This window comes from Capra hircus, chromosome 3, assembly GCF_001704415.2.
Source record: "Capra hircus breed San Clemente chromosome 3, ASM170441v1, whole genome shotgun sequence".
Taxonomy (NCBI): Eukaryota; Metazoa; Chordata; class Mammalia; order Artiodactyla; family Bovidae; genus Capra; species Capra hircus.
Window position 1 is genome coordinate 95,108,342 of NC_030810.1, and position 576,716 is coordinate 95,685,057.

Genomic DNA, 576,716 nt, shown 5'->3' on the forward strand with positions numbered 1-576,716 from the left:
GAATCACATCTACTTTTATACAGGTGGTTCTTTGTTCCTGTAACAGCATAGCTGATTGGTTAAACCGTACACGCGCACGGGACTTTTGACCTCGCATCCCTATCCGGATTGGCTCAGGTCTGGCGCGGGGGGCGGGGAGGGGGGGCCGAGGGGATTTTTTCTGATTGGTTTAGCTACCCTGCCTGCGGGATTTCTCAGTGCCTCAGCTTTTCTAGAGATTAAACCTCAGGCCTAGCCTGCCCCTTAGAGCCTGTCCTGGCTTCAGTTTGGTCCTAACAGTTAGAAGGAACATTCCAATTAGGTAAGATCACCTAAGAAGTGCATTTAAAAGTAAGAATTTCCAAATTAAATAAACAGAATGGGATAGATATTCTATTGGTATACATAAACTTCTAGAAGGCTTCAAAATTCCAAAATAGTGTCATTAAAAATTCATTGCAAAAGGATAATGAAAATTTTGACTCAGATTATAAACAAGAGCCCACCAAGTTAATGGCCTTACAGACACTCCCGTGTCTACTCCCATGCCCGGATGACACCAAGCAAGAGCCTGTGGTTGTCATGGGCACAAAGACTTTTTGTGTCTCCCTTTTCTTTGAGTATAAGAAATAGCTTTCATTCAGCCTCCGTGACCTTCCCTGAGTTCCAACAGGCAGATTCCAACAGTTGCTAATTAGGGAAGTGAGGGGATGTGAGACCAGCAAGAAATAACCAGTCAAGAGAAACAATAGTGCAGCCTTGGGGCGAAGTTCTGGTTCCCCATCAATGGACACACAACAATAACTTTGAGCTATTTTGCAGTTCTTGAAATCCCCTCCTGGTGGGAGAAGTTAATGATTAATGTTGGTACGCTGCCCACAAGCATGTGGATTCCAGAACAACTGGAAGTCTGAAGGTTGATGATGCTGACTCCTACTTACCTCACCACCAACCCATCGAAGAATGTCTTTGAGCTGATCATGCCCTCTTTGAACCATCACTGTAAAACTTCTCACCATCCTCTCCAAGTGAGGGCACACAGTTTCTGAGGCAGGAGCCCACTGTGTCCCCCTTTGCCTGGCAAAGTAATAAAGCTATCCTTTTCTACTTCTCCCGAGACACTGTCTCCAAGATTCACTTCAGCACCAGTATACAGAGAAGCTGCGCTTTCAGCATCACAGAGTTGGCGGGACTCTTGAGGAATTTTCTGGTAAGCTAATGACTATGTCATTCCTTTGCATAACAAAGAGGAAATTAAAATTAATTAAAAGAAAAAAACTCTTGCCAAATTCTGCAAATATCAGAGTTGTGCTCTCCACTTTACCTCAGAGCCTGCAGATGGGATCCTGAGAGAGTATGCAGAAGTCAGTGAAGTGTGAGAATTCTTACCAGAGTTGACTCTCCTAAATCTTCATCTCAAATATGTAGAGAGGAAAATTAAATTTCACATTGTCCCTTTCTTTCCAAATCCAGGCCCATTGGTTATTGACCCTTTTTCTTCTAGGGATAGCTATTGCCTTCGTTCTTGTATCATTTTGTATCCTAAGAGATTGGCTTGGCTTTCTGCCTGCCCGGGACATGTAGGCTGTCAGTTCTTTTTGGCTTTTCTTTAGGAGTGACTCTGGATATTGAGAAGGTAGTACAATCTGCACCTTCCCTGGGGACACCTCTTGAATCCAAGAGGTTGTTCAACATTGCCAGAAATATTTGCTATTTGTCCCAGATGAAACCTGATAAGATATTTTAAAAGATTTAATAATTCTGAGATTAGAATTATTATGAAATGTTGCCATTTTGGAAGCTGATATTGATAGTGTGATAGAAAAAAATCAGGCTACCTATCCTAAACTAAATATACTCAGAGGGAAAGAAAAACTTTCTAAAGCTCTTACAAAAGGATTTATGGTAGATCAACATATGATGTCATTTAAGTTGCATCCCAGGTCTTTGAGCCATTAAAGGCAACTGTCTTTATCATATAAATCTTTGCAAAGCCAGAAATGCAGCCCTACAGTTCGAAATTTACCTATTCCTTCTACCAACCCCCCAAACCTCTCTTTTTTATTTTAAAAGGCTTGCAAATGTTGGTCTTGGGAAACCAAAGTCCTTCTTTTGGGAACTTGTATTCCTTCCCTTGTACCTTTGAGGTATAAATATTCAAGAGCACTAGTAAATTGGATTAAAATTGAATAAGTGAAGAAGATATAACAATTATAAATATATATGCACCCAATATAGGAGCACCGCAATATGTAAGACAAATGCTAACAAGTATGAAAGGGGAAATCAACAATAACACAATAATAGTGGGAGACTTTAATACCCCACTCACACCTATGGACAGATCAACTAAACAGAAAATTAACAAAGAAACGCAAACTTTAAATGATACATTAGACCAGTTAGACCTAATTGATATCTATAGGACATTTCACCCCAAAACAATGAATTTCACCTTTTTTTCAAGTGCTTATGGAACCTTCTCCAGGATAGATCACATCCTGGGCCATAAATCTAAACTTGATAAATTCAAAAAATCGAAATAATTCCAAGCATCTTTTCTGACCATAATGCATTAAGATTAGATCTCAATTACAGGAGAAAAACTATTAAAAATTCCAACATATGGAGGTTGAACAACACACTTCTGAATAACCAACAAATCACAGAAGAAATCAAAAAAGAAATCAAAATATGCATAGAAACTAATGAAAATGAAAACACAACAACCCAAAACGTGTGGGACACTATAAAAGCAGTGCTAAGAGGAAAATTCATAGCAATACAGGCATACCTCAAGAAACAAGAAAAAAGTCAAATAAATAACCTAACTCTACACCTAAAGCAACTAGAAAAGGAAGAAATGGAGAACCCCAGAGTTAGTAGAAGTAAAGAAATCTTAAAAATTAGGGCAAAAATAAATGCAAAAGAAACAAAAGAGACCATAGCAAAAATCAACAAAGCTAAAAGCTGGTTCTTTGAAAGGATAAATAAAATCGACAAACCATCAGCCAGACTCATCAAGAAGCAAAGAGAGAAAAATCAAATCAATAAAATTAGAAATGAAAATGGAGAGATCACAACAGACAACACAGAAATACAAAGGATCATAAGAGACTACATTCAGCAGTTATATGCCAATAAAATGGACAACGTGGAAGAAATGGACAAATTCTTAGAAAAGTACAATTTTCCAAAACTGAACCAGGAAGAAATAGAAAATCTTAACAGACCCATCACAAGCACAGAAATTGAAACTGTAATCAGAAATCTTCCAGCAAACAAAAGCCCAGGTCCAGACGGCTTCACAGCTGAATTCTACCAAAAATTTAGAGAAGAGCTAACACCTATCCTATTCAAACTCTTCCAGAAAATTGCAGAGGAAGGTAAACTTCCAAACTCATTCTATGAGGCCACCATCACCCTAATACCAAAACCTGACAATGATGTCACAAAAAAAGAAAACTACAGGCCAATATCACTGATGAACATAGATGCAAAAATCCTCAACAAAATTCTAGCAATCAGAATCCAACAACACATTAAAAAGATCATACACCATGACCAAGTGGGCTTTATCCCAGGGATGGAAGGATTCTTCAATATCTGCAAATTAATCAATGTAATTCACCACATTAACAAATTGAAAAATAAAAGCCATATGATTATCTCAATAGATGCAGAGAAGGCCTTTGACAAAATTCAACATCCATTTATGATAAAAACTCTCCAGAAAGCAGGAATAGAAGGAACATACCTCAACATAATAAAAGCTATATATGACAAACCCACAGCAAACATTATCCTCAATGGTGAAAAATTGAAAGCATTTCCCCTAAAGTCAGGAACAAGACAAGGGTGCCCACTTTCACCGCTACTATTCAACATAGTTCTGGAAGTTTTGGCCACAGCAATCAGAGCAGAAAAAGAAATAAAAGGAATACAAATTGGAAAAGAAGGAGTAAAACTTTCACTGTTTGCAGATGACATGATCCTCTACATAGAAAACCCTAAAGACTCCACCAGAAAATTACTAGAGCTAATCAATGAATAGAGTAAAGTTGCAGGATATAAAATCAACACACAGAAATCCCTTGCATTCCTATACACTAATAATGAGAAAGTAGAAAAAGAAATTAAGGAAACAATTCCATTCACCATTGCAACGAAAAGAATAAAAAACTTAGGAATATATCTACCTAAAGAAACTAAAGACCTATATATAGAAAACTATAAAACACTGATGAAAGAAATCAAAGAGGACACTAATAGATGGAGAAATATACCATGTTCATGGATAGGAAGAATCAATATAGTGAAAATGAGTATACTACCCAAAGCAATTTACAAATTCAATGCAATCCCTATCAAGCTACCAGCCATATTTTTCACAGAGCTAGAACAAATAATTTCAAGATTTGTATGGAAATACAAAAAACCTCGAATAGCCAAAGCAATCTTGAGAAAGAAGAATGGAACTGGAGGAATCAACCTGCCTGACTTCAGGCTCTACTACAAAGCCACAGTCATTAAGACAGTATGGTACTGGCACAAAGACAGAAATATAGATCAATGGAGCAAAATAGAAAGCCCAGAGATAAATCCACACACATATGGACACCTTATCTTTGACAAAGGAGGCAAGAATATACAATGGAGTAAAGACAATCTCTTTAACAAGTGGTGCTGGGAAAACTGGTCAACCACTTGTAAAAGAATGAAACTAGATCACTTTCTAACACCCCACACAAAAATAAACTCAAAATGGATTAAAGATCTAAATGTAAGACCAGAAACTATAAAACTCCTAGAGGAGAACATAGGCAAAACACTCTCCGACATAAATCACAGCAGAATCCTCTATGATCCACCTCCCAGAATTCTGGAAATAAAACCAAAAATAACAAATAGGATCTAATTAAAATTAAAAGCTTCTGCAGAACAAAGGAAAATATAAGCAAGGTGAAAAGACAGCCTTCTGAATGGGAGAAAATAATAGCAAATGAAGCAACTGACAAACAACTAATCTCAAAATATACAAGCAACTTATGCAGCTCAATTCCAGAAAAATAAACGACCCAATCAAAAAATGGGCCAAAGAACTAAATAGACATTTCTCCAAAGAAGACATACGGATGGCTAACAAACACATGAAAATATGCTCAACATCACTCATTATTAGAGAAATGCAAATCAAAACCACAATGAGGTACCACTTCACACCAGTCAGAATGGCTGCGATCCAAAAATCTGCAAGCAATAAATGCTGGAGAGGGTGTGGAGAAAAGGGAACCCTCCTACACTGTTGCAAACTAGTACAGCCACTATGGAGAACAGTGTGGAGATTCCTTAAAAAATTGCAAATAGAACTGCCTTATGACCCAGCAATCCCACTTCTGGGCATACACACCGAGGAAACCAGAATTGAAAGAGACACACGTACCCCAATGTTCATCGCAGCACTGTTTATAATAGCCAGGACATGGAAACAACCTAGATGTCCATCAGCAGATGAATGGATAAGAAAGCTGTGGTACATATACACAATGGAGTATTACTCAGCCATTAAAAAGAATTCATTTGAATCAGTTCTGATGAGATAGATGAAACTGGAGCCGATTATACAGAGTGAAGTAAGCCAGAAAGAAAAACACCAATACAGTATACTAACACATATATACGGAATTTAGAAAGATGGCAATGACGACCCTGTATGCAAGACAGCAAAAAAGACACAGATGTGTATAATGGACTTTTGGACTCAGAGGGAGAGGGAGAGGGTGGGATGATTTGGGAGAATGGCATTGTAACATATATACTATCATGTAAGAATCGAATCACCAGTCTATGTCCGACGCAGGATACACCTTCTTGGGGCTGGTGCACGGTGATGACCCAGAGAGATGTTATGGGGAGGGAGGTGGGAGGGGGGGGTTCATGCTTGGGAACGCATGTACACCCGTGGTGGATTCATGTCAATGTATGGCAAAACCAATACAGTATTGTAAAGTAAAATAAAGTAAAAATAAAAATTGAAAAAAAGAAACATGTATAATACCAAATTTCTTGAATTTAAACTCTAAAAAAAAAATTGAATAAGTGCAGATATGAGTTAAAATATAATAGAAATTGGCATCTTCCCTGGTGGCTCAACCTGTAAAGAAACCGCCTGCAATGCAGGAGACCCAGGTTCAACCTCTGGGTGGGAAAGATCCCCTGGATGAGGGAATGGCAACCCACTCCAATATTTTTGCCTGGATAATTCCATAGACAGAGGAGCCTGGTGTACAGTCCATGGGGTTGCAAAGAGTCAGACACGACTGGGTTGCTAACACTTTCACTTTCATAATATAAACTAACCTAAATGCTTTCCAAGTTTATGTTATCTAGGGTTAATCTTCAGTACATTAAAGTTAGTTTAATGTTGTTGGCTTAATTAAAACAGGCATTTGTTTTTAGAGTTATCAACATTGAATATAAGGCAAGTATACAACTTTTATACTACTTGGATTTACTAATCAAATAAAATACAAAATCTGTCAACAAAAAAAGTACCTTGGTATGAAAACATTTTCGTAAGTCATCTAAATCTAATTATTGAAAATGAGCAGATGTAAGTGGGATAAACGTTTTTAAGTGATTTTTTTAAAAAACAATTATTGTTTTATGATGTGTATACTTAAAAATACTCACTGAAATCTCTTTGGTGACTTCCACTGTTAAGAGTTTTGCTAAGCTAAATTAAATGATAGAAATTCATTGAATATGTAGATGATCTCTAAACAAGAAAAAATGCTGAAATGCTAATTTTTGAACATAGGTTAATCTAGCTTTGGCTTCCTTTTGCAGAGGAATTAAAGATATTTGGGTATATCAACAAGCATGTATTCTGTAATTTTCTATAAAAGGGCATATGTTTCTAAAAATTATAAAGAAAATATTTATAAATTTGCAAGCAACAGAATGCTATTACAGGACAGTTCACAAATGCTTACTTAACTTTCACTAGAAATTAAGGCCTTCTAAGGCCTTTCATTAAAAAACAAAACTAATACTTGTGATTAAAGCTACAAGTAATAATAAGGAAACTATCTCTTTATACAGGAACATAGGATGTATGTCTTCAGTAAAAGAAGGTGTAAGAAAGGAATTCCCTGGCAGACCAGTGGCTAAGACTCTTAGCTTCCACTGCAGGGGGTACAGGTTTGATCCCTGTCAGGGAATTAGGATCCTGCATGTGGTGTGGTGTGGTGTGTTGTGGCCAAAAAAGCAAACAAGCAAAAACAGAAAAGAAGGTATGAGGAAGAAAGATGCATTCTCTGTTGAAGGAAAAGAAAGTAACTTTGTTCTAAAGAACAACTGAGAAAGAGAACAAAACATAGGACAAAACCTGAATGTAAAATAAAAAGGGAAAAATATTTAAGGTTTATAAAAAAAAGGAATCTTGGAAAGGAATTTTGTGCATTGTCAGGACTTGATAAAATCAGAATACATTTAATTGAATCCGTGAGTTCTAATCTAATATCAATAGCAATCTGGTACAAAATTAAAATTTGGTTTTTCTCTCTGTTAAAGGAATAAAGTATTATTGGACTATGGGTCTTCTCTTGAGAAGAGACTGTAAAAGTTGGGTTTTCTTTTTCTTTTTCTTAACCTTTTAAAATAATCTGCTTGAAAGCAAGGGTTCTGTGTTTTGTCAATAATTTTCTGTATTCAGAAAGCTAAATCTTCTGTACTAACGAGAAAAAGCAAACCAAAAAAAGCTAAGGTTTTTTTTTTTTTTACAACTATTTACCTTTCTGTATTTGCCTTTAACATCTTCTAGTGTCACTCTGATTAAACAGTTAACAAAGTATAATTTCACAGTTGCCTATGAGCCTACTTGACCAAGTGGTTAAAAACACCAATACAGTATATTAATGCATATACATGGATTTTAGAAAGACGGTAACGATGATCCTATATGCAAGGCAGCAAAAGAGACAGATGTAAAGAACAGACTTTTGGCCTCTGTGGGAGAAGGTGAGAGTGGGATGATTTGAGAGAATAGCATTGAAACATGTATATTACCATATGTAAAACAGATGACCAGTGCAAGTTCAATGCATGAAGCAGGGCACTCAAAGCCAGTGCTCTGGGACAACCCAGAGGGATGGGGTAGAGAGGGAGGTAGGAGTGGGGTTCAGGATGCAGGGACACATGTGCACCAGTGGCTGATTCATGTCAATATTTGGCAAAAACCACCAAAGTGTTGTAATTATTCTCCAATTAAAATTAATTAATTAAAAAAACCTTCTGATATTTTTAAAACAAACCCCTCTTCCTAAAAATCAAATTTTAAATGAAGTCTTTTTCACCTCAAACTAAATTTGAAGTATTCCAGGGGAGCCCTGGAATATTTCAAAAGACTTGTTCTTTCTCCTTACAAAAGGGAGACATTGAACTAATTAGGCTAATTTGATAGGTTAAGTTACATGTAAAGTAAGAACGAATACAAAGCCTTCTTTATGTTATGATAGTATAGGTATATGTTATGTGTTTCAGAAATTATGTAATTCCTGGAAATCTGATATGTCCTGGTATAATATTTGCAGTCATAATACCACTTATCTTAAAATACGATGTACCACAGAAATGATCACATTTCGACTTCCCTGGTGATCCAGTGGTTGAGAGTCTGCCTGCATATTCAGGGAACATGGGTTCAATCCCTGGTCCAGAAAGATTCCACATGCTGCGGGACAACTAAGCCTGTGTACCACGACTGCTGAGCCTGTGCTCCACGGCTAGAGAAGCCACCACAATGAGAAGCCTGTGCGCTGCAGTTAGAGTAGCCTCCACTTGTTAGAGAAAGACTGTGTGCAGCAACATGACCCAACACAGCCCAAAATAATAAAACAAGAATAAATAAAGCCAACCTTATTTTTTAAAAAAGAAATAAACACAAATTTCCTTGTCAATTTCATTATAATAAAATCTCAGCAGATCTTTAATAATGGGCATTTTTAAGTCTTTTGCCATCTATAGACAGTTATTGTTTTATTCAGATGCTTTTACAAAAATGTTCCTGCAAAAGTACTTTATTCTCAAGGAGATTCATGGAAAGGACTTTGGACAAATGCAGGTTTCTGATTAGATCATAAAACTGAACTAGGTAACAAATCATAGAGCTCTAAAGGAAAAGCTGATGGCTTCATAAAATTGCTGACAAAAGATCAAGGTCAACAAAAATTAATAACATGGGACTAAAAAAATTGAGGAGGATGATTATTTCTGTTTGAAACATTATTTTAAGGAAACCTTTTCTCTCAAGCTATTTATGACACAATTTTCATTAAAATATATTTTTGCAAACAAGGATGAAATATTTAAATTTTCTCCCTACCTGATCCCTCCAGAATTTGGAGATTTAACTATTCTTTTTATGGCAATATAATTAGTTATTTGCATAAGTTCCATGAGAATCTGTTCTTATAAAATGACACAATTGGAAACTTTTGGCTATATTACTAATGCTTTGACTGGAATGTCATATTTGTAAGAGATAGTCATAGACTCAGATACAATCAGACAATTTTAAGGAAATGCTTGAACTTTGATTTGGCTTCCTAGCCTTGAGAATTTCTTAAGAAGTTCAATCAGAGGTTCCACATAAAAAGTATCAGCAAAGTAGTCTTAAAGGTAATTTATGTATTCAATCACTATTCTTGCTACATTTGTGTAAATAATTAGGCCAAGCTTAATGCAAACAAATTAGTTGTATTGTGATTATCCTTAGAAAACTATTTGGGATAATTAGGGAGAAAAAGTATGTTTGCACTTCTGTAGATGTTATTTTCTAGTCCTATTAATTGTCTTTGAGGCTTTGTTGTATGCATTTAAAGTAGATTGGATCCCGAATTCTTCTAAGTTTTTGCAAATATCTGGCTATTATTCTCAAAACTAATGCTTCTAGTTTTCCCCCACTCTTCTAATTTGGAATCAGCAAGAACAATGATTGCCCTTAAATCTCCTTGTAAGGGACCATACCAGGTCTTCTTCAGTACCCAGTAGCAGCAAAACTTCAGGGATTTAAGCCTTGGGAATACATTCACAGCTTAAGAAGACTCCTCTTGACTTGTGGTCCTGTACAGATGCTGGAGACCTCCAAATCAAATTGACTGGGAAGAACAGTAGCTCACATCAACATAAACTGCTTTCTCCCAAGAAGCCAGATCAAGACTTCATACTTTAATTAAACATGAACCCCTGTCTTTTCTTTTAGTCTGGCATTGGCCTGCAATGATAATTCTATCACCCATATCTCCCAGCCCATTGCCAAGACAGCCAGATTTGTCATCTCTGATTTTTCCACTAACAGCGCCACTCTAATGCCAATGGCTTGTGCCCTGACAAGGTTTGCTTTTGGCTGTGGTGGTTATCACTCTTCTTGGGCCAATCAATATCTAGGAAGCTGGCACAGAGTTGGGCAATACTTCTTAGGTTATCTAACTATACTACTGCTGACAAACAGACTGAGATACCTCACTTGTTGACTTCCCTGAATTTACAGTGTCAAGTTAAAAAGAAATTACCAGGAGGCACTCATGATTTAGGATCACTTCCTTTGGCAGGACCCTACTTCCCTGATTAGGAGTAAATGTGAGGCTATGATCAGAAACCTCTCCTTAGCTCTTGAAAATATTGCAGAATCTGCTGCAAAAGCAATAGGGGTCCAACAAAATTCCTTAGACTCTCTGGCCAAAGTTTAAGCTGCACAAGAAGGTGTTTGTGCTATAACCATCAGTACTTGCTGCACCTGGATTAACACCTCTGGAGAAGTTAAAACTCATGCATATAAGATCACCAAGCAAGCCACTTGGCTTTTAAAGGTGACTCCTTCAGTAGAGTCTTTCTTCGACTTATTTGATTTTGATTGGTTTAGGTCTTAGTGTTGTAGCCACGCATTCCGGGAAACAAACTCACTCAGAAGGACAATGCAGATAGTGGCGTGCAGTTTATTACACTGGCGGGCCCAAGGCAGAGTCTCCTCTTAGCCAAGGACCCTGACCAGTTTTTGTGAAAACCTTATATACCCTAAGTGTACATGCTCAAACCCACCTCCCCAAATTCCGTGAAACTAGTCTGAACAAAGGAAAAGAAAGATACAATCAAAGTTAACCCGTGATTCATATGCCTTAAGCCTAGGTAGTTAACAGTGGACAATTATCAATAGGCCTGTGGCCATACCCCAATAAGCATAATAGAATGTATGATTCTATTCAGTTACACAGATAATTAGGGCATTCTTTTAGACTACTGAGAGTCTAGGTACGAGCCCTGGAGCTCTTCCTTTCAGGGACCTGGTTTTCCAGTTGGTATGTGGTTTCCATAGATACTGGGCATATAGCTCAAAGTCCACAGTCCGGCCCAAGATGGAGTCCTGCTTTCAAGATGGAGCCTGTTCTATTTCCTCCTTCATTAGTAAGCATGGATCCAAAGTACACTCTAAACGTTGGGAATTATCCTGTTTATTACAATCATAATTTCCTTCATGCATCATATTCCTCAAAAGCTTTAAATGCATGTTCATAGCCACCAACTGCCAAGCAAATGATCTCCTGAAGACTGGAATATGAGAAAAGGAACAAAGTGAATAACTGACTTAAAAATTATGAACCCAAAGACGTGACCTGTGAATACATTAGCGATTAAGCAAAAAAAAAAGCCCTTAACTGTGAATAACACACAAATGATGAACAAAAGCTGTAAGAATTATAGAGAAGTAGGTGAAAGTGGTACTAATGCCTTAAATTTTGATCATATCTTTAAGTTAAGCTGAGACCCTGATCAAAAGAGGGAAATTATTGAAAAAAGATACAACAGGTCCAATATAGAGCCATTCTTGGTAGGTCCAATGCCAGCAAACCAAGACTTAATACCTAATCTAATAATTTCAACTAGGAAGTTTCAACTTCCCTAGGAATGTGACCTTCAATCAGTCACTCTGGAATATCCTAGTTAGCACCAGGGAATCTGCTGATAGACTGATGGCACCCCACTCCAGTACTCTTGCCTGGAAAATCCCATGGATGGAGGAGCCTGGAAGGCTGCAGTCCATGGGGTCACTGAGGGTTGGACACAACTGAGCGACTTCACTTTCACTTTTCACTTTCATGCATTGGAGAAGGAAATGGCAACCCACTCCAGTGTTCTTGCCTGGAGAATCCCAGGGATGGGGGAGCATGGTGGGCTGCCATCTATGGGGTCGCACAGAGTCGGACATGACTGAAGTGACTTAGTAGTAGTAGTAGTAGCAGGAGGGCAGCCTTGCCTAAAACAATGAATTCTTTGCTAATAACTTTCTTTTGTAAGCTCCTTCTTTGCCTTTAGAAACTTATTTCCTGCACCTTGACAGAACTTCTCTCTACTTAGTAGGTGGGATACTGCCTGGTTCATGAATTGCTCAGTAAAGCTAATCAGCTCTGTTAAACTCACTCATTTGAATTTTTTTTTAACGGAGTCTGAAGAAAGCACAAAGTCTAGAGAAAGAAAGGACAAAAGCCACCTCTACCTCTGCATTCGCAGCACTCAGCCTCCTGGGGAGATGGATGCAATAGGCATTAGGATTCTCAGGCTCACTCCCTGGTTTGGATTCCATGCTCATCAAATCACTTTCTGATAATAATCTGGCTTTCCATGTAGACTTTCCAACAGAGGAGAGATTCTGCTAAGATGATATTTGATTTTTATTCTTAACTGAGAATGAGGCAGGAGATAGTTGGGCCCCTGGTACAAACAGTTGGAGTTTGTTCTCTGTGGACAGATACTCCAACACGGATAGCAGGACAACTGAGGGAGGAGGCTGGGCCCTGCCCAGATAGAAGTTAAGAGACCATATATTTCTCAGTCTCGAAGTCAGGAGACCTCTTCAACTATACCTGTGCAGAAAGGCTCCTTGGAAGTCAAAAGGGGAATGATGCTAAGAGATGCTAACTACCCATAGGCTTTGTCGGTGCAATCCATCTTGGCTAAAAGATGAGTGCTCTCACAGGGGAGGATCCTGAGCTATATCAAATATGGACTCTGAACCAGGCCAACCAAAATGATTGGCTAAAGAGAACTTGGAAGAAATGCCCCATAAAAGAGATGCCACAGGGGTGCAGCTCTCTCTCTCTGAGTCTGTCCATGTGCTATGTCCACATGTACTGTACTCTTTTTCCCTCCTAAAAATACTTTCACTACTCTCACTATACTTTGTGGGGATTCTTCTGCAAAGCCAAAGAGCCAGGGCTCTGTCACTGCCCACTGGTCTAGTGGCTAGGGTTTGGTGTGCTCACCATGGTGACCCAACCTCAATCTCTGGCTGTGAACTGAAGCCCCACTTCAAGCTGCAGGCTGAAACCACTTGAGATCAGGAATATATACATAGGCATCTGCTTTTATGTGGGTTGTTTGCTATCAGTCTCCCTAAGTCAAATCACCTTTGTGTGAACCAAAAAGCTTCAGTTTTGAACCTTGCAAAGCTGAGAAACAGACCTAGATTCTGGTTATCACAGCAAGACATAGCAAGTCTCCTCAGCTACATTTTGGATCGTCACTCTAACTTGAACACCCGTGAGTACTTTAACCCAGGAAGAGATTAAATAATTTATACAGCTGTGTCTGTGCCTCTGTGTTAAATTTCACTGCGTGATGGTAACTTGTGAAAATTAATAACTCTTAATTATATTTTCTATGGTAGGGTACTTAGAATTAAGTAATTATTCCACCTACAAATGAAATAAATGCCAGCAACAGCTGGGATCTTCAAAGCTATTACTTCTATATTTCTAGACTTTTTTAAAAAGCAGCTTTCCTCTCTCTTTCCTTAGTTTCCTTACTTCCCTTTTGGTCTTTCTCTCTCAATTATAGTGAACACTTCCACAACAATAAATGCCTTTAAACTCTGATGCAAATGATTAGAGTTGGCTCTGAAGGGTTAAACGGAAGTGAAAGTCACAGATTTCCTGTTATGAACACATGGAAGTTTTCCTCCACAAGGTCTTTAGCTGGTGTCCTTAAACACTTAGGAAGGCAATGCAGATATTGTGTAAACTGAAATGCAACTCTCGAATGGGTCAATTAGCCTGCACAGAAGAGTAACTCTGAAATTTAGAAACAAAACTGCACATGTCCAACTATAGAAACTTTTTTGAAAAAAAGAGTTGTTTGATTCAACATATGCTGAGAACTTTGCTTCTGGGTCAGATGGCGGGTCAGCTCTGCTTGTTCACACCTTGTCTGTGAAAGGACCCCTTCACCCTCCACCATGCGGCTGACTGGTGCTCCGTGGTCATGACCCACTGGACCAGCAGACTCAGTGCATGGAAAAGCCTTCTTGGCCTGACAAGAAGCTCAGCCTGGGAGGCTAACCTGGGGCTGACCAAGAGCAAAATAGAAAAACCATAATCAGATCCAGCTGGAACAAATAACCTCTATTTTGGGAAAATAATGTTATGTCATCATGACACATATCTAACTCTTGTGTTTCCAACGGAACAGGCCAGATATGTGAGCAGTAACTCTAGCCAGACTCAACTTTTCTGCTGAAAGACAGATTTATTTGTGCTCATGGTCTTGCTCTTCAGGTGTGCCTTGCATTAAGCAACTGCATTATCAAGAATTTCAAGCACTAGAAATTTAGGGAGGCTGCTTCTCTGACATAAAAAGAGATCAGAATCAAAAGTGATTTTCAAGTGATAAATGCTGGGTTTAATGGCAGTAGTCTCTCTTGTACCTTTAGAAACAATGCTTCATCCTAAGGAGGGAGGGACCAGCCTTTCAGTAGGCAGCCACTTGGTACTCTAAGCAAGTGAGGCATCTCTATGGTCTTGGTCTGAGAAAACATGAGAGGAAAGAAAGGGAAGACCTGGGAGGCTACCAGAGCAAAGAGAAGGGCAGTGAGCTATAAAGTGTCATGAAGTAAGTCACCCTGCCAGGAGCCAGGCACAACACCCAGCTTACAGTAGTGATGCTGAAAGCTCAAATTCTCTGTATGCTGGTGTTCAATCAACTCTTAGAGACAGAGTTTTGGGTGAAGTAGAAAAGAATATCTTTATTACTTTGCAAGCAAAGCAGGCCACAGAGAATCAATGACCTCAAAACCATGTGTTCCCATGGGGAAAATGGTAAGAAGTTTTATAGCAATTGTTCAAAGAGGGCCTGGTCAGCTCGTGGACATTCGTCTGATGAGTTGATGGAGAGCTAAGTAGAAGTCAGCATCATCAACCTTCATGTCCAGCTGGTCTTTGTTCTATATGCCAGTGGGAAGCATACAATTCAGTTCAGTTCAGTTCAGTTGCTCAATCATGTCTGACTCTTTGTGACCTCGTGGACTACAGCATGCCAGGCTTCCTTTTCCATCATCAACTCCCGGAGCTTGCTCAAACTCATTGAGTTTGAGCCATTGAGTCAGTGATGCCATCCAACCATCTCATCTCATCTTCTGTCGTCCCCTTCTCTTCCTATCTTCAATCTTTCCCTGCATGAGGGTCTTTCCAATGAGTCAGTTTTTTGCATCAGGTGGCCAAAGTATTGGAGTTTCAGCTTCAGCATCAGTCCTTCCAATGAATATTCAGGGTTGATTTCCTTTAGGATGGACTGGTTTGATCTCCTTGCAGTCCAAGGGACTCTCAAGTGTCTTCTCTAACACCATAGTTCAAAAGCATCAATTCTTCAGTGCTCAGCTTTCTTTATAGTCCTACTCTCACATCCATACATGACTGCTGGAAAAACCATAGCTTTGACTAGATGGACCTTTGCTGGCAAAGTAATGTCTCTGCTTTTTGATATGCTGTCTCCGTCTAGGTTTTAGTCATAGCTTTTGTTCCAGGGAGCAAGCGTCTTTCAATTTCATAGCTGCAGTCATCATCTGCAGTGATTTTGGAGCCCCCCAAAAATAATGTCTGTCACTGTTTCCATTGTTTCCCCATCTATTTGCCATGAAGTGATGGGACCAGATGCCATGATGTTAGTTTTCTGAATGTTGAGTTTTAAGCTAGCTTTTTCACTTTCATCAAGAGTCTCTTTAGTTCTTCTCCACTTTCTGCCATAAGGGTGGTATCATCGGTGTATCTGAGGTTATTGATATTTCTTGCGACAATCTTGATTCCAGCTTGTGCTTCACCCAACCCAGCATTTCGCATGATGTACTCTGCATATGACCTCTCTGGTGGCTCAGATGGTAAAGCGTCTGCCAACCATGTGGGAGACCCAGGTTCAATGTGTTGGGAAGATCCTCTGGGGAAGGAAATGGCAACCCACTTTAGTACTCTTGCCTGGAAAATCCCATGGAAAGAGGAGCGTGGTAGGCTACAATCCATGGCGTCACAAAGAGTCAGACATGACTGAGTGACTTCACTTTCACTCTGCATAAAAGTTAAATAATCAGGGTGACAATATACAGCCTTGATGGACTCCTTCTGTGTCCAGTCTAGCTGTTGCTTTTTGACCTACATACAGATTTCTCAGGAGGCAGGTCAGGTGGTCTGGTATTCCCATGTAAGAATTTCCCACAGTTTGTTGTGATCCACACAGTCAAAAACTTTGACATAGTCAATAAAGCAGAAGTAGATGTTTTTCTGGAACTCTCTCGCTTTTTCGATGATCCAGCGGATGTTGGCAATTAACATACCATTGTTAATTGTCAACTTCTCCCACCTGGAAGGGGTTTCAGTATGTCCAAACTATGTCAGAAATACTATGTGTATCCTTGATGGGGGAAACAGGACTTTGCCCCAAGGCTGTTCTTGACTGTTTGTTTCTCCCTGATCTCATATCCCCTTCTTTTCCTAATTAACAACTGCTTGAATCTGCCCAGGGATTCTCAGTATCAGGTACACAAATCTGAGTATCAGTACCAGGGATACTCAGGGATGTCAACAACCTCAGATATGCAGATGATATCACTCTAATGGTAGAAAGGAAGAGGAACTAAAGAGCTTCTTAGTATGGATGAAAGAAGAGAGTGAAAAAGCTGGCTTAAAATTCAACATTCCAAACACTAAGATCATGGCATCTAGTCTCATCACTGGGGAAAAAGTGGAAGCAGTGACAGATCTTATTTTCTAGGGCTCCAAAATCACTGGATGATGAGTGCAGCCATGAAATTAAAAGAGGCTTGCCCCCTGGAAGGAAAGCTATGATAAAACTGAAAGTGAAAGGCTTAGTCACTCAGTCGTGTCCAACTCTTTGCGACCCATGGACTATGCCCACCAGGTTCCTCTGTCCATGAACTTCTCCAGGCAAGAATACTGGAGTGGGTTGCCATTTCCTTCTCCAAGGACGCTTCCTGACCCAGGGACTGAATGCATGGCAAGCAGATTCCTTACCATCTGAGCTGCCAGGGAAGCTATGATAAACATAGACGGCATATTAAATAGCAGAGACATCACTTTGACGACAAATGTCCATATAGTCAAAGCTATGATTTTTCCAGTAGTCATGTACGGATGTGAGAATTGGACCACAAGAAGTCTGAGCGCCGAAGAACTGATGCTTTCGAATACTGCTGGAGAAGACTTGCGAGTCTCTTGAACTGCAAGAAGATCAAACTAGTCAATCCTAAAGGAAATCAATCTTGAATATTCATTGGAAGGACTGTTGCTGAAGCTGAAGTTCCAATACTTTGGCTACCTGATGTGAAGGGCTGACTCCTTGGAAAAGATTCTGATGCTGGGAAAGACTGAAGGCAAAAGGAGAATGGAGTGGCAGAGATGGTTAGATAACATCACCAACTCAATGGACATGAATTTGAGCAAACTCCGGGAGACAGTGAAGGACAGAGGAGCCTGGCATGCTGCAGTCCACAGGGCTGCAGGGAGTCAGACACAACTTAGTGACTGAACAGCAACAACAAATCGTGCTTATCTCATAGGTTGTTGTAAAGATCAAGCCAATTAATAAGTGTACTACACTTAAAGTAGTGCCAGATAAATAGTATTATATAAGCATTTGCTGTTATTGGAATACTTACGTTGTTGTTGTTGCTGTTGTTGCTGTTTAGTTGCGTAGTCATGTCAGACTCTTTGCAAATACATGGACTGTATCCCACCAGTCTCCTCTATCCATGGGATTTCCTAGGCAAAAGTACTGGGGTGGGGATATCCTCTTCCGAGAATACATGTAAGTACTTGCTACTTTCGCTTTCCTGACAGCTCACTTGGTAAAGAATCTGGGTTGGGAAGATCCACTGCAGAAGGGATAGGCTAACTGTTCCTGTATTCTTGGGCTTCCCTCATGGCTCAGCTGGTGAAGAATCTGCCTGCAACGTAGGAGACCTGGGTTTGATCCCTGGGTTGGGAAGATCCCTTGGAGAAGGGAATGGCTACCCACTTCAGTATTCTGGCTTGGAGAATTCCATGGACTGTATAGCCCATGGGATGGGAAAGCATCAGACACGACTGAGTGAATTTCACTTTCACTTCTAAATGATTTACATATGTTGACTTACCTAATCCTCATAAAAACCCTATGAGATAGGTTCTGTTATGATCCAGGTTTTATGGATGAGGAAACCAGGCACAGAGAGCTTAGGCAACCTGTCTAACCTTGTCCTATAACTAGTAAGTGGTGGAGCCTCTTCTGGAGTCTGTGACCTCAACTGTCATGCTATAGAGCAATGTTCTTTTAAAGAGGGCAGACACTTTTGTTCACCACAGTGCTCAGCACTTAGCACTGTATACATATTCCTCTTCTATCTCCCCATACTTCACCCTTCAGCTTATTTTCCTGCCAGTTGGCATTTGAATTTTAGACCCTAATCTAGCAAAATGGATATGCTGCATTGCTGATGGACAGTCCTCCATGTGGAGCACCTTTCCTAACAATAGCCAAGCAGAAGACAAATTGTGTCTATCAAGGGCCTACTCTAGTGTGGGTAGTCTGTGCTAGTGAAGTGTGGCCCCCAGAGAAGCAGTATCAGATCACCTGAAACTTATTAGAAATGCAAATTTGGGGGCCCCATGCCATGTCTACTGAGTCAGAAACTCAGGTGTAGAAATCCCAGCAATCAATGATTCACTAAGTCCCTCTAGTGATTTTGATGCAAGCTAAAATTTGAGAATCAAAGCCTTAGAAGGTCATAGTCTTTTATGCAAAATACAGAAGCTAAGACTTCAATGGTGTAGGATAACCATGTCAGCTCCTACAGAGTTGGCCAAGAGTAAGATGTAGAAAAATCACAGAAATAAAGCAGTGGAAGCTGGGGACAACATAGCTTTCCAGTGAAGCCATCAGGAAGAAATAGTAGCATACTGTGTGCTTAGGCAATTAATTAATGACACTTTTTGTTTATTGTCCTATAAATTACATGCTTCCTACAGGATGAACCAATTAACATTTGGAGACCCACTGTTCAAAATTATGATTGTAATTTTATGGGAGCATTTTTTTCCTGGCAATAAATGGACAAAATGTCCAGTTGTGTGCAGAGGCCAGTATGAAGGAGAACACATATCCACATAACTTCCTGTGGTGGTGTGCCTGCATCAAGTCCTGCAAAAGTTGTTGCAGAAAATTACAATCTGTCAGGACTCTGGTTATAACCGACAGAAACCCAACTCAAACTAGCTTAAGCAAAACAGGAAAAGCATTTTAAAAATAATACTGACCACACTGAGGTTCAGAAGATGAATGTTTTGGTATAAAATATAAACCAGAGGTAATTTTATGTGGGTCAATAACACCTAGTCAGAAGAATCTAATTACTGATTCCAACTTCCTAATAATTGAGTCAACCCTAATTAAACCCCGATTGACCCTTGACTGGGTCATCGGAGGAAATAATTCAGTGAGCAATAAAGCCAGTTTGTGAGAGTATAGCCTCATAGGAGAATGTCCAGAAAGACCAAGCCCTGCTGGCAGGCAGTAGAAATAGAGGAAACTTAATACAAATCTGAGTCCTGAACACAGACCAGGCTCTTGCTCTTTGGTGCAACACATAGTCTATTTGGATTGCACCATGCCTCTACCCTACTTCCCTAATTATCCTGGGAAGGACACTGGGGGAATCTTGCAGCTGATCTATTGTCTGGGAAAAGCCATTAGCATGGCACCTGCAGTCAGCAAATTCATATGCAGGAAAAGAATGCCCAAACCTTGAAAGCATCTTGCCCTGGAATTATGGCAAAGGGAATGTGGGTGGGTGTGCCACTTCCTTCTCTTGGATGAGTACCACCCAATAAATAAGTGAATCTCCTCTTTTTTTAGTTTGCGGCTTAAAGAATGTTTATTTGAAACTCATGAGTAGGCCACAGGGCATTGGCTAAGATGGTCCAATTGCTCTTCAGTAATTCCATGTTGAGTTTTTACTTTATCCTGAGGGCAGTGGGAAATACTGAATGATTTTAAGAAGAATGACATAATTAGATGTGAGTTTTAGAAAAATCGACCATGGTTGCTATACGGAGACAAGAAGGATTATAGTGTTCAAGGCAATAGTTGATACTGGCCCGAAAACAGTTTTACACTATCTTTAACAGATCTGCTCCTCTTGTAAAATATCAAGTTGATAAATCAACACCTACAACTTGTTAAAGAGTAAACTTGCATGAAACTTCTTTGAAATGTCAGACAAGCTAGTAATCTAAAATTATAATAGAGGATACTTTTGTTTCAGAGAGTTAGATTCAAACCTGTGGAGTTAAGCCTATTGGAAAGAATCAGAACCAAGTTAATACAAACTTTGACTAGTTTTAGAGGAAAAATTTGTTCTGATCATTTAATATTTTAAGCAAGTAACCTATATAAAGAAATGTCCATGAGTCAAGGCAACAACCCTAGAACTTTAGAGCTGAGAGAAACAGGCCTTTTGGGCATAGACTTGTATCTGTATTTTCAGGGCCTCTTTCCAACAAAATTGTGTTGTGGACCATGACTCTAAAAGTTTCTCATTTATGGTTACAAAGCCAGACGTCTGGCTTCTTAGAAGTATTTATTGCATGTATGTTAAGTCACTTCATTCATGTCTGACTCTGTGTGACCCTATGGACTACAGCCTTCCAGGTTCCTCTGTCTATGGGATTCTCCAAGCAAGAATACTGGAGTAGGTTGCTATGTTCACCTCTGGGGCATCTTCCCGACCCAGAGATCGAACCCATATCTCTTAGATCTCCTGCATTGGCAGGCAGGTTCATTACCACTAGTGCCCCCTGGGAAGCCCATTTATCACACCCAGATTTTCTGGAGGCAATAAGTTTAAAATGAGATTTAAATTTGATCAAGTCATGGGCCATAGAAGGTAAGCAATGTAACTTGTTTTCCTTTGAGTCAGCATGTCCAGGTAGAGCTTACAGTTCATTTTCCTTTGGCTTTTTAACATGCTTGTCAAATCAGGAACTTGCTCAAAAAGGAAGAAAACAATGCTGGACCCAGTTTATCAACAGATCCCCTGTAATAGGAAAAAGGGGATGAGTCTCATCTAAGCAGAGGGTGGAAATCAAATAATTAAGCAATGAGAAGATGATGGTATATTCTGCAAGTAGTAGACATTTTTATAAAGAAGGTAAGTGTCAGTCAATTCAGCTGCCCAGTCATATTTGACTCATTTCGACCCATAGACTCCAGCATGTCAGGCTTCCCTGTCCTTCACTATCTCCCAGAGTTTGCTCAAACTCATGTCCATTGAGTCAGTGATGCCATCCAGCCATCTCATCCTGTGTTGTCCCCTTCTCCTCCTGCCTTCAATTTTCCCCAGCATCAGGGTCTTTTCCTATGAGTCAGCTCTTTGCATCAGGTGGCCAAAGTATTGGAGTTTCAGCTTCAGCATCAGTCCTTCCAAGGAATATTCAGGGTTGATTTCCTTTAGGATTGACTGATTTGATCTCCTTGCTGTCCAAGGGACTCTCAAGAGTCTTCTCAGCACCACAGATGGCATGTGTAGGAACGTCTAAGTCTTTAGGAAGGGAACTGTTCTAGCAATACCAACACCAGCTGCCATGATGGGTAAAGCAGCCCACTACATTCTTTGTACGTCAGAACCTTCTTGGGTTGAGGTCTTGGCCCCAATTAAGCCAGTTCTGAGCTTTTCACATATTTCAAAATCAAGTCCTTCAGAAATTTGCAGTAAAATTTTGTTCTTGCTGTTATCTCTCAGTGATGTTAGCTTTAGGCATTTCCAGACCTTTCTGTCCAGCTGAGTCCTCTAGAGGAGACTTGTACAATTCTGCCTTTTGTTTCTATTTGTAAAAAGTCCTTGCTTCTTCTAGGACATCTGTGTCTCCTCCCTACTGGAGGAGGAAACTCTTGCCCTCCACCCACACTCAGGGATATAAGGGATAGGTTCACAGCAGGACAACTGGTTTAGTCATGCAACTCAAAATTGCTAGGTACACAAACTAAACTTAGACCAGGAAAATACAAAATGTGCTCTCATGTTTGGCATTGTATAAGCTTCTATTATCACAGAATTTAGAATTTAGATTCTTGTGGTATGGCATAAGCCACAAAGAAGTGGAGAACTAAAAATCAAAACCAACTTGGCCTGTTTGAGGTGACCACATGACACTCTATCAGCCCAGTGAGGAGTGGCCAGGAGGGTTCTGCAGAGATGAGCTCACACATGGTCTCACCTAGTGGCGTGCATGCAAATGCTGCTCACACTGATGTTAAACTGGATATATATTTATACCAAAACCAAGAACCTTCAAATAGATCATCCACATGGCATGCCTGTGACTTCCTATCCTGGAGTATGAGATGGCTTCTTTTCAACCATTTATGAGGAACACAAATTTTTAGTTTGCTTTCCCAAGTGAATTGCAACAACTCATGATGGGAAAGATTCCACCAAAAAGAGGAAAACATCCCCAGTCACAATGAAAAGAGATGTATGTTGTTTTGGCTAGAGAGAAACAGCATTTCAAGTCTGAAATACAAGAGCCTGCCAACTCTCAATGGGAAGGGGGATTAATGTGACCCAGGAAGGCCTAAGCAGAGAAGAATCTACTAATTCTGAGCTGTTGTCAGGCTTATAAAGAAATTGGTGTGGAAGAGTAAGAGCTAAATTGGGAATGCTCTTAGAGATGTTTCCTGAGGTCAGCACTATCATGCTGAAGATGGTGAGACTCATCCTGACATAAGAATTCAAGATTACTGAGGATTGACATAACCAGTCCCCATTTGGCTTGGCAAATGGGCAAAGTGAGTAGACAGTAGGAAGTGCACACAATATTTTGGTCTAATCTTATCAAAGTTCAGTTGGATGATATATGCCATATTTTGTTGACAAGACAGTCTAGATTAAGGACCACGGCAAATATGTGCTAACCTAGACCCTTTCGCTCAGAAGGGGAAGGCAAGTTGATTATTCACTGATGGATGAATGGACACACAAAATGTGGTATATGTGTGCCATGGAATATTATTCAGCTTTAAAAAGGAAAGAAATTCAGATAAACACAACACATGCTTTCCCCTTCCACCAGGTGAGGACACAGTGAAAAGACCACTATCTATAAACCAGGAAAGGGGCTCTCACCAGACATGGAATCTGCTGGCACCTTGACCTTGGACTTCCCAGCCTCCAGAACTGTGAGAAATAAATGCTTTTTATTTAATTCAGCCCACCCAATCTATGGTATTTTTATTATAAGCAGCCTGAATGGACTAAGACATAGGAGTTGTTTGATGGGTAAAAAGTGTCAATTTTGTAAGATGAAAAGCGTCCTGGAGCAATGTAAATATACATAACACTATCTAATTCTATACTTGGGATAAAATGGTAAATTTTATGTTATGTGTATTTTATCTCAATTAAAAATTTTTTTAAACATATGAAACTGCATATTTTATATTGGTGCAGTTTATTGTATACCAGTCATACCTCAGTGAAACTGTCTTAAGGAAAAAGAAAAAGAAAAGCAACTACTCCAGTACAGTTCAGTCGCTCAGTCGTGTCCAACTCTTTGTGACTCCATGGACTGCAGCATACCAGGCTTCCCTATCCATCACCAACTCCCAGAGCTTGCTCAAACTCATGTCCATTGAGTCAGTGATGCCATCCAACCATCCTATCCTCTGTTGTCCCCTTCTCCTCATGCCTTCAACCTTTCCCAGCATGAGGATCTCTTGCAATGTTGCTAAAGAAGGTGGTCAAAGTATTGGAGCTTCAGCTTCAGCATCAGTCCTTCCAATGAATATTCAGGGTTGATTTCCTTTAGGATTGACTGGTTTGATCTCCTTGCAGTCCAAGGGACTCTCAAGAGTCTTCTCCAGCACCACAGTGCAAAAGCAGGTGGGGTCAACAGGGATGAGGTCATTGTCCTCATGGTTAGAGGAGGCTACAGTGCAGGTCTATGTGGGATAACTGTACTAAATGGATGTGAGTGGATTCACGCAGTATACTTTGTGAAGTAGTCAACACTAGCATTCTGTTGTCTGAATCATCTTTCTGTTCGTGAATCCATGTCTAGTGATTCCATGATTCAAGTCCGTACTTTCTCTTATTTATATTTTTGGAGTAACTCCCTAAATTGCTTTCCCACCTAAAAAGTCATGTCAGTGGGTTTGGTGAACTGTGACCTTTGAAAGCGCAATTTCAGTAGAAAAGTAGGATATAAATTATGTCATAACAATCATCTCTAACACTAACTGGGCTATATTCTTAGTTGTCTCTTCACTTAACCCTAATAAGAATCCTTTAAAATTACATACATTTTAGAGATTAAATCTGGGGTTCTGAGTGGTTGAGCAATTCATCCAAAATCCCCAGCTATATTGCCGAACAGGATCTTGGCAAAGGGAGAATTTCATTCAGATATTCAAATGAAAGATACTGTAATGAGTGGACCACTTCCAGGGGTATGTGGGCCAGGTTAAGGAAACCAAGAAGAAGTGTCATGTCACACAAGTCTAATAAAAATGAAAAGCCATTTCTATATGAGAAGAGGCCAAAGAGGAAACAAATGGGTGAAAAATCAGATGGTTATAGGACTGAGATCACATGACAATGTGAGCTAAGGGGAAGAAAGTACGAGAGAGGTTGAAAAGGGAAAACTAGGAAAGCAGGAGGAGACAAGAATGGGTGTGATCAAGAGCACAGGGGAGTTCGTGCTGGGGACAAGACAGAACTCATCTTCCTAGCAGATGGGAGAGCAGATTGGGAGGGCAATGAAGGTGACATCGTCCTCTGAATGTTGAGTAGATGGTGAGGATATCAGCTAGGAGGAAGGAGCCTGGGTGCCTCAGGATTGGAGAAGAGCTGACACAACAGCTGTTGGGGTGATCTGAAGGAACCTCAACTGGAGATGGAAAAATAATTAGGACATGGTTCTGTGGGACATACAAATGCCCGTGGAACCCAAAATCTGCCACATATTCAGTCAGCATTGTCACAGAGCAAACATCACATCAATTCTTTTATTGATTTCATCTTTAAGAAAATGCTCTAGGGACATCCCTGGTGGTCCAGTGGCTAAGACTCCATCCTCCCAATGCCAGGGGCCCAGGTTCGATCCCTGATCTGTGAACTAGATTCCACATCCACAGCTAAGAGTTTGCATGCCTCAGCTAAGACCTGGCATAGCAAAATAAAGAAGTGATTTTTTGTTTTAAAGAAAATGCTCTAAATAATAAAATTGAAATGGTAAAAAGGGAATCTAAGAGATACTTACTTCTAGAATTACAGCTACTAGTAATCTGTATTAGTCATATATTCAGTTCAGTTCAGTTTAGTTCAGTTCATTTCAGTCGCTCAGTCGTGTCCAACTCTTTGCGACCCCATGAATCACAGCACACCAGGCCTCCCTGTCCATCACCAACTCCCAGAGTTCACTCAGACTCGCGTCCATCGAGTCAGTGATGCCATCCAGCCATCTCATCCTCTGTCATCCCCTTCTTCTCCTGCCCCCAATCTTTCCCAGCATCAAAGTCTTTTCCAATGAGTCAACTCTTCGCATGAGGTGGCCAAAGTACTGGAGTTTCAGCTTTAGCATCTACCTATAGAGAGAAGTTATATATATATATATATATATATATATATATATATATATATATATATATATATATATAATTGTATATGACAAGTAGATTTGTTATGAGGAATTGGAGGCTGAGAAGTCCCAGGATCTACCATCTGCACTCTGGAGGACCAGGAAAGTCAATGGTGTAATTCAGCCTGAGTCTGAGGATCTGAGAACCAGGGGAGCTGATTGTGTAAATTCCAGTCTGAGGGCAGAAGATGAAATAAGTTGTACCAGCTTAGCAGTTAGGCTGGAAAAGGGGGGCGAATTCTTCCTTCTCCCTTTGTTCTATTCAGGCTCTGAGTGGATGGGACATATCCATGGAGTCAAATGCTAATCAGTCTCATCCAGAAACTCCATCATGGATACTAACAGAAACAATGTTTAATATGGTACTCCATAGCCCTCTCTAATTGACACAAAAAATTAACCATCACAAGTCCACCCCTGGTCAACTTGACACACCATATATCTCCTTAAATAAAACCACAAATCTGCAAATTGAGACAATAATAGGTCATAATTTCACCCAACACGATACAACTAACCTGCATACAACTGAAAACACACTAACTCCTCTCCAAAAAAGGAGGTAAGGTCCTTGAGTGATATTTACTCTTCTCAATATGCTATAAACACAATGATGTAAAATTAACAATAGTTAAATGCAATGATATAAAGTCAATACATCTTATGTTATATGATATAGGAATAAGAGAGGAAAGAAAACAAAGACTATCTATCTACCTATCTATCAATCTATCTATCTAATGGTTTTTGGTTCCAGCCTATTAATAGTGATGTTCTTGGCTAGAACCTGAGGCACTCACCCCAGGCAGCATTTACTCATAGACAGCCCCAAATTCACTCCACCCCTCACAAAGGCTGATGCTGTGGCTGGGCCAGCCCTTGTGGTTCTTATAATCACTGGATATGTTTCAACAAGAATCTATCAGGGAACTTTGAAGAACAAAATTTATTATTCACAGGCCCTAAAGGACAGATGGCATGCCTGATGGCCACACAGAGTTCAAGGGGAGAGAGAGAAAGAAGCACAGATTTTGAGCTCTGCCTTTTATTAGAATCTGAGGGTGGAGTGCCTAAGGTTTTGCAAGTTCACTCTGCATTAGTGAATTAGTGTATTAATGAATTTAAAGCAAAAGAGTGGGAATCGGGGCACAAGAAGAGAGAAGCAGGGTCACTCAAGCAGTCAGGTTACTCAGGGCTTTCTAGAAGGGGACCTTCATGGGCAGAGGCAGCCTGGTTCCTTAACTGCTTCGCTAGTAGCTGTGTCACACAGCTGGTAACAGGTTTATTCAAGATGAATGTCTTCAAAAAGAATACTTTGGCATTTGAAAGCTTAATGTCAGGTACTACTATACATTTCTGTATCTATCTATCTATCTATGTCAGTAACATAGACTTCCACTCCCCTAGGCCAATCTCACATACCCTGAGGAGCACAGTACAGATATATTGTTGGCCTTGCCAGCTGAAAGTAAACTGCTTCTGGTGGGCTTTATGTACAGGTATGGAGAAAGAGGTGTTTGCTAGCTCTATAGCTACATGTCAGGTAAAAGGGGATCTGTAATTTGCTCAAGCAATAAAACAATTTCTTGCTATAAATAGACATGCCTCCTAGAACTGCTTTTGCTGTGTCCCACAAGTTTTGGTATATTGTATTTCCATTTAAATTTTTCTCGTGATACCTTTGATTTCCCTTTTGACTTCTTTAACTCATTGGTTGTGCTGGAGCATATTGTCTAATTCCATATATTTGTGGATATTCCAGTTTCCCCTTTGTTATTGATATCACTAGTTTCATATCACTGTGGTCAGAAAAGATGCTTCATATGATTTCAATCTTCTAAAATTTGTTGACTTGCATTGTGGCCCAACATATGATCTATCCTGAAGAATATTCTATGTGAAGTGGAGAATATGTATTCAAGTGCTGTTGGATGGGATGTTCCAGATATGTCTGTTAGGTGCCTTTGATTTCAAGTGTAGTGTAAGTCCAATGCTTCCTAATTGACTCTGTCTGGATGATTTATTCATTGTTGAAAGTGGGGTGTTGGTTGCCTACTATTATTGTATTGTTATCTATTTTCCCTCCCACACCTGCTAAATATATTTAGATATACACCAATATTGGGTGTATATATATTTATAATTGTTATGTTCTCTTGATATTAATCCCTTTATCATCATATTAAGACTTTGTCCCTTGTTATAGCTTTTGAGTTAAAGTCTATTTTGTCCATGTACAGCAATGCTTGCTCAACTTTAGTTTCATTTGGCATGATATATTTTTTCTATTCCTTCACATTCAGTATATGTATTCTTGAAGGTGAAATAAATCTCTAGTAGGTAACATACAGTTGGATTTTTTTTTAATTTTTATTTTTACTTTATTTTACTTTACAATACTGTATTGGTTTTGCCATAACAGTTGGATCTTATTTTAATCTATTCAGCAACTCTAAGTCTTTTGATTGGAGAATTTAATCCATTTATATTTGAAGTTCTAAATGATGCATTAGCACTTACTATTGCCTTGTAATTATTTTCTGAGTATTTTGTAGATCATATATTCCTCTTTTCCTCTCTTGATGTTTTTCTTTATAAATTGGTGATATTCTATAGTGATATGTTGCGACTCCTTATTAGCTGTTTTTAGTGTATCTACTATAGGTTTTTGCTTTGTAGTTACCATGCATAAAACGTCTTATAGTATACAAGCAGTCTATCATGAGCTAATAACAGCTTATCTTTGATCACATACAAAAGCTCAAGATTTTTACTCTTCTCCACATATTTTAGTTTTTAATGTTGCAATTTACATTTTTTAAAGTGTATATTTGCTTACAAGTTATTGCATCCATAGTCATTTTTCATAGTTACAGTCTTTTATTTTTATACTAGAGTTATAAGCAATTTACACAGTACCATTATAATATAGTATTTTTTTTTTTTTACTTTATTTTACTTTACAATACTGTATTGGTTTTGCCATACATTGACATGAATCCGCCACGGGTGTAAATGTGACTCTGTATTTACCTTTATCGGTAAGCTTTATACTTTCATATGTTTTCATGTTACTAATTAGCGTCCTTTTATTTCAACTTGAAGAACTCCCTTTATTATTTCCTGTAAGTCAGGTCTACTGGTGATGATTTCTTTAGCTTTTATTTGCCTAAGAATATCTTTCTCTCTCCTTCAGTTCTAAAGAACAACTTTGCCAGGTAACATTCATACTCTTAGTTGACAGGTTTTCTCCCCAACCCAGCACTTTGCATTTTGTTTCATTCCCTAACCCCACAGGCTTGGGAAGTTTTCAGCCATTATTTCTTTGAATCAGTGTTCTGCCCTCCTCCTTTTTTCTTCTGTGCTCTTATAAAGCATATATTTGTCCACGTGATAGTGCTTCATAAGTCCCTTAAGTTAAAGTCACTGTTTTTCATTCTTTCTCTTTTTGCTTCTCTTGTTTTGGGTGATATCCCAAAATTTTGTTGACCTTTTGCTGCGTTCATCAATCCTTTCTTCTGCTTGAACTAGTTTGATATTGAACCTATCTATTGAATTTTTATGTTCAGTTATGGTATTTTATGGCAAAGTATCTGCCCGCAATGTGGGAAACCTGGGTTTGATCCCTGGGTTGGGGAGATCCCCTGGAGAAGGAAATGGTAACCCACTCCAGTACTCTTGCCTAAAATATTCCATGGATGGAGGAGCCTGGTGTGCTATAGTCCATGGGATCGCAGAGTCGGACACGACTAAGCAACTTCACTTCACTTTCATGGTATTTTTCAGTTCTATGATTTCTGTTTGGTACTTTTAAAGTATTTTCTATCCCTTTGTTGAAATTTTCACTTTGTTTATACATTGTTCTCCTGACTTTGGTGAGTATTTTATGATCGTTATTTAAAATCCTATAATGAACAAATTAACAAATTAACTATTTAAAAGTGAAATTGATAAACCTGTCATTAAACTAGATTTTAACACACCCCTCTCAAATATTATAGAACATATATGCTAAAAGAATATAGCACTGTAGGTGATTTGAACACAATTCATGAACTTGATCTAATATATAGATGATATATAAACTCTGCTTTTCAAGACTAGAGAATCATCTTTTTCCTCAACATTCACAAACACTGATTATAAACATGTAAAGCAAACTACAATACATTTTTAAATGGGTACATAGAAAATAAAACTGACAAGAGTATAATTTGCTAAGAGTCAGTACAAAAAGTTTTAAAATCTTCATATCTGAAAATTTAAAAACACTCTTCTAAGTAAATCATGGGTCAAAGAACAAGTTGTATTGGATATTAAATTAATTAAATCTAAATAATATTAAAAATGATGTATGTCAAAACTTACAGCATGCAATTAACAGAACTTTGAGGATAATTTACAGCCTTAAATATTTATCTTGGAAAAGAAGAAACCTGAAATAAAATGAGATTAAGAAAATAGAAAAGAACAAGGGAATAAACACAAAGGGAAAAAAGATAATGATGAGTATAAATCAATGAAATAGGAAACAAAGATATAAGAGAGAGCATCACAAAAGCAAAAAGTTAAGTCTTTGAAAAGGCTAATAAAATTGCTAAACCTCTGTTAATATTGATAAGGAAGAAAAATGAAATGTACAATTAAACAATATTATATATGGTAGTGATTAAAAGGAAAAGATACTACAGACTTCATACCAATAAACTTAAAAATGCAGATAAAATGGACATACTTCTAGAACTTAAAACTTACCCTGGAAGACATAGAAAACCTTAATGGCCCTACCCATATAAAATAAATTGAAGAAATACTGAAAACTCTTTCAGTACTAAAAATTAGCTGTACAAGTGAATTCTACCGAATTTTCAAGGGACATATTCCAGTCTTACAGAGTTTCTTACAAGGCAGAAGAAACATTCCCCCAGTGAATTCTACAAGGCAAGAATAATCTTAATGCCAAAACCAGACAAGGATGGTAAAAGAAGTCAAATAATAGGAGAAAAAAACCACTCATGAATTTACACACAAGTATATTGAATAAAGTTAAATCCATCTGCTTTCTAAAAAGAGAATATAGGGGACTGACTGCAGAGGACATGACAGAATGTTATGATGACAGAAAAATCTACATGTTGATGGAGTAATGGCTAACAACTACATATGTTTGTTCAAGTTCATTGACTATACACCTTAATAGGTGGATTTGGTTTTATGTAAATTATGCCTCAGTAGCCTTTTTAAAAGGGAGATTTTATGGAATTTCACACTCTTTCATGATAATTTTTTTGTAAATTATATGAATAAAAGAAAACATTCTTCCTCTGATAAAGACTATCTACCAAAAGTATACATCAAACATCATTCTTAATAAAAAAGATTAAAAGTGTTATCTTTAAAATTCAAAAGAAGACAAAGGTAGCCACTATTAAGACTTCTATTCAACATCATACTGGAAATTCTAGGCAAATGGTAAGACAAAAAAAGCCACTAGAGGCATAAGAATAGGAAGAAGGAAGAAACAAAACTAATATTTTCAGATATATGTTTGTCTATGCTGAAACTCTCAAACAATGGAGTTAGAAATAATAATAGAATTTAGAATAATAGAATAATAGAATTTGGCAAGGTGACTGACTAAATAAGCAAGAAAAAAGATAAACTTGTATTTTATGCCAGCAAGAATCAAAACCATTTTAAAAAGGAAATCACTTGGAATAGCAATAAAAGATGAAGTATTTAAGAATAAATTTAACAAAAAATGTGCAAGACACTTGTAGAAATTTAAAAGTTTTCATTAGAAGGAAGGAGATGAATGGAGAAATTTTCTTTGCCTATGAATAGAAGGATTCAATATCATAAATATGTCAAGTATCTCCAAGTTAATTGAATGCTTCTATGCAGTTTCAATCACAGTTCCAAGTGGTTTCAGTTCAGTTCAGTTCAGTCGCTCAGTCGTGTCTGACTCTTTGCGACCCCATGAACCACAGAATGCCAGGCCTCCCTGTCCATCACCATCTCCTGGAGTTCACTCAGACTCAGGTCCATCGAGTCAGTGATGCCATCCAGCCATCTCATCCTCTGCCATCCCCTTCTCCTCCTGTCCCCAATCCCTCCCAGCATCAGAGTCTTTTCCAATGGGTCAACTCTTCACATGAGGTGGCCAAAGTACTGGAGCTTCAGCTTTAGCATCATTCCTTCCAAAGATATCCCAGGGCTGATCTCCTTCAGAATGGACTGGGTGGATCTCCTTGCAGTCCAAGGGACTCTCAAGAGTCTTCTCCAACACCACACTTCAAAAGCATCAATTCTTCAGCGCTCAGCCTTCTTCACAGTCCAACTCTCACATCCATACATGACCACAGGGAAAACCATAGCCTTGACTAGACGGACCTTAGTCGGCAAAGTAATGTCTCTGCTTTTGAATATACTATCTAGGTTGGTCATAACTTTTCTTCCAAGGACTAAGCGTCTTTTAATTTCATGGCTGCAGTCACCATCTGCAGCGATTTTGGAGCCCCAAAAATAAAGTCTGACACTGTTTCTACTGTTTCCCCATATATTTCCCATGAAGTGATGGGACTGGATGCCATGATCTTCGTTTTCTGAATGTTGAGCTTTAAGCCAACTTTTTCGCTCTCCTCTTTCACTTTCATCAAGAGGCTTTTTAGCTCCTCTTCACTTCCTACCATAAGGGTGGTGTCATCTGCATATCTGAGGTTATTGATATTTCTCCCAGCAATCTTGATTCCAGCTTGTGTTTCTTCCAGTCCAGCATTTCTCATGATGTACTCTGCATATAAGTTAAATAAGCAGGGTGACAATATACAGCCTTGATATACTTTTTTTCCTATTTGGAACCAGTCTGTTGTTCCATGTCCAGTTCTAACTGTTGTAAGCAGGGTGACAATATACAGCCTTGATATACTTTTTTTCCTATTTGGAACCAGTCTGTTGTTCCATGTCCAGTTCTAACTGTTGCTTCCTGATCTGCATACAGGTTTCTCAAGAGGCAGGTCAGGTGCTCTGGTATTCCCATCTCTTTCAGAATTTTCCACAGTTTATTGTGATCCACACAGTCAAAGGCTTTGGCATAGTCAATAAAGCAGAAATAGATGTTTTTCTAGAACTCTCTTGCTTTTTCCATGATCCAGCAGATGTTGGCAATTTGATCTCTGGTTCCTCTGCCTTTTCTAAAACCTGCTTGAACATCAGAGAGTTCACGGTTCACGTATTGCTGAAGCCTGGCTTGGAGAATTTTGAGCATTACTTTACTAGCATGTGAGATGAGTGCAATTGTGCGGTAGTTTGAGCATTCTTTGGCATTGCCTTACTTTGGAATTGGAATGAAAACTGACCTTTTCCAGTCCTGTGGCCACTGCTGAGTTTTCCAAATTTGCTGGCATATTGAGTGCACCACTTTCACAGCATCATCTTTCAGGATTTGAAATAGCTCTACTGGAACTCCCATCACCTCCACTTGCTTTGTTCGTAGGGATGCTTTCTAAGGCCCACTTGACTTCACATTCCAAGATGTCTGGCTCTATATTAGTGATCACATCATCATGATTATCTGGGTCGTGAAGATCTTTTTTGTACAGTTCTTCCGTGTATTCTTGCCACCTCTTCTTAATATCTTCTGCTTCTGTTAGGTCCATGCCATTTCTGTCCTTTATCGAGCACATCTTTGCATGAAAAGTTCCCTTGGTATCTCTAATTTTCTTAAAGAGATCTCTAGTCTTTCCCATTCTGTTGTTTTCCTCTATTTCTTTGCATTAGCATATGCATATATATCTGTTTATAGCCTGCACATTTTTGATAAATACTTTTTTGAATGTACCAAGTATTCTATTAAACACAATAGAGGGGATGCTTCAAAAATGAATGAAGAAATGAAAGGCTGAGGTGGGATAGGTATCTACTCAACTTAAATTTTTGTCTTGAATGTTAAAAGAATTTTGCAGATGTGGCTGCTAAAATCTTGAGGAAAATCATGTGTAGGAGACATGACAGTAAGTTATTTATTTATAGCTAAACAAATATCCTGAGTTTTTAGAAGCTAAGAAAACTAGACTTTAAGAAAGAATTGAAATGAACTTATTACTGATTTCTGTCACAAATTTCTAACAGATGATATGTTGGCATTTAGGAAAGAGTCATGTGCTCACCGGGAGCTTCATGGGTTACTGACAAATGTAATTTCCTGTTGTTATTGGGCAACTGAACTTGGAGCATGACTAGGGTAGGCATGAATATAGTGTAACGTGATTTTAGCAAGGCTTTTGAGTCTTGTCTGTTCAGAGAGCTACAGGTTCAAAGCAGTAGTGTTGGGGGTATGTGACTGATTAAACAATCCAAAGGATTGGTCATTATCAGCCCAAGTTGAGGTACAGTGAGCTCTGTGTTTGGCCCACTTGTCTTTTTACGCATATGTAAAACGTGGAAGGAGAGCTGATGCATTGAGTGCCGGAAGTAAGACTGAGGAAGACCTGGAGAAGATGGAAGAGACACACATTCAAAACAAAGCCCTCAATTTAGGTTGAAAACATGCTTGGAAAAACAGTTTTGAGGAACAGCTGAATTAGCAGCCAATGTCTGAAAAAGGGATGGGAAGCGGCAGAGACAAGAGGTATTTACTCCAAGTTCAACATGAGGAAATGGTCTGCTAGGGCTGCCAAAAGAGCTGTTAAGACTCCCACTCTATTTTGCCGATGGTTAGAATGAAGGGCATGGCAACCCACTCTAGTGATCTTGCTTGGAGTGTTCCATGGACAGAGGAGCCTGGCGGGCTACTCTCCATGGGATAGCAAAGAATCGGACATGACTGAGCAACTAACACACACACACAGAATGCATCAGGAGTTTGGGCCCAATTTTGGGCAACATATTTTAAAATAGAGGGACACCGACCAGCTAGAAAGAATCCCGTAGAGGACAGGCTGACTGAGTGTGAGTCACACCAGAGAGAGTCAAAGAGATTTTAGAATTTCTTTGATTAAAAACAAATCACACACCTTGGGGTGTGATGCTTACTTTTAAATATTTAACCTACTATCATGCTAAGGAAAAGGATTAGGGATTAGATTTAGGCTCTAAAAAGTCTAACTTGGTTTGGTAAAAGGAATCTTCAGGAAGACAGATTTTCTTTTGGGAGAGGGTGTGGAGAGAGAGAAAGAGAGAGAACTTTCTAACAAAACCATCCAAAGACTGAATAGCTGCTTCTCGTAGAAGGAGTTCCCATAACTGGAAGTGATCAAGCAGTTCTGGGTGTTTTACAAGAACTCCACCACTGGATGAAAGGTTTTACTACATGACCATCAAGAACTTTACCAGCTGTTGAGGTTCAGGGATTCTATACATAGCCCTCACCAAAACCCCTTCAACCATGCTACTGAGGTGATATTAGAAAAATGCTATTTGACTATCAGTTGACTAAAAGTACAGTTGCTTCTGGAAGTAGCAAGCTTTAAGCAATTAGCACATAACCCTAACCTAATTTGTCAAAGACTGGCAATACAGCCCGCCTTAAAACTCTGGAGGGAAAGAGAAAGAAATTAAAAAAACATTACTTTCATTAAGAAAATATGATCACAATAACTGTAAAGGAATTTTTATGGCAGGAGAAGAAGTCACCCTTGCCCTATTGTCTTAAAACTGATTTCACTTTGACATTTCCTGCTTTTGTCACTTCCCACACTTAGGTCTTTTCTTTCTCTTTTCTTTCCTTTCTTTCTCTCCTTCCTTTTTTTTATTTTCCTTTTTTGGGGAGAACATAGTAGTAAACATATTTTGATGGGATAGATCAAAATATGTTGGGGGGATAGATTTAGACTTAAAAGTTAGAAGCTTGGCTCAGAGCAGAAGAGTCCCAAGAGCCTAAAAGTAAAGGGCTGGGAAGGCTGAAGGAGATAAGGAACTGATTTGGTTAAGGCCCAGAACAGTGCAAAGAACGAGCTTTTGGGTGGTGCTTTTCTACTTGCCGGGTCCTGCTTCACTCAGGAGGAATGGCCATTCCCTCCTCCGGCGAAGCCCACATGCCCTGCCCGCTTCCACTGCTGATAATTCTCCTGTGTCCTTTCCTGCTCTGCCTCCTGGGCCTCTTCCTGCAGGAAAGCCCAGCCAACTGAGCCTCCTTTTATTGCAATGTGACCAGATACACTCCCAGTTCCAGATGTTGCTGGCATCAGTTGAACAAACCTCATTAAAACCATAAAGCCATGCACAAGCCCTAGATTAGCTGTTTTTGATGTTTGTGTTTTTTTTTTTTTTCTTTCTGGGTCAGGAGTCTCAATCTTTTTCATGCCTCTCTCAAGTGAAAGCTATGTGGGGACAAGCAAAAGTCAGTTTTCATCATTAATCATGATTGTGTAAGAAGAGCATAGGGTCCAGGAGAGACTACTGAATGTTACCAAGGGTTCCAGATATGATGCTGAGGAATCTGGCTCATTCTTGTTCAGCACAGTGGGGTTGTGGTCCAGTTGGCCTAGAAACTTCTAGAAAAGCAACAAAAGGGGGTATTTCCTGGCTGTCCGGTGATTAGGACTCTGAGCTTTCACTGCTGAGGGCCCAGGTTCGATCCCGGATTGGAGAAATAAGATCCCACAAGCCATGCAGTGCAGTCAAAAAGGAAAAAAGTGACAACAAGATATTTTAAGGCTTGTTTCCTTACTTGAAGATAATGAAACACATCAGGATGGCACAGAAAAATATCCTGCAGTTAATGCAAGTGCCAATCCATGCCAGAGTTGGGTGAACCCGTGACCCAGGTGTACTCAGTCCCTCAGTAGTGTCTGACTCTTGGCAACCCTTTGGACTGTGGCCCACCAGGCTCCTCTGTCTGTGGGATTATCCAGGCAAGAATACTGAAGTGGGTTGCCATTTCCAGGGGATCTTCCCGACCCAGGGATTGAATCCACATCTTCTGCGTCTCCTGCATTGGCAAGCAGATTCTTTACCAATGAGCCATCTGGGAAGCCTACAGCCCATGTGAGAGGCATTAGAAGAGGAAAGGATAGTGCTGTGATGGGGCAACACCAGGAATCTGTTCTCCCAGGTAGAGTCCAGTCTGAGTTCCATGGGGGAAGCTGTTACCTATAATGCTAGAATCCTGGTAGGGCCTGGAGCCCTGAGTATTACAGGCACATCAGGCCCCAAAAGTTAAGACAAATGTTTACTTTTTAAAAATCTCTAACTTGCTCCTATGCCTCTGGGTCAATGTGTATGTTATCCCCCCTGCCTAGGACTCCAACCCTATCCTAGATCCCTTCGTCTGGTTTCGGCTCATCCTTTAAAGTGCTTCTCTGTGTAACACCTCTGGACATCTTGCTGAACCATCACTTCCAAGTCCAAGTTCCCGTGGCTCTGTGGTTGTGTTATGTGTTTTTGTCTCTAGTCTGCAGGCTCCTCTGAAGTTAGGGCTGTGTTTTGTCCACTTTGCCACACAGGAGACACTCAGCATTGTTATTTCAATAAACAAATACAGGAATGGCATCCTGGGATTCTGAGGAGCTGCAGCAATAGCAGCAGAGATATCCTAAAGAGACAACATCATCAGATGGGAGTAGAGAGACTTCTCTCCGGGACCTCAAGACCAACAGTTCCCATCAGGGTCAAGGATGGGAAAGAGAGTGGAGGTCCAGGGATGGCTTGATGGCCATGACATTATTAGAATTGGATAGGCAGAATGGTGTGGCAGTTTAGAGGCAACTTCCAGAGCAATGAGGCCTGTTTTAACTTACGAAGTGCCTCAAAACAGCATTGGGAGGGGCCCCCTGAGACATCTGAATATGGCATTGCCTCAGAGAGGCTTCCAGGGCTGGACAGATAGGAGCCCCAGTTAATCTGTGTTCTTTTACCAGATACAGGGCAGCGTCCAGACAACCAAGGGGATGTTCACTATGGTGTGGGGCCTTGACATGATAAAGCAACGCATGAGATCTGGCACTAGTTTGAGTCAGTCGAGTTGCCACACATGACATAAAGCTCATAATTCTTGGCAGAGTTAGCTCTGTGTATGGGAGAATCATAATGGCAATTATGTCATCATTATTATCAAGCCAAAAATTAATATGACTAACATTAAATGGCCAATTATCTGTGGGTGGAGGGGTTGACTATCTATGGCTCAGATGGTTTCACCACAAGATGAAAGGAATAGGGATTAAGTGGAAGCCAGGAACCCAACTAGGTCTGGGCATCTAAAGCCGTGGGAGTATTGCATTTTACCGGTTAATAAGTCACATTAGACAAACATCGCATAGATTGATGCTAATGGGCAACTGTTTAGCTTCCATGAAAACGTCTTTTGTTTCTGTCCCTGTGGCATCAAGAAGCTCTCACTGAGAGGAGTGGTAAGAAAATTGAGGGAATTTGCCCTGGGGAATTGCTGCCCTGCTTCAACCAGCAGGCAAGGGCTCCTCATGCTCTCTTTCCTGGAGCAGGAATATCCTCATCTCTACAGGGTGCTGTGCTACTTTGTGGGAACAAGGCAGCTGTATCTCCTCTTGTCACTGACATTTTGTTGTATGGCATTCACTAATATCTTTCAAAGCCTCAAGCACTTTTTTCTTTAATATTTCTGTTTGTTTATTTATTTGGCTGCACTGGGTAATAGTTGTAGCACGTGGGATCCAGTTCCCCAAGCAGGGATAGAACCTGGGCCCCCAGCACTGGTAGCATAGAATCCTAACCATTGGACCACCAGGGAAGTCCTATAAGCAACTTCTGAATAAAACACCCACACTCCACTTCAACACAGCAGAAACAATCTGGGGACCTTATTCGAACAAACCTCAGACTAGTCAAGGTATATTCTAGGTCAGAGGCTGATTTTTTTTTTTTTTTGTAACGAGCCAGAAAGTAAATATTTTAGGCTTTCTGCAGACCGTGTGATCTCTGTCACAATTACTCTGTCCTTGAAACAAGAAAATAGCCATAGACAGTATGTAAATGAATGGTGTGGCTATGTTTCAATACAGTCTTACAAAATGGTAGGCCATATTTGACCATGGGCCATCGTTTGCTGACCACTAAGTTAGATCAACTGAAGGCTGTGATTACTGAAATGGTCCTTCCACATTACAGCAGGTTACTGGAGTGTTCCAGTTTCCTCTGGGGAACAAGACTGAGGATGGTTGCCCTTGAGGGCAGGTGGTCATCAGTGGCTTAACAGCCCTGTACTATTGTTCTCAAGGCCAACCTGAGAAGGGAGCAAGAGGAGGAGGGACTTTTTAGGAAGAGAGGGGAGGAAGAAGAGGGAAAATTAGAATGCATGGTGAAAAAGAGAATTCTGTCCTCTGGATCTGAAAGAGTAGGGCAGAGAAGGGATTGGGGAGAGGTTGGTGGAGAGTAAGACAAGTGGATGAGGGTAGGTAAGGACCTTTGCTTTAGGCAATCTCCTTTCTCTGGGGCTGGGACCAGAAAATACCATTGGTCTTTGCCATAGCTGACTTCTCCCAGAAGCTGCTGGACAAAAACTCCAACAGCTTGAGCTGGGTCAATCCTGACTTGGTCCATGGTGTAAAGACCTGGTCCATTCTTTTTGCTATCTCAGTTGTTGCATCCCTCTCCCCAAAACTCACTAACACATATTTACTTTCAACTGAATGCAATGAAATAGATGGTGTCCTTAGAGGTGTCCCAGGGCAAATCCTCACTTCCCAGGCCTGCTTCTGCTCTCCACCACTGCAGAGCTAATCTTTCAAAACATTGAGTGCCCAGGATAGTCATGGACTCCCTACTGGATGAGAGGAAATACTCAGTGACTGTTTTCTTTCTTGGGCTTCTTGTAATACTTCTTGTGTTGGGAATTCTGCTCTGCTTGCTGTTGATAGCTCCCAAATAATGGATGGTAAAGTCATGGAATGACTTCAGAAATGGCAGTCAGCTCAATGACAAAGTACAGTCCTTCCAAGGATGCTTGGGTCATGTGGAGTTCTACATTATGCCTGCATGAAGGCTTGGTAAAGGGATGCATGGGGTGTGTGGCTCCATGGTAAGAAATTTTGAACAAATATTTCATTGGAAGGAAGCATACAGGAGACTGAGTGGCCTTTGGGGAGCCTTTTCTTCCCTCTCCTGGCCAAGATTGTTTTTCACATTGACTGACATAGGGGAGAATAGCAGAGTGCTTAAGAAGGGGGGCTCTAGAGTGTGACCCTAAATCCCTACCTTGATTCTTTACCATTGAGCCACCAGGGAAGATGAATTAGTCTGCTAGAGTTTCCGTAACAGGGTACCTTAAAGTAAGTGGCTTGAACAACAGAAAAGATGTAAAGATATTCCCATAAAACCCCCAGACCTCCTGTTCTGAGCCTTTTCTAGCTACATGAATTCTCCAATGGAGATAGCTTTGAAATAAAAGTAAATCTCTCTAGAGATAGAACAACGTACATCATTATCAGCTATTTATATCTCAGGAAGAGTTGATACGTTCCTCTATGCATTTTTTCTTCATTTCAATGAAACATTTTCAAATACATTACCATGTTCAGTGCTCATATAATTTTGGAAAAGTAAGGTCAGGGAGGGATCATTCTCATTTTACTAAGGGAAAAATGAGTCACAGAATCTAAGTCATTCTGCGAGAGTCTGGACAGAAACCAAGTGCTTATTGCACTAGGAGAGTTTCTTGGCGAATTGTCCAAGGATGCTCCCTGGTCCAGAATTATTTTGGAGCCTTAGCTAAAAATGCGCATTCCTGGCTCACATCCATGTGAGACCTATTTAATTAGGCTCACAAGAGGTGGAGTCTGGGAATCTGTATTCCTAACACATTCCTTATGTAATTCTGATACATATTACAGCTGTGAAGATCGTCCCTCCAGAGTCTGCACCAGTGGTTCTCAACCCCAGGGGAGACATCTAGATTATCTGTGGGGTTTACTTAAAATATACTCAAGCATGCCTCATCCCCACATTCCAGAATTCTGATTTAGTAGGTTCAGGGTGGATCTCTGGCACCCACAGTGATTCTGATCCTCAAATTAGAGTTGAAAGTTTCTGATCTAAAACAGCAGTTCTAAAACTTGGCTGCACATTAAAATGACCTGCACAGGTTGCACTCCAGATCCATGATGCCAGGATCTCTGGGGCTAGAACCTGACCATGGCTACTTAAACATCTCTCCCAGTGTTCCCGATGTGCAGTCATGGCTGAGAACCAGTGGTCTAGATCAGGGGTCAGTAAGCTTTTTCTATATGGTCCATGTAGTAAGTATTTTTTGCTTTGTGAGCCAGGTGGTCTCTGTCACAATCAGTGTTGCCATGATAGTGTGAAAGCAGCCACAGACAGTGTGCAAATGAAAGGGTGTGCATGTGTTTCAAGAAAACTCTCTTTACAAAATTAGATGACAGGTTGGGCCTGGCTCATGGGCCAGAGTATGCTAACCTCTGGTCTGGATCAATGCTTCTTAAACTATCTATGGTATAGGGTCATTATATTATAAAAATTTCCAGCCTGTGGTAGACCAATTCTTTTGTAAAATACAATGAAGGTGAATTATAACAAAAATGAAATAAAAAAGACAAAATGTAAGCCCACTGATTAGGAAACTGGTTGTCATAGCAATGTCAAATCGCTGTCAGTTTCTGAATACTTTCTTTACTTATCTTGCACAAACTGGCAACAAATATTTCAAGACTAGACCCATCCAGGCTATATTGAGCTGTACTGGTCAAATCAAAGTAATTTTTCTATTTAAAGGATAAAAGAACAGAATCAGACAAATTAGTTGGTATAAACTTTGTAGAGAAAGAGCCTTTGAGTCCAACTTTGAAAAAGGTGATGGGCCTTGATAGAAGGAAAGACAAGGCATCTTAACATAATACTTGCCACTTAAAAATCTTTTAGTAAAGTGAGCTGGATTTGAATCAGGCAGTGGAAAGCAAGATTTATTTATTAAACAGATAGAGAGAAGTGCTTTTGCCACTGTGTACATTGTAGTGTCGAAGGACCCCTAAGTGAAAGAACACTGAGGGGCTTTGAAGTCAGGCAGGGCTTGAAACCTGGTGTTGTCACTTGTTAGCTGAATTGGGGGCTATCAGTGACTTCCTCTATGAAAGCAAGGCTACCACTAACTCCCCTAGACTGCTGAGGGAATCTGAATCACACACACAAAGTCCCTACCTCAGTATTCATGCAGCCGTGGAGGACAGTGATTGTTGCTGAGAGCACCAAGCCCCAGAAGAAGACACCACTGCTGCAGTCAGGCAGACTGAGTTCAGATTCTGACTCTGCCCCATGTGTGACACTGGGCCATGTAAATCTCTGAGAACATACATTTCTTTATCTGTAAAACAGAGACATTAATACCCACCTTTCAGGTTACACAAGGATTTGGGGGTTATAAAAAATATGTCAAGTGCTAGCACACACACACACAAAGGAAAAAGTGCTTAAAAGGTGGGACTTATCATTCTAATTTTGTATTGAGTGATATCCATATATCATAAAACTCACCCTTTCAAAGTGTACAATTCAGTGATTTTTTTAGTACATTCACAAGGTTGTGTGAGCATAATCACATCTAATTTCAGAATAGCTATGATTCTTTAGTTCATTTGACTCAATAACCCTGAGGTCTGCCTCTGCTCTTACACTCTCCTGAAAGCTTTAGTGTTAATAAATAAAGCTTGTTGATTTGCTCAGTTGTGGCCGACTCTATGTGACCCCATGGACTGTAGCCCGCTAGGTTCCTCTGTCCATGGAATTTTCCAGGCAAGAATAATGGAGCGGACTGTCATTTCCTTCCCCAAAATGAAGCTTGAAAAGGGACAAATCAGACCACAAACACTCAGTACCAGCACTCAGTACACTGTCTTAATCGGTTCTTCCCGAAGTTTCACCTGGACGGCAGCTGCTCCAGTCTAGTTTCCAGAACTCCGTTTTGACCGGCTCTCCTCCTCACTCCTCTCCCTTCTCTCAGCTCTTCTGTAATCCTTGCCCCATAACTTCCACGTGCTCTTCCCCTGTGGAGTGATGTATCCCATTCCTTTAGCTTCCTCCTTTTGCACTTCGGATCATGACTTCTCTGTGTCAGGGACAGCTCGCTGTGTTTCTGAGATCTGGGCTCCCCTCTCATAATGAGGCAGTCTCGCGGAGGTTCTTAGGGTGGAGCTACATTTCTCAGCCCTGCCTGCCCTCCACGCCCCTGACCCCATCGCTACGCCACTACCCCAGCACATCCGGGTGGAGCCCTGTGGACTTAGGTAGACTAGACCTCATCACTAGGAGGTGAGCAGAAGTCATGCATGTCACTTCCAGGCCAGAGTGACTGACAACTAGGTATTGCTCTTCTGCCTTCCCTTTCTTTGTCTGCCAGATAAAGGCAAAGGACCCCAAGGCCCCAGGGGATAGCTCAGCCTCAAGCAAGGAACCTGCAGGTCCATGAATCACAGCGTGAGACTGTCTGCCAGGTACTTGATGTGGACTGATGGGAGCAACGCATAAAAACATTCTGGTTATGCTACTCACAGTTGGAGGACTTGCTTATTACAGAGGCTGCTGCTGCTGCTGCTAAGTCGCCTCAGTCGTGTCCGACTCTGTGTGACCCCATATACGGCAGCCCACCAGGCTCCCCTGTCCCTGGGATTCTCCAGGCAAGAACACTGGAGTGGGTTGCCATTTCCTTCTCTAATGCATGAAAGTGAAAAGTGAAAGTGAAGTCGCTCAGTCATGTCCGACTCCTAGCGACCCCATGGACTGCAGCCCACCAGGCTCTGTCTGTCCATGGGATTTTCCAGGCAAGAGTACTGGAGTGGAGTGCCATTGCCTTCTCCGATTACAGAGGCTAGTTTTGCCTTAATTAGTATACCTGGTCAGCCCAAAGGAAACAGAAGCTCTTTAACTCTCAGAAGTCCCCAGAGGGAGAATGGTTATAAATATTTTGCTTTATATAGATTTTTCTGTTATGCTTCTCTTACTCTTATTACATACCCCATTCCATTTAAGCCTGGTACTTAAGCCTGAGAATAATATTAACATGTCCCTGGTGGCTCAGATGGTAAAGAATCTGCCTGCAATTCAGGAGACTCAAGTTTGATCCCTGAGTCAGGAAGATCCTCTGAAGAAGGAAATGGCAACCCACCCCAGTATTCTTGCCTGGGAAACCCCATGGACAGAGGAACCTAATGGGGTATAGTTCATAGGATCGCAGAGTCAGAAATGATTGAGTGACTAACACTTTCACTCCCCCCCCCCACCACTTTGTTGACAAAGAGAGATATTGAGTTGTTCCCCCAGGGTGAGTGCTCCTAGGGTGGTTGGTGAGAGCCCGCCACCAGCTGGGCCCATGAATCTGAAGCCAGAAGCAATTGGCAAGCAAGTACTTTCCAAGGAGACACAAGATCTCACACAGAGAAGAGAACAGGAGACAGGCAGAGAAGCCTTCACACTGACTAAGGAGTAGCCATAGCTGTTGAATACCGGGAGGGTAGCCTGCAAATCAGTACTGTTGTCTCAAGCTTGGACAAGGCAATGGCACCCCACTCCAGTACTCTTGCCTGGCAAATCCCATGGATGGAGGAGCCTGGTGGGCTGCAGTCCATGGGGTTGCTAAGAGTCGGACACGACTGAGCGACTTCACTTTCACTTTTCACTTTCATGCATGGGACAAAGGAAATGGCAACCAACTCCAGTATTCTTGCCTGGAGAATCCTAGGGACAGGGGAGCCTGGTGGGCTGCCGTCTATGAGGTAGCACAGAGTTGGACATGACTGAAGTGCCTTAGCAGCAGCAGCAGTCTCAAGCTTGGGAAGACAGTGGATTGGATGGTGATTCAGGCTTTGGCTCAGGGAGACAGTGGGATGGACATGGGGCCCTGTAGGTGAAGCTCTGAAAGCCCAGAGCCTTCAAGGTCATCCGTGAATATCTTGCCCAAGTCCATATTCCTGTGGCCAGGGAGCAGGGTGGGCATGGGGCACAACCTCTTTTTCTTATATACCCCCACCTCCTATATGATCCCTTTTACAATGTCTTTTTTTTTAATCTCCCAAGGCTGCCTTTCATCCACCTGTGTCCTTATCTCACCTTACTGTTAGTGGAAGAAAACACAGTGTGTGAGTGGGCAGAGGATTGGCCAAGAGTTGAGGATGCCAATAGCCCACCTCCCTCCCATCTCTACTCTAGACTGAGATGCTCTAACTCAGCTCCCAACTCAGTTGGTCAGTGGTTTCCGATGTTTATTCATTTGTGCATTTACCTGTTTGTCTACCAGACATTTCTTGAGAGTTTACTCTGCAAACAGTACTATGTCAGCTGCTACTATGTCGGGGCATGGAGAACTGAAGAGGTCATCATCCCCGTCCTTAAAAAGGAGAACAGAGTAGTGAGAGCAAAAACTTGTAATTCTGTCTCTGTCAGCAGCAGCAATCCTCTGGCAGTGTATCAGGAAGGTCTGGGGATTTGGTGGGACTGAGAAAGTTGGAGGCCCACAATGTTCTAGGGCCTGTGGTCAAGAAAGATGAAGCCTTTGGCAGTGGCTGCTCCATCTTGCAGCAGGCCTAGGGTGGAGTCCGTTGGCATGGTGCTAAAGCACAATAATAAGAAGGCAATGGCTGCTTGGAAGTACTTGGGAGTAGGCTCTAACTGACTCCAAACAGAGATGACACCTGGATCCCTGAAGTTGGCTGGAATAGTTCCAGAGAAGAGAAGAAAATCTTCCTTGGAGACTGGCACTTGGGCTGAATTCAGTGGCTAGGCCTGGCACTCTCCTCTTTCTGCATCTTCAGCCTTCAAGTTCACCAGCCCTTAAACCAACAGTGCAGGTGAAACATTGGCCAGAAGCGTCCTGTCCAAGAAACCTCCATGGTGTGTCACATGAAGGTGTCCAGCACACCTTTCTTTAGTGTTAGATTAGAGGATGGACCTGCTGTGTGTTGGGGGGCAGTGGGAGTCCCCTGCTGATGAGCAGGACTCCTCGGGGCAGGTGCAAGGTTTTCAGGCCACTGCTACCTCTTCCCTCTCTCCCCTAGAAGGAAGTAAAGAGGGTCATATTTCCTAAGGCTGAGTGGGTAGGCAAAACAAGTTTGAAATCCACCTGCAATTTGATCTGGGGGCAGCTCTGGGGTCAGGTCACCCAATGGTTTGACCTCTTTGGTGTTGTCAAAGTTCACAACCACACAGAGAAAACACCCAGTGTTTCCTCTTTACAACAAGGTGAGAGAGAGAATGGGAAGATGATCATGGTTCCAGTGTCTCTCCATCTGCCCCAGTGACCAGATGTTAGAGAGTATGTCACAAATATTTCTGCTACAGGACTCATGTATCCCCACAGGGAACCAGCCCCAAGCTCACAGATCAGATGTCAGCCATCAAGGCGTCCCAAACTCCTTCCCACCTGCCCAGTTCTAGACAGAGAATGTAGCTCCAGAATTCTCATGTGTCCATGGCAAAATATCGCTTCTCCAGTGATCAACTCCCTCTGTGTGAGATGTTTCCTTACTGTACTAAATGATGCCCCTGGGAGAGAGACTTGCCAGAGGTTTCCATACCTGGTCACCAACATCCAGAAGTTAGCTCTCAGCTTTGCTGGTCTGGGAACTTAATTCCATCAGTTTCTCAAAGACAAGCAGGCTAGAGAGAACTGGTTCTCTAAATAAGAGCATTAATGACAACTGAGATATGGACTTGTCAGTGAGGGATATCAGGTAACATCACTGGGACCCAACCTTTCTTCAGATCACCCCTGAATATAATCCCACTGTGGATGCTGAAACACAAAGCAGATATTTTTCCAAGAAGAAAAAAGTAGAGCAAAGCCTCAAGAGTGAACCTGTTTTTAAGGAATATGTCATCATTCGAGGGTATATGGATAAACTGCCCTTCTGCATCCTGGAGGTGTTTCTGGATAAACAGTGCTGGTTCTCAGAATTAGAGGGCTCCCACTCTGGCACACAGAGCCATCTCCCCCTGTGATGCCAGCTCTGCCTCCACATAATATGACACAACTGAGTACATAACAACTTTCTTTATAAGTTAGCACTTTCCAGCTTTCTGAGCATCGCTGCACCTCACTGCACCCATGCTGCTGCTGCTGCTGCTAAGTCACTTCAGTCGTGTCTGACTCTGTGCAACCCCAGAGACGGCAGCCCATCAGGCTCCCCCGTCCCTGGGGTTCTCCAGGCAAGAACACTGGAGTGGGTTGCCATTTCCTTCTCCACCCATACACATGTCTATATGGCATACTGGGCTGAACTGATAAAGGGACTCCAGTCACCCCTAAGTCCTGTCCTGCCACCTTACGGTTTAAAGGAAGTAAAAGCCCCCACACGTCTTTGACTCATCGTTGCCCATCAGTGGGCCTTGGCACATGGGCAGGAAAGCTCTGGTGCATGCCATACTCTTCTCCACTAGATCTGGGAGTATTTAGTAGTGACAGTAAGTACTTCAGTCTCTAATGAGCAACACACCTGTTTTTAGGATCTGATTCTCTTCATGCTGTGTCTTGAGGTGTTTTGATATTACTTTCAGCTGGCGAATTCTTCTGACTCTGCCACCCCCGAATCTGGAATGCCTTTAGTAGAGAACATTTTATATTCTCTCCAGATCCCTTCTTCAGGGTTGATCTACCCAGCTCCCAGCTGCTGATGCCTCCCAGCTATGTCCCTTACTAGGCAAAGCCCTTGGCAGATAATCTGCCTGGCATGAAATGAAGCCCCTCCCAGTGTCAGCTCCAAGCCAATGACTGGCTAATGCAGCAACATAAAGGTTGGGCCTCCTTCCTTCAGTTGGAGAGAATTCTGAAAGCTTGTCCCAGCTCTAGAGCTCCCTGGAGGATTGCCTAAGGCCTCAGTTACCATCATGCTAAGGGTCAGTTTCTCCTTTTGACCAATCTTTATATGGAAACACACCCAGTAAAACTTTTGCATACGATTTTCTGTCATCAAAGCTGCTCCCAGTAAACCACACTCTCTTGGAGGTCTCTTTAGCATTTTAAGCACATAGTGTCATCTACCTTTTACTATAGAAAATGATCAAATTTATATCAGCACAGATTAAATTGTTAAGTTACTTGATAATGTGAGGATTGGTGAGCTGTTGGAATGTCCGAGAAAGGACAGTAATTCAAAAGAAAAAATTGAGTTTCCTTGTGGGAAAGAAGAAGAACCCAGAGGGACTAAAGGGTCATTTGTCTTCTACACCTTCTAGGACAAGGCACCTTTCTTCTCTGGGCCTCACTTCCTTCATCCGTCCTATGGTCAGGTGGCCACCTGATTGCTCTGTTTTTTTTTTTTTTTTTGCACCACACAGCATGTGGGATCCTACTTCCCCGACCAGTGATTGAACCTGTGCCCCCTGCACTGGAAGTGTGGAGTCTTAACCACTGGGCCACCAGGGAAGTCCGTCACATGATTGCTCTGCTCACACTTCCTATGGATCTACATTTCTGTTTTTCTAAAGCAGCAGTTCTCATGCTTGAGCATGCATCAAAACCTCTTGAAAGACCCATTAAAACACAGATTGCTGGGTTCCACCTCCAGAGTTTCTCACTCAGTAGGTCAGAGCGAGACCTGAGAATCTGCATTTCTCATGAGTACCTGGTAACACTGAGGCCAATACTGTTGGTCTGGGGTCCACACTCTGAGAACTACAGCTCTAATGTCATGGGAAGGGCTGTCTGTTCGCTCAGCTAGAAGAAGGACCATTTCACAAATCGTAATGTAGTGGCATTATTACTCAAGTGACTTTAAAAGAGTTAATGCAACTTCTTGATTTGCTTGGTGAGAAATTCTCTGTCAAAGAAAAAAACGTTCCCAGCCCAAGAGGCCTAACTATCTAAAGCTAAATCTTGTGTGAAAAAAGAGATCACTTTTTCCAGAGGAGACTATGAAGATCATAAACCAAACAGATTTGGATTTAGGAGAAGTTCGTCTAAGCAAGAGGAAGGAGGGAGGGAAGGAACTGCCTTTTAGAGAGGGTCTTCCTGGACCCTCCACACCCTTCGTGTGCAGAGGACCCTTGCCACCTGCATGATTCCGGGATGCTAAGAGCCGCAGATGCTGAAGCTCTCGCTTGTGAACGAGATCTCAGACTTCAGCCCCCTGGGACTCTGGGGTGTGCCCAGTGCCAGCAACAGTCGTCTGCACAGTGCTGCACTGCTGGAAGCACTTTCCCTTCTCTGGCCTGGGGCCTTGCCACCCAGTCTGTTTTTACTGGACATCTTGGAGGTCTGAGAGCCCAGGCGTCAGGGCACTTCCTTCTTAAGAGTGTAGTGTCTGGGATGCTGAACCTAAGCCTGCCAGTTCCCATGCACGCCTCCAGGCCATGATGTAGCCCTGCTGGCTGGAGGAATATAGGCTTTGCCTGTTCTCACAGAGTATTTGGTTGGACAAAGCCCTGGAACTGTGCTCTGGAAGTACTTGGGTACTGCATGGGATAAGGAAAATCTTCAACTAAATCTTTCCTTTCTCCTCAAAGACAAGTTACCCATCTTGAAGGCATCAGAGAATCTCAGGACTCTGAGGACCCTCCAGAGACCATCTGGTCAAGCTCTCTTTAATAACCATAAAATCCTATTCATAAAGAAGGCTGAGCACTGAAGAACTGACTTTTTCAAACTGTGGTGCTGGAGAAGACTCTTGGGAGTCTCTTGGATACCAAGGAGACCAACCAGTTAGTCTGAAGGGAAATCAACCTTGAATATTCATTGGAAGGACTAATGCTGAAGCTCCAATACTGTGGCCAACTGATGCAAAGAGCTGACTAGTTGGAAAAGACTCTGATGCTGGGAAGGATTGAAGGCAGGTGGAGAAGGGGGTGGCAGAGTATGAGATGATTGTATAGCATCACTGACTCAATGGATATGAATCTGAGCAAACTCCAGGAGATAGTGAAGGACAGGGCAGCCTGGTGTGCAGCACTCCATGGGGTTGCAAAGAGCTGGATATGACTTAGTAACTGAACAACAACAACAGCAATTCATAATAATGATGATAACATTTTACAGTTGGAAAATTTTACAAAGTGCTTCCATGTACATTATGTATATCTTCACAGGCTACATTGAGTCTGTGAGAAAGTCCTGTTGGCTCTTCCCCAAAATTATGTCCCATTGCTCTGTCCATTCTTTCCATCTTTTCTGCTACTGGTCTAGCCACCAGTACCTCTTCAGCACCAGCCTCCAAATATATTTCTCCTTTGGACTCTAGCTTCTTGAACACCATCCATTTCCTACACAGCAACCAGAATGATCTTTTAAAATATAAATTGGTGGTGATTGTACAACATTGTGAATGTCACTGAAATGTTCACTTTAGAATGGTTCATTTTATATTATATGACTTTCACCTCAACTAAAAAAAATGTGTGCATATAAATCAGAACATGTTACATGCTGGCAGAAAAACCCTTCAGTGATTTCCCACTGCACTTAGAATAAAATTCAAATTCTTTACCATGAGAATAGCAGTCTCCCTGATGGATCTTGTAACCTTACCTACATCGTCTCCTGCCATCTTTTTTTTCCAATATTTATTTTTTTGACTGTCCTGGGTCTCAGTTGTGGCATGCTGGATCTAGTTCCTTGACCAGGGATTGGACACAAGTCCCCTGCATTGGGAGCACAGAGTCTTAGCCACTGGACCACCAGGGAAATCCCTCCTGCCACTCTTTATCACACCCACTTGTTCCCAGGCACACCATCTTCCCCTCTGCCCAAGCACATTGAGGTCATTCCTAAGAAACTTTGTGTTCCCCTGTCTGTATCAATGCTTCACCCAGATTCACTCAATCCAAAGGAGCTTCACCCTTCACTATCAGCTCCCTGTTTTGTATTTATTCACATCACTCCCAGGTATTATAAGGGATTGGCTCACATGATTATGGAGGCTGGTCAGTCCAAAATCTACAGTGTGGGCCAGCAGACTGGAGACCCAGAAGAGTTGCTGGTGTGGATGAAGTCTTAAGGCAATCTGCTGGAGGATTCCCTCTTGATGGGGGAGGCTGATCTCCTTGTTCTAGTCTGGCCTTCAACTGATTGGATGAGACCCACCCAGATTATGGTGGGCAATCTGCTTCCTCAAAGTTCACCATTTTAAAAGATAATTCCATCCCCAAAGATTCTCCAAGGTCACACAGTAAATTAAGCATCACAGTGAGTATTTTATAGGTGTTTGTTAATTGAATGATTTAATCTGGCACTTGGAAATTCTGTGGTGTAGGGATTACTAGCCCCACTTCATAGGTGTCCCTGGAGCAAGGAGGTTAAATGATTCATTGAAGAACATAGAGTTGGAAAGTGGCAAAGGCAAGTCAAGTCCCCTCTTCCACCAATAAATCTAGAGCTTGAACAATTTAACAATGTTCAGTGCACTCTCTATGCATACTGTCTCATGTGTATTCTTGTTAGCACTGCATCCAAAGAGGTAAGAATCCTCTCAACTCTTCTCTCTGGAAGTTGCTCTGTAAACAGTTACAAAAATCATCCTGCTAGGAAAGCAGGCAAGAAGAGAAGAATCTGAAGAACAAGTGTGGTGCTTTTCCCTACGATTCAACACACTTTGGTTTCTTGGGCCCTTTGCCCTTCAGTCATTCTGCTTTAAGTCAATCACCAATGCTTCCAAGGGAAAAACTGATCCACATTTCTACTCTAGCCCAGTACTAGCTAAAGTAGCTACCATTTATCAGATGCTTACTATATGACAGGAAACCAAAGAGTAGATATTATTAACTTCCATTTTTCAGTTGAGAACATGAAGGTTTGGAGGATAAGTAACTTGCCAAGGTCACAGCTTGTAAATAGCAAGACAGATTCAAATCTTGTCTTATTCCAAAATTAGTCTTCTCACTATACCATGGGACCTCTTAAAAGTATTCAGATCTGTGACTCATTCCCCCTGAATCCCCTCTTCACTCCCTTCTCTTCCTCTGCCAAACTGAAGTGGTCTGGTGTAGTGGACAGTTCATAGGTCCTGGAGAGAGAAGCACTGGGCCCTTTCAAGCTGTCTGAACAAGTCATTTGGTCTCTCAATCATTCTATATTTTCAGTTCAGTTCAGTCGCTCAGCATGTCCGATTCTTTGCGACCTCATGAATCACAGCACGCCAGGCCTCCCTGTCCATCACCAACTCCTGGAGTTCACCTAAACTCATGTCCATCGAGTCAGTGATGCCATCCAGCCATCTCATCCTCTGTTGTCCCCTTCTCCTCCTGCCCCCAATCCCACCCAGCATCAGAGTCTTTTCCAATGAGTCAACTCTTCGCATGAGGTGGACAAAATATTAGAGTTCCAGCTTTAGCATCAGTCCTTCCAAAGAACACCCAGGACTGATCTCCTTTAGAATGGACTGGTTGGATCTATCTCCTTGAAGTCCAAGGGACTCTCAAGAGTCTTCTCCAACACCACAGTTCAAAAGCATCAATTCTTCGGCACTCAGCTTTCTTCACAGTCCAACTCTCATATCCATACATGACCACTGGAAAAACCATAGCCTTGGCCAGATGGACCTTTGTTGGCAAAGTAATGTCTCTGCTTTTGAATATGCTATCTAGGTTGTTCATAACTTTCCTTCCAAGGAGTAAGCGTCTTTTAATTTCATGGCTGCAATCATGATTTGCTTATGTATAAAATGAAAGAAAAAAGTCCCACTGTTCAGTTGAAAAGAGATGCTGTCTGTGATGCTGAATATTAGAAAGTAAGTATATTAATTAGGATTGTTATCATCTAAATATGTCACTTTCTTTCTAGATCTGAAGGAAAAACTTAACTCGCAGGAGTCTTTTCCACTTGACACAAACCCATTTAATCATTTGCTTGATTTATATACCCTGAGCATTAACAAGTAATTATGAGCTCATTTTCAAATAAATTGGGTGTTTGCTTTGTCTCTTCAAAGGGATTATTAACCAAGGCAGGGGTTGAATTTTCTATTTCTGTTTTATCTTCTTATCTTGCCCAATGCAGGGATCTTCATTTACCAGGAGCTCAATAAGTTCAGGATGAAGAACTGACTCAAGAATGAGAGTCTGTGGGAAAAGTCAAGATGTCATTATGCTTATGGAGAGTAACACATCTGATGAAGACAAGTCTGGGGAATCCAGAAAGTGCAAGTTAAGTTGGGGAGATATGTCCCTAAATGGATTAGTAAGAAATAATGGGGTCATAGAGAAGGGCAAAGTCCCTAAATCCCAATCTCACATTCTGTGAGGATGGATATTGGCTCTTTCTGGTTTAGGGATGGTATGGTGAAGTGTAAAAATGACTAAACTAGGACTCAGCATCCCCGGCTGGGGATTTGATTTAACATCTTTAAATCAGTTAAAAAATCCGTAGCATGATGAAAGTGGAAGTGGAAGTTGCTTAGTCATGTTCAAATCTTTGTGACCCATGGACTGCAGCCCACCAGCGTCCTCTGTCCATTGGATTCTCCAGTCAAGAATACTGGAGGGGGGTAGCCATTCACTTCTCCAGGGGATCTTCCCAGCCCTGGGATTGAACTCGGGTCTCCTGCATTGCAAGCAGATTCTTTACCCACTGAGCCATCATGGAAGCCCTTGTAATACAATAGGCTGAACTAGATTACTGTCAGGTTATTACCTCCGCTTCAAAAATGTTACAGAATCACAAACAAGAGACTGACTTCTAAGTCTTAACATATAAAAACCTTCTACAAATCAAATTTAAAAAGCCAGTAACCCAACAGAGAAGGTGAAGGATGTAAGTAGAGAGTTCACAGAAAAGAAATCACAGCAACTTTTAAACCAAAAGAGCAATGCAAGTCAAAACTACAAAGAAATTCAATGTTTTCAACTATCAGGAAATAATGAGTTCCACAACACACTGTGTTCACTGTGTTGCTGCGCATGAGGAAGCCAGCACTCTCAAAAAGTAGTGGAAGTGAATATTGGAATATCCTCTAGGGAGGACAGTTTTGTCATCACCAAATTACTTATTAAAATTAAGGGCTTCCCAGGTGGCACAGTGGTAAAGAATCTGCCTGCAATTCAGGAGACGCAAGAGACACAGATTTGATCCCTGGGTTGGGAAGATCCCTTGGAGTAGGAAATGGAAACCAGCTCCAGTTTTCTTGCCTAGAAAATTCCATGGACAAAGAAGCCTGGCAGGCTACAATCCACGGGGTTGCAAAGAGTCAGATGCGACTGAGCACACACACACACACACACACACGCACACACACACTAAAAGTAAAAGTTCACATACCCTTCGATGTGGCTATTTTACTCCTACATGTTTATCCTTACAGATATACTCACACGTTCGAGAAACTATGCATGTAAAAGGACATTCACTGCAGCGTTTTTGTACTATCAGTGGATTTAAAACAAACTAAATGTCCACCTATGGATTGCTATTTAAATAAACTATGGTATACTGTGTTTCCATACAATGAAATCATGACAACCTTTAAAAAGAATGAGTCATCTCTAAATGTACTAGCATGAAAAAATCTTCAAGATATATGTTTAATAAAAAAGATAGGAGCAAGATAGTGTGTATAGTATAGTACCATTTGAGTTATTAAACAGAAAACATATTTATTATATAATATGCATATTCCTTTTTACTTAGAAATACTTTAAAACTTACAAAGTTGTAAAAATAAAGATATAATCTTTATTTTTTATCTTTATGGAAAAATAAAGATAAATGATATTCACATACCCTTTACCCATTCACTTACTGTCAACATTTTATCTCATTTGCTTTAACATATGAATATATATAGTTTTAATGTCTCTGGAAGCTGTCATAAGAAAGTTGTAACAATGGCTGCTTTGAAGGAGGGAACTGAATGACTAGAAGACTTACTTTTTACTCTATGCTCTCTGGGACCTTTTGAATTTTGTATGACATTTTAAAAATTAAATTTAAATTTATATGAGTATCTCTGCAAAAATTCTGAGGTCTGTAACTTCAGAGTAAAGATCACTATTCCACTGAAGGAAGACAGATATCTGGAAATGAAAGTCAAAAGGTAGCCAAGAGTGACTACACAGTGATGGGAGATAGTTTCTCTTTATAGAAGTCTTCCAGCTGATAAAGAAAGACGTTTATTTTATCAGCATTTGTAACCCCTGTTGTGGCAGTGGGTCAATAGCTGTTAATATCAAAAGGACATTTATTAATACATTTGGATGTCCCCTGATGGAAGTACACATCACTGCCTGTGAAGGATTCCTACCCAAACACTTGATCTTGAATTAGATCAGCTTCTACTGCATGCGCTCAGTCGCATCTGACTCTTTGTGGTCCCACGCACTGTAGCTCATCAGTCTCCTCTGTCCATGGCATTTTCCAGACAAGAACACTGGAGTGGGTTACCATTTCCTTCTCCAGGGGATTTTCCCAACCCAGGGATCAAAACTGAGTCTCCTGTTTTCCTGCATCGGCAGGTGTGTTTTTTTTTTGTTGTTGTTGTTTGTTTGTTTTGTTTTTTTAACTACTGTTACCACCTGGGACTATAAAGAAAGCTGAGTGCTGAAGAATTGATATTTTTGAACTGTGGTGTTGGAGAGACTCTTGAGAGTCCTTTGGACTGCAAGGAGATCCAACCAGTCCATCCTAAAGGAGATCAGTCCTGGATGTTCATTGAAGGACTGATGTTGAAGCTGAAATTCCAATACTTTGGCCACCTGATGTGAAGAGCTGACTCATTAGAAAAGACCCTGATGCTAGGAAAGATTGAGGGCAGGAGAAGGGGATGACAGAGGATGAGATGGCTGGATGGCATCACTGACTTGATGGACATGTATTTGGGTGGACTCCAGGAGTTGGTGATAGACAGGGAGGCCTGGCGTGCTGCGATTCATGGCGTCGCAAAGAGTCGGACATGACTGAGCGACTGAACTGAACTGAACCACCTGGGAAGCCCTCAACTTCTGGACTTGATGTATCAGCTATAGGATACACAGGGATCAGAAGAATGCATCATTCTTGGTGGGAGCATTCCTGTGGGCTGTGCTCCCAGCTCTCGTGTCGGCAGGCTTCTGGTCCGTTCAGGCCACGGGAGGTCCTGGGAGGTACGTAGGAGGCTCAAGTTGGAGAGAAGCCAGGGTCTTGTCTATTCTGTTGAGCCCTTCATGGAGGCCCCCCACACTGGATACTTCTTTTCTGCAGCTCAAGCTCCTGTTAGTTACACCATCATGATTCCTGTCTCCACCTCCTGACTTTATCCCTGAGACTCCAGTAAAACCTTCTCTTCCTTTTGTTCCTTCTGGGTTAGGGGTAACAGTTGTTTCCTCCTATTGTAACTTCACTTGTTTGGCTTTTTGGCTCCTCCCATCACCTGTGTAATTAATTCCTCTCTTTTTAAATACTCTGAGTGGTTTCTGTTTTCCTGATCGGACACTAACTGATATACATGGCTTTAATGATTATTTCAAACATATGTGCCTTGGAACAAATAATTTCTAAAGTAAGTATTTTTCACTATTTCTCATAGAGAAGAGATCCTCTGGTCTCTAATTTATGAGATTAGCACAATCTTGATACAAAACCTGTAAAGATGACAAAATAAAACTATAAGCAAGTCATAAGAACTGTTTTTCATATGGCTACCTGATTTGTGACAAAGATGCCATTACACTGCAGTGCAGGAAAGTCTTTTCAAAAATGATGTTGGGTCAGTTAGAACTCATTAAAATAAAAGAGAAGCATCGATCCTCTAGCTCACACCATACTGGAAAAAAAAAAAAAAAAGTTTGTGATGACCTATAGACCTATACAGGCTTCCCTGGTGGTGCAGTGGTAAAGAATTTGCCTGCAATGTAGGAGACGTGGGTTCGATCCCTGGGTCCAAAAGATCCTCTGGAGTAGAAAATGACAACCTGTTCTAATATTTTTGCTTGGGAAACCCAATGGACAGAGGGGCCTTCTGGGCTACAGTCCATGGGGTGGCAAAGATTCAGACACAACTGAACATGTACACGTAGACCTATACATAAACCCTAAGGCTATAAGTTCCTAAAAAAAGCCATGGGGGAATATCTATGATTTAAGGTAGACAAAAAATTTTAAAATAGTACTTAAAAATCACTAAACAAGAGAAAAGCTTAATATGTTGGTTCATTAAAATGAAGAACTGTTCATCAAAAGACATTAAGAGACTGAAAAGGCAAGTGATATACTGGGAAAAGAAAACCTCTCTCTGTGTGTCTCTTTCTCTGTGCCTCGCTACCCAGGCCCACCCTGCTCCCCTCCATGATAAGGGACTTCTCCAGAACATGTAAAGAAGCACAAGTCAAAGGAAAAAGACTTCCAATCCAATGGAAAAATGGGAAAACCTGAAATAGGCACTTAACAAAAAAAACACATTCAAATGACCAATAAGTATATGAAAAAGTGCTCAAAGTCATCTGATCAGAAAAACATAAGTTAAAACCATAATGTGATATCACCAGAGTACGGCTAAAATTAAAAGGACTGGATAAAACCAAATGTTGGCAAAGGTGTGTAGACAACTAGAATTCTTATACATTGCTGATGGAATATAAGTTAGTTTAACCACACTGGAAAATTATTCAGTAGGCTTTTTAGTTTTTAATAGCTCTGAGGTATAATTCATGTATAATAAATTATACATTTTTAATGCATATAATTTGATGGCTGAGTTTTGACCTATGTGTGCAATCATGAAATGACTACCACAGTCAAGAAAATGAACATGTTCATCATCCCCAGAAGTTTCCTCATGCCTTGTGGAATCCATCCCTTCCTCTCTACTCCCCCCAAGCCCATCCTTAGGCATTACTGATCTATTTTCTATCACTATGAATTAGTTTGCCTTTTCTAGAATTTTATACATATGGAATCATATAGTATTTTGTATCTAGCTTCTTTTACTCAGTTATTTTGAGATTTATCTATGTTGCTGTGTCTGTCAATAGTACATTTTTTATTGCTGAGTAAGCAATGGCACCCCACTCCAGTACTCTTGCCTGGAGAATCCCATGGACAGAGGAGACTGGTAGGCTGCAGTCCATGGGATTGCTAAGAGTTGGACACGATTGAGCGACTTCACTTTCACTTTTCACTTTCATGCATTGGAGAAGGAAATGGCAACCCACTCCAGTGTTCTTGCCTGGAGAATCCCAGGGACGGGGGAACCTGGTGGGCTGCTGTCTATGGGGTCGCACAGAGTCAGACACGACTGAAACAACTTAGCAGCAGCAGCAGCAGCAGCAGCAGCAGCAGCATTCCATTATATGGCTATACCTCAATTTGTTAATGTAGTCATCTGTTGGTGAATATTTGGGTTGTTTCTGGTGTTTTGCTATTACAAATAAAGCTATGAACATTAGTGTACAAGTCTTTGTGTGGATAGATGCCTATTTCTCTTGGGTAAATACTTGGAACAGAATGGCTGAGTCATAGGTCAATGTATGTGCAACTTTTAAAGAAATGAGCAGAAGTTTTTAATTGAACTAAATATTCAATGGATATTGAATGGATAACATATTCAATGATAACATATTCTCTGTGATCCATCAAATCCACCTCGGATATATTTCTAAAAGAAATGAATGCGTATGTCTGCACCAAAATACGTACTTTATTCACAATGGGCAGAAGTCAATCAGATGTCCAAATGTGTACAAACAGTGGCCAAGGATCCTCCACCACTGTGGTGTTATAGAATTTCCCTGGGCCAACAAGGGTACTTTGCTGTTCAGTAAATCTAACTGTCACGACCAGTCCATGACATACACCCTCAGTTCCCCTGTCTCTTTCTTCCATCAATGTTGTTGTCTGTCAAACCCAACACTTATCAACCCAGATTTCTGCCTGTTTCCTGCCAGTACCCGAGTTGCTGAAGAAAAGCATACCATAATCTTGTGACTGGTTCCCAGTGGTTCTCAATTGAGAATGGCTTGGCTCCCTAGAGGGTACTCGGAAATTTTGTGGGGAACATTTTTGATCATCATAATCAATGATATAGGTATTACTTAGGGCCAGGGATGCCAGATGCTGAAAAACATGCATTCCCAAAAGGCTAATTGCATCTCCATTGAAAAACACTGCTTGATCACAGATCTCAAGTGTTCAGTTCAGTTCAGTCACTCAGTCTTGTCTGACTTTTTGGGATCCCATGGACTGCAGCATGCAAGGCCTTCCTGTCCATCACCAACTCTTTCCATACATCTCACCCTCTCCTCCCTTCTCCCCATGTCTGTAAGTCTATTCTTTATGTCTGTTTCTCCATTGCTGCCCTGTAAATAAATTCTTCTGTACCATTTTTCTAGATTCCTTATATGTTCATTAGAATAGGATATTTATCTTTCTCTTACGACTCACTTAACTCTGTATAGTAGGTTCTAAGTTCATCCACCTCATCAGAACTGACTCAAATGTTTTCCTTTTTATGGCTGAGTAATATGCCATTGTGAATATGTACCACAACTTCTTTACCCATTCATCTGTCGATGGACATCTAGGTTACTTCTATGTTCTAGCTATTGTAAATAGCGCTGCAATGAACAATGGGATGCATGTATCTTTTTCAATTTTGGTTTCCTCAGAGTATATGCCTAGAAATGGGATTGCTGGGTCATATGGTGGTTTTATTGCTAGTTTTTTAAGGAATCCCCATACTGTCTTCCACGGTGGCTGTATTAATTTACATTCCCACCAACAGTGCTAGAGTGTTCCCTTTTCTTCACACCCTGTCGGGAGCCACCACGGGAGATCCCACCCATGACAAAGGTCATGCGGAGAAGACCTGACAGGCAAAGGCGGATCAGGATTTGAGGGACTCCCTGGACCTGCTCAAGCATCTACCCCAAACCAGAATCTGTCTGTCTTACTATTTTATGTCTTTCACCAACTCTTCCGACATTAACAGGGGGCTATCCCTGACCACCTTTCTCTGGAGAAAATCAACTTAGGGCTCTAGCTAATAAGCCTTTTGGGCATGAAAGGAGTATTTCAATTCAAACCCCCCTGTTAGCATTCTAGCTTGCCTGACAGGTTTATCCAGACTCTTGCAGCTATGCATGTGATGATTCACAGCCTCCCAACTGTGAGAGGCATGGGAAGCCTAAAACGTTCTAAAAATATAGAGTCTTTTAAAGAGTTAAAAGCTATTAGAGTAGTGCTGGTGTAGGATTTCATTGTTGAGCCAAGGCTTGCTGCTAAGTTCCCATATCTCTTATCCACTGTGCACCTGGGAGTGCAATAGTTAATGTAGTTGGAATTTAAGAACAACAAGCAATAGCCTTGAAATTAACCATATCAGACCTTTGAGCTAATTGGTTCTTTCTTTGTTGTAACTCACTGTACCTTTGCTCCATGAGAAATGTAACTCTGTGTAATACTTTCTGAGGCTGACATAGATTAAAAATATAAAGAAAAAAACATTTCAAGGGAAAATAAGGTTGAGCGGCCTTTATCAAAAGAGGGTCATAAAATGTCCACAGGCCTCCAAGGCCAGAAGATAATGTACACAACATTGTTTATGGGAAAGGTATGGAGAAAAAAATCCTGGTTTCAATAAAGACAAAACAGATGTAATGTTTGGGCTGACTCTGTATGACTTTGCATCTTTCATTTACCTCTATGTACAAGTCATGGTATAAAAGCTTCCCTGAAAAATAAAGTGATGGACCAGGACCAGTGCCACGAAAGCCTGGTTCCCCCATGTCTTTCTTTCTTTCTCTCTCTTACTCTCTTTTTCAGGCTGATCCCTTGGAGCATAGAGGCTCTCTGAGTTCACTTTCGTGCCTGAGCTTCTAAGACCTGAACCGGAAAGTGCTCTGCATCTTCACTTCCTCGGGAGACCAGGATGGTGCCTGCGGCCTATGTGAACAGAGCAAGTCCCTTGTCTTGGGACTTTATTGGCTTTCTGTGTAAACCAAGGAATATCAGCTTCTATTCTTTCCTCTCTCATTCATTCATTCATTCATTCACTGACACCGTCACACTTCGGATACCCTGGATCCAACCGGGGCAGGACCCTGGCAACACCCTCTCCAGCATTTATTGTTTGTAGACTTTTTAATGATGGCTATTCTGACTGGTGTGAGGTGATATTTCATTGTGGGTTTGATTTGCATTTCTCTAATAATGAGCGATGTTGAGCATCTTTTCATGTGTTTGTTAGCCATCTGTATGTCTTCTTTGGAGAAATGTCTGTTTAAGTCTTTTTCCCACTTTTTGATTGAGTTGTTTGTTTTTCTGGCATAGAGTTGTATGAGCTGCTTGTATATTTTGGAAATTCATCCTTTGTCAGTTGCTTCATTTGCTATTATTTTTCTCCCATTCTGAGGGTTGTCTTTTCACCTTGCTTATAGTTTCCTTTGCTGTGCAAAAGCTTTTAAGTTTAATCAGGTTCCAGTTGTTTATTTTTGTTTTTATTTCTGTTACTCTAAAAGGTGGGTGATAGAAGATCTTGCTTTGATTTATGTCATCGAGTGTTCTGCCTATGTTTTCCTCTAAGAGTTTTATATTTTCTGGTCTTACATTTAGGTCTTGAATCCATTTTGAGTTTATCTTTGTGTATGGTGTTAGGAAGTGTTCTAATGTCATTCTTTACCATGTAGCTGTCTAGTTTTCCCAACACCATTTATTGAAGAGGCTGTCTTTGCCCCATTGTATATTCTTGCCTACTTTGTCAAAAATAGCATACCCATAGGTGCATGGGTTTATTTCTGGGTTTCCTATCTTGTTCCATTGGTCTATATTTCTGTGTTTGTGCCAGTACCATCATGTCTTGATGACTGTAGCTTTGTAGTACAATCTGAAGTCAGGAAGGTTGACTCCTCCAGCTCCATTCTTTCTCAAGACTGCTTTGGCTATTAGGGGTCTTTTTTTTTCCCATATGAATTGTGAAATTTTTTGTTCTAGTTCTGTGAAAAATGCTAGTTAATTTGATAAGGAGCACATTGAGTCCATTGCATTTGGTCATATAGACATTTTCACAATATTGATTCTTCCTATCCATAAACATCTGTTTATGTCATCTTTGATTTCTTTCATTAGTGTCTTATAATTTTCTGTGTACAGTTTGTCTCCTTAGGTAAGTTTATTCTTAGATATTTAATTCCTTTTTGTTGCAATAGTGAATGGGATTGATTCCTTAATTTCTCTGATTTTTCATTGTTAGTATATAGAAATGCAAGTGATTTCTGTGTATTGATTTTGTATCCTGCAACTTTGCTAAATTCACTGATTAGCTGTAGTAATTTTCTGATACTATCTTTAGCGTTTTCTATGTACAGTATCATATCATCTGCAAACAGTGAGAGCTTTACTTCTTTTCTGATCTGGATTCCTTTTATTTCTTTTTCTTCTCTGATTGCTGTAGCTAGAACTTCCAGAACTATGTTGAATAATAGTGGTGAAAGTGGACACACTTGTCTTGCTCCTGATCTTAGAGGGAATGCTTTCAGTTTTTCACCATTGAGAATAATGTTTGCTGTAGGCTTATCATATATAGGCTTTACTACGTTGAGGTAGGTTCCGTCTATGCCCATTTTTTGAAGAGTTTTAATCATAAATGGGTGCTGAATTTTGTCAAAGGCTTTTTCTGCATCTATTGAGATCATCATATGTTTTTAATCTTTCAACTTGTTAATATGGTGTATCACATTGATTTGCATATATTGAAGAATCCTTGCATTCCTGGAATAAACCCAACTTGATCATGGTGTATGAGCTTTTTGATGTGTTGCTGAATTCTGTTTGCTAAAATTTTGTTGAGGATTTTTGCATATATGTTTATCAGTGATATCGGCCTGTAGTTTTCTTTTTCTGTGTTGTCTTTGTCTGGTTTTGGTGTCAGGGTGATGGCGGCCTCATAGAATGAGTTTTGAAGTATTCCTTCCTCTGCAATTTTTTGAAACAGTTTTAGAAGGATAGGCATTAGCTCTTCTCTAAATGTTTGATAGAATTCTCCCATGAAGCCATCTGGTTCTGGACTTTTGTTTTTTGGGAGATTTTTGATCACAGCTTCAATTTCAGTGCTTATAACTGGGTTGTTCATAATTTCTATTTCTTCCTGGTTCAGTCTTGGAACATTGAACTTTTCTAAAGATCTGTCCATTTCTTCCAGGTTATCCATTTTATTGCCATATAGTTGTTCATAATAGTCTCTTCTAATCCTTTGTATTTCTGCATTGTCTGATATAACTGCTCCTTTTTCATTTCTAATTTTGTTTCTCCCTTGCTGCTTTTAATATACTTTCTTTGTGTTAGTTTGATTAATATGTGTCTTGGTGTGTTTCTCCTTGGGCTTATCCTGTATGGGGCTCTTTTTGACTCTTGAACTTGATTGACTATTTCCCTTTCCATGTTGGGGAAATTTTCAACAGCAATCTCTTCAAAAATTTTCTCATACCCTTTCTTTTTCTCTTCTGGGACCCCTATAATTCAAATGTTGGTGCATTTGATATTGTCCCAGAGGTTTCTGAGACTACCCTTAGTTCTTTTCATTCTTTTTACTTTATTCTGCTCTTCAGAAGTTATTCCCACCATTTTATCTTCCAGCTCACTGATTCATTCTTCTGCTTCAGATATTCTGCTATTGATTCCTTCTAGAGTATTTTTGATTTCAGTAATTGTGTTGTCTCTGGATATTTATTCCTTAATTCTTCTAGGTCTTTGTTAATTGATTCCTACATTTTCTCTGTTTTCAAGGTTTTTGATCATCTTTACTATCATTATTCCGAATTCTTTTTCAGGTAGTTTGCCTATTTCCTCTTCATTTATTTAGACTTCTGCGTTTCTAGTTTGTTCCTTCATTTGTGTAGTATTTCTCTGCCTTTTCATTATTATTTTTTAACTTATTGTGCTTGAGGTCTCCTTTTCCCAGGCTTCAAGGTTGAATTCTTTCTTCCTTTTGGTTTCTGCTCTCCTAAGGTTGGTCCAGTGGTTTGTGTAAGCTTGTTATAGGGTGAGAGTTGTGCTGAGTTTTTTGTTTGCTTGTTTGTTTTTCCTCTTATGGGCAAGGCTGAGTGAGGTGGTAATCCTGTCTGCTGATGACTGGGTTGTATTTTTGTTTTGTTTGTTGTTTAGATGAGGTATCCTGCACAGGGTACTACTGGTGGTTGGGTGATGCTGGGTCTTATATTCAAGTGGTTTCCTTTGTGTGAGTCCTCACTATCTGATACCCCCTAGGGTTAGTTCTCTGGTAGTCTAGGGTCTTGGAGTCAGTGCTCCTACTCCAAAGGCTCAGGGCTCGATCTCTGGTCAGGAACGAAGATTCCATAACGGGTTTGTTATGGCATTAAGTGAGATTAAAACAAATATCCAAAAATGAAAAACCAAAGATGAACCCCAGACAAATGGCAGTTACAAAATCAGGCAAATAACAATTAAAATAATGGAATATACACATACACATAAAAACCCATGAGCAAAGTCAAAACAGTCCAACAAAAATAAAGTACAATAGGTTGACCTGGTGAACAAAGGAAATAAAAATTATATTTACCAGTTAAGAACAAAACTAACTAAAGCACCAACTGGAAAACAAAACTAAAGCAAGGTGTCAAGTGGGAAATAAATCAATGAAAACAAAACTAACAAATATGTTGAGAGGAAAGGAAAGAAAGCAAAGAAAGAAAGGATAGATATACAAAGTTAAATAGAGGTAGATGAAGAAGATTTATATACATGGCATCACTGATTTGATGGATGTGAGTCTGAGTGAACTCCAGGAGTTGGTGATGGACAGGGAGGCCTGGCGTGCTGCAGTCCATGGGGTCACAAAGCGTCGGACATGACTGAACAACTGAACTGAACTGAAGATTAACTGCAAGGTAAGCAAAGGAATAAATACAGAAAAAATATAACAGGTTTAAAAAATTAAAAATTAAAATTATAAAAAAGAGAAAAGAAAAAAAAAACAGAAGAAATAAAAAAGAAAAACTCCATGGAACTGCAAAAGCCCAACCTAGATGCAGAAGTTTATAACATCAATAAAAAGTGTGACTGAATATACACATATACATATATACCCACAAGCAAAATCATAACAGTTCAACAAAAATAAAGTACAATAGATTGACCCAGCGAACAAAGGAAACCAAAAACTATATCAGAACAAAACTAACTAAAGCACAAACTGGAAAACAGAACTAAAGTAAGGGGTCAATTGGAGAATAAAGCAATGAAAATAAAACTAACAAATATATTAAGAGGGGAAAAAAAAAGAAAGAATAGACATACAAAGTTAAACAGAGGTAGATGAAGAAGGTTTATAGACATTACAGATTAACTGCAAGGGGAAAAGAACAGGTGGAAAGGCAAAAATGGAATAAATGTAGAAAAAATATAATAGGTTAAAAAAATTTAAAAATTAAAATTATAAAAAAAGAGAAAAGAAAAAAATGGAAAAAGAAAAAAGGAAAACTCCACAGAATTGCAAAGGCCCAATGTAGAGGCAGAGGTTTGACTGAATATACACATATACATATACACACATAAGCAAAATCAAAACATTCCACAAAAATAAAGTACACTAGATCGACCCAGCAAACAAAGGGAACCAAAAATCATGTCTACCAGAACAAAACTCACTAAAGCACAAACTGGAAAACAAACTAAAGCAAGGTCCCAACTGGGGAGTAAAGCAATGAAAATAAAACTAACAAATATGTTGAGAGGAAAGGAAAGAAAGAAAAGAAAGAAAGAATAGATACACAAAGTTAAACAGAGGTAGATGAAGATTTATACATATTAAAGATTGACTGCAAGGGGAAAAGAAAGTAGAAAAAGCAAACAAAGGAATAAATGTAGAAAAAATAATAGGTTTAAAAAATTTAAAATTAAAAAAAAGAAAGAGAGAGAGAAAAAAAAAGGAAAATCCCCAGACCTGCAAAAGGCCAATGTAGAGGCAGAGGTTTATAACAATAGAAAGTGTGACTGAGGAGGGGAAAAAAAAAAAAAGCTCAAAAGCTTAATTAGATTTCATAGTGCCAATAAAATCAACAACTACAACAGAGGGGGGATAAAAAGGAAAAAAAAAAGGGGGGGGGGGGAATCCAAAAGAATCTACAGAACAAGTCAAAACATAAGAATGATAAATGTTGTTCTTGAGTCACTGCTGTCAGAGTTCTTTCCCTCGCTGGGAATCACAGTCCACCTTACCTCCCTAGGATTCACTCTGACACTGTGTTATCACTGGACCTGCTGTGGGGGCAGCTCAGATTCTAATCTGGTTCTACTCCTCTGTGTTCTTGCCTCCAATGTCCACAGCTATCAGAACTAGTGCGTTTTCTTTTGTGGGAGCTCTCAGTGACCTTTCATATATTCCATAAACACAGAGTCTGCCTAGATGATCACGTGGATTTAATATGCAGCTTGTACAGCTGGTGGGAGGGTTTTGGGTCTTCTTCCTTAGCCACACTGCCCCTGGGTTTCAATTGTGGTTTTATTTCCACCTCTACATGTGGGTCGTCCACTGGGGTTTGCTCCTGAGGCTGCCCTGGAGGACTTGGGTTTGCCTCTGTGAGGGCCAGGTGTGGAGGTGGTGCAGCTGCTTGGGTCGCAGGGGTTCTGGCAGCACCAGGTACACAGGGGAGTTGGCAGCTAGGGCAGCAGGAAATATAGTGCTCTAGAAGGGTATGGCGACCAGTATTGGCCAATACGCTCCAGTACTCTTGCCTGGAGAAGCCCCCTCCCTGACAAGAGAAGCGTGGCAGGCCACAGTCTGCAGAGTCGGACACTGCTGAAGCGACCCGGCCACAGAGGCACAAGACATTTTTTTGCCTGTGGCAGCTCTGCCCCAGTGAGAGTTGAGCATGAAGGTGGCACAGCTGCTTGGCTTGTGGGGACCCTGGCCGTGCCAAGTGTGCAGGGACATGGACTGCCTCCGCAGCAGGAGCTATGGCCCTATCAGAGTCTTTTTTCCAGCCTCTTGTACCTGGCGATCAGAAGGCCTCTTTGGCCAGTCTTTCTCCGCAGCTCCACCTGTTCAGGCACTTAGAGGGCTTCCTTGCCTGGAGTCCTTCTCTGTGGTTCAGCGCATCAGGTACATAGAGGGGGCCCCTCGACTGGGGTCTTACTCTGTAGATAGGCGTGTCAGGCACTTAAAGAAGCACCATGGGGTGCATCAGGCATTTGATGGGCCAGCCTCTGTTGTTCCGCTGCCAATGCTGGCGTCTTGTGGGAGGGAGGCTGTGGTGATGGCTCCACCCACTACGTGTGACAGCAGTATCTCCTTGTTTCCATGGCTGCCCAGCTTTCCTCCACAGTCATTTCCCGCCACAATCTCCTCCCTCACAGCCCCTTGATCCGTCTTTCCACAGTCAACAGCAGCCCTCACCCAGGGAGTGCTCCACAATCCCTAAACTCCAGCTCCCAGCCGCTGCATGGTCTGGGGTGTGTATGGCTGCGGGGAAGGACTGTCCAATTCTAATTCTATTTAGGCTGCCACGGATCAGCTTCACTCTCAGCCTTAAATGTTTCTTCTCTGACTCAAACAATTGCCTTGATGTGGGGATTGGACCCCTGCTTCAGTTCCCCCACCCACCAAGGGCAGGTCCACTAAACTAACACTTCTGTTTTTCTCCTTAGTTCCTTTGCCCTACTGAGTTTTGTGTGGGTCTATATATTCTTTTCCGCTTCTCAGGTACTCCTGTCCTCTCTCAGCTGGTGTTCTGCATGTACTTCTGTGTCTGAAGGTGTATTCCTGTTGTATCCGTGGAGAGAGATGCACCCCACGTCCACCTACTCCTCCTCCATCTTGTCCTAAACCTCCCATATTTCTTATTCAATAGAAAAAAAGAATTCAGGAAAAAACTTCCACATGCTCTTGATATCTGCCAATATATCTACATATACACCCACACACTCAATGTCCCCATTATCACTATGGGTAAACTGTTCAGGCCATTTTCTAAGTCCTTTATTCAAATACTGGATTCCATCCCCCCTCACTCAACAACTTCCCTCCTGCAATCATTATATCATCGATTTTCCTTTCTCTGCTCTACTTAGTCCCATCAGGACACAAATAATCCATACAATTCATGACCATCAAATATTTTCCCGACACCACGTTCCCCTCTACATTTTCAGTTCAGTTCAGTTCACTCAGTCGTGTCCGACTCTTTGCGACCCCATGGACTGCAGCACGCCAGGCCTCCCTGTCCATCACCAACTCCTGGAGTTCACTCAGATTCACATCCATCAAGTCAGTGATGCCATCCAGCCATCTCATCCTCTGTCGTCCCCTTCTCCTCCTGCCCCCTATCCCTCCCAGCATCAGAGTCTTTTCCAATGAGTCAACTCTTCGCATGAGGTGGCCAAAGTATTGGAGTTTCAGCTTTAGCATCATTCCTTCCAAAGATATCCCAGGGCTGATCTCCTTCAGAATGGACTGGTTGGATCTCCTTGCAGTCCAAGGGACTCTCAAGAGTCTTCTCCAACACCACAGTTCAAAAGCATCAATTTTTCAGTGCTCAGCTTTCTTCACAGTCCAACTCTCACATCCATACATGACCACTGGGAAAACCATAGCCTTGAGAAGGTAATAAATTGCAGGGAGTCAGAGGCCCTGGCTCTGTCACCATCTCACCTTGGGTGGTTGAACTCTGGCACACCTCCGTTTTCCCATCTATACAACGAAAGGGTGATACTAGTTCATCTCTAAGGTCTCTTCCCTGGTTAACATTTGACATCTATGACATGTCACCTTACAATGTGTATATGCGGCAAGGCACCAAGGAAAGCCAAGTTAAGAAAGCTGTCAGGTTCAAGAAGCACCACAAGAAGGGCAGGGGTGGGTAAGAAACACACTTTTCCACCTGAGAAAATGTGAGATAAGAACACAATGATCCTGATTCCATCACACAACAGATGGAGAAGGTCCGGGTGAGATTCAGCTCAAACGTTTGAAGATAAAGGAAATACTGGTAAGAAGATGAGGCTGCAAAAATAGGCTGGAGTCACATTGTTGGGATCTTGAAGTTTTGATGAAAAGCTTGTATCCTTTTGGAGAAGGCAATGGCACCCCACTCTGGTACTTTTGCCTGGAAAATCCCATGGATGGAGGAGCCTGGTGGGCTGCAGTCCACAGGGTCGCTAAGTCGGACACGACTGAGCGACTTCACTTTCACTTTTCCCTTTCATGCATTGGAGAAGGAAATGGCAACCCACTCTAGTGTTCTTGCCTGGAGGACCCCAGGGACAGGGGAGCCTGGTAGGCTGCCATCTATGGGGTCACGCAGAGTCAGACACGACTGGAGTGACTTAGCAATTTGGTCAAAAGACATTTGGAAATTATACACAGAGAATAAATAAGTAGCCCCCAAATATTAAAGAATTTTTCTTTCTGATTATTACTATACATTGAAGTCTGGCATCCAGTTTCTCCAAATGAAAAACATTCAAGTCACCATAGGAGAATGCCCATTTCTTGTTTCATACTGGGATGTGCTGTTATTTGCGGGGTGGCTAAGACAAGTCTTGTTATAGGAAGGGAAGTTGTTTAATGATATGACATACTCAGTTCTAAGGTCAAATATACATTCCCATTCGATTGCTAACATATTCTTTGTTTTGTATAAAGCTCAACATTAAACACTTCAGTGCCTAAGAACCTTTAACATTGATGCCAGTTGCAAGGTTTGTAAAGCTGCCTGAGGAGCCCGAGAGCCTGAATTCCCATCGACCCCACCATCATTCACAGGGTGTCCTTAGGGAAGGACCTGACTCTATTAGTTGGAAAATTGGAAACCTGGGGACTTCAGTACTAGGTTCAAATCCTGGCCCTCCTACTGATGTGACTTAGAGCCCTAACTCTCATTGTGCCTCAATTTCCTCATCTGTAGCATGGGGATAATAATAGCTTCATAGGATTCTTGGGAGAATTAAATGTGTTCATAGATAGAATAACCCCTGGCACATAAGGGATTATATATACTGACTGCTACATTACTCACTTCACCATGATATCTCAGCCTCTTTGAGGACATCACTGCTTACTGAAGATTTTAAATACAAAAGGCAAGAACATAGTTTCAGTAAACTCAAATGACTGAGAAACAGAACTCAGGATGCTCAGAAATGTGACTTTATACTTTCACTTCTTCTATATTCACTGGTGTGTATCCTATGATCAGAGAACTCTGGGAAGAAAGAAAGAAGTTCTGTGAGAATTTTCCCTTTGAGCTGGTCACAGTCATCCTCCAAAACAGCATGTTGTTCAGGAAAACTCTTCTGCTCACCCATCATGTAACCCATTTCCATCTGCCTTTTTCAATGTTACTTCCTTTCCCTTTTTTCCCTTTGATTGGTTCGCTGATGCCAGTTTCTCTTTCCTTCCTTTCACAGGCCATTTTTTATGCGTGTTTATGCACATATGGCGGGGAGGTGGTGGTGGGGTGCTTTCCCAATGGCTCAGTGGTAAAGAATCTGCCTGGAATTGCAGGTGACACAGGAGATGTGGGTTCGATCCCTGGGAACCTGGAAATGGCAACCCACTCCAATATACTTGCCTGAAAAATCCCATGGACAAAGGAGCCTGACAGGCTACAGTCCAAAGTGTTGCAAAGAATAAGAACAGAGCAAATGTGCCAGAGGTCAAAGCCTGATAACTTGGGTCAGAATATCTCTGTCTCTCATTAGAGGTTGATAAGAGAGTGTAGAGCTTCTTGGTTGACACAATGAAAGAAAGTGTTTTGGGAACCATGTAGGAGACTTTCAACAGCAAAATTTCCTCTGGAAAATATAGAGAGCATGCATTTTCTATTCCTGTGTGCTTTCCTCACACTTGGAGGAAAGAGAGTTAAAATTTCAACTCATGAGTGCCCGTGTGGATGCTCTTAAGACACGGTAAAAATGCAGTGGAATTCAACATACTCTCAGATCTGACCCTCTGGAAAATCTCTGCAAGGTCACAGCTCACTAGTACCGTGACAAAACAGGACATCCTATATAGTGTGATTACTATGGAGTATTTCCAGAACAGCCTTGAATGCAAATAAAGTTCTAGTCTCCAAAAATGCTCACTTGCAACTGTCATATCCAAGAGTCCCAAATGTTTATAAGAAAGAAAGTACTAAAACTTTAAGACATGAAAGTACAATATACTATTCTTGTCCATAGGTCACCCAGAACAAAGGTCAGGACTGACAGTTCTCTGCTGGAATGTGTTTATTTTCAGGTCTTCACAGCAAAGTGGGATTCTTTGAATAAGACAGCAATAATTTGGTGAGGAGATGGGCAGTTCTCTTGGCCTTTATCACTGAATGCAACATCCTTGTCTGCCCCCACTCATTCCATGACATATCTGCTTGAGGAATCTTGACATTTTCATCACTTCTTTTCTCTGTCTTCAGGTTGGTTGCCAGCCCTTGCTAACACAGCAGCAGGATGTAATCATCAATCAAAACTTACAGAACTTTGTGAACTGCTTCTGTTGCACTGTGTTCTTTTCAGCAATTTGCTTTGGCAAAGTCCTTGCATTTATTATGTTAAACTTAAGTGACCAGAGGTCATTGCTGAAAAATATAATTCTAGTAGATCCTTACAGTATCCAGAGTCAAAGGGTTGGTACTGAATTTATAAAGGATGTGATGATGGTTCTTTACTAGTTGGATATTGTGCTTTCCAGTTCATGGTTTATCTTCAGCTACATTTTGAGGTGATGAAGTATAAGAAGACAATAAGCTTAGAGACAAAGGCCAGATTTAAAAAAAAAACAAAGCTGAGAGGTTGGGGTTCAAACCCAGGTCTTCTAATTTCAGAGCCCATGTTCTTTCTGCAACATTCCACCAAGTTAAGTGCTATAAACAAGACAAGAAGAAAAGGAATCTTCAGCTCTTAAAACATAGGATACTATTAAGCCTTTACAAATAGGGGCAGGATCTCTTTCACCAAAGAATGTACTGTTGGTGAAAACATATCCATCCTTTATGTCTTTACAAATAACTCATGCAAGACCAAAAGTTATTTAGATATTTAAGCAGAGCAAGACACTGATTTTCCTGCCTCTTCTTCTTCCTACCTTCTCTACCCCCCAGTTAAAATGCATAGCTTTGTAGATACATGTCTAATTATTTTTCACAATAATATTATAGTATAAAGCAAAAAAAAGAAAACCACACATAAAAATGGGTGTGAAACTGTTAAATACTGCCCATATCCCTGGCAAGAAGTAGGATATTTTTTAAATGTGTTGTATGGGGCTTCCTGGGAAATTCCGCGGTTAAGACTCTATGTTTCCACTTAAGGGGGAATGGCTTCAATCCCTGGTTGAGGAACTAAGATCTCATATACAAGGCAGCCAAATAAATAAATAGGACATGAGCTTGAGCAAACTCTGGGAGATGGTGAAGGACAGGGAAGCCTGGTATGCTACAGTTCATGGGGTCGCAAAGAGTTGGACATGACTTAGTGACTGAACAAAACAAAAGAAACTCTCTGTATTAAAAAAAAATAAAATGTGGTGTAGTCAAGGAGTGTATATTTATATTGTCATAGCCAGAAGTAACTATAAAGGGCAGGGCTTCTGATTAATGTGAGAATCCAAAGTGGCACTTAGCTCAGTGTCAGTGAAAAAAAATACTTAGTGCAGGTGTTGTGCTCAGCGCTATAGATACTGGGGTTTTAAAAACAGGTCCAGCATGGTTTTCCCTGCTGGAGGGTATAGTCTAGGTTGTCTTTTGCCAAAACCTACATGGAAGGCTAACACAATTCCTTTCATTACTGCAGCAATATGAAGAAAATATTTTGTGGCAGGCAGCATCCAGAGGTCTATTTGCAGAATTGATGAAGCTTGGCAAATCTGAATACCACAAAGGTTTCCAATAGGTAGAGAGACGACTGCAGTGACAGAAATACAGCTGGTAAAGATCTTACATGTACAAGCTTGAACCTAGAGAAACCGCTCATAGTGACAAGTAACTCTCTGAAATTTGTTGCTATGTGAAAGGAACGTCACCAGTCTCTAACAGACCCCCCTGGATACCACAAGCACATGCATGACGCAGAGCAGCAGAATTCAAATAAAAACAGGACTCTCATGAATCAGGTACTGGCCTCCTGATGGTGACATTCTGCCAGAAGAAGAAAGCGCTATCAGGGACTGAATCATCATAAATGGGAGTTGGTGGTTCCCCTTCTGAGGATGGGCACGTGGTCCCCAAACACATTCAAAGGATAGATGCTAGTGTTTACAGAAAGATGGGTGGGGGGCATCCCTTGTGGTCCAGTGGTTGAGAATCCACCCTGTGGTACAGGAGATACCAGTTCATGGAGCAACTAAGCCTGTGTGCCACAAGTACTGAGCCCTCGCTCTAGAGCCTGTAAACTGCAACTACTGAGCCCACGAGCCACAACTACTGAAGCCTGCACAGCCTGCAACTACTGAAGCCTGTGCTGCGCAACAGGAGAAGCCATTGCAATAAGTCAGTGCGCCGCAACTAGAGAAAACCCACGAGCAGCAACAAAGACACAGTGCAGCCAAATATAAAGAAAGATAGATCTCAGAGTGTGACACGGGAAGTTCTAGACAGGGACAATCCTCAGAATAATGTGGACGCAGTGAAATGCACAGCAAGAAAGGCTAGAATTATAGTCTGGCCCTGATTAACTGCTGCTGCTGCTGCTAAGTGGCTTCAGTCGTGTCCGACTCTGTGTGACCCCATAGACGGCAGCCCACCAGGCTCCCCCGTCCCTGGGATTCCCCAGGCAAGAACACTGGAGTGGGTTGCCATTTCCTTCTCCAATGCATGAAAATGAAAAGTGAAAGTGATGTCGCTCAGTCCTGTCCGACTCTTAGCGACCCCATGGACTGCAGCCCACCGGGCTCCTCCATTCATGGGATTTTCCAGGCAAGAGTACTGGAGTGGGGTGCCATTGCCTTCTCCCCTGATTAACTAGAAAGCCTATATATCACCTTGCAGTAAGTGGGTCAATGAGTCTATGTGCTTCCAGACATTCAAATACCAGATATATGGCAGTCATGGAAAACTGAGCAAATACATGGTACACCAACTGTTACTACTAGATTTCAGCATCTTCTCCTGCTCAGCCCAGGAGGACAGCATGATCATTCTTACCACAGTGATGCAAGTAACTGTAAGTTAGTATCCAAGACATAAGCTTTTTGCAACACTTGGACTAAGGTTTTTCCAGACCTATCTTCTAACTTGTTGCGTATCAAGATTCTCATTGGATGCAGGACTGTGAAGGGGAGATTTCAGGTAGCTGATCACATTTTAATGCAGAAAGGAGAAGGACTCAGAATATACACTTCTTTAGTCCCTTTGGCTAAGGATTTTGTCCATCCCCTGTTGTAAGAGAACTGGTCATTAATACCAGATTCGCATTTGTCCGGCATGTTTACAAGAAAATTTTAAAATTTAACATCCCTACCAGGCTATGAGATGCATGAAGTTTAGAACTATGACCCTCTTGTACAAGCTTATATTCCAGGAGCTCAGGGCATAGTTGCTGCTTGACCATTATTTTTTTGAGTACGTAGTAAACTTGTAACTCCAGTAGGACACAGGAGCGTGGGTTCAGTTGCTCACAACTACAGCTGATTCTATTATTTGTGATCCTTATGTTCTATAAGGTTGCTGCAACCACTAAACACTGCTTCTAAGAGAAATACAAAGATGAAGTTCCCTTGGGCCTCCGGTCATATTTTCATCAACCAATCAATCCATCACTTTGTTTTATGTGTGTTTCTGTTTAAAGATTCTTTGTATGATACGGACTGTTGATTCATTAACACTGAATTCATGGCCAACAGTACCATAACTGATGCCTGAATGAAGCTTATTCAACACTTTATGGAGTTATTTTTTCCATAAGGAACACCATAGCCTTGTTGCATTTAGCAATATGAGACAGCACTTCAGCACTCTTCTGGGAGCCACTTTAAACAGAGAAATCAATAAGGAGCAAAACTGCCAAATAGACGGCACCAAATAAACATAGAAAGGAAACGTGCTTATAGTAGGAGACCTGAACTGTGCAGGCAGAAGCAGCACTTTGTTCCGCATAATTATTTTGCTGTCCTGAGGGCGAAAACACAGAACCTCTTTGGTATGATTAAGAGGAGTCATGGACCCAGACGGCAGTCTGTGGTTACCACTGGGTGCCCTGCAGTTCCCCAAGAACATGGGGCCTGATCAAGAGCTATTTCCATCTGGGGATGGTGTCACAAGACAAGAGACATTAGGAAGATGAGTGCGGCACAATTTGATTTACAGTTTAAACCAAACTGTAAAAAGCTTTGTTTAGCTGGTATTTCTCAAACCTTAAAAAAGGCTTTTTTAGAAAATAAAATAGAAGATTCTATATCACAGACTAAAAAAAAAAAATCACAATTTGGAAACAGCTTCAGAAGTTCAGGGACATTCAGAAGGGGCTTTTGAGGAAGACAGGAAGTGTTAGAGGACTCTTAACCATGTACCACACTAAATTTTGGATTCTGCTAAAATGATGTGAAATGCACATATCTTCTCTAATCCCTAGCTTGACAAGATACACACACTGATGTGGTACCCAGGTATGTGCAGGTAAGCTTTGAGAGTAAGAAGAGAGGGGAGACAGTGAGCATCCACTCTTTCTCTCTGTGTGTAGATGCCCAGCTGCCAGGAAGGGCAGGAACAGCTCTGACCACATAGGCTTTACAGCTCAATTAAGTTATTCTGGGTAACTCCGTCTCCACCATTACAGAAGACTGCACAAAACTTGGCAAACCTACCTCATCATCTCAGAGCCTTGCCTCAGGCTTCCATACCTTGCTGGCTTAGTGTAAGACGAGAGGCTGCTGCTACCTTCAGGTCTAGTATTTTATCATGAATGAGGCAAATTTGGACCTGAAACCCAATCCTCACTTACATTCACCTTTCCTGAAAAAAAGAGAATTATTAAGAGCTAATGTGGTGAAGCAAGGCTGCTCACCGAAGGAAAGGCCATTTGGCTGAGACCTGATTTGCACTTGACTCATGTCTTTTCTGCTCCCATGCCTTATTAAATCATTCCCAAATCCTGATTGATCAAGTGGTTCTCCTGCTTTAGATCGACCTTCTTTGATAACATAAGCACAAAACACAATCTTTTCTTTTAACAATTATTTAAAAGCCTACTACCCATTGGGGACTGTTCAAGGAGACACTGGGAATATGGCAATGCATAAAAAGGAAATGTTTATACCCCTAGTCATTCATATGTATTCATGTATCTATTCATATACACTATATAGAATATATGAATGTGTGAACTCATACACATTATATATATATACACATACACACAATACATATATACATATATATATATATTTATATATATAGTAATATAGCCCACCTAGTGGCTCAGGTGGCAAAGAATCTGCTTGCAATGTGAGAGACCCATGTTTAATCTCTGGCTCCAGAAGATCCCCTGGAGAAGGAAATGGCAACCCACTCCAGTATTCTTGCCTGGGAAATCCCATGGACAGAGGAGCCTGGAGGGCTACAGTCCATGGGGTCACAGAGTGGGAAATGACTGAGCAACTAACACGTATGGTAATATACCAGTGTGATGTTTAAACGGGTGTGGCATTGGAACTGACCAGTCAGAAGAGACACTAGTCATCGTCTTGGAGTCGGGTTCTAGAAAGAGCAAGTGGCACTAACTCTTTAGTTGCTAGATTATAAAGGTCCTGATGTAAATGATAAGAGTATATAAAGAATAGCTGTCTTATAGAAGAAAACAAAATTCAGTTAGCATCTGAATTTAATAATGTTGCAGTATCAATAACCCCTTCTCTTTGACTTCACAGAAGGCCGTGGGGTAAAGAGTAAAGCTGTAACTGATAAGAAGCAACTGTAGAAGGCCTCTTGAGTGACTTCCTGGATTCAGATCCAGCTGGCCTTGGGCAGTGAGAAACAGACACTGCTCTCACGGCTGTATTCCTGAGGGCAAAAAATTTCATGTTCATCTTAATAGGGTGTGGTTTCTCCCTTTTCATGTTGAAGCAACTTGGACCCAATAAAAGTCACTTTTAAGTAACATTTTGAAAATGTGCTTTTTAAGAGAATCCAGAGTTTTAAAAAGTATGCCTGGGAGCTATGAGCAACTGTAGAGAATAAAATGTTTTAGGCCTTGTTTAACACTTTTAATATCATGATTTGAAGTTATCTTGACAAGAAGAAACAAGACACCTCCAAATCCTGTTTCCATACTTAGGGTAAGAATTGTAATTAGTATTATTCAGAGTATGTGAACAGCATCTTCTTTCAGCAGCTAGCCAAATACTTAAGGCAAGGTTTCTCAGTCTGAAATTTATATGAAGAGATGGTTCAGAAGGTTAAATTATTTTCCAAATGTATCCCTGATCTTAAGAAAGATTAAGGGCCACTGGCATAATGGATGGGTTCATTCATTCATGAATTCAGTTCAGCATTTGTGCAATGTTGATTATTTGCCAGGTGCTAGCCTAGGCACTGGGGGATTTAGCGCAGAGTTACGCCCAATGAGGTGCCCATTGTCATAGAGTGTTTTCTATAGAGAAGCTTACAGGGTTGATAGGAGTCAAACACCTGGGTTTAGACACTGGTACTGTAATCTGGAGCAGATTATTTGCCTCCGAGTCTCCATTTCTTCATCTGTAAATGAAGATAAGATTCATCCATCTGTAAATGTGGACAATAAGATTGGAACTAAAATGATTCAAGTATCAGCACAAAAGCATAAATTCAGTAAATGAATGAATGATAAATATTATGAAACTCCCTTCCCCAGGAAGAAGTAGGTGTGGGTCAGAGAGTTATTACTTCATTTTTACAGATAAAAAGGTTAAGCTCAAAGTGGTTGCATGACTGTGTTAGAGCAGGGAGTGATTAATATAGTTATGTCCTGGGCTAGCTAGTTGATAGATCCATTAGCTCTTAATTTTCTTCCTTTGCATTGCTTTTCCCTAGTGAGAACTTTGCTGGATTCATTAACTTTAAAGAATTATTGAATTATTTAAAAAGAGGTTGGCAAAACTAAGGCCCACTGCCTGTATTTGGCCTTCAAGCTAAGTGTGACTTTGGCATTTTTAAACTGCTGAAAATAAAGAGAATTTTAATAGACTTGAACATTATTTGAATTCCAGCCTCTGTAAATAAAGCCTTACTGGAACACGGGCACACTCATTTGCTCGAGCACTGTCCACGGCTGCTCTCACATTACAGCAGCACAGATGAATAGTTGTGACAAGACACCATATGGCCCGAAAAGCCTAAACTAGTTACTATCCAGCCCTTTCCCCCAAATGTTCACCAACCCCTGATTTAAAATGCCATTTCCTCTGGAAGGAGATACATACCAAATATAGCATACATCTTCTGAACTGGTAATATGACACAACTTAAAATTAGGGGGTCAAATGCCTCAGTCTGCGAAGGTGAGACATTTTGATCATAGCACTTAGAATATTTAAATGAGACAACAGCTATTATATTTGAGAATTTTAGAACTATTAAATCATTGGATACTCACAACTCTAAGAGGTAAGTACTTTTTACATATGAAAGAACTGGAATTCAAAGTGATAGGGGAATGAGTCCAAGGTCATAGAGCTAGTGAATGGTTGAGATACAGATTTGAATAGAAGCCTCTGAAGAGTGGGACTGACCACACCTGTACACACACACTGTGCTTCTGTATACCAGACCGATGGCACTAATGGAAGGCCCAAGATTTAAGAACGATGCTTTGTATTGGTAGTTACCCAATCTTCTCTGCCCTTCCAAAACCTATTCCCTAAGGCCAGTTTCTTCACTTTAAGAATCCCACTCCCCGCCCTCCCCTCAGAAAATGGGGGAAATACCTGCTTACAAGCTTTATCCTAAGGATGAGAGAGAATATATTTACAATGCCTGGCATCCTGTAGTCGACAGAGGCTAGTATTTTATTACTGTTGTGTAGAAAAGGCTTTTGCAACACGCATGCACAGCGAATCTGTTGAGGTAACTCCGGGGGCAGAGGGGAGGTGGCTGCTTTAAGATAGAAAAAGTTAAATATGGGCCACAGTCCCTGAAAAGCCTATCAATCAGCCTGAGGTTGCCAATTGCTCAAATTAGGCAGCTTATCCTCCTAGAGAGGATTTCTGCACCCCTGGTGATGGAAAGAAAGTGAAAGTGAAAGTGAAGTCGCTCAGTCGTGCCCGACTCTTTGCGACCCCATGGACAGTGGCCTGCACCAGGCTCCGCCATCCATGGGATTTTCCAGGCAAGAGTACTGGAGTGGGTTGCTATTTCCTTCTCCAGTGAATCTTCCCGACCCAGGGATCGAACCCAGGTCTCCCTCATTGTAGACAGACGCTTTACCGTCTGAGCCACCAGAGAAGTGGAAAGGAGCAATAAATACTGCTGAAGTAGGGGTGAGGGGGTGGTAACCCACCTTGGAAGGTCAGTCTTTACAGCTGATGGACAGTGCTTGATTCTGTGCTCAGTATGGGCCCTCCGTGAGACTCAGCATCAGCAGCAGTGGAGAGGAAACAGCCGGCAATGCAGAAACGGGAGAGGCCGCAGTTGTGAGGTAAGGAAGGTAGTCTTAAGTTGCACTCTAGAATTCCCTCTTCTTTGAGGAAAGAAACTGGGGGGACTGAGGTCAGGAAAGTGCACTGCCACTACTCTGAAGCCCTCGGGTTTGACTTTCATTAGGCTTCAGAGCAATCTGGTGGCGGGGATTTCCCCTGGTCATTACCCTGGGGGTTTCTCTTTCCTTGATGGACAAATTCATAATTGCCTTCATGGTGTGGTTCGGGCACTATGTCCAGCGCTGCAACTGTATTTTCTCCAGTGATTCTCACAACCATCCTGTGAAGCAGATCTTGCCATCTACATGTCATGGATGTTAAAACTGAGGGTGAGAAGGGCTTGTTGCTCACTCACTCAGTCGTGTCTGCCTCTTTGTGACCCCGTGGACTGCAGCATGCCAGGCTTCCCTGTCCTTTACTGTCTATCTCCCAGAGTTTGCTCAAATTCAAGCCCATTGAGTTGATGATGCCATCCAACCATCTCATTCAGTCGTCCCTTCCTCCTCCTGCCCTCAATCTTTCTCAGGTTCACGGTCTTTACCAATGAGTTGGTTCTTCACATCAGGTGGCCAAAGTATTGGAGCTTCAACTTCAGCATCGGTCCTTCCAATGAATAATCACATTTAACTTTCTTTAGGATTGACTGGTTTGATCTTCTTGTTGTCCAAGGGACTCTCAAGAGTCTTCACCACAGAGAGAAGCGTGAAGTGGCTCTAAACCCAGAACAGCACTGCCGGTGAGTATCAGTCAGATTTTAAACCCAATCTTTTGACACGGATTCCACTGCCCTTTCAATTACTCCTAAGTTGCCACCCCCTAGCTGGCGGCTTTGTGGGTCTTAAGTTATTCAACGAATATTTATTGAGACTTTCTACCAATGAGCACAACACAAAGTATCTTAGAGGCAGGACGCATGGCAGTAAGATCCAGATGGAGGAGGGAGGTTGAAGAAGAGTGGGAATGGGAAATGACAGTTAACAGGTATGGGGATTCCTTTCAGGATGCTGATGACACTCTGTGTGTGTGCACTAAGTTGCTTCAGTCGTGACTGACTCTTTACGACCTTATGACTATAGCTCACCAGGCTCAACGTAGACAATGGTGATGGCTGTGCAACTTTGAATGTCCTAAAAGCCACTGAACTGTACACTTTAAATGACTGAATTATATGATACATGAACTATATCTTGTTAGTGGCTCAGACAGTAAAGAATCTGCCTGCAGTGCAGGAGACCCAGGTTTGATCCCTAGATCTGGAAGACCCCCTGAAAAGGGAATGGCTACCCACTGCAGTATTCTTGCCTGGGAAATCCCTGGAGGGCTACACTACAGCCCATGGGGTCACAGTCAGTCATGATTGAGCATCTAACACTTTCACTTTTAAAGTTGCTTAAAAAACGAAAGAGAAAATAAACATACCAAAAAAGGATATACTCCATAAGATTAGAATAGAAATTAAAGACTTTATATTCAAAAAGAATATAACAACGAATTATATTATAATTTGATTTTGGTACATGTAACAATAAATTATAAACACAAAGATAAAACAAACAAACACACACTAGATGCAGAGTGGCTTTGCACTGTGCCTTTTCACTATTGTGACTAAAACATGGGATTTTTGCCTTTTTTCCACTTCTTGTGTAAGTCCCATGGGGGTTAGATGAGGTTCAAAACTGAATTGGTTTGTACAACATACCCACAAGATGGATTCAACAGGAAAGTGTTAGTGCCTCTTAGTTCTGGTCTTGCATTAAGTGTTGTACAAAGGAAACAACTTGCAACATTTTGGACCTCACTTGTCAGATGGAAAGGATGATTCCTCTATGACTTGGGAGGCCAGGTCTAAATGTATACAGGCATATACAAATCTAGACTGAGGTGCTCCTATCTGAACTAAAATGCAAGTGGTTCTTGTCTTGTTCCTTTCCTTGAGTGAAAGCCATAATAGTTAGTCTTTCAATTTAGTTCCTAATTTTAAATAATCTGATGAACTACAGTAAGCCACCCATAACATCAGTAAACATAATTTAATTAAACTGAAATTTTAAAATTGTAACTTAGGAGCAAGAGGAAAAAAATCAAATAAGCTGATATTAGGATCTGACTTTAAAGATGCTTTTAAGTCTCAGATTGTATTCTTAGAGCAGTACCTATTCAGCCTTAACTCTGATAAATTTCTAACCACATAACCACTAACCACATGGGATTAAGAGAAACAGTATTAAAAAGATAAACCCAAGGTGCTGAAAGATCTAGATATGCTTTCTAAATCATTACATAAAGCAAAAATTAACTTTAATATGCATATATATTACACTTACTGAGGCACAAAGATTATACAAAAAAAATTTCTAAAAGGCTGAAAACCAAGTTATTTTCTAGTTGAAGTAAATTATTTAATTTATAAATAAATGGTTTTTCCTGTTTCAATTAATCTAAGGTTACTAAATATAACTAAAGTTCCTTAAGAATTTACCGTCTTTCAAGGTTTGGCAAGTACGTAGACCATGTCCATGTATACTTTAAAGTTTACAAAATTCATTGATTGAGATCATGGCTGCTGTCTATATTAGGGCTTACTAGGACAAACACCATTCGCTGACTTTGGAAATGTTTATTTTTTCTGAGCTGACACATTTCTAAGGGACACTAAACCGTATGAATATAAGACCTCTCACCATTTCAAAGGGCTGAAGTTCTAAGGGTTGAAAGAGGATGCGTTCAGAGAGTTAACAGTTGAAAGAGCTGTGTCTCTTTACAGTTGTTTTTTGAAGTTAATACTTAGAGTAAGAAAATATCCAATGCTTGCTGACAGTCAGGTATTATTTTACATTTGCGTACATTATCTCTAGAGAGATACCCCGATATCCAATTACCCCCCACTCTACAGATGAAGGGAAGGGACAGAGTTGGGACAGTATGGCAAAAGTCACACTAATAAGTGTCAGAGCCAGGATCACAATATGACTCTCAAAATTAATGTGGATGCCAATCACTGGGGGAACCTTGATAAGATGCACATTTTGATTCTATAGTTCTGGGGTAAGGCCTGAAGAGTATGCATTTCTAAGAAGTCAATACTCTTGATCCACAGAATTGAAGTAGTAAGATATTATAAGATGCAGTAAGAGGCATCTGGATGCCTCCGTATTCTTTCTGCTCTAGAGTACAAGCACATTTGGTGTAGAGGGTCTGAACCAGGAGCTTCAGTTTACAGATATGTCCTAAGCTATGCCATGGGATTTTGTTTCAGGCAAATTTGTGATCATTTGCCAACACCCTTCTCTGACGTTTGACATCTCTCTAGTGGAGCATTTCTTTCATTGCAGGGTGATTTATTCCTTTGTGGTTGGAACATATTTTTTATATTTTTTCTAGCATGTAGTAGACTGCTTGGATTATTGCCAAAAGCTGGGCACCAAGTTCCTATGCCTCTCTGCGTGGGCCCAGTTAGTCTATATTCCCCACCTCCTGACCTTGCTGTTAGGTATGCTGCTGCTGCTGCTGCTAAGTCGCTTCAGTCGTGTCTGACTCTGTGCGACCCCATAGACGGCAGTCCACCAGGCTCCCCCGTATAGCCAATGATTAAGTTCTAAATAGAGGACTATGAATGGAAGTGCTATGTGTCACCTCCAGGTCCAGCAAGTCCTCCGTGTTCTTCCCCTTCCGCCAGCTTGAAATGGAAAAGTGTGTATCCTTTGAAAGCCATGGGGCTTCCCTGATGGCTCAGAGGGTAAAGAGTCTGGCTGCAATGCAGGAGACAGGGGTTCGATCCCTGAGTCAAGAAGATCTCCTGGAGAAGGGAATGGCTACCCACTCCCTATTCTTGCCTGGAAAACTCCATGGATGGAGGAGCCTGGCTGGATGTATAGGCCATGGAGTCACAAAGAGTCAGACATGACTGAGCAACTAACAATTTGAAAGCCACATATTGAAGATGATGGAGCCACAAAATTGAAGGAGTTCAGGTCTCTGAATCAGGACTAGGAGTGCTTGCTCACCAGTAATATCTATTCAAGCTTTCTGTGCGAAATACATTTTCTAATGTGTTTAAGCCGTTAAGCACGTCCATTGTTATTTGTTACAGCAGCCAGCATTATTTTAATGTATGGGTCCTTAGGAACCATTTACTGAATGAGTGGAAGAAGTATAGCATTCCTCTGTACTGTGACCTTGCTCACTGACTCAGGAAGAAGCAGAGAATTTCTATGCTATAAAACCACATGACATCATGTTGATGTATGGCAAAACCAATACAATATTGTAAAGTAATTAGCCTCCAATTAAAATAAATAAATTTACATTAAAAAAAACCTACATGACAGAAAAATGGGCCCGTAGATAAGAATTTAGTTTCTCCTGCAAGAGCCTCCACAATGTTAATACAGAGCCTATTTTGGTGCGCTCTGGTACTTGATAGGGTACCACTGCCAAAGTCTGTGCAGTTCTCTAGGTGGTATAAGTTTATCATATTCAGATTGGCATTTTCTCAGCGTTTCCAAAATCAAACGCTTTAAAAGCTGCTTTCTTGTTCAATTTTGTTGGAAGAAGGAATTTTTACTTAAGAGGTAGACAGTGAATGGGAGTGAATGGATAGCTGGGTAAAAAACTAAAATCTCACACCTATAACTTCAAATGAACAATTATCTCCCATCCCCAAATATTTTCACAGTCCCTGAATGACTGATAACCTCTGCTGTTAATTCCCGAACTTGGTCCTTCCCTGGAACTTGGCTAAGTCAAGTGCAACATAAATAAAAAATGATAAAAATAAAATCTGCTTTGGAGGACATAAGAAGGAATGTGAAAATCAAGCAGCTGGGCAAACACAGTTAAACCAAAGAGCTCCAGCTATAGATGTCAAGGTCACCTTCAAACAATCTGAAATCCACAGGATCTGGTGAGGAGTCCAGGCTGCCTTAACCTGCCTGGGCCTCTACTTCTTCATCAGTAAGATGAGAGTTCAGTGGTTCTCTATTCTTTGAGAACCAATATCCCCTTTCACATAAAATTTAAAAAACCTACTTTTACTACAAGAAATAAAAGTCATAGAAAACATAACCCATCTATGTTTAAAAAGTCAATGATGTTATAATTCATAACCAGTATTTCAGAGTGAAAATGTCAGATACATCTGAACTAGGAGACATAATGAAATAGTCAAATGCTTTATATACCTACTTACAGAGAACAAATCTGGATTTTAAAGAGGCAAAAAACCAGAAGGCACTATATCCAAATAATCAGAGAAAAGGTAGAATGAACCAGTCTTAAAACTAATAAAAGAAAGAGAAGAATAACATAAACTAAGGAAGGATTCATACCCCAAGTCAATTAACAGACTGCTAAAATAGAGAAAATCGTGTAGAGCTCGGCCGTATCTGTAATATGAAGCCACAGAAAGATTTTTATGCTGTGATATGGGGTGAGGCAGTGAAGCAACACAGAGAATACATCTTTTACCTCGGTAACTCACATGGACAGAGAGGCACACATTCGCTGAGCTTAAAGATCTTGCCGATGGGGTGGGGGAAAGAGGCTGGATTGGAAAAAGAATCAATAATTTCCACAACAGAGATTATCCTGCTTCTGTGTAAGATGGCATAAAGGGAAGTATTTTTACGGTAGATTTTGATAAAATTCAACGACAGCCTCACATTTCATGTGTCTCCAACTAATTCTAATCGTTTATGCAGATGCTTACTATCTTTGTTAATAAATGAGTTCCTCTTACAACTCCCTCCTAGTATATTCTCCCAATACTTGACTAGAGAAAAAAAGCAAAACAAAACAAAGCAAGGAATAAACATCTGGCCAACAGATATGTTTGTTTGTTTTTTAAAATTCTAGTTTTTTTTTTTTTTTTTTAACAGAAAACTAGGAAATGACAGATGTACTAGTAGTAACTATTTTAAAGAATGGTTAGGACAATTTTTAAAAATGTGTCTCACAGGTAAAAATTAAGATGTTCGTGTATTATTTCTCAGACTATCAAGGAATACCAGGATAGTACCATGGGAAGGGGGAATTATTTTCTGCAAAATAGCGATGTTGAGAGAGATTCAATAAGAATCTCATGTTATATAATACCATGAGTTACAGGTCTTAAATATACAAGAGAACAATAATGCACAAGTAAAGCCTAATGGACCTAGTATCTTCACTGGACCACAACCTAGCAAGAGAGCCTTTAAAAGAAACTTAAATTTATTACATGGCAATTTGATTAGCACATCATACAATCATTAAAAGGAGCCTTAGCCATTCCCCCTTCAGGGAAATATCATTAATTTTATAACAAAAATTTTGAGAAAATACAATTTAACATTAAATAACTTTTAAAATAAGCAACTTAGTGTTGATGTTCTATATTAATTATTTTTTGTAAGAGCATGAACTTTGCAGTCAGACTTGGATTTGAAGCCCAATCCTACAATTGAAGCTCCAATACTTTGGCCACCTGATGCAAAGAGCCGATTCATTTGGAAAAGACTCTGATGCCAAGAAAGATTGAAGGCAAAAGGAGAAGGCAGCAGAGGATGAGACAGTCAGACAGCATCAGTGACTCAATGGACATGAATTTGAGCAAACTCTGGGAGATAGTGAAGGACAGGGGAGCCTGGCAATCTATGTGGACACAAAGAGTCGAACGCAACTTAGTGACAGAATAACAACAATCTACAACTCAGTATGTAAGATAACATATGCCAAGAGTTTAGCAACATTAGAGGCACAAAGTAAATCGCCAAATGTTACTTATTATTACTTCTAATCAAAGCTATGGTAGCTACCACTTATAAACACTTACTATGCATGTTTTATGAATATGATTACATAGATTTCTCTTAGTTATTGAATCAGTATTATTATCCCTGTTTAATACATGAAAACAGTGAAATTCAGAAAATGCTGAGAAACATGCCCAGTTCTGAATCCAGGTATGTCAGAAGCCAAAGGACCAGTGCTGTTAACCACCATGAAAAATTCTTGTTGGGAGAGAGAGAGGAGGGGAAAGGGGAGTTAAGAGTCTGTGTGTATGTTTGCAGGATGAGAGACTCAGGAGTTTACTATGAGCATTAGACAGTTTTCATGTTGATGGAACTTCTAAAAAATAATCAATATTCATGTTCTGAATTATCTGGATAACTGCCTTACAGCCAAATATGTTTCACAGCCCTGGTTTGCATCATTTAACTTGCGTGTTAAAGCCAGGCTCTGCTTTAGTTGTGGAAGCTTATGGAGAACAGAGACTAACTTAATAGGGGAATGATGTACTGAAGCTACATGGAGACCAACCACCACCACTATGTGCTACACAAAGAAGTGTTACAGTTTGAACAAAGAGCGGGAGAGCTGAGTCACCACACATGTGGTAGTTAGTAGGGGCATGCTGAACACATAACCTGTGGCACAGTACTCAGTACCGTAATCATTTCACAGCTTCACCTTGGCAAAATACCGGCATCCACCACACTTAATCAATGCTATTTTAAATTGCATTAGTTTTATTGTTTGTGTCTGATCTGTGAACTTTTGATTTTATATTTGTGCAAGAGCTATAAGCATAAGGCATATATTATATGTAACTTTATATATACATAGATAACACTATAATAAATAAAGTAAAAAAATGAGGAGCTAAGAGAATTTTTCTGTATTAAGAGGGGATGTGTGTTATTCAAGTTTGAGAAACACCGCTCTATACTGCATTGCTTGTGTGTTTGGGCTTTAGCAGCACTTAACCGCTATCACCACATACTTCAGAGGATGTGTTAAGAGGATTAAATGAGATAAGGAATGTGGGAATGCCTGGCCTGCAGAAGGTATTATTACAAGGATAAGTTCTGTCCCTTTTACCAGAAACAGGGACAATATGGAAGCTAAATATAGTCTAGGCTCTTGAAGTGTGGTCTTTCAACCAGGAGCACTGATATCACCTAAGAGCTTGTTAGAAATTGAGCATTAAGAACTTCCTCAGTGGTCCAGTGGTTAAGATTCTGGGCTTCCAAGGCAGGAGGCATATGTTCAATCCCTGGTCAGGGAACTAAGATCCCACATGCCGTGTGGCATGGCCAAAAAAAAAAAAAGAAACTGAAAATCCCAGGCTCCACCCTGACCTACTATATCAGAATCTGCATTTTAATGTATTCCTGGCTGATTTAATACATGCACATTAAAATTTGGGAAGCACCAGCCTAGCTCTCCATAGAAACGGCTGACAATAAAATTTACTGCATTTTATACTGCTCTGTAGGTGAATTTAAGTGATTAGAAAAATGCCAGGTATAGTGGCCATAAAAGACTGTCCTAACCCTGGGGTTCAATATAAACATTATCATTTTACTAACCAGCTCTTAATGGCTGTATTTGTATAGAGGGGGACTCTCTTTATAAGGGATCTAACTTCTAATTCAAAAAGAACAAAATATATTTTTAAATGAAAAATATTCAAAACTTTTGAATTTTGAATAAACAAATCTCAAGATCACACCGATCAAAATTTTGTTAGGTCTCCTTTGCCCAAAAGCAATTAAAATCATTTACATATGTTCGGCTCGTGTTTAGATGTTTTGGTCTACAACATCTGGTTTGACAAAGTCTTGGCTCAGTTTATGATGACTGTGTGATTACACTAACAAAACTTACCACCAGGAAAAAAAAAAAAAAGATACAATTGTATATACAAAATGTGTTGGTTTCAACTGTTCAACAAAAATGTTAGCTCACATTCAGCAGTTATGATTTTGTCAGTATAATTTACTTAGAGAATATTTATACTTTTAATCTTAAACTCAGACTTTGTTCATGTTAGTTGCTCAGACATGTCCGACTCTTGACATCCCATGGACTGTAGCCTGCTAGGCTCCTTTGCCATGGAATTCTCAAGAATACTGCAGTGGGTAGCCATTCCTTTTTCCAGGGGATCTTCTCAACCCAGGGACTGAACCTGGGTTTCCTGCACTGCAGGTAGCTTCTCTATCATCTGAGCCACGAGGGAAGACCTGAACTCAGAGGCCCTATAAACTTAAATCACGTTGTACTTAAGATTCAGAGATAGTGTTCTTAGAAACACAGAAAACCAAGTTAGTAACTAATATCCAAGGGAGTCACTTATATCTAAAAATACCTTGATACCATCTTTTCAAGGGCTATTTTGGTAAAATCAAAGCTTAAACTAGGCTATTTATTGCTTTATGTTCTCTACATATGGGCCATTTAAACCATATTCAAAGAATGTAAAACAAACCAGATTACTGTGTGTAAATATAAATATGTATGTAGATATAGATATACATGTATAAATGGTTAGACCTTCTAGGCAATCCTTATAATCTGTGTTTATGACGTGACCTAGATCACAGGTCAAAACCCTCCTTTATCCTTCACGTTCTTTGGCATTGCCAACCAAGAGCCATCCCATACTATGAGGTATACTAGCACCTGCCTAGGTGAAACACTCTAGCGCTTGTTGATTATGATGACGATAGCCTAAGAGAACCACAATCTGAAAGTCACTGGCTAACTCTAATCCTAAGAGGTTTACATGCTATCTTGTAGTACTTTTGGTCCTTAATACAATCAACCCGTTACTAGAACCATAAAACTTTTCTCTTTCCAGGGCAAATTCCAATAATTTCTGTTCATATATTAAGCAATTTAAACTATATACATACATACACAGACAATGTACCAGGGGAAACACCAGGAGTGATTTTTTAGCTCATACTGAACCTATATTTTCTGGCTTTCCTATTAACTGCTGCAAAGGAAAGATTAAACCATTATCTATAGTTTGAATTCATTAAATAATATCTGAGCAAAGACAGGTAGAAACAGGCAGACCATGCTTTGCTACTACAGTGATTATACCCATCTCTCTCTAGAAATGAGATTAAATCATTTTGAATTTCAGATATTTGATAAAAAAAAATCTATATCCATTTACCCTAAAAAGTAATCTAAAAATCCTCTCTTAGTCTTAACTATTATAGAGGGTTTACTTTAGAAAAAATAAATATAATGGAGCATCAGCCAATGAAATAAGATATATTATTAAATAAAGAAAAAAAATCTTTAAGATACGAACCACCTGGTCTCTAAACCTTGAGTCTAATAAATACTGAGCTTTTCTCAGGTCTTTTTGCCATCAAGAAATAGCAAAACAGAAGAGTTAAGAATGAATACAGATGAGTTAGGAACCCAAATATATACTGAAGCAAGAAACATACTTATTTTAAAAATCATATTATGTCTTCCATGAACTAATTTAAATTAACTTAACAGTCTATAAGTAGTTTCTACCTCAATTCAACTAGCATTTGGCATGACAGAAATCTAATTAAATTAAGGACTTGAGGATGCTTTGAATTAATATCAGACGCTAGGGGTCATCTCCACCCATTTATTCTCTAATGTGTGTATCCTTGAAAGGGGTATGTGTCACCTAGGCAGGTACCCTGAAAGTTACTTCATCATTTCAACATCAAGGTCACTATGCTCCCCTCTTAGGATTGAGTACACTGAAAGAACTTCACTACACAACATTTCAGACAGCTATATAAAAGCATGAACTTGGTCCAATACCAGATTCAGTTTCACTGAGAAGAGCAATCTTATCTTTAGTCATTATTAAATTATTAGATGCAGTTGACATGTATATAGCCCCATACCATCTTTAATTCTAGGACATCATTTGAACATTCTTGCTTGCTATTAATCATTAATATATTGCTGTGAATATTGCAAAGGGACATCTTTTATAAATTACTGCCTATAAGAAATTGTAAAATTTGGTTCTTTCCAAACAGCAAAGTAGCTTGAACCCTCTAAGGAAATGATTCAGGCCAGATGCCAACGTGAGGTAGCCAAGTCCAGCTATAACAGAGAAAAGCTGGTGTATTTTTACAACTGGTCCTAGTGAAATGCCACCTCAAATATGATCTAAGAATTGACTGGAGAAGATTAAGCTAATTTTTCAGATTTTTAAAAGTCAAGGCTCTAAGGATTGAAGTAGTACTGTTTGAGATGAAGGTTAATACCAGACATCTGACTGGCTGTCTAGACCTGATGACCTAGGGAACATAACAGGAAGTCCTTAACAAACAAGCATATGCGAGAAACAAGTGGTTTTGATTACTGGCAGAAAGCAGATGTGTCCATTACATGCAAAAGATAAGACTGGTTTTCTGAGAAATGTAAAGGCCCTTCTTGTTTATGCAGGAAAACAGAGGATGGGGTTAACACAACTACAGGGGCATTTCTCTATCATAAATGAAAAACGATGTTTCTTTTATCTCCACTGAAGAACTAATTTGGACCTAAGGGAGTGGGACCCTTGGAAGCATCAATCCTGAGCACATTAGAAGAATTCTAATTTTTCTTCTCCGAACCGCCAGTGTACATGATGGGGTGGGGGATGGGGAATGCAGGAATTAAAAGGAGTATGAAGAAACCCAGATGGAAATGATGTCGGTGTGACCTTCATTCAAGAAGTAACATTTAAAATGGCTAACACATGCCTCTCGCTAAAGTGTAGCACTGGAGAAGGAGTAGGCCAGAAGACACCTGGACAAAATAGGAGGGGATTCTAAGGGTTGGGATTCTGCACTAACTCTTGTTCCAAGGAAAGGGAAGTCACTCAAAATGTGCCAAGGACAAGCAGAGTGTCCTGTAGCACTCCCTCGAGGATATTTATTTATTATTGAAAAACTAACTGAAGACACCCCACCGCACAGCATTTTTCATCCAAAGATATCAAAAGCCCTTCTGAATGCTATCCTCATGATACCTCTGTGAGGTAGCTAGCATTATTCTAATTTTTAGTCAAGCTAAGGCACAAATAGAGCCTGAGTTGCAAAAGTGGTCTGGCGTTTTGTTCATGTCAACACACTTCCTTCATATTGACGTAGGCAACTCAAGACACACGGCTAGGAAATGTCCGCAGAGGAAGTAGGCCTGAGAGCCAAATAGAATCATTCACAACTCTGGGAAAGCAGCACTCTCTCTAAAGTTCCCTGACGGTGTCTCAAGAGATACCCTCTACTAAGATTACTAATATGTGCTGTCCTGTTGAATATGGAGCCCAAACCACCTCTGGTGGTAGGAAAAGGCTGAAGGAACAGTCTTCTTGTTTTTCCTCCACTGTTGAGACCGTAACAGGGACAATCTTAAATCATACAAGCTCAGGAACTTTAGTCCTTAAGTCTTCGTCTTAACTGGTACAGTAAAATTCTAATACCTGTATCTTGCTAACGATTTCTGACATTTTGATCAGACACTTTTTTTCTACATCTCTGATCCCAGATGATTCTCTTTTATCCTCAGCAAATTATCTTTAATAAAACGTAATGCCAGGATCTGAAGCAAACAATGCATCCAGTCAGCATTCATTGGTTCTATATATTTTGAGAAACACTTGCATACACACAGAAGGCGTGCAACGTGAGAGGGATGATGTGAATGATATTGCAGCTTGTCTAATGGAGAATCCAGTGCCCTTCCAGGAAACTAAAGATACTCAGAAGTTGCTCCCCAATTGCTATCAACAATCCTCTAAAAGTGAACATTTTCATTTGATACAAATATACAAATTTAAAATAAGTATACAGTTCAGAATGGCCTACCATTTTCAGATTGCCTATGTGCCAGAAAATATACAGTCAATAAAAAAATACCAGAGAGGTGGGGGACAAAAGGCTCTCTGGAGCTGTACAGCAAAAATGAGGATCGCTTCAACAGGTAGTGGATCTGCAGAGAAAAGTGGAGTCTTTAGAAACCAGGAGCACGGAATGACAGCAGGTCACAAATCTGGTGATGGAAGATAAGACGTATAGTAAGGTCCATTTTCCTGCAGAAAGGAAAAATGACAAGAACATTAAACACTAGGACCAATGTAACTGGGAATATAAAAGAGGATTTAGAGTCAATGATATAATGTATGTGAAATGTCCAGCACATGCCTGGCCCTGAGCAGGCTTCAGCCAACACAGCAATTTCACTGGGGTCAGTCAGAAGTGCTATAATGTAGGCAGAAGTAATCAGGATAATGATACTTAAAAATATTACCATTTATTAACATTCAATATGCCAGACACTTAATCAGCACTTTTCTTTCATTACCCTTTTATATCCTCACGTAATGCCATGAAGTAGGTAACATCCTCATTTTACAGAACAGAAAACTGAGGGTCACAAAGATTAAGTCACCGAGATGGCAACCAAAACAGCCTGAATTTGAATACATGTCTGTTCAAATCTAAAGCCCAGATTCTTTCGTATTAGACTGTGTTGTTCTGTGTGCTGAATCTTTGAGATAAGAAACAAAAATTCTCCTTGAGGAATTTAATAACCATATTGGCGGAAATGAGCTTCTCCATGACATGCCTGAGTGGCAAGGCTTTTAACAAGGAAAGTTTTTAGGGCATCCAAGATCAAGATGGAGAATCAAATGCCAGAATTTTACTGTCAAATGCAGAAAGCAACAAATCAGTGTAAGGGGAAAGTTTTTGACTTTATCTTGGCTAACTTTATCTTAAAAATCAAGACAGTTTTAGCTGGACTCTAAATTAGATTTATGAGACTTAAGATTCATTTCCTGTTATTAAAGTATTTCTTTGACAAGTAACTTTTTTAGTAAGCTATAAACAAAAAAGTAAGATAACAATTAGGTATGAAGAATGAGGTAGGGTGAAAAACAGCATTGCTTGAAGGTATATTTACATTATAGTTCTGGAGCATTAAATCTATTCAGTATGAAACACAGTAGGAAGGTAAATGTTATTTGAGTGACTAAGTCAATCAAAAGCTCTGTATTCTTCACAGCAGAAGCTTTGGAGCAGAAATTGATCTGGGACCATAACCAGGAAAACAAAGAGAATATCTAGGAAAACTTTCTTTTTTTTTTTTTTTTAAACTTTCTGATTATAAACCTGACCAGGTAGCAAAAAGGTTAAAAAAATTTTTTTTGGTAGAACCGAATCTGAAGATTGGGTACATTTTGGGATATTTGGGAAAAAAAAAATAATAGAAAATTTTTGTGTGTGTGTATTTTAGTATTTCCTACCAAGATCTGTTATACTAACCCCACCAGTATCTTCAATATGGACAGATGCTATGCTTAAGATACATGCCTGAAGAGAGAAATCCTGAAGTTCAACTAAAAAGAAACGGTTTACTCTCCATCTTTAAGATTTCTCCATTTTATTCCAATATGGTATTTTTCTAAGCTTCCTATATTAACATTAAATTGTGATAAAGTAAGAAGGGAAAATCTAATTCTTAATGCCATGAAATAGATCTTTTATATTAGTCTCACACTGTGCAAGAGCCTTCTGAGCAATCAAATATTTTCTCTCTTTCTGGAAACAACTGTAAAACTATGAAGAATTGTGACCAGGTAAATCTCTACACTCTCTTTTCTGACTATACGAATTCTGACCAGCTCCCTTTCTGAAATGGTCTCAGTACCATTTTGATCTAGATAGATAAAAATTACCTTCAAAAGTGCCTTTTAATCCTATAAAATTTCTGTTGCTATTCTAAGTCACATAAGATCCAGAAAAATAGAAGCTGACTGCCAATAATGAACACTATATTGTATCTTCACCAAATAAATAATCCACTATGGGCAAAGCATTCTTGAACATGATAATCAAATTGACCAACAATATACTCATTTCCTTTTCTCTAAGCATATTTTTAATTCTTTCTAGGAAAGGAAAAACTTTTCTTTACAAGGAACTATCTATCCAATTTCTAGACCTTCACTTCAATGTCTCATTTGCTGTTCAGTCACTCAGTTTGTAACCCCATAGACTGCAGCGTGCTAGGATTCCCCATCCTTCACTATCTCCCGGAGTGTGCTCAAACTCATGTCCATTGAGTGGATGATGCTATCCAATCATCTCATCCTGTGTTGTCCCCTTCTCCTCCCATGCAGCACCTCAAACCTAGTATGTCACAAACTTAAGAGACCACCTGTCTCCTCTCTCTGAGCTTCCTAGTGCTGTTTCTCCAAACTGCTTCTCTGGGATGGTGGCAATAACATTCTCCAAGTCTTCCAAAGCAGAAATGTTGGCAGTTACCTCAGGCTTGTTTCCTCCTTTATTCCTCCCAGTGGCTGGCTGCTTGGTCTCCACAATGCTGGGGATCTCATTCCCTAAAATATCTAATTTTAACTATGCCTTAAGACCTTCACACCTCACCATCGTCACCACCACCGCCTAGCTCTAGTCTCAGGCCTCCCCTGGCTCTCTCGAACTGCCTCTTCCTTGTCTCCTTGCCTAGGGTCTTAGTCTGTCTAATGCTTCTCTACATGGCTTCTTTAGCCATCTTTCTAAATAGGAGCACATGAGTTCTCTGTGTACAACACTCTTCACTGATCACAAAGGCACCAAAGGAGCGCGCCAGGATCTAGGGATGTGCTCTCTGCCTGCTCTGTCCACATCATCTCCTGACAACTTTAGCTGTTTCTTCTCTCTTCTTATTCCCCTCCTTGGCTTTAAGTACAGAGCACGTAATATTTCATTTTTAGAAAGCTCTAGTAGGCAATGGCAACCCACTCCAGTACTCTTGCCTGGAAAATTCCATGGACAGAGGAGCCTGGTAGGCTTCAGTCTATGGGGTTGCGAAGAGTCGGACACGACTGAGCAACTTAACTTTCACTTTTTACTTTCATGCATTGGAGAAGGAAATGGCAACCCACTCCAGTGCTCTTGCTGGAGAATCTCAGGGATGGTGGAGCCTGGTGGGCTGCCGTCTACGGCGTCGCACAGAGTCAGACACGACTGAAGTGACTTAGCAGCAGCAGTACAGATACAGAGAGATAATTCAGAGATGATGTTACATTACAGGTTATTTAATTTTGATTAATAAAATTATTAATTAGGCCTGTATTTGATACATTAGATCTTAAAACAAAAAAATCAAACCTAAAAGCACATACATATAAGACAGAAAAACAAAACCAAGCTTGAGGATGGTGTTGATATCTAATGAAAGCTTTCTTTGTAGGCCCTTAAGTATACAGAATGGGCTCCCCTAGTGGTTTAGTGGTAAACTATCTGCCTGCCAGCGCAGGAGATGTGGGTTCGATCCCTGTGTCAGGAAGAACCCACTCCAGTATTCCTGTCTGGAAAATCCAATGGACAGAGAAGCCTGACGGCCTACAGTCCATCAGGTCACAACAGTCAGACAGGACTGAGTACACCACAAAAAGGGAAACAGAAATCGCATCTGAAGTTGGAGAAATTTTAGAGAAAAAATGTCTTATAGAATATTTACTTTATATATGTTGTACAACAGTTAAGGAAGAATAATTCACTTAAAGCTTAAGATAACCTACAAATATATGCTCTGCTTCATCCCCCCAAATATGCAATCAGCAATAATTAAGTAAAGCAACTGATAATTGCCTTATTAGCACTTGCCTTATTTGGCAAGCATGTTACACTTTTTTGTTTTTAACTACTAAAGTGATAGTGTGAGTAACCACAAAGGACTAGAGCTCTGATGAAATTCTAGAGTAGCCATTTCTTAGTGTTTAATAGATTGATGTAAGTAACAATGTTACTATTATTGGTTGACACTCTTACAAACATTATTCAGATGGAACTTTTAGTAGGGTAAAGACTAAAATAGGCTACTTGGCTTACAATGAATGCTGAAAAATGCTGGATACCAACAGATTCTTCTGGTTCTATTTATGTAGATGAAAAGTCATTTAGTCTTAATAAAATTAGGCCTAGGTATGTCTCAGAGGTGGTGGAAAACTGACAATACAAGCAAGGATTGGATTTATACTTACAGCGAAAATGTTTCTCATTGAAAAGAGGGGGAAGGCCCTGGGGGGGAAGGCCTCTCTTAGAATCAAGCATTTTCATAAAAGTTACCTTAGGAGAAGAATGTCAAATGATACTATCCAGTTTACTAAAACACATTAATTGTATCAACAGCATCTTATAATGAAAAGATTATGTGCTTAGACGCACTGCATTATAAAATAGTTACAATAATACTCTAGGTGAGGAAGAGTTCCTGGTACTTCTTACCCTGGCATCATATTCAAGGACGAAAGGAGGAAAGTCGATCTGTTCTGGAGAGATGGCAGAAAACAGCTGGTGGAGGCTGTCCACATGGTGGATTTTGTCCTTCAGTCCTGAGACAGAAAAGGTGGTAAAAAACCATGTTGATACCTGATTAATAGAAGAAAAAAAATGATTTAAGCCAGGGACAAGAATCAGAAATACACACACGATCTTGAAAATTTATGTTAGATAAAAACGATTTCAGAATTGAAGTTGATATCAAAAAAATCTTGTCATAAGCAGTGTTTTTTGAAATGCAGGTCATAGTGCATCACTGAATTATGCAATCAGTTTAGTGGACTGTGAACAGCATTAAGAACAAAAAGAAATGTGCTAGAGCAACAATTATTAAGGAACGCAGCAAGAATGAGCTCTGTCTCCTGAAGCATCAGTTTCTGTTTTATGTCTGTGTGCTCCTGTGCCCACAGTGTCTTGTGATGTGATACAATGTGCTTTTTGTTGTGGGTAGTGGTCAAAACCACTGCACTCTGATGGAATACTGACTCACTGGTACTGTGAAAATGTTTAATACTTCCAAACCTCAGAAACACTTTTCACTTTTTTAAAAATGAGATTGAAACTTTTTGCCAATTTTTGAGACATTTATTTTTCAGTTGACACTTGGCACCCAATCTCTCAAAGTGCATTTTCTGTGGATGAGCCACTCTTGCTCATTTTACTTCACAATATGCAGTTTTTCTATAAAAGCTAACCTGCAAAATTTGCTCATTGCAAAAAAAGAAAACACAGAATTCTTGACAGCAAACAATACTGGCATGAACTAGGCAATAGCTAGAACTTACAAATTATTGTTCATCGATCCAAACTGACCATCATAAATAGTCTTGCTTACCACAGGCTTGTACAACAGTCCCGTGAGGTAGGTACAATGTTACTGCTATCCTCGTTTATAGAAGAAGGCAACCTATGTATGTGAATTCTCCCTGCACTGGCACGGTACATTGCAAGATACAACTGGGTACATTATAAATACACTACATGACACTTTGGGCAACTGCCAATCATTTTGTTAGTTTCTCTTTAACACCCTAACATGTTTTTCAGGGCTTGTTCCAAACCTTTCACATATTCCCAGTCCCTAATGCAAAATACTTTCTTCATGCTTACTTATGAGAAAAAGCATGGACTAACAGAGCCAACACTGAACTTATCTTTATCAGAATCTTGCCCAAACTTCCAGATTTGGCAGAGACCCATCTCCATTTCTCCCTGACAGCTCCAAACAGATTATCCCATCTATTGAATTCTCACAACCTTATGTTTAAATCTCATGTACAGCACTTACTTCTATTTCACAGGAATAGAATAGTTTCTTATAGTTTCCCTAGCAATTGGCAGGCAATCATAGCATGGTCTAAAGTTTTAAAAGTTACAGACAGAACCATGAATTCATTGAAAAAGAATGAATGAATGACGACAAGGTCTATTTCATAATGAGTTTTATGACCTGGGTCACTATTCTATTTTGGCTATACTATGAGTGACTAGTATAGGGCTCAATAATAACATTACCCTCCGTACCCTCTCACCTTAACAAGTTTTATTTGGAGGGTGGTGGAGGGGAGGGGGACGCACTCAGCCTTTCTAGAACACAGTGAGTTAATATAAATCAAATTAGGCAGTCATTTAATTACACAACAATACCCAGTTTTTTTACATCATTTAAAAAAAAAATACAGGCTGTTATATACCTAACTGATATAAACTTCTGCAAACTAGATGAGTGAAAATTCTGGACTAGGATACAACCAGCCAAGAGTTAGCTGATAAATTAGTAAGAGCTACAGAGAGGGCATGGAGATTTCAGAGATCCTGGGAAGAGTTCAAGAGAATAAGACTGCAGAGTCAGAACAGAGAAGTATCTCAAGGATGTATCAGGAGGTGCATTTGCACAAGAAGTTATACATTTCCTGGGAATCTACTAAGTTCTAAGCATTGTGCACAGCTGTCAGTAATACAGGGTAATGGTGACGTGGCCAGTCCTCTAATGTAGATGGGAAACAGTGGAAACTGTGTCAGACTTTATTTTTCTGGGCTCCAAAATCACTGCAGATGGTGATAGCAGCCATGAAATTAAGACACTTACTCCTTGGAAGAAAAGTTATGACCAACCTAGACAGTATATTCAAAAGCAGAGACATTACTTTGCTGACTGGAAGAAAAGTTATGACCAACCTAGACAGTATATTCAAAAGCAGAGACATTACTTTGCCAACAAAGGTCCGTCTAGTCAAGGCTATGGTTTTTCCAGTGGTCACGTATGGATGTGAGAGTTGGACTGTGAAGAAGGCTGAGCACTGAAGAATTGATGCTTTTGAACTGTGGTGTTGGAGAAGACTCTTGAGAGTCCCTTGGACTGCAAGGAGATCCAACCAGTCCATTCTGAAGGAGATCAACCCTGGGATTTCTTTGGAAGGAATGATGCTAAAGCTGAAACTCCAGTACTTTGGCCACCTCATGCGGAGAGTTGACTCATTGGAAAAGACTGATGCTGGAAGAGATTGGGGGCAGGAGGAGAAGGGGACGACAGAGGATGAGATGGCTGGATGGCATCACTGACTCGATGGACGTGAGTCTGAGTGAACTCCGGGAGTTGGTGATGGACAGGGAGGCCTGGCGTGCTGCGATTCATGGGGTCGCAAAGAGTCGGACACGAATGAGTGACTGAACTGAACTGAAAGGAGCCAGCTGGTAAGCAGAATAACAATCTCCTAAGGCCAAAAAAAAAAAAAGCTAAATACAATGAATGGTTCAAGGACATACCCAACTACCTGTCCTAGGCAAGGCACTGTGCTACTTGGATAAAAGTATAAAATTATGGAGCCAGAAGAAACGACCCAGCGAATTAGTGTTCCACGGTCTCTTATCTCAGAACATTTTTACACGCTGCTTTGTTTACTCCTAAACCCCTTTTCTTCAATTCTTTGCCTAGTGAAAAACTGTCCTTCAGAGCTCAGGTTAGAATTCACCTCCATAAGAAAGCTTTCACTGACCATCCTTCACCCGACGTGCGAGACACAGCTTTCCGATAAGAGTTCCAACAACACCGTGTTACTCATATTACTGTATAACTGACATTCTCTGTGGTAGTAGCTGATTCTTTCAACCAATTCCCCCTGTGGGGATTGTCTCCTTTAACACTATATTTATAGGGTCTAACCAAAGCCCAACATGAAAAGTAAGGAATTCAATATATGTTGAAAGAATTAACAAATAGTTTCTAGACTTCCTACTTTACTATGTAGGGATGGTCTAATATTCTTCCATTCTACAATAGAAACAAATATACTTCACTCTGGGCCCAGTCTCTTCATCTACAAAATGAGAAAGTTATACCTGAATGATTTTTAAGTCCCTCTTAGTTATACAGTTCCATGAACGGACTCGACTACGCTGCACATACTGACATGGTGAGGGGTGGTGGTAAATTCAAAGAGAAGGCTGGGCTTAGGAAGAATGGACAGTGATCATATACACTCAGTATCTGAAGGACAAACGTATTTCTCCATTGCATTTCCCCCCCATTTTCCCCCGTTACCTCCCTTACATTCTTCAGGCATTAACAAGAGAATGTTACTCAAAGCAGACAGAAGTGGAAACTTAGTTAAGAGTTTTCTGTCAGGGAGACCCAAGAGCATTGTCTTCAGTTTTTTTGTTTTGTTTGTTTATTTTTATAAAGCTCAGCTTTTAATTTTCAATTTAGTTCAGTTTAGTAGCTCAGTCGTGTCCAACTCTTTGCAACCCCATGGACTGCAGCACGCGAGGCCTCCCCGTCCATCACCAACTCCCGGAGTTCACTCAAACTCATGTCCATCGAGTTGGTGATGCCATCCAGCCATCTCATCCTCTGTCATCCCCTTCTCCTCCCACCTTCATTCAATCTTTCCAAGCATCAGAATCTATTCAAATGAGTCAGTTCTTTGGATCAGGTGGCCAAAGTACTGGAGTTTCATCTTCAGCATCAGTCCTTCCAGTGAATATTCAGGACTCATTTCCTTTAGGATGGACTGGCTGGGTCTCTGTGCTGTCCAACGGACTCTCAAGGAGCAGTGGCGGCAGAGGTGTGGGGTGGCAGGGGCCTGCTGCAGGGCTGGGGGCACTGAGTGCATCAGTGCTGCACAGGACCTTCTGAAGGAGGTCACCATTATCTTCATTACCTCCACCATAGTTTGGCCTCAGGTCAATTAACAGGGAGGGAACACAGCCCTGCCCTTCGACAGAAAATTGGATTAAAGGTTTACAAGCATGCGCCCATCAGAACAAGACCCAGTTTCCCCCTCAGTCAGTCTCTCCCATCAGGAAGCTTCCATTAGCCTCTTATCCTTCTCCATCAGAAGTCAGACAGACTGAAAACCGCAATCACAGAAAACTAACCAATCTGATCACATGGACCACAGACTTGTCTAATTCAATGAAACTATAAGCCATGCTGTGTAGGGTCACCCAAGACAGATGGGTCATAGTGGAGAGCTCTGACAAAACATGGTCCACTGGAGAAGGGAATAGCAAACCATTTCAGTATTCTTGCCTTGAGAACCCCATGAACAGTAATTTTCAGTTACTTACAACGTAAGTCATACATATACATTTATTTAGGTAAATTTGCATTACTCATAGTATGTAGATATTTTAAAAAACCGAAGAAAGGTTTTCAGGTAAGAATACTGGAGCGGGTAGCCATTCCCTTCTTGAATGGTTCTTCCTGACCCAGGGATTGAACCCAGGTCTTCCAAACATGGAGGCAGATTCTTTACCATTTGAGCCACCTGGTAAGCCCAAAGAAAACTAAACATTTGAAAAAAAGACTGCTGAAATAGTCTGTGAATTGCAGAAATTCTTTCACCCAATTATTCACAAGTGCAGAGCCAAGAACATGGGACCACAAAACAACATAAACTAGGAAAAGATTGTTCACATGTGTGCACTCTAGTGATCTAATAGAGCCAGAATCAACAGTGGGTTTAAATATTATTAGTTTGTGTCCTATTAGGAAATATCAAAAAAGAAAGAGAGTAGTGATTTATATGAGCAGTCAATTTATTATCACTTTGGGTGGAGTGCACTGGAAAAGATCTGAGAAGTATGGAAATCAGAAGAGTGTGATTCAATTGTTTTATTATCCCTTGATTTTTTTCATCTCATTCTTTTATAATTACAGCCACTCCATTTACAGTTTTTGACTTAGTATAAAATAATGGTGGATTTCTTTACATATGAGCTTTATTCTCTCAGTCCTCCAATGCTTTCTCCAGGCCAAAGTATTATGGAAAGGTAACATAATGGTTCTCACTTCGTACATTTTCCCTTCAGCCTCTGCCCAACCTGTCATTCACACTGACTCCTACATGAAGCAGTTTTGGTGACAGCCAAAGTGAATGACTCTAACACTGAAACTTCTGGTAAAGTTTATCCACTGATGTCACAGCAAGGGAAGGATAGCTGTCCACTAACTCTCTCGTGTGGGGGATGAGAGGTTAAGTCAGATCTTCGCACACAGTGGCTATATATTTTCATAAGTCTGGTGAATTCACAAAGACATGCTCTTTAGATAAGTTTGAATTTGTGATAGAAGTAAAAAACAGTTTTTACCATTAAAAAAATTATGAAAACGTTCCAACATTTATCAAAGTTGAAAGAATTTTACAAGGGACATAAGTACAGAAACCGCTCAGACAATCATTAACATTTTACTTATGTTTTCTTAAAAAAATTTTTTTTATTAGTTCTGTCATTCATAATAAATTAATAGGATCCAACATTTTCTAGCTTTATGAATAGATACTGAGGACCACAAAAACATCTTTTAAATTTTGGCCATTCTAGTAGGAATGTAATATCTCACGTTGCTTTCATTTGTAATTTTCTAATAACTAATCGTGCTTGACATCTTTTCATCTGCTTACTTGCCATCTGTATATCTTCTGGTTAAGCCAGATTTTTGTACAAATCTTTTCTCTATTTCTTAACTGTTTCCTTATTACTTGGAGATTTCTTTACGTATTCAAAAGACAAGACCTTTATTAGATAAATGTTTAATTTACAAAGATTTTCTCTTAGGCTGCAGATGATCTTTTCATTCTCTTCAGTTCAGTTCAGTCGCTCAGTCGTGTCCGACTCTTTGTGACCCCATGAATTGCAGCACGCCAGGCCTCCCTGTCCATCACCAACTCCCAGAGTCTACCCAAACCCGTGTCCATCGAGTTGGTGATGCCATCCAGCCATCTCATCCTCTGTCATCCCCTTCTCCTCCTGCCCTCAATCCTTCCCAGCATTAGGGTCTTTTCCAATGAGTCAACTCTTCGCATGAGGTGGCCAAAGTATTGGAGTTTCAGCTTCAGCATCAGTCCTTCTCATTAACACCCAGGACTGATCTCCTTTAGGATGGACTGGTTGGATCTCCTTGCAGTCCAAGGGACTCTCAAGAGTCTTCTCTAACACCACAGCTCAAAAGCATCAATTCTTCGGCGCTCAGCTTTCTTCACAGTCCAACTTTCACATCCATACATGACCACTGGAAAAACCATAGCCTCTACTAGACGGACCTCTGTTGGCAAAGTAATGTCTCTGCTTTTTAATATGCTATCTAGGTTGTTCATAACTTTTCTTCCAAGGAGTAAGTGTCTTTTAATTTCATGGCTGCAATCACCATCTGCAGTGATTTTGGAACCCCCCCAAAATAAAGTCTGACACTGTTTCCAATGTTTTCCCATCTATTTGCCATGAAGAGATGGGACCAGATGCCATGATCTTAGTTTTCTGAATGTTGAGCTTTAAGCCAACTTTTTCATTCTCCTTCACTTTCATCAAGAGGCTTTTTAGTTCCTCTTCACTTTTATTCTCTTAACTATCTTCAAAAGAGCAGAAGTTTTTAATTTTAATAAAGTTCAATTTCTTTTATAGATTATGCTTTTGGTATTAATTTAAGAAATAACTTGCTTTACTCAAGGTCACACAAACCTTTTTCTCCTATACTTTCTTCTAGAAGTTTAAAACATTTTATGTTTTACATTTAGGTCCTTGATTCATTCTCAGTTAACTTTGTACATGATGCAAGTCACAGATCAAAGTTCACTTTTTTTGCATATTGATATTCAATTGTTCCAATATCATTTGTTGAACAGACTATCCTTTTTCCACTGACCCAACTTTGCACTTTTGAAAAGATCAGTTATCCATATATATGTGAATCTATTTCTGGATTCTTTAATTCTGCTCTGTTGATCAGTCTGTCTACCTTCATGCCCATACCTCAGAGAAGGCAATGGCAACCCACTCCAGTACTCTTGCCTAGAAAATCCCATAGACAGAGGAGCCTTCAGTCCATGGGTTGCAAAGAGTTGGACACGACTGAGTGACTTCACTTTCACTTTTCACTTTCATGCATTGGAGAAGGAAATGGCAACCCACTCCAGTATTCTTCCCTGGAGAATCTCAGGGACGGGGGAGCCTGGTGGGCTGCCGTCTCTGGGGTCACAGAGAGTCGGACATGACTGAAGCGACTTAGCGCAGCAGCAGCATGCCCATACCTCACTGTCTTGAGTACTGTAGCTTTAGAATTAGCACTGAAAGCAGATAGTGTTGGTCCTGCAACCATGTTCTTTTCCTGAGTTGTTTTGGCTATTTTAGATTCTTTGCATTTGAATTGGTCAATTTCTACAAAAAAAAAAGCTTGCTGAAATTTTGGTTAGGACTGAGTTGAATCTATAGCTTCAACAAGAAATGACAATTTAACAATATTTAGCTTTCTAATCCATACATACAGTATATGTCTTCATTTATTTAGGTCTGGTTTAATGTATGTCATCAATGTTTTACAGCATACAGTGGGCTACCGTCCATAGGGTCACAAAGAGGCAGACACAACTGAGCAACTACTACTAATATTACTAACTTGTACAATGTATCAGTCTTTCACATTTTTTGTCATATTCATCATTAAGTACTTAATATTTTTGATGCTAGTGTGAATTATAATGCTTTTTAAATTTGAAAGTATTTCCTTCTAATATGGATAATAGATTTCTGAATATTGATCTTAAACCCTGAAACACTGCTAAAAAGTTACTCATTAATTCTAGTATGAATAGCTTTTCTGAGGATACTACAAGGTTTTCCACATAGATAATCATGTCATCTGTCAATCAAGACAGTTTTTTTTACTCCTTTCTAAACTGAGATGCTTTTTGTTCCTTTTTCTTGCCATATTAACACTGGCTAGAACCTCTAGTACCATTCTGAGTACAAATGGGAAATAGCAGGCTTTCTTGCAAAGACATACTAAAAATCAAGCTAATCCTTCTCTGTGTCTCCATTTAAGAAAAAACTTCAGTAGCTACTGGATGAATAAAAAAGAAAATGGATGATGAAATTTTGGGAAATAGTCAAGCATTACTTCTGTAAGTGCTATAGAAAAAAAAAAAATTAGCCACCTGCTGAACATAATGAAATCAACTTTCCCCAGAGTGGGAAAGTTAATAGTATACTATCTGGTAAGGCTATGTAGTCAGAAGTCAATTGAATGAAGAGCAGGAAAGACAATTATAAGTGATTTAATTGATTGCTCAGACATTTTATGTTTTTAAAAAAGCCTGACCAAGCATAAGCATAGCACTTAATACTGTGCTGCTGTAACACTGAGGGACCAAAAGGAAATTTGCATCATTTAAAAGAATTATTTAAAACATTTCATGCAAAATTTAAAGATGGTATTTCAATGAGAAACAACAATTTTGTAAACAGTGACAAATTTCCCAAAGTGGAAAACATTCTCATCGAAGTCTTCACTCATCTTAGTTATGAAATATAATGAGGACTTTTCACCACTTATCTTAATTTCTCTACAGCACTTTAAAATAATAACTGTTTCTACCATCTCTGATGCTCTGCCCATCCACTGGCTTCCACAGCATTAGTCAACCTTGGTTCTCCTGCTGCTTTTTTGATTACTTCTTGGTTTCCTTCCCTGATCCCAGTGCTCTGTCTTCAGCTGTTGTCTTTGGTCTAAGTCTGTGGTTTTATTCATTAACACTTTTAAAGAGTTAAAGCTCTATTTATTTGATGATGACTCTCAAAATTTATATACCAATCCATGACTGCTTTATCTGATGACTTGCAGGAGTACCTACTAGTGGCAGGATTGGTCAGAGAGGTTTCTTTTTTCCTTTTTTACATAAAGTAATTATTAAGCTGAGATCTAAAGGATAAAATAGGAATTAGCCAGGAACAGGGGCAGGAAAAAGCCCAGATTAACTAAGAGCTGTGCTTAGTCGCTCAGTCATGTCCAACCTCTTTGAGACCCCATGGACTGTAGCCCATCAGGTTCCTCTGTCCATGGGGATTCTACAGGCAAAAATACTAAAGTGGGTTGTCACGCCATCCTTCAGGGGATCTTTCCAACCCAGGAATCGAACCCAGGTCTTGTGCATTGTAGGCAGATTCTTTATCATCTGAGCCATCAGGTAAGCCCAAACAAAGACCACAGAGAGGCAAGGACAGAGGGGCTAATGGCTTGTAAAGGTCACTGACAAAGATATCCGAGTTACATGGGACCAAAACATTAGGACCACAACTAGAGATCCCTTAAAAATGAAGGGTAAACAAGGAAATTAGCAGTCACAATGGTAACAGCAAGAATTAAGATGATGAAATATATCTTAATATGCAGGTATGTAGTGCACTTAACGTCAAGATTTAGCAGAAAGAAAAATATCTACCTTTGAACGAAATGTTGGATGAACAAAATAAACAGCTTTCAAATTCCTCTTGTACCTGATTCAAAACAAACAAACAAAAAGGGTCAGTATAAGCCATGCCTAAAACCAATCACCATTATGAACAATTAACTCTTTCTGCAGGAGTTTAGAAGCAGGAAAAAGTTTACATATGACTTTACTCTGATACAAAATAAACTGGAATTAAGGGGAGCCTCCTATTATTAAAATACGCAATCTATACATTATAAAAATCTGTTGTATGAACTATCCTTTCACAGAATATACAACAACATTTGCTACTGCTTAATACTGGGAAAGGAAAAAGCTAGTGTCCCCCTTCAAAACTTGAGAAACTGACTTGACATCGACGACATCATAGAGTTTCTTCAGGAAGTCTGAGTCCAGGTGGTTGTACTCGCTGGTCAGGGTGTGGAAATACACTAACACATATTCCTTCACAGCAATGTGGTCCATTACGTGGATGAAATATAAGAGAGCCTAGAAGAAAGAGGAATAAAAGTAACGGTCACTTTGTATAGTAGTCTGTTTCACAGTGTGTGTGCGTGTGTGTGTGTGTGTGTGTGCGCTCGGCTGTGTCTAACTCTCTGTGACCCCATCGACTATAACCTGCCAGGCTCCTCTGTCCATGGGATTTTCTAGGCAAGAATATTGGAGTGAGTTGCCATTTCTTACTCCAGGGGATCTGCCTGACCCAGGGATCGAACCTACATCTCTTGTATCTCCTACATTGGCAGGTGGATGCTTTACTAATGTGCCACCTGAGGCCAAGAGAGAGAAAAAACCCAGGAGCTTAATCTAATCTGTGCTCCAGACACTGCAGACATCAGGAACAAGTCTCTCTTCAAAAAGATCTTCCCAGAATGCTATGGTACGTTCCCTTTCTGTCCCTTTCTGTCCCTCCTGATGGAGGAGAGTATCTCCATCCTCTCAAATGAGTTCTTGGTATATACAAAAGAGCTCTTCAGTCAACAACCAGGTCTTTTCTCTCTGGGATAATGATTTCAAAACCGTTAGAGAATTTCTAGACTTTTAATCATTCTTGAAGGTTCTACCTGAGTTCAGTGACAAAACTTTGCAGTCTCCACTGAGATACGGACTCATGCCTCACATGGCTCACTACGAGGGCTAATCTGTTCAGCATCTTTAACACTGAACTGAATGAGGAAAATGAGAACAGGTTTAGTGAGCAGAAGGCAGTAGGCTGGGCAGCACTTCTACTGACTCAAACTTAATGTGACCTGGATCAGTTAGAAAAGTATGCCATTACAAGAAGGATGAAATTTAAGAGAAGCATTAAGTTCAAAGCAGAGATACAACATGGGCAGGGCCAGCATGACCCACTGATGTAGCTATAAACAATGACACACAGGACGCTGAGAGGCAGCCACTGAAGGATTACTATCAAACAGGCTATTTCCCCACTTTTGCCTCAGGGGAGTCCTTGGCATTCACACGAATGGATTGCTAAGGATTAGTTAGCATGGGTCCAACTGCTACCAAGGCAGAGGGAGGAGGGCACTAAGGAAACACATCTTATTTCCAGTTGTTAGCTGGTTTGGGCCTCACAATATAAATGAAGTGATATATCATAAACATTCAGAACACCATGCAAATACACGTCAGAATCAAAGAGGTTTACGCTTTTGTTGGTATTAATCACATTATTAATGCTGTGAATAAATGTCATACTGATTATTATAAATAGCTGAGTGTTTAAGGGGTGTGTGTGTGTGTGTATGTGTTTATTATTTCTGCTCTTACCAGAGTGCTTCTGGTCCTCTTTCTGTCCACTTACCACCTCCTGCCCAGGGCAATTAAGATACCCATTTTCAGCTTCAAATTCTCCATCTTTAACTTAAATTTTTTCATTTATAAAGAAGTATAGCCACATGACAGAAAAATATAGAAAAGAAATTCTCCCTAAAATTACGAAATCCAGTTTAAGATACTGACTTCCAGTTTTTACCTTTATGCTTAAACTCCCGTCCTGCTTCCCTTGCCCAAAAAAAGGTCAATGTATACATACTATGTATCACTTTTTCTTCTATTGATACTATATCATAAACATTTTTTTATAGTACTTAACCTCATAACCATGATTTTTTCAGGGTCACAGAACATTCCATTTATGGATGCAAAATAATGAACTTAACAGAATTTGTTATTTTGTGTCACAAATGAGCCTGTGAGTAACATGCCAGATTCAAGGCTTTCCCAATTTTTTCTTTAATCTAAACACCAGGGACTAGGATTCTAAGGGCTTAGCCAGGTATAATCATCTCCTTTTGCACATTGGTGTTTTATCTTAAAATTGTATGCAGCTTTTACACTTTTGAGTCCTTTTTTTTTTTTTTTTTACTTGTGAGTCTCTTCCTTTGCAGTCAGTTTCTGTTACGACTAATGTTGTAGGATGATCTATGTATTTATCCTTTGGATTCGACTGTCCCTTGCCCAAGTATTCCACAATTTGGGCAGTTTCTTGGCCAATAGCTATTTTCATTCTTAGGATTACTTCCTTAGTAGTTAGTACAAATTCTCAGAAATTACTAGGTCACTTTGATAGTTTTAATTAATCTTTGATGACAATGATTATTATTTAAAAGTAATGGCTAAAAAATAAAAGTAATGGCTAATTTTGAAGGAGAAAAAAGATACCTCATTTTAATTGACTATTTTTTTTCACTACTAATCAGGTTGAACATTTTCTTATTTACTAGTAATATCGTTTCTTCTGCTATGAATCATCTGTTTCTGTTCTTTAACTTCAAAAGAAGGGATTACGAAATGACGACATCTTGGGTTAACTACATCTCTGGCTTCTTCTCTTCAGATAGATTCTCAAAAGTTTATGTTTCTTTTTTCAAGAAAGGCAGATAATACAGAATGAGTCCAACCAAAAACTTGCCATTTACGTCATGCCTAAAACACAGTAGCTGAATTTTTGGAAACCCCATTGTGGCATTTCAGGATTCTGTTTCTCCGAGAACACAAGGCCAGATCCCCGACTGACGGAAATGGTGTGCGCCACTGTGTAGAACCGTGGCTGCCACTCAGTCACAGACATGCAACTCTGTCTCAGCTCATACTCTAAGCCCTGACTCCAAACTCATACCCTACTTATTTTTTAAAAATCAATGTTATTTATAAAACAAAGCCTTTTTATGGCTTACCTTGTCCATGTCTATTAATGTTACAGGAATGTTTCTTCCAACTACCACCATCACCGTGCGACCACAGTTATCCACACCTACAAACAGGAAATGTAATCAGCACCCAGAAACTTTATTCCAAGAGTATTACTTGTCCTGGGCTCTGACCTTATAAAAATATTCTAAACAAATGTAAAAGATGAAAAACTAGAATATAAGCTTTTCAAATTTCATCTTCGGATTTCTTTCACTAGGTGGAAAATCACTTTTTAATTTTTTTTTCAGCTTCATGAAGTTTTGATGACTGCCCTTGCTTTTAAGGTAAGCCCTCTTATAGGTTTTAAATCTGGACAAACCAAAGGTAAGGTCACAGGGTAAAGATCATTTTATAAATAGCTCTCTATTTAAGTTAACTAATAATGTTAGTGATCCAAGAAAAACTAAATGGAACTCAAATCTGAAAATTAACAAGTACTGCCTGGAAAAGAAATATAAAGGGGAAATCTGATAACTTTCACTGTCTCTGTTATATATTTATATAATGTTTGAATTCTGGATAAAGAGATAATGGTACTTTAAAACTAGGAAAAAATTTATAAACACAAAAAAGGAAGAAAAAGGACTTCATTTAAGAAATGAAGTTGGCCAATATAGAATAACTAGCTGAAAACCTTACAGGTTGATATGATATTTTTAACATATTGATGATGAGCAAAACCTACCTTCACTGTACCAAAAAAAAAAAAAAAAAAAAAAACCAAACTATATATAGTCAAAATGGGCAAAATCAGAGAAGAATGAAGTCCATAATAGCATACCAAATAATGTCTTTTAATCAGTAAAAGAATAAGTTACCATGTCTTTAAGCTCACCTGTTTGGTATAAGGCTTTTAGAGAAGCAATATCAGATAGATCCTCAGATCTTGCTTGACACAACCAGCGATTATAACTAGAGAAATAAAGGATATGATTATTATAATAAACAGTTGTAAATCTATAAATGAGACCTGTTTTTAGCTTAAAGAATGCTTTATTATAATGAGCAAGGAGTTAAAGAGGCTGTTACACTATGCTGAATCTCTACGGTTATTAAAAAACAAAACAGATGAGTTACTGAGAAAGGAAGATGTTCACACCAGACGACTTTTAAAATTATTTTTTGAGCAAATGAAGGCTACTCATATAATTGGCTAAGATACCAAGCACTCAAACTAACATTGTTTTTAAAATACTATTATTTTCCTCTACTTGAAAGAAAATGCAAACAAAGCTTAAACCAATAGCAGTATTCCACAAGAGATGTTCACTCATTTGACGAAGACTTACTGACTGCTTACTTCATGAGAGGTATTGAGAATACTCTAGTGAACAGACATGGTCAGACACTCAAGGAATTTACTTTTCAGAAGAAAAACAGCTAAGTGTGGTACATGTTTTGCCAGATCACAAAGAAACTAGGTAATTTTTTTCTGGGAAGTCCAGGCTTATTTAATGACTGACTGATCACACTAGCTCTACTGATACTCCATATACCAGATCATAGAGACTGCATTTTGGCTTTGGCTAAGATAATGTTAAAATTGGAAAAAAACATTAAAAATCGCAAAGAGCTTTTAGGCTCTGAAGCTTTTAGGTCTCTTCTGGCAACATCCTACAATATTAAAAACAACAACAACAAAACTAAACCAGGAGAGAGGATATTTGGGTTCTCATCTTATCACTTTATGTGCAACCTTAATAAAGACACTTCAGCTCTATGGACCTTAGTTTCCTGATCTGCAAAACAGTGTTTCTGCAGAACACCTTTCAGCTATAAAACCACACAACTAAGGATATTTAATAGGAAGGCTATTACATAGGGGCCTCCCTGGTGGCTCAGAGGTTAAAGCGTCTGCCTGCAATGTGGGAGACATGGGTTCGATCCCTGGGTCGGGAAGATCCCCTGGAGAAGGAAATGGCAACCCACTCCAGTATTCTTGCCTGGAGAATCCCAAAGACGGAGAAGCCTGGTGGGCTACAGTCCGGGGGGTTCGCAAAGAGTTGGATACGACTGAGCGACTTCACTTCACTTCTATTACATAGGGACTGTAATCAACAAGTGATATGCCTGCTAGGTTCATGGAAATTGCTGCTTGTGAAGACTAAACTTAGTATTGGGAATTCCCTGGCAGTCCAGTGTTTAGGACTCTGTGTTAGATTCCTGGTCTGGGAATGTAGATTCCACAAGCCATGCAGCATGGCCAAACATTTATTAAAAACTGAAAAACAAAAACAAAAACCCACTTAGTACTGCACAGTTCTATAGTCTGCCTTTTTAAATTTAGAAACATACCCACCTGTGCTAACTGAATTTAAAGTCAACAGCTCTTAGTGTTAGTTTAAGATACAATGTGCAAGTCAAGAAAGGATCTATGTTTATTTTAGTTCTCCCTATTCATATGTACAATTCCATATTTTCACACAGAGCTATTTCCCAGGTTATTTACACTAATCCCCCAACTGTACTGCTTTCTGACTGTTTTATGATTAAACCATCTCCATATCAAGACTAAAGAGAATAGTATATCTTAAGCGTCTTATGAGCACCACAGGTTATAACACAAACATGCAACAGGAATTCAGTAAATATCTGTTCATTTCTATACTCTGTGTATTCATTGCCTCATTTTTCAAAGACTTATTGCAAAAATGCAATGCCTGCATCATAGTAGGGATTCAAATCTTTGTTGAATGAAATAATAAACATAAGTATTATTCAGGGTGTTTTGGAGCCCTGAGAAGAGTAAAAGGCTCTTGGATTCAGAGTTTAAGGCTGAACATATGAGACAGACATATTACAAAGACAACTAACACTGTAATAATACAGTATGAGACAAGCAATCTAGCAGACATCGAAATGCTCTATCAATCAAGTATGTCTCTAAGAGGGGGACTGTGGGAGTAGGGGTCCGGGGTAGAGTGAGGAATGGGTGGAAGCAAGCTCCAGAACTGTGGTAGAACTGCTTCCCACTTCATGTCACAAAGATCAGCACAAGGCTTTTTCCCCACTCACTGCAGTATTTGTGTCCATTCTGCTAGACCTCGAGATAGGGACTATGTCTTCATTGTCTCTATATTTCTGGGAAGTCTCTAGGGTAGTTCCTGACACTCAGTCACTATGTATTCAATGAACTCTAAAGAAAAAAAAAAATTTAAACGGGAACTCAGATGCACAGAATAGAACTAATCACCTTGCTTCAAAACACTCTCATCACTGGTACATGCATGGTTCTCTTTTAAAAAGTAGTTATCTAGTTAGTTATTTTTAATGATGTCATAAGCACTCCAAAATCTACCCCAAACAAAAGTTAGCACCATCACAAACCTCCATCTAATCACCATGTTCCAATTCTAGCTTCTGCCTCTCCTCACTCATCATCTGGAATCTCAGGTTCCTCATTTTCTAGTTTTCCTTTTTATCATTTTAATTTGTCTACACATATTCCTAAAAAGCTTTTTTGGCTGTTTTTAACTATTCTAAAGAGACAAAAGCTTATCACAAAATTTTAGGGGTCTAGTTTTTGGTCTTACTGCTAAAATTCATCTCTATTGTTGGGTATCAATGTTGTTCATTCTCTTTGACTATTACCCATAATGTACTTACACTATATGAAAACTGTAGTTTTCATCCACTCTTCCTACTGACAGGGACTCGAGCTATTCCCAGGTTTCTGCCACTGTGAACATGCTACAATCAACTTATTTCACATATCTCCTGGTATATGTGTGTTTGATTTCTCCTGGGGACACTCCTAGGAATGGAAATGGAACATACAGGGTATGTTTGGTTTCAAGGTCTAAACTGTTTTTCACATTTTTCACCGGTTTATACTTCTGCAAGCAATGAACAGGAGGTTCTAAGAATCCATGTCCTCTTTAACACTTGATCTGAGCAAATATTTTAATTGTCAATCAACTGGGTTTAAAATCATATTTCATTTCCCTGGTTGTTTATGATGCTGAGATCCTGTTCATATTTCCTGGCTTTTTCTTTTTCTGTGAGATGCCTGTTCATACTGTTTTTCCATTTATCTATTGGGTTGCTTGTTCTTTTCTCACTTATTTGTAGGAGTTCTTTATATATTTTTGATCTAATCATTTGTATTAGATCAAAAATACAAAGGTTTGTGACACTGTACAGGAGACAGGGATCAAGACCATTCCATGGAAAAGAAATGCAAAAAAGCAAGATGGCTGTTTGAGGATAGCTGTGAAAAGAAGAGAAGCAAAAAGCAAAGGAGAAAAGGAAAGATATAAGGATCTGAATGCAGAGTTCCAAAGAATAGCAAGGAGAGATAAGAAAGCCTTCCTCAGCGATCAATACAAACAAATAGAGGAAAAAAACAGAATGGGAAAGACCAGAGATCTCTTCAAGAAAATTAGAGATACCAAGGGAACTTTTTATGCAAAGATGGGCACAACTAAAGACAGAAATGGTATGGACCTAACAGAAGCAGAAGATATTAAGAAGAGGTGACAAGAATACACAGAAGAATTGTACAAAAAAGAATGTTCACAACCCAGATAATCACGATGGTGTGATCACTCACCTAGAGCCAGACATCCTGGAATGTGAAGTCAAGTGGGCCTTAAAAAGCATCACTATGAACAAAGCTAGTGGAGGTGATGAAATTCCAGTTGAGCTATTTCAAATCCTAAAAGATGATGCTGTGAGTGCTGGACTCAATATGCCAACAAATTTGGAAAACTCAGCAGTGGCCACACGACTGGAAAAGGTCAGTTTTCATTCCAATCCCAAAGAAAGGCAATGCCAAAGAATGGCCAATCTACCGCACAATTGCACTCATCTCGCACTCTAGTAAAGTAATGCTCAAAATTCTCCAAGCCAGGCTTCAGCAATATGTGAATCGTGAACTTCCTGATGTTCAAGCTGGCTTTAGAAAAGGCAGAGGAACCAGAGATCAAATTGCCAACATCCGCTGGATCATCAAAAAAGCAAGAGAGTTCCAGAAAAGCATCTATTTCTGCTTTATTGATTATGCCAAAGCCTATTGTGGATCACAATAAACTGTGGAAAATTCTGAGGGAGATGGGAATACCAGACCACCTGACCTGCCTCTTAAGAAACCTATATGCAGGTCAGGAAGCAACAGTTAGAACTGGACATGGAACAACAGACTGGTTCCAAATAGGAAAAGGAGTCGATCAAGGCTGTATATTGTCACCCTGCTTATTTAACTTCTATGCAGAGTACATCATGAGAAATGCTGGGCTGGAAGAAACACAAGCTGGAATCAAGACTGCTGGGAGAAATATCAATAACCTCAGATATGCAGATGACACCACCCTTATGGCAGAAAGTGAAGAGGAACTCAAAAGCCTCTTGATGAAAGTGAAGTGCAGAGTGAAAAAGTTGGCTTAAAGCTCAACATTCAGAAAACAAAGATTATGGCATCCAGTCCCATTACTTCATGGGAAATAGATGGGGAAACAGTGTCAGACTTTAATTTTTGGGCTCCAAAATCACTGCAGATGGGATTGCAGCCACGAAATTAAAAGACGCTTACTCCTTGGAAGGAAAGTTATGAGCAACCTAGATAGCATATTCAAAAGCTGAGACATTGCTTTGCCAACAAAGGTCAGTCTAGTCAAGGCTATGGTTTTTCCAATGGTCATGTATGGATGTGAGAGTTGGACTGTGAGGAAAGCTGAGCACCGAAGAATTGATGCTTTTGAACTGTGGTGTTGGAGAAGACTCTTGAGAGTCCCTTGGACTGCAAGGAGATCCAACCAGTCCATTCTAAAAGAGATCAGTCCTGGGTGTTCTTTGGAAGGACTGATGCTGAAGCTGAAACTCCAATACTTTGGCCACCTCATGCAAAGAGGTGACTCACTGGAAAAGACCCTGATGCTTGCAGGGATTGGGGGCAGGAGGTGGCGGGGACGACAGAAGATAAGATGGCTGGATGACATCACTGACTCGATGGACATGAGTTTGAGTAAGCTCTGGGAGTTGGTGATGGACAGGGAAGCCTGGCGTGCTGTGATTCATGGGGTCGCAAAGAGTCGGACACGACTGAGCGACTGAACTGAACTGACTGAGCTGAATCATTTGCCAGTTGTGTGTATTGTGAATGCTCATATTCTGCAATTTGCCTTTCACTTACTTTAAGCTTAATTGCCCCACTTTCTGTAGTTCTTATCTTTAATGTAGTCAAGATTAATTTCTTTTGAAGTCAGTGCTTTATATATTTTGTTTAAGAAATCTGTTTTTTCTTATTGGTATGAGGAATACTAACCTATGACTCCTTCCATGAATTTTAAGTTTTTAAAAATTTAAGTCTTTAACCCATCTAAAATTAATTTTAGCCCATAATATGAAGTGAAATAATGTAAACTCAAAAATGTTTTCAACCTCATCTGTGATAAACAACTTGAGATCCTAGGATAGGCAAATCTTTATGAACATGATTATGGAAGAAGGTTATAGCTTACATCAGATTCTTAAAGGCTTTATGATTTTAAAAAGGTTCAGAATCGCTGCTGAGACACTAGCAACTGTTATTGTTTCTAAGAACCCTGAGATGAATTCCAATGCAACAACTTACAACTGCCATCTTCATCTGGTTTCTTCTTCATTCTAACTGTCCTCTCTGTTCTACAGATTGTGTATATTTGCTTTGATTATCCCTGTTTCCCCCACCTATTCAAAGAATATTTTAAACTTTCCGTTCTATTTTTGAAAACTGCACCTCACTTTTTGCTAGTTTCCATTTTATTTCAATGAAGACATGGAACCTTTCATCCTAATCCAACAATCAAAACAAAAGCTAAAAATCAAACAAGAAAAAACACCCCAACCTCAAAAGCTTATTATTTTGATAGGTAAAATTTAATCACTGGTTAACAGTCACACAAAATACATCACAGTGGCAGCAAAAGTACCCACTACTGTGCTCTCCAGGCAGATACACTGAGTAGATGGTTTCTCAATAGACTACAGTCAGCTAAGGTTGGATGTTGCCCTCACAAAGCAAACACAAGGCTGTTTCTTCTAGTTAATAAATTACCATCCAACTGCACAACCAAGAGTTGAATAATGAAGAAAATTCAAGCTAAATTACTCTTAAAAGTCTACTAACTAACCTACTTATTGGTATACAACCAACAGCCCAGGGAAAATTTTCACTTTGAAATTAACACAAGCTTTCCCTGACCTCATGCACCTGTCCCACATTGGACTTAGTTAAAACTCTTGTTATATATACTCTTAATGCATCCTGTAATTTAAATACATTTTCATATATTAATGGGCTTTCTTGGTAGCTCAGCTGATAAAGAATCCTCCTGCAATGCAGGAGGCCCCGGTTTGACTCCTGGGTTGGGAAGATCCCCTGGGGAAGGGAATAGGTTACCCACTCCAGTATTCTTGAGCTTCCCTGGTGGCTCAGACAATAAAGAATCCGCCTGCAATGTGGGAGACGTGGGTTTGGTCCCTGGGTTGGGAAGATCCCCTGAATAACAGCTACCCACTCCAGTATTCTTGTCTGGAGAATTCCATGGACAAGAGAGCCTGGCAGGCTACAGTCCACGGAGTTGCAAAGAGTCGGCATGATTCATGCAGCTATCCCACACTGGACTTAGTTAAAATCCTTGTTGTATATACTCTTATTGCATCCTACAATTTAAATACATCTTTATACAGTAATTAGTTTAACATTTTTTTTCTCTGCAAGACCTTAAGCTCAATGAGGCCTGGGGCTAGATCTGCCTTGCATGTCCCTTTGTTATGTTTCTAGCTTGGCACAACAGTAAGGGTTCAATAAATATCTAATAATGAATGAAATAAAGTTTTTACTATGAGAAATGACATAAGAGTTACAGGCAACTGGATCTTAAGCCAATCAAAGAAAAAAGAAAAAGAAAAAAGTACTTGAAAAACAATTCAAGAGTTTTAAAAGCTGGATCTTTGTAAAAGAATATCTGGATTTCTTGCTAATTTTTGTAAGGAAGCCAACTCCTATCTTATGATACACCCAGATTAGTGTCACAATTGGGTGGAAGTCCTGAAAATAATAATCAAGAATTAGGCAACTTATCTGATTATTTTAAATGTTACAGTGAATTATTACACAGTGACAAGCCGATGCTACAAAAGGAATGTGCTAACCCTCTAACCTATCCATGCGACCATTAGTTTTGTTACTGAAGCAAGAACTGAAGGCTTTCAAAAAGATATTCCTAACTAAAGGCTGCCCTTTGTTTCTTGGTTCAGGCTTTAAAAACCAGAGGTGGTGCTCTTCACCAAGCCTGTAGGTTATTACATGTAAACTAGATGTCCACAACAACCAGAACCCATACATAGCACACCCTGATGTGTTAAGGCAGGGTGGCTCGCTCATGAATTTCTAAAGGGACTACCTTCTTTGCCTGTCTATTTCAGTTCTAGAATAGTGCCCTGAACAGATTAAATATCCAATGTTTCCTGAACTGAACAGAAACTGTCAACTCTGAGACTAATTTGAATCTCAAGATCATCACTTTCTGCCAACAAGGGCAATGCTTTACAGGCTGCATTCACAGTCCTTTGTAACCTACCCCTTTGCTAAGAACCCCTTTCCAGAAAGCATGGGCTCAGTGAATACAGATTTATTTTAATAATACTGGCTTGAACAAGTCATTAGTAAGTGAAACAAATCTCCTCACTAAAAAGAGAGACACAAGACAGGTAAGTATCCAGTCCAGACACAAACAAATGCCAGTTTATCTGTATTACCCACAGAGAAATGAAAAAGGTGTGTGTCTGTGTGAGAGAGAAAGAGAGAGAGACAGGGAGACAGGAAGAGAAACTAGGGTAATTGATTTGAGAAAGGTGATAACAATGTAATTCTCTGCACATGCATACAGAACACGTGTCTGGTCCTTTCCCAGCTTCTCTGAATCGGGTCTTTGTAGATGGCTGGAGATGGTAGCAGAGAAGGGAGATAAGCTTCAGTGTAGCTCATCCTCAATTAGTTGTAACTATGGTCAATTCACTCTTGGTGGTCAATTTACCCTTCTATAAGTTAAAGGGGCTGGACCAGATCAGGCACAAAATAGTCTAAGAAATCATTTAAGAAACCTTAGAAGGATGGACCCTGAACTCTCCCCACAGAGGTTCTGATTCAAGAAGTTTGGTGTGGGGCCTATGAAATTTTAGAAAGCACCCCTGGTTGATTCTAATGCTATACTACATTTCAGAAAACCACATCAGGTAATTACCAAAACTCCTTTCAACTATAAAGCACTGCTAGGAGACCCAGACCAGTGGTTCTCAAAGTGTGGTCCACAGTCTGAAAACTATCTTCATAATAAAACCAAAACATCTTTTTTTTTTTTTTTTACTGTGTTGACATCTGCACGGATGGTACAAAAGAAACTGCTGCGTTAGCATGAATCCAGGTGGAAGCCCCAGATCATAGCAGTCATTGTGTTCTTAACTGTCAAAAGACTCAGGGGGAAAAAAAGCCAGTTTTATTTAAGAATGTCTTTTATGAGGAAGAAAAATTATTAATTTTATTACATCAACCCTTGGGAATACATCTTTTTAATATTAATGTGTCACAAAATGGGCAGAACACACAAAGCACTTCTGCAGACTGAAGCCTAAGGCTGTCCTGAAGTAAAGAACTAAGTGTCTGACCTGCTAACTGAACTAGTTGCTTTTTTTCATGAAACACCGTTTTTCTTCAACTAATGACTGGCAACAAAGGTCCGTCTAGTCAAGGCTATGGTTTTTCCAGTGGTCATGTATGGATGTGAGAGTTGGACTGTGAAGAAGGCTGAGCGCCGAAGAATTGATGCTTTTGAACTGTGGTGCTGGAGAAGGCTCTTGAGAGTCCCTTGGACTGCAAGGAGATCCAACCAGTCTATTCTGAAGGAGATCAACTCTGGGATTTCTTTGGAGGGAATGATGATGAAGCTGAAACTCCAGTACTTTGGCCACCTCATGCGAAGAGTTGACTCATTGGAAAAGACTCTGATGCTGGGAGGGATTGGGGACAGAAGGAGAAGGGGGTACAACAGAGGATGAGATGGCTGGATGGCATCATTGACTCGATGGGCGTGAGTCTGAGTGAACTCCGGGAGTTGGTGATGGATAGGGAGGCCTGGTGTGCTGCGATTCATGGGGTCGCAAAGAGTCGGACATGACTGAGCGACTGAACTGAACTGAATGACTGGCAAACTGTGATTATTCACTATGAGTATTTGGCAGATATTTTCTCAAAAATGAATAAAGTGACCCTGTCATATCGAGCAAAACAACCAACAGTATTTGTTACCAGTGATAAAACTTGAACTTATATATATATATATATATATATGTGTATATACATATATATATATATAAAATGTTGGCAAATTTGTATCCATCACCAGAAGGTAACCACTCCTAACATTTGAGGACTTTTCTGATGAGAGCAGTGATGATACCAACAAATACAGTATTTTGATATTATGTAATGTAATGTGTCAATATTTGGAACAACTGATTAATTCAGTGAGTCAATACTTTCCAAAAGGCCAAAGCACCATGTTATAAATTCATGCTATAAACTCCTATTACAAAATCTACTCAAAGTGCAGGATAAAACAACACATTCTAATATAACAATACAAAAATTCATAGATATAGTCTGAGATTCCATATTACAACTAAATATTATTAAAGTACCATTTATTGAGTTATGGTATAATATCAAAGAATATCCCTATTTTAAAAGGCTAGTAAAATACTTTTTCCAATTATGTATCTAGTGAGGTCAGATTTTCTTCATATACTTCACACAAAACAACATATTGCAACAGTCTGAATGCTGATATTAGAATCCAGCTGTTTTCTATTAAATCAAACATTAAAATATTTGCAAAAATGTAAAACGATGCATTTCTTACTAACTTAAAAAACAGATATTTTTTTCATAAAAACATAATGGGTTATTTTTCAAATGAATTAACAAATAATTCTGTTGTTAACATTTAGTTGCTAAGTTCTGCTGACTCTTTGAGACCCCATGGACTACAGCCTGCTAGGTTCCTCTCTGTCTATGGGATTTCCGAGGCAAGAATACTGGAGTGGGTTGCCATTTCCTTCTCCAAAGGATCTCCTTGACCTAGGGACTGAACCCACATCTCCTGCATTGGCAGGTGGATTCTTTATCACTGAGCAACTAGGGAAGGCCGAACAAGTAACTTATCATATAATAAATATCAATGGGTACAAGCTGTAAAGATAAAAGCTCTTTGGGGTCCTCAATAATTTTTAAGCATGCAAAGCAGACCTGAGACCAAACAGTTTGAGAACTACAGCTCTAGTCCAAACAAAGGTATCCAAATCTAGCAGTGCATGAATCATAATATGAAAGTTTCAAAACATATATAAAGGCCAAAGTCTCAGACATGTGAGGCAGAGCCCAGTCACTGTATTTAAAGAAAAATGTTTGCCAGATGATTCTTACACATGGTCAAGTTCAGAAACCACTGACGCTATCATTTGATGGTGCGTGCCTTTGGAAAAGCTGTTTACTGATGCCCTCTAGTGGTTAATTTGCTTTTCTTTATGAAAATAATAAAGGGAAGAGCAGGAACTCAGGAAAAACAAAATTCTAATTCTGTCAGGGACTCGGAGATTATCTAGTACAACTTCCACTTTATATATGCAGACTGACGACCGTACATCATTACAGTATAGTGTAATAAATGCTAGGCTATGCTTTGGTTGGTTAAGCATAGGGTGTAAAGAAAAAAGTATATGGGGGAGACAGACTTCTGTTCCATCTATTCCAACTTATCTCCAGGGAGCTAAGTTTCTGGAAGCGATCAAGTCTGAGCTGAAACCTGGAGAACGAATTGAAGGACAAGAGTAATCCGGTCAAAAGGGGTGGCAAGTACCCAAGCTCAAGGTGTATAATAGGTCAAAATTTGCTCAGTATTAAAGAGAACAGCAGCGGCCAATTTTAAGAGCTTGTTAGAATTACCAGGTACTGTGCTAAGTCCATTACACTATCTTATTTAACACTCACAACAACCCTAAGAGATGTTATCCTCTCAATCAACCCTAAAAGATAGTGGATATTAACCAATTATGGTTTATGATTTTTCCTTTCCTTTAAAATTTTTTGAAAAGCAGCTAGTTTTCCAAAGATAATCTGTTAGTACTTGGACAAACTTACCAGAAATAACAAAGCTGCTTTTCTTTATGTTTCAAAATGGGTTTATTCAGAATTGTTTTAGAAAACACCTAAAAAAAAATGGAACGACTTTACAAAGTCCTTCGGATAAATCAGGGGGAAATAAAGCTCTTTAACCATTAATGAGATAACCATAGACTATGCTTTAATTACAAATATAGTAATGTTATGTAAAAACTTGGTAATTCGGCTTCCCCTTTTCCCTACTTTCTGCTGTTAGAATATAATCTAATTTTATAGAGGTACTACAACTGCAATAGAACGTGTAGAAGCTCTGAAATCCGAGGTGCATCTGAATACTGCCTTCATCACAACATATTAACTGTGACAAATTAACTTTGAATTTCTGCATCTAAGTGGGGACAGTATCTTCCTTACTGGATTGTCAAGAAGAATAAATGAGACCACATTATATGTAGACCATTTAGTAGAGGTAGCCCCTATCTTGTTTCTCTAGTCCTTATGTGTCTGTCTGTCCAAAGGGTTTGTCTTACTTTCTCTGATGCTGCTTCTGTAGAGCTGCCTCTGATAACTGCCCCTGAAGGATCAGTCTTCTTTGCTTGTCAATATCTCCTTCCATTCGGGCAAAAGCATGAGAGCCAATGAAAGAGAGATCAACTCCCAAGCCTTCATCCTCTTCTTCCTGGTTATCTGTAATAAAACAGCTATCAATAGCTTATGGCTATTTATCCATATGATCATTATATGTTTTGCTAGCAGACAATCCTTTGGGAATGGATCACCTCTTAATGTGTTCCCCACTGCCTCACCAGATCTTTTTTTTTGTGGGAGGGGTGGGCGGAAACCAAGACAAAACAGTTTTTTTTTTCAAGAAAGAAAAGCAAACAAACAGAATCCTTGGACCATGGCAGGCGTCCCAAGGCAATGCCACCATCTAAGCTGTTCAGGTGGGACTTCTTCACATTTGTACCACTGTTCCTCAAAGGGTGATAGGCAAGATTTTCAGAGTTTGCTTTTATTAAAAAATACCACTAAATGAATCTTCTTTCAATCCCTCAAGCTGATTTTACATCTCCTTTAATAGATTCAATGTTCTACCTGAAAATATTTATGAAAACTACAGCCTATGAGGTAGCAAGGTTTTTTGAGATACAGGTGGAAGTCAAGCCGTGTTTGAGGATGGTGGACAGAGGGAACCTTGCGGCTAATGACTACCCAGCACTGCCACCTCAGCTGGTTTTGCTCTTCATTGCCCACTGACACATAAAATGCATTTTGTGCATTTAAGAAAAATGGTATTCTACCATGGCAGTCACAATTCTGAGGATTTCTGAATGACGCTGGGCATACTTCAAGCCTGTACTCTACTGGAGGCTCCCTAAAGTACTCCTCCAGCAAAGCTTGGTTACCAGACATTTTTTGATGCTAAACCTGTTATTATTCCTTCCATTTGATTTAAATCTGTATACTGGTAACAAAAACGAGATGAGTAGCCTTCAATAGATTTTAACTTGATGCTCATTTAAAAGTGTTCACAGTAGAAATCTCAGAGTAATCAATCCTTAAATTGCTTAATTTTGAGATCGGGCCCCAGCAAGGAAGCTTGTGAGGCATGTCTCCAACTATGATCTTGAACATACATCCATGATGATCAGTGCAAGCTGTCACACAGAACAGCTCAGAGGGGCTCCCATCCTGCCCTGCTCTACTATCATGTCAATCTACATTGGCATGCAACCTAACATATGGTTACAGCATTCTTGTTTTAGGGATGGCTTTCAGAGGACATAGTTGAATCTGCTGAAAATTTTAACGATAATATACTGTTTCCTCAACAGTTTCCTGTGTGAAACCATAAACTTCACAAGGGTACAAATGTTGTCATACTCACCTCTGAATCTCTACTGCCTAACACAGACTTCATATCATATATATAATTTAAAGAGTAAATCTTAACAAGAATAAGACTCTAAAAACACTTATGTTGGTTTTGATCTTAGTGTCACACTAAAAGCTTCCTAAAGAACAGGCTGAACTTGCTATGTCTTTGGTGGCTGATATTTATCAGAGCCTCTGCTTCCTGAAGAGGGAAGTTAAGAAAAGGAAACTCACCCTCTGGGGCGCCAGGTTTTTCACTTATTCTAATCTGCCGTTCAGGTACCACAGGCTCCCCTTCTGCGTTGCCAATATCTGCAGGTAGGTATGGCAACGAACGGCTCTCCTCCTTCAGTGACCTTGGGAAGTACAGAGGTAGCAGCTTTTGGTAAGTAGCCTGTGTAAGAAAAGCCAAACATTCTGTGAAAAACACCGGAGTGATGAAACAGGCATCAGCAGCGCTCACGCCACTCCACAGACTGTGAAGACAGCCTCCGTCACGAATGAAGACCATACCACGCCTAAGCTCAGACTGGATGCTGCCTGGGCCCCTCAGTCAGTTTCTGTGTCAAAGACCAGGATTCGTTAGTCACTCAAGAAGACCTATGAGTCCTGATCCTGACAGCTCCAGGTCACTGAACCTGGAATGGATATGTCGTGTGACCCCCATCCCCAACCCCTTCTTCACCTCACTAATGATATTTGTCTTTCAAGATTCAGCTCAGACACCGACGCTACTTCAGCTCAGACACCGACGCTACTTCCTTAATCCTCAGTGTGCCATCAGGGACCATGTGACCTAGATTTAATTTTTGACAGTTTTGTTTTTAAACCGTTCTCTCTGAAAAGATTGCTATTTCCTGACTTTTATTCTTTCTTAGAGGCTTCCCAAACAACAAAGAGTTATCTTACTTTAAAAAAATTAGAATAAAATTCACTGTATCTTATAATTTCCATATAGGTTGGTCCACTGGACTCATTCTAAATCCACGATATATTATAGATACTTAGTGCTCTTATTTTTCCTCAGTCTTGAAGCATTTTGCTTTTTTTCATCATCCTAGAGTCATTTTATCGTTTCTCATCAATTACTACCAACTATAACAAACTAAAACAGAATACTAAGAAACCAAAAGAATGATGGAACTGCCTAGAAGGACAGTGAAATCACTGAAGAAATCATTATCCGTCAGTCTCCTTACTGTGTCACCCACGACACTGCATAATCTTTCATGCATATGAATATACATATGAGGCATATAGGCTCAGCTGGTAAAGAATCTGCCTGCAATACGGGAGACCTGGGTTCAATACCTGGGTGGGGACGATCCCCTGGAGAAGGGAAAGGCTACCCACTCTAGTACTCTGGCCTGGAGAATTCCACGGACTGTGTAGTGTATGGGGTCCCAAAGAGTCGGAATGATTGAGCGCCTTTCACTTTCATTTCATGAGGCATATAAGAAGACTGGATTGTAAGTCAATTAAAAAAAAATTGTACCTCAATTTAAAAAAATAATCAAAAAAAAAAAAGAAGATTGGAGACACCACCTTTGTAGCCTTTTAAAAAATTGAAATACAATTCATATATCATAAAATTCACATTTTAAAGTGTACGATTCACTGGGCTTTAGTATATTCATGAAGTTGTGGAATCATCACAATTAATTATAGAACATTTCATCATCTCAAAGAGGATATCTAAATTCATTAGCTAGGTCATTCTCCATCCCTTCCTCCCCCAGCCCCTGGCAATCACTAACCTTTCTGTTGTATGGTTTTGCCTATTTCAGAATACGCATTCTATTAAAATGGAATACGGTACGCGGTTTTTTGAGTCCAGTTTCTTTCATGCGGCACACGTTTCTAAGGTTCACCCATGCGACAGGATATGCCATCACTCCATACTTTTTAATAGGCTAGTGACATCCCATTGTTTGTGTATACCACACCCACCTATCCATTAATGACATTTAGGTCGTTTTCACCTTTTGGTTACCATGAATATTGCTGATATGAATATTTGTGTGCAAGTTTTTGTGTAGACATACGTTTCCAATGGGCTTCCCTGGTGGCTCAGACAGTAAACACTGCCTGCAATGTGGGGAGACACAGGTTCAATCCTTGGGTGGGGAAGATCCCCTGGAGAAGGAAATGGTGAACCACTCCTGTATTCTTGCCTGTGAATTCCCACGGACAGCGGAGCCTGGCGGGTGAAAGTCCATTGGGTCGCAAAGATTTGGACATGACTGAGCAACTAATACTTACTTATGTTTTCAATTTTATCCTGCATGTACCTAAGAGTCGAATCTCTGTTTAACTTTCCGAGGAACGGTCAGATTGTCATTTTGCCACTCCTAGCCTCACATTTTAGAGAAGGAAATGGCAACCCATTCTAGTACTCTTGCCTGGAAAATCCCATGGATGGAGGAGCCTAGTAGGCTACAGTCCATGGGGTGGTCAAGAGTCCAACACGACTGAGTGACTCCACTTTCACTTTTCACTTTCATGCACTGGAGAAGGAAATGGCAACCCACTCGTGTTCTTGCCTGGAGAATCCCAGTGACAGAGGAGCCTGGTGGGCTGCCGTCTATGGGGTTGCACAAAGTCGGACACGACAGAAGCGACTTAGCAGCAGCAGCCTCACATTTTACGCAATACACTACACTCTTTCTGCTATTTCTTACACGTGTGCTTGTACTTATGCTTGTATGACTACCATGATTTGCCCTTCCTCTGGAAAACCATAGTTATCTTTTACAATGATTTCAACTCACATATCACTTCCTACAGGAAGTATTTCCTAACCCCACGCCAGACTGGAGCTGTGTGCCCCTATCCTTCCCATGCTTCCACCAGTGCACTTATCGCAATTATCATAACTTATCTGACTTTTCTGTCCCCACCAACAGACAGTGGGTTCCTTGGGGATAACGACTGTGACTCATTCTGGTGTAGTCCCAGAACCCAGTGGAGTAAACCTGATATATGCCAGACATTCAATAAAAGGTCACTGACAGAATGAATGAATAGGTAAACCAGGTAAAAACAGGAAGAGACACAGCAAACATGGTACATGTGTCTGTCTTCAGCAAATTCAAGATGGTTTATATCTCATATATGTACCTATATATACTCTGAATAGATATTTCACATGTACTAATTCATTAATTACAAAACTCCTGTGACATAAGTACTGTCAGTATTCATATTATATCCAAGCACAGAGAGGTTAAATAACTTGCCCAAGGACACAAAATTCAGAAATAATACAAGCTGAAGGGGACAGAGAACACTACAGCTGAACAAAGCTTAAGAAGATTTTAAAAAGAGCTTATTTCCTAAAATGGCTCTAAAATAAGTTGAAATATAATAAACCCTCCCCACATACAATGAAACATAAACCTCATAACTGACGCAATACTCGCCACTAGGCTAAGCTGTCACCTGTTTCCAGGTCAGGTAGACACCATGGTTTTTCCAGCAGAGGTTGTTTTCCAGCTCTGTTGCCCAAGGGCCCAGTGCTTAGGTCCATAAGGTAATGCCTTGAGATGTCTTGAGAACTAACATATGAGCAAATCCGAGCAGCCCCGCCTTGTAAGGTTTCACTATGTGATAACAATTCACCAGTGAAGAATATGAACAAAATGCTTCTTCTTGACTTGCTTTTAGTCTCTAATATAGTCTTTCATGGCAACGATGGTAAGCCCCACTGCCAAACATATGTACGGATAATGAGGATGTGTCTGCTGGCAATTCAGTTAACAGATAACGAAGACACAAAGGCAAACACAAGTAAAAATAAGACTTCAAACAATGAAGATAATTAGCAAAATACCTCTTCTAGTTCAGAGACAGCAAATACTACTTTTTCAAGAGTCTCTCCATGAATTTCGAGGAATCTCCTTACAGTGCCTAAAGAAAATAACAGAAAGATGATTAATAAATAATAATAAAGGAGAAATTGCTTATGTGTGAAGAAAAATCAGTCCAAGTTTTATTTCTGTGATGGATCACTCCTCCCTTCGTTCAGGCCTGTACTCAATGACACCTTATCAGTAAGGCCTGCCCAGGCCACCCTATCTAACAACTCCTCCTTGATTTTGCTTTCCTCCACAGATACTATTTTAGACACTTTGTGACACTTCCTGTTTATTGGATATCCTCCCCCTCTGTCCCCGTCCCATCCATTAGAAGGAAAGCTCCACACAACAGCAAGGGTTTTGTTTTACTTACTGCTTTATGGCCAGTAAACAGTGGCTGGCCATAGAAGATGCTGACTCCAGACAATTCTCCCTTATCCAGTATATTCCTTCTGTTCTCTGGGGCCTCTCTCTCTGACCAGAATGGTCTAGCAAAAGTGCCTTTCCATTCATCTGTTACAGTATTAGATGCCCTACTCAGCCCTTTCATTGTTGCTGTTCAGTCGCTCAAACATGTCTGACTCTCTTTTGAGACCCCATGGACTGCAGCACGCCAGGCCTCCCTGTCCATCACCATCTCCTAGAGCTTGCTCAAACTCATGTCCATTGAGTCAGTGATGTTATCTAACCATCTCATCCTCTGCTGCCCCCTTCTCCTTTGCCTTCAGTCTTTCCCTGCATCAGGGTCTTTTCTACAGAGTTGGATCTTCGCATCAGGTGGTCCTCTCAATATTCTATCAAACCAAAACTGAATCATTTTTTCCTTCATTTCTATCTTATTCTTTCTCTAAACTTGTTAATAATGAGACTGAGTTGCCTTTTCTCAGTCCTTAACTTACCAGCAATTTCTTTCTAGATGCTCACATCCCAACTTTTAAATATGTTGTCCTCTCCAGGTTCTGTCCTCCACATTTTTTGTTTTCTTTATATATATATATATATATATATATATATATATATATATATTCTCTTGAGCTCACTAATTTGATGGTTAGATAGTACTCCAAATGCTGATGGCTCCCAAATTTTTATATTTTCTTTTTTAAATTGGAGCATAGTTGCTTTCTACGGTTATGTCAGTTTCTGCTGTACAGTAAACTGAATCTGCCATATGTATATACAAATCCCTTCTTTTGTTGGTTTCCTTCTCATTTAGGTCACCACAGAGCACTGAGTACAGTGTCATACAGTAGGTTCTCATTAGTTATCTATTCCATACATCAGTTCAGTTCAGTCGCTCAGTCGTGTCCAACTCTTTGCGACACCATGAACTGCAGCACACCAGGTCTCCCTGTCCATCACCAACTCCTGGAGTTCACCCAAACACATGTCCATTGAGTCAGTGATGCCATCCAGCCATCTCATCCTCTGTCATCCCGTTCTCCTCCTGCCCTCAATCTTTCCCAGCATCAGGGTCTTTTCCAGTGAGAGAGCTCTTGCGTCAGGTGGCCAAATTATTGGAGTTTCAGCCTCAACATCAGTCCTTCCAATGAACACCCAGGATTGGTCTCCTTTAGGATGGACTGGTTGGATCTCCTTGCAGTCCAAGGGACTCTCAAGAGTCTTCTCCAACACCACAGTTCAAAAGCATCAATTCTTTGGTGCTCAGCTTTCTTCACAGTCCAACTCTCACATCCATACATGACCACTGGAAAAACCATAGTCTTGACTAGATGGACCTTTGTTGACAAAGTAATGTCTCTGCTTTTTAATATGCTATCTAGGTTGGTCATAATTTTCCTTCCAAGGAGTAAGCGTCTTTTAATTTCATGGCTGCAATTGCCATCTGCAGTGATTTTGGAGCCCAGAAAAACAGTCTGACATTGTTTCCACCATTTCCCCATCTATCTGCCATGAAGTGATGGGACCAGATACCATGATCTTAGTTTTCTGAATGTTGAGCTTTAAGCCAACTTTTTCACTCTCCACTTTCACTTTCATCAAGAGGCTCTGTAGCTCTTCTTCACTTTCTGCCATAAGGGTGGTGTCATCTGCATATCTGAAGTTATTGATATTTCTCCCAGCAATCGTGATTCCAGCTTGTGCTTCCTCTAGCTCAGCGTTTCTCATGATGTACTCTGCATAGAAGTTGAATAAGCAGGGTGACAATATACAGCCTTGATCGACTCCTTTTCCTATTTGGAACCAGTCTGCTGTTCCATGTCCAGTTCTAACTGTTGCTTCCTGACCTGTATACAGGTTTCTCAAGAGGCAGGTCAGGTGGTCTGGTATTCCCATCTCTTGAAGAATTTTCTACAGTTTATTGTGATCCACACAGTCAAAGGCTTTGGCATAATCAATAAAGCAGAAATAGATGCTTTTCTGGAACTCTCTTGCTTTCTCGATGATCCAGCAGATGTTAGCAATTTGATCTCTGGTTCCTCTGCCTTTTCTAAAACCAGCTTGAACATCTGGAAGTTCACGCTTCACATATTGCTGAAGCCTGGCTTGGAGAATTTTGAGCATTACTTTACTAGAGTGTGAGATGAGTGCAATTATGTGGTAGTGTGAGCATTCTTTGGCATTGCCTTTCTTTGGGATTAGAATGAAAACTGACCTTTTCCAGTCCTGTGGCCACTGCTGAGTTCTCCAAATTTGTTGGCATATTGAGTCCAGCACTTTCACAGCATCATCTTTCAAGATTTGAAATAGCTCAACTGGAATTCCATCACCTCCACTAGCTTTGTTCCTAGTGATGATTTCTAAGGCCCACTTGACTTCACATTCCAGGATGCTGGCTCTAGGTGAGTGATCACACCATCGTGATTATCTGGGTCATGAAGATCTTTTTTGTATAGTTCTTCTGTGTATTCTTGCCACCTCTTCTTAATATCTTCTGCTTCTGTTAGGTCCATACCATTTCTGTCCTTTATGGAGCCCATCTTTGCATGAAATGTTCCCTTGGTATCTCTAATTTTCCTGAAGAGATCTCTAGTCTTTCCCATTCTATTGTTTTCCATATTTCTTTGCATTGATTGCTGAGGAAGGCTTTGTTACCTCTCCTTGCTATTCTTTGGAACTCTGCATTCAAATAGGAATATCTTTCCTTTTCTCCTTTGCTTTTTGCTTCCTGTCTTTTCACAGCTATTTGTAAGGCCTCCTCAGACAGCCATTTTGCTTTTCTGCATTTCTTTTTCTTGGGGATGGTCTTGATTCCTGTCTCCTGTACAATGCTACAAACCTCCATCCATAGTTCATCAGGCACTCTGTCTATCAGATCTAGTCCCTTAAATCTATTTCTCACTCCCACTGTATAATCATTAAAGATTTGATTTAGGTCATACCTGAATGGTCTAGTGGTTTTCCCTACTTTCTTCAATTTCAGTCTGAATTTGGCAATAAGGAGTTCATGATCCAAGCCACAGTCATCTCCCGGTCTTGTTTTTGCTGACTGTATAGAGCTTCTCCATCTATGGCTGCAAAGAATGTAATCAATCTGATTTCGGTGTCGACCATCTGGTGATGTCCATGTGTAGTCTTCTCTTGTGTTGTTGGAAGAGGGTGTTTGCTATGACCAGTGCGTTCTCTTGGCAGAACTATTAGCCTTTGCCCTGCTTCATACATAGTGGTGTATATATGTCAATACCAATTTCCCAATTCATCCCTTTATATCCCCCTCCCACCACTATTTCCTCCTTGGTATCCATGTTTGTTCTCTATACTCTGTTTAATGAACAAAAAACCCCCAAAATCCCTACTCCCCACCGAGACCTCCAACTCAACATGTCCAAACCTGGTCATAACAGGTCCAGAGCTGACTTCCACTTCTCCCCACACTGCTGCTCCTTAACTGCACTCCTCATTTCAGTCATACAGCAACATCCAGCCCTTCACATAAGCTAGAATCCTGAATTTTTCTGACTCTTCCTTCACTCCTTCCTTCACCCTGTACTCTCAGTGGGTTACCATGAACTTTATATTCTACTGCTAATATTTCTAACAGTCATTCCTGCTCTCTTCCAGCTGCTCTTGGGCTCTCAATGCTTGCAAAAACTTTGGCAACAAGCTCTCAACTGCTTTCTTGTTTCTCTTTTCCAAGCCTACATATTCACTGTGGCCCCTAAGTTATCTTATGTTACCCACCTTGCTAAATATTTTTGATGGCTCCACACTGCTTATAGGTTAAGGTCCAAAGGCCCCAGCATGGCTTTCCACACTGACCACTAACCACCCTTCCACCTCCACCCCTTAGTTCTATTTCCAACTGTAGCATATGCTTCGGCCACTGGCTTCTTTGCTGGACTCAGAATATGCCACTTGCTGTGATGTTCCCCTACCTCTGTGTTCATGGTCACCTTTGACTAGAATACCCTTTATCCACCATGACCCTCTCTTAGTGAACGCCTGCTCACTTCTCACTACCAGTCAAAGACCACCTCCTTTGTAGTTAACACCATGCTTCCTTATGTTATCCCTATAATTGTCTGAACAGCCCTCCTTGTGTGAACTTCTCACAGCAGTTTATAGCTAGACTCTGAGCTTTCTGAATGTCAAGGAAACTTAACATTAATATTACTAAGGCCTACCACGCCTTAGGAATATGGCAAGCAATCATTCAAAAATAACTAATAACTGAATGAACATTTTATGGCTCCGGTTATTGATGTAGTACAGCCTGCCTTGTTCACTAATATACCTCGAGAACCTAACAGAAAAGACCCATTTGTTGAAGGACTGAACAAAGCTTCCTAATTCTCTATCAGGTGACAAATTTCTCATCTCTCCCTCTGTTCTGCTTTAATAATTAAAACAAAATTAAAAAAAGAATTTCTTCCATCCTATTCACTTTGACACCAAGTTTTAAAGTTTACACACAATAGTTTCCCAGCATAAAACTGTGAGATTTCCTTTGGAAGACAAAATACAACACTCACTAGTAACCAAATTGAATTCTTTCAACAGCAGAGTTCATTCGGAAAAGTAATTCTGCAAAAAGGAGAAAAAAAAAAAAAAAAAGAGTGCTATCATGGCTACGTGGTTTTAATACTCTACACCCAATCAGAATGCCATGTGCCTAACTTCTAGTAAAAACTGTTCAACGGGAGACCCTGTTTCCATTCCTGGGTCAGGAAGATCCGCTAGAGAAGGGATAGGCTACCTACTCCAGCATTCTTGGGATTCCCTTGTAGCTCAGCAGGTAAAGAATCTGCCTGAAATATGGGTGGACCCGGGTTCGATCCCTGGGTTGGGAAGATCCCCTGGAGAAGGGAAAGGCTACCTATTCAAGTATTCTGGCTGGAGAATTCCATATACTATGTAGTTTATGGGGCTGCAAAGAGTTGGACACAACTGAGCGACTTGCACTTTCACCATTCACAACGGGTGAGAATGACATGTAGGACATTAAAATTTCCAACCTGGGAACACAGTAAAGACAACATCATTGCCTTTTTTTCCTCACCATTGTATTCTCTACCACACAGCACAGCTTAGAACACAGTAGTCACTCAGACTTCTGTTGAATGAGTAAATAACCTGATAACTTTACCTAAACGCAGATGGTTCTTTAAGGTTTCTTCTGTAGAAAAACTAAACTGCACATGAACTAAGGAAAAATAAAAAGATAAAGAGCCTTGGTACAACTATCAAGAAGATATTACTTAGACTTTAGATAAAATAACTTTCAATGATAGTTTAATAAGTCCTTTTAGAACTAAGGACTTAAGAGTCACATCCTTAGATTTGTTTTTGACCCGTATATGCTATAAAAGCCTAAAGGCCATTTATTTCCCAGATACTCAGAAAGCATATGGGCAAAGGCACAGTTGGGTTTGTGTGTGTATATATACTTTTTAATGAAATGGTATAGTTTTGCTATTAGATTTAAGGTGTAATAAGTCAAGTAGGTCTTCTAAAATACAAGTTAACCTGCTTATCTTAAAGCTTTACATTTCCTTTGTGCTAATTAAATTTCTGGAAATTGTTTCACCAAAGTCCCTTATGCCTATTTTTTATCTTTATCTGCTTTTTCTACAATTACTGTTCAAAGCTGACTCCTTTATGGTACTGTATCAAGTAACTTTCCTGGGGGCCACAGAGCTAGAATTAGATTAGTAGAACTGGGACCAAAAACCAGTAGTCTTAAGTCATTTTTCAGAGACTTTTCTACAAAATAATGGTGCCTCTCTTTAAATTCTAATCCATATGATTATTTCACTAAAAAATGGAGACACAAAAGGCCTAACTCAAGCTATGAGATACGGGGCACAGGTTAAGTGAAACCAGAGACAGTTGAAAGCTGCTAAAAGCCTTGCCAGGAAGAATTATATAGAGGCAGGAACTTTGCTTTGGTATGGGATCACTCAGAATACATGCAGGCTAGCCATAACATAGTAGTTTCCCACCAAAGCAGTCCTAACTCAAGCATAATGAATTATGTAGTATAATACACAGGTTACTAGACTTGGGAGTCAGAAGGCCTGGCTATATGTTCCAAGTCCGCATAACTTTAAGAACCTGATAAATTTCTGAGCCTCTTTATTTATAAAACAGATACTGCACTATTTAAAGCTCAGGGTTGATGGAAGAAATAAAATGGAATTTCTTTATCTGCCGGGAGCCAGCGTGAGGAATTCCACCCGTGACAAGGTCATGCGGCAAGAGCTCTGATGGCAAGGCTAATCAGACCTCAGGCTTTCCCCCTGCAATTTCCTGAGCATCCACCCCCCCAAAAAAATAAGAATCTGCCTGCTTTTTCACTCTTCTAATATTCTCTGGAAAAAGTCAACTCAGGGCTTTAGTCTTCTGCATTTGAAAGGGATGTTTCAGTTAACCGCCTCTGATTGCTCTCCACCTTGCCTAACAGGTTCCCCAGACCTTTTACAGCTTGTGAATTGCTTACAACCCCCCAACCATGAAAGGCACAAAGCTTGAAAGCATCTTAAGATACAGAGCCTTTTCTAAAGAGTTAAAAATTATATTGGTAGAGGGTTTTCACTGTTGACTCAATGACTGCTGCCAGGCCTCCATATTCTTTATCTTTTAGGCACCTGGAAGGATGTTACTCAATGTAAGCAGGATGTAGAAATAGATACATAGTAGTTTTGATGTTAGCAACACTAGACTTTTGAGTTAATTGCTTCTCTTTTGCTGTAAATCACTGTACTCCCTCTACTTGTTATAAGTTGCTGTATCTTTGCTGTGTAAGAATGTAACTTTATTTAGTGCTTTCTGAGAGTGGCACCAGACCTTGGGACGATCAACACAAATAAGTCTTCTGGTTGACAAACCATTATCAGAAAAAAGGCTGTAAAATGTTAATTGGCCCTTTTGGCTGGAAGATGATGTAAATTACCTAAGACTTGTGTATACAATTAGGTATGCAGAGAGAAAAGCCTGGTTTTGGTAAGAGTCTGGACTGCTAACGCTGCATAACTGTGTTACCCATTGATCTCCATGTTTTATCAAAAGTATAAAAGGCCTTCTGAACAATAGAGGATGGAGTCAGTCGCTGGACTGGTTTCCCCCGTGTCTCTCTCTCTCCTTTTTCCCTTTTCCCTCCCTCTGCTCTTTACTTTAATTTCAGGCTGAATTTCCATCTGGGGCGCGGAGGCTCGCCAGGTCTACTTACTTGCCCTGGCTGTTAAGACCCGGCGGGCAAGGCACCCTTAGATATTCAAGCGAGCACCAGTGGCCCAACGTAGATGGTGCAAATTCCTTGTCAGGAATTTTATTGGTCTTCTGCGTAAACCAAGCTATTCAGCCCTCTTCCTCCACTTAATTCTCCTACTACACTATTTCTTCCTAATCTAATCTTATATTTCTTATATCAATCAGTAAATAAGTTTTTCTCACGCCAACGCCGTCCACCCTTCGAATTCCCTGGATCCACCGGGGCTGGACCCCGGCATTTATCCCTTTTTAAGATACGTATTTCTTCGGCAAGGACCATTTGTAAAGTACAAGAAATACACAGGTGATAAGAAAAGATCTCTGCTCCTCAAGAAGGTTAATGTAAGTATAATGTATATAAGCTGTAACTATAAAATATATAAATTTACATAAAATCCTGGCGTAAGAAGAATTCTAGTTTTCAAAATAACTAATCATTAAATACATTTAAGATTGAATATGCTCTCACTCTAAATTCTAGACATAGAACCTGGTAATAGCAATAATAATTTCATACATTCACACACTTTTGTAATTTTTTGGTGAATATAAGACTTCTAGCTTCCCATCTTTAAATTCCAGAAATAGAAAGGGGTTGGAAAATGATCTCATATAGTATCCTTCCCAAATAAAATGATCATTTAGCCTCGGCATGAACATTCTAAATGACAAAAAATACACTTAAAATACAGTGAATTTCTATTGCAGATAAGTCCATCTCAGGTGGGACCAAATCTTCCTTGTTACTTGGTCTTAGACCTATCTTGTAAAGTTGAATGTCTTACCTACAATCTTACAAGGATGTGTGAACTTCCTGAAAAAGCATGTAAATGTCCTATGTATGTACATTCCTCTGGGAAAGGGTCCACAGCTTTCTTTCATCAGGTGCTCATTGTAGTTTATGACGACTTCCCAAAAGGTTAGAACTACTGCTCTAAAAATGTCACATAGAATAAGTCCACATGAGATTCCTTGAGATAGCTGGATACCATGCATGCTAAGAGCATGCTCTTCTTTAGGAGAAATAGCACTAATGTTTCAAACTGTTTGCCCTCCAATTTGTCAGTCTCAGGAGATAGGACATGGAGAACTATATACAAAACTCGAGATGTGGTCTGAACCTGTATAAGACAGTAAGATCAGGGACTCCCTAGAGTATCATATTTTCACATAACATATATGACATTCTGACTCATAAAGATTGAGTCTAGTCTTTTAAAAACCTAAATGCAGGGTTTTATATTTAAAAAGCACATGTGAAAGCTACTGTTTAAACTGCAAAGTGCTATATCAATCTGATATTATAAAATCTGTTTTGACATCATTGTTCCAATCTGCTAAGATTATTCTGAATTATGATTTGAATACCAAATGTGTCTCAGCTTGGTATCATTTTTCAAATTTAATAGGTAACTTTTCGAAGCCTTTATTCAAATGGATTAAAATGTCAAACCTAGAAAGTAAACTGAGAGCTCTGCAACCTGTCAATACAAACTTCCCTCCAGGGTGCCATGATCAGTTAATCAACAAACCTTCTTTAGCTATAACTGTTTAACTAGTGATAAAAAGCTTTTCTTTTTAAATTCAATTTATGTACAGCATCCCCAATCCTACTGAGGAAATGTTATGCTAATTTATACAGTTTCTCCAACATTACTTACGAAGAGCTATGTGTGTTGCATCCTCTAAAGGGTAACCCCGTTTTGCAGAGTTGATGACACAGAATCCAACAGAAGACATGGACTGCTCTCTGCAATCAAACAGAAAACACAAAAATTATACTACAAACCTTCAGAATAACTAAGTAGAAAATGCAGCTTTATTTCTCCTTCCCTGTCCCTTCAACAAATCTGCCATAGTTAACCCAACTGCACTATGTAATAATTATATTAATATATAACTTAACCGCACCATTTGGAGGAAATAACATTCTGAGTAAAACGGGAACTAAGTGAAATGGGAACAGGTTAAATTCTCAGGTTGCCTAAATCCATTCCTTTCATTCTGTCGAGTTTGAGAAGATGATGAATTCTGCTTTCAGGGTCCTCCTAAATTGTCTAAATTCCTCAAAATTTGACTTTCAAAGCTAGGTTTCATTTGAAAACAGGGCCTTTAACAACATATGGCATGCTATATCTAGGAATTGAGTTAGGCGTACTTTGCCAGCTGGAGTACGTTCCTGTAGCAGCTGTACAGGGAACTCTCAGCGGCAGTGCGATAGCGGCTCTTGTATTTAGGTCCCACCGTATGAATGATGAACCGGGCAGCTAGATTAAATCCTTTGGTTAATTTTGCTTCACCAGTCCGGCAACCTGGGAATAATGGAGAATATGTAAGTCATGGAGTTGTTAGGAAAAACAATAAGAACAACAACGAACCAACAGAACAATGCATGGAACAGAGAAAGTATTAAGAACTTTGAGAAATTTCAGTTAAAAATATGGACTGAACACAAACATCTCTAATCACCAAATGATAGTAAAGCAATACAATAGGTATAAAAACAGAGACAAAGAGGGTGGGCGAGAACATGAAGCAGAAAAAAACACCATCAAAAGTTTGGAAGGAATAAAGTCAGTGGACTAGAAGCAACTGATTAAGCAAAGCAGAGAAACCTAACTGCTTGCAGAAATGGGATGACCAGTAGGAAGCAAACCGGTGTGCTCGGCAAGGTAGTGTTGGAGGGAAGACAGACTGGTCTGATTCAAATTCTGAATCTACCATGTTCCTGCTATGACACTTTGGACAAAGGTTTGGCCTCCAATTTCCTATATAAGAGAGACACTAGTAGTACTTACTTCACAGGATTAAATGAGTTATTAATATACACAAAGTGAATTCAGAAATTAGCTATTAATATTATTATCGTTGTTATTATTGAAGAACACTAAAAAGGCTCAGGAACTGGAGGTCCTAAGAACTTCTAAAGATTATAAGGTGAAGTGTGACTAAGAAGAGTCTGAGTTATAAGTCCGTATAGAACCATTTAATCTGCAACAACCTCTCCCCCAGCCATCACAGCAAGGTAATGATTTCTTTACCACCACAGCAACAGGAAGGTTATTCTCAGGAGATACTGAAGTAGAGAGTTTCTGGACTCCAGAACCCCAGGCATGGCTGAAAAGATGGGATTTCATTAAAGTGTTATACTCAAGAGTAATAGCTCCAGATCTCTGCTCCTAACTGGCTTCTAACACAGACACTCATGCTTATACCCCTGGAAGATTCTCTTTCAGGAAACTAAGAGGCTCAAACTGAAGGGCCTACAGATTCTGATAAATTAGGGATGGTTCCTCAATGAAACAACAGGGTTCCTGCTCATCATCTGCTTCAAGATCCACCAAGCAATTAATGACCCCTGCCTATGCACACCGGAGAAGGCAATGGCACCCCACTCCAGTACTCTTGCCTGTAAAATCCCAGGGGTGGAGGAGCCTGGTGGGCTGCAGTCCATGGGGTCACACAGAGTTGGACACAACTGAAGCGACTTAGCAGCAGCAGCAGCCTACGCACACAAAGCTTCCCAGTAGCTTCTCAATTCTTCCCTGCTGAGTAAGCTGACACTTGAGGATCACCAAGTGAGGAACTGTTTCTGTTGTTGTTCAGTTATTAAGCTGTGTCCAACTCTTCATGACACCATGGCCTGCAGTGAACCAGGCTATCTGTCTTCCACTATCTCCTGGAGTTTGCTCAAATCCATGTCCATTACATTGGTGATGCTATCTATCTCATCTTCTGCTTTCCCCTTCTCCTTTTGCCTTCAACTTTCCCAGCAGCAGGGTCTTTTCCAATGAGTTGGCTCTTCGCATCAGGTCGCCAAAGCACTGGAGTTTCAACTTCAGCATCAGTCCTTCCAATGAATATTCAGGACTGATTTCCATTAGGATGGACTGGTCTGATCTTCCTGCAGTCCAAGGGACTCTCAAGAGTCTTCTCCAGCACCACAATTCAAAAGCACCAATTCTTCGGTGCTCAGCCTTCTTTAGGGTCCAACTCTCACACTTGTACAATGCTACTGCAAAAACCATAGCTCTGAATATACTGATCGTTGTCGGTAAAGTGATGTCTCTGCTTTTTAACACACTGACCAGGTCTGCATAGCTTTCCTTCCAATGTCTTTTTATTTCATGGCTGCAGTCATCGTCCACAGAGATTCTGGAGCCCAAGAAAAGAAAATCTGTCATTGTTTCCACTTTTCCTCTTCTATTTGCCATGAAGTGATGGCACCAGATGCCATGATCTTAGTTTTTTTAATGCTGAGATTCAAGACAGCTTTTTCACTCTCCTCTTTCACCCTCATCAAGAGGCTTTTTAGTTTCTCTTCTCTTTCTGTCAGTAGAGTACCATGTGCCTATCTGAGGCTGTTGATATTTCTCCCAGCAATCTTGATTCCAGCTTGTGATTCATCCAGCCTGGTATTTCGCATGACATACTAAGCCTCTCACAAATGGAGCAGGGAAAAGGCAGAGGACAAATGCTAAAAAAAAAAAAAAACCAGACAATGTTGGGACTTCCTTGGTGGTTCAGTAGTTAAAAATCTGCTTTCCAATGCAGGGGAGAGTGATTGATCCCTGGTCAGGGAACTAAGATCCCACGTGCCATGGAGCAACTATGCCCACATGCCACCGCTACTGAGCCCACGCGCCTCAACAAGAAGCCCTTGCACCACGACTAGAGAAAGCCCATGCACCATGACGAAGACTCAGCACAGTCAGGAAAATAAAAAGACAATATTGGAAAGGACAATTAAAAAGAGAGCAAAAAAACTCCCAACACCATAATTACTGCTCTCGGAGAGATAAAGAACACATAGTACATCTGAAACAAAAGCAGAAGGTTATATTTAAAAAAAGAAATATTCAGAGAAGAGGAAAAGGCATTTATCTAATTGCTATAGTTAAGTGAAAAATATGACAGCAGGCATAAGAAGTTCAATAGACAAGTTAAATCTAAAGTTGAGGAAATCTACCAGAAAATAAACAGATGGAAGACAAGAGGTAACAGATATAAAACCTGGAGGATGAAACGGGAGGTACAGATTCAATCAGGTTTCTTCAAAGACAGAACAGAGAATACAGAGGGAAGGAAATTTTTAAACAAATAAAATAAGAAATTTCCCATAATGGAAAGATGTAAGTTTCTAGACTCAAAGAGCATATGGAATAACCAAACTAGACCACACCACATCACTTAAATTATAGTAAAAGAACATCAGAACTAAAGATGAGATCATAAAAGTTTCCAGAAAAGAAACCAGTAACATACAAAGAATCTGGAATAATAACATCACATTTTTTAAGAGCAATAATGAAAACAGAGAACAATGGAGCAATGCCTTCCAAGTCTGGAAAATAATTTCTAACCTAGAATTTTATTTCCACGTAAACTACCAATTACGTTTGAAGACAGAAGTAAGATCTCAATAGTTTTGCCCCCTTTCACCTTTTCCACAAATCTTACGGTAGATTTACTCAGAAAAATGAAGGACTACATCAGAGAAAGGCAAGTGATGTTACTGGTTTTATTATTACAGCTTTATAGTATAGTGTGAAATCAGGAAGTGTGTTGCCCTAACCTTCACTCTTCTTTCTTAAGATTTCTTTGGCTATTTGGAGTCATTTGTAGTCCCGTTAGATTTTAGAATTGTTTTATCTATTTCTGTGAAAAATACCATGGGAGTTTGGATAGGGATTGTACTGAACCTATAGATGGCTTTGAGTGGATATTAAAAATATTATAGTAACAATTTTACTTCTTTTGGATTTGGTTGCTTTTTGTTTCATTTTCTTGTCTAACTGTTCTGGCTATGTTCAGGTATGTTTCCTCTACATCAAATATTTTGAGAATTTTTATCATGAAAGAGGTGTTGAATTTTGTCAAATGCTTTTTCTTCATCACTTGAAAGGATGATATAATTAAATTGCTGCTGTGTTTGGTTTGCTACTATCTTGTTGAGAGTTTTTGTATCTATACTTATCAGGGATATAGGCCTGTATTTTTCTTTTCTTGTAGTTTCCTTGTCTGGCTTTGTTTTCAGGCCTGTAAAACAAGTTTGGAAGTATGCGCTCAACTTTTTGACCGAGTTTGAAAAGAACTGAAATTAATTCGTGTGTGTGTGTGTGTGTGTGTGTGTGTGTGTGTGTGGTATAATATACCAGGGAAGCCACCAGGTCATGGGTAATCTTTGTTGGGAGGTTTTGATTGCTGATTTAAACTCCTTACTCTTTTTGTCCATTCAGATTTTCTACTGCATCATGGTTTAGTCTTGGTAGATTGCATGTTCACTAGGAAGTTATGTTTTTTCTAGCTTATCCAATATGTTGGCAAATAATTGTTCATACTAGTCTCTTATAATCCTTTGTCTTTCTATAGTATTAGCTGTAATATCTCCACTTGCATTTAGAATTTTGTTTGAGTCCTTTTTCCTTCTTTGGTTAGTCTGGATAAACATTTCTCCTTTTTTAATTTTCATTTTTTTAGTTTTAAGTCAACTCTTTATTGCTTTTTTTCAACTATTTATTTTCTAATTTTTATTTCTGCTCTAATATTTGTTTTCTTCCCCCTTTGATAATTATAGGTTTAGACTGATTTTTCTTTTTTTCTAATTCCTTGAGGCTTAAAATTAGGCTGTTTGAGATTGTTCTCTTCTCTTCAGTTCAGTTGCTCAGTTGTGTCCAAATCTTTGCAACCCCATGAACTACAGCACACCAGGCCTCCCTGTCCATTACCAACTCCCGGAGTTTACCCAAACTCATGTCCATTGAGTCAGTGATGCCATCCAGCCATCTCATCCTCTATTGCCCCCTTCTCCTCCTGCCCTCAATCTTTCCTAGCATCAGGGTCTTTTCAAATGAGTCAGCTCTTTGCATCAGGTGGCCAAAGTACTGGAGTTTCAGCTTCAACATCAGTCCTTCCAACGAACACCCAGGACCGATCCCCTTTATGATGGACTGGTTGGATCTCTTTGCAGTCCAAGGGACTGAATTTGGCAATAAGGAGTTCATGATCTGAACCACAGTCAGCTCCCAGTCTTGTTTTTGCTGATTGTATAGAGCTTCTACATCTTCGGCTGCAAAGAATATCTGATTTTGGTGTTGACCATCTGGTGATGTCCATGTGTAGTCTTCTCTTGTGTTGCTGGAAGAGGGTGTTTGCTATGACCAGTGCATTTTCTTGGCAAAACTCTATTAGCCTTTGCCCTGCTTCATTCTATACTCCAAGGGCAAATCTGCCTGTTGACTTCTTACTTTTGCATTCCAGTCCCCTATAATGAAAAGGACATCTTTTGGGGTGTTAGTTCTAAAAGGTCTTGTAGGTCTTCATAGAAACATTCAGCTTCTTCTCTTCTCTTACTGGAGGCATTTATTGCTATAAATTTCTCTTATAATTGGGTTTAAAATATTTTTTTACATCCCGTAAGTTTGGCATGTTTTATTTTCCTTGTCTCAAGAGAGCTTTCTGATTTCCCTTTTGATCCAATGGTTTTTCAGAAGTATGGTTCTTAATTTCCACATACCTCAGATTTTTTTTCATTTTCCTTTTGTTATTGATTTCCAGTTTCATACCACTGTCATCAGGAAAGATTCTTTGCATGATTTCAGTCTTCTTAAATTTGGTAAGATTTGCTGTGTGGCCCAATGATTGACCTGAGAGAACATGCCATGTATGCTTGAGAAGAATGTGTGTTCTGGTATTTTCTGTACATGTCTGTTAGGTTCATTCAGACCACAGTGTTATTCAGGCCTGCTGTCTCCTTACTAGTTTTCTGTGTGGATGACCTATCCAGTGTTAAAAGTAGGGTACTGACGTCCTCAATTATTACTGTATTGTGTCTTATTTCTCCATTCAGTTCTATTACTATTTCTCTTTGATACATAGGTGCTTCAATGCTAGGTGCATACATATTTACAACTGTTATATCTTCTTGATGAACTGATCCCTTTACCACCATATGGTGACTTCTATCTCTTCTGAACAATTCTGACAGAAAGTCTGTTTTATCCAATATAAGTATGGCCACTCCTACTCTCTCTTGGTTTCTATTTGCATGGATTATCTTTTTTTAGTCTCTTCACTTTCAGCCTGTGTCATTAAAGCTAAAGTGAATCTCTTGTAAACAGCATATTGTTGGAATTTTTTTTTTAATCCTTCAGCTACTCTGTGTCTTTTAGTTGGAGAATTTAGTCCTGCATTTAAAATTACTGATAGGTAATTATTGTCATTTTAACTGTTTCATGGTTTTTTCAGTCCTTTATCCTTTAGTCCTCTCTTACTGTATTGTTTTTTTTTTTAACTAGTATGCTTTGATTTTGTTCTCTTTATCTTTTGTGTATCTATCATTACCTTTTGTGTATCTATCATAGGTTTTTTCTTTGTAGTTATCATGAGGATTACAGATCTTATAGATCTGTAATTAAACATCTTATAGATTTAATTGTCTATTTTAAGCTGATAACAAACCTTCACTTGTGATGTTATAAAATGATGCATCTGATACTGTTAGTGCTTTCAGTAGAAATGATGTATTATCACCTCTGAGTCTCATAAGTTAAAATCCCGGGGAATGTCTATTCATTTATTTATTAGCTACTGAAAGGATGCCTTTACTGTTCTTGGTACTGGGAACACAGAGGACAGTAAGACATGCAGTTCCTGTCCTCATGGAGTTCAAAGTTTAGTGGGGACATAATCATTACATAAACAATTCATATAATTACAATTAAGAGCTCCAAGAGAAGTACTGCAGGCTGGGAGCATATACCACAGGTAGAATAACCAATTCTGAAGTAAAAGAAAATAGTGCTTTCAGGAAGAGATGTAAGCAAAGACTTAAGAATAAGAGTTAAGAATTAAGAGAAAACAACAGTACATGCAAAATTGAAAAGGAGCTGGATGACAAGGCAACGGGAGATCAGTTTAGTTCAGGCACATTGAGGAAGGTAAAAGGGGAAGTGAGTGAGCGAGATCTTGCAAGGCCCTGGAGACCAGTATAAGGAGTCAGGATTTTATTTTAAGTGTAATGAGAGGCCACTAAATGGTTTGAAGCAGGGGAGCAATAAGAAGGGATTTACAATTTAAAAAGAAAATACTTCCTGTATGTGGAAAACAGGTTTATGAAAAGAATGGATGTAGGGAAACCAGTTGGGAGGAAGGCAATGACTATAATCCAGATGGGGATGATGGCAGCACAGGCTAGGAGGAAGGTAGCGGTAACACAGAGAGATTCAAGATTGGTTTAGGGCTTAATGACAGATATGTGGGGAAAAAGAAAGAGCAAAGTGTTAACCCTAAAGCTTTTTGCATGAAAAATGCGGTGGTTGATGATAGTGCCATTTTACTGAGATTGCAAATTCTCACCGAAGAAAAGCTGTTAGACTGAGCTTTCCCATTCTGAACTTGGGTGATTAATGTTTTAAATTTACTGCAATACTTTTATATTCATCCCTGTCAATTTTTTCCATTTTTTGGCTCATACTTCCAGTCAGTTCTGATATTTAAGAATCTTTAGTCTAGAACCTAATGGCTCTCCTCTTACTTCTTTTACCATTTATCATCATCTACAGATTCGGTTAAGTCATACTTTGTAATCATTTACTAAGTTGTTATTAAAAATGTTAAAAAGAGAACAGAAGTATTTAGCCCTTTAGTGCATCACTGATAATCTTTCTCCAGGTTGGCACTGATTCATTAAGCAATACAACTGAGGAGTGTAGCTAGCACCATATACAATACTGAACGCTTAGGATGTGCCTAGCACTTAATACGGAGAAAGCAATGGCACCCCACTCCAGTGCTCTTGCCTGGAAAATCCCATGGACGGAGGAGCCTGGTGGACTACAGTCCATGGGGTCGTGAAGAGTTGGAAACGATTGAGCGACTTCACTTTCACTTTTCACTTTCATGCACTGGAGAAGGAAATGGCTACCCACTCCAGTACTCTTGCCTGGAGAGAATCCCAGGGACGGCAGAGCCTGGTGGGCTGCCGTCTATAGGGTCGCACAGAGTCAGACATGACTGAAGTGACTTAGCAGCAGCAGTAGCACTTAATATCCATTACATAATTTATTCTTCATGATACTCTCCAAAGATATGCTGCTAAAAACTGAGTTTGTATGTTGTAAACTTAAATTTCGTTATTTGTTTTTTTTAAGTCGTAAGTCCAGATTTAAGGTGTAAGTGAGAATATGTGCGCACACACACACACACACAGAGGCCATCAGGAATTTTTCCAGACCGGTTTCTGTTACTCTTTCCAAAGAACTTCTCAATTTTATCCCTAATATGTTTTGTAATTTCTACATGTTTTTCATGGCATCATGCTTTTAGTTAAATTGAGGGCTTTTTTCCCCACTTCTCCCCTCACGGTCAAAGTTTAGTTTCTTGATCAGATAGGCTAACTCTTCTCTCTCTATCTCTTCTTTCATGGTCAACATTATAAATGTTCCTGTTCAAATTCTAATATCTTTATTAGGTTAGAAACAAACAGTCAGTGTTAAATGGCAGTGATCTAAGAAATGAAGACTTTTACATAGAAGGGATTTGTTGTTTACATTTTGAGAGAAATTGCTTTATTTCATAAGTATTTTTTATAAAATGGGATGACTAAATTTCACAATATTCTCTTTACACTCAAATAACAATAACAAAAAGTTGCCAGGTTGGCAAATTAAGAAAATAAATGCAAATAAAGTAAACAAGGTTCCTCCTATTTCCAATTCCAAAGAAATATTCCCAGAAGAATAACATTCTGGTTAAAACAAACAAACTAAAACAGCAAGTACAGAATTAACCCAGAATGTATTTGCTCTTAAAATGCATTTTGGTGTTTTTGCCAGTAATTCAATTTCATTACAGAAGTACAACATTGTTATGTTCAGGAGGTATATAAAAATTTCTCTATCAATATCAAAACTCAATAAAAAAAGCTTCAGTTTAGACAAAGCATAGTTGTTTTATAAGGCTTATCAGTGCAAGACAATATACAGCCAAGAAAACGTTACCAGGAATCTAACCGGCTATGACAACTGTCATTTTAAAATTCAGGAACACAACAGAGTTTTACTGAGTAAAAGTCTCAGCATTCAGTTTCTAACACATTGTGGGTTTATCAGAGGCTGTAATTTAACACCACCAAAAGAGCTACATCTACTTAGAATGAAAACTATACTTCAAACATCAAAATATATGCTTCCTAAGCACTAACAGACCTAAGAAAGTTCACTTACCTCTAAGTTTCTGGAGGTCCTCCTTCAAATCAGGCCCTGCAAGCATGAAGATACTTTCTGACACAGGATTCTTATCCGTAAGACTTTCATTGCTGGTATTCACAATAGCTGTGCAGTTCAGTAATGCCACATCTCCTTTCCTGAGGAAACAATAATTAAGAGCAAGTGGAGGGAAGAGGAGGCAGATGAGAATGCTAGTTTCTGATTCTTTCAAAACATTCTGTCTTCACTGCCTTCACAACATCGGTTTTACTAGTTCACAAGCTTAAGCAGTAGTAAAACGTTATTCCTAATTCAGAAAGGCTAATAAGGCATCTCAGATAGATCCTGAATGAAAAGTGTTACAACTGTGAAACCCATAAAGCTATCATGTCATTCCTTGGCTTCTTCCATATGGCTGTTACATTGTAACAGAAGTTATACAGAGCTGAAAGTAGGTGGTTTCTAAAAAGTTTAAACACAGCAACACTATTCATAATAGCCAAAAAGTGGAAACAACCCAAGTGTCCATCAACTAATGAACTGATAACTAAATGTGGTATACCCACGCATTGGAATATTACTTGGCCATAAAAAGGAATAAATTACTGATTCATACTACAACATAGATGAATCTTAAGAACATTATGCTACATCACAATTGATTCCATTTATATGAAATGTCCAGAATAGGCAAATCTAGAGTTAAAAGTAGATTAGTGGTTGACTGGAGCAGAGAGTTGGGAGTGGGTACATTTATTTACTAGCTCACAAAATTGAGCAATAGTAAAGAAGTTGTTCCTGACTCAGAGAGGCTAATATACCATATCAGTTCTTGAATACAAGTGCTAAAACCTTGAAACTCACAAAACCATCATGCCATTCTTTTGCTTCTTTCTTAAGAGATGAGAATAAGACAGGGAGTGACAGCTAATGGGTACAGGACTTTGGGTTGATGAAAACTGTCCATGGTGATGGTTGTACAACTTTGTGAATGTACTGAAAACCACTGACTTGTACACTCTAAATTAGTGAATTGTATAATATATGAATTGGGGGTTCTCAGCTGGCTCAGTGAGTATAGAATGTACCTGCAATGCAGGAGATGTGAGTTCAACCCCTGGGTTGGGAAGATCCCCTGGAGGGCATGGCAACACACTCCAGTATTCTTACCTGGAAAATCCCATGAACAGAAGAGGCTGGTGGACTACAGTCCATAGGATTGCAGAGTCAGACATGACTGAAGTAACTGAGCATGCATGCATGATATATGAATTGCATCTCAATGAAGCTTTTTTAGAAACAGCTTTTTAAAACAGTTTTTTTAATAAACAGAAGTGTACTACTACTACCAATACATGCAACAATATAGCTCAGTTCTCAAATAATTATTCTGAATGAAAGAGGCCAGACTAAAAAAAAAGCACATGATTCCATTTCTAGAAAATGCAAACTAATCTATAGTGACAGAAAGATGAATGGTTGCTTGGGGATGTAGAAACAGGGAGGAGCAGGAGAAACGGATTACCAAGAGATACACTGACTGGTTCACAGGTGTATGCATGTCAAAATTTACCAAGCTGTACACTTTAAGTGAAGTTTATTGTATATCACTTATGTCTCTATAAAGCTGTAAGTGTACATGAAAAGTAATATTTCAATAATGAGGTTTTACAAAAAGAGCTTAGAAAAAATTATGAAAAAAAGAATTTAGAAGAAATTATGAGCATATTATATCACGATATGATTTAAACAAGGAATTACCAAAGAACTACTTTTCCATTGATATCCTTATTATAAAGAAAAGGTGATCTAATAGTCTCTTCCTGGTATGTTTCAGCTGCAATCGCAGAAGCATTTAACTGATCTTCACAAGAGTTGCCCCAGCTTGGCAGTGTATCCACATCCACAAACTGGGAAGGTGCACCCAAGGGATCCATGGAACGGAAACTTCAGCTTGTCTTTTCCCAAATTTCTCAGCAATTCAATATTCACTGGGGACTTTAGCTTAAGAGAAAAGAAAGAATCATTTTAATAGAGAAGCATAGATACTCCTTTACTTCTATTAGAGCAAAAAACAAAACTCTACTGTGAAATGCTCCAATAGGACATTGTGTGATTACAGTCACTTACATAGTCCATTAAAAAATCAAATGTACAACAATGAATTACTATGGTTTTTTTTTTAAACAGAAAGAGAGATTATTTACATATAAACTATTTTCAAAGAATTAGTCATTCAAATAATCACATGGCCCACCAGTTCTACTTTCCAGAAACACAAGACTATTCACTCAACATTCTTTGAGTGTCTGCTACTGGCAGGGTGAGGGGAGTGTTAGACGTTGCAAGAGATACCAAGACAAATATTACGTACAACTTAAAGAGTTCAGTCTAACATAGAGAGTGAGAAGCAGGGAGGTTACTGCAATCAGGTAGTAAGAGATAACAAAGGTCTCAACTACGTAGAGAAGCAGGAAGAGAGGAAAGTATAGATTTGTGAGGCAACATACGAAGGAAGCCTTAACAGGAGCTGATGATTTAGAGAATATAGGGTATGAGGCACTGATGTGGTAGGAAGCTGGTTGTACAGAAATGTGGAAATTAAAAAAGAAGAGTGATAGGAAGACACACAGTGTCAAGTACCACAGAGAGCTCATGGGAAATTTAACATGAGAAAAGGATACTTCATTTGCCAATAAGTCAAACAGCTGTTTCAGTAAAACGGTAGATTCACTCATTCAATAAATCTTTGGAAGCATCTGTTAGGTGTCAAGCATTGTTTTAGTCACTGGGGACACACCGGTGAATAAGGTAGAGCAGTCTCTGCTAAGCAGTCCCTTAGAGAGCTCATGCTTCCCTGAAAGGACATGAAGAAGAAACAAGCAAGCAAGCAGGTGTCTAACAGAATGGCTGGAGGCATAAGTGTTACGAGGAAAAGGTGATATTTGAGCAGAGAGCTAAATAAAGTGAGAGAGCTCTATGGGGGTTGTGTCAGACCAAGGCAATAGCAAATACAAAGGCCAAAAGGGCAGGAGGGAAGGTACTCTGTTCCAGGAAGAGTGTGGAGGCTGGTCTCGGTTAGAGCAGAATGAGCTAGATAATGAGTAGCAGGTGATGAACTTGGTGAGCAAGGAAAGGTCAGATGAATCAGTCTGTAAGTCATGATAAGAGGTTTAGATCTTAACACAAATAAGGGCAAGCTACTAGAAGATCCCTATAGAGATAATGATTAATATAAATAATATTTGAAAAGATTCCTCTAGCTACAGTGAAACTGAGTGGGGGCAAGAGTAAAGAGAGTGCAGAGACCGGGAGAAAACAGGTGGAGTAATCCAGGTGAGAGAGTGATGAGGGTGGTGAGGGTGGTGAGGAATGGCTAGAACTGGATGAGTTCTGAAGACAGAGGCAACAAGACCTTCTAAATGCACCTGAGGGGTAAGGGAAAAGAGCAAAGATTACTCTTAGATATTCTGCTTGAGCAGGCAAATAGATGGTAATGCTATTTACAGAGAAAGAGAAGACTGGAGTAGGTTACAGGTGCAGTAATAATCAAGGTATTTTTTTCCTTATGTTTCTGCCTGTGTTAGGTTTGAAATGCCCATTATATGCTCAAGTATTTGTATCCGACATGTAATTGGTTACCTGAGACTAGAGCTCAAAGAAGAAATCAGGTTAAATTTGTAAAATTGGAGGTCTCAGCATATAGATGCTATTTAAACTTATGGGAACTGGGCAAGACCACAGAGACAGAGAATGCAAATAAAGAAAAGACCCAAGGACTCAGTCCTAAGGCAAAATTTGGAGGTTGGAAAAGAATAAAACTAAAAAAAAAGAGAGAGAAAGAGAAAAGGATTGATAGGAATGGAAGGAAGATCTGGAAAAGTGTGGTAACAAAAGCTAAGTGAAAAAAACAACTTTAGATGGGATGCTCAAGAAGGATCATCCAGGGTTAAATGCTACTGAAATATGGAGGAACAGGACTAAAAATTAGGGCATATGGTAAGTGAAAGATTGCTGGTAACATACATACAGGAGAGCAGACAGATGATTAGGGAATGACAGCTGCTGTGTGAACTTCCTGAGAAGTTTTTCTGTATGATCCTAATGTTCGTTAAGAGTCAAGGAAAACAAGGATGCCCTTCTATACCTACTTTCTTGGTGTTTCTTGCTGAGAGACATGGGATACTAATGGGATGAACTACAGATCTGATACAATATTCTAATTCCTGTACCAACACTGTGTGGGAGGAAATGTGCTCATTTATATCACAATCTCAGAAAGGTCTTGCAGATCATGAAAGCAGTGAATGTGTTTGTCGTTCAGCTGTGTGTGACTCTTTGCAACCCCATGGACTGTAGCCCACCATAGGCTTCTCTGTCTATGGGGATTCTCCAGGTATCCCCTGGAGAATACTGGAGTGGGTAGCCACTCCCTTCTCTAGTACATCTTACTGACTCAGGAGTGACCCCAGGTCTCCCACATTGCAGGCAGATTCTTTACCATCTGAGCCACCAGGGAAGCCCAATTTTGTATCAAAGGATTATTCTCATTTAAGTACTGCTTTGATGCTATTTTGAAATAAAGAAACAAATTCTATCTAGAAGCTGATGTTCAGTCCTGTCCAATCAGCCTTTGAAACTAGAATGTGTGTTTTTGTATGTGTGTTCAGTCATGTCCGACTCTTTGCAGCCCCATGGACTGTAGCCTGCCAGGCTCCTCTGTATATGGAATTTTCCAGGAAGGAATACTGCAGTAGATTGCCATTTCCTACTCCAGAGGAAACTAGAGGCAACCACATGTCCTGTTGATCCGTTCACAAGTATTCAGCCTGGAACTGGACAACTGAATAGAGAAAACGTGAAGGCTACATTCACCGTCTATGGCTGAGCTGCTTTGAGTTCAACACAAAGACACTCTGTAGAAATTCATACTTTCCAAAAATTATCCAGATTTTTGGTGACTGACTCATGCTGAAACTTAACCAAAATATTAAAAAATCTATTAAAAATTTACTTTCATTTTGCAAACTTGGATGTGAAATTACAGGACAAAACCTTTACTTTAAGATAACTTTTTTCTCCAATTCTAAGTAATACTCTCTCATAGAACACTTGAAAAATACCAAAAAGGAGAGAAAAAACTTTCAAAATCTGATGTAGTTCCTACTTTTTTCTATGATAGGTACATATAATACAATTTTGAATCCAGTTTATTTAGTATTTTAAGGTAAAAATTGGTTCCAAATAGGAAAAGGAGTACTTCAAGGCTGTATATTGTCACCCTGCTTATTTAACTTAAATGCAGAGTACATCATGAGAAACGCTGGACTGGAAGAAACACAAGCTGGAATCAAGATTGCTGGGAGAAATATAAATAACCTCAAATATGCAGATGGCGCCACCCTTATGGCAGAAAGTGAAGAGGAACTCAAAAGCCTCTTGGTGAAAGTGAAAGAGGAGAGTGAAAAAGTTGGCTTAAAGCTCAACATTCAAAAAACGAAGATCATGGCATCTGGTTCCATCACTTCATGGGAAATAGATGGGAAAACAGTGGAAACAGTGTCAGACTTTATTTGGGGGGGCTCCAAAATCACTGCAGATGGGGACTGCAGCCATGAAATTAAAAGACGCTTACTCCTTGGAAGAAAAGTTATGACCAACCTAGATAGCACATTCAAAAGCAGAGAGATTACTTTGCCAACAGAGGTTTGTCTAGTCAAGGCTATGGTTTTTCCAGTGGTCATGTATGGATGTGAGAGTTGGACTGTGAAGAAAGCTGAGTGCCGAAGAATTGATGCTTTTGAACTGTGGTGTTGGCGAAGACTCCTGAGAGTCCCTTGGACTGCAAGGAAATCCAACCAGTCCATTCTGAGGGAGATCAGCCCTGGGATTTCTTTGGAAGGAATGATGCTAAAGCTGAAACTCCAGTATTTTGGCCACCTCATGCAAAGAGTTGACTCATTGGAAAAGACTCTGATGCTGGGAGGGATTGGGGGCAGGAGGAGAAGGGGATGACAGAGGATGAGATGGCTGGATGGCATCACTGACTCGATGGACGTGAGTCTGAGTGAACTCTGGGATTTGGTGGTGGACAGGGAGACCTGGCGTGCTGCGATTCATGGGGTCGCAAAGAGTCGGACACGACTGAGCGACTGAACTGAACTGAAGGTAAAAATTTCCACATGAAATTGCACTTTGAGGTAGAAGTAGGTTGGTAAAAGCCTGGGCTCTGGGCTTCCCTAGTGGCTCAGATGGTAAAGAATCTGCCTGCAATGCGGGAGACCTGGGTCTGATCCCTGGCTGGGAAGATCCCTTGGAGAAGGGAATGGCTACCCACTCCAGTATTCTTGTCTAGAGAATTTCATGGATAGAGGAGCCTGATGGCCAACAGTCCACGGGGTCCCAAAGAGCTGGACATGACTGACTTCATGTCCAACACTTCACACTTCTGTAATCAGAAAGCCTGAGTTTGGGTCTAAGATCTACCACCTAATAATTCATGATCCTTGACTCTGAACCAGAGTTTTCTTATTTCTAAAAGAGTCAGACTGACAGTTCTTTTTGAGGATTAAATGATTATCATCTGTAAAATTGCACAGCAGACCACCTGGCACAGAGCGAGGCACAATAAACGCTGTGTTATAACCTTCTCAGTCAATATGAAAATCACCTGCACCATTGTTGAGATACAGATGCTTTCACATGTGGCAAAGACCAAGACACTGTCAAAGATTCCCTAACGACCACCACATAAAGCAGACACAAACTGCTGAATTAAGATATACTCTTATTTGTCTGCCCTTGTAATGATTTGTTAATCCCTAAAACACCTAGATCAACCCAACATCTGTTTTCACTGATTCTGCTCCTGTGCCACTAGGGAAAGAAAAATCAGAAATTATTCTCTCTGCTGCCAAAACAAATGCATGTTTTCTTGTGTCTGCTGGGCCCTCCATCAACACTGAGAGAAAATTGTTTGAGTCATTCTTGGATGACTATGCTACTCCACACAGCATCTGTGGTAGACAGCCTTCAAGATGTCTTTAAATGATACCTGCTTTCTGATATAAATGCCCCTGTGTAGACCTCTTCCTTATGAATAAGGCTGGCCAATGTACCCAACTGGATATTGCAGAAACGACAGCGTGTGACTTTCAAGGATGGATCATAAAAGATATTGTGGCTTCCGCCATGCTCATTTGGACTGCCTGTTCTGGGGAAGTGAGCTCTCATGATGTGGGGACACACTCATGCAGCTCATGAAAAGGCCCCTGTGTGGAGAAACTGAGTTCCTGCCAACAACCACCAGCAACGGCCAGACACAGGAATGAATCACCTTGCATCCTCCAGGCCCAGCTGACATCTTGACCACAACCTCATGAGAAACCCTGAGCCAGAGCCACACGACTAAGCAACTTTTGAATTCCTGACCCATAAAACTGAGAGGTAATAAATGCTTATTTGCCTATTATGTACCAGGTATTCATTCATTCAAGCACTGTTAAGTGCTGAGTCTCTAGTGGAAAAGACAGCCCCACAAAAATCACACAAACTTATAATCATAGCAATAAATACATATTGCTACAACAAAGGGGAGGCTCTTTAGGCTGAAGAAGCAGAGAATGTCTCGTTTGGAAAGTGAGCATTGAGACCAAAAGTAGCAGAAGCGTTCTAGGGACAGCAGAAAGAGGACGTCTGGGAGCCTTAAGGTACCAAAAAGCCTAAGACACTAAATAAACAAAAGAAGGCCACTATGGAAGGTATGGTGAGCCAGGAGGTATCAGATCTGTTAGAAATATGCTTTCTAATCTTTACAGTACTCTCACAAAGTAGGTATTCAGTCCAGTTCAGTCGCTCAGTTGTGTCTGACTCTGCGACTCCATGAATCGCGGCACGCCAGGCCTCCCTGTCCACCACTAACTCCCGGAGTCTACCCAAACCCATGTCCATCGAGTCGGTGATGCCATCCAGCCGTCTCATCCTCTGTTGTCCCCTTCTCCTCCTGCCCCCAATCCTTCCCAGCATTAGGGTCTTTTAAGTATTGGAGTTTAAGCTTCAGCATCAGTCCTTCCAATGAACACCCAGGACTGATCTCCTCTGGGATGGACTGGTTGGATCTTCTTGCAGTCCAAGGGACTCTCAAGAGTCTTCTCCAACACCACAGTTCAAAAAAAACTCTTATTTTACAATTAGGGCCTCAAGAACCAGAGACTCAATCAACAGCTCAAGGTAACAGAACTAGTAAGTAGTACCTTGAGATCCAGATCAAAGACCAGCTGACAATAAAACCCAGGTCATTTCCATTACATCATACCATATTGCCTCTCTTCTTTTCCTGATGCTCTGAGAAAAGAGAAGTCAGTGTTCAAATCACCTTCTCTACAAATCAAAATGTCTCTATCTTCATTCACTCTTTTCAGCTTGCAAGGGATTTTCAGTGTATTTCATACTTTTAAGCTCGCCAAATCACCTTCATTTAAGCCTTTTACTGCACCTGACTAGATCTCCTCTAAGGGAAGGTAATAACATTGAGTTTCCCTTCACAACATCTGATCTCTCCTTCCCCTGAGTCTCCTACTCCAATTTTTTTTTCCTACCCCATTTCTTCAGAATACCAACAAACTCCACATTTCACTTTTTAAGAGTAGTCTGTTTCATAGCTCTACTTTCTTTTCCTCCATGTACTTAACCCACTGCAGCTCTGCTTCCATCTTTGTAACACTAAACCTGCTTCTTCAAGGTCAACAATAATTCTCCAAATGTCAAGTCCAAGAGCTAATTTAATTAAATTTTAGCTGCATCTACTATTTATTATTCCCTTCTTGAAACTCTACTACCTTCTTTGATAGTACACTTTAGCGGTTCTCCTATATCTCCAACCACATCTTGTCAGTATAATATAAATGCGTAGTAAGAAATATTCAGAGCTCTTACTGCAGGGCAAAGTTCAATGGTATTATATGAAAGTGTCATGGTATTTAACAAAGGGTGAATTCTTTTTCAGTTTCGCCTCTAAATAGAAACATATTTTTCTCGTTAAAAAGAGATTTAAATCCCCCCTTCCCTCAACACACATACCTTGGAAATAAACCAAATGGAGCAGCAAAGCCAAGCTAGTCAGGACAAACTGATCCCCGATCCTTCAGGAAAAGGGGTTCTTAACATTCTTGGGATCATAGACTCCTTTGAGAAAGATAAACACCCTTTTACCAAACTGTGAGTACATGAGCTCATACAAGCACTGATCTGGAAATAAATCTGAGGGGTTTCAGACTCAATTAGTAATCCCACTGATAAAAGAAGACAGAGTGCTCAGGTGATGGAAAGAGGAGAGAAAGGCTATAATAATCTACAGCTGTATACAGAATTTCACAGGGGGCTTCCCGGCTGGCGCAGTGGTAAAGAATCTGCCTGCCAATGCAGGTTCAGTCCTTGGGTCAGGAAGATCCCCTGGAGTAGGAAATGGCAACCCACTCTAGTATTCTTGCCTGGAAAATTCCATGGACAGAGGAGCCTGGTGGGCTACAGTCCACAGTGTCTCAAAGAGTCGGACACGACTGAGCAGACACACACATACAGAATTTTGGAAAGCATTAAAGAAGAGCAGGACTTTCTACTGAAAATCAATTGCTCATTCCTGTATTTTAAATAGTTTCATAAGCAAACACAAAACCTTAGTAAAAAGGCTCCTGAAGCAAGACTTTTATGTCCCAGAATCTGAAAGTTTACCTAGAACAAACAGAAGATTCCAGAATCAGGCCTACTTCCTTAGCCATACTATCTTACGGGTTGTCTTCAGTACCTGCCTAGATGAGGATAAAGAGAACTCACAATGTACCTTTTATAATTCAAATTTGTAATGAGTATAAATAGTTCTTATTACAGTGTAGCTTGTCTTTTTTCTCAAAATCTTGTCATCTTCTAGTTTAAGAAGTCCTCTAAATAGTGCTTTATAAGAATAACTAGATTGGCTAGAGAGATCAGATTTTTAATGTTCAAGACAGGGCAGAATCAGGCAGAACATCTTAGATCACTGTCTCAAAAAAACCCAATATTTTGCCTGAATAAGGAGAAAACTATATCATTTAAAAGAGAAAAGAACTCCAAATCTTCTTGTTCTTCAAAATGCTTACACTGATTAGACAGGTCTGTATAAAAGTACAGAGTTGCTGGTCCGTGCTTTTGATCTTCACTAATTACCAGCTCTATTTCATTGTTTTTGCATAAATTATAAGTTTACCATTCTTTATATCTTTGTATGTCAATATTTAAAATTTCAGGATACATTAGATACATCTGCATAATACCCCTACCCCAACACCAAATCTATTATATTTGAGAATCATTCTATGCAAATATAAAGAATGACTTTTTTAAACAAAAGAACAAATGGAAGCAGTCAAATTATGTCAACAATAAATACAGTTTAAGAGAAATATTTCTAAGCTGTGTTGGTGACCCAGGTCAAATCTAACACCATCATTCAAAACCAGCCAAAGCACAAGCTCCAATGGTGAGTTAGTACTACCAACTTTATATTAAAAGAACTTTACTATGTTTCAATTACAATATTAATACATTGAGCAATTCTGAAACTTTGAAAACTAAGTTTATGCTCTTGAAGTGGTGTATTGGGAAGCATTCATTCATAGTTGATCTTAAAACAACTTTTATTAAAATTATATTTTCTATTTGTGGTTGTCCCTCCCCATAATATTTAATAACATTAATTTTAAGAGAGAAAATCATGACTCATTCAAATACAAAAATGAACATGGTTTAAGATTTAACTCACAAAGGAACCTGCCAGATGGCTGATAAAAGGGAGGCCCATAAATCAGGTACCTTAATAGATCAAGAATACTGAACCCAAAGTATACGAGGCAAAATCAAACATTTAAGAGACATTTCCATGTCTGTAGACAAAATTATTTAGTATTTACAACAGCAAAATAGATTTCTTAGAATCCAGATAATCCAAGGGGTATCATCGAGACTGAATCTAGACTAGTGAATCACATTTATTTCTCATATATATAAATATACACATTTTCATGTATGTAATATAATGCACATCATTTTAAGACATATTAACCATACCTCCATCCAGTCGTGTCCGCCTCTTTGTGACCCCATGGACTGGAGCCCACCAGGCTCCTCTAACCATGAGGATTCTCCAGGCAAGAACACTGGAGTAGGTTGCCATTTCCTTCTCCAGGGGATCTTCACCACCCAGGGATCCAACCCACATCTCTTAAATCTCCTGCACAGGCAGGCGGGTTCTTTACCTCTAGCGCCACCTGGGAAGCCCAGGTTCCCATACACGTTCACCTAAAGGCTCCATTCCTCAACAAACTTACTGAAATAATGTCTATTGCTACAATTACTTCCCTTCTCATTCATCACAGTAAGCTTCTTTCAAACACCTACACTTTTACGTCTATTTACAGCCTGATCATATCCATTCTTTACTATGGCAATTTTCTTGAATAAGGCAGACTAGGTGATCATGTCTTAAAAACTCAAGACACGCCCGAAGAAAATCAGATAATATACGTAAAGTCTAATTTCGAGGCTGGCTGAAGCTATCCTGTACAGTAAGTGACGGACAGTCTTATTTTATATAGCTCTATGTTAACTCTAATTTTCCACAGCTACAGACATCAGAACTCCTTCCTGTGCAGAACACTCCTAGGCAGCCCAAGAATAAATCGGACGGAACTACAAGAGAGAAAAGCTAATTCCGACTTGATAATAGAGCACCTAAAGCCTCAATTATCAAGCAAGGAGGAGTCAGCGCTGGTCACTTCCCCCTCCTGCGGCCAAGGAGCGGAAACTGAAAGCCAGACCAATGTCACTCCAGGGACTGCGGGGATCCAGACAACTCAGCATCCTGGGCTCGGTGCCTACTCAGCTCTGATTCGAGCCGGGCTTTCGATTCGTGGAACGCCCAGTCCACACGGGCGCCCACACAGACTCGACTCTGGAGCTACAACCAGCAGGACACCGGGCCACCCAATTTCATCTGCACCCCAGGGCGCGCGTCTCCCCGAGGGCAACAGCAGCACTGCTCCTCGCGCCCGGCTCTGCCTACTCTCTATATTCTGGTGGGCAACTTGTCCCTGACAGCGCCTCGGGCGAGAGGAACCCGAGCAACAGCAGCAAGAGAAGCACCAGGCTCTTTTTTGCAGAGAACGGACAGAACCAGCCTTCTCCTCCCGCTCCCACAGCCGGGGCCAAGCCCCGCGCGCAGCCCGCCGCGCCCCCGGCCCGCTCCGTCCCGCCTTTCCTCCCGGCCTCCGTCCCGCCTCTCACAGCATTCCGGTGGTTCCATCCGCGTGGCAGGCGTGACGGGCTAAGTTCCTCGTGGAGAGTGGCCGAGCTGCATCGCCGGACAGCCCTTGCCAGGCGTTAGGCAGGTAAGACGAGCCAAAGTCCCAAGAGGCTGGAATGACCAGCTGCAGGAGCAGTGAGCTGCGAAACACCGCCTTCCGCTCCCGGCTGGTGCTCGCCAATCGGAGCCCGACTCTTACGTCATTTCCCCCAGAAGGCAAAGGGAACGTTGGGCGGAAGAGGGTCCGTGAGCGGACCCGGAAGGGGTGCGTTCGATGGGCGGGTTTAATCTGCTCCAAGCCGCGTGGAGTCCCAGGTAGGTACCAAAGGTGCGCTGCGGTCGAACGCCTTTGCTCGGTTCCTCGGATTTTTTGGTTCCGGCAGAGGCCTTCGTGGTCCTAGCAGCAGACGAAGCAGGGGGATTTGGGGCCGGTCTTGAGGGTGAATGAGTGCCCCACCGCCGTCTTGGGAGGGCGCGGACGAACGCCGGAGGTTCACCGGTGAGATGAAGAGCGAGTTGACCGGCGCCTGCAGGGCTCGCTTAAAGAGGCTCTGGCAGCGTGGTGGTTGTCCGGAACCCCCACCTCAGCCTCTCCTGTCTAAAGACTTGGTTTAGACGTCTGATAGGTCTGTTACCGCGGTCCAGCCTTGCAGCGCATCGTAGAAGCATGTTTCAGGGTACTATGGGTTAGGAAGCAGGGAGAAAGGAGCATAGAGAAAGGTTAAGTTGTGAACTGTCCCCCAAAAGAGTAGAAATATATGTGTGTGAGACACAAGTGACCAGTACTAAGTTGTGTGAAAGATCGTGGAAGTATTGATACAATACAAAGACTTTAGCTTCGAAGGAAGTGGGTCTCAGAGGAAGACACTTAGGTAGACGGGAGAACGCACGTTATTCTAAGTACAGTGTGAAGGAAGGCAAGGTAACAGGACAAGGAGGGAAACCAACTAGCCTGACAGACAAGGTTATGCGAGACGTAAAGAGGAATGGGTAGGATGAATTCTTGCGAACTGTCGTTTGGCCCTTAAAGGGCTTCGGGGTAGGAGCAGCATGTTTGAAAAGATTAGTCAGGGAGTATTAATGGCTTTTAAAAAGGAAAGAATGAAAAACATGGAGGTGGGAGTGCTACATAGAAAATTAGTGCCGGAACCCAGTGATAAAGAGCTGAAACAGAAAGAAGTGGAAAGAGAGAAAGGATCCCACTTCAGAGAAACAAGTTTCTGAAGAGAGAGGACAGGGGCAAAGAGAAGTAGTTTAGTGGTTAAAAGAAGAAATTTGTTGGAGTTTAGATTCTAACCTGGCTTTGGCATTTAAAACCAACTGAATGATGTTGGGCTAGCTATTTCGCATCTCTCTGCCTAGATTCCCTGTCTGTAAAATGGGGTAAGAATAGTACTGTGCAAGGTAATTGTGAAGGACTTTTAAAAGTGCTTTACATGTATTAGAGCTTCCCTGATAGCCTTTACTCAGTTGGTAAAAAATCTGCCTGCAATGCAGGAGACCCTGATTTGATTCCTGGGTTGGGTAAATCCCCTGGAGAAGGGATAGGCTACCCACTCTGGTTTTCTCCGGCTTTTCTTGTGGCTCAGCTGGTAAAGAATCCGCCCACAGTGAGGGAGACTTGGGTTCGATCCCTGCATTGGGAAGATCCTCTGGAGATGGGAAAGTCAACCCACTCCAGTATTCTGACGGAGAAGTCCATGGACGGTATCGTCCATGGGGGTCGCAAAAAGTTGGACACAACTAAGTGACTTTCAGTTTACATGTATTAACCCACTTAATTAACTCAACTACTATATGTAATTATCTGCATGTTTACTCAGTTATATACATTTTATGTATTAGTTACCAGATAGTAAGCACTCTTAACGTATTGGTTGCTTAAATAATATTAATGAGCCACTGCTGCTGCTAAGTCACTTCAGGTTACTGCAAAGTTTTGCACCTGAATGGCTTGGAGAGTTGTGTGTCGCAGAGCCAGAAAAAAAAATGAATAGGGTTCAGGAAGCAAGTTAGGTGTTTTTATACATACTAAATGTGACAGTGTAAGGTATTTGGATGGAGATGTCTGATAAGTTCTCAGAGCTCTGTAGTTAATATTACATCTGTGGGCAGGACTAGAAATAGAGATGCGGGAGTCCCTAGGCCTAGGCATGTTATATGAAGTCTCCAGGGAAGGTACTGTGGTCAGAGACTTCCAAAAAACAGTTACAGATAAGGCGCTGGGGCCGGGAGAGTAAGACGAACTGGGAAAGAACTGATCAAATGGCCTAGGTTAAGAGCATTATTGCCATGTTAATGTTATCTTTCCTTCATTTTTAACTGCCTTTATGTTGGTCCTTTTGAACTGTGGTGTTGGAGAAGACTCTTGAGAGTCCCTTGGACTGCAAGGAGATCCAACCAGTCCATTCTAAAGGAGATCAGCCGTGGGTGTTCTTTGGAAGGAATGATGCTAAAGCTGAAACTCCAGTACTTTGGCCACCTCATGCGAAGAGTTGACTCATTGGAAAAGACTCTGATGCTGGGAGGGATTGGGGGCAGGAGGAAAAGGGGACGACAGAGGATGAGATGGCTGGATGGCATCACCGACTCAATGGACATGAGTTTGAGTGAACTCCTGGAGTTGGTGATGGACAGGGAGGCCTTGTGTGCTGTGATTCATGGGGTCGCAAAGAGTCGGACACGACTGAGCGACTGAACTGAACTGAACTGATGCTGGTTCCTAGAAGAAAAATGAAGCCAGTGGGTGGTCATTAAAATATCAGTGAAGAGGAATATTAGTAAAAGCATTGAATATTTCCCTGTTAAAGTAGACTAAAACAAGACGTTGTACTCTGAAAGAGACACCCTGTAGCATTAAACCAATCTGAACCACCACCACCAACAAAAAAAACAGCTCTGAAAACTGTTTAGTATTGTGGTTTTTAGTTGCACAGGTGTTTCAGGGAACACTTCATATTTCCATACAACAGACAAGCTTGTTATCTCCACCTGTTGTCTCTTTCCTCCATAATATAGTGTTTCAGTGAATTTGATTCAGTTGTTACCAAACCAAACTTGGATCCGCTCACCCATGAGCTCTCAAGCTAATCTCCTGACATGGGATTGTGCTGAGGGAGAGTGCAACATTTATATTGTGAGCCCAAACAAGGAGAATGTGGGGTGGGGTGGGGGGGTAGGGGGGAGGCAATCCGCGTGTGTGCGCGTACACACACAGTTGGCTTTCAAAGAAATGTTTTTAAAGACAAAATGAGGGAGAGGAGGTGGGATGTGTAATCAACTGGTGGAGTGGTAATTGGGAATTAACACCATCAACCTGGTCCAGCCAGTTTGGGGTGTAAGTGCTGGTGGTCAGCATGCAGTTGACTTCTTCCTCCTGGTGGGGATATCAGTATCTGTGAAATAGCTCAAGGATATGACTCAGTATCATCTGTATAGCCCTTGAGAAGAAATTAAAGGTCCTTGATTTTGTTTAATGGCTAAATTATTAATATTTTGTCTTGATTAATTTCTTTGTTTCTTCATTTCTCACTTTTGATTAAATTTGCTCTTTGGAACTCAGGGAACTTTAGGAGACTAAAGTTTTTCTATAAACAGTAGGCAGATGGAGGGGAGTATTGTCTGACTTGGCAGTTTCGGGTTTCCCTGGTGGCTCAGTCCATAAAGAATCTGCATGCATTGCGGGGGACCTGGGTTTGATCGTTGGGTTGGGAAGCTCCCTTGGAGGGGGACATGGCAATCCACTTTATTGTTCACAGAGAAGCCTGGAAGGCTACAGTCCATGGGGTTGCAAAGAGTCGGATATGACTGAGCAGCTATCACACAGCACACACATAGTGTCCTCCTCAGTCACACAGGAACGACGGCATCTGTCAAAGATAGTGTGCAGCTTGTATTATTTTTCTGTTCCAAGGGAAGGTGGCTGCCCTGATTTGGAAATCAAGGATCAACCTACACATGTTACAGTACTTCTAAAAATGAGGAACTGTAGCAGCATCACCTGGGAACTTGTCAGACTTGAAAAATCTTGGGCCCCACCCCAGACCTACTGAATCAGAAATAGATACTAGGGAGGTGAGGTGGAGGTGGTTCCTACTATCTGTTTTCATAACCGCTTGGGTAATTTAGATACATTCTGGAGTTTTAGAGCTGCTGCGCTCAAAGATAAGTGACACCAGATGAGGCATTTTTGTTTTGCTCAACACCATATCTCTAGCATCTAGATCAGTGCCTGTCTAATTATTAATAGGTTTACAATAAATGCTCATTAATAAATATTTTCAGTCTGAGACTGTCAATCTCAGTGTAAAATCTTTGGTGGTTGAACCTGGGGGGCAGAAGCAAATTGTTCAGGTGCACCGAAGCCTAAACAACTGTCAGATATTAGTGAGGTGGGCATGACGGTGTGACCAATTTGAAACTTGAGGAATGAGAGATGACATGTTGAGTCACCTGTGAATAAAAAATGAAGCCGTTCAGGTAGTTTATGTCAATGGTATATTCAGAGTAAATGAAGCTTTAGCAGCCACAGGGTCAAAGGCTTTGAAGCACATGATGAATAGCTGCTGCTGCTGCTGCTGCTGCTGCTGCTGCTGCTGCAGCTGCTGCTGCTGCTGCTGCTGCTGCTGCTGCTAAGTCGCTTCAGTCGTGTCCTACTCTGTGCGACCCCATAGACGGCAGCCCACTAGGCTCCCGCATCCCTGGGATTCTCCAGGCAAGAACACTGGAGTGGGTTGCCATTTCCTTCTCCAATGCATGAAAGTGAAAAATGAAAGTGAAGTCATTCAGTCATATCCAACTGCTCACGACCCCCTGGACTGCAGCCTACCAGGCTCCTCCATCCATGGGATTTTCCAGGCAAGAGTACTGGAGTGGGGTGCCGTTGCCTTCTCCGTGATGAATAGCTGGTGTTCACCAACTCAGCAGAACCAAGGTGCCTGAAGTACTGAGTCTTCTTTGTTTGTAGGTGCAGCTGCCTCACTTGTATCAGATGTTAAAACATGGGACTCACCAAGCAGTACCTGCGCTATGTTGCCAGTGCAGTCTTTGGCCTTATTGGCAGCCAAAAAGGTAACATTGTCTTTGTGACACTTCGTGGTGAAAAAGGACGCTATGTGGCAGTACCAGCCTGTGAACATGTTTTCATCTGGGACTTAAGGAAAGGAGAGAAGGTAAGCCAGCAGTTATCCAGGTTGATACTATTTATGGGTATTTGAGGGCCGAGGCAGAAGTGGGAGAGGTCTGTCTTATTATGCACAGGTTTTTTTCTTTAATGTGTGTGCCTCTAGAAATTGTTTTTTTTAATCTTTGGATCTGGATAGCCAGGTATTGTATTGTGAAATGGAAGACAATAGAAAAGATTCTATTGTGTTCTTCTGCACTAAACTCTGAAAAGCACAACAAAATAGGAGCTTATCTCTTAGGTATTTCTTTGTGGTGATGTTACCAGGTAATTATTTGTAATCATTGTTCCCACCATTGTTTTTCATTTTTATTCATTGTTTTTCTCTGCCAGTTCTCCACTTTTCAACTTCTACTTGCCCTCAGAACTAATTGTAGAATTGTTATAGTTGTTTTAGTCACTAAGTCGTGTCTGACTCTTTTGCAACTCCATAGACTGTAGCTTGCCAGTCTTCTCTGTCCATGGGATTTTCCAGGCAAGAATACTGGAATGGGTTGCCACTTCCCTCTCTAGGGGATCTTCCCAACCCAGGGATCGAACTTGCATCTCCTTCATTGCAGGTGGATTCTTTACCCCTGAGCCATCAGGGAAGCTCAGTTACAGAATATTAGGCATTTAAAAGGAACATGTTGACTGAATGTTATGCAGATGAGGCCAAAAGATTGTTAAACTAGCCTTTGATATTTTGTATAACTCTGAATTCCTAAGCCTACCACTTCTGCCAAACCAAATACAGGCATTTTGATCTTGTCCACTCTCTTTGAGACTCCCACCAGGTTAATACTTTGATACTTATTGTCCCTCAAAGTCCCTTGGGGATAAACCACTCTAGTGCCATGCACATTGGTTTCTGAGATGAGGCTCAGTTAAAGCAAGGATGTGTTTATAAGCCTTTATGGAAAATCATTTGTTGTTGACATAGATTAAGGACTTAGGAATTTATTCCTTTGCCTGGGAAATTTTGGCATGTATTATGCTAATGTAGAGCTTTGGAGAAATAGTGTAGTATAGCTTTACATTTTCTTGAATGTTTCATTACCCAGTGCAAATAGTAGTTTCTGTATTAAAGAACTTGAGACAGAATGCAGAGTTTCATTATTATTCAGAAGAGTGATTTGGAATTATTGATGCTTTTAATTTCACTGTGCTTGATTAGTCCCACACTTTTTCCTTGATGACATGCTTAACTCCCCTACATTATTTTCAATTTTTATTATTTCAGATCCTCATCCTTCAGGGGCTTAAACATGAAGTCACTTGTTTGTGCCCTTCCCCAGATGGGCTGCACTTAGCTGTTGGTTATGAGGATGGATCTATCCGAATCTTCAGTCTCCTGAGTGGAGAAGGAAATGTGACCTTCAATGGGCATAAAGCAGCCATCACATCCTTGAAGTATGATCAGCTAGGAGGCAGGCTGGCTTCTGGATCCAAGGTGAGACCTTGAATTAGGTGCCCTGACTTTGATCTGGCAAAGGAGCATAAGACTAATGCTGAAGCAGGTTGTTCACAAAAATTGTTGGTTGAAACAGTGGGCACTCTGTGTACAAAATAGTATCAGTGGTAGTATAGAGTGAGAAGGATGCGTTGGAATTGGGTGGTCCATTTTGTTTCCTGTCAGATTCTCTGATTAAAGGCTGTAAAATATGGGAACAAGATGAGGCTGTCCATGATAATTACCATGTGACATCGTTGTACATTTGCCTACCCAAAACTACACAAGTGGGTGGATGAAACATATTGGAAAGGCAGAGTCAAAATGATGCTTCTTGGCCATTCATTTTGGTAAAATATCTCACTTTCCTGTATCTCAGTCATCAGGTAGAAAATAGAATGTAAATGATTCCATTTACAATTGCGTGTTAAGTAATGGACACAAAAATACTGTGAAACTTTACTGAAGAATGTAACGAAGACTTGAATGACTAGAGACACAGGCCATGTTCTTGAATGGCAAGACGAAGCGTTGAGATGATACTCCTATGTTCTAATTAGTTTATATAGATAAAACGATTAAATATGCCAAAGATTTTTTTTTTGTCTTTGTTTTTGAACATGACCAAATGATTTAAAAGCACATGTGTAAAAACAAATGAATAATAAACAGAGTTTTGGGAAAAATTAATAAAAGGGTTTCTGATTATTTTTCTGGGTTGGATTTTTTTTAAGAGGTTTCAGATACTACAATGCATTATGAAGTCATAATTTATAATATGTTATCTCAAGCTGGCATTAATACAAAATAGTCAGATTATTGCAACCAAATGGGAATACAAGAAACATATCCACTTGATATACCTAGTTAGTGTGTGTGTATATATAAATTTCCTAATTAGTTTATTTTAAAGGTGACATTGTGGAGTAGAAAAACGATGGGCTACTTCTGAAGTAGTACTTAAACAGTTGGCTCACCATGTGGGGAATTTTATGTTAAAACTTTACCTCATGCCATGTACCAAAAAATTTCTCAAAGACTTAAATATTAAATCATGGTATTTTAAGTAAACTAGAAGATATATAAATAAATATCTGATATCAAGGTGATAAAATATCTGATATCAATCTGATAAAAAGACTTCAAGCCTATCAGTAAGGAAATAAATTAGAAAGGAAAATTTGAATGCTTAATTTTTGAATATTTACAATGTATTTTAAAACATTAAAACAATATAAGAAGGTTGTTAAGAGTAAATCCTAAGAGTTTTCATCACATGGAGAAATTTTTTCTCTTTTTAATGGATCTAAATGAGAAGATGGATGTTAGCTGAATCTATTATGGTAATCATTTCAAAAGATATGTAAGTTAAACCATCATGCTGTATGCCTTAAACTTATACAGTGATATATGTCAATCATTAAGTAAAACTGGAAAAAATAAAGGACAATGAAAAAGGGAAAGTATTTCATAGTTCTAGTGTAAAGGGCAAATATTAATATCATGTCTTAATAACAACAAACAAGTAAATAAGACCCAAAGGAAGACGAAAGACGTGACTTGACAGTTCACAGGAGGCACAGAAAGGCCAGTAATCACCACAGAGGACGTACAGAATTTTTCATTGGTATTCAGAAATGCAGATCAGATATTGAGGTAGCCTTTCAACTTGTAAAATTGGCAGTGGTTTTTGAGCAGCTGATAATACCCAGTGCTGAAGGGATGAGAAAACTGGCCTTGTCACCCATAGCTCCTGTGGACCTTTAAATTGGTGCAACCTTTCTGGAGATCACCCTGAATTTCAAATTAAATTCCATTAAAATTATTATTCTATTTAAAGGTATTAAAATAGAAAAAAATACCTTTTAACCCAAGGATGTCCGTTTTTAGTCTTTATTCTGATCAGAGATATATAAAAGATTGATGTACAAGAATGGTCATTTCCACATATTTATAATAGCAGAAATTGGTAACTACCTAAATGGCTGAAATAGAAAAAAAATTTAAAATAAATAATGATATATCCTTAAGGTTGGTTACTACATGACTATTAAAAATGAGAAGAGTCTGTAATGATGTGGAAATAGAGAAATATATTAAAGGAGAAAAAGAAGGTTCAAAACGATAGTAATAGCGTGATCTCAATTAACAGCATGTATGTACACACAAAGACTGGAGGAGTGTACACAAAATATCTATGTTGATCATGTCTGGGTGGTGAAATCGGCTGGTGTTTGTTTCTTCTCTGTTTTTCTGTATGCTTTCCAAGTTTTCTATAAGAACTACAGATCAACTTTCTAATATGAATATTACACCCTGTTAGTCAAGTTAGGCATTATGTGATAAAGTTCTTCTATTGATTTGATTCTTTTAGGACACGGATGTTATTGTGTGGGATGTGATCAATGAAAGTGGCCTCTACCGTCTAAAGGGTCACAAGGACGCCATCACACAAGCATTGTTTCTACGAGAAAAGAACCTGCTGGTTACGAGGTAAAGTAGTAGTAACAGTTTTGGGTCCAGTTCTTTTTCTAGGTGAGTTCACAGTGAGGCTTTCACAGAAGGAATTTGCTTGATTCCTTACTCGTTTCTTCACACTGCACTCAAGCTCAGGTGCTAGTTTCCTCTTCTCTCTGCTTTCCTCTCCCCCTGCCTCCCCTCCCCAACAGTATCATGGATGCTGTGCAGAGTTCTTTATAGCATTTTTTAATTCCTTTTTCTGATTTGTCATCATTTCCCCTTGATATCAGCTTTTCCATGTTCCTTAACTCTGACAGATGCATGAACTGTCTACTTTCTGGATCCCTAGAAAGTCAGGGAAACCGAATATGGAACAGTAGGCAGATGTGACTACTAAATGTTTTAACCTGCCTCTTTAAAAGAGATTTATTTATTCCATACTTAGGGCTCCTGAACATCTAATAGGTTAAACTATTTGTATGGGTTAAAAGTGATATGTCAGATATCAGCAGTTTCATATAGTTCAGCCTAAATGTAATAGTTACCATTCCTAAGGAATGGCTACCCAGGAAAGTTTGAGATCCAAAATGTTGCCAGGCAGTAATTAGAAAGACCGTAGAAATTAGTAAGAACCACAGAAGAACCAGAAGCAGTGTAGAGGAGCAGCACAAAAAGCTGTCCAAATGGTGGATTTGTCCCTGTGGGGTAGGATACAGTGTCTTGTTCAGATAACACAAGGCAGTGACTCTACAGTTCTGCTAGAATATACATACACCTGCTAGCTTAGGGGATGTAAGGAAAAGGAAATGACACCGGGAGGTAGGATTGTATAGGAAAGGTTTTGTAAATCGGGTTTTAGGGTATCTCCAGTTTTAATCCTGGTACCAGCATTATGGTAGATTTCTACTGGTGAAGAAGCAGAGAACAGGCATTTGAGGCAGGAGATTAAGAGCCAGTAAATGGGAGGTTTGGGGAATGGTGCCGAAGAGCTTGATTTTGATTTCATAGAGAATCTTGAGTTAGTGCAAAGTTAGAAAATTGAGATTATCTGCCAGGGGTATATTGGATGTGATGAGGTAACAGGAATAGACAGAGACCACATAAGTTATTAAGAAGTGGATTGGAAGGAATCACGGCTTAGAGACTTCCCAGAGGAGGCATTTTCAGGACCTGGAGACTAGCTGAACATTGGAAGACAAGGAAGCAAGAGAGGCTGTGCTCTTTCTGAGTTAGACAGATGAAGGAATGTTGATGCTGTGGCTATGGAAATGATGTGTAACAGCCCAAGTTTTATGTTCTGTAGCACTCTGAATTCAAGGTTATTTTTGGGACATTTTATTTTTCTACCTCAGAATAGCCATATAGAGAATTAGGATTCTTTTTTTCTTACCCCACCCCCCCAGCAGAAATGAATTTATTTAGGATCAGCAGAGAATTGCCATTTCATTCCCACTCAGCAAGGGGAAAAGAGCACTTTTATAGAGGGGAAAGGAAGTTGGGTGGCTATAATCAGTGAAGAGTCCATGGCTTTTCATTGACTCAGTTCTTGCCAGGAAAGAAGAGGAGTGTTTTGAGAGTTAGGATTCTTTTTTTAAAAGAAAGGTAAATATTAGACATAATTGCTATGTATTATGTCTTTTCAAGGCAACAAATGAGTCCTTGATCTTCATGTTCATTTGATTCTTCCTAATAAGATTTTTTATTCCTATTTCTTCTTTTAGTGGGAAAGATACCATGGTGAAATGGTGGGACCTTGATACCCAGCACTGTTTTAAAACAATGGTTGGCCACCGAACTGAGGTACGTGTAGGGTTATGGGGCCAGGGCAAGAATGGCAAGGCAGAAAGGGAGAGAGCATTTTTTCACTGCTAACAATAATTGGTATGTCCTGTCTTGAGAGAAGTTGGTATGGTGGACAAAGTGCCAACCATTAGAGGAGACAGAGCTGCTCTGGCATTTAGTAGATATTGGCCTTACGTTAGTTTTTAACCCATGAATATGGGTTTCATCACTTTAAATTATAAGTGTCCACCTTTATGACTGTAGGGAAGTATAGTGATACTGCATGTATAGTGCCTGGCCTGGTGACATGTAAATAGCAAATTATAGCCATTATAATAGTTACCTGAACATAGATATGTTCCATAGAGATAGGGAATATTTTACATCTTTGCATCCTCCATGCTTTGTTCATATTAGGCAGAGGCGAAGGTGAATTAGGGGTAAAAACTTCCAGTTGTGGGATGTAATGCATATATAGGGTACATAGTCAATAACATTGTAACAATTTTGTATGTCAGTGGAATGGTAACTCGTCTTAGTGTGGTGATCATTTCAGAATATATAAAAATTGAATCACAGTGTTATATGCCTTTAGCTAATAATGTAAATTATAACTCAGTTATATAGATTTATATGTGTATATATATGTATGTGTGTGTGTATATACACCCTAGAATGCATGAGGAATATACATAATGAGGAAAAGCAAATTAGACTTTTTTGTTGATTTGCAACAATACTGTTATTTTCACTGTTTATCCATGCATGTTTGAGTCTAAAAATGATACTCTGATAGACATTAATGGAGCACCTTTTATTTGTAAGCACTGCTGAAAGCAAAGAAGTGCCAGACTTAAAAATTATCACTTGAGTGGCTTCTAATTAGGATTTATTCTGAACAGCCATTATCTAAATTTAAGGATAGGAAATTACAGAGAAACTGCTAGTTGCCACATAAACAACAATTCTACCCTAGATCATTTTCTTTCTAAAAGTGAGCTTTCTTTTAGTGTCTTTTGAAAAGGTTGCCCTTAATATTAGACTTTGCAGTGCCAAAGTGATTTGACTACAGTGTACTTAGATTTTTGGGATGTCATGTCCTACATCCTGGATTCCCTTAAATCGTATTATTTGAGTTTTCTTATGCTCTCCAGGTGTGGGGGTTGGTTCTGGTGTCCGAAGAAAAGCGACTTATCACTGGGGCTTCTGATAGTGAACTGAGGGCTTGGGACATATCTTATCTACAAGAGGTAATTGCTTATTTTCTGATCACGGGCAGTGTCATGTTTCAGCAGTTTCATAGTTTTGTTGAATTTAGAATCAGATGTAATTACTGAGTATTTACACGTTGTATTGGAATTTTCTCTTACTGATAACCTGTGACTTCCACACAATTTTTTTTCCTTAATTCTGTTTTATTTCTATGCTCATTTGCACTTGGAAGAACAATAGCTTTAGGCTTACAGCTCTTGGTAATGTTAATGTTTTAGTTTATAGGGCTCTTAGCTTGATATTCCTTGATCTTCAGGTGTCCACGGATGGACTTCAGGATATCTGTGACCCTCTTCTCTCAAACAAATATCTATGTAGAATTTCTGTATGTTTATATAAATACGTATATTCTGAGAAGATCTATAACTTTTTCTCAATCCTCAAAGATTTTGTGTGGATAAAAGGTCATGTACCTTTTATCCAGGGTTTAACTGGGGTGAGATATGTGGTGTATCCAGTAGCCATTCTGATGGGTTCTACATCAGTAGGCTAGAGTTTATCTTTTCTTTATATAAGAAGAAAATGTAACCTCTCATACAGTGCATTTGCAATTTGTAATGCTAATTTGAATCCTTCCTTCTAGAATATAGTAGATCTTTCACCTTAGAATGTTTTAAAATTAATGAGTTCATCATTTTTTCAGTTTGTTATGCAACAATAGTCCTTATACTATGGGAAGTTATTAAAACTTGTATGATGAATAATGTTTTGTTTGTGTTTGACATCGTCTGTTTTTAATATATTCTGATATGTGTGCTGCCATCAAAGAGGCTTGATTAGAGAGGTCACTAAATGGAAGTTATCAGTAGTCATGAAGGCAGGTTTCTAAGTCATTAGGGTTAAGAGTCACCTCCTAGAACTAATTATTTCACTTTTTATTTTCCCATTTTTATAAAAACAGATTGAAGACCCAGAAGAACCAGAACCCAAGAAAATCAAAGAATCTTCTCCTGGTATACAGGACTCACATGAAGCAGAGGATGGTACCCTTGAGATGGATGAAGCTCCTGAGGATGTAATTCATTTTTGTTTCTTACTTTCAGTTGAGTTGAATGCTGGGAAGGTATTCATTTTAGGGATGATCTTTGTCACCTGCATTTCTTGGAATCCTATCTTTTCAGGCGTCAACAGAAGTAACTGTTAAGCTTCACCTTTTTTCTTGCTTCTTCTGCAGCGCATCCTTGCATGCAGAAAAGCTGGATCCATAATGCGGGAAGGAAGGGACCGAGTTGTGAACCTTGCAGTCGACAGGACAGGCAGGATTCTTGCTTGCCATGTGAGTATCAGGCTCAGGAGAAAGTAACATGGACTCCGCTGTTCCTTTCAGAGACTCATTTAGTATCTGGTGTGGACGTGAATTTTTCTTTGGTCCTTTTAAGATTTCATTATATGGTATCTTGTGGATCTATACTCCCTAGCTAGTAATTGCTAATATCACTGTTATTATTAGCAAACACTGATTAAATCCCTGCTTTTCTAAACAATTTAAAAACATTAACTTCTTATTTAGTCTTCAGAGGAACACTGTAGAAAGTGGTATATTTCTGCTTTACAGATGAGACAACAATTGCAGAGAGATTAAATTGTCCATAGTAATACCAATAGGGGAGAAAAAGAAATGTTCTTACAGAGAAAAAGCTAAATTAACAAGTTGCCTCTCCTGGACTCACATCAGCCTTTTCCTTTTCTAGGGAACCGATTCTGTGCTAGAAGTGTTTTGTATCCTTTCCAAAGAGGAAATTCAGAAGAAAATGGACAAGAAGATGAAGAAAGCTAAAAAGAGAGCAAAGTGTGTTTTCTTAATATATACTACTAATAAAGTACCCTGGGTGGGCCACATTGTACTGATAGAAAAATTGGGGCTTCTTTAAAGGAATATTTACTCTGTTTCCAATTACTGTTAAATGCTAGGGAAGGTTTTAATGTGTGCTGGTAGTCCAAGTTTTAATTTCTATGTATAGTTTTATAACTTACAATATTCCTAAATCTTGTACTGAGAACCACACAGAACTAGAAAGACAGTACAGATATTTAAACATAGCTTCTGAATGATTTGGCTTCCCTGATAGCTCAGTTGGTAAAGAGTCTGCCTGCAATGTAGGAGACCCTGATTCAATTCCTGGATCAGGAAGATCTGCTGGAGAAGGGAAAGGCTACCCACTCCAGTATTCTTGGGCTTCCCTTGTGGTTCAGCTGGTAAAGAATCTGCCTGCAATGTGGGAGACCTGGGTTCGATCCCTGGGTTGGGAAGATCTCCTGGAGAAGGGAAAGGCAAAGTGAAGTCGCTCAGTCGCGTCCGACTCTGCGACCCCATAGACTGTAGCCCGCCAGGCTCCTCTGTCCATGGAATTCTCCAGGCAAGAATATTGGAGTGGGTTGCCATTTCCTGGATCGAACCCGGGTCTCCTGCATTGTGGGCAGACGCTTTAACCTCTGAGCCATCAGGGAAGCCTACCTATTCCAGTATTCTGGCCTACAGAATTCCATGGACTATGTGTCCATGGGGGTCGCAAAGAGTCAAACACGACTGAGTGACTTTCAGTTTTCTAAAGGATTTAATTCTGAGAGGCTAGCAGTGTGTCTTCAATGACAGCAGCCTATACAGAAGGGGACTGGGTTGCTTGGTGCTGACATGTGGGACTGTGAGAAGGAAGACTGGTTGGACAGTTACATAATTGAAGTTTAGGACAGTATCACATTAAATAGGTCATTATAGCTATATCAGTTTCTCAGTGGTTGAAATTTATCAAGTCTCAAAAAGTCATCCTTTCTTAAATTTTTTATTTGCTAGAGCAGATCTTGTGAGACCTCTGGTTTGCTTGACATGGTTGAGTTGCTAAGTGTAGGCTAATGGATTTTCTAAAAAGTCCCAAAGATAGATAAGCTTACCAGAAACACTTCAGTGGAATAGTTTGAACTACGAATACTCATCCCTAGCAATTTTATGGACTTCAGCATTTGGAATCCATTTATTAAGGGTACCTGTTAGATGGAATAATACTTTATAATAATTGGATTGTGGTTCACAATGCATTTCTACATACACTTCTTTGTTTAATTTTCATGGTAATTCCATGTGGTTAAATGACTTTCCCACATGGGTTGTTGGTCTCAGACTAAAACTTGACTCAAGTAATAGCAAAACTTTTAAAAAAGTGATAGGATGGTAGTCTTTTTTTCTTTTCTCCTTTAGATTAAATTCTTGCAATGAGGAGGAAGAAGACCTTGAAGTCAATGTCAAAATGACTTTGCAAGATGAAATCCAACGGGTGGCTAATATCAAAACTTCTGCCAAAATCAAGTGAGTGAAAATGTAGTAGCTGAAGTATCTGAAGTGTTACAGAAATAGTAAGCTGAAAAGTTGTATCAGCTTTTCATGCTATTTGTAAGCAGTCACTACAAATTATATCTGGACACAATGGTTGCTCCTGCTCACCATGGCCTCACTTATTCATCATCTTATATTTGTTTCATTAGGATAGCCTTTTATCTTTTCATTTATAGTTCTTTACTGCTGCTAATTATAATTACAAAGAAAAATGGATAGCCCGTGTTCCAAAAGGATTTTAGGTCACTTAGAAAATATACACAGAAAATCAGTTCCAGTATCTGAGCTCAGGTTTCTTGGATTTAGCCTGTACTTGACTACTGTCCAATACTCAGAGCACTCTTAGAAGTAAAATCCTTTACACTTGTTAACTTACAAGTGGAGGGCATTGCCAAGCCTTTCTCCTAAAAATAAGTTAATGCTGAAAATGAAGATGGTTGCTCTAGCATTTGAACATCTGAATATTTTCTCATGCAGATCCTTTGACCTGATTCATACTCCTCAAGGAGAGTTAAAGGCGGTTTTCCTGCTGCAGAACAACTTGGTGGAATTATATTCACTGAATGCTTCCACAACGGGTCCTCAGCCTGTCCGGACAAACAGAATTACCATCGGAGGTCATCGCAGTGACGTGCGGACTTTGTCATTCAGCTCAGACAATATTGCTATCCTTTCGGCAGCAGCTGATTCCATTAAGATATGGAACAGGTTTGTGAAGTGATGCCCTTCTGTAGCTCTACTCAGTAAAGTTTTCTTCCCTTTGAGTTAGTTTTTAGTATTCTTGATGATTAGTTTTCCTTAGGGCCCTAAATACAGTCCCTTGAAAATGTATTTTCAGTGCATTTTGACTGTAGACCTGTGGAGTTTAGAGTAGGAAAAATTGCCTTTTTAAATTTGGTGCAAAAAATGCAAGTTTATTCCATGTCTAAAGCTTATTGCTGTACTTGGTTAGACACAAACACACCAGCTACTCTAAATTCAAGTAGGCTCTTAGTGCTTTCGAGTAACTTTATCTTGATTTCTAATTCCTCACTTTCCTAGATGACTGTCATACTTCTTTCTTCTCATACCTCACACTTCTTGCCCCTTTAAGCTGATGACCTTGTTTTCTAGTTCACTGAAGAAATCAGTTTAGTCGCTCAGTTGTGTCCCACTCTTTTGCAACCCCATGGACTGCAGCATGCCAGGCTTCCCTGTCTGTCACCAACTCCCGGAGCTTGCTCAAACTCATGTTCATTGAGTCGGTGATGCCATCCAACCATCTTAGCCCCTGTCGCCCCCTTCTCCTCTTGCCTTCAATCTTTCCCAGCATCAGGGTCTTTTCCAATGAGTCAGTTCTTCATATCAGGTGGCCAAAGTAGTGGAATCATCCAGAAACATTCATATGCTCCCATTACAACTGGCAATTTAGCTGCATCTGTATTACATAATCTTTCTTCCTATGACCGATGGTGCTCCTAACCAAAAGTTAATCACAACCTGTATATATCTACTTCTGGCAGTTTTCCTCCCTCTCTTGCATCATTAATTTTCCTTCTCTGTTGGGTCATTCCTATCAGCATAAAGATATCTGAGGTGGCCCTAGTGTCAAGAACCTGCCTGCCAGTGCAGGAGACATTAGAGAGACTCGGGTTCAGTCCTTGGACTGGGAAGACCCCCTGGAGGCGGGCGTGGCAACCCACTCCAGGTTTCCTGCCTGGAGAATCCAGTGGACAGAGGAGCCTGGTGGGCTATAGTCCAAAGGGTCGCAAAGAGTCGGACACAACTGAAGTGATTTAGCATGCATACGTGCATGCTACAGTATCTCCCATCTTAAAAGAATATGCTCTCTCATCCTTACCTCTCTCTCTAGTTATCTCTCCCTTCTGCTGATCCTTTTCTTCATCAGGCCTTTATCCCCAGCATTTCACCAAAGCAGCTCTTGTCATCTCATCAGTGGTCTTCATGTTTTTAAATCCAGTGACCAATAAGCTTTGTCTGACACCCTCCTTGAATTGGTCACTTTTTTCCTCTTTGAAACACTGAATTTCGTTACTTCCTCTCCTTCTGCTGGCTGGTTTTCCTCAGTCTTGGCTGGAATCCTTTGAACTTTACTGACCTGTAAATGTTGAAATGCTTCAGAGCAAAGATTTTGAACTTTTTCTCTATCTTCACTTACTTTCTCTGCTCTCTAGTCAGGTGGCTGTCTGTGCTGATGATGCATAAATTTGTGTCTGTAGCCTCAGCCTCTCCCTGAACTTCAGACTTTCATATCCAAATCCTTTTCGTATCACCCCTTGGATATCTAATTAGGCATCTCAAACTTCTCTGTGTCCAAACCACATTTGTGATCTTTATTTCTTCAATAGCCTCCTTACCCTCTGTTCCTACAGACTTCCCCATCTTAGTAAATAACTACTTCCTGCAGTTAAAAGCACAAATCTTTGTAGGCATTCTTGATTTTCTCTCTCATGTCCTATGTCCAATTCATTAACAAAACTTGTCAGCGCCACCTTCAAAATGTACCTGAAATTTCAACCACATCTCATCACCTTCACTGCCACGATTGGGTTCAGACCACCACCATCTCTCATCCGGATGGTGATAGCTTCCTGACTGGCATCCATGCTTCCTTACTTGCTCCCTGTGGTCTGTTCTCAGCACGGCAGCCAATGTAATCTTTTTATCATGGAAGTTCCATCACTTCCTGGAGCTCCATTTAATGCTAACTGGAAGTCACAATCCTTATAGCCACTGTCTCTCATCACTCTCGCCTTCTCCACTGCAGCCCCTGGCCTTTTCATTACCGATTCCAGGCAACAAGAACGTGCCCGTGCTGTGGCCTTCGTGCTCCCTCTTCTTTCTTCCTGGAACCAGCTTCCCGTTCGGCTGCAGGCTGTCCTCCCTCTGCTGTCATTGCACGGCCACCCTGCTGTCCCCCGCCTCCCCTTGCATTCTGAGTCCCCTTCCCCCAGCTCTGTGTTTCTCCACAACACCTGCTGGCACCTGAGACACCCATACATGTCTCACTTCTGGAGGATGTTAAGCTTTATGGAATTCGGGGCCTTTTGTGTTTAACTCACTGTCTCATCTCCAGCACCTGGAACAGGACCTGGCATTCAGTACATATTGGAGGGAGTGGGTATTTGCTGAATGGGTGAATGTTAATGGTCCAATAAAATAAACTTGACTTGTAGGGATATAATATGCTAATTTGACTTAGTCCTCTGGGCTCACACACTTCTTTGTAGCAGCAGATCGGGTTCTCTTGAACCCAGCAGATGGCTTTTTTAAGCTTTGTTTTTGTAGAATCTGTTCCTTAGGATTGGGAACCTCCTATAAAGAAAACAAAGTTAGGGCCCGTTTACTATTTTCTCCCTGACTATAATTAAGTCAAGAATCTGCCTGCCAATGCAGGAGAGATAAGAGACTCAGGTTCGATCCCTGGGTCAGGAAGATCCCCTGGAGGATGCCATTGCAACCCACTCCAGTATTCTTGCCTGCAGAATCCCATGGACAGAGGAGCCTGGTGGGTACAGTCCATGGGGTAACATGAGTTGAACATGACTGAAGTGACTTAGCACACATGCATTCAGACTTTGTCTTCTCTCATGTCAATCATTCTGTGTGGCTAAGTATGTATTAATATTAAATGTACATGCTGACTTTGCAGGTGGAAAAGCAGGTTCTCTTAACATATGAGTTCTTTATTCCTTCTTCCTCACAGATCTACACTGCAGTGTATTCGCACAATGACCTGTGAATATGCGCTCTGCTCATTCTTTGTACCTGGTGATCGGCAGGTGGTCATAGGAACAAAGGTAAACAGACCTTTCCGTGGATTTAGGGGACTTTTCTGCTCAATATTCTTCAAGTTGTTTAAGAAACAACTGCTTCCTTTGTTAGCATATGGGAAATGTATTAGAGCTGGATAATATCAGAGTGTGATAGTTCATTGCCCTCTTTTTTGAGGTTTTTATTTGTTTTAAGTTTTCTTTTTTTTTTTGTAAACCAAACCATATGTTAAATTATGAAGAAAATTAAAATCATGACCCAAGATAACTATCATTAACAATTTGGCAATCAGCCTTTCATGCATATTTTTATGAGCACACATGTTTTGAGAAGATTAATAAAATACATTAAGTAGCAGCATGAGGTGTGGCGGATAGAAGCATTCAGTAAAGAGAGACCAAGTGACCAAGTCTTCAGCTGTGATCACATGGGGAGAGAACCGTGAGGGAATGCACAAACATGGATTTGGATTCAGATTTTTCCCCCTACAAAAGGGGTAACTTGGAGCAAATTGCATAAACTTCTCCTAGTGTGTTTCCTTATCTGTATTAGGAGATGGTAGCACTTGCTTTTTGACAGAGCCTTTTGTGCCAAATTGCCTGGGTTTGAATCCCAGCTCTTCTACTCAACTAGCTATGAGTTGGGCAAGTTACTCCACCCTGTAAACCTTGATATCTAAAAGTAAAATATGTAAATAACCTGCCTCACAGTCTGCAAGCACTTAGCACAGAGACTGGCTCCCAGAAAATAACTAATAAGAGCTGGCAGTGGAAGTAGCATGAATGGTGATAGTCAGGGTTGTAGTGGGAATAAAGTGTAATAGGTCTATGGAATATTTTGAAGAGTGCTTTGCAAGTATTTGTCATTATCTACTTAAACCAATGCCATATGTGCATTTTATTAGAAAACCTGTTATCACAATGGATATTTTTTTTGCCCACCAAAAAGTATAAAACACGCTGAAGAGAGTTCAAGAGTCAATGTTAGGGAACATTAAATTTTAGTTACCAAGTACCCTTATTTTTCATTCATTCACCAAATGTTCATCCACTGTTTTTTTCAGATGGAAAAACGGGCTCATGGAGATGAATTTACCCATAGTCAGAGTCAGAGAGGCAGCCCTGGGAGTCGAGTCTTCTGCTTACATTCTTTCCACCACATGTTTACAGACTCAGCACACAGCAGGCTTGGCCGCTGTGTGTGTTCTGTTCCGTGCTGGCCGCAAGACCACAGCACATACAGGGTCTAAACAGGAAGCGTGGCTGATAGTTTTCTAAACTACCACGGTTTTTTTTCAAATTCATTGTCCTCCCTAGGTGGTATTTGTTACTGTCAATGTATTCTAGAGGGGAAGCCAACACTAGATAGAGAGGAGTTGTTAGTCCACTTAAAGGATTGATTACATTTTTAAAGGTTTTTAAATCCCCCATTTGCTATTATGTTTACTCTGATACACCTCTGGCCATGATATTTCCCGTTTGAAGTTGGGAGAACCAGTGGAAGTGGCAGTGGTCCTGTACTACAAGGTTGTACCATTCCATAGTTGTAGAGTATGGTGACCTTGCCAGGATTAAACCCATATGTCTATAGAATATTTAACAGCACTTATTCACAGAGGAAGTACAGTAGGTAGACCACGGAAGCCATTTCCTGAGCAGTTGGCCACATTGTTGCTGCTTGGTTAGGAAAGCGTGGATGCGCATCTTGGAGGTTGCGGGTGTGTTCATTTTGTGTCTTCCATAGACAGGGAAGCTGCAGCTTTATGACTTGGCCTCAGGAAATCTGCTGGAGACAATAGATGCACACGATGGAGCTTTGTGGTCCTTGTCTCTCTCTCCAGATCAGGTAACTGAACCAGATGTGACGATCTGGACTTGAGTACTCTGGCTGCACTTCCCATCTCTCATATCAAGTTCTGCTGCTCCCTAACAGGAATGTAAAGAAAGTCCACTCTTTGTGTAATCTCTGTATATGGTGCCATACTTTGTGCCTAACAATACGAAGAGCTGTCACTAGGATCTGAATTCTTGTTCAGCTGCTCTTGCTCATGAGCTACAGGACATCACAATACTTATCCCCCTACATTCCCAGTGATTTGTGATACTTCTTGAGGAAATATTTCCTTGGGCAACACAGTGCAGAGGAGAGAGCAGTCTTTTCTGCTCCCCCTTCAGTCTGTATATCTATGACTATACAAGTCTAGTGGTTTCAGTCAGTTTGTGAGCCTTTTCCAGTCAACAGCAGTGTGTTTCCTTTCAAAGGAGTCTCTCTGGAGACCTGAAGTAGTACTATTTGTTGCTCAGAACATTTTGAGATTTTTTTTTTTTTTTTGACAATACCTGAAGGGATTGTGGCCCATTTATTTGAATGTCCTCAGTAGTGGCAAACCTGCATTCCCTGAAAGTAGATATTTTTGGAAAAAATGGAACGTGGAATTTAGATTGAGTAATGCCATTGGGGGCAGAAATAAAGCAGCTTTTAAAATGTAAATCATAGTTAGCGTCTTGGGTTTGTGGAGTGTTCTATTTTCCAAAGTGTTCTCACATCCATCATGTCATTTACTATTATTTTCACAATGGTTTTATAAACTAGGTAGTCTTTATCTCTTCAGCAACACTAAGGATCATTGTAAGGTTTTTCTTTCTATGTTACAGATCTCTGAAACAGCAGAATAGACATTTGAGATCTAGTTTTCTTACTCCGTGTTCCTTATACTTTATACCAACCCTAAAATGTGATGAGACCAGTTTAATACTTCACAGCATATTCTTTTGACTGTTGTGTTACCCTGTAGTATTTGTTGAGTCTTCCTTCCTGACACTGAATGAAAGTGTAACTAAAACTTCACATCAGTTATCATCTGACTACATTAGGCACTGCCAGGAGTTAGTTCTCAAATAAGACTTGTGGAGGCAGCCCTAAAAGAACAAGAAAGAGGGTTTAAGGAAAAACCACACATCTTAATTCTTATCCTGTGCCTTAAATAAAAATGGTCTTTTATATTATTTTGAGGTGTCTTACCAAAGTTTCTGTACTAAGATACTTTTCTAACAGAAATGTCCTTTGATTTTCAGCGTGGCTTTGTGACAGGTGGTGCAGATAAATCTGTCAAGTTCTGGGATTTTGAGTTGGTGAAAGATGAAAACAGTACCCAGAAAAGGTGAATAGACTTTTTTTTTTAATTTGTGTCCATTTGTTGGAGTGAAAATAAGGCACCACTGAGTGGGTTTTTGACGCATGTGTTTCTGTTGAGCTCTAGAGGGTCTTAGGAGACTTTGCTTGCCTTTGTAGAATACTCATTTTTCTTGATGCTTTCTGTGGTGCTAGACTTTCTGTGAAGCAAACCCGAACCTTGCAACTAGATGAAGAAGTTCTGTGTGTCAGTTACTCTCCCAATCAAAAGCTGCTGGCTGTGTCTTTGCTGGACTGTACTGTGAAAATTTTCTATGTTGACACTTTAAAGGTACGATGGTTATGCCTATGGGTATTTTCTTTCTGACTGAACTTGGGTTGAGACTATAGGGAAGTGGTCTTGACTATTTCCAGCAGTAGTATCTTTTTGAAAGCTTGTTTATGAATCAAAACATTGCAAGTACACTAGGAAGGCTGGACTTCTGAAAGAATCCTTTGGTTCATAAATTTTGTTTAAAGCAAGTCATATTTCACATGTTGAGAGAAATCTGTGGACAGGAAATCCTGTTGTAGCCAGTAGTTTTAAGAGCATTGCTAGCTGTCCTAGGCAGTGATCCCACACTTGGCGGTACATCAGGATCATTTGGGTTGCTTTTAAAAAATATGGATTACTGGGCTCTATACTCAAGAGTCTCGGTGGAACTGTATTAGGCCTAGAGGTACTGTTGTGAACCAAGTGCTCCCCAGATTTTTCAGCTAAGAGATCCAGAGAACATCCCTGTGCTGTGTTCTGACTGAGGGATAGGCCTCAGCAGCATCATGGGCTCCACTATACTGCAGAGTTCTTGGCAAGAGCACCCAGGGTTTGTATGCTAAGTTGTATGGGTACAACCTTCAGTGGTTTGTCATCTTTGAAATAGACATAAAACCAATTCAGGATAGTGTTTAGCATTGTATTTAAGATTATAGTTTAGATCTGCATATGATAAATTATGCTTGCATTTTGTAGACAGACATGAGTTGTTTATATTCTTTTTTTTTTTTTTTAATATTTAGTTTTTTCTCTCACTATATGGACACAAACTGCCTGTCATATGTATGGACATCTCTTATGTAAGTAAAATTTAAATAGTGTCTCAGTAACAAGTTATCTTTTCTAAATTGTTTTTTTCTTTATTGGCTTGATAGCTTCATTTTAGTATTTTTCAGTTTGGTATATAACTGACTATCCTAAAAAAATTACAGAAGTATTTATTATAATCATACCTTAAGTATATATCTCTTTAATCATTTTAGAATGTTTTCACAGATACCTGAATTAATCCTCATAACCAACTATCTGGTTTGGATTCCCCAAATAGTATTTTCTTGTCTAAAGGACTATAATTGGTAGAATACCCTAAATTGTGAAGGACTTTCAAAAAGGCATCCTTTCTTTGTTCTGAAGTATAATAATATTCATAAGGAAAATGGAACTTTGCAATATTTATGATATTTTTCACTGTGTATAGTTTTAGTCTCTTGACCAAAGTCATATGTTTTGCAGTGTCTAGTTATGAGTGGCAGTATGGAGGGGTGGGATGGGGTGGGAGGTGGGAGGGAGGTTCAAGAGGGAGGGGACATATGTATACCTGTGGCTGATTCATGTTGATGTATGGCATAAACCAACACAATATTGTAAAGCAATTATCTTCCAATTAAAAAAAAAAAATCTAGTCTGTGTAAAAGGAATTGGCCCCCTGCCCTACCTATCTGCACTCAGTGCATGAACAGAATAAATTGGTGTCAGAAAATATTTTTCTTCTTATGTTGACAGCCATTTGAACTAGGTGCTAAAATAGAAGAGAAACAGTGATAGGAGACATGGCATAAAAATGTCTAGGTCGTAAGCATTCTAATAGCTTCTTTCCCAGGCTCGTTCTTCTCTTTTCCTCTTTTCTCCCCCCAGCTCTGTCAAACTCTGTGACAGAGATTAGAGAGTCTTTATTCTATCAATTTTAACAAAGTAAACAGATAACCTACACCAAAGCACAACAATGCCCTGTAGCAGGACCAGAAACATCTAAGCCACACAGTTCTTGCTCACTTAACAAGCTTTTAAAGTAGATTTGTAGGTAAAAGCAAGGATGTGAGTGCTCTTGATAAAGAGATGAAATTAATTTTTTGGCACTGACATAGACATTTTTGAAAGAAACAGGATAAATGTTCTGGTTAACTTTTCTCTATCTAATATCAGGGTTTCAGATGATCTAGTAATGTTTCACTTCTCTTCCTTCTAGGATGGAGCACTGATAGCAACTGGCTCTGCAGACAGGAACGTGAAAATCTGGGGTCTGGACTTTGGGGACTGCCATAAGTCTCTGTTTGCTCATGACGACAGGTAGATGTTGTCTTTTCAAAAACCTCGTGTTGAGTTACCTATCAGTGTCATTTCCTGGGAGCATCTTTTAGTGTTCTCAGATAGTCAGAAATTTAAAATTCTATTAATTAAACTCTAGAACTAACTGTCCAAAAGCGATTTATGTGTGTTTAAGACTTTAATAATGAAGAAGTTGATGAAATTTGAGTTTTTCTCTCTCTTTTCAGTGTGATGTTCCTAAGGTTTGTGCCCAAGTCTCACCTCTTCTTTACTGCTGGGAAAGACCGTAAGATTAAACAGTGGGATGCAGACAAATTTGAACACATACAGACTCTAGAGGTAACCTCTCAGCTACATTGATGTGCTCAGTACTTAACTTCTTTCAAGGTTGAGCATTGATTTCCCACCAATGTAGCAGTCTATGAATAAGGTATTCTTACTCAGGATTTTCGGTTTTGTCTTTACTCTCTGCAGGGGCACCACCAGGAAATATGGTGCTTGGCCGTAAGCCCCAGTGGGGACTACGTTGTATCATCATCCCATGACAAATCTCTGAGACTCTGGGAGAGAACAAGGGAGCCTCTTATTCTTGAGGAAGAAAAGGAGATGGTAAGGACTTCAGGCGTGGTGGGTATCGGTCCCTGACACGCTGTCTCGGCTGAAGGTTCCTGTCTAGTTCTGTCACACCTCCCATTCATTGCCAGTCCACTGGCCTCCAGAAGATGTTTCCAAGACTGCCGACACCACTTGGGCAGCCAAGTGGAGATGAAGATCCCATGAGGGGTTCAATTGTGAAAGAAGCAGCTCCTCACTGTCTCACTTCACATAGTGGTCATGTTTCATCTTTGAAATTAATTCATATCCGTCTCTTGACAGCAAAGGGAAGCAGAATATGAAGAGAGTGTGGCCAAGGAAGACCAACCAGCAGTAAGTAGATCTTCCGGGCTCCTCATTCTGTGCCTTGTCATTGTCTTATTGGCATTTACTGTAGTTTCAAGAATTTCTAATGGAACTAGAACTGGGGCTAGATACCAAAGTCATCTGCAGCCGATAGGGGAAAGAATCTGTGTAGTCCTTCTTAATTTAGCTGTATATCCTGATTTAATGGGACAAATGACTTGGTATTAAATGATTGATTGTCATTCTTGCTTTTTTTTTTTTTTTTTTGAGGGAGGCTTTAGGGAACCATTTCACTGTAAATCAAAAATCAGAATTGAGAAATTAAGCAATCTCTTTAATCATGTGTTGTAGAGCAGAGTATTCTTATGATAATGCATGTAACACATTTAACATAGTGTCTGGCACTTACTACTGGAGAAGAGAATAGCAACCCACTCCAGTATTCTTTTCTGGAGAATTCCATGGATAGAGGAGCCTGGTGGGCTACAGTTCAAGAGTTCGCAGAGTTGGACATGACTAACACTTTTCACTTTCTTTCGCTACTGCTGCTGCTAAGTCGCTTCAGTCGTGTCCGACTCTGTGCGACCCCATAGACAGCAGCCCACCAGGCTCCCCTGTCCCTGGGATTCTCCAGGCAAGAACACTGGAGTGGGTTGCCATTTCCTTCTCCAATGCATGAAAGTGAAAAGTGAAAGTGAAGTCACTCAGTTGTGTCCGACTCTTAGCGACCCCATGGACTGCAGCCTACCAGGCTCCTCCATCCATGGATTTTCACTGGCACTTACTAATGTCTCATTTAATGGTAGCTGATAACACAGTATAACAATAATCATCATAACATAGTATGTCTGTTCTTTTCTGGATATAAGATTAATTTGTTGGTTCTTTTAACACCCATCAGTTTTATGTTAAAAGGATCTCTTTGTTTCTGGCAGGTTCCAGGAGAGACTCAAGGTGACAGTTACTTCACTGGAAAGAAAACTATTGAAACGGTCAAAGCAGTAAGTTGATATAGAATGTTGTATCTCATGTTAATTTTTTATTTCCAAAAAGTATTTTATTAAAATCTAAAGAAAAACAAAGGAAATAATTATAAGAAATAAAAACAGCATGAAATTGCCCTGTTCCCATATTTGACCCTAAAATCACCAAATAAGCTTTAAGAGCCGCTAGTCTAATCTCTTTACTTGATGGCAGTAGTTCTCAGAGTGGATCCCCCAGACCTACTGAATCCGAACCACAGGGGTGGGGTTAGCAATAAGTGGGGTTTTTGTTTGCTTTTTTTATTATAGACTTTTTAAAAATCGAAGTATAGTTGATTTACAGTGTTGTGTTAACTTCTGCCGTATAGCAAAGTGATTCAGTTATATACATTCAGTTCATATATATGTGTATATATACACACATTCTTTTTCATACTCTTTTCCATTATGGTTTATCATAGGATACTGAATATAGCTCTCTGTGCTATACAGTAGCACCTTGTTTATCCATGCAGTAGCTTACATCTGCTAACCCCGGTTTGCCACTCCATCCCTCCCCTAAAGCAACCATGAATCTATTCTCCACGTCCATGAGTCTGTTTCATAGATAGGTGCGTTTGTCACATTTCACATTCCACATATAAGTAACATTATATGTTATTCATCTTTCTCTTTCTGACTTGCCTGGTATGATAATTCCTAACTGCATCCATGTTGCTGCAGATGGCATTATTTCCTCCTTTTTCATGACCGAGTAGTATTCCATTTTAGATATGTACCTCATCGTCTTTATCCATTCACCTGTCAGCAGACATTTAGGTTGTTACCATGTCTTGGCTTTTGTGAATAGTCCTGCTGTGAACATAGGGTTGTGTATATCTTTTTAGATTACAGTTTTGTTTGATTGTATGCCCAGGAGTGGGATTGCTGGATCCTATGGTAATTTGATTTTTAGTATTCTGAGGAACCTCCATACTGTTTTCTCTAGTGGCTGTACCAATTTACATTTCCACCAACAGTGTAGGAGGTTTCCATTTTCTCCACATCCTAATTGTTACTTGTAGAGTTTTTAATGATGACCATTCTGACCAGTGTGAGGTGGTACCTCATTGTAGTTTTGATTTGCATTTCACTGATAATTAGCAGTGTTCAGCATCTTTTCTTGTGCCTATTTACCATCCGTATTTCTTTGGAGAAATGTCTCTTTAGATCTTCTGTCCAGTTTTTGACTGGGTTGTTTGTTGTTGAGTTGTAGGAGATGTTTGTGTATTTTGGAAATTAAGCCCTTGTCGGTCACGTCATTTGCAGATAGCTTCTCCCATTCTGTAGGTTATCTTTTTGTTTTTGTTTTTTATGGTTTCCTTTGCTATACAAAAGTTTGTCCCATTTGTTTTTTATTTCTATTGCCTTGGGAGACTGACCTAAGAAAACATTGGTACAATTTATGTCAGAGAATGTTTTACCTGTAATCTTTCCCAGGTGTTCCATGGTGTCATGTTTTATGTTTGAAGTGTTTAAGACATCTTGAGTTTACTTTTGTGTATGGTGAGAGGGTGTGTTCTAGCTTTGATTTACATGCAATTGTCCAACTTCCCAACACTTGCTGAAGACTTTTTCTCATTATATGTTCTTGCCTCTTTTGTTGAAGATTAATTGACTGTGTATGTATGGGTTTATTTCCGAGTCTCTGTTCTGTTCCACTGATCCATATGGAACAGTCTTTGTGCCACTAACACACTGTTTTGATTACTGTAGCTTTGTGCAAAAGTATTGTCTGAAGTCTGCCTCCTGTTCTTTTTATTCAGGATGGCTTTAGCAATTCTGGATCTTTATGGTTTCATATAAATTTTAGGACTTTGTTCTGTGAAAAATGTCATGGGTAACTTGATAAGGATCACTTTAAATCTGTAGATTGCCTTAGGTAGTGTGGCCATTTTAACAATATTAATTCTTCCAATCCAGGAGCATGGGGTATCTTTCCGTTTCTTTGAATCCTCTTCAGTTTTATTAACAGTTTATGGTTGTCAGTGTGTTAGTCTTTAATTTCTTTGGTTGGGTCTACTGCTAAGTACTTTATTTTTGGATTGCGAATTTGAAAGGTGTTCTGGTTGTTTGGGATGTAATGTCCTGAAAATATCAATTAAATCTAACTGTCCTATTGTATCACTTAGAATCTCTTGCTGTATCGATCTTTCTAAAAGATCTGTCCACTGATGTGAGAGGGGTGTTAAAGTCTCCTGCTATTACTACGTTCTTGTCAGTTTACCCCTTGAGGTCTGTTAGTGCTTGTTTTAGGTGTTTGGGTGCACCTGTACAGTGGCTGCATATATGTTGATGAGTATAAAACCCTTCTCCTGTGTTGACTCTTTTATTGTTATATAGTGTCCCCCTTTTTCTTTGTGGCCTTAGTTTTAAAGTCTGTTTTGTCTGATACGAGCATTGCAGCCCACACTTCCTTGTCGTTTGTGTTTGCACAGGCTATCTTTTTTACGTGCCCTCACTTTCAGTCTATATGTGTCCTTTGCCCTAAAGTAGTCTCTTGCAGACAGCATACTGTAGCTTTTTTTAATCCAGTCTTCCACTCTGTCATTTGATTGGAGCATTTAGTCCAACGTTTGATAATGAAGGTAACTATTGATACATATTTATGGCCATTTTAACCGTGCTTTCATATTGATCTTAGGTTTTTTCTCTGTCTCTTTTTCTTTGTGTTGTTCTTTTGTGGTTTGTTTCCCTTTTGATTATGCTCTCTTTTTCTTTGTGACTCTGGTGTGTGCTTCGAAGGTGCCCTGTGTTTCAAGGATGTGGGCCCCATCCTACATCTACTCGCTTCACTTGGCAGTCATATGGGTCAAGCCCATTCCAGGAAGTGAAAAAAAAGCCAGCCCTGCATTTTCTTACTCTCCTGTCCCACAGTTCATGCTTTTGATGTCCTCTTTCACATCTTCATCCTTTTGCTGTTCTTTGCAGTTACCATCACTTTCACAAAGACATTTTCTTTTTTTTTTTTCTTTAACCTATTATTGGAGTGACTTTCTTTCCAGTTGTGATTTTTCTCTTTCCTATCTATTCTTACTAGTTTTCTATTTAGAGAAGACCTTTAATATTTGCTTTAGGATGGATTTAGTATTGCTGAATTCTTTTACTTTTTGCTTGTCTGAGAAATTCTGGGTATCTCCTTCTATTCTAAATGTAATCTTGCTAGGTAGAGTATCCTAGGATGCAGATTCTTCCCCTTTAGGACTTTGAATATATCTTGCCACTCCCTTCTGGCCTGCAGTGCTTCTGTAGAGTAGTCAGCTGATAGCCTTATGGAAGTTCCCTTGTGATGAACTTTTTTTTTCTTGCTACCTTGAGAATCCTCTTTAGTTTGCCATTTTTATTATAGTGTGTCTTGGTGTAGGTCTGTTTGGGTTTACTTATTTGGGCCCCTTACGTGAACTGTGAACTTCCTGATGTTCAAGCTGGTTTTAGAAAAGGCAGAAGAACCAGAGATCAAATTGCCAACATCCGCTGGATCATGGAAAAAGCAAGAGAATTCCAGAAAAACATCGATTTCTGCTTTATTGACTATGCCAAAGCCTTTGAATATGTGGATCACAATAAACTGGAAAATTCTGAAAGAGATGGGAATACCAGACCACCTGACCTGCCTCTTGAGAAATCTGTATGCAGGTCAGGAAGCAACAGTTAGAACTGGACATGGAACAACAGACTGGTTACAAATAGGAAAAGGAGTACGTCAAGGTTGTATATTGCCACCCTGCTTATTTAACTCCTATGCAGAGTACATCATGAGAAATGCTGGACTGAAGAAACACAAGCTGGAATCAAGATTGCCAGGAGAAATATCAATAACCTCAGATATGCAGATGACACCACCCTTATGGCAGAAAGTGAAGAACTAAAAAGCCTCTTGATGAAAGTGAAAGTGGAGAGTGAAAAAGTTGGCTTAAAGCTCAACATTCAGAAAACGAAGATCATGGTATCTGGTCCCATCACTTCATGGGAAGTAGATGGGGAAACAGTGGAAACAGTGTCAGACTTTATATTTTTGGGCTCCAAAATGACTGCAGATGGTGACTGCAGCCATGAAATTAAAAGACGCTTACTCCTTGGAAGAAAAGTTATGACCAACCTAGATGGCATATTAAAAAGCAGAGACATTACTTTGCTCACCAAGGTCTGTCTAGTCAAGGCTATGGTTTTTCCTGTGGTCATGTATGGATGTGAGAGTTGGACTGTGAAGAAGGCTGAGTGCCAAAGAATTGATGCTTTTGAACTGTAGTGTTGGAGAAGACTCTTGAGAGTCCCTTGGACTGCAAGGAGATCCAACCAGTCCATTCTGAAGGAGATCAGCCCTGGGATTTCTTTGGAAGGTATGATGCTAAAGCTGAAGCTCCAGTACTTTGGGCACCTCATGTGAAGAGTTGACTCATTGGAAAAGACTCTGATGCTGGGAGGGATTGGGGGCAGGAGGAGAAGGGGATGACAGAGGATGAGATGGCTGGATGGCATCACTGACTTGATGGACGTGAGTCTGAGTGAACTCCTGGAGTTGGTGATGGACAGGGAGGCCTGGCGTGCTGCGAGTCATGGGGTCGCAAAGAGTCGGACACGACTGAGCGACTGAACTGAACTGTGCCTCCTCTACATGCATATTTGTTTCTTTAGGTTTGGGAAGTTTTCAGCCATAATTTCTTTTTTTTTTTTTTTTTTTAACGATATAATAGTGATTTTATTTTATTTATTTTTTTTTTAATTTATTTTTATTTTTTATTTATTTATTTTTTTTTAAATTTTAAAATCTTAAATTCTTACATGCGTTCCCAAACATGAACCCCCCTCCCACCTCCCTCCCCACAACATCTCTCTGGGTCATCCCCATGCACCCTTCTGGAGCTGTATTATGTGTAGATTGGCACACTTTATTATTATCCCATAGGTCTCTTATATTGCTTCCATTTCTTTTATTTGGTGTCTATTGTCTTGATTGGGTGACTTCCATCTTCTTTTTTCCAGGTCACTTATTCTGCATTATTTATTCTGCTCTTATTGTGTTTAGTTCAGTTTTTGTCTCAAAAAATGAGTCTTCTTATTTTTTTTGGTTCCTCTTTATAATTGGTTGTTCCTTTAAGTTGGTGTCTGTTAGACTGAAGAGGTCTATTACTGTGGTCTTGCAGGGCAATTTACATGTGAGAACATCCCTGTGTAGTGTGTGGGTTTGATATTTTTGGTGCAAGGACTGTTTTTAGTGTGGATGCCTGTTGCCTCTTTCCTCAGCGTGTGCCGGCCATTATCCCCTTGATAGGAGAAGGCAATGGCACCCCACTCCAGTACTCTTGCCTGGAAAATCCCATGGACGGAGGAGCCTGGTAGGCTGCAGTCCATGGGGTCACGAAGAGTCGGACACGACTGAGCGACTTCACTTTGACGTTTCACTTTCACACATTGGAGAAGGAAATGGCAACCCACTCCAGTGTTCTTGCCTGGAGAATCCGAGGGCTGGGGGAGCCTGGTGGGCTGCCGTCTATGGGGTTGCACAGAGTTGGACACGACTGAAGCAACTTAGCAGCAGCAGCAGCAAGGGGTGCGCAGATGCAGCACTGGGTTCTCAGCGGCAGTGGCAGCTCATGCACACCCCTGGAGCACACAATGGAGCGGAGGTGGCTGGCAGCCATTCCTGAAGCCTGGGCATTGTGGCGGCTCACTACCACTCCTGGAGCTCATGTAGGCAGTGTCCCACAGCCTGAGCGGTCCCTCAGAGATAAAGGCTGTAGGGTGGACACCATGCCTCCCGTCGCACACTGCCACACAACAGCACCTGGCCTCTAAGGTGGGCAGGCTTCCTCTGCATGCACCTTCAGGTGTGGTTGCATTAGACTCCAGACCCTCAAGACTGCTTTTGCACAGCCCACCCCAGTCTTCTTCCTGGGTATGATCTCTGAAGCCCGAGCTTCCACACCCAGCCCTCACATGCACCCGTGGACACACGTCTCAGGCTGGGAGTGTAGAGGGGTGGCAGTGGCCCTCTGTGCAGGCCTCTCTCTATTCTAGCTGCTGCAAACCAGTTGCTGTATTCTCTGCTGAGGCTCTGAAGCTCTCCCTCTGTCCTGGCTGACCTCCTCCTAGTGAGGGGACTTCCCAGGGTACAGAAACCTTTCCTCTTTCACAGCTCCCTCCCTGGGTACAGGTCCCAACCCAGTTCCTTTCTCACTTTTGTCTTTTGTTCTACCTGGTTATGCTTATGTGGAGATTTTCTTGTTCTTTCAGAGGTCTGAAGTCTCCTACCAGTGTTCAGTAGATATTCTGAGAGAATAGTTCCGCATGTAGATGTATTTTTGATGTACTTGTGGGAGGAAGTGAGCTTCATGTTCTTCTACTCCGCCATCTTGATCACTGCCCCATATCTCATTTTTAAAAGGTCCCAGCCAAATAGCCCTTTTGTGGCAAAAAGATTGATGAAATTTATAGACGGAGATCATAATCTCTGTTTTCCCCCCTTGTAACCAAGGACATGAGCAGTGCTGAATCTGTTTAATCAGTGTGTGGTTTCTAAGAAAGGAAGGGTTGATCGCAAGTGTACCTGTCAGGTGTACCTGGGAGCTGCCCTGCTCTAGGTGTCCACTTGCAATCTCACCTGAGTTCACGACACTTAGTCTCCTTGTAAATTAAAAAACAAAAGCCAAAGACATCTTTGAATGCTGTTTGGGACGCTCTTGGCACATCTTTATTAAACTGATTGAAGCAGTTTAAGTTGACAGCTTTTCGTCAGGCCTTCCATCTGCAGTGTTGTGGGATGATGAGTGTATTGTGATGACTTCCATTCTTTGTCATTGTAGGCTGAGAGGATCATGGAGGCTATTGAGCTGTACCGAGAAGAAACTGCAAAAATGAGAGAACACAAAGCCATCTGTAAAGCTGCAGGGAAAGAGGTAAGACAGCTCATTAAGTTACATTCTGAGTAACATTTATTTATAGAGATAATTGCTGAGGGAAAAACATCATTTGTATAGATGTGATAGAATCGTTTCTAATTCAAACATTAGAAAGAAAGAATTGAGAAGCTCTTTCTTAATAAAAAGCCAAGGATAGTTAATTTGAAATCAACGTGATTACTGTATTGAGTTGGAAACTCAGGTTCCTGCTTTAGTTTGGGAGGCTGGTGAGCCATTTTGGATTTCTAGATGAAATGCATTACCCACACTCATTCATAAGCCCTCCTTCAGAACTATAAAATACTGTTATGACCCTGCCTGCGATAAGCACTATCAAAGGCTTATTTTTTAATGACTTGATTTAATCATTTCTTCATAGGTTCCTCTTCCCATCAACCCCATCCTGATGGCTTATGGCAATATCTCTGTAAGTAGAATGTTTAATGGTTTCCCCCTTAAGGTTTAACTGCCATTCTAAGGTTAAATTCAGACAGGCACAAGAGAGGAAGTGAAGAGGCATTAGATTTGAGAATTGACATGTTGGGAAATACTTTGTTGTTAAAAATCTCTGTTGAATGTTGGACTCCTTTAGGATATTTTGTGTTTCAGAAGGACTGTTTTAGTGTAACTTTCAAGTCGTCTTTTCTGCTTGGACTGGACTGGTTTTTTTTGTTTTTGTTTTACTGCTTATTTATGTTTAGTATCCAAAGTGCTCTCTGAAAATTCTGTTCATTGAAACTGAAGTTTTTGGACAGAAAGTTGTTACAAATCAGTCAGATAAAAGAGGAGAGAGGGAGAATCATGGGACAGTGTATATATACTTTAGTAATCTTTAATTACTCAAACTTTGCTTTCACCTTTCATCCATCACAATAGTAATACATGTCAGTGTCATTTTATAGACAAGAAACTGTCCTGACTTACAGATTGAAGGGAACATAGTTGGCAAGTGGCAGAGTCGGATTGTGAACCCAGATCTGACTCAGTCTAAGCCCATGCACGTATTGCCATTTTTAGAACATGGTTTCTCCTGGGAGAGATCCCTGGTTTTTAGAAGATAGCGATTAGAGAGCTTCAGTTAAGAAATAGAAGTATCACTAATGCTGTCACACTTCCATTCTAGCCTTCAGCTTATGTGTTGGAGATTTTTAAAGGAATCAAATCCAGGTGAGTGTCAGTGCATGGATTATTGTAAGTTGGCAGCTAACACCATTTACTGAACATGAGATAAGTACATTATAATTGATGATTAATTGATGGCTGTTTTCCTTAGAGGGTTAACTATGTCAAAACTTAGATGGAAAATAATTCATTATAGTGTTCTTTTTGAATTAGAACTAGAAGGCTCACTAGAAGGCTCCTCCTAAAATAGGAAGGGAGATACTTTTAAGGACAAATGAAGGGCAGTGCTACTTTACATCATAGGTAATGAGATTATTTGCAGTTCAGTCAGAGGTACCAACTATTAACATTTTTTGTTGTATATTTCCTTTGAATTGTTTTCTGTGTATGTACAGAGTTGAAATCATATGTATACATTTTTATATCCTGTCGTTTTTCACAGGATAGTTCCTGAGCATTTGCTCACGTTAGTAATATTCTTCAGAAACACATCATTGAATTAATTCAAAATATTCCATTGTACATATAGTTACTATCAGGTGTTGCATAAGGGTTTTGCTATTTTAATACTGCTTCACTGAACACCTTTACATATAAATCTTTGCCATCCTCACTGATTATTTTCTTAATGGTCCTAGCAGTCTGTTAACTAATTAATGGACATGAACTTTTCAAAGGTTTATGTTGCTTACTTTCCAGAGTGCCTGTAATGACTTTCACCAGGCTTTTAAAAAATCCTTTGCTGGTTTGAGAGGCAAAAAGTAGTATTGTATCATTTTCATTTTTAATTAACAAAGTTAAAATTTCATTATATTTGTTGGCCATTTGTATTTTTTCCTGTGAATTTTTACTTTCCCATTCTTGTGCTTTATGGATGTTTTTCTTACTGGTTAACAATTTTTTTTTAATATCTTTTGTCATTTTTGAAATAATGTTTCTTATTTGTGATTTGTCTTTCAGTTTTGAGTTTGACCTACTTAGTTATCATTTTTATAACAAATCACAATATCTGAGTATGTCCCATATAAGAATCAAATAGAACCTAAGATAATTAAACTTTGCTAGAGAAATGTAAAGTAGAATTTAGATTGATGGAGGTAGGGTGCATGCATAGATGGGAAGACTCTGTGTTTAAAGATTCAGTTTTTCTTAAGCTAATCTATAGGTTTGTGATCCCAGTTGAAAGCCTCTTGAGAATTCTAATTGGAATCGATGGAATGATAATAGAACTAGCTCAAGAAAAGTAAACAAACCAACCCAGAACAAGAAAGAGATTAAAGAACGATACAAACAACAACATTGAAACAGTACAGGATTGTCAGAACCAATCATCAAAACAGACTCTAAAGCCCTGAAGCAGACTCTGTCATATAGGAGGACTCAGTAAATGGTAAAAGAAGTATCATACAAAGATAGGAAATTCAATAAAAAGCTTTGAAGAAATGAGTTATCTGAAAGACAGAAAGATTCTCCTACACTGCCATGGACCAATATGCATCAAGTAGGTGAAAATACTGAATATAAGAAAAGTAAAACGTTGATAAGAGAGAGCCATCATAATGTAGATGGTGAATCTGGATGGGCAAGATCTACCGAAGTAAATAAAAGGAGAAGGAAAAACGGGAGGGGAAAAGACTTTTAAATTGACCATGTAAAGAAACGTGACATCTTTAACGTTTATTTCTCCCTCTCCAGCGAGCTGGAAGAATCCCTCCTCGTGCTGCCTTTCGCTTACGTCCCAGACATCCTCAGGCTCTTTAATGAATTCATCCAGCAGGGCTCCGACATTGAACTGCTGTGTAGGTGCCTCTTCTTTCTCCTCAGGTAACGTCCTTTCCCCAGAGAACATCATATGTCTCACGAGCCTAACTCCTCCAGGAGTGCCTCACCGGAAGCTCTCTCCATGCTTTGCAATTAAGAAACGTGACGCTTCAGAGACTGTTAGGAATTGCAGTGCTGCCCAAAACAGACTCTCTCTTATCCTTTGGTGGCCAGTCTTGCTCCTAAAGTGCCGATAGTGATGACCCACCTCTTGAAGTAACAGGAGGTACTACGCTGCTAAGGGTGCTCAGGCAGGCGGAGGTCTCCAAGTTACAGTCTAAGGCAGTGGCCCTGGTTCTGCGTAGGGTGCTGAAAGGCCATCCCTGAATGACCAGTCTCCTTCAGTGGTGTTTCTTTTTTAACTGTTGAGTTTAAACTAAATGGTTTGGTTTGGTTTCCATAACAGAATTTTAAGGAGTAGTCAGCTTATTTCCCAGGCCTCTACAAGTACAAATGGAAGAGCAGTGGCATATTTGGAGGGAACTAAGAAACATAACGGCTTCCCCGGTAGCTTGGATAGTAAACGATCTGCCTGCAATGCAGGACACCTGGCTTCAGTCCCTGGGTTGTGAAGATGCCCTGGAGAAGGGAATGGCTACACATTCTGGTATTCTTGCCTGGGAAACCCCACGGACAGAGGGGCCTGGCAGGCTGCAGTCCATGGAATCACAGAGTCAGACACAACTGAGCAACTAAGCACCCAAGAAACATAAAGAAAATGTTCATTACATGATATTCTTAAATAGGAAGGATTTGTATTAAATATGTAATGGAGGAAAAATGTCTTTACAAAGGCTTAGTATATTCTTAGTGAAGGAAATGGCAGCCCACTCCAGTATTCTTGCCTGGAGAATCCCACGGACAGGGGAGCCTGGTGGGCTGCACTCCATGGGGTCATGGAAAGTCAGGACTGGGTGAATAGCACACACGCACCCTGCATTCTTATCTCCCGCTCTGCCCCCCAATCTCCAGCTGTTGTATAAGAGAACAGGAATACTGGCAAACTTGAACATTCCTTAAAATACTGTTAGGAAAACAGTAGAAACTGCTCAGCCAATACCAAGTAATTAAAAGAAAATGGTGTACTTGGTAAATTGGCATTTTTTCATGAACCTTAACCCATCATTCTTTTTTCTTTCTTTCATGATATAGTAGCAAATGAAGATATACACGTTTACAGGGTATTTCTTATTGCTGTGGCATATGTTGAATCAGGGTTACTGATTACAGTATTATCAGGTTACACTGACTATTTCTAGCATTTTGGGGTTGTAGATGGGTGTACCTCGGAGGTAGATATGGCAGGTCACAGCTGTGAATGAGGGTGAGCATGGAAGTTAAAAAGCATTAAGTCATCCAGGGCATGTTGGTACTCTCAGTCAGAGTTTGATCATCTCTCTCTCTCTCTTTTTTTTGTTTTGGCTGAAATATAAATCTTTGAGTTAGTGTTTCTTAGAAGGCTCATTTTCCCTCTGAAATCCCTATAGAATACTGTTGTTAAAAATCTGTGGCCACTTGATAGATTGCTGGGAAAAGTCAGCTTTTTAGATGTTAGGACACTAGGTTTTAAAAGTATTAGATAGAACTGAATTGTATGGAAGAAACATCTTTAGCTTTTTTTGCTAGAAGCATTTCTATATTCCCATCATGGGTGAAATGATTTTTTTTTTCCTTGCTTTGACATTTGTTTTGTTGCTGGTTCTAGGAGGTATAGCCAAAACCACTATTCTTTGTGACAATGCTTGGTGTTATTTTTCTATTAGGATTCACTTTGGCCAGATCACTAGCAACCAAATGCTTGTGCCAGTGATTGAAAAATTAAAGGAAACAACCATTTCAAAAGTCAGACAAGTCCGGGTAAGTATCTTTGTAGAGGTAGCCACAGAATAAGAAGGGGAAATCCTAGTGTATATGTGACTTACAAGTAGCACGGTGTGCTGTGCCCAGTCTTGGGTGATACTGACCTGACATACATACATATTTAAGATGAGGTTTTTATTGGAGCTGGTAGACATAAGGAAAAAAGACAAGAAAAGACCTTAGGGAGGGATGGGTAACAACACATGAAGCGTTGGTTCCTCTGACTCACGTATGTGACACTGAACTGAAGTGAGGGGAAGTTCACTTAATCTCTCTTCTATTCTTCCTCAGGATGTTATCGGCTTCAACATGGCAGGTCTTGATTATCTCAAGAGAGAATGTGAAGCGAAAAGTGAAGTTATGTTTTTTGCTGATGCTACCAGCCACTTGGAAGAAAAGAAGAGGAAGAGGAAAAAGAGGGAGAAGCTGATTTTAACAGTGACTTAGAACTGAAATGTGCCTTTCCCAACTTTTCCTTGAGAAGGACTTCCAAACTAAGCAGAAGTAGCATTGGTGTAATCTTTAAGATCTCATGTTGCAGAGGATCACACGACGTGTTTCCCAGCTCTGCCTGGAGGAATTTCAGCATAGCGGTGTCTTGGATTGAAACAGACTAGTTTAAAAATCTGTGCTCTGAATGGGGCGCCCTCTAAGAGGTGTGCCCTTTATAGTCTAGCAGGAAGCAGAGAACTTTTTAAATTAGGTATTGTTTCACTAAAGTTGAAACATTTCAGAATGTTTCCTTATTTATGTCAGAAGATTTGATGAGTTATTTGTTATCTCTCCAGATTAGGTTTTATAGCCCACTGAAACAATCAGGTGTGTAATTGATCACCTTCTGCCCGTAAATGTAGTCTTAAACTTTCAGAGCTGAAAGGGACTGTAAAAGTTACATGAAACAGCCTCCTTAAACTTAACCTCTTATAGGTTGTTTTATCTGTATATGATGATCCTAATTGCTGTTTCTACTCCTCTAAGTACTTGTCTCTAATTAAAGAGCAGTCAAGCTGAGATACCTGGCTGTGCTTTTTGGGTGACTAATATGCTGTATATGTATCTTCCTGGTGGGGAGGTGATAGTGTTTTGGGAAAGGAAATTGACACAGACCTTTGGGGCTGGGCTTTTCTTTGTGAAAGTTTTTAAATCACTAACTGGGTCTCCCTGTTACAAATCAGTGCAGAGTTTCCCTATCTTTTTGAGTCTGTTTAAGTAGTTTGTATGTTTCTATGAATTTGTCCATTTCATCTAAATTACTGTGTTGTAGTACTACCATTTTCTTGCCAATTTCAGATGCAGTTCTTATCTCTCCTAAAGCAAACACGTCTAAGCGTTAAAACAGTCACTGAACTGAAGTAAGGAATTGAATAGTACTATTTTTTTTTTTAACAATGAGAGTAAAAAGAATTTAGGCATAGAGTTCCTGACACTTCACCGTGAAAAGGCAGGAAGATAGACAGTATGATGGATTCTAGGTGCATTCCACTCTGAAGAATCAACCTTGGAGGCAGTTATTCCTTCCACCAGAAAGAGGAATTACTTAAAGTGTTTCTCAGTGACAAGTATAAATCACATTCACCCCAAGGAAATCTAGCTGAGCACCTAGGGCAGTGAGCAGGGAGACAGTGGTGTCTGTCACTGGGAGCTAGGGTTCCACTCACCCATCTGTGCAGCCTTTCCAGGCCAGACGAGGCAGGAGCTCAGGAAGAAGCACCTGGTCTACAAACAGGCTTCCCCGGGGGCTCAGTGAACCCGCCTGCCGCTGCAGGAGGCGCAGGTTCCACCCCTGGGTTGGCAACATCCCCTGGAGGAGGAAATGGCTACCCATTGTAGTATTCTGGCCTGGAAGATTCCATGGACGGAGGAGTCTGGCAGGCTACAGTCTATGGGGTCACAAAGAGTCGGACACAACTGAGAATGCGCACACTGCAAACAGTATCTACAGTGCATCCCTTTCCTCATAAGAGCCTGAGTTTTGAGATAAGACTAAGGCTCTTAAGGATAACATCACCTTATATTCTAAGTCCTGTCACTTTATTTCTGAGGTTATGGGATGGAAGCAGCTCTGATGTTCACTGGCCCATCCCTTGTTAGGCCAAGTGCTAGCTGCCCTTGGATAATTCCTACCCTTGAAGCATAGGCTGGACCTGTTCACCTGCTTCTAGAGAATAGAATACAATAAATAGGTTATTAACGCCCTGAATTCTGTTGTGCTCATGCTCTCTCAGATCTTCAACGCTCTAGTAAACACAAGCTGCCTATCGTGAGATGCCCTGAGAGCAATCTCCCAACACCAGCTAGTAAGGGACTGAGGTCCTCCATCTAACTGCCTGCAAGGAACTGCATCCTGCCAGTGACTGCTTGAGTGAGCTGAAAGCAGATTCACCCCTAGTTGAGCCACGGTAACAACAGCTCTATGCCTGGATTCCTTACCCACATAAGCTAGGAGATCAGGAGTGTCTGTTGCTTTAAGTTACTGAGTTATAGAGAAATTTATAGCTCATTATCTTAAAGCAGTAAGCATTCATGATGTCTGTTGATAACAACTGGAGTACTTACCACTGGCTCAGAGTAGAAACACAGAATATGTTACTTTTTCTGTTTGAGACACATACAATATAAAACTATATAATGATTCCAATATATACATAGGTAGAAAAGATTGGAAAGAAATAGATGAAAATATTTTCTGTCAGATATCACAGAATCTTTACAATAGGTGTTTAAAAGATACTCATTGTACTTAGATTAATATCATTAACTGGTAATATGAAAAAAGAGGCATAAAGACGTACCATTTAAGACATTTCTATTAGGTACACTCATGTCATTACTTTTTTTTTTTTTTTAATTTTTTTATTTTTTTTTAAATTTTAAAATCCTTAATTCTTACATGCGTTCCCAAACATGAACCCCCCTCCCACCTCCCTCCCCACAACATCTCTCTGGGTCATCCCCATGCACCTGCCCCAAGCAAGCTGCACCCTACGTCAGACTCATGTCATTACTTTTGATAGATTGGTGCCAACAGGCATTATGAATATTGGAAAGCTGTGCTGTAGTTTTCAGAATGGTCCAGCTAGAGTTTCAGACTTCATCACTTTTTAGTTTAGGGTAACTTCTGAAAATCATGGACTAGAACCAAGATAAACCACACCTTAACCAGTGGTTTCTAAAGAATGTTCCCAGACCTTTAGGGTCTGAAGACCCTTTTGAGAATAATCTGCATGGTCAAAAATATTTTAAAATGTTAAGTATAATAGTGTCCTCCAGAAATTCATGTCTACCCGAAACCTATAAATGTGACATTTGGAATTAGGGAGAAGGAAATGGCAGCCCACTCCAGTACTGCCTGGAGACTCTCCATGGACAGAGGAGCCTGCTACAGTCCATGGGGTCACAAAGAGTCAAACATGACTGACTATTTGGAATTAAGTTATTTATAAAACATTCTCTAACAAATAACCATGTGCAAAAATACACAAAGGATGTATCAGTCCATTGGGTCACAAAGAGTCACACACAACTGAAGTGACTTATCACGCACACACAGGAAACTAATAGATTTTGGTACCGGGAAGTGAGGTGCTGCTTTAACAAATACCTAAAAATGTGGAAGTGGCTTTGGAATCAAATAATGGGTGAAAGCTGAAGAAATCTTGAGCTGCATTATAGAAAAGTTCTATTATAGATTACCTTGAAAAGACTGCTGGTAGAAATAATAGATATTAAAAGCAATTTTGATAAAGGTTCAAAAGGAAGGGATGGGGACAGTGAAGAACACTTCAAGCATCTTAGAGAATTTCTGTATTGTGAACATACTGTTGGTAGAAATATGAACATGAAAGGTGTTTTTGGTAAGACCTCAGATGGAAACGAAGAACATGTTATTGGACAGTGGAGGAAGAGAGATCCTTGTTACGATGTGGCAGAAAATTTGGCTGGATTGTCTTCTGCTTTTGGATAAAAAGTAGAACTTATAAACAATGAAGTAGTATTTTTAGTTGAAGTTTCCAACCAAAATATGGAAGATGTGTCCTGGTTTCTTACTGCTTATAGTAAAATGCAAGAGGAAAGAGATAAATTGAGGAAGGAAACAGTCAGCAAAAAGGAACCTGATCATGATGATTTGGGAAATTCACAGCCTGTCTGTATTGTAAGATATGCTAAGGCATGCTCTGAAGAGTTTATCAAAGGTTTAACTGGAAAGCCTAGCAGAAAAACAGGTTTGTGACTAAGATGAGTACCGTCAGCCATCTCAGCAGAAGCCAGGAACAGAGGTGAGACTTAAGGAAAGACCTGTGGAGAGCCCTCATGCCTAATAGTGTGGAGCCCCTTGACAGCGAAAACTTCCAAGAATGTTCTGTCAGCAGAAACACTGCCTGCTTGGCCTGGGGGACAGAGGCAGGAAATGAAGGGAGGCTGCTAGACTTCTGGGCTTCTATAAGCAGAAAGCGGGCTGCCCAGAGGATAACACTTTATCAGGCTAAGGACAGAGGGTGGGACCCAAAAGGCCTCTGAGGGTCCAAGGCTGGGGCTTGGGAAGCCCCTGGCCCAGAGCGCAGATCAAGACATAAGTGATTGTGTTCATACTCTGAAACCTCAGCAAATCTGCCCCGAGCATTGCAAACACTTAGCCTGGTGATTGCTTAATTCTTTGCATCTTCTCTTTTTAAAAGGAGAATGTCTTCTTATGTTATCCCACCATAGTATTTTGCAAGTTTCTGAGTTTCACAGGTCCGCAAATGGAGAGGACACCAGGATAGGTGAAGACTCTGGGGAGTGTTGGGATGGACTGAGTGTATTTTGCATGTGCGATGGATGTGAATTTTGGGGGACCAGAGGGTAAACTAAATTGAGTTTGTCCCCACAAAACGCTTATCTACCAGGGACCTATGAATGTGACCTTATTTATAAATAGGGTCTTTTAAAGTATAAATTTATTTAATTGGAGGTTAATTACTTTACAATATTGTATTGGTTTTGCCATACATCAACATGAATCCGCCATGGGTATACACTTACAATCAAGTTAAGATGAAGCCTCATCTTATTCAAGTACATGCATGCCTGCTAAGTCACTTCAGTCATGTCTGACTCTTTGCGACCCCATGGATTGTAGCCTGCCAGGCTCCTCTGTCTGTAGGATTCTCCAGCCAAGGAGAGTGGAGTGGATTGCCATTTCCTTCTCCAGGGGATCTTCCTGACCCAGGGATCAAACCCACGTCTCTTGTGTCTCCTGCATTGGCAGATGGGTTCTTTACCACTAGCACCACCTGGGAAGCCCATTCAAGATTAGGGTAGCCCCTTCATCCAATGAGGAGCCCCTGGTGGCTCACACAGTAAAGAGTCTGCCTGCAGTGCAGGAGACTCAGGTTCGATCCCTGGGTCGGGAAGATCCCCTGGAGAAGGAAATGGCAACCCACTCCAGTATTGCCTGGAGAAGCCCGTGGACTGAGGAGCCTGGCAGGCTACAGTCCATGGGGTCGCAAAAAGACTAACACTTTAAATCCAATGACTGTTGATCTTATGAGGAGAGAGGTATAGAAACACAAAGGGAAGAATGCCGCTGGAGACAGGCAAAGATGAGAGTGGCGAGTTATAGGCTGAGGAACACCAAGGGTTGCGGGGAACCAGCAGAAGATAAGCTCATAGAGCAAGTTCTCCCTCAGAGGCTACAGAGGGAACCAGCCCTGCTCACACCTCGATTCCAATCGTCTGGCCTCCCAAACTGTAAGAGGAGAAATATCCACTGTTTTAAGTCACCTGGTCTGTGGTACTTAGCTATAGCAGCCTTGGGCAACAAATACAGATTTGTTACAGCAGTCCTAAGAAATAAATGCAAGATGTTATTGGCCTTTTTCTCTCATGACTATACAGTGGAGTCTCCCAGAGACTCTGCAATGTGTGATATGGTGACAGACGGAAGACAGAGCAGCTGTGAGAATGCAGCTGTGTTCTAGTAAAAGATTTGCCAAGATTTAATCTTCCCCTCATTAATTTTTGTTTGGAAAAGTTATTTTTCGTTAACAATTTATTTACAGTAATGTACTGTTTTTTTAAAACAATTTTTTAAAAGTTTTTCCCAGTTTTGATTCTAATATGGTAAATACTGATAAAAATGACCCACATAAACAAAAGCTTTGGGGGATCCTCAGTCATTTTTAAGAATACCTAAGGAGAGCTTCCTTGGTGGCTCAGTGGTAAAGAATCCGCTTGCCAATGCAGGAGACACAGGTTTGATCCCTGGTCTGGGAAGATCCCACATGCCACACAACAACTAAGCCCGTGCACCACAACTTCTGAGCCTGCGCTCTAGGGCCTGGGAACCAAAACAAATGAAGCCCTCATGCTCTAGGGTCTGTGCTCTGCAACAAGAGGCGCCACCGCAATAAAAAGCCCATGCACCACAGCTAGACAGTAGCCCCTGCGTGCCACAGCTAGAGAAAAACTGTGTAGCAACGAAGACCCAGCACAGCCATATATACATATATAAGTATATGTATACAGGCTTCCCTGGTGGCTCAGACAGTAAAGAGTTCACCTGCAAGCGGGAGACCCGGGTTTGAGCCCTGGGTTGGGAAGATCCCCTGGAGGAGGGCATGGCAACCCAGTCCAGTATTCCTGCCTGAGAGTCCCCAGGGACAGGAGGCTGGTGGGCTGTAGTCCACGGGGTCGCAGAGTCGGACATGACTGAGAGACTAAGCGCAGCACATAAGGAGTCTTTGAGTCCAAAAAACGCAAGAACCACTGACCTAACTGTAAATTCTCAAGTACAGAAGGGCATCCTGCTGTTGGTGTTTCTACCCTTGGAAAGTCAGATCAGTGTCAAAAATAGCGCTTGAAAGAATAAACTTTAGAATCACACTGAAGTAAGTTAGATTTTTTACTTCTTCGAGATTCTCTGAGCCTGAGTTTCCTTATTTATAAAGTGGGGGAAATATCTACCTTGTAGATACTATGAGGATTAGATGGATAATGAGTATAAATGGGTAGCTGTTATCATTATTAAAACACAAGTATTTTAATTCCACCAGACTAAGTGGCTCAGTGGTTGCTGGCTGAATGAAGATGAAAACAAATGTGAGGTCTATGGCCTCACATTTGAATGGATGACAATCAAATTACAAATGTATTACTTACCTGACTCCTAATGTGGAGAAATTTTACGGGACATGAAGACTCCGAGTGCAGAGGAAGAAATTGTAGAAATCCTCTGGACCGTGGGATTTTCTTTTCCCTGGGGAAAATCTTTTGGTCTCTTATCATAATTGCTGCTTGTTAAAACTGGTAAAATACCCATTAAGGACTATTATTTTCATGAACAAATGAGTTGTATATGCAAACTCAGATAATACTTTAGAATTAGAATCTTTAGCATCATTAGATTACTTTTAGGTATTTTCGATTTAATGCAAATTCTATATGCCAAGCTTAGAGGATGAAGGATGGATATTGATCTGGAATTTCTCCGGTCCCCTCTAGTGTATGTTTTTCTGTTATGTGACTGGCCTTTCTATAGGCACCATCAAACCATAACCAGGTCCCAGACCACATCAACATGCAGATTTCACGCTTTTTTGGTACAAAGGGGAAGGAATAGATCTTGAGAAATAGGCTATAAACTATCATTGTTGACCCTGGAAGTAGGCTAAAGATTTAGTAAAACTCTTTTTCCATTTCTCTGTGCCAGACAGATGGTCTCTAATCTGTAAGCAAGGAAATAGAAATGTTATTAGAATAAATGCAAAATTATTTAATTGCTGTGATCATCAGCAGGAATTCAGTTAGTCAGTTAGTTATTAGATTCAGCATCTAATAACTTGTGTGAAGAGGACGTAATTCCCAGAGTGGGGAAATCCTTCTCAGTGAGGTCTTTCCTGACTACTCATTTTAAATTTTAGTCCTTAACACTCCCTGAACTTCCTTTCCTATGTTGTCGCTGTTGTTTAGTCTCTAAGTTATGTTTAACTCTTTGCAACCGCATGGACTGTAGCCCACAAGGCTACAGATCTCTGTCCATCAGATCTTCCTGGAAAGAATACTGCAGTGGGGTGCCATTTCCTTCTCCATGTGCTTCCTTTCCTGTTACATTTTCTATTTCTTACATTGTACTTATCACCATTAGAGTCCACGTTTCACTTATTTGGTCTACTGTCTGTCTTCCTACTGGAATGTAAGCTACATAAAGGCAGAGATTTGTCTCCTGTTCATTGCCGTATCCCTGATGCCTAGCACTTTAGGGACACTTATGATCTTTGAAAGAATGAACATGCGTGCTCAGTTGCTAAGTCATATTTGACTCTGTGACGCCTTGGACGGTAGCCCACCAGGATCCTCTGTCCGTAGGATTTTCCTGGAAAGAATACTGGAGTGGGTTGTCAGGGTATCTTCCTGACCCAGGGATTGAACTTGCATCTCTTGAGCCTCTTGCATTGGCAGGCAGGTTCTTTACCACTGAACCACCTGGGAAGCCCATAAACAAATGAATACAAGTCCACTTCTATTGAATCAAGATTGCCTGACACAATTCCCCTAATTTCTCTTTCACCTCAGAATGTCTAGACCCTTGCCCATCTTTACCCTCTCCCTTGCCAAGATTAACCCTTTAGCTCTGTTCTTGATTATCCTTTCGCCCCCTTTTGGATATTGCTGCCTCAGTTCTCTTATTCATATTTTTAATATTTCTCTTCTGATCCATTCTTTCTCGCCTACAAGCATACGAAATATACTACACTAAACTGAAAATCTCTCCTTTGCTCTGTTCCCTCTCCAAGTCTGAGACACCATATTCTCTTGCTCTTTTCTTCAATAATAAATTGAAAGTGTATCCATACTCAATATTTCTGCTTTCTCAACAGGCAGCCATTCTTTATGTTTTGCAGTTTTTTCGTCCCAACAAAATCTAGCGGTTCTACGTAAATCAGAATCCTCCTTGACATCTCCATAGCATCTGTCAACTATGTCCATGTTTTCCTTGAAATTCTTTGAGATATTTCACATGTTGCCAATTGCTTGTTCTATCTCTCCTGGGTTCTCTTTTTTTCCCTCCTGCTCCCTAAACAAACCCAAATTTCTACTCATTTCCCCCATACTTTCTATCACCACTTCTGCAGCTGACAATTAACATTATTATATTTCCAACTCTGACTCCTCAACTGAGACCCACTACTAAATCTCCATGATTCATTACCTGAACCTCAACACTTTCCAGTGAACTCTACGTCCTCTAACTTCCTTTTCTTAATGGGTTCCACCTTAGGTTTTACAGTACCCCATGCCAAAGGTCTTTCACCCACGTCCTTCTTTCATATCTACTGTTGCCACACTATAGTTCTTGTCCTTACACTTGACGGCTTGCTGAAGGAACCTTCTAATGGTTTGTTGCATATCCAGTATCTCTTCTCCTTCAACATAGCCTGTATGATAACAATGAATTCATTTTTATAAAGACATGCTGATTATATCACCCAGTCGATCAGAATTTCAATGATTCAGTGTTGCTTATATAATAAGGTTTAAGCCAAGAATTCAAAATCTCCCACAACTTGGTTCCAACCAGCTTTGCCACTATATTATTAATACTCTAAGCTCTCAACAAATTGAACTCCCTGCTTACCCTCCTGAACAACTGGAGCTTTCCTATTGCTACAGTTTTGTTCATTCTTCCTAAGCCTCTTTTCATCAAAAGTTTTTGTATTCTACAAGACCCAGCTCAAAAATCAAATAGATATACCTATAACACAAAGTGGTATATGATTCATACTATTAGAGTTACAATACAGGAATCAAGTGTGAAAATTTTATTCCTGCTACCAGCTTATGTAGCTTTTTAAGATAGAGTTCAATTTTCACTTTTATATTTGATAAAATATTTCATACAGGACATTGCATATACAAGGCTCTTGGTATATCTATATATTCTACATACAGGGGATACCAATATGAAGGAATGTGTGTACAATTCAATACTTATTCATTCTCTTTTTATAATAAGGTATCTTCTATCCCCCAAGAAGATGACCAGGTTTTTTTCTTAAGACAAAGACTTGCTTTTTAAAAAATTTCTGACTGTTTGATACCCCAGAGATGGCCAATAATATTGAGATTTATCCAACTTAAAGTTACATGTACTATGTGTCAGGCACTTTGCTAGATGCTTTCAAAAATGAATGAAGACACAAGTCTCTGTCCTAAGAAATTTAACTCTATGGTTTTAAAACTAGAATAAATGAAGCTACAGAGGGCAGATGTGAGGGGATTAGGAAACACCATTTTGACCTCTGTGTTCTCCTTGCTCGAACGTAATTTTTACACTATATGTGGTGACTCAAATTGAACTTTAAAGGATATTTGCTTCCACAGGTAAGAACAGGACGTCATGCTCAGTCATAATCTCTATATTGTGAGAGATGTGAGCCAATCCCTTGGTGCCATCCTCCCCGACAGCCATGGCGAATAACTCCACTCTCAGGTCTGCCTGCAAACCAGCCGCCACCTGAAATGCACAATGGAGCTTCAGAATCAGACATACAGAAGCTCAAAACTTTACCATGATTCTGAGCACGTTATTCAAACTCTCCAATCCAGCGTCCTCATCTCTCAGTTTGGCACAAAGGAATGACTGCTGTTTCAGCATTTAGAAGAATTACTTCATGGATTAGTTAGGTAGATTTCCATTGAGTAAGTGGGACCCAGGATAAATTTTGGAGAAAGTCAGGTGCCATTTAGGAAAAAGCATGAGGAAACTAAATGCCAGGGTGCTGGAGGGCAAACTCTTAAGATGTCTGTAACTGTGCTATTTCTTGAATATCAGTAGTGAGGTTCTATTTATTGTCATCTCTGTGAACAAAGATAAATTTAATCAAAGATAAACATAAATTTAATCTTAAATTTAAGAGACCAGGTGAATCCCACAGTTCCTGTGCCCGTGTCCCACGGTTTAGCATATTCCTACTGTAGGACTTGTAACGTGGCAAAGCCAGTAGAGGGAGACAGAATTAGTTTAAATGCCAAACTGCTTAGATCCGAAAGATACATGGAAGAGGGTGTATCAGCAAAAAAGAAACCTGATAGACCATGAAGGAGAAACACAGCAAGGAATGGGCTTCTTGCTTTGTCCCCTGAAAAGAATATACCATCTAAGCCAAGAAGGAAAGGGCTGTTTATGTTTGGAAGCCACCTCCCTAGGAGGTGGGTTAAAAAGCCAATGTGAGAACAGTTATCTGGAAAAAATAAATCAGAAACCACCACATGGAAAGCAATTAGGTACGAATATACAGTTTTTTTCTTCAATTGGGTTTTATAAATACTAGAATTGAAAAACGTTTCGGTTTTTTTTTCAGTGCCGTGCTTGCGGACGTCTGCATGCTGGAGGGTATCCAGCAGCTTCTGAGAACCAGGCCCTCAGCCCTCCAAGCCCAACAATCAGAGCAGGGCTGGGGGATGACGACGCTGCACGAGGGGAGCTGGAGGGCTGCCATAACACAGGTCCACCTGGGTTTGGAGTGCATTCATGTGGTGCTGGCAATGAACCAAGCTGAACAGTGGTGAGATTTAGATACAGAGAAGTCTAAGGGCTACATTTTTCTGCCAGAGCCAAAACTACCATCAGAAAGAAAAAAGGTATAGAGTGAGCTTGGGTTTTTAGTACATATAAAGGTTGATCTAGCAGTCATTTAGGGTTTTGGCATAATCCCTACTTAAAATGAAAAAGATTTGCTAACTTCCCAGAACAGTGGGAGAAAAGCTTGCTTTAACTGTGTTTTTGCTCTATGTTGTGAAGATTCTGAAATTCTGACATGGGACAGTGATGAAGTGTTTCAGAGAGGTACTCGTAAATTAGTGGATTGAATCCCCAAAAGGATGTCTGTTTTGGAATTGCAGTCTGCATATTACTGTTTTATAGATCATAACATATTGGAGCTGCAAGAGGGCTAAGAAATGATCAGTCTAAGCTCCTTTTATAGATGAGGAAAGCAAGGCGCAGAGGATTAACCAACGGCATCACAGAGCTGCTTAGTAGCACAGTTACAAGAAACCAGCTGACTTTGCACTATAGCCAACCGATTCTTCTGTGTCAACACACAGCAACTGTGACTGCTTTTAGATCTTGGGATTCAGTCAGCACAATGTGCTGGTTATGGGACTGGATGCACTCCCTCAGAGTTCGCATGAGCCTGTGCAGACCCCATCGGTGATAAATGGCTCATTTATCTACCAGTCTTCTTATACCATCTGTTACTCAGTCACACATCTCTTGAGTGCCCAGCATGTGCCTGCTTTGTATACTTCTTATGTGTCTCACTCATTTTTAACATCTCCTGTAGCCTGGCACTATTGCTGGCATATGGGAGGAGCTCAAAGCTTGTTAAATGAGATGACGAGAGTGTTAAAGCAAACGATGATATACTGCCCAAGAAATAAAAGTCAAGGTTGATGAGTGTGATTTTATTATATTTTGAGATAATCTCTTGTTTAATCATACTACACCTCTGAAATTATATTTTGAAGTAAGTGGCAATACACATTTTATACTAAATATAATGTATCAAATAAAATCAGAACAGTTTGACATTTTGAAATTCATATTTTCAGAGATTTTTGGAGAAATGAGACAGATGGTTAATTTAAATATGCTACTATTTCTTAATATGTCATTACAATTCTCTGACAAATACTAGGAGAACAGAACAGATTTACATAAAATGTAAATAATGGAGTATTTATTTTTTCCAATGACTTTTCACTTTGCAGAAGGATTTGTCACAGGATATCTTTAGGTAATCAGTTTACCAAATGCATGTTAAATCATATTTTAATTTTTTAAAAAAGTATTTTCAGACAACTGTATAGAATTGCACTACTGGGGCAAGTGAAGTGAACTTCAGAAATGGTTCCATAGCTGGAAGTTTAATTCTACGTACACATAGGAGTGCTTATGTTTGTTACATGAAATGAGTGACAACAGCCAGAGAGTGTACCAGCGCCAGGAATCTGCTGCTTATGATACTAGAAAAAGTCGACTTATCAACGGCTTAAACTGAGTTGGTAGAATGGCGCAAAAGCTCACTTCACTGGAAACATATACATATCTGCATGCACACACATATGGACACACACAAGACACAGCACATGGACTTACAGGCCCAGGTTTGTAAGTCACTTTCAGTCCCGTGCTGGGTGGAGGCTGCTTCACCCTAAACCTACCAGGAAAAAAAGATGGGAATAAATTGATGCCATAATGAAAAACATGAGCACGAATGAACTGGGAAGTAATAAAATCAGGAAGGTGTTAATATTGGCTACACGGGAGCAGGGGGTCCAGACTAGTAGAAAAACATTCTAATATCCAGTTGGAAGGAGAATCTGGGGCCTGTTTCACAACTGCCTTTCCAACAGTTTTCATCGGCGTCAAACTGACTCCAAACCGGGTTTCAACCCTTTGTTATCAGATGCTGACGAGCAGCCTGGGCCTGGGCAGAGGGTTGTGAACGTTTGGCTGGCGTGTGCACCGCAGCGTAGCCGCCAGCATGAACACAAATGCTGACTGCCAGATCATTAAGCTGAAGAATAAAGGCTCTTTTGGAAAGCAGTGGAGCATGGGAGCCAGTCTTGCTCTGTCGTGGTATGGGGTTTGCATGTTTGGGGAGAAGAGAAACAGAAAAGGCTCAGAAAATGTAGGAGAACTTGAAAAGCCCTGGACTCACACATGGTACTTGTTGATCTCTTCCCCTTCCTGCGGTTTGTGGGCTCTGCCTGAAGGTTAAAGACCTGGAGTAAATTAAAATGTCAAGGGCAGTCGATCTCCATGTTGACCCCAACTGGGCTCCCTCTACCATCCGCTTTGCTATCTGTCCTGTAGTGGCTGATCTGAACAAGCTGAGCAGTGACATCTATAAAACTAAAATTCTATACTGGACACACAGGGTCTCCTTGGGTGAGTTTAACTAAGTTTGAGGTTGACTCTCCATTTGTCCCCACCCATTTTGTGGCAACAACCCCAAAAAGCAATGATGTCTGATCTGGTGGTGTGATCCCCTCCAGTTTCTTCCAAGGAAATGAACATGATCCCTGAAGTTGAGGACCTGCCTCAACTAAAATGGGACAGTGATCTTCTCAATCAGATGCTCCTGTAGCTATGCCCTGTCTGACTTCCAATCCTGAGTCTAGAATCATAAATGCTCTCAAAGGACTTGTTAGTGACACTGAGAATAACTCTGCACTCTGAAATATACATGTATCCCATTTTTATGGGGGTAAAGTTCCCCACAATCCTGATGCTTACTACAAAATAGTACAGAGGAGATTTTGTAATTGGGAATTGTCTTGGAATAGATGTGGACCCAATGGGAAGGACTGATCTCCCACAAGAAGCAGTGACCACAGCTGTGTTGATAAAGCAAGGTGCTCCAAAGAACTGTCACTCAGGGGATGAGAGATCTACCCTTGCTGAAGCCTACAAGACCTTTTAAGACAAGTTACTCAGTTCCCTTATATCATAACAGTCTCCAAGATCTCTACACACTTTAAGATTCTATTGGTTTTGACCTGGAAATGAAGGACTGAAGTGACTTTCTTGTCACTTAATGCCAGATAGAGTATATTTTCTGTTGGGAATACAGACTGTGAGTTAAGTTATTTGCTATTAATTTTGAGTCACATCATTAGAGTCAAAGTGACCTTGATGATTAAGGGTTAATTTTTTCCTTTTTGCCTCAATTATGCAGAATTAACATAATTAAAATCATGTTTAGATCACAGAGTGTCAACAAATATTAGTTGGTGTTATAGTTGGTGGTGGATTTGAGAAATGGACTTTCAAGTTTTCCACATTAGTTATTGTTTTGTGTATTGTTTATTGTAACACTTGTACAGCTTCTCTTTGATTTTTTGCTGGGACATATCAGGTCTTGAGGTGCTCCTACTAAAGTAAGAATAATCACTAATGGTAAGGCAAAGAAATGGGTCTTCCCTGATGGCTCAGAAGTAAGGAATCAGCCTGCAATGCAGGATATGTGGGTTCAACCCTCAAATTGGGAAGATCCCCTGGAGGTTATCAAACTGGCAAACCACTTCAGTATTCTTGCCTGGAGAATCCCATGGTCAGAGGAGCCTGGTGGGCTACAGTCCAAAGGGTTACAAAGAGTTGGACATGACTGAGCAGCACATAAAGAAATACCTACTGTATAACTGAGGCTTGGTAAATACTGATTTGTTGAAGAATGGATGAATGGATGAATTAGTGAATGGCTGAATGAATGATGTTAAGATTCAAGAGTTCAGGTGTAATTACAGTTCAGTCCAATAAACATTCACTGATGTAGGCTACCAAAGACAAGTCACAGAGCAAGGGAAGGTGATCTGAGCATACACTTGGAGCCTTGGCCTCACCTGCAGAAGTCCACTCCAACATTCTTGAGCTTTACAGTGGTGGCATACGTGTGTCCTTCTTCGAGCACTCCAAATTTCACCACAGGTGGGAGAAGATGGAATCCAAAGGGAGATGAATTTATATTATTAATGGCAGCAGATGCCACAGAGGATGTTCTCACTCTTCCTCCAACAGAATCTTGCGTCTTTGTCGAAAAAGAAATAAAGCAATAAAACAATTGCATTCCCAAGATAATAAAGACATAAGTGACTCATGTTTGACCCCTGGGTTGGGAAGATCCCTTGGAGGAGGAAATGGCAACTCACTCCAGTATTCTCACCTGGAAAATCTCATGGTCAGAGGAGCCTGGTGGGCTATATATATATATATATATAGTTGCAAAGAGTTGACACAACTGAGCAACTTAACATGGAAGATAATGAAAAGGCTCAGGCCCTACACACATACCACCCCCTACCCCCACCCCAGGCCATGCAGCAAAGCATGGAGCAAGCCTCCCCTGCGCTACAACCAGCCTTTAGTCACCACACAGGCATGGCCTTGCAGACAACTGAGTCAGGGCCCGTTTTGCCTCCAGCATGCCCTGGCAGTAGGCCCTACCACAACTGAAAGGCTCAGGCAGCCCACATAAGGACACCCCTCCCTACACAGCTCTGGTGACCAGAGGGAAAAAGGACGCTGGGCCCAAGGGACATCTCCTACATGAGCTGCTTCTACAAGATCAGACACTGTAACCAACCTACTTAACTCACGGAAATAAACAAAGAGAACTGGGCAAAATGAGGACACACAGGAATATGCTCCAAACAAAGGAACAACACATAATCTCAGAAAAAGCGCTGAACAAAGTAGAGGTGATCAGTCCAGCCAATAGAGAGTTCAAGACAAAGATCATAAAGATGCTCACTGAACTCAGGAGAAGAATGAATGAATCCAGCGGAAATTTCAACAGAGAGTTATAAAAAATAATAACCGGGGGTGAAGAATATAATAACTGAAATAAAAATCGCACTAGAAAGAAAACAGTAGACTGGATGATACAGAGGAATGGTTCAGTAACCTGGAACACAGTAGTAAAAATCACCTAAGCTGACCAGAAGAAAAGCGGGAAAAGCAAAAATAAATAAATGAAGATAGTTCAAGGGACTTCTGGGACAATATCAAGCATACTAACAGTTGCAAACAGGAGACCTAGATGGAGAAGAGAAAAGGGGGCAGAGGACTTAGTTGAAGAAATAATAGCTGAGAATGTCACTAACCTGGGAGAAGAAACTAGACATTCAGATCCAGGAAGCACAGAGTGTCCCAAACAGGATTAACCGTAAAAGGCGCATTCCACAACAAATTAGTTAAAGTGCCAAAAATTAAAGATAAAGAGAGAATCTTAGAGAAGGAAGAGAACAGCAACTAATTATGCACGAGCATGACCATAAGACCATCGGCTGACTTTTCAACAGAAACTGTACAGACCAGAAAGGAGGGACATAATACATTCAAAGTGAGGAAAGGGAAAAATCTGCAACCAAGAAGACTCTACTTGGTAGGGCTATCATTCACATTTGAGAGAGAGATAGAGAATTTTGCAGACAAGCAAAAGCTAAGAGAGTTCAGTGCCACTAAACCGGCTTTCCCCGAATGTTAAAGGGACCTCTCTAAGGGAAAAGGCCACAACTATAATTACAAAAACTATGCAAGGAAAAATCTCACTGATAAAGACAGATACGTAGTAAAGGTAGTAGATCAACCACTTATAAAGCCAGCAGGATAGAAGGGTAAAGGATAAAAGCAGGAAAATTATGTATATCCACAATGAGGAGTGAAGGGGTACAGAAAACAAAAAGATGTAACACAGCTGACATCAAAACACAAAATGTGTGCGTGTAAGGGGAGAGGTGAAGAGTTGTTAGCATGCATTCAAACCCAGGATATTATTCACTTAAAATAATCTTGTCTGTGTGTGTGTTTGTGTATATATGGTTGTATGTTATAATATATGAACCTCATGGTAACCACAAACCTATAAAATATACTCACACAAAAAAGAGAAAGGAATCCAAACATAACACTAAAAACAGTAATCAAAGGGAAGAGTCTAAGAATGAACAAAAAAGAACTATAAACACATGAAAAAAATGAACAAATTGTCTGTAAGTACATACCTATCAATAATACTTCAGTGTAAATGTACTAAATGTTCCAATCAAATGACAGAAAGTGCTTTAATGGATAGAAATCAGGACCCATACAAATGCTGCCAACAAGAGCTTCACTTCAGATTTAAAGACACAGACTGAAAGGGAAGGGATGGAAAAAGGTATTCCATGCAATGGAAACAAAAAGAAAGCCAGGGTAGCAATACTTACATCGGGAAAAGTAGACAGTAAAACAAAGACTGTCACGAGACAAAGAAGGACATTATATGATGATGAAGCCTAGAAATAAACACACGCTTTTATGGTTAGTCTATGACAAAGGCAAGAGTTACAGTGGGAAAAGACAGCCTTTTTGATAAATGGTGTTGGGAAAACTGGACAGCTCCATGCAAGATAATCAAAGTGGACTACTTCCTCACATCATATCCAAAAATAATACTTAAAATGTATTGAACACTTAAATATAAGACCTGAAACTATAACACTCCTAGAATAAAACAGAAACAACATGCTCTTTGGCATCAATCTTAGTAGCTTTTTTTTGGGTATCTGCTTCTTCATGTAAGAGAAACAAAAATGAACAAATGAGACTACAACAACCTAAACGTTTTGCATAGTGAAGGAAACTGTCAACAAATTATACATTGCAGTACTGAATGGGAAAGGATATATGTGAACAATATATCAGATAAAGGGGTAATAGCCAAAATATTCTTGCCTAGAGAATCCCAGGGACAGAGGAGCCTGATGGGCTGCCGTCTATGGGGTTGCAGAGTCGGACATGACTGAAGCGACTTAGCAGCAGCAGCAGCATCAAAAATATATAAAACATTCAAACAATTCACATCAAAAAGTCAAGCAACCCAATTAAAAAATGGACAGAGGACCTGAAAAAACTTTTTTTTTTTTCCCAAAGAAGACATACATATAGGATAGGTAACAGATACATGAAAAGATGCTCAGCATGACTAATCATTAGGTAAATGCCAATCAAAACCACGAGATGCAACCTCATGCCTATCAGAATGGTTATCATCAAAAAGATATCAAATAACAAGTGTTGGCAAGGATGTGGGAAAAAGGGAATCCTCATACACTGTTGATGAAATTGTAAACTGGGGCAGCCATTATGAAAAACAGCATAAAGGAAATTTAACAGAAACTACCATATGATCCAGCAACTTTACTTCTGGATATTTACCCAAAGAAAATAAAATTACTAATTTGAAAAATTATATCCACACCAATATTTGTTGCAGCATTATTTATAATAGCCAAGATATGAAAGTAACATATATTTAAATGCTCACTAATAGACAAATAGAAAAAAAGATATATATATACATATATATGAATATATATATTCTTATATATACACACACACAGAATATTCCTCAGCCATAAAAAAAGAAATCTTGTCATTTTCAACAACACGGATGAATCTGCTGCTGCTAAGTCACTTCAGTCGTGTCCGACTCTGTGCGACCCCATAGACAGCAGCCCACCAGGCTCCCCTGTCCCTGAGATTCTCCAGGCAAGAACACTGGAGGGGGTTGCCATTTCCTTCTCCAATGCATGAACGTGAAAAGTGAAAGTGAAGTCGCTCAGTTGTGTCTGACTCTTAGCGACCCCATGGACTGCAGCCTACCAGGCTCCTCCGTCCATCTAGAGGGAATTATATTACGTAACATAATTCAAAGAAAAGGCAATATTATATGTCACATATGTAGAGTCTAAAAAACAAAACAATCAAAACAAAATGAAAATAGACTCAGATACAAAACACAAATGGGTGGTTGACCAAAAGGAAGGGACTGGGGGGATGGAATAGGTAAAGGGGGTTAAGAGATACAAACATCCAGTTATAAAATACATAAGGCACAGGAATATAATGTAAGGAATACAGTCAATAATACTGTAATAACTTTGTATGGGACAGATGGTGACCATTTCATAATGTGTGAAATGATACAAAGTATCAAATATAAGTATCAAATACAAAAAATTTGATACAAGTATCAAATCTCTATGTGGTACAAATGAAACTAACATAATCTTGTCAGTCAATTATATTTCAGGTAAATAAAGGCTCTGTCACTGGAGGAAAAGAACTGCCTGGCTAGGAGAGGAAATGAACATTTATGGTCTACGTAATCCTTATCACAGCACAGTAAGGAAGTATTTTAGGCTTTAAGGATACGGAAGTTCAAGTTCAGAGAACTGGAAGACAGATAGCTTGCTCAAAGTGGTAAGTGGCAGACTAAAGTTTCAGACTCAAATTTACCTGGTTCCAAAGTTGGTGCTCTTCCCTCTGTGCCTGTGGTTATCCTAATTTAACTTCTATCAGAACCACCAGGAAGACCGGTTAAGACACCAGTTGATGACTCTACTCCCAGAGTTTCTCCATTAGTAAGTCTGGGATGGGCTGGGGTAGAGCAGTGGTCCCCAAACTTTCTGGCACCACAGAACAGTGTCATGGAAGACAATTTTTCCACAGATGGGGCAGGGGTAGATAGGGATGGTTTCTGGATGATTCAAGCGCATTATATTTATTGCATACTTTATTTCTATTATTATTAAATCAGTTCCACCTCAGATCATCAGGCATTAGACTCTGGAGGTTGGGGACCTCTGGAGTAGAGAATAGCTAGGTGCAGAGGGGAAGGGCCTACAAAGATAAGGGAAACCTGGTCTGCAGAGGAGCATTGTCTACTGAGAACAAATTGCTGACTCCACCCCCCAAATTTCTCCACTAGCACATCTGGGATGGAGCCCATGAATCTGCACTTATAACAAGTTCTCAGGTATTGCCAGTGCTGACAGTCAAGTAATCATGCTTTGAGAACCATTGCCCTATGCAGTTATTTCCTAAGTCAGCAGCATTGACCTCACCTGGGGGCCTGTTAAAACTGCAGACTCTCAGGCTTCACAGCAGACCCAGTGAGACAGAATCTATATTTTAACAAGGTTCCTAAATAAAGCACATGTACATTAAAGTTTGAGAAGCACTCCTACCACATGTCAAGTATACACATTGCAGTACATTCTCTGACTGCAGTGAACACAGTGTGCCATGAAATTTCTAAAGGAGGACTATCAAAACTTGGTTGGTGGGCTCTAGGAAAGCTTTCCAGCATAGCTGAGATGGATCTCAGAGGCTCTGAGGAAGGAGTTTGGTACTTTGAAAGAACTAATAGAAGGCCACAATGGGGGAAGTATAATGAGTCTGGAAAAGCGTGAGGGTAAAGAAGCAAATGGAGCCATGCCTTGCAGTCACACTAAGTCATCTGGATTTTATCCTAAGAGTATTGAGAAGGGTGCCCAAGTGATCCCCTTAGCCAGCAGTGGGCTGCTAAGAAAAGAACATTCATCAGTAGCATCTGCCAATTTCTACGGCAGGAGAACTCCAAGCACGACTGACTGCAAACTGGTTGTGATTTAGTCGCTAAGTCATGTCCAACCTTTCTGTGACCCCACGGACTGTAGCCATCCAGGCTCCTCTGTCCATGGGACTTCCCAGGCAACAATAGTGGAGTGGACTGCCATTTCCTTCTCCAGGAGATCTTCCTGACACAGGGACTGAACCCGACTCTCTAGCACTGCAGGTGAGTTCTTTACCACTGAGCCACCATGGAAGCTTGCCAACTACAAGCTAGTGATGGCTTAACAGCGGCTCATCCAATTCTTCTCATGAGCCTATACGAGTTGACTCTAGCAAAGCACTGCCTTGGTTTATCCCTGTGTGCCCTGAAGCCCTTCATGTTGAGATAGTTTGTATACCAAATAGCAGTTACATGGTGGCTGGAAATCAGTAACTTCAGTCAACCAGGAATACATAAAGCTCTAACTGGCTCTGGCAGATTTATTTCCAAGTCTGTTTTACCTTTGTGAGAGGCTGAGACTTGGGCTTGGAACTCAGCAAGTAGTGAGGTAGCCTCACTTTCTGTTTTCTTGCTTGTCCTGCCACATCCTGCAGCATTGACTGGGTTGGGATTTTCAGAGGCATACACGATTCTGGTTCTGTTAGAGAGAACACTGAAATTACACCATGTGATATTGTTTCCAAAGACATCCAACGTCATACCAGGGGCCAGAAGAACACAGAACCTAACTTGGGACATTTTCTTTTCTTCTTAAAAAGCTTGTGTACTCTCTGCGGCGCCATGGACTGTAGCCTGCCAGGCTTCTCTGTCCATGGAAATTTCCAGGCAAGAATACTGGAGTGGGTTGCCTTTTCCTACCCTAGGGGATCTTCCGGATCCAGGGATCAAACCAGTGTCTTCTGCATCTCCTGCATTGGCAGGCAGATTCTTTACCACTAGCACCACCTGGGAATTCCCTTACAGGAATAAAGGCTTTTATTAATTCTACTGTTTGATCTACATTTTACAACAAGATTTTACCTAATATTGGTTCTCAGAATAACCCTAAGAGATAAGCAGGGCAGATGCTATTCACATCATGTTTTTTAAATAAATGAGAAAAATCAGATTCTAAGAAATCGAGTGACTTGCCTATAAATCAACAAGGTACGGTTCAATAAAATGTTGACTCTCAGAGATTTCTTAAAACTAATGAGCATAAAAATCTTAAGAATTTCTTTGTTTCAACTAGTAAGTTTATCGTTTGAAAAGAGGGTAGAGTTATCATGGATAAATTAAGCCAGGAAATTAAATCCCCCAGATCACTAAATCTGGTGAAGGAATGAGCCAAAGTAGATACTCTACATAGCTGCAGTTGCGTGTATTTCTCTAAATATCCAGGAGGTTTAATAAAAATTGTGCTTTAGGTCACCTTTTTAAAACATCCTTTCTTGAGTTTGAATCATCAAGAGAGGAAAGGGAAGGAAAGCAACGTCTGAGCGTCCACTGTCTGCAGGCAAGCACCACATGTACGTTAACCATGCACTGTCTGTCTGTATGTCTCCTGCATTGCAGGCAGGTTCTTTACCATCTGAGCCCCCAGGGAAGCCCCAGCTTTTCACTCGTTCTCAAGTCCTCAAAGCCAACACAGGCCCTTGACCAAGATGTTTCCTGAAGCTAACTGGGATGACCCCGTCTTATCCGCAGGGTTACGGGTCTGGAAGAATCAGAATTTTTAACCCCTCTGGACATGTCCCTGCCACATGGCTATAGCTCGTTCTTTGTAGGAGAGGACAAAACCACACAGGGACGAGCAGGGATGTGACAACATGGAGAAAGCCCAGGAAGACAGGCAATCAGATGCAAACACTCTCGTGAAAAGCCTGCATGAATGTATCCAGTCATCCCTGGGCTAGCACGTCCCTGGGCTACTTTTCTTCGATTTGAGCATTAACAAGCACCATCCCATCCCGTGTTTTGTTGTTCAATGAGTTTGAGTTTCAGTTCTCAAACTGAAGAGTCCTTACTAAGTCCACAAGGAATACACTCCCAATAGTGTGAGATAAGAGAAGATGTTTCTTGGTCTCTGCCCCTGGTTCCTGGCACAGTGTTCCCAAATCTCTTTTAATTTCCTAAATGATAAGAGTACCAGGAGCATCTTTTGATATTTGGTCCTTGCTCCTGATTCCTGATACAGAGCTCCTAAATCCCTTGGAATTTCTTGGGGGATAGCAGTTTCTTCTGATCTGAATTAAGTGACTTCTGGTGGGCTCCTGGATAGCTTCAGGATGGGGGCTGGTCATCAGGAAAACCAAGCCATGATGAGAAGCTTGGAAATTGCAGCCTCACTGAAGAAGATGGGATACGGGGATGGAGTTCATTATGCCCACATGATGAAGTCTCCACAAAAATCCTACAGCATGGAGTTTGGAGAGTTTCCAAGCTGGTGAGCACATGCCAGGAGGGTGCTGCACCCCAGTCCCACAGGGACAGAAGCCACTGCTAAAGCATTCCAGACCTGGAGCTGCGTACCTCTCCCTACATCTATTCATCTGTGCCATTTATCATGTCCCTTATTATATAATAATATCTGAGCTCTGTGAATTGTTCTAGCAAATTAGGGAAGCATAAGAGGAGGTCATGGGAACCCCACTTTATAGCTGACTGGTTACAAGCACAAGTGACAACCTGGACCTGCAATTAGCATCTGAAGTGGATGATGGGGAGCCTTGTGAGACTGAGCCTTTAGCTTATAGAGTCTGTGCTACTCTGGTTAGTTTAAGGACTGAATTCTAGGACACCCAGTTGGTGTTGTAGAATTGCTTGGTGTAATAAAAGTTCACACATATCTGGTCACAGAAGTGCTCTGTATGAGTTGCGAGTTTTTCCTACACAGCTACCCAGTGTGTCCCCAATTCATCTGTGCATCTTAATCCCCTGGGCTGACTCTGGAAAAATAGGGATTCCCTAGCCACATGCCAGATAAGCTGTATTTCAGGCCAGAACAGAATCAGAATCTCCAGTGATGGAGATCATTGATCAGTGTTCTAATATATTTACTCTCTTTTGTCTCTATTGCCTACATAGACAGCAATCATGATGGCCTGATGCACCTTGTTTGTATTTCTTACCATATGCATATTTCTGTCTTATAGGAATGCATTTTATCAGTCTGATGGGGACCAAACAATCGTTCATTCTATTATTATTAATAGTAAATGCTGATATGGAGTTTCTCATGAGTTAGGCACTGCTGTAAGCATTTTACATATATTAAATTTAATCCTCACAACACTGTGATGTATATAACATTTTATCCTCTTTATAGAAGAGAAAACAGGAAGATATAGAGGGGTTAAAGAGCATGTCACTGCGACTTCGGTCCAGTGGTTAGAATTCCACACTTCCACTGCAGGGGGCGTGGGTTCAATCCCTGGCAGAGGAACTAAAAGCTATTTGTAGCTCGGCCAAAAATAAATAAATCAATGATTGAAAAATTAAAGAGTGGATATATGTTATGTTGGGCTTCCCTGGTGGCTTATATGGTAAAGAGTCCAACTTCAATGCAGGAGACATGGGTTCAATCCCTGGGTTGGGAAGATCCCCTGAAGAAAGGAATGGCAACCCACTCCAGTATTCTTGCCTGGGAAATCCCATGGATGGAGTATCCTGAGTCCATGGGGTTGTAAAGAGTCAGACACAAGTGAGGGACTAACACTTTAACTTTCATATGTATATGTATAATTGATTCACTTTGCTATAAAAACCTGAAACTTACATAACATTATAAATCAACTACACTCCAATAAAATTTTTTTTAAAAAAAGCATGCTTACTGTAACACAGTTATTATATGAGGGGTGAGGTAGAGCCTTTACATAAGTTATTATATAAGTCATATTAGATACCTGTCATTATATAAGACATATAATTATATATAAGTCATTGTCAGTATATAAGTCATAGTTATCATATAAGGAGTTAGGTGAGCCTTAGCTCTGCTTTTTACCAGGTGTGTTTCAGTCGCTCAGTTGTATTCAACTCTTTGTGACCCCATGGACTGGGGCCTGCCAGGTTCCTCTGTCTATGGAATTCTCCAGGCAAGAATACTGGAGTGGGTAGCTATTCCCTTCTGCAGGGGATCTTTCCAACCCAGGCATCGAACGCAATACCACCACCCATAATAGATGAATTACTATTCACTGAGCCTACCTAGGGCTTCGTACAGATGGGGATAGAAGAGGGGGTATTTGAGGGGCTTGAAGCAGCAGCTGGTCATCAACTGATACAGAGGAATTTTAGTATTTGAACAGCTGGGATGGTCCAACTAGTGGTATCATCTGAAATTGTGGCCAGACTTCACACAACTGAAGAACCAATAATGGTTCCCTCCCTGTTTCTATGCTGAAGTCAACCGCAGTATTTATGCACAATAATGTTGTTTTTATTTTTTTTACTTCCCCTCAGAGCATGGCTTTATTTACGTCGTCTCTGAGCATGGCTTCCCTGTAGGTGGGGCTCATTTCTTTGTCCACTGACTCTAAGCTCGGCCTTAGGACTTGCTCTGACCCACAAATGTGTGTCTAAGTGGCTGAGCCAGTTCTGAGCAGAGGCTGAGAGGGGCCTCATGGCATCCGTCACATCAATTCATGGCAAATAGATGGGGAAACAATAGAAACAGTGACAAATTTTATTTTTGAGGGGTTCCAAAATCACTGCAAATGGTGACTGCAGCCATGAAATTAAAAGATGCTTGTTCCTTGGAAGAAAAGCTATGACCAGCCTAGACAGCATATTAAAAAGCAGAGACATTACTTTGTCAACAAAGGTCTGTCTAGTCAAAGCTATGGTTTTTCCAGTAGTCATGTATGGATGTGAGAGTTGGACCATTAAGAAAGCTGAGTGCTGAAGAATTGATGCTTTTGAACTGTGATGTTGGAGAAGACTCTTGAGAGTTCCTTGGACAGCAAGGAGATCCAACCAGTCCATTCTAAAGGAAATCAGTCCTGAATATTCATTGGAAGGGCTGATGCTGAAGCTGAAACTCCAATACTTTAGCCACTCAGTGCAAATAACTGACTTATTGGGAAAGACCTTGATGCTGGGAAAGATTGAAGGCAAGAGGAGAAGGGGATGACAGAGGATGAGATGGTTGGGTGGCATCATCGACTCTATGGACATAAGTTTGAGTAACCTCTGGGAGTTGGTGATGGACAGAGAAGCCTGGCATGCTGCAGTTCATGGGGTTGCAGAGTTGGACAACGACTGAGCGACTGAACTGACTGAGAGGGGCAGCCCACAATCCACCTCTCCTGAGCTCCAACCCTTTGCCCTGAAGGCAGCCAGCCACAGAGGGAGGGGCCCCTTAAGTGTGGGAGGGGAATACACCCAAGCCCTCCCTGCTGCTGCTGGTGTGCTGGAAAAGAGCTTAACAACTGCCTCCCTGGAGAAAAACTGTCCTACTTGGTATACTTTGCACATTTGTGGCATTTGCTGATTTCTCACTGTGGCTGACTCAAGCTCTCAATGTGGTGTCACTGAACGTGGGGCTGGGATGAGAGAGTGCCATCAGCTCTCAAGGGCCTGGTGCCAAGCCCAGAACATGCCTCCTGCAGTCTGGAGAAGGCTGCACAGTTGGCCCACAGCCCCTGAAACTGGTTTATGTCACCATAGGATTTTTCACAGTGTTATCACAGTGAATGCTGTCAAATTCATTTTTATATCATCAAATCTAAATCTCCTCTAGCTGATTCTACCGTATTTTCCAAGCATTTCTTGTACTATTATCAAATAAGAATAATCTACTTACATTTGTTTCCAGTTCATTTCTACTCAAGCTTTGAACACATTCTTTCCTTTCTTCTTTTTTTTTTTCAGTATAAAATACTCTTTTCTGTTCCCTACATCTGGAGGGCAGTATAATAAACTACAGAGAATTCGGAGTCAAAAAACTCATTTTCTGGCCTTGGCAGAGTCCCAGATTTTCAATGTTGCTTGACTTTCTCTAGGTTTCAGTTTCCTCAAGTGAAATGAGGGCTGTCTCAGGTGATTCCATTTTTAATCTTAAAATCTACGCAACTCTATTTATTCTTTAAGACCACCTCTCCCATAAAACTTTCCCCGCTGCTTGTGTTAATCTCTTCCTACTCTGAACTTCTTTAAACTTTATTGTTTATATTAAAATTTAATTTACCACTTATAGTGGAATCACATCATTGTCTCTATTAGTTCAAGTATTTCAGTATGTAGGGGTGCTGGAAGAAAAGCTACGACAAACCTAGACAGCATATTAAAAAGCAGAGACATTACTTTGCCAACAAAGGTCCATATAGTCAAAGTTATGTTTTTTTCAGTAGTCATGTATGGAGGTGAGAGTTGGACCATAAAGAATGCTGAGTGCAAAGAACTGTTGCTTTTGAAGTGTCATGTTGGGGAAGACTCTTGAGAGTCCCTTGGGCTGCAAAGAGATCCAATCAGTCAATCCTAAAGGAAATCAACCCTGAATAATCATTGGAAGGACAGATGCTGAAGCTGAAGCTCCAATACTTGGGCCACCTCATGTGAAGAGCTGACTCGTTGGAAAAGACCCTGATGCTGGGAAAGATTGAAGGCAGGAGGAGAAGGGGATGACGGAGGATGAGATGGTTGGATGATATCACCGACTCAATGGACATGTTTGAGCAAGCTCCGGGAGTTGGTGAAGGGCAGGAAAGCCTGGCATTCTGCAGTCCCTGGGGTCTCAAAGAGTCCAACATGACTGAATGACTGAACAGCAACAAAAGGGGTGCTGTAGGTTTTTCTTTAGTTTCAAAACATTTTTTTCCTCCTTCAATCACTCCCATTCTTTTGAAGCTCATGCCATCAGACTATTTTATTATTAATAATACCTATGACATCTCCAAGTAGTTGCCAATCACTGACTACCTCAAACATTCCCTTGATTCACTGCAGTTCCAACACCTTAGTTGGTCTTCCCCTTCATCTCTCTTGGTGACATCCCCGGATAACTCTGTCCTCTCTGATTTTTCCATCACCCTGTTTCTTCATCTTTTCCTCTTCTCCACCTCAGAAACTCCCAGGGTCATATCTTTGCCCTTGCCAACACCAATCATTTGACCACTTTTCAGACCTCTGTTTTAAGCCTCCCTCTCTAGATCACCATCTTATTACTCTATCATATCTGCTGAGCAATTATTTGACCTCCTGAGAGCTCCAGTCAACAGACACTGTCACTTTAACCAATGAGTCGCACCTTCTTGCTTTGCTTTCCTGTTTCTCTGGAACAGGTTTCTGTGCTCTCATTACGTCCACTCCTTTGACGTCACACTCGTTCACCTTCCCAATACTGACCCACAACCCTCCTGCCCATGTACCTGTATTCTTTCTCCTCTCTCCTTTCACTGTGGATGAGGTGACCCTACTCACATCCAAGGTCAACTCTGTCATTCAGTTCAGTTCAGTTGCCCTGTCGTGTCCGACTCTATTTGACTCCATGCACTGCAGCATACCAGGCTTCCCTGTCCATCACCAACTCCTGGAGTCTACTCAAACTCATGCCAATTGAGTCGGTGATGCCATCCAACCACCTCATCCTCTGTCCTCCCCTTCTCCTCCCGCCTTCAATCTTTCCCAGCGTCAGGGTCTTTTCAAATGAGTCAGTTCTTCACGTCAGGTGGCCAAACTATTGGAGCTTCAGCTTCAGCATCAGTCCTTCCAATGAATATTCAAGACTGATTTCCTTTAGGATGGACTGGGTGGATCTCCTTACAGTCCAAGGGACTCTCAAAAGTATCCTCCAACACGATAGTTCAAAAGCATCAATTATTTGGCACTCAGCTTTCTTTATAGTCCAACTCTCACATCCATATATGACTGGAAAAACCATAGCTTTGACTCAGGGTCTGCCCCAAAGGTCATGGTCTCTCAGCTTTTTTACACTTTGCTGTCCTGCAATTATGTTCCCTTCTCCTGCATCGTAAGTTCTCTCTTGATGCAGAATTATCATCATTTAGCAAATCAACATGTTCTACTAGTATGTCTAATTAAAAGTGTTTTTTTTTTTTTAATTGGCTGTGCTGGGTCTTAGTTGCAGCACGCAGGATCTTCATTACCACATATGGGATCTTTAGTTGAGGCAAGTAAACTCTTTGCTGTGGCATGCAGGATCTGGCTCTGTGACCAGGGATCATATCTGGGACCGCTGCATTGGGAACATAGAGTCTTAGCCACTGGACCACCAGGGAAGTCCCTACTATGTCTAATTTAAAACAAAACCGAAAACCTCTCACTTAGTAACACAGCTCCCTCCACCTGCAGTCTTTCTTCTTTATTTTTTCAACAAAGCTCTTGGTTCCAGCTATCCATTCCTGCTGCTGCTGTTGGTTCCTCCTTAGCCATTCTATACAGAGCGGCTCCAATCGGCTTCGGTCTCCTCTGTTCCTTGGGGCTTCTCCTGTCTAGATCACCAGTGACCACAATCGTATCCAATTCCACGGTTATTTTTTATCTTCCTCAGCTTTTCAGGGGCATTTAATATATTCAAAACAGTCAGTGATTTTCGCGTTCCCATTTTTCGCCTATGTTGCTGGCTTTCTCTTCGTAGTTGCCTTAACTGGCTCCTCCTCTGCCTGATTTTACATTCCAGAGTTTGCCATAGGGCAGTGGTCGTCAACGCATGATTCTGTATCAGTGACATCAACACCACCTGGAAACTTGTTGCAACTACCAATGCTCAGCCTCGCAACTGGTCACATTGGTTAACCCAGGAATCCCCTTGATTCTTCTTCTGTTTCAGCCCCACATCTGATCAACAAGCAAGCCCTGCTGGCTCAACCTCTGATCACACACACACACACACACACACACACACACACACACACATATATATATATATATACACTGGATATATTTCCAATTAATTTGCTTCTCACCACCTCTGCCTTGAGCCCCTAGTCCAGATCTCTGTCCACGCTCACAAATATCCTCTGTTGCTTCCTCCCTGCTTCCATTTTCTCCAGTCCTCCCCTTTCCCTTCTCATGAGCCACTGTCCACACAGTTGCCAGAGGGATCTTTTTTAAAACATAAGCTTGTCATGTAATGACCCTGCTGCTCAAAACCTTCTGGTGGGGTTTGACTACAACTTCTCTCTGAATGATAGCTCCGTAAAGGATCCACCTGCAAAGCAGGAGACCCTGGTTTGATTTCTGGGTCAGAAGGACCCGCTGGGGAAGGGATAGGCTACCCACTCCAGTATTCCTGGGCTCTGTGGCTCAGCTGGTAAAGAATCCACCTGCAAATATGGGAGACCTGAGTTCGATCCCTGGGTTGGGAAAATCCCCTGGAGAAAGGAAAGGCTACCCCCTCCAGCATTCTGGCCTAGTGAATTTCATGGACTGTATAGTCCATGGGGTTGCAAAGAGTTGGACACGACTGAGCCATTTCCACTTTCACCTCTTAGAATAAAACTCAAAACTCCTCACGGGATCTTACTGCAGTCCCTCTCTCTGACCTCATCTTCCTCTGGCTGTTCCAATGCCCATTTTCTTCCAGGGCCGTGCCTTCTTTTTATTTCTATGTCTTCTCCTCTAAGGTCCTTCATGTTTGCTGTTCCCACTTCCTGGAATATTCCTTTCCCTCAGTCTTTGCATGGCTGCCTCCCTCTTGTCTCTGTTGTCTCAGCTCAAGTGTCCCTTCACAGATGGGCCTTCTAACCTGCTAACTGAGTGGTATCTCTCTCCCCAGATACTCTCCATACATTATGCTGTTACATTATGTGACACCACTTAATATTATCTGAACTTATTTGTTTACTTATTGTCTAGGTCCGCTCATAGTATGTTCAGCTGCATATGACGTTAGCTTAATTGCTGTATTCCCATGCCTAAAACAGTGCCTGACATTGAGTGAGTGAAGTGGAAGTCACTCAGTCATGTCTGACTCTTTGCCAGTCCATGAACAGTAGGCTGCCAGTCTTCTCTGTCCATGGAATTCTCCAGGCAAGAATACTGGAGTGGGTTGCATTCCTGTCTCTAGGGGGCAATGAGTAAGTCACCTCCTAAATGAACAACCCTCACAAGAGACATAAGATTAGAGTCAGGAAAGCAAAAGGACTTGCATAAAGTAAAGCTCTTAGTTCTGACTCATAGATGAAGCAAGATGTTGCTTCTGTAAGAGGTAACTAAGACCCATCAGCTGATCCTCACCTCACTTTCAAAATGGAACATGCCCACAGGAATCAGGGAGTGCAAATTTATCTATACCATTTAAATTATCCCTCCTTCCTTCCTTTCCTTTCTCCCTCTCTCTCTTTCTCCCTTCCTTTCCTTCTTTCCCAATCATATTTAGTTCAGCTGACTTCAGTGAAATCAGTGTAACATGACTCCACAGGAACTAGCTATTACTCTGTAGTATTCCACACTTGAGTTTCCGCTACCCCAATAAGATGACACGCTGTGTAAGACAGATGTTTCTCTTCCAGCACCTGCAGCCCAAAGAAGTATTGAAATCATAGGTAAATCTAAGTCCAACTACCAAGCCACTCATGGCTCAGCTACTAGGTTCCTGACTTTCAGTAAATCACACAAATTCTTAGAACCACGAGGCATAAAATAATAAATGAATCAAAATAAATTGAAGAAATAAAATAACAAATCTCAAAAATTTGTCATTTCTTACCTTCAATCTGGGACTTGTAGTCATTCTCAAAATATTTTTTGAGATACTCTGATGTGCTAAGAAGCCTTACAAAGTCCTGCAGGTTCACGACCCATGACCCACTAGGATTTTTTTCTGTAACTGCCAACCATGCCCCGAGGGCCATTTCCTGTACTCCAAAAAGACATGATGTTCAGTTTTCAGAAGCAGTGAGATAAAGCAATAGACTGCCATACCTTTGATAGATACTGTTAAATTTTCAGTTTGCTTTTGGCTAGCAGGCTCCTTGGTATCTTCAAGGTTCTCTGATTTTGAAACACTAAGTATATCTGAGGATTCCTGTTTTGAAACTTCATTTTTCTGGAAATCTGAAATAAAAAAACCCAAACAAATAATTTAAAGTGATACTTTGGACAGTGATACAATGACTACTAATGTTTGTATTTCAATGAACAAGGTGCTTTCCCCCTACCCTCTTTAAAGAGAGTAAATGGAAGCAAGCCATTAAGAGCCAGGATTTTTCATTATATGATACAATGTTTGCCATTAACAAACAGGATAGTCTCTGTAAGACTCACTCCCAAGGAGCTAGCTGGTTCTTTCTGGGCCTTATGACCAGAGAGTAGTTGTTATCTTGAGTTATGAAACAGAGACCAGGTAATTCAATCTACTTTTACCTGGCAAGAGTAACTGAATTGTCATTTCTTTTTTAAAAAAGTTTCCAATCTTAAGTCCATTTATTACCCTGAAAATGTAGCTCTGTATTAAAATGTGCTCTAAGAAATCAGTGCAATATGAAACAAATTTTAAATATATTTATTTCAAGGACTGGGGATGCAAATACATTTGAACTTGTGTGTGTGCCAACCCTAGTTCAATGGTGGCAACTGCCTGAAGGACCATGCTGAAAATATTGTGGCCTTGGCCCCCTTTCAATGGAAAGATAGGCTTGACTGGTTAGTGTCGTCTGCCCAGGGTGCCTTCATCCCTGACTGGGCTCCATCATGTCTGCGAGTCCTTGTTCCAGCCTTAATCTTTGCTTTGCAAATGCTGCGGTAATCAGGTGTTTTCCTTGGCTGTCCTCATTCCAGGCATCCAAGCTCGTGGTATTGCATTGTACAGCAGAAAATCCCTCTGTCTGGTTATTTTAACAACCCAGTTTATTCAAGAGAACAACTAAATTTCATTTCATCCCTAAATTCTTCAACATGCATCTCCTGAAATGAAGACATGTCCACTACATGTTTACTACACCATCACCATACCCAAGAAAACTTACAGTAATCCCACAATACCCTTTCATACGGTCCCTAAATCAGACTCAGCTAACTGCTCTGAAATATCTTCTATAGCTGTTTCTTTCTCAATCCAGCATCTAAAATATATGTATTACAAGTAGTTTTCACGTCTCTTTTGTCTCTTTTAATACAGAGCAATCACCTCATCTTTTAACATTTTTAAACTGACATTGACTTCTTTGAAGAGTTCATCAGTTGTCTTATAAAATGTCTACATTCTGGATTTCTTGGCTTTTTTTCCTTTTGATGAAATTCCGGCTAAAGATTTTTGACAAGAATTCTACACAGGTCCTAGGAACTCTGTATTGTGCTATATGAGAAAACACTTAATGCTAGGTGGTCTTGCAACTGGTAGGAGCTTGATCACCTGATTAAGGTTGAAGTGCCACCTTCCTCCATTCATTCACCTTATAATTAGTAGGCAAAATGCGAGGTGATACTTTGAGACCACATGAATGCCCCATTCTCCAACAACCTTTCAATACTCCCATGATTTTTATGTTTAGTCGGGTCTTCTCAATACTTTTAGGCAAATTTTAAGCATACAGGATGAAAACTAAATTTTATTTACAGCTTAGCTTCCTCGTATAACTCAGCCAAATCTGTAATACATAGGTCACAGTGGGTTATATAATTAGCTATTACTGAGACAAAAAGTGGTAGGAAACTGGCTATGTTCTATGTGAGCAGGAATAAGAGCTACATGAACACACACCTGGAGGAAGACTGGATGTATCTTGAGCGGCTTCTTTGCTTGCATCCTCATCTTTCTTTGTAAAAGGAGGCAAGTTTTTGGAAAGGGTGTCCAGATAATTAAACTTAAAGGAAAAACCAAAGACTTATTTTAGACTTAACTCATGGCCGAAAGGCAACTGCTATAAGCACACTGAGTTGGTGAGCAGAGATTAAAGCATGTGTTTTAGGGCTCTGGGGAAAAGGTTTGTAAACTACAAGTTTTTCAGAAGAGTAACTTAATTCTAGATTTTGTTCTCCATAATTTCCCATACTTTCTTGTCAGGCCACCTGTGGTAAATAATAGCATTTGGAATTTTCACAGAAGCACAGGGAGTTCTGAACACGTGAAAAACAATCCTCCTTTTGCTTTAGAGTTTCAAGATTTCATAGAAGAGGTGAAGTATGTTCTCCTTCCATGGACTTCCCAGAATTTATAATCTCTTAGTGTTGCTTCAGCAGCTGATGAGTGAGGACATTTTAATAGAATAAAAATTTCAAAATGGGATTTATCAGAGGGTAGTCATCAATAGGGAGAATTCAATCCCCCAAAAGGGCTTAAAATAGAGGTGGGAGAATGTAATTGATAGTGCTAATGCAAGGCAGGGAGGTGGAGCTATAGTAATACATTGGCAAAGAACCTGCTTCTCATATGCTTGTGAAAGCATGGACTTGAAGAGTATGGGCTAGTCAGTTGGGTTGATGGTTGAAGCAGGGAAGAAACAACATCACGACAGGTAGGTTACATTAACAGTGTAGGCATTGTACCAATTCTTATGAGGACTCATTCAATTACATTCAGTTACCTGAGACTGATAAAGCTTGCTCAGTTCAGATTTGAAGTAGGGTGATATTGCTTTGCTCCTAATTTCCTTTAGATAGTTCTGTGTTTTTTCAATTTCCTTCCTGGTAGATATTTCCACAATGATGCAAAAGATGACAAAGAATATTTTAAAATGTTATTTGCTTGTGTTTCAGCTCTAAATCCCACAGAAAGTACAGTTCCCAAACAGTAAAACTGATAAGAATTAACTCAGGCATTTTTTTCTGTCAAATTGTTTTAGTTCGTTTTCTGCTTCTTCTAGAACTGGTCACACTTCCTACATTGGAAATTAGACTTTCAAGTAAGCTAGGAAATAATGACACCAGCTTGTTGTTTGGTTTTACAGTTGATCTCAGAAGGCTACAAATCACATGTTGACCTTTTTGCCTGTCTTTCCAGTTCTCTGAAGTTTGATAGTTAGATTCTACTGATTTCCAAAATTTCAGTAGCAATGGTAATAAACATGGAAACTTGGTGGCTTATGAATAATAAGATTAATGATCACAAAGTAAAATAAAAACAATCACAAGAATCCTGCTAGTTATCTTTCCAATATTAGAACCTGTATTGGGGGGAAGGCAATGGTCTAACTAAAAAAGCTAAAAGGTATACTTCCCAGCCTTCCATAAATATACGGATAGCCAGTAAGATGCAAACTGAAGTCACTGGGTAGGACTTCAGAAAGCTTTCAGAGAGGTCTCAGTTGGAAGGTTTTCCCTTTGTCCTTGCCTCAACTCTTCCCCTACTATTTAGAATATGAATGAAATGGCTGTAGTTGCAGCGGTCATCTTGCAACTATGAAGCAAACTTGAGGATGGAAATCACGTGCCAAGAATGATGAAGCAGAAAAAAGAAAAGAATGTTCGTTCCTGATGGTGTTGTGGCACTGCTTGCCAGGGATTACCCACCTCTGACTTCTTTTACCTTAGGAAAAATAAACTTCTTTCTTGTAAAAGTACTGATTGGGGGGTTGTTTGTTAAATGTAGCTGAACCTAACCCTATCTGAAATAATTTTCATTTTTCAGTGCTGATTGCATCCCAGGAAAAGTTTGCAAAGTACTTTACATTTACATTTTATTGGTCAAAAAAATCAAGGCATATAGAAGTTAAATAAATGTGCATGTGAGTTTTAGTCGCTAGGTTGTTTCTAACTTTTATTGCAACCCCATGCACTGTTGTCTGCCAGGCTCATCTGTCCATGGCATTTCCCAGACAAGAATACTGGAGTGGGCTGCCATTTCCTTCTCTAGGGAATCTTCCCAACCCAGGGATAGAACCCAGGTCTCCTGCACTGCAGGCAGATTCTTTACCACTGACCTATCAGGGAAGCCCACATAGAAGTTAAGTAACCTACCCTAAATCACGTCACCAGTAAGAGGTGACGTCTGTATTAAAACCCAGGTAGTACGCCCTTGAGCCAGTGATCTTGATTAGTGCCCATGCAAGTCAGCAGTTAGTGAACTGACAGAAGTCTTAGACATTAGGCAATCTAATCATCCTCATTTTATAGATAAGCAAACTGAAATCCTGAAGTCAATTTTACTGAAGTAAAATAGCCAGCTGGCATCATACAGTCTGCAGATAATCAAATGGAAGCTGATTCTAGGTCTGCTGCCTTTAAGACTAGTGCTTTTTCTCTTATACTAGACAGCCTCTCTAGAAATACTGGCTGAATGAAAATTGTCATATTAAACAACTTGAATTTCTCTTTAAATCTCTACTGCCTCAATGGATTCATTCACCAATCTATGGCAGACTAGCTACTGCTTACCACTCTCTTAAAACTGTTTTCACAAAAGAAATCAATAAACCTTCTAACTGATAAGCCCAAATTCCTCTTTTCATTTTCCTTTCCAGTTCTTCCACAGCATCTGTCATTTGTTGACCATCTTCTATATCCTGGAAACTTTTTCCTTCCTTCACCCTCATCTCCCACCCATTTTCCATGTTGTTAGCCCTTCTCTTTTCTAGGACACATATCCAATTCCATGTTACACTTTCTTCTTCAAAAACTTTTGTTGGCTTGCCATTATCTAGGTTAAAATTCAAAATGTTAATGTTTCAAAAAATTTAAATGAATGGATAACGCATGCACGTGTACATAAGTAGAAAAGAGCACATAATGGAAAGGAAGTTCATCTTATACTGTCCCCTAACCTCTTAATCTCCTTTCCCACAGACTCTGTCACCAGGCTCTGGGAAATCCTTTCAGGGATATTCTATAGGACAGTACATATCTTCTAGTTTTATAGGGGGGTGGCCCATGAGACCTAAGGTCTTATATCTCACCACTTCTCCAACACATTCCACAACCCAGACGTTTTTATTAAGAAGCATATTCATCCTGGGAGCCATTCTGGAGAGCAGCCATGCAAATGTGTGCAATGGTACAATATGTACTCCTGTATACCCAATAAATATATCTGGTTTCTTTTCTTTAGGGCGAGAGGGCTGGGGTTGGAACTCTCAGCTAAGACTGAAAGGAAGCCAGCATACATAATGCTTAGAGTACATTTCTCACATGCATTATAAGAACTCTTGCGAGTTTATGACTATGCTCTACATTAAGTTCCAGAATATTTATCAATATATTAGAATTACCAAAGCACAGAGAATACAAGAGAGCTTTCTTGCTTATGACAGAGAGACGATCTACCTAATGTTCAAATGGGTTTCCTCAAAAGATTACAGCATCATTGCACAATGAATGACCATTGGGCAGAAATGTATTAGCAGAGATTTTAAGAACAGGGGGAGCCTAGATGGTAGGACCTTGCAAACCATCCCATCCTAAAATTCTATGACTCCACAAAACTGGGCCTTTCCCATGCTTATGTAGACTTCAGGGTAGAATTACCTCTTTTGAGCTAACTTTTCTTTCCAGTGCTTTGTCGTCTCTGTGTGCCTGTGTAAAAGGAAAGGAAAAATATGATGAAAAAGGGCCACGCTCTCAGTTTACAGACAACAGAAGAAAAACCATCCTCCCAGGATAAATTGTTAACAGCGTGGAAGATGAAAGGCTGAGAATTCCTAGATATTATCACCCTCAGAAGGCAATGGCACCTCACTCCAGTACACTTGCCTGGAAAATCCCATGGATGGAGGAGCCTGATAGGCTGCAGTCCATGGGGTCGCTAAGAGTTGGACACAACTGAGTGATTTGACTTTCACGTTTCACTTTCATGCACTGGAGAAGGAAATGGCAACCCACTCCAGTGTTCTTGCCTGGAGAATCCCAGGGACAGCGGAGCCAGGTGGGCTGCCGTCTACGGGATCGCACAGAGTTGGACACGACTGAAGTGAGCTAGCAGTAGCAATCACCCTCAGTATTATACTCTTATCTCCCCCTTTCCTCCTCATTTCCTTAATACTGATTAGAACACATTATTGGATCAGCTTACCTTAATTTCTTTTCAAGGAAATCTGTCTCAAAGGTTTCTGGTGGACATTCCATAGCATTAGCCAAAGATTGCTTAAACAGATCAGTTAGGTGGGCTGCAACTTTAAAAATAGATGGATTTAGCTTTTATCCTCACTTCTTGACAGCACAACACACAACCAGCCCTCACTTACTCATCTGAGATGTTTTCTAAGAGCCTATATTTAGCTTCCCAAATGTTTACTAGAATTTCCATGACCAAGTTATAATATCACAGGAAACCAGGTAGCTCTATGAAATATCCGTCTAGAAAACACACATCTTAGAATCAAAACGTAAAATGTGGCAAACTCTTCATCTGTCCCACATCATCAGGGGAATCAGTGTTCTATATGAGTTTCTTCACATCTGAAGCACCAAAACTCCCCAAAAGTAAATATCTTATTGAAATTGTGTTTTTAAAAAGATATCTTAGGGTCTGAATCCAAGGATATGAATACAATATGATGGTTGTTTGATAATTTGGGCAGTGATTCTCAGAGGTTATTCCACAACATGGTCTCAGCAAAATGTTAACAGGAGATAAAAAAAGGAAGGAAGGTTCCATATCCCATGGTTATATGAGTTTAGGAAATACTGATTTATACAAGGTTAAATATGTTTCATTACTTTAGGACTTTTCTGAACCCTTAATTAGTTCATGTACCTTGTGGCTGTCTAAGAAAACAAGGCATCATGCAGCAGTATCCAAACTTATTTTGTTATAAAACTCATTTTCCTCTGGAACCATGTCATAGACTAGTGCTTTAGGAAGTACTTTGGGGACCAATGACTTAGGATCACCACTATCAATGGGTCAGGGCAGCTGTAACACGCAAGACTGTTGATTCCTGCATCTGCTTGTCTGTTTGAAAAATACGTTTGGTTTATCCTTCAATATTGGGCAACTTGTGCATTTACCTGTTCACTGATTGTTCCCTCACACCAGAGGTTAGAAATTCAAATGCTACAATGTAGGGTTACTAGTGTAGGACATCAAGTCAAATGGGAATTTCAGAGACGCAATGACAGTTGTTTTAGTATAAGCATGCTCCTCGTTATTTTGGAACTTGCTCACAATAAAAAAAAATTTGTTGTTTCTCTGAAATTCAAATTTGACTAGGTCTTCTGTATTTTTATTTGTTAAATCTGGCAACCCTAATGTAAGAGGCCACCCACAAAATGAGTGACAACAGACTGTAAGGACCAGGAGATGTTGGGGGCTTTGATGGACCCTTTTGTCCATGGCAGTCCTGGAGGGGCAGCTGCTAATTACCTTCAGCTACATGTCACTGTATGGTAGAGGAAGACTCAGATATAAAAAACAACAAACACAGCTGTGCAAGCCAACACCATGCAGGACATGCAAACACGTCTGTGGGCTGAATGGAACCCGTGGCTGCCAGTTTCTGACTTTTGTTATACAGTCAAATTAGAAAAGAAAACCCCAAACCACAAAAATTCTCCACTGCTTATCTTCTATGAACTATGAAACTATATAACCAAGTTTGCTGGGGCTGTCAGTTAAGTTCAGTTCAGTTGCTCAGTTGCGTCAGACTCTTTGCGACCCCATGATTTGCAGCACGCCAGGCTTCCCTGTCCATCACCAACTCCAGGAGTTCACTCAAACTCATGTCCATTGAGTCGGTGATGCCATCCAACCATCTCATTCTCTGTCATCCCCTCCTCCTCCTTCCCCCAGTCCCTCCCAGCATTAGAGTCTTTTCCAATGAGTCAACTCTTTGCATGAGGTGGCCAAAGTACTGGAGTTCAGCTTCAGCATCAGTCCTTCCAATGAACACCCAGGACTGATCTCTTTTAGAATGGACTGGTTGGATCTCCTTGCAGTACAAGGGACTCTCAAGAGTCTTCTCCAAAACCACAGTTCAAAAGCATCAATTCTTTGGTGCTCAGCTTTCTTCACAGTCCAACTCTCACATCCATACATGACCACAGGAAAAACCATAGCCTTGACTAGATGGCCCTTTGTTGGCAAAGTAATGTCTCTGCTTTTTAATATGCTATCTAGGTTGGTCATAACTTTCCTTCCAAGGAGTAAGCGTCTTTTAATTTCATGGCTGCAATCACTATCTGTGGTGATTTTGGAGCCCAGAAAAATAAAGTCTGACACTGTTTCCACTGTTTCCCCGTCTATTTCCTATGAAGTGATGGGACCAGATGCCATGATCTTCATTTTTTGAATGTTTAAGCCAACTTTTTCACTCTCCTCTTTCACTTTCATCAAGAGGCTTTTGAGTTCCTCTTCACTTTCTGCCATAAGGGTGGTATCACCTGCATATCTGAGGTTATTGATATTTCTCCCAGCAATCTTGATTCCAGCTTGTGCTTCTTTCAGACCAGCGTGTCTCAAGATGTATTCTGCATATAAGTTAAATAAGCAGGGTGACAATATACAGCCTTGACGTACTCCTTTTCCTATTTGGAACCAGTCTGTTGTTCCATGTCCAGTTCTAATTGTTGCTTCCTGACCTAGCCCCAAATAAATTACTTTCTGAAAGTAGACTGCTTGGGCTACATGCAGTGTAAAACAGGGCAAGGTTTTTGTTATACCTATGTAGTTGCTCCAGCGTTTTGTGTATGTGTCTGTGTGTGTTAGGGGTAGGGTGTTATTTGGTTGACTGCTTCCTTCCTATATGTTTGCTATGTTCTAAATGCAAGTTGACACTAACTTAAAAGCCAAATGTCAACATTTTTCACTCAACATGTGATAAAAATGAATTTGAGGCAATCATGTTTTAAGACTCTCACAATTTAGACAGGAAAGCATATAAATGTCATTACAGTACAACATGGCCAATATGACGACAGAAATATGAATACGCTACTTTGCTATCAGATGAGAGAATAACTGAGAAGTATATTTAAGATTGCTTCTTTGAAATCTATAACTATTTTACAGAAAAATATTAAGTATAATTACCTTCAGTAACATGACTTTTTGTAGTTTCCTCCATTTTAGGGAAAGACTGAAATGAAGCGAGAGTTCCTTAATAGTAATTATCATATTACATACAAAATTTACTTTGTTTAGCAAGATTCTTTATATGTGCAAATTGATCTTTTATGGAAACTACTGTAAAATGAATTAGTTTTTAATGCTGATACAAAAAGTGATTTTTCTTTTAGTCATTTATTTCATTTAGCAACTTTCTAAAAGTGGAAATCATTCTACACTTAAGTGTAGAAATTGCTTTTTCTTCCTTCTTCCAATTTCATTTATTAATTCATACATTCCAATGAATGCCAGCTTCTCTGAAGACAATAAAAACTTTTATTTAAGAGCCTTCAGAATTATTCATGAGTTAAGGAAGAGACTAAAAAGCATCATATTGGGATGCCCTGGTGGCTCAGATGGTAAAAGAATTTGCGTGCAATGTGGGAGACCTGGGTTCAATCCCTGGGTCAGGAAGATCCCCTGAAGGAAATGGCAACCAACTCCAGTATTTTTGCCTGGAAAATCCAATGGATGGAAGAGTCCACGGGGTCACAAAGAGTCAGAATCAACTAAGAGACTTCACTTTCACTTTCTTTCAAAAAGCGTTTACAAAATGTGATACATATAAGGAACCAGGGTTCCACAGAAACAAGAAATTATAAGGAGGGAGAAAAAGCTTCATAAAAGCGACAGAAATAGCTGTTATTTGCAATATTTTGTCTTGATGCATTGAATACTGGAACAAAAGTAAAAAACACTGGACTAGAAAACATTTCTTTCTCACCATAACCAGCTTGAGGAGGTCTGCAGCGTTGCCTCTCTCCTCCTCAGTTCTGGAATCTTTAACTGTCATTTCCTGAAACTCATCTTCTTTCTTGAGAATATGGTTTATATAGTCCTAAGTCAGTAGAATAAAAGAAATCAATAAAACACAGAAGTATGCTAGAGAGAGATACAAAATAGTTAACAGCAACTGGAAATATTACAAAAAGGTTAAGAATATGTAAGTTTACAATGCTCAGCAACCAGCTACTAGTCAAGCAATCTGGAAAGGCTTTTCCTTAATATGTTAATAAGCAAAGACCGGAAAAGCTCAATAGTAAAGCTGTAAGAGCCACCGGCCATTAGAACTGTCTGAAGACCTCAGAGAAGCCCAGCTTCTCACTCAGTGTCCTCATCAATAAAATGGACAGAGTTGGGATAAATGATTTCTAGGGTCCTTTGCAGGTATAGTCTTTAAGATGATACTTATGAATGCAAGTTGCTCAGTTCATGCCTTTGTTGAAAGCCATAAATACTTGAATTTTCATGAATAACAGTCCCCCGCTGTATGCCAAGTATTGGATCTATAACCATAAACTAACCACATACGGCACATGTTCTGAGGGAGTTGACACACTTGACAGCGAGACATTGCACACATGCTTAATAGTGAACTATATATTAACAAAAGCTTAGATTGTTTCCAAAGACTAACAGAATCCTTTTCTTCCATGGAAGAATGAAGATTATTCAGGGAATACTATTGCTTCCCATTTTCAACAAGTAACTAGTTGCCACTGATAAACACACAGTCAGCAGTCTGTCAGAAATGCTCAGGAAGTGTTATATAATACAACATGCCTGGTCACAGAAGGAGAAAAACTAGGAAATAACTTACATTAGGGACAAGTATCAGGTTAATATGCAGTTCTACCTTTTTCCAGAGGTTACTAGATCAGTTTTCCGTAGAGTGAGAAAGGAGGACAACGATACTGCAATCACATTTAAAAGGTATACAGTATTGTAAAGTAAAATAACGTTAAAAAAATTAAAAATAAAAATAAAATTTAAAAAAGGTACTTATCTTCTCAATATCTTTGGAGCCTTAATACTTCCTCTACCTTATGGGAACCATGAAACATTTTCCATCATTCACCTTCCTACCCCCTAGAAGACTGGCATTCATGTGTTGCATTAAGTAAATATTGGTACAATTCCGTAAGTTCAGGTTCCTTAAGAAACCAAGAGGAATGGTTGCCCCGTTCTTTTGGTCAGGTTACCTGCAATTCCTTACCTTCAGGGAAAGCTGCAGTTTCAGTTTCACCTCATTCTTTATGACCTCATGCTGGATGAACTGGCGTATCTGTAGCACATTGGGGCTCTCCAGTATAGGGGCTGGAGTGTTCACTAATTGTTTGGAGCCAATGTCGAGGCCCTTCCAAATCTGAGTGCCAAACGGAGGTCCTGGAGTTTTTTTCTGTTACCAAAATAAGCAAAACCACCATCAAAGAAATGAGTATGTTTTAACATTCCGCTGCATACTTATTATGTAGACACTATGCTCAAACTACCACACAATTGCACTCATCTCACACGCTAGCAAAGTGATGGTCAAAATGCTCCAAGCCAGGCTTCAACAGTATGTGAACTATGAACTTCCAGATATTCCAGCTGAATTTAGAAAAGGCAGAGGAACCAGAGATCAAATTGCCTTTGGATCATCGAAAAACAGAGAGAGTTCCATTAAAACATCTACTTGTGCTTTATTGACTACGCCAAAGCCTTTGACTGTGTGGATTACAACAAACTGGAAAATTCTGAAAGAGATGGGAATACCAGATGACCTTACCTGCCTCCTGAGAAATCTGTGTGCAGGTCAAGAAGCAACAGTTAGAACTGGACATGGAACAACAGACCGGTTCCAAAACGGGAAAGGAGTACATCAAGGCTATATATTGTCACCCTGCTTATTTAACTTCTATGCAGAGCACATCATAAGAAACACTGAGCTGGATGAAGCAGAAGCTGGAATCAAGATTTCTGGGAGAAATACCAATAATCTCAGATATGCAGATGACACCATCCTTACGGCAGAAAGTGAAGAAGAACTATAGAGCCTTTTGATGAAAGTGAAAGAGGAGAGTGAAAAAGTTGGCTTAAAACTCAGCATTCAGAAAACTAAGATCATGGCATCTGGTCCCATCACTTCATGGGAAATAGATGGGGAAACAGTGGAAATAGTGACAGACTTTATCTTTTTAGGCTCCAGAATCACTGCAGATGCTGACTGCAGCCATGACATTAAAAGATGCTGGTTCCTTGGAAGAAAAGTTATGATCAACCTAGACAGCATATTAAAAAGCAGAGACATTACTTTGCCAACAAAGGTCCATCTAGTTAAAGCTATGGTTTTTCCAGTAGTCATGTATGGATGTGAGAGTTGGGCTGTGAAGAAAGCTGAGCACTGAAGAACTGATGCTTTTGAACTGTGGTGTTGGAGAAGACTCTTGAGAATCCCTTGTACTGCAAGGAGGTCCAACCAGTCCATCCTAAAGGAGATCAGTCCTGGGTGTTCATTGGAGGGACTGATGCTGAAGCTGAAACTCCAGTACTTTGGCCACCTGTTGTGAAGAACTGACTCATTTGAAAAGACCCTGATGCTGGGAAAGATTGAAGGTGGGATGAGAAGGGGATGACAGAGGATGAGATGGTTGGATGGCATCACTGACTCAATAGACATGAATTTGAATAACCTCTGGGAGTTGGAGATGGACAGGGAGGTTGGCGTGCTGCATTGCATGGGGTTGCAGAGTCAGACACGATTGAGTGACTGAACTGAACTGAACTGAGACACTATATGCTAGGAACCTCTCATTAGTGAATATAACAGTTAAAAAAAGGGATCCCTGCTCTCAAAAAGTTTTGCAAATATAAGGAAAATTGGGAATGAACTGGACAAGTTTACCTCTTTATATGTGTTACCAAAAATAAGGACATTTAAAAATGTCCTGATGTCCTGCTGCTGCTGCTGCTGCTAAGTCGCTTCAGTCGTGTCCGACTCTGTGCGACCCCATAGACGGCAGCCCACCAGGCTCCCCTGTCCCTGGGATTCTCTAGGCAAGAACACTGGAGTGGGTTGCCATTTCCTTCTCCAATGCATGAAAGTGAAAAGTCAAATTGAAGTTGCTCAGTCATGTCCGACTCTTCACGACCCCATGGACTGCAGCCTACCAGGCTCCTCCGTCCATGGAATTTTCCAGGCAAGAGTACTGGAGTGGGGTGCCATTGCCTGATGTCCTACTGGAAGCATTTAAGGGAATGCTAAGCCATGCTGTTTCCATGGTGATGCAGCAGAAGCCTTGTTTATGCCAAATGCATGAGACTACCTGGGTTTCCCAGGTGGCTCTAGTGGTAAAGAACCTGCCTGAGAATGCAGGAGATGCAAGAGACATCGGTTTGATCCCTGGGTTGGGAAGATCCACTGGAGGGGGAAATGGCCTCCCACTCCTGTATTCTTCCCTAGAGAATCCCTAGAGAATTCCCAGGACAGAGGAGCCTGGTGGGCTACAGTCTATAGGGTCACAAAGAGCTGGACATGACTGAAGTGATTTAGCACACACACATATCTTCATACCCACAGAGAGCCTAAGACATTTGGAATTGAGCTGGGAGAGATCCTTTGAGAGAGAAATCAAGCCATAGATCTGGGTGGTCTTTGAGCTTACTCAAGATTAAGCATGCTGCCAGAATCTTCCCAGGATCTCTCAGGCAGAAATGTGTGCCTTGCATAGATGTACAACTCTTATGTGTTTTTTTTTTTTTGTAATTACTTTCAGGAATGGTGTGGGTTTGATGTGTTTCATTTTAAGTTGCTCTTCAGTATCAAATGCAAGGTCAGTGACAGCTACTCAGGAGCTTGCCTGGGCTGGGTCACTCCACTGGGCAGAGGTCACAGCTATAAGAATTTTGTTTTTTCACGCATGTACACCCGTGGTGGATTCATGTCAATGTATGGCAAAACCAATACAGTATTGTAAAGTAAAATAAAGTAAAAATAAAAATTAAAAAAAAAAGTCAATTTTTTTTACACATTGCATATGCAAAAAGCTTGAAGAAAAAAAAAAAAAGAAGTTTCAACAGGAAGTTAATTAGCAAATTCTGCCTGTTTCTAGCACTTGGGGGAGGTTCTTGGAGACTGGGATCCTGATGGCAGGCCATCAGATGTTCTAATCACTTGCCAAGGAAGTGCCCTACTTAATCTTCTTCATTACTTCCTTTATTCAATGAAAACGACACCGATTCAACTAATGATCTTGCTTCCTCTTAAGAGCAATGGAAAGGGCTATCACATACGCGCACATTTGTGCAATTTATAGCCCCGCCATCACACTCGTCCATAAGCAAGGCTTTCCAACATTCATGAGTAGATTTAATGACTTCAAGAGCAAAAGCCTTGTTCTTGAATTCTCCATTAAAAGCAAACTGGTTTTCCGGTTTTCCCTCTGGTATCTTATAGGATCATTATCTCCACAGCAGTCTGTGCTCTTATCTTTTCGATGGGGATCTTCCCAAGTCTGAGGGAAGGCACCATAATTCCATATATAACCTTTGTGAGGAAAGATATTTGCCACATAGTGAAGCTTGCCATCCTTTACATCTTGTTTGATGGGAGTCAATGGTTCCTTCGGGGCAATCTCCGTTTTAGCATTTGTCCACCGAGGTACTTCTACAACCATGTTAAACACATTCTCATATTCATCATTTGGTGCTTTTTTTGTAGGAATGCCATTTTCCTCATCAGAGTCCACCTTCAGAGGAATATCATGCAAGGGGGAAATGTAGTGGCCAGCTACATTCTTGAAAAAGAGGCGGTAATCGGGAGAGTGGGGCTGGCCGCGCTCCTCCGTGCAGTACAGGGCCATGGTCCCACGCGGCCCGGGCCCTGCGCTCACGTGGCAGGCGGGTGGGGGCAGCGCCCACGGGTCAGGCCCATCTGGTGTGCAGCAGCGGCAGCAGCGCGCATGGCATAGACACTGCTATAAGAATTTTGGAGGAAGAGAAGGAACTTCCTTCATTAATCTCAAATGTGGTATATTATTTCTCATAATGCAATAAATACATTCAACTTGGAGATAGCCTTAGTAAACCATTTGGTGTAAGCTTTCAATTTTCAAATAAGGAAGTAGGGATCCAGGGTGACTTGTCTCAAATTCCACATTAATAATTGATAAAGTCAAGATTAGAATTCAGATCACCTTCATTCACCATGTTGATTACAGGCACCAAACTAAAACAGAGGGCTAGGACATCTTTGCTATCTTAAGTGTTCATTACCTGTGGTTCCACTACGATAAGACTGGATAAAGAAACCAAGATAATCATAACTAAAAAACATTATCCTCCTTACTTCACACTACTATCTTTCTCTGATCATGTTACCAACGCCTTCACTGATTTAACAATTAAACATTTGACAATTTGCTGGACATATTACATAAACTGCTTGCAAAATTAAATGACAAATCTGGCAAGATGCAGGACTTTATGATTCTTTCTCAAGATATTTTCTTTCATTCTTTAAAAAAATCTTAGGTGAGGCTTCTCTAAGCTGATAAAATTACAATGGTTACTTTTTAACAATGAGATTCTGAGTCCCTATATTTAATATTTCACGTTATTCTTACATACTCAGTTTGTGCGTTAATAAATTAAGAACAAAGGGAAAGTGAAAGACCCCAGATTGTGTGTTAAAACTAGCAAATATTAGGAGAAAGGGAGCTTTCTATATTGCATAATATCAGTAATGGGTTACTCAGAGTAGATATTTTTATATGATAGGAAGATGTTCAAACCAGCAATGTAGGCTAAAAATATAAAATTGAGATTAGTCAGGTATATTTCTCCAAAATCTACAAATGTCAAAGTATTCAAATATAAAACTCCTTGATCCCATTAACAATTTATAAAAGAATGAAAAGACGTGAATATACAGGAGAAGACCTGAGCGCTGGTCCATGGATGGATGGATATGCATATATGGTAACTTCACAGCAGAAAAATTTATACCTGAACTGAGGGAAAGGTCTCCCACGTCCTTGACTGGAGATTAGGAGGAACAATCGTATCTAATTCTTTCTTCATTAGCCACGGTGACACTTCACAGAAAGGGCGAAGGACGGTGATGCTCAGGGCACCTGGGTCACAGAGAGTCACCTGTCAGAAATACTCTGAGAAATTTGACAAATATTAAACACATTTGATAAGCCAGGCACAGCAATAATGCTTAAGGACCTTGGGGTCTAATAAGGAAAGTCTTTTAGTCAGAGTAACATCTAAAAGCTGGATTTAGACCACTTGAAAGCATTAATTGACACTTCACCATCCTTCAGAAATCACATGCAAGTCCTGTCAGTTCTACCACTAAACATTTTTTGAGTTCATCTACCTCTTTCCCCTCCACTAACCCAACCTTAGACTATTTCTCTCAGAGAGACCCTGTTTTGGACCTCAGCAACAATGAACTTTTCTTCCCACCTCTACTCTGTGAATGAACCTCCTTCCACAGGCAGGGTGACTGATTATGTTAGCCTACCATGTAAACTTTTCTTTGACTTCCCATCACTTATATGATAAAACTGAGGCCTTAATGTTTTCTCCTGCCTCCTCAACTTGGGCTATTTTCCCTTCTATACTTTGGCTCCTTTGGCCTTTTCTCCTCTGTTCTCCAAAGTTCCAAGCTTCCTGCTTTGTAGTCCCTCTTCCAAGAAAGCTCCTCCTCCCATTTTAATTAGTGCCTATTTATCCAGCAGTTCTTGGCTCGAGCGTTTTCAGGAAAGCCTTCTAGATTATGTCAGGCTGCCCTGTTAGATGCTCTCATCGAACCATATTCCTTTACTCCATAGGCCTTATCTCAATTTATAATCATACAGGTATTTGCATGACTATGTAATTAACGCCCATCTCTTTCCTTAGACTCTAAGCTTTGTGAAAGTAGGGTTTGTTGCTCTCTTAGCTCACCATTGTATCCCTAACACCCAGCCAAGTTTTGGTACATGGTGGGTTATCATGTAGATGCTAAATGACTGACTAATGAAGCAATTTGAGATGAATTCTTATTCTCTCACAGTTCTACACAGACACTGTACAACCAGTCAGAGCTCCCCACTTTCCATATTCATAGAGAAAGAGCAAATTTATTACATCATACACATGTACATGGATGCATTCAAAGATACAACTGCACATAGAGGTGGGCATACTCATAAATGAATACAAAATATATCCCACCAATCAGAGAAAAGATAAAAAAGGAAACACACACATAAACCTAGATAGACACAGCATATTGCTTTGGTGCATGGATAACATGAAAGTTTGTTTTTTCTGTGCTTAAATACACATGTTACATATACAGTGGTTCATACCTAATGCAATGTATGTCTCTATTTTTTAGTCATACCCTAATTTCTTTGAAATTAATGAAAATATGTAAATGCCCAATGAATATAATACATAACTTATCCTATATTTCAGGTTGAATTTCTAACTGACACATCAAATCTACCTTATTCTCTTGTTATACTAAATTCATCAAGGCAACGCCATCAAAATGACAAAAAATGAAGTTAGGAAACATACCTCACTTTTGTTTTTTGCTACCAAGATGAAACTAACACATAAGTAGGAACTTAGGTGCATAACTAAATCTACCTAACAAGCCTAGATGCAGATACGAATCTACTTATAGGTAGGAAAGGGACTCACACAGTTTACATAGGTTGATGCTTAGATAAAGCATGGTACAAACATACATCACTGTACAACCAGGCTGACATGGCCAGGTGGAAAGCAGAGTTGAAAAGCGAGCAAAGGGGAAAACATAGAGACCACATTAGGGTAGACTGGATATGGAGGATGAGAGTTGGTAAAGGACACAGCAACTTCCAGTCTGGCTCTCTACCTGGTTGTTCCTGTACTGGCTCTTGAAGAACTACGGTAGTTGATTCTCCATATGCCAAGGAGAGGTACTCTTCTATGTCACTGTCCCGAAGAAGCTCCAGTCCTGATCCATCAGCATAGATAACAAAAAACCTGTTTGCAGAAATAAAAATCTAATCCCTTGACACATTCAACTACAATGCTCCTTGAACTGGGAACTGAAAATCAAAGTCATGGTTTTACTTTTATCATATTACCTGGGGACATGTTCACCATAGATTTGCAGATGATTCTTATGAAGGTGAGTAGATGACAAACTGTCATAACCTTCAGCTTTTGCATTTAAATCATCTTCCAAGTTGTTTTCAGGTAGGATGGTTGATGCACTACCATCAGCCATGACCTAAGGGACACAGTATATAAGCAACTAAAAAAAAAAAAGCCATACAGCTTACATTTTTGTTGATCTCATTTGAGAAAGCAGGTAATCTTTTAGATATTCAGAAAATCAAAGATATTTACGTATAAGGTATTATTCCCTAAGTATTTTGTTGTTGTTTAGCCACAAAGTCATGTCTGACTCTTGCAACCCCATGGACTGTAGCTCACCAGGCTCTTCTGTCCATAGGATTTCCCAGGCAAGAATATTGGAGCAGGTTGCCATTTCCTCCTCCAGGGGATCTTCCCAACCCAGGGATCAAATCCACATCTCCTATATTGGCAGGTGGATTCTTTACTGCTGAGCCACCAGGAAAGCCCCAAGAGACTGCATTAATAAAAGTGAAAACCTAGGAGCACATCTTCACTGACAAACTACACCGAGAATGTGAAAACAAACGGGAAGACAAACCAGAATACAATCAGAGGAAGGCGACTAGATGGCAGGGGCACACCAGGGGACAATCTTATCTTCTGAGGATAAGTTCAGGGAACTGAGAATTTAAACATGGAGGAAAGACTACTCATGTGACAGTTGTCTTGAAATATTAAGAGTGACTATGGATTCTAACCCCAAATTAAGGACTCATGGATAGACCACCTTGGGGAACAGATTGAGGTTCACTCTGAGAAGTACATTCCTAGCTATTGCTCCTGTCAAGATACAGAGTGTGGTTTAGGCTGAAAGGCCACTGAAGGGAAGGCACAAGAAGAACATCAAAGCCTAGAGTAATGCTTGGCTTAGATATCTCAACTTAGAGGGTTTGGGCTTTAGGTTTCAATTTCAGTTCATTGTAAATCAAAGTCTCTTAGTAGCCTGAACTCAGGCTGCGAAGAGTCTCACTTACTTAGCACAGAAAAACAAACTTGGATCAGGCCTTGTCTGCATCCCATACAAAGTTGGGGACTCTTTGTCAGGGTTTCAAATCTAAAAAGTAACTTCAGCACCCACCAACCAACACATGAAATTCCACCAAGGGGTGAGGAGTGGAAAAAGTGTGCCTAGAGAAAGGGCTGGTGGACCTCTCCTTGTCAAGGGCCAGATAGTATATATTTTAGGGTTTGTAGGCCATAGAGTTTGTTGCAACTAGTCAATGCTGCCATTATATGCAAAAACAGCCACAGGAAATATGTAAACAAATGAGCATGGCTATGTTCCAATAAAACTTTATATAATGACACTGAAATTGAATTTCCTATAATTTTTTGTGTCATGAAATACTCTTCTCCTTCTGATTTTTCCCAACCATTTAAAAATGTAAAATGCAGTCAGCCTGCGTTTTTAGCTCAAGGGCCCATATGAACAAATGACCATGGTTTGTCACTGCCTGGCTTAGCAATAAGAGGAAGGACAGAGAAACAGAATACAGAGCTCTACCACTGACTAGCTAAGTCAGCTCTACCACTGACTAGCTAGGCTTCCCACCTCCCCATCCTCAGCCCTCCTGTAACCCTCACGCTGATAATATTTCTAAGGACTCTCTACCTAGTCAAACAGACTTGCCTGCTGTCTTATGTATTTTCTCTCACTTAAACCCAGATACAGAGCGTTCTTACATTATTCTTCATTGTTGACATTATTTTTAGAAGTTTAGTAACTTTTTCCCCCTTTGTTCTAATTATTTGTTTGGCTTTAACATTTCAACCATCCTCATTGTTGGATTTGCTATCCCCTAATGAAGCATAATCGAGAATTAAAGCTACTGACATTAATTGCTGTTGTCCAAAGCACTGACAGTAAGTAGATAACGAATCCCAAGGCAGCTAAGATAAAAAGCTATTGGGGAGCTCTCTAGGGTGAAATATCTCAAAAGCAAACCCATTGCCTCTCTCTCCATACTAATGATGCACTTTACCTGAAAGGTATTTCCTTCAGGATCCATGACCTCGCAGATAACCTCTGACGTGTGTTTCATGATATACCTGCTGGCTCTCAGCTGCTCACGTTTTTGAAAAGGATGGTATATGTCACTGCTTGATTCATGGCAATATATAGCTGAACAGTCCCTAGCAATATGAAGACAGCCTGTGTTTGGTGGTAACACCTGAAAAGGTCACACAAGGAGATAAATTATTCAAAATTTCTTGACTGACTTGAGAGATTTAGAAAATCATTTAAGGAAAAAATACTATCCATTGACTCGAGACACAAACTGTGTTTTCAGGAAGAAAATAAAAGAGGATGTAAGTTTTGGGAAAGACTACTTAATAAGGAGGCAAACAATGATTAGGATATAATTGTTCCTGCATCTCATATTTTATCTACCCACTTTAATACTTCTTCCAAGCAATGCAGTCTATGCCCCTTCTTTTTTCAGATTTTAATTAAAGTATTTAAAAGCATATGTTAAGTAAGCAGACTTGGCCCTCTTCAAAACTCTTGAAATCCTTTACTGTTTTTGGGCAAGGAGCATCTTCAAAGGGGTCAACAGCAATGGGACAAATGCTTTTAGAAGCTTTTATTTCTCCTCATTCCTCTGGTGGCTGACACAGACCTGAAGTAATAGCTTTTGTATAATGACTTCTGGTTTGGATAGGCTCTTTGAGATATAATTCACATGCCATATATTCTCCCCTTTAAAGCATTCATTGAGTGGATTTTAGTATATTTGAAAACTTGTGCAAACATTATCACTAATTCCAGAACATTTTCATAATCCTGCAAAGAAACCCTGATGCCATTAGTCATTCTGCATCTCCCCTGTCTCTGGCAACCACTGATCTGCTGTCTGTATGGATTTGACTATTTCAGACATTTCATAGAAATGGAAGCATGTGATATGTGGCCTCTTGCGTCTGGCTTCTTTCACTTGGCATAAAGTTTTTAAGCTTCATTTATATTGTAGTGTGTATCAATACTTGATTCTGTTTATTTCCACTTCAGTTTAGATGTGTGAAATTTAAAAAGCTTTTATGCTAATATGAACTCAAGTTTTTTCAATTTAGGTAGTTTGGGGAGATTTGAAACTCAAATCAAGCCTACATTTGCTAAACTGAGGAGTTCAAAGGTCACAAATTCAGCCAGTAAGTCCTCAATTTTCCCATCATTTGACTTGCAGTTGCCCAGGACAAGTTCTCAAATAGCTGCCAGAGTCTGGTTCCTCAGTTCCAGGTAGATCCTTCTCTTCATAGCCATGTTTCTCTCTTCCCCTACTCTTCAGACTTAACTTTCTGTGGCAGGTGGTGGCAGGGGTTGGGGAGAGGTGTCCCAGCCCGTGCAGCAAGGGCCAACAGAAGGGGTCTACTTGCAGAAGACATATGAAAAACACAATGAGGTATCTATCACCTCACACTGGTCAGAATGGCCATTATCAAAAAGTCTACAAATAATAGATGCTGGAGAGGGCTGGAGAAAAAGGAACCCTCCTACACTGCTGGTGGGAATGTAAATTGGTACGGCCACTACGGAGACCAGTATGGAGGTTCCTTAAAAAATTAAGAATAGGGCTACCATATGACCCTGGACTCCCACTCCTGGGCATATATCCAGAGAAAAACATGGGAAAGGATCCACGCACCCATAGTTCACTGCAGCACTGTTTACCATAGCCAAGATATGGAAGCAACCTGTGTCCATAGAGAAATGGATAAAGAAGATGTGGGACATGTACACAATGGAGATATATATACACACACAAATATATATATATATATAATTATATTATTCTGCCATTAAAAAGAAAGAAATACGCCATTTGCAGCAACATGGATGGACCTAGAGATTGTCATACTGAGTGAAGACAGAGAGAGAGAAAGGTGATATCACTTACATGTGGAATCTAAAAAAATGATACAAATAAACTTACTTACAAAACAGAAACAGACTCACAGAGAGCAAACTTATGGTTACCAGGAAGAAAGGGTAGACAGAAGAGATGGGGAGTTTGGAATCTACATGTACACACTGCTATATTTAAAATGGATAACCAATAAGGACCTAGTGCATAGCACAGGGAACTCTGCTCAATGTTATATAGCAACCTGGATGGGTGGGGAGTTTGGGGTAGAATGACTACATGTATGTGTGTGTGGCTGAGTTGCTTTGCTATGCACCTGAAACTATCACAGCATTGTTAGTTGGCTATATGCCAACATAAAATAAAGACTTTTTAAAAAAAGATTTGCATTTTCCAGTTTTATATATGTCTTATGTCTTTGGTTTCCCTTCTAGTCATGCATTACTGCCTTCTTTTGTTTTAAATAGATTATTTTCAAGTGTGCCATTTTAATTCCCTTGTTTCTTTTACTATGGGCTTCCCTGGTGGCTCAGAGGGTAAAGCATCTGTCTACAATGCGGGAGACCTGGGTTCGATCCCTGGGTTGGCAAGACCCCTGGAGAAGGAAATGGCAATCCGTTCCAGTACTATTGCCTGGAAAATCCCATGGACAGAGGAGACTGGTAGGCTACAGTCCATAGGGTTGCAAAGAGTCGGATACGACTGAGCGATTTCACTTCACTCTTTTACTATATATTTTGAGTAATTTTCTCAGTGTCTCTTGAGTATTACAATTAACATCTTAATTTATAACTGTCTAGATTGGATTGATACTAAGGATTTCACTATTATACACAATTTTTGCTCCATGTAGCTCTATTCCTTCTTTGTTTTATTGTCAAAACTTACATCTTTATACATTATAAGCACATAAATAAACTTTTATAATAGTGGTTTTATGTAGTTGCCTTTTAAATAAAAAAGGTCACAAAAATACATGTATACTGTCTTTTATATTTACCTATATTTTTATCTTTACCAGTACTATTGATGTGTAACTGAATTACTGTGTAGTGTTCTTTTGTTCAGCCTGAAGGATTCCCTTTAGATTTTCTTGTAGGGAATGTCTAAGAGCAACAAATTCTTTCAGTTTTTGTTTCCCTGGAACTCTATTAATTTCTTCATTTTAGGATAATTTTACTGAAAAGAGGAATTTTTGGTTGATGATCTTTTGCTTTAAGCATTTTGAATATGTCATCTCACTGCCTTCTGACTCCACGTTTTCTGATGAGAAAATAGCTATTAGTCTTATTGGATACATCAATTAAAAAATTTTAATTATGATATAGTTGATTAACAATGTTGTATTTTAGGGTTTTTTTTTTGAGGTCTCTCATATTTGATGAGCCTTTTCTCATTGCTTGTGAGACTTTGTCTTCAGACAATTTGACTGTGATGTGTCTAGGTGTGGATCTCTGAGTTTATCTTACTCGAAGTTTGTTGAGATTTCTTGCAATTGTAGATAGTTTAATCAAATTTGGTAAGTTTTAAGCCATTATTTCCTCAAATAATCTTCCAGCCCTTCTCTCCATTCCGTCTCAGACTCTTGTTGTGCGTGTGTTAGTATGCCTGATGGTACCCTCTGAGGCTCTGTCCATTTTTCTTGATTCTTTTCTCTCTCTCTCCCCCAGACTGCGTCATCTCAACTGATCTATTTTCGAGCCAGTTCAAATAATTGCTGATTATTTATTCTGCCAGCCAAAATTTGATCTTGAGCCTCATTAGCAAATTTTTCATTACAGTTATTATGCTTTCCAAATCCAGAATTTCTATGTGGTTCTTTAAAAAAATAATTTTTATGTATTGATAGTCTATACTTCATGTAGCATCATTCTCATTTTGTGCTTTAGTTCTTTACACAAGGCTTCTCACTTTTTAAAACATAACAGCTGACTTAAAATTGTCTCTTTAAATGCAAAGTCTGGGTTTCCACAGGGATGGTTTCTATTGATTGCTTCCTCCTTTCCCATCCCTGTTTATGAGCCAAAATTCCCCTCTTCCCCACTCCCCCATGTCTTATAATTTTTTGTTGAAAGCTAGATATTTTAAAATAGTATTATGTACAACTCTGGAAATTAGATCCTTGCCCCAGGACTTGTTATTGTTATTTTTGTTCTTGTTGCTATTTGTTCAGTGATTCCCCTGAACCATTTCTTTAAAGTTTATATTGTCATGCGTGGAGCTAATCTGCTTGTTGGGCTTAGAGTTCTCCTCATAACTGGGCAGATATGTTCTTAAGTACTTTGCACTAATAGATCTTTCAGCCTCCGCTGAGGGCTGTATGGGCTCTATGTGCATACTGGCAAATGTTTTCAATGCTGTAGTAGCAAGTTTTTAATTCCGCCTTACCCTGCACTCCCTGCTTGTGCAGAGCTTTTTGATCAGCAAGAGCGAGAGATCAGGGCTTTCTGAGTCCTTTTATGGGCCTGTTCATAGCCCTTCACAGGAGCGTGGCTTTCTAGATTCCAGAGAATATGTCAGAGCTTTTCAAAGCCCTCTATGGACTTCTCATTCTCCTTCCCCTTTTAACTCTTTTGTTTAGCCTCTTGTTTTTTGTCACTACTTCAACAGCTATAATGTTCAATTATCACCTCCTATGGGGAAAAGTCTATTTGTAGGGAGTGAGTTCAGAATCAGACCAAATAAAGACAACCCTTGTTGAACAGAGATTTCTAGAAAACGGACAGACAGGTCAAATAATGACATTTTGTGATGGATCGTTTGGGGAGCTCTAGATCTATTCTTCTTTCAGTGGCTGCTGGCCTGCTGGTTTTCACTGCTATCATGCATGCGAGAGTGTTGATGTTCAAGGCTACCTTGGAGCTGGGGGAGGGGAGAGGAATGTGGCAAGTGAAATCACCCCAATTCGTGCTGTTCTTCCCAAGATTGTCTTTTTTTTTTTTTTAATCTTCATATCATTATAGTCATTTGGTTGATTTCCAGACTTCTGAAAAGGTTGATTCTGTCAATAGTTCCAGTTTTCTAGTTGGTTTTAGAGAGCAGTAAGTGGATTTTTGAAGGGGCTTACTCCATCATTCTGGAAGCTTCTCAGATTCACTCTTTACCATTAGCCAGGCCAGAGAACTCTCCCTGGACCTTGACTAATTCTGAGGCTTCTCTGTGGTTTCAGGCATATTTAAGCATAGACACTGGTGACTGATTGAATTTGTAATTTTCCCAGGCTCCATAGGTCCTCAATAAAATAGACTCAAACTATCAGTTCAGTTCAGTTCATTTCAGTGGCCCAGTCATGTCTGATTCTTTGAAACCCCATGGACTGCAGCATGCCAGGCTTCCCTGTCCATCACCAACTCCCAGAACTTGCTAAAACTCATGTCTATCGAGTCAATGATGCCATCCAACCATCTTAGCCTCTGTCATCCCCTTCTCCTCCTGCCTTCAATATTTCCCAGCATCAGGGTCGTTTCAAATGAGTCAACTCTTCGCATCAGGTAGCCAAAGTATTGGAGCTTCAGCTTCAGCATCAATCCTTCCAGTGAATATTCAGGACTGATTTTCCTTAGGATTGACTGGCTGGATCTCCTTGCAGTCCACAGGACTCTCAAGAGTCTTCTCCAACACCACAGTTCAAAATTATCAATTCTTCGGCGCTCAGCTTTCTTTATAGCCCAACTCTCACATCCACACGTGACCACTGGAAAAACTATATCTTTGACTAGACGGACTCTGTTGACAAAGCAATGTCTCTTCTTTTTAATATGTCAGATTGACTGTAATTTACTGAAAGCTGCTCTGGACAGAAAAAGATGGCCCAACATTCCCAGAACTGAGACATATACACTAGGTGAAGCACCGCCTAGAAAAGCCAGAAAGAAAACCTGTAAAAAGGAGACAGCTTTCCTTCTAGGAAGTTAGCCTGGAAGCACAGCTATGCTGAAACACACAGATTCAACACGACAAATAAAGCAATGACTCATATACACACGTACATAGCAGTACGTATGTACAATATAGCAGCCAGTTGGCAAATAGAACTGCTCAGAGTTTAATATAAAATTTTCCTCTTTCTACTGATTTCACACACTGAGTAGAGGATAAGCCTCCCTCCATCATGATGTTAGTTTATGGCACTGCTGATAAGGAAAAGGACCTTCGAAGTCCTTTTCAGCAGTATTCCTAAGAATGCTTATTACATTTCTTTAACTTCTCCCAAAGGAGTCAGGTTGGTATCGAAGAGTAGTCAAAATCTTATTCCAGTGTGCACGTGCGCACACACACACATCCCTGTCCCCAGGAAGACAATCTTCTGGTCTAGGGAAACAAGTTTCTGTTCCTAGACCCAAGGACAGAGGAAGATTTCCCATGGGAGACAAGAGACCCATTATTTGTCTTCTTGTCTCTCTGCAACCTCCCAACTGGGTGGATGTTCCCACCCCCAATTGTGAAATACTATAATCATAGACTGCCGGGAGAAATATCAATAACCTCAGCTATGCAGATGACACCACCCTTATGGCAGAAAGTGAAGAGGAACTCAAAAGCCTCTTGATGAAAGTGAAAGAGGAGAGTGAAAAAGTTATCTTAAAGCCCAACATTCAGAAAACGAAGATCGTGGCATCTGGTCCCATCACTTCATGGGAAATAGATGGGGAAACAGTGGAAACAGTGTCAGACTTTATTTTTTGGGGCTCCAAAATCACTGCAGATGGTGACTGCAGCCATGAAATTAAAAGACGCTTACTCCTTGGAAGAAAAGTTACGACCAACCTAGACAGTATATTCAAAAGCAGAGACATTACTCTGCTGACTAAGGTCCATCTAGTCAAGGCTATAGTTTTTCCTGTGGTCCTGTATGGATGTGAGAGTTGGATTGTGAAGAAGGCTGAGTGCCGAAGAACTGATGCTTTTGAACTGTGGTGTTGGAGAAGACTCTTGAGAGTCCCTTGGACTGCAAGGAGATCCAACCAGTCCATTCTGAAGGAGATCAACCCTGGGATTTCTTTGGAAGGAATGATGCTAAAGCTGAAGCTCCAGTACTTGACCACCTCATGCGAAGGATTGACTCATTGGAAAAGACTCTGATGCTGGGAGGGATTGGGGGCAGGAAGAGAAGGGGATGACAGAGGATGAGATGGCTGGATGGCATCACGGACTCGATGGACATGAGTCTGAGTGAACTCCGGGAGATGGTGATTGACAGGGAGGTCTGGCGTGCTGCGATTCATGGGGTCGCAAAGAGTCGGACACGACTGAGCGACTGAACTGAACTGAACTGGCTGATAATCATAGACAACAATGGCTGTTAAACCTACCTCCTCCTTGATGTTTTAATTAATCTTTTTAGTGCTGCTAAGGTATGCTGCTGCTGCTGCTAAGTGGCTTCAGTCGTGTCCGACTCTGTGCAACCCCATAGACGGCAGCCCACCAGGCTCCCCCGTCCCTGGGATTCTCCAGGCAAGAACACTGGAGTGGGTTGCCATTTCCTTCTCCAATGCATGAAAGTGAAAAGCGAAAGGGAAGTCGCTCAGTCATGTCTGACTCTTAGCAACCTCATGGACTGCAGCCTACCAGGCTCCTCTGTCCATGGGATTTTCCAGGCAAGAGTACTGGAGTGGGGTGCCATTGCCTTCTCCATGCTACGGTATAGCAGTGGCCAAAATCAAGCTCTTTCTCACTCTCTTTCACATTGCCTAAAATCCAGCCTCACTCATCACACTGCTCAATATCCTTATGCTGGTGAGTAAGTAATGACACATGTGCCAAGGCCAATTAGGATGGGCAGAAGGTGTTTGTGAATGCCAGCTTTCAACTCTATAAAATTGTAGAACTATAAAATAAGTGTTGCTAAGCTTATTTGGAGTTCTTTTCCCCAACTGGGAGCTAAGATATGTGTGTTTCTCAATGAGGTGCAATAAATGTTTCAGGAGATGTAGGCAAAGACGCAGCTACACAATTGTATCAGACCCTGAATGTCTCCAGATTGGATCTCTTTTCTGTTACATCTCTTCCTTCAGTGGTAACTTACATTGGTGCTAAAATTTCTTTGCCTCTATAGTTGTAACCAGCAGAGTCTAGGGCTATGATAAAAATAAGGCCTCATCACAGCATCACAGATTTTTATGACATCTGGTAGGACAGGCAGTACTGAAATATGGATGCTTTCTTAAAAAATGAACATTCTGATAGCACAGGAACTCTGCTAAATGTTATGTGGCAGCCTGGATGGGAGGAGAGTTTGGGGGAGAATGGATACATGTGTATGTAAGGTTGAGTCCCTTCTCTGTTCACCTGAACCATCACAACATTGTTAATCAGCTATACCCCAATACAAAAGAAAAGTTTTTTTTAATTGGATATTTTGAATGTTATAGAGGGAAAAAAAGCATCCATTTCTCCAACTGAAGCTTTTCTTGGTCATCTCTCACTTTCAGCACCTTGCTTGTCCCACAAGGATCTACACAGTACGAGGGAGTATCAGGAGAGAAGGGAGGGATAAACTGGCTCCAGTAGCTTTCACAGTAACAAACATTTGTTATGGAAGTCTTTGTCCATTACCTTCTGCCTTTGCACCCTCGGTATCCTGTGACCCTAGATGTGACATCCTGGCACTTGTGTCCCTTCTCCAGCAAGTAGAAAGGCAAAGGCAAATCCCTCTAAGACTGGAGGGACTGCAGGCTGAGCCTGGGGCATTGTGTTTAATGGGGAAATGCAAGGAGGTGGAGGAGTTGCTAACAGCATTCCTCCCCAGCCCTCCAAAGACACAGCTGTGCTTCGCTTGGGCTAGTTCTCCCCCTAGACCACACAGAACACAAGTGTCTTTCCATCCCATGGGGATACGAGGTAAAGCGGGGACAGACTGGAGGTGAGAAGGGTGGGAGAGTGAGAATGAGTAAGAGGAGGCAGTAGGTGAAGCTGGTCGGGAAGGGACTCAGCACTGAGTGCTCCTCACACCCACAGTGCCCATCACCTACCACTAAATGATCCCCAGCAAATACACTCCGGAGTGTAACTTTGATCCCCAGATACCAAAGCACTGAAAGACAGGGAGGACACTGATTTTCTGCGATGGATTTTGGAAAGAAAGTAAATAAATGCAAAGATATTGAGAAGTGTGTTCTAAGATCAGTTGAGATGAGAGCAACAGCCAGGCATGTGGCGGGAATGTTCACTGCCCCAGATAGGTGTGCTTTCTCAGTCACAAACACACTTCAACACTTCCCTTTGGCACCCCTCATCTTGCTCGGACCCACCTGGTACGTTCCCTGTGGCTTTGCAATGATGGACGTCCCGTCCCCAAAGGTGGCGCAGCAGCTACTGTCCTCGCAGTTGGTGATGATGGTGGCGTAGTGCGAGCTTTCAATCCGCATGCACTTCACCTGCCTGGCGATCCTCTGAGGACCTTCGGCTGTGGGCAGATGCAAAGGAGCAGGTCTGACAGGATGCACGCAAGGGGAACACGCCTGCCTGCCGACCGCCTGCCTGCCGACTGCCTGGCTGAGAACTCACTCCGTGGGGCTGCCGTACGGGCTACTGCTATATCAACTCGGAGCCCTTGTTTGAGAAGGCATATTAGTTTAGTGTGCCGTTTTTGTCCTCACCGTTCTTTTTGAGAAATTGAAAACATCCAGAAAAGCACAAAATATAACTTAACTATACATGTTTGCCAATCAGAATTTACACTCATTAATATTTTGCCATATTTGCTTCATTTTAAACATGTACGTAAGAGAGAAATCACAGGCAAAGTTCACATCTCTCCCTATCTCTGAGTTTATTTCTTTTTCTCACAATCCAGTATAATACTTTTATATAAGTGTATATATCAGAAATATTTTGTTGCTTTAAATTTACATAAGTTATATATCACCCTGTGTATGATACTACTGGGCTTCCCTGGTGGCCCAGACAATAAAGAATCTGCCTGCAACTCAGGAGGCCTGGGTTCGATCCCTGGGTCAGGAAGATCCCCTGGAGAAGGGAATGGCTACCCACTCCAGTATTCTTGCCTGAAGAATTTCATGGACAGAGGAGCCTGGTGGGCTACAGTCCATGGGGTTGTCAAAGAATTGAACATGACTGAGCAAGTGATACACACTTGAATTTTTCACTTAATGTTTTGAGGCCTTTAGCCATCTTGATATATATGTGCTTATGTAAATAGGTACATGTGTGGGTACTTCATTTATTTTAATTTCTACATAGTATCCCTTTGTAAGAATAAACCGCATTTTATTTTCCTGTTCTGCTGTTAATGGACATTTATGCTTTCCCAATATTTTAATATTATACTCAGTGTTACAAGAAGCATGTCTGTACTTATTTCTTTGTGCAAATGTATGAGTGTCTTTCCCAAGAAAAGGAAAAAGCTTTGAAAGCTATCCCAGGAAAATTAGAATGGACATTTCTCTGGTGGGGAATTGACTTGCAGAGATATTTCCCAAACCATCCCCTATAACCCAATAAAAATAAAAACAAAACAAGAGTACCTTTCTATATATACCCTGATGGAGAATTAGTGTATCACGATATGCAGTTTTCAATTCACCAGATATTTTAAAATTGCTCACCCAAGTGGCTTTTTAAATTTTTACTCTAACAGGGTATAAAGGTTCCTCTCTTTCTACTCACTTGCCATTTTGTTGCATCTAATTTGGCAATGAATCATTTAATACATTCAACAAATAAACCCTAGAATTAAACAAAAGTGAATCAGGGAATAAATTTTTTTTTCAAAATTTTTGTTTTAATTTTGCTTAGGAAGGGTGTTAGGCTTTTAGACAATATGAACAGACTCGAGTTCATTAGCAGCTGTCACTTGCTTTTCTGAGAATTGTCAGACAGAATTGAAGGAGGACATATCTGAGGTCTATGTAGGAAAATTGGATTCCTTGAGGATCAAAGGAAACAGGTCTGAAATCTAATTGCTCAGTACAGTTGAGTCATGATTATTAACTTTTAGTTAATACCAATCCAGGTTGTAGCTTTTTAGTGGCAAAAATAGGAAACACACTATTACTATCCATTAGCTAACTAGAGCTGTTATCCCTCCTATGTCAACTGAGGATAAAGACCATAATAAAGGTCCTCATTGGTTCTGGTTTGGACTGCCTAGGTATTCTTTGGTTGATTTGAGTTCTTAAAAAAAAAACAAAACCGTTTTTCTTACAAGTGTTTTGAAAAATCAGTGAAGTTTTCACCTATCCTATCCTAAAGACATAGAATATTGTCATCTACTTGAAAAAGAATAAGTACATGTATATGTATAACTGAATCACTTTGCTGTGTACCTGAAACACAACAATACTAACCAACTGTCTGCTGCTGCTGCTGCTTCGTTGCTTCAGTCGTGTCGAACTCTTTGAGACTCTACGTAGTCCGCCAGAAAAATTAAAGCTTACCTGTCTCTTGATCCTCCGAAGAAATAGTCGGATCTTCATAAACTTGATAAAAGGTTGTGATTCTGGTACCATCAGCATGATCCACGATCCGAGTACCATCTTTCTTTTCAATGATGATCACTTTGTCTTCTCGAGTTGTCATAACCTGAACATACAAAGGCAGAGCACCATCATTTGCTCAGCTGGTTGGCTAATCCCAAGTTTGCTTACTTTGACACCCCAGTGATCACCATCAAAAGCGTGATTATTTAAAAGTGAAAGTTTTATCTCATTTACTTGATCTAATCTTTATAACAATCCTGGAGGAAACTCAGGCTTAGAGCAGGTAAGTAACTTGCCCAAAGTCACTCAGCATGTGCCAGAGCTGATGCTGGACTAAGACTGTCTTCCTTCAGCAGTGATGCTCCTTCCGTGGTCACACATTTGTGAGTCAAAAGCTAATGTCAGGAGTGATCTGACCCAGGTACATGCAGGAAGATGACCTCAGGTCCTGTTCCCTTAGAAACTACAGGTTTAAGATAAGCCAAGGACCACTGGTGTCTGTAGTGAGGGTTCTGATGTGGTCTGCTTCCCCTGAGGATGCAATGCCAGAGCCTGGATTTTGTGTGTTGGTACAGGGAGCCATGGGTGACAGGTTGGTACAGGGAAACATGGATGAAAGGTGTGCTGGACACAAGGGAACTCAGAGACCAATGAGCAGAGTGGTGGGAGCAAGGCTAGAAGGTGACGGGCCATACCGGGAAGCTTGTTCAGTCATATTAAGGACTCAGTTGTTATCCAAAGGGGGCAAAGCAGTAGAGAAGAGTTTTAGGTATGTGGACTAGAGCCGGAAACACAGAAAGAATTTAGTCCTAGTAAGTGCTTCAATTTGAAAGAACACTGAGACCTTTGTTTCCTGTAGCCAGATGGTTCAGAGGAGCTCTAAACCCCCAGCTGCACATGTGTGTGTGAAGGTGTGGTGGGCATGGAGATGCACTGCCCAGGTCTCTCTTCAAGACAGGACTTGCTCCCCACCTGTGGGGAGGGAAGTTGGCAAACAGCCTCCAGATGTCTGTTCTTCTAGCACCTGCCTCAACTGCAAAGAGATGCCTTGCCTGACTTCCACTGTTCTGCTGAGGCAGAGATACACTGATCTGGCTCCTGCTCCCCGACTTGGGACACTGGGACAGATGACACTGGCTCCTGAGCCCCTGCCAGTGGAACTTTGTGGTGTCTCCACCATAGCTCGCCTTCTCTCTCTGCCCATTCCTGCTTCCCCCCCTGCTTCCTTTCACAAATGGTGTCTCTTAGAAACATCTTATACAAGCAAACTTCATGTTTGCTACTGCAGATCCCAACTGGCAACAATGCACTCCAGTTGTATAATGCATATTACAGGCAAAAGGAGAGAAGGGTGGCAGAGGATGAGATGGTTGGATGGCATCACCAACTCAAAACTCCGGGAGATAGTGAAGGACAGGGAAGCCTGGTGTGTTGTAGCCCATGAAGTCACCAAGAGTAGGACATGACTTTGCGATTGAACAACAACAATGCATATTTTAAAATCATTGGGTACTTTCTACCTTGTACTGCCCTAACTGTAAGGGACACAGTTTTCACTACAGTCCAGATGAATATAAAGTTTGCTAGCTGTTTTCTGACTCGTGTCTAGGGCTTTTGGGAGAAGATGATAATTATATTTGTCTCTTTTTATGGTAGGCAGAAAATAATATATTTCAGAGAGAAGTCCATGCTAATCTTTAAGTTCTTCTCTTTCACACTTTCAGCCAGTGATACAGATGTGTGTATCTATATCTATCCATCTACTGAATGTATATAATGAGGAATACTGCTGTAGAATGCAGGATTGAGAACATGAGCTTTGGAGTTCACCTGCCCAAGTTCAGTTTCTGACTCCACAGGTGATTTAGGCAAGTTGCTTACCTTCTCTGTGTTCTAGTTTCCTCATCTGCAAAATGGAGCCAACATCAGCATATTTTTCAGAGACATTATATGGATTAAAGGAGAGGATGCTGGTAAAGTGGTTCACATTTAATTGGTCAAGTTAGCAATGCTAGATACTAACTCTTTATCTAGTATAGAAATTTACAGATTATTACTTAGAACTATTTTAACATTTCATGACATCACATAACATTGACATTTTCTGGTCACCATAGGCTCAGGAAATAATCATTTTTAGTGGTAGCAAGAACACAACAGCAAGAATATTTCCTGAACACCTGATAGTGTTAATCTGGTATTAATCTTCCCAAGTATTTTAGGTAATGACCATAATCTTCATTTTAGGAATAAGAAAACCTAAATTAGAAATAGTCAAAGCCATGCCTCTTGTAAGAAGCGTGGCTGGGGTTCAAAGCCATGTCTGCCTCACTGCAAGGTTAGTGCCACTCCTGTAAAATGTGATACTTCATGTCACTTTTGATCTTATTTCCTATGACCATTGGCTTTTATTTGCATAATGGTTAAGCACATGAGACCTAGAATGCAACCTTGGGGTCCACATTCTAAATCTGCCACTTGCTGAGTGATTTTGGAAAAATTATTTAGCCTGTTTGTAGCTTCTTTGTCTCATATGTAAAATGGAAACAGCAATAGTTTCTTGTGAGAATTAGATAAGTTATATCTGGAAAGCACTGAACAAGGCCTGGGATGGTGCTGCTGCTGCTGCTAAGTCGCTTCAGTCATGTCCGACTCTGTGTGATCCCACAGACGGCAGCCCACCAGGCTCCCCCATCCCTGGGATTCTCCAGGCAAGAACACTGGAGTGGGTTGCCATTTCCTTCTCCAATGCATGAAAGTAAAAAGTGAAAGTGAAGTTGCTCAGTCGTGTCCGACTCTTTGCGACCCCATGGACTGCAGCCACCAGGCTCCTCCATCCATGGGATTTTCCAGGCAAGAGTACTGAGTGCTCAGTAAATGTTGTTACCATTGTTGTGATTAGACTGTTGGGTGTCTATGTCTGAATCCAGGCTCGCAACTGTCAATTTGTGCTTCCCATAATGGTCCTAGGTATCAGTAAAGGAAGGGGCTTCCCTGGTGGCTCAGTGGAAAAGAGTCTGCCTGCCAATGCAGGAGACCTGGGTTCAATTCCTGGGTCAGGAAGATCCCTCGGAGAAGGAAATAGCAACCCACTCCAGGGGAAATCCTTGCCTGGGAAATCCCATGGACAGAGGAGCCTGGCAAGCTACAATCCATGGGGTCGCAGAGAGTTGGACACGGCTTAGTGACTAAACCACCACCACCACCAGTAAAAGAAAGTAAGGGCCATTAACTAAGACATATCAAATTTGCATATTAAACCAAATAATCTGTATTGAGGCTGAATTAAAGTGAGCTATTTGAAGTGACCAAAGCCATCCTGAGATAATATATATTTTGAATCTCATAAGAAAGAACTAGCAAACGAGGTAGAAGAGTATGAAATTGTTACAGAAGTAGGCGGAAAGAGAAAGGAAAACACATTTGGTAAGATAATGAAATTTATCTCAATGGGAAGCAGACATTCTGTTTCTGACTAACAGTATGTGGTTGTAAACAAAGGTTGGAAGTCCAAAAACTAGAGACAAGGCATGCAGGAAATTCTCTGTCTTTTTTAGATTTAGAGGTGCAAAGCTCCATGTAAGATGATAGAGGAATAGCTGAAGAATGGAGAGAGCCCAGCTTTTAGTCACCAATCACTGACTACAAACCTGGTTCCAGCACTTTCTGGCCACATTACTTCATTTGCTGAGGCTTACCTTCCTTGTCTGTATAATATACATTGGTGTGAGGCCTGAATAGAGAATGTACGCAAGATGGCTAACAGAAAGCCTGGCCCATAGAAAATGCTATTGTACATCCCAGGGGTTTAAATTTCACATCTGCTTCACAGATAAACAAAACCATTATTTTCTATACCACTCATATATCACTTTTTCTTAGGTTACAAATAAAATCTTTTTATAGAGGCTTTATGGCATTGTTGAATTCTTGAGTTATTTGATATGAGCATCTCATTAAATATACTGTAAATTATTTGAAGTCAAGGATCATGAACAAATTTCTACAATTCATGTCAGGTACATACGAGAAGTAGAAGCAAGGCAGAGCCCCACATGTCTAGAATATAAGACATACAGACAAATACATTTAACATGAAGAAATATAGGATATCACTAATCATATGCCTTAAAAGTGGAATAGAAAATTCATCATCTGTCTCTTACTTCAAGAATTAGTATTTCATGGTACATTACTCTGGGTCAAATAAACCACACAGTAGTTTTAGATTTGGAAAGATGAATCCGTCTATTTATACATAAGTCGGCTACTTAACAGATAGTTATTGAAAATTTATTATTTGCCAGGCATTCTTCCACATGTTGTTTTACAACTCTAATGATTTAGAAAAATTTGTAACATACAATAGTTTGTCATACCGTTCCATTGATAGGATCTGTGGCTTTAAAGGATAAAAATGGGGCCAAGTCTGCTATTCTTTCTGATCCTTTGGTGCCAATCCGATTTCCTTGAGGTGTAGTTGTAAACCAGGTGCCTAAGTGAACATCCATAGGAGTTATTGTTTGAACTGTTTCTGGGGGAAGTTCATGGCTTTCATTTTTATGTGCCATAGATGACTGATTTTTCTGAATTTTTCCTGTGGGAGTTCAAGTAAATCAAATACAACAATTTAACTATAATATCACTTCACATAGAATTATTCATTAAGTTTTAATACAGTGTAGGCTACCTCAGACACTGTTGCGTAGAAAGTCCAAGTGGTAGTCATCAGTTATATTATTTCTCAAGTAGGAAAAAAAACAGTTTATGAATATCTTATTCTTGGCACTTGAACCTTGTCTGGATTCCCATCACCTCCCACATATAGACACATGCAGAGAAAGTTCACTGTCTATGGAACAATACACATTATTATCAATTCTCTACACTTTTAAGTCATGCTTACCTCTCCCCAGATTCCAGGTTTGGAGCCCTGTACTCAGCTTTTTAAAGTCTACATTTTCTCCCATGTATCTGTCAAGATTTCAGATTCTTTTTCTTTGACTTACTATACTCTAGTATGATAGAGTATAATTTTAACTCTCCATTCCCCTAATTTTGTCATATTTCAGTTCCAGGAAACATCTCTCTGCAGCCATGGATCTGGAGAACATTACCAATCTAGCATATCACTGGCCTCTCATACAGAGAGGATTTGTCCAGTTTAATTACTACACTTAAAACCATCTGTTATGCACCTCCCTGTCAAACCCTCCCCACCACCATTAAATTGGAATGAGAAGACAGAACCGAGGAAACTCACATGGAACCCTGTAAATATTATCTCAGTTCCTCTATCAAGGTAGATTTACTCTATTTGTATAAGTAACAAGTAATCTGTAGACAAGATCTGCCTGTATTGTTAAGCATCAATGATGAAGTAAATTCAGACTGAGGGAAAAAAAATTGCAAAAAAGATGGTGAAGGATTGTTGTCTCCAGGGAGGTTGTTTAGATTTAAACCATGAAATGTGCAACAGGGCATGGATCTTGGTGTAAGATGCTGACTCAACTAACAGGGGGAACCAAAGAAGAAAGATACATTTAGATACATTTAAGCCTTTCCATTGCCCTAAGCTTAATTTGGACATATTAGTATTTCCAGAGGACTGAAAGAGAACTGAAAGATAGACATGTAGAAATTATTTAGAATGAAGCTCAAAGAGCCAATGTAAAGAGAGGTAAAAGTTCTCTAACATAAGTTTAATTGGAATTATAGAAGAAGAGGAGAGAGAAATGGATCAGAAGCAATACTTAAAAAAGATAATTATTGAGAAAGTTGCAGAACCAATGAAACATACTAATCTACATATTCAAGAAGCTCATTATAGTCTCATTTGGGTAAATAAAAAGAAACACATACCACTGCAGATGGTGACTGCAGCCATGAAATTAAAAGACGCTTATTCCTTGCAAGGGAAGTTATGACCAACCTGGACAGCATATTAAAGAGCAGAGATATTACTTTGTCAACAAAGGTCCATCTAGCCAAGGCTATGGTTTTTCCAGTAGTCATGTATGGATGTGAGAGTTGGACTATAAAGAAAGCTGAGTGCAGAAGAATTGATGCTTTTGAACTGTGGTGTTGGAGAAGACTCTTGAGAGTTCCTTGGACTGCAAGGAGATCCAACTAGTCCATCCTAAAGGAGATCAGTCCTGGGTGTTCATTGGAAGGACTGATGTTGAAGCTGAAACTCCAATACTTTGGCCACCTGATGTGAAGAACTGACTCATTGGAAAAAACCCTGATGTTGGGAAAGATTGAAGGCAGGAGGAGAAGGGGACAACAGAGGATGAGATGGTCACATGTCATCACCAACTCAATGGACATGAGTTTGGGTAAACTCTGGGAGTTGGTGATGGACAGGGAGGCCTGGCGTGCTGCCGTTCATGGGATTGCAAATAGTCGGACATGACTGAGTAACTGAACTGAACTGATACCTAGTTAAATCATATTGACACTGCATTAAAAAATAAAATGTTTTAAAGGCAGCCAGATTATTTTCTAAGCAACAACAATTAGATAGACAGACAACTTTTCAACAGTAAAAATGAATGCAAGACTAGTATGAAGAATTATTGTCCACATCAGTCAGTTCACTCAGTCATGTCCAACTTTTCCCTGTCCATCACCAACTCCCAGAGCTTGCTCAAACTTATCAGGTCAGTGATGCCATCCAACCATCTTATTCTCTGTTGTTCCCTTCTCCTCCTGCTTTGAATCTTTCCCAGCGTCAGGGTCTTTTCAAATGAGTCAGTTCTTCGCATCAGGTGTCCAATGTATTGGAGTTTCAGCTTCAACATCAGTCCTTCCAATGAATATTCAGGACTGATTTCTTTCAGGATGGACTGGGTTGGATCTCCTTGCAGTCCAAGGGACTCTCAAGGGTCTTTTCCAACAACACAGTTCAAAAGCATCAATTCTTTGGTGCTCAGCTTTCTTTATGGTCCAGCTCTCACATCCATACATGACTACTGGAAAAACTATAGCTTTGACTAGATGGACCTCTGTCAACAAAGTAATTTCTCTGCTTTTTAATACACTGTCTAGATTGTTCATAGCTTTTCTTCCAAGGAGCAAGTGTCTTTTAATTTCATGGCTGCAGTCATCATCTGCAGTGATTTTGGAGCCCCCCAAAATAAAGTCTCTCACTGTTTCCATTGTTTCTTCATCCATTTGCCAGGAAGTGATGAGACTGGATGCCATGATCTCAGTTTTTTGAATGCAGAATTTTAAGCCAACTTTTTCCATTTCCTCTTTCACTTTCATCAAGAGACTCTTTAGTTCTTTATTGCCCACATACTAAGAGGAAATACCTGTCAGTCTATAATTCTATACCTCGTGAAATTATCTTTCAAGAATGTTGTTGTGTAGTTGCTAAGTCATGTCTGAATCTTTTGCCACCCCATGATCTGCAGCACTCCAGGTTCTTCTGTCCATGGGATTTCCCAGGAAAGAATACTAGAGTGAGTTGCTATTTCCTTCTCTCAGGGATCTTCCCGAATCAGGGATCTAACTTGTGTCTCCTGTACTGGCAGGAGGATTCTTTACCAGGGGGTCACCTAGGAAGCCCCTTTAAGAATGAGGACAACATAAAGATATTTTCAGAAAAGATGGTATGTAATAAGTAGCCTAAAATCTCCAGTTAAAACACAGAATCATCTAATTTTAAAATATACACCTACATGAGTTTGAGCAAACTCCGGGAGTTGGTGATAGACAAGGAAGCCTAGCATGCTGCAGTCCATGGCGTCTCAAAGAGTCAGACATGTTGAGTGACTGACTGATATTATGCTCACAAGGGGGCTTCCCAGGTGATTCAGTGATAAAGAATCCACCTGCCAGTGCAGGTGTTGCATAAGATGGGGGTTCATTCTCTTGGTCAGGAAGATCCCCTGAAAGACGAAATGGTAACCCACTCCAGTATTCTTGATGGGATAACCCAATGGACAGAGAGCCTGGGTGGATTATACTTCATGGGATTGCAAAGAGTCAGACATGAATGAAGCAAGTGAACACACACGCACACTGCTCACAAGAGACATTTTTAAACATAAACCACAGAAAGTAAAATAAAGTGTGGAAAACGTTATACTGGGAAAGTACTAAACAATAGCTGGTGTAGCTATAATAATATAAGCAAAATCAGTATTAGGGCAAAAAAAACAGAATCCTAGAATAAAAAGTCATTGTATACTGATAAAATGTTAAATCGCTCATAAAGATAAAACAATTCTACATTTTTAAGTATCTAAAATCATATTTTCAAAATATACATAAGCAAATCTGAAAACAATGAAAGGACTTAGATTATTTCAGATTTAAAGAACTAAGGATTAAGTGATAAGGAGTGAAGAAGCTATTCTACCCTTTCAAAAACTTTAAATATACTTCTGAATAAATTGACATTGTACATTAAAAAGTTTGTAAGGATATAGAATAAAAACGGTCAAAGTTTGAATATGGGGCAAATATGGCCTATTGTCTGTTTCTAAAAAGTCTGTGAAGTGATAATTCTTTGTACATTTCTACATAATTAAAAAAACCAAAGGATATTAATTTTTATTTGGAGGAAAACTGCTTAACAATGCTGTGTTGGTTTCCGCTATTCAACAATGCAAATTCACCATAATTATACTTGTATCATCTCCCTCTTGAGCCTCCCTCCCCTCTCCCGACTTCACCCCTTTAGGTCATCACAGAGCATCAGGCTGAGCTCCTTCTATTATATAGCAACTTCATGCCAGCTATCTGTTTTACACATGGTAGTGCATATATGTCAGTGCTAATTTCTCCAATCATCCCGCTCTTTCCTTTACCCACTGTGCCCACAAGTCCATTCTCTCTGTATATCTGCATCTCCATTCCTCCCCTGCAAATAGGCTCATCAATACCATTTTTCTAGATTCCATATGTATATGTTAATATACAATATTTGTTTTTCTCTTTCTGACTTACTTCACTCTGTAAAATAGGTTCTAAGTTCACCCATCTCTCTGGAACAGACTCAGACTTGTTATTTTTTATGGCTGAGTAATATTCCACATCGTCTTTATCCATTGATCTGTTGATGGACATCTAGGTTACATCCATGTCCTAGCTACTGTAAACAGTGCTGCTATGAACACTGGGGTACATGTGTCTTTTTCAATTATGGTTTTCTCAGAGTGAATGCTCAGTAGTGGGATTGTTGGGTCATATGGTAGTTTTATTTCTCATTTTTTAAGGAATCTCCATACTGTTTTCCATAGTGGCTGTTGCAGTTTACATTCCTACCAACGATAAAAGAGGGTTCCCTTTTCTCCACATCCTTTCCAGCATTTATTATTTGTAGATTTTTTGGTGATGGCCATTCTGACTGGTGTGAGATGATATCTCATTGTAGTTTTAATCTGCATTTCTCTAATAATTTGTGAGGCTTCCCCAATGGCTCAGCAGGTAAAGAACCTGCCTGCAATGGAGGAGACACAGGAGGCATGAGTTTGATTCCTGAGTTGGGAAGATCCCCTGGAGGAGGAAATGGCAGTCCACTCCAGCATTTTGCCTAGAGAATCCCATGGACAGAGGAGCCTGGCGGGCTACAGTCCATAGGGTCTTAAAGAATCAGACATGACTGAAGCAACTTAATGAGCATGCATATACTCTGCATATAAGCTAAATAAGCAGGATGACAATATACAGCCTGGTCATACTCCTTTCCCAATTTTGAACCAGTTTGAATTTTGAACCAGATCATTCCATGTCTGGTTCTAACTATTGCTTCTTGACCCACATGAAGCTTTCTTAGTAAACAAGTAAGGTGGTCTGGTATTCCCGTCTCTTTAAGAATTTTCTAGTTTGTTGTGATCCACACAGTCAAAGGCTTTAGCACAGTCAATGAAGCAGAAGTAGATGTTTTTCTGGAACTCCCTTGATCTCTCCATGATCCAGTGAATGTAGGCAATTTGATCTCTGGTTGCTCTGCCTTTTCTAGACCTCGCTTGTACATCTGGAAGTTCTTGGTTCGCTAAAGCCTAGCTTGAAGGATTTTGAGTAAAACCTGGCTAGTATGTGAAATTAGTGAAGTTGTGAAGTAGTTTGAACATTTTTTGGCATTACCTGTCTTTGGGATTGGAATGAAAACTGACTTTTCCAGTCCCGTGGCTACTTATGAGTTTTCCAAATTTTCAGATATAGTGAGTATAGTACTTTGACAGCATCACCTTTTAGGATTTTAAATAGCTCAGTTGGAATTCTGTCACCTCCACTAGATTTGTTCATAGTAATGCTTCCTAAGGCCCACTTGACCTCACACATTTGTCTGGCTCTAGGTGAGTAACCACACCATCATAGTTATCTGGGTCATTAAGATTTTTTTTTAACAGTTCTGTGTATTTTCGCCACCTCTTCTTAATCTCTTTTGCTTCTGTTAGATCCTTATCATTTAGTTCTTTATTGTGCCCATCCTCGCACAAAATGTTTCCTTGATATCCCCAATTTTCTTGACAAGATCTCTAGTCTTTCTCATTCTATTGTTTTCCTCTATTTCTTGGCATCATTCATTTTAAAAGGCCTTTTGTCTGCTTACTAAAGGGAATATCTTTCCTTTTCTCCCCTGCCTTTCACTTTTCTTCTTTCCTCAGCTATTTGTAAAGCATCCTCAGACAACTACTTTGGGCTAAAACCCCAAAACTAACAATACCAAATGCTGAGAAGAACAGGGGGCAACAGGAACTCTTATTAATTGCTGATGAGAGTGCAAAAGAGTGCAGTCTCTTTGGAAGAGGCCCTGGCTATTTCTTATAAAGTTTCTTACACAGTTGCATACATGCAGATGTTCATAAGCAGCTTTATTTATAATTGCCCAAAACCTGGAAGCAACCAATATATCCCTCAGTAGGTGGATGGATAAACCATTGCACATATATACAGCGGAGTATTATTCTGTGATAAGAAATGAACTACCAAGTCATGAAAAGACCTGGAGGAATCTTAAATGCATATCGCTAAGTGAAAGCAGACAGTCTACGAAGGCTGCATGTTATCTGATTCCAATGATGTGATATTCTCAAAATGGCAAAACAATGGAGAAAATAAAAAGACCAGAGGCTGCCAGGTGTTCTAGGCAGGGATGGGTCAGGGTCAGAGAAAGGAGAAATTTGAATAAGTAGAGCCTAGGGGATATATCAGAGAGTGAAACTATCCTGTATTATATTGAAATGGTGGATTCATGACATAATTTGTCACAATTCAGAGAACTGTACAACACAAAAAGAGAACCTTAATGTAAAGTATATGGACTTGAGTTAATAATAATGTGTCAACATTGGTTCTTCAGTTGTAACAAATGTAGCACACTTTTGAGATGGTAAAAATAGGGAAAAACTGAGCCTGGAAGAGAGGGAGACTTTGGGAATTCTGTCTACTTTCTGCTATTTTTTTTTCCTGTAAAACTAAAATTGCTCTAAAAAATAAAGTTTGTGGATGGTGACAGCCATGAAATGAAAAGATGCTTACTCTTTGGAAGAAAAGCTATGACAAACTTAGACAGTGTATTAAAAAGCAAAGACATCACTTTGCCAACAAAGGTCTGCTTAGTCAAAGCTATGGTTTTTCCAGTAGTCATGTACAGATGTGAGAGCTGGACTATAAAGAAGGCTGAGTGAGGAAGAATTGAAGCTTTTGAACCATGGTGCTAGAGAAGACCCTTGACAGTCCCTTGGAAAACAAGGAGATCATACCAGTCAACCCTCAAGGAAATCAACCCTGAATATTCAGTGGAAAGACTGATGCTAAAGCTCCACTACTTTGGCCACTTGATGTGAACAGTCAATTCACTGGAAAAGACCCTGATGCCACTGAGGGCAGGAGGAGAAGTGGGTAACAGAGGATGAGATGGCTAGATGGCATCACTGACTCAGTGGACATGATTTTGAGCAAACTCTGGGAGATAGTGAAAGATAGGGAAGCCTGGCGTGCTGCATTCCATGGGGGCACAGAGTTGGACACGAATTAGTTACTAAATGGTAACTTCAAAAACGAGAGATTGTGTCACCTTAGATTTAAGAGCTGTGAAGAAATCTGGACACATTACTCTGGAGGCAGAAGACTTTGGAATCAGGCAATTAGAGAAGCAGCTATGCAGACCACCCTTACATCAAGTCCTCTTGTAGACATGAGAGAGAGCTATTGAGCTGGGAAGTCTCAAAAGCTATAGGAATACTTTCATCCACTTCTCCAACAAGGAATCTTCTGCTACTATCCAAGAAAAATCTATTTCATTGTTTTTTTAATTGACGTGTAGTTGCTGTGCAATATTATATAAGTTACAGGTATACAATATAGTGATTCATGATTTTTAAAGGCTATGTTTCATTGATAGACATTATAAAATACCGGTTATATAACCTGTGTTTTACAATATATCCTTGTAGTTAATTTTATATCTAATAGTTTGTACCTCTTAATCCTCCACCCCATACTGTCCTTTTCCTCTTTCCTCTCCCCATTGTAACTACTAGTTTCTTCTCTATACCTATGAGTTTGCCTCTTTTTTGTTATATTCATTAGTTTGCTGTATTTTTTTAGATTTCACATGAAAGTGATATCATACAGCATTTATCTTTCTGTATATGATTTATTTCACTTAGTATAATGCCCTCAAAGTCCATCCATATTGCTGCAAATGGTACATTTTCATTCTTTTTTTATGGATGAGTGGTGTTCCATTGTTCAGAAGGCAATGGCACCCCACTCCAGTACTCTTGCCTGGAAAGCCCCATGGATGGAGGAGCCTGGTGGGCTGCAGTCCATGGGGTTGCGAAGAGTTGGACACCACTGAGCGACTTAACTTTCACTTTTCATATTCCTGCATTGGAGAAGGCAATGGCAGCCCACTCCAGTGTTCTTGCCTGGAGAATCTCAGGGATGGGGGAGCCTGGTGGGCTGCCGTCTATGGGGTCGCACAGAGTCAGACACAACTGAAGCATCTTAGCAGCAGCAGCAGCAGCAGTGGTCCATGGTATATATGTCCCACATCTTCCCACATCTTCTTTGTCCATTCACCTCTTGATGGATGCTTAGGTTGCTTCCATATCTTGGTACTTGCAAATAACATTGTTATGAACATTGGGGTGTATCTTCTTGAATTACTGGTTTTGGGGTTTTTTGGATATTGCATAGTAAAGAAAGCCATCGATAAAATGAAAAGACAACTTACTGAATGGGAGGAAATATTTGCAAATGATATGACTGACAAGGAGTTAAAATCCAACATATATAAATAGTTCAGACAACTCAATATTTAAAAAAAAAACTGATTAAAAAATGGGCAGAAGAACTGAATAGACATTTTTCCAAAGAGGAAGGGCAGATAGCCAACAGGGACATGAAAAGATGCTCAACATCCCTAATCATCAGAGAAATGCAAATCAACTACAATGAGATACTACCTCACACCTCTCAGAATGGCTGTCATCAAAAAGGACACAGGTAACAAATGCTGGAGACGGTATGGAGAACAAAGAACTCTTATACACTACTGGGGGAAATTAAATTGATACAGTCACTGTGGAAAACATTATGGACGAAAACAAAATAGAACTACTATAGAGACCAAAGGAATGAGCTGCTTTTGCAGGGGGCTTCCCAGGTGGTGCTAGTGGTAAAGAGCCTGCTGGTCAGTGCAGGGAGTCAAAGAGATCCCTGGGTTGGGAAGATCCCCTGAAGGAGGACATGGCAACCCACTCCAGCATTCTTGCTGGAGAATCCCATGGACAGAGGAACCTAGTGGGCTATAATCCATGGGGTCTCAAAGAGTTGGACAAGACTGAAGCAACTTAGCATGGCATAGCTGCTGCTGCTAAGTCACTTAAGTCATGTCCAACTCATTTGCAATCCCATGAATTATAGCCCGCCACGCTCTTCTGTCCATGGGATTCTCCAGGCAAGAAAACTGGAGTGAGTTGCCATTTCCTTCTCCAGGGGATCTTCCCAAACCAGGGATCAAACCTGAGTCTTTTAGTCTCCTGCACTGGCAGATGGGTTCTTTACCACTAGCACCACCTGGGAAGCATGACCCAGTATTTCTCTAAATTTTGAGTTACAATAAAGAATTCACTTTGCCTTCCTATGAGGGTTCCTGGATACTGTGGTGAGCTGTGAACTTGAGAAAAAAAGATTAAATCTTGGTCTCACAGATTATTAAAGGCATATGAGACATTGAGAAAAATTTGTAACGCATGACAGTGTAATTTAGGGATTAGTTGCCCTTGCTCAAATCCCAACTTTACCACTGACTAGCTGAGAAATCTCAAGGAAGTTACTTAACCTGTGTCACAATTACCTTGTCTATAAATTGAAATTATTAAGATATATATAGATATATACCTCATGGAGCCATTGTGAAGATTTGCTAATTTAATATTTTAAAATAGCCAGAATTGTACCTGCTACATAGGCACACATCCCCTATATATAAAGATTTCTTAAAATGAAAATGATGAGCATCTCAACAGTAAACCAAGGAAAGATGTGAATAGAAAATTCACACAAAGGGAAAAAAAAAAGCAATAAGCATCTTTAAATGTTTAATCTCATCAGTAATCAAAGAAAGGCAAAATAATATAATAAGATGTGTTGATTACCTTTCAAACTGAGCAAGATGAGAAGACTGACCATAGCACTGGCTAAGGTATGAGGAAGTAGACATCTTCATACTGTGCTGGAGGTAGGGGTATAAACTGCAATTGTCTCGGAGGAGAGCAAGTAATTTAGATCATGACAGACACTGTTGCTTGCTTACCCAAGTCTTCTCCACCTTCCTTTCTCCCTACTAGTAGTGCTCATCTCCTGAGAGAAAAGCCAAAACTGTCAGATGCTGTTTCCCCAGCCTAGGTCCCCATCCAGGTCTAGTCAATGAGATACAAGAGGAGACCTGGGTGGGGAGGGGGTTGCTGGTGGACTCTGGAGGTATTTTTCTCCCTGATAAAGAAAGACATGTGATGTTTCAGCATCAAACTCTTAGAAATTAATAGAATGAATATACGGAAAAGTAGAAGGATTTGGTAGATCTGAAAAGCACCATGAATCAATTCAACATAATCAAGATTTAAACAATTTTCACACAATAGTGGGAGACCAATTATACTAAAAATCTTAATTTATCTACTTAAAAATAATGGCAATATATAGTGGAACTGTATGTAAATTTGTTCTGTATTTTCCAAGTTTCCTGTAAATGTGTTATCATACTTTCACAATTTAAAAAGTAAAAAAGAAAGAGGAAAAAAGGACACATGAAAACTCTTATGTTCACCCTCTTTCGTTTCATTTTAAAATTTACTTTTTTAATTGAAGTGTAATTGATTTTCAATGTTGTGCCAATCTCTGTCATACAGCACAGTCACCCAGTTATACACATTATAGGCATTCTTCACTCTCTTTCCTTTCTGCTTTGGAAGTTGCGACACGAGGACCTCACACCTGGAGCTGACGTGGTCTTCTTGCTATTCTGAGGAAAAGAGGACAGAGAAGCCTACCCAGAACCTTGATATCACTGATTGTTCATCTAACCCTAAAACAGTAGCCCAGGTGTTAGAGCTAACGTCGTCCCTGGTGGCTCAGTTGGTAAAATTCTGCCTCCAGTGCAGGAGACCCAGGTTCAAGCCCTGGGTCGGGAAGATCCCCTGGAGAAGGAAATGGCAACTCATTCCAGTACTCTTGCCTGGAAAATTTCACGGACAGAGAAGACTGGCAGGTTACAGTCCTGGGGTTGCAAGAGCTGGACATGACTTAGTGACTAAATGACCACCACCACCATTTCAGAGTACATAATGATAGAGGAAAATGTCTGCTATTTATTACAAAAAGATCAAAGTGATCAAGGAATGTGTAGAGCTGTGATTCCCGTTGAAATTTGCATTTATTCAACAAAAAGATAAGCATAATAATAGTAATGATAATACTGAGCATTTACTAAGCTCTTGGATTGATTAAATCCATTATAAATTGAGAGGCTTCAGTTACTACCTTTCTTTGTGATGACAGTCTCCGATGGTGCTGTTTCTGATTTCTGCTGAGAAATTGTGTCCATCAAGTCAGCACTGTGAGCACTGGCTGGCATGTCAGTAGGAAGACTGATAGGACCTGAATCGGGACTACTGCTCACAGTCCCATCTGCAAAGAGAATCTGAAGAAAAAGCCAAAGGGGAGCATTCTAAGAGATGAGGAAGAAACTGGTTAACAACACTGTGTGTCAAACTGCAATAGATTAAAAATAACGAAGTGCAACTTGCTGACTTGCAGATCTGATAGTATAAAGCATGTTATGATTTAGAGATCTGGAGCTCACAGACCACAGAGCCAGTAACACTATAACACAAAATGATGATATTACTTTGTTTTGTTTTCTTTTTTTTCCCGTTTTTAAAATTTTTTATTTATTTATTATTATTTTTTTAAATTTTTATTTTTACTTTATTTTACTTTACAATACTGTATTGGTTTTGCCATACATTGACATGAATCCACCACGGGTGTACATGAGTTTTTCTGTTTTGTTTATTTTCATTTCATGTATTTTGTCAGTTTGACTTGTTTTACGATTTTCCACTCTTCACCCTTCCTCTCTGTAATTGGGAAATGATTCACTCTATTTCAATTTTTCTAATGACTACATTTAAAACTTCATCACATTCAGATGCTTAGTTTCTGTCAATATCTGTCTAGCAGGTATAACATCTAAGGTAGTGTTTTTCTTCCAATGATAACATTCTTTGTCATTTTTAAAGCATTATTCATTTTTCAAATGAGTTGTTTCTCTTCCCTGTCATAGCACTATTACCCACCTCCAGCTTGTTTGTATTTTACTTTGCAGCAGGAAAGAGTAATTTAATATACTCCTTTACCTGTGTGGATCCATCCAGCATGTATTTGACAACAGTCCCTTGACTGGTGATAACTCTCGATGCTTCCTGCTCCAGCGGTGGCATCACCATTTTGTAGAACTCATAGTGCCTCACCTTCTGGGGGTAGTTCTGTCGGACCATGATATCCCAAGTGGGTTCCTCATCTACAGTACAATGATCTTAAAAAGAGAGAGGTTAAAAAAAAAAAAAAAAGGCTTACTGTGAACTGGGCAATGCTGTGTGGCTGGAATTTCATCTTAATTTTTTTCATTATTTTGGTTCTATCTGGACACTAGGACAGTTTTCAGGTCATGACAGATGGCCCAAATATGGGTTATTTGCTGCCTTAAAAAAAATTATTTTCTTATGGCCATGCTGGGCCTTCTTTGCTGCTTTGGCTTTCTCTAGCTGAAGTCCGTGGGCTTCTTGGTGCGGTGGCCTCTCGTTGCAGACCGCAGGCTCTAGGTGTGCAGGCTCAGTAGTGCGATGCACAGGGTTAGTTGCTCCAGGGCATCCTGGTTTTCTCAGACCAGGGATAGAACCTGTGTCCTCTGCGCTGGCAGGCAGATTCTTAGCGACTGGACCACCAGAAAAGTTGCTTTTTGCTGCCTTTCTTACTGTCATATATAGTAAATAAGACCATTTACTTAATAGGCACTTTCTTCATGTATTAGCCATTCTCTCTACTGATGTTCAGGAAATGTCAGGACAAAATTAGGAAGGGAGCAGTTATGCTGTCTTAGATATTGCCTTTTTTTCCTGTTAGTATTTTCCTCTCATCCTCTTCTTTTCTCTCTCTTCCAGGGATGCACAATGCTCCCTGGTAGTTCCCCAGTCGCTTGGAGCCCCAGGAGAAGTCATTCATTCAGGCCCATTCTTTTTAAATCACTTACCATCTTTCAAAGTTTACACAATCCTCTCATCTCTAACCAAGTCCAGATTTTTCTCATGGTTCTACTCTTAACTGGCAATCAAGGAGAAAAGCACCTAATCAATTCCTCCAAAGGAAAGTACTATTATTGAGAATTTCTGGCATACAGCACCTACTCAGGTTTTGCGAATTGAATAATTTCCTCTTCTCCATTTAAAAAGTTATTTACTAACATGAAATCCAATGTCTATCAGTGATGCAGTACATTAAAAAATCACACTCTCTTCATTTGATTACATGTTATCTACATTTTTAAATAAATCTATTTGATACATGTGTATCATCTTGGATATCCAAAATAGAGATTGAATAAAAAGGCTATTTGTAGAAAAATATTTACAATATAATTTGTGTAAATTTTGCATTACTCACATTATTTGTTATTATAAAGACATACATAGAGCATATTTGTACAAACCTACTTGCACAAAAATCTAAATCTTGTTTACTATAGGAGAAAGAAAAGGAATAGAACACAGTGGGAAATTTGCAGTTACAACTATGTAATTTTTAAAAATATTTTGATTAACGTATCACAGAAAACAATCTTTATTTTGTCTGGCTGTCACATGAGTATGTTATATTACCTATTATATTTTTCTGTATTAAAAGTTAAAATAAAATGCTATTGGTTTTGGAGGAAAAATAAAATGCTTTGCTAATACGAAATGATGGCATTTCAAGGACTATACAGGGCAAGTGGGAAAATATTTTTGACGGAGCAACTTTCATGGTACCCTTCAGGTCAAAGAAGGAATAATAAAAAAATAACATCTGTTGATATATTTCTACATTTTAAATGTTTTGCATATGTATTTTTCTCAGCCTACCTCAACAACCCTTTAAGGTAGACACTTGTATTTTCCAGTTTTCAGATGAATTAATGGAGGGTAACTTCTTTAAGGTCACACAGCTAGTAAGAGCTAAGATTTGAAAGAAAGTCTCTGTGCTCAGCCTTTCCCTTATACTGCAAAAACCACCACTGCTACCATGACTAAAATCAAACAAATAACAACCTAACACTGCAGGAATAGTCTCCAGATTAGAGAGTATTTTATCATTTAATGTTTATAACAATCCTGTTTAGTAGATAATGTTATTTCATAAATGAAGAAATTCAGGGTGGCGGGTGGTTAACTTGTTCAGGGTCACCCTGGAAAGTACTCAAGTTTCTAGGTTCTTTCTTCTTACAGTATGTCACCTTCTTTCCCTTGCCCTAGGCTGATCCTATGAAGACAGTGCTACTTTGATGTTTATGTTGTCATTATGTTCAGACTTGAATTGGAATATACATAACACATGGGTTCCCAGGTGGCACTAGTGGTAAAGAACCTGCTTGCCACTGCAGGAGATGCAAGAGATGTGGGTTCAGTCCCTGGGCCCGGAAGATCCCCCAGTGGCGGGCATGGCCACCCACTCTAGAATTCTTGCTTGGGGAATTCTATGGACAGAGGAACCTGGTGGGCTACAGTCCACAGGGTAACAAAGAGTCAGACACTACTGAAGTGACTTAGCACACAATACATGCAACATTTTAGAAAGATTATGTGTTCCAGGCAGAGTTATTATTAATTACACTGTCCACTCGAACACAAAGATGAAAACATCAGACTAGGAAATGAAACTAACAGAAAAGACAGGTAAAACAAGTATTAAGCTGTGGTTTGATAATAGAATCAAGAAAACAAGCAGCAAACAATTATGTCTCTGAACTTGAAAATAATATCCCTCTCAGCACATTCATAGCATGTTTGACTTTGGAAGACCCTCCAGGGCCTTCAGTCTTAGTAACACACACAACTGATCCCATCATGGAAAACTTGGACCACTAGGAATTCTCAGAAATAGAAACAAAGGTCCAGAGTCTATTTTTAATAATTCAGAAAACCTAATATAAAAGTAAAACTGAGACATAATAGCTACAATATTGTTTCTTCTCATTTGGCTGGCAAGTGAATATACCACTGAATTGCTTTTCAATTAGCATACTCTTTATCTTTGATGGATACACTTTTCAAATATGGGACACATAAGGGAATTACAGGAGGGGCTTCCCAAGTGGTTCAATGGTGAAGAATCCTCATGCCAATGTAGGAGGCACGAGTCTGATCCCTAGGTTGGAAAGATCTCCTACAGTAGAAAATGGCAACCCGCTCCAGAATTCTTACCTGGAGAATCCCATGGACAGAGGAGCCTGGTGGGCTACAGTTCATGGGGATGCAAAGAGTTGGACTTGACCGGGTGACTGAGTGCATGCACACACACACACACACACACACACACACACACACACACACACACGAATTATAATAAAGAGGGTATTTGGTTGTGAAAAAAATGTGATTCACTGATACAATGTAACATTTATCAAGTGGGGAACTATGGCCCTGAGGCGGTAAGCTCTAATAAGGGCTATACAATTAATTAGAACCCGAATCCCAGCTCAGCAGCTTGCTTTGTTGCCTCTTCCAATTCTACTGCAATAGTGGGTCTCCATTTAAATGATATTCAAGTCAAATCACCACTATGGATGTCCTCTCTGCATTGGATTAGTTAAAGAAGTCCTATTGTACTTGTTCATCTTAATAAGGTGCCATAAACTCTGTAACAGTATGGGCTTCCCAGGTGGCGCTAGTGGTAAAGAACCCACCTGCCAATGCAGGAGATGTAAGAGACACAGGATTGATCCCTGGGTTGGGAAGAACCCCTGGAGGAGGGTACAGAAACCCACTCCAGTGTTCTTGCCTGGAGAATCCCATGGACAGAGAAGCTTGGCGGGCCACAGTCCATGGGGTCGCAAGGGGTTGGACACAACTGAAGCAACTTAGCATGCACGCACCCTCTAAAAGTATATGCTGCTACCTGGAAACAAGACTGGTTTTCTTCATCCATTTAAACTGCACTTATCTTTATCAACTCTGTGCTCACTGTCCTTTGCTTTGATTAGACCAGCAAAGTTCTGTACATGTAGCCCTTTGTAGAGGCAAGAACACAGAGACACATTGTAGTTATTAAGAGCATTAGCTTTGCCAGCACTGAACCAAGAATGGCATTTTATCTCTGCCACTTAGAAACTGAGTGACATGGGGAAAGATACTGAATCTTCTGATGTCTCAATTTATTTCGTGAAATGAAATTAGTAGGACTTAGAGTACAGTAGTTGTATTTTGTCATGTATGTTAAGTACTTAGTGTCTGGCCCAGAGTAAGTGCTCAAAAATGGTGGTTACTATTAGCCCATTATTCATTATCAACAAACGTATCTAACTGGTAGGAAAGCACACAATTGCAATGGTGATTCAAGTGTTTTCTATGTAACTTGCCTCCGCATTCCCCTGGCCAGCACTCACCTGGGGACTCTTGCCCAGTGAAGGTCACTTGGAGCCCATTGGGGCAAGACACATTCAGGTTTTGGAAGACGGGAACATGAGGACTCTCTTGTAAAACAGGCTCTGGTTCTTCTACTTCCTGTAAATCATTCAACACGTGAATAATTTCCTATCATTTTCTAAATGAGTTACTGATTTATTATGACTAAACAAGGACTTGCTGAATACTTAGAATATGACTTTCACAGGACTATAGGGCCCTGCAATGGAGCCTAATAAGGATGTCTCTCTACTGTGCAACTAATATTTTACTTGTAGCATAATACACAGACATGTGAAACAGCTAAATAATAGTACCAAATGGTTGGCATCTTTCCTCAGAAAAGCGAGATGTCAAAGTTAATAAGACTGATTAGGAAAGGATGATAAAGAAGTTGGGACTTGAACTAGGCCCTTGAAAGATGCCTCATATAGGTGTAAGGGCTGACCAAGATCCCCAGCACCTTCTGTTTGATTCTCACAGTTTGGATGCTAGAGACATTATGCTATTAGGATATACATCTTTTTTTTCCCTCTAGTGAGCATGCATTGCTTTTGTAGTAAGTAAAAACAGTAAAAGAAAATAAAGACAATAAAAAGGATTATAAGTTTTAATGAGGGCTTGGGTGTGTCTACTTAACAAATTGTAAATGATTTTATGCTAACTGTGTCTGAATCCCTTGTTTGGTTATGTGTACTTTAGGATAAAAGTTATTTGTTATCTCCAACAATAATCATTTCAGTTTTTCCAATTGACTTTCTTAGTGGCTCACCACTGAAATCATTCCAACTGATCCCCCAGTACTGAATCTTTAATTTATTCTCTGTGGTCTTCTATTACTGATCATTTAGGTGGTTCTGCCTTTGTTACTAACAGAGAATAAAATCTGAATTGTCAACTAAAAATCAATTAATAACAAACAGCATAATTAAGAGGAAAAAGCTTATGAACTTCTGTAAAATGAACAGTATTGCTCAAAGACACAAACACGCCATGACAAATCTGTCATTACATTCAGAACCATTATACCCTATTCCTTCATTATAGTCAGTTAAAAAAAAAATGGTTGGCCACCAAATTGCTTTCAGGTAAGTTGATGAATATTTTCAACACTTCAACATTTTCACTTAACAAGGAGCAAATGTCTGAGCTTGAGAAAACTCATCCAGTAAACCTGTGTAAATATGGTATAGAGGCTCAGTAACATTCAAACCCCATAATTTTAAACTTTTATTTATTCATTTTTTATTGACTTATAGCTGTGTTACCGTGTTATGTTATAATATTATGTTATATAGCAAAGTGACTGAGTTACACTCATATATATTCTTTTCTCACATTCTTTTCTATTATGGTATATCACAGTATATTGAATATAGTTCCCTGTGCTACACAGTAGGACCTTGTTATTTACCAATTCTATATATACTAGTTTGCATCTGCTAATTCCAAACTCCCAACCCAACCCTCTCCCATGCACTCTCCCCTGGCAACCACCAGCTTATTCTCAGTATTCCTGATTTAATTTCTGTTTCATACATAGGTTCATTTGTGTCATATTTTAGATTCCACATATAAGTGATATCATATGATATTTGTCTTTCTCTTTCTGACTTCACTTACCATGATAATTCTTAGTTGCATTCACATTGCTGAAAATGGCATTATTTTGTTCTTTTTTTTTTTTTTGCTGAGTATTATTTCACTGTAGGTATATATACACCTACAGTGAAATATATATATGGTGGCTCAGATGGTAAAGCATCTGCCTGCAATGCAGGAGACCCGGGTTCAATACCTGGGTCAGGAAGATCCCCTGGAGGAGGGCATGGCAACCCACTCCAGTACTCTTGCCTGGAAAATTCCATGGACGGAGAAGCCTGGTAGGCTACAGGCCGTGGAACTGCAAAGAGTTAGACACGACTGAGCAACATCACTTTCACTTTCATATATATAAATATATACATATGTAGATGTGATATATATAGTAGTATAGTAATATTTCACTACACACACACACACACCTTCTTTATTCATTCATCTGTCAACGGACATTTAGATTGTTTCCAGGTCTTAGCTATTGTGAATAGTGCTGCTATAAACACAGGAGTGACTGTGTTTTTGAATTATAGTTTTGTCTGGATATATGCCCAGGAGGGACTGTTGGATCATATGGTAGTTCTAGTTTTAGTTTTTTGAGAAACCTCCACAGTGTTCTCCATAGTGACTGCACTAATTTACATTCCCACCAGTAGTGTAGAGGGTTCCCTTTTATACACACCCTCTTCAGTATTTATTATTTATAGACTTTTTTTTGATGGCTGTTCTGACTACTGTGAGGTGGTAACCTCATTGCAGTTTTGATTTGCATTTCACTAATAATTAGTGATGCTGACTGTCTTTTCATGGGCCTATTGGCCATCTGTATTTCTTCTTTGGAGAAATGTCTCTTTAGGTCTTCTGCCCATTTTTCAATTAGATTGCTTGCTTTTTCTTGTTGAGCTGTAGGAGCTCTTTGTGTGTTTTGGAAATTAAGCCCTTGTCAGTTGCATCACTTGCAAATACTTTCTCTAAGTAGTCTTTTCATTTTGTTTATGGTTTCCTTTGCTGTGAAAAAGCTTTTAAGTTTGACCAGGTCCTATTTAATTTCATTTTTTATTTCTATTGTCCCAGGAGACTGACCTAAGAAAACATTGATATGATTTACATCAGAGAAATGTTTCGCCTATGTTTACTTCTAAGAGTTTTCTGGTATCATGTTTTATGTTTAAGTCTTTAAGCCATTTTTAGTTTATTTTTCTGTATGGTGATAATGTGTGTTCTAGCTTCATTGATTTACATGTGGCTGTCCAACTCTCTCAGCATCACTTGTTGAAGAGACTGTCATTTTCCCACCATATATTCTGGCCTCCTTTGTCAAAGATGAATTGACTTCAGGTGTGTGAGCTTATTTCTGGGCTCTCTATTCTGTTTCAGTGATCCATATGTCTGTTTTGTGCCAATACTATGCTATTTTGGTCACTGTAGCTTTGTAGTATTGTCTGAAGTCTGGGAGAGTTATGCCTCCTGCTTTGTTCTTTTTCTTCAGGGTTGGTTTGGCAATTCTGGGTGTTTTATAGCTTTAGGATAAAATTTTAGGATTTTAGGATTATTTGTTCTAGTTCTGTGAGAAAGATCATGGGTAATTTCATAGGAATCACATTAAATCTTGGATTGCTTTGGGTAGTATGGCCATTTTACCAATAGTAATTCTTCCAATCCAAGAGCATGGGATATTTTCTATTTCTTTGAGTCCTCTTTACTTTCCTAACATTTCATAGTTGTTAGCATATAAACTATTTACCTCCTCAACTGAGCAAACCCTAGAATTTTCAAAAGGCCAGGCTAAAAATTCCAGGGCCCTAATCACTTTTTAGCACATTTTTTTTTCTAATTTTAAGTTGAGAATCTGTACATTGTAAAAACTGTACAACTGTACCAGTAAAACCAAAAGAGTCAAGATTTGATCAGTAATTTCCTTCTTGTTCTTCATTTAGAAACTCTTTCGATCTGTATACTATTAGGAAATATTTAGAGTCAAAGAACTTATGAGTATATGTGTATATGTGCCCACATGCCTGTTTGCAGGTAGAGGGCAGACCACTCTTTAACTTGAAGCAGATTGTCCTTTAGTCTTGCTGAATTCCAAGCACATCAATTGCCCAGTTGCTCAGTCATGTCCAACTCTTTGTGGACCCATGGACTATAGCCCGTCAGGGTCCTCTGTCCATGGAATTTTCCAGGCAAGAACACTGGAGTGGGTTGCCATTCCCTCCTCCAGAGGATCTTCCCAACCCAGGGATCGATCCCATGTCTCTTGACCTCCTGCATTGGCAGCCATGTTCTTTACCACTAGCGCCACCTGGTAAGCCCAAGCTCATCAATATCTAAGTCCAAATCTACCAAATAGAAGTGTTTCCACTATTTAGTTAAAGATCCTCCTCTTTCAATTGTTGTTTACCTCAATGGAATTAAATGAAGTATTAAAAATAAGGAATGGTAGGAACTTTATAATCCTAAAGCAAAGAACATCCAAGATCCAATGTGGGGAAAGGTTGAATTAGTTATTCTAAGTTTGGAATGAGTAACCTGAGACAGTTTGTAGATGACTGACAACATGTCTCCCAGTGTGGGAATTCAACTCCTGTGTGCAGGCCTCTTTTGTCCATTTAAAATAGAAAGTACAAGGAGTGTTAGTTAATCTGAACAGTGAAATATATGCACTGTAATAACACTGTTGGCATAAATCATGATCTTGAAAAAGTTAACATTGAGTCAGAAGCAGAATCTGGGAATCCATGGCAAGGTCCACTTACCTTTTTCTCTTCTTCTTTTGGGTGCTCCTCTTCTTTAAGAGATTCTTTGGGTTTTTCTTTGCCTTTTGTTTTCCCTTTTCCCTTGCCTTGAGGAATACTCACTGTAACAGGAATTACTGTTGGAGTATGTACTGATGGGATATTCAACATAGATTCCAAGTTAGGATCCTTATCCTCTATAATAAGAGAAAGAGGAAAAAACAAGTAAATTAGACATTTATATTTGATATGTTTGTTAAATAAAATTTACATCTCAAAAACATACAATTTGACAATTTTTACCTTGCTAGTAGCATTTATCAGTTGTATAGGTTTCAGGGGGTAATGTAGTTGATTTGAAGATCAAAATTGTAGTTTAAAAATTTGAGGCACTTAATACTTTGATACATTTGGTTGAGTCATTATTTCACATGTTCTTCCATCCCCATCTAGATTGTAAACTCCTAATGATAGGGCAGTAACCATCTCTTCATTTATTTGAGAAATATTTATTGATTGACTCTTATATGTAAATGTGTGGAGCAGTGAACAATAAAGGGAAAAAAGACCTTAAGAAGATAAAATAGTCTAAATAAGATCTGCTCTCAAATAACTTCAAGACAAAGACATATTAAATAGGATCATAATAAGGGATACAAACAAGGAAATTTAGAAAAGATTATTTCTAGCTGAGATGATAAAAGAAGTTTTCTTGCAGAAGACTGATTTTATTCTGGATTTTAATGCAGAACTGTAAAAGGAGAGGCAATCCATGGAGGAACTATGTCAGGAACTCCTGAGCATCCCTTGCATCTTGAGTTGCGTTTCCTGGGTTCCAGAGTAACACCCCCACCTGGATCTCGTCTTACCTTTCTGGTCACTTTGCCTCGGTCTCCTTTACTAACTCTTCCTGTTGTTGAAAGTTGGTAGGCCCAGGCTTTCACTCCTCTTCTCATTACAGATATTCTCAACCCTGGTTGCCCATAATAATTATTCACAGAATTAAAAAAAAAATTCTCAGACTCCCACCTTGACCTGAGTTAGACTATCTGGGGAGGAGGCCCAGGCATTTACAGTTGTGAAACACCACATGTGATGGTGATGTCAGGGCTGACAATCTTTATTATCTATATTAGATCTGAGTATCTTGTTCACTACTGGGGCTCCAGCTGTCATCTACATGCTAATGCCTCCAAAATTTACATATCTAGGAATGAGATTTCCTCTCAGCTCCAGATCTGTATTTCCAACTGCTTTTCTTATTTTTTTTAATAAAAATTTATTTTAATTGGAGGTTAGTTACTGTACATATTGTATTGGTTTTGCTACACATCAACATGAATCCTCCACAGGTATACACGTGTTCCCCATCCTGAACCCCCCTCCCTTTTCCCTCTCCATACCATCCCTCTAGGTTATCCCAGGGCACCAGCCCCAAGCATCCAGTATCATGCATCGAAACTGGACTGGTGATTTGTTTCATATATTATACATGTTTCAATGCCATTCTCCCAAATCATTCCACCCTCTCCCTCTCCCACAGAGTCAAAAGACTGTTCTATACATCTGTGTCTCTTTTGCTGTCTTGCATACAGGGTTATCATTACCATCTTTCTAAATTCCATATATATGCATTAGTATGTGGTATTGGTGTTTTTCTTTCTGGCTTACTTCACTCTGTATAATAGGCTCCAGTTTCATCCACCTCATTAGAACTGATTCAAATGTATTCTTTCTAATGGCTGAGTAATACTCCATTGTTTATATGTACCACAGCTTTCTTATCCACTCATCTGCTGATGGACATCTAGGTTGCTTCCATGTCCTGGCTATTATAAACAGTGCTGTGATAAACATCGGGGTACATGTGTCTCTTTCAATTCTGGTTTCCTTGGTGTGTATGCCCAGAAGTAGGATTGCTGGGTCATAAGGCAGTTCTATTTCCAGTTTTTTAAGGAATCTCCACACTGTTCTCCATAGTGGCTGTACTAGTTTGCATTCCCACCAACAGTGTAAGAGGGTTCCCTTTTCTCCACACCCTCTCTAGCATTTATTGCTTGTAGACTTTTGGATAGCAGCCATTCTAACTGGCATGAAATGATACCTCATTGTGGTTTTGATTTGCATTTCTCTGATAATGAGTGATGTTGAGCATCTTTTCATGTGTTTGTTAGCCATCTGTATGTCTTCTTTGGAGAAATGTCTATTTAGTTCTTTGGCCCATTTTTTGATTGGGTCGTTTATTTTTCTGGAACTGAGCTGCTAAGTTGCTTGTATATTTTTGAGATTAGTTGTTTGTCAGTTGCTTCATTTTCTATTATTTTCTCCCATTCTGAAGGCTGTCTTTTCACCTTGCTTAGAGTTTCCTTCATTGTGCAGAAGCTTTTGAGATTAATTAGGTCCCATTTGTTTATTTTTGCTTTTATTTCCAATATTCTGGGAGGTGAGTCATAGAGGATCCTGCTGTGATTTATGTCAGAGAGTGTTTGCCTATGTTCTCCTCTAGGAGTTTTATAGTTTCTGGTCTTACATTTAGATCTTTAATCCATTTTGAGTTTATTTTTGTGTATGGTGTTAGAAAGTGTTCTAGTTTCATTCGTTTACCAATGGTTGACCAGTTTTCCCAGCATCACTTGTTAAAGAGATTGTCTTTAATCCATTGTATATTCTTGCCTCCTTTGTCAAAGATAAGGTGTCCATAGGTGCATGGGTTTATCTCTGAGCTTTCTATTTTGTTCCATTGATCTATATTTCTCTCTTTGTGCCAGTACCATACTGTCTTGATGACTGTGGCTTTGTAGTAGAGCCTGAAGTCAGGCAGGTTGATTCCTCCAGTTCCATTCTTCTTTCTCAAGGGTGTCCACTTTCACCACTACTATTCAACATAGTTTTGGAAGTTTTGGCCACAGCAATCAGAGCAGAAAAAGAAATAAAAGGAATACAAATTGGAAAAGAAGAAGTAGAACTCTCACTGTTTACAGATGACATGATCCTCTACATAGAAAACCCTAAAGACTCCACCAGAAAATTACTAAAGCTAATCAATGAACATAGTAAAATTGCAGGATATAAAATCAATACACAGAAATCCCTTGCATTCCTATACACTAATAATGAGAAAATAGAAAGAGAAATTAAGGAAACAATTCCATTCACCATTGCAATGAAAAGAATAAAATACTTAGGAATACATCTACCTAAAGAAACTAAAGACCTATATGTAGAAAACTATAAAACACTGGTGAAAGAAATCAAAGAGGACACTAATAGATGGAGAAATATACCACGTTCATGGATTGGAAGAATCAATACAGTGAAAATGAGTATACTACCCAAAGCAATCTATAGATTCAATGCAATCCCTATCAAGCTACCAACAGTATTTTTCACAGAGCTAGAACAAATAATTTCACAGTTTGTATGGAAATACAAAAAACCTCAAGTAGCCAAAGCAATCTTGAGAAAGAAGAATGGAACTGGAGGAATCCAACTGCTTTTAGATTATCACCCCTCTGCTTGTGGTACTGGAGATATTTCAAAAACAATAAACCTCTATTCTTCCAAGCAGATAACCCTCCTTCCTATGTTCTCAACCTCAGTCAATGTCATGATCAATCATGCACTTTGTTTCTCAAGTTAGATATTGAGATGATTTGCATTTTCTCTTTTTGACTCACCCATACATCCAGCCATTTACAGAGCCCTCAGATATTGCTTTCATATCATGCCTCTCATATTCATTCCTACCATCTTAATTCAAATTCTAATTCTCTTGCTTTTTTTGGTAGTAGTTTCCTAATACCACCGCCTCAGTGTATTTCCAAACTATCACTATAATTATGTTCCTAAAATAAAATCTTTTCATTTCACTTTCCTTTCCTTACTTAAAAACCTTCAGTGTTCACTAATCTTAAAGGACACACAATGCTCACCCATTTCCACTCTAGTCACACTTAACTTCTCATCTTTCTATAAAGATGCCATGCTTTTACACAATTGTATATTTATACCAATGGTTCTTACTGTCCAGAATTTCCTTTCCTTGTTGCTTTGTCTTGATAGTTCCTACTCAGCTATAAAGTCTCATCTCAAGGCACTATGCCTTTTCTCTCAAGTATTTTCTGGCTGTCCCCAGTACTAGGCTTATATATAATTTTTAGCACTTATGCAGTTACCTCACTATTTATGGTTTCTCTTCGCATTAGACAACGAGTTCTCTGAGTAGATGTAACCAGATGCCTGACTCATAGGAAATAGGGAATATCAGCAGTGAATGGTATCTAGCTGGGGGCAGCTGAAAACTCCTCCCTCTCATCTCCATCCTTTTACTCAATCAGCAAATATTTACTGAGTACCTATTACTATGCACCATGAATTGGGTAACCAGTGATGAAAGACACAACAGGAACTTGTAATGAAATGGCAATTCAGATCAAGAGAGCCTCAGGTAGTCAATGTTGTGTGTTAAGCCTGTGTTAGCAAAAGTACAGAGCACTGTGGGAGCCTAGAAGAAGGGCTTTAGATACTAAACACTTCATACAAGCTGTACTTTATATGGTCATCCTTCAACTCCACAGGGGTTGGTTCCAGGACACCTTCATGGATGCCAAAATTCCATGGATGCTCAAGTCCCATATAAAATGGTATAGGATTTATTTGCATAGAGAGGTGTAAGAGAAGGAGGCTGGGGTCTTTCACACTGTCCATTTCAACACCCAATCCTCTTGGTATGTGAAGGAATCTTCTGCCTGTGAGCTTGAGCACAGGCTGTTGAAATGTTGATATTCTTTCCCCTTAGTTAAAGAATCATCTACATTTTGCAGTGTTTAAGGCCATTTTGGGGCTTTCCAGGTAGCTCAGCTGGTAAAGAATCCACCTGCAATGCAGGGGATCCTGATTTGATTCATGGGTTGGGAAGATCCCCTGGAGAAGGGATAGGCTACCCACTCTAGTATTCTTGGGCTAATAGCAATATAAAAACTTACTGGCTACATCCCATCCAGAATACTCCTAACTTTTGGGCTTCCCTGATGGCTTAGACAGTAAAGAATCTGCCTGCCATATGGGAGACCTGGGTTCTATCCCTGGGTAGGGAAGGTCCCCTGGGGAAAGGCATGGCAATCCACTCCAGTATTCTTGCCTAGAGAATCCCATGGACAGAGGAGCCTGGCAGACTATAGTCCACAGGGTCGCAAAGAGTCGGGCAGGACTGAGTGACTAAGCACATGGACATTTTCCCATATACTTTACATCATTTCTAGATTACTTATAATACTTAATACAATGTAAATGCTGTGTACATAATTATTATATTGTATCATTTAGTGAAAAATGACAAGAAAAAAAATTATGTTTATATTCAGTATAGCCACAGCTATGCAACCATCATAGGCTTAACTGTATGGTATACATCAACAAGGTAACCTTTTCTTTCAACAGTTACAGATTGCTTTTATTTAATGATGTAAAAAATACAAAATAAAACATATATTATTTAAAATACAAGTTTATATAGAAAATATAATTATAGAGAAAATATTAATTCATTCTCTCTCTTTCTCTCTCTCACACACATACACAAACACAGTGCTAACACTCACCATAGCCCTGGTTCTTCTCTCCTGATTCCCTTGGATGATGATGATGACAATGATGATCACTATATGGTATCTATGGTACCAGTGTGGCGAGTTGAGGTGTGTGGCACTGTTGGTAAGTGGTGAGGCATCAGGCTGAGTTAAGCCTTATGACAGGATGTCAGAATGTATTCAGTCCAGATAATTGTGTTCCAATTGCAGACTGACACTTTGGAGGAGGCTCAGTAACACTAATGTCAGGATCTCTGGAGGTTGAGGGCTGAGGATTTTCAAGTGTTGAAAGTCTAGGCTTCACAACTGCAGATGCTTTAGTTAGAATCATTGTTAGAGGAAGCTGTTTATTCCTTCTCTATGTATCATCAAACAAGTTTTTCAGTAGTTGTAGGTATGCTGTCATACCTTGGGTGACACAGAGGCTTCAGTCCAAAAAAAGACTGTACTTGAGTATCACATCCTTTAACACTTGCACCTATTGAAAAGTCAATGCCATTTTTTCAAGTGTTCAAATTGATGGCTCTGCTTCCTCTAAATTTTCTGCATCATCACAGTCATCTGCAGAAGACTTCAGCTGATCTTTGAGTTCCTTGTTGCTAAGGATCCCTTTATCTTCTTCTATATGTTCTTTGACATCATCCTAGACCATGTCAGAGGAGGCATCCCCTTAATCTTCCCCTGCAACATTTGAGATATTTAGATATTTGATGATTTCTACATCAATAGTGGGGGAGTTGTTGAGACCATCAGCCATCTCATTCCATAATGGCTTCAAACATGCACTGACTGTCTCGGGCTTCAGGGTACCTACAGACTCTGCAATAAACACAGTTTAAACCACAACTGTGGAGCTCTTCCATAAATCCATGATGCTGAAGTCCAGGTTAGCACCAAGGACAGCATGAATCTCCCGCAAGGTAAGGTGGGTGTAAGTTGCCTTAATGTCCTCGAAGATGCCTTGATTGAGTGGCTATAATGGCAATCCACTCCAGTACTCTTGCCTGGAAAATCCCATGGACGGAGGAACCTGGTAGGCTACAGTCCATGGGGTCACAAAGAGTCAGACACGACTGAGCAACTTCACTTTCACACTTTCTTTCAGCAGTGATGCAGCACTAGGAGGCAGGAATGTCACTTCCACTTTCTTGTCAATGAGGCAGAGAAATTCAGTTGGTTGGGAGCATTGCCAGTTAAGAGGAGCCCCTTGAATGGCAGCCCCTTCTCTTCAAGATATTTCTCCCCTTCAAGAATGAAGCCTTGGAGGGACCATTCCAAGAACAAGACTTCTGTCACCCAAACTTTCCTGTTGTGCTTCCAGAGCACAGGCAGACAATTTTTGTTCTTGTTCTTTTGGGCCCAGGAGTTGTTTGCTTATAGACTAGGCTTGATCATGTTACCTGCTGTATTGCCACACAGCCCCAGAGTAAGGTGAGCTTTGTAGGCCTTGAACCCCAGGGTTTACCTGGCACTGTTACAGATGTAATATGATTGGGCATCTTCTTCCAGAATAAGCCTGTTTTGTCACAACTGAAGGCTTGCTCTGGAAAGTGAACTTTCTCTTCTGTGAGTTTCTCGAGGTCTTCTGGAAACACCAATGCTGCTTTGGCATCGGCTGATGTTGATTGTTTCATGACCTTTAAGTTTTTGAGGGACCTTTAACACTCTACTACCTAAGTAGCCATCTCTTAAGACCCTTAAACTCCTTCCTCTTGCTCTCCTCACCACCCCCACAGCACTGTTCACAGAGGCTATGTGCTCTTTCATCCATAATTTTGCTACCCCTATGCTTCACGCTATGGCCCTTAGTTACACACAAAATGCTTTCTGTCTTTACAAGCACTTTGGCATGAACCAGAGAGATAATTTTTGCCATTGTAGGGGCAGCTCTAACACTTTTATGAATTTCAGCTTCTTTCTGCATTATTGTGAGAATGTTCCATTTGTTCTTAGTGACCTTACATCCCACTTTAGCAAGGCACATGTCACTTTTTAAAAGATCTAAAGATTTGTATTTTATTGTTGAGAGATAGCATTTTGTGCTCCCTCTTGGCCTTTGTGGGATTGTTTTGACTACTTAATTGCTATTGGGAGCCATTTTCCCACAGAAACCAAGCATGCGCATATAACATGTGTAGCAAACACACAAAATGCCAAGAATAATGCTCATACAATGAGCACTGGAGAGACTGTGGATTTGTGATGTGGTGGGAGGTCACAGTAGGGTGGGCCTACACATCCCATCATTCACCTGACTTCAGCAGTGCTTGGCATATAGCCAATTTGGGGGCAAAGTTTTGCTCTTTGAATTTTTCTTGAATTTTTTAAAAGAATATTTTAAACCTGAGGTTGGTCGAATCTGTGAATACAGAACCCATAGATATGGGATATGGAGGCCTGACTATACTGCGCAATTGTTTTTCTACAAATGTGCCACACTTTTATATTACTAAGATTTTGCACATGCTGCTCCTGGTATAGAATTCCTTTCCTTTGATTCTTTGCCTAAGCAAGTTCCACTCACCTCCAAAGGCTCAGTTCACATGAGTGAAGCATTTCTTAGAGCAAGTAACCTATAAGCTCAGTCCTGAAGCATAGGAGGAAGTTCACTGTTGAAAGTGGTGGTATATATAGCAAGAGGAAGAGTTCTGAGCAAGGGGCACAGCATGGGCAATTGGTCGGAGATAAGAGATAACATGGATCATCAAGGAAGTGAAAGGCACAAAAAGCATAGGGGAGCCAAGTTGTGGAGATAATACAAAAGGCCCATTGACAGATGAATGGTTCGAGTGTGATATATACCTACAATGGAACACTATTGTCTTTAGAAAGAAGGACATTGTGTAATGTGCAACACTGTGGATGATCCTTGAGCACATTATGCTAAGTGAAATAAAGTGAAATTGCTCAGTTGTGTCTGACTCTTTGTGACCCCATGGACTATACAGTCCATGGAATTCTCTAGGCCAGAATACTGAAGTGGGTAGCCTTTCCCATCTCCAGGGGATCTTCCCAACCCAGGGATTGAACCCAGGTTTCCTGCATTGTAGGCTGATTTTTTTTTACCAGCTTAGCCACAAGGGAAGTCCAGGAATACTGGAATGGGTAACCTATCCCTTCTCCAGGGGATCTTCTCAACCCAGGAATCAACCAGGGTCTCCTGCATTGCAGGTGGATTCTTTACCAACTGAGCTATCAGGGAAGCCCTAGCCAGTCACAAAAAGACAAACACTGCTTGATTTCGCTTATGTGAGTATCTAAAATAGCTGAATTCACAGAACTAAAGAGTAGAATGGTGGTTGCCAGGGCCTGGGGAGAGAAGGAAATTGGAAGCATAAAGTAGTATCATCATCAGTGATAAAACTTCAGTTAAGCAAAATGAATAAGCTCCAGAGAGCTGTGCATACTGAATTAAGATGGGAGAATTGGATTGAAAATTTGTTTAGCCATTAGTAGATAAGTGTTCTTAAATATTATTAATATTGTATACATCCTTAAGGAATTTATAATTTATATATATTTTTACAAAGACCCATGCCTTCAACTTTTAAAAAATATATAGGAACTAAAACAATACTTCTTATCTACTCTATAAACATTTTAAAATGCAATACCTATAACCTAAAATGAGGAACATCTGTATTAAATGGAAAGATTACATATTAATTTAAGGATTCATTGAGAATAAGGAAATCACTTAAGAAATAGCAGCAGTATAGTTGATAGAGAGTAGAATGTAAATATCTTAATGTAAAAAGTTGATAACCTTGTTCAGAAGGAGTGTGGTTAGTGATTGTATGTGATCATGGATTTTAATACATAATTTGCTAGGCACCAAATGACTTCTCCAAATGGATTAAAAATAAATCAAAATACAAAGTTCAAGGTCAAAACCCAAATAAAAGCAAAAATACTAACAAATTTAATTCACTAAGGGACTACAATATTTGGCACAAGGTAAGAAACACTTATTTAACTTTTATCCAGAGTACATCATGAGAAATGCTGGACTGGAAGAAACACAAGCTGGAATCAAGATTGCCAGGAGAAAGATCAATAACCTCAGATATGCAGATGACACCACCGTTATGGCAGAAAGCAAAGAAGAACTAAAGAGCCTCTTGATGAAAGTGAAAGAGGAGAGTGAAAAAGTTGGCTTAAAGCTCAACGTTCAGAAAACGAAGATCATGGCATCTGGTCCCATCACTTCATGGGAAAGAGATGGGGAAACAGTGGAAACAGTGTCAGACTTTGTTTTTTGGGGCTCCAAAATCACTGCAGATGGTGACTGCAGCCATGAAATTAAAAGACACTTGCTCCTTGGAAGGAAGGTTATGACCAACCTAGATAGCATATTAAAAAGCAGAGACATTACTCTGCCGACTAAGGTCCGTCTAGTCAAGGCTATGGTTTTTCCTGTGGTCATGTATGGATGTGAGAGTTGGACTGTGAAGAAACCTGAGCGCTGAAGAACTGATGCTTCTGAACTGTGGTGTTGGAGAAGACTCTTGAGAGTCCCTTGGACTGCATGGAGATCCAACCAGTCCATTCTAAAGGAGATCAGTCCTGGTTGTTCTTTGGAAGGAATGATGCTAAAGCTGAAACTCCAGTACTTTGGCCACCTGATGTGAAGAGTTGACTCATTGGAAAAGACTCTGATGCTGGGAGGGATTGGGAGCAGGAGGAGAAGGGGATGACAGAGGATGAGATGGCTGGGTGGCATCACCTACTCGATGGACATGAGTTTGGGTGAACTCTGGGAGTTTGTGATGGACAGGAAGGCCTGGTGTGCTGCGATTCATGGGGTCGCAAAGAGTCGGACACGACTGAGTGACTGAACTGAACTGAACTGAAGAAATGTGGGTTAATGATCTATAGGAATCCTGTCTCTAGAGAAATGGATCTACATGGTCAGGCAGATAATTGATCACAGAGATTCCCACATAGTGTAAGGAAACACAGCATCGGGATTACCTTTTGATTTTATAACGCTTTTTTTTTTTTTTTAAACATTTTGTGGATAGGTTCCTATAAAATGCCTGAGAACCCACAAGTTCTCCTAATTGGTTCTTGGGAAAGTGACAGGTTATTTTGTGGTTTGTAAGGAAATAGCTTCCAGTTGGAGAATTTGTTTATTGAGAGTAGGGTAAATAAATCCTTCAAGATGTTTAGTGAATGGCTCCTTTAAGACTAATGTTCTGAGGCACAGTGAGAAGTTCTACAAACACAGGATTCAAAGAAATATTATTCTGTAGAAAATCAAGAGGATTCCTCAGCCAATCATGTTGGTTTTGTCACCACCTAACAGACTGATTTTCATGGGCTAGTTCACAAAGATAACATATATATGTATATGTGGTTATAATATGCGGTTATATGGGAGATTATATGTATGATAAATGCTGTTTAAAATGCCTTACCACTGTTATTTTCTATGTATGAAAGATTATATGTGTACATACATGTGCACTTACATATATATGTACACACACAAATATTCCCACTGCTCAGGAAATGAGGGGCATTAAATCAGAACATGTTTATCAACAAGTAAGCAGATGGAGGATGAGCAGCTGCCCTTGGTCACAGGACATTTATCCTTTCTGTTGTGTTTAATTCACCTGGTGCTGATCCACTTGATCCATAGTAACTTATTGAGAGGCAGATTCCATTTTCCAAGGTGGCAGAAAAAGATCCAAACTTGCTGACAGCTTTATTCTCTTTATTTGATTCTTCTAAAAGATAAAATTGAATCAAGGACATTTCTGTTTTATCAAAGAAAAAAGTAAGCAAAATTCAGTGAGAAGTGGAAATCATCTAAATATGTTTAAAACAAGGATATGATTAAGCAAATTATGATATATATAAATATACACCAATGAATTATTATGAAATCATTGAAAAATGGTTTGTAGAGGATATTTAATGAAAAGGAAACTGCTCATTATCCCTTGGAGAAGGGAAAGGCTACCCACTCTAGTATTCTGGCCTGGAGGATTCCATGGATTGTGGAGTCCATGGGGTCACAAAGAGTTGCACATGACTGAGCGACTTTCACTTTCACATTATGATAAAGAAAGAGAAATATACTGTGAATAGTGGTTACTTCTGGGGTGGTAGACTTATGGGCAACTGTCATCTTTTAAAAATATTCCTTTATTTCCTAATTTTTATACTAAACCATGTATTTTTATATCTGGCAAAACACAGAAAAGCCATTAAAATTTTTTTTATTTTTTAAACTAAAATGTTCTTGGGTACATTCATACTTGTCAAACACTGTATTCTTACCTTGAATTTGGAAAATACTGAGACTGTAACTACATTTGTTAGCAAGCTTTAGTTACTGATCTTATTACTTATTATTAACTTGTGTTCAAAGCATTTTATTAATTAACTCATCTTTGTTTGCAGGTATAACCCACACTGGGTGAGAAGCAATTGATTTCTCCAGTGAAAGGTGCCTGGAGACGTTAAAAGGTGTTATCAGGAAGTTTTATGGTGTATGATTAATGGACATCCATTTGGAACTCTCACCTACAAGCAGGTAGAGATGCTCATGGCCAAATTTAGGATTTTTTTCTTGTCCTTGCAACTTGGGAAATCTGAGACTACAGGGAGAAGGAAGTGAGAAGAGCCCAGATAAAAACTCCACCATCTTTGCAGTCAATATTGGAGAGAAGCCAAGCCTTCCAGTAGGAGTCGATTAACAGGGACCTGACTCCTAGAGACTGCACATGGCATAGTGCATAACATAAAATTCAGGACAGGATGGATACTGCAAACTCAGTGTTACTATATAAACACAGCCAGGCGAGGTAGCCTGCATGTCAGCTGGAATCAAAAGCTGGGTTCCCAGAGGAGGCAAAACCAAGGAAGCAGCCCACTATAGATCAGTTATGTATACAATGTGTTATATATGCACATTATATCATGGAAAATGTATATACATAAGGTAGCAAAACACTTCAGTTATCATCTGGAAAAATTACACATGCTACCTGCCGGGGACACCTGTGTTTCTGCTAGGTGGATGTGGTTGACCTATTGAGGTACTAATACACTGCCACAAAGATGCAGCTGTTCACCTGCTTTGAAGTTTTGCTCTCCTCCTTCTTCTTTCTCATCTTCTGAAGAATAATCCTCTTCTTTTTTCTCCTTTTCCACAATTTTCCTAGGGTCTCTTAAGTGAATTAAAAAATTGTGCTTGTCCTTTTTCACTTTCATTTTGATAACTGTTGGACCTGGGGAAGAATCATGGGATAGAAAATGGGCTGGTGGTGATGCCCCGTTAAACTCTGTAATAAAACCTCAAAATAATGCAGCCAATTTACATAATAGAATGTAAGCCAGGACTGGAAATACCTAGGGATGTCACCATTTTCATAAAAAAGATACCTAAAGGAATAAAGTAATGGCGGGATTCCAGGAAGAAATAGCAGGTGGATCAGGAAGACGTTTTCAGATTTTCTGCTCACACCTAAAATCAAATTACAGAAGGGAGAATAAATTGGCTGAGCTAAGGTTATATGTGTGCTAAGTCGCTCTTCAGTCATGTCTGACCCTTTGCAACTCTATGGACTGTAGCCTGCCAGGCTCCTCACCTATACTCAACTTTATGATCAATCACGTGCGAGGGTTAATGTGAAAAGATTTTGCAGTTTACAAAGAATTGCATGAATGTTAGTTACAGTAGTTGTTATTAAGGACACATAAGAATTTCCCAAACAACATATTCTTTCTTCCAGTGTCTTGACTCATTCTTTCTCTCCTCTTTCAGCTTTTTCCTTTTTTTTTTTTCACCCAGGCTTTTCAACTTTCATTGAATGATCATCTCTCAAAGTTGATAGGATTAAGATGAAAATAGTATACTTTCAGATAGCATATGAACTATCTGAAACTTATATATATTAAAGAGTCCATGGAATTCTCCAGGACAGAATACTGGAGAGGGTAGCCTATCCCTTCTCCCAGGGATTGAACTCAGGTCTCCTACATTGCAGGCAGATTCTTTACCAGCTGAGCCACAAGAGAAGCCCAAGAATACCAGAGTGGGTAGCCTATCCCTTCTCCAGCAGATCTTCCCAACCCAGGAATTGAACCAGGGTCTCCTGCATTGCAGGACGATTCTTTACTAACTGAGCTGTCAGGGAAGCCCACTTTCACATTTCTCCATACATTATATGCATATGAAAATACTGATGAGTGAAGAATAGTTACTGAAAACAAAACATAGCATTATAAAACTAGAGTCTAGTGCTCTTCTCAGTTTTGTGATTCTGAATTTCATCTTTATCACTAAGTATACTCTACACCAGTATACTGAATGTATACTCTACATTCAGTATTCAAAATACTAAATACTGAAACTTGTGGTAATAGAAATACATATGTATATCAATCTATTAATGAGAGAAGGTAATGGCAACCCATTCTAATATTCTTGCTTGGGAAATGAGGAGCCTGGTCGGGTATAACCCATGGGATTGCAAGAGTTGGACATGACTTAGCAACTGAACAACATCTATAATAAAAATCCCTTTCATGTTTCAAATAAACAAACTTTATATAGTAAAAAAGTCTGGCATTTGATAGAAGTTGTACCACAACCATTCTTTAAATAATTTGAGTAACTTGCAGGCCTTTTTATTTTAAAAATCATTAGTATGATCTTTTGTTTGATGTGGCAATTACTACCTAATGATGCTTGAGCCATGATTCCACATAGGGAATAGCATTCTCACTCTTGTAATGATTTCCTCATTGAATTATGGTCATTTGATGACAAGGAAGGGAGGGAGGAAGGAAAACTAAGAGAGGGATGGGTGGGAAGAGAGAAGGGGTGGCTGGTGTCATAGGCAGAGTGCAGGTGGGAGCAGCCCTGGTGGCCCTTGTTGGGTTGCATAATCTTGTGGACATTAAACAGGATCCTGCTCACATTCCCTCCCTACTCAGTCTTCCCAGCTCTCAGCAACCACTGCTCCCTACAAGACGATAAGTTGTTCAAATAAAGCCCAGGTCCTCAAACCCATCCTAAAAAATCTTTAAAGCACAGTAAAAAGAGACACTCTATGAGATATCCTTGGTAAGTTTCCTAGAGCCCAGATTTGCCCTTCCCTTGGGGGGAACAATGCATGTCCCTTTTCCAGAGTAGGTCTGCCTCAGTTCATTCTGCAAGGTCTCCTCCCCTGAAGACTTCTGAATCCAGAGGCAATTACTCTTTATCTAAAATAACTGGATATCAGAAGCAGGGCCCCAAGCTCTGTGCTCCAGAAGACCAAATCAGGAATTGGCTCTAAATTTACAGTTTGTGCTTGGTTTCTGAGATAATACTGTCTGTTGTAAATTAACATGATTAAATAATGATTTGTTTATTGCAGTTACTATTATTTTCCAATCCTATAGCAATATTTTCACATCATGGAATATTTGTCTTAGTATGTCCAGCTAACCTTGAGGTGGCCTGTGCCTTGCAGAAGCTATTATAACAGAAAAGAGTGAAGTCTGAAGATGGCAAACATGGTGCATAAATGAGCTCCTGGGGGCATATCACTACTCTCACTCATCAGAGTCAGGAGGACAAGGCCCCACGGTGATCTGAAATGGGCTAATATCTTCCAAGTCATTAACCAGCTGCTGTCAAATGGTACCTTTTTCGAATGTTGTCTTTTCTACTTCAATTTGCCCTCCATCAGAAGGATACAGATAATAATTTGTTCCTGAGATTTGCACAGGTATTTCTCCCATGTTGTATCCATGAAACTAGAAGAGAAAACATCATGCTTTGAATGTGGAATGGCCATTGACAAAGATTAGGTCATCCGCGTGAGCCAGTTCAAGTTGCCATAAGCCTTATTTTTGCTAAAGGATTTGTCTATCACTTTTTAGACTCAGAGGCCAGTGTCCATCTTATTTTGGCACCTTCTGTGGTCTTACAATAACAGGCAGAATTAAAGGAGGCTCATGATTTTAAACTCTGTTCATTGGGTTATCTTCATAATACCATAGGAAGAGAAATCAATTTCTTTCATTGGCTATTAACTTTCTGTTTAAAGTGAACTGATATAGAGGAATATTAATAACTTTACACTTTAGAAGGTCATGTGTTAAAGACTTTTCCAACTTTGGGCTAATACAGCTCCAAGTGACACCGATTACATACTAAAACTTGAGAACAACTGGCTCAGAGTAGTAACTAGAAACGATGAGGACTATTACTTTTCCCCTAATTTTTGCCCATTATGTTTTTCTTGTAAAACTGCTTGAGGGAGAGACTGGAAAAGGTAAAAGCTACAGGCAAGAAATGTGGGTGCTGACAGAGAGACAACTCAATGCCCTCAGCAAGTCCAGTCATCTAAGTCAGATAAAACCAACCTCTGTGTCCTCAGGACCCTATGAGGCCTTCCCAGGAGAGACTACCTCTCTCATATCCTCTGCTTTAGCTCCTCTAAGTACCTAGATAATAGTATCTCATGCACATTTCCTGAGTTGTTTTATAAATGCTAAAACTCCCCCTAAATGGAAGAAACTAACTACTTGATGACAATAAGCACAGTAGCCCCCAGACCTATTGACATCTAAGGATTGATAATGTTAATACCTGTGACTCTGTTACCCCTGAGACCTATTACCTCGCCATCAACTAGAGAATTGTGCACAGCTGATCATGTAGCCTGGGACTCCCCTCCCTCACTTGGCCTTGATATCTGCTTTCCTGAAACCCACTGGGGAGTCAGCTGCTTTGAGTCCAGGACTCTCTGCTTGGCGCCCTGGATAAATGCTGCACTTTCCTTCTCAACAACCTGGTGTCAGTAGATTGGCTTTACTGTGTGTGGGTAAGTGCCCCCAAGTTTGGTTTGGCAACATTTTGACCTATCACAGTTGCTTATTTACATATACCTAAATGAATGCTTCTGTGCCAAAATTCCATCTAGAAACCTAGCTTCATGGTACTCAAGAAAAACTGGCCTGAGGGTGTTGCTGTCTTGCCAATTGGCTGCAAAGAAGGTTCCAGGTAACAGAGGGTGGATTGCAGGTGTGAGATCACCTATACTGGCAGAAACCCCAAGGCCTCTCTGACGGCAATGAAGACTGAAAACCTTGTTTCCGACGAAGCTGAGTTTTTCCCCAAACAATTAGGAGTAACCCAAAGGGGCTTTTTAGAAAATTGATTCTACCGGGTAAACTATCTCAGGTTCTGGTTCCTGGAGGGGCTCCTCTGTTACTTCTGGGATCTTCATTTGCTCTTCCTTCAATTTCTCCTTTATAAAAGATTTTTTCTTCAAAATCTTACTATCTTCTTTTTCTAGCTTTTCCTTGCCTTTCTTTTTACCAGCCTCCTTACTCTTCTTTTCTGCTTTTTTTTCTTCCTTTAAGCGTTCCTCTTCAGCTAACCGATCTTGTTCTTCTTTCCAGGCCTGTAAACACATTTAAAACATTTAATAGGATTTTGAAACAAATCTGATCCCATTCAGGTTCACTTTGGAGACCATTTTACGTGAATTTTTATAAGCTATGTCTCTGATGGATCAAAATACTGAACTAGAGACTGTCGTACAATCCTTGATTCTCTCACTGCAGCTTCTTTACTCACCTCTGTTGTAGTTTTTGTTTTTTAACTTCAGGTCTCTCTTTATCTTTAACCTGAGTTACTGCATCAGCCTCTTAGCTGGTTTCTCTGCCTCCTATATTTTCCACATGAGCCAAATCCAAAATGTAGGTTCTAAATAATCGGTAATATGATAGACTAGATGTTCAAGGAAACATTCCTAGCATAATGTATTTCAAAAATAAGGTATTAAATCATCATTGTAATATAACATATAATACTGTGTATCAACTAAATTTAAAAAGCCAACATAACCTTAATAGGGATGCTTGTTAAAAACAATATAAAAGCTTATAATTTCAATCAACTTAGATACAAAAATTTTAGATAGAATACTATCAGATCAAATCTAGTTATTTATTATAATAATATGCCATGAAAAACTGGTGTTATAATTTTCATCAATAATGTACATAAAGATGGACCCAGGAACTTACTAAAATTTAAAATTCCTGGGTTCTACTATCAAAGATCAGTTAGGATGGAACAAAAACATACATATTTTAACTCTTTCCTCTTTCCTCTTCCAGAGATACTTAAGCAATTATGGCATATGTGGTTTTGTAGGATAAGGATTAAACTTTAGGAAATGCTGAAGGGAAGTTTGTTTTAGAAATGCAAAGGTTATTCATACTGTTAAATCAATCTCCATAATTCAATGTATCTCCTAAATAAAGGAAAAAGCCCCAAGAGATATTAGTTTCAATACCAACAGGTACTTTAAAATTTAGCATAAGCAGCAAACATATATTTTGCCATGTAATTTATCTTTACCATTAATACCAAGAAGCCCGGGAGGCTCTCCAATATCAACCAACAACATTTTGAGGGTAACTGAACACTGATGGAGATGGGGAAATCAACTCCTGCCTGCCCAGTGTATAAGCTTACAACAAAGCTAATGTAATTAAAATAGTATGGTACTTGTATAGGAATAAATAAGTGGGTGACTGAAACAGAATTCAGCATTCAAAAATGGCTTAAAATACCTTCACATTGGGTTAGATTTTCAGCATATGAATTTCAAAGGACACAAACACTAAACACTCCAGTGTTCAGAAGAGCTTAGAATATGTCTTTTATCATTTTATAGGGATTTAAAAAAATAGATTTAAAAATGGGTACCTAATATGTGACATATCAACATTTCAATTTAGTTTAAGAGGTGGGGATTAATATTACATTTAATCAAATAGTACTAGTAAAATGACAGTCCATCTGGGCAAAGAAAAATTAAGACACTTACATTACACTACAAAAATGTATTTCAGATAATTTCTAATGATCTCTGAATATGAAAAGCATATCTATGAAAATATTCTAACAGAGTGCATGGAAATGAACATAAACTCAGGGTAGAATCAACCTGATGGAATCAAAAGCAAAGAAGTCCTAAAAACATTATAAAAAATGACAGATATTTTAAAAACTTTTTCTTTTTGGATAAGCTATAGCATACATTAAAGTGACTTAGCAGCAGCAGCAACAGCAGCATACAGTCAAAAAGAGCACAAATCCTAAGTGAACATCTAAGTGAATTACCACCAAGTAAGCACAAAAGAATGCTCAAACTACCACTCAATTGCACTCATCTCACATGCTAGTAAAGTAATGCTCAAAATTCTCCCCAGGCTTCAGCAATACGTGAACTGTGAACTCCCTTATGTTCAAGCTGGTTTTAGAAAAGGCAGAGGAACCAGAGATCAAATTGCCAACATCCGCCGGATCATGGAAAAAGCAAGAGAATTCCAGAAAAACGTCTATTTCTGCTTTATTGACTATGCCAAAGCCTTTGACTGTGTGGATCACAATAAACTGTGGAAAATTCTGAAGGAGATGGGAATACCAGACCACCTAACCTGCCTCTTGAGAAATCTGTATGCAGGTGAGGAAGCAACAGTTAGAATAGGACATGGAACAACAGACTGGTTCCAAATAGGAAAAGGAGTACGTCAAGGCTGAATATTGTCACCCTGCTTATTTAACTTCTAGGCAGAGTACATCATGAGAAACGCTGGGTTGGAAGAAACACAGGCTGGAATCAAGATTGCCAGGAGAAATATCAATAACCTCAGATATGCAGATGACACCATCCTTATGGTACAAAGTGAAGAGGAGCTAAAAAGCCTCTTGATGAAAGTGAAAGAGGAGAGTGAAAAAGTTGGCTTAAAGCTCAACGTTCAGAAAACGAAGATCATGGCATCTGGTCCCGTCACTTCATGGGAAATAGATGGGGAAACAGTAGAAACAGTGTCAGACTTTATTTTTTGGGGCTCCAAAATCACTGCAGATGGTGATTGCAGTCATGAAATTAAAAGACGCTTACTCCTTGGAAGAAAAGTTATGACCAATCTAGACAGTATATTCAAAAGTAGAGACATTACTTTGCCGACCAAGGTCCGTCTAGTCAAGGCTATGGTTTTTCCTGTGGTCATGTATGGATGTGAGAGTTGGACTGTGAAGAAGGCTGAGCACTGAAGAATTGACGCTTTTGAACTGTGGTGTTGGAGAAGACTCTTGAGAGTCCCTTGGACTGCAAGGAGATCCAACCAGTCCATTTTGAAGGAGATCAACCCTGGGATTTCTTTGGAAGGAATGATGTTAAAGCTGAAACTCCAGTACTTTGGCGACCTCATGCGAAGAGTTGACTCATTGGAAAAGACTCTGATGGTGGGAGGGATTGGGGGCAGGAGGAGAAGGGGACGACAGAGGATGAGATGGCTGGATGGCATCACAGACTCGATGGACGTAAGTCTGAGTGAACTCCGGGAGATGGTGATGGACAGGGAGGCCTGGCGTGCTGCGATTCATGGGGTCACAAAGAGTCGGACACTGAACTGAACTGAACTGAAGCACTACTGTGGGCTTCCCTGATGGCTTAGCAGGTAAAGAATCTGCCTGCAATGCAGGAGAAGATGCAGGTTTGATCCCTGGGTCAGAAAGATCCCCTGGAGGATGAAAATGGCAACCAAGTCCAGTATTTTTGCCTGAAAAATTCCAGGGACAGAGGAGCCTGGCAGGGTAAAGTCCATGGGGTCATAAAGAGTCAGACGTGATAGAGCGACTGATGCATGTATGTAAGCACTCCTGTAAAAGAACCACCAGGTCAAGAAATAGATGATCTCTAGCTCCCCAGAAGCCCCCTTCATTCTCCTCAACTACTACCCACTTGGACTGCCCCAAAGGCAACCAGCATCTTAGTTTTTAATATATTAGTTTTTAGCTTTGCCATTTAAAATTTTCTATAAATGAAATCTTATATAATGTATCAATATATAGTCTTTTAGCTTTCTCTTCTTTTTCTTAATATGTTTGTGAGATTCATACATATTTCTGTAAGCTAGAGGCCATTTCCTGGAGAAGGCAATGGCACCCTACTCCAGTACTCTTGCCTGGAAAATCCCATGGACGGAGGAGCCTGGTGAGCTGCAGTCCATGGGGTCGCTAAGAGTCAGACGTGACTGAGCGACTTTACTTTCACTTTTCACTTTCATGCATTGGAGAAGGAAGTGGCAACCCACTTCAGTGTTCTTGCCTGGAGAATCCCAGGGCTGGGGGAGCCTGATGAGCTGCCGTCTATGGGGTCGCACAGAGTCGGACACGACTGAAACGACTTAGCAGCAGCAGCAGCAGCAGAGGCCATTTCCAGAGCTGCATAGTATTTCATCACGTGAGTAAACCATTCTAGACTTTCTATTGATGGATATTTGAATTGTTTTGAGTTTGGGAGAGTTAAAAACAACACTGCAAGAACAGTTGTGTCCGTATGTCTTGGTGCACCCGTGCATGCATAAGTATATCAGGTATACACTTAGGAGTGACATTATTAGGTTAAAGAGAAATCGTATGCTTGACTTTAGTAGTTATGCCGATTTTCCAAAGTGAAAGTACCAACTTATACTTCAGCAGTATAGGAGAATTTGCTTTACTTCACATCCTTGCCAAAATCTGGCAGTGTCTTCTAAATTTTGGCCAAAAGTGATTGATTTGACTATATAAAAGTTGAGTGTTTCTGTATATTTTAAACATTGGCATTTATTAATAAGGAAATTGTTTTATAAATTAAGGTACATCCAAATGATAGACTAATATAATGCTATGAAGACAAGTTAGATCTCTCGATACTGTCTGGAAGTGATATTCAGGATGTATTGATAAGAGAAAAAAGTATGTGGCAGAGTTAAAATATATATATATATATATATATATATATATATATACGTATATATATATATCTCAAACCTAAACCAAAACCAAACATGAAAACTTTCTTTACATTTGTGCATGCATGCTTGTATGAGCATAGGACAAACCAAACTTTTACTATTTCTGATTTCAGGAGCTTAGGCCAGCCAGGTTAAGTTTTCTTGTAAAAGCAGGTATTACTTTTGTAATAAAAAATCCCAATAAAAATGCAAACAAAAACAAACCGCTGCCACAGAAGCAGCAAGTATACCAACTATGAACAAGGGGCACTGCCCTGGGTTTTGGCAGAGTTCCCTAAAGGTTTATCATCTGGTGGAGGAATGAGCTTGGTGGAGAGACTGTTATTTCATTGAAGATGCAATTATCTGAGAGTTTAGCAAAAGACCATTTCCTGTGATACTACACAAATGCTCTAGCACAAAATAATTTTGAACCTGTAATTTGTCAGTGTCATTTGTCTTTCTTTGGATTACCTTGAGAGAGCCTTCTAAAATAAAATTAATCTTTTCCTTCTCTTTTTCTTTGTCTTTTTCTTGATCTGATATTTCTGTTTTGCTCATTCCTTTGTTACCTATAACCAGAGAAAATTAAACTTTTTGGTAAAACTCTCTAATTTTCATAGAAGGACCAAACATCTGAGTTGTAGGAGATCCCTATTCATTCATATCTGAATTCTTTTTTTTTTTTTTGGTCATCTCTAGAGTGGACATCTGAAGTAGAAATGAACTCTTTTAGGGATGAACAACTCACCTTCGGTGGAGGCAGTGCATTCCATTCTCAATGTGTTGAGATTCTGAAGCTTTTATTGAGGTGGACTTTCACTAGAGTTTTAATCTAATTAATCCTAATTTAACCCCTTAAAACCACACAGGACAAATTTATCTTTTCTTTCCATACTGAAGCCTTCCTCTTGCCATTACAGTTATTTTGTGGTGAAGATTTACATCTGTCCTGACTTGAGAGGCCTCAAACAGAATGTAATACCTACCAGGTGCATTCCAACTCTGATTTCAAATAGATCATTTTCTGACTTTGGTCCATAGACACCCAGATAATTATTGAGCTTTCAATTCTGCTCAGAAGCAGAAGAAAGAAAGGCAGTCAACCCACAATCCTTGGTACTAGCAGATAAGCATGACCTGGATATAACTGTAAGGGCAGCCCTACCTGTCGTATACAGTCCCATCAAGTATTCTAATTACTTGGTGCTGTCCTGTGCTGCCCCACCTGGAGGAAGGCCGAAGTGATGGACAGATTATGGAACCATTTTGGTGAAGGGTGAATCGTTGACTTGGTTTTCCAAGTTTTATCTTAGAATCAAGCCAAGCGCTAATTCCTCTGGTACTTTATAGAGGTTGCAAAAACTTAGGAAATTATATAGTTTTGCTTATTTATAGGAAATCACTCTCAACTTAGTTACCAGAAATAATGAATAGTAATTACACAGAGTTCATTCCCTTTGTCTGAACCCAGTAAAATATCTTTATTTTCCAGATGAATTACATCAACATTTCATTCATTGATCAAGTATTCTTTTTCTTTTTGTCACCTTCTTCTCTCTGCTTGACAGCATCAACACCATGAAAATAAACCACAAAAACAAAAATGTATATTGATGCAACATCCCATTTAACCCATGTCACAGTCCCCCAAGAATTCATTTTCCCTTCATTTGTTATTCTAATCCCCCCAGTTAGGCTCAGGACTCTTCTGTTTACTCTTATAAGGAAAGTCTTGTTTTATTCTCACTTTGGAAACCATAATTATTCTTACAGAGACATACTGTCTCTGAATTTACCTCATACATTGCCAACAAACCTTAGATAGGCGAACCTATCAAGCCCACCAAAATAAAGACATTTGGCATTTCCCTAACATCACATTTAATCTGAACAGATTGAATCTTTCAAATCTGGCAGGAAGTGGGGTCAATATAAGACAAGTATCAAATCAATATAACACAGATATTCTCATCATATTTAGAAAGCAGCTATTCTATTTTATAGGGAAAGTGAAGAGTCACAGAAATGTTGTGGACAACTCTTTAATCCTGAAATAGTTACAGACTTGATTTAATTAGTAAACAGCAGAATGTCTTGGGACTTTATATATAAGTTAAATTGGTTACTTACTTTTAGATTTTTTAATAGAATAAATTTTGCTAGTAGAAGAAACTTTGGTAGCAACAGAAGATTTTATTTCCAGCTCATACTTGGTTTTATTGATTTCATCAGACATTCTGGTTTCCTGATATATAGCTTCTTCTTTTATGATCCAATCTTGAATGGATTTTGCAACAAGTTCCAAATAATTTCTAAAAAAGGAAAAGATCAGCAGGTGACAACTGAGTTAATAGGCAGCTCACATGGTAAACAATTTGACTGCAATTCAGGAGACCTAGTTTCAATCCCTGGGTCGGGAAGATCCTCTGGAAAAGGGAATGGCGATCCACTCCTGTATTCTTGCCTGGAGAATCCCATTGACAGAGAAGCCTGGTGGGCTACAGTCCATGGGGTCACACAGAGTCAGACATGACTGAACAACTGACACTTCACTTCAAAGTCAACAAGTGCATAAGATACTGATTGTGCAAATGAACTTTTCAAAAATTAACTGATTCTAAACTGCCCATGTAACAAACATAATATAGAGATATATGCTAGAATATATTTTGTACAAAGTAGTCATTTATAAATATTCAATGAATATGAAAAATCTTCAACTTCCTTCATGATTAAAGACCTACAGAATTAAAAATTAGATATTTCCCTCCAAATCAAAGATTAATGCTTGATAATACCAAAAGTTAATGACAATTTGGAGAAACAGTCATTCTTAGCACTGTTAATTGCAGAGTAATATGGTAAAATGTCTTTATAGGGCAATTTTATAGCACAATAGGTACCATCTGAATTGACCACCAGCTAACTGACTCACTGGATTAGTTGAAACACTGTAGTCTTGCTATAAACTTATCAGGCTTGTGAATACCCTCATCCTAAATACTATGCCCTAAGCTGCTTGTACATTTATGTATATGTCAGCATCTTACTGACAAGGAAAAGATCAGTTTTCATTCCAATCCCAAAGAAAGGCAATGCCAAAGAATACTCAAACTACCGTACAATTGCACTCATCTCACATGCTAGCAAAGTAATGCTCAAAATTCTCCAAGCCAGGCTTCATCAGTACATGAACCATGAACTTCCAGAAGTTCAATCTGGATTTAGAAAAGGCAGAGGAACCAGAGATCAAATTGCCAACATCCACTGGATCATCGAAAAAGAAAGAGAGTTCCAGAAAAACATCTACTTCTGCTTTATTAACTATGCCAAAACCTTTGACTGTGTGGATCACAGCAAACTGTATAAAATTCTTAAAGAAATGGGCATGCCAGACCATCTGACCTGCCTCCTGAGAAATCTGTATGCAGGTCAAGAAGCAACAGTTAAAACAGAACATGGAACAACAGACTGGTTCCAAATTGGGAAAGGCATATGTCAAGGTTGTATATTGTTATCCTGCTTATTTAACTTATATGCAGAGTACATCATACGAAATGCCAGGCTGGATGAAGCACAAGCTGGAATCAAGATTGCCAGGAGAAATATTAATAACCATAGATATTCAGATGACACCACACTATGGCAGAAAGTGAAGATAAACTGAAGAGCCTCTTTATGAAAGTGAAAGGGGAGAGTGAAAAAGTTGGCTTAAAATTCAACATTCAGAAAGCTATGATCATGGCATCTGGTCCCATCATTTCATGGGAAATAGATGGAGAAACAATGGAAACAGTGACAGACTTTATCTTTTCGGGCTCCAAAATCACTGCAGATGGTGACTGCAGCCATGAAATTAAAAGCTACTTGCTCCTTGGAAGAAAAGTTATGACCAACCTAGACAGCATATTAAAAAGCAGAGACATTACTTTGCCAACAAAGGTCCATATAGTCAAAGCTATGGTTTTTCCAGTAGTCATGTACGGATGTGAGAGCTGGACTATAAGGATTTCTGAGCTCTGAAGAACTGATGCTTTTGAACTGTGGTGTTGGAGAAGACTCTTGAGAGTCCCGTGGACTTTAAGGAGATCTAACCAGTCAAACCTAAAGGAAATCAGTCCTGAATATTCATTGGAAGGACAGATGCTGAAGCCGAAGCTCCAATACTTTGGCCACCTCATGGGAAGAAGTGACTCATTTGAAAAGACCTGATGCTGAGAAAGACTGAAGGAGGGAGGAGAAGAGGACGACAGAGGATGAGATGGTTGGATGGCATCACTGACTCAATGGACATAAGTTTGAGTAAACTCTGGGAGTTGGTGATGGACAGGGAAGCTTGGCGTGCTGCATTCCGTGGGGTTGCAAAGAGTTGGACATGACTGAGCAACTGAACTGAACTGACAGCATCTTACTGCTTACTAGGATTTAGTAATGTTATTGTTTTCAGTTGCCCAGTCATGTCCAACTCTTTGCAACCCCAAGGACTGCAGCATGCCAGGTCTCCCTGTCCCTCACCATCTTCCAGAGCTTGCTCAAACTCAAGTCCATTGAGTTGGTGATGCCATCCTACCATCTCGTCCTCTGTGTCCCCTTCTCCTCCTGCTTCAATCTTTGCCAGCACCAGGTCTTTTCTAATGAGTCAGTTCTGTGCATCAGTTGGCCAAAGTATTAGAATTTCAGCTTCTGCGTCAGTCCTTCCAGTGAATATTCAGGACTGATTTCCTTTAGGACTGACTGGCTTAATCTTGCAGTTCAAGGGACTCTCAAGAGTCCTCTCCAACACCACAGTTCAAAAGCATCAATTCTTCAGCATTCAGCTTTCTTTATGGTCCAACTCTCCATCCATACATGACTACTGGAAAAAACCATAGCTTTGACTATATGTACTTTTGTCAGCAAAGTAATGTCTTTGCTTTTTAATATGCACTCTAGGTTGGTCATAGACTTCCCTGGTGGCTCAGATGGTAAAGTGTCTGCCTACAATGTGGGAGACCCAGGTTTGATCCCTGGGTTGGGAAGATCCACTGGAGAAGGAAAATGGCAACCCACTCTAGTACTCTTGCCTGGAAAATTCCATGGACAGAGGAGCCTGGTAGGCTACAGACCACAGGGTTGCAAAGAGTCAGACATGACTGAGCAACTTCATTTCACTTCACTTTCTTTCAAGAGGCAAGCATCTTTTAATTTCATGGCTGCAGTCACCATCTGCAGTGACTTTGGAGCCCAAGAAAATAAACTCTGTCACTGTTTCCACTGTTTCCCCACTGATATGCCATGCAGTGATGGGACTGGATGCCATGATCTTAGTTTTTTGAATGTTGAGTTTTAAACCAGCTTTTTTTTACTCTCCTCTTTCACTTTCATCAAGAGGCTCTTCAGTTCCTCTTCAGTTTCTGCCATAAGGGTGGTGTCATATGCATATGTGAGGCTATTTGTATTTCTCCTGGCAATCTTGATTCCAGCTTGTGCTTCATCCAGCCTGGCATTTCGTATGATGTACTCTGCATATAAGCTAAATAAGCAGAATGACAATATACAGCCTGGATGTACTCCTTTCCCAATTTGGAACCAGTCTGTTTTTCCATGTTCTGTTTTAACTGTTGCTTCTTGACTTGCATACAGATTTCTCAGGAGGCAGGTCAGGTGGTCTGGTATTCCCATCTCTTTCAGAATTTTCCACCATTTGTTGTGATCCACACAAAGGTTTGGCATAGTCAAAAAGCAGAAATAAATGTTTTGCTGTAATTCTCTTGCTTTTTCTATGATCCAACAGACGTTGGCAATTTGATTTCTGGTTTCTCTGCCTTTTCTAAATCCAGCTTGAACATCTGGAAGTTCTCAGTTCACATACTGTTGAATCCTTTCTTGGAGAATTTTGAGGATTACTTTGGTAGTGTGTGAGATGAGTCAAATTGTGTGGCAGTTTGAGCATTCTTTGGCATTACCTTTCTTTGGGATTGGAATGAAAACAGACCTTTTCCACTTCTGTGGCCACTGTGGAGTTGTCCAAATTTGCGGGCATAATGAGTGCAGCACTTTAACAGCATCATCTTTTATGATTTGAAATAGTTAAGCTGGAATTTCATCACCTCCGCTAGCTTTGTCCAAGTAGTGATGCTTCTTAAGGCCCACTTGACTTTGCATTCCAGGATGTCTGGCTTTAGGTGAGTGATCATATCATCGTGGTTACCTGGGTCATCTTTTTTGTATAGTTCTTCTGTGTTTTCTTGCCACCTCTTCTTAATATCTTCTGCTTCTGTTAGGTCCATACCATTTCTGTCCTTTTATTGTGCCCATCTTTGAATTAAATGCTCCCTTGGTATCTCTAATTTTCTTGAGGAGATTGCTAGTCTTTCTCATTCTACTGTTTTCCTCTATTTCTTTACATTAATCCGAGGAAGGCTTTATCTCTCCTTGCTATTCTTGGAACTCTGCATTCAGGTGGGTATATCTTTCCTTTTCTCCTTTGCCTTCTGATTCTCTTCTTTTCTCAGCTATTTGTAAGGGCTCCTCAGACAACCATTTTGGCTTTCTTTTTCTTGTGGATGGTTTTTGATCACCACCTCCTCTACAATGTCACAAACCTCCATCCATACATCTTCAGACACACTGTCAGATTTAATTCCTCGAATCTACATGTCACTTCTATTGTATAATCATAAGGGATTTGATTTAGATCATTCCTGAATGGTCTAGTGGTTTTTCCCTACATTTTTCAATTTAAGTCTGAATTTGGCAATAAAGAGTTCATGATCTGAGCCACAGTCAGCTCCCAGTCTTGTTTTTGCTGACTGTATAGAGCTTCTCTATCTTTGGCTGTAAAAAAATATAGTCCATCTGATTTTGGTATTGACTATCTGGTGATGTCTATGTGTAGAGTCTTCTCTTGTGTTGTGTGAAGAGGATTTTTGCTATGACCAGTGTGTTTTCTTTTCAAAACCCTGTTAGCCTTTGCCCTGCTTCATTTTGTACTCCAAGGCCAAACTTGCCTATTACTACAGGTATCTCTTGAATTCCTATTTGGCCTGTTAGTTGGTGGTAAGTCTACACTTGTCAACATGTTGAGTTGAACAAGTCAAATACCCTGAAGTTATCTTGACTACTCTTGTTTCTCAAGTTCTTCTTCCAACTGTCAGGAAATCCAAATGATTTTTTAAGACATATTTAAATATATTCAAAATCCTATCACTTCTCACTCTGCTTACTGCCAAATCCTGGTCTAAGTCACTATAATCTTTTGCTAGGATTGTTGCAATAATCTTCCAACAAGTCTCCTTGTTCCTATTCTCGAGTCCCTGTAGTCTATTCCTAACAGAGCAACTAGAAAGATCCTTTTAATCCTTAAATCAGATTATGCTCTCTGATTCTTAGAAACTTGTAATAAATTGGCATTTTAAACAAAACCCACTAAGAATCATAACTGCAATGGACTGAAACACATCAAATATGTTTAAATCCACGCATCCATAATGATGCTAGAAAAACTGATTAGTTCCATTTGCATGGTGCTTGGCACTTAAATCATTATTTCGATAACTGGCAAATAAAGGGAATAAATTACACATTAAAAAAAAATAAACAAAACCCAGAACGCTTACTGTTGATCTGTGATGACGGAACACAGATATGTATATTTCAAATGAAATGACAAAATAAGAAGCATTTCAGCACACAATGATTCAAGAAGTTTGCCACCCAGGAATACTTTCTGAAAGAATTACGCAAAAATGTATTCCAGAGCTTAAAAGAAAAGTTGAAGAAAGACAACATGGGATATAAGTAAGAGTTGAGAAGAATAAAATTAATAGTTAAATGTAAGTAATTGTTTATATTCAGTTCTATTACTTGTTATCAAAAATATTACTTTATGATTAGAAATAAAATTTATAGACAATTTCTAAACAGGAGGTAGGAGATGCACTGGGAGTATGTGAATATATGTTAAAGATTTTAACATTTTCTGGGAAATGGTATTAATATTCATTAACCCTATCTATTATATAAAAGTATTTAAATGTGATTTAAAAGGATAAGTGTAACTTCTAGAAAAATATAAGTAGAATTTATGACTTTTAAAAAATCACATGCTAAGAATGAATTAAATTGAGTCTAACGAAGGAAGAAAGGGATTAATCTTGAAGTAAAAATTTGGGTTGTATAGATTTAATGGTAAGAATGAGGCCAAACATATTACAAATAAAGTAAAAGTGAATAGATTAAGTTATTTAAAATGTAAAAAAATTAACATTGTTATTATTATTAGAATATTTTAAAAGATAGAAGATCTCAGAGTGGCTAAAAACCTCAAGTCGATATTTAAAAGAGGTGTACCTAAAACAGAAACAAACTCAAAGCCTTAGAGAATGAATTTATGGTTGCTTGGGGGAAAGATGGGAGGAGGGGACAGTTAGGGATTTTGAGATGGACTTGTACTACTTGGACTTGCTATATTTAAAATGGATAACCAACAAGGACCTATGGTATAGCACATAGAACAATGCTCAGTGTTACGTGGCAGCCTGAATGGGAGGAGAGCTAGAGGGAGAATGCTGCTGCTGCTAAGTTGCTTCAGTCGTGTCCGACTCTGTGCGACCCCATAGATAGCAGCCCACCAGGCTCCCCCATCCCTGGGATTCTCCAGGCAGGAACACGAGTGGGTTGCCATTTCCTTCTCCAATGCATGAAAGTGAAAAGTGAAAGTGAAGTTGCTCAGTCATGTCCGACTCTTAGCGACCCAACGGACTGCAGCCTACCAGGCTCCTCCGTCCATGGGATTTTCCAGGCAAGAGTACTGGAGTAGGGTGCCATTGCCTTCTCCGGGAGGGATAATGGATACATGTATATGTATGGCTGAGTCACTTCACTGTTCATCTGAAACTATCACAACATTGTTAAATGGCTATATCCCAGGAGAAAATAAACAGTTTAAATTAAAAAAAAAAAGAGAGATATCTAAAAATCCAGTTCAAGCAGAAGAATATAAAAATGGCAGAAGTCTAGGTCCTTAATTTTTCTGAGTAGCTGCACTATCCCTGAGACAATAACCAACTACAGATTTTTTTTGCTACAGGAGAAAAACAATTCCCTTACCAGTTTAACCATTATAATCAATTTTCCATGAATATAGTGAAACATCATTCCTAGTTGACATGCAAAATGACTGAGCACATTACATCAGCAAATTATTAACATAAAAGAATTTCCAATAATATTAATATCAAATATGGTTAAATTCAAGATGAAAAGCATTAAAGGGAACATAGAGAGACTTGTTATCATGTTGATAAGTTACAATCCTTTAAGAAGGATGTATCTAAAAATAGAAATTCAAAAATAACTTTATGCATATACATATACACATACAGTACCCATGCAGAACTAACAGGAAGAAGAAACAGAGCTATAATCATAAAGACAGACATTAATCCATCTCTCTCAGAAATGGATGTTTATTTGGGGAATACTGATTAATTTTATTTTAATAGACTGGAAAATCTAGATGTCATGCATGATTCCTTAAGAAAATAAAAATCTCCAAAAGTAATTGAAGAAGAAATAGAAAAGCTGAATGGAGAATTAACTTCAGAAGGACTGACAAGGTTGTAGATTAATCTATTCTTCATCCTTCTGGCCTACTATCTCTCCCATTGGGCCCTGCTACCCAGCCCCTTGGAATCCACTAACTCTAAATGGTTTTCCATGTGAAGTATTCTTACTCTCCATAAAGCAAGGTACATACTGTGGAAGCTCCTGTATGTGTAAGCAAAGGGTCTTGGAAAATGACTTTGTAGTCTAACTTCTAAGAGTATTGTTTTTTCTACAGAGTTAAGATAAAAGGTGGAGTAATTTGACTGCCTTATGTGCTGCGAATCCTCAGAACTGTGGGCTCGCACCTTAATGAGACAAATGGGAGAGGAGTGTAGGCTGTGGCTTCTCAGGTGAAGGGGCCAACAGAGTACCTTGATGCTTATTTCAGCAGGTACATGCAACCAGTGTGGGGGAGAAGCAAAAGAAGTGGTGCCTTGGGGTAGCTGCTGAGCCCCCTGATGAGATGAAGATGGGGTCATGCTGTATCTCCTGCACTGGGTTCTTGCAGAAAGCTAAGTAAACACAGAATTGGATTAAATTCTACTTACCATGTGATTCTGGTTGTTAACTTGAATCCACAATTATCTTGGAGAATCAGATCATAAAAAATACACATAATTGTCAGTGTTATCCATAAGGTTAGTGTAACACCAATATAATCTCTAAGGATATATTTTACACACTTGGGAGAATAATATAAACATCACTGGAGAAGTAAATTATAGAACATGTCATAAAATAGGTTACTGAAAGAGAAAAATTGCAAATAAAATGTATCTATTTTATTAAGTTATAAAATGTATGTAAAGATCAATATGTTGGGTTTTATTATTTAATTTGTAATATCTGAAGCCAAATATATCTAACATTTTCACTTGGGAGGGGAATGGAAAAAGAACGATTTTCTTTGGTCAAAGTGTGGGTGTAAACAACAAACCCTAAGTTTGGCTTTTTTGGGTATTCTAGTTTTTGTTTCTGTTGTCAATGGTATTTTTTCCTTTTTTAAACATCACATTTTCTAACAGTTTCTTGTAGTGCAAAAAAATGCAGTTAGAGGATATGCTGTTGTTGTTATCCAGCTGCTAAGCTGTGTCCAACTCTTTGTGACCCCATGGACTGGCATGGGGTCATGCCGCAGCATGCCAGGTTCCTCTGTCCCCCACTATCTCCCAGAGTTTACTCAAATTCATGTCCGTTGAGCCCGTAATGCCATCCAACCATCTCATCCTCTGCTGCTCCCTTCTCCTTTGCCTTCAATCTTTCCCAGTATCAGGGTCTTTTCTAAGGAATTGGCTATTTGCATCAGGAGACCAAAGTGTTGGAGCTTCAGCATCAGGGTTGCTGAATGAATATTCAGGGCTGATCTTCAGGTAATTTCTCCCATTAATCCACAGTTTTAGATAGATTGTTTGGGATTTTCCTGTGTCGTTAATAACCTCAGCTGCCAATAATGACAGTTTCCTTTTGTATTCCTATACTTTAAAGATACTTTTAGTAATTTTTCTGATTTAGATCGTCATTAAATGTTGCTTAGAACTGGTCATGGTAGTTACCTCTATTTTGTTTCTAATTTTATAAAGCATGCTTATAACATTTCTTATTAAGAATGATGTTTACGTCTTAATAACTTTAAAGGGATTCAGAAGACAATGGGATCATTTTCTTCAAAGTGCTGAGAATTTACATGTCAATCAAGAACTATATCCTGAGCAAAATTATCTTTCATGAACAGGGTTAAAATGAAGATATTTGCAATAAACAAAACTGAATTTACTACCAAAGATCCTCACTATATGAACTTTTAAATCTCTTATCTTAGGAAGAAGGGAAAATAAAATAGTAAGCATATATTAATTTATAAACACTGGATATGAAAGCAATAATGTTATTATATTGTGGGGTAAAAACATTAAGATAGAATTAAAGTGTTCTACAATAATAGAAAATGTGGAATGGGGATAAGAAATTAAAACACTCTATTGCGCTTATATTATTTGGTAGGAAGGTAAAGGCACGGTCTTCTGCAGGAGATGAAAGCAGTCGATCCTAAAGGAAATCAATCCTGAATATTCATTTCAAGGACTGATGTTTAAACTCCAGTACTTGGCCACTTGATGTGAAGACCCAACTCTTTGGAAAAGACCCTGATGCTGGGAAAGATCAAAGACAAAAGGCGAAGGGGGCAGCAGAGGATGAGATGGTTAGACAGCATCACTGACTCAATGGACATGAATTTGAGCAAACTCCAGGAGACACTGAAGGACACAGAAGCTTAGCATGCTGCAATCCATGGGATCACAGAGTCAGACATGACTGAGTGAGTGAACAACATAAAAAAGGTGCTGATGACTTTGTAAATTTATGGATGAAACTGGAGCCGATTATACAGAGTGAAGTAAGCCAGAAAGAAAAACACCAATACAGTATACTAACACATATAAATGGAATTTAGAAAGATGGCAATGACGACCCTGTATGCAAGACAGGAAAAAAGACACAGATGTGTATAATGGACTTTTGGACTCAGAGGGAGAGGGAGAGGGTGGGATGATTTGGGGGAATGGCATTCTAACATGTATACTATCATGTAAGAATTGAATCGCCAGTCTATGTCTGACGCAGGATACAGCATGCTTGGGGCTGGTGCATGGGGATGACCCAGAGAGGTGTTATGGGGAGGGAGTTGGTAGGGGGATTCATGTTTGGGAATGCATGTAAGAATTAAAGATTTTAAAATAAAAAATAAAATAAAATAAAATAAAGTCAGGATCCAGAGAGATGACATGGGGTGGGAGGTGGGAGGGAGATTCAGGATCGGGAACTCATGTACACCCGTGGCGGATTCATGTCAATGTATGGCAAAACCAATACAGTATTGTAAAGTAAAATAAAGTAAAACACACACACACACACACACACACACACACACACTGAAAAAAATAAAAAAATAAAAATAAAGTCAGGATCCCTGATTTCAAAGGTATATTTGTCATAACCTATAAGATTGCACATCTTTCAATGCCAGACTAAGAATAGCCAATTGGGTTCTTTAAAAAATCATTAGTAATGTAAACTTCAACTAGACAATGGAAGACATAATAATATCGAATTCTTGCTTAAGTAGGGATTAAAGAAAAAAAAGTGTATATCACAATTTCTGAAGAATGAGTTGAGATATAGTATATAATTGTCATTCTGGTAGTAGTAATAAAAATGAAATTAATCCAAACCAAATAAAGAGAAATAAAGAAACAGAAAAAAAGGGCAAATAAAAGGACAAAATTAAATGGTTGAAATTAATCCGAATATATGAACTAGGTACTGAAGAGGTAAATATTGTCAGATGAATTTTTAAAATTCGGCTATATATATATTTTGCAAGAGGTAAATGGATAGAAAAGGATATACAAGATAAAATATAAAAGAGGCTTGTAAAGTTTATCACTATCAGATAAGATATATACGATAAAGTCTGTACAGATATATCACTATTGGACAATATAACCATGAAAGCAAAGAGCAATCCTAAAGACACTGCATATTGATAAAAGCTTAATCAGGGAAACAACTCAATTCTTGTTTTGCTTATTAACATAATCTTAACATCAGTTCAGTTTAGTCAGTTAGTCATGTCCGACTCTTTGAGACCCCAGGCTTCCCTGTCCATCACCAACTCCCAGAGCTTGCTCAAACTCATGTACAAGTTGGTGATGCCATCCAACCATCTCATCTGTCGTCCCCTTCTCCTCCTGCCTTCAGTCTCTCTCAGCATCAGGGTCTTTTCTAAGGAGTCAGTTCTTCGCATCAGATGGCCAAAGTATTGGAGTTTCAGCTTCAGCATCTGTCCTTCCAATGAATATTCAGGACTGATTTCCTTTAGGTTTGACTGGTTGGATCTCCCTGCAGTCCACAGGACTCTCAAGAGTCTTCTCCAACACCACAGTTCAAAAGCATCAGTTCTTCAGCGCTCAGAAATCCTTATAGTCCAACTCTCACATCCGTACATGACTACTGGAAAAACCATAGCTTTGACTAGATGGACCTTTGTCGGCAAAGTAATGTCTCTGCTCTCTAATATACTGTCTAGGTTAGTTATAGCTTTTCTTCCAAGGAGCAAGTGTCTTTTAATTTCATGGCTGTAGTCACCATCTGCAGTGAATTTGGAGCCCAAGAAAATAAAGTTTGTCACCATTTCCCTTGTTTCCCCATCTATGTGCCATGAAGTGGTAGGACTGGATGCCATGATCTTAGTTTTTTGAATGTTAAGTTTTAAGCCAATCTTTTCACTGTCCTCTTTCACTTTCATCAAGAGGATCTTTAGTTCTTCTTCACTTTCTGCCATAAGGGTGGTGTCATCATAAGGGTGGTGTCAATCTTAACATGCATGAAGTCAAAAACGGACAAATTTATAGGAAAAAATCTACAAGTTCCATCACACATTGAGTTTTTTAAAAAAATCAATTCTCATTAGTTAATTGACCACGTTTTTAAAAATCAGAAAGAATAGTGAAGATTAAGAAATACAAACCTGTATTCAAAAACCAAAGAATACACTTCCTTACCACACAAACTTGGAGTATTTATAACAACTGACCACATATTAAGCAACAAAGTGGATCAACACATTTCATAGCATCAATATTCTATAGAACATGTTATCTGACTACTACTTTTGAAATTATCAACTATAATAAAAATGTAACTCAGACAAATGTTTAAAATAAAAACTCACATTTCTATGCAACCCATGGGTCAAATAAGAATTATGGAAATGAGAAATGAATGATATAGCAGCATTGTTCAAAATAGCCAAGATATGAAAGCAACCTAAGTGTCTATCAACAGATGAACAGATAAAGGTGCGGTACCCATACATAATGGAACACTACCGAGCCATAAAAGAGAATGGAGTTGTGCCATTTGCAGCAACATGGGTGGACCTACTATGTTCAGTCAAATAGGTCATACAGAGAAAGACAAATACTGTTTGTTATCACCTATATGTGGAATTTAAAAAATAAAGCAAATGAATGAATATAACAAAACCAAAACGGACTCGCAGACACAGAGAACAAACTGTGGTTACCAGTTAGGAGAGAGAAGGGGAAAGAGGCAAGATAAGACTAAGGGTAAAGAGGCACAAACTACTAGGTATAAAACAAACTACAGGGATACATTGCATAGCACAGGCAAATGTAGGCAATAATTTATAATATTTTAAATGGAGTATAATCTATAAAAATATTGAATCACAGTGTGGTACACCTGAAACTAATATAATAGTAAATCAGCTATAATTCAATAAAAAAGAATTATATGTTCAAAAAAATGAACAACAATAAAATTCCATCAGTCAGATATTTTGTAGTGCTAAGGTGGTATTTAAAAAGAAATTTTTGCTTTAAATACTTGTAAAGCAACAAAAATAACTCAAAATCCTGAGATAAAATTCTAATTTGAAAAGTTAAAGGACATTGGAATAATCCAAAGAAATTGAGAAAAAATAAAAAATAATAAAGATGAGGGCATAATTTTAAAAAATAAAAAGGAGAAAGGATCAAATGCAATAGTTGCTTTAAAAAAAATTAACAAAATTGGCAAACCTTTGGCAAGACTGGTCCAGAAAAACAGAAAAATCACAGATTAAAAGCATTAGGAATTAAAACAGATATGTGTAACACAAAAAGGCAAGAGCATATTGTAATCCACTTTATGCAATAATTTTGAAAACAGGTAAAATGGTCAAATTCCTAGAGAAGTACATATTATCAAATCTAGTTCAAAAATACATAGTAAACCCAAAGAGTCTAATAATCATGACAGAGTTTAAATCAGTAGTTAAACATCTTCCCAAGTCCAGATGTTCTTATTTGCAAGTTTTACCAAATGCCAAAGGAATATACAATTTAGTCTTATATAAATTCTTTTAGAAAATAAAAAAATAGAGATAAAAAGAGAGAATATCCACCCATTAATTTATGAGGCTAATAAAAATCTCAATCGCAAGCCAGACAAGAACATTTAAAGATGGCAAAAATTATAGCTGAGTCTTACCCAGGAATACAGATGGACATATTCTAAACAATATATTAGCAAACCACATGCAGCAATTTTATAAACAAGATAACATAATGGACAAATTGGATTTTCACGGGAATGTAAGTTTGAACATTAGAATATCTATTGATAAAATTTCACACTTTAACAGATTAAAGGAAAAGAGAGAACACCTAAATTGATGCAGAAAAATTATTTAATATTATTTAATAGTCATTTATAATTAAGAACCTAGAGCAAACTAGCAACGTAAGAAAATTTTCTAACCTATGGCAAAAAAAATGAAAAAATACTTAATAGATGAATATTCAAAACCTAGAATAAGACAATAATGTTCTCAAAGTTGTACTGAAGTCCTAGCCAACAAAGAAATGAAAAGCATAATTACTGGCAATGAAAAACAAAACAAAGGAAAGCACAGTTTAATATATTAGCTTGGTATACCTATTGTGTATCCTAAATTAAAAAAATCATCTTATGACTTTGAAGTGTGTGTTTCTGTGTATATGTATGCACACGATCCATTTCTCCAGTTTTCTGTAGGTCCATGTTTATCCTCTCTGTATTCCTTAGGACTAAATTCTGTATAAATACCAAATACTGAATATACGTTAACCAGTACAGAAAAATAATAAAAAGTTCTCATCATTAATGAGAAAGAGAAAAATTTTAAGATAGCAATGAAATAATTAAGGAGCTGGGGAGGAAAAACAAATTACTGATTCCTAGAGGTCTCAGTTTGCTGGGAACCTGAGTGCGTGGGTCATTCAGTTACCCTACGTTTGAGTCTTCCCTAGATCAAGTGGAGTTTCCCAAAACCAGCATATGGAATGCCATGTTTTGTAGTTCCTACTTTAAACCTTTCAGAGGCTGTTATATTGGAGTCTAAATGAATCAAGTATAACTTAATAATATCCCCACCAGATTCAATGGGGCCAGGAATGATATCTGTCTTCTTCAGTGTACAGTTTCAACGCCTATCACAGTGCCTGGCACACAGCATTCAACTTGGTGAACTTCACTGAATCTATGGTACTGCACAAATGTTTTTATTAGGTTGAACCACTCAGCTTAGGCTAAGGAACTAAAAACCAAGTAACAAGCTAACTAAGATAACTAACTAAACTGTCTAAGTTGGTTACCTGAATCCAACATTAGAGTGAAGGCCAGCGTTCCAATATTCGTGATGCAGACGCTGTAAATTCATTGGATTATGAAAGACCAACAGTAAAGAGTTGTCTTGTGTATGGTAATAAGAATCAACACACCTGTATTGCTGACTGGCTTCTTGAAGAACCTGAAAATCAAAACAAATGCATTGTTTTGTCTTTTTTCCCCCAAGAGAAGGGTCTCCTGCTAGGGCCTTTCTCTGCTTCCTCCTTTTTCTCCCCTATCTCCATGATGCTAGTCAAGATGAGAGCAGAGATGGCAGATATTTTCAGGACCATTGTAGTGACCCTTATAAGAAAAACAAATCCTAGGCTCCAAGCATAGAGGTATTTGCTCAAGTGTTTTTCATTAATGCTGTGAGATAATAAAGTCCTTCCATACCTTCATTTTAAGCTTGTCTGGTAGCTCAGCTGGTAAAGAATCCACCTGCAATGCAGGAAACCCTGCTTCGATTCCTGGGTCAGGAAGATCCCCTGGGAAAGGGATAGGCTATCCTCTCCAGTATTCTTGGGCTTTCCTGATGGTAAAGAATCCGCCTGCAGTATGGGAGACCTGGGTTTGATCCCTGGGTTGGGAAGATCGCTTGGAGGAGGGTATGGCAATCCACTCCAGTATTTTTACCTGGAGAATGCCATGAAAAGAGGAGCCTGGTGGGCTACAGTCTATAGGGTTGCCAAGAGTCAGACATGACTGAAGCGACTTAACACATACACATACACCTTCAGATAAATCATCTCATTTTATCATAAAAGCCTCAGATAAATTGGTATGATTATTTTTTCTCATTTCAAAATATTAAAAGCTGCATCTTTCAGTATTGTTTGTGGCCAAGAGAGAATCAGAGACTTGTCTAAGAGTATGGAGTTCCTAAGTTCTGGTACAAGGGCTTATACCAGTCTTTTGACTCTAAATGTCACATTTCACACTCCACACAGCGCTCTCCACTACACCACGGTGTGGTGCAGAGACATACTGTGAGTGGTCTTCCTGATACATACTGTTTCTACACAACTTCTATCCCTGATCCTTTCTAAAACATTTTCTCCTCAGCACTGTAATTGCAGCCACAAACAGAGAGGCCCTGTGGGCAGCTGCCTTTTCCTTATGCCAATCAACATAAAGAAATATGTCCATAGGGAAAGAAATTAGACAGTTGTGGGGTTTTGTTTTGTTTTTTCTTGTCCATATCAATTTGGTGGAGGCAGCTTTCTGTTCGCCACTGTTCGGATGATCTGAAGGCATGGAATTGCATATTGTGTCAGGAAAGGACTATTTTACTTTTGCTGTCAATTGCGCACTGGTAGTATAACTAAAATAATACATTTACTCCCCAATCTAACCCCCATATGCCTTTATGAAGCGGCATTTAAATTTTTACAACTGTTCCCTGAGAGCCAATACAAGAAACACATATGTGGTAAATTTGTTTTCTTTCTCTTTTTTTAGCCTGCACAGTGCAGATGTGGGGATCTTAGTTCCCTGACCAGGGCTCAAACCCATGCTCCCCTGCAGTAGAAGGATGCAATCTTAACCACTGGACTGCCGGGGAAGTCCTGACATGGTAAATATTTTTGCATTTAAAACATTTTGCTCTATGGGCGTCCTATCCATTACTTTACTTTTTTTGGCAAATTCCTTTCAGATTTTAAATTAGAAAAACAAACAACCAATCAAAATTCTATTTTTGATGAATGTGTAGGTGTTCTCAGTCAATATTTGATAAAAGTTTCATACAATTTATTTCTTTTCAACAATTTGGCCACAACATTGCAAATCAACTATACTTCAATACATTTAAAAAACTTGGCTTTTACCTACTATTATGTATTGATATTTTTCTCCTTAATTAAGCTTTTCATTAAAGTGGGGACCTACGACATTCACAGAAAAACAAAATGAACAAGATGGCTAAGACTCTTCTTTAAAATATGATTAAGATTTTTACAGAGGATTTTGGAGTTCAGAGATGTGTGTTTAAGAAGCAATTGATGGTGCACCTGATATGGAGAGAAGGGATTGGAGTAGGGGGAGAGTGAAGTAGGCTGATGATATTACAGTAGATGGGGAAGATGGAACCTGGATTAAAGTAGCAGCAGTGGAGATGGCGAATAGCCTCAAGAGGTCTTTTGAGGTGTATCCTCAAAACTCGATGATGGATCAGATATGTGGGACAAAGGAAAAGCTGAAGTAAGGAATGACTCTCAGCCTTTTGGCTTGACGCTGACATTTTCTGAGATGGATGAGGGGAGAAGCATGCTTAGGTGGGAAAATTATTTGCTTCAGGTGGGACACTAAATATTTAAGATGCCTATCAGAAATTCACTAATGTGGAATTCACTCAAGATAGAGAGATAATTTGGAAGACAAACTTTTATGAGTCATCAGGATTAGACATATGTAGTAGATGAAATCATTGCGACCTCGTGGACTGTAGCCCAGCAGGCTCCTCCGTTCATGGGGTTCTCCAGGCAAGAATACTGGAGTGGGTTACCATTTTCTTCTCCAGGGGATCTTCCCAACCCAGGAATCGAACCCACGTCTCCTGCATTGCAGGCAGACGCTTTAACCTCTGAGCCACCGGGGAGATAGTAGATGAAATCATTAAAAGAGTGTTTACAGAGGAGAGAAGACAATTTGAGACTGAGGCTTGAGGCACTTCAATATTTAAATGATAGGTAGAGGAGAAGTACTCAACAAAATTCCAGATGGAGCACGGAGGAGGAATCCAGTATGGTGCTTTGGGAACCAGGAGTGAACAGTGTTTTGTGGGGAAGTGATCAGCTTTGTGATGAAAAGGTCAAGGAAGACGAACAAAGAAGTGTTCATTAGGTTTGGCAGGACAATTACATGTGACCTTGAAAAGTGAAGCTCCAGGACTTCCCTGGTGGTTCAGTGGCTAAGACTCCAGGCTCCCAATGCAGAGGGCCTAGGTTATATCCCTAGTCAGGGAATTCGATTCCATATGCTGCAACTAAGACTTCACATGCCGCAACTAAGACCTGGAGTAGCCAAATAAATAAATAAATAGTTTTTTAAAAGAAATAAAAGTTAAGCTTCTATGGAGTGGGGAGGACAGGGCTAAAACAAAATAAAATCTGAAATGAACTTCCAGTTAGAAAATGAAAGATTAAACACATGCACTTCCTAACCCCTCACTAAAGGAACAGTCAAATTCGAGTTTTAATATCACAAAGTTGAAGCCCAAGGAAGATGAGACAAAAGAAACATTGTGGAGGCTAGAAAGCAGAAGAATAAATGGTAACTCATTTAGCAGAACATGAAAAGTCAAATTCCAAGATTAGTTTTAAGAGAGACCAGAAGGAACTTTATGAGCAGAAACACAGAAAGGCTCCGGAAATGGCAGAGTTAGGTAACTCTGAAAGTGGAGTGAAAGTGGCAATGAAAATACGAAGATTAATGTCTTTGAGAAGCCTCAACCATTCTGAGCAGCCAGGGTAGTGCCCATTTCTCACATCAGCAGAAGAAAGGAGGATTATTACTATAGAAGCTGACCCTGTGGATTTTTAAGGGGAGGGACCCTGGGCACCACTGAGGGAGAGCTATACCACAGAAAAAAGAGAATTCTGTAAAAGTTGAATTGGCATGGTCTAATAGAAATATAAGGTGAGCCATAAATGTGAGCCATGTGTGTAATTTTAAAATTTATAGTAGTCATATTTTAAAGGTACAATTAAGCTATATATTTTATTTAACCTAATATGTCAAAATATATTATCATGTCAATATGTAATCAATATAAAAATTGCTAAGTACTCAGAAGCTACATGTGACTAGTGGCTACCATATTGGACAGTGCAGATCTAGACACTGGGTGGTAAGAAATCTGAAATTCCTCTCCTCCATCATTCGGCTCCTAAAACCCTGACAAGTTATGTCTTGGAAGAGAAGAGACCAGACTTTTTCCTGTAAAGACTCTAAATGGCCCAAGAGTATAGAATTAATACATCAACATTCACAGGTCTTTCAAGACACCCCGCTTCCCTGCAGCCAAATTACCCAACAACAAGGTCAGGTTATTGACAGCTTTCCCCCACTTTGACTTTATGCAGCACTTCCAATCATATTTTTTAGTATCTCATTATGAATATAAACAAAGAGGCAAATATCACTAGATGCTATTCTTCAATATGAAAAATGAAGACACCTCCCTCACAAAAAATAATAGTTAAAACCTGGGGAAAGGAGTTTTCAGGGGGAAGACTTCAAAGGACTTTAGTATATCCTCATAGAGATAAGAGATGATATGGTACCAGGGAATGTGAAGAGTATGTTTTATAAATATAATTTGTAATTATAAATATAACTTTATGATATTAATATTATAACAACAAATACAGAAGATTTGATAGAAAAATTTGATGAAAGCAGAGACATATTTCCAGAATAAGAAGAAAAGCTGTTGGAAACTTGGAAGGAAAGGATAGGAAATTGGAAGTTCAGTCTAGAAGTCCAATACCAGAACAACAGGAGTTTCAGGAAGAAAGACTAAAGAAAAGGGAGGGAAGGGGATTATTAGAGTGATGATGGTATAATATTTTCCAGAATGTAAAGATTGGAGTTTCTGGATTATACTGGGCTCCCCGGTGCAGTATTAGGAATAGAACCACACATCAAGACATATCAACAGGAAATCCAGAACACTGGAACAAAGAGAAATCCTAAAGACCTTACAGAGAAAAGAAAAACACAGACTCACTGATTAGGAATCAGAATTTCACTGTTTTTTTTTTTTTTTTTCTCAAGGACAATCTGGAAAGCTAGAAGACTATTGAGGAATGGCTTCAAAATGTTGAAGGAAAATACTTTTTAACTTAGCATCTTATATAAAGCCAAACTGGCAGTTAAAAATATAGAATTAAGGTATTTTCAAACATCCATCACCTCAAAAATTTACCTGCCATTTATGTTAACGCAGGAGGCGACTTGAAAAGACAGTCCCCTATAAAAAGAGAGTAACCCAAGAGAGGACAACATGGGATACAGAAGACAGTATCTAACTGGAAAGAGGCAAACGATATGGCCAGGATGACAGCAAAGGAGATGGCAGGACCACAGCTGTGTAGCATGCTCTCTCTGAGAACTGGCGGAATTTCCTTTGCTGCTTTGTATAGTAGCTTCTGACAGTGGTCATCAATCCTTGGTGTAGTTTAGCTTGGATCTGCCTCATTCTAATCTCCACCTCTCTGGTTACGAAATATTCTCCCTGTGTGTCTTTAGTTGGTATTTTCTTCTTCTTACAAGGACATAAATCACATTTGACTGGAGCCCACTATAATGACCTCATCTTAATTTGATTACATCATTTAGACACCCTAATTCCAAATAATCCACTTTCAGGTCCTAGGTGTAAGGATTTTAAAAACTGTTTTGAGGGACACTGTTCAACATAAAACAGTTTACACTGAAAGTGAAAGTCGCTCAGTCGCTCTGACTCTTTGTGACCCCAGGGACTATAGAGTCCATGGAATGTTCCAGACCAGAATAATGGAGTGGGTAGTCTTTCCCTTCTCCAGGGGATCTTCCCAACTCTGGGATCAAACCCAGGTCTCCTGCATTGCAGGCGGATTCTTTACCAGCTGAGCTACCAGGAAAGCCTACAGTTCACCTTGTGGCCTCTCAAATTCATATCTTTCCCATGTATACAATATATTCAACCAACCCCAACATCCTTCAAAGTTTTAACCCTTTCCAGCATCAACTCTAAGGCTTAAATGTTATCTAAATATCTTCTAAGTCAGTTATGGGTGTGACTCAGTTTCTGGTCCATCCTTGGGCAAAATTCCTGTTCACCTGTGACCCTGTGAACCCAGAAAACAAGTTGAAGGCAAGCAGAGGTTCAGAACACACAGGAAAGATATTGCTTAGACAACACAACTGATGGAATATCTGTTAGGTTTGAATGTACTGAGCAGAGATTTACTCTTAAGCAGAGAATTTGGGGGAGAGTAATGACAACTGTTTATCAAACTAAACAAATAAAAAGGAAATGTAATCCAGGATACTACACAGTGCAGCTATGAATCAGTTCAGTTCAGTTGCTCAGTCGTATCTGACTCTCTGTGACCCCATGGACTGCAGCAAGCCAGGCTTTCCTGTCCGTCATCTACTCACAGAGCTTACTCAAAACTCATGTCCATTGAGTCAGTGATGCCATTCAACCATCTCATCCTCTGTAGTCCCCTTCTCCTCCCGCCTTCAATCTTTCCCAGCATCAGGGTCTTTTCCAATGAGTCAGTTCTTCACATCAGGTGGCCAAATACTGGAGTTTCAGCTTCAGCATCAGTCCTTCCAATGAATATTCAGGACTGATTTCCTTTAGGATGGACTGGTTGGATCTCCTTGCTGTCCAAGGAACTCTCAAGAGTCTTCTCCAACACCACAGTTCAAAAGCATCAATTCTTCGGTGCTCAGCTTTCTTTATAGTCCAACTCCCACTTCCACATGTGACTACTGGAAAAACCATAGCTTTGACTAAGATGGACCTTTATTGGCAAAGTAATGTCTCTGCTTTTTAATATGCTGTCTAGGTTGGTCAAAACTTTTCTTCCAAGGAGCAAGTGGTTTTTAATTTCATGGCTGCAGTCACCATCTGCAGTGATTTTGGAGCCCCAAAAGATAAAGTCTCTCACTGTTTCCATTGTTTCCCCATCTATTTGCCATGAAGTGATGGGACCAGATGCCATAATCTTAGTTTTCTGAATGTTGAGTTATAAGCCAAATTTTACATTCTCTTCTTCCACTTTCATCAAATGGTTCTTTAGTTCTTCGCTTTCTGCCATAAGTGTGGTGTCATGTGGGGTTATTGATATTTCTCCTGGCAGTCTTGATTCCAGCTTGTGCTTCATCCAGCCTGGCATTTTGCATGATGTATTCTGCCTATAAGTTAAATAATCAGGGTGACAATATACAGCCTTGACATACTCCTTTCCCTATTTGGAACCAGTCTGTTGTTCCATATTCTGTTCTAACTTGTTTCTTGACCTGCACACAGATTTCTCAGGAGGCAAGTCAGGTGGTCTGGTACTCCCATCTCTTGAAGAATTTTCCACAGTTTGTTGTGATCCACACAGTCAAAGGTTTGGCATAGTCAATAAAGCAGAAGTAGATGTTTTTCTGGAACTCTATCACTTTTTCTGTGATCCAATGGATGTTGGCAATTTGATCTCTGGTTCCTCTGCCTTTTCTAAATCCAGCTTGAACATCTGGAAGTTCACAGTTCACATACTGTTGAAGCCTGGTTTGGAGAATTTTGAGGATTACTTTGCTAGCGTGTGAGATGAGTGTAATTGTGCAATAGCTTGAGCATTCTTTGGCACAGCCTTCCTTTGGGATTGGAATGAAAACTGACCTTTTCCAATCCTGTGGCCACTGCTGAGTTTTCCAAATATGCTGACAAATTGAGTGCAGCACTTTCACAACATCATCTTTTAGGATTTGAAATAGCTCAACTGGAATTCCATCACCTCCACTAGCTTTGTTCCTAGTGATGCTTCCTAAGGCCCACTTGACTTCCTTCACATTCCAGGTTGTCTGGCTCTAGATGAGTGATCACACCATTGTGATTATCTGGGTCATGAAGATCTTTTCGTATAGTTCTTCTGTGTATTCTTGCCACCTCTTCTTAATATCTTCTGCTTCTGTTAGGCCCATACCATTTCTGTCCTTTATTGTGCCCATCTTTGAATGAAATGCTACCTTGGTATCTCTAATTTTCTTGAAGAGGTCTCTAGTCTTTCCCATTCTATTGGTTTCCTCTATTTCTTTGCCCTGATCACTGAGGAAGGCTTTCTTATCTCTCCTTGCTATTTTTTGGAACTCTGCATTCAAATAGGTATATCTTTCCTTTTCTCCTTTGCATTTCTTTTTCTCGGGGATGGTCTTGATCACAGACTCCTGTACAATGTCACCATCCTCCGTCCATAGTTCTTCAGGCACTCTATCAGATTTAATGCCTTGAATCTATCTGTCACTTCCACTGTATAATTGTAAGGAATATGATTTAGGTCATAACTGAATGGTCTAGTGGTTTTCCCTATTTGCTTCAATTTAAGTCTGAATTTGGCAATAAGGAGTTCATGATCCTAGCCACAGTCAGCTCCCAGTCTTGTTTTTGCTGACTGTATAGAGCTTCTCCATCTTTGGCTGCAAAGAATATAATCAATCTGATTTTGGTGTTGACCATCTGGTGACCTCCATGTGTAGAATCTTCTCTTTGTGTTGTTGGAAGAGGGTGTTTGCTGTGACCAGTGCTTTCTCTTGGCAAAACTCTATTAGTCTTTGCTCTGCTTCATTCTGTATTCCAAGGCCAAATTTACCTGTTATTCCAGGTGTTTCTTGACTTCCTACTTTTGCATTCCAGTCCCTTATAAAGAAAACATCTTTTTTGGGGTGTTAGTTCTAGAAGGTCTTGTAGAACTTCATAGAACCATTCAACTTCAGCTTCTTCAGCATTACTGGTCAGGGCATAGAGTTGGATTACTGTGATATTGAATGGTTTGCCTTGGAAATGAACAGAGATCATTCTGTCGTTTTTGAGATTGCATCCAAGTACTGCATTGTGGACTCTTTTGTTGACTATGATGACTACCCCATTCCTTCTAAGGGATTCTTGCCCACAGTAGTAGATAGAAGGGTCATCTGAGTTAAATTCACCCATTCCAGTCCATAGTGGTTTGCTGATTCCTAAAATGTTGATGTTCACTCTTGCTATCTCCTTGTTTGACCACTTCCAATTTGCCTTGATTCATGGATCTAACATTCCAGGTTCCTATGCAATATTGCTCTTTACAGCATTGGACCTTGCTTCCATCAGCAGTCATATCCACAACTGGGTGGTGTTTTTGCTTTGGCTCCATCTCTTCATTCTTTCTGGAGTTATTTCTCCACTGATCTCCAGTAGCATATTGGGCACCTACCGACCTGGGGAGTCCATCTTTCAGTGTCCTATCTTTTTGCCTTTTCATGCTGTTTCAGCTGTGAATAGCACTTACATGATAAATCTTGAAATCTAATGAAAAATTATGATATGGTTACAAGTTTCAGAGAATGGCAAGGTTTGAGTTTATGAGTGTGTATATGTATGTATAGGTGGAGAAGGCAATGGCACCCCACTCCAGTGCTCTTGCCTGGAAAATCCCATGGGTGGGGGAGCCTGGTGAGCTGCTGTCTATGGGGTTGCACAGAGCCGGACATGACTGAAGCGACTTGGCAGCAGCAGCATGTATGTATAGGAGTGCATGAGTGAGTGTATGTGCACATCTCAGTGTATGCTATATGGGGGTGGGCAAGCTGTTTTTTTAAGAGGGAGTCAGTTGATGACGATAACTCAATATCTTGTTATTTAGAGATAACCGAGTTAAGTAGCAAAAGAAACAGGTAAATACCTTGAAGACTTTTGCCTCTGGGAGTTGTGTCATGGCATGGGAGTATGCATGCTCAGTCATGTTTGACTCTTTGTGACCCCACTGACTAACCTGCCAGGCTTCTCTGTCCATGGAATTCTCCAGGCAAGAATACTAGAGTAGGTTATCATTTCTTTCCTCCAGGGGATCTTCCTGACCCAGGAATTTGACTCCTGCATTGGCAGGCAAATTCGTTACCACTGAACCACCTGGAAAGCTCCATGGGCATGGGAGGGACCTGGTATTTTTCACAAGACTCTTTACACAACGCTTTGGCTTTAAAAAATAAGTGGATGTAAAATTTTAATAAAGGTAAAATTTAAATTAAAAGAATAAAATAAAAAAGAGTACAAGTTTTTGCATAAAATGTAAAATTGACAAAAAGAGCTTGCTTTAGTATTACTCATTATTTTGCATAGTGGTTAAGAGCACAAGTTCTGGGTCTGATTTCTTGGGTTTGTTTGTATCTTGCTTCTCTCATTCATCAACCAGTGAGACCCTTTCCAGTGTGACCTTGGACAAAAGTTACTAGTGGTTAAGGTGCCTCCATTTTCTACTATTTAAATAGTTTCTACTTCATAGGATTACTGAAGAGATTAAATAACCTAGTAATACATATTAATCATTGACTAGCAGCAGCAGCATGTGGTAAGTGCTCAACAAATGTTAGCCATTACAGTTTACATTGAATTGTTAATTCCATCAGAAAATATTTAGAAATGTTGTGAAAACTGAAGAGAGCCAACAGGCAACATGGGGAAATATAAGGTTGCTTCCCAATAACATCTTACTTTTATTACTATGGTTTTTTTTTTAAAAAAACATGTGCAGCAGTCATGCACATATCTTTTTTCTTAAGAGACTTCATTAAAAAAAACATCCTTTAAGAAAGTATATTTTAAACTATTTTGGGCATACATAGCACACAGTCTGGGAATAAACTCACTTTATAGCTGAAGTAAATGGGAATATTGATCTGAAATAGATCTGAGAGTGACCTAGAAGTGAACTGTTCTAAATCACACTGAGCCTCCCCAGACCAATCTGATGAGACTCATAGCCCATTAATACCTGAAGCAGAACTTCTGGTTTAAAATGTTCAGTAAAACTCCAGTCCATTAGATTGCGTTGCTGGGTTTTCTTTATGTCCTCTAACTCGGCTTCTACAGTCATCTTCTTTGGTTTCTTAAAAAAAAAAAAAATCAGAGGAATACAATTTCAGCTTTAATTTGTTTAAGTCCAAATGAAGCCCTCTTGGACTCCATCAACTAACCAGCATGCACTCCATCTAATTGGGGGAAATCTGCATATGTATAAATCCATATGGCAACATTTTAAGAGAACTGCTGCCAGAAAAAGTATGCCTTTGACTTTTTTTTTTTTATGGGCAACATAATCTAAATATTTTTATTGTTAGGTTATACTCTTCTGAGTCCTGTTAGCAATTATAGGCAGGTTTTCTGAACTCACTTCAAGACAGCATTAGTTCTACATAGCTGTATGGTCAGCAGGTGTTCGTGACGTTGCCAAGCCACACTGTCTAGAGAGAAGCATGGAGCCTGGAAGTTTTGCTTGAGCGGCTGGTGAAATTAACTCCTTTCTCTCCAGCTGGAACCGAGCTGGGGTAGGGGGATCTGAATAAACCCCTCTCCTCTAGTATTAGCCCCTTCCTGCTAAGTTTCTCTCTTTTTTTAGTTCATGGTTTTCTCAGATCTTACTGGCATCTACACTTTTAGGGCAATAATTCCCTACCTTTTCAAGAAGATCAGCATTTGTGACCGCTTCATCTTTGATCTCATTGTTCATGGTCTGCTCTGTAAATCAAAGACACCGATATCCAGTTGTGTTTGGGCTTTGTTCTCTCTTTGGTCAATGCTGTGCTTTTTGTTGCCATGTGATCTATGTTTCTGTGCTGAAAAGGTAATTCCTGAAACGCATGTTTCATGCCTCCAAAAAGGTGCTTTTGTCAATAATTCTAAATTAGTGTCTACCTAGATAAGTTATACTAAGTCCTTTGAAAAGAACCCAGCTCCCTATATAAAACATTCCTAAATCATATATTAGATATTCTGCCTTCAGACTGTATGGCTCGCTTCTGACATGTACTTTTATCTTATAAACTGATATTTACTGATTAAACTATGTCAACTGCTCACCACACACTGTTGTCTGTTATGATGCTGGTACTATCACAAAGCCTTTTCAAACTTCTGGGTTGTATCTTGTGAGTGACAGACTAGGACAGGGGCAGGGATGTATGGAAAGGAGAATCACCTGACGAAAGCACCTCCTACTAGAAAAAGCAATTCCATACACTATCCTGGTAAGCTTTTCCCCCATTCATTAACAATTTATTAATTTAAAACCTATTTAATGGGCATCTGCAGATTTACAGAGTTTTTAAAAGTTAGTTAAATGAATAAAATGAATAGGGAGCTGGATTCCACGAGGCCCCTTATCATGGACACACCAGCTCTTGCTATGACCAAAGAGTATACTTATATGATAACTGGGACTGTGATAACCTCCTTGAGTACTAAGCACACAGCCATAAATGGAGAGGGAAGAAACCGACTGATAGTGTTGATTTCTGAATCACCCTGTTTCAGTAAATCTTAAAGTTAACAAATGTGTTATGTAGAGGAATTCCATGATATATGAGTTTCACATGGATAAATGGATACTTTACTGTGAAAGTTTCAGAATGTGTAATATACTCTTGTGACTGTGAATCTCTAAGAAAGAAAGAAATCAAGGACATAGCATATTCCAAATCTGACCAAAGTAATAAAGTTGGCGGGGGGGGGGCGGCATTGAATCTTGTAACATATCTGTCTTACTGCTCAAAGACAGACAGTATGACTTTTTATCACTATCCGAATAATAGCAAATTGATCTCTAGGAAGTCATATATAAAATGGTTCCAGCTTGACTCTCCAGCCACACCTCCTTCTACTCTCCCTGGCTCATTCCACTGCAGACTCACTGGCTTGCTTGTTGTATCTTGAAGTTTTTGAACTTGACTTTCTCTCTGTCTGGCATGCTTTGCTTTTAGATAGTCATCTGTTTCAAACCCTTCATTCATATTGCTGTTCAACTGTCACCTCCTCAAGAGTCTTCTGCTTCTTATCCTGCTTGATTTTTGATCATAGCATTTATCCATGCCTAATAATATTTGTCTGTCTCTCCATCTCAAATGTGAATTCCTAGGGAATAAGAACTATTTTCCCGAACCGTACTCTGAGCACCCAAAACACACCAGGAACTCGGTAAATATATATATATTTTTTGATTGAATGAGAGAAATCTACATCACGTATTAAAACTATCGAGCCAAATAGAGAGTGCAGAAATGTGGAAGAAATCCTACAACAACAGCTTATTTGTGGGGGAAGCATAAGCTCAGCTGGTAAAGAATCTGCCTGCAATGCAGGAGACCTGGGTTCAATCCCTGGGTTGGGAAGATCCCCTGGAGAAGGGAAAGGCAACCCACTCCATAATTCTGGCCTGGAGAATTCCATGGACAGTCCATGGGTTCGCAAAGGGTCAGACATGACTGAGCAACTTTCACTTTCACAAGATCTAAATTTTCACTGTATGGCAAACAGAACCACATCTGGGCTTCTAGAGGGACTAGCTAATTACATCTAAGCAAGATAGGCCAAATGTTTTACTTGTCTTTAGGAGCATAGCTACTTATATTTTTGCTACTAGATCCATCTCACTTTGGGCCGGTGAGGGTGACAGCATGAATGTTCCATTTTGATTTATAAGAAAACTATAAATTCAATTCAGTTTAATATTTATATAATACAGACACTCAAGAGAAAACTCAGGCCAACTATAACTCTAAATAGACCATTATGTCCCATGTGTCCTTGAAGCAATTGATATGCAATCTGTGGAATAAAAATTATTCTATTCTATGGGCTGCCAGATTTCCGGGAGACTTGATATTCCCTCCTGTGTCTAAGGATCCAATAGAAAAAAAGTCTCCAGTTTAGAAAATACGTTTTAAAAAACTGTGCATCAGATATTTTGTCAAAGGGAAGAACATTCTAAGACTAATCTGAACTCTATTTAATAGTAGAGTAAAAGTCATTTTTTTTTCTTTCTTTCTGATTTCTTCCTTCAACCGCATAATCCTTTGACAGTGTGATTCAGTAGTTTTTGACACATCTGGAAATGGATGCATTCTCATCCCTTTGAAAAATAGCTTTCCTAATCTGTTTTACTTTAGAGATGACAAGATCCCTCTGCAAAGCAGTTACTTTATTAAAAAAACACTCAACAAGCATAAAGGGCACATCTAAACCTATAGCCTCATGGTTATCAACTCTCAGGTTTTCCATAAATATCCAATAGGCCCCGTCAAGTTCAAAACCAGTCTCAGATGGAAATCTACTATTCGGTTGAGAAAAGCACAAGTATTTAGCCCTTCAAGTCCAGGAACAGGCTTTTCTATGTATTTGATGCTAAGATGGCTGTGCAGGAAATACATGAACAATTTCTGCTTTGTTCAGAGATTTAAAAGTGGCTGCTTCAGAAATGTGACTCAGTTAGGGGAAAAATGCAAAAACAAACAAACAAACAAAAGACTAGCAACAACAAAAATTTCTCTTACATGTTAATAACCTCAGTGAGGCACCAAGGTTCATCTACCCATCTCCATCCAAATGTAACAAGTCCTTGACATAGGCCAGCCTACATCAGGTAGAATCCCTCACAGGCCATGCGCTCAGCTCTCAAGATTGCTTGGCCACTAGGATACACCGTCCATTATACCATTTTTAGCCATGATGATTTAGGGAATTGCTATAAACGTTTACTTTGCACCAGGACTCAGAACACAAATTTATGTGGTTTGACCACCAGGTGGCAAAAGTTGCCTGAGGAAAACTATGTACCAACTGCTCTGTTTTTTCTTTAAAAACAAAAAAAAGGCAAAATAAAACAAACAAACAAAAAACCCTCTGGCCTTATCTCTCTCCTGGCTTATTCTGGCTCTATATTAACTCAAAATGACTTCTTTATTATACATTTATATTCCCATAGGACTCACTAATGCCGTAATATCTCAATTTAATTTTTTGTGAGTTAGGCTAATAGGTAAGGGTATCTAGAATAGGGAGATACAGAACCAACTCTAAAGGTAAGGAATCAGCCCTGAAGGTAAGCAACCAGCCCTAGGAAGTCCCAAAGGCAGCAAAATTGGGTATGTATAACCATGAAGAAGAGAATATGGATATGGTTAAACCACTAGATGCATCACAAGGAATTTCTTGGAACTGAGGAAGCCACAAGACACAGTGGAGGAAGCACTGATTTGGATCCCTCTTTGGAATCCTGACTTCCTGCTCATATGTGGTTGAACAAGTTACTTAACCCCTCTGAGTCTTTGTTTCCTCATCTTCAGGATTAGGCTAATGCTAACTTCCTCATAGGCTTGATGTTAATATAAACCACTAGTTAATATATGTAAAATAGCATAGTGCTTGGAATATAGCAGGCAGTATTATATAAAAGTTATCTCCTTCCCTCCTTTGTCCCCTTCATTTATCTACTCTACTAAATAGGCAAGCAGATTTTCCCTAATTCCACTCATTGATGACTTCCTTTTCTACCCTCACTTAAATAAATAAAAATAGTTAAGATGATCATTTAGTCCATACTCACTTAACATCTATTTTTTTATAGTGGTGACCATTTTTTAGAATTTTGAAATAATACAGAAAAGCACAAAGAATTTAAATGCTTGCTATAATGAATAATGATAAAGAAAAGTCCCAGCACTTCAGACATCTTACTCATATTATTTCACAATCACATTTCTTTACTAAACTTTCATATAATTTCTGACTTTTTTTGGATCGTTCTGGGTTTTTTACACACGATTTACAAATAATAACAGTTTTGCTTCAACATTTATAGCTTTATCTATTTTTCTTACCTTACTGAGTTGGCTAGCATCTCCAATGTGATCCTAAATATGAGAGTTTATAGTGGATAACCTTCTGATCAAGTGAAATCTTTCAACTTTTCATCTTGATATACAATGTTTCTTACAGTAAGTTTTAAAATACACTTTATAAGGTAGAGAAGTTTTCTCTCTATCGCTACTTTGTTTTTCATAAATTGCTATATTTTTTCTCCATCCACTGAGATTATATTTTTCTTAGTGTGTTAACTGATAAATTATATTGATTTTACAATGTATGCTTTTCCTTGTTACAAAAACTTGTCCTGATTATTATGATTTTATATATTGCTAGATCAGTTTGCTTATGTTTTATTCAGGTTTTGGGCATATATGTTCATGAATAACTGAGTTTTAATTTTTTGTTGTTGTTGTTGTACTGCCCTTGACAGTTTTATTATAAGGCTGATGCTAGTTTCATAAAATGAGAAAAGAATAATCCTTCTATATTTCCTGGAATTAATTTTTGTTAAGATTGGAAATATATTTTGAGTGTTTAGAACTTTTTTTTTTTTGAGTGTTTAATATCACTAGTCAATGAGATTATTTGAGTTTGGCATGTCTTCTTTGGGAAGTTTTTAAACCGACTTAATTTATTTAAATAATTATAAGATATTCAGGTTTCATATTTCTTGAGTGAATACTTTTCTAGTAATTTGCTCATTTCATTTTTCAGTTCAGTTCAGTCGCTCAGTTGTGTTTGACTCTTTGCAATCCCGTGAATTGCAGCATGCCAGGCCTCCCTGTCCATCACTAACTCCTGGAGTTCACTCAAACTCATGTCCCTCGAGTAGGTGATTGCCATCCAGCCATCTCATCTTCTGTCATCCCCTTCTCCTCCTGCCCCCAATCCCTCCCAGCATCAGAGTCTTTTCCAATGACTCAACTCTTTGCATGAGGTGGCCAAAGTACTGGAGTTTCAGCTTTAGCATCATTCCTTCCAAAGAACACCCAGAACTGATCTTTAAAATGGACTGGTTGGATCTCCTTGCAGTCCAAGGGACTCTCAGGAGTCTTTTTCAACACCACAGTTCAAAAGCATCAATTCTTCAGCACTCAGCTTTCTTCACAGTCCAACTCTCACATCCATACATGACCACAGGAAAAACCATAGCCTTGACTAGACTGACCTTTGTTGGCAAAGTAATGTCTCTGCTTTTGAATATGCTATCTAGGTTGGTCATAACTTTCCTTCCAAGGAGTAAGCGTCTTTTAATTTCATGGCTGCAGTCACCATCTGCAGTGATTTTGGAGCCCCTCAAAATAAAGTCTGACACTGTTTCCCCATCTATTTCCCATGAAGTGATGGGACCAGATGCCATGATCTTCATTTTCTGAATGTTGAGCTTTAAGCCAGCTTTTTCACTCTTCTGTTTCACTTTCATCAACAGGATTTTTAGTTGCTCTTCACTTTCTGCCATAAGGGTAGTGTCATCTGCATATCTGAGACTGATATTTCTCCCGGCAATCTTGATTCTAGCATGTGCTTCTTCCAGGCCAGTGTTTCTCATGATGTACTCTGCATAGAAGTTAAATAAGCAGGGTGACAATATACAGCCTTGACATACTCCTTTTCCTATTTGGAACCAGTCTGTTGTTCCATGTCCAGTCTAACTGTTGCTTCCTGATCTGCATTTAGGTTTCTTAACAGGCAGGTAAGGTGGTCTGGTATTGCCATCTCTTTCAGAATTTTCCACAGTTTATTGTGATCCACACAGTCAAAGGTTTTGGCATAGTCAATGAAGTAGAAATAGATATTTTTCTGGAACTCTCTTGCTTTTTCAATGATCCAGCAGATGTTGGCAATTTGATCTCTGGTTCCTCTGCCTTTTCTAAAACCAGCTTGAACATCTGGAAGTTCACAGTTCACGTATTGCTGAAGCCTGGCTTGGAGAATTTTGAGCATTACTTTACTAACGTGTGAGATGAGTGCAATTGTGAGGTAGTTTGAGCATTCTTTGGCATTGCCTTTCTTTGCGATTGGAATGAAAACTGACCTTTTCCAGTCCTGTGGCCACTGCTGAGTATTCCAAATTTGCTGGCATATTGAGTGCAGCACTTTCATAGCATCATCTTTAGACATACTCAAATAAAGTTGCAGATTCTTTACCAACTGAGCTATCAGGGAAGTCCCTTATATCCTTTTACTCTCTTTTAAATTTCTATAGCACCAAAGGGAAATCTGATTCTTTATTTCCCCAATGATTTTTATTCCTGAAATAATTTTATTTCTAATATAGTAATTCATGCTTCTTTTTGTGATCAGCCATTTACTAAAAAATTTTCAATTTTAAAAATCTTTCAAAGGACCAACATTTTCATTTTATTTGTTCTTCCTATTGCATCTATATTTTCCATAATTTCTTTGTGGTTCAAGAACATACTCTGTAGTTTTGATCTGTGAAAATTTGTTTCATGATGTAGTATACAGTTAAGGTTTTTAATATAAGCATACATACTTATGATCTCTAAGAGGCTATAGTATTAAGGAGGCCTTAATATAGGCATATGAATAACCATTATAAGTAGTAGGAAATCCCTGGGAGCTCAGCTGGTGAACAATCCTCTTGCAATGCAGGCGACCCCACTTAGATTCCCAGTTTGGGAAGATCCCCTGGAGAAGGGATAGGCTACCCCCTCCAGTATTCTTGGGCTTCTCTGGTGGCTCAACTGGTAAAGAATCAGCCTGCAATGTGGGAGACCTGGGTTTGACCCCTAAGTTGGGAAGACCCCCTGGAGGGGGGCACAGCAATCTACTCTAGTATTCTTGCCTGGAGAATCCTCAGGGACAGAGGAGCCTGGTGGGCTGCAGTCCATGGGGTTGCAAAGAGTCAGACATGAGTGAATGACTAAGCAAAGCAAAGCACAGCACAGCAGAGTAGGAAATAACTGATGCTATAAAGGAAGCATATATTAATTATGAGCATGGGAATGGTAAGAAAGGCATTTCCAGATAAACACATCTAACAAAGCTTCATGGGCATGTCATTTGAACCTCAGTATAGTCAAAAAGACAACTCTAGTGGGAGGTTATTGTGGGGAAAAGTTAGAGATAGAAAAGAGCAGGCTGCCTAAAGGAAATAGGGCCTAATTATATTGACTACAGCATGTGCTAAGAGAACAAAAGTGAAAAAATGGAAAGGGTTTACAAAAATAATTTGGTACTGTTGAAGAAGTGTATAAAGCAGGCCAAGAAGTTGGGTTCTATTTGTAGGTAGTAGAGAGCCATTGATAGCTGAGCAGTAAAGAATCTGCCTACCAATGCAGGAGACACAGTCTTGATCCCTGGGTTGGGAAGATCGTTTGGACAAAGAAATGGTAACCCACTCCTGGAACGCACTCCAGTATTCTTGCCTGGGAAATCCCATGGACAGAGGAGCCTGGCAGACTACAGTCCATGGGGTCACAAAAAGAGTCAGACTTGACATAGCAACAAACAACAATGAGGGAGTCATTGAAGGTTATAAGCAGGGTAACAGCATATTTTAAGTAATTAATCTGATAGCTGTGTGTAAAACAGCTCAATAAAAATATAGCCCGATATTCTTCTATGCTTATATATCTCTTAATATTACAATATTTATTATGATTTATTCTACAATGAGAATAATTACCTGAGTAGGAGGGTGTTCAGGTAAACTGATGTTCATTCAGTATTGATTTTGTACCAAACTCTGTACTACACAGTTCATTGCTATTGAGGGTAATTTTGGATAATTTTTTTTGCATAGAATCACAATAACCCTGTGAAATACTAATGATAAAAGTTTTAATTCTGGTCACTGTACTATATTTACAAAGGTAGTAAGAGTGGCTTAAGAGGCCTTATGACACATTGAAAAACAAGGGTTGAAATAATGAGGACTTACTCTACAAACAATAAATGTGAGAGTGGGTGTGGAGAAAAAGAGAACCTTCCTAAACTGTCGATGAGAATGGAAATTGGTAAATAAACCCACTATGGAGAATAGTATGGAGGTTCCTTATAAAAATAAGAATAGTTACCATATGATCCAGCAATCCCACTCCTAGGCATACTATCTAGGCAAAACTGTAATTCAAGAGATACACTCATCCCTATGTTCACAGCAGCACTGTTCACAATAGCCAAGACATGGAAGCAACCTAAATGTCCATCAGCAGATAAATGGATAAACAACACACATATATGCATATACATAATATACACAATAGAATATTACTCAACCATAAAAAGTATGAAATAATGTCATTTGCAATAACATTTATGAATCTAGATTATACATTAAGTGAAATAAGTCAGACAGAGAAAAACAAATATATAATGTAACTTACATGTAGAGTCCAAAAAATGATGCAAATTAATTTATTTACAAAACAGAAATAGATTTCCAATGTAGAAAAAAATACTTGGGGAGAGGAGGATAAATTAGGAATTTGGGATCAACAGATACACACTACTACATATAAAACAGATAAATAAGGACCTACTATATAGCACAGGGAACTATATTCAGTGTCTTGTAATAACCTACAATGGAAAAAATATGAAAAAAAAATGACTGAATCAATCTGCTGTATACCAAAGCACTGTAAATCAACTCTACTTCAATAAAATTTTTTAAAAAAATGAGTAGTTACTGAATAACACTCAGTAACAAAGTTTAATTAACAAAACAATATGAACCAGTTTTTCAACTGAAATAGGGAGGCATTTAAATAATGTATCTTGAATTTTTTTAGTTTATACATTCTATATCAGTATCTATACACACACACACACACACACACACACACTTGCTCACCCAGAGTCTCAGGTTGGAGCTGAGACTTCAAGTTTGTCTCCTGCTCTGTTGGTTGTCTATTATCAGAGTCTAAGGATTTCTTGTTACTACCAGGCTGGCGATAATCTGATGGTTTTTTGTTGAGCTCATCATCTGGCATAGGTGTTGACCAATTCTTATTCAGAAATAAAATTCTGTCTTTGGTTCCATCATCTAGGCAGAGTAAAGAGGATCCATAAGATACAATACTAGACAAATCGAGAATCATACAATGCAAGAATGCCTTTTTCTCCCTCCAGGCAGTGTACCTGTTTGCTGTTTGGCTTCTTGGGTATTCATTTTCATGATGTACTGTTGCCTTATCTGTTTAGCAAATCTGGCAGGGTTGTCCCATGGTATGTTGAACATCTCAGAATCTGTCCCATACATCATTTTAGAACGCTTTAGATTTCCATCTTCATCAACCTTAGAGAGTTTCAGGCTCTCAAAAGTAAACACTTTGAAGGCTCGTTCTACTTCATTCCAGCTCAAGACTTCTGTAAGAAAGCAGACCAGTGCTGTTAGAAATGTTCTTTATTACCATACAGTACAGGGGCAATGGGGGGGGGGGCGGTTGGTCAGTCCACCAGAAAGACAAAAGAGTCACGCTATAATGCATGTTGACCTGACTTTACACATGGGCACCCCAATTCTGCAACAAATATCACAGGCAACTAATAATAAGAAACGTATACAATCAAGATACATCAAGATAATGCCCATAAACTGCTTCATAGATGAATGAACATGAGGTGTCCAGATTGGTTCACACCGACTTTCCAGAGTATTGGTTGAATATGTTTAAAACTTGTCATTTTTTCATAGAGAATAGACTCGTGGTTGCCAAAGGGGAGCAAGGTGAGGGAAAGATAGGCTGGCAGTTCAGGGTTAGTAGATGCAAACTATTACATATAGAATGGATAAACAAGGTCATCTTGCATAGTACAGGTAAGTGTATTCAATACTCTGAAATGGAACAGAATGTAAAAAAGAATGCATGTATGTATATAACTGAGTCACTTTCTCTGTATAGCAGAAATTGATACAACATGGTAAATCAACTACACATTAATACATTAAGACAATGTCATTTTAAGCAAAAGCATCTTTTGCTGCTGTTGTAATTTAACACAGAAATTACTCACTTGTGTCTAATATAGGCTGTCATGTTTAACAGGCTTTTTTTGTTCACTCAGGCTTAGAAAAGGCATCTTTCCAGCCAATAAACTGGTACAGAACTTTTCATAATTTTATTTCAAAGGTTATCAGCCTTCAAGTGGCTATATTAATTTGTATATTTAATATTTTATAGAATTTGTATGTTCACTCACTCATGCCCTCATTTTTGTCTTCTATGTTCCGGGCTTTATACTCTATGTATTTTTCTTTGCCTGACATTGAAAGAAAAGATTTGGTTCTGCACTTTAAAAGTTCAAGATAGAGAGGTAGGAGGTAGTATTAACAAACAATCATGGAATTCAGTGAGGGAAAGTGAAATGATAGGGACAGATCAAAGAATCAGAGGTCACCTCCATTCTTCCTCTCCAACAGAGAAGAGTGTAGCGGGAAGGTTCCTTTTGGGAAAAAACCACAAGGAAATTCTGGAGAGAGACAATAAAAAGGCATAGGTGACAAAATTAAGTTTGTTCATTCATTTACTTCACAAACATTTTTTGGGCACCTACTAGTTGTCAATGACGTTAATAAAATAGCAGCAAACATCCGTGAACTCCTAACTTCACAGAGTATCTATTTTAGCAGTTGGGAACACAGAATAAACAGGCAATTGTCTACTCTATCAGAAACAAGAAGAGGAGTAAAGCCAGATGAGGGGATAAGTGGTAATAATGACTGGGGAGGGACTTTATATTTTATATAAAGAAGTCAGAGCAAGGGCTTCCTAGGTAGCTCAGATGGTAGAGAATCTGCCTGCAATGCAGGAGATGCAGGTCTGGTCCCTAGGTAGGGAAAAATGCCCTGGAGAAGGGAATAGCAACCCACTCCAGTATTCTTGCCTGGGAAAACCCATGGACAGAGGGGCCTGGTGGGCTATATTCTTTGGGGTCGCAAAATAGTTGGAGACAACTTAGTGACTAAACAACAACAAATATCAGAGCCGAGTAAAGCTGGTAAAGCAAAAATAAGAAAGAAGTGGGGGAGTCATACCACTATCCGGGAGTAGAATGATACTGGGAGGCAGGGGAGGGAAATAGCTAGTGCAGAGGGCGAGACAGGGGTGTGATGGACTTGTCCAAGGAAGCACAGTGAGGTCAATGAAATAGAGTGGAGTAGAACAACGAGAATTTGACTGAGGATGAGCTCAAAAAGTTTAGATTTTACTTTGAGGGAAATGGGTGATCACGAGAGGGTTTTGAGCCAAGGAGGAACAGGATCTGACTAATCTTCTGGAAGGGTCATTCCTGCTATTATGTGAAGAAAAGACTGTAGGTAAAAAGGGAAAGCTTGGAGACCAACTGGAAAATTACTGAAATGGTTCAAGTGAGAGGTGGTGCCGGACTGGGCTGGGCTGGTAGTGAGAGATGTGGTGGGATTGGTTGTGGGGCATAAAAAAAGAACCAGGGATGACTCTAAGGTTTGGGTAGAAAAGAGTTGGTATTTACTGAAATAAAGAGTGCTGCGAAGGAACAACTTTCAAGGAAATCAAGAATTTGGACCTATTAAGCATTAAGAAATCTGCCTGTAGTGCAGGAGAGCCCAGTTAGATTCGGGGGTCGGGAAGATCTGCTGGAGAAGGGATAGGCTACCCACTCCAGTATTCTTGGGCTTCCCTTGTGGCTCAGGTGGTAAAGAATCCATCTGCAATGTGGGAGACCTGGGTTCAATCCCCGAGTTGGGAAGAGCCCCTGGAGAAGGGAAAGGCTACCCACTCCAGTATTCTGGCCTGGAGAATTCCACGGACTATATAGTACATGGGGTCACAAAGAGTTGGACATGACTGAGCGACTTTCACTTAAACATGAAGAAGGATAAAAGAGGAAGGAGAGGTGGAGGAACAAGGGTTCAGGATGGGACATACAAGCAGGATATGTGTATGGGAAGTTTCAGTGATGGCAACAAAAATAAGAATCTTGTGTACTTTACAATGTGGGGAATATAGCCAATATTTTATAATAAATATAACTGGAGAGTGACCTTTGAAAAATTGTATAAAAAAGAATATGTGTTACACATTTTCCCCATAAAAGACAAAAGCAAATGTTAGCATACTAATCATCCTCTTCTTATCCTTGGTTTCCTTTTCTTTTTAAACTTAAACTATTTAGGAGGCTGTTCCATATCATGATAGAGATAGCCGTCCAGGTTGTTAAGATACATGATCTTGTACCACACAGGTGTCTGATATTTTAATGAGAGCTTTTGATGGGCTAGTTTGTTTCTAGTATTTTGCTACTGTGAAAAATGATTCAATAAATGTACTTTTTCATATTAAAAAGAAAAGAATCCTGTGCTGTGTGTAGAACCAAGGTAGAGAGAGAATGAGGTCATATCACAAGGCAGAAGGAGAAGAGGAAAGGACAGATGTTCTCAGGACACCAGGAAGAGGATGATTATGGAAATAGTAGACATGACACACCCAGGCCCATTTCCATGAGGTGACAGCATGATAGTATTAAAAATTTGTTTCTTTTTTTTCAGTCTCTTCAATAAGTGGTGCTGGGGAAACCAGACAGCTAATGTGTAAAAGAATGAAATTAGAACACTTCCTAATACTATACACAAAAATGAACTAAAAATGGGTTAGATACCTAAATTATAGACCAGAAACTATAAAACTCTTAGAGGGAAACATAGGCAGAGTACTCTTTGACATAAATGGCAGCAAGACCCTCTAGGACACACCTTCTAGAGTAATGGAAATAAAGACAGAATAAACAAATTGGACCTAATTAAACTTAAAAGCTTTTGCACAGCAAAGGAAACCATAAACAAGATGAGATGACAACCTTCAGAATGGGAGAAAATAATTGCAAACAAAGCAACTGACAAAGGATTAATCTCCAAAATACACAAGCAATTCATGTAGTTCAGTATCAGAAAAGCAAACAACCCAATCAAAAAATTGAGCAGAAGGCTTAAGCAGACATTTCTCCAAAGAAGACATACAGATTCATAAATACATGAAAAAATGCTCAATAGCACTCATTATTAGCAAAATGCAAATCAAAAGTACGATCAGGTATCACCTCACACTGGTCAGAATGTGCTGCTGTTTAGTTGCTAAATCATGTCCAACTCTTTCTGCAATCCCATGGACTGTAGCCCACCAGGCTCCTCTGTCCATGGGATTTCCCAGGCAAGAAGACTGAAGTGGGTTGCCATTTCTTTCTCCAGGGGATCTTCCTGACCCAAGGATCAAACCCACATCTCTTGCATTGGCAGGCAGGTTCTTTACCACTGAGATATCCCCTCACACTGATCAGAATGGCCAACATAAAAAAATCTACAAACAATTAATGTTGGAGGGGATGTGGAGAAAAGGGAACCTCTCTTGCAGAGTTTGTGGGAATATAAATTGATACAAGCACTATGGAGAACAGTATGGAGGTTTCTTAAACTAGGAATAAAACTACCATTATGACCCAGCAATCTCACTACTAGGCATATACTCTGAAGAAACAGTAATTAAAAAAAACACATGTACCCCAATGTTCATTGCAACACTATTTATAATAGCTAGGACATGTCCTAGATGTCTATCAACAGATGAATGGATAAAGAAGTGGTGGTATACACACACACACACACACACACACACACACACACACACGAATATTACTCAGCCATAAAAGGAACCGATTTGAATCAGTTGTAGCAAGGTAGATGAACCTAGAGCCTGTTATACACAGTGAAGTAAGTCAGAAAAAGACCAAATATCATATAGTGGAATTTAGAAATTTGGAATGGAATGGAATGGAATTTAGAATGGAATTTAGAAAAATGGGACTGATGAGCCTACTTGCAGGGCAGGAATAGAGATGCAGATGTAGAGAACAGACTTGTGGGTACTACAGGAGAAGGAGAGGGTGGGACCAACTGAGAGAATGTCATGGAAACATATGCATTACCATGTGTTAAAACAGTTAGTGGGAAGCTGCTATGTAACATAGGAAACTCAATCCAGGGCTCTGTGACAACCTAGAGGGGTGGGACGGGGTGGGAGTTGGGAGGGAGGATCAAGAGGGAGGAGACATACGATATTTATGACTGATTTATGTTGTTGTATGGAAGAAACCAACACATCATTGTAAAAAATTTATCCTTTAATTAAAATTTTTAAAAATCTGGCTATTACTAAGGCTACTAAAAAATGAAAAAAAGAAATCAAAGTACAAAGATTTCATAATTGTCTTAGAGTTAGATGAAAGGAGAAGGAACAATCTGCACATTTTTTTTAATCTAGATCAAATCAAGATGTCTATGTAATTTCCTATTTCTTCTTATAAGCAGCAATATATCTGCCTATTGCTTCAGCTGGAAATAAGATTTGTGTTTCAGGAAATGATTGTCTTTATCTTAAAATCCCCACGAGCTCTGCAATAAGAAGCTGATTTTAGATATTTTTAATGACCCTTCTTTCTACTGTCCTTAAAGAACAGACAACACACCTTCCTACTGTGAGAGATGAACTGGAATTAACACTTAGCATATGGCTCAGCGAATAAAGAATCCACCTGCAATGCAGGAGACACAGGAGACATGGGTTCAATTCCTGGGTTGGGAAGATCCCTTGGAGGAGGAAATGACAACCCACTCTAGTATTCTTGCCCAGGAAATCCCATAAACAGAGGAGCCTGGAAGGCTCCAGTCCAAAGGGTCACAAGGAATTAGAAAACCACTGAGCACACGTGCATACACACCACACCCAGGCATACACACTGCCCACAAGGGGTACTCTCAGTTCTCCTCTTAACTAGAATGGGGACTACTATGTCATCTCCAATCCTATTAATGAGTAGACGGGGAGATGGAGGCAGGGAGGAGGAAGAAAGAAGGGGATTACTCTTGTCATAGAAACACAGCGGAATGAAAACCCAGGGCATCAAACTGAAGAATGTTGTAGTTATCATCCTGCTGTTAATGACATTAATCAAAATAAAAAGAAACTGTAGTCAATCAAAATACTCCCCAGCCTCTGAAAGGACAATAATAAAAATCTTTTTGCAGATGGGGGTATAATCATTAGAGGCACACATGACCATAAATGAATGAGTTTAAGCTACAATGAAGCAATGTACTCACCACTTGTACAAAAGTGCATGAGCTCATGAATTGTAGCTAGACGTTTCGTGCTATTCCATGGCGGGGGCAGAGGGAATTTAAGGAATTCCCACAGTGGCAACTTGGACTGCATCTCTTGCTCAATTTGAACTGGATCAAAATTCTTTAGGTCCTGATGAAAAAGAGCAATGTGACAGAAGACGTTAAAATAAGCTGTCAACTGCCTTATGCATATGGAGAAGGCAAAACATGATACCTTTGCTCTCATTATCTGGGAACAGGGGAAATCAATGGTAATTGGGGAAGACAAACCGTTGGTATTTTGCTGAAGGTCAAAAAAGCTACTTCTCACTTTGCCAGAGATTCTTGGTGCACAGAAATGATGGATTCCTTATTCACAGTGACAAACTGCCAAAGTCTCAAATATATTCCTGCCTCCCTTCTTAGATTCTTTTCTTGCCTCCACTAGTTTTTTTTTTCATATTAGCAAATATATAAAGCACATAACTATAAGGTTTTAATACATATTTGGTGTAGCTGAAATGAATTTAATGGTTCATTGACCCTCTATACGTGGACCAGTTTTCTTTGCTGGTGTACTTTTTCTTTCATTCATGTCCATTTTCCAAGATCTTACTTTGCAGGTATCTACTTTGTAGGTTACTTTTAATCAGCATTGGTAAGCTATTGAATTAAGATTTCTAGCATTTCTCCTATAGTCAGGAACAAGACAAGGGTGCCCACTTTCATCACTACTATCCAACATAGTTTTGGAAGTTTTGGCCACAGCAATCAGAGCAGAAAAAGAAATAAAAGGAATCCAAATTGGAAAAGAGGACGTAAAACTCTCACTGTTTGCAGATGACATCATCCTCTACATAGAAAACCCTAAAGACTCCACCAGAAAATTACTAGAGCTAATCAATGATTATAGTAAAGTTGCAGGATATAAAATCAACACACAGAAATCCCTTGCATTCCTATACACTAATAATGAGAAAATAGAAAGAGAGATTAAGGAAACAGTTCTATTCACCATTGCGATGAAAAGAATAAAATACTTAGGAATATACCTACCTAAAGAAACAAAAGACCTATATATAGAAAATTATAAAACACAGGTGAAAGAAATCAAAGAGGACACTAATAGATGGAGAAATATACCATGTTCATGGATTGGAAGAATCAATATAGTGAAGATGAGTATACTTCCCAAAGCAATCTATAGATTCAATGCAATCCCTATCAAGCTACCAATGGTATTTTTCAGAGAGCTAGAACAAATACTTTAACAGTTTGTATGGAAATACAAAAAAACCTCAAATAGCCAAAGCAATCTTGAAAAAGAAGAATGGAACTGGAGGAATCAACCTGCCTGACTTCAGGCTCTACTACAAAGCCACAGTCATCAAGACAGTATGGTACTGGCACAAAGACAGAAATATAGATCAATGGAACAAAATAGAAAGCCCAGAGATAAATCCACTCAACTATGGACACCTTATCTTTGACAAAGGAGGCAAGAATATACAATGGAGAAAAGACAATCTCTTTTAACAAGTGGTGCTGGGAAAACTGGTCAACCATTGGTAAAAGAATGAAACTAGAACACTTTCTAACACCATACACAAAAATAAACTCAAAATGGGTTAAAGATCTAAACGTAAAACCAGAAACTATAAAACTCCTAGAGGAGAACATAGGCAAAACACTCTCCGACATAAATCATAGCAGGATCCTCTATGACCCACCTCCAAGAATATTGGAAATAAAAGCAAAAATAAACAAATGGGATCTAATTAAAATTAAAAGCTCTAAGCAAAGGAAATTCTAAGCAAGGTGAAAAGACAGCCTTCGGAATGGGAGAAAATAATAGCAAATGAAGCAACTGACGAATTAATCTCAAAAATATACAAGCAACTCCTGCAGCTCATTTCCAGAAAAATAAATGACCCAATCAAAAAATGGGCCAAAGAACTAAACAGACATTTCTCCAAAGAAGACATACAGATGGCTAACAAACATGAAAAGATGCTCAACATCACTCATTATCAGAGAAATGCAAATCAAAACCACAATGAGGTATCATTTCATGCCAGTCAGAATGGCTGCTATCCAAAAGTCTATAAGCAATAAATGCTGGAGAGGGTGTGGAGAAAAGGGAAGCCTCTTACACTGTTGGTGGGAATGCAAACTAGTACAGCCACTATGGAGAACAGTGTGGAGATTCCTTAAAAAACTACAAATAGAACTGCCATATGACCCAGCAATCCCACTGCTGGGCATACGCACCGAGGAAACCAGAATTGAAAGAGATACGTGTACCCCAGTGTTCATCACAGCACTGTTTACAATAGCCAGGACATGGAAGCAACATAGATGTCCATCAGCAGATGAATGGATAAGAAAGCAGTAGTACATATACACAATGGAGTATCACTCAGCCATTAAAAAGAATACATTTGAATCAGTTCTAATGAGGTGGATGAAACTGGAGCCTATTATACAGGGTGAAGTAAGCCAGAAAGAAAAACACCAATACACTATAATAACACATATTATGGAATTTAGAAAGATGGTAGTGATAACCCTGTATGTGAGACAGCAAAAGAGGCACAGGTATAGAACAGTGTTTTGGACTCTCTGGGAGAGGGCGAGGGTGGGATGATTTGGGAGAATGGCATTGAAACATGTATATTATCATACGTGAAAATAATTGCCAGTCCAGGTTCGATGCATGATACAGGATGCTCGAGGCTGGTGCACTGAGATGACCCAGAGGGATGGTATGGGGAGGGACGTGGGAGGGGGGGTTTAGGATGGGGAACACATGCACACCCGTGGCGGATTCATGTCAATCTATGGCAAAACCAGTACAATATTGTAAAGTAATTAGGCTCTAATTAAAGTAAATAAATTTATACTAAAAAAGATTCTACAGCTGAATAATTACAAATGATCTTTCTTGCATCAGTTATCCTCTGGGTAACTCGGTCAATTATTACCTTTAGCATGTACTTCTTGTGGGCGTGGGCATCATGATAGTTAAGCAGGAGAGGGCCTGTTTGCACTGGTTTGCTTTCATTTTCTTCTTCAGATAAGAATATTTCATGGAGATTCTATTCAAATTAAAATAATGATTTTTAAGAGAGAATTCATACTTTTCAAAGCATGCACACTTTTTGGATTTCTCATACCATCTGACCTTTTTCTCCCTCTCTGTCAGACAGAGAGAGGGCAAGATGGATACGATGTGAGCTGCTATTCTGTAGTCCAACCCATCTGCCCTGGGAGGCAGCTCTACCAGACTTGGTGGGACAAGATCTTCTTCACTTGCTACAACCTGTTGATATAAAGAGTTGGGAGGAAAGAAAGTCACTCAGTCGTGTCCGACTCTGTGATCCCATGGACTATATACAGTCCATGGAATTCTCCAGGCCACAATACTGGAGTGGGTAGCCTTTCCCTTCTCCAGGGGATCTTCTCAACCCAGGGATCGAACCCAGGTCTCCCACATTGCAGGCAGATTCTTTACCAGTTAAACCACAAGGGAAGCCCAAGAATACTGGAGTGGGTAGCCTATCCCTTCTCCAGCGGATCTTCCCGACCCAGGAAACCAACCAGGGTCTCCTGCATTGCAGGTGGATTCTTTACCAAGTGAGCTATCAGGGAAAAGTTGGGAGGTATTAGTTTTAATGGTCAGCTCTTTATTGATATTTATGTATTTCCTTTGCTTTTAGTAAAAAGAAGGCAGTTTCTACCCAAAAGTATGGTGATTATACAAAGTGGCAGTATAATTAACCAGTGACTACCAAAATAAAAGGGATAATGTTTATAACCTATGTATTAAAGTATAATTTTAATGCATGCATTAGAACAGACAACACAAAATGCAAATGGTAAAAAACAAAATTTACCATAATAGAAATAAAAATAACAATATTAATATATATTTTAATGATTCATTAATTCTCTTAAAGCACTCAAAACCTTGATTTCATATCTTTGGGTCCAATAAATATTTATTGAATGCCTAGCACATGCTAAGCATGTGTGGGGCACTTTTACGTACATTATCTCATTTAAGCCTCACAGCAATATTGCCAAGCAGGTATTATTTCCTATTTTACATAAATGGGACTAGAGTGAGTGAAATTAGGTGCCTGGCTCTAATTAGTAGTTCAGAAACTAATTTAGACTACTAAAAAGTAGTCCAAAACTACTTAGTGGGTGGAACTGGGGGTTCAGGTTAAATCTCCAAGATAGAAAAGTTATAGACAGTGAGATAAGGAACTGGGGGTTCAGGTTAAATCTCCAAGATAGAAAAGTTATAGACAGTGAGATAAGGGTAATATTCTGCTTTTTATGGGGAAAGTGAGGTCTAGAAATATTGATCATCTTGTTCAATTTTACATGGTAAACAAAAAAGTTGAAATGTAATCAAGATAGGCACCTAACTTATAATTGTTCTCTTCACCTTAAATACTGAAATCACCCTCTGATTTCACACCCCTCTGCAGGAGTTCTCAACCTTGAAACTTAAGGCATTTGGACTAGATGCTTTTTGTCATGGGGGCTATCTTGTGCACTATATGGAATGTTTAGCAGCATCCCTGGCCTTGAGCCATTTGATGCTGGTAGAACACCTTCAACTGTGGCAACCAAAAGTATTTCCAGACATTGCCAAATGCCCCCTTTGAGGCAACTCCCCCTGTTGAGAACAATAGCAAAACAGTCTTACACTCTTACTGTTTATCAACACCTTACTTTTCAAATAGTCACTCCTGTCTCCACTTTCTCTCTTCCTACCATCTCTTGGACCCACTCCGATCGCAAAAGACCATACGGAACTGTTCCAACTCTGAAATGTTAAAAATTCTAATATTCCCTCTTATAATACCCCACCCGATTCCTCTTATATTTTAATTCTTCATCCCTTTATTATTAAGCTTGTGTTCAGCCAACATGTATCTTTTATCGGAGTCTATGTGTCAGGCACTGAGCTCATCAACTGTCTGTCACCTTTGGTACCTGGAAAACAGTAGATGGTTAATAAATGTTTGTTGCTCTAAGTTGAAAAAAATAAGGAAGACTAAGATAAATAAAATGATACTATAAGCTCTCTAGGGCTGTTGAACTTTTATAAATGTATTGATATAGTAAAATACTGATCTCCTCCAAGTGTTATTGGGTAATTAAAGGCAAATAAATATAAATGTGTTTACCTAATTGGTTAGAAAACTAAAGCAGTCAACAAACAAAATATATAATGGAGGTAACAGAGATGATAGAGTCTAAAAACATTTTAATATTCAGTGAGATAAAGGAATGTGTTATGTACATGAAGCAAGAACAATAGGCAGTTATAAGGGAAATTAAAGAATTTATCATTTTAAAAAGTTACTGTTGAAACAAAATTTCAATAGCAGACTGGACTCCACAGAAAAATGAATTAGTTGGAAATCTTAAGCTGAAAGTCTCAAAGGGGTGAAGTTGCAAGAAAATTTCAAAAACATGGAGGAGAAACCCAGAAATTCCAACATCCATCTAATAATAAGTGTGTGTGTGTTCAGTTACATCCAACTCTTTGCAACACTTTGGACTGCAAACTTGCAGGCTCCTCTGTCCCTGGGATTTTTTGGGCAAGAATACTGGAGTGGGTTGCCATTTCCTCCTCTAGGAGATCTCCCTGACCCAGGGATCAAATGTTCATCTTTCTGCATTGCAGGCAGATTCTTTATTGCTGAGCCATCAGAGAAGCCCTAATAATATTTAGGATAAATAAATAGAAATAATATTTGAAGACATAATTGAACAAATACATATCGTGTCTATTATGGGTTAGGTTATTGGATGCTGAACAGAGAGCAATGAACAAGACTAGATTAGGGACTTCATTGGCAGTTCAGCGGTTACGAGTCTGCCTGCCAACGCAGGGGACACGGGTTCAATCCCTGGTCCAAGAGGATTCCATATGCCTCAGGACAACTAGGCCCACACACTGTAACTCCTGAGCCCACAACTCCTGCGCACAGTAGACCTCATCCTCTGCAAACAAGAGAAGCCACTGCAATGAGAAGCCCATGCACTGCTACTAGAGAGTAGGCCCCACTCCCTGCAACTAGAGAACACCCACAGGCAGCAGTGAAGACTCAGCACAGCTGAGAACAAATAAAACAAAAAACTAAGTCAGGTCCCTACTCGCATGGAGTTTACATTCTAGTGAGAAGAAGGAAGACATAAAGCAAAGAAACATATTCTTGCAAGAGCAGTTGTTGTAAGAAAGCAAAATAAGGTGAAGTGGTAGAAAGCACTTTTTGTTGTTGTGGGCCTTCTTTAGAAGTGGTCAGAGAAAGCCTACCTCAGGAGCACTGTGTTCTCTGGGGACTGAATGATGGAGTATCCAACAGGCAGACATGTGGGAGCAAAATTTTCCAGGAAGGGAAGTTAGAGTGAAAACACTAAGGTGGAATTAGCATATGTAAGGAAAAACTAGAAGGTCTATGACCAATGGTATGAGTGTTTGTGTGGTGGGGGGCAGGAAATGACAGAAGCAGCCCAGAACCATATTTTTAGTATCTTTATGGATCAGCATAAGGAATTTTGATTTTACTCAGAATGTTTTCAGAAACCAGACTTTAATCTTTTCAATCGTAAGGACAATGATAAAACAAATCCATATCTACACACACCCTTGCGTTATCAATTATAAAAAGAAAACTCCAATAGCTGCCAGAATGAAAAAATAGATTACTTATAAAGGAAAATATTCATTGGATGGGCTGATGCTGAATCTGAAGCTCCAATACTTTGGCCACCTGATGTGAAGAACTGACTCACTGGAAATGACTCTGATGATGGGAAAGATCGAAGGCAGGAGGAGAAAGGGACAACTGAGGATGAGATGGTTGGAGGGCGTCACTGACTCAATGGACATGAGTTTGAGCAAACTCAGGAAGATAGTGATGGACAGAGAAGCCTGGTATGGTATAGTTCATGAGGTTGCAAAGAGTCAGACACGACTTAGCAACTGAACAACAAAAATGAAGGGAAAAGTATCCAGTTGATGTCAGACTTCTTATCAGCAACTTGAGAAGGAAGACCACAACAGAGCAATGCTATGAAAATACTTTTCCACGTAGACTGATAAGATTCAAAAGCAGTTTCTGTCACTTACTGCTTGGACAAGTTACTTAATCTTTTTTATGCCTCAGTTTCCTTATCTGCAAAATGGGAATAAAAATGGTTCCTGCTCCCTAGGGTTGTTCCAAGAATTAAATGAGCTAATAACACTCAAATGCATATATAGCACTCATAAGAATTGACCATGTGTACTAGGTCATACAGGAAGTCTGGGAAATTAAAAAAAATTTTTTTTTAACATCCAGATCATGTTTACTGACCATAATGGAATAAAATTAGAAATGGACAACAACCAGTGGAAATTAAAAGACTTAGAACTGAGTACACTGAATGCATTATGATGTGTCCAAGAAATACTCAAAATGCATAGGCTTAAGTAAAGTGAAATAGAAAGTAAACCAAGTGAACTTTCAATTAAAATGAATTGCTAAATAAACCAAAGAAAGTAGGAAGAAGGGAATAATAAAGATAAATGAAGAAATTTGTAAAGTAAAAAGGAGTGGATCAATGAAAAAAATGCTGGTTTTTTGAAAAGACCAACAATCGATAAACCATTGACATCTATGATCAAGAAAAGAGGGCACTAATAAGTAACACTGGTCATAGGGAAGGGACATAACTGATACAGAGAGAATTTCTAAATGTATATTAGTGAATAAAGGGCTTCTAGGATATTGAAAACACAAATAAAATGGACATTTATTTTAAAAGATGAATGACTAAAATTGGCCTCAAAAATAGAAAAATCTGATTAAATCTACAAGAGTAAAAGAAACTTTAAATGCAGTTGAAGACCATTAACCACCCCGTCCACCTGCCCAATTCCTTTCCCTTTCATTAAAATGACACCTGATAGTATTTAAACGTATGTCTACCAAAACTTCAGGGCATGTTATATAAATGGTTCCAGAGCACAGCAAAGGAAAGAGGATTGAAGCTCATAAGAAAATTTTAGCTGTATCTAAAGTGTCCTGATCTTTGTAAAGGAGAATGCATTCAGGTATTATGAGCCTATTTTTAAAATAGTTTTTTGAAAAAGAAAGGGAGATGAAGTACCTGACGACAGGTCGCCCACCTGGGAAGAAAGCTCCAGGATCTATCCACCTACCTGTTCCAGCATACAATGCAGTATCAAGGGCACAGAAATGAATTCTTCTGGGATTGGGTTCAGCAAATCATTGTAGTATCTCATGTCTACTTCATTTGTGATGACGGAAGCCACTGTAAAAGATGCAAAATATTGTTGTTCAGTTAAAATGTGCTGTCCATTTCTTCCATCCACAGATTCAAACTCTGATCATGCCCTGATGAACCAGGAGCTAGGGGTGGAGAGAGATGTGTAAACAACCTGGAGGACAATCATCCCCTAAAGCGCCAGCTCCCGACACTGATTTCCCTAAAGCGCCAGCTCCTGACACTGATTCACAGCTGTTCCATACATGCCTGGTGGTGGTGGTAGCAGTGTTGCTGGAGGAGGAGCTGGAATCTGTGGCTCTTCATATGGTTGTGTTTTCTTCTTTCCAGGGATTGCAACAACAGGTTGTGGAGGCTAAAAGAACAATTAAAAAGGAACAATTGAAACATCCAGTTGAGAGATGCTTTCATCCAATGCTGGTATGATGGGATTTCGACGGGATTCTGAGGTTGTATGATTCTGTTCACATCACAAAATCATTTGCTAATATGAGGGTCAAATAAGCAAATTTGGTCCCCAGAAGGAAAGAAGTTAACGGGTATGGAGATTTCTCAGTTTTTTCCTAATAGAACCCAATAAGCAATGGAATTCCAGTTGAGCTATTTTAAATCCTAAAAGATGATGCTGTGAAAGTGTTGCACTCAATATGCCAACAAATTTGGAAAACTCAGCAGTGGCCACACGACTGGAAAAGGTCAGTTTTCATTCCAATCCCAAAGAAAGGCAATGCCAAAGAATGCTCAAACTACCGCACAATTGCACTCATCTCACATGCTAGTAAAGTAATGCTCAAAATTCTCCAAGCCAGGCTTCAACAATACATCAACCATGATATTCCAGATGTCCAAGCTGGTTTTAGAAAAGGCAGGGGAACCAGAGATCAAATTGCCAATATCTGCTGGATCATGGAAAAAGCAAGAGAGTTCCAGAAAAAAATCTATTTCTGCTTTATTGACTATGCCAAAGCCTTTGACTGTGTGGATCACAGTAAACTGTGGAAAATTCTGAAAGAGATGGGAATACCAGATCACCTGACTTGCCTCCTGAGAAATCTGTATGCAGGTCAGGAAGCAACAGTTAGAACTGGACATGGAACAACAGACTGGTTCCAAATAGGGAAAGGAGTACATCAAGGCTGTATATTGTCACTCTGCTTATTTAACTTCTATGCAGAGTACATCATGAGAAAGGCTGGGCTAGATGAAGCACAAGCTAGAATCAAGATTCCCAGAAGAAATATCAATAACCTCAGATATGCAGATGACACCACCCTTATGGCAGAAAGGGAAGAACTAAAGAGCCTCTTGATTAAAGAGGCTTCAAGCTCAACATTCAGAAAACTAAGATCATGGTATCCGGTCCTATCACTTTATGGCAAATAGAAATAGTGACAGACTTTATTTTTTTTTGACTCCAAAAATCACTCAAGATGGAGACTGCAACCATGAAATTAAAAGACACTTGCTCCTTGGAAGGAAAGTTATGACTAACCTAGATAGCATGTTAAAAAGCAAGGACATTACTTTGCCAGCAAAAGTCTGTCTAGTCAAGGCTATGGTTTTTCCAGTAGTTATGTATGTGAGAATTGGACTATAAAGAAAGCTGAGTGCCACAGAATTGATGCTTTTGAACTGTGGTGTTGGAGAAGACTCTTGAGCATCCCTTGGACTGCAAGGAGATCCAACCAGTCCTCCTAAAGGAAATCAGTCCTGAATATTCATTGGAAGGACTGATGTTGAAGCTGAAACTCTAATACTTTGGCCATACGATGTGAAGAGCTGACTCATTTGAAAAGACTCTGGTGCTGGGAAAGATTGAAAGCAGAAGTAGAAGGGGACGACAGAGGATGAGATGGTTGGATGGCATCACCAACTCAATGGACATGACTTTGAGTAAACTCTGGGAGTTGGTGATGGACAGGGTGGCCTGGCGTGCTGCAGTCCATGGGGTCACACAGAGTCGGACACGACTAAGAGACTGAACTGAAGTAATTACCAGGAAAGGGATGGGAAGATGGGGCACCAAGAGTCAAGAAGATTTTCTTCCCTAGGGTGATTCAGAATCATGCCATTCTCCCTCTGAGAATCCTTGAATGGTTCCCATTGCTTTCAGGTTAAAACCCAAACTCTTGAGCTCAGCACCCAAGAACATCCTGGCTTCCACCTTTCCAGCTTTTGTTGCTGTTCTCCACTCTGTACGTATGGCCTGGAAGCACTGCCCCACCCTGTGGGGTGGTTCTGGCCATAATACTTCTTTGTTTTGACCTCCTTGTCTTTGTAACGTCTATTCCCCTTTCTTGAGAGTACCACCCTGTCCCTCTCCCCAACCAGGCTTTACCCAGGCAATTCATCCTCAGCCTTCAGCCCATCACTTACTCTGCCTGGTAAGGCCTTCTTGATTCCTGTCTCTCTAACCTCCTTTGCTCAGGAGCAGGCTAGGTGCCATATTTATAGCTCCTCCTGCAACCTCGGCTGACCATCCTCCCAGCACTCCTCATGCTAAATTGAAACCACCTTGAACTTGATTGCCGTTCCCTTTAAAGCTTAATCTCAGTGAGGAGGACAGGGGATGGATCTTGTTCATTACTGTATTGCCAGCACCTGGTACAGTGCCAGCACAGAGTAGGTGTTAAATAACAATGGTTGGGCTTCCCAGGTGATGCTAGTGGTAAAGAACCTGCCTGCCAAGGCAGGAGATGCGGGTTCGACCCCTGGGTCAGGGTAATCCCCAAGATTACCCACTCCAGTAATCTTGCCTGGAGAATCCCATGGGAAGAGGAGCCTGGCAGGCTACAGTCCATGGGGTCTCAGAATCGGACACCACTGAAGCGACTTAGCATGCACATAAACATGGTGATTAAGTTATCAATAGCCCTTCTGGTTCCAGATGTTATTTATTGCACCATGGCTGAAAAGTAGGTTCTATCATGCCCTCTGTGGAATGATAGTTGGAAGGTAGTTGGGGAGCTTCATTAAGTCCCTACCATATGGGTATCTTTAATACTGTGCCTGGGGTCCTTGATCCCACCCTCACCTGTTAAACAGCAGCAGGCAGAGTCCCGTTGCTACCAACATTTGTGATTTTTTTCTTCATATGTTTTATAAATGTGAAAATTAAGTTGTTTAATGAATCGTTCGGCCCACTGAAGACACTCCAGCATGTGCCTACCTCAGGAATCAACGTCACTTCAAAGACAGACTTCTCACTAACCACCTGTGGGACGTTAATAAGCCGCATGCTTTCCAAATAGTGCTGGTGCTGCCTTTTCCAATCCAGGGTGTCGTACATCAGACAGGCAACATTTTCAAAAATTTCGGTGCCCAATCCCAGCTACGGGTGAGAATTAACAACAATTAGTTCTTGGCTTCATATTATTGGAATCAGAGGTATGGTTTGTATCTCCCTTAGAGCCAAACCTATGATTTTCACAGGGAAGCCCTTCCCCAGCTGGACCCCAAACCACTGAACCCTTCTGGCCCTTCCTGTTCACCACAATGCAGACTGTTCCCTTTGGAGGGCCTCTGGCTGCCTAATATTGTTTAAGAGTCTGATTAATGCTTCAACAAGGTAGAAAATGCCATATTCGTTCACTTCAGCAGACAGGCCTATTTTCTAGGTATCTCCGTTCCCGAAGCAACTCATGAGATAGGTAATTTCCACATCCTCAGCCCAAGGCAAGCTGGAGCAGAGCTCTTGCTCGGCCATGCAAGAATTGCAATGGAAATCTCCCACACTCCCCACAAAAGCACACTGCAGTGTGTGCCATCAGGATTTCTTCCTCTCCTCACCTGTGCTACCTTTAGGGAGAAAACCCTAAGAGATCCTGATAGACCAGTATACTACTATGATACCTACAAGTTTTATGATCTGGCAAGCAGGTCATAGATCAGATATCTCTATTACCTTGGCTTTCATTTCCAGACGTGGAAAAGCACAGTTATCATTAAGTCTGCTTGAAAGCAAAGGAGGATTAGATAGGCTCCTCCTGTTTCCAAGCTGAAATGCTAAAGTAGAGGGAGAAAGCTCCTAGTGGGGCCAGTGACTCAGCCTGGCAGGAGTCCAGAGACAAGCCAGCTTTGCACATCCTTACAGCACACCTCTTAGTCTGGCTTCATGGGTCCCCTCCAGGGCTGAGAATTCCTCAGTAAAACTTCAACCTAATATTCTCTGCCCATATTCTGGCACAGAAACATATTTTTGTGTGCTTGTATTTATAAGAAATAGAGTAAAAGCTTCTGGTCAATTATCCCTTAGATTAACTAGCTAATTTCTTTTTAAATCAAACAGCAAATCACATGCTAAAAGCCAGAAAATTATTTCAGCAACGCAGGGCTTAACTTGAGATGTTGCAGATGTCGTTCATAGGCAGTTAGCACTTCTTGATGGGCATTTATTTGATGTAAAGCTTTCGTTACCTGGGTTCAGCAGAAATACAGCCTGCTTGTTTGCAGCCAAAGGTACTAATGCTTTCCTTCTTCCAGAGAGAAAGACGACTACTTGGCTGGCTCCTGGCTTGGATGTGAGGCCATCATCAACTTACAGATAGAGCTGAGAGTATAATACCATCTATCTACAGTATGTATGTAGGCTACTTGTATTAGAAATAGGTTTATTACTTTTATATTTTTCAAGTGATCCTAAGTTTACAATTAATTTTGATTTTCAGTATTAAACCCAAAGGCCTTGTCTTCTGAAACCCAACTCTATTACTGAACTGCTTTTAAGGCTTTCTTTGTCCATCATTATTTGTGCTGGGTTGCTCACTCACAAACTGGACCTTGTAAAGGCATGCCTTGGCTCTAAAAGTCTGCTGCTGCAGTTGGACCCAGATTACAGCTCTGGCATGAAGCTGATGCTCAATAAATACTTGCAAAGTGGCTGAAAGAAGATTGGTATGTCTGTTCAGGCAGCACAGTTGATTGATCTCATTTCCTCATTTATCTTCCTCATTCACCTTCCTCATTTACCTCATAGCCCAACTAGAGACTCTAGACCTTAATCTTCTAGTTCTGAAGTTCGGAGTATATGTGCATAAGGTACATATGTGCGTAAGTGTGTTAGTCTCTTAGTCGTGTCCAACTCTTTGCTACCCCATGAACTGTAGCCTGCCAAGCTCCTCTGTCCATGGAATTCTCCAGGCCAGAATACTGGAGTCTGTAGCCATTCCTTTTCTTCAGGGGATCTTCCTGAACCAGGGATTGAACCTGGGTCTCCTGCATTGCAGGCAGATTCTTTACCATCTGAGCCACCAGTAAAGTCCCAACAGTATTTCAAACTGATATTATTTTTCCAACATGAAAGTTCTTAACTTTAATTGCCATTTAAATTCTTCCACTCTATATTTTTAAAAAGGAAAATATAGCCACATTCACTTTCTTTAAAAAATGGAATGATTAGGGACCTCCCTGACAGTCCAATGGTTAAGATTCTGCACTTCCCTGCAGCGGATACCAGTTCTATCCTGGGTTGGGAATGAATATTCCACGTGCCACATGGTGTGGCCAAAAAATAATAAAAACTGTTTTTAAAATGGAGTGATTAAAATCTAATGAACAGAAAGCTTTTAATATTGGCATAGGAAACAGGATGCTGTGAATGGTGCTGGGTCTTTTGGAGTAGCAACTGTGTGTCTTGATGTTCACATCTATGTACTGAGGATGCAATGGAATGTTTTCTACCCTGAGCTCAATGCACATCAGCTCCTCTCAGCCTCTGTCTGGCAGGACATAAGACATACAGAAGGAAGCTCTAGTTAGAGCAGGAGCAAAATGTTCTGGTTTGAGGCTGCCTTAGAAGACTCTTTGTATTGCCTCCCCTTAATTATGATTCATCTTCCCTGATGGCTCAGCAGGTAAAAAATCTTCCTGTAATGCATGAGACACAGGATATGCAAGTTTGATTCCTGGGTTAGGAAAAATCTCCTGGAGAAGGAAATGGCAACCCACTCCAGTATTCTTGCCTGGGAAATCCCATGGACAGAGGATTCAAGATCTATATGGCTGGGATCTCCTGTGCTCTATTAAATCAAAATTGCACTCAAGTTCTTTCAAAGGTATGTGGCCGAAACTTGGTCCAAATGAGAGGAGGACTATTTCCACAAAACTTAAACTTGTGGATGTGAGTTTTAAAGTTAGGATACATTTTTAAATTCTTGGAAGAAGAGCTGGTTTATCATCAAGATAGAGTAGACAGCTGCCTTTGAAATGGTGTTTCAGGATCCCAGGGCTATAGCCTTTTTCCCAAACACATCTCACATTTGCTGGGAATAATCTAGAACTCCAAGAAAATAGGATGGAGCAGTCACAGTATGACAGTACCTGGAATGCCAGTATCTCTGGGATAGAGAAACATGGTCCAACTTAACATGAATTTGTAAAGGACAGGTGGACTCTTTTCTGAGCTCAGGTTTAGGAGGTAGGGGACTGAAAGACAAAGCAGGACAGAGGAAGATGTCTAGGTGAAGGAATGGGGTGATGCAAAGCAGAGGGATTTCACAATAACCAGCTTTGCCTTCAGCCACAGATTTTCTATGTTCAGCTTTGTTTTCATGTATCTTAGTGATAGTGAAAGTCACTTAGTTGTGTCTGACTCTTTGCGACCCCATGGACTGTCAGCTGCCAGGCTTCTCTGTCCATGGAGTTCTCCAGGCCAGAATACTGGAGTGGGTAGCCATTCCCTTCTCCAGGGGATCTTCCCATCAAGGCTAGTATTTATTCTTACTACTGCCAAAGTAGATTTCCCTGATGGTTCAGTGGTAAAGAATCTGCCTGTTAATGCAGGAGACATGGGAAATGCGGGTTTGATCCCTGGGTCAGGAAGGTCCCCTGAAGAAAAAAATGGCAACCCACTTTAGTATTTTTGCATGGGAAATCCTATGGACAGAAGAGCCTGGGAGGCTACAGTGCATGGGGTTGCAAAGAGTTGGACACAGCTTAGTGCCTAAACAACAATAACAATAGCTGCCAATAGTATGAGACATAAGTGTTCTGTTTCTACATGGTAACATCCAATACATTATGTTGACAATCTTTGCCACTCAACCTGATGTATCCATCGCTACTTATTCAAATCCTGTCTGTCCTTCAAGGTTCAAATCTAGGCTTCCCTCCCCAGTGTTTTCACATAATTCAGCCAGTGCACATCCATCTCAAGGTAACAGAATCAGGGATTCTCATAGTGCGAACTGCCCATGTGGCAACCCATGCTTATGAGCAGCCTACCCTTTGGCTCAGAAACTCCAGGATTTGATGTCATTCTTTTCCTCGTAGATGGTCAGGTTTGCATTTTGTTTGTTTGGGAGCTACCCACAGTCACTGTCCACAGACACTCATCCTCCCCTTCCATCCTGTTTCTCCCAGCTTCCTTCAGGACACGATTGATGTGGTCCTTCTCCAGGACTGCTTTCAGTTCAAGTCCTTTCAATACTGACAAATATTACCCTGTAAGGGCTTCAACACTCCTGGTTCCCTGGTTGTTGGGACACGTGGTCAGCCAGAAAGAGACCTGAGAGGTCTCTTTTTTATGACAGGAATGCCTGGATATGGATATCTTTCCCAACATCTATAATGAGTAGTTGCTCAACATTCTTTTTTACAACACCCTCATATATATATAGATTTCGTTACTTTTCAGAGCATCCCAATTCTTCTTTTTCTGAATTAGTAAGAAACAGAGTGTTTCATATAACAGAGCATGCAGATGTGTGGCATCTTGAACACTGCTTCTCTGTTTCATGATTTTGGTCTTGCCTTTCTGCAAGTACCTCAATAGCAGGGGGCCAATAAATACACTCAGGAAATGCCTGCTAATTGTTGGCTTGGGGTCAAGTCATTCTATTAAGATAAACCTTGTCAGGCAAATAAATTATAAATACAATTTTGGCAATAAAAGCAAAGGCCTAGAAGAACAATGTCTTGAACTAATGCATAAAAAAGAAAGACAATGTAATTCAACAAACTGTAAAATTTAGTATTTTCATAATTTATATATATTAAGACTCTGCTGCCTAGAGCCTTAAGGTATGAAGCAAACCCACATATCACCAAATAAAATAATTACCATGCTTTATCTTTATCTACATCTTATTCCTTTGACATTAATTCATACACTAAAAGCCGAATTATCAGGCTATAGCCATTATCAGACATTCAATGTACTCATTGTCTTGAAGATAAACCAGCCTAGCACAAAACCTTCTCTATAGACAGTGATCAATAAATACCAGTGGAATGAATGGATGGGGCAAATGGAAGCACAGTGTCACATGTTCAAACTAGTCCGTCTCACTAATGCATGTACTAACCAACATCTCGCTGTCTGACCAGTCAGAAGGAAACTTGTCAGCCTTGACTGTGTATTCAAGCTGAGCGACATCAAAGAGATTTGTTTCTGGTTTCTGGTTATTCAGGATTGGTTCCAAGTACTTCCAGAAGATTTCAAGTTCTTTTATGCCATTCTCTTTCTTCAGTTTTTCAGCTTCTATTTCTAATAAGAGCAACATGTTTATACTGCAAAATGAGAGTGCTGAATTTCATCCCACTTGCCGTGCTTGTGGTGAGTCATATACATTGCCCAGTGTCTGCACAGTACCAGAAAATACAAATAAAGGTGATTTTGAGAAGTGTTTGGACCTGGACTATATAATTAAACATCAGAGGATTTTACTGCTGAAACTGTTATTAAATATGAGCTTTTCCAACCCCTTTATTTTACAGTTGAAGCCTAGAAAGATAATAATAAGGTCACACATTTGGGGAGCTAACTATGGCCAATATTTCCATCACTCCTATACTGTATCTGTAGAGGAGAAATGTTCCTGCCAAACCACTTTTCGACCATTTTAGCATTTGTTTGATGCATAACTGCAATTGATCCAGTTCTCCTTCCTACGTGGCTAAAAACACACTGGATCCATGATTTCTGCTTCAGTTAACTTTAGGCCACATTGAAATAGCTACTAGCTTCTCTGGGCATTTGTACCCTGACTGTAAAATAATGACAGTTTTCCATAAAGTTACACTTGAAAATTTGTCTGACATGTTTTATTTTATTTCCATCTATAACTAAATAGGTCCCACTATTAAGATCTTATTATTCTAAAGTCTCTCTTTCTGTGATTTTATTTTTATATATTAAATATTTTTTAATAGAAAGACTATGGAACTTATAGGTTTCTCTAGTGGCTTAGATGGTAAAGAATCTACCTGTAATGCAGGAGACCTGGATTTGATCCCTGGGTAGGGAAGATTTCCTGAAGAAGGAAATGGCTACCCACTCCAGTATTCTTGTCTGGAGAATTCCATGGGCAGAGGAGTCAGCATTTTCTCATTGGCTTCAGTAATAATTATTTAACGTTACAACTAGCCTTTGAGACAGGAGTAGCTGGATTTGAATTCTGACTTTTACTTAATAGCTGTCCCTAGACTGAAAGTCATTTCCTGTAAAATGGAAATAATAAAACATACTTCCGAGAGTTGTCATGGAAACTACATGAATCAACACACTTAAAGCCCTCAGCATTAAGTCAAGTTCCAAGGCCTATGCCCAATAAATGGTAGCTATTATTATCAGGGTTAGCTATTTCTAACCTGGAATGGCAAATTTTAAAATGTCATGTTATAGAAATTTGGATGTGGCTGTGTAAGTTACAAAGTCCTGTGCAAAAAATATTACTAATAAACAACAAAAAAGTGAAATAGCATATGGCAAAAAGAGCATGAACTTCCAGATCACAGAGGCTTATGCTGAATCCTAATTCTAGTACCCACACAGTAGAGTTTTGTTCCCTTCCCATAGAGGGAATCTGGTTCAATTCCCTTAGAGGAAGACCCTGAGGTTCAGAATAGCTGAACCGCAGTATAGGTAGGACTTCATCCTATAGCTTCCTGGTCCAATGCCCGGAATATAAGCGCCCCTTCTGATTTGTCACAATAAACCAGTAGCAAAGCCAAGTAAGAATCCAAAGTGATGACCACCCCCCAGGGCCATTTGGTGACTGTGGCTGCTGGCAGAAAAGATTCTCTACAGTTGATCCATCCAGCGCATACTTTAGGTAAAAGTTATATATCAAAATTCCTGAGAAAGGAGTTGGATAACCAACTCTATGTTCTCTGTGGCTAAGCAGGGATATAAACACAGGGTATGATTTGAATTTGCAAAATTTACAACACCTGGCTAGTGCAAGCAGCATAAACAGCAAATCAGTCTCAAAAGGATTTAATAATATATGTATCGTAGGACTATGTTTTGGACAGAGAGTTGTATTTGTTCTTTAAGGACAGTGGGTAATATTCAAGGATTCGGTAAGTTGCTTAGCAGACTGCATACCTTCTGGCTGAAGAAAACTTTCCTGCTGTTGGCTAACTGCTGCCAGGTGTGTCTGCAGAGGTTCATAATTCTCTGAAGATATTTTAATCACGCTGCTTATGGGAATGCCAAGCTCCGTCATGATCGCCAATAGCTGAGGATTGCTGAAGCCCACGACTATAAAGTAATGCTGGGCACCGTCATCTGGCTCATCATCTGTTCAAAAAATACCATAGAGAAGAGCAGCCATCATTTTAAAAGAGAACAGGTTGCACGCAGCCAGTTCAATGGCTCTATACATTATGCATGCGTTTATCATCCCCAGGGCTTGCCAAGAGCAGTGGGGTTGGCTGAAATGCAGTCCTGTTGACTGGTTTTCATTATTGCCCTTCCAGTAAGAAGGCTGTGGCCATTTTACAAAATATTAAATCACTGTTGCAAATGAGACAAAGGCATAATAGAAAGACAAACATACAGAGGGCCTGTCGTCATGGAAAATGTGTTTGGATTTTCATGGAAAAAAAAAAAGTCTAGGTTGTAATTTTTCTTGGTTCTAATCTCTTGAGCAACATCTGGCTTTACTCCTGAATTACGAGTAGCTGAAGCTTCGTGATATTTTATGAGTAGAGGTGTTTACAGGAGAGGGAAATATTGAATATGAACATACTCCCTACCAAAGCATTCTGTGTATTTATGTCAATAGGTGTGGATGCAGAGTATGGGTTATGTAGCAACAATATTATTTATTGCATTCAATTTTAAAATATATATTGTGCACATTCCTAAAATTTTTCTCCTTGATTTTATCCTGGCTACATTGTTCTATTAGTGTTAGAACACGAATTTATATTAGAACGTTAGATTCTGAGGGGTGAGAAAAATTGTCATATTTGATACCAATACTAGATGGTACATGAAAACATTACATCTCACAATGGTTCATTAAGATCAACTTAAAAACAGAGCAACAGATGCACAAACTTTTGATTTTCAAGTAGTGATTTTGCTTCAGTTACTAAAACAAATCAGTATTGCTATAGCCCATGAAATCCATAATATAATTGCTCCTAAGTAAGTAGGTTTAGAGCAGAGATTATGGGAGTCAAATTGGTAAAGAATGGGAAGACCTGCCATCTCATTTAAATGCAATGTGCATAACAACAGTAGCTCCATTTAGATTCATGGGAAAGGAGCAATAACTCATAACTGTCTAAGTTGAATAGTTTTTAGGTAGACAATCTAAATGACAGAAAATTCTCGTTGCTCTATATAGGACAAACAGTCGGAGAAGTTGAGGTTAGGAAGCTACATGCTCTACATGAATCACAAATTAACTGGTCTGATTTCATTGGTATTGTGTTTCATTTGTGACAATAATTACTTTTGCTTTGCCTTACAAGTGTCTCTGACTTTCTCAAAATGTTTCCAAACAGACAGTAAGCTGCTTGGTAGCACAACTGGCTTGTGACTTCATCTTTTATTTGCACTGTGAAAATATGCCTATAGCAAGACACATGCTAAAAAATACTGGCTGAAAACATAAATGAATTGCAAGTAGAAATATTTTTCTACCAAGGTGTCATGGGGAGCATGGGATTTATGGTTTTAAAAAAGGGGAAAGCCTGGGGAAGATTAAGCATAGTGCTTGGAATGATTTCTCAAGTTCATAGGTCATAGGGCAAGAAGCGAAAGCAGCATCTCACTGACCAATGTATTGTTTGATGTCATCCTCTTCCCCCCTCCTCACTAACTGGGTGGTCTTTTTCACGGCAGTGTTTGCCTCTGTCTGGTCCTTTCCCTTTCCTTTGGCAGCCTTGGCAGATGGGGACTTCTTCTCCTTGGGAGATTTTGCTTTCACTTTATCCTTTTCTATCTTAAATCTGTCTTCTATGACCTGGAAAGACAGAATACTTTCCATTAAACCATACAGTGAGCAGCCAATGGATTTCCTACTATCAGGTAAATTAATGTTTTATTTCATGCAATCACTCCTTTACTCATTTATTCATTCTTCAGGCCAGGAGAGTGGAGATTTCAGGTTGAGTCTAAGCTGTGAGAAAGTACATCAATTCACCAAGAAGGGTGGATGCTAAGAGACTGTCATACACACATCCCTCTTGAAGGGAATTCATCTTAAAGGAACCAAGCTTGACCTAACAACCAACCAACTGAGAAGGTTGGTGGTGGATCCTTAATACATTGTGATGGCAGGGACTTAGGTTTATCATGTTGTCTAAGCTGGCGGGGGCGGGGGTGGTCTCTATTTTTGTCTTACAGACATGTGGGGTTGCTAACAAAACAAAAATTTTAAATAAAAAGGGAAACAGAAAGAATGCTTCTCCCGCCCCCCCCGCCCCAGAATCTCCATGATAGTTTTCCCAGGTTTAAGAAGTGTGTCAACCACTTTTAACTGTTAAAGGACTCTTTGGGGAACTGAGCACTAACAAACTATTTTTGGTATAGTGCCACTTAAAAAATGTGTAGATGGGATCAATGGTTGCTATCGGATATGTTCAAAGAGATTAACACAACACTTCGGTTGGCAATGCTAATTCTTTATACACTGCTCTGGGGCATGCTGAGATTGTCACATACCAACTAAAGACCTATTTTTTTTTAAACCATTTTTCTTTCCAAACAATTGCCAAAACCTCTGTACATTATTTCATAATGTAATTACAACTTTCTCATGTGTTATAAATACAAATAGACTGAGTTCACTGAAATGATGTGGTAGTATTGGATAATATAGAAGACCCAGAATATGTTTATGTTATTTACTTTCCCCATGTTCAACAAAATAGGACACAAATATAACTAAAACTACTGTAGCAACATTGCTCTGTTTTCCTGAGTTCTTAAGAGCAAATTTGAAGAACTCTGTTCTAAGACAGTAGAGATAAGGAAAAGAGAAGATATATTGCTTTGGGATCCAGCTAACAAATCTTGGCACAGGAGGGGAAAGGGGTGTTTGCCTCCTCCACATGGCTTCTGGATGTTGATGGTTCCAGAGAACCTGGTTTAGCTTTAGCACCCGGAGGATGTGACAGAGATGCCCATGGACTCTCCACACATGCTTAGCACCTGTGGTGCTCAGTTCAGTTCAGTTAAGTCACTCAGTCATGTCCAACTCTTTGCGACCCCATGGACTGCAGCATGCCAGGCCTCCCTGTCCATCACAAACTCCCGGAGTTTATTCAAACTCACGTCCATTGAGTCAGTGATGCCATCCAACTATCTCATCCTCTGTTGTCCCCTTCTCCTCCTACATTTAATAATTCCCAGCATCAGGGTCTTTTCAGATGAGTCAGTTGTTCGCATTAGGTGGCCAAAGTATGGGAGTTTCAGCTTCAGCATCAGTCCTTCCAATGAATATTCAGGACTGATTTCCTTTAGGATGGACTGGTTGGATCTCCTTGCAGTCCAAGGGACTCTCAAGAGTCTTTTTCAACACCACAGTTCAAAAGCATCAATTCTTCGGTGCTCAGCTTTCTTTATAGCCAACTCTCACATCCATACATGACCACAGGAAAAACCATAGCCTTGACTAGACAGACCTTTGCTGGCAAAGTAATGTCTTTGCTTTTTAATATGCTGTCTAGGTTGGTCATAACTTTCCTTCCAAGGAGCAAGCATCTTGTAATTTCATGGCTGCAGTCAACATCTGCAGTAATTTTGGAGCCTGAGAAAATAAAGTCTGACACTGTTTCCACTGTTTCCCCATCTATTTGCCATGAAGTGATGGGACCAGTTGCCATGATTTTAGTTTTCTGAATGTTGAGCTTTAAGCCAACTTTTTTACTCTCTTCTTTCACTTTCATCAAGAGGCTTTTTAGCTCCTCTTCACTTTCTGCCATAAGGGTGGTGTCATCTGCATATCTGAGGTTATTGATATTTCTCCCGGCAATCTTGATTCCAGCTTGTGCTTCTTCCAGCCCAGCGTTTCTCATGAGGTACTCTGCATATAAGTTAAATAAGCAGGGTGACAATATACAGCCTGACGTACTCCTTTACCTATTTGGAACCAGTGGTGCTAGTGGTGAGAAACTCAACCTCCCCACCACCTGCTCCTCGGCACAGGGAAATGTCCGTGGAGGCTGTAGATGTCACTAATAGCCTTGGGTAAGGCAGCAAGGAAAGCACAAGAGAAAGTACAGAGGTACGAAAAGCCTCTGCATTTCCCTCTGCACCAGATACAAGGTGTTCCATAAAATATGGCTGGGCTCTGTTCCCTTGAGTTTCCACTCTACTGGGGAAAAAGAGGGAAAAAAGCACATGAACAGAGAGATGTTCATGCATTTTATGAAGAATAAAACCTGATGTAGTAATAGACACACAGTTCACCACTCTCTAGTAAGCTAGTGCTGGAAGGCCTTTGAGGAAATGGCATTTGAATGAGGACCTGAAGGATGAGGAGTCATCCATGTGAGAAGCGGGGAAAAAGTGAATTGTGTATGCAAAGGCCCTGAGTCATAAGGACATGAATGTGCTCAAAGGCTTGGAAAGAAGTGAGTATAGCAGGAGGAGAGTGGGCAAGGGAGAGAGCAGCCAGAATAAGGAGAGGGAAGCAAGGCACAGGTCAGGCCATCCAGGGTTCTGGAGTAGGGGAGTCACATATTTACATGTTATTAAAAATGCAATGGTAAAGACCATAATGGTTTTAAATGGAGGCTTACTGTGAAGTTGCCACATAGGAACACAGGAGACCAGTACGTAAATTCTAGAAATAGTCCAGATAATACTTAATGGTAATTCAGATTAAGGTGTTGGGAGAGTGGAGAAAAGAGGATGATTTAAGATCTGTTGTGAAAGTTGAAATTACAGGGTGAAAGATGCGAGACGAGGCGTGAAGGAGGAGGCAACAACAAAGATAACACCTTGGATTTAATTTGAGTAACAGGGTGGTTGATGGTGCCACTCACAGAGACAGAGGTGTTGGGATGGGAAATTGCTTTTAGTTAAGGTGGGTAGACTATTCAGAATGATCTTGTTAAATCTGAGATGCTCCTGAGATGACAAGGAAACAGTTGAATACAATTGTTCTCTTCCCAGAAGAAAAAAGATTTGACTAGAGTTACAAGTTTGGGTGTGGGTAACATAGAGATAGTAGTTAACGGCATGGGAAGAGATAAGACTCTTGGGGAAAGAGTTCTCAAGAAATATGAGAAGTGAAGCTGGGGTCATGCGGCAACTCCAATACTTATCAGTTGGGTATAGGAGGATGTTGGCAAAAGATAGAAATGACTTAAAAAGTGGGAAAAAGTACAGAGTGTGCAGCTAGAGAACCAAGGAGCCGAAAGGTATGGGTGGTTATAGGTGACATCATGGGAGCAGCCTTGGTGGGGTGTGGAGGCAATGAATAGGGAGGCAGGAATAGTAGGGTGACCGCTTGCGTGGACCACTGTCTCAAGAACTTTCCTTGTGAGCACTCTTCACAATAGCCAAGGCATGGAAACAATCTAAATGTCCATCAGCAGATGAACGGATAAAGAAGATCTGACATATACATATATACACACGGTGGAATACTACTCAGCCATATAAAAGAACAAAACTATGTCATTGTAGCAATATAGAAGTAGCTAGGGATTATCATACTAAGTGAAGAAAATCAAATAGACAAGCCAAATACTATGTATTATTTACATGTGGAATCTAAAATATGACACAAACGAACCTATCTATGAAACAGAAACAGACTCACAGACATAGAGGATTGACTTGTGGTCGCCAAGGGGGCGGGGACTGGAGTAGGGATTGAGTAGGAGGTTGCGCTTAGCAGATGTAAACTATTATATATAGAATGCATAAATAGCAAGGTCCTACTGTATGGCATAGAGAACTATATTCAATATCCTATAATTAGTCATAATGGAAAAGAATATTTTAAATGCATAGATATGTAAAACTGAATCAATTTGCTATATAGCAGACGTTAACACAGCATTGTAAATCAACTATACTCCAGTAAAAAAGTAAAGCATAAAACTAATCTAAATGTATTTTTTTTAAAAAAGAAAAATAAAGAGAGAAAACCCTTAAAAAAGAAGTTAGCTTGTGAAGGGAAACTGGAGTACTGAGCTTGTTCAATGGATGAGTGGGCAGAAGAGGAGTATAATATAAAGCTATGTGTGTATATATTAATATGTATGTATGTAAAATCAGGAGATGTTGTGTAGGCAGGCTGATGGAATGCTCCAGCAGAGAGGGAGACGCTGAAGTCATCGGGGAGACTTCTTGAGGAAGCAAGATGGGGTAAGATCAAGAGAACGTGTCAATAACTGGACTTTGATAGGAAGAAAGGCAATTTCTTAGTTTAATGAAAGGTGCAAAGATGGGATGGGTAGCTGGGTGGGTGCAAGGAAGAGAGAGGTCTTGAGGCATTGAGGGAATGTTTCAATGTTTTCAAGTGAAGGATGAGGCAAAGTTATCAACTCAGGATGGGCAGGTATGAGATAGGAGGTTTCACTAGAGAAGATAATGTGAGTCATCTTAGAAAGTTGGGGAAGAAAGCTCACTCTCCGCCAGTGTGGAGAGTTTATTGGAAATTTTGAGACTGCTCATTTAAAATGAAACCAGAGCCCAGATCAGTGCCACTGAGTCCAATTAACTCAGAGGCGTTGGTAAAACTTGTGCGAGCTCTCCTAACCATGCCTCTGATCACAGTGAGTCCACTAGAGTGAAAAACTCCTGTGCAGCTCTGAGGTGGACAGCTAGCCTCATCACAGAAAAGTCTCAAGTTGGCCAACAAAATCTTCCAGAAACTTCTACAACCATCATTTCAAATAAAATCGCAGGGTGATCTTCAGAAAAGAAGAAACTGTTTGGGGTTAAATTATTCGGAAGTTCACCTTCATTTCTTCATTCACTTTTATATATACATTAATATTCCATCATTCCAAAATCACTTTCTGAGTGTGGTGGTCATTTGTGTCTCAATAAGACCGTTGTTGTTTAGTCACTAAGTTGTGTCCAACTCTTCTGCAACAAAATGGACTGTAGCCTGGCATATTCCTCTGTCCATGGGATTTTCCAGGCAAGAATATGGAGTGTGTAGCCATTTCCTTCGGCAACCCACTCCAGTATTCTTGTCTGGAGAATCCCAGGGACAGAGGAGCCTAGTGGGCTGCCGTCTGTGGGGTTGCACAGAGTCGGACATGACTGAAGCGACTTAGCAGCAGCAGCAGCAGCAGCAGCAGCCATTTCCTTCTCCAAGGCATCTTCCCGACCCAGGGATTGAACCCAAGTCTCCTGCATTACAGTGGATTCTTTACCATCTGAGCCACCAGGGAATGCATTCCCTTAGCAAGGCCAAACTTGATACACTGGAGACAAGCATCTTTTAAACTAATTTTCATTAACACTGAAATGACCAACACTGATCTCCCTCCTTTCACAAAAAAAATTCTTCCTGATTTACTTAAGTAACATTTTTAAATTGTAAAAATAATCATAAAAAATTGAGAATTTACCAAAAATTTCACAGTTCCACCACCCAGAGAAGATGGGTAAAGAAGCTATTAATGCCTTTTTTCAAATTATGTTTAGGTGTCATTTTAATGTAATCATTACTGTCACCTCTACACAAGCTCTGCATTTTCCATTTAACAATGATGTACCTTTAATTGATAAAATATCAAACAGTATTGCTACGTAAAATATTTCTCATAGTAACCCTATACATGCTTTTCTGGTGTGCAGACACGAATTGGTAAAGAACAGAAGCAAGTGAAAACACCTTGGTCTTCCTGAGGCGTCAGAGGCAGGCAGAGAAGTCCTCAGTACATTTCTGAACATGTTCTTTGCCCTACTCAGTCCCCACTGCTCCCCCCGGCTGACTCTAGCGGTGGTCTAATTGCTCCTCTCCCGTGTCCTGTCTGTGTCTCCCTCCCTCCACACCTGAGCTGAACCAAGGCAGTCCCTTTGTCCCTTTTTCTGAACAATGATTGACCACTTGCCCCCTAGGAATCTACTTTGGTCAAAAAGTTCATGCTTTTCCACCAAGCCCTAATCACAGGAAAATCACCTCCTATCTATACCTTCCCCTTCCCTTTCTTCTCTTCACTCTGAATAAGCCCCTCCCCGCTATGGGTTTATATCTTTGGATCTGAGGGCAGGAGTGGGGAGAAGTAAACCAGGTGTGCTGAGCCCCCTCCTAAATCATAAGCGAAAACTTGTTTGCACCAACCTCTTCGGGCTTTCTTGCTTCTGAGTAACATGACATGCCTGCTCCCCTTCTATGGTCATCTCCTTTCAACTTGAAAAACTCAGAGGAAACTCTTGCCAATTTAAGACAAAAAACTCTGGAGGGGGTGTATTCAATGGCCCTCTTTCTACAATGTGAGGGGAACACAGGCACCCCTGCTTATGAAAGGAGAATCGGGTTTCTTACACAGTACATTTTCTTTAAAATGCAGTGGTTCCAAAAGGCATCTGGATGCCTCCTATGGTGAGATCTTGGACAGGCACAGAGATCTCTTACCAGTTAAGCTACTTAGCAGATGCAGGCTCTTGTCTTAGCAAAAACCAAAAAAAAGTATTTGGGTTCCACATACTCAGCTGAGTATTAAATGACACCCACCTAGAATCCTTAATCTTGTTATTCTCACTTTTTAAAGGTTAAAATACAAAATTCTCCCTCTTTGGAATTGGGCAGACTAGTTATTTGACACTTCAAAAGTATTTCAGACTATATTTTATTTCTAAATGATTTCTTAATACCAAAATTCAAATACTTTTATGGGTATTCATTCTGTTGGTTTTCACAATAGAAGGAAGGGAAATGGTAAAAGTCAGTGGGACTGATGGTAAATATGTATACTTCATCTTGTGTGTGCGTGCTACGTTGCTTTAGTTGTACCCGACTTCTTGCGACCCTATGGACTGTAGCCCGCCAGGCTCCTCTGTCCATGGGATTCTCCAGGGAAGAATACTGGAGTGAGCTGCCATGCCTTCCTCCAGCAGATCTTCCCGACCCAGGGATCAAACCCACGTCTCTTAGGTCTCCAGCATTGGCAGGCAGGTTCTTTACCACCTAGTGCCACCTGGAAATACTTCATCTTATGCTTCTAGATAATAGCACATCTACATATTTGTGTATAATTTATGTTCAATATATGTTCTATCGTAAGATTCTCAAAATAATATTATTAAGGATATAGATAAGAAAAGATGTCATAGAAGTTAACTAAGTCACTCCATTATCACGTGACTTCTGAGGAACAGGGTTTATCTTCAGAGTGCTACTCAATTCTCTTTCAAAACATCATTCTATGTATCTCAAACAATCTATTGACAAGATGGACTGAAAGAAATGTATGGTGTCCCATAAGTTTGAAAAAACAGATTAAACAATATTAAGGAGATTTGTTTTCATGAAACTCCTCCACCTTTAAAAAGCTAATACAAAGTTAATCTGAACAGGGCATTATTTATGGTTTCTTTTCATGGAGAACTGGGACTAAATGGTTCTAGAACCTACTAGGCACAGGTTGTGGGAAACTTTGGTGGCTCAATTAATCCATATTTATAAACCTAGGCTGGGGCTGCCCTGACAGCTCAGATGGTAAAGAATCTGCCTGCAATGCAGGAGACCTGAGTTCGATCCCTGGGTTGAGAAGATCCCCTGGAGAAGCAAATGGCCACCAACTCCAGTATTATTGCCTAGGAAATCCCTTGGACAGAGGAGTCTGGCAGGCTATAGTTCATTGGGTCACAAAGAGTTAGATACAACTAAGCAACTAATACACATATGAACCTATACTAAGGAAAGTATCCAAAATATGAAGAATTTTACAAGATAAGATTGTTCATCATGACATTGTTTATTATGAAAGAATACAGAAATAATGGAGAAGATGAACAATAAAGGAATTTTAAGTATGGTAGTCAATAGAATGTCACCTAGCCAATAACAATGGTAGGTGTGCATGCTGTGGTAATGAGAACAAATTATGGCATATTTTAATTGAAATAAAACTGGATTAAAAATCTTTTAAAATATTACAGCTGTGTAAAGAAACACATCCATAGAAAGAAACAAAGCAAATATACCAAAATGCTAACATTAGTTGTAATAGGGTTGTGGCGTTATGAACATTTTGTTATTTCTTTTCTATACTTTCTATTTCTTTGCCCTCCCTGCATGCCTGCCAAACAGAAAATATAATGCACCGGATTGAGTGCATGGGATGCTTTCCTAGAGAACTGCTGAGGTGTAGGAAAGGTAAGCCTACAAGTGTCCTGGGTTCACTTGACCAAATGGTACAATCTAGAGATTGCACAAAGTCCTGGGGTGCCATAGTGCCATCTTCAGGGTGCAATTCTTCACCCACAGAAGCAGGACATAGCCATGTCTGTGTGGTGGTGGTGGGCAGGTCTGATGTCTGTCTCCTGCAGGATCCTTTGAGATTCAGCCAACGTTATTCTACATCCAGAAGGGAAGAGAGTAGGGCTGAGGACGTTTGGAGGAATCCCAGTAAATCTAGTTCTAAGAGATTCCCCCAGAGACAAGCTCATTTCTGGGTGCGGTGGGTGGGTGGGTGGGTGGGTGGGTGGTGAGATTGGATAAGAAGTCAGGATTCCCTTGGGAATTGGCGGTTTCTTTGAGTAGTTCCCCCACTTAACCTCAAAATGTTGCGCATGCATGCTAAGTTGCTTCAGTTGTGTCCGACTCTATGTGAGCCTATGGACCGTAGCTTGCCAGGCTACTCTGTCCATGGGATTCTCCAGGCAAGAATACTGGAGTGGGTTGTTGTGCCAGGGGATCTTCCCGACCCAGAGATGGAATCTGTGTCTCTTATGTCTTCTGCATTGGCAGGTGGGATTTTTTACCACTTGTATGCAGTGTAATTAGCAAGTTGGTAGATCCCACTGAGTAGTCCTTTGTTCCTATAATGAGTCATTTCTGGGAAGTTCTCTACTGATTGCCAGCCAAAAGTTCTATTTTGCATAATTATTGAGACACAGAAGGGGTTTGTACAGTGGTTAAGAACATGATCTTAGAATCTGACAGTTCTGGATTTAAATCCCAGCTCCATCTCCATTCAGCCACTGGAAATTTACTTAACTTTTCACACCCTCAGTTTTGCCATCTGCAAATTGAGAATAATACTCTGTACCTCATAGAGTCATTTAAAGGATTAAACGATGTAATGAATGTAAACAGCTTAAGTATAGTGCCAAGCAGACAATAATAGTAGCTAATCACTATTATTAGCTCCTGTAACAGTAGCTATTTATATTTCAAAGTACTATTCTATTTTAAATATGTATATTTCTTTACATTTTTCCCAAAGTCTGTAGAAGGTTTCATTAATTAATAGCATCCCAATTAGGAAAGCGCTGCTCCAGTTTACAGATAAACCGCCAAGGAATCATACATGATTTACCCTGAATCACTGGATTTTGTAGCTCTTCAGATCCAACAGTGTTCTTGGTAGTATCCTCATCTCGATTATCCAGCCTCAAAGAATTCCACGCAGTTAGTGAGGCGAGTTATTCCTTTCCGGAAACCACACGGGTCCCTCTAAACGGAGTTTCTGCTCTTCCTCTGTTTGATTTCTTAAAATAGTTTCTGAAGATTTTAACCACAACTGAATCAAAACTAACCAGCCTGTAATTTCCTGGTATGTCCCTATGGCCTTTCTTTTAAAACAAAACACACATACAAAATGGCATTACATTGGCTGGTTTCCAGTGTTTCGGGGTTTTAACTGGAGCAAGCTGGAAAACGTCAATGAAAGTTATCCTAATTTCTCTTTGTCAGTCCTTTGGAGCAGGTTCTGAGCTGTTTGGGCTTCATCATGATATCTTATCAAATTTAGGTGCTTTTAATTTTGAACTGTTTTCAGAAAAGTTTACCAATATCAGCTGTCCATATTCTTTACTGCATGTCTTCCTTCTCTTCAGTTCTAGGACATCAAAAAATAAGGCAACTTGTACTAAGTAGATAAGTCACAAAGAGAAAGAACTGCTCTGCTTTTATATAAAAGATATGCCAAAAAATAGCTAAGAAAATGTGGACTGGTTATTTGGATTCACAACTTAAAAGCACAGTTAGAATATATTTGGATCTTTCCTCAAAACCTATCCAAAGGTTCTGAACTCAGCTCAGATGTGCAGGCTCCATTTAATTTGGCTGATTATTTAAATTAGTTAATTTTTTTGTTTGTTTTATAGCCATTTAAATTTTTTCCATGATTAAATGTTTTCTTTTAGCTGAATTCTCAATATATCTAAAATATTTTGATTCACAATGAAGTGTTTTGGTTTTTAAACTGTTTATAATTAATACTTAACCTAACAGTTGTAATTAAAAAGAAGTGAAAATGTGAATAACATTGTAATATTCAGATAATGACTAAATTAAAACATGGTTCAGAATAGAAACCAATCAATTATTTTAAAATTATAATGAACCTTATGAAAATATATGTCCCAGTAGATTATTTCTCTAAATGCTTGTTTCCACAAATATTTGTTAAATTAACAAATAACAACAAATTGATAATGATATGACTAAAAATGCACAATAAATGTTCAGATAATGATGTGTGCAAGGAAAATTCATTTTCAAACAAAACATTAACAGCAACAGAGACACAGATGTATAGAATGGACTTTTGGATGGTGAGGGAGAGGGAGAGGGTAGGATGATTTGGGAAAATGGCATTTAAACATGTATAGTATCATGTAAGAAACGAAGCGCCAGTCTATGTTTGATACAGGATACAGGATGCTTGGGGCTGGTGCACGGGGATGATCCAGAGAGATGATATGGGGTGGGAGGCCGGAGAGGGATTCAGGATTGGGAGCTCATATACACCCGTGACGGATTCATGTCAATGTATGGCAAAACCAATACAGTATTGTAAAGTAAAATAAAGTAAAAATTAAAAAAAAAATTCTCCTATTCAGATTTTAAGATAAAATAAAATTTAATTTGGGATTAATTATATGAAAGAATCATATTCAGAAGTTCTGAAATGTTAAAATATATTTCTAGAAATAAAGTATATTTTCTTTATGATATGTATGTTTGGAAATAACCAACAAGATGTTTCTAAACAGATAAAAGTTTCAAAATATATTCAATTTACTACAATTAGAGGCAGGAATTTGTCTCCTAGAGATTCACATGCTAAAGGGTTCTAAACTGTTCTTCTAAGAAATATCTTCCTTGTATTATTTTTTATAATATTAATTATCCAGCATACTTTCTTCATAGACATAATTTATTTTTCTTTATTTTTATTTTTTAAATTTTTTTATTATTTTTTAAATTTTAAAATCTTTAATTCTTACATGCATTCCCAAACATGAACCCCCCTCCCACCTCCCTCCCCACAACATCTCTCTGGGTCATCCCCATGCACCAGCCCCAAGCAAGCTGCACCCTACGTCACACATGGACTGGCGATTCAATTCTTACATGACAGTATACATGTTAGAATTCCCATTTTCTTCATAGACAAAGAAAATACAATGTTAAGCATAGTCTAAAGTATTATAAATGATTAAAATTACTGGAATCTAAAATAATGGTATTTTTACTGTATCTGGCTATTGGAACTACATTATTAAGCATAGATGGTTAAAACAGAATCAAATATGTAATGTACATTACATTTTTTTCCATTGGAGAAAAAGGACAGGGACCTAATTATATTACTGTTTTTTTGTCCACATAGTCTCCCTAGTATTTTCTATAACTACTGCTATGAATAATTGTCAGGCATTCCTTTTAGAAAATGCAATTCCAAAGATTCAACAAAGAAGAAACAAAACACTCTGGGTTGTACAAGTGTAAACATATAACTAGAGTTTGAGAGAAAGCAACTATACATATTTCATGTTGATGTGAAAAAGCTAAAGAGAGAGTCACTCCTTGCAGGAATCTCAGAATCTCACCAGGGGTTCAGAAAGAAGAAATTGGATAAAGTCCTCTTTTCCTTTTTACATTTTCTAATCCACAACGTAGTGTCAGTTTTCATGCTTTATACTTATTTTGCTTTCTGCTCAATTCCCTGGCTGACAAGCATTAACCTCAATTGTTGCAAGTGACCTGCTGGGCAGTGTCGTTGAAATGAACATAGATTATATCACCCCTCCAATAACTCCCTTAGTCTTGCCTTCACTGAGATAACTTTTCTGGAGAGTATGCCCTTCCTTTCAGTTTTCATCCATTTATTTAGCACTGACTTGTGTGTTTTCAGCTCAGAGATTTGGGGTTGATGTTTTGGGAATCCAATCTAATGAAGATACCGACTAGATTACATAATTGTTGTCTCTTAATTGCTCAAAGAGTTCTCTTATGCATCTATTACTTTTTTATTTTTATAAATCTAAAATTCCCTAAGACTCTTAAATTTTCAACAAAAAGATTATTTCTGTATCTTAAGAATTTCACAACTGCATTATTACTTTGTTCACATTTCAAAGAAATAACAGTGCAGAAATAATTTTATACTGTTAGCCTTAAAAAATTCTTCGGCTTCCAGGCTATCCCATTTATTGTTACTTAAAATTTGCTAACTGAAATATAAAACCTACTCCTATCACAACTACTGACTTAAAACAGGTAATAAACAAGTAAATCGACACTCAGTAAGTAACTTACATTTGTAGGTGCTGTGGGAAAGCACAAAGCTAACAGAAGGTGTAAGAATTTTCGGAGGACTCAGAGTCTACTTTTTATAATTCAGATTCCCATGTGACACTGGAATTTTAAAAAGGCAAGAAAAGCTGTTTCTATAATAGTTTCAAATTTTCCAATTTTTATTCTGCCAAGTCTTAACATCCCTGAGTTCCCTGAGTATTGCATAAGGTAAAAATCTCCTGTACCTGATAGAAAGAGCTTCATATAGATGGAAAACTGTACCATCAACTGTGTCCATATATGTAGAATTTTCCTGGGAACAATATATATCACCCTAGTAAGAGGCTAAATAGGGAATCTCTTTGAAAAGCATAAAGCCCTTTATTACAAATAAAAGGTGGCATTGTTATTTTTTTGTGTGTGATTATCCTGTCAAGAGTTTAGTGCAAATAGGAAAGCCAAATTTGGGTGGCAGAGGGGGCGGGTGGTCTTACAAAGAGGAAGTAGGTATTATTGGAATGTGTTCATTTTTCTCTTTTTTCCTTCCATGACTTCGTTTTGCCTCTCCCATTTAGAGGCACAAAGAAACAATTTACTTATAAATGCATTTCATACAAACAAATGCACACATACTTATTACACATGTGCAAACAGAAGCATTTGACTTTCCAAAAATATTTCAGCATAATTTGGAAAGTAAGAAAAACATTTCTCATTTTGACAAAGGTTAAATAGCAAATGGGTTTGCAACTGGCATCACTTTGCCAAAAGGACTTAAAAAATTTTTTTTTCAGATGAAAAATACAAATCTTTGGAAAACACATAGATTGACTTCATACACAAATGAAAAATCTATATGTGAAGAAATAATCAGGTACATAATATGGGAGTAGAAGTGATTGATTGCTGCTGAAATATTTAGATTATTAGGAAGGTACAGATGTAGCCTATTATTTTAATAAGTACTCTACTGAATATCACGTAAAATATTTAAAATAGTTAGACCCTGACTTTGCGGGGTTTTCTCACCTTTTTATATTCTCCTGACTCCGTGTCTCTCTTCTGTTTCCTTAATTTGTCCCTAGCACATAAACAGACTACCATAAAAATGACCTCAGCCACATGCCCTGGAATATTGTCGCGTTTCAGGGGAACTTACTTTTAATGGGTTTGTCTTTGAGAAAATGTAATTCCTCCACCAGCTCTTTGGATAGACTTTTCCCCTGAAAAGTTGAGGTGACAGTTAAATGTGCTAGGTAACACTTCGTGGCAGGCTTACGGAGAGAGGAAGTGCCCCAGAGAACCTGGCTGTGGCTCAATCAGTCTTGCTGTGTTTAGAAAACCCACCATTGCCCGCCCAGTACCTTCTTTTCGCTTTCCCGTCGCTGTTGGTCTTTCAACTTAATCTGAAGAAGCTGAAATTTCAAGAGTTTCCCTATCAATGGTAAGGTTAATTTCTCTCCGCTGTCCATAATTGCTTTTGCTGCCGTTAACACCTATGAAGAAACACAATTATTAGGAAAGTGGCATTTTATAACCTTTGGCATGTCTGTCAGTGATGAAAAGACAGAACGGTATTCTGAGTTTTGTAATATTTGTCTTACTGCAAAGGTGCCTCAATGCTGGCCAAAAAAATTAGGGGAAAATGCCCCAATGCCATAAAGAGAGGCATTTACCCTCTACTCTAAATATACTGGGTTGTCTGAAAATGAACTTTTTCCAATCAGGGCTTCCCATAATGACGCTAGACTCAGACTCCCAAAGAGGGGTGGAGGAAAGGCAGGCAGGGCTCGGTGTCAGGATGACCAACGGGTCAGTTTCATGCTACAGAAAGTCTATTGTGTGGCACAGCCAATAGCCCAAACTGTCAAACCTTGACTTATTAGGATGCTATAAATTAAGTAGGGTTTTATAATAATGGAAATGGCTATGTTAGCAGTCTTTTATTTCTTGGTGACCAAAGTCAAATGAAAGATAAAAGCTGTTTGACACAGAGGCGCCATGTGAATGTTGCTCCCCTACCCCCGCTCCCTTGCAATTTAATGTTGATCCTGTTGGTATGCAGCCTAATTGGGGTGAAATAAGGTTATTGAGTTTTCTTTGGGTGACGACAGCCACTAGGAACATACAGCTGTATTGTCCAGATGTGTGGCACTGACAGCCTGTTTTATAACTATGCTTTTTACAGCTTGTTTCCCCTAAATTTCACACAACTCTAACATCTGGGCCCTTTTCCTTGGAGCCCTATAACCACTTTATTTACTGCAAAAAAAATAAAATCATGTAAAATATACCATAAAAAGTTGTTACGTGTCTCTCTTTCTTCATGTTGTCTCCCTAATAAAGTTCACCGCGGCCGGAAGCACTGTCACAAACGTAATCTAGTCAAAGTGTTTCTCGACTTTTGTTTTTAAGCAAGCATCAGATTTATTTATAACCTCGGGATGAATTAGGTGTTACTAAAATGTTCTGACATGTTGCTTTTCTCCCCCTCTTGGAGCAATTACTCCTCAGGGCGCATATGGTGTCAATTTCAGAGCCTCCCGTTTCAGACAATGATGGCGCACACTGCATCTCATCAGGCTGCGTCTTGTCTGAGGTTCAAACCAGTCCTCGGTCAGGGCTTTCCTGACCGATCCGGTTCCTTAGGACTTTTCACTTTGCCAAGGGAAATAGCTGAAAGGAAGGGAGATGGCTATTTTGCTTCTAACTGCAGATGGCCCTGTGGGCTATCATACGCCAAAATGTAACTGGACCGCCTGGAGACCACATCGGGGTTTCCTGCCTTGCATCGCAAGAGGGGAAAGCCAGGGTGAGGACTCCTTTAAAGCTGCTGTTTCCAAAGACCAACGGAACAGACCAAATGTCAGAAAGCTTTGCGTGTGTCTAAGCAAACACCCTCCGTGAAACAGAGCTCTTTGCTTTTTATGGCAGTTCTGCTCCTGCTAACACGATTTAGGGAAAGGGACATGATGGCTGTGAATTCTGGGAGCTGGAAAACATAAGGGTACACCTGCAGAACCTCACCATTTAATGATGACCAGGCTCGAGAGAGAAGGGAATCCTGAGGGGCTGGACAATTAGTTACACATAAAATGAAAGCAGTCTGATTGGTTCCAGTCTCAGGGGTAGGCGTATCTGGTTTGAAATGGTATGTTTCAATACCAGCTAAACAGTGTGCCGACAATCACGCTTCTTTGTGACATCTGGTTCAAAATATACAACTCTGAGTTTGTAAGGCTCAGAGCAGTCTAGCATGGGGTGTTCCCTGTGATACAAATATAATGACAGCGTTGAAGGGAAGTCAACACTGGCCTGGGTCTCTTTTCCTGATGATCTGTGAAAACAGGATATTTACCTACGTCTGGGGTGGTGTGGGTGAAGCCTGCCTGGCGTCACGGTGATGGATGGGATGTCTCTGGAATTGCTTTTTATCCCCATGTCCCTATGAATGTTACCTCACGGTGTTAAAATGTACTCAAAGCACAACAAAACTTCCCAAGAGAAAGGTATTTTTCAGGCCATAAATGTTATTTCTGGTTCATCAAAAAACTGTCTGTAGAGAGCTGGATTTAAAACAAAAAGCTGGCAAAGCCTCAAAATAAGAATGATATCCTCCTGTGAAATGGGGAAGATGAGGAGCTGCAGGGCACCTGGGTTCTCACAGACACAGAACCCAAAGAGCAGTGGCAGGGCGAGTCCCAAGGAGGCGTCCTCCTCCCTGAATAGGCCCAGTCGGAGGCAGACTCAATGCTGAGGCCCACACTCCTGGAGAAGCACGTGGCCTCATGAGCCACCAGCAAGCTTGTCCTTCCTGGAAGAGATGTGACTCCCACACATGCCACTGTCTTTCTGTGCTTCCCCCAAAGGGAATGATCATGTGACTCCTGGGGGGTAATTAAAGTAACTGAAAGTCTCTTCTGAAAATATTCTTAGACTGAAAATGTTTATGGTATGTGGGTCATTCCTGGGAGAGGTAGAAAGAGAAAATTATTTATAAATGAATTTCTACTGAAACGTCTTTCTTCTCACACCCCACAGTTCACACTTCCACCCATCAGGAATTGGATCTCAGATGAAAAACAAATCCTTAGAAATCTTTGTCTGAAGGGTGAGTCTTTGAAGGAAGAAAAAAATATGTGCAAAAGATGTTGATTTTAAAAGGTGGTGCAGTTTCTCGAGTGACATTTGAGAAAAGCTTGCCTTTCTTGCCTCACTTGTAGTAACTGAAGTAGTAATCAAAATGTCAACCTTTCAGAATTTTAAGCATTTCTTGTCTAGTATCTGGGCTTCCCTGGTAGCTCAGATGGTGAAGAATCTGCCTGCAATGCAGGAGACCTCAGTTCAACCCCTGGGTTGGGAAGATTCACTGGAGAATGGAATGGCAATCCACTCTAGCATTCTTGCCTGAAGAATTCTGTGGACAGACCACAGGGTAGCAAAGAGTCAGACAAAACTGAATGACTAACACTTGTTCAATATCTAGTCAATGTGTGTGTGTGTGTGTGTGTGTCTCTGTATGTATATCTGTGTATCTGTGTGTGTGTATTTCTGTACATCTCTGTGTGTGTGTGTGTGTTGGGGAGGTAAGATGGCAAGGGCTGTAGGTCTTGGGAGGATGAGGGATAAAGGAAAAAAATGGCACAGTGGGCTGATCAGAGCTGTGGTGTAATTAGACAAAATCCCGTTTCCAGAACTAGGCAGAAAAAGTCCTAAGTGGGTTAAAACCTGGGTACTCATCAAGTCAAAATACCAAACAAATGATCCTGACATGAGTCAGAAACTTTAAAAAATGAGTCTTACGGGCAAGTGAGACTTGTTAAATAGAGAAAAACTGTTGCCAGACAAGGCCAGTGTGTGTCTCCTAGACCTACTCAGGCCAGGCCACAGGGCCTGCCAGGGCTGTGGGGGATGTCCAGGTCAAGGTACCCGAGGTGCTCAGTTCTGGAAAAGTCTAGTGGAGGAAATTTAGCTTCAAAGAGTGCAGCTGAGGCAGGAAGACACATCTGTGTTTTACTGTGTCAAGGTCTGATTTTGAGGGTGGATGCCCTTTGTCTTCTAGGAAGTTTGTGATTCTCAGCACACTAAGAAATAAAAGCATTTCACTCTGTATCACTGGCCTGCCTCAAAGATTTATGTCATATTTAACTGTCTAATGATCTGATTCAACAAAAACACACCAAATGAACCAAATTCTTTGCTTGCCTGGGGATCAGACCCACCCACAGCCACCAGTGTCCTCCCCCCTGCTCTTCATCCTGCTCTGCGGATCCTCCCCACATCAGTAGTAAGCACGGCATCAGTCTGGACAATACTTAGAACTGCTCCAAAGGTTTCCAGGGGAACCAAATGTATGCATGTGTGCAAATGTAGGTATACATATATATATATGTGTGTGTGTATAGATGATAGATAGATAGGACTTCTATGGAGTCTGCAGATCTGCTGCCTGGCTTCCCTGGTGTGCTTATGGAACAGCTTGCACTGTTGCTTAACTTGCTGCATGTTCAATCCAGGTGAGTTCTAAGGAAGGGTAAGACTTTGGGTCTGCATTTCTCTTGTCTGAAGCAAGCCACGGGAAGAAGGTGGTGGGGAAGAGGGAAAGGTGTTTATGTCGGCAGAGAAGGGAGGGGTGATGAGAGAGGCATAATGTGAGGGAAGACTTTCCCTGCAAGAGTTCCAAATAATCACCCTTTCTCCTAAAAATCTCTTGGTTTCAGGGTCTTCTTTGAGTGTCCATGGTATTTGTTAGAGTAGCTGTAAAAATGCATAAGACATGATTTTACATTTAACCCATTATTCCTGCATCAGTGACTTAGGGTTGGTTTGGAGATGTACAGACCTCAGCAAATAGGAACAGAATCCATAAACCTGACTCAGTCCAGACTAGCCCAGGGCTGAGCAAATAGGTCTTTAACTTGCTAATTTTATTTGTTCATTTGTTTTTTCATTCATTCATTCATTTGGTATCACATTCTCTTGTTTCTCTCATTTCTTTAATACACGACTAAGTATAATACTTGCTTATTATGGTACAAAGTCCAAACAGTCCAAGAAGGATATATAGTGGGCAAAGAATGCTTCCCCAATCTCCTCCATTCCACTGACCAATTCTTGTCTTAAAATAATTTCCTATGCAAATATAGACATATATCTTTTTATATTTTAATACAAATAGTATCACACTTTAATATTGTCAGGTGGTTTGTGTTTTCACATCCACAGGAAGCCAGGACAGCTTTCTAGGCTGACATACATTGTTTGCATACGCATTTTTAGATTATTGGCATAAACCTCTATTGTATGGGTGTTTGGTCATTTACTTAACCAGTTCCCAACTGATGGACATTTTGATAATTTCAGGGTTTTTTTTTCTGTTAAGCTCATGCATATTTTAAATATTTATTGATACTTCCAAATTGACATCTGAAAGGTTAGCAGCATTCTTGTTTCCACCACTGTATGAAAGGATCTGCTCCCACATGGGCCCTGTTAACTGGATATTGTCCAACTTTTGTCGGTATTCATGCTGACAGGTCTGTGATCATGGAAATGTTCTTTATCCGTACTGTACGACAGGGGAACTACCAGCCACTGACTGTTATTGAGCACTTGAATATTGCTAGTGTGACCGAGAAACTGAATTTTTAATACTTAAATTAGTTTTAATATTTAAAACTAAATGTAAATAATACTTAAATTAGTTTTAATATTTAAAACTAAAATGTAAATAGCCACGTGTAACTCGGGGCTTCTGTTTTGGTCAGGACATGTCTGTGCTGCAATAAAAAGTGGAAAAATTACTATTTCATTTAAAATTATGATTATTTAAGACAACAAGGATTTATTGTATAAGCACAGGGAAATATATTTAACATCTTATTATGGCCTATACTAGAAAATAATTTATATATATATAACTGAATCACTTTGCTGTATACCTGAAACTAATACAATATTATAAATCAACTATACTTCAATAAATAAAGTAACATTTGTTTAATCATCCCACCACTTTGTCCCTTTGATTTTACCCTTAAAACTGAAAGAAAAGATATTCTTATGGCACCATCCTTGGCAAAGTTGATTAATGTAGGAATACTCATATGCGTTATTAAATATAATGGTACACTAAGATATTACCCAGTGAAAGGTAATGGAAATTTATGACTTCCAGGCTAAGATATTTTTTTCTGCTCATTTAAGAAATACGCCCTTGAACAGGTGAGGATAAACGGGACTTGCCTGAAGCATAATTTAGAAAGATACAGAGTGCCTTTTTGCTGTCTAAATCACTCCTGCCACTGAAACAGAAAAAGATTTAACTTAGTAACTCACTCTGAATGAATTTTACTATACCAGTGAGTAAGCTGTATTATAAGGTTTTATCCTTTAGTTATAGAATGAAAGGGACTAGCAACTGATGATGTACTTTCAAGCAATAAGTAACAGGTGTGACAACTGAGAATTTAGGGTGGGAGGTGACTACTGTCTTTCACCCAAAAGCCTGAAATGCCTGAGGCTGACTCTGAAGATGAATACAGTTTCACTTTTGTGGCCCCAGAAGACTGCAGTGTGACAGCGGCCTTCCAGCCATGACTAGCTTCCCCTGCACCCACCCTCAAGTTTCACTGCCTGGAGTTCCTACACTCCACGACTAGGTCTGCAGGGGAAGAACTGTGCAGGGAAAATGGAAATAACCTTGGGAGCAGGGTCAGAGGAGGAGCATCTGAGAGGATGAGGGGTGGGTGGGACAGAAAACCAGCAAGACAGCAGCTCTGTGCTGTGGGGAGGAATACAGGCAAGGAGACTGCTCTGGGAAGTAAGACCCGGGACTTGTCTGTGTATGACTGTGTCTGAGTGTGTGTGCACCGGTGGTGTGTGTATGCACGTATCTGTGCCTGAATGTATCCGTGTGCATGTCTGTGCATGTGTATATGCATGTCTGCACAAGTATGTGTGTGTATGTGTTCAGCTGCCTTTGGGGATGGTAAAGACCATTAAAAGATAGTTTATAAAAACACTGGCAAAACTGAGACAGCAGATATGAAGAACTGGTAACAAGAGAAAATTAACGTCTTTAATTGGCGCCTTGAAAGTAATACTGTTGATTAGTTACCATTTCTAGCTAATTATCCTGCAGAACACAAGTTCTTATGTTTATCAATAACACACGCCAGAATATATATCTATATTTTCATCAAAGCAAACTGTAACTTTATGTGCCATCTGCAAAGTTTGCTGCTTGTGTATTCTGCTTTTGTCTTATATTTGCTATGCGTGCACGTGTTCATTCAAGCCAGTTGTGTCTGTCTCTTTGAGACCCCATGGACTGTAGCCCACCAGGCTCCTCCATCCATGGGATTTCCCAAGCAAGAATACTGGAGTGGGTTGCCATTTCCTCCTCCAGGGGATCTTCCTAACCCAGGGATCAAACCCATATCTCCTGTGTCTCCTGCATTGGCAGGTGGATACTTTACCACTGAGCCTCCTGGGAAGCCCTGTATATGCTATATATACTTATAAAATGACAAAGTCAGAGGACATACTGCCCCAGTGTAAGTGTGTATATATGTGTGTGTGTGTTTTCACAAAATTTTCAATGTTTAGAGTGAAAGGTGGGTGAAAGGGGAGTGAAAGGTGCTTTAGGTGGGACTGATTCTAAATATTTGATGAAAAGGATGGATGAGCAGGTGAATTCAAATAACTGAAAAGAGCCACTTATATAGAGATTCCCTCATAGGAAAAGATTCCTGTTGGGAATTTAGGTCCTTGGGTTCAATCGACGATGAACCAGCTGCTGAAGCCACAACTGCACATGGGCAGCATAGTACAGAAGCACAGGCTGCGTTTCTATTCCAGTCTTCTCAAATAATGCCACTGGGTAGCCTTGGGAAAGTTCCTCAATGCCTTCAAACCTCAGCTGTTTAAGCTACATCCGGGTTTCTCAATGGTGGCACTATTGACAATGAACGCCAGGTAATTCTTCATTGCAGGAGGTTTTTGTGTGCCCTGGAGGCTGTTTTTACCGCATCCTCTGGCTACCCCAATGGTGACAAGCAAAGTTATATCCAGAGATTGACAAATTTCCCCAGGGAACAAAAACATCCCTGGTTGAGAACCACGGATGTACACAAAGAGGCTATGAACAGTGCTTATTTCACAAGACCAGATTGAGAGTTCAATGCAGTAGCACACAGAAAGGCCTAGCAAGACCTAGGTGAATGATATACACACAGAAAACCCTCACTAAAATGAGCTCTTCATGTTCTTATGCTTGCATCCAGAGCAGGATTAGAGTTCGTAAAGACCTTTCAGTTCAGGCTAGGGGAGAGAGAAAAGGAGTGGGGCAATGTGCATTTGGGCAGGCAGAAGGGGACCTTAATTTGTTACCAGATGGCGGTAACCTGGATGTGCCTTTCACTTAACCCTTTCTCTGTTCTGACAAGGACAGGTCAAGGTCCATTTAGTGAAAGCAAAGATAAAAGCAAAAGGTGTAAAAATGGATTTCATCGTGGTGCATAATGGGAGTGTATAATGGGAGAGGGGAGAGAAGGAGGAAGTCTGCTGTTCTTAATTTCTTCTAAAACTAGCGGGAGGAATGATCTGAGTGTTCGGCAACTCCTCAGCTTCCCTTCTGTCCCCTCCATGCTCTTCCCTCCTTCACTCCTCCTGCATTTACCGAGTGCCAACTTCATTGCATTACTGGATCCTTTATGTGTCAAGTCTATCCAGCTCACATTCTTTAAGTAATGAATAATTTCCAATGAGGCATAATTGGAAAAACAGCTGGAAGGAGCAGGGTTAGCAGTGAGAGAAGGCAATGGAGAGAGACAGAGAAAGAGGAAAGAAAAGGAAGAGGAATGATTGAAAAATATTTTCTCACTTTGAGCAGAGGAAAAGAAAATAATCAAGCAATACGAAGCTGTCCCTACATAAATTTCAGGGTGATAGAAGATCTAGGTTCCATATAGATCATCCTCTCTGTCTCACAACTGGAACGTTATGAAAGGGCTCAGACCACAGCTTAGTGAGAAGTTCTTAATGATGATAAATATCCAGAGCAGGTGACTCCTGGATCATTTTCAGCTGTCCATAATTAAACTGGTATCCATCTCTCGACAATGTCAGGGCTGTAAAGTAATTCCAGTCATTGGACCCCTTACATCTGTGCTGAAATGAAATAATATTTGGCAGTAACAAGGAGTCACTGAAACTAAATAAACAACCCCTTTCAAGACTACATAAAAGTCGGTAACATAATAACATTTGACAGGGATTAAGACCTCTTTGGGGCCTAAGGAAGTGTCAGAAGCAGGAATAACAAATACATGGACGGTAGAACAGATCTGTGCTCTAACAGACACGTATAATTTGAAATGTGATGAATTTCCCGAGAGAGATGTGTATTTGGAACACCTAGTTTGCACATGTCAAAAAGCACAGGACTTATCTTAGAAGCCTTTGTTGGGGTTACTCTTCCAAAGAAGGACAAAAGCAAAGCTTCCCCTTTCCATTAAGGAGTGTTTGGGGTTTTGTATATCTGCACAATACGTACAGGCACATGAAACTGAATGTGATAACATGGGGAAGGATGGTGAGAAGTTCAGATATATATTAGCTTCAGGTGTGTATTACTCACACATGAAACTATTATCATGGTAATTTTTCTTTTTTAGATCAAGCTTTTTCCCTCAGTCCCAAGATATCCTCACCCCTCTGATACCATTCTTGGTTCTTTCAGCTTGTAGTGAAAGCTACAACTGAACAACCTTCTCATTTTTTTGAACCTTCCCTAAGGGAGTCAGCTCTTTTGTATCAGAGTTACTTGTGTCCAGGGTCTGCAATCTCTAGGAGCTTGGAAGGGCAGATCCTGATCTGATTTATCTTTCTCCACCCCTACACAGAATCTTACGCATATGTCATTCAAAAATTTTAAAATGGTCTTTGGAGTTATTTCTTCCTTGATTTGAAGGTAGGTGTTTTCAAATGTTCACAGCTACTATCATAAAGCTCCACGGGTATATTGCAAGTATCAGTAGGTTCCCAGGCAGAGTAACACACAAATGGTTACATAGCACACAGTATGTCCCAGATAAAGATTATTCCAGCAGCAGCACTAAAGTAATTTAAGGATTGCACTTTAGATGGGCTTCACAGGTGGTGCTAGTGGTACAGAACCTGCCTGCCGATGCAGAAGATGGAAGAGATGTGGGTTTGATCTCTGGATCAGGAAGATTCCCTGGAGGAGGGCATGGTGACCTACTCCAGTATTCTTGCCAGGAGAATCCTGTGGACAGAGGAACCTGGCGGGCTACAGTCCATAGGGTCACAAAGAGATGGACATGACTGAAACGACTTAGCATGCATGCACTTTAGAGAGTCTAACATTTAATTCTCACTTTCCCTTTGAGTTGGTGACTCATCATCCCATTTTACAGATAAACAAACTGAGGCCTGGCACTCACATAAGTAGTGGCTGTGGGATTTGAACTCAGGTTACCTGGATCCAAGGTCCTATTCTTCATTACCACATTCTGTGGCCTCACAGAAGCCTTTTTACCCTGAAGCTGGAGTCACTGAGCTCCTACCAGCCCCTCACCCATCTCTATACCCAGTCCCCATCTTAGCTGGAGGGATGTAGAGCTTTGTAACTTTTTTTTTTTTTTAAGTTTAAATACTCTTGACTCTCTTACTCTTTACCTGGTGTCTCCACTCTAAAGAGCTGTATTTCTTTTTTTCCCCTGAGACCTAGTGGGAATCTGAGACTGGGAGCCCTCAGTCCTAAAACAGCTCTGAAGGGTGGCAGACCATGCTATTCTGGGATAAGAATTATTTTGAACTAAAGATACTTGAAAAACAGATCCCTCTGGGGACTTGCTGTTCTAGGGGTGGACCCCTGTGCACTAGAAATAATCCTAAGCTCCCTGGTCCAGGATTGTTTCAGGATGAGCTTGTGACCTACTTCAGCCCAATGGGATATGAGTGGTTTCCTGGGATGGCCAGATCCTTCCTCCTCAGTCATGACAGAGCTTTGGGAGAAGGCTGCAGCCATCCCACCTCCCTGGGAAATGGGTCGCCACACAGATGGGGGAAGGGTCATTCTTCATAGACACAGGAAGTGGGGTTTAAGCCCATGGGCTAAAGATGACTCCAGAACCTGTCTAGACTTCTAGTTATACAAGCTAGTATACACCCTTTTGTTTAAGCCAATTATCTTTTTTTGTGTGTGTGTGTGAAGTTAGAAGTAAGATGACCAACCTGGTACTGATATGGTGAAATTCATGCCTTCAAATTAAGAGACTTAAAAAATGCATACACACACACACACACACACAGTGATTATAAGGTGTGTCTCTGTACATTCAGCTTCCAGCTTTGTTAGACTGTCATTTGCTTCTAGTGCCGGAGGCATGTAGACTGGTCAGAGGTGTTCTAATTTGCTCAGAGGCTATAGAACAAGAAGTGGACAGGCAAGCAGTACCATTTGCTTGATTAGCAGGGGAATGAGCAAAGCATGAATATTCTCTGGCCCTTCTCAGATTACTGTTACTTTGGCAGAACTCAACAGATTGGAGGATGTAAATATCCTAAACGCTTTGATGGTATTTCTGTCCCTCCAACTCCAATAGTATCCAGTACAAGTACTCAAAATGAAAGAATGGATGGATGGATGAACATTGGACAATGGAGAATGTGAGGAGGGGAGAGAATAAGTGGGTCCATTGTACAGTTCTGGGTGGGTGGTAAGGGCGAGGCAGAGTATAGATGGAGAGAGTTCATCCTTGGGAAGGATGGCCTCTTTTCTGACCCTGTGGATAGCATGTGGACATAGGTGAGACTGTATGTCTTCAAGCACAGGCTTGGAAGTACCTGGATGCTCACTGAGAAGGTGTGTTCCTGGACTTGTCTGAAGATGCCCCCGGTCTCCATCACTGTGGCTGAGATCTCGAATAGGCATTTTTTTTATCTTTAAATTTTTTTATTTTTAAGTTCTTTATTACTCCTTTTATTTTCATTTTTATAACCTACTATTACCTTGCAAAAAAGACCCTATTTTATTTATTTTTATTTTTTTCTAATTTTTATTTTTACTGTATTTTACTTTACAATACTGTATTGGTTTTGCCATACATTGACATGAATCCGCCACGGGTGTACATGAGTTCCCAATCCTGAACCCCCCTCCCACCTCCCACCCCATATCATCTCTCTGGATCATCCCTGTCAGTTCTAATGAGATGGATGAAACTGGAGCCGATTATACAGAGTGAAGTAAGCCAGAAAGAGAAACACCAATACAGTATACTAACACATATATATGGAATTTAGAAAGATGGTAGTGATGACCCTGTATGTGAGACAGCAAAAGAGACACAGATGTATAGAACGGACTTTTGGACTCTGAGGGAGAGGGAGAGGGTGGGATGATTTGGGAGAATGGCACTGAAACATGTATACTATCATGTAAGAAACGAATCGCCAGTCTATGTTCAATACAGGATACAGGATGCTAGGCATTTTTAAATGAGTGCTCCAGGGACTCTGAGTCTCCCCACTTTGAGGACCACTGACACAAGATGGCAAGAAGAGGTTAGAAATCGGAAAGACTCACACCAAAGACCTTCCTGCAGAAACCTTCCCACACCCCCATCTGACACCATTCTCCCTGGCCCCACTCCTCGGCCCTTGTTCACATTTTCAACCAGGCTCCTTCTGCAGGTGTGCCTTTAGGAGCGGTCTTGCACGTGTGTCCTTCGTGTGCAATGGACCTGGAGCTTGGGCAGGGCTCTGATGATGGCTTCCTTCTTTTTGTATCCCTCACAGCATCTAAAGTCTGCTGTGAAATCACTTAAAGCAAATATTCCCTGTTCTGAATTTAGACAACAGCGGGTCTCCTCCCATTATCACAAGAAATCTGAAAATGAAATTACATAATCATTTTGCCTTAATGAATTCCATAATTACAAAGCACAGCCAATAAAAATATGATTAAGCGTTCAACCTTAACAAGTTTTTGTTTATCAAATAGATTAAGATAAAAAATACAACGTTGCAGAGGGTGTGGTTAAATCGGAACTGTTAGAAGGAATAGGAATTGGCACAAACTGTCTCGAATGCATTCTGACAATGTGTGTCAAGAGTCTTACAAAGATTTACATACTTTGATTCAGTAATTCTACTTCTTGAAATGTTCCATAAGGAAATAATCAGGGTCCTAACTATTGGTAAACAGTCTAAATTTAGCAAAAGGGGGAGTGGTTAAATGAATTATTGAATAGAATAGCTTTCCATTAATATTATGTAGATACTGGATATGGTTTTAGAAAGAGGCTAATGTCATAATATGTGAAAAAGCTATGATAGAAAGCATATTAAATTCCTATTTTTTAAAACAAGTATACATCTCTGAATGGGTGGAGTAGTCTACAGATACTTAAATACTTACTACTATATGGGCTATGCTCTTTCTACGTTTCCCAAAGTTTCTACAGTTAACATGTGTTACTTTTACAATAAAACAGCTAATAAATAAAATATACAATGTAAATGCTATACAGGCTTTGTAACAGTGCCACCCCTCCATCCTCTTGCATAATTTTTCCAGCACACTGATTCTAGTATCTTCACCTCTCACATTACTTTCCAGCCCACTATTCTTCAAAGGCTTCCATACTGAAAGGATAAAGTTTTCACTCCTTAGCAGGGCACACCAAGCCCCTGATGACCTGGCCCTGACACACCTGTCCAGCCTCGTGCCTAGCTGCTGCTTTCACTTTCCCTCCTATCCTTCCAGGATACCCACTATATGGAGTTTGTTGATTATACTATGCTGTGTATATATCTGCCTGATTTTGCCTGGGCTGATTCCTGTGCCTAGAATTTCCCTTCCTCCTTCATTACTTCATAAATTCCCCATTCAGCTTTCTAGCCATTTTCCTAAAACCTTTCCTCCAAAACTTTAGAAAGATTTAGGCATTGCTCTCTGCACTCAATGTACTTTCAATAACTTCTTTGTTATCACATGGTAATAGAATTGCTCATTTCCATCTCCATCTTTTGGGTTGAAGGGTGAAATTAACTTTGTGATGGGCACATGGTAAACAGCCAATAAAATACATGCTGAATGAAAGAATCAGCATACAAATCACACAGCCCTTCACTACCATCGTGTGGGTTGTCCCTTGTATAAGGGCACCCTGCAACAGCCAGTGTGTCTGACATCCAGCCAGCCCTCCTCTCACCAAGCCAGGGTGCTCAGAAGCTGGGAAAGCACTTGGAGCCAGTTCACTAATTGAGAAAGTGACTGGTGCCAGGGGAAGGGCCTGATATGCCAGAGGCTCATTTCACAGATCCATTGCACAAACATTTATTGTGTCCTGCCAAAGTGTGAAAATCAGTGGCTTCGGTTTCCAAATGCGGCCCTGGGCATGTGCAAGACTATCCATCAGGAGGGTGAAAAAATTAGGACCTCTGATAACATTTGCCTTTATTTTTGTCCTTTTCAATCCTTTTTTTTTTTTTTGAGAATGTTCTATGATATTTGTAATTCATATTCTTGTACATACTTCTCTCTGTATACACACACAACATACATGGAAAAAATGCTCAGTTTTTTTTTTTTTTAACTGATGGGATATGTGATGAAAATAACTTGGGATTGCTAGCCTAGAGCACTGGGGTTTTAGTAATGAATAACACATGTCCTCTAATGCGTATGCCGTTCACTACGAACCAGGGGGAGACAGATAAAAACAAACAACCACAATACAATACAGCAGGATGAACTTTGCCTACAGGAATCCAAGGAGATTTCACAAAAGAGATGGCATTTGAACAGGGTTATTTGGCTGTGAAATGGGAACATCTAAGTGTAAACTCTACATAATTCTATTTGACGGGGTGCACTCGGTGAAGGAGGAGTGTAAACTGAATTAAGTGCAAGATGGCTGAAAAAGAATGAGCTAGCGCTGTGACGAAACTGGCTTCATCACCTACAGTGATGGGGATGTGTGTGCTTGCTCATGGAGCAAGGCAGATGTGGCTGGATACAGAAATTCTAGATTTACAGTCACTTCGTCACACCTGATCAAGTTCTACCCTGATTTTTTTTTATCTACTCAAAGGGTTCTAAGTTAATCCTAAGTTAATATCTGCCAATTCATATTTTTTATTTTTCCTGTATAATTGGTTTAGTACATTTTACAACTTCGTGCAGAGGGGTCAGTACTCTAAGTGGGGAATGTCTTTAGCTCTGGGAATGATGCAAATGACTGACAAAGCCTACCTCAAATGTCTGAAGCCAAATGCATGCCCTCAGAAGCCTGTGTTTGGCACAGTCCTTTTAGAAACTTTAAGACCAGGGAGAAACACTTTCTCAGTAGGGACACTAGGGAAAACTCCCACAGCTGGCTCTTCTATTCAGATGAATTACTAAGCTGGTTAAATTTAACTGTTAGCTCCTCTACTGTAGAGACTATGTCTCAAAGAGCTTGAAGTAACGGGGTGAACCCTGAATTTGGAGTCTAGGTTCCAACATGGGGCTCTGACATTACCAGCTGTGGGCACAGGACAAATCTCTTAACCTCTCTGAAACTCTTGGCTCATTTGCTACTGGAGAATAATAAAAGTTAAGTCAGCCTTACAACACTGTTGTGATCAAATCTGACATTCTGTGTGAAACTGTTTTATACTCTCAAAGGCATCTTCCAAATGTGAGTTGTTGTTATTATTATTGTTAATAAGGTCCCAGTAAAAAGCACTGCCTGTTTGATAAAATGCCATGTTCCATAAAATATTGATTCAAAAAAGACTGACTGAATGGATGTGGAAGAGGTTTAGTTTCAACAAACTCACTCAGTGGTGATGCAGAAATTATTTCTGGGGACTCGCATCCTTATCCAAAGCCTGGGATCCTGTTAACTCCTTCCCCCACTGTCCCTACACAAGTGAAAATCCCCTCAAGGGCCCAGCCTTTATTTCTGATAAATAAATGCATGCTGCTAGGAAAATGGTACAATGGGTTAACATTCTGAAAAGGCAGCTTCATTTCATCTGAACCAAGGTTTTACGGACACTATGCCTGAACTCAGGCGTTGCGGGGGCTGTTTTTGGACAGGCAGGACTTCCAGCACCTCTTAAATCACATCACAGGGCAACTGCCCGCTCCACCTACACACAGGGCGGGCCTGCATACATAAAACAGGACTCTCAGACCTCTACGATCTGATGACTCATCCTTGTCTCTGCTTTCAGAAAGTACCATACACAGACTTTACCAGTCCAATACATTTTCCTTTGCTTGCTCCAAAAAGGGGAGAAAATGTGTGTGTGTGTGTGTGTGAGTGTATGTATATGTCCCTCCAATGACTGAGGAATCCTGAAATGAACCTCTATAGGAAACCCCTGACAATGTTCTGTGGATGGTTTTGTACAGGGGATGGAAACAAGTTGGCAGGAAAAAGAATTCTTTCTGCATAATTCAAAGCAGACATTTTATGAGGGGAGAAGCAAATCAGAAATTTGCTGTCAGTCCTTGAAGTTTTAGTAGTTACAAAAAGTAATATATTAGCCCCTTGCATTAAATCCAGATAGGATCTATCCTTTTTCCCCCCCTCTCAATAATATTCCTAAAATGAATCCTTGAGAATGTAATACAAGACTAGCTCCTCATAAATTAGTAGGACTCAGCAGTGGTGGCCTGTGACTAGGTTACATGTTATTAGACTTGCTCTGTTTCTCTGCCACTCCAGCAATAAATGGAAGAATAATACTGTAAGACTTGAGAATAATGAAACTAATTATGCATTCCTATCTTCTTCAATATAATCTAATTAAATATTTCCCAATGAGTTAGTGAGCCCAGACTGAGTTTGTCTTTTTCATATAAAGACTTGATAAAGGCTAGCACAAATAATAATAAATTTGTTCATTTGGGAATGTTTGATGAAGCACACGGTACTCTGCAGGGTATTCTATTGGCTTTGCTCACGATAAGCACTCTGCTGCTCCTGCTGCTGCTGCTAAGTCGCTTCAGTCGTGTCTGACTCTGTGCGACCCCAGAGACGGCAGCCCACCAGGCTCCCCCGTCCCTGGGATTCTCCAGGCAAGAACACTGGAGTGGATTGCCATTTCCTTCTCCAATGCATGAAAGTGAAAAATGAAAGTGAAGTCGCTTAGTCGTGTCCGACTCCTAGTGACCCCATGGACTGCAGCCACCAGGCTGCTCCGTCCATGGGATTTTCCAGGCAAGAGTACTGGAGTGGGTTGCCATTGCCTTCTCTGGATAAGCATTCTATAGATTTCAAATGGTAATGAGCATTGTTACCCAAATAAGAATGAAGTTGAAAGACGCAATTTTAAAGGACTAGATTTATTGAACAATTTCACCTTTTCTAGGAAAGAATTTTTGTAGGACTGGTTTTCTATTTTTCAAACCTTTAAACTTGTAATTATATATTTAAATATATTTTTGAAGCAATATAGAAATTATATTTTAGATAACTTACATGATCAGGATACTTAATTGGTTTTGAGTGTTTTGGGGTTTTTTGGCCAGTCATGTTTGTGAAATAGAAGAATGGATGGATTTTAATGTATAAATAGCTATCTGAAATCCACTTATTTAAAATTAATACTCTTTGAGTTAATATGTGCAGTTGCTTTTCAGTAAATATATATGAATTTCTATTAGTCTATTCTATCACCTTTAGTTTGGTATTTCTTCTTCCTTTCCTTGCTACCAAGGATCCAGGAGAGAGAATTTCAGAAATAGAGGTCACACTAAAAATATGTTAGAAGCATGCAAATTGTTACCATACTTCAGTTCCAGCTATGCATTCTCCACCTCTAAGGAATCAAGGCTGTCTGTATCTTTGGTGCATCTTTGACTATTTTGGTGACTGCTCCGCCCCTCCCTCTTTTGTCTTTCCAACATACCCTGTCTGGGGACCATTACCCTTTTGGCTGAAAGTGGTGAACAATAAGTGAGGTCAGCCACAGGTCTCAATGAATAACAGATTCAGTTATAACCAGGGAATAAATCTATAACTTTTACATCAGACTTGCTACAAGGTATTAAAATGTCATGAAATAGCAAGAAACAAACATATTGTTTACAACATGATGGACTACCAGCTCTTGAGGGAAGAGACCAGGCCTAATCTGCCATTTATCCAGACTGTAACAGAAACTCTGTAAGTGTCTGCTGCATGAGGACTGAGCTGGGATGGGTATCTACCATAATCTTCAGTCATCTAGAGAGATGCAAAAGGAAGAAAACATGAAATGGGCTTAGAAGACCCTAAGGTCTTATTTTTTCAAAATTTTCAGACCTATATTTATAGCAAGAAGAAATATTTACAACACAAACCACAGACATACACACAGTTGCCACCAGCTAAATATCTGTGTAAACCACTAGGCTATTATCCACAGTTAGAAAACCACTGTGTGGGATATGGAACCAAAAAAAAAAAGAGGAAATGGAAGGGACCAAAACCTCTAGTACCCAGGAAATATTCCTGAACAACTGCTGTTGAAATGGTCCATTGTGTCCTATTTGTGCCTTCCAGTAACTCTCACTATCCTTCATTAATAAGTTGGTTTCTTCAGACCACAAACACCTCTTCAATACTATGCATCAGTACTGTGCTAGACAGGCAAAGATGCAAAGAATGAAAAAGACTAAAAAAGCTGACTTCCTCTTTGACTTCTCCTCTATAACATCTCTCAGACACATAAAATTTACTCCAAACTGTACTTCCACACTTTCCCCAAACTTAGTCTTTTTCAATTTTTTATATTGAAGAAGATATTTTTACTCAGCTTCTCAGTTCAGGACTTTAAAATCATCCTGACATCATCATCTCCCTCCTGCCTCCCATCTCAGGGACACCATCCGGCAGATTCTTCCTCCTTAATATAGTCTTGGCCCAGATGACTGAAGTGACTTAGCAGCAGCAGTAGATGGTAAAGAATCTGCCTGCAATGCAGGAGACCTGGGTTCAAACCCTGAGTCAGGAAGATCCCCTGGAGACAAGAACCTATCAGTTCCTTCAGATCCAGCCTCTGCCCACTTCTCTATCACACTTTCTCTCTTTAATGAAATTCTAAGCACACGGGCTTTTCTTATTACTCTGAGAAGCTGACATTGTTCCCTTCCTGCCTCCAATTCTTTGCACATGCTGTTCCCTCAGCCTGAATAATTTTCCCTGTCTCTTATCACTTGGCTCTTTTTCATCTTTATCTCCAAACACTCAGTTGAAAGTATTTTCCCATGTAATTCCTTCTGATGTAAAGCAAGTATTGCAACTTATGCTTGTGTATGTATTTGTTTGCTTATTTGATTTTTGCTTAATGTCTCCCTTCCCATTCAAAAGTAAACTCTCTGAGGGCAGGGAATTATATCTGTTTTGTACATTAAGATAGACTCAACCATAGATTTGGTACATGATAGACCTTCAGATGGGCTTCCCTGCTGGCTCGGATGGTCAAGAATCTGCCTGCAATACAGGATATCCAGGTTTGATCCCTGGGTTGGGAAGATCCCCTGGAGAAGGGAATGGCTACCCACTCTGGTATTCTTGCCTGGAGAATTCCATGGACACAGGATCCTGGCAGGCTATGGTCCATGGGGTTGCAAAGAGTTGGACATGACTGAGCAAATAACACTACCACTACTAGAAATTCAAATATTTGTGCAATGCATAAAATAAAGCATTTTTTAAACCTTAGTTATCTCTTGATCATTTAGCCAAATGTATCCCTGTGTACCACTGATTGAGTGGATAAATAAAATGTGGTAAATACATATACTGGAGTATTACTCAGCCTTAAAAAGGAAAGAAATTCACATTTGCTACAATATGGATGAACCTTGAAGACATAATGCTTAGTGAAACAAGCCAGTCCCTAAAGGCGAAAACAATCATACTATACAATTCTACCTATATGAGGTATCTAGAATTGTCTAATTTTTAGAAAAAGAAGATAGAATGATGATTATCAGGGGCTGGAGGTGGGAAGTGAGGAGTTGTTTACTGAATACAGAGTTTCAGTTTTATGAGATGAAAAAGTCATAAAGGTTTCCTTCACAGCAATGCAAATATACTTAATACTACTGAACTGTACACTTAGAAATAGTTAAGATGGTAAGTTTTATGTACTTTTTACCACAAAAAATTAAAAATCCCTGTTTATAGGTATTTCAATTCTTTCATGTTTTCTGGAATACAAAACTGCAACAATCACTGAAACTGAGAACAGAAATTAAAAATAATAATAACAGTTAACCCTTATTGGATCATTATTCTAGATCAAGCATTATGCTATTTTCTATTTCCTGTTTCATTTAATCATCATTACAGCTTTATGAGGTAGACAGCATTATCAACGCTGAGTTTACAAAGAGAAAACTGAAGTACAGCAGAGTTATGTAATTTGTCCAAGATTACATAGCTAGTGAGTAGCGGAATCTGCATATGAGCCCATGCAGTCTGGTTTGGATCAGTGCATCTAACTCCTGGGTACAGGTCTCATCAAACTAGTAAGAGACACTCTGGAGATGAATTTAAGCTCTCAGTAAATAGTTTGTTGTTGAGTCGCTAAGCTGTGTCTAACTCTGCCATCCCATGGACTGCCACACATCAGGCTTCCCTGTACTTCACTGTCTCCTGGAGTTTGCTCAAACTCATGTTCATTGAGTCGGTGATGCCATCCAATCATTTCATCCTCTGCCGCCCCCTTCTCCTCCTGCCCTCAGTCTTTCCCAGTATCAGTCTTTCCCGACTCATTTTCTACTGACTCAGCCCTTTGCATCAGGTGACCAAAGTATTAGAGCTTCAGTTTCAGCAAATAGATCTTTTTTCTACACCTTCATCTCTGATTAATTTCCATCAAATTCTCTCATTTCCCATCTTTCCTTCTTTTTTCCAAGGAAAAGACTCAGTCACCTTAACCATATAAATCTTAATTGTAAGAATTAAAAGTTTCTCTTGATCCAAACATTTGAGCAGAAGCCACTCATCAACATGGCTCAAAATAACTAAAATTGTTCAGCACCTTCATTATCTGCTAATATGTCTTCATTGTTTTCGCCTGAGTAGTAGAAAAAGTAATAAACATAGAACTACTTAGAGGTTCATTCTCATTACGGACAGTAGCTTGTATTCAAGAAATGTGCAACCACAACTACCACTTGTAGAATCTAAACTAATTTCAATTTTTGTGTAAGACAAGCAGAAGGAACAAAAAGAAAGTGAAATCGCTCAGTCGTGTCCGACTCTTTGCGACCCCGTGGACTGTAGCCCACCAGGCTTCTCTGTCGATGGAATTTTCCAAGCAAGAGTACTGGAGTGGGGTGCCATTTTCTTCTCCAGGGGATCTTCCCAACCCAGAGATTGAACTTGGGTCTCCTGTATTGCAGGCAGATGCTTTACCTTCTGAGCCACCAGGGAAGGAACAAAGGCTTCCAAATTAATGAGATACTTAACCTGCCTGAGCTTCACTTTCATTATTTTCTCATTATCTCCTGGCAAGCTGTTGAGAAGATTAGGTTAGTTAATAGATACTAAACACTCAGCACACAAAGCTTGGTACAAATTAAGTGTTTGATGGACAGTAACTATTGTTACCATACATAAAAGGGGTTTCCTGGCAGTCTTAGATACAAGAATCGGATGAGACTGTCTTTATGATTCTTCTCCAGTATCCTTCCAATCATGGTAGGCATGTAGTGTAACATGCTGGAGAGGCTCCAAACCCACCCAAGCAAGGGCAATGATGGTCACTCTTTACCACTTGAACCTTGCTTTATTATTGTGGCTGCGCCTCCACTAATATGTGTCCTGGAATCCTTGACTGGATTCCTGCCTTGCCCAGAAGTTCTCCCACTGACCAAGGTCCTAACCAGCACCTCAGTCCTCACACATGTGCATTTCGTGCTGAGGGATCCCAGGGTCCTCAGCTTTGGGTACCACTCTTCCCCAGTGACTACCTGCCTCCTTCTTGACTGCTGACTGCTTGCTATATGGGCCTGGCCAGCTGCCTCGGCCGCAGGGTGGAAGAGAGCTGGGGGCACGATTTGGATGTCTTTGCTTGAGTTGTGCTTTTTTTTGAAAACAGAACTTCAGGTTTCTGACGTGAGAAGCAAACATATTTTCACCCCAGGAGCACTTCTCTGCTGGACTGCTCTGGCCTCCAAAACGCAGAGGCTCAGAGTTGATAACCCATCTGACTGTTCTTCCCTATCCTAACAAAATTCTTTCAGTTGTAACTCTTCATAACTCTTTATAAACATTTCTAGTATTGTGATTTCTCCTCATTTTCCCTTCTTTGGGTGAGAAATGCCTCCAAAGCTCACATTTTGGCACAAGAATCCCTAGATTGTTTTTATAGTCCCAGCGTAGTACTTCTTTGTTACAGCTCAATATTCCTAAATTTTGTTCCAAGTCATTATTTTACATTTATAAATATCGGGTTGTATTAATTGGTTCCAGCTTTCAAAATGTTCCATCAGAGGTTATTTTCTGCTATTTTGATAGTGGTTTCTAAACCTTAAAGTGCCAAGGCCCCGATGTGGGCCGTGTTCTCTAAGTATCCCTGAAGGACTGATGTGGGACAGAAAAGATACGCAGACCCTGGGCCTCGCTGTGCTCTTTGAAGACTATACTGGCCATAATAGCTTCAAAGAATTTCAACAAGTTCCTAAGACATGACCTTCGCTTTCCGAAAACCACGTTGGCCAGGCTTGTCTTAATCAAGCTGTGCTTTTCTAAGCATCCTTTTACTTGATCTCCTGCAGCAGTTTTTAATACTTTCCCTACAAGTGAAGTTAAACTAACTGGCCTGTAATTTCCTGGTGTGTCCCTAAGCTCTATGAAATAACGGCATTAGGTTGGCTACCTTCCAATTCTTCCTGAATTTTTTAGTTTTGTTTTAAAACACAGGATTGAAAAGGCCAGAGAATGCTTCCTGTCTCGCTTTCCCTTCGTTCCTTCCATGACATACTGCTCTCTCTGTTCCCAGTAGATCTGCCATTTTAATAACTTCAAACCTCTTAAATGTGTTCACATATTATTTGTTCCTATCTCTGAAGCATGAGTTTTCCATTTTTCATTTTGACAAGGGCCATCCCCCAAAACAAGGGCTTACAATTCTATCGAATAGACTTAATTCGAGGCACTGTTTAAGGAATGAGTTTCACATTAGGAATCTGGAAAAGGGTGGCAACTAGATAATAATTAAGCCTCTGTTCTTACTTGTGAGTTATTATGATTACATGTTGGGGAAAAAATTGAGAAATATGTCTACACACCCAGGAGTAGGGGCTAAAAAATGGAACTATTACCTCTGGGGGTTCTAATCCAATGTACTAGAAAAAAAAGTGTCTTTAAAAAACGTGGTGAAACTAATTAGACCTGAAGGTATAAACATTTGCATCCTATACTTGTTTAAACTGCATTTGGTTGATAACTCATATCTAATACAAAAGTCTTTCCACATTTAATGATCTCCCAAAATTATTTCCTAATGGAAAAGCCCATCTTAAGATACTTTGATAAAAGATTTTGTTTTTTTTACTGATGGGGTAAAGAGGAATATTAATAATTATTTGTATTTATAAAATTGCAATGTATTACATGAAGTTTAGGATTGTCCCTGTTTGTTATTGTATAGAATTTACTATTCTTTGAAGTGAGCCATAAATGAGGATATGAAAATCTTTATTCTTTACGGATGACTTTGTTTCAGCAGACTGTTGGGATTTTGTTTGTATAGTGACCCGATTTGTCTTTTCTGAATAAGTCAGAGACAGGCACAAAAACCACAGTCTGTGTGTGGACAGAGTCTCACTTCCAATAGTGAGGTACAGTAATCACCATTATGAAATAAGAACTATGGAGTGCAATACAAAACTTTTAAGACAGCTGACCCTGATTTCAGATAAGTTGGGTAAATGATCCATTTGCCCAGTTGGTGCTTTTTTCTTTCTAATTTATCAAAGCCACAATGTCAAAGTCTAAAAATTTTACATCTAAGAGAGTTTCAGAAAAACATCTATTTTTGCTTTATTGACTATGCCAAAGCCTTTGACTGTGTGGATCAAAATAACCTGTGGAAAATTCTGAAGGAGATGGGAATACCAAACCACCTGACCTGCCTCTTGAGAAACCTGTATGCAGGGGAAGCAACAGTTAGAACTGGACATGGAAAAACACACTGGTTCCAAATAGGAAAAGGAGTTCGTCAAGGCCTGTATATTGTCATCCTCCTTATTTAACTTATATGCAGAGTACATCTTGAGAAACACTGGGCTGGAAAAAGCACAAGCTGGAATCAAGATTGCTGGAAGAAATATCAATAACCTCAGATATGCAGGGATATGCAGGGAGAAGGCAATGGCAACCTAGTACTCTTGCCTGGAAAATCCCATGGACAGAGGAGCCTGGTAGGCTGCAGTCCATGGGGTCATGAAGAGTCGGACACGACTGAGCAACTTCACTTTCACTTTTCACTTTCATGCATTGGAGAAGGAAATGGCAAACCACTCCAGTGTTCTTGCCTGGAGAATCCCAGGGACGGGGGAGCCTGGTGGGCTGCCATCTACGAGGTCACATACAGTCGGACACAACTGAAGCAATTTAGCAGCAGCAGCAGCAGATATGCAGATGACACCACCCTTATAGCAGAAAGTGAGGAGGAACTAAAGAGCCTCTAGATGAAAGTGAAAGAGGAGAGTGTCAAAGTTGGCTTAAAGCTGAATGAACATTCAGAAAACTAAGATCATGGCATCCGGTCCCATCACTTCATGGCAAATAGATGGAGAAACAGTGAAAACAGTGGCTGACATTATTTTTTTGGGCTCTAAAATCACTGCAGATGGTGATTGCAGCCATGAAATTAAAAGATGTTTACTCCTTGGAAGAAAAGTTATGACCAACCTAGATAGCATAAAAGCAGAGACATTTCCTTATCCACAAAGGTCCATCCAGTCAAGGATATGGTTTTTCCAGTAGTCATGTATGGATGCGAGAGTTGGACTATAAAGTAAGCTGAGAGCGGAAGAATTGATGCTTTTGAACTGTGGTGTTGGAGAAGACTCTTGCAAATCCCTTGGACTGCGAGGAGATCCAACCAGTCCATCTTAAAGGAGATCAGTCTTGGGTGTTCATTGGAAGGACTGATGTTGAAGCTGAAACTACAATACTTTGGCCACCTGATGCAAAGAGCTGACTCATTTGAAAAGACCCTGATGCTGGGAAAGATTGAGGGTGAGAAAGAAAGGATGAGGAGAAGGGGACGATAGGATGAGATGGTTGGAGGGCATCACCGACTCAATGTACATGGGTTTAGGTGGACTTTGGAAGTTGGTAATGGACAGGGAGGCCTGGTGTGCTGCTGTTCATGGGGTCGCAAAGAGTCAGACACGACTGAGTGACTGAACTGAACTGAACTTATAAATGCTCAGATACCATCGTGTATCAGATTTACTCACAAATGGGAGAATTTTTGCACGTATCATACACACAGAGCTCTCTCATAGATAACATTTCAGTTGGCTTTGAATGTCCATCAATATTTTCCTTTTGGTTTTCGTCAGAGCTGAGTCTGGCCAATGAACAGGTCAGATTCTCTCTGTGGACCATGAGTGAGTGAGTGAGTGAAAGTCACTAAGTCGTGTCTGACTCTTTGCGACCCTATGGACTATAGCCCACCAGGCTCCTCTGTCCATGGGGGTTCTCCAGGCAAGAATACTGGAGTGGGTAGCCATTCCCTTCTCCAGGGGATCTTTCCAACAAGGGATTGACTCTGGGTCTCTTGCATTGCAGGCAGATTGCTGACCATCTGGGCGACCAGGGAAGTCCAGTATGTGGACCATGAAGCACACACAGAAATATTTGTGCACATTTAGAGAATAAACTTAAATGCAGGCATGAATATTAAAGATTTTTTAATAGATTTTTTTCCCCAGTGTTTTAGATAGTTTCACATAAAATTCCACCTTTAGGATTTTAAAGTTGTAATTAAGATATGTACTGGGTGTACCTTTCCTAATTTGTGCACATGGCACCATGTAAGGACAAATTTAGTACATATGCAGCCTGTCTTCTCTTCCCTTACTGTTCCTTTGCTTGAGCTGTTTGTTCGCTTTACATAGAATGTCCCCACATTTGAAAGTCAGGACCTATCTCTATCCAATGGTGGACAGTTTTGATTCCAGTGAAAGAAGACTGGCTATGTGGCAAAGTGGAAAAATCGGAGGCTATGTTTTTAACTATGGTAAATCCATTAAATCCAATTTTCTAAAAATTTTTTAATTATTAAAATTCCTACCTTCTCTATGCTTCCATTGCCCTCTGTGTAAGAATGGGGATATATATGCGTGTATATGTATATATATATATAGCATATAATTTTACTTATAGTATGGGTCAATTGGGACAATATATTTAAAAGATCAAAATTGTCAGCTCCACTTCCTTTCCAATGCCACCTTCTCTGCAAGGCTCCTCTAGCTCTTACCACCTAGGCTAACCTAACTTCATCTTCCTTAAAATGCCCAGAACACTCCATTTCTCCTTCACAGACTTCACTGACAATTTTCTGCATTGTGTTATACAATTTAACAAACACATATTGAATACCTACTCTGTGTCAGGCATGTCTATTTTCTTTTCTTTTTTCTCCCCTAACTAATCCTTAAACTTCTTGAGGTTAGGATCGTTATACTATTCATATTCCACTCCTTCCACTGTCTACATAGTCTGACACCTAGTGCCTGAGCAAGAATGTATTTATTGTTTGGCATTTAGTAAAACTGGTCACTAATAATGCAAGAAATGTCTGTATATCCATTCTCATGTGTGTACACATCTTCATATAGAATTACCTGGTGGAAATTACATGTAATGCCAGTATATGGGATCATAACCATCTTCATCCTCATGATGAAATACTACCACCGCCACTACTAGAATGGTGAAGTGATAGCTAACATTCCTGAGATCATATACAAAGGGGCAAATTCTCTTTCCATTCCCACGTGGGTCTTTGGAGTAGTTCCTTCTAGAGCAAAACTAGTTTCCCTAAAGAGACGCGGAAAGCACACGGACTGCTATGTCTCTGTGGAGTCGCATCAGCGGAAACCTAAGCACGTTCTCAAAGAATGATAATTTATAAATAAAGACTATCTCACAAACACAGTACGGTGGCTAGATGAAATTCTAAAGTTTCAGGGGGAAATTACATAATTTCAAAATGAGGCTGCGTGTACATAGCACCAAGCCATCCAAATGGAAGCCTGAGCAAATCACTGTGGAATGTGGTCTTTGCTGGCCCAGACATTTCAAGTCGTTATTGGAAATATGCAATGTGGTTCTGACACTCTTTTACTACTCATGGATCAACTGCACTGGAGTGAAGTTTCACTTGAATTCTCTGCTCCTAATCGACCGCAGGTTGGGAAACCAGAAAGCCAAACAGGTTAGAATTGTGTTTAAAGTAAGAAGGAAGAGGCTCTGATTTAAGGCTGATGAGAGTATCCTACAAATAGAAGTCAGTGTCAGTACATAGCCGTTATATTATCTATTTTGAGTTCTCCCTCCTCCCTCTATGCATTTCCCATGTAACAGAAGCAATTTTGTTGGATTATCTTTTCTTCCCCCACCGCAGAGTTTCCTTTGAGAAGAAAAATAAAAGACTTCCTAAACAGGCTCTTGAGGAATTCACCTGCGGCCACTGTCCTAGTTGCTCCCGACTGTGAAAGCTTTTAAGCAGAAGTGGAGCTAAGAGCAGGCCGTCTGCATGCCTGGACGGTCCAAAGGTCCTCAAAGAGTTTGGCTCTGGGCCTCCTTCAGGGCCACCACGCCTAACTGCCTTGAGACTCTCAGTAGGCACTGGTGGTACCATTTCACTTCTCTTGGGAAGAGGGGCCAAAACAGGCCCTAAGTGTGGAGGGACTGCGGTTGGAGACGTGCCCTCTTTTCCGGGTGTGCATGCTGGCCTTGGCTGATGCTACCCAGGAGCCCACATTTGTTCATGTGTCTGATCCACTTTGGCTACAGTGACTGACATTAACGCAGGTCTTGGTGCACCCCAGGCCCATCTCTGTGGTGCTCATCCTGCCTCCCCTTTTCTTCTGAAACCATTCAGAAGAGCATCTGTGAGCCGGTGTGGGAAGCTTGTTGCCCAAATGCTCCCCTGGAAGAATGTGGGGGAGCCAGATGTGAGATGGACCTCCTCTGAGAGAAGGCTCCTCAGAGTCGCAGCACAGATTGGAGATGAATGGCTTTCTAATTGAACTCTGGGTCTGTAACATCGGGCTATCCCACATCCAAGTCAAAATGCCTGTCCACATCAGATGTAAAAACTGGCCCGTTATCATCCCTGATTTTCTCTGAGCATCTTTGAAGAAGAAAGAGTCCTTTGGGTGGGAGGGGGAGGAGGGGCTAATTGATCCCAGGTCTGAGAATTGGATGTGGATTTCTATGGCTACTTCAGAAGAAAACTTGCAATATTTTAAATCCAGGTATCACGTAATGTTTCAACTTGGGCACACACATGTGGGACATCCTAACAAAAGATAGAAGGCACGTTCTCTGACCTTAACAGTGCAGAATGAGTTTTCCATGACAGCAGGGGTAGTGCAGCAAGAGTTAATGCTACAAAATCCACAGTATTGGCAGTCGTAAATAAATCCAGGGGAGCTCGTTCAGATAGTACGCAGGCAACACTACAGAGCCTATTATGAAAGCATCCAAGAACCGAGACACATAAAAACTTTTATTAGTCATCACTGAAATAAAGTGCAAACAAGTTTGTTTTGAAAGATCCCAAAATCTTTATGCTTTTGGTCTGCAGAGTCATAAAAATAGTGCCTGACAAATTTTAAGCGATATTCTAATTAATTGTTGGATTTTTATAGTTTCTTGTAAGTTGGATATTAACAAGGCAAGGTAAGAGGAAAGCCCCTGTACTGAGGCTGAGTTCTAAGTCCTTTGTACAAACCCACTGGCCAGCCAGGACAGATTTTTGCATCTGCTAGGAGCGGAATGGATCACTAATCTGAAGATCATTGTTATTTTCACACTGATTAAAGTAGAATGTGAAGTGTACACAGAGTTCACAGACGGATGGAAAACTATTCCAGTTGTTTCTCTGTCATGCGCAGGAAGCACTTTCTGGGGCATTTTTACATGGTTTCTTCGGTGAAACTAACACTTTGTAATATACCAATAACACGACCCCCTTTAATACCATCACACACTCAGTAATTACCATAAAAAAGTTTGACCCAACATTTTTATATATACACATTTCTGATTTATAGTCTTCAACTGGACACAGTGATAGCGTAGACAATGTGGGACAACTTTTTTTCCTAAAGGGAGATTTTGTTAAAAGGGAAACGGATTTTTTTACATGCCCATCATTAGGAACAAACAGCCCCAACAATAAGAGGGGATTTGCTTTCAAAAAATGAATTAATTTTTTTTAAGTGACTATAAAATTATTACTTCAATTCTTGCTTTTTAAAAAAAAATTACAAAATTCTCTTCAATCAATGCATTTACCTACCTCAGAATATAAGGGAGCATTACCACCTAGAGGTTTCTTTGCCTTTTTAGATGTACTTCCAAAAACTGCACTTGATCCATCGACCTGTAAGAAAATTCATTCATAAGGAAAAAGAAGGGCTTACTTAAAGAATACTTAGATAGGTAGATGTTCCTTTCAAGTACCTAGGTGATTTGAGAGATTGGGGAAGAGACAGTCATCAGTTAGTTCAAATATTTATAGCCACTGTGGTAAACCATTAGTAATTGTACGAGGATGTGCCATCTGACAGAACTTCTCTGTGTTATCATTTTCCTCCAACCTCTGACAGCTAGGAGTCTTTGGAGGCTTCGTTTTTCCAGTTAGCTATGGCCTTTCTTGGAACATTAAATAGTTTTGTCTTTTATTGCTGTTGAGACCTTTATTAAATAATTCCTCACAAAACCTAGCATGGAGCCTAGTATGACCTCAGACATTTTTGTTGAATGAATGGATGCTGAAAGGGCAGCGTTTACGGACAAAAAACAACCCCTTCCAGATTAGATCTTTCCAAATTTATTCTAGCTAAGTGCTTCAGCAAAGTCATGCACCCAAACTTACCAAACCGCCCAAGAATGTGTTAGTTTTATTGATTTCGTTACTTTATTATTTTAAGAAAGATGTCTCCAACGGGCGTCGGGGTGAGACGGGACAGGTACCTGCTGGACGATGTCTTGCCAGGAGACCATACTGAAGAGTCTGCGCTGAGGAACTTGGACAGCGAGGGTGAGAGCGTGAATGAGAACCTCGTCCTCGATCCGGTTTCCAACGACAAAAGCGATGGAGCCCTTCCAGTCGTTCTGTGACAAAATCAGAAGGAATCAGGTTCTAAGTACGCCTGGCGAGGTAATTTTGTGTCAGAGGCTTCCACTGACAAACAGGGTTAACAGTCCTAGAAACCTTACTTTAAAGACAGGCTGACGTTACGGTGTATGTGGGTTTTTGATTCAAGCAGCCACAAGGCGGCAGTATTGTGCCAAATTTCATGCAACTTGCCCCAAAAGCAATATCCCTGAGAAACGAGATCTATATTTTAAGGAAGACAATTTTTAATTTTTTAAATGACACATTTTCACTATAATGCTGTGCAATAATACTTTGGTACTGGAAAGCAATAGTTCATCTGGCTGTTACATATGTGCATGAAGGTACAATTTCCAATGCAGGAATCTTTGTTTTGTTCCCTGATACATCTTAAGACTCTAAACACTGGTAGGAAAATAGGAGGAACTTGATAAATATTTTTTGATTGTTTGGTAATATTGAATGAGTTGCCAAATAGGCTTTTTTTACATGAGGTAAAATTCAGTCCCAGAGTTTTTGATGTAAAATATTTTTCACTATTCACCGTCCATGGATCTAGTTTTTGTAAAGCACAGAACTAGAACACATATTCTCCTCTTAATGTAAACACAACACTCTCATTGCTAATTCACATGTGAGTTCTTTTCACTCTCAAGAAACAGGCTGCAGTTTTAAACTTGAACATGAAATGTTTCATCAAATAAAAAAATAAGTTACTAAAAACAATATATTTATTCGGTAATCCCTTTCTATTATAATTTTGTTGGGAAGAAGCAATTCTCTGGAGGAAATGAGGAATGGAATTGACTGACTTTCCCATGACGCGATGCTAAGGAAAGCCAAACTCATGCAAATCAGGTCTATTGCTGCTGAACACTCACTACCTTGGGGAGAAGGACGAAGCAAATGTGATACATTCATCAGGAAAGGGAGATAATAATAAGGGAGGACACCCTGCCCTGCGACCTCTTTAGACCTTAGTTTCTCCATTTATAAAATAAGGGGGTTGGACAGAGGCGTATGTAAGATTTCCTCTAGCTCCATTCCAGAGATCTGATAAAAATAGAGTAAAATTCACCCTTGGTAAATTCCAGAATATTGTCTAAGACGATCTGGAAAGATTTTACAGAAATTTAATGAAACACATAATTTTCCATGGTTCTCTGGGTTTCTGTCCAAATCATGTGTCAAGATAATGATAGAACTAGAGTATGGATGGGAGAAAAGACAAATTCTTCTTTACCATCAAAGAGTGACTATCGTTAAATGTCTCTTACTTCTCTGCATGGAAACTCACTAACCTTAACCACATAACAAAACCCACACAATTTTCAATGTTGTCACCAAGACAAATAACACACATAAAAGCATAGAAATGTCTATTTAATCTACAAAGTGTGTACTTGTGTTTGTGCACATGTACAAGCATGCATGTAGGTGTGGCTCTGCGTTTCCTTCTGTTACACTGGATTTCAAGTCTTTTTTTGTTGACTGATTCACCATAGGAAGACTGAGCATCTGTTTTTCAAATAGCCTGATTCTGAAAAGCAAGTGTGATATTTATAACTGGAAAAAAAACTCCATAATCACCAAACAACTTTTCTCCACATTGGATGACTTTTCTTTCCGCTTGTCTACTCCCTTAGTCAAAACTGCAATGACAATCATCATTCAAGAAGAAAAATCTTTCCTTCCTTAGTAAAGCAGATGAAGTTCCTGAATAGGCAATGACTTGATGTTCCTATTAGCTATAGTTTCTACACTGAAGATTTTAATGGCTACATTTACCCGCTTATCCCACACCCTCTTACAGATTTCTTAGCCAATTTTCAAAAGCTAATGGTGACGAGAAATGGCTGCCTCTCAGCTCTTTGGGGACAATTCACAAAGAGGGCATCGTAATCCACCATCTACCCATTAGTGTCTGGCATTCGAGACAGGTGTTGACTATTTCAGATCAGGGGAAAAAAAAAGGTGAGGGAAAGAGGAGGAGGTAGGAGGTAACAATTATTGAAATCTGCCATGTGTCAGGCATATGTTATCTCATTGAATCCTTAAGTAATCCCTTTAAATAGGGGCACTAATACTTTATAGATGGAAAAACAGAGGCCCAACGAAGTTAAACAGCTTGTTTCAAGGTCATTTTGGCAGAACTTCATGGAGACCACATACATGGCTCACAATTTTGTGATTATTTCAGAACAGTTTTGAGAGCAAGCCTTTAGGTTCAGAGCGCCTTTCCATAATCCTTAAATTGCACCTAATGGCTATTTTGGCCACAGTATACCTAATAGAGGAAGATTTATATCACATGTTAAAGTATATAGAGGTTTCAAAATAGATGATGTATTAAAACTTTAAAATGTCTAAGATTACTTTTTTTTTTTTTTATCAAGGACTATTTTACAAAGGCTAAAAGAGTTTGAGGAAATTTCCCAAGCTTGTCTCTCTCTCAAAGCCCATTGTTCTTGTTGCTTTGCACTGTAGGAGTGCATCTTGACACAAAATCTTTTCCTCTGATTATTGGCGAGGTACTGAAACTCCTGGGGTCCCAGTGATCACCCTCTGACAGACTGCCTGCACTAGAGCAGGAGGAGATTCGTTCGCTTTCAGAATTCTCTACAAGGTCCGTTAGGAGCTAGGCCATGTGTCTCCACTGGAAGGGGTCTCAAGAGTGCAATTAAGATCTACTTTCTGCACTCTCAAGCCCACCAAACACCTACTCTAAAAATTGGGTCTATTTGGCAAAATAGGACCGACACAGGACTTTGTTGGAATCATGGATTAGTGTCTAATTACATCGCCAGAACCCAGGGAAGCATGAAATGGACTGATCAGACAGTAATAACCCAAAGATCGCCTGCCCAGAAGGATGCGCTCACTGGCATTCTGCAGTAGGGGGCAGCGAGATGCCAGGAAACACACAATACTCTCATCACAGAGCAATCATTTCCAACTGTGTCTAATTAGGGAGACTCCTTAACTAAATGATGCTCGACAAATATAATTTTTGAACTTTTTTTCTTCGTATTTCAGGACAATGGTAGATTTCAAATCTCTCCTATCTGGCTGCAGTATTAAAAACAGGAAATTAAATTGGGAAAAAAAAATTCAACCCAATTTAAATTTGGCAAAATACAGTTAAAATGCCCCCTTCCACCGGTATCCCACCCTAACGCGCAGCTAAACACAGTCCTTAAATTTGAGTTCACAGGGCAGCAAGTGAAGTGAGCACAGAGAAAACGAGAGTTGACCAGTGAGGACAAATGAAAGTGCAACACACAGAACCTGGTTCATCACACTCCTGAGTCCTGCAGGGCCCCTACCTGTGTGTGAATTTGATTAAGACAGTTCAAGAAGCTTGGGTGTAATTAGCAGCATGAGCCTAGAGAAAGAAACCATTACTCATCTTCGGAAAACTACACTAACTGTATCCAACAGTGAGGGAAGAGGGTTTCAGTCTGGCACATCTCAAACACCTTAGGAAATAAAATCAGCTTTCCATTGCCGGCAGACATCTACTGCACATGCTTATTGCCAAGTCTTGCCCTCGAGTAGTTATTGATAAAGTCATACCCAGGGTGGAATGAAGTCATGAATGGACACAATCCATTACCTTCTATTTACTTTATCAGCCTCACCTAATTTGAAGCCTGGCAGGAGGGTGTCCTAACCCAAACACATTCCCGACTCCTACGGCAAGAAAGTACTCAAGCAAATGCAGAGAATCTGGCTGCTCACATAAACCCACTGTCCCAGAGACACATGGTAGATTCATAACAAATTTTCTTTCATACATTGAAAATTCTCCAACTTTTACTTAGGCATTCCTATATTCTAATATAATTACCAAAACCCTTTCAAATGTAAGTGAAAAGTAGTACAGTGTAGGGCACTTAATTCAATATGCTATGATGAACCATAATGGAGATGAATATGTAGAAAGAATATATATATATAATGTATACTATATATACATATATGTAAAAGTGAATCACTTTGCTGTATAGAAGAAAGTAACACAATGTTAAAAATCAAATATATGTCAATAAAATAAATTGAAAAAAATAAGTGAAAAGTAGCTTTTCCATGATGAGAGTGAGATTTCTTCCTTCGGTTAGCACACTTGAGTGGCTGGTACAGGGAATGGCAAGGGCAGATACGCACGTGCTCGCTTCTGCTTCCTTGGCTACTGTGTCAGGGGATCTGCTGCCCTGGATGATTGGGCTGAGATTCCCACAGTCCTCTACCCAGAACTGATTGGAACCTGTGGAGCTCTATGAAGCAAAAAGCCCTATGAAGCCCCAAATAAAATCGATGCAACATCGAAAAAGCCAGGTTTTTGTTGAGAGTTATTTAACACTGTGCAGATATGCAAACCTGTACTTTATGTCAATACTCTGCTGAAAGGATAACCTTTTTGTTAAGTAGATTTACTGCCTAATGGACAGGGATTTGTGAATGTCTTTCTCATACAGGGTTTTTCCTTCAAAAGGAGTCTTGGATCTCCATCAGCAAAGGAGTGTTAGTATGGGCTGTTGGCCAGAAGAAGAAATATTTTTATTACATTGAACTGGCTGCTATAATCGTATTTGTTAAAAGGGGATCCTAACTGTAAAATGAATTGGAAATGTAAGTTAAAAATTGGGTACACACTGTTATGTAACAAACAAGAACAATACAAAGGACCAGGATGCAGTTTGACTGTCTTTACTAAATAAGTTTGCTTCCCTGGTGGCTCAGATGGTAAAGAATCCGCCTGCAATGCAGGAAGCCTGGGTTCGATCCCTGGGTTGGGAAGATCCCCTGGAGGAGGGCAGGGTAACCCACTCCAGTAATCTTGCCTGGAGAATCCCCATGGACAGAGGTGCCTGGTGGGCTATAGTCCACTGGGTTGCAAAGAGTTGGACACAATTGAGTGACTAAGCACAACACAGCACATGGATGCTTCTTTAATTATGGGTTTCTCACAATTTATTATAAAGGCTACAGTTTGGCATAGCATCACCATGCTGTTATAAGTGTTCCTTGTTTAGGAATTATTTCACAGAACTGTCACATTTTCTCAAGGAGATTGTAAGCCCTTTAGATTGGAAAAATTTGCAGCTCATAGTGCCCAGCAGTGAATACACAACAGAGCAGGGCGCTCTCTATGTAAATATCTGTTTATCAACAGAGAAGATGCTCTAGAAAGAAATCTGACCCTGGGAATCATAAAGCCCTAGAATGTCAGGACTGAGCAGGATCTACAGTCCCTAGCCTTGAAGTCCTTTGGGAGGAAAACAGACTGGATCTGATTGAACATGGTTCATATCAGGGGTCAGTAACAAGGGTGTGGGAAGCTAAACCCTGCTAAGCCATCCCTCTGCTAAGACCTGTTTCCTGGGAGTGACTCGGACCAGTATGCAGGGTGGCAGCTAGGGTAAGGACGCAGCTCTTCCTGAGACGAGGGAAAAGCCAGAGGATCACATATACATACGTGCACTAAAAAACTGCTCCTCCCACCTCTGTCCTTCTTCCTGCTTTCTCCTATCTCCCATCAAAGAGGCCATTGGTGGGCAGTTCCCTCTTCCCTTTCACCTATTGCCTACAGGCTGCAAATTCTATGATTCCCTTCTCTTTTAAGATACCTTTGACATTCTTAGGAGCTTGATTTTATGGTGGAAGGTATCAGAGTAGGGTGGGGAGAGAAGGAACCACACATAAAATGAGTTACTAGGTCCAGAACGTACACCTGAGCCTCGTCTCCTGCAGCAGCAGCACCCTCTCTGAACACCCTAATTTTCTGACTTTGTCCAGGAGTGTTGTCATTGAAGTCATTGTTGTTCAATCGCTCAGTCGTGTCCAGCTCTCTGAGACTCCGTGGACTGCAGCACACCAGGTTTTCCTGCCTTCACCATTTCTGGGACCTTGCTCAAATTCACGTCCGTTGAGTCAGAGATGCCACCTAACCGTCCTGTCCTCTGTTGCCCCTTGTCCTCCTGCCTTCAATCTTTCCCAGCATCAGGGTCTTTTCTAATGAATCAGCTTTGGGTGAATTTTCTGACTTCATCCAGGAGTGTGCTGAATCAGATTGCCCACAGCTCTTCCTGACTCTATTCAGTGAGGCTGTGTTGATAGCCTGAAATTTGCTGTGGTGGGAGCATTTACACTGCGGCAATAGCAATGCTACGAATCAGAGCTTCCCTCCTGAAGAGCAGGTTATAACATATTTAGCAGCGCACTGTGGCCCCCATCCCAGGAAGGTCTGTGGGTCTGAGACTGACTTAGAGCTGGTCTTGACTTAAAAGGCCAAGGCTGTCGCTGAGAAAACACTGAAGGGCAGAGCAGATTTTCTCCATCCTCCCCCTTCCTGCCCCTAATACACATTGTGCAGCCGTGTGCCATGCGAATTCATAATTAAGTGTCTGTTGATGCTGGTTCAGTGGTGGCCGGGCCTTTAGCACTATCCTTCAAAATGGATAAAAGCAGGTGACGAGGTAAGGACAGGGAGGCCAGTGTGGTAGAAGCAGGGCCAACCCACTCACTCCGAGGCTCTCCTTTCCTCTCGGCCATCTCAGGGGTTACGTCCCCACTCAGGACCTGAGCACTGCGGCTGTTGCCATGGGAAGTCCCCAGTACTCCCTGCCCACAGGTGATGAAGCTCCCTCATACTCTGGTGGCCCCTTGGAAAAGCATTGGTCATTGTGGCATAGTGGTCTTTGAGCCTGGTCTCAGGATACAGAATGCCTGTTTTTGAAGCTCAGCGAACCAGCTGTGCATCCTTGGGCAAGTTACTTAGCTTCTCTGTGCCTCATGTATAAATAAGGGCAACTACAGTATCTTGGGACTGTTTTAAAGACTGAATGAGAAAATCTATAGAGAGCCTTTCTCGGCACAGCACTTAGCAATAATCAAAGCCATCATGATGGATATTATTTTGGGGGCTTCTCCTTGTGTTAGTCATTAGAACAAACATGGTTATCCCATATATGCTGTTTCAAGTGTGGAAAGCTTATGCGTGAACCAAGAAAAAAATCAAACAATATCAACAGCTGCCTCATGAGTGACAGTCAATTTGTAAAATAATTTTCTTTTGATAACAATAAACTTGTTAATTATAATTTTTAAAATATTTTAGGTCTTTAGAAGAGATGGAAAAAAATCATGAACACAGGATTTTAAAATTCTACAGGTATAGAATTTGGGGAGCTGTGGGAGAGAATGTGAGTGTGAGGCAGGAGAAAGCTTTAAATCATTTTGTACTTGGTGCAGATCTGTCAGAGATGTCAACCCATCATCAGCTGTGAAAAGACAGGGATTAGAGTTAAATGGAGAAGGCAATGGCAACCTACTCTAGTACTCTTGCCTGGAAAATCCCATGGACAGAGGAGCCTGGTAGGCTGCAGTCCATGGGGTCCTTAAGAGTGGGACACGACTGAGTGACTTCCTTTTCACTTTGTACTTGCATGCATTGGAGAAGGAAATGGCAACCCACTCCAGTGTTCTTGCCTGGAGAATCCCAGGGACAGGGGAGCCTGGTGGGCTGCCATAATAGGGTCTCAAAGAGTGGGATACGACTGAAGTGACTGAGCAGCAGCAGCAGCAGAGTTAAATGAGGAGTACAGAGGCTGAATAAGAACAGGATGAGTTCTGAAACAGCCACACACAGAAGACTGGCTACCAGGCTAATTTTCATTAGAGATGGGGACCTGCTTACTTGAAGAACTTGGATCAAATGTTTGGTATTTGCATTGCAAATACTCACCTGGTTAATCTTATGGATCCAGATCTGAAATACTGATTATCAGGTAGGACCAGTTCTTGAAAACAAAAGCAAAATGAGCTTTTCCAGTAAGTGGCCTGAGCTGACCTCTAAAAATGGTGCGCTATTCACTTGACCCAGAAAACGCCACAAAATTGTGCAAATTAAGGGTTCCATTCTTGTGTTCACTTTAAGAACACTCGTGAAGTCTCTCAGGCCATTAGAGGCATGCATATCCAAAAAGCCACCAAGTATCTGAAAGAAGTCTCTTTAAAGAAACAACATGTGCTAGTCCGTTGTTACAAATGGTGGAGTTGGGAGGTGTGCACAGGCCGAACAGTGGGGCTGGATGGGAAGGGTTGGTGGCCCCCAAAAAGTGCTGAAGTTTTACTGCACAGGCTCAAAAATGCAGAGACTAATGCTGGACTTCAGGGCTTAGATGTTGATTCTCTGGTCACTGAGCACATCCAGGTGAAATAAAGCCCCCCAGGGTGCAGGATTTACAGAGCTCCTGGTCAGATCAATGCCTCCATGAGCCCTCCCGGCCACACTGAGATTATCCTTACTGAAAAAGAACAGATTGTTCCTAAACCAGAAGAGGAGGTTGCACAGAAGAAAAAGATAGCTCAGAAGAAACTGAAGAAACAAGAACTTATGGCCTGGAAATAAATGCTGCAAAAAATACATGCAAATAAAAGTTAAAAAAAAAAAGCAAAATGACTGAAGTTTATTCTGGATAGAGACCCTTAGGGCAACCCTCTCTCTGGATAAGATGGGCTCCCTGACCTGTTGCTGCTGTATTCTGGCTCCCCTGGGTCCTGATGAGTGAATTTCTACAATTCCCCATCCCTTCTCTTGGGTAGAATAAAAGTATCCACATCACTTCCTATTCAACTCAGAGACTTAATAGTTGATTTTGCTAACTGGATAAATAAATATACCCCAAGATTTTGGTAAAATTAAAAGAAAAAATTTTAAAGTATTTTCTTCTTTTCAAGCTACCTACAGTTTTCAAAGGAATCACAGTGACTCCCGGACTAACTCAAAGGGATGCCCTGCTGAGGAAGGTATTTTAGGCAATGCGCTGGGGCAGTGGAAAAGGCTTCGCTAGAATCATATCACCTAGATAACTTCCTACTGTGCCCATGTGCCTGGCATATAGTAGCATTCAATAAATGTTCCCGGAACTTAGCAGCCAAAACCACACACTAAAGAGAATTTTTACACATTCTTAATATGGGAATGCCAACTAAGTATGTGGCATTTTATCAGCTACACTTAGCACTTTGGAGGAAACCATGTCTCTGAACCAATGAGCATTTGAATGAAAGGAGGAGTATAGTCTCTTGCAGTTTAGACAACAGTACAATGCCTTATATTCATTGATGAGAACTCAGCAGTCCAGAAACATCTTCACTGTGTATGCAGTCTACTCGTCCGGTGATCCTTGCTTCATGAATATTAAATATGATCACTAATATAAATTATTGAAGTTCTGGTGTAAATACACAGAGCTTTGAGGCAGTATCCAATTCTGCCTCTGTAGTTTTTCAGCCAAATGACCTTGGATCTATCTTTGTGACAGTTTTCTCATTTTTAAAAATGGATCTAATAACACAAACTTCCAAAGGTTGTTGTAAGTCTCTAATAAATAAATGTGTATATTTATACATATATTAACTTACAAAATGCTTCATATATATTCAATTTCATATATATTGAAGCATTTTGTAAGTTGTAAAATTCCATGCAAAATAAAATATTAATACACATAAAGAAAAAATTCAAATTTTCCTTAGAAAGTCCTGCAAAAATGGGTTAAATCAGATGACCATGTCTTTAATCTTCAACTTGGGTATGTCTTGAGGATCTTCTTCTGACAGTTAGCCTCTGAGCTTAGGCTGTTTGATTGTTTCTCTTTTGTTTCTCTGGTTGCTTGGCCCATCCCAGCAATCTAGCACATGAGTCTAATTCAGTTTTGCTCCATGCATCAGAGAGTTTTAAGACAGCTATTAAAACACCACATGGAAAAGCTTTGCAGGGAATTCTACTCCACATAGAAACCACAGAAACCACTACACACCTTAACTATCTCCCCGCCCCCCAGTGTTGGCTAAAATTACAGCTCCATTATGTTAGTACAAGCCAACCAGTTTTATTGCTTGGAGCAAAATCTGAGGTCCAAAATGAACTTCAGAACATAAAAAGTAAGGCAAACCTCAAAAGGAAACAAGCTTCTTTGGGTTTTGAAACAAATATTACATATCAGAGGCATTCTTCTAACGGAGGAGACCAAGCAAAGCCAAGAGGCGTCCTGCTAATTGCTCCACAAATGTAAAATTGGAATCAGGGACTCACCCCAAAGAAAGAAGGTCTCTTTTCATCATCAGATATTAAAGGCTACAAACTTTCATCAATTCCCTCCTCAGACATGAGACCCTTATGTGGCTTCCTTGAGTCCCTTGAGTGTTGAGTTACTATCTTCCACATTAAAAACTAAGATATATATATATATTCAATATTTATTTATTTCTTTGGATGCCCTGGGTCTCAGCTGTGCCACCGGGCTCCCTTGTTGCACAGCGCGTGGACTCTCTAGTTGCGGCACACAGGTTTGAGAGCATGCGGGCTTTAGTAGTTGCGGTGCTCACACTCAGTTGCTCCACGGGATGCAGGATCTTAGTTCCCGAACCAGGGATCAAACATGTGCCCCTTGTATTGCCAGGCAGATTCTTAACCACTGAACCACCAGGGAAGTTCCTGAATATTAAGATATATTTTAAAGATATATTTTCAAGACTCAATATGAGCTCAGTTACTCCGTTTTACTTTTTTTGGCCTTGCTGTGTGGCCTGTGAGATCTTAATCTCCTGACCAGGGATCGAACCCATGCCCCTCAGATTGGGAGTGCAGAGTCTTAACCACTGGATCACCAGGGAAGTCCGTTACTCTACTTTAGCCCTTTCCTTCTGTTTCCTTTTTCCACTTTCCTTTCTCTAATTAAATGCCATTTATTCACTAGGCATTGGACCTAATTCATGAACTTGTATGGATCTGGCACTAGGACTTCAAAGTAAACAGCTGATGCTCTTTCTAATGAGCTACCCACGCCCCACATCTGCTTCTTGGTTAGTGTCATCTCACTTATTTGTTCACTACAAAGTCACTGATACAGCTTAATTTCTACATCCTTCTACATAAGGATGCTTCTGATTATCACAAGGATATAAGACTGTCCTGATTACAAGCCCTCTATCCTATTCGCCCCCAAATTCAAGAAAATGTCCAAGAAATGTCAATGTTGTGGTAATCAAATTTCATTCCCTGTATGATCTCTGATACCTAGAAGCAAAACAAAAATTCTCTGACGACCTGATCTGATTTTTAAGCCTAAAACTGAGATCTTCAGATTATGTTATGGGAAGAAGGGGCATGCATGGATGATCCTGGGCGAGATCAGATCTTCTAGTTTTTGTTATGTGAGGAGGGAATGTTGCGTCTATCTGAGCACTGGGGGTGTCAGGAAAACTGTGAGAGTGCATCTTGAGCAAGAGGTGTGACAGAGAATCTGTGCCCTGACTCAGTTCAACAAAAAAAGAGGCAGAGTCCACCTCAACAAGCATTTGTTAAATTGGTATGGTTAAATGTCCTTTATGTGGGACTGCCTTTGTGGCTCAGATGGCAAAGAATCCGCCTGTAATGCAGGAGACCTGGATTCGATCCCCGGGTCAAGAAGATCACCTAGAGCAGGGAATGGCTTCCCACAGTTCAGTATTTTTGCTTGGAGAATTCCATGGACAAAGGAGCCTGGCTGGCTACAGATCATGGGTTGCAAGTGTAGGACATGACTGAAGCGACCAACACTCTAAATGTGACAAATTGTAAAGGATGCCCCAAATGACCAAGATATGCGTCTGAAAGTGAGTTAATAGTGCTTATACTTCAAAATAAGTTCCTTAAAAGGCCTTTTCTGTGCAGACTGACCACCCTGTTGTTCTGTCAGGGGAGTTAGGGTGTGCTGCTCTCCAGAGCTGGTTTTTTGCAGCAATCCCAACTTTAATAGGACAAGGCGATGGCACCCCACTCCAGTACTCTCACCTGGAAAATCCCACGGACAGAGGAGCCTGGTGGGCTGCAGTCCATGGGGTCGCTAAGAGTCGGACATGACTGAGTGACTTCACTTTCACTTTTCCTTTCATGTATTGGAGAAGGAAAGGGCAACCCACTCCAGTGTTCTTGCCTGGAGAATCCCAGGGATAGGAGAGCCTGGTGGGCTGCCGTCTATGAGGTTGCACAGAGTCGGACAACGACTGAAGCGACTTAGCAGCTATAGCAGCAGCAGCAGCTTTAATAGCTTCCCAGGACCCAAGAGTTGTTCCAGGAAGGCAAGAGGTGATGGAGACCAGCTTCTGAGTGAGGAAACTGGAGTCAAACCTCCAGTTCATCAAGGGAAGGGTTAAAAGTACCAATCGATATTAATCCAGCCTAGAGAGAGGACAGATTAGAGTGTGGGGGGTGTCTGAAGGAGTTCCTGAGATCTTTTTCCCTAGAACTCTTGTCATTTCCTTCAGATCTCCACTCAACTGTCCCTGTTTGAGGGAAGGGTTTCTTAGGAGGTAGTCAAGAAAGTGAGGGGGAGGAGAGTCAGGAGCAGAGGCATCACTGAAACCAGAAGGGGAGACAAACACTAGTATGTCATCAAAGGCAATTAGGTTACCAGTATCCTTAGCAAAAGAGTTGTACTTTAGTAAAACTGCTTCCTGCCTAATCCTTCACTCCTGCAATCCTGTACGTCCTCACAACTCACCTATCTCCTTTACAATATGGACCTCACGTGGTTTAATGACCATGTGATAAAACATTCTAAGTTAATGCTCATGATAACTTCCAAGGCCTTACACCTGGTTTTGGTTATTAATTTTCCCCAATTACACAGGTACTTGGAATCTATTTATTGGTTATATCAGGGCAATGATTCATTATAATTATTTCTTTCCTATTGATTCCCTAGTATAGGCCTTACAATAGCTCTTTCAATAGTAAAATGAAAAAGACCACTGGATTTTTTTTTTTTTTTACTATTTAATTGATTTTTTTTTTTTTTTAATTTTTTATTTTTTTAAGTTCTGCAGACTTTTATTTATTTATTTATTTTTTGATACAATTAATGTTCATTTGCTGTTGTATCTTTTTTTTTTTTAATTTTAAAATCTTTAATTCTTACATGCATTCCCAAACATGAACCCCACTCCCACCTCCCTCCCCACAACATCTCTCTGGAAGACCACTGGATTTAGTATCAGAAAACCTAATTATTAGTCTTGATTCCAACCACATGGTCTTGGAAAAACATTTATGTACTCAGAATCTGGACTTTCACAAAATAATACTTACAGTAAAGAGTCACTCATTCAATCACTGTTTACTGAGGAGTTACAATGGGCTTCCCTGATAGCTCAGTTGGTAAAGAATCCACCTGCAATGCAGGAGACCCTGGTTCGATTCCTGGGTTGGGAAGATCCCCTGGAGAAGGGATAGGCTACCCACTTCAGTATTCTTGGGCTTCCCTGGTGGCTCAGTTGGTAAAGAATCCACCTGCAATGCAGGAGACCTGGGTTTGATCCCTGGGTTGGGAAGATCCCCTGGAGAAGGGAAAGGCTACCCACTCCAGTATTCTGGCCTGGAGAATTCCACGGACTGTATAGTCTCTGGGGTGGCAAAGGGTCGGACACAACTGAGCGACTTTCACTTTCACTATGTGCCAAACAGTGAAGTAGGCATTAAGAATAGAATGCATTGGTATAAGGCATAATTACTCTCCTTAAAAATCATTAGCCTGGGGAAGAAAATACACAATGACAGAGAAAAGAGATTATAGTTAAAAGTATTTCATAACAAAGAGCTATACAAAGTATCTGTTTCTTTTATGATATTGTTTGCCCTAATTTATTCCCTAATAACATTTGCTATGTGGGCACCTATGCTACCGTGGAGATGGAAGATGCAAAGATTAATAAAATACAAGAAATTAAAGGAACGGAACTAAGTCTATATTTCTCAACATGGTGAGACTTCAAAACTAATTTTAAAAAAGCTAAAATTTTAAAAAAGAGATAAATTGCATAATCGGTAAGCATAATATGAAATCATTTGTGTAAATTTTCAAAATCATACAGTAAAAATATCATGGAATATTAATGGATACAGATAAATAGATACAAGTTAGGCTGAGGGGATATTCATTCACGATAGTGTTTGCTTCTAGGAAGAGAGAGAAAGGAATGGAACAGGAGATAAAAATAAGGACAAAGTGTTTCTCCATTCTTTTCCCAGTGTTTGTTTAAAAGAAAGAAAGAAAGACAAACTAGAAACTGTCACGATGGTACAAATGTGCTTTTGTATCACCCTGTGTGCTTTCTGGCACTTCAAAAAGTACTAGAAAGAAGTCTCTGCCTTCAAAAGACCCACATTCTAGTAAGGGAGGCAGGCGTGTGAACAGCCATTATGTAAAATGATGTGGGTTTTATGATACACCACATCCTCCCTGTGTTTTATCTCCCTGCCTCATGGGAAGCTGCCATTTGAAGAAATAGTGGAAGGAATTCTTTGTCTGTGTCTCTTGCTCATTTACTTTCTATCTACGCAGCGGCCCCACTTCCACCTCTTCAGAAGACCAAGGCTCTCCGAGTTTGTTCTCCTTGTCATATTTTTGTCTCAGATCTTCCTTCACCAGTTGTGAGGACTTGCTCCTTTTCTTGGGCTGAGAGAGAGATTCTGACCCTTTCTCTCTTGTACTACAGCAAATGACCTTCTTTCCTTTTACCCGTTTTCGAACTTGGTTCCTTCAATCCTTTTTTTTATCCCCCTTCAGTTTTCAATCCTTTCCTCCCAATCCCCCTCCCTCCCATTTCACAAATGCATAGCTATCTCCACCTAATCCCAGTCACGCCACTAACTATCTTGTGGAATCCTATCCCAAGGCCACAGGTGCAAGGCCTTGCATCAAGGCCACAGAAGCGGAGCCCAGAAGCAAGGTCACAGCAAAACTGTCTAAGCCCTATTGCAACCACTGCCAAAACCCCGATCCTTACTGGCCGGCTTCCTGAGCCCGAATTAGGCAAAAGTGCCCACCCCGTAACACCCTGCAGCACCCAACCAATCATTTAATGCTACCCTTCGGGCAGGGATTTTCTTTGTCCTGAGGCTATAAAAATTGGCTCAGTTCAGTTCAGTTCAGTTCAGTCGCTCATTCGTGTCTGACTCTTTGTGACCCCATGAATCCTGGCAGCATGCCAGGCCTCCCTGTCCACCACCAACTCCCAGAGTTCACTCAGACTCACGTCTATCGAGTCAGGGATGCCATCCAGCCATCTCACCCTCTGTCATCCCCTTCTCCTCCTGCCCCCAATCCCTCCCACCATCAGAGTCTTTTCCAATGAGTCAAGTCTTCGCATGAGGTGGCCAAAGCACTGGAGTTTCAGCTTTAGCATCATTCTTTCCAAAGAAATGCCAGGGCTGATCTCCTTTAGAATGGACTGGTTAGATCTCCTTGCAGTCCAAGGGACTCTCAAGAGTCTTCTCCAACACCACAGTTCAAAAGCATCAATTCTTCAGCGCTCAGCCTTCTTCACAGTCCAACTCTCACATCCATATGTGACTACAGGAAAAACCATAGCCTTGACTAGACGGACCTTAGTCGGCAAAGTAATGTCTCTGCTTTTGAATAGGCTATCTAGGTTGATCATAACTTTTCTTCCAAGGAGTAAGCGTCTTTTAATTTCATGGCTGCAATCACCATCTGCAGTGATTTTGGAGCCCAAAAAAATAAAGTCTGACACTGTTTCCACTGTTTCCCCATCTATTTCCCATGAAGTGATAGGACCAGATACCATGATCTTCGTTTTCTGAATGTTGAGCTTTAAGCCAACTTTTTCGCTCTCCTCTTTCACTTTCATCAAGAGTCTCTGAGTTCCTCTTCACTTTCTGCCATAAGGGTGGTGTCATCTGCATATCTGAAGTTATTATTTTTCCCAGCAATCTTGATTCCAGCTTGTGCTTCTTCCAGTCCAGTGTTTCTCATGATGTACTCTGCATATAAGTTAAATAAGCAGGGTGACAATATACAGCCTTGATGTATTCCTTTTCCTATTTGGAACCAGTCCGTTGTTCCATGTCCAGTTCTAACTGTTGCTTCCTGACCTGCATACAGATTTCTCAAGAGGCAGGTTAGGTGGTCTGGTATTCCCATCTCTTTCAGAATTTTCCACAGTTTATTGTGATCCACACAGTCAAAGGCTTTGGCATAGTCGAATAAGCAGAAATAGATGTTTTTCTGGAACTCTCTTGCTTTTTCGATGATCCAGCGGATGTTGGCAATTTGATCTCTGGTTCCTCTGCCTTTTCTAAAAACCAGCTTGAATATCAGGAAATTCACGGTTCATGTATTGCTGAAGCCTGGCTTGGAGAATTTAGAGCATTACTTTATTAGCGTGTGAGATGAATGCAATTGTGCGGTAGTTTGAGCATTCTTTGGCATTGCCTTTTTTGAGGATTGGAATGAAAACATAATACTCTAAAAGCAAAACAGACAAATTCACTCCCTACCCCAGCCCTGTCACAAACAATAAAAATCACTTAAGTTCATTTAGCTAAATTTGTCAGTTTCTGAGACTTGTCATTTTTCCTAGTCATCCTACTTCAAATCCTCCTCCATTCTCCTTTTAGACATACAATCAGTTACTTTCTTTCTAGAAACTCTTGAATCTATCACTTCTTTTTTATTCTCATGACAATTCATCTAGTTCAACCGATAACTACCTCTAACCTAGACTATTGAAAATACTTCCTACTGGGTCTATGCAAGCCTCCAAAAACTTCTTCCATTTCCAACCTATTAATTTTTTTCTGAGACATCAATTTAATCATTTCATGTTTCCCTCACAGAAAGTATTTTAAATATTAGGCTGCAAATTCTGTTCCTCATGATCAAAACCTTTGGTCTCTAGACATGATTGCTTCTAGTTACTGAACACCAGAGAGATTAAGCTAAACAAGTTTCTTCAGAAAAACAGATCATTGCTTTAAATATATTTTAGAGCATACACCCTTCTGAGCAAAAGTGACATCTCATGTCAAAGAGTAAAATAACACATCCACAATTATCTCCATCACAAAGGCTGAAAATCTGGTCCTAATAAATCATTTTTCCACAAAATTTTCCTAGGTTGTTGCTAAATTTAAAGGATATGCATGAGAAGTTGAATAATAAACATTATCTAATGTATTATCTTTGTGATTACAATAAAATGCGTGAATAATGAAACTCTATCCTTGTTCAGTCACCTAAATACTTATGCAAAGAGAGAGGTGGCTGACACAATGAAAAAATATATGAAAAATAATGTATGCACATGTATAACTGAGTCACTTTGCTGTACAGCAGTAATTAACACAACACTGTAAGTCAATTATACATCAATAAATTTTTTTAAGACAACAGAGGTAGTTGAAGTCAATATTCCTAACCTTAAACTAGTTTAACCCAAACTCAATTATTAAATACATATATGGAGTCATAAGGGCTTCCCAGGTGACTCAGTGGGTAAAGAATCCACCTGCAATGCAAATGTAGGACCTGGGTTCCACTCCTGGGTCGAGAAGATGCCCTGGAGGAGGGCATGGCAATGCACTCTGGTATTCTTGGCTGGACAATTGCATGGACAGAGGGGCCTGGTGGGCTACAGTACATTGGGTCTCAAAGAGTCGGACATGACTGAAGTGACTGAGCGCGCGCGCACACACACACACATACACGCACACACACACACACACACAGTCATATACATTTTTTGATATCAGATGGTTTTTCACTGGTATTTATACAATTTGGGAGGTTTACTCCCCACAAGTCTATTCAATATACCCTGCCTGAGAAACTGCTATGTTATCTGTAACACCTAGGGCCACACACCATAGTAACATTTAGCAGGAAACAAAGAGGACTAACACAAAGTATCAAGGTTGTGAAGGGTAAAGACAAGGTAACGTCAGGAAGCAGGATTGACTTAATTTTAGAAAGCATTTCACAAATTTTCATACTAAAAATACTGACTTATCGTGGAAGTGGAGGAAATGTTTCATCATAGTTAGAAAACTTGCTTAAAAACAAAGGTAAGGTTAAGCAGACACTTCTCTCGATGGAGAAGCGTTAACAGAGAGGAGGACCTTCCTTGTATATGTCTTATTTAACCACCTTTATGCAAGATGTGTAAACAGTTACAGTGAAACAAAACCTTTTAGAATTTGGTGCTAGGTGGTTTCTTTCATTGCTGTTTTGTCTAATTCCTTCATTTTGCAGATGGGAAAAGAAATCTATAGCATGGTGACTTGGTCAAGGTGTCACAGATAGGAAAAAACACATCCTGAGTCCCAGACAATGGGCCTTCCTCTACCACTCTGCCTTGCCTTCACTGGCAGACATTGACAGTGACGCTGTGTGCCAAGGGAGTAATTAAACACCGCAGGGAGACTTGACAAAGCTGTCTGAATTGAGCAAGCATGTGTGTCAAAGGACATTCATTGTGTAAAATGTAAGTAGATGCATTGAAGAAAACATAATCTAAACTTTAGTTAAAAGTTTAGAGGCTTTATATAATGCAGCAATCCCATTCCTGGACATACATCTAGAGAAAACTAATCCAAAAAGATACGTGCACCCCTGTGTTCATGGCAGCATTATTTACAATAGCCAGGACATGGAAGCAAACTAAATGTCTATCGACAGATGAATAGATAGATAAAGAAGATGTGGTACCTACATACAGTGAAATATCACTCATCTATAAAAAATGATAATGAAATAATGCATTTTGCAGCAACATGGATGGACCTAGATATTTTCATCTTAACTAAGTCAGAAAGAGAAAGACATATATCATATGATATCCTTTATATGTGGAAACTAAAAAGAAATGATACAAATGAATTTATTACAAAACAGAAACAGACACACAGACTTAGAAAACAAACTTGGTTACCAAAGGGGAAAAGGGCAGGGGAGGGGTATATTAGGAGTTTGGGATTAGCAGATACAAACTACTGTTTCTAAAATAGATATGCAACAAGGTCCTACTATAGCAAAGGGTACTATATTCAATATCTTGTGGAGAACCAGAGTGGAAAAGCATATGGCAAAGACTATAGATATATAGCTGAACTACTTTGCTGTATACCAGAAACTAAAACAACACCGTAAATCAAATATACTTCAATTAAAAAAAAAAGAAATTTCTTTTATGAAACTTTGAAAAAAACTTCATAGGCTTTGATGATCAGTTATAGGAAGGGTGACTATGTTTAATGCTTTCCCATAACTATCAGCTTAATGTGCTGCAGTTCTGGTTAAAAGGCCTTGGCTCACCAGATCTAGAAAAAAAGTGGGAACAAAATAGAAAACACTATCCTATAGCTGTACAAAACTAGAATATCTTTGTACTTGGAAAGCTGTGTTGAGTTTTAAGCATAAAACCTAGAAAAGGATTGAATAGCTGGAAAGAGTCACAAAATGGCAAACAAACTGGTCATAGGGTAGGAGGGACTTCAATGGGGGGGGGGGCTGACGACTGAAACAAATTTAGATCAGAGAGGGAGAACTATTATAGTATGTCTTGGTCTGTTTGGGCTAATAACAGAATACCACAGACTTCGGGGGTTTTAAAAAACAATTTTGTTTCTTACAGTCCTGGAGTTAAAAGTCCAATATCAAGGCACTTACAGATTGAGTGTCTAGTGAGAGTTCACTTTTTGGCTCATGGACGGCCCTCTTCTCACTATAATGTAACATAGCAGAAAGAGGAATCTCTCTAGAGTGTCTTTTATAAAGGCAATAACCCTCTTCATGAGAGCTCCACTTCCAAGGACCCATCTCCTAGTACCATCACATTAGGAATTCAGTCTCAACATATAGATTTGGTGGAGGACAGGGAAGCCTGGAGTGCTGCAGCCCATGGGATTGCAAAGAGTTGGACATGGCTGAGCAATTAACAACAACAACAATATGAAGTACAGTAGAAATACAAAACAAAACAAAAATTATGGAATTAAAAAGACTGATAAGTGACTTGGAACTTCATATATTACTGCTGCTGCTGCTAAGTCACTTCAGTCGTATCAGACTCTGTGCAACCCCATAGATGGCAGCCCACCAGGCTCCCCCGTCCCTGGGATTCTCCAGGCAAGAACACTGGAGTGGGTTGCCATTTCCTTCTCCAATGCACGAAAGTGAAAAGTCAAAGTGAAGTCGCTCAGTCGTGTCCTACCCTCAGCGACCCCATGGACTGCAGCCTACCAGGCTTCTCCATCCATGGGATTTTCCAGGCAAGAGTACTGGAGTGGGGTGCCATTGCCTTCTCCGTCATATATTACTAATGGGGTGTAAATGGGTACAATCCTTTTAGAAAACTCTGTGGTTGTAGCTATTAAAGCTAAACATATGCCTGTCCTATGACCAGCTTTTCCATCCCTAGTTACATACTCAGGAAAGTGAGTACATGTGTCCAAAGAAAAATCCATACAAGAATTTTATAGTAGTATCATTTGTAATATCTCAAACTGCAATGTCCCAATGTCATTGAGATGACCCAAATGTCAATCAGCAAGAGAATACACAAATAAATCATAGTACGTTCATACATGGAATACTGCAAAGTCATCAAAAAGAAAACATGATTTATAATGCAACAACATGTATGAATTTCACAGACTTTATGTTAAGCATAAAGAGTTCATGTGTATCATTTAAATAAAATTTAAGAACAGGAAAAGTAATTGATGATGGTAGAATACTGTTAATAGTCAGAACAGTGTTAATATCCTTGGGGGTGTAGGTATTGTTTGGAAGAGGCTTGAGGAAATGTTCTATATGACTGAAACTGTTCTATATCTTGGTATGTACATATACCAAAAGGCATTAGAATGAACATTTAATATTGCCATTTGTTTGTTTTATTTCAGTAAAAAAAATATGGAAGGTAGGAAGAATGTGATTTAAAGGAGGGTGGTTGTGGTATAACAGGAAGAATGACTGCATTTGTTTTCATCATTCCTCCAGTTATGAATGACTGAGCGTATTCAGCAGAGAGGACCCAAAGACAATATGACTCACTACTTGTCCTTGGAAAGTGCAGTCAAGTGAGAGAGCAGATCCACCAATAACTCTAATATAATTACCATCATCATGGTATGCATAAGGACTGTGGAAACATGGTGAACTGTAAATAGGAAATAGGAAGTCAGTCTTAGTTGTACAGAGGAAGTACATCTGATTTATATATGACTTTTTTTTAGAAGGGCATTCTAAACAAATCCTATATACATGAAGGCACAAAATTACCTAGCAGGTTTGAATTGTGGAATTGTATGACAGGGGCTGGGACAGAGGAGGGAAGATGAGGCTGGAATGGAGCCAGGAAGATTGTGAAAGGCCAAGTAAGTAATAGTAAGGGTTGAGACTGAAGCAGGATGTGACATGATCACATTGGCAGCACAGAAGGACAAACGGGTGGCCATGTAGAGGGAACATAAAGGGGAGATGAGGAGATATTCTGACACCTGCTGGACACACACAAGTATGCCCACCTAGTGGGTAAACTGGATTGTAGGCTGGTTGGTAGAAAAAAATTGGTAAAGTCAGGAATGAAAAATATAACCTTGTTAGTACAAACTGATCATTATAAGATGTTGCTTTGATCATTGATACCTGAGTTCCTTAGCAGTGTAGCACTGAGGGAAATTTTGCAGCATGGTTCATGGTCTAGACTTTGTCCTGAGAGGCAGCAAAGTTTCACTGTGCATGTTTTCCTAAGCACTCTGGGCTTCCAGAGGATCCCCAGTCATCATCCTCAAGCTCAAACTATTGCTTCTGACTTGTTTAGTTTTTACTGTTTTTAAATGATAGTGTAATTAAATTCCTGTGTACATAATTTTAATGTATTATATACTTATATTAATAACATGTTTATATAAATTTATAACATAAAATATTTAAAATGGAAATCCACAGTGAAGAGGACTTCAAAGTTGGATAGGTTTTAAAAATCTTTTTCAAGAATCATGAATAGATAAGTAGTCGGACTTTCCAGGAGATCAGAGAAGAAAAATATAATCAATATAATCTGAGGCATATTCTGATACTAGGTAAAAATCATTATGACATTAATAAATAGTTTATATTTCTGAAGTGCAAAACAACAAAATTATTTCAACATAAACATCTGATTAATTAAATCTGATTATTATTGCAAATGATATAAATGTTGGATGGAAATGGAACTCTTAAGTTCGTATTGTTAAAAGTTGAACAGGCAAGCACATTTTTTAAATCAGAATGGCAAACATGTTTTGCTAAAGCTCACAATTTCAATAGGGAAATTTTGCAATAATTAATGAAGGAAAATTTAAAGAACATAATATAATCAGTTTCATGCATTAAAAAAACTGAAACAAAATTTTTAATCAAAATGTGTCAATGAAGTAATTGCAAAACATTTAAAAACATATCATCAGAGCTTTTAACATAACCTACTGTGTAGTTAAACATAAGTGAGCATTTTTAGACATAAAATACTCAGCTGAACTTTATGGCTGTAACACTGCAATGTAGATTTACAGCTTTGACTATGGCAAAGCATTTATCTACTGAAAGGAGAAGGAAACCTTTAGGAAAACATATAAATCAAAGTAGCACATTCAATTACTATTGCTAAAACTTTGAATGTTTCATGCAAAAGTGCTTTAATAATACCTTATTTGCAAAACTCAAGATGCTAAAACACTAGAATTCCCTGGTGGCTCAGATGGTAAAGAATCTGCCTGCAATGTGGGCGACCTGGGTTCGATCCCTGAGTCAGGAAGATCCCCTGGAGAAGGAAATGTCAACCCACTCCAGTATTCTTGCCTGAAAAATCTCATGGGTGGAGGAGCCTGACAGGCTACAGTCCATGGGGTCGCCTACCGTCCATGGGGTCGGCTACCGTCCATGGGGTCGCCAACAGTCAGACACATCTGAGTCACTTCACTTTCAGGTCTTTTATTTTTCCTTTCTGGTAAATATGCTAAAGATATTAACAGTTAAATGTTTTTTGTTGATCTGGGGGTGCTAGTAGGACAGCACGTGTGATATCTCAAACTATTTGAATAGGTACCAAGAAAGATGGCTTCACTGAGAACCATTAACATGAAGAGAGTGCCAGAGTGGTGAAATGGCACTTCTGGAGTTTCAGCCCACAGTTTTTTGAAAAAAGTTCCAAATGTTTTGTTTCGGTTGTAACTCACTGTAGACCCAGTTGCATCAATATACCCAGATGATGCAATAAAAGATGTATATCAAATAAACCAATATAAATATTTTCTTTTCACTACCATGTATTAAATATAAACCAGAGATATTTAAATTAATTGAGATAATTAAGATAATTGAGCCCCTCTAAGTGTCAGGTGCTGGTGATGTATTAATGAGTGAGACATATCCCTGCCCTCACAGAGCTTACTATCACAAGAGGGAAAACAGACAGTAAAATAAATGAAGTAGAAGGTCAGGAACTGAACAAGCATAAGTGAATAAAGAGTGAAGATGTAGTTTACATAGGGAGGTCAGGGAAGGCAATATTTGAACAGAATTCTGAAGGACAGTTGGGAGTGGCTCATGTGACCATCTTGAGAAGGGTCATTCTAGGCAGAAGGCAGAGCAAGAGCAAAGGCTCTAAAGTAGTAGTGTGCTTGCTGATGGACTCAAAGCCTGCCAAAAGGCCAGTGTAGCTAAAAGAACCACTGTCGTTGCTGTATGAAGACAAGACTCCAGGGCAGCGAAAATGGGAGGAGACTAAGTTCTGAAACTCTTGAGCTGTTTGTCGCTAAGCAAGATAGCAGTATGGGTGGTGCCAAAAGAAGAGGTGATCTAGATGATAAGTCAGTCTCAAAGGCAGAGCCAACAGGATTCAGCAAAGCTTGATTATGGGATACAGGAAAGGAGGAGGAACAATGTATGCAAGGGCTTTGGCTCTAGCGACTTGTTGAATGAATGGAGACACCCTTCAATGAGAAGGTGAAGACTTGGGAGAGAACAGGTTTGAAAGGGAAAATCTAGAGTCTGGGTTTGGATGTGTGAAGTCTAAGATAACACGTTAGAAGTTTTTAAATCTTCTCAACAATCTTTTTAATATCTCCAAAGGAGGTATGACCACTTTCTCTGTTTTATGGATATCAAAACTAAGGCTTTGAGATTTTCTCATGAGCAATGAGTTGGGACTAATTCTGGAGATCAAAAAAGGAAACAGGCCAGGAAATTGAGGCAGTAAAAGATAGTCAATGAATTTCGTTCAGCAGGTATTTGTAGAAGACCACTATGTACCACTATTAGCTGCTGTGGGGAAGAGGGAGGGAATTAAAAACATTACTCTTTTGCTATCCTCCAGGAATTTGCAATGTTGTAAGAGAATGCAGGAACAGTAGGTAACACTGAAAGCGTTGTACCATAGCTCAAAGTAGGATAGCATTAAAGATAATCACTGAGGTAGCTTAGTGGAAGGAGAAAAGTCAATAAGGGCCAGAATAATGTGATTAAACTCCTTTCTGGAAGCTATGTTGTTGTTTAGTGGCTAAGTCATGTCTGACTCTTTGCAACCCTATGGACTGTAGCCCACCAGGCTCCTCTGTCCATGGGATTTCCCAGGCAAGAATACTGGGACGGGTTGTCATTTCCTTCTCTGGGGGATCTTCCTCATCCAGGGATTAAATCCATGCCTCCTGCACTGGCAGGCAGATTCTTTACCACTGAGCCACCAGGGAAGGCCCTGGAAGATACAAGGGAGGGTTTTAATGAGAAGGAGTTGGATGGAGGCAGGGAGATCTTCAGGCCAGGAAACTGCATGAGAATAGTCAGCATGTGCCAGGGGATACCACAAAGATCATTCAGCTGGAGCAAAGGAAGATAAAGATGTTTGGGCAGAGAAAGACTAAATTAGGCAGGGTTGTGAAAGCCAGGCAGACTATCTCACGTTGTACCCTGTGGGTAACTGGAAGCTAGTGATGGTTTCTATGGCTAGAGCTGAAACATGATCAACGTTCACCATTTCTTAACTAACATTTTCCTAGTATGTTGCCAAACTCCTACTGGCAACACTTAACATTGTACTTGTATTTAATATTTTTCATTTGCAATAAAAATGATCACATATAACATCCAGGTAGATATTTTGACATGCAAACTCCTTTTGGTTCCAAACTCATTCAAATAATACATTTTTGTCCAAAACGAGAAATTATAATGTGAGGTTATGAAAAGTCCATTTCCCTCTTAACATTCTTCCTAGCAACTCAGTTGTTTTCATTGGCTTTTATTAAAACAACCTTTGTGCGAACTGGCAATTTGTTTTGTAAATATCAGTGAAAGCATATTTCAGAAAATATTGTAATAAAAACCAACCCAATTTCAGAAATATGCTTGCTGCCAGACATCAGTCTTCAGCTCATATTATGAGTATTTCCAGTAAGTCTTAAATACACATTAACATGAGAAATAGGTTACTGTTGAAGATCAAAAAAGTTGAAAAATCCTCCACTGCCTCTCAAAAATTACTCAAGGGTTCTGCCCAATAAAGCATATTTCTCTTTTGATAAACTGCATTCATAATGGTTTCGAGCACAACTGAACATTTTTCCTCCCAAACCTACTTAGACTGTTTATTATTGTCCTAGCATGTCTATACTTTATAACTTTATTTAAGATGTCTGGAATATAAACATTTCAGCAATACCTGTCCAGAACCCTTATCTACTTTCCAAACCTTTACAAGGTGTAAGCTTTGTTCCAGATTCCTAGGAAATTGCATTACTATTTTTTCAAGTGTGTACAACTCAGCAATTGTCACTAAGCTATGTTTAATAAGAGACAAGTATTATTCCCCAGCTGATGTATAATATAATGAGGAGTAACTGCTAACTCGGAGAAGGCAATGGCACCCCACTCCAGTACTCTTGCCTGGAAAATCCCATGGACAGATGAGCCTGGTGGGCTGCAGTCCATGGGGTGGCTAAGAGTCAGATACGACTGAGCGACTTCAATTTCACTTTTCACTTTCATGCACTGGAGCAGGAAATGGCAACCCACTCCAGTATTCTTGCCTGGAGGATCCCAGGGACGGGGGAGCCTGGTGGGCTGCTGTCTATGGGGTCGCACAGAGTTGGATACGACTGAAGCAACTTAGCAGCAGCAGCAGCAACCGCTAACTATATGTTCTAAAGAGTTTTCACTTTAATGCCTCCTGGTTGGCAGAGAAATATCTCTGTGAAGTGAAATGGAATCATTGCATATTTTTTTTGGGTGGGGGGGGGTGGATACTGCTACAACCAGCCTATTTATCCGCTGTGATACTTTTTTATATAAATGTTTTCTGTCCCTTCCTCTTCTCTTGGAAAACAGCTGCTCAGTCTACTAACTGTCCTGTCCTGGTTTCTACAATAAAAGTTTCTTCATATTCCAAAATCAGTCAGTGAATTAATTTTGTACAGATTTTGAGTATGGGTTTGTGTGACTAGAAACATGCTAGCCATTGTGGAGAATAAGATATGATTTTTCTGTGAAGCAGCTCACATGATACTTAATGCTCTCTAAAACATGAAATGATAGCAAATAACTCAAGGCATACTTGCAACCAAGGACTGTTGTAAAAGACAGGGCCAGGAGCAAGGGTGAGGGAAGACGATGTGGGTTAGGGTAGTCAGGAAAGCTTACTGCAAGGCATGGCTTTATGAGAGCCTAAAGGAATGGGTCTGACAAGGAGACGGAAGGTGGAAGTTCATTTTAAGTAGAGAAACTATTATGAGTGAAAAAGCAGAATGGAGGGAGTGAACTCTTACTGCACTGTTATTGGAAGCCAGGTGCAATACAGTCTCTCTGAAACGAAGCAAATGTCATTTACTCCTCAGTCTTACTCCGGGAGGTGGTAAGGGGCAGGGAAGACTGGCATGCTGCTATCCGTGGGATCACAAAGGGTCAGACACGACTTGGCGACTGAACAACAACCTCTTTGAGGTGAATGTTATTATCTCCATATGACAAAAGGAGAAAGAGGCTTAGGGAAGGTAAGACACTTGCTGTAGGCCATCCATCAGGCCGTTCAAAATTACGACTATTTACCCAGATCGGCTGGGCCCCACAGCTGGGGTTTTCTCCGCAAGCTCATTAGCTTCTTCGTGTGTCTGTACCTCGAGGAGGAGACTGCCTTGCCTGGAGCAATTCAATTTGATAGTTAAATGGGGACCAGTTTAAAGAGGGTTGAAGAAGCCAGGGTGATTAGGTTTTGAGAGTACAGACAGTCACTGATACTTTCTGATGGGGGAGTGAACACGGTGTGAGCAGTGTTTAGGAAAGGCACAGTGGCCACTGGTTTCACAAACAGGCTTGGTGTGACAAAAATAGATGATTGTATCATAAGTAGAGGTGAGGGGGCTATTGTAAAAATTCAGGGATCAAAATGAAGAATGAAGGCCTGAGGAAGAGACAAAGATGAGAAAATATTAAAGGAAAAATTAAGAGAACGTTGAGGCCAGCTGAATAACAGGAGCAACGACTCACTCTTGATGAGCTTCAATGACTGTAGGAATTCCAGTGCCACCGACAGAAATTGGAAAGTGGAGAGACGAAGGTGGTCTTAGACACTGATGAGCCAAATTTTGACAGGCACAACCAGGAAATGTGGCATATTTCTAGGTAGTAGAAGGAGGCATTTTTTTCACACTTTTTAAAAAAATAGCATTTTGTATAGATCTTGAAATTTGAAACAAAGTATTTAAATTTCCCCTTAGTGAATGTGAAGTTGCTCAGTCATGTCCGACTCTTTGTGAACCGTGGACTACAGCCCACCAAGCTCCTCCATCCATGGGATTCTCCAAGCAAGAATACTGGAGTGGGTTGCCATTTCCTTCTCGAGGGGATCTTCCTGACCCAGGGATCGAACCCAGATCTCCCACATTGCAGGCAGACGCTTTTAACCTCTGCACCACCAGAGAAGCCCTTAATATTGGTTCAAAATGTATTTTTTAAATTGCAAGGTCTATATTAAATGCTATAGTTATATCATAACATATAGTTCTATTAAGGAAGAAGGACTAGAGAGAAAATCTATAATCTGGTCCCTCACGTGCCAATTCATTGCATATTTTTGGACCAGAATTTAACCAGAACTTAAAATACTTGAATCCTCAGATCTTTAAAAGAAGCAGGTTAGCCCAAATACCCCAGGAACCTCAATCTCTGAGTGAGTATTGTGAAGGACAGCATTACCATGTATATTATTAATCTGTGCCTTTGATGCAAATATCAAATATTCATTTGAAAGGGATAAACAAACATACACTGATAATGAAAATACATAAATTTAAAAAGCAAGACCTCATGAGTCTCAATAAAGACCTAAATATATTACAGTAGATGTTTACAAATGTTTTTAAATATGTGGATATTTATATTAAAGAGGGATCAAAGGCTTAATCAAGAAATAAAATCTTAATGATGAATGTAAGGTAAATGACAGTAAGTGTCCAATACCTTAGTAGGGGATTAGGGACCTAAAATCATCTTTACAAAGTGAAATCAGTAAATTTGATTAGTTTGATTAGTGAGGTTGACTGGGTTAAGGTATATGTGGATTGCCAGAAATTTTTTTTTGTTTGTTTTTTAACAGTTTCTATGGTGGGTCACAGTAAGCAAATGAAATAATTGCTATGCGAATAGTTGGTCTTACAAGTTATGGCTGCCTTCTTGCCACACCTAAAAATGAGACCTTAAACTTGGAATAAATGAAAAGATAAAATCATCCAAGGATAATTTGAAAATATGAAAGTATTTAAGAATTAAGATTAACAAAATCTCAAACCACACTCTACCTATGAGATTTCTAAATGAACTTGAACTTTTAGAGACTCCTCACATTCTGAAGACATTTTTGGGACAAAAATCCACAATAAAGAAAAATGGGTGTTTCCAAGTGCTGGAGGGAGGGAGGTAGTGGAATTAGGAAATGGATATAGTTTCAGATGAGGAAGATGAAAGAGTTTTGAAGATGGAAGGTGGTGATGGTTGCACAATAATGTGAAGATACTTCATGCCATTCACTGAACAGTACATTAAAAATGTTTATGGTGATAACTTTCTTGTTATATGTATGTTTTACCACAATAAAAAATACAAATATAAATATCATAGACCAGAATGCTTCAGGATAGCACCTTTTATCACTGAGGACCTGGGTTAACATCTGTTCCTATCACTGTGGCCAGTAGAGGCTGCCTTCACAGTTGCAGATGTATGGCAAAACCAATACAATATTGTAAAGTAATTAACCTCCAATTAAAATAAATAAATTTATATTAAAAAGATTTTAATTTATAAAACACTAAAGTATCTCTAATACTTAATGCTGCTAGATATCATAAATATAATGTCTATGTCATACACAAGACAACATAAGATACATTTTTGTAGTCTTGTCCCTAAATATTTCCAATTTACCTAATTTGAAGTGTGACGGTTCAATACACTAATAATATAATATGTTCATATATAACAATATTATCTATTCACATATATAATAACAAGCTAAATGTTTGTACAGCAACGTTAGTAAATGATCATTTGATTGACAGAATTAATTTACGAGCAATGTACACCTAGAAGCCATGTAACCTACATTTTTTCCTGTCTCAATTTAAGTGTCCCAGGTTCATTTAAGGTACATATTGGTCTCCTTTCTGAAAATAACTGTCCTCCTGCTTTCTACCTACGCAAACTCTACCTATTCTTCAGAACTCAGATAAAGGTATATATCTTAAAAAGCATTTCCTGGCTATCTCATCCCCCTTTGATCTTCCTAACCTCTAGACTCAATATAATCATCTAATGCTTAGAAATAGACTGCCTTGTATTATTTGCTATCATTTTGTGTTTTAGAACCAACTAAAATGTACTGAAAATCTGGTGATTATTCTAGCCTCCAAGAGACAGCCCAAAAGAAACTGATCCCAAGAGACAGCCCAAGAGACAGCCCAAGAGACTGATCCAAAGTAAATTTACTAAAACCAAGTTGTGAACCTATTTATTCTCTGTAAACTCTAGTGCAGCTCAATGCAAACAGGACTTCAAACTTGCTACTGATTAGGACTATTTAATCAGTTAATTCTAAAAACTGGCTTCTGGAGGACTGAGAGGAAAACTTCCCTCTCCCTGGCCCCCAGTGAACACAATCACAGAGAAGCACACACATACTCAGCCATATATAATGGAGCACAGTTTGCACAGCAGTAGAACTCCATGGAAAGAAACCCTGGAACTAAAGCAGCAACATTTTTTGCGCACCCAGTATGTACAAAGAACTTTGTTAAGCCCTATGAATAAGGAATTCACACATCTATAGTCATCTTTAACCCAAATTCAGAGTCTATTACATTGTGGTTAGGGCATGCCTCTGGGCACTGGACTTCAGGTTTAATTTGGGAATTTTCCTCTGGGATCAGACATGAAACCAAGCTGAGAAAAAAATATGAGAGGAGGTGGAGGGTAGTTGCCTTCCCTCTGCCATAAAGAACCTGTATTTCAACAAACTGAAGAAGTTTACTTGTTGTAGTTAAAGCTACATATTTCGTTGAGTTCAAATTCTTTCTATTACATATAAGATTTATTGAAATTATATTGTTTAGGCAGGAACAAGAAAGCTGAATATTATTTCAGGTTTTCAAATCATAAGGGAAAATAGTGCCTTTAGGTTTTCCATTCAACTAGGAAAATTATAGCTTCATATTTGCAACACTAAAGCTTAATGCAATGTCAGCAGCTCCATCAAACTCTGTTGTTCAGCAGTTTATAATTCAAGGAGAAATGTTCTCTCCAAGCCCAAACTTGGCCTACACAATTTCAAAGAAAATGGAGAAAAAATTATTTTGGCTAGTAGTGAATTATAAAAGCAAAAGAGAGGGTGCTTTTATAGAGTATTTTAAAAAACATCTTTGAGAATTTGAGAATGTAACTGGGAATTACTGAGTTGACATCCTTCATTCCTAAGGTTATAGAAATAACCCCAAATTCCATGACATCATGTCAGAATCGGCAATATCTTAATTACTTTCACAAAATTCTTCATCTGGTGGAATTTCATATCAGACAGGATCACTGTTCACAGGGGAAAACAATAATAGTGGAAAATAAGGACAAATAGAAATCTCTCATGAGAATATCATGAAACTTCAGATGTATTTTACCTTTAAGTACTCACTCTCTAGTGCAACATATATGCATAGAAAATGAAAAAAAAATTTTTCCAGTTTTTTAAGGTGTTTTTGGAACGGCAGCCTGGAATTCCCAGAATTCCTTCTTGCAAATGTTATCTTTCACTTAGAAACAACTTAGTGTTGAAGTGAATTTCTGGCAGCAGATGACAGGAGGTACTGGGCTGCCCAATTCGCTGGAGGTGGTGGGTATGAGCAGGGTGGAGAACTGGTCAGTGATGGATGGCAGGTGTGTTATAGATTACCTTTGTGTCATCCTATGGATGAGTCTAGCAGTCAACCCCTCACTACTCTGATCTCCTAGACTACCTTCAAAATACATCTAAGCGTTTGATTTTGTGGTATTAGGGCGTTGCATAAGAAAGTCATCCTTTCCTATCTGTAGAAGGCTCTTTTGTATTAAATACACTGATACCAAATGCATGGATACTCCATGTCTATTTTCATACAGCTCTTATTGAAGCCTTACTATGTGCCAGGCTATAAATGATTCAGCAGGATTTTTTCCTCAGGAGAAATAAGGAGAAAGTGAGTAGTTCATAAAGACAACTCCAGTATATTCGTGGAGTACCTTCTGGATGACTTCACTGAATAGGATGGTGAGATGTCAGAACCTCTACTCTTCCCCCACCACTCACTTTCATCCCCTCTTGAAATCGGAGTCCCTGTTTCTCTTCCCTCAATGCTCCCTGCGGTGGGACCCTAGGATTTTTGTGAACAAAACCATCAAGCCTGGGAGAGCGGTACTAAGTACAGTTTTCCGAGAGGGCAGCGGTGATGTCTAGAAGAGAAGGCCAGCCTGGCGGCGTCGCCTGGGGAGTCTGGCTCGGGCTTTCAGCACTGGAGTCGGGGTAGGCAGCGGGGTGGGGTGGTCAGAGAGGATTTACGGGGTTCCGGGCATACCTGGTTGAATTGTGCAGCTATGAGCGAGGGTTCCCATATCTTAGAGCCGGTGGTGGTTGTCCCGCCTTTCTCTTTCTTGGGTGCCATGCAAAGAACGGGAGGAGCATTAGCCTCTAAACTGGCCTCAGGCCTGGACTAAGCGTCCCCGCTGCCACAGTAACCGAAGCCACGCCCAGTTCCTGAAAGGATTGGCTACCCTCTGCTAAACGTGTTCTAAAGGCTCTGGTCAACCGCTTCCGTCGCCACGGTAACCGGCAACTCGTGGGCGGGACTCCAGTCCCCAAGGTTAAATCAGAAATTCCCAGCCACAGAAATGTGCAAGAGGGGGAGGAAAGGATACAACTAGCCTCGAGCTGGTCAAGCTTTCTTTTACGCCCACCCTCTGCTTTCTCTTTAGAGCCTTCTCTGGTCGGAGACATTGTCGAGAAATTCAGAATCCCTAGAATCCCGTCCACGACTTCTTTACCAAGATTTCTTCCACCTTGGGAAACTCAGAATGAAGAACTGACTCCACTCAGAGGATAGCCCGTGATGTTTTCTCTTCCTCTCTAATCTGCCCAAGATGCTTCTCTATATGAAGCCAAATTTGTCTCCCACCTCCATCCCCTGCTTTGGTCTAGGTTCTGCCTCCCAAGGCCTTACTAAAACAGGTCCAATTACTCTTGCACAGGATCCTTGATATAACTGTAGTCAGGAGGAGTGTCTATAAACTGTTTTCTCTTCCTGATTAGCCCAAGTTCTTTTACATTGTGCTCCACTAAGTCTTTTCCCTCTTTCCCTCACATAGCACCAATATCTAAAGTATCCTGATCAGAGTTCCCAAAGTAATAATGATAGTTATCATAATAATGTAACAACAACTCCTGTTTCTTGAGCACTGGTTATATGCTGTACATTGTTACATTATTTACTTAAAAACAATCTTGCTCCAAGTCTCACAGTGTATCACTGATGGCACTAGAATTAAAATCCAAGACTATATGAATCCCAATTCCAGTGTGCTTAAATTCTACACTACTATTACCACTGTTTAAGGCCTGCTAAAATGAGAGATGTCTCTCTTTTAAGGCTAGATTTTTTTTTTAATTTTTATTACGATGGGACAAATTTGAGGACAACCAGGGGTGGAGTTCAGCTGAAGGTATTTTGCTATCTCTTTAGTCTTTAGTCTTTTTCACCATATAATGCAGTGTGACCAGTGCTTACCCATTCCTCCCAGCCCTGCACTTGGCCTGGAGGTGAGGCGTTTCAGTTATCCCAGTGGGCCAGGGTAGCTAAGGTGATGCATGTGACTTGAACCTTAACTTCATTCAGCACAACCTGCAGATGATCCTTCATTGCAAGAAAGTGTTCTGACACTTTTTATTGCTTTTTTTGAGGAAGAAATTGTGTTGATAATGATACCTATTTACTACTGTCTTACTTCATCTGAGGTTTAAAGATGATGCTTCTTTTCAACTATTGTTCATAATTTGGATCAATGAAGGGAAAGTTTCTCTTCCTACCCCACTTTCTTAAAACAGATATTAAAGAGAAAGTATAATTTATAGAAAGTCTTTTCATAGGAAATTTACAAAAAAAATTCCACTTTTCTTTTCTTGTTGAAATACGAATGGTTTATCTTTTGGGAGAGTAGATCCATGCAATCACAAATCACAACCTGAATCCCCTTCTTCTTGTCATAAGGATAAAATGTCTGATATATAGTGATGCCAGAGGTATTATGCTAGAAAGGGGTTTTCCTGAGGGTCTCCAGAGCAACCACCTAGGCTACTATTGTCTCATTATCATAGAATTTTCTCCAAAATTTTATTCTTCACTAAAATTTTCTATATAAGATGAAAACTGTCTCTGGATTATGGCTTGAATATAAAAATTCAACCTTTATATTGAATATATAAACACTTATAAACAAAAAATAAGTAATAACTGATTACAACATTTTGAATTTTGATCATAATTTTTTTTTTTGGATAGTAATTTTTCCTATAGGTTTTTACTGTTTGGGAAAAAAAGTCCTATGTCTTTATTAGAAAAGCATTAAAAAATTTTTGTTGTCCTTCCAGTTATGTTTTATAAGAAAAATTTGACTAGATGTTTATATATGTCATACCATGTTACCAATTTTCTTTCTTCTTGAATGTGAATGGGTATTTCAAATAAAACATATTACATACAATCAGTTCAGCCAAATCACTAGCAGATGATTAATAAGACAGACTGCAGATAAGAAAGAAAAACAATGGAGAAAAATGGAATAGGGAGAAGAGAGTAAAATTAAGTGTTATTTTATAATCACAGAGAAAATGTCACTAGCTTTGTCTTACAACTTAAAATTGTAAGTTACATCTTCCAAGAATTGTTCATTCTCTTCCCATATTTGCCTGTTTATTGGGGTGACACAGAAATCCTTGAATCTGAATGATTGCTGTGACGCAAAGGGCCCCTTTTCCCTCAGTTTTGCCTTGATTTCTCCACCAAAGGCATTTTCTTGAGAATATTAAGTATATGATTAAGTGGATGAGTAATAGGCTTTTATTTTCTTCAGCTGCTGAAATGTTGGGGTTTGCTATAGCAACTAAAGTTACTGTAACTATTCCAGTATTTTTAATAGTTTTCATTTGAGAATCAGCTTTTAGTAAATCTAACAGTAGTCAGCCTTCAAAATGGCATGAGAAAACAGCCTTGTTACTTTCAAGTTGGCAGGGTGCAATCTGGCTACTGTGAACAGCACAAAGATCTAATTCCTGCTGCTCAAGAGACTTCATTTAGTATTACCAATGAGAGCTCACCCTTTGCCAGGGCTTCCACCTGATCATACAGCACATTCTTTCACTTATTCATCAAGTAAATACATTTCTTACTTTATAATAGTCTGCATATTAAAGTGATGCAACAGACTAGTCTGCCCATGTCACATATACTTAGGAAAATATTTGCCCATTTTTCAGAAGATGAACCAACAAGATCCATTGCTAGACATTTAAACACACAAGTTGTAATTTAGCAAGTGATTTTTTTAAAGAACTGAACATTTTAAAATTCAAAAATAAAGATTTCAAGAAGGAAGAATGTACTTGCAATATAATTTTTAGTAGTTCCCTTTGTAAAGTCCTACCAGAATAAATTTAAATATAGATTTTCCAAAATTGATTTGGAGAATTAAAAATAAAGTTTTTTATTATATAATATTTTTCCCTCGTTTTGGCCTATATTTCATAATTCTAGAGAAAGTGGTACTCTAGATAATTTATGATACAAAAGGGGAAGACATTTATAGTACCCAAATTTATAGGGAGTTTCATCTTAGAATTGGTCTGTTTAATTTCAGAAAATAGGTGTGAATGACAATGTTCATAGTTTCAAGAAGCAAAAGCCTTTCAGCTAAAAGTGTACCCTGCCAAGAATAGAGAAAAAGAAAAAAAATGCATGCCCATCTGTCGTACATTTATGCTCTTTTGGTATAATAAATTGTTTCCCCCACTAAATATAAGTTGAAACTTTATAAGCATATACTTTACTACATAAATTTTCCCATATGTCAGTGGCTAAAACAAAACTATACTATTCAGAGAATTTTCTTTCACATTGGCAGAGTCACTCCAGGTTTGTTTTAGTTTTTCCAGTAAGATTTTGCATTTAATATTGTTTAACTCACCAAGGACTGTCTCCTTTAAGGGTTGCACAGTTTCTTTAGGATACTATGGTTACAAAAAAATTATTTTTTTCAAGTTTTATGATTTGATCTTACAATAAATTTCAATGAATCCAGGTGTAAAGTCAAAGGCATTAAAGGGTCTGATATGCCTTTCATATGTGAAAGGGGCTAGCCAGCTGTTGATGTGTCCAGTTTTTCCATGTTACCAGGTAGCATCAGAAGGTATGGACAAATTCACCTGTAGGCCAAGACTACAGGTATTCGAAGTATATTTAGATGCAGCAACTTGCTTGATTTCAGCTCAGAAGGCCTCACAGAAGACCTCTGGTTTCTCAGATTGGCATCCTACATCTAAGAACACCTCTCACTATCTGGCTGTGCTATTTACCATCATGATCTTTGTGTTGCTAACCTTTCAGATAGCATGTTATGACGCATTGTCCTGGAGTTTTTATTGTGTGTGATGCAAAGGGCTTGATCTCTTTCAGTGACAAGGTCCAAAACATATGGAGAATATTACACCTGCATTCAATGGTTAGCATTAGCTTCCTATTCCATCCTGAGTGCAACTTAAAGTGTTGACTTTAATCTTTAAAGCCCCTCATTGTTTAGAAGCCAGTTACTCCAGATATCACATCTCTCCTTATGCATCATCATGGCAATTAAAATCAGCTGCAGGCTTGCAGTTCCTAATCCCTAGTGGGTTGTGGGGAGCCTGGGAGTAGATCATTTTCTAAAGAAGAACTTCCCTAGGAACCCTGTTTCTGTCAGCGATAAAAGCAATATTCGAAGTTTACAATTTGGGCCTTGAATGTCTTGTCATATAACTGCACGCCTTTAGAACCATAATGAAGTGCTTTTGATTTAATTTTTATGTTATTTTATGTAATTTGTGGCCAAGAGTTAAGAATATCAATCTACTTTTTAATGAAACAGATAAATAACAGTTGTATATATTAAAAATAGAAAAAGCTAAAAATTCATCTGTTTCATATTTGTTAGTGTGGGAGTTTTCACTTGAATATTCTCTCACTCAAGTTTTTCTTTGAATCTAATTTTAAATGTCTTCAGTGAAGGGATTTGCGGTAAATCCTTTGGGGACGATTTCAAAACCCATAACTCATGGTAAGTCATTTCTTTAAATGCTTATCTAAATGTTTGATTTCTTAATGTTTTATCAGATATCTGTTACTCATACATTTGTGCTATGTTAAAACTTTTAAAAATTGTGTACAAAGTTCAGAATTTATGGTTGAGGGGAACCTACACTGAAGTGTATTATGCTGATCAATGAGCAGTCTTTTGGGGAAAAAGATGATTGGTCATAAGGTTATGAGGAGCTGTGAGTATTACATATGGTAGTGCAGACAAACACTGGGCTTCCCTGGTGTGTCAGACGGTAAAGAATCTGCCGGCAGTGCAGCAGACGGAGGTTCAATCCCTGGGTCAGGAAGATCCCCTAAAGAAGGGAATGGCCAGCCACTCCAGTATTCTTGCCTGGAGAATCCCATGGACAGAGGAGCCTGGCAGGCTACAGTCCACAGGGTTGCAGAGTGAGACACAATGGAGCATCTTCCACACATACAGGCAAAGAGTCTGCTACCTTTCTTATGCCTCCTTCCTCAACTGCTGTTTTCCAGCCTGACACTCTCTGACTCTCAACCTTCCTAAAAAATGCAGGGTACCACTAGGAAGATGTCTGAATGACGTCAAACGAAGTTTGTCTCTGACTACGATCTTGTACATCTTAAATGCAACTATGCAGAGTTGCCTTTTTCTATTTTATACATGCCAATCCTTGTTTCCATGAATTAAAATTTTGCTTTTGCTGGCTTCCAACTTTTGTGTAACATTCTGCTGTCAAATGAACCCAAATTAAGACTATCATAGGATAAGTCCACTTACTGAAAGAAGGGGGTATTGTTCAGTAGAATGTAGCTGCTTCATTTCCTATTAAATTTCAAATTCATATATATCATTTATTTATTCAGTGTCTTTTAGTATGCTTGCTTAGGTTTCTTATGCCCTCCAAATGTGGTATTTTCTGTTGTCATTGTTCAGTTGCTAAGTCATGTCTTACTTTGCCATCCCATGGACTGTAGCATGCCAGGGTCTCTTGTCCTTCATTGTCTCCCTGAGTTTGCTCAAATTCATGTCCATTGAGTTGGTGATGCTATCTAACCATCCCTTCCTCTGTCGCCCCTTCTCATTTTCCCTTTAATCTTTCCCAGCATCAGGAAGGTAGTATTTTATACTATATCCATCTATCTGAAAGAATATGAATTTATCTGATTAAAAATAATTTTATTTCACTGGTTGATTGGTGGTGTTGTTTATAAGGATAGGGAGTACCAGAAAAAGAAGAGTCTAGGAGTGGGCTAATGAGAAAATTAGGACTTTGGTTTTTAGATAAATTCAGTTTGTACATGGTGCGCTTTCCTAGTGGCTCAGATGGTAAAGCTTCTGTCTGCAATGCAGGAGACCCGGGTTCAATCCCTGGGTTGGGAAGATCCCCTGGAGAAGGAAACGGCAGCCCACTCCAGTATTCTTGCCTGGAAAATCCCATGGACCACGGAGCCTGGTAGGTTACCTTCCATGGGGTTGCAGAGAGTTGGACACGACTGAGTGACTTCACTTCACTTCAGTTTGTACACACCTGAGACATCCAAACATGTCAAGTAGGCAACTGGTGGGCCTGGTGCTCAGAGGAGGGGTAGATATGGGTGAGTCATCTGCTCATACATAGCAGTGAAGCCTGGGTGGAATCTGCCTGGAGAGACCACACAGTGAGCAGTGGAGCTAGGCTAGAGCTGACTGAGATTTGGGAGTCCAACAGTCGATGGCTAAGAGGAAGAGGACAGGCCTGGGAGTGGAAGTATGGTCTGAGGGGGAAGAGGAAATCCCAGTAGGGTTCCTGTCACTGAAGCTGAAAGTTGGGGGTATTTCCAGAAGGAGAGAGTGGCCAGTCATTCTGAATGCTACTGAGAAGACAGGTAAGAAAGTCTGAAAAATGCTTGCTGGATGTAGGAACAAGAAGGTCAGTTGTGGTTAGCTGTTTTACCTTAAAGTCTTTGGAAAAGTGCATTGGTAGATGAATGGATAAAGAAAATGTAGCTGCAAAGGAATATTACCCAAATGTAAAAAAAAGAAATCTTGCCATTTGTAACAACATGGATGGATCTAGAGGGTATTATGCTAAGTGAAATAAATCAGAGAAAGATAAATATTTTATGATCTCACTTATTTGTGGAGTCTACAAAAATAAAACAAATAAAAACACACTCATGGATACAGAGAACAAACAGGTGGTTGCCAGAGAGGAGGAAGGTGAGGGGGTGAAACAGGTGAAGGGGTGATTAAGAGATATAAACCTCTAGTTACAAAATAAATAAGCCACAGGGGTGTAATACACAGCATAAGGAATATGGTCAATAATACTGTAATAGTTTTGTCTGGGGACAGATGGTTACTAGATTTATTATGGTGACCATTTTATAACATGCGCAAATATCAAATCACTATGTAGTATACCTGTATGTCAGTTAAACATTAATATAAAAAAGAAAATAGGAGCTTGATTGCAACTCCTATGTAGATGATTTTTCTTACTGTTCTTTGGTCAAACTAATTGTGGCGGTTGATTTCCTATGTCAACTTGGCTAGGCTAAGGGATGCTCGGATAACTGGTCAAATAATATTTCTGGGTATATCTGTCAGACTGTTTCTGGAAGAGATTAGCATCTGAGTCATTAGACTGAGTGAAGATTGCCTTCACCAATGCTGTGAGCATCATCTAATTGATTGAGGGCCTGATGAAAGACAAATTTGCTCTTGGCCTGAGCTGGGATATCTATCTTCTGCCTTTGAATGTCAGTGCTCCTGGTTCTCAGTCCTTGGGTTTTAGACTGAAACTACACACCACTGGCTTTCCTAGGCTTCCAGATTTCAGATAGCAGATTTTGAGACTTCTCAGCTTCTAAAATCTCATGAGTTAATCTCTCTCATCTAGAGCCAGACATCCTGGAATGTGAAGTCAAGTGGCCCTTAGAAAGCATCACTACGAACAAAGCTAGTGGAGGTGATGGCATTTCAGTTGAGCTATTTCAAATCCTGAAAGATGATGCTGTGAAAGTGCTGCACTCAATATGGCAGCAAATTTGGAAAACTCAGCAGTGGCCACAGGACTGGAAAAGGTCAGCTTTCACTCCAATCCCAAAGGAAGGCAATGCCAAAGAATGCTCAAACTACCACACAATTGCACTCATCTCACATGCTAGTGAAGTAATGCTCAAAATTCTCCAAGCCAGGCTTCAGCAATACATGAACAGTGAACTTCCTGATGTTCAAGCTGGCTTTAGAAAAAGCAGAGGAACCAGAGATCAAATTGCCAACATCTGCTGGATCATGGAAAAAGCAAGAGAGTTCCAGAAAAACATCTATTTCTGCTTTATTGACTATGCCAAAGCATTTGACTGTGTGGATCACAATAAACTGTGGAAAATTCTGAGAGAGATGGGAATACCAGACCACCTGACCTGCTTCTTGAGAAATCTGTATGCAGGTCAGGAAGCAAGAGTTAGAACTGGACATGGAACAACAGACTGGTTCCAAATAGGAAAAGGAGTACATCAAGGCTGTATATTGTCACCCTGCTTATTTAACTTATATACAGAGTACATCATGAGAAATGCTGGATTGGAAGAAACACAAGCTGGAATCAAGATTGCTGGGAGAAATATCAATAACCTCAAATATGCAGATGGCACCACCCTTATGGCAGAAAGTGAAGAGGAACTCAAAAGCCTCTTGATGAAAGTGAAAGAGGAGAGTGAAAAAGTTGGCTTAAAGCTCAACATTCAGAAAACGAAGATCATGGCATCTGGTCCCATCACTTCATGGGAAATAGATGGGGAAACAGTGGAAACAGTGTCAGACTTTATTTTTTTGGGCTCCAAAATCACTGCAGATTGTGACTGCAGCCATGAAATTAAAAGACGCTCACTCCTTGGAAGAAAAGTTATGATCAACCTAGATAGCATATTTAAAAGTAGAGACATTACATTACTTTGCCGACTAAGGTCCATCTAGTCAAGGCTATGGTTTTTCCAGTGGTCATGTATGGATTTGAGAATTGGACTGTGAGGAAGGCTGAAGTGAAGTGAAGTGAAGTCACTCAGTCGTGTCTGACTCTGCGTCCCCATAGACTGCAGCCTGCCAGGCTCCTCTGTCCATGGGATTTTCTAGGCAATAGTACTGGAGTAGATTGCCATTTCCTTCTCCAGGGGATCTTCCCTACCCAGGGCTCTAACTCGTGTCTCCCACATTGTAGACAGAGGCTTTACCATCTGAGCCACCAGGGAAGTCCTGAAGAAGACTGAGCACCAAAGAATTGATGCTTTTGAACTGTGGTGTTGGAGAAGACTCTTGAGAGTCCCTTGGACTGCAAGGAGATCCAACCAGTCCATTCTGAAGGAGATCAACCCTGGGATTTCTTTGGAAGGAATGATGCTAAGGCTGAAACTCCAGTACTTTGGCCACCTCATGCGAAGAGTTGACTCATTGGAAAAGACTTCGATGCTGGGAGGGATTGGGGGCAGGAGGAGAAGGGGACGACAGAGGATGAGATGGCTGGATGGCATCACTGACTCGATGGATGTGAATCTGAGTGAACTCTGGGAGATGGTGATGGACAGGGAGGCCTGGCGTGCTGCGATTGATGGGGTCGCAAAGAGTCGGACACGACTGAGCGATTGAACTGAACTGAACTGATTGATACAGATATATGGATATATCTCCTAATGGTTCTGTTTCTCTAAAGAACCCAAATACATTAATGTTTAAGTGCATTTTAAAAAGTTACATTTCCTATAGTTTTATATGCAGAGTTCTATTAAAAATCATATCAATATGCAGTTTTTATTGTGTGCATTTTATTTGACATCATTTTTTGATATTGATAAGCATTGGCTTCTATGTGAGGTATAAAGAAATATTGATGTTTTCAACACTAGCATCTTTAAGGTTTTGAAGAATTAGAGAGGATTTCTTGGAAACTAAATGATTTTTTCTAGTAAGACTTTAATAGAAAGACCATCTTACTGAAATTTACTTTGACTATGTTCTGTGAAGATGTCAGTCTATAAAAGGAAGACATATTCTCTGATATTAAGGAAGAGGTCCTACTCTCCATTTCTGTCTCCTTCCATATGTGTTCTCAGAAAACTTCCACTGAAAGCTCCACCTTATGGCTGATGTAAATAGATATAAGGAAGGAATAAGAGTAAAAAGAAAACATTTGAAGGCAGATAGTAGGAAGAAAAGGATGACTATAACACCCATTCAAAACTAAAATAATTTCAGCTGATGCTCAAGCCAATCAGCAGAACAAATACTGCATCAGATCATATCAGAGGCTGCTCCCTCTGCCTCACTCCGTTCCTGAATGAATCTATTCAGTTCTTCCACCATTTCCTTCACGGGAGTCAGCTATTTCTAACTTCACCTGCTAAAATAATGGTTTCATTGACTCTTTCTTATATTTCAACTCTTTAATATATTAAACAAAACAAACCTCATTTTCTGTCTGCTATGCTTTGTTATACTTCACCTTTTATTTTGCGCACAGCAGTGCCTTCTTGATGCGCCCATAGTTTCTTGTTTTATTTTCCCCCTTTAGGCTGGCTATTAATCTCTCAGCTTCTATTTTTGTTCACAATCAAGTTATACAATTTGTCAACCGTCCACATTTTAAAACTTTTATGATTGTTTTTGCCTAACGGTATGCCCACCACCTGAGCCAGCTGCCTTAATCCTTAAGAGTGTAGCCATTTTTCTACACTATACTTTTGGGTAATAACCATTGCCAGTTTATCCCACTAAGTAAATTTCTCATTTTATTGAAATTGTTTTTACAAAGCTTAAGTTACTCACATGTATGCCCATAATCTCTTCTCCCTCCGCCTTCACTCTGGTAGAAGTTTGAAACCCTATTACTCTATTTATTATCATAGTTTCTCAAACTCCTCCATATTAGCTTTCAGACTTGCCATAACCTCCTTCTTCTTTACAACAAAGGCTTATTAAAAATCAGAGAATCAAACCTTCGTGCCGAGAAGCACCTCCAGAGATCCTCTTGTACTGAGAGGACAAAATTCTTTCTCCTTATCCAGTTCCCCTGCTCCAATCCTTGCTGGCTGTGTGACAAACTTGACCAAGTAATTTACTCCTTCATTTCAGTTTCTTTTTGAAATGCAGATAATTATGCTTACATTATGGGGTTGTTATGAAGATTCAAACAGTTAGCAGATATAATTGCTTTAGAACAGTTTATGGCAAATGCTGTGTTCTCAATATATGTTAGCTACTATTTTTCAAATATACTTTTTATTTTAAAATAGTTTTAGATTCACAAAAAACTGGCAAAGATAGTGCACATTGTACCCATATACCCCACACGCACTTTTCCCTACTGTTAACAGCCTGAATTAGCATGTTAAATTTGTCACAAGGATTGAATCAATATTGACATGTTCTTACTAACTAATGATTTTTTAACTTAATTGTCCTTTATCTGTTGCAGGATCCCATCCAGGGGACTTAATTCCATTGAGACATCATGTCTCCTTAGGCTTCTCTGCTGCTGCTGCTGCTAAGTCACTTCAGTCGTGTCCGACTCTGGGCGACCCCATAGATGGCAGCCCACCAGGCTCTGCCGTCCCTGGGATTCTCCTGGCAAGAACACTGGAGTGGTTTGCCATTTCCTTCTCCAGTGCATGAAAAATGAAAAGTGAAAGTGAAGTTGCTCAGTCGTGTCCGACTCCTAGCAACCCCGTGGACTGCAGTCTGGCAGGCTCCTCCATCCATGGGATTCTCCAGGCAAGAGTACTGGAGTGGGGTGCCATTGCCTTCTCCGGCCTCTGCCAATTTCTCAAACTTTCCTTGATTTTGATCATGCTGACAATTTGGGGTGGTAAGATATTTTGCAGAATTTTTGGTTTGTCTGATGTTTTTCTTAGATAGGAGTCATGGGACTGGGGGAGAAAGAGTAAAGACATCAGGTACCATTCATGAGGACCACATCAAGAGTACTTGCTCTCAACATCCCTTCTCACTGAGGATGTTAACCTTGATCCCCTGGCTCAAATTTTCCCACTATCAAGTGTTCCCACTCCCAAATTTCCATACTATAGACTTTGTAAGAAAGTTACCATCACAAAAAACTAGCCAGTCTGATCACACAGACCACAGCCTTGTCTAACTCAATGAAACTAGGCTATGCTGTGTGGGGCCACCCAAGAAGGATGGGTCATGGTGGAGAGGTGTGACAGAATGTGGTCCACTGGAGAAGGGACTGGCAAACCACTTCAGTATTCTTGCCTTGAGAACCCCATGAACAGTATGAAAAGGCAAAAAGATAGGATACTGAAAGAGGAACTCCCCAGGTCGTTAAGTGCCCAATATGCTACTGGAGCTGGTGCTGGGAGGGACTGGGGGCAGGAGGAGAAGGGGACAGAGGATGAGATGGCTGGATGGCATCACCGACTCAAGGGATGTGAGTTTGAGTGAACTCCGGGAGTTGGTGATGGACAGGGAAGCCTGGCATGCTGCGATTCATGGGGTCGCAAAGAGTCGGACACGACTGAGCGACTGAACTGAACTGAACTGAACTGATGCTCATGACTGGGAAATAGAGAATATGGTGGATGTTACCCCTAGTCTCATGTGACTTAGAACTCAAGTAACAGTTTAAATTTTTATTTTAGTTTTTTGGTACTAATAAGGATTCACATCATTCATCATAGTCTATTTTTTCTCATACGTTCATTTCCTCCCCCATCATATTTCATTCCCCCACTTCCAAGACTGTACCACTTTCTATTGGCCATCTATTTTTCTCTACCCTGATTTCTCTTCTCTCAACTCATTGTCCTTTGGGAGTTTTCATCTCCCATAAAACACACTCCAGCAGAAAAGTAACTGTAATACGATAAGCATATTACTGCCACCATTCCAAAGTTCTTTCACATCTCGTTTTTGACTACAGAATTCCTTGAAGAAGATAAGGTTATTGCTAAGATGCTTTGTCTATAGGGGCATTTTACGGCTGCTACTGACTGTATGAACTTTTACGGGATGCGTCAAGGAGGAGTCCCTGCATGGTCAGCTACAGCTGTCAGAAATTGGAGGCCATGGCCAATAAACATAGGAAAAAATGCTCAACATCACTCATTATTAGAGAAATGCAAATCAAAATTACAGTGAGGTATTATCTCGCACTGGTCAGAATGGCCATCACCAAAAATCTCTGCAAACAATCAGTGCTGAAGAGGATGTGGAGAAAAGGGACCTTTCTTGCACAATTGGTGGGAATGTAAATTCATAGAGCCACTATGGAGAACATTATGGAGATTTCTAAAATATCTATAAATAAAACTATCATATGAGCCAGCAATCCTACTACTGGGGATATACTCTGAGAAAACCATAATTCAAAAAGGCACATGTACCCCAGTGTTCACTGCAGCACTATTTACAACAGCTAGAACATAGAAACAACCTATATGTCCATCAACAGATGAATGGATAAAGAAGTCATGATACATATATACACGGTGGAATATTACTCAGCCATAAAAGGAACCAATTAGGGTCAGGTGTAGTAAGGTAGATGAACCTAGAGCCTGTTACACAGAATGAAGTAAGTCAGAAATAGAAAAAAAATGCCATATATTAATTCATAAATGGTACTGATGAACCCATTTGCAGGGCAGGAACAGAGACTCAGACATAGAGAACTGATGTGGGCACAGCAGGGTGAGGAGAGAGTGGAATGAATTGAGAGAGTAGCACTGAAATATATGCACCACCATATGCAAAATAGATAGCTCGTGGGAAGTTGCTGTACAACATAGGAAGCTCAACCCAGTGTTCTGATGACCTAGAGGGGTGGGGAGGAGCGGGGGCTGGGAGGGAGATTCAAGAGGGAGGGGACATATGTATACTTATGGCTGATTCCTGCTACTGTATGGCAGAAACCACACAACACTATAAAGCAATTAATATAATTAGGTAATTAAAAATAATGGATGCTTCCCTGATAGCTCACTGGGTAAAGAATCTACCTGCAATGCAGGAGACACAGGAGACACATGTTCGATCCCTGGGTTAGGAAGATCCCCTGGAGAAGGAGAGGGCAACGCACTCCAGTATTCTTGCCTGGGAAATCCCATGCACAGAGGAGCCTGGTGGGCTACAGTCCAAAGGGTCACAAAGAGCAGGACACAATTGAGTGACTAAGCACAGCATGGCAAAAATAATAAATAATTAATACAGTAAGTTTAAGAAAGAAATTGGAGGCCATGGGTTATTCTACTGTGCAGGTGGAGGATCTCTATTCATGCAAAACACTATAGGAATCCTGATTTTAGAGGCTTTCTTTTTGCTGACTGAAAAAATGCATTGACATTTTAATATAGTGTTATATTGGTAAGAATTTTGATTCTTTTATGTTAAATCCAACCCGATCTTTCTCACCTAAGAGAAAAACTAAGATTATTTCTGTCCATGAAGAAACTCACTTGTAATTTTCTTTCTCATGTTGTTCTAGTTTTGTTTGGATAACAAATTTACCCTAGCATGGAAAATGGACTGAGCAGTACATTCTTTTCGTCTGTTTGCTGATGGAGTTTATATAAGATTAGGATAAACAATTCCTAGATTATTTGGAAGGGTTCACCTACAAAACTATATGGGCCCTGTGATTTAAAATTTTTTAAAATTGTTTAACTACTGATTTCATTTCCTTAGTGACTTTAACATTATTTAAGTTTTCAAGAACCAATACAATATTGTAAAGTAATTATCCTCCAATTAAAATAAATAAATTTATATTAAAAAATATCCAAAAAAGTTATTCTTGAGCTAGTTTTAACCAGATATACTTTTCTAAAAATATTTTCATTTCTTTTATATTAAAGTTAATGAAATAAGGATGTCTTTTCTCCCCACTTTTATTCAACATAGTTTTGGAAGTCCTAGACATGGCAATCAGAGAAGAAAGATAAATGAAAGGAATCCAAATTGGAAAAGAAGAAATAATACTGTCACTGTTTGCAGATTACACGATACTACACTTTTAAAATCTAAAAATGCTACCAAAACTACTAGAGCTCATTAATGAATTCAGTAAAGTTGCCGGATGCAAAATTAATACACAGAAATATCATGCATTCCTATACACTAACAACAGAAGATCAGAAATATAAATTAGGAAACAATCCCATTTACCATCATATCAAAAAGAATAAAATACCTAGGAATAAACTTCCTTAAGAAGACAAAAGACCTCCACTCTGAAAATTCTAAAATGCTGATGAAAGAAATTGGAGATGACATGAACAGATGGAAGGATATACCATTTTCTTGGAATGGAAGAATCAATACTGTCAAAATGACTATATTACCCAAGGCAATCCAGATTCAGTGCAATCCCTATCAAATTACCAACAGCATTTTTCACAGAACTAGAACAAAAACTTATCAATCTATATGGAAACACGAAGATCCCAAATAGCCAAAGCAATTCTGAGAAAGAAAAATGGAGCTGGTGGAGAGTCCTTGACTTCAGACTATACTACAAAGCTACAGTAACTGAAACAGTATGGTACTGGCACAAAATCAGAAATATAGATCAATGGAACAGGATAGAAAGCCCAGAAATACACTCACACACCTATAATCAATTAATCTATGACAAAGGAGGCAAGAATATACAATAGGGAAAAGACTGTCTCTTCAATAAATAGTGCCAGGAGAAGTAGACAGCTGCATGTAAAAGAATGAAATTAGAACATTCTCCAATATCACGCACAAAAATAAACTCAAAATGGATCAAATTCCTAAATGTAAGGCTAGGCAGAGTAAAACTCCTAGAGGAGAACATAGGCAGAACATTCTTTGACATAAATCACAGCAAAATCTTTTGGGATCCACCTCTAAGAGTAATGAAAATAAAAAATTTTCCCTTGAAGTCTATTATTCTTTATGTTAGTAAGGCTATTCAAACTTTAAATTGGTTATGATTTGCATGGCTTATCTATTTTCATCCTTTGCAAGCTTTTTTGTATTCTTTTTGTTTCTTTATTTAAGAAATTCAGTCTAGAAGTCTTTGTCTAATTTTTGGTCATCAATGCTTGTTTGCTTAGATACTTAGATTTATCCACTATTTGGGTTATTCTTTACCCATCATTTCTTCTTTCAGTTCAGATATTTCCTCTTCTATAATTTCCCTTCTTTGTGCAGTTCAACCCTTATAATTTACTTTAATAACAATCTGTTGGAGATAAAATATCTTAGATTTTATTCATATGAAAAAGTATTTATGTTACTAAATTCTTAAAAGATAATTTCACTTGGCATATAATTCTATAATAATAATAACTTCCTTTCAGAATGCTGAAAAAATTATTCTCCAGTTTTCTGATTTCTATGGGTACTGTCAAGTCGGCAATAAGATTATTTGCTGTTTCTTTGTGTGTAGCTGTTACGTTCTCTTTGGTTTTATCAGGATCGTCTCCTCATCTTTGGTTTTCTACAGTGTCACTATGATGTATCTAGTAATGATTGCTTTTTATTTTTCCTTCTTGGGATTCATTCCTTCCTGAATCTGTCAATTAATATCTTTAATAAATTATGGACATTTTCTCAGCAAGTATGTCTTCGTATATTTCCTGTCATCCAATTTTTCTGTTGTTCTCATTGGAAACTCCAAAATATGTTTGATCTTCTTTCTCTGTCCTTACATACGTTTCTTGTCCTATCGTTTCCATATCTTTGTTTCTCTTTGCAGGCATACCACAGAGATATTGTAAGTTCAGCTCCATAGCATCGCAATAAAGCAAATATTGAAATAAATGATTCACACGAATTTTAAAATTTCCCAGTGCATATAAAACTTGTGTCCACACTGTACTGTAATCTAATGTGTGCAGCAGCATTATGTAAAAAAAAAAAAATAATGTGGACACCTTAATTAAAAATGGAGCTACAGTATGATCCAGCAGCAATCCCACTCCTGGGCATATATCCAGAGAAAAGTGTAATTCAGAGAGATACATGCACCCCAGTGTTCATTGCAGCACTGTTTACAATAGCTAGATCATGGAAGCAACCTAGATGTCCATCAACAGGATGGATCAAGATATGGTAAAGATATACAATGGGATATTTGTTGTTATTGTTGTTTAGTCACTAAGTCATGTCCAATTGTTTTGTGACCTTATGGACTGTAGCCCACCAGCCTCCTTTGTCCATGAGATTTTCCAGTCAAGAATACTGGAGTGGTTGCCATTTCTTTCTCCAGGGATCTTCCCTACCCAGGGATTGAACTGTATTGGCAGGTGGATTTTTTTTTTTTTTTACCACCAATCCTCCAGGGAAGTCCCACAATGGAACGTTCAGTTCAGTTCAGTTCAGTCGTTCCGTCGTGCCTGACTCTTTGCGACCCCATGAATCGCAGCACGCCAGGCTTTCCTGTCCATTACCAACTCCCGGAGTTCACTCAGACTCGCGAGTCATCGTGAGTAAGGGTAAGTCATTGAGTCAGTGATGCCATCCAGCCATCTCATCCTCTGTCATCCCCTTCTCCTCCTGCCCCCAGTCCTTCCCAGCATCAGAGTCTTTTCCAGTGAGTCAACTCTTCACATGAGTTGCCAAAGTACTGGAGTTTCAGCTTTAGCATCATTCCTTCCAAAGAAATCCCAGGGCTGATCTCGGTCATGAAAAAAGAATGAAATAATGCCATTTGTATTTACAGCAACATGGATGGACTGAGATATTGTCATGCTGAGTGAAGTAAATCACACAGAGAAAAATATCATATGATTTCACTTATAAGTAGAATCTTAAAAATGGTACAAATGAACTTATTTACAGAACAGAAACAGAATCACAGATGTAGAAAACAAACTTATGGTTATGACAGGGTAAGTTAGGGAGGGATAAATTGGGAGACTGGGATTGATATACACACACTACTATATATAAAGTAGATAACTAACAAGGACCTACTGTATGGTATAAGGAACTCTACTCAATATTCTGTAATGACCTGAAAGTGAAGTCACTCAGTCATGTCCAACTCTTTGCGACCTCATGGACTGTAGCCTATCAGGCTCCTCTATCCATGGGATTTTCCAGGCAATAGTACTGGAGTGGATTGCCATTTCCTTCTCCAGGGGATCTTCCCGACCCAGGCATCGAACCCAGGTCTCCTGCATTGTAGACAGATGCTTTGCCATCTGAGCCACCAGGGAAGTCTCCTGTAATGACCTATATGGGAAAAGAATCTTAAAAAGAGTAGATATATATGAATATATGTATATATACATATAATATATATGACTGATTCACTTTGTTGTACATCTGAAACTAACTCAGCTACACTCTAATAGAAAACTTTTTGAAAAACTTCATTGCTAAAAAATGCTAACCAGCATCTGAACCTTCAGTAATTTATAATTTTTTGCAGTAGTAGCATCAGAGATCATTGATCACAGATCACCAAAGAATATGACGATAAAAAAGTTTAAAATATTGTGAGAATTACCAAAATGTGACACATAGACAGGGAGTGAACAAATGTTGGAAAAATGGTGCCAACAGACTTGCTCAACACACGGTTGACACACATTTTCAATTTGTAAAACACACTATACCTGAGAAGCACAATTAAGCAATGTGTAATAAAACAAGGTATGCCTGTACTAAATTTTCTGTAATTCATTCAGATTTATCTTGTAGTATGCTAATTTTCTCTTCATCCCTGTCTAGCTTGCTGTTTAATATTTCATTTTCACAAGAATAAAAATTATGCATTTCTTTCATTAAAAAAACTATGTGAATGTTTTTCAAATGTGCCTGATAATTTTTCTTTGAGTGTCTTATTTATGCCTTGATCTAGTCTATGTTACTTCTTTTAACATAGCAAGTATCCTTATTTTATATTCTTACCTGATAATTCTACCATTTGAAGTAATAAACACCTCTTGGATACCTCTTTTGTCACTCTTGGAGCATCATTTCTTTGTGCATTTTTATTATTGTTTTCTTAGAGTACATATTAATGAAATATTTAAGGCCTGGGTTGAAAGTATCTTTCCTTCATAAGCATGTATATGTTATTTCTAGATTTAAAGTTTTGTGGATCACAAAACTATAACCTAAGAGGGTGGACTTGAAGTTTTAAAGTCTCAGAGAGATTTTGTTTTCACTCTATGCCAATGCTAAGACAAGCAAGTTTCTTTCTGTTGCTCTCCCTGGAGTGGAATTTATATATGCATACATTTGAACTATTGCCACAAAGGTGCACTCCCGTGTGGTTTTGGCTTTATGTGGGGACCTACTATCAATGACCCCCCTCAAGTTAGCCCTAGGCATGCTCTCTAGTGCCCCCACTCCTCAGAGGATTGTCAGATTAGAAGTGCATGGTCTCTTTGGAGCTATCTTACCCTCCCAGTTTCCTGTTTTTACTTTGTTTTTGGCCTCTGAGGATTTCTCTTACATTATTATCGGCTCAATAGCATACTTAAATATATTTAAAAATATAATTGTAGTCAGAGCTTTAAAGTTTTCGTAAGGAGAAGGTCACTCGTATTTAGTCTATCATACTGTCAGAAGTGTTATAATCCATTCTAATGCCTATTCTAGACAAGACAGCTTTCAAAATGAAAGTTCAGCAGGTCACCTCTTTCCTCTTAAATTATCCTCACACTTAAGAACTCTTGTCTGATCAGTTTGTAGACATCTGGTAATTCTGCTTCAACATATGCAGGCTCATTAGTATTTATATCTTTTAGGAAAAGCATGTTTTATGTGACCAGTTTTAAGAATATTTTTTCCTTAAATTGATATTGTTTGCTTATATGTACCAAAAATGAACTAAACCTATTCAATAACAGAAACACTTGAATATAAAGAAGAGAACCTATGTGAGGTGGTAAAATCTCTAAAAAATATGACCACTGGAATATTCTCAGGAACAGCCAAAGGTAATGTCCTTTACCCTAATCCCCCCCGCAAAGACTTTGAAAACTAGCGTAAGCCAAAAATGCAACAGAAGGATCTTCTGAGAGTGAGACAGAATAAATCTTCCAAGCATGGAATAAATGTCATTGCAATCAAAGGCATTGTCTACCACATGAGAGGGATACTCAGCACATATGCAGAGCATAGGAAATCCTCCAGTCAAAGGTCACACATTAATAGGCAACAAACTGTACAAAATCACTTACTGGGGCAACAGCAAAGATATAAAATGCAGATCTGAATGGAACCACACCCTGCATTTACTCCTTTTTCCTGGTGTATGAGGCCCTCTATTGCCCTTGGGAAATGAACAATGCACTAAGAAATATTAAGGAGGGGCTTTATGGATGGAAACAGATGGAGTAGGCTGCTGGCAGAACAGCTCTGTGAATTGCATTTCTCGAGCATTCTGAAGTGGGAGGGAGTAGAAGAGGAAAGCACGAAGAACAAGAGGAAGAAGGTATAGGGCTTAGGTTTTCAGAACAGAAAGACCAGTTGTGGCAGCCAGATGGGGAGACGTCTGCGGAGCTTGTTTGGATTTTCTTTGGTTCAATAAGGGAAAACAATTTTGACTTGATTCAGAGTCCCTTTTTAATTGCTACCCGCCTCACGTTTATATCCAGTGACAATATGGAATAATGGAAGATCTTTATATTTAACTTTCTGTCCAACTGCTGTAAACAAGAAAGATCTGATTTCTCACAGCAAGCTCTATTTCCAATGCCCACTGAAATGCTAGTGCAAAATACCTGTTCTGAAAATAATCCACTTGAAAGTCATATTTATAATAAGACTAGTTTCTTAAATTTAATTAAGTTAATTAAATTCTATTTAGCAGCCCAAGTAAGGCGGAGGGATAAATACTTTCCAAATCAAAATGTTACCAGTTTTACATGAAGCAGAACTTGGTTTTATTTTACTTATCTTTTTCATTCTCATTGGACCGTGAACATAGGCATTTATCTGAAAAGATGACACATACTTCACACAACTTAATCCTTGATGATGGGAAATCAAGCCGAGATAAACACATGTGCTAAAACTTAGCTGAAATTCCGAATACTTAGATTCACATAAAACATCCAATCTAGAAGGTTGTGGCTCTGAAATCAAGAGTTAGTCATCCCCTCCCCACGCATTACATATTGACACCATGATTCTGATTAAGATAATAATTCTGATGATGGTTAGCAGTTACAGCAAGCTATAGCAGTTACAACGTTTTTGTGTTGGCAGAAGAATACAATCACCAAAAAAGAGACAAAAGTGACTGATTCTTGCTTCTGTAATTATTGCCACAAACACTGAAAAATATCATGTACTTGATGGTACCACTAACAGAGTATAAGAAGTTTCTGTAAAATCAGCATTAGCAAGTTATTGACCCATAGAAACATCAATAAATGGTAGCCATTATGGACTTCATTTTCATTATTACTGGCCTTATAGAATAGATTTTACCAGTAACTTACAACATCTTTATGCTGATGGTCTCTGATAAACAAACGCCAACTCATTCATATAAAATGCCATGGCTGTTTTCCCTATTATTTTAATCTGGCCACTAGTGCCTTTGGTAGGAGAGGGCAATGGCACCCCACTCCAGTGCTCTTGCCTGGGAAATCCCATGGACAGAGAAGCCTGGTAGGCTAGAGTCCACGGGGTTGCGAAGAGTCAGACGCGACTGAATGACTTCACTTTCACTTTTCACCTTTATGCACTCGAGAAGGAAATGACGACCCACTCCAGTATTCTTGCCTGGAGAATCCCAAGGACGGAGGAGCTTGGTGGGCTGCCATCTATGGGGTCGCACAGAGTCGGACAGGACTGATGTGACTTAGCAGCAGCAGCAGCAGCAGTACCTCTGGTTCATCTGCAATATTAAATAAGGACTTTGCATATTCTATTTTCTTATCTAACCTCTCACCCCCATCAGAATCTTTATTTTATTTTTCTGTTGCTGATATTCTGTCAGTGTTAGGAGACAGAGTCCTCTCCCTTCTTCACTTCAGGAAAGGAGAAGGAATGGAAATATTACAAATCTCTCAAGTTGAAACTCAGGATGAATTTCCCTTAGAAACAAAGCCCAAGTGGAAGTAACCAAGTAAGTCAGCGACATTCAGGCCTCTAAAACATTCTCTGAGCTAGGACAATAAAGATGCTAGTCAGTGGGAGGAGCAGGTGACTCTGCCCTCTGATTCAGTGCAAGGGGCCCTTAAACCTGACAATTTCAGAGAAGAGCTGGAAAGGACTTGGATGAAGAGAGAGAACATTATAGGTGAGAGAGTTGGCATAGACAAAACCTCGAAAAGGAAAAGTCTATGGCATGTGTGTGTTTGTGTATGTGTTATGTTGGGGTGGGTTGGGGGGCTATACGAACAAGATCAGTAAGATTGGAATCAAGAGTGTGTTAAAATAAAGACAAGCAGGACATAAGGTTGGTAGCCAGTGTTAAGCCAGATTATAGAGGCTATCCTTAGAAAATACTAACACTTTCACTTTAGAAAACATCAGAGACATCATCACAATGGGTTTGACTCCGGGTCTTGAATCTCATTAGTTTTTTTTTTCCCCAATAAATTAATCTCCACTCAGAAGCTCAGTCCTCACCCAGGTCAAGGCACAGACAGTCATGCTTCTGGGACCAGCCTGATTTTGTACCGATTCAATCATCAAGCTTTTGCTTTGCTTCTGGTTCTGAAACCTGCCTCTGTACCCTGTGCTTGTGTTTCTATCATTTCCCACTCCTGGGTTCTTGCCTGGTCCAGATTATGTCAGCATCCTTCCTCCCCACTTTGGCTTCTCTGCTCCTTATTCTGGTCCCCTTAGTCTCCCTATACATTCAATTTTTTCCCTTGAGAGCTACTTCTTGCCACTCACACCGGAACTTTTTCATACAGATTTCTTTTTGAAAATATTACCTGTAACCTGCCCTAACCACTCTGCCACCTAACCTACTCTGCCCCAACCTAACCACTCTGACACCATGAGGGGTCTATAATATTTCTCTTGCCCATTTGTTTCTTCTCTGTCTGCAGTTTAAAGAGATTATAGCTACGTAGAGATAAAATTTTATTTTGTCTCTACCTTACTCAAGGACCTTTCATAAATCCCTCTTGCTTATGGTGTGGAATCCAAGTTCTCAAGACTGGGAACAAATACTTTTGATTAGAAGATACCATGATTTATTCATATTTCTTTATCCCTAGGGCTTAGCACATAGAAGGTATGCAGTAAATTTTTGTTAGAGGGATGGATTTTGCTCACTTTCTAAGTCATCCTCTATAACCTGGTTTCATTCTACTCACCCACTTTTTTTTCTTTCTTTTTAATACAAACACTAGACAAGTTAAACTTATCTTTGAGGAGCTTTCCCCACCCTCCTCCTCATCCACTCACATCACGGCTAGTCATTATTTCCCTGTCTTTACTCATTATGACCTACCACAGGCAATTATCCATTCTCTTCTGTTTTTCTTAGATAGGAAGTGTTAGTGGCTCAGTCGTGTCTGATTCTTTGTGACCCCATGGACTGTAGCCCACCAGGCTCCTCTGTCCATGGAATTCTCCAGGCAAGAATACTGAAGTGGGTTGCCATTTCCCTCTCCAGGGGGTCTTCCAGGGATTGAACCTGGGTATCATTAATTCTTCTAGGTAACACTAGTTACTTAATTTCCATAATTGTTTCACGCATTTTAATAAGGTGCATGCTTAGGCAAAAGACTCCTTAGATATGTTCTATTTCTCTTTTAGTTTCCTCTGTGCCTAGGTCAGTGTTAGACACACATTAGAACTCGGCACTTACTATCTAGGTATTGATAGTAAGTGGACAGCTGGAGGCTTTTGTCCCAAGCACAGAAAAGGTAGCTTCCTCCCCACTGGACTTCTATGCAGTCTCTCCAAGAAATTTGGACTTTTATATATGCCTTGCTGGCAGTGCATTGCACTTAGTAGGTGCCAGAGGATTAAAGAGTCTGTGTACAAATTGCAGCTCCCGCTATGTGTATTGGTCAGTGTTGTTCAGAGAAACAGACCAATGGGAAAAAGATATGTGTGTGTATATATCTATATCATATATCTCACATTGAGGGATTTCAAAAAGAGCACAACAAATACAGATAAATATGTATATGTTTGATGAATATATGTGTATACATTATATGGGGCTTCCCATGTGGCTCAGTGGTAAGGATCTGCCTGCCAATGCAGGAGACGCAGGAGTTATAGGTCGATCCCCGGGTGGGGAGGATCCCCTGGAGGAGGAAATGGTGACCCATTCCAGTATTCCTGCCTGAGAAATCCATGAACAGAGGAGCCTGGTGGGCAACAGTCCATGGGGTGGCAAAGAGTCAGGCACAACTGAGGGCACAGCACACACATATATTATACATATATATATATATGCCACATATATTAGTAATATATATAATCTGCCACATATATTAATAATATATGTGAGTGTGTATACACACACACACACACACACACAATCACCACATGTAGCTCCAGTCCATGCTGGAAGGTCTGAAAACCAGGAAAACAAATAATAAAGTGTAAGTCCCAGTCTGAGGGTAGGAAAAGACATATCCCAACTCACTCAGGCCAAGACCACAATTTCTCCCTTGCTACTTTTGTTCCATTCAAGCCTTCAGCAAACTGAATAATGTTGCTGCACCCCCACATTGGAGACGACAACCTGCTTTACTCAGTCTAATGATTTAAATGCTAACCTTTTCCAGAAACGCAGTCACAGTCACATCTAGAATGGTGTTGAACCAAATGTCTGGGCATTCCATGACCCAGTTAGGTTGATACATAAAATTCACCATCACAGAGTATGATGTGTTACTATTAAGTAACAGAGTTACTTAAGCTTGTTAGGCTCAGTTAACTCACAGACAGTAGTTAGGTATAATAATAATTGCCCCCATATTATTATTATTATTATTTAAATTTTAATTGGAGGCTAATGACTTTGGAATATTGTAGTGGCTTTTGCCATACACTGACATGAATCAGCCTTGGGTGTACATGTGTCCCCCATCCTGAACCCCCCTCCCATCTCTCTCCCCATCCCATCCCTCAGGGTCATCCCAGTGCAACAGCTCTGAGCGCCCTGCCTCATGCATCAAACATGGACTGGTGATCTGTTTCACCTATGTTAATATACATATTTCAATGCTATTCTCTCAAATTATCCTACCCTCGCCTTCTCCCATAGAGTCCAAAAGTCTGTTCTTTATATCTGTGTCTCTTTTGCTATCTCGCATATAGGGTCATTGTTATCATCTTTCTAAATTCCATATATATGTGTTAATATACTGTATTGGTGTTTTTCTTTCTGACTTACTTCAGTCTGTATAATAGGCTCCAGTAAGCTGTGGTACATACACATAATGGAATACTACTCAGCTATTAAAAAGAATGCGTTTGAATCAGTTCTAATGAGGTGGGTGAAACTGGAGCCCCCATATTATTATTTGAGGATAAGATGTGATAATGCATATGAACAGAGCTTTATAAAGTACATGGTAAATATTAGTTTTAGGGGTTTGAACGAATGTGTCAGAGAATTACTCATCATTCCTCGTGTGCTACCAAGATGAGGAGACTCTAAACTTTATGACAAAATGGTTTGATAGAAAAAGGATACCAGCCACCCCATCTGTATTTGATGTGTTCTTCTTAACGTGTTGTTTCTTAAATTTCTTTCTTCTTCACTTTCATTAGCATATCAGCATCTTAATAAATAATTAACACATACTTTTCTGTTTATCTCTAGTTTTTCCTCACTTGGGTTATTTTATGTGGTCTCCCTATCCTAAGTGAGGTTCACCACTTTCTGTGGGGTCACTCTGCTTGTCTCCTCTCCTGAATTCTCCAGGGAGATGCTATGTTGGTTGATGGGCAGTTTAGTTTAAAGGGGAGCTTATACCTCTTCCTTCAGGAACTTTCTGCACCTCCCCTTTTCTACCATCATGCCTTTAATAGGAATTCCAAATGTGAAGGGCCCCATGTTGGTGAGATCAACTGCTAATCTGCACATAACTCATTCTGATGTGGCACTGAGAGAGGAGAAAGGCTGATGGCGGCATGCACCTGAGCAGCAGGTGGTGGCGCTGGTCCAGGGCAAGAATCCGGACACTCAATGGCACATGCCTGGCTGAGGATTCTTTTTTCCTTCCACTCATTATGATCAGTTCTAAGAACAGGGAAGTACTTGGCAGAAAAGCCCTAGAGGGAAAGCTGTTCTACTAAATGTCCCTCAGTTCAGTTCAGTCGCTTAGTCATGTCTGACTCTCTGCGACCCCATGAGCTGCAGCACGCCAGGCCTCCCTGTCCAACACCAACTGCCGGAGCCCACCCAAACTCATGTCCATTGACACATGATGCCATCCAACCATCTCATCCTCTGTCGTCCCCTTCTCCTCCTGCCCTCAATCTTTCCCAGCACCAAGGTCTTTTCAAATGAGTCAGCTCTTCACATGAGGTGGCCAAAGTACTGGAGTTTCAGCTTTAACATCAGACCTTCCAATGAACACCCAGGACTGATCTCCTTTAGGATGGACTGGTTGGATCTCCTTGAAGTCCCAAGGGACTCGCAAGAGTCTTCTCCAATACCATAGTTCAAAAACATCAATTCTTTGGCACTCAGCTTTCTTTATAGTCCAACTCTCACATCCATACATGTCTACTGGAAAAACCAAAGCCTTAACTAGATGGACCTTTGTTGGCAAAGTAATGTCTCTGCTTTTTAATATGATATCTATCTATCTAGGTTGGTCATAACATTCCTTCCAAGGAGTAAGCGTCTTTTAATTTCATGGCTGCAATCACCATCTGCAGTGATTTTGGAGCCCAAAAAAGTAAAGTCAGCCACTGTTTCCCCGTCTATTTGCCATGAAATGATGGGACCAGATGCTATGATCTTCGTTTTCTGAATGTTGAGCTTTAAGCCAACTTTTTCACTCTCCTCTTTCACTTTCATCAAGAGGCTTTTGAGTTCCTCTTCACTTTCTGCCATAAGGGTGGTGTCATCTGCATATCTGAGGTTATTGATATTTCTCCTGGCCATCTTGATTCCAGCTTGTGCTTCCTCCATCCCAGCATTTCTCATGATGTACTCTGCATATAAGTTAAATAAGCAGGGTGACAATATACAGCATTGATGTACTCTTTTTCCTATCTGGAACTTAATATCTCTAATGATCAACAACTGAGATACAATATTCCTCCATCATACATGGTGGAATATGTTCCAAACCCCAAGTGGATGCCTGAAACCATGGATAGTATCAAACCTTATACATACTATGTTTTTTCCTAGACATTCACATCTATGATGTTTAATTTGCAAATTAGGCACAGTAAGAGATTAATAATAACTAATAAAAATATCCAACCAGTCCATTCTAAAGGAGATCAGTCCTGGGCGTTCTTTGGAAGGAACGATGCTAAAGCTGAAACTCCAGTACTTTGGCCACCTCATGTGAAGAGTTGACTCATTGGAAAAGACTGTGATGCTGGGAGGGATTGAGGGCAGGAGGAGAAGGGGACGACAGAGGATGAGATGGCTGGATGGCATCACCGACTCGATGGACGTGAGTTTGAGTGAACTCCAGGGGTTGGTGATGGACAGGGAGGCCTGGTGTGCTGCAGTTCATGGGGTCACAAAGAGTTGGACACGACTGAGCGACTGAACTGAACTGAATAATAAAATAGCACAATTATAAAAAGTAAGTGTAATAAGAATTATGTGAATAGGGTCCCTTTCTCTCTCAAAATAGCTTTTTATACAAATTTAATGCCTTTTCCATCTTAACCTCAAGCTTAACAACCTTAAACAATCCCAGAATATGATTTTTTTCTTCTTCCTTTTAAAGTCAAGAACTTCCACCTTTTCACTTAAAGGAAGCATTTAGAGCTTGTCTGTGGTACATTCGAGTTGCTGGCATCACCACTCTTGTGCTTTGGGGCTTTGATTAAGCAAAATAAAAACTTGAACACAAATACTGTGAAACAGAACAGTTGATCTGATAACCAAGATGGATACTCAGCGACTAACAGGTGGGTCGAATGGGACAAAAGGATGGTTCACAGCCCAGGAGAGAGCGTGTGAGGTTTCATGGTGCTACTCAGAATGATGCACAGTTTAAAACTTATGAATTATTTATTTCTGGAAATGTCTATTTAATATTTTCAGACCTCAGCTGACTGGAGGTAACTGATACCATGGAAATCAGAACCACGATGAGGCGGGATCTGCTGCACAATCCATTTACGTTTGAGCTACACTGGAGGGTGTTCATGATGATTACACGTAAATGTCTTAGCTTTTGGCCAAGTGATTTAAATTCTAAGTTGTAAAGAAACAGTAAGTTATGATGCTCATCACTGTGTGCTTATAATAGATTGGAAAATAACTTTCTGCCAATATGAAATTGATTAATTCATTAATAATGGTTCATCACTATGACGAAATATGCACCTGTGAAATATGCACCTGTTACAATGATGTTTCAGAAGAGTATTAAGTTACATGAAAACTTTTCAAGGTATATAATTACCTATGAAAAAGCAAGTTACTAACATAGTTTGTGCAGTCTGATCTCAAGTTGATGTGTGTGTGAAGAAGCAATGTATCTTAAAACAAAACATATCCTTAAGAGTTAAACTATTTTGGTTCAAATTCTATTTTTTTTCACTTAACATATGAGTGGCCTTGGGCAAGTCAGCCTGTCCTGCCTTAGTTTTCTCAAAAGTTAAGTGTAGATAATAATTATGTCAACCTCATGAGGTTGTTCTGGGGGTTAAAATTAATCCACATAAAGCACTTAGAGCAGTGTCTGCTCACAGCATTTATGGAGTAGAATATCTATCAGCTATGCAAATAGACAAATACACAGAGGAGAGAAGTCTTATAGAGAACTCTGGAGAATCGCAGAAGGGAGTTACTTGGTGCAGAGCCAGGTGGCAGCCATACAGAGAATGAGGCTCTTTGTGCTGAGTGAAAAGAGAAGGGAGCCACATGATCGTGTATGTCAACTGTACTTCAATTTTGTATTTAAAAAAAAGGGAGAAAGAGAGCTCAATCACATCTTTGATCGAGAGGGGTGATCTTGGGTTAAGTATGGGATGGTAAGAATTTCGTCCACTTTGGAAACAGAAAGACCCGGGCTCAGTTCTTGCTAGCCTTCTTATCCTCTCCCTTGACTCCCTTCCCTTTTTCTCTCCCTTCCTCTTCTCTTCCCTTCCCTTCTTTCACTTTTCTCATTATTTCACTTATTCAACAAACTTTCTGAGCTCTCTTTTCTTTTAGGTATTATGGTAAATCTTTGGGAATACTAATGTGTATATTGAATAAAATATGTTCTGTATCCTTAAAGAGGGTAGGGTCTGAAGGTGGTGACATTTACCTTAATAGACAGTTACACAATGATGTGCTCAGTGTTTTGGTTTATATGTTCATCAGGTGTTGTGATAGTCAGAGGTAACTCTGGTTCTGTGATGAAGGGGTTAGTGGCAGGGTATGTGGGGGCAGGGAGCTTCCCACAAAAGGGGCTACATACTATGCTGGAGGAAGTAAAGGGGGATGGAGATGGGAAGAGTGAACAGCACATATGATGCACATGGGGTTGAGACAGTGGCCTGTGGGGCTGAAAAAAGCTCCATCTGACAGAAGAGGTTGGTGGAAATGTAGGGGCAGAAAGGTGGGCAAGAACCAGACCATGATGGGCCTAGTGTATTAAGATGAGGATTCACTTTTACTCTAAAAGCATGGAAAGTTCTGAGGGCCTTTATTATTGAAAGTCATGGAAAGTAACTGATAGATTTTAAGCAGAAAAACCTCAGAATCATTTCTGCATTTGACTATGTAATGTTGGGCAATGTAACCTTTATAAGCCTCATTTCTGTACCTTTTCCAAGCTAACGATACTAAAACCTACCTTGGTGGGCTATTGTAAAAATGAGAGAATGTCCATAGGGCACCTAGTATAGTACCTGGGTTTATGCTTATGATGTGGTGTGTGTGTGTGTTCAGTCATTTAATCCTATCTGACTCTTTGCGGGCCCAAGGACAGTAGCCCACCAGGCTCCTCTGTCCATGGGATTTCCCAGGCAAGAATACTGGAGTGGGTTACTTTTCCTCCTCCAGGGGATCTTCCTGACCCAGAGATCAAACTCATGTCTCTTGCATCTCCTGCATTGGTAGGTGTATTCTTTACCACCAGCACCATCTGGGAAGCCCCTATGATGTGGTAAATAGCTTCAAAGACAAAGAATTGAGGCCTAAACAAATCAGAGAGAATCCTGGGCTTGAGATAAGAATCTGTCTTTAAACCTTGGTTCTGCCCCATCCTGGCTCTGTGACCCTGAGTGCCTCACTTGGCTTCTCTAAGCCTCAGTTTTCTCATAAGATGCAGATAGTATCACCCTCACAACATTAAGTCAGGATAGTGCTTTTCATTTAAAAAGTTCCCAGTGCAAATGATTTCTCTAATTCCTCTCTCTCTCTCTCTCTTTCTCTCTCTCTCTCTCTCTCTCTCTTCTCTTTTGATGCTACAGGCTTTTGTAAATCAACCCTCAGCCTCGAGAGAAAGGACACCCTCAGGTGGGATCTCACATCACTGGGACCTTGATTAGTAAACCGGAATATTGGGAACACCATCTGGAGGTGCCTGCAGCCAGCCAGGGAAGGAGAGGGGCTGGCCTGCCTGCTCCGGGGGTGGGGGTGTTCACAGAGCTTGACCTCGCCCAGCCACCCGCTGAGCCATAGCTTGAAGGCCTACACAGGTGTAGACCAGAGTCAAGGTCGATATCAAGGCAAAGCATTACCACATGTTCCTGCACAGAGACTAAAGGAGAGGGGGCTGCTCATGACAAGGTGGGGAGGAGGGGAGAGGTGGGAGTGAGGAAGCCAGAGAGGAAGGGAGAAAAACAGAAGAGCTGCCAATATAAAGAATTCATTAGAGGAGAGTCACGTTGTGACCTCCAAGATGAAGATGAGTGAAAATTCTTGTATGATTTAATATTCTCTGGAAATATGCCAAACCACATGCTCTCTGAGCAGGCTGCAGTCTTTTACCCTCATTTCAGGGAAGCCCTACTCCCCACCACTCTGCATATTGCTCACTGAGTCTGGGTTTTTTGTAAGGTGTGGGCAGGTTAGAGGGAGAGGCTTAGAGAAGCCTGCTAATGATTTGTCTGATGGGAGGGAAGCGAGCTAACAGAGTATCATGTGGGCCATCAGGCGGCCTTGCCTCTGTCCCCGGACACATCCTCTGTCATCCATCCACGTCACTTTCTCCAACTTTCTCAGGTAGTCAGATGGAGTCCAGTAGTTTTCAAGTGTAAAAATAAAAAGTATTAAAAACATCTTCTTTAAAAACTGAAGAAGTAGTGGCCCTCCTTTGGGAAACAAACAAAAACACAAAACAAAAAAATCTGCTCTAAAATCTAATACATTAAATATACATCTGCTCTGGTTGGAAGGTAGAATATGGATCTGGGGCCCTACCCACTAGCCTTTTTCCGCTGTGCAAATCAATCCGGAAGGCTTCACAAAGGATGTGCTCGCACCATAGTTCCGATCCGACTCCTTCAATGTGCGAAAGAGGAAATGGAGACACTAAAGGTGAAGAGGTTTGTTCAGCACTGGTAATTAATTAGGGGCTGAGTTAGGGTTGAAATCACAGACTTTCTCAAAGCAAATGGCTTTGCCTCTGGGACTGGGGAAATGCACTGAAAAATAGGTATGTAGGTATGCATTTCAGCGCATTTCCCCAGCCCTAGAGGCAAAGCTATTTGCTTTGAGAAGAGCAGTGGTTAAAGTGATCTTGCGTCTAACCAGCTAATACAGATCCAGGGAGTGGGAGATGGGAGGAACCTCTACAGGACCGTCAGCAGATGCCCTGGGGGGAAGCCTCCACACGTGGGTCTCCCTTGGCACAAAGTCTGCATCTGTTGAATTAAAATGAAATGCTGTGGTTTTAGGTAAAAGTCCCTGGGAGTCCCTCCAGCCTTAGGGGATCCTTGTCTCCAGGACCCCTGGACTCCGAGGACCCGCCTCCTCTTAGGAATGCTCAGTGCTCCAGGATCTGGACTTCAGACTCAGGCAGAAAAACCTCAGATGGTTGGTTTGTTGTTTAGATGGGCAGGTTCACAATTTGCAGCATCTCTCGAGTGTGGCAAAGGTCAGAGGAAAGCCTCCCTGGGGATTTTATTCAGCTATAAAATCTCCTTCCTGGTCACAGAAGAACTCTTGGTTTGGCACAGTAGTATTTATTAATAGGAAAAAGTATTGTTTGAAGATTCTTGTTGAGCTTCAGATTTCCCCAAGGCATTCCGTCAGTTCCTTTATTTCTCCTTAACACCTTCCTGGGTGCCCTGAATATGGTGTGTCCTGAACCATCAAGAAACATTGATGCCTGCTAAAAACCACCATGAGTGTGATGAGACTGTGTGTTTGTTTTAGTCAGTCAGTCATGTCTGACTCTGTAGACCACCATGATCCTCTGTCTATGGGATTCTCCAGGCAAGAATACTGGAGTGGGTAGCCGTTCCCTTCTCCAGGGGATCTTCCCGACTCAGGGACCATACTCCAGTCTCCTGCATTCAGGCAGATTCTTTACCATCTGAGACACCAGGGATCCTGATGAGACTGTGGTGCTCACTAAACAGTCCATCAGCTCTCTCATACTTGCCAAATCCCTTGCATCTAGGTGCCACTGTGAGACTAGTTCTGACTAGTATAATGTGAGCCAATGATGAAAGCCAAGTACAAATCTGCAGGCTCTCTGTCGCTGCCACCAGCACTGTCCAGATGGTGAGGCCCCATCAGTCTGGAACCTGAGTTATGTTGACAAAGTACCCTCCTACTGAGGACCCATGCTGGATAGGCATCACGAATGAAACAGAAACCTTTGCTGTTTTAAGCCACTGAGATTTCAGGGCTGATTTGTTGTGGAGCATATCCTTGCTAATCATGGCTAGAATAGAAGAATGTGGATTCGAAGCAAGGAGGGTCTGAAGATCTGCTCTGGTAGGAGCGAACACCATACTTCTCTTGAGATCAGGTGGCCCAGGATTTCAAGCAGTAGTTCCCTGGAGCTGGCTCATGCTGGCTTTGAAAAGCTGACTGTGTATACATCTTTTCCCAACTCTACAATCGGTGCCATTACCTTGGTGACTTGTAATGGGCTGTGGTGGGAGTATTTACACCACAGAAATTGGCAGTCGTCACAGATCATGGCATTTTTCTCCCCTGGCAAACTGGCTATTAAACATTTTCAGCACACCACTGATTTTAAGTCTCTCCAGAGAGATTCATGGTGGGAATAGAAAATGGGACAGGAAGATCTTCAGTAAATAAGAACCCATAAGATCCTTAACTGTTTCAGAGTTTCTCTAAGGGGAAAATTTGGTAGGGAGATGTCCTGCTGGATACTGTTTTCTCCAAGTCATATAATAAACAGCAAAATAAGGTTTTAATTCTGAGCTCATTTTATCTCAACGGTTACCTTTGCACAGGATAGAAAAACCCAAGGTCATCTTTTACCATTAACTGACAACACAGAGCAGGATCCTTTAGGATTTCCAAGCAGCTGATAAAGAAGTTTTAATTATGGCTTGCTAATTACTGGCACACTCTGGAGAAAGGGGCTTCCCTGCTGGCTCAGCAGTAAAGAATCTGCCTACAGTGCACAAGCCACAGGAGACACAGGTTAGATCCCTGGGTTGGGAAGGTCCCCTGGAGGAGGGCATGGCAACCCACTCCAGTATTCTTGGCTGGAGAATCCCCATGGACAGAGGCACTTGGTGGGCTACAGCCCATGGGGTCACAAAGACTAAGACACAACTGAGCAACTTAGCACACATGCACTATGGAGAAGATTCCCAGTTCAGCATTGTACTTTCTCCAGCATTCTGGAGCATTCTTTTCTAAAAATATATTTTCCATGTAATTATTTCCCCTTTCTTACCACTATCTTTCTTCATGAATACAAAACAAGTAGATTCCAAGTTTGATTTGTTCGGAGTTTGATATTAAAATATCAAAGCCTAATTAATTATCATCTTATTAAGTGACATTTAGCATAATTGCTTGACGGCTCCAAGTACTATGGTTTTTCCAGTGGTCATGCATGGATGTGAGAGCTGGACTGTGAAGAAAGCTGAGCGCCCAAGAATTGATGCTTTTGAGCTGTGGTGTTGGAGAAGACTCTTGAGAGTCCCTTGGACTGCAAGGAGATCCAACCAGTTCATTCTGAAGGAGATCAGCCCTGGGATTTCTTTGGAAGGAATGATGCTAAAGCTGAAGCTCCAGTACTTTGGCCACCTCATGAGAAGAGTTGACTCACTGGAAAAGACTTTGATGCTGGGAGGGATTGGGGGCAGGAGGAGAAGGGGACGACAGAGTGAGATGCATTACTGACTCGATGGACGTGAGTCTGAGTGAACTCCGAGAGTTGGTGATGGACAGGGAGGCCTGGCGTGCTGTGATTCATGGGGTCGCAAAGAGTCAGACACAACTGAGCAACTGAACTGAACTGAACTGAATATATTACCTATAATTTCATGTACAGAAATAAGTACAATCTAAAGAAACTCCTTGCCTTGAGTGCCCACTCATGATACAATCTAAAGAAACTCCTTGCCTTGAGTGCCCATTCATGACACAATCTAAAGAAACTCCTTGCCTTGAGTGCCCACTCATGACAGTTGCCACCCTTTGCAATGTTTGTGGCTTTAAGAACATTAGAGAGGAGGTTATGAGACTGGCAATGCCATCTGTCTCCTCCTCCTCAGAAGCTGAGGTAAAGGACTTGCTTAGTAAGCTACACAGTATCACAAATTAGTAAGCAGTTCTTTCTAGTAGCATTTCTGTGTGTTAAGTCACTTCAGTCATGTCTGACTCTTTTTGACTCCGTGGACTCCTGTCCATGGGATTCTCCAGGCAAGAATACTGGAGGGGTTGCCGTGCCCTCCTCCGGGGGACCTTCCTGATCTAGGGATCGAAACTGCTTCTCTTATGTCTCCTGCCCTGGCAGTCAGATTCTTTACCACTAGAGCCACCTGGGAAGCCTAGTTGCATTACTATATACCCATATTCTTTCTGACATTTTCCCAGTTGTTCAGCTGTGACACATGGGTGGCTTGGAGGAGGGAGGCTAACATACTGACTTAAGAAAAATATCTCATGCAAACTTGATTTATTTTATAAGAGGTTATAAAATCATTTTGATCACCATATTACATTATTTGGCTTGAATATTAAGTATCATTGGTGAATTACTTATGTTTCTCTGCACTGGCAACTCAAATCTACTAAAAATAAAATACTAGAATACTTTTCCAGCTTATGTCATTCTGAGAAACAGTCTTGCCCTGAGTTTCTTTATTTGTAAAATGAGGGGTTGACCTGATGATTTACTGAGTCCCTTTCAAGTCAAATATTGAGTATGCTGTCATATCAGAGTCATATGGGCATGCAAGTATATTCATTTACGCAAAACACATTAATTGCCTATTATTTTTAAGCACTATGACAAAGACAGTTATACAAGGTTCCTGCCCTCAAAGCAATTATAGCTGATGGGGAAGGAAAACAAGCAAAAAGAAATTACAACAGAATAAATGCTATAGTAGGGAGAACCATGGATACAAATGGAGGTAATAGGAGAGGCACCTAGTTCATTCTGAGAAAAGAAGAAAATAGGGATCAGAAATGAAGTGATATTAAGTGAATGCAGGGCTGGAACTAGGGGAAGGCAAGAAAGGCCCTTGTGATGTAAAATTAAAGCAGGTGCCCACCCTTGGATTCATGCACATTTGCTCACCCTAGTCCCAGGCTCTGAGTATGTAATCTCAAGTATGTATGCTTGAGTTTACCATTAGGGAGACAACAGAAGCTGTTTCAGGCAAAGAGAACAGCATGTGCAAAGGCTTAAGAACAAGAGACAGAAATCTAGGAAACTGCAAATGCCTTCATATGTCTGGATTTGGGAGTTATAGATACGAAAGATGAGAGGTAAACAGGGATAGCTCATGAAGTATCTTGCAGAATATGTTAAGGTATTTGAACTTTCCTCTTAGGTTAATGGGTACCCATCAGGGAATTTTTAAAAAGGGATTAATATGACTAGACATGCTTTTTAGAATAGTCTCTTTGGCAGCAGTGTGGAGACAGAAATGGAGAATTAGGTAGGGACAAAGACTGGAGGCTTTGTCTACCACTTGGGTGGTTGTGGAGCTGGCAATGGAGAGAATTACGCCAAGCAGCTTCTAGAGGTCCTTATGAGTAAGAACCATCTGGAACTGATGCCTGATTAAGCTGGGCGTTGCAAGAGGGAGAGATAGAGGATGCTCAGAGTTTCTGGTTTGAGAGTTGAGGGGAAAGTGGTGCTGGCTGCTGAAATATGGAGCACACCAGAATGAACTGGGTTGAGAGAGAAGGTGTTGAGCTCCGACTTTGGTTTGTAGGGTCTGACACCTGAGGGGAGATTAGGGAGTTAGGTGGTTGTTGTTTTTGTTGGTTTAGCAGAGAGACAGAGGTGCAGAGTATGGATTGGAGTGACACTTGCCTGTAAGTGATAAGGAAAGCAATGGGGATGGAGGAAGCTGTCCGGGGAGGGAAGGTAGAATAAGAAAAGAAGGCTTAGCAAAGGTACCGAAATCTTCTGGCCACCCTTCGTAAAACCATTACAAAATAAAAGCACAGCTTTGGAGCCATCACTGGAATGTGAGCGAGGATGGGCTACATAAGCAGCTGTGTTGGGGTGCCCTTGCTGCGATGAGTTTCCAAGACCACTGGAGAATGTGTGTTAGTTTTTAGAGACAGAGGTTGTTTGCTGCAGCTGGCGAGTCTGTGCTCACCCTGCAAAGAAGGAGCACGGGGCCCTCTTGGCCTTGTGGTTTTGGAGAGCACGCCACTGCTCATTCCTGAGGGGAGGGAGGAAGTTGGGCAGATTTAAATTTCTCTTTCCCTCTAAGTTGCAAAAGCACAAAAATTAGTGACTTTTTTGGATGCCCTCATTGAAATGTTCACACTTGAGAGAAAATTGCTCTCTCCAGGAAGTAAGTAATAAATCTCTCTCACCAATGGAAGTCGCTACATCCTGAAACAACACTCGTCATCTGAAAAGGAGAAAAAAAATAAAACATTCCTTCCCACCATGAAACCCTCTTTCTCCAAACATGTGTCCCTATCGGACTATAGAGAGCACCATTATGCAGACACCTCAGACTTCTTTAAGACTTGCCCAGAAACATAATTGGCTGTGACCAAATGACCATGGAGAACTGCCCAGAGTGTGAAAATGTTTAGTCAGGGTCACTGCGGGAGGGGCTCTGCTGGGTGAGGCAGGTTGAATGAGCAAAGCAGGCTGAGCAGACGCAGATGTGGCCAACTATTAATGTGAGGAGAGAGCATCTGGGGAGGGGAGTTGGAGGGAGATATTTGGACACATGCCTTTTAAATCATTTACATCTTCATTTTCAGGCCGTGTGTGTGTGTGTGTGTGTGTGTGTGTGTGTGTGTGTGTGTATGTGTGTGTGTGTGTGTGTAAAACACCTTAGTGTCTTGCTCCTTCTCCTTTATCTGTTTTATACTTATCAAAACTGTTGGTCGCTCAGTCATGTCTGACTCTTTGTGACCCTGTGGACTGTAGCCCGCCAGGCTCCTCTGTCCATGGAATTCTCCAGGCAAGAACACTGGAGTAGGTTGCCATTCTCTTCTCCAAGGAATCCTCCCCAGCCAGGGATCGAACCCCTTCTCCTGCATTATAGGCAGATTCTTTACTGTCTGAGCCACAGGGAAGACTTTGTCCTTATTATCAGGCTTTCTAAATTTCCCCTGTTTCTGGTCTTGCTTCTTTCTTGTTTATCTTCCAAACTGTTGCAAGAACAGAATGCCTCCTAGAACCTGCCCCGGATTTTGCCAGGGCTCTGCTGCTCCTGCTGCTGTGGGTTTATATACCCTGAATGCAGAAGAGAGGACAAGCCTGACTCAGGAGACTTCGGATAATTCTCCCCAGAAGGGAAAATCTCACTTTTATTTTAAAACTTCAAGGAAACTTTGATTCACTCAATAGTATACTCATGTTTGTTTTAACAAAAATTATTCTTTTAAACTCGGAGAAGGCGATGGCACCCCACTCCAGTACTCTTGCCTGGAAAATCCCATGGACAGAGGAGCCTGGTAGGCTGCGGTCCATGGGGCCGCGAAGAGTCGGACACGACTGAGCGACTTCCCTTTCACTTTTCACTTTCATGCATTGGAGAAGGAAATGGCAACCCACTCCACTGTTCTTGCCTGGAGAATCCCAGGGACGGGGGAGCCTGGTGGGCTGCCGTCTGTGGGGTCACACAGAGTCGGACACGACTGAAGTGACTTAGCAGCAGCAGCAGAATTCTTTTAAACTACCTATCATTGAGGGAAAAAGAATGTTTCCCAGGAAGATGCACCACTGTGTCCTCCAAGAAACTGGGCCCTGGGGGAACCATTCTCAGCTCCTATCCAGGGCTCCTTTGACTGACCTCCTTCTACTTGAAATTCTTCAGATTAATGCAAGTTTCTACACAGACATTTGGTGAAGTATTTATTTTCTGATTAATCGTGTCTATTATCATATTTGTTGTTTAGTGGCTAAGTCGTGTTTGACTCTTTTGTAACCCCATTGGACTATAGCCCACCAGGCTCCTCCGTCCATGGGATTTCCCAGGCAAGAATATTGGGGTGGGTTGCCATTTTCTTCCCCAGGGTATCTCCCTGACCCAGGATTGAACCCATGTCTCCTGTATTGGCAGGTGGGTTCTTTACCACTGAGCCACCAGGGAAGCCCCTATTACCATATAACTGATTTACAGATGAAATCACTCCATTTGACATTAATGTGAGTAGCACAGAAGTTAGGAGAGAGTTAAACAGTTCCAACCTGATCACTTGTTCTGTCATTTACCAAGTGTATAGAGCCTTAGTTTCCTCATCTGTAAGATGGTCATTATGGTGACAATTGACTCTTGGGGCTGTTGTGAGGATTCAATAGAAGGTCTGTAAAGTATTCAGCACACGCCCATCACATAGTAAGAGCTCATCACATATAAAAAATTATGCAATGTAAATAATTTTAGAGGTAATTGAGATATACAGTCTGTTCTCTGTATCTTAAGATATCATATAGTGATGCAACCAATTTTGGATCAAAAATATTTGGAAAAAAATCCAGAAAGCTAAAAAGACAAAACCAAAACACTTGGCTTTACTGCACACCAGCTTCTATTTTCTGAACACTTACATTGTATAAGGTATTATAACTAATTGAGGGAGGATTTAATGTGTACAGGAGGATGTGGGTAGGTCATATGCAAACATGACATTTTATACAATGGACTTGAGCATCTGAGAGTTTTGGTATCTATGGGTGTGTGGGGGTGTCTTGGAACCAGTCTCTCTGGGTACAGAGGAAGGACTGTAGTTATAGGCACTAAATGATCACAGATACAATTGGGTTGATTATATTAGACAATTTGCAGGAGTGAAACAATTTTAAAAAGTCTACTTTGCATTGTGCCAATGGATGCTTCAAGACATACTAAGAATATGAAATAAGAAAGGATTTAAGAACTCATAATAAGTATGTATTTAAGAAATTATGTTAATAGAACATATCACTTTTTTGTTATGTTCAATTTTGGTGAGCACACTATTTTGACATCTTGTGTAATACAGTTTATTGTACTAATATGTCTTTCCCCAGAGCAGAAATATCTTAAAAACTTCAGCAAAGAATCTAAATAAATATGAACATCTGGTAGAGGAACTGAAGCAGATGTGCAGATTTGATACATCAAAGCAAAGCTCCTTATTATCTTGGTGACGAACCAGTGCTGCATAATATAAACAACTTATAGAAATGGAAATTAATGGTCCAGAGGTGTCAGCTCATATAAAATATATTCTCAAAGCAAGAAATATTATTTAAACAATAAATAATTATAGTGTCTGTAGTCAATGCTCAGATTGATAAAGGGCATCAATAGAAGATGCATATAAGACACAGAAATACTGAATGTTTGGTTCTATGTACAGGAAAATGGTTTCCTTCAATATGGAGATTAGAGCATCCCTCTGAGATTGTTTCATACAGTACTGCACATACTGGATAGATTATTGTTCCTGAATTGATAGGTTACATATGGTGATTACCTGACACATTTGATGCTGTTGTGTATACACAATTGTGTGTCTGTGAGACTGCAGAGTGAGAATGATCATGTGACATGCCACATTTTAATTCAGGGAGCAGTGGAATGGCCTTATGACCAGAGTGATTCTATCTGATGTCATGGAAGATAGAGAACTTCAAGTCTGCGTTTGGTCAGAAAATTGGACAGAATAACAGGATTTTAGATTCACTGATACAAATCTGAGTAGTTTCTCTAATGTCTTACTGATAACCTTTATAGATTCTTTCTGAAATCCTTAAAGACAAGATATGCAACAAGTACTTAGGTGTGATGTCTTTCTTCTGATAATATTAAAGGTGACAAAACGTCCATTCAAATACTGAACTTTGTGTAGGTGGAGAATTACCTTCAAATGCACTGAGTCTTCACTGCAGAGGAAAAATAAAAGTCATCCTTTCAGCATAAATTCTGCAAGTTCTGTGTGATGGGGTAAGCAGGAGAGTCTAAAACTTCTTCAAATGGCACAATCTGATTGGAGAGGCTAAGCACAGTCCTAGGAAGTATTAAATAATACAGTTGCAATTGCTGAGTCATATAGCAAATTTCCACTGGCTATCTGGGATGGGAAGGGAGGTGGGAAGGAGGTTTAAAAGGCAGGGGACATGTGAATACCCATGGCTGATTCTTTTGATGTATGACAGAAACCAACACAATATAGTAAAGCAATTATCCTTCAATTAAAAATTTTAAAAAAGAAAAAATATGGTTGTAATCTAAGTAAACTTGGGTACCCAAACATACAGTGTAATACCCCTAAGTGCCACAAAAGAGACCCCATAAAACACTGAAATATAACAGGAGGCTTTTACTGAAGATATCATGAACAGGTAGCAATGGAGAGATTATTTTATTTTATTTTATTTTTTTTATTTACATTTTTTTTTAAAATTTTAAAATCTTTAATTCTTACATGCGTTCCCAAACATGAACCTCCCTCCCACCTCCCTCCCCACAACATCTCTCTGGGTCATCCCCATGCACCAGCCCCAAGCAAGCTGCACCCTACGTCAGACATGGACTGGCGATTCAATTCTTACATGACAGTATACATGTTAGAATTCCCATTCTCCCAAATCATCCCACCCTCTCCCTCTCCCTCTGAGTCCAAAAGTCCGTTATACACATCTGTGTCTTTTTTCCTGTCTTGCATACAGGGTCGTCATTGCCATCTTCCTAAATTCCATATATATGTGTTAGTATACTGTATTGGTGTTTTTCTTTCTGGCTTACTTCACTCTGTATAATTGGCTCCAGTTTCATCCATCTCATCAGAACTGATTCAAATGTATTCTTTTTAATGGCTGAGTAATACTCCATTGTGTATATGTACCACAGCTTTCTTATCCATTCATCTGCTGATGGACATCTAGGTTGTTTCCATGTCCTGGCTATTATAAACAGTGCTGCGATGAACATTGGGGTACATGTGTCTCTTTCAATTCTGGTTTCCTCAGTGTGTATGCCCAGCAGTGGGATTGCTGGGTCATAAGGTAGATTATTTTAAATTCAGAAAATTTCCTAAAATCTCCTTTACTTATCTCTGTTTATCAGAATCTAGACCAGTTGGCTCTTCTATTTAAATACCAGCCCCTCTTTCTCACCTTCTTTTTCCAACTTTCAGGATCTTTCCTTGTGTTCTCAGGGTATAACAACTATTTTTCCTATGTAGCATGACCTACAGCATCTCTCTGCTTGTTAAGTTCCGCTATTCTGAAGGAGATCAGCCCTGGGATTTCTTTGGAAGGAATGATGCTAAAGCTGAAACTCCAGTACTTTGGGCACCTCATGCGAAGAGTAGACTCATTGGAAAAGACTCTGATGCTGGGAGGGATTGGGGGCAGGAGGAGAAGGGGACGACAGGGGATGAGATGGCTGGATGGCATCACTGACTCGATGGACGTGAGTCTGAGTGAACTCTGGGAGTTGGTGATGGACAGGGAGGCCTGGCATGCTGTGATTGATGGGGTCGTAAAGAGTCGGACACGACTGAGCAACTGAACTGAACTGAACTGATGACTGTGCTCAGCACAGTAAAGTCTCAACAGTCAAGCAATGCAACTAAGGATACTCCTGGGAAGGGAAGGGAAGGGAAGGAAAACACTGTAATACTTTGTGTGTGTGTGTTTTCATCTACAACATTAAAATGCCACTTATTAAAACAATAGAAAAAATGCCACAAAATCCTATACAATAAGTGTCAAAAGGGTGGTCTAGGCAGGCAGCAGCAGATTTAATTCTTCACTTTCAGCCAGGATGATCAAGAAAGAGTTGATGGCAAGGTGAACTGGAAGAGGGTTGAGATTCAACTGGGGAAAAAACCTAAAAGATTCCTTCAATTCAGTTCAGTTCAGTTGCTCAGTCATGTCTGGCTGTCTGTGACCCCATGGTCTGTAGCACACCAGGCTTCCCTGTCCATCACCAACTTCCAGAGCTTACTCAAACTCATGCCCATAGAGTTAGTGATGCCATCCAACCATCTCATGCTCTGTCGTCCCCTTCTCCCACCTTCAATCCCTCCCAGCATCAGAGTCTTTTCCAATGAGTCAGTTCTTCACATCAGGTGGCCAAAGTATGGGAGTTTCAGCTACAGCATCAGTCCTTTCAATGAATATTCAGGACAGATTTCCTTTAGGATTGACTGATTGGATCTCCTTGCAGTCCAAGGGACTCTCAAGAGTCTTCTCCAACACCATAGTTCAAAAGCATCAATTCTTCAGCACTCAACTTCCTTTATAGACTAATTCTTACATCCATACATGACTACTGGAAAAACTATAGCTTTGACTAGATGGACCTTTGTTGGCAAAGTAACATCTCTGCTTTTTAATATATGCCATCTAGGTTGGTCATAGCTTTTCTTCCAAGGAGCAGGTGTCCTTTGATTTCATGGCTGCAGTCACCATCTGCAATGATTTTGGAAAATAAAGTCACTTACTGTTTCCATTGTTTCCCCCATTTATGTGCCGTGAAGTGATGGGACCAGATGCCATGATCTTCATTTTTGAAGGTTGAGTTTTGAGCCAACTTCTTCACTCTCCTCTTTCACTTTCATTAAGAGGCTCTTTAGTCCTTCTTCACTTTCTGCCATAAGGGTGATGTCATATGCATATCTGAGGTTATTGATATTTCTTCCGGCAATCTTGATTCCAGCTTGTGCCTCATCCAGCCTGGCATTTTGCATGATGTACTCTGCATATAAGTTAAATAAGCAGGGTGACAATATACAGCCTTGACTGTATATTGTCAAGGTTCCAAATCAAGGTTCTGATTTGGAACCAGTCTGTTGTTCCATGTCCAGTTCTAACTGTTGCCTCTTGACCTGAACACAGATTTCTCAGGAGGCAGCTCAGGTGATCTAGTATTCCCATCTCATTAAGAATTTTCGAGTTTGTTGTGACCCACACAGTCAAAGGCTTTGGCATAGTCAATTAAGCAGAAGTAGGTGTTTTTCTGGAACTCTCTTACTTTTTTGATGATCCAACGGATGTTGACAATTCGATCTCTGGTTCCTTGGCCTTTTCTAAATCCATCTGGAACATCTGGAAGTTCATGGTTCACATACTATTGAAGCCTGACTTGGAGAATTTTGAGCTTAGAATTACTTTGCTAGTGTGTGATGTGAGTGCAATTGTGCGGTAGTTTGAACATTCTTTGGCATTGCCTTTCTTTGGGACTGGAGTGAAAACTGACCTTTCCCAGTCCTGTGGCTGCTGCTGAGTTTTCCAAAAATTCCTTAGGTAATCAATTTTAGAAAGGTACCCTCAGCATAATGCATGTAAGCTCCTTGAAGGCAGAGGAATTTGAAAAATTCTTGACACATACAGTAGAAAATAAATATTTGTCAAATGAATATAATCTGCATTTGTGGAATGGATATAGTATGTGAAATAAATTACATGTTTGTGGAATGTGTTATCTGAGTATGATCTTAAGAAAGATCTTAATCCTTCTGAGATAGCATCTAGAGCAGTGTTTTCCAGACATTTTGGACTACCACCAAGATAAATACATTTCAAATTTGTACATATAGTCTATGCACATGCATGCATGCATGCTCATATACATGTGCACCAACCAGTATGCACACAGGCAAAGGCTTTATAAAATAGGTTTATCTTTATACTTGTGATGCACTATTAATTTCTATCTAATCTCATCTATGGAAAACAATGCTGATCCCAGACCCACTGAATAGATTTCATAACTTCTAATGATTGGAGACTGTCATTTTAATAAAAAACTGGGAATTGAGCTGCCATATGACTCAGCAATCCCATTTTTGGTCATACACCCAGAGAAAACCAGAACTGACACACGTACCCCAGTGTTCATTGCAGCACTAGTTGTGACAGCTAGGACATCGAAGCAACCTAGATGTCCACTGGCAGATGAATGGATAAGGAAGTTGGGGTACATATACACAATGGAATATTACTCAGCTATGAAAAGGAACACATTTGAGTCAATTCTAATGAAGTGGATAAACCCAGAGCCTATTATACAGAGTGAAGTAAGTCAGAAAGAAAAAGACAAATACTGTATATTAAAGCATATATATGGAATTTAGAAAGATGGTACAGATAATTCTATATTCAGGGCAGCAAAGGAGACACAGATGTGAAGAACAGACTCTTGGACTCAGTGGGAGAAGGCAAGGATGAAATGATTTGAGAGAATAGCATTGAAACATGTATATTACTGTATGTAAAATAGATGGCCAGTACAAGTTTGGTGCATGAAGCAAGGCACCCAAAGCCAGTGATCTGGGACAACCCAGAGGGATGGGGTGGAGAGGAGGTGGGAGGGGGGTTCAGGTGGGAGGGGGTTCAGGTGGGAGGGGTACACATGTAAGCCTATGGCCGATTCATGCTGATGTATGGCAAAAACCATCACAATATTGTAAAGTAATTATCTTCCATTAAAATAAATAATTAAAAAATATAAAAAGAAAACTGCTCTGGAATAGAGATCAAAGTAAAAACAAAGTAAAACAAAATAAATCTAAAATGTATGGAAGAACCAGTTAGTATAAATGTGTTAAGTTGCCTGGATATGAAAAATAGCTAGGCTGTGGATAAATTAATGTAAAGTATGACCCTTGTAAAGACATTTAAAATGTCCTAAAAATACAAACAATCATAACCACATCAAAAAAAAATGCAAAATAAAACAAAATGTACTGTGTAAGCCAAATAAAGCTAGTTTGGTTCTAATTTGACCCATGGTCAGTTGGTCTGTCACTTTTTCATCTAGAGGGTAGAATACAATTTTAGAAATTTTAAACAATTCACAAATGTCTTAAATGTGACAGTGCAATTTCATTCTTAGTCATTGAGTTTCCTCATCTACCTTCAATTTCTTCTCTCTTCAGGCATATTAGCAGTGATCAAAGAAATAGGATCTTTCAATAAAATAGAAATGACTATTAAAGCCTCAACTGAGATGCACAGATCGATTTACCCAATTAGAAGCTACTGACTGACAACTTTCCCATTCAGTGGTTGTTCAGTCACTAGGTTGTGTCTGATTCTTTGTAATCCCATGAACTACAGCACACCAGGCTTCCCTGTCCCTCACTATCTCCATGAGTTTGCTCAAATTCATGTCCATTGAGTCAATGATGCCATCCAACCGTCTCATCCTCTGTCACCCCCTTCTCCTCTTGCCCTCAATCTTTCCCAGCATCAGGGTCTTTTCCAATGAGTCAGTTTGTTACATCAGGTAGCCAAAGTATTGGAGCTTCAGCTTCAACATCAGTCCTTCCAATGAATATTCAGGACTGATTTCCTTTAGGATGGATTGGTTGGATCTCCTTGCAGGCCTAGGGACTCTCAAGAGTCTTCTCCAACACCACAGTTCAAAAGCATCAGTTCTTTGGTACTCATCTTTTTTGTAGTCCAACTCTCACGTCCACACATGACTACTGGAAAAATCATAGCTTTGACTATACAAACCTTTGTCAGCAAAGTGATGCCTCTGTTTTTTAATACACCATCCAGATTTGTCATAGATATTCTTTGAAGGAGCAATTGTCTTTCAATTTCATGGCTACAGTCACCGTCCTCATTGATTTTGGAGCCCAAGAAAATGGCATGTGTGTTTAATTGTTGTTGTCATTATCATTATTGTTACTCTGCCTATAGTTCATTTCTGAAAATATTTGAAATTTCTATATCTGAGTTTGTCCTTATGATATGAAAATATCTTTTCCTTTTTTTAGTGTTCAGTGGGAGCTATACATGATCTTAAATTCTGCTTTCTTGTCCTACACGCAGACTCCATTTTATTTTGCACAGAAATAAATTTCAACTTAAAATAATTTCCACACCTACTCTGTTTAGTTAAAGAAGAGCTACGAAACATTAAATTTAATTTATGAAGCCCTCTATTTGTGTTCCAGTTCTCTGCACATACACACTGTGGTAATGCTGTGTCTCTATATGCCAATGACATTAGAGTTCTGGCAAAACTCAATATGTAATCAATTATCACCTGTCATGAATAACTTTTAAGATCCAGCCAGATATTTGAGAAATACTGCTTAGCTCCACTGAGAAGGGAAATCTCCCTCTGAAAGTAGTATGGTCCTCCTCCTTAAATCCCTTACTCAAAGGAGTTTGGACAACTTTCAGCTTAGTCAATGTGAAGTAAGAGTCCAGCAACTTAGATCTTAAAAAACATTTTAGCTATTTCAAGACTGCTTCGAAGAGTATGCTTGCTGCTTAGAAAATAAATGATAACAAATCTTTAATCATTTTTTTTCCCTGTAGGGGAGCAAAAATCTTACATGCACCAGTTACAGGCCAGCACCTCTTTTTTTTCTCCCTGCTTTAATGCTTGTTTTGATTTCAAACTCAACAATTAAGAAGAACTGGATTCTGTCTCTTAGGATTCCTATAGTGTTGTACCTTCTTTTCCTTTTCTTTACTTGATTTTCTCACAAAACATAAAACCAAATTGCTATACCACCATCCAGAGACAATTGTTAATACCCTGACAAAACTGCTTTTATAGGCTTAGACACATATTTTTGTTTTCTCAAATATTATCAGATGGCTCTGTTATCTGCTTTTCTCCCAATTAGTAACATGTGATCATCTCTTTGTGTCACATTTAATTGACTCCTAACTATCTCTACCAATAGCAGAAAGCTGTAATGAGAAGAATTTCCACATGCTCCCCACCCTTAAATTGGATAGGTTTTCACATGAAGTGAGATAACTCAGGCTAGTCCATGCTCATCACTACATACTCTCTCAGCCTCACACACTCTTTCCTACATATTCAACAGGTGCCCAGCAAGGATCATGAGCCATTTGACCCTACTGTGTGTAGCTGGGGGAATCAGTTCTAATGAATTGAAATTGATTGTGCAGAGACACAAAAAGCTTGGCCATTTACCTGCATTGCTTGCTATAAAGAGTTCAGAGGATTACTGCTTTAAACATAATCATCGTCATAGCACCAGAAACTTAAGCAGTTACTCTGGATAATTTCCTCAATTAGGTATATTGGGATTAACAGATCAGTTGCAGTGGTCTATGGATAACGCTAAGCTTCTTGTCTTATCTGCAGTAGATTTTCAATACGTGCCATAAAGACATAAATGGTCTTCCTGAACAATCTGGATACTAATAAACTTAATGCACTGTTTTCCCAGTTTCAGAAGGTGCGGTAAGTTTCCTGATGAGAAATTTTCTATGAATCTCACTGACCTGCATTGCTGGGAAGGATTTCTGAAAATGACTGCATCTGTGCCAATTGATTCCTAATGTTGAAGCTGCTCTAACCTATTTGAGGGGTCGGGTTATCTCTTCCAGACTCAATATGTGAAATGCCTCTAGGTAGATCTTCTGACTTGCCTTTAAGGGAACAGGCTTTCTTAAACCTCCAGGGGGCAGCCCCATACCATCTGTGATGAGGGACAGTGTTGGACCATTGGGAAGAAGAGGGCAGAGTTTCTGTGCCTTGTTTAGACAGACAGCAGGGCCCACAAAAAGCTGCTGACACGGATATTTGCATGAAATTCATAGCACCTTCCAGGGACACAGCGTGGGGCGGGGTGAGTGTGGGGCAGAGATAAGCTGTCTTTCCAGGCTAAACAGTCAAGGCTCCTAATCCCAACACTTTTAGATATTGTCAGTGAGTTCTTGAGGAGTTTGGTAAGTTTGTGTCCACAAAGCAATTGCAGATGACTGATCACATTACAGCAGTCTGTTTCCTAGGATTTGAGGACACAAAAACATGTTCATTCATTGCATTGTGTGTGTGTGTGTGTGTGTGTGTGTGTGTGTGTGTGTGTGTGTGATTAAACTTGGGAAATTAACAAACACCATTCAAATATCTGTTTGAATCCATATGTGCAGTTCCCTGAACTGTCCTTGGCTCAGTTTATCCACTCAAAGCTATATCCTTTAGCATCCGACATTGGCCTCCCCACTAAAAGACAAGAAAAAAAATGCAGTGATTTAGATGCTTATTTGTGCTCTGCAGAAATATAAACCACTGAAAGAAAAAGAGACTCATTAGTGTTTTTGAAGCCCCTACTCAGTTCAGTTCAGTTCAGTTGCTTAGTCACGTCCAACTCTGCTACCCCATGGACTGCAGCACACCAGGCTTCCCTGTCCTCTGAGTCCCGGACTTTGCTCAAACTCATGTCCATTGAGTTGGTGATGCCATTCAGCCATCTCATCCTCTGTTATCCCCTTTTGCTGCCTTCAATCTTTCCCAGCATCAGGGTCTTTTCAATTAGTCAGTTCTTTGCATCAGGTGGCCAAAGTATTGGAGCTTCAGCTTCAGCATCAGTGCTTCCAATGAATATTCAGGACTGATTTCCTTTAGGATTGACTGGTTTGATCTCCTTGCTGTTCAAGGGACTCTCAAGAGTCTTCTCCAGCACCACAGTTCAAAAGCATCAATTCTTGGGAACTCAACTTTCTTTATGGTCCAATTCTCTCATCCATACATGACTACTGGAAAAACCATAGATTTGAAGCCCCCACTAGAAATGCTCAATAGCTAAAGTTGGTGGAAAGCAGATTCTATTATGGAATCTATAGGAGTCAGAAGTGTGTAAGGAATGAACAACTTGGCTTGGTTCATTTTTGGCTCTATAGATTCCCACTGCTTTCTTTAGAGAGATAAGATCAGAAAGGCTTCTCCACTGATAGACCAACCTTTTACAGTGGGTCATTTTGTAGAAATACTTATCAAGCATTTCATGTGGGGGTTTCAAAAACACTAATGAGTCTCTTCTGTTTTCAAAGAATTAATTTTAGTAGGATATCAAAGAACACAAAATAGGCATCTAAACCTCTGCATTTTTTTCCTTTTGGGGGGAGAAGTGTTAGATACTGGGGAGGTTTGCAGGATGTAGCTACACTAAGAGAGGCCTGGTCTAGAATATAATGTTGGAGGAAAATCAAAGATTCCCCCTCTCTCCCTGGTGCTTGGAGGCCCCAGTTCTCAGTTGTAGGAGAACATCAAGCAGAATGTCAAAAAAGGTGGATAGCGATCATATCGAAACCAGTTCTATACAGAAGTGACATTCTGTGCTTTGCTGATCATTTAAGTTGAGGCAAAGATTAAATTATCAGCATTCCTCATGCCCATTTCCCTGAGAAATGCTTCCTAGAGGGAAACTCTCATTTATGAGCTTCAAGGACTTTTAGAGCTGCTTGAGCAGGAATTGTGTGTTTCACATGGACACACACAACACACATATGCATGCACATATGCAACAGCTTGCTAGGGTGGTCCCACTCAAGGAATTCAACTGCAGGGAAGCAACTGACTGATGCTATCTTAAAAAAAAAAAAAACAATTCAAATGTTCATCCTTGCACATAAAAAGAAGTCTAAAGAAAAGTCAGTTCTTAGAGGAGACCTCTCTTGGAAGATGCTGCAGAAGAGGAGCTTACATTCCCTTCATAAATCCTGAGGTACATGACATGTGTACCTCGTGGCTGCCTTCTCTTGGATAGAAGTTGATCCAGCTAGACTTGGAGGTCTCCCAGCTTTGAGACTTAAGAGTGACAGCTTAGCCATGAGTTTCTGGGCTGGGCAAAGTGAGATTTAACCTCTCATCTAGTATTACTCATTCCTAAGTTGAGAGTTCATCCATCTGTGATGTTGTTTCAAAACATCATTTTAGTAATACTCCTTAACACTGAGCATTTTGAATCCATTGTTATTTAACCCTCACAACTATCCTGTTATGATGATACTATTAACTCCATTTTCTAGAAGAGTGTGCTGGGCTTCTCTGGTGGCTCAGTTGGTAAAGAACCTGTCTGCAATGTGGGAGACCTGGGTTCAATCCTTGGGTTGGGAAGATCCCCTGGAGAGGGGAACGGCTAACCACTCCAGTATTCTTGCCTGGAGAATGGGGTCGCAAAGAGTTGGACACGACTGAGAGACTTTCACTTCCACTTTCACATGCCCTATGCCTCATAGGTGGAAAGGTGCAAAACCTGACCTTGAGCATGGGTACTTTTCACTATAAATGCAATGTTATTTCCCTTGCATCATCCTAATGCCCGTACATCTGTTCTGGATATAGTTTTCTGGTTGGTTATCATAATATTTACATGAACATCAGACAAAGAATGGCCATGAAATATGACTGATCAAATAAGGCACATTAAAAATTATTCTCATCACCACATGGTCTCACCTATACACATACTTAGCTATAGCTTTTATCTATGCTCACTGTTAGTGTGTTTACCTGATTCCTCGAAGATTCTGATAAACACTCCCTGTCCCTACTCACCTGTAGGCCCTGAACAGCTGGATCCACCTTCCATCCCAAATACAGCAGCCCCATCTTGGTAATAAAGACTGTCAGGATTTATCTCTTCCTTCCCCGCATACCCCTGTATCCCAGTCAGATGGGATGGCCAAGATTCTCAGGTCATTTCCTTGTCACTGGACTCTCTTCTCCTAAACCAACCCACTGGCACAGCTCTCTAACCCCTGATGCCTTCACTGGGAACTCACTGTCTGTCTTCATCAGAAACCTCCAATCCTCAACTCCTTCCTGATCCTATCTTAACCCAAACTTGGCTCTTCTCTGAGGGTACTTTCTTTATAGCTCTCTCAGGCAGTGCCTATGTCTTTTCTGCAGCCAGGGTGCTTGAGGTGTTTTCCTTACTCTTCATTCATTGGCTTTCATGGTCTCCTCCAGAGCGTTCTCCTTCCCGCTCTCTACCAACCTCCCTGGCCTTCTTATTGCCGTGCTCTTGGGCTCTATTGCCTACTACTTTTTGTTGTTGTAGTCAGCTACAGCCCTCTAGGTTACTCCCCTTCATGTCTTGCATATTTCAGCACCTTGCTGATGCGCAACTCTATACACTAATTCCTGTAATAATGCAGGATGTTTTCAATCCCTTGGGGGGGGCAATGAATGCCCTGAACAGTCTCTTCTCTGGCTCCTCCTGCTCTTACTAAGGGCTTCCCTCTGGCTCAGTGGTAAAGAATCCATCTGCCAAGCTGGAGATGCGAGTTCCATCCCTGGGTCAGGAGGATCCTCTGGTGAAGGAAATGGTAACCCTCTCCAGTATTCTTGCCTGGGAAATCCCATAGACAGAGGAGCCTGGCAGGTTACAGTCTATGGGGTCACAAGCAGGTCACAAGCAACTAAACAACAACAACTTTTACTAAACCGCTCATTCTTAGAATGAGTTCTATCCTAGTTTAGTCATGACCAAGAACTGAAGCTACTCCCAATCTCATTTCAAGCATTCCCTCCATGACGAACACTTCCTATCTTGTAAATTCATTCCATCTATTCTCTTATCTCCAACAGTTCCCCAACTCCACAGAAAGCTACAGATCTATGGATTCCACTCCATTTGCACTATCAGCCATCTTTCCTTGTCTCTTTTTCCTCCCACCTTTGATTCCGTGGTTCATCATCATAATAAACGATCTTGAACATAAACAGCTCTCTCATTCCTCTCTCCCATTACCATACTCATCTAGCAAAACCACAGTTTTAATCAAACCAAAAATCTCTGACTATTCCCTATCATTTCCAAGACGCTGAACGCAACTGGGGGACAAAGCACTCAGCCTTATGGATGGAGCTCACAATTAAGCCACAATCACTTAGTGCAGGTGGGCCTTTGTGCTGCCCAGTAAGTCTACTCTATTTTCCTTGACCAGTCACTCCATCACACTCCTAGATGACTGCTTTACTTCTATTCTTATTAAACCTCCAACATCTCCTCCAACTTCCCTCTTAACCATTACCTGGCTTCATATTTCATGAAGGAAACAAAGAACCAAGGAAACTCTGTGTATCTGTTCCCATATCTTCTTCCTTCCACCCTCATTATGGATGTGCTAAAACCTTTTGCATATGCACTTGAGCCCATCCCCTCTCACCTACCTGAGGGCGTCTGTTATGGGCTGAACCATGTCTCTCCAAAATTCAGATATTGATGTCTTAGTTCCCAGTAGCTCAGAATGTGACTGTATTTGGAAATAAGGTCTTTAAAGAGATAATTAAGTGATATCATATGGATGGAATCTAATCCAATAAGAGAGGTGTCCTTATAGGCGATTAGGACACAGGTGCAGAGGGCAATTATGAAGACCACTGAAGAAGACAGCATTTACAAGCCAAGAAGAGAGGTCTTTAGCAGAAACCAGTCCTACCAACACCTTGATTTCAGACTTCTAGCCTCCAGAACTGAGGTGACACATTTCTACTGGGAACCACCCAGGCTTGGTACTTTTGTTATGGCAGCCCTGGCAAACGAATACAGCATCTCTCCTGAAATTCTCTGTATGTTTCTATAGCATCAACTTTTCCCTTCCTACTAACCGATTCACATCACAAACAAGCTACATATGGGCACTCTATTGCCAATAACAAAACGAAACCCTGCCCTGGCCTCGCATCGCCTTCCAGCCCTGCTCCTCTGTAGGAAGACACCTCAAAGGTGTTGTCCCTCTTCACTGCTCCAGCCATTGTCTTCTTGGGATCCTCCCGACCAACTCCGGCTGGGCTTTCAGCCCCATCACTCCATCCAAACAGCTTCTTCCAAGTCCAGCTGTGACCGTACCTTACCAAAGTGAGTAGGCTCTTCTCAGTCTTTCTCATTTATCAGTATGCCTGATGTGATTTCTTTAAAAAAAAAAAAAAATTCTCTTGGCTTCCAGTACTATGTTTTCCTGGTCTGGTTATTCTGATCTGTCTGTTTTTTTTTTTTTTTCTGTATTTTCACTGGTTTCTCCTGACTTTTTAAACCTCTTTTTATGTCATGGTTTCCAGAGCTCAATCCTTAATTTTTTTTTCTCTTCTCTTTTTGGGTAACTTTTTTTCTTTTCCCCTGCTGTTCAACTTGCAGGATTTTACTTCCCTGACCAAGGACTGAACCCTGGCCCACAGCAGTGAAAGCAGAGGGTCCTAACCACCAGACTGCCAGGGAACTTCCTTAGATTTCTTTTCTGACTACACTCACTCTTGGGTAAAACATCATCTTAAGGTCTTTGCTTCACAGGTGCTCTCTATGCTGATGACTCCCACACTTGTAACTTTGACTCAGACTCTTCCCTGAGCCATAGACTACTCTATTTGGATGTCCATAACATTTTGAACTTGAGCAGCTCAAAAGAGAACTCTTAAACTACCTTCCAACATTGCTCCTCCTACATTCTTCCTCATCCTACAAGTGTTCCAGTTTCTCAGGGAAAAACAGTGGAGTCATGTATCTCTTCTCTTTCAATCATATCGCATCACATTCAAAGCAATTTCCTAGAGGTTTTTTCTTCAAATATACCTGGAATCTATCACACCTCAGCACCTCCACAGCATCTCATCTGGTCCAAGTCATCATCTTCTGTCCCCTGGACTAGTGAACCTGCCTTCCAGCAGCTCGTCTTGCTTCCACAGGTGCCTCTGATGATTAGTTCTATAACCAAAGTGGTGCTTCTAAAACTTGTCGGTCTGTCTACCCCCATGCCCTGGCAAATGCTTAACTAGCATCTCATTTCACCCAGAGAAGATCCAAAATCTTTACTGTGACCTCAGGATGTAATGTGATCTGGCTCCTTGACGTCTCTCTGACCCAGTGTCTTCTAGGCTCCACTTACCTGTTCTGTTCCCTCTGCACAGCTTCTCTCTGTTCCTACAACTTAGCGCAAACTCTCTGTTGCAGGGGCCATTTCCTCTCTCTCTCTCTCTCTCTAATGCTCTTTTGCTGACTATCTTCAAAACTCATATCTTTCAGGCCTTTATTTTTCATTGACTCCTTAGAAGAGAGATCTTGCCTATATTTTGTGCATGAAATTGTTCCTCTCTCTCTTTTCTCTCCTTCTCCCTCTCTATTTCTCCCTCTCTGCTCTGCCTTCATAAAACCTATCAACATCAAACTTCTAATGTATGCATTTTTAACTGAATAAGATATATAGTGAGAAATTTATGAAAAAAAATTGGTATCTTTATTTCAGATAATTTTATAAAAGAGAGGAAAAGATTCCTGAATTCTCATTTCTCTTAGTTAACGATTGCTGAGAATTTTGTGCTTGGGAAAATAGCCCCTGATACACTTCCCAATTTTGGCAAAAACATTATTTTGAAATATACAGGGGATATATAGCTCCTTTATGGCCAAACTCCTACACATTGAACACTGACTTGAATGACAAGGAATCTAAAACTAAGGGCTCATGCTGATGAAAAATCAGACTAAGTCTAATGATATTCAGGAAGCAACTGAAATATTTAGACCTTTTTCATTCTATTAATGAAAAAGAAATATAACAATAATATCTCCCAGGCTTCATCTTGCTGTGTAAAGTTTCTATACTACTCTAGCTCTTCCTGGATTTATTTCACTATGAATCTGTAAGGAATGTTTTCTAGATATATGCTTGCTTTTATTAGGTTTGCAACAGCAACAACAAACAAACAACAGAGAGGCAGAAACTGCTGCACCAGCTGCAGGCTGTGGTACAGGCAAATGTAGGGAAGACCGAAACAAAATGCCATTTCTGTGGGCTTGGTGAAAACTCACCGTAAAGTGACTTGAAGGAACATATCAAGTTAGGAGGTTCATAACAAAATGAACAAATTACTAAGTAGGAAGCAAAATACTTATAGAAGAAAGTAGGTATCGTTTTCTAAGGGATTTCCTCAAAACTACTGACAATGGAGATAAAAATCAATATGGACTTGTCTGCTTTATCTTCAGAGAAGAAATGAGCCATCTGTATGTGTGTCACAAATATTAGCAACAAAAAAGCCCAGGATTAACCTCATGACGAATCTTCATTAGTCACTGTTACTCTTTTTATTGAAAAACCAAATTGAAATCTCATCTAGTGATCATTTATTTCCCAAAGCTATATGCATATGTCCAAACTCATCAAGTTGTACACATTACATATATATAAGGTTTTTAGTACATCAATTATACCTCAATAAAGGTGCATTTAAAAAGAAAAATTCTTAAAGTGTGATGTGTGTAGTAACCAATATTCTGAATTCCTACTTAAAACTCTACAGAGTAGGATAATGCTATGGTTGATAAAGGCAATATTTGATTACTTTGATTATTCTTTGTTGTTAAAAGATTGCTGCCATGTAAAATTTGGAATTTAGGGCTGTCTGTTCCTTTTAAATAAATAATGTTTAATATTTTTATTATAATGCATAAATGTTTTCACCATCACTTCACCAACAATACAAGAATATGTTACATTCACCTGGCTCTTCTGAATGCTGCAGTAACTGCCATGGTTCCTAATTTTTCTTGGACATAATAACAATAGAAACTTGGAGAAAAGGAATATATTCCTTAAAAATATACCCTCTGAGAATTCCTTTGTATAATAATAAATTGCTATACTAATAATCCATCTTATATTCATACAGTACTTTGTAATTTACAAAGTCCATCATTAACTTTTTGTCTTTTAACAAATTGATCTTTATAATAATTGTATGATGTATGGCTTAGATACAATTTATAGACAATGAAATATAAGTTCCATAGGCTTAAGCTACTTTTTGCTGCTGCTACTGCTGCTGCTAAGTCACTTCAGTCATGTCTGACTCTGTGCAACCCCATAGACGGCAGCCCACCAGGCTCCTCCATCCCTGGGATTCTCCAGGCAAGAACACTGGAGTGGGGTGCCATTTCATTCTCCAATGCATGAAAGTGAGAAGTCAAAGTGAAGTCGCTCAGTCATGTCCGACTGGCAGTGACTCCATGGACTGCAGCCTACCAGGCTTTTCCATCCATGAGATTTTCCAGGCAAGAGTACTGGAGTGGGATGCCATTGCCTTCTCTGTAAGCTACTTTTCAGAGAAACACAATTAAGCAAAATAAAATTACTATCTGTGTTTATTCTCTTTATCTGTAGAGGTTTGACCCCTGTAACTTTCCTACCTCCAGTAAGATAATTTAAGAAATTGTGGGTCCAAGGCTTGTGTTGCCATCAATGTGTTCAAAGTAGGCAGGCAGTGGAAGAAAAATAAAGACTTTATTCCCAAGACAGCAGCTCAGATGGGAACTCCAAATCATAGAGTAGCAGCACCAAGAGAGCAAAGAGGATGGAGTTGGGCAGGGAAGATATTTAAAGACAGGTATTTGCTCTCTGGAATGTTTGATTTTAGGCTTGACCTCCAAAGCAAAAACCATTACTCAAATCCTGTCTTTCATCAGGTTTCGAGTCTCTGAGATCAACGGCAGGGCTCTGACTTTCTATTTCTAGCGTGGGGTATTGGATAAATATTCGTTTAGAACTTTCACCTCCCTCTGACAAAGCCTCACAGATGAAGTGCAAAACTGAGGCTCTGGCTGTTTGTGCTTATTAAAGGCCCCCAGGTACCTTTTACAAGAATTGGGTGATTAACATTCACAATCTTGGCCTGTTTCCAACAAGGAGAAAGAAATTGCGCTTCAATATTGCAGGCTTGCTCCTGTAGTTTCCACTGGGCGAAACACAACCAGCAACTGTGACCCAAGTAGGCTGGTCAGGGTAGAGTAGTTGTGAAAAACCCATTCTCACTATGTTTTAATTTAGGACATCTGAGGACCACCTGGTTGAAGGAAACCAAATTTACCACTGCCTTCAAAGGAGGGGAGAATCAAGGCTTAGGAGTAATTTACTTCAATCAATTTCAACTTCACTTCCCTGGGCTGTTTTTCTCCTCACTCTGAAAGACACTGGCTCTAGGCAACAGCATGTGCCTGTTTCAGAACACCTGGTAGATACACACCTATAGCTGTGTCTTTTTACTCTGCGTTTGGAATGGTGGTTTCAAGGTTAAAATACCTGACTCGTCTTTTAGCTTGGGGGTAGTTGGGACAAAATAAACAGCCTCGTGATTCTTGCTGCAAGTGTTGAGAAGGGGGAGAGAGTAGGCAAAGCAGGAGAAAAACTTGGCTCAGTTCTGCATGTGCTTTGTCTTTCAAACCTTCTGGTAGTCTGGTCTGCATAACCTTGTTAAAAATCACTCTCCATAAAATGGTGTGGTGGACATCAAATGGCCCTTATGGAGTGACCTACGAGTTGAGTCAATGAATCTGAAGCAAGTAAGTTTCAAATGACCCAAAGTTCACAGACCAAGGGAAAACAGTCTGTAGAATATGGAAAGAACCTAAACACATTTCTAGAAAGAAAGTAACCTCTTGGCTGTGGTCAGTAGTTAAGTGTTCACATAAAAGCATGGGCAACCCCAAGGTTTTGATTTTGAAAAGAAAGCCGTCACCAGGAGAGGGTCTAATTTGTAGACACTGATAAGAAAGACTGATGGTGGTTTGTTAAGTCCCAGGCTTTATCATTGCCAAAATTTATGGACTACATACAGAAAACGCATCTCTGAAGATAAATAAGTGGACAAATCTACACTGCTTTAAGTCTTAAAAACATGTTTGGATCTAAGGCTACAGAGAGGAGGCAGATACAAATGTTTGGAAACATAAGTGAAATAAAAGAGGGGACAGGTTTGCAGATTAAGCCATTGCCACCCATCTTCTTTAGCCTATTTATTTCAGGGTGAGGCCTGGATACTCTTTATTCTCAGAGGGGATTCTGTTTCCTTTCATTTTCCAATCATGGGCACTGCCTAACACCACTTAAGCCAGTAACTCTCTAGATCTTACCCCAGGGGCCCAACTTCTGGCAAAGCTCATTCCTGCCAGTTTTCTGCTAGGCTTTGGGTCATTTTAGCCATTTCAAAAGGCAGAAGAGGTTGCAAATTTGTGGTGAGTCACTAATTACTCAGAAATTGCTTGTCATTATAGAAGAAAATGACAACAACAATGAAACAGGCCCCAGATAACTGAGTTGGTCATGGAACATGGGAAAATTTGAGTAGACCCACTCCTAGGCTGGACGAAATTAAAATGCTTTTCATACCATTTCTCTCTTCTTCACATTTCTATCCTCTAGTGAAAGGGACAAAGGAAAGCTTGGTTGGAAAAGTGAAAGGGCCTCTCTCATGTGAGCCAGAGAACTATCATTTCTTACTCATGCTCTACTTTTAGTGCCTTAAATTGTCAAACAGATATTTCTTGAGCAAGGCCTTATTCCAGGGACTTGGTTAAATGCTGGGAATATAAGGAAAAGCAAACACAAGATGCCGGACACTAAAGAGCGGACCCTTTGGGATAGGCGTGGGCACCAGGCAGGTCAGAAGCTATCTCTAACAAGGTCAGCAGAAAGTTGAAAGTAAGAAAACAGGATCTTACCCTGCTCTTCCCTACAGCAACAGCTGTGGCCTCTTGCAAAGCAATTAAGCCTGTGGCTAGCATTCCAGTCCCATCTCATCTCAGCAGCCTCCTAGCCTTGGAACGTTCTTGAAGGGAGACTCTTAATCGATTGCATTCCTTTGTTTTTGCCTTGGCATCTCAGATGGTGGCATTCCCAAGGCTGATTAGCTTGGAGTTCCTTCCCTATGAAGCTAAAGCCACCATGTAATTTCCATTAGACCTGAAAATGATCCTGATTTAAAACATAGATGGAGTCCATAAGCCATCGTCTAATCATATTTAAGAATTAACTGGCCCGGGCTGCATGTTCTTCATTTCTTTAGCAGTAAAATTATGCTTAAAAATATGTGCCACTCTTTGTAGACAATCAAATAAGCATGATGACAGCCTAGTTTAGAATTGAGTACTCCGTTAAATGTCAGAACACTGATGCTGAAATGCTGTGTGACTTTGGGTTAGCCACTTAGCTTTCCTCCTTTTGCTGTTTCTTTTCTGCTCTTTTAGTATCTTTGATGTGCCATTCTTTAGAACTGGGGCTTCCCTGGTGGCTCAGTCAGTGAAGAATCTGCCTGCAAGACAGGAGACCCAAGTTTGACTCCTGGGTCAGGAAGATCCCCTAGAGATGGAAATGGCAACCCACTCCTGCATTCTTGCCTGGAAAATTCCATGGATAGAGGAGCTTGATAGGCTACAGTCCATGGGGTCACAAGAGCGGGATATGACTTAGTGACTAAACGACCACTAACCAAAGTATAGGTAGGTGGGGAGAGGAAAGCATCTACAAAAACTTTATCTTCTAACTTTATTGAAAATTTTCTGAGTTCAGTGATTACTTCTGGAGAGGAGCACAGTCTATTGGGGAAACAGACTTCAGTGTCAGCAGTTAAGGCATCGCAGCCCAGGACTGTCACTGAGGGGAGTGCAGCGTACTGCAGGAGCACACAGGAAGCAGTTGCAGTGCTTCCGGGAGACTGTGCAGGGAGTTTGAGAAGATGTCCAAGAGGCAGTTATTACCAGGGAGCTGAATTTTGAGGGATGTGGAATTCCCTGCATGGAGATGAGGAATACATACTTCTTGTTCTATCCCTGAAAAGGAATAATAGTCTTTGATTCTGCTTACCTCTCAGAAATACATTGACAGCAGGTACACAAAACACAGAAGACCTGGGAGTCCAACTCCTCCATGAATGCCAAAGCACTCAAGCCCCACCAGAAAAACGATGCCACTTTAGTCTTTAGAACTTCTGAAGGCTTCTCTGCCCATGCCAGGAAATGCTTGTTAATCTTTTTTCCCCTGGCAAGTGAGAGAAGACCCGCTGGCAGCCGACTTCTTTATTCTCTCCCAGCTCACAGGACACTGGGGCAGGCACAGCTTGTGGCGACAATGGTTCTGAGTTGCTGTGGGGGAACCAGGGTAGCACCCAAGGGGGGAACACCTCTCTCCCAGGCCCGAGGCTGGGACCTTCTTCTCCCACCATTTCAGTGGGAGGTCCTTTTTATGGAACTTTCTAGACATACACTTAGCTTCTCAGTTAGCTCTAAACACTCTTACCAGTAAGGGTCCTCGGATATAGCCCTCATGAGCTTACAGCCGCCAAGACCTTCATTGCCTCTGTGCGTGTGTAGCTGTCCTGAGGATCAAGGGCACCTCGGTGTGGTGGCAACAGAACTTGCAGACATTATTAAGGTGACCCAAAACCTCAGAAACCTCAGGGATTTTGTGTCTAATCAGTCAACAGTGAAAAAGAACAAATATTAGGTAATGCTAGCTAGGCCTTGCCATAGTACTCAAAGCTATGTTAAGCACTGGGGATCCCATGAAAAAGCTTGCAAGCAAAAAATGTGAATGCTGTCCATACTGCACCCCATGCCCTGTGAAATCCCTGGGATTCTGCTTCCATATTTGTGATGTGGTAAGGAGGAGAGGACTTAGATTACAGGACTTTTTCAGAGCTAGATCTGAAGTCTGTGGTTCTCTAAATTCACAATGTATGTAAGACTCTCTAACCAGGAGAGGACTATGGTTATTTTATGGGAGTGTGGATTTTAAAGACTGATTTAATAGGACATGGTTCCAAGAAAGCATACCTGAAAAAGGTGTTACATTTAATATGCTATATTGGTGAGTATACTGAATAGATTGGCGTCTATCTTCATAGACAGTAGTATCAATATTAACAACTTCATTGTATAAAAGTGGGGAAAAGAGGTCACAGGTAGATTAAGTACAATATGGATTACTCAAAAAGGTATAGTTCTAATGTCTCCCCCTCTTACCTGTTGCAAACACCACAGTGGCTTCAAGAATAAGCATCAGAGAAAATGCAGGAAGCAGTTGGTTGGGATAGTGTTGGCTTATGAGGCAGGGAGATCCGAATTTCCCTTTCTGTTGTGTGACCTACAGTATGTTGCCATTACTTTTAGGGCCTTCATTTCTGTACCTTTCATATTAGGGGTGGCAAGGTCATCCTCGAATTGATGTCCTAGGGACAATTAAGAATAATGACAGGTGTGCATTAAGGGCTTTTCTGAGATAAAAGTGCAAAGGGGTGGTCAGTCAGTACTCTGTCTGGAGGCTGATGGGGTCCATATGTTTGGCTGTGGGGAGATGTTCCCTGCATGAGGCTGTTGTGTGTGAATTCAGTAGGGCTCATGGCTTATAGAAGAGCCTCAGTCATGTTTCACTATTGTTTCAACCCCCGGTGGGGAGCAAGTCCCCTGTCCCTTGGATGCCACCCTCACTCAAACTGCCTGAGGATCTGAGAGCATAGGGACTGGCTCAGCTTGGCTTCTTCACCAGGCTAAGCACTCTAAACTTTCTTTGTTTCTCCCCATCTCCCTTTAATTCACCTATTTACTCACCCGACTTGAGAGTCCCTTGGATAGCAAGGAGACCAAACCAGTCAATCCAAAAGGAAATCAACCCTGAATATTTACTGGAAGGACTTGACGCTGAAGCAAAAGTTCTAATATTTTGACCACCTGATCCGAGGAGCCAGCTCATTCGAAAAGACCCTGATGCTGATGAAGACTGAGGGCAGGAGGAGAAGGGAGGGGACAGAGGATGAGATGGTTGGCTGGCATCACCAACTCAATGGACATGAGTTTGAGCAAATTCCAGGAGACGGTGAAGGACAGGGAAGTCTGGCGTGCTGCAGTCCATGGGGTCGAAACAGATGGACATGACTGAGTGACTGAACAATAACCACTCACCCAACAAATATTCATGAAGCCTCAGCTATTTGCTAGGTTACTGTTCTGAGCAGGGAGTTCCGGCTCCTTTGGAACATCTCTTGAATGGGGAAGACAGGAAACAATAAAAAACCCAGATGATACCATTTCAGGTTATCCTTTATGTGCGGCAAAGAAGAAAATACACAGCATGATGTGAGAGAAAGCAGACCATTCCACCCACAGAGATTCAGACTCTGGCGGCTGGGGGTGGGGCCCAGGCACCTGCATGGTTAACCAGAAGGTCAGGGGATTCTGCTGTAGCTGGTTCTGGATGACTCTTTTGGCATCACTGCTCTAGGGAATGTCCCGAGTGTATGACCCTCGGGGTCGTGGTCTCCTTTGTGAGTGGTGCAAGTGGAGTGGGCCATGTTTCAGGGACATGTTTCAATTGCTGTGTGCAGATTCCCACCTGAAGATCCCCTTTCCTGGCACTCTTTCTTGCTCCAGCAGCTGCCTTTGTTGCAGGGATGGGCCTTGCCACCTGTTGTCTATAGCCTCACACTCAGAGGATTAATATGTTCTTATCTGAAATGACAGAAAGAGGAGGAGGGGGAAGCAAAATTGTTAACATGGTTCTCCTTATCTCTCCTCTCCCAGATCCTTTTCTGATCCCCCCTTCCTGGGTCCTCCCCCAGCCCTCTCAAATCCGCTGTGAGCAGCTGCTGGCCTCCTGGCCTGATGGGCCTCCTTGCCAGCTGTCTGACGTCACACATCAATCTTCCATCTTTACTGCAAATCTCTGCTGATCAAATTTCACATTTTCAGGACTCTGGCCATAAAGCCCCTTTCTCTGGTATAATTAGTAATTAGAGGAAAAATGTTAGCTAACAGACACTCAATCCCCATCTGTCAAGTGAGGAAATTCCCATTTAAGTGAGGCCTGACCATTCCATCCAGGTGATGGACCCCTCATGGTCTGCTCTCTGAACTAAGCGGTTCTAAGGGAATAAGAGAGCTATGTTTCCAAATGTCCATTTGTCTGTACACGTACTTTCTGTAATACAATTTAATTCATAACTTTAAAAATCCCTTCCTCTCGTCTCTCATCTTTTCCACCCTGTGTTTAATAAAGTCAAAGGAAATATTATTAGAAGTTCCTCTTTCTAACACACACTCTCTAGGCTGTTATTAGAACATCCTCATGATTCCCTCCTGAAAGGCTGGCTGCAGCTGCCAGTTAGTCAATGAAGGGTCCTTACTATGAAAATGGAAGGTTTAGGAAAAGCCCTGTGGGAGGCTGATGTGATACTTACAGATTGGCCTAAGTGGGGACAGTTTTGGTTGAGGACAATCTTTCCTTATTAATTGTTTCTGTCACTTATAAATGAATCTCATGAAATGCTCCCCAAACCCATGCTTTTTGTTGTTGCTGTTGTTCATTCGCTCAGTTGTGTCCAATTCTTTGTGACCCCATGGACTGCAGCACACCAGGCTTCCCTATCCTTAACTAACTCCCAGAGTTTGTTCAAAGGCATGTCCATCAAGTCGGTGATGCCATCCAACCATCTAGTCCTCTGTTACTGCCTTCTCTTACTGCCCTCAATCTTTCTCAGCATCAGGGTCTTTTCCAATGAGTCAGCTCTTCACATCAGTTGGCCATACTTTCAGAGGTTTAGTTATTATTTAGCTAAACATGCGCCATTTGCCCAGTACGGATATTGCAATTAAACACACAAATACAACTCCTCAAATTGAACATGTTTCTGTAGACAGATGACATTTTGCTGTTCTTGTTGATGGCTGAACTACACCAGGCTGGCTGGATATAGTTTATGCCTTATTTCTGAGGCGTAAGCTTAATGAGGACACAAAATCACAGAGGTGGTTCAGACGCCAATCATCAAGAAGATAAAAGACTTTTAGACCTTGTCATCTGAAGAATGGTTGAATAATTAGAAGATTCAGAGAAGAGAAGCCTCAGAAAGAATGTTGGTTGTTTTCCAATAGTTAAATGGCTTGCATGCTGTAAGAACTTGGACTCATTGTATAGAATCTAAGAAGCCAACAAATGGGATTACAATGACAAGGAGAGGGATTTTAGCTTCATGTACAAGACACTGGAGTCAGAAGGTCTGGGGTTGAATTCTGCTTCTACCACTTACTAGCTGTTTGATGGTGGCCAGATTTATTAGCCTCTCTATACCTCAATTTTTTTCTCATCTGTAAAGTGGGAATGATAATTGTACCTTATATGGTTGTGAGAATTGAGTTCATGCATAGAAAACATTGCAACAGTATTAAACACAAACTAGGCACTGGATATTTATATCACTACAAGAAAATGTGGCATGATCTGGTCTGGAAGTACAAGGTAGCTCAAAGTATTTTCCGCAAAACGTAACTGATTGATTTCAGAAACGAGTTCTGAAATCAAATTGGTTAAACAATCTCTAGCCTTGAGATTCATGCTACACAGGACAGTAAGAGAATGCAAGCTACTTTTGTATAACCAAATATTTCCCATTTATTTAACCTTAGGATTCTCCTTTAGTGGAAAGATACAGTGAAATACAGTATTACCCTAAACACATTGGAGTAAAAACTGAATGACAGAATTGGCCAATCAGCTGTGCCCTTGGAAACACAGCTATTGGATGAGCTGTGTGGATCTGATTTCTGGAAAGCACTTCTGACAAAGCATCACATATCTGAGGGAAGTTCATGGAGCATCTTAACACCAACACTAACAGTGTAGAGAGACCACATCCATCACGTTCCCCCCAACCCCCTGCAAAAAAAATGTCTGCCTTGAAACTGACAGAAACTTAGGAAGTGAGAGATGGAGAGAAAACAAAACATTTTTTTTTTCATTTAAATTTATGAAAAAAGTGTTTGTTTATCTCAGACCTTGTGATGAGCACTGGAGACACAAAGATGACTGAGATACCATCTTTCCCATCCAATTCAGTGATATAGCCACAGGGGTCAAGCACATACTTGCAACACAGAATGATCATTGTCTTAGTGCAAGTTTACAAATAAAAGGCCCAAGAGAACAGACAGGAGGGAAAACTAATTCTACTGGTAGAATTCTAGTTCTACAGGTTTCTGGAGACGGGGTTGGGGGAGTGACTCCATATCTGCCCTGTGAGGGAAGAATAGGTACATATTACAGGTAGGTACGTGGGCCAGGGGCAGGTTCTTCATTAGAAAAAGGAAGACTAGAGAGAGGAAGAGAGCTGGGGGGAAAGGCACCAGAACAAATAGAGAATGAATTTATGCTCAAAGACAAGAAGACATCAAAAGTGACACCACATTCATAGATGGCTAGGGTTAAGGGTTCATAATCAAGAGCTCCTGAGGTTTCGAATTTACTTCTATTGCATGAGAAATCACTTTAATCAACTGCACCCTTTTTTGAACTGGTCGACTCTTGACTTCATTTGTAAAATGGAAGAGGGATGGAGTGCATTTCTAAGACCCCCCTCCTCTAATATTCCCTGATTCCGTGAAAGTTAATACACAGGGATCCACCATGCTTTATGTTCCTATTAGAGCCTGATACCAGCCAGCTCACTCTGAAATTTTAAAATCTTCATCTTAAATCCACCACCTATAAGTACCTAATTATTAGTTTTGCACTTTCCTGACCTCGTCTTCATTTTTCTTTCTCATCCTTTACTTTCAAAGAGAGACTTGAACTCAGAATTCCAAGTTCGGCCTCCCCAGAGCTACAGTGATCATCCGTCTTCTGTTCGCTGGCATGATGATTCTGTCTCCAGCTAATTTGGTTGCCACAAGACACTGCAAACTCACATGTTTCTGGTTACTCACTCCCAAATGTATTACTTTGCATTTTTAAAAGTTGAATCCCATTTTACTTTTTTTTAAAAACCCATATTTCTATAATCTTTTAATATCATTCATGTGTTCAATGCCTGCCCACACTGGGGTCTGCTTCTACTAGGTTGGTACCATCTGCATGTTCTAGTAATCTTTTTTAAAAGAACACTGGATCTAATACTTTTCCCCAGGTCTTTTACCTATTACTTTACAGGCCTATGCCTGCTCTGGCACTCAGATCCAAGGTCGCCTTTGCCTTTTCGTCAGAAACACCATTTTGCAAGTGCAGTTAAAAATTCTAAATGCTGCTTCTTTATCTAGTAACTGCTTAGTCTTGGGGATTTTAACATCTTTAGTTAGATGTTATTATTAAAATAGTATTATTCAATACTCCCACTTTGGGGATGAAGAAACAGGCCCAGAGAATTTAAATGTACAACTGGCGGGGCAGGGTATGGAAGAAACCAGAATTTAAGGTTCCCATCTTTCAGACCAGAAGTGGAGAGCATACATAAAGGCCCTTGCTATCCTAAAGGTGGTGTAGGAAAGATAAAGAAAGGGGAAGGAGTGAAGAAGAAATGATGTTGTAAATTTCCTTGCTCTGAGTAGAGCTTCACTGCTGTGGTGCCAATTTACTTCTTAAGCCCTGGAGTCTCATTCGCCCTGAGATGCGTTCACAGCGCATGCGTTTATGCTCTGTCCCTTTCCGTGAGTCTTTAAGAGGACAGTGGGGTCAGGGGGTGGTGGAGCTTATCAACACTTAAAGGACCGTATTCTACAGATTTGTGGACACAGCAGGGGAAAGGGAAGGTGGGACTAATTGAGAGAGTGGCGCTCAAATGTACATATTACCATATGTAAAATGGATAGCTAGTGGGAATTTGCTGTATAACACAAGGCTCAACCCCGTGCTCCGTGACAACCAAGACGGGTGGGGTGGGGTGGGGTGGGGGTAGGAGGGAGGTCTAAGAGGGAGAGGGCATGTATACTTCTGGCTGAGTCACATTGTTGTATGGCGGAAACTGACGCAGCATTGTAAAGCAGTTATCCTCCAATTAAATTTTTTTTTTTCTTAAAGCCATGTTCTAATGAAGAATAATATTCAAAATTTCTTTCCCAGTTTGGCCTAATATTTATTTTAAGCCAGATTCCTGGGATTCTTCTCCATCCTTCATTAGCCTTCCAAAATATTATAAGTGGATTCCTCCATATACTTCTTTGTGCCTAGCATTGTAGTTTATTGTTTTCCTTAAATCTTTGTGCATTCAGGATTTCCAAATACCTGAAAATGATTTAAAATTCATCTTATTTAAACTTTTTAGTTTTTTACTTCCTAACTTATCAATCATTTGCCTGAATTGTGCAAGAGGTCTAAGAGTTTAGTTCATTATTTTCTGTTGCCTGGTCATTACTCACCGACTTATTTAGAAAAAAAAAATTTTTTTCCAGTGTCTTCTCACATCATGCAATCATAAATGAAAAATCTTCATTCTTTTTACACTGTTATGCTTGCATTAAGTCATTCTGGTTTTTTTCCTGCCAAGTATTTTTTCTCCAAGTCTTGACTGGGGCTGGGTCTACATGACACCAAAACATCCAAATGAGAAAGAAAAATTCAGTTGAACCACTCAGATGTTTATCCACCAAATCCAGATGTTTGGCAAGTGGAGATGATATTTTTGGATAATGAGTGATTCCTCTACAGTCAACATTTTCATCTTAATGCTGTAATAAAGACACAGCTTGACTATGTGCACGCACTCTGTAAAGAATGGTAGTTTCTGACAGGCTCAACTCCTGTATGAAAAGAACCTCTGCCCACTGGTTTGTCAGGTTGAGATGAAGTATCTTCCTATGTGGATACAATGGGTTTGTTACCATGAAGAATTGTGGATTATGAAGTGGGCATCTGTCCCAGCATAAATAAATCCAGATGCCAGGAAAAAAAAAAAATCAAGGGAGAAAGAATCAGGAACTTGAATCTTCTTCAGCTGTAGAATCATGGTAAATACTTCTAGATATCCTCCACACTATTCAATTCTTTAAGTCTGCATAATTTGCCTAACTTATTCCTTAATATAATTAAATGAAAAACACACACTTTGCATTTAGACACTGACATTCTGCAAGATTTGAAATGCTGAACGCATGGTACCTTTTACGGTCTCTCAATATTCCAGTTAAAATGGTTTTATTATCTTAACTGATCAAATGATGTGAGTGAGGCTTAGGCCGTTTCACATAAAAGGTAGAAAACATTCAAAGATTAGACTTGAGTCTAGGATTATAGATTTGAAGGATTTTAAAGGTCTTTTAAGGAAAATCCCCACCCAGTGCTTCCGCATGCTCCCCACGTGGCACATTTGTTGAGGGGTATCCAGGCAGTTCAAGAACTATCTCTTGTGGCTTCCATTTCCTAACCCTCACTTCCTCCTTGAAGCCCCAGGACAATCAGGCTGTCTTTTCTACATCATTGTTGTTTGAAGTAATTATCTTATCCTTTACATCTGACTACCCACTTGTCCTAATATTTCACCAGGACTTCTCTTCAGCCACCTCTGCCCCTCCTATCATGAGGGCTGAGGTTCTTCCCAGAATGTGCTCCAGTTTGTTTGTGTTTCTCTTAAAGCACTAAACACAGGGAGGGCCTGTCCTTCCCCAAGGCTTCCTGCCCCCCAAACCATTGCCCCTGCTTGGAGTTTGGCAGCACGCCACCAAGGTGGGAGGGGGCCTCACCAGCCAGAACTAGGTGGCTTCCATCCTGGGTTGGTTCACTTCTGAGTTCATCCTCACCTTGGGGGCCTGGCTTTTTTGACGATGAACATTACCTTGAGTACTGCCTCTCTCCAACACAGTTAACTGCTCCTCCTAGCAGCAGCCACTGCCACCTGGCCTCTCCTGGCAGGGTTCCAGTACGAGGTGAGGGCTCTGAAACTTTTACATAGCACTAAATAGGTCAGGCTTTCTGACAGGTACCCGGACCACCTAACGATGGAAAGTTTGACCTGGCAGGTAGTTAATCAGCAGCAACAATCCTGGAGGGCAGAGTTGAGAAGTGAATGTCCATGCTCCCTTTGTTTGGCGGGGGTGGGCGAGTCACCTCCTTTTCTCACCTGAGCTTTCCTGAGGCTCCCACACATCTGCAGTGTCTTTACAGCTTCCAGCAGCCATTCTTGAGGCCCCCGTGGTGACTGCTTAGGTAAGAACTCTGAACTTTCCTTCCGCATTTTTAGCCTTCTCCACGTACAGGGTAACATCGCCTGTTCCAGAACTGAAACTTCTTTGAATTGTGGTTTGTACCATGAGCACCTTGGGTTTACAAAAAAGGGTAAATTTTCTGCCTTGTACTCTGGTTATAAAATCCCTTAACCTAATTTTCCAGCTGAGCCAATTTCAAATTAAACAGCTTCATGTCAGGAACATCAACATCTGGACAAGACTCTAATAGATCCTGGGATAATCAGCAGCTGCTGTGGGCGAAAGGTCACTCTAATTCCAGATTCTCGGCCTGGAAAACACCGAGATGATAAATTACCACACAGATTCTGTAAAACCCACAAGGGGTTCATGTGGGAGAGAGACTGAAGGTGAGCAGGACGGTCTTGGGTGGCAAAGTGGATGACTTCTGTGATGTTGCTGTTAGCTTGAATGAGCTGGCAAGGGTGCAAACCAGAGGTGACTGGGCGGCTTCTGTTCTTAGTCTGCCCCTTCATAGCAGGACCCACTACATCACAAAACAGATCCAGCAGAAAATATTGGTAAAGACTTGATAGGGGAGGTGGTGGGAAAGAGAGTTTGCATCACAGGCTACCTGACAAAGCCCCATAAAGTCCCATTTCAGTATCTCGGTCAATTCCCAAGATTCCCCTCTGGGCCTTTGTCACGTCATCTTTCCTCTCCAGTCTTCTTCAGGGCCAGCATCTACCTCTTCCTTTCGGCTCCTACTCCCAGCCAAAGCTCCAGCCCTACCCTGGGCCATCCAAGGGTTTCTCTCCATCCTTTTCTTATACAGAGCATTGCCACACCTTCTCAGCTTCTAACTGGCCACTCCATACCCATGGCTGCATGCTGCAAGCTAAGGACTCATCTTTGATGGGAGGGATGGGAGTGTGGTTGTAGCTAGCAAAAGTTCCCTGGAAACAAATAATTTTTCCTTGATACGTGGAAATTATTTAGGGCTGTATCTAGCATACAGTTCATGTACCGAAATGGGAGAGTCTAGCATTGTATTAATATTATTTTAGAGGGGGAAAAAAAAAAAACAACCTCTGAAACTCATTCATCTGCTCTCTTTCGATTTGAAATTCTGTTGATTTTTCAGTTTAAGGACTGTGATTATTTGTAGTTCTCTACCCTGGTGTTCAAAAGAATAACCTAAATACAGGAATCTCTATTTTAACATTCTCTGCAGGTAATTCAGGTGCAGGTGGTTTGGCCCACCTTGGAGAAATACTGTGTCACAGCTTCCAGCTTCTTTCTGCTTCTGCTGCTGCTAAGTCGCTTCAGTCGTGTCTGACTCTGTGAGACCCCATAGATGGCAGCCTACCAAGTTCCCCCGTCCTCGGGATTCTCCAGGCAAGAACACTGGAGTGGGTTGCCATTTGCTTCTCCAATGCATGAAAGTGAAAAGTGAAAGTGAAGTTGCTCAGTCGTGTCCAACTCTTCGTGACCCCATGGACTGCAGCCTGCCAGGCTCTTCCGCCCACGGGATTTTCCAGGCAAGAGTACTGGAGTGGGGTGCCATTGCCTCCTCCGAGCTTCTTCCTACTATCGATATATTCCTTCATCCATCTCGATGGCCAGGTTAATTTTCTGAAGCCTGATTCTGATCATTTCCATGCCCCCATCCCAGGCACCCTTCCTTCTCACTGCACTGTGCCATGGCCACCCTAACCTCTCTGAAACCTCACCAGAATCATCTGAAAGCACTCCCCACCACCCTCCCAGATCCTGCCCTCACCTCTCTACAGTAAACACTTGGAACAGTAGCCTCGGTTGCCCCAGAGGCATCCTTTGCTAATCACATTTAGGTGTTTCTCCTTAGCTCAAAATCCTCCAGTGGTTTCCAATTTCACTCAGAGTAAAATCTTCATAGTTAACTCGTGTGAGCTGGCCCAGCCATCTCCCTGGCCTCATTTCTTGCCACTCCCCCTCTCTCACTCTGTTCCAGGCACACAGGTCAGGACACAAACACTGTGTTTCCTGTTACCTCCTTCTCTTTGAGCAGAGGAAGTGGACTCTGCTAATAAGAATGAGATTCTTAGATGAAGAGCATCATGTGAGTGTCTGAAAAAGCCATGGGAAGTTATATTAAGTCAGAGCCTTACCCCACACAGCTGTACGGCCACAGTGGCTTTGGCTGAGTTTCTCAACTGCCCCGGCTAGACTGTGAGCTTTCAAACACTGATATCCAGTGCTTTTGTCCACCATTACCCTTCTCTTCTCAGTTTATGCACAAGAGCTCATAAATGTTTGTTGGGGAAATAATGATGTTACTGCTACATAAAAAAGACTGCTCTGTTCTACCATAGTATAACTACCTCAATAAAAGCCTTTCCTAATATTATTCTGGATTATTCTGGATTCAATCTTTGGGAGACTCTTAAATGTGGTTCAAAGAATAATAACCACTGTAAGTTTATTTGTACTACACCAAGATGATACCCTTATCTTCTATGTTATGAGAATGTACCTCTCTCTGGAGCAAAGACTAGAGTGCTTTGTTGAGGCTGTAGTTTTGGGTCCCCAGGATACCTTTAAGGGATGCAGAATTAGTGGGAATAGAGATGTTTAAAAAACAGCTATTGTTAAGACTTTCCTCCTTGCCTGTTCAAGTTTGAACTGCACTGACTTTCTGGTTCCAATGATAATAGCCAAGATTTTGACTGAGATTCCTTCCTTCTTTAGTATCATGGACAAGGACCACAGCCTTCCTAGATTTCAGAATACTGTCCGATTGTCTGGTTCCTTGGAACGTTTCCTCCTACCTGACACTGACTAATAACTCTAGAACGCTTCACAGGGCTAAAGTGGTAAGGAGCAGGAGAAAACCACTGTCTATGCAGCAGTTCCTCATCACAGGGATATGCTGCCTATCACCGGATTTATATCAAGCCCAGACTGCTGTTGTGTTTCAGCATTCCTAAGGACATTGTTATCTGTATCAAGCAGGATACTTCTCTACAGAATGCACAGAGTACGATTTTTTAGGGCACAGGAATTGAGAAATGCTCCTTTGAGCAACGGGCTTTTTCTTATCTTACAGATGCTGTGACTCATGTAATTGATTATCTTTCCCCTCCCCCCCCTTTTTTTTCTGGTTTCTGGGAAGCTCAGAGTCAGATTTACAGCAAATATGCAGGATCTTATGGTCTTCATGTTCTATATTAATCATTTTCTATGTTAATAATTAATCATCTACTTGTTCTACATCCCCTTTTCAATAATTTTCTCACTTTAAAAACTATCTTTATGTAATCTTCCTAAAATCCTTTTAGAATAGGGAAGAGTTTTAAAAAATAATAATCCTTTACTATAACAGGTGTTCTCGCCATGCTCATCACAACACCAGCCACTAGCTCATCATAACACCAGCCACTATCTTCGCAGAATCCAGAAAATCCAAGGGCCTAGAGATGCAGGACTTCCCTTACGGAGGCAACAGAGAAACAAGACCAAAGCATTTCTGCAGACTGTAGCTAATAAGTTGTACGAATGCCCAGAAGCCCACCCAGAAGCCTGAGAAACGTGGGTAGACTTCCCAGGGTTACAACAACTTAAGGCAAAGTTAGTAGTCAGAAAGACAAGCCCTACCCTTGCCTGGCTCTTTTCATTCTATGGATGTATCTGGATGCTCAGCTGGTCCCAACTGGAACAGCTGTCTCCAGCTGGGGACTTGAGTACCACATAAGCCAGCAGCTGGGGAGAAAGAAGCACTGTAGCTTGACTATCTCTGCTCAGAAAAGCCATTAGCTTTAAACACCTCTTTGGCATAAGGAAGTCTCCAGACACCTTGGGCTCACTCATTCATTAACTGGCTTCCACCGTGAGTCAGGCATCATGACAGGAAGTCTAAGAAAGGCAGACGTGGGTGATGCACAGACTTCAAAGCAAGCAAAATAAGCCTGATACATAAATAGCCCTAATATAAGGTGAAAGTGCTAAGTGCCAAAAAAGCATAAGTAAACTGCTTTAGGAGTTGGGAAGAGGGAAGGGTTCCTTTTAGCTAGGAGATCAGAGAAAGCTTCAGAGAATTTTAAGTGCATTTCTGAAGTGTGCAAAATTTCAACAGTACAGGCAGAGGGAACTGTAAGAGCAAAGCTGTGGAAGTATTTAAGCGCAGGGTATGTTTGGAGAATAGTAACTAGGTCAGAACGTGCAGGGGATTCAAGAGATGTGAGTTCCATCCCTAGGTCGGGAAAATCCCTTGGAGGAGGAAACGGCAACCTGCTCCAGTATTCTTGCCTGGGAAACTCCATAGACAGAGGAGCCTGGTGGGCTACAGTCTATGGGACCGTACAGAGTCAGACACAACTGAGGATGATGAGCGACTAAGAGCAACTAAGCTGTAGCAGCAGCACAAAACGGAAGGGGGTGAGGCTGAAAGCAGAACTGGCAATGGGATTGTGCTTTACGGGAATTAACCTCATAATGACAGACACCAGAGGCAGAAATTCTACCAAGGGAACTGCCGTAACAGTCTAACAAGAGGAAACACTAGATAAACGTGCTAGTGATAGTTCAGAGAAATGTGATCAAAGGTATTGTCAAAAAGACAGATGTCCTCAGTCTCTGCCTTATGCTGCCTCCTCCCCGTCTCCTCCACCCCCATGTACACTTTCACGCAAGCTTGCAAATAATTCCCATTGCTTGTAATCACCAACGAAGTTAGTTGCTCAAGAGTCGCCAAACTATTTGGAAGGGAAGGATATTCCCAAAGTAAACTGGAAAATCATGGTATGAATGCAGGGAATATGTTGAGGAAAAACCTAAAGAATTCAGATAAATCTTTATGACTTTTAAATTTAATAAGTCACTTCACGACTTCAACTCTTTCCTTCTTTTATAGAGAGAGGCTGAGTGCTATGAAGCAGGCCCGTCACTCTCCCTGATCCAAGTGCAATAGCAGTGCTGAGATGAATACGGCCTTGAGCTCATGTAAAAGGTTTACTACCGTTGAACTTGGGTAGGGACTGATCCTTTTCCTTCCAAGAGTTAAGAGTCGAGTTGATTCTGGATTTCTCTCTTTATTGTGTCACTGTTCTGCAGGACCAGGGGATTTATGTGTAACTGGAGCTTCGGCTCTTCAGATGAGCAGTTTATACCTCTGAGTGGTATCCTTAAGAAACCCTGTTTTCTCATGACTAAGGGTGAGCCATATTCCTAAATATTAGCTGGCTCTGCCTACAGCCTCATTCATTGCCATGCCTCCACATTACCACCCAATCCTTGAGAACAACTTGAAGTTCCCTAAGCATCTACAGTTTCCCATGTTTATGCATTTACATAGGCCTTCCCTGGTGGCTCATACGGGAAAGAATCCACCTGTAATGTGGGAGACACAGCTTTGATCCCTGGGTTGGAAGATCCCCTGGAGGAGGACATGGGAAACCACTCTAGTATTCTCGCCTGGAGAATCCCCATGGACAGAGGAGCCTGGCGGGCTACAGTCTATGGAGTCACAAAGAGTCGGACACAACTGAGCAGCTAAGCACAACACAGCACGTTTATTTACATACATTTCCCCCCATGCCAAGAAAGCCCTTTCCTGTCCTACCCAACTTGTTGGGCTCTCCTTGACCTTCAAGTTCATTCACATTTTCATCCCTTGAGAAGCTTTCTCTGACCTCCTATCTCAGATGCCTGTCCATGTAATCCCATGTCACTGGGGTTTACCTCTATCAGTGCTTTGTTCATTCATTTCTTCAATTAATATTACTAAATGACTACCAGATGCCAGGTACCATGCTGAGTCCTGCATACCTCAAAAGTAAGCAAAGACTCCACAAGTGTGTGTGTATAGACACACACACACACACACATATGGAGAAGAGAACCTATAAAAAATGGCCATGAGACCCAGTTAGTTGTATTCTAATTACTGGCTTTCTTTCCTGATTTTCCTGCTCTGCTGTGAGTTTCTTCAGGGCAAGAAAATAGCTCAGTATCTCTCACATATCATGTGCCTAGTATTGAAAAAACAAATGGAAGTTGGCTACTAATAAGGAAGACTCAGCAACTGTAGATGTCAGGTCTTGGGATTACAGTGAGGTAAACAGTTGACTGAGTCATCATCAGATTGAAGTCATTTGGGATTGGAAGGGACCTTAAAGGAAATGTGACTGTGCATCCTGGTTTGACTAGGGCAATCCCAGTTGACAACCTGTTCTCTAGCATCTGAGTTAGCATTTATTCCAGATTTTTCTTTATTTCAATGACATGTTATTTTATCAAAGTAAGATGGGATGGATTTGGTAGACCTCCACTCTTTATTCTCAGATTGTGCAATGAGGAGAGGGGCTGAGGATAAAGTTAAATTACCCACGGTCAATGGTCTGATCAATCATGGTTGTGTAATAAAACCCATAAAACCTCACAGAGTTCAGAGATATTCCAGATTTGTGAACGTGTGGAGATTTGAGGGTGGAGCTAGCACTCTAGGAGAGGGTATGGAAGCTCTGTGCCTCTGTGCATCTCTTGTATCTGGCTATTCCTGAGTTATATTCTTTTATAATAAACAGATAATTTAGTAATTACAATGTTTCTCTGAGTTCTGTGAGCCACTCTAGCACATTACTCAACCCAAGGAGCAGGTTATTGGGACCTTCAAACTATAGCAGATAGGTCAGAGGCACAGGTCACAACCTGGATTATGACTGGCATCTAAAGTGAGGGACAGGAAGCTGTCTCGTAAGACTGAGCTCTTAATCTGTGGCTCTCATACTGTCTCTAGGTAGACAGTGTTAATGTTTCCAGCTGGTTTTGTGTGGGGGAAAATTTATAAATATTGGAACTGTAGGTGCCAATGTTAATAAGTATAAGAACTTTTAGATAAATAATAAATGCAATGATACATTTTAATAGTTTCTAGTAATATTCCATTTTACAATAGACAACTGCTGTCTTCATGATTTTTACATCCAATTCCAACACAAGTAAGAGGGTGTTGTTGTTGTTTAGTCACTCAGTTGTGTCCAATCTTTGCGAACCCATGGATTGTGGCAGGCCAGGATTCCCAGTCCTTCACTATTTTCCAGATGTTGCTCAAACTCATGTCTGTTGAGTCAGTGATGCCATCCAACCATCTCATCCTCTGTCAGCCCTTTCATGCCCAGTATCAGGGTCTTTTCCAATGAGTCAGTTTGTTGCATCAGGTGGCCAAAGTATGGGAGTTTCTGCTTCAGCATCAGTCCATTCAATGAACATGCAGGACTGATTTCCTTTAGGATGGACTGGTTGGAACTCCTTGAAGGCCAAGGGATTCTGAAGAGTCTTCTCCAACACCACAGTTCAAAAGCATCAATTTTTTGGCGCTCGGATTTCTTTATAGTCAAACTCTCACATCCAAACATGACTACTGGAAAAATGATAGCTTTGACTAGACAGACCTTTGTTGGCAAAGTAATGTCTCTGCTTTTCAATATTCTGTCTACATTGGTTATAGCTTTTCTTCCAAGGAGCAAGTATCTTTTAATTTCATGGCTGCAGTGATTTTGGAATCCAAGAAAACAAAGTCTGTCACTCTTTCCATTGTTCCCGCATCTATTTGCCATGAAATGATGGGGCCAGATGCCATGATCTTCATTTTTTGAAAGCTGAGCTTTAAGCCAACTTTTTCAGTCTCCTCTTTCAATTTCATCAAGAGGCTCTTTAGCTCTTTTTCACTTTCTGCCATAAGGGTGGTGTCATCTGCATATCTGAGGTTATTGATATTTCTCAATATACATCAAAGCTGTATATTGTCACCCTGCTTGTATAACTTATATGCAGAGTACATTATGTGAAATGCCAGGCTGGATGAAGCACAAGCTGGAATCAAGATTGCAGGGAGAAATATCAATAACCTCAAATATGCAGATGACACCACACTTATGTCAGAAAGCACAGAAGAACTAAAGAGCCTCTTGATGAAAGTGAAAGACGAGCGTAAAAAGTTGGCTTAAAACTCAACACTCAGAAAACTAAGATCATGGCATCTGGTCCCATCACTTCATGGCAAATAGATGGGGAAACAATGGAAACAGTGACAGACTTTATTTTCCTGGGCTCTAAAATCACTGCAGATGGTGACTACAGCCATGAAATTAAAAGACGCTTGCTCCTTGAAAGAAAAGTTATGACCAAACTAGACAGAATATTAAAAAGCAGAGACTTTACTTCGCTGACAAAGGTCCATCTAGTCAAAGCTATGATTTTTCCAGTCGTCATGTATGGATGTGAGAGTTGGACTATAAAGAAAGCTGAGCACTGAAGAATTGATGTTTTTGAACTGTGATATTAAAGAAGACCACAATAACCTCAGATATGCAGATGACACCACACTTATGGCAGAAAGCGCAGAAGAACTAAAGAGCCTCTTGATCAAACCAATCCATCCTAAAGGAATATTCATTCGAAGGACTGATGCTGAAGCTCCAATACTTTTGGCCACCTGATGCGACAAACTGACTCACTGGAAAAGACCCTGATGCTGGGATAGATTGAAGGTGGGAGAATAAGGGGACAATAGAGCATGAGATGGCTGGATGGCATCACTGACTCAATGGGCCTGAGTCTGAGTAAACTCTGGGAGTTAGTGATGGACAGGGAGACCCGGCATGCTGCAGTCCATGTGGTCACAGAGAGTCAGACACGACTGAGTGACTTAACTTAACTGAACTGAATGCATCACTTTCACAGCATCATCTTTTTAGGATTTGAAAGAGCTTAACTGGAGAAGGCAATGGCACCCCACTCCAGTACTCTTGCCTGGAAAATCCCATGGACAGAGGAGCCTGGTAGGCTGCAGTTCATGAGGTCGCTAAGAATCGTACATGACTGAGTGACTTCACTTTCGCTTTTCACTTTCATGGATTGGAGAAGGAAATAGCAACCCACTCCAATGTTCTTGGCTGGAGAATCCCAGGGACAGAGGAGCCTGGTAGGAGGCCGTCTATGGGGTTGCACAGAGTTGGACACGACTGAAGCGACTTAGCAGCAGCAGCAGCAACTGGAATTCCATCACCTCCACTAGCTTTGTTCATAGTGATGCTTTCAAAGACCCACTTTACTTCGCATTCCAGGATATCCGGCTCTAGGTTAGTGATCACACCATTGTGGTTATCTGGGTCATGAAGATCTTTTATGTATCATTCTTCTGTGTATTTTTGCCACCTTTTCTTAATATCTTCTGCTTCTGTTAGGCCCATACCATTTCTGTCCTATATGTGCCCATCTTTGCCTGAAATGCTACCTTGGTATCTCTGATTTTCTTGAAGAGACCTCTAGTGTTTCCCATTCTATTATTTTCCTCTATTTCTTTGCACTGATCACTGAGGAAGTCTTTCTTATCTCTCCTTGCTATTCTTTGGAACTCTGCATTCAAATGGGTATACCTTTCCTTTTCTCCTTTGCATTTCTTTTTCTCGGGGATGGTCTTGATCACAGCCCCCTGCACAATGTCACACCACCTCTGTCCATAGTTCTTCAGGCATTCTTTCTATCAGATTTAATCCGGTGAATCTATTTGTCACTTCCACTGTATAGTTGTAAGGGATTTGATTTAGGTCATACTTGAATGGTCTAGTGGTTTTCCCTACTTTCTTCAATTTAAGTCTGAATTTGGCAATAAGGAGTTCATGATCTGAGCCACAGTCAACTCCCAGTCTTGCTTTTCCTGACTGTATAGAGCTTCTCCATCTTTGGCTGCAAAGAATATAATCAATCTGATTTTGGTGTTGACCATCTGGTGATGTCCACGTATAGAGTCTTCTCTTGTGTTGTTGGAAGAGGGTGTTTGCTATGAGCAGTGTGTTCTCTTGGCGAAACTCTGTTAGCCTTTGCACTGCTTCTTTTTGTACTCCAAGCATTCAGAAAAGTCCCTAAAACCTATGAAGCAATAAAGTTTGTATTTATGGTTTTTATTGTCATTGTTAGCATAATAATTATTATTATTATTTAGCATTTGTTGTTGCCCTACTCTTTTGTGATCCCATGGACTATATAGCCTGCCAGGCTACTCTGTCCATGGGCTCTCCCAGGCACGAACACTAGAGTGGGCTGCCATTTCCTTCTGCAGGGAATCTTCCTGCCCTTGGGATCAAACCCACATCTCCTGCATTGGCACATGGATTCTTTACCACTGAGCCACTGGGGAAGCCCATTTTTTAGCATATATTTACTGAAATATGGGTGCTAAGGCCTGCAGATACCTGGACAATGATTATGATACTATAAACAGAAGAAAAGCTTATCAAGAAATATCCTCAGGCTGTGTAGGAACACTGCCTACTTTTTCATTTTTCACTGTCTGCGTAGACTTTAGCTGAGTAGTGTCAGTGGAAAAGCTCCAGGCCCTTAAAATACCATGGAACTAGGTACTGTTCCTAGCTCTACCAACTAATCTTAATTTGCTCATCCAATAAAATGGGGATAACAGTGCCTAGATGTGCAAGATGGTTGAGAAGAGATGAGACCATAGTTGTAAAGAGGCCAACATAGTACCTAGAAAATCTAGATGCAAAGGTATTTAAAATATGATTGACTCCATGAAGTCTACTTGCATGCCACCTGGATGAAACTAGCTTGGTCAGTTCTAACATGGGTAGGCTCTTTGGCAGGAATAGCTGAATGAACATTAAAGGCCAAAGGTATAGCTCTTGATGGGCTCATGGTCGAGGACACTGCAGGCAGATTTCTCCAGTCATCACAGCATCACGGGTTAAAGGAAAGAAAATATTGATGCTTTATTGAATTACTCCTATAGGTCAGATCATGTATCACTGCTGTGATCTAAACAATGAGCCGGTGCAGGAGGAATGCACAGCTGAGACTGATGAGATAAGCCTTCCCCAGGCCTGACTCCTCCAAGAGTCCGTAAATTGCTTCCTTTATTTAATTACAAATTAATTGAAAACACTCCCATGCTGATAAAACAATACTAGTCCCCGATTTGTTGATAATGGCCTAATCCTCCTGTAATAGTCCCATAGACACCATCGCATGATTATGTCATCAATTTTACACTTGCAGGGTCTGGATAAACATGGCTGCCTGAGGTTCAGGAAAAGGATAAACACAAGGAGAGATGCACTTCGGGAAGGCCGATTAGAGGTAAGGTTAGTGTCAGATGGTTCTTGGTCGAGTCCCAGTTCTGCCACTCATGAGCTAGGAGGCACTTTGGAGGCTTTGGAGCCCTTGAAGAAGAATAAATATATTAAAATATCTAGCACTGGGCCTGTCACATAGTGTAGGACTCATTAATGTTAGCTGTGTTCTTTTTTTTCTCCTCCTCTCTGCAGTTAGGGGAACTCATGCTTTTCTTATCAGTTCAGAAGGCTTAGTTCCAGGAGATCAGAAACTATAATGATATCCTCTCCAGCACCCAAAGCCCCTTATCAGTCTGGTCTTCTATATGCATCAGGGCAATTTGCACCCCATGGTCACTCCTTCCTGCTTATTACATGCTTGCTTATGCTTGATCCCCAGATTGTCCCATCTTTCCAGAGTGAGCAATGGATCCAGTTGGGTGAAGTGGACACCAACATTGCTGGCTAGCAAAACACATGAGTTAGGGAGACTACTCACCCCTGGGTAAGGCAACTAGAGAAAAGTTACTGCACTTAAGGACAGGGACACATACTAGAAAGTGAAGCAGCGTCCCAAAGCATGCTGCTGCTAAGCCGCTTCAGTCGTGTCCAACTCTGTGCGACCCCATAGACAGCAGCCCACCAGGCTCCGCCGTCCCTGGGATTCTCCAGGCAAGAACACTGAAGTGGGTTGCCATTTCCTTCTCCAATGCATGAAAGTGAAAAGTGAAAGTGAAGTCGCTCAGTCATGTCCAACTCTTTGCGACTCCATGGACTGCAGCCTACCAGGCTCCTCCATCCATGGGATTTTCCTGGCAAGAGTACTGGAATGGGGTGCCATTGCCTTCTCCATCCCAAAGCATAGGCTCATTTTAAAAGGGCAAGTAAGAACGAGTTAATGTTAAAACTCAATGGATTTTGGAGGCCAGGTCAATTGCTAAGATAAGATAACGGTCCTTATTAAAAGAAGAATAATCTCTCCACTATAACTGTTAGAATAATAAGATTCTACCAGGAAGGGCAATTATTTTTCATGCACTTTTGTATAGAGCAGAAATCAAGATTCTCTGTATTTATTTTAGTGGATGCAACTTTGAGAACAGGGCAGAAGAAAATCAGATGCTGGTTTTGCCTACATTAAGAGGATGAACTGGTCTCTCAAAGTTTTTATCTTCAAGCTGAAAACAGGACATGGGCATGTCTATAAAGCAGAGAGGGATACTTCTATGAGACTGGCCCAGGAGTCATAGTTTTAAAGGCTATGACCTCTGAACCTCAGACCACTTTCCATTTTCTTACAGAACCCCACACCTTCAACCTATGGAAGAAGGCCAAGATAGGAAGTTCTTTCTTAAGACAGTATCACAATCCTTATTATATGTTCATGTCATTTTTGCAAGAGTCATTTTTGAGATTATCTAATTGCAAAATGAATTGGTATGGGATAAGGGACAATTTTTACATAAACCTCAGCCAAAAAAAAAAAAAAATCCAGACACTGATGCTGGGAAATATTGAAGGCAGGAGGGGACGACAAAGGATGAGATGGTTGGATGGTTTCACCAACTCAATGGACATGAGTTTGAGCAAGCTTCAGGAGAAGGTGAAGGATAGGGAAGCCTGGCATGCTACAGTCCACAGGGTCTCAAAAAGTTGGACATGACAGAGCGACTTAACAACAAAATCTTGAAGCAGGAGTTTAGGGATTTATGAAAAGTCTTTATGTGGGATCAGAAAGAATGACTTGCTCTCTCTCCTCTGCAGCACATGGCTTATACACTCTCACTGGGTTTTTCTCCTGGCAGGCCTGACACTTCTCTAGGCATGAGAGCTTTGAGGGCAGGTTATGGGTCTTGTTCATCATTGAATTTCATTCACCCAGTGACTGTCTGACACATAGTAAAATATCAATAACTACTTGCTTTATGAAATAACTAGAGAGAAATAAAAACAGAGGAAAAAGGACCAAAGAATGAAAAATACTTTCAATCATAGAACTTTGTTTACTTCAAAGTTAATCAGAAAGTAAAAGCTGATTTTACACATATTATAAGAAAAGATATGTGTTTTGGATCTGAAAGTTGATAAGTCAGTATCACCTCATGTAACTATTTAAGCTACACACACATCTCTGGAGTTAGAGCCACAACAACCTGCAGCACAGTGCAAACAACGGTTTCACCAGGTGAAGATAAAGTAAACTTCTCAAATTCAAAGCATGCTTAGGCCAAGCCTATCACCCTGACCAAGGGACTAATGTGCTGTATTGAATAAGATCATCTAATCGACAAAGCCAAAATAAAATACTAATGGCAGATGTCAGTAATCCAGACGTCTGCTAGATTTCATTTTGCTAAAATTAGAGAAGGCATCAGATAAATTTTTGATTAAGATGTCTTACCGATAGTTTCACTTTTTTCTTTTTTTAGTGTATAGGAGTCAATGAAGGGGCTTAGTCTAAAATTTCATTCCGACCAACCAAGCATAATGGATTTACATCAATTAGAATGTGTTCAGCCACATGTATATTAAAATCTGTGTATTGTTTAAAGGAAATACATTAGCTCACATAAATGGAAGAGCAATCATAGCACACATTTCTCATTTGGTTTGTCCAGTGGCTCAATGGTATTATCAAGAATTCTCAGCATTCTCTTCTGCTGAACCACTGGCTGTTGTCAGTGTGAGCCTGTCTAGCTTCTTTCATGGCAATGGAATGGCTGCTGGTAGTAATTGGGTCTACTTTCTTTATCCCATCTAGTGACAGAGAAAGAAAGGCCTCATTGGCTTTCTTTTAAGATCAAAGAAAAAAATTTCCCCAAACTTTCACCAAATCCCCCCCTCACATCTCATTGGCTAGAATTCAGTAATATACTCATTTCTGAATCAGACATTGGCAAAGTGATAGGATTTCTCTAAGACCCACCAGACCCATCCTTGAAACTAAGAATGGAGACTGCTTCCCCTGTCTTGGTAGCTGCATGGGAGAGAGAGAAAGACTTTGACCTAGCATGCATACATGCATGAATGCATATATATATATACACACACATATATATGTATGTGTGTATATATATATGTGTATGTGTGTATATATATATATATATAAAGAGAATGGGGAAAATAGATATGGAGATTGCAAACAAGAGGGTTCCTAAAAAAGCAAAGCTGGACCAAATACACATTTTAACAGAATCCCAAATGGCCAGGAACTAAAATAGATATCTGGTTAAAATCAAGACTTAAGTCAGATGTTACCATCATAAAATTGACTTTTGGGATAAGAATAAATTGATAAACTTCAAAGATTATTATTGTGATTTATTATTTAAAGTATTATTGGCTCATACTCACAAGAAGATGAAGAGATCACTACACGTGTTAAAAAGATATGTGCAAAAGGATTGCCTCTCGCTTTTGAAGCAGTAGAATTGAAGGAGAAGTCTCCACATCTGAGGAATAGATGATAGAAAATTCAAAGCAACTAGACGATGGATGGTTAAATGTTTCATGCTTGAAGCAAACCTGTCATTAAGGCATCAAACATCAATCTGGGGACTTCACTGGTAGTCCAGTGGCTAAGACTCCATGCCCCCAATGCAGAGATCCTGGGTTCAGTTCCTAGTTGGGGAATTAGATCCCACATGCCACAACTAAGACCCATCACTACCAAATAAATAAATAAAGTTTTGATTTTTAAAAAACATCCATTTGTCATAAACTCCCTGCTGATTAAACATAAGAACATCATGAAACATTCTTTAAAGAAATAATTTATATATGATACACTGTATTCTATATGTATTTTACATGTATAGTATTATATATTATTATAATGTATTATACATTATTATTTTGGTGCAAAAGATGATACCATCTGGAAAAATGTGGATGAAAAATTATATAGAGGTGTTGGACTCACAAAGTCATGGATGACAACTTATTTTGCTTCTGTTTTCCTTTTTACGTAAGCACCACCATAAATGTGATAAAACTATATCTAAATTATTCTAAAATTTATTTTAATAAGCATAAACAAACATTTTAAATGATACAAAATGTTGGGGATTACATTTAAAAGTTTGACATTACAGTGTAAGAACAATGTATTCTTGGAGACATTTGATGTTAGACGACTCCCCGGGTAATACTGCTCATTTGTGACCTTATATAGGCACCCACTATTAACTAATATCAGTGGAAAAGCAAAATATCATTTGGCAAGCTCATGCTAGAAATATTTTCTGTCTTTCCAATAGCAACTAAGATGAAAAGTTACCTTTTCTTTATCTCCTGAATTGAAGACTTGGCCCATGATTATGGCAGTCTTGTTGAAGCAATCCCCAACCGAAGCTTTATGCACTGTCTGAAGGGACTTCCTGAATATTTTCAGAACTAAACTTAAATTGTTCCTCCTGTTTTTCATTTTATTTCTAACACTTTTGCAATCACTTCCTGCTTTTCCTAATTGGTTGCGTTTTTATCTTTTCATCTATTACTGTAGCGTTAGAGCTGTATCAATAGATTTCAAGATAAACACATGGCTCTGCCTTTTGATCTATACCTGCTTTCTTGGCATGCACACAAATGCTGAAATCATAGCTGGAGTTGAGTGATAAAAGGCTCTTTACTACAGGATTCATTCATCAGTCAAATGACTTTGCAGCAGGCTCCAGCAAACCACTTTCATTGGGCAACCTTTCTTTAGTTAAATTCTGCTTTGTTAGGTACTGTCATTTACACATTACAAAGTTCAGGGTTGTGTTGTTGTTGGAACAGACTTTTAACTTGTACTCGCTGTGATTTCATTTTAACATCTTTTTATATTACAAAGTACTTATCACATCAGTTAGCTGATAACAGGGACCCACTGTCTTTCTGGGTCTGTGATTCTGTTACATTCTGCTGTGCTGTCATTTCTGTCTGAACACCCTGTTGAAGGCTGTGAATAAAATTCTTATTTATGTTCTTGACTTCTAAATTACTTCACCTGATTGTTCCATTGTCAATGACAATTGCATGACATTTTCTCAGTCTGTAATTATTTCTTCAATTAGATTTACTATGCTGTTAGCTGTACAGGGACCCTGGCAGAAGAATAAAGCAACAGTGTGGTTTAATTCATCTTTAATCTCCCATTCGGTGAAAAGTTAAACAAGATTTGTGTTTGCAGTTGCAAACTGTCTAATTAGTGTGAAGAGTTATTAAAAGTGCTACTACTTTGTCATGTAATCAGATTTTTGTTTGAATAAGTGTCAGAGTTTCTTGAACACTACAGACTTTAAATAATAAACGCAAATAATAATATTCCTAAACATTACAAAATACTAATAGTATGTGTTGATTTACTGTATCACTTCTACATTAAATTCTACTAATTCCCAGGTTTGAAATGCACTTTCACTATGATGAAGAATAATTTTTCTATTTAAGATAGAAATAAGCAAGCTGAGGTTTCAAAACTGGATAAGATTCAAGAGAAGAATATGAGACTTAGGTTGTAAATATCTAGGATGAGTGTACTGGTGTCACACGTGATCATGAAAAAACTATAGGACATCACTTTACCATCTTGGGAGATTAGCCATGATTGGATGAAAATACATGACCAAGTTACAGTTATTTTTTAAGTAGAGAAAATGAGGCCAGGACACAAGACCTGTGTATTATGACGTGTAAGATAATACTATTGCAGGCACTGCTGGGCTGCTGGGCCTCCTTTATGGCCCTTAACTCAACAGGATTTCAAGTCTATATCCTTTGACTGGATCAATTTCATATCTTGTGTCCCTAGGTTCAGTTTAGCCACCTCCCTAGTTCGGTTTGTGCATGTTAAGTCACTTCAGTTGTGTCTGACTCTTTGTGACACTATGGACCATAGCCTGCCAGGCTCCTCTGTCCATCAGATTCTCCAGGAAAGAATATTGGAGTGGGTTGCCATGCCCTCCTCCAGGGGACCTTCCAGACCCAGGGATTGAATCTGCGTCTCTTACACTCCCTGCATTTGCAGGTGGGTTCTTTCCCACTAACGCCACCTGGGAAGCCGCCCACCCCAGTTCTATAAACATATTCAAAGTTTATTACCTGATTCAGGTTATCTACCTAAATTCCAAAAACCCCTCTCAGACTATTTTCAATTAATTTATTTGACATGTATTTGATTCTTCATTTTTTCTACCTTCCTGACCAGTTCTGGTCATTTTAATGTCTTTACGTTTAGCTCTGGTCAGAACTCTAACATCATTTCATTGAATTGTGAATTTCTGTACTTTGGCTGCCAGTCAAAACTGTAAAGTCAGAAACCATAAAAATAAAGAAAGCATAATTTATAAGAAAGGAATGTTGCAAACCATTATGTAGTTTCTTCTCCTTTGTAAATGTATAGTTGGATTCTTTACCAGCTGAGCCACCAGGAAAGCCCAAGAGAAAGGACACACCAGTTCTTATTGTACTTTATGTAAGAACAATACCGTTTTTGGTCCATCTGGTTCCCTTGATAAAGGAAAGATGCTGGTATCAGGCGGCTCTATGTCAATTTACCAAAGGACAATTCCCTGAAAACCAAATTGCCAAATCTGACTAATTCACAGACTTGCTAATTAACTAGATTTATTTGACTTTTAAAAACTACTTATAATGTTTATAGTAATTCATAGCAGCTTTTGGAAGTTTCTGTGAAGATGTTTTGATCAATTTTTATTTTGTACTTGTAATAGTGTGCTGAGGAATGCTCCTGGCCAAGTCCCTGGTCAAGCAGCTGGAGAGAGCTTAGGCATATTAAAAGAATCCTCTGCAGTGGAAAAGACTGAGAAAAGAGTGAGCAAACAGCTCAGAGTGGGCTATCAGTCCTAGAGCAGGGGATGCCTGAGGGCAGGACTATAGGGCAGGGAAAGGGGCAGACAGAAGGACTGGTATTAGACATACCCTTGAAGATAATATTTTCTTCAGCTTTAAGCTTTACTGAGATATAAATGGCATAATAAAGTGCACATATTTAAAGTACTCAATTTTCAAAGTTTTGATATATGTGTATATCCATGAAACCATCAGCACAGTCAAAGATTATAAACGTAGCCATCACTTCCATGATTTCCAGTTATATATACAGGAAGCCATCTGAAGTCATCTTACAGCTGACTGTTATTCTGTTCATTTTTCTTCAGTATTTTTCTCTCTGAGTACCTTTTGGATAGAATGTATTACTTGTGACCACCATGGGGTTAAAGAATGAAATAAATAGACAGCCTAAGATAAGTCCTCACTTTTCAGCCTGGAAGACTGGGAAAAGGTTAGTAACACTAAGAGAAATTAGAAGTCCAGAGAAGCAGGTCCAGATGATGACCTAACTCCTAAATGACAAGACTCTTTTCAGGAAGATTGAACTGGGGAAGATTCCTGGGAAATACAGTCTAATTGTGAGAGATCTGAACTAGAGTTAGATTGGGAAAACTGTCAGCTCAAGAGTGTTGGGGAGGCTAATTAAGATCAATCTGGCATTGAATCCCTGGTGGGGAGCTTATACATGTAGGGGATACAAAAAGTATGGAAGGTGTTTCCGTCTATGACCCATCTCACAATGAGATGGATACACACAAAAGATGGTGCAGTGCGATGAAAAAGGCACAAGCTTTGCAGCTGGGTGGGATGAGGCAGCTTCTACCAACTGGCTTGTAGAGTCCTGTAGCCCAGACTCTTTCCCTATTTTGGCCTCAACTTGCCTACTGTGTCACTTTCAGCAAGTTTCTTATCCTCTAATGTTCAGTTTATTTCAAAATGGGGATTATCATAACTAATCATAAAGTTATTTTGCATCTAATCAAGATAACAAAGTCTAACTGTGAACAAGCCTGCCTTGTGAGATACAAAATCATAAAGCAACTCTTTGCCCCCTTGTTTCCTCCTGCCCCTCTATGAAAACTTAAACAAGTCCCATATATCTGCTACTTTTGGTCAGTCACTCAGTCATGTCTGGCTCTTTGTGACCCCACAGACAGCAGCACACCGGGCTTCCCAGTCTTCTACCATCTATAGGAGCTTGCTCAAATTCATGTCTACTAAGTCAGTGATGTCATCCAACCATCTCATCCCCTGTCTCCCCCTTCTCGTCCTGCCTTCAATCTTTCCCAGCATCATGGTCTTTTCCAGTGAGTAGGCTCTTCCCATCAGGTGGCCAAAGTATTGGAGCTTCAGCTTCAGCATCAGTCCTTCCAATGAATATTCAGGGTTGACCTCCTTTAGGACTGACTGGTTTGATGCATTAATCTGCTATTGCTGCTGTAATAAAGTACCCTAGTCCTGGTGGTTTAAAACAACACACATTTATTATCCAATAGTTCTGGAGGTTGGACATCCTCATGGGTCAGCTGGCCTGTGCTCCTTGTGGAAGCCCTGGGGAAAAATTGATCTCCTCATTGTTTCTAACTTCTAGAGGCTGCCTCATTCCTTGGCTCCTGGTCCTGTGCTCCATCTTCAAAGCTAGCAGTGGAGCATCTTCTGATCTCTCGGTCACTCTGGTTCTGTAATCACATTAATTTCTACGTCTGCGACCCCCCTACCTCTCTCTTAGAAGGACCCTTGGGATGACTCTGGGCCAACTTGGAAACTCCAGGATAATCTCCCCACCCCAAGATTTTTAACTTGCATCTCCAAAATCCTTTCTGCCACTTAAGGAAATAGACTCACAGGTTCTGGGGATGAGGTTGTGGACATCTTTGGGAGACCATTCACCCTATCATACCCTATTACTTCTCCAGTGGCTCTCAGGTAATATATGTGCTACACTGTTTCATGTCAGAAGTATTTCAATTAAGGGATTGAAAACAACAGTTTCATGTAATAAAGCTAAATTTTATTTAACTTGATGCTTCTGCTCCTCAGCATCTCATGCCTCTTTGAGCAGAAAGTGGGCAGTCAGTCCTAAAAAGAGGTTACAAAGGGCTACTCTTCTCTTTCCTCATGGGGTCATCTTCTATTCTGATCAGTGCTTCTGATTTCCCCAGGATTAGAGCAGGTGGGGAGAAGGAAAAGGTGAGGGAAACAGGAAGTCTGGGGTGGTCTAGAGTCAGCAGCCTGTGGACCTGTAGATATTTAAATGACTCTTACTTTACCGGATGCTTCTTGAAAGTCACCAGTAGGCTTTTCTCACCTAAAGTTCTCCCATGCATTAATACTTGGCTTCTTGTGTGGCCTCTGGGCATCCATGTGTACCTTTGGCTTCCCTGCCCTTTAGGTCCTCTTGTCCTTCCAGGAAGTTCTCTCTAATCATCTGGTTCATAGAAAATGCACAAAGTCTTTGCCTTGACTCTGGGATCATACGCAATTCCCATACCTTAGCTGCCTGCTCCATTTCAGCCAGCTTCTGCTTGTTTATATTTTTAAGATGTGGTTCAAACATCAAACCATTTTGTCCCCCAAAGTTCACAGGAATTATATTAGGATCTTGAATTGGTCTAGTCAAAATTCCTCTTTCTAGATTTGGGTTTAGGAGGTGGTGGTATTCTCACCCCTTTCTCCTTCAAAAGGGCAGAGTAGAAGACACATAGTACCAGTCTCTCCAGAGAAATCTCTTCAAATATGTACCTCTTGAGCTTTTAAGAGTTTCTGAACATCTCCTTTGCCAACTGTAGAAACTGGAATGAATTGTTTCCTTGGTGTCTTAGCATCAAGTTCCATTTACCATCTTGTCGTATTTGTCAAATAGCTACCACAGTGTCTGGCATAGAAAAGCACTCAATAAATGTTCATTCCCTTGTTTCCAAGGAAACTAGCACAGCATAATTACGTACATATAATTAAATTAGTCAAATGCTTTGAGATATTCCAGATGGAAACACCAAAGAAGGTGTAAGGCACTATTCTTGGAGCAATTTTCATCCTCTCTCTTCATTCTGGGCAGCTGGCAGTCTTTTTATATGGAGTGCTGACACATTCTGATGTGTCTTTCCCTGGGACCAATTTTGATGACAGGCAAATACAATTTGATATTATTCAGAGCTGTAAAATTCCTCCTTTATCCAGGAAGCATGTACATCAAACTGATCATCTCAGTTTTTTTGTTGCTGTTAATATTTTAGAAGTACGGCAGGTAAACTGACTTTTTAGTATGTATCATTTATGCCACTTACCTGGAAAATTAGCCTATCACTATACATGTGATATACCATGACATAATTGACCCCAGATGAGTAAATTACATTTTTTTACAATGACTCTATGATAGGCAATCATGGGGCAATAAATGGTTAAATTGCTCTAAGTTTACTGGTGAGATGGCCAAGATAAAGTTTAAGGTCCGTAAGTCACCTGATACATGAATTGGGTGGGTCAGTCAGGGCTTAATTTGATCTTTTAAGAGGGTCAATCTGTTAGTTTTCTGGGCATTTAAGAGAAGCTGGACCCTACTGACCTCTGCTTCTATCAAAGCTGTTAGCACAACCTCAAAGCTCTTCATGCATCCACAGGAAACAGGAAGCATAAAAAACTGAATGATCAACCAATCAGGCTTTCTCATATGAGGATTATTTCTCTACACAGATTGATGGAGTTCACCTATAGAACTGCAACAGTTGCTTACCAAGATTTTAACGAACTTTAGCCTCAGTCATAATTTATATGTGCATATAATTCTGAAGGCTTATTAATGAGGTGGCTTTATTTTTCTTTCTATCTTATCTTCAATTATCAGTATCCATGCTAAAGATTCTTTATTTTCAAGGATCAAATGGTTGAATGTTGGATAACAGGATCAAGGAGTGTATAGAAATCTTTTCTTTAAAGCTTTTGAAATATACTGCCCAGTTGTTCTCTACAACGGTTGATAATAAGATATGCTTCCTCTTAGGGGGATAAAAGTGTCTGTTTTTTTCAGGTTTTTAGGAATACTGGTAAATTCTGTTGGCCCTTGACTTTGGGAGCACCCATGCAATCTTATACTTGCACATTGTTCTTTCTGTTGTGATAACTCAGGGACTGATATCAGCAACTGATTTCTATACTCATGACCTTGCTTTTGATTCCTGTATTAAGGTTTGGTATAATGTTAAGATTTTATTTTTTTTGGATCACCAATCTATCCTTCATCTCATCTCATTTAGTCAATCTTATCTCAATCTTATACACTTATTGTGACTGATATGTACCTCATGGTCAAGATAGACCAGAATTGAGATTCTAGAAAGATTACCATAGGATGAAGACTTTATGAATAAGACAGACACTCACTTCTCAGGCCTGGTTTATATATTGGATGGCTGACTCCCTGGTAGCTCAGTGATAAAGAGCCTGCCTACCAATGCAGGAGATGTGGGTTTGATCCCTGAGTTGTGAACATACTCTGGAGAAGGAAATGACAACACAAATCCAGTATTCTTGCCTGAGAAATCCCATGGTCAGAGGACCCGGGTGGGTTACAGTCCATGGGGTCACAAAAAGAGTTGAACACAACTTAGCAATTAAGCAATAACAAAATATCTTGGATTAGTTACAGAGGTTAATGAAAGCTTAAAAAAATTCAGAGCTCCTTAAATTCCCTTATGGTCAAAATCAGTCCCAGAGCTTAGAGAAGGACTGAGCCTTTTGAAAACGGGAGGGAGGTGCAATTGGCTCTCTGGTGGAGATAAAGGGCAAGAATTTTAAAAGCACAAACTCCCCAAGTTTGTTTTGTGGCCCTCCTCCTCTGTAAAATCTCACCATATCCATACTCATCATTTCAAATATCAGTTTGTGCCAATGACTCTTAAATGTATATCTCTAGCCCTGACCTTCTCAAAACTCCAGCTGATTTAACAACTTCTGATGAATATATACATAAATATTCATGTTTTGAAACTTCCAGTGTCAATATCAGATCTAATCCCTTGAATCTATTGCTGAGAGAAATATCAATAACCTCAGATATTCAGATGACACCACCCTTATGGCAGAGAGCGCAGAAGAGCTAAAGAGTCTCTGATGAAAGTGAAAGAGGAGAGTGAAAAGTTGGCTTAAAACTCAACATTCAGAAAACAAACATCATGGCATCTAGTCCCATCACTTCATGGCAAATAAATGGGGAAACAGTGGAAACAGTGACAGACTTCACTTTTTGGGCTCCAAAATCAGTACAGATGGTGACTGCAGCCATGAAATTAAAAGATGCTTGCTCCTTGGAAGAAAATTTATGGCCAACCTAGACAGCATATTAAAAAGGAGAGGCATTACTTTGTTGACAAATGTCCATCTAGTCAAAGTTATGGTTTTTCCAGTGGTCATGAGTGGATGTGAGAGTTGGACTATAAAGAAAGCTGAGCACTGAAGAACTGATGCTTTTGAACTGTGGTGTTGGAGAAGACTCTTGAGAGTCCCTTGGACTGCGAGGAGATCAAACCAGTCCATCCTAAACGAACTCAGTCCTGAATATTCACTGGAAGGACTGATGTTGAAGCTGAAACTCCAATACTCTGGCCACCTAATGTGAAGAACCGACTCACTGGAAAATACCCTGATGATGGGCATGATTGAAGGTGGGAGGAGAAGGGGACGACAAAGGATGAGATGATTGGATGGCATCATTGACTCAATGGACATGAGTTTGAGTAAACCGCAAGGGTTGGTGATGGACAGGGAGGCCTGGTGTGCTGCAGTCCATGGGCTCACAAAGAGTCGGACACGACTGAAGTGACTGAACTGAACTGAGTGTCAATATGCATAAAAATAAGCGTTTCTTTGCTTTCTTTTACAGTTAAAAAAAAAGGCAAGGGCCTACAGAGATGAGTCAGCACAGTTCCTGCCCAAAAGTAACTCACAAGTTGGTGGGAACAACAGATAAATACATAAACACTCCAGCACAACGTGGCAAATGCTCTGATGGTGTGGGGCCATAGGATCAACCGGAAGTGGGGTGTGTGATGAACTGTATGTGGGTAAATTAGGAAAAGTTTCACAGAGGGCTTGACATTGGGTTAGTTCCTCATTTCCAAGAGGTCTAGGAATTTGTTCCCAAGAAGAATGAGCAGCCAGCCATAGTTAATATAAGAGATTCATCCTTAAGGAAAGTGGAGGTTGGGAAGGTAAATCACTCTGGGTTCTTTCCAGGACAGGGTTGCAATGAAAACCACAAGGAAGGAGATTTCCATTCCTTCCCCCTGGTGATGACACCAGCAACAACAACAGCAATCACAACAGGAGTGATAGCTTATAACTACATAGCACTTAGTATGTGCTGGGAGCTGTCTTAAGTGTTCTCCGTGGGTAAACTTGCATATGTAAAATAGGCGGTTGTGGGGTGGAGTCTGGATGAGAGTCCCTGCGTTCAGGCATGGGCTTGCCTGGTTTAACTCTCCCACTGTTGCCAAAGGAGGAAGCACTCAGCTTTCTTATTCACTTGCCCAGATATCAGACACAGGGGAGAACTGGGAGTGAGGCTTAAATGCTGTTAGGAGTCCAGCATTACAAAATGGAGTCACATGCTATTACAGTGCAGCCTGATGATGTCTGACTGGTGAGTGAAATGTGCCATTTTTCAACGAATTCAATTTGAACTTCTTTAAGTAAACTATTAGTACACTCTACAAAGCCTGCAGCCTGAAGGCAGTTAAAATAGATGCGTGTCCCCCTGACTGCTTCCCAGTCATGTCTTAAGGCCCCAACATCATGTCTTCTAAGAAATGAGATGGATGCCTTGGTTACCATTGGATAATGCCTGACATTCTGAGGAGCAAAGGAGTGTCCTGACAAAACCTTGTGTCACGGTTGGCAACTGCCACGCTATGGCATATACTATGAGGCTTTCTCAAGAATACCTAGCAATTTCCTTAGAGCTGTCCTCCTATTAAATACACTTTGGACAAGATGATTATAACAAGAGTTTAGGGCCATCTTTAAAACATTTTAGATTCCTGACAGTGTTTGGCTTATAGTAGGCATGCAATAATTATGTAGGGGAAGAATCGCTGAGATTCAGTGATTCTATATTTTAAAAATTAATGTCTGGGGACAGACATATCCTTAGGATACAGAAAGCAGTGGGGCTTCCCAGGTGGCACTAATGGTAAGAGAACCTGCATGCCAATGTCAACGCAGGAAACGCAGGTTTGATCCCTGGGTCAGGAAGATCCCCTGGAGAAAGAAATGGCAACACACTCCAGCACTGTTGCCTGGAGAATCCCATGAAGAGAGGAGCCTGACAGGCTATAGTCCATGGGGTCGCTAAGAGTCGGACATGACTGAGCAACTTAGCACGAATGCTCACAAAGCGCACAGACAGCAGCACCAGCAACACCAGATACTAACTACATGCAGCTAATTGGAATAAACTGGCAAGTGTGACCTTCGGGCCTCTTTCTGCTTTCCTCCTTCTCACTCCCATCCAATGAATCATACCCAGGCCAAGAATGGCCTTGAATCTCTGCTCTTACTATCTCAGTTTCTTCCTTGGTTAGTGTGGGGGGGCTGAAGACAGTTTCAGACTGAAGTCAGTGAAATGAAGCAGAACTGCTTTTGTTTTATTCTGCCTACCCTTCTTAAATATCCCTCAACTGTAAGCTTCTTCCAGAGACCCATGTCTTCTACCATTACAACCCCCATTCCTCACACTTTGCCCTGTGCTCAGAAGGCACCCGACAATGTGAGAAGCTCACCACCCCTCAAACCCCCTCATGGTGGGTGAGCCTATCAATCGGCTCGCCCAGCAGATGCGCCCAGAGCTCTTGCCCTTGAGCCTATGGCCTCGGGCCAGGAAGGTTCTACTGCGCTGCTGTCAAGTTTTCCACTGTGTCCTCAGCTCGGCCCCAAATAGCTGGTGTTGCTGTCCTCACACTATTTTTAGTCATAGATCAGTTATCCCTGACACGCAGTGATGGGGATTAACAAAATGCACCCATATGCATCTCTGAAGTTTGAGCGTGTGTGTCTCCAGCCCAAAGTAGTCTTGGGCAGTTCTGGGTAGGATTAGCAGGCTTAGGTTTTTTTTTTTTTTTTTTTTTTTTTTTAATTAATTGTCTCTTTCTACTGCTCCTGGCAGAGAGATCCTGGCCAGAACCAGTCCTAAATTGTTTAAAAACTTTGGTAGGACAGTATTCTAAACTGCACATCAGATCTCCACTTTGCCACCTTTGGTACTAGTGGCCTCTTGTTGGTATTTGGGTGAGGGTTTCCTTCTGCCCAGGGGAAGGGGGCCTGTTGAACTTCATCCTGGTTTTATGAGAACACAGAGTAATAGGTCACGCAGTGGGGATGTCCCCACCAATCTCTCATGTGGCAAAGGTTCCACATGCCCGGGGCAGGGAATTTCAAAATGCCCCATGCCAGCTGGGATGGCTGTACATGACAGAGTGAACACCATCGTAATCACATCATGTCCTGAAACTTCAGCCCTGATTACTCTGATCTTTATCCTCTTTTGACCTGAGATGAATGCAAGGAATGGTCTTCAAATGACCCCGTTGTTTTCAAACTCTAGTACAGTGTTTGACTTGGACTTCCCCAGTGACAGAAAACCACACCAGCTGACTTGAGCCTGCTTGACTTATTTATTTAATTATGTTAATTTGGGGAGGGTGCGTCACTTCATCAAATGACCCTTGATTTTTATATAACAGGGAGGTTAGGGCATTCAAGACTTTATCTGAGTTTTTGTAAAATTATTTGTCTTACTTGGGAAATCCTCTCCTGCCTGCTGCTTACACGTCTGCATTTATTTCATGACCCTGTTGTTTTCTGCGGAGACTTTGTGGTCAGCTTAGAAATACTGGGCCAGGGGACAGGAGCCTGACATGACCGTCTCAGATCTTGAAAGTTATGCCAACATTATTTTAGGATCCTTATTCAGAGGGTTAGAATCTCTTGGGAGATCTCTCAAGCTAACCTGCCATTCTCCTGTCTGTGCAATTCCTTGTTTGCTATGGTTGTCTAGGCTCCCCAGCAGGAAGGCAGTTCCAAACCGTTGGAGCCAGTGGTTTTAGTTCTACTTGATTTTTATTCTTTTACCATCCTTTCCTCTGCCTTCTTCCTTAACTGTCCCCTCTGTCATGATTTCAAGGCTCTAGAAAAATTCTTCATCGTCATCGTGTAAATAACAACTACAACTACCAAAAGGAAAAAGAAGGAAAAAAAAAAAAACAAAATCTATTTTTTGTTGTTTTTTAAATCAAGCAATAATTATTTATTGAGTACCTAGTATATGAATAGCAACAATGGTTTTATACGCCTCCCCTCCATGAAAATTCTCTAAATGTAACTTTTCCAATTTAGGATTTATCTGTAGATGAGACCTTACTCCATACCTGAGACAAATCTGGCATGCGATGAAAGGACGCAGATTAGAACCTGCTTTAGGTCTCTCTTTTAGCATTAAATAAGAAAAAGCGACCTTTAATCTCTAGTGTACAAGATTCTGCTGAGTGACTGTCCCCAAGTAAGTTGGGGCGGCACTTCTTAGGAAGTTTCTGGACTCAGTCTCAGCCTGGCCGCATGTTGCCCTTATTTACCAGGTCCCCAGGGTCTGACATCCCGATCCTTCCTACTGGCCATGACCATGGAAATACCTGGTATATTAATTTCCTCGGTTTCCTGCTACCTGTTACCAAACCTCTCCAATAGCACCTGTCTGTTCACTTACTGACCCCTCCGCATCTATGTCTCCCTTGCTTGCAGAGCCTTTCAGAGCTCCCTCTTCCTTCTGATCTCCTTATCGTCTAGGAATTGGTTCCCCAATTTTCATGTCCCCAGATTAATATATCCTTGGTCTCACACATCTTCAGACCCACCAGTACACTTGGTCTTTACAACCCATTGAGTCCCCAGTGATGATATCAGACCGCAATAGCTGTGGGGTTTTTAAAAATTATGGTGAACTTGTTTATTTTAAGGTGCTTGTGACCTAGATAGAAGGGGAGGATAATTCTATGTGAAGATTGCATAGGACAACTGAGTACAAAATTTTGATTTTCTGTTTTAGGGTATTCCTATGGATGATTCATGCTCATGTTTGGTAGGAACCAACACAATATGGTAAAGTATTAACCTTCAATTAATGATAAATAAATTTAATTAAGAATACAAACAAAAAGGTCCGAGAAGCAAGATCCTGGTGACAAGTAATACAGTAGAAACAGCTTGAAGGAGCTGCATGGAAAGCAGGTTGGAACCTGAAGAATGGACAGATAGACAGTAGAAGAAAGGTGGTCCCAACAGAGAAGAGCAGCATGAACTAAGGCAGAGAGAGGTGGGAATGGGAACAGTATGTTCAGTATGTATGAAGAGATGGAGCTGATTAGAACCAGGAATGAGTCCTGCAGTCACTGGTGAAAGGTTTCTGGGCTTTCACTTGGACATCTGAATGAGAGATGCTGCCTCTGTTTCTCTCATCAGACTCTCCAGGAGGAAAGAAATGCACAACACAGTCTTCTTTCCAGTTTGCGTATTTGTTTCCTGGGTTCAGACATCCAGGCAGCACATTTTTCCAGGGAATTGTCAGTGAAAGCTGTGAGCAAGTGAGACCTGCAGCCTTGGGTGGAGAGAGGCCCCTCAACTGCAGAGGCCTTGGGGGTTTCCCCACTTATGTAAACTCTTTTAGGTGAAGTTACTATTTTGTTAAGCATATGAGAGAAAAAGTGGGGGAGAGGCCACCTAGGCACTCAGCAGTACAGAAAGGTTGAGTAAATTTTGACTATTCATGGGATGCAACGTTATGTTGCCAAAGGTGGCGCAGTGCTAAGAATCTGCCTGCCAGCTCAGGAGACACAAGAGATGCAGTTCCAATCCCTGGGTCAGGAAGATCCCTTGGAGAAGGAAATGGCAACCTACTCCAACATTCTTGCTTGGAAAACCCCATAGACAGAGGAGCCTGGTGGGCTACAGTCCATAGGGTCACAAAGAGTTGGGCAGAACTGAGTGACTAAGCAGAAATAACACTTGGCAAAAAATATTTTTAAAGATACAGATATTTACTACAGTAAATGAAAAAAAGCAGGATTCAAAAATGTACGCACAGTCTGATTTAAACTTTGTGAATATTTCTATAGATGGACGTTCGGTAGGACAGGTTAAAAATCAACTGAGCCTGACAGATTGCTCCCAGAGGGCATATGAAACTGAGTAAGAGGATCTCAGGATGTCCTACCCGAGGACTCTAGAGACCACAGCTGAGAGGAGAAAAATGACTGAGACTGTCTATCTTCATGGCTCAGATACTTGGCAGGCCAGCAGTTCCTGGAGTTGAGGGTTTGAAGGAGAAAATGTTACTGCATCTGGGGCTAGATGTCATAACAAAACTCACCAGTTTTAATACACAGGTTGACAAAAGAAAGCAGACCAAAGTATGTGGGTTAGAGCTGAGAAACCTCTGGAAATGACTGAATTACCACTTAATAAGGAGCATTTGGAGTTGATTTGCTTTCTGAAATGTCACTGTACAGAGAAGCTTCCACCCATGCTCTAGCCAGGTATGCCCTGGACTGGAGATAGCCCTTGGGTCCTGGACAAGTTCCATAAATCAGTGCTAAGTCATGTAATCAGCTGTCTCCATGGTGTTTGCACGATACCATCCCAGGAATCCAGGCCAGGATTTTCCTGTAAGCTAGGAGGGGTTTGGGTTTCCCAGGGAACTCGCTGTCCCCTCCGTTCCTCCCTGGTTAATGCCAGAGACATCATCGTCTTCATTGTCTTTTATTGAGTGCCTACTATGTGTGAGGTACTTTACAGATATTATTTTTAATCTCCTCCACAATCCTATTGGATGGGCAGTGTTACCCCAATTTTATAGATGATGGAATTGAGACACAGTATGATCAAGTAACTTGCCAGAGGCACACGATTAGTAAGTTTGAAACTAGATGTCTGCTTCTCTCCTTTCTGTGACACCTTTCAGCTTCTAATTTGCCATTATGTGCCTGTATATGTGCGTGTTGTAGGCATGTGAGTGAGAGACAGAGAGACCTAGGTGTATTTTTGAGTTTGAGTGTTTCTAAATTGTACCCATTCCCTGGCACTGGTTTATTTCTCAAATGTTCTCTTCAACACACCTTAGTTCTTACTTGTCTTTGTTATAAGTCCAAGCCATAGGTGGAAACAGGATAAAAAAAATGGCAATTTTTGAAACTAAAATTTTTGTTAGAAAGCAAAATTGAGACTTCTAGTCTCAGGACAACAGAGAAGCTCGTATGTAAGTTAGGAGCAACCTAAAATTAACACCAAAGGTACAAAAAGCACATTTCAACAAAAATCCTCCACTTAATGTCTGGCAGAGCCCACGCTCAGACCCTTTGATTCCACTGCTTCTCTGCCGTGCTAGGATCCATCACTTGGTGTTAGCCTTCCGACCTAGAATCTGAAGTTGACTTTGTACTGATCTAGCCCTGATCACTGTGGATCCAGTAATACAGCATCCTTGTGCTTCTCTCTTCCTTTTTTCAATAAATATTCAGCTAAAGTCAGGCACCATACTAGGGAACAGCAGGTAAAAAAAGATCACAATGAGTATGGTCCCTGCTATCACTGGGAAATGAGACAAATGAGGAGTTAGGATACAGTATGGTAAACAATCTGATCAGGAAAGCAGAGGAACTCAGAGGAATAAATTTGGCCAGCAAAGGCTTCCTTGACCAAAATGCCTCTGAACTGAGACCTGCCAGACAGGGAGGCATGCTATGCCCATCTTAGCTCTCTGTCTTCGTCCACCACTTGTACAAGAGTGTGGCAGACATCTATTGGGTTTGTTTTTAACTTTTTAAGTTGAGTAGCATTAGAATTCAAGGAATATAAGAATTCCCCTGGTCTCTAAGAGTTTCACAAAAACACTGAGATAAAGGGAAATTCCACAGAGGAATCATAGACCTCAGCTTGGAATTGCTACCTGGGGAAAGGAATGCAACACACATTTTCTAGAAAGATCTTGGGCCCATTGAGGGGAAGGCTGTGTGGTACAGTTTTATTCTATACCACATTGGGCTATACTTTTTCTGCAATTAAACCAAAGCACTTGGTGTGTCAGAATGAGTCAAATTCAGACATGTAACTATGATCTCAGCCATAGAAGAGGACTAGAAAAATAGCCACAGGTTGACCTTGAAAAGAGCAGTACTGATTCAGGTATGGAATAGGATTTATCTCACAACAGCTTGTTAGAACCACTTATAAAGAAATTCTAGTTCAGGATACACAATCTTCAAAGATAGCACCTGAGGATTTAGACACACTAAATATTTGAGCCCTGGTCTAATTCCAGGGTCAGTGTTAGGATGAGATGGACCAGCTTCAGGTTTATGGAAATTTCAAACGCATGGCCTGTTAGTAAGGGTCTAATTATATGAGAAACTCCATATTAACATAAAGCTCAAGATTAGCTTGCAGGGCTTCAAAACAGATGTTATTATTAGAACTCTTTCCTAGTTATATAAGTTTATCATTTCACGAAGTTCTGTTTCTTTCCTTCTTCTTCATCTCCCTCCTTTCTCCTTTTAAGTAATAGTACATAAAAATATATCCCATAAGTTGAATGCTTAGTATCGGGAGGGCCAGAAAGTATGTGTATGTTTTTCCATAATATATTATGGAATGAACTTTTTGGCCAACGAGTATTTGCCACCCGCTTCCCTGATGGCTCAGAGGTTAAAGCGTCTGCCTGCAATGCAGGAGACCTGGGTTCGATCCCTGGGTTGGGAAGACCCCCTGGAGAAGGAAATGGCAACCCACTCCAGTATTCTTGCCTGGAGAATCCCATGGACAGAGGAGCCTGGTGGGCTGCAGTCCACGGGGTTGCAAAGAGTCGGACCTGAGTGACTTCACTTTCACTTTCAAGGCTCCCTTATTACATAAGTCACTTAATTACTCTATGGAATAGATATTATTTCACTGTTTTTAAAGATGAGGAAACTGAGATTTAAAGGAGGATAATTAACATGATCATTATAAATGGACATGCAGATCATCACACAAATGGAAAGCGTCTGAACTGGGATTTAAACCCTTTTTGTCTGAATTCTCAAGTCTGTGCTATTACTGTCTGTGGTTGAGCAATTAAAATATACATGCTGGCCGCAATGTCTGCCTGCCACCCCTGTGCCTTCTCCGCTGGAAGTCGGGATCTAGCTTTCCGAGTTCTCCTCTTTGCCGATTCTTCTCTAAGCACAGCCAGAGCATGTGATAGGACGTCAATAAATGAGGAAAGGCCTGGTCTAAATTTATCCCTGTCACACAAATCGCGAGACTTTGTATCACTCTTATAAGGACAGGTCTTGCTCCTGTCTGAGGCCTGAGCACCCATACCAGAGAGCTCCCTGTCCCTGTGACAATAGGAAGCCATGGAAAGGAGAGCCATAAATTAGGCCAGGGGAGCAGGGCAGAGGAAAATAGATACAAACTGCTGACAAGATTAATATGCAGTTGACGGGGTGTGCTTTCACACCCGAGTGCCAACAAATAAACACAATTCAGAAGGCTCATCCCTGCCTTACCAGAGGAGGCAGATTCCCGAGCCAAAGAAAGGGAGCAAATGAGCAAGAGGAAGAGAAGAGAGGCCTGTGGGTGCAGAGGGCTTGGTTTGCCAGGAATTCCTCTACATCGTCAGACAGCGGAGGGATGATGCAAGCAGCAGGCCCTGATGACACATATTCTGACCAAAACCAGGGAAAGGAGAAACAGGGCGAGGCCCTGCAGGGGAGATGGGTTTGAGGACAGCGAGTGCAAGCTGAAGATCAGTGCCTTCCTTGGGTACGGCCTGCCCGGTGTGCCAGCTAAGCTAGGTGTCATTTCTCACAGGAGTCAGCAGAACTGCTGGGCCTTTGGTTAGACTCCTGATGGGCTGTCCCACTTCCTGTGGCAATGAATGGGACCTCAGTAAGACTTCAGAGATGAGACCCAATTCTTCTCTTTTTTATTAGGTTGAACCATACGAAACTGCCATTTTTGAAGGTCAAGCGTACTTGAATATTGGCACTTTCATGTGGTTCAAGATAAGAGTAAAGGCAGAGATAGTCTTCAAACCCAGGGATCAATTTTATAATAAAACAAAATCAATTTTATAATAAAACAAGATCAGTTTTATAATAAAACTGAGGCTCTTCAACCGTGCATTGCTAGGGTATAGTACTGACTAATTTAAAGCAGTGGTTATTTTATTTAAAAAATAAAGTTAAGGCTCTTAACCGTTGTGCTATACAGTACTGTTTTTTAGGCAATTCTTCTTTGAACATAAAATCTAGACATCAAGCTTGGCCTAAAAGAAATTTCATGATCTGATCTTTTCTTAGGTGGTTAATTTCTTCCTCTGAAGTAAGACTAAACTTCTGGCTATTCAATTATTACTTCAGGTTACTACTTCTTTACATATACTCTTGCTTCTTTCTGGAATACTCACACCACCCCACTCTTTTCTCCCTCAGGTATCATTCCATCTTTCAGGCCTGGTGCTATCATGGCAGTTTTTAGGCTATATTGCGAGCTCCATGCAGTGAGAACTGTTGGTCAGAGTCCAGTTAAAGGCCTGGAATAGAGATGAATAGATGAGTAAATGGACGAGTGAGTGAGTTACATGTAACCATACCCTTCAACACACACACGCACACACACACACACACACACACACACACACACACACACACACACACACACTCTTCCTAGGGCTAACTTGCTATTCCAAATTAAATAATTCTCCATCTCATCATGTGGATGTCCAGTTTCAGAAAAACCTCCTGACCCTGGCTAACACTCTTACAGAGTTAGGTGATGCATAGAATGTAAGCCAAGAACACAAGTTAGAAAATTCAAGAACATTCAAACATACCCTGAGGACCTAGCTTAGCTCTTGGTTTTACATATAATACAGCAAGTTTCTCATTTTTGCACTCGGTTTCTCCTCTGGAGCCTGGCTTTCACTGGAAGCATTTTCCACAAGTGCCACTAACATAAACAAATAAAACCTTTTGGAGGCATTTTACCAGAACTTGTTATAGATTCTGATGCTGATTAGAGATAATGGAGCTGTTATTTCTGGTGATTAGGAAAAGCTCAAACTATTTTATAAGCTTTACTTACTTGGATTTGTATAACATCTTTCCCCTGAAGAGAAAGTTATGGAATAAAATGGCTTCATAGCAGCTAATCATTTCTAAGGGTCATGTTTGCCCTCTCTTGTTTCTGCTAACCCAAGATGACATAGGTCTGTGCTATGCAGATAGAAGATTTTTTAAACTATACATGCTATACAAACATTCATCAAAACTGAGCAAAGGAGGTGTTAATGAGTTCCCTGACAGCAGAAGCCCAGGGTCAGATGCTGGGTATTACCTGTCAGCCATGTTGGGATAGGCACTTCTGGAATAAAACACATCTAAGAGTCCTTACCACCATACGATTTTATGATTCTATAGTCATAAATTCTACACCCACCCAGGTTTTGCTCTTAGCTTGGCATGTAATTTTAATGTAAAGATACAACATACATATATGCATTTAAATAGGATCTCATTTAAATGTTATTTTTAAACATTTTAATCATGAATGTATTTCCATGTATATTTATTCCACAATTTTATTTTTAATGGACTTAAAGTATTCCAATGTATTTCATAATTTAACTAAGATCCTGATTTTTAACAGAAGAGTTTCCCCCTAATTTTTGATATTATTGCTAGCATCAATGAATACCTCTGTCTATATTTTTGTGAATATGCTTATTTATTCAAATTGTGCAGTCAAAGTGTGTCACATTTTTCAGGGTTTTGATGTCCATTAAGATAGTGTCTTTCAGAAACATTGTATAATTTATATCCCACCAGAAGTCACACCATGACTGTTGATGATGACTCTCTGGCAATATAAACTATCACATAAGAAGTCCCAGGAGATTGAGACTGTATTAGACCCTGTATTAGACCCTCTCTAGGATAGTCTCTTCACCTGCAGGAGACATATCAGTCATTATACACAGACTCAAAAGTTAGAATTTGGTTCAAACTCTGCCTCCACCATCTATTAGCTCAAGAACTTTAAGTGAGCTACTTAACCTCCCCTAACTTGATTTATCATCTATAAAATGACATATTCTATCTGGCAGGGTATTTTTCATGAAGGCGATATAGAAAAAGGGCTTAACACAGCAGCAGACACATAGTACTTATTTTCAAATCATTAGTCAAAATTTTATTATACTGTGTCTAGTCATTTGCTTCTTGTAACAACCCGTTTTCCTTACAGTGAATGGAAGCACGAGGAGGGACGAGAAGGGAGAAAGGGAGATGAAAGACTTAGGCTGTTCCAGAAAGAGTTTTTAGGGTGTGGAAATACGTCTTTATCTTGTTGGGCAGCCTCTCCCCTGTAAGCTCTACCTTTCCCTCTAGAATTCACAGCAGTTGGGGAAAACCCTCCACCTGCCAGAGTCGCCTGGGGTTTCACTGGTTTTGCAAGCTTTCTGCTTGTCGCCTCTCCTAGCTCTGAAGGCAGCTCTGCTGACCTTGAGGGTCCAGGACATGGTGTTGATCCCAGGAAAGACAGTAATAGTTTTGTTGACAGATACTTTTCAACAGCTGTATGGTATCTGGGAGGCTGAGAGAAGACGTGGGGGGGGGGGAGAATGACTCAGGGTTAACCCCTTCTTGGCCCCCAAAGTATTCCCTTCATCAGAAACCCTTGTACTGATGGAATTTTCTTTGACTCTGAGAACTGGACTTTTTGAAAAATCAGACCCTCTTAGTCATTTTGTTACAAAAGCAAAGTAATGTTTATGATTCAGAAACATATGACACTAAATGTTAAAGCATCTGAAAGCACTGTACTTGGTAGAATACAGAATAAGGGGCTGTTCTGAGAATAAGACGACCCTGAAATGCCCTGGGATTCTATCATCTTGCATCTTCAAGGCACATTTGAGCTGCAGAAGATGAGCTATGGGTCCTTAATTTGGGAGTGAGAACATAATTTATTCTGTCAAATTTCCAGTGTTCATAGCACTTAATATTCACATGTGTTTTACATAGTTATTTTCCTATCTTTTAACCATGTGGTATCATAGCCAAGGCCTCTTTTTAAAAAGTATTAGAGTGCTTTAAATGTACAACTTATAAGTGCTAATCCACTGAGACCTTTCATAATGTTGAGGGATAAGGCAAACAACCCTTTGCAAGCTGACTCTCATGTCAGACTTCACCTTCCGGCTTTGTATATTTTAAGGGCAAACCTATTTAGAATGTCTGAGTCAGTGTACTAAACTAATGAGTTCTACGGAAAATTAGTCTATTTCATAGCAAAAATTCTCAGTAAAACTACAACTATATTCATTTGGTTTTTACATACAGTCACTAAGAATTTAGTGAAAGACACAACTGAAGCATTCTAGGGAATACTAATCACTAATCACCTGTTAGGATCCCTGCCGTTAAGAAACTGCTCCCCAGAGATGGAGCCCAAATCATTTAGAATTAGCTCTAACACAAGGCAGAAAATGATGATTCTCAAATAAATTACAAGCAATGGGAGGTGTCAGGAGATTGAGGTATCAAACAGGAAATACTGTTTAGGCTTTGCAATTAGATTTGGTTTTGGTGCCATGCTCTGCCCTTGTTAGCTAGGTAACCTATATACTGTATTTAATTTCTCTGAACTTTATTTGCCTTATCTGACAAGTGAGCATACCTAACATAGTATATTGGTGAAACTTCTAGCAGAGTGCATCAACATCTGGAAGAGTGAATATTTCATAAATGATAGCTAACAGTGGCAGGTGAAATTAAAGGGGTATGGTATACAAGCACTTGATTCTGGAGAGATGTAAGATTTGAGATGGACTTAGATGTGGGGAGAGGGCATTCCAGGTGGCAAGGATGGTGTTATCAATGGTGTGGAATGGGATGAGAGCACACTGAGCACCTTTAGTGACTGAGACTTACTCTGAAGGGCTGGAATACAGGGTGCACAGTTTGGAAAACTTACCCAATAGCACTCCAACTGATTTCATTACTCGGGGTTAGAAAGGTGGTCTGAAGAGCTGATAAAAGACCAAGGTTGTCATGTTAAGAAGGGTAGGTGTTATTTGGTTGGCAATGGGGAGCCTGCCTGTGTTTTAGGGGATTACTCTAGTGACCTGGAGGCTGGATTGTAGGTGGTGAGAAGAAACTAAAGGCAGGGTATTCTAATAACGGAGCCAAAAGGTAAGCCTGAGGTTCTTTTTACTAAAGCAAAATAAGAAACATCACCTGTGGCTTGACAGGGCTGACTTTCAAAGTAAGAGTAGGCTTGGTGTGATTTGCTCTTTGTTCTGATGGGGTCAATTATTTCCCCACAGTTATGCTGATTTCCTCTTTCACTTCGCTTATCTTCCCATAGACAATCGCTTGTTCATGTTCTTAGTTTATAACTTTGTCATCTTGAGAACACTACTAAGAAGCAAACTCTAGGCCACTGGAAACTGAGCCTGGCTTATCCCAGGTGGCTTATGGAAATACAGAAACCTGAAACCTCTGATTTTGTAGGTCTGAGGTGAACCCAGGAAACTTCTTTTTCTGAAGGCTTCGCAGATGACTCTGTGGTCAGCCAGGTTCCAGTACCACTGTGCTAAATTTAAACTTGCTCAGCAAGCCTGTTTCTTAGTCATTTTGGAGTCTATAGGAACCTATCACATTATTGAGCCCCAAAAGAGGTCCCATGAATATTTAGCACACAGAACTGAAGTGTTATAATGAGGGCAGAGAGAGACACTCAACTTTAGGGAAATAATAGCTGCAAAATCCCTAGCTGGAACCCAGGGCAATCTTTGTAAAGAGCAATTTCAGCTTCTGTTCAGGCAGGGGGCAGGGCTGGAAGCCTAGAGCAGCACTTTCCTTGATTGATTGCCCTGTAACTTGAGGCCTGACTTTGACCTGAGGGTTAGAGCATTGAGTCTACCAACTTGCAAATTATTAAAATATTGTTAAGGGGCAGGCAGGTATTCTCATAGAACTGCATTCTTTTCAGTGAGAGGACTACAATCTGATCTCCAAAGTTAGTATATCCTTCATTAGTAATTAAAAGAACCTGAATGAAAATAGAGATACTTTTAAGTTAGTAAAAATATATATTTTTAATGTTAAGAACTGAGGCTATTAACACTGTGATGAGATCACAATGACCCAAACATTTTGAAGAGCAGTTTAGAATTTATATCAAGGCCCCTAAATAACTCATTTCATTTGACTCAGTAATTTCATGCCCTGTAAATATACCTTAAAAGTTATCCGAAATTCTAAAAAAAGATAACTGCACAAATATGCTTATTGCAGAGCAATTTATAAATGTGACGTAACTAAAAGTCCTACAATAAAGGAATAGTAAAGTAAATAAATTGATGAAATTTTAGGTAGTCATTAAAACATGATGTGACATTTGGTATATATCATCATGAGAAAAAGCTTATGATACAATGTAAATGAAATAAGTTAAATGAAAAAAAATTATACCTCAGAATTACAACTACATAAATAAGAAGCATGTTTATAACAGACTGGAGGCATGTGCACAAAAATATTACCAGCGTTCAGATGGTGGGATTATGGGTTATTCTTTCTTCTCTTTCCTAAAATGTACAAGTGTTTGTAGTACTTTCATTCTTTAAAATTAAATACATTTACATATTCACAAACAAAGTAGGAGATTGGATCACAGTCCCCCAGTGAGCCAGCAGTAAATTGAGGCAAGTATCTAGATAAGTCAGCAGAGTACAATTTCTCTCCCTCCACCCCTCAGGGACCACCACACTATTTTATGAAGAATGGCATCTGGTTTTGTTATACCCATCTGAGTTTAAAAATCAAAACAAAGCAAAAAACAAATTAACAGGAAAAAATTCCCCCAAACAACCTTATTTCTCCTCCTCACCATTTTCTACAAGGCTTGTATCAAGAGAGGTCATTACATTAAAAAAAAATTTTTTTTTTTCTCTGTTGAAAGGTCTTTTCCTTTCTTACTTGAACATGAGACATACACATTATCTGGATTAATATCTAGATCTGGGTAGGCTTTTCAAAGACATCCAGGAGAAAGAAGCATCTGGGGCAAGTGTGTAACGTTAAATAAGGTCATGCTTGCTGTTGTTGGTGATCTTGCCCACATGACAAGGTCCTATTTTTAACTGAGACAATTGGTGAATGACTCAGGAAGACCTCTGAAGCCAGATGGCAGCTTGGAGGAATAGAACTCGCTATTAGAGGTGAAAATAACTAATGCAATCAGCTGAAACTGCCCATTTTCTGCTTTCAGTATACCTGGCAATCGATGAATACCATAATAAACCCAGTTTACAAAGGTCTCACTCTAGATATAGGTATGTTGCTAGTTAAGTACTTTTTTCTTTCTTGTTCAGAAAATAATACTGTGGGAAAATAATTTTGGAAAATGCGAAACTATAAACATCCCTTAAATTTGTATAATAAAGATTGTTTTTGAATGGATTTCATTGCAGATTATTCATTTTTGTGGAGGTGGGAATGAGTGGGGAGCAAAACGTATAGAATGCTCCAAGGAACACACTCTGGGAAACACTGATCTAGTGTGATCCCCTCATTTCACAGATGAGAAGAATAGAGACCTAGGGTGTTCTAATAACTTGCGCAAGAGCACCCAGCTGGTAAATACAAGAACTAGGACTAGAACCCTTCCATTTACCCACACCACCAGACTGTGTCTGTCATCTTACACAGACTATACAGGTACACAGAATCCACAGTAGATGGATCATTAGATCTATGATGGGTGTGTCCACTAATACTGCCACTATTATTCTTGGATTTAATTTTCTACTTAAAGTCTTTATAGTCTCTGGAGTTCTCAAAAGACCCATCTGCCACAAACATAATTTGTTACTGTTTGAACGGGAGGTGCTTTCTACAGACAGGTCATTTTATTATTATTATTATTAAGGCCCTATGGTGGGTGAGGGCAATGGCAACCCACTCCAGTGCTCTTGCCTGAAAACTCCCATGGATGGAGGAGCCTGGAAGGCTGCAGTCCATGGGTCGCGAAGAGTCGGGCACGACTGAGCGACTTCCCTTTCACTTTTCACTTTCACGCATTGGAGAAGGAAATGGAAACCCACTCCAGTGTTCTTGCCTGGAGAATCCCAGGGATGGGGGAGCCTGGTGGGCTGCCGGCTATGGGGTCGCACAGAGTCAGACACGACTGAAGTGACTTAGCAGCAAGCAGCAGCAGCATGGCGGGTGAAGCACAGAAGTGGGACTTGAGTCAGAGCTTTTAGTACCACGCTGAGCTTTCTTTCTGAGCTAATTTTAAAAGCAGTGAACCCCTTTGTGGTAATTAAGGGAATTTCAGACTAGGGTTGGCCAAGAGAGGAGACCTGTCTTTCTTAAACCTAGGTGAAGTGATCTCATAGAGCAGGAGGGGAAGAGGCCATACCTATTGCTGCCATAATGCTAACCAAGGACATTTAACTCTGAAAAAGCACTTTAACTGTGTTATCTCAAAGACTGCTTTAAATACCCAAAGTGTAGTTTCACTGTAGTGAGTCAGATGTAGGATCTTGTGTCTAGAAAACTCTCTCTTTATATCCCCGTTAAGTGCACACTGTGTCACTTTTCCTTCAAAATCCTGGTCAGTGCGGCAGAGCTCACAGGTTTGAGGGGAAAGTTGAGACAGCAGTGTTGTCAATCTCATGCTGTTTTGCTTTGGCAGGAGACAGCTTCAAGGGCAAACTCAACGGCACAGCGTCTCAGCAAGGGCTTTGGGTGAGGGCTTAGGAAGGTCACATGTCTTACTTTCAGAGAGGGGGAAAAAGCTGAAAATCAGCTCAATAACTCAGCTGTAAGAAGAGTGGCTGCTTCTAGGCAGTAAGTTGTAGGAGCTGGGGTGCTTGGGGGTGGGGAGCACTCTTAATTTAGGTCTAAAGTCATCATTATGTATTAAGTGCCTGTAGACTTTTGTCTAAATTTTAATAAGCTACCTATATGTTTGGCTGAGTTGATTGAATCCACCTGAATAATTTCCTGCCTATTTCAGCAGCATTAATCATACGTACTGTTTCCTGACACTTTTACTAATGTGGTATAAGACATGGGCAAAAACTGTAGTTTGATTCTTTTTGCTGTGCCTAAAATATCCATATATATTCATACAGGTGACTGGCACTTGAAACAGAGAAGAAAGTATATATTTCTATTTTAAATGGCCAAGATGTAGGTGAACTCTATCATGAGGCACTGAGAAAAAGCATTAACTGAATAATCTAATTGCATGAGAGCAATCAAAAGATGTATCTCTTGGTCTTCATAAAAGCCCAATAAGGAAAGAGATAAAGCTCAGAGAGACCAAATAACTTTTCTCAAGGTCACATAAATAATAAAAGGTGACTTCAGAATTCAAATCCAGTCTGAAATTTTTCCCTGCACCAAGCTCTGTGAAAATTAAACTCTCGTGAGCACAGCTTTCATCTGTCAGTGAAGATTCTGCAGACACTTCAGAAATGCTCAGGACCTCAGATGATTGCTCCAAATGTTAAGTATTATATTATAGGTGTATTCACATATACATCTTTACATATAATATATATTGTATGATATTATATTTGTAGCATAAAAATGCTTGTTATTTACTTTCATTAACAGAAATTTGTGTTATAAAGAATTTTCAACATGGATAAAATTCTAGATTGTTTATCCCAGGTGAATAAAGGTACAGTACTAATTCAGAACTTGATAGCCTTTAAAAGTCAACGTGAGACCCTTGCCTTCATTTGTAAGGTTAGGATAACAATATTTGACTCTATTAGTGACGCCATAGTGAGGGATGTTATTAAAGGACTTTGGGCTCACATGAAAACAAACAAATTTGTGATGATAAAAGCATCCCATGAGTTTGTCAAGGGACCAGTTTTTGCAAATTTCCCAACCTGGTAAACTTCTTAGGAGTCATGAAAAATGCATATAAAAATGGGGATTAACATTTTGAATGTGCCTGTAGAAATACTTCATATGGGAAAACGTCTTAGTGGTTTTATTATGTTGAATAAGGCCAAAGAAGGATTATTTTTACATAAAGCCTCTCACCTAACTAGGACCACCTGGTGTACAATTGTGTCCCATAAACCAGTGATGTCCCAAATCCCCTTCCAAAACAAAAGTCACATTGCTGAGATTAATTTCGTTCTAATTGGAAGGCACAGTCAGTTCTCCTTTCATACTCTGGGGGGCTGCATGCTGCAATCTTTAAAATGTACAAGCCCAGCCACTGTTTGGCCACTTAACTTTCCACTATCTTTCTTTCCTTTTTCTAGCTCATAAAGTGATTAGGTATATTACCAATGGGTTGAGCCTCTTGAAGAGCAGTCTCTATGCATACTGACAGCTAGTAGGTGTAGTTGGTGAAGAGACTTCAATGTCACTGATGGACTTCCTGTAAATAGCTACTAGCTACTGTATATTTCTTGGTATAAAGTGCCACAGGCATTATTAGAAATTACAAATTAGAGGTTTATCTGAGGTTTCTCTTCATGAACAAAATACTAAATTAGATGATTCTTAAAGCAGTTAAAAATCTCTTATAGTTTCCTTTGTACATGTGATCAAAATTAAGTGTACTCTACTGAAAAACACAGGTACACACATTTTCAGGTGACCCTTAGTCTTCTGAGAGCCATCACTCCATTAACTATTGAGAATTCCTGCTTTACAATGCCTATACATACACACAGCAATACTATTATCAATAACTAACATTTACATGTATTAAATGGCATAGTTGGTAAACAGTCAACATCGAAGATCTAAATGTTTACATATGTATACCTATGGCTGATTCATGTTGCTGTTTGGCAGAAACCAACAGAATACAGCAAAGCAATTATCTTTCAATTAAAATAAATTAATTTTAAAAAAGCAAACAAGAATAAACAAATGGGAACTAACCAAACTTAAAAGTGTTTGCATAGCAAAGGAAACCATAAACAAAATGAAAAGATAACCAATGGATTGGAAGGAAATATTTACAAATGATGCAACTGACAAGGGGTTAATTTCCAAAATATATAAACAGCCCATACAACTCAATTAAAAAGAAGTACACACAATAAAAAAGTGGGCAGAAGACTAAACAGACATTTCTCCAAAGAAGATAAATAAATGGTCAATAAGCACATAAAAAAAGATGTTCAACATTGCCATTTATTAGAGAAATGCCAGTCAAAAGCACAATGAGGTATCATCTCACATTGGTTAAAATGGCCATCATCAAAAAGTCTACAAACAATACATTTTCAGGAGGGTATGGAGAAAAGGGAACTCTCCTACACTGTTGGTGAGAATGGAAATTGGTACAGCCACTATGGATAATAGTACGGAGGTTCCTTAAAAACTAAAATAAAAGTCATTATATGATTCAGCAATCCCACTCCTGTGCATATATCTGGAAAATATGAAAGGTCTAGTTTGAAAAGACACAGGCACCCCAATTTTCATAGCTGTACTATTTACAATAACTAAGACATGGAAACAATCTTAGTGTCTATCAACAGATGAATGAATAGAGAAGATATCATATACACAAATACATACACAATGGAATATTACTCAGCCATAAAAAGAATGCAATAATGTAATTTGCAGCATCATAGAAGAACCTAGAGAATATCATACTGAGGAAGTAGGTCAGATGTAAAAAAGACAAATATTATATGATAGTGCTTATATGTGGACTCTAAAAATTAATACAAATGAATTTATTTATAAAAGAGACTTCTAGACATAAATAGAAAACAAACTTATGGTTAGGAGTATGCAACTCACATCTCCTGCGTCTCCTACATTGGCAGGCAGATTCTTCACCGACTGAGTCACCAGGAAAGGGCAATTAACAGACACACTCAGTTCAGTTCAGTTCAGTTCAGTCACTCAGTTGTGTCCGATTCTTTGCGACCCCATGAATCGCAGCACGCCAGGCCTCCCTGTCCATCACCAACTCCTGGAGTTCACTCAGACTCACGTCCATCGAGTCAGTGATGCCATCCAGCCATCTCATCCTCGGTCGTCCCCTTCTCCTCCTGCCCCCAATCCCTCCCAGCATTAGAGTCTTTTCCAATGAGTCAACTCTTCGCATGAGGTGGCCAAAGTATTGGAGTTTCAGCTTTAGCATCATTCCTTCCAAAGAAATCCCAGGGCTGATCTCCTTCAGAATGGACTGGTTGGGTCTCCTTGCAGTCCAAGGGACTCTCAAGAGTCTTCTCCAACACCACAGTTCAAACGCATCAATTCTTCAGCACTCAGCCTTCTTCATGGTCCAACTCTCACATCCATACATGACTACTGGAAAAACCATAGCCTTGACTAGACGGACCTTAGTTGGCAAAGTAATGTCTCTGCTTTTGAATATGCTATACTATATATAAAATAAATAAACAACAGGATTTACTGTATAGCACAAGGAACTATATTTGATGTCTCAGAATAATGGAGAAGGATCTAAAAAACTATGTGTATATAATTGAATTACTTTGTTGTCTACCTGAAACTAACACAATATTATAAATCAACAATACTTTATTTTTTAAAAAAGGAGGACTTTTTAAAAAAGGATTTCTGGATTGAGATGGACAAATTTGCAGAGAAGAGTCTCCTACATATTTCCTCTGTGTGTGGGTATCTGGGTGTGTATGAGTATGTGTAGGTGAGTGTGAATATGTATAATTGTGTGTGTGGGTGTTTGTGTGTGTGGGTAGGTGTATACAGATTTATCAAGTATAACATTGTGCTGTATTTACTCTCTCTTCATATATACACAAATGTGTGTATATGCAAATGAATATGAACCCTTCTATATAACCATGACATCACTACCACACTCAAGAAATGCAACGTTATGAAATTTCTGCAACTGTCCCAGAATGTCCCTATATTTTCATCAATTCCAGAATTCAATCAACTGTAACAGTCTGCATTTAGTTGTAATATCTCTTTAATTTCCTTACATCTAGAAGAAGAGTTTCCTAATAGCTTTGATTTGTCTTTCATAACATTAACATATTTGAAGAGTCCAGAGAAGTTGTCTTATAGAATGCTCCACATTGTCCTTATGCTTAGATTCAGGTTAAATCTTTTTGGTAAGAGGGCTCCACAAGTGATGTGGGAACTGACTCTTCAGCACAGCTCTTGCTGTTTTTGGATCACTCACAATGAACGTAGTATCAAGTTCCTCACCCTTTAGGCACTGTTAAGACAACGTTAATTGCACATAAGATATCACACACACACAAAGTATACACTCAAAAAGATCAGATTTTTTTTTAATGTATCTATTTCTAAGGTTTGCCACAGATCCCACGGGGATATTTTGGAAGGCAGTTTGAATCCATTATTTCACTGGCCCCAGCCTTGGAAGGTTTTCATTATAAGGGAGGGGTTCACCAAGAGGATTAAGGTGTCTGGAGGCCCATGGACTTCGATGATAGAAAACCTGAAATCTGTGGAGGGTCAATGAGAACAAAGAAGAACCTGATCAAAGGAAAGAAAAAGTTAAGGAAACCAGGGAATAGGTGAGAGAGGTGATGTGGACCAGGGTAGACTGACAGGGGACTTGGAAACTCAAAGAATTCTAGTTGCAATGTTTAGTAAATTTTTTGGTAGTTTACTAGGATTTGCCCTTGGAAAACTGTATCTTTTTGTTTCTAAGAAATTAAAAAAAAAAAAAGGAAGAGAGGGCTTGAAAAGCCTCTTGGACAGAAAATAGCACTGAGAGAAACAATATTTTGATGAGTTAGTGCTAAATGAATTAGAAACATGTGGACTGAATTTCCCTTGAAATACAAATGGATTGAATAATTAATGGAAAAAGCACTTGGCAAAATGTACTTGAGGTTTTTATTGAACCCAAACCAAAACATTTGAAAATATTTTGAAATATGTGAAAAGTACAATATACATCTGGATTTGCCCAGACCTAGTAAGGATACAGGAAATATTATTTTTATTTAACATTTATATGATAGCTGCAGTGTGCCTCAATCCTAAGGTATTTCATACAACAGCCCTGTGGTCTGGGTCATAATTATTATTTTCATTTGGGGCAAGAAATTTACCATACTTGCACAGAGAGCTTCAAATACCACCTTCTATTGGTCTGTGTTCTTTAGAAATTTTTGTTAGTAGAAATACTGAACTAGAGGACACAGAACTTGAGTCCAAGTTCTGGATTTAATTCTTATTGGACCAATCACATTGTTAATCTTTTCGGTACATTTTATCATTATGTAGCTTCTCCCTTTTCCTTACTAACACATTTTGATTTATAAACTATTATGCCATGTAGTAATAACTATCACTGTACTTGTTTGTTTTTTTTTTTTTTTTTGGTGACCATCTGCCAAATATATCTGTAGTAGGAAGAACAATGACCTTCCAAAGATGCCCTAAACCCTGGAGCCTGTGAATATGTTATATTACAAATCAAAGAGGAATTAAGGGAGCAGATGGATTCAAGATTGTTAGTCATGTATGGATGTGAGAGTTGGACTGTGAAGAAGGCTGAGCGCCGAAGAATTGATGCTTTTGAACTGTGGTGTTGGAGAAGACTCTTGAGAGTCCCTTGGACTGCAAGGAGATCCAACCAGTCCATTCTGAAGGAGGTCAGCCGTGGGATTTCTTTGAAAGGAATGATGCTAAAGCTGAATCTCCTGTACTTTGGTCACCTCATGTGAAGAGTTGACTCATTGGAAAAGACTTCGATGCTGGGAGGGATTGGGGGCAGGAGGAGAAGGGGACGACAGAGGATGAGATGGCTGGATGGCATCACTGACTCGATGGACGTGAATCTGAGTGAACTCCAGGAGTTGGTGATGGACAGGGAGGCCTGGCGTGCTGCGATTCATGGGGTCGCAAAGAGTCGGACAAAACTGAGCGACTGAACTGAACTGAACTGAAACTAGTGAGAGTCTCCTGGGTAATGTAATCACAGTGGCCCTTAAAAGTAGAAGTGGGAGGAAAAGGAAGAGAGAGACAGAGATGTAATGGCAGGAGTCTGAATGATGGGATATCAGAAGGACTCAACCAGTGTTTCTGTCTTTGAGGATGGAGAATGAGGGTCATGACCCAAGGAAGATAGCCTCTAGAAGCTGGAAAACATAAGGAGCCTCCAGAAAAAAAACGCTGCTCTGCCTACACCTCGATTTTAGCGAAGTCTCACATTGAACTTTTAATTTACAGAACTTTTAGATAGTAAATTAGTTTTCCTCTAAGTCACTAAATTTGGTAATTTGTCACAGTGGCAATAGAAAACAAACATATATGAATACCTTTCATTTTGAGCCATTCTGTGCATAAACAATATTTACAACAGCTAGTTTCTTAGAATCAATTTCATAATTGTTGTCTTTTAGTACCTATGTAATTCCATTCATATTTCTTATGATTCTTGATGTATCTGAACTATTGTCTTTTCTATTCTATTTTTATTTCTTTTCTGCTCTTGATTATTTACACATATTTTTAATTCTTTTTCTTCCTTTACTGGGTTAAAAAATTATGTAATTTATTTATATTATTTTAGTGGTAAACTTAGAATAAAAAATAAACTACTTTTTACTGAACTATAATACACATACAGAAAAATCCAGGTCATAATTGTACAATGAAATAAAGTATCATAAAATGAACACAGTCATGTCATATCAAGTAACTATTATCAAGAAATAGAATATTCCTCATATCCTAGAAGTCCCCTTGATGCCCTTCCAGAGCACTACTCTTCTTTCTTCCTCCTCAAAGGTCAACACTCATAACTTCAAAAAAACCAGTAAATTAGTTTTTCCAGTTTTAGCAGGTTTTGTTTTGTTTTGTTTTGTTTAGTGAGATAACAGGGTATATATTCTTTCTTGTGAGATTAATTGATGTTGTTGTGAAATGTTGTATTTTATTCATTTCCACTGTCATATATTGTCTTATGTGCATCCAAAGAGATGCCTAAGAATGTTCAAAGCAATATTATTCATAACAGCCCCAAACTGGAAACAATCTAATGTCTAGCAACAATAAAGTGGATACATACATCTTGGCACATTCATATCTTTACATTTTTAACGTGCGCAATTAAAGTTAACCACTATATTTATGTGTGTTTTTAAACAATAGAACTTCAGGACAGTTTAACTGTTTCATATTATTACTGCCTAAAATTTTAGTTCCAAATCGAATTAAACTTAATCCCCATTTGACATTATAATTTTTAAAACAGGTACTAAATAGTTAGCATGGGTAGCGATTTCTTTGCTTACTTGTACATCTTGCTTTTTCTATTCTTTTCTTCCACATTACATTTCATCTTGTTAAAGTTTTATCCTTTTGTAATTCTCTTAGCACAGATATGGAAATAGTAATTGCAGTCTTTTTATGCCTGAAAATGTAATTTCTGTGCTCACTCTGTAAGGATGTTTTAGCTGCTTATAGAATTCAGCCCTTTTGAGATGTTTATTCCACTTTAAACTGGCATCTGTTGATGAGAATTATACCTTCCTACTACCATTCCTTTGAAAGTAACCTGTTGTTTAGTAGTTTTTTAAGGGTTTTAATGTCTACACCTATCTAGGTGTGGATTGATCGCTATTTATCCTGTTCAAAACTCTGTGATTCTTCAGTCTGTGGAATCACATCTTTCTTTAGTTCTGGAAAATTATATCCATTGTCTTTTCCAAAGTTTTCTCTTTACTCTTTCTGTTGTTTCCTTCTGAAATTTGAAAAAAAAAAAAAACCCAAAATTTCAATTCTTCTTTCTTCGTTGTCTCTTAATTTCTTCTATCCCATTATCCTTTCCCTGCTGATTTTCTATGTGATGCCCTTAGATTTACTTTCTAAAGCATGGGTTTTTATCTTTATCTGTATAGAGTTTTTTTTAATGTCAGATTTTATCTATTTGTTACTCTTAGAACATCTCATTTTTGACTGGACTCAGACTTAGAAGCTGTCAGAGAGGACAGCCTCTGTCTCTTCGCAATCTGTTCCTGCTGTTTTTCTTTGGCTTCCTTCATTCTCTTGGCCAAAAGTTTAGTATATTCTGCAGTTTAGTATATTCTGCAGCCTCTTCTTTATTTTTCTTAGTATGCTGTTTCTTCAGAGCAATTCCGCCCGCGTTTGTGTTGCAGAAATCGTGGAGTCTCAACACACTGAATCTTGGGTGCTTTAGTCCTAGGTTTCTTACCTTCTTTGTTTAGGGGCTTTTGCACAACATACTGGCAGATATCATCTTTAGAGATTGAAAAGTTTTGGATTCTGCTAGCTCTTTTGGGATCAAGGCAATGAGGCACTGTAGTATCGGTGAGTCCAGGAATATTCTTCTCCCCTTTTTTCATGATACCAAATTGAGAACACTCAGATTGGCATCCACAATGCAACTCCGTACAGATTTGCACTTTCTCTCTCCAGTCCTCCTTGGTCTGTAACAGGAATGCCCATTACTCAGCGGTGGGCAGCTCGGCCATGGGTCAAGAGACCATGCTTCAAGGGGAAACCCTGCTTATCATTCCCATCACTGATCTGGACCACATAACCCTTCCATTCTTCAGCCAGTGCATCAGCAGCAACTTCTGTGTTCATATTCTTCTTGTAGAAAGAATGAAGTTTTCATTCATTGTCCACTTCAAAGAGCTTCTGGCAGCCAGTGGCCGGGAAAGAGACGTTCAGCTTCATTCGGAAGTGGCTGATAGCTTCCAAGGCACCACAATAAAGAATAGAGTTGTTATTTAAGCCATATATTCAGCTTTTCACATCAATGACTATAGTTCCCATTTATGGAAAATGATTTACTTATTTCTCATATTAATTTTTTCTTTCTTTAAAAAATATTCCTTTCTACTTTATGTTACATCCATTCCTTGATATCTGTGACCATTTCAGATGTATTTATAGTTCCCTTTTCGATTGTTACATTATCTCATTTTTGGTATGCAGATTTCTTTTCTTGTAGGGTCTACTGTCTCTCCTGAATGCTAGTTTATTTAACCACGAGATTTACAATTCTACTTTAACATCATTTTCAGGCACAAAATACTTTCTACTGGAGTTTAGTATGTTTGGGGATGTGGACATGCTTCTCTAAACTATTCTGCAGGAACCCTATGATTTCCCTGGACTCATTCCAGTTTTCAAGTTAATTTCTCATTTTGAGTAACTTTAACCATATGGTTCCATGAACTTCATACCCACCTACTATATAAGCCTGGGTTTCCAGTTCTCATATATTTTCTACTTATGGTTCTAAGTGGATTCTAAACTTCCCTGTTGCTCTTTCCCTCCCTGGGCCAGACTCTTATCTCCTCTTCCATGCACTTCTTTGTAAATTTCCTGTGAACCCCACAGCATTTGTACCTTTTCTGTAAGAAATTTTCTCATACTTTCTGAAAACTGGGGATTTTCATTTCTTGACTATATTTAATCACCCTTGCTGTATTTGAGAAGTGGGGAATTTGATGAGTTTGATGTGGGAGAGATTTTTCATCTCAGTCTGCCTGACTGATGAAAAGTTTGGACAAATTACTTAAGTTCTCTGGACATTACATTCTTCAAATGTAAAACAGAGTGGACTGTACCTATTTTATAGAATCCATGTGTTATCAAAACAGAGTTGTATATTCAGAAATTCTTTTTTATTTTTAATATGAAAATAATTTAGTATGCCAGCAAATTTAGACTCTTTGGACAATAGTGTTCAATAACATAGTCACAAAAGTATATGATTATTTGTCCTGAACTTAGTAGTTTAGCATTCAAAGGACTTGATCAGTATTGGGGAAATAAAAGAATGACATGGTGAAGATGAGCTTGAGAATGAGAGACTGGAGAGGATCCTTTCACAAAATGTTGACATAATTAAGATTATAAATGGCACCCAAAACACAAAGAGAATGTCTATTAATCTTATTTGAGAAAAAGTTCAATAATTCTGTTGTTGTGATTATCATTTTTTATTTGTGTAAAGCATTTACTGATCAAGTAAACGTCAATGTCAGTGTGCTGGACACTTTACAAATTACTTCTAATCTCATTTACAGATGAGAGCTAAAGCTTTAAACTATTTCTGATAGAAAAAAATAAAAGTAAATACCATTGTCGTCAGAGTACATACCTGTGAAAACAAAGGTCCAGACAGTTCAGGTGACTGTATAAGGACCCACTGTTACCAGAAAGGGCAGAGCTACAAAGTACTCTGTGCATCTTTTATCACCCAGCTCCCTTCCCAAAGTAAATTTTTTTTTTTTATCACTTTGCCCCTATTTTCTGCGCTGTTTTTTACACACACCAAGTTTGAGATTTAAAAATCAGCTTCCAGAAAATAAATACATTAATGTCTATACTTCTATTCTGACCCTGTTAGAACCATTCTGTTTTCTTCTTTTTCTATTTTTAAAAATCACCTTTTGTATCATTACAATTAGTCTCTCTTTTTTCAATACACAGTTTTGAACTGGAAGTACTCATTTTACTTACCTACTCTATCTTTTGGTTAAGAGTCAATGCATACACTCAATCAGCTAATGTTTGCTGTTTACTACCCTGCAAAGATCTTAGAAGATTTTCTCACACTATATATAAAAATAAACCTAAAATTTATTAAAAACTTAAATGTAAGAGCAGAAACCATAAAAATTCTAAAAGAAAAACACAGGCAGAATACTCTCTGATGTAAATCATAGCAATATTTTTTTGTATCTGTCTCATAAGGCAAAGGAAACAAAAGCAAAAATAAATAAATGGGACACAGCTAGACTTAAAAGCTTTTGCACAGCAAAGGAAACCACAGACAAAATGAAAAGACAGTCTACTGAATGGGAGAAAATATTTCTGCAAATAATATGACCAATGAGGGGTTAATATCTCAACCATGTAAACAGCTCATACAATATAATATCCTCCACCCCAAATAAAAGGAACTCGATTAAAAAAATGGACAGAAAACCTGAACTGACATTTTTCCAAAGAAGATATACAGATGGCGACCAGGCACATGAAAAGATGTTCAACATCATTAATCATCAGAGAAATGCAGATTGAATCACAAGGAGATATCACCTCACACCTGTCAAAATGGCTATCATCAAAAAGACCACAGATAACAAATGTTAGCGTGGATGTGGAGAAAAGAGAACTCTTCTATACTATCGGTAAGAATGTAAACTGATGTAGCCACTGTGGAGAACTTTCCTCAAAAAGCCGAAAAGAGAGCTACCTATGATCCAGCAATTCTACTCCTGGATATATATCCAGAGAAAATGAAAGCACTAATTTGAAAAGATACATGCACCCCAATGTTCATAGTAGCATTGTTTATAACAGTGAAGATATAAAAGCAACCTAAGTGTCCATCAACAGATGGATAAAGAAGACATGATTTATATATACTATGCAATAGTACTCAGTCATAAAAAAGAATGAAATTTCTCCATTTGCAACAACATGGATGAACCTGGGAGGTGTTATGTTATGCTTAGTGAAATAAGTAATGCAAATGCTGTGTGTTATCACTTATATTTGAAGTCTAAAAAATAAAACAGAAGAATGAATATAACACAATAGAAGCAGACTCAGTGACATAGAGAATCACTTCTCTACATCAATGGGAAGAGGGAAGTGAGAAAGGGCAAGATAGGGATATGAGTGGAGGTATAAATTGTACAAAATAAATAAGCTAGGATATATTGTACATCACAGGGAATACAGTCAATAGTTTATAGTATCTTTAAATGGAGCATTATCTTAAAAAATTTGAATCATTATGTTGTACACCTGAGACTAACATTGTAAGTCAACAATATCTCAATGGAACAAAAAGTCATGACCACCAGAGGTTATAAGATATTTTTACAACCTCTTAACTTTGAAGTATATTGGAAAAATACTGCAGACTCTATTTTCCCTCTGTCAAAATACATTACCCATGATCATAAGCAAAACAAGTACTATATTCAAATTCTGGCTTTGCCTGCTTACTAGCTGTGTGATCTTGGGCAAGTTGCTTAGTCTTTCTATGCCTTAGTTTTCTTAGCTGTACCATGAAGATAATGGTAGTATCTGTGTATAGGGTTGCTCTAAAAATGATTTGGAATTTGTAAAGCACTGGAATGATGCTTTCTACACGTGTGTTTATTAAATAAAATGAATTTAAACTCCATCTTTCTAGACTTCAGACACCAAAATCTGTTAATGTCAGGGCTGGGTTTGGTGATCCTGAAGGTTCTCTTCATGTTTTAAGTGCTTCAGTCTTTTGTTCACCATCATAAATAGTCCAAATGGGTATCTACTGACCTACTTCTCCAGGGGTAATCATAACAGCATCTCTCATTAGTATGATTTAACAATCCAGTTTACTTTGGATTCTAGTAAATCTAATTTTCAATTGTGTATGTAAACACTAGAAGTTGGACAGAATTTACTTTTTCTTCAAACAGAAATCTGAATATCATGTGGACACATTCTCTGAGTCAAAGCATTTTCCAAAGCATTTTGGTTTCAACTACCTAGATTTTTTCACTATTATTGTTAATTATTTATATGTTAAGAGATTACATATGTTATGATCTTTGGGGTTATTTAGGTAAGACGGCATTCCATTAGTTGCATATAGGTTAAATAATTACTTCCCTCAGTATGTGCTATCACAGGCGCAGACTGTTAGAGCTAGAATGGACCTAAGGGATTGTCTAGTATAATCATCTCACTTTACAGTTCAGGAAGTGAAGGCCAAGAAGAGTGGCTTACCCAATCATACTGTTAGTTGACCAACTTAGGTCTAGAACTCTGGTGCTCTGGCTGACAATGATGTTCTATCTATTAGCCAGAGGAATGACAACTAAATTCATAATAACCTTGAGATACCATAGGATTCCAAAGTACCCTTGCCATAGCAAATAATAAAAATTAAACATTTCAGTAAAATTTTGGTATTAAAAATATCTGGCTGTATTGAAATTTCCGGAAGATCAGTCATTCATATGCTGTGCAATACAATTTCTTTCAATCAGTACATCTGATTAATCAGAACTTTGCTCTCTCAGTTCAGTCGCTCAGTTGTGTCTGACTCTTTGTAACTCCATGGACTGTAGCAGTCCAGGCTTCCCTGTCCATCACCAGCTCCCAGAGTTTACTCAAACTTACGTCCATCGAGTAGGTGATGCCATCCAACCATCCTCTGTCATCCCCTTCTCCTTCCACCTTCAATCTTTCCCAGCATCAGGGTCTTTTCCAACGAGTCAGTTTTTCGCATCGGGTGGCCAAAGTATTGGAGTTTCAGCTTCAGCATCAGTCCTTCCAATGAATACTCAGGATTGATTTCCTTTAGGATTGACTGGTTGGATCTCCTTGCAGTCCATGGGACTCTCATGAGTCTTCTCCAACACCACAGTTCAAAAGCATCAATTCTTTGGTGCTCAGCTTTCTTTATAGTCCAACTCTCCCATCCATACATGACTACTGGAAAAACCATAGCTTTGACTAGATGGATCTTTGCCTTTTAATATGCTGTCTAGTTTGGTCATAACTTTTCTTCTAAGGAGCAAGTGTCTTTGCTCTCTAACTCTAGAAAACAGAACATTCAATGCAAAATTTTGATTTTTGGAAATTATGCTAAGTGCTAATATTAATAAGAGATGTTAGTCTTAGATTTTTATTGGTTTTGATAAACTACTTGAAAATCTTCACCATCATCACTAGTTGCATTTCTTGAGTGTTGGAAGTAGCTTAAAGCTTTATATTATTATAATATAAGATCTAGTATTTCAAAGGAGGTGTGAATACAAAGAATGGAAAAAATGAGTCACCATGGTCACTTCGGTTTAAATTGAGGTGAATTCATAGGATACTAGGACTTTTCAGGTGGCACAGTCCTAAAGAATCGGCCTGCCAATGCAGGAGATGCAGAAGACACAGGTTTTATCTCTGGGTCGGGAAGATCTCCTGGCGTAGGAAAAAGCATCACACTCCAGTACTGTTGCCTGGAAAATCCCATAGACAGCGGAGCCTGGGGTCACAAAGAGTCAAACACGACTGAGGACGCATGCACATAGGATATTAAGCTTAGCGAAAGCCAATGCTTCTTCCTACTGGCAAGTTCACAGAAAATGCAAGAAAATGAAATTTCAAGGAGGTAATTATGCATTATAAATAAAGGGAAGCATATTTTGGTAGAAGTAAGAGATTATTCAACTTTGCAGAGTAATAGTTTCAATATGGAAATAAGAATAAAAAAGCTTTCCTACAGGGAAAGAAACAGACAAGCAAACAGGCAAGAGGAGACTTGGAACTGCAGAATAAAAACCTTGGGGGTATATCTGGAGAAAAAAATCCGATGCTAATGAATGTCTGAATCATCAGATGGATGATTTTCTCTTTTCTCTTTAAAGATCTATGAAGAGTCTAAAATCTGTTTCTTTAAGCTACTCCAGTAACCAGATTAGAATTTCTTTTTCCTGTTCCACAAGAATCTCTGGTGCCCTAATTATCTCTAATCTCCTTTAGTGCTTGGTAGGTAAGCCCCAAGAATACTACCGTCATAGAAACTGTAATGAAAGTAATGAAATCACTTTTATACTGATCACCATTCTTTCTCCGTCTCTTCCTTTCACTTGTACCCTCATTGTCAAAACTTTTAAGAATGAAAACATTCACAGGCTAAGATGGCTATTCTCTTGAAGAAATTGTGGCAAGCTGCATCTAAAAACCTTTTTTTTTTTTTTTCCTTCTACTTTTTGCTACAAGAGAAACAAGTTTCAAGACTTGCTCAGTGATCACCTTGTAAAAATTATTGTCCCAGGTTCTGGACTTTGGACTCAGTGGAAATCCACATGACTAGGTTGTGTGTGTGTGTTGTTTGAAGAGATCCCCAATTCTGGGAAGAGAACAAAGGACAACTACAGAACACCAGGAAGCATCAACCAGGACAGCTGGTCTGCTCTTTCCAAAGCCTGACTCCTCGCGAACCAGAGTTTCCCCTTTTCCAGTCTGAAAGGTTAAACATATCTGTCTCTTCCCACTCTCAGCCAATCTGGCAGTCATTTGACTTGCCAGAGGGCCGCAATTTATTGCTGGAGAATCTGCTGGGCTGCTCTTGGGAGGTTTACCAACCACTGGATCCCACTTCCCAGATGCTGCCACTGGAGGGGCTGGTGGCAAGACTGGTGGTGTTTGTACTCTTCAGTTATGCCTGGAGCCCTGGGTGTGCAGAGGGAAGGCAGAGGTGACCCCAGCAGTCCTCTCACAAAGGGTACCCTTGGGCACTGTCACTCCAGAAGTACTCACCCCCAGACTGCAGTTGTAGGCAAATGTGGAGGATAAAAATAAACTCAGCAATGGCAACATATTTGTGCCAAGCCTCTGGGTGAGAAGACAAAGTGAAGCAGAAAAGTTCCTGTCTGAATTTATGAGTCTATCACCATTATTGTAGCACTGCCATCCGCAGATTCCCCTGCATCGCCCAATGTGGAACACCTCCCTTTACCTGATGGACTAGGGATAGATATACAGACACAAGATAGACAGATACGTGCTCAGTTGCTCAGTCGTGTTCAACTCTTTGTGACCCCATGGGCTGTAGCCCACCAGGTTCCTCTGTGCATGGGATTTTCCATGCAAGATGATGGAGTGGGTTGCCATTTTCTACTCCATGGAATCTTCATGATCCAGGAATTGAACCCATGTCTCCTGCATTTCTTTCTTTGGCAGGCAGATCCTTTACTACTGAGCTTTGTGGGAAGCCCAGATAGATAGATAGATAGATAGATAGAATTCAAGATAGATTTCTGTTAATAGAATGTGTTGCCATTTACCAGTTATGTGATGACCTTGGGCAAGTCACTTAGGGTTTCTTTATTTTAGTTTTCTCTACTGAAAACTAGGAATAGTAATAACTTATGGTTTAAAATAGTGTTTCACTTTGGTCCAAGCTAGGAATGAGTTCATATTTGAAAATTAGTTAGAACAGTATCCAGAACACAGTAAGCACTTAATAAGTATTATCTTTGTTACATTTATTGTTAGTATTTAAATTGACTGATACTTTTAGCTTTCATAGCATTTGAGTTCAAAGGACCATGACCTACTCAACTGGGTATTCTCATTACTGAACATGATAATGTAAAACAGTAAGTTCCTCCCTAGTGCTATGCTTAATGGATTATATTTGCCTGTGATACAGAAACTTCTTTCACTATTTGGTCAAGTAAACATTAGTATCTGAGAGAACTAAGGAGTAAAGCGCTCCAAAGACAAGTTTTCAGTTGTTTGCATTCCTCAACTCTATCCCATATTTTCTGAAAATACATCACTTATGTGCTTGGCCCCTTCAAAGAATTTATTTCCTCTGCCAGCCTGATTTTTTTTTTCCTTCCCATCCAAGGAAAGCTTTGGAATTCTATCAGTATAGACTTGGGATACATATAGACCAAATATAGATTAAATAGAAATTTTCTTTTGAAATGCAAACACTTTTGCAAGTAGTAACACCAAACATCAGGAAGTATCAAGTGAATATGGCCACAGGACTAGAAAAGGCCACAGGACTAGCAGTGGCCACCAGGACTGGAAAAGGTCAGTTTTCATTCCAAACTCAAAGCAAGACAATGCCAAAGAATATTCCAACTACTGCACAATTGCACTCATCTCACACACTAGCGGGTAAGCATCTGCCTGCAATGCGGGAGACCTGGGTTCGATCCCTGGGTTGGGAATATCCCCTGGAGAAGGAAAAAGGCAACCCATGCCGGTACTCTTGTCTGGAAAATCCCATGCATGGAGAAGCCTGGTAGGCTACAGTCCATGCGGTTGCCAAGAGTCGGACATGACTGAGTGACTTCACTTTCACTTTCACAGGCTAGACAAGTAATGCTCAAAATTCTCCAAGCCAGGCTTCAACAATACATGAACCGTGAACTTCCAGATGTTCAAGGTGGATTTAGAAAAGGCAGAGGAACCAGAGATCAAATTCCCAACATCTGATGGATCATCAAAAAAGCAAGAGGGTTCCAGAAAAACATCTACTTCTGTTTTATTGACTACACCAAAGCCTTTGACTATGTGGATCACAAGAAACTGTGGAAAATTCTTAAAGAGATAAGAATACCAGACCACCTGACCTGCCTCCTGGGAAATCTGTATGCAGCTCAAGAAGCAACAGTTAGAACTGGACATGAAACAACAGACAGGTTCGAAATTGGGATAGGAGTATATCAAAACTGTATATTGTCACCCTGCTTATTTAACTTATATGTAGAGTACATCATTCAAAATGCCAAAATGCTGGGCTAGATGAAGCACAAGCTGGAATCAAGATTGCCAGGAGAAATATCAATAACCTCAGATATGCAGACGACACCACTCTTATGGCAGAAAGCAAAGAACTAAAGAGCCCCTTGATGAAGGTGAAAGAGGAGAGTGGAAAAGTTGGCTTAAAACTCAACATTCAGAAAACTAAGATCATGGTATCCAGCCCCATTTGCTATTTCATGGCAAATAGATGGGGAAACAATGGAAACAGTGACAGACTTTATTTTCTTGGGCTCCAAAATCACTGCAGATGGTGACTGCAGCCATGAAATCAAAGGACACTTGCTTCTTGGTAGAAAAGCTATGACCAACCTAGGCAGCATATTAAAAAGCAGAGACATTACTTTGCCAACAAAAGTCCATCTAGTCAAAGCTATGGTTTTTCCAGTAGTCATGTATGCATGTGAGAGTTGGACTATAAAGAAAGCTGAGCGCCAAAGAATGGCTGCTTTTGAACTATGGTGTTGAAGACTCTTGAGAGTCTCTTGGATTGCAAGGAGGTCAAACCAGTCAATCCTGAAGGAAATCAATCCTGAGTATTCATTGGAAGGACTGATGCTGTAGCTGAAACTCTAATACTTTGGCCACCTGATGTGAAGAATTGATTGATTGGAAAAGACTGATGCTGGAAGAGACTGAAGGCGGAAGGAGAAGGGGACAACAGAGGATGAGATGGTTGGATGGCATCACTGACTCCATGGACGTGAGTTTGAGCAAGCTCTGGGAGCTGGTGATGGACAGGGAAGCCTGGCGTGCTGCAGTCCATGGGGTCGCAAAGAGTGGGACATGACTGAGTGACTGAACTGAACTGATCTTGTGAATAAGTTTACCAGATCTCTTTTTTAGACAGACAAACCTTGTTAGGGGAATGTGATGTGCACGTGTGTGTGTGTGTAAGAGAAAGAGAGATGTGATGGGAGGGGAGCAGGCAACAGCACTAGCCTCCTGATTCCAAGGAACGGCACATCTTCTCCTTTCTGTGATCATTTTCACAGCACCCACAACCCCTCTGCCAACAAGTGATAATAATGGAATATTAAAAAAAATAATGGAAGATTTTTTCTCTATTGGAAGCTAACCGTGGATGCTCTGGGGGCCTCTGTGCCTTACTAAACTTGGGAGTAGTGCAATCGTAACCCTGGCACAACCAGAAGGTTCTAGGGAAGAGGTGAGCTTCCCTGGCTTCTATTCATGCCATTTTTCTGCTCTTAAGCAGGGACGTGAAGCACGGTACAGTGGCGCCCTAAGGACTGGAGTCGGAGCCAGAGAGCTGCTGTCAGTTTATACTGCCATATGCTGATTATGGCAGTGTTTATTTCCCTATAGTATTGCTAACACTGGATATCCTCATCTAAGCTTGCTTTTATTAGCTTGGGGGCATGGGCCTGGGGGGACTGGAACCTTATTGTTTTAACTAACATTTCTTAGACATCCTGGTGAGAGTGAACATTTTTAGTATGTCTATTGGTCATTTTTATTTCTTCTTTTTTGACTTGTCAGTTCATATGCTTAACCCCTTATTCTATTGTTGTTATCATGGTATTGCTATGTTCAAATCTGAATTTGTTATCCTTAGTAGTTTCCTCCATGCTAGATATAAAGTTGCATTCTCACCGAAAGCTCTTTTGTCAGAAAGATTATCTAATGATTGGGACAGGCCTTTGATTACAAGAAAGTGCTTGGTATGACTTTCTATTGATTGTCTGTTTTACAACTCTTCAGTAGCAAGGGTAACCACAAAAACTTTTGCCCAGTAGAGATGCAAATAATTACTGACTGGTAGAATACATGACTAAAAGGTTTATAGACCTGTTAGACATTAACCATTTTGTATCTAACCCATCAACTTATTAAATTGCCTATATATACTCAGATTCTCAAATAAGCGTAAGACCAATTTTAGGATCTTACTGTTCCCTCGTTAACTAACCAATTAAATAAAATCTTTGACATATGTTCATTTTATATTTGTCTGGAAGTTATGAGTTTATATCTTTTCAAAAATTATACTTTAATACCATTGGCTTTGACAATTTCTTTCCAACTCTGTTACCATTCATTGCTTTTAGTGAGTACAAAGGAGTTTTAATGTTTATATTCCTAGAATTAGAAAAGACAGATGTTGACCCTTTCTATACCCTAGTAACTCATTTCGCTTTAAGTTTAAAATTGAAAACTCAAAAGAAAATCCAGCTCCTGGTTCTCCTTTTTGACTGAAAGTACAGGGTTCCTTCCCATGAAGCCTGCCAGGACTCACAAACCTAACATTTTCTGTTTCCAGGTGGCTGCGGTGGAGTTTTTACAGCCCCACTTTCCATCTCACTCAGCTTAATTTTAATGGCTGCCTCTTTCCGGGGGTCTTAGTGAACTGTTCCAGGAAGGGTTATAACCTACATTAAATAATAATCATTAAAAAAGAAAGATAGGGAAAATAAATTCCTTCTGTTTACACATCGGAACCAAAGGTCATTGTGAATGGGCTTCTTGGCTGATTTGAGAAAGACATTAGTTACCCTCATAATTTTTTGCCTGGGTTTCTGCAACAGCCTCCCAAGTGCTGTCTCAGCCCCACATTCCACTCCTTCCCACTCCTCGCAACCACTGGCGAATACATTCCCTATATATCACTGATTTGATTTCATTTAGAGGTAAACGTCATCAT

At 40.0% G+C, this 576,716-nt stretch overlaps 3 protein-coding genes, 1 long non-coding RNA gene and 1 pseudogene across 5 annotated transcripts; 1 reads left to right on the forward strand and 4 right to left on the reverse strand.

Moving 5' to 3' along the window:
* On the reverse strand, positions 70,366 to 79,018 carry LOC108635590. Its single transcript, XR_001917863.1, has 3 exons — positions 77,408 to 79,018; positions 75,608 to 75,755; positions 70,366 to 71,672 (listed from the first exon to the last, which is right to left on the reverse strand). It is a non-coding gene; the product is annotated as an uncharacterized LOC108635590 (long non-coding RNA).
* Positions 80,858 to 158,719, reverse strand: GDAP2 (ganglioside induced differentiation associated protein 2). Of its 2 annotated transcripts, none has more exons than XM_005677800.3 (14): positions 158,528 to 158,719; positions 147,974 to 148,216; positions 146,231 to 146,370; positions 137,164 to 137,317; positions 136,667 to 136,755; positions 127,310 to 127,386; positions 123,712 to 123,871; positions 122,133 to 122,289; positions 110,281 to 110,357; positions 109,430 to 109,506; positions 106,597 to 106,736; positions 106,239 to 106,293; positions 96,469 to 96,612; positions 80,858 to 92,267 (listed from the first exon to the last, which is right to left on the reverse strand). In XM_005677800.3, exons 2-14 carry the CDS (start codon positions 148,147 to 148,149, stop codon positions 92,220 to 92,222), a joined length of 1,494 nt encoding a protein of 497 aa, XP_005677857.1. In that variant the 5' UTR covers positions 148,150 to 148,216; positions 158,528 to 158,719; the 3' UTR covers positions 80,858 to 92,219. The 2 variants fall into 2 exon arrangements, with proteins under 2 accessions (XP_005677857.1, XP_017901464.1); XM_018045975.1 differs by lacking the exon at positions 158,528 to 158,719 and adding an exon at positions 154,465 to 154,555.
* On the forward strand, positions 158,739 to 197,904 carry WDR3 (WD repeat domain 3). Its single transcript, XM_005677798.3, has 27 exons — positions 158,739 to 158,861; positions 163,513 to 163,717; positions 164,951 to 165,160; positions 167,535 to 167,653; positions 169,342 to 169,420; positions 170,557 to 170,652; positions 171,576 to 171,689; positions 171,849 to 171,950; positions 172,366 to 172,463; positions 173,868 to 173,975; positions 174,480 to 174,710; positions 177,709 to 177,802; positions 179,520 to 179,621; positions 180,851 to 180,936; positions 181,104 to 181,239; positions 181,965 to 182,021; positions 183,188 to 183,288; positions 183,495 to 183,606; positions 183,742 to 183,876; positions 184,144 to 184,194; positions 185,103 to 185,168; positions 191,993 to 192,085; positions 192,468 to 192,515; positions 193,212 to 193,255; positions 194,906 to 195,034; positions 196,795 to 196,888; positions 197,183 to 197,904. Exons 2-27 carry the CDS (start codon positions 163,547 to 163,549, stop codon positions 197,336 to 197,338), a joined length of 2,832 nt encoding a protein of 943 aa, XP_005677855.2. The 5' UTR covers positions 158,739 to 158,861; positions 163,513 to 163,546; the 3' UTR covers positions 197,339 to 197,904.
* Positions 204,039 to 447,010, reverse strand: SPAG17 (sperm associated antigen 17). Its single transcript, XM_018046513.1, has 48 exons — positions 446,798 to 447,010; positions 414,672 to 414,812; positions 413,995 to 414,078; positions 384,780 to 384,911; positions 370,524 to 370,710; positions 368,838 to 369,032; positions 366,814 to 366,995; positions 361,680 to 361,841; positions 358,756 to 358,865; positions 358,425 to 358,587; positions 353,379 to 353,516; positions 353,179 to 353,292; positions 350,195 to 350,345; positions 344,203 to 344,430; positions 343,916 to 344,107; positions 334,907 to 334,968; positions 334,226 to 334,339; positions 323,705 to 323,859; positions 309,048 to 309,229; positions 307,389 to 307,486; positions 302,279 to 302,518; positions 300,752 to 300,863; positions 298,190 to 298,345; positions 296,723 to 296,836; positions 285,535 to 285,710; positions 281,155 to 281,278; positions 276,881 to 277,059; positions 276,003 to 276,162; positions 264,374 to 264,591; positions 259,953 to 260,097; positions 257,805 to 257,959; positions 248,674 to 248,862; positions 246,637 to 246,782; positions 246,402 to 246,532; positions 244,508 to 244,635; positions 239,736 to 239,918; positions 238,464 to 238,577; positions 237,665 to 237,710; positions 234,707 to 234,806; positions 234,163 to 234,210; positions 231,288 to 231,387; positions 230,465 to 230,567; positions 228,688 to 228,819; positions 218,319 to 218,455; positions 212,282 to 212,466; positions 210,033 to 210,093; positions 207,242 to 207,386; positions 204,039 to 204,178 (listed from the first exon to the last, which is right to left on the reverse strand). Exons 1-48 carry the CDS (start codon positions 446,882 to 446,884, stop codon positions 204,039 to 204,041), a joined length of 6,744 nt encoding a protein of 2,247 aa, XP_017902002.1. The 5' UTR covers positions 446,885 to 447,010.
* LOC102177391 lies at positions 564,679 to 565,432 on the reverse strand (annotated as a pseudogene).

Coding starts and splice junctions, on each gene's coding strand:
- GDAP2 (XM_005677800.3), bottom strand. CDS start 148,149: ATGGATCCCTTGGGTGCACCTTCCCAGTTTGTGGATGTGGATACACTG. Junction 127,387..136,666: donor TGCAACACACATAGCTCTTC/GTAAGTAATGTT, acceptor TATTTTCTTTAG/GCACTGTAAGGAGATTCCTC. Junction 106,294..106,596: donor TATGATGTCGTCGATGTCAA/GTCAGTTTCTCA, acceptor GTTTTGAATCAG/GTACAAGAGGAATTTGAAAG.
- WDR3 (XM_005677798.3), top strand. CDS start 163,547: ATGGGACTCACCAAGCAGTACCTGCGCTATGTTGCCAGTGCAGTCTTT. Junction 173,976..174,479: donor AAAACTTCTGCCAAAATCAA/GTGAGTGAAAAT, acceptor TTTCTCATGCAG/ATCCTTTGACCTGATTCATA. Junction 196,889..197,182: donor CAAAAGTCAGACAAGTCCGG/GTAAGTATCTTT, acceptor ATTCTTCCTCAG/GATGTTATCGGCTTCAACAT.
- SPAG17 (XM_018046513.1), bottom strand. CDS start 446,884: ATGGCACCCAAGAAAGAGAAAGGCGGGACAACCACCACCGGCTCTAAG. Junction 239,919..244,507: donor AGACCTTTCCCTCAGTTCAG/GTATAAATTTTT, acceptor TTTTGGTAACAG/AAAAAAACTCCAGGACCTCC. Junction 230,568..231,287: donor GCAAGCTTTATCAGTCTCAG/GTAACTGAATGT, acceptor TTTTCCTTTAAG/TTTAATTATCTGGACACCCT.